The sequence below is a fragment of the Ambystoma mexicanum genome, chromosome 9 (assembly GCF_040938575.1).
Source record: "Ambystoma mexicanum isolate Mex_15411 chromosome 9, UKY_AmexF1_1, whole genome shotgun sequence".
NCBI lineage: Eukaryota > Metazoa > Chordata > Amphibia > Caudata > Ambystomatidae > Ambystoma > Ambystoma mexicanum.
Window position 1 is genome coordinate 921351758 of NC_090931.1, and position 554406 is coordinate 921906163.

Genomic DNA, 554406 nt, shown 5'->3' on the forward strand with positions numbered 1-554406 from the left:
GGGGTTGGCATATCACCTGAAACGGCCCCTTCTTATTTCTCGCTTTTATCTGCAAATGAAATAACCACAAGTGGTCTGCCAGTATTGTATAAGAGAGTAGAGACGAACCTTGAAGCCCGTGTGCGCGTGTGTCGCTCTCCTCTCGTGGTTTTAGTGCTCCCAAAATTAGCCTCGGCCGGGCCTTCTCGACAGGTGCGCAGTTTCGTAACGCGGGTCCCGCCTCCCCGCGCGCGGCTCCTTGCGGCAGCCAATCAGGGGCGCCGCAGGGCGGTGATGCGGTTCTGTCAGCAGATCTGTCGTATAAAGAGGCCAGGAGCCCTGGGGGCGCTTCTGAGCAGTGCGGGCATCCCAACCTTGCCTCGGGTGTAGGGATTGCATGGAGGGGAGCAAAGCTACACAGAGGCAACCGCTGTGTAGTTTTGTTTTCAGGGCAGGAGGCTCAACCATTCACACACTAGGATTGTCAAAAACCAAACGGATAAGGAGGTCGTTCCCCGAAATCACCAACTTGGGCGCAGCCCACCCTTTATAGGCGCTCTTGAAAAGGTCAGTACCGTTTTTAATTACAAAATTATCTTTTAAAAATATTACAAAGGGCTATTTTGTCGTGGTGCTGTATGCGACGCTGGGGAACTTCAGATATGTAACATAAACTTTTTACGAGTATAGAAATATTGTGTAAGGCAATTAATTAATATTTCCTGTACTTTTGTGACAATTGACATATATATATATATATGTATATATATATATATATATATACATATATATATATATGCATATATATAGTACGTAATAATTATATACATAAATATATATAGTACGTAAAATGATAAATATATATATATGTGTGTGTGTAAAAGTAAAATGAAAGCCTGCATGTATATAGAAGTGGCAGTGTAGCTTTACTTGTGATACTGCTACGAGCGAGCACATATATACGAGTGCTACTGGCATGTGTGTGGTACGCCTATTGAAAAGAGGATGTTGGAACAACATTCTAACATCATTTGTGCAAAGTTGGCCACACACAGGCCGCTTGCTTGAAATCTCTGCGTGTGGGGGGAATGCAGAAGGTTATCGCTCACCCGCCAGCTGGGCAGAGCCAATAATAGCCCTGACCGGGAGCATGTGACATCAGCTGAGCCGCCATGTCTTTTTAAGGCAATGGACTGCGGGGGTATCAGTTGACCCCCAGCCAGGGAACACTTGCTTGCTGTCAGTCAGATGAGGGGGGCCTTATTTTTAGACCAGGCCATATTGGAAGCCGCCACTTTAACCCTGAATAGACACAAAGGATTCACTGGCAAACTTTACAGTTCTAGAATGTTCAAATTCAGAAGCTTATTAATGTATATTATTGGTTCCCGAATATTGGAGAGATTGGACAACTTAGAAAAATAACTGAAACAACAAATAACTTTAAAATATAAGTGAGCATTTGAAAAAGCTACGTTGTAAATAAAAAACGTATCCATGCAGTTATACCTCACATACTTTATGTACACACACGTACACTATTAATTATCAAACTAACGTGTATGCACAGTTCATTTCTATTTAATTTATAGGCATATGTGCTGACCATGGTACTCCACAATTTGTCTACTTCAGTCAACTAACACAAATATGCAGTAGTTGCCCGAAGACGATGATGTACATACACCTAAACTTTCTCAAGAGGACACGCTAACCAGAACACGCTGAGAAAATACAATGTTATATGTCATTTCATCGCTAGGAAAAAACATCGAGGGGTACTCGATATTTTTTGGTAACCTAGTAAACACCTTTCCTGACATATTTTAGGACTGGTGCAATTATGTAAACAAACTCCAGTCCTAGAATATTTGGAGAAAGTGTTGGATAGTGGGTTAAAACGAATATCGAGTGCCCCTCGATGTTCTTTTCGGTGACGAAATCACCGGATACCCTATTTATTGAACTTGTCTGCACTTAGAGCATATGATGTAACTACTCCTTTAGAATGCAAAATTGAAGCTTGTTGACTTGTAAATTACTCCGTGTGGGCCATTTATCGGCCGTGGCCCCCATTCTGTTTCCCGCTGAAGGCCTGTTGGTTTATGGAAGTAAATTCCCACACAGAATGCGAGGGCGAGGCTTGCTGCTGCTGCTGACAGACTTGTTATGCCAGACACCGACAGCAGCGCCTCGCTCGGGAACAGGTGTAGATCCGGAGAACAGGGTTCCCCAGATCCGGCAACCTTAGGGTGACCAGATTTAAAAAGTAAAAAACTGGGACAGGGCAACTAACATAAAAGTAGGACTAACTCTTGAAAGTGGCTGTCAAGGCACTACACTTCAGTAGCGTTTGGAGGAGAGGGGGTTTACGTGTTACTGTTAAAATAAACACATTTTATAATCAATTTCTAACAAACCAACACTATCTTAATTTGTAAAATGCAGCATATTTTCTGTGCGAGCTATGCCTGCCAGCTAAGACCCACTACGAAAAACCGGGACCACTGCAGTTTCCAATGGGAACATAATCTTGAGAAAGGGAGACAGAGCAGCAAAAACCGGGACAGTCCCGGCGAAACCGGGACATCTGGTCACCCTAGGCAACCTGCCTGCGCTTCACACATTGTTCATGGACTCACTGTAACCAAACGGTGAACATAACACGAACTCGGAGCATTTAAAGGATTTCCTTCCGTGTGTCAGAGAAAGGAATGCAGCCCCGTCTCTGACACAACCACACGCTCACTTTGCAACCGCTTACCATGACGGGTGTGCATGTGTGATTATAATCACTCATTAAATAGTACAGCAGCCATTCTAGAATATTAAAACCAGGCCAACTGGGATTGGGGGAGAAATGAGAACCCAGTACACGATATTACATCAGCCGACGGCCCATGCTACTACCCATAAGGGCCTGGTGGGGCCATCCATGTGTGACACCTTAAGCCAGTCCTGATTTTTCAGTACACTGCATTTCGCATTCTGGGAATTGTAGTTTTACGGTTACCTGTGTTAAGTATGGGATCGCCAAGCTCGTCATGCAAAGTGATGTTGTGTAATAAGCCAGGTCTCGTGGAATGTGTCACACATAGAATGGGGCTTCTTGGCAGCTATGTAGGAACATATCAGAATTAAGTATTCTTCTCGGTCTTGCTTTCACAAGTCACACACACCCTGTTTTACAGGTGGCCCAGACACAAGCCCATTCTTTCTTGCTTGTATTAGGCCGACTGCTATAATTGGAGCTGGGGTTGCATTGCCTCCCTTTAATTGGCGGAAGGGAAATGAGGCGAGGGTACTCCGAGTCAAAGCAATCTATATAGTATCTGCATTGCTGTATGTCGCCTAAAGTATGTGTTGCCATGCGTTTTAATTTTTTCTGTGTTTTGCTTTCAGAGTGCCTATCAAGATGGCAGCGCAAGCACCAACGTTTATACAGCCGTTACAAAGCGTTGTAGCACTTGAGGGTAGTGCTGCAACCTTTGAGGCTCATATTAGTGGTAAGTTTGTTTATTTATTTTGTCATTTGTAAAGCGCCAAAACCCTGAGGCACCAGTGGATACTCTAAAATATTTTGTAATGCTTCACTGTTGTTGTTGATGCAAATGACCTCAGATTGTTGTAGGGCTCCTTGTTTACAGTTCAAAAAATTCAACATTGCTAGGTCACAGGCACAAGGCGATATGGCTGCCATCATTTGGGTTACCAGCGGACACAAAACCACACAGGCCTTTGGCGTGCTTTAGCAACCTAATGAATCCTCGGGGCTGTAGTTGAAGTCAAGCAAAGGCCTGAAACCATGGTGACGAGTAGTCCTCTGCTAACCCCACCCTTGCCCATACCCAGTGCAGAGCGCTGCTCTTATTTACCCATTGACTTCTGTTGGTGTGAGACATGTCTGCGGAAGGAGAGATTGAGAAGAAATGTAAGGCCTCATTGTGAGGCTATGCAGTAGGCCTCAGTGTGAGGCTATGCAGTAGGCCTCAGTGTGAGGGTATGCAGTAGGCCTCAGTGTGAGGGTATACACTAGGCCTCAGTGGGAGGGTATGCAGTAGGCCTCAGTGTGACGGTATGCAGTAGGCCTCAGTGTGAGGGTATGCAGAGGTCTCCTTTTCAAAGAAAAATGCTTGTGGTGTTGACTCAGGACGCAGACGCGTTCCATGCAAGCCGATGGGCTGATCCTTTTCAGCCTCACCTCTTTATCAGTTGTGACAAAGCCAGCACATTCTCGACGTTGGCATTTATGGAACCCAAGACCCCGAGCGTCAAGTTTAATTTTACCAGCTAGGCCGCATAAGCCCCTATCCCCCACCCAAGCATTCGACAGGCCGCGCCCTGAACCTGACTCATCGGCTAGTGATACCAGGCTCAACTCGACCTAAGAATAGAAGCCACCTCCGCGGAGTGATCCTGTGCGAATCCCCCAGTGTACCAGGCCCTTGGAGATACAGCCCGGACGTGCTTTTGCCCTGATAGGTGGCTATTATTAGCCAGACTTAAGTGCTGTGCGTACTTGTGTTAATGTCACGGATAACGGTTCCAACAACATGATGTCCAGCCACGATAGGTTCTCTAGAGACGATCAAGAAATCATTTTAAAGTATTTTATTTAAAGAAGATGGATCTGTGTCTTGCTACCCATTCTTGGTAGAGACATTGCCATTTAGTTGCCAATGACATGTCAATTTCTAGACGGATACCTATATATTTCTGCCGGTGTCTGAAATGCCTCACTTAGCATAGTGCCAAATTACAGACAGACATTTTCCATTTAATGTGGCGTGCGATAGGCCACATCCACCATTTTGGATGCTGCCCGAGCATTGAAAGCAGAATACATTTGGTTACATCTGTGGTCAGGGCCGGTCCTAGGATTTGCAGGGCCAAATGCGTCAAGTTAAGCGCGGGCCCCTTAAAAGGTTAAGTGCGGGCCCCTTAATTTGCATGGGATGGCATCACTGACAGTGGCATCACAGGAAGTGATGGTTACTTGCTTCAAATATAGTTCTTCATAATTTTAATATTGCCTTTTCACACAAAACCTTAGTTACTTTCCTTAGGGGGAGTCCTGCTGATGCTCTAAAGCAGCCAGTTTACAGTGTTATGCCACTTCATAGGCATGGTTCTACAAAGCTCAGTCTGTACCTACTTATTGTGGATTCTCCTGTAACACTGATTTGATTTGGTGTGTGTGGCACATCATGAGCCAGGTGTATGCAGTAGATGATGTTGCACCGGTCTGGGCAATAATACATGTTTAGTCCGCCTTACCAGAGATGTTCTGGCAAGTGTCTAAAAGAAACCCTGCATTACAGGCTCTTGTTTCTAGTAGCCAGTGGTCGAAGTGGGCGGGAGCGGTGCTCCTCTACTCGTTTTAATTAAGTGTTACAGTTCCTATACTTTTACTTTAAAAAAGAAACTGTTCCGGAATAGTTTCGTTTTAAAATAAAAGTATAGGAAGAAGTTGAAACTTGCACTTTCAGTGCACTGCACTGAAGAACGTTCCCCTAAACAGCAGGAGCATCTGTTTTGGGGTTTGTATTGTGCGTGGGAGGGGGCGCAGCGATGGGGTTTGTGGGGAGCGGTGCAGGCCAGTGAGGAACATAGTTCCACTACTTCTTTTCGTACATTTCGACCACTGCTAGTAGCTGCAATTATGATAGAGTCTATCACTCGACTCTTTCTTTGGGATCTAAAGAAATCCAATAACAAATATAGCTAAGAACATCTGTTGCAAATGGGGCACCTGTGTTACAGCAATCTATGCTTATAAAAAAATCATGCTGCCAATGAAGAGTTGACGAAATGTCCTAGTGTATTTGCAACAGCAACACTCACAAACTGGATTCTTGCACCCTCCTGATTCTGCTCCCTTGAAACCGCAGAAGCTGTTAATACAATGTCATGAATCAAGGTCCGAGAAAAGGAATAAGAGAGAAGACAAGCATTGGTAATGCCAACTGTTAGGGCTTTTGTGTAGGCATGGGAAAGGTACTTGCCAGGCACTGACGTATTGCTATTAACTGCCCACAGATGGTAGCAGGTGCAAAATGGCGTGGGTACATGGGCATCTAATGGCAGTACCTGGCAAATGCTTAATACTTATACACAAGCCAAAACTGTTGGCTTTGACAATGCTTGTTTTCAACAGGGCTTCAGTGAAGGACACGTAGAGTGCTTATGAATCGAGTGGCTGAAGCCAGACCTGGCTAAGAAATGTTTATTACATGAGTAGGTTGGTTTACAACTCAGAAGACTGCTTTGAAAAAAACACTGGCAGGCAATTCGAGTGCAAAGTTTGATGGCAAGGCTAGATTAAAGCGAGCTCAACAAGTTCCCGCTGGGGGGGTGTTTTGGGCGTGGAGGTGTGGGAACTGGGTGGGAATGTCCCTCCTTATATGCTATTTCTCCATATCTGTACTCTAATGCAATAGTTTCGACCTAATAGTCTGAACTAAAAATGGACACTGATAAAGAGTGTGGGAGAAAGACGAGGCTAGACATTCATTGGGACCAAGCACCATGGAAACCCTGGGACCATTTACTCGTAAGACCCATGTCTTCTGCCCACTTTGTATCCCCCAGAGTGCTAAAATAGGTGCTAATCCATGCATAGTTACAGATGGTTTTGACGCCCACTGCAGCACAATGGGTAGTTTTATAATCAGGCAGAGCCTTTTATTGTGCACCTTTCCCTATCTTTAAATTCTAATCATAGACCCTGATGGCTCTTCAAAAGGTATACATATTTGTTGCATAGACAGCTTTTAAAAACAGTCTTGAATAAATAAGCACTGATTCTAGTACCCATTATATGGCACTCATTTCATCAATCAAAGAAGGATGAAAGGCTAAGTCTGCCTGGTGGTTTGGACCTAAGATCATCCTTTTGCACTTAGATTTGTACAGCATTAACCCTCTGAGCTACACTACATAACTGGCAATAGATGGGGGTCACTCCTCGATCCTTTGGACAATCCTGGGATTGACTATCCAGTTTTCTGGCTTCCCCTTGGGATGGACATCTCACACACAGAACTGCCTGGTGTCCGGAATTTCCCTTAGGGTCCACACTGCTTCTGCGTTTGCTGGCAAGGCGAGGTAGTAACTGGCTCTGTGGCTGCTGTGACGTCACGAAAAAATCATGCCCGCAGTAGTGCAGGCAAACTGTTACATTGTTAAAGTCCCGCCGCCGGCGCCACCTGCCCGCTCATTTTGGGAGGCAAGCTTCTCTCTGCTGCAGAATGGGCCGCCTGTGCGAGTGCTCAAGTGCACTGAGCACAGACACGGTCCACGCTGCACCGTTCAACAGAGGGAGTTAACAGCACCCCTCTGTGCGGGGCCCCATGAGCGCGGGGTCAAGTGCAGCTGCACATACTGCGCATGCCCAGCGCCAGCCATGTCTCTGGCTCCCTGGGATAAAATCTCATTACACAAACATGGCTGCAGGCATGATGAAACAGACCCGGCCTCAACGCCACACTGCCTGGCAGACATACCCTACTCGGTGCCCATGCCAGAGACCTAGGTGCAACTTCTGTTCATGAAAGGGTCTGGAAGGCAGTAAAGTCCAACTGGCAGACATACGGTGACTTTTACCAAAGTATTGTGAGCAAATGATTACCCATGGTACTTTATATAACTGTCATCTGTCCTCCTGAGATTAGTTGCTGTAATTGACTGTTTGGGTGTAATGCTGGAAGAGCCCACAGTCTCTCACAAACTAACCCTCTTAGCATATTTGGTCTTTTTTTTATGGAAAGAAAAGATTGATAACTCCCAACACACTGGTGCACCTGCATGCCTTGAACCAAACATGCTAATTTACTTTACCAGTATTCTCGCATGGTTTTCAGCAGTGGCAACATGCATCTATTTATGCAATAGTTTGCAATTTACAGATACCAACCACCTAACACTTCTCTCTTTTATGATTTTTATGTGTCGTCCCCTGGTACAATAAACATGTACAGTCAGTTTTAACAAACACACTCAATAGCTCAGTGGCACATTATTTGCACTTAACAAAAGCATATAGTGCGTATTAATTTGCCAACTACATACATAATTCCCCAGAATCATTCTACTTTATCAGGCTAGATAGATGCTGTATCTTAAGATATGGTAAATAGATCACCTGATTACAGGCAAGGTCTGATATCACAATGTCTGCTGCGGTGCTGCGCACTGCCGCTAACCACCCTTTCTCGCTGACTAGATGTTAGTAGATGAAGGATGGGTGACAGAGTGGAGTGTGTGTGTATGTTAGCCAGGGTAGCTGCTGTGTGGCCACACATGTGGTGCACTGATGGAGCACTCAGCTACTGCTGGCATTTTCTCACTTTCAGTCAGTTTATGGTGGCTGGGAGCTCTGTGACTTTACCACTAGGATGGTCGACTGCACAACTAGAATGGCATGAACATTTTCTCCAAATGAAGGTTTCTAGGTGACAGGGCACTACAGGAGAAGGTCCAATGTTTGAAGGTGTGTGGCTGTGACAGATCTACCCAATGCTTCTCGCAGCATCACCTCCTCCTGTGCTTGCTACTAATGCGTAGCATACCTAGAAATGGTTAGTGGTCTTATAAGAAGCAGGCCTCCAGCATTCCGTTTCAGTATTGCTATGGATGAACTCCAAAGGACACAAAACTATACCACCCAGTCGGGTTTCCAGAAGGACTAATAAATAAGCTGATAATCTTCATTGAAATCCACTGGATGGGGCCATTTCTAATATATAGTAGCACATGGATCCCATTATTGACTGCCTCTCATCCATTGAAAATGCTTGGAATTAATTAAATAGCTACCAGTCTTGACCTCATTCTAAACTCGCTGACTTCAGCAACAGCCTGAGCGGTATCAGCAACTATTGTCTTCATCTTCCACAAAAAGGTAGTCTCTAAACAATCTAAAGCAGATTTCTTGAAACCGTTTTCTTCGTTTTAGTTGGAAAATCCACAGAAGATCAATGGCAGAATATCTCCCAGCAAGAAAATAAAGAAATAAGCCTATCTGAAAGGAAAAATACGGAACAAAACAGAAACAAAAAAGCATTGGGCGCATTCCGAGTTTGGCAGAGCTGTAAAAAAGTGGTGATAATGGAATTATAGCCACTTTTACTGCTCTGCCAAATCCCCAGTTTGGACTTGAAGTAGAGGATTTACCTCCAGCATCAGCCTCCATTCTACTGCCAAAAAAATAGGGACAATCAACACAATTATTGCCCGACGAAATACCACCAGTAGTAATTCTGCCAAAATCCCCAAAGAATCCTATGGACTTATAAAAAAGGGGTGATTTACTGCCACTGGGGCGAAGTGGCAGTAATTCCGTTTGGTGTTAGTTTGGCAGTAATTCTACCAAACTACCGCCAAACTAGGAATGAACCCCATTATAGTGGAAAAGCCAGTGTACATGGGCTAATGTGTGTAAAGGAAGAAATGTTCAGAGTGTAAATATATCATGTGTTGTATTTTGACATAATTTATGTTAATAGAAAAAAAAACAATTTGTAAAAGATCTTGCTCCTTTTACGTGGCAGTGTAGTAACCTGAAACAAAATCTCACAGAACTCATTGAAAGTTCAACATAGTACATACATCCAATTGTAGAATTCACTCCTCATTGTCTTGGATTCCACTAGCGGGTTTTGGACTCAAATATATAATGCTGAGGGGTCTGAGAGTAATACAATTCATGTGCAGCATGATTCGAAGTAGAAATGAGATCATACAGTAAATTGTAGTCAAATAAAATGTAAAACATAGATGAAGAATATTATTTATATAATAATACATACCAAGAAATATTACATAGGTTATTTATTTTGTTAGAGAAATAGTGCTTAATCAACTGAATTTCTGTTTATGTTTTAAAAAAATGTATATATTTTCTTAGGGCAACGTGAAGTATGCCTAAGGCAACAGGTCCCTCTAGTGGTGATAACATGAAATAGACATTTTGTTTGCCTGGAAGATGAACTTGATGTCTTATTGTTGTATGCGTAAGGCAACAGTTCCCTCTAGCAGTGATAAGAGGTTAAGCGGGCTGGACGGCTTCGGACAAACATACATCTGGCCTTTTATTATTTATTATGATATTGTAATTGATTTCACCACAGAGTAGTACAATCCCTACAGACTTTTTGAAGCATCATTATTGCTTTGGATATTTGTCCTTTCCCAATTTACAGCCGCTGATTTAGCCTTGTGCCATAACTTGTGAGCAGGCTGTTATCATGAAATAAAGGCCCCTCCCAAGGTCTGTAAGACTTCATTAACTATGAATTTTCTAAAAATGTAACTGGACCGAAATCCTCATTGTTGCTTCCAAAGACATGTCCCCATATCGCCACCTGAAACTTGAACATTCCTGTTCAACTTAAAGTGACATCTCTGGACATGGTATTGAACTCTTTTGTCTATAGACTTCCAAGTTTCCAATGGCTCACATACTGTAAATTCTTATGTAATGTTGTCAAAACAGAGACCCTTACTATCAGAATATCATTTGGCAATTATAGCTCTCTATATTATTTGTGGAAAGCTGGACTACTGCAACTCAGTGTATCTTGGAGTCGCTCAGCAAATCCTTCAGCGTCTGCAGTTTATTTTGAACGCAGCTGCCATAATTGTGACTTGCATCCCAAAGAATGGCCTGATCACGCCTGTCCTCAGCAACTTGCCTCGAGTCACTGTGAGGGCCCGGATAACCTATCAAATTCTTACAAAAAGAGGTCAGGGCAGCCCTCTGCAAGAAAGAACATGGCATGATAACCTGTTCTGTGGGAATGTGACCACTCATAGTCCGAAGCCACATGTTTTAGCTCACTACCTTTCATAAAGGAAGAAAATTAATTTGCTTATCAGTCTTTGTCCCACCCACTTGAGCAGCACAGCACCAAAATGCTATGACAATCCTCCTTTGAACAAGAGTACCAACAGCAACCCCAGACACGTGTTTCGGCCTAGTCAGGCCTCTGAGCAAAGTGAGCCATGGGGCCCACATCTGGATAACCTTAGGTAAGTTAGGGTGACCAACTCCAAGTTCCTTTACATGCAAAAAGAGGTCAGGTTGCCCCTCTGTAAGAAAGAACACGGCATGATAACCTGTTCTGTGGGGATTCCAATTCTTACCCTGACACATAGAGCACCCTACATTTAGGATCCTCAGGATCTGACAAACTGACTTCAATGGAACACTTCCTGTCTGCCCCCAATGGGCCAAGACTTGCTTCAACCTGGCAACCCTACAACTCTAGTTTTCTAAGGCAATGGACAAATCCTTGGTGGTTCTAGGTGCCAGGCAATGGAATGCCCTTTCTGAAGAACTGAGACCGACGATAGATCTTCTATCGTTCTTGGAAGAAGATTAAGACCCTTTCCTCTGACTTGGTCTTTCTCTGCTAATAGGATTGTTTTCCCTATTTGGAGGGTAGCCCATGTTTCCTCCCTCAGCTAGTGTTTTTATTTCTAGCAGGACAGTGCATTGACAAGCTAGGGTGGCTTTCTCTATACAAATCCCAAAATGGAAAAGGTTATACTATTCAGTGGGTCAACAAGCCACGCCCTAGCATTGTCTAGCTACTTGAACAAAATCATCTGAACACTATCGTCCTTAATTTTGTAAAGCGGACCGAAGGTACTATGCAGCATAGACAAGCAGCTATAAAAAAGACAATGCATGCTGAAGTTCCTCTTCTAAAGATGCAGCATTATCTTATATGTCCCAAATCCGGCTCATACATAGGTTCATTAACCTCTTTATCAGTTGCACCAGATATAATGAGGGACTATATTGTATAATTAATATGATATGTTATGTTATCCTGCATTTGCATGGCGCCTTCTGCCATAGGTTATGGTGTCGAAGTGCTTTGCATGTCAGAGAGGCAAAGGGGGAGTATGATACAACATGCAGTAGTGGTAGGGTGGAGCAAAGACAGGTAGATAGATTGGACGGAGGATAGATGCCATGCTCAGAAAGGCATGAGAAGGAAAAGGGGCAAGAGCTATGTCTACAATTGGACCAAATTTATTGTGGGACTCAACTTTATTCTGTGGTGCGCAGCATCGACAGGAGAAATAGTGTTCGCCTTGCCAGGAGGTATGTCTAGAATGTAATCAGCTCATGGTGAGCCTGGGCATGTTGAAGCCATGCCCAAGAAAACACAGCCAGCAAAGCCCTTCTACATATTCCATTAAGCCCCCCAAAACATTTAGGGGGGGTTGTAAGTAGAAATCTGAATGTTTCAAGTTTGCAAAAGCTCCCTAAAAACTGAACAAAACCACATCAGGTTCTTTTTCCTCATTTATGTCACGGTAACAACAAGGATGTTTGCATACGTGAGCAAAACCCTGTGCTTTTGCTTCTGGACAAAGTGCTTAGGGATACAAAGACTTTCCTTGTCTCAGCAGTGGTCTGACTTGTGAACGGTCCACAGTGTCATGGTGAGGCTGGGCAGGTTGAAACCATGCCCAAGAGAACACAGCAGGCAAAGCCATTTTACTTACTCACCCAAGCCCTGAACAGCCAGGAATGGCCAGGTTCTATAGCTGGGAAAGCTGTAAGGAAATAAGGGCACATTTAACTAAGGGGCGGATTTCGAGCACAGATATGCCTGTTGCCAGAGGCATGTCGGGATGACCCTCATTTCTCCACATGTACAAGTGCATCCCATTTGTGAATTCGGAATGCACTTTCAAGTGCACAGAATGCCACTGATGTGCACAAAGGGGTTAGAAGGGGCATCTGAATGTGTGCCTACAAAATGTGCTCATTCAGATGTTCTTTGAGGATGGACCTGCTCTTTGTTTGGTGCAAGTGATGAGATACACTAGCCGCTCGTCACTTGCACAAAAATAAGTTTTGATAATCTGGCCCAAAGAGTTTGGAAAATCACTAATTTCCTCCAGTCAAATGTGAGTTGTAAGCTAGGGATAAAAAATGTTCCTAACACCGATGCCCCCTGCCCCGAATCCCCCAGTCACATCTCCTTTAGTAAGGGGGATACTGGAGATACGAGTATGCAGAAATGCCTGTGCCAAAATAGAGGAAGGACTCTTTTGAAATAATGTCTGTGACCGGACTGATTCACAGAATTGATTCCCAGTAGTTATTCATCTAATAAAGATGAAGCTAGTTAAGACTGCACATACCAGTGAATGTGCCACAGACTCCACATCATTTGAGACTGTCCCATCACGCAGGATTGTCTGGAGAACTACATCCTTAGGAAATGTGAACGTTAAAACAAATTGAAACCAAAATGTGATGGTCAGGTTCATTTGGTCTAGCAAATGACAATCAGCGCTTTGACAGATGTACTTTGGAATTTACTGGTGAGGGGCCATGAGCATCATTTCCTGGAGGCTTCATTGATTTGAAGGAGGCTGTGCATCTAGGCCTCAAGAATACTGCAAGAGAAACACAGTCAATGCTTAACCTTCAATCAGAAAGGAACAATGGTGACTTTTCCCTGAAAAACGGGAACATTGGAGATAGCAATGCTGACCTGGTTTACTTGAACCCAATAGGCCTTCGATATTAGTAACAGACACGGGGAAGGCATTCATCGATCTGCTTATTGCTTTGTTGGTTCACTGATGAATAGATTTACTGAGATATTTGTTGTGCACACCCTATGAACTCAGTCTCTTCCAGGTGCACCAGGCTAGGGCTGGGGTGCCATTCGTGTTACTATGGCTGTTTCTGGGCAAGAGTACCTTCCTAGCACCACACAGAAAATATATGAGATGGTTCTCAATTTATTTGCTTGGTGTCTGAAGTTGAACTCCATGAATGGAGAGGCACCTATGGTCTTGCAAAAATGGTTGGCTGATGGGCCTGTTAGCAGGAAGGCTGGTTTGAAGAGGTTGTCGAGTGTGTATGTCTGGAACTAGTTGTGTAGATGAAGTGGCAGTTTGGTTCTTTAGCGTGATTGCCATAGTAAGGGAATGTGTCATCCTTTATGTCTCTCTTGCTGATTGTTCAGACTTCTCATCTGATCAGAGTGCCACCACAGTTCTGAATCGTTTGCTATATGCCCTTTTTTTCTACAAGACAGTGGTATGTTATTTTGGCATTGTTTTGAACGGATAAGCGCAGAGAATGTAGATGCTTTGACGTTAGATAGTATGTAAGCTGATGTGCGAGAAACCAATGGCCAAGTTTAGTTGCATTTTGAGCATAAGATTAATTTCTAACCCAGTACAGAACAATTCAACAATTCATCATGCAGTGGCCAGGGTTTGGACGAGGTCATATATATATTACAGATGGTATATTTAAAACTCCTATTCCTAACCACCATGTTAGGGTGTCTGGCATGGTGGTTGGGAATAGGAGTATGGGTTTGGGAGAAATGTGTATTAGCCAGGTTGGTGCTATGCATTGTTACTTCTTCCAGACATCTAATAAGTTTATCTATGATATTTAGAGCCTTTGAACATTTGAAAAATGGCAGTCTGTCTGCAGACTCTGTGGGAGATGTTTTAAAGAACTGGAGATTGTTGGGCTCCATCGAGGATCATCAGTGTTTTCATTCATATGTTATAAAATGTTTCCTGCATTTAATGTACCAGGGTATTATCACTGTGGTACTCGATGCAATTCCAAAATGGGTGACAATTGTTCTAGTATGTACAATGATAGAACCGAGTATGCCAATTATGAACATGTTCTCCTCTTCATTGTGTCTATCTGAGAAAACAAATGTCATGATAGCAATCCGAGTTCCGTGAACTGGGGCAGGTGGTTTATTGGTTTACTTCACCTGTAGAAAAGCAATTGATACTTTACCACTGAGCAAACTAATGTGACTAGAACTAAACGTTTACTGGGATGCAGATATTATTTTTTGACTTAAGAGTTGACGTACATATTTCTGGCACCATAATTATGTGCTGCGCATTTCTGGTGGATTTGGACATCCTATTTTGGAGTGATAAATAATGCAAAATGATCATGTAGTACATTTACTCTGTCACATGTTTATGCAAATGTTTGTGTGGAAGGTGGCTGGACCTTTTACCCTAAAACTTTCCAAAAACAAATGTCAAGATGCTGGCTGGCTGAGACTGACTCTGTCTTGGCATGTCTGCTTTTGAATTGCTATTAGAATGTTGCAGCTGTTTCATGCTTACCTTTCATAACCGAAATAACCACCACTAGCTGTTCCCGGCATAACATATGCCATTCTATCATGTTGTAAAGGTCATTATTGGTCAGTATTTCATAGGGTCACTTCTGTCCCCCTTCTTAACTATCAGAATCACCACTGATCACTTCCAGGAAGGGGCGTAGGTCCCTGTGATTTATTAATTGTCATTGAAAAGGCAAAATGTATAGGAAACTTCCTTCTTTTGAATTTGAAAGACATATTTGTATCAGATGGAATGAGACGTATGCACGGGATAAGAACAGTATCTAAGTTTAATCCATCGATTACACAGGCCTCTATGATCTGTCTTTGTAGACTCATCATTGTAAACTTTGTTCCATTGCAGAGTCCCCGTGATGGCATAAGATTGCATAGTAGAATATTTACAGCACCTACTTTCAGTTTTAGCTCATGAGGAGGCATTCGTCCTACAGCGTTTTGCTCTTTAGAGACTGAAACATTGAGTGGGGGTGGAAAGAAGTTACTTGAAATTATTCCGAGTGTTTGTGATAGTGGAAGGTGAAGGTGACCACGTAGAACCATGCTCATTCTGTTTGTTAAAATGATAGCTGTTGTTGAAGTGGAGGGCCACACAGTGGTACACTTTGCCATTTGGACAGCAGAGGGCACCTAACACTGATAAATTGCTTTGTTAAAATGATAGCTGCTGTTGTGGTGGAAAGGCACACAGAGTTGCACATTGCCATTTGGACAGCTGAGGGCAACTTAACACTGATAAATTGCATCATCCGTTTACAGAAACATACCCAAGCATTTTATATATATATGTAGAGAGAGAGAGAGAGAGAGATCTTTATTAATTATTAAATGGGTAGCCAAGCTTGTAAAGTGCAAGTGTGCAGCTAGTAATAGAACTAAGCTGTTGAACAGGACCCAGCTACCTGAACTGGCAGAATACTGGAGCCCACTATTTGAGAATAGATACCCTTCCTATGTACAGAGTATACAGTACTTGGGTGAACTGGTCATTTCCAGATGCTAAATGGGGACAGTGTGGAGGACAACATCACCTTACCAAGTGATACCCAAATAACCCCATGTCACAGCACACTAGCTAAAGTATTCTTGGGACCCACATGTGCAAGAGGGTGCATGGGTACATAGTAGCTTTCATGATTTCAGGTTTTGTGTACAAGGTTTGGTCATTGTAAGATAATTGTTAAGTTCACTGAATAAGCAGCTCATTTTAAATGTCCATAATTCCCCTTCCTTCTCCATCATCAGAGTTATGCATGTATGCAGGTTTCAGATAGTTTTAGGTCCTCAGATCACACATAACATTTTGAATTCTCATTGCTCTCTGGCTGCAGGGGTTGATCTAAAGGGTCCCATAGATATAGTATCATCAAGACCATGACTCCTGTAGATGGTGTACATTATGCCATTGTTTAACAGCCTACTTGGAGCATTCATTCATCTTTCTTGGTGACTGATTGAAGCTGCTCAAGGACACCACTAGGTATTCTTGATGATTCTGTATTGAGTTTGTATTATTTAGAAATCGTGCTCTGATAAGAATCACATACAATGGTACCAACAGTTTCCAGAGGTCATCCCATGATTGGGCAGAATAATTGGACAGTGGACCTTGAGCAAGGTGATGATAGATCCAAGTTGCCTTACAGGGAGGACTAAGGTAAGGAATAGGCAGAATTGAGTGGGGTGAGAATGTGCCTAGATATTGAGAGTGCCCCTTCAATGTGTATGAGGTGGAGCTTGAGGGCCTCCTCGAATTACTGTGTGTTAGTAATGCTTTTGATGTCCAGGATTAGCGAATTCCAGTGGGATGGGTGGAGTGGGATGGTACACAGAGCAGTAGTGATATGGAGCACACTGTGTGCAAGGAACAGAGAGATAATGCAGGGTGCATGTAGGAGAGGAATGGGATTTACGAGAGGCCAGGGAGGGAGTACTTGAACGCATTTGACGTCTAGTAGCAGGAGTTTGAAGGGGGACTGGTTGTGCATGGAGAGGTAACTGACGTGGAGGCAGGAGATTGAAGGCAGTGCAAGTGGCAATGTGCACATTTTTGTAAGTGAGGAAAAGGAGAAACGATGGAGACCGAACAGGAGGCTGAAGAAGTAGTCGTTCTAACTGAGTACCAGAGTGGAGGTCAGAGTTTTGTTGGAGTGGTAAGTGAGTAAAGGGTGGTGAAGCTTCCAGTTAAGCTGATTGATAGTTGCAGCGGAGGTGGCAGAGGTCATGAAATGTTGGCTATTAAATTAGCTGTCAAAGAGGATCCCAAGATCATGAGCTTTGGAGTAGAAACCGTGGATTTCAGTGGAAGAAATCGTGAGAATAAGAGGAGTAGCGGTGGAACATTGTGGGCTGGGAGTTGGGCTACTTCCTTCTTAAAGAAGTTTAGTTTATGACATATAAGTGGCACCAAGTGATGGGTAGCTGAGAGACCCCTAGAGATCTTCAACAAGAGTTCAGGGGTGCAGGCAGGAAAGGATAAGAAACTGTATGTGTCATCTTCGAACAGGTGATAGGAGAATCCAAAGGAGGTGATGAGTTTGCCCTGGTAGGCGATGGAAAGCCTAATGAGAAGTGGGCTGAGGGCAGATGCATGAAGGACACCCTGCAGGGCAGGGTGGGGTTTTAAGTATCCATTTTCCAAGAGATGAAGAATGGCCAATCTAAGAACTAGGCATTGTACAGGCAAGAGCAGTATTGTGTCTCCTAAGACTAGAGAGGGTTAGAAGGAGATCAAGTAGGATAATCATGCAAGAGAATGTGTTGTGCTGTGCAGAGGTAAGAATGTTGGAGATATGAGTTTGGTCCTTTTTAGTGGAGTGACCGAGAAGAACCCAGATTGGAGAGGTCAGAAAGTTTGTTAGCATCCAACTAGTGAGTGATAGTGTAGAAGATCTCCCACTTCTGGATTTTAAAGTGTAAGGGCAGACGTTAGATATGCTGACATTTGGCAGGGCCATTTGGATTGGCAGTGGGTTATTTAAATATGTGGAGAACTGTGACTACTTTGTAGCAGGCAGGCAGGAATCTGCTGCAGAAACAGAGTTTAAAGGGTGAAGACAAATAAGAGCAGGTTAATGGCCGAAGTTCTTTGATGACTTGTGTAGCAAAGAGGCCCACGTCAACCACGATGGGTTGGCTTTCTAGAGAATGGGAACCAACTCGGTGGGGGAGGTTCGAGTGTAGACAGGATGGGGTGAAGGTGGGAGGTGGAGGATTGATGGGCTATTGGAAGGGAAGGAGAGGGGAGTAGTGATGAGTGAATCACAATTACTGACAGTCTCACTCCTTCCCCAGGGAGACATTTATGTTGTTCATTTCCCGCCATTGCCCATGTTGCGCTTGCCTGTGTCCCAGCACCGTTATTACTGTGCCAGCATCCCGTTTGGTAAAAACCAGCACTTATTTCATTGCATCAGAACTTTATACTGTGACAGCTCCTCACCCAGTGCTCCAAAACTTCATTCACTACCCATCACCTCTTCCATAGTCCCTTTCATTCTTTTTTTTTTGCCTCAGAAACTATCATTATCCGTCACAACTTTTAAAGATACAACACATCTTCCCTCAACGTATCATTTCTTTTAATACAACAGCAACTCTCCCATTTCTTCAAAAACGCATGAACTCTCCTATCTCCTTGTGCCCCCATCAATAGCTACTTATTCCTGTACTATTCACCCCTTTCAAGATTTCACTTTCGCCTTAATGTCTTCAGTGACTCGTTTCATGTCTTTCCTTGCCTGGCACCTCCTTCCTGACCCAGCAGTGCTGCCTGTTGTGTCTTAACAGCTCTTTCATTGCTACTTCTCGTCATCGTCCAGTGAACATTTACATTGTTGCAGAACCCTTTTCATTGTCCATTGACTAGCTGACAGTCATCGGCATGTCCATCGCCCAGTTGTACTGTAAATGCATGCATATACTTGGCACAATGCAATAATCATTCAGTAAACATTGCTCATGCACCTCTTTCATTTGCACAGCATTACCCTAGCTTTATTTCATTAGCACGTCATTCTCCAATTGTTCAACGCCTCCTGTATTGTTCGTTGTCCTTTTTAAGTGTCGGAGCTGTCAGTCCCTCAGCACCTCCTTTACTCCCCATGCATCTCTCTTATTGGCTCAGAATTACCCCCGCCTCTCCTTTATAATGAGAACACCAACTACATTGTCCCAAATGGGCTCTCTCTGCTCCAGTGCCAACTTGTTGTGCCTAATGTCTTTTTTTTCTGCTATACCACCCCTTTGACTCCAGGTACAACTTCGATTTCTCCGGGTCGACATTTATTGTGCAACCACTACGTTGATTTGCCCAACGCCTCCTTGACTGACTTATTTACTGCTTAATTTCTATAGAACAGTCTTGAGGCAAATGTAATTTCGCTACATTCTTTCCTACTGCCTCAGCCCCTGTTTCCTTGTCTATGTAACTTTCTTGTCCCTTTCCACCAGCTATGCTTACATGAGGCTGTGAGAAACAACCCCCATAGTCCCCTGCCACACACACACACACACGCACGCACGCACGCACACATATTCTAGTAGCATGGGGCATGTCCGTGCCTTCACCTTCTCTGAATTGGCAAGCTATGTTCCCTTTTTCCACCTACTTCTTCCACCTGGTACTGCACCACATACAAAGGAAGGGGACAGTACAAGCCATATCAGCTTGAGACTTTGAATAAAAAGCAAAAAGAATGCCTCGGATAAAATTACAAAATGAACTCAAAACGCCTCACAGTTCTAAATCTCTCCCCTCCACCTCTCTCTCGGCTGCAACACGCACATTCTTTGTTTGCCAACGAGCTATGGCGATACATCATTGAGCACACTAAATCTAAACACAGAACGAGTAAACCTCCAACGCGCCTTGGCCTCCCAAACGGGAATTCAGTCACATGCAGTAGAAAATAAAGGGGGAAGGGCTCTATTGGCCCAAAGGTGCACGATGCAGACGCACGAATATGGCTATCTGCACTTCTGCAAAAGTAGTAACATTAGCAAACCCCCTAATTCACAGAGGGACCGTACACGATTCTCACAAGTCGGCTGTGATGCACAATTTTGCACAAGTGCATGGTACTACATGTACTTAGATGGTGAGTGCTCGTGTGATGGACATGAGAAGTGCTTAAGGAGGACCTAGTAGTGTGGAGGCTTTCACTAGATCATTTTGTAAGAAGCAGTCCCTGTATCAAGGGGTAGCACTAGCGTTGACAAGGCAGCAGGCAGGAGTCTCAGCGCCATTAGTTGGACGTGTATAGAAGTAAAAGGCCAGGTGCAGTAAAACCATTACGGTGGTGATGGACACAGTTTACATATCGGATGACATAACATAACAAATGGTCCCTGAATCAATGTTCTGGCCTGAGGCACATAGAGCCCGTGCATACTGATTGGTCTTCTGCAAATATATGGAGGGGGGAGCTTGCCCATGGGCGTAATTTTAAGGGGGACGGGGGAGTTTGTCCCCCCCAACTTTCATGGCACACCATTTTGTCCCCATTCATGCCCCCCCATGAATGGGGACAAAATGGTGTGCCATTAAAGTTGTCCCCCCCCCCCAACATTTTCAGCAAAGTTACTCCACTGAGCTTGCCTACTTGAGACGGCAGGTAATATGTTTCTTATTGCAGAGAATGAAAAGCCCTGTATGTATTGTATAGGGGCCCTTGGCTGGGATTTCATTTGAGTGGGTAAAAATATATTTCTAAAGTCAAAAGGCACAAGTGTGCTCAATTATATCCATGGCAGAGATGTTCTTTGGACTTGCCAAACAGACGACGGGCAGAGCGGACCCTCATCTGTTTGCACTCAATGAGTGTGAGTGAATGCTTTCTTTGTGGATGTAAAATGGTGGTGCTTCCCTTTGGTTATCAGGTATGGAGCCGTAAAGCCCCATCTCAGTCCTGTGCTTCTGCAATTGCACACACATCTTGCATTTGCCCATTTCCTTGATGCACATCTGCAAATGCCCGTGTGGATGCCAAATATGCTCACATTTGAGAAACTTGCTTTTATTAAAACCATGCTTGTGCGCCCTTAAGCCATGAGTGAATCTCCATAAAGGTCCTTCCAAAAAAGCTGCAAGACACCGGAACTTGTTGGGAAATAATGATAAGTAAGGATCTCGGGTACTGGGATTATGCCAGCCCTCCACAAATCATACAAAGGTAAGCATTTGTTTAGATGTATTATAATCCTTATTTGAATCTTATTAATGCCATCCTCTTGGGCCAACACGTGTTTTGAGCTGTCCGCTCTTCAACAGTACTTGAATAGTGCATACAATTAATGGCTTTAGATCATTCGTGCATTCATCAATCTCTTCTTGTTTCACTTAAAATGGTATTGACATTCTCCTCTGCTTATTAATTATTCCAACGTGCATTCATGATGGGATTGAGCATGTCATTCAATAAGAGCTTTATAGCTGCAAGAATGGCCAAAAGTCATCCAATTGTATGCACAATTCAAGCCCTGACGAAGAGCGCATAGCCCGAAACACACGTTAGCAGGAGAGGATGGCTTCACTAAGCTTTAAAGAAGGGTTCTAATACATCTAACAAAATGGTTACATTGGTGTCGTTTTTGAAAGGTCAATGCAAACCCATTACCCAACACTCTGTACTGTACCTTTTGGTCAATTTCAAGTCAGACAGAGAAGAATCTCGATCTTGGGATGTGAGCATAGATTCTAATCTGCCGGTGCAGGAAGTTCAGTGTCCTCTTCTCTGACACACTGCATTTTAATAATAAGAAAGCCTCTTATGAGCTCTTCAAGTCAATTACTGAGCGAACTCTATAGTTGAAAAGATGCTGCACTATCCCAAACTCTTTGAGTGTATAGTGAGCGGCCTTAATGCATCATTATCATTCTCTGGATCCTCCAGCACAATGCCCCAATCATCAAATAGAATGTGTCACTTGCCGAAGGAGTGCATGCACTAATCCTGGGGGAAAGTCTGGCTGTTGTTCTTTTTCATATTCCAACGTGCATTCAAGTTGGTAAGAATTATAAGGCGAAATGAAAAATATATCAAACCAATATAAATTACCTACTAAATCAGTAAATGGGTGAAAGGTGGGAAAATGTCTAACGCATAAAGAGAAAATAATGAACATTAATTATTCAAATTAATGAGTGGTATTGCAGTGAGTAAGGTTTGGGTGCATTTTAGGGCCATTTATGAGTATATAAAAAAGGTATTTGATCCCTGAAATCTTTAAATGTCCCCTGCGGATCTGCAATGTGTTGAAAGGCTGGTAACTCCAAACCAGACAATAATTAGCAGCAGGCGCTAAGGTAGCAGCGTGTACATGGAAGCACATTTGTGATACCAGGTCCTTCACATGAGTAGCATGCACTCACTGCTTGAAATAGGACGAGAACATGGAGACGTAGCACAACGAGTTACAAAACAGTATTCGTGAGCAATACTTGAGAAGTGTTTGCCATGCCCTAAAAAGCTTAACTAACTGAGGAACCTATACACGAGGTGTGGCCGATGTCACTAAAGGCGATGTTTAGCAGACAGTCGAGTTTCCAATGTTACAAAATGTACGTAGCACAAAAGGGAGAATAAATGATGTACTCAATGTGAGAATATTGATTAGTATTAAAAAAGAAATCCTAATATGAACAATAAATACAAATCAATGAAATCAACCTGGGATGATGTAAGTACCAATCCCCTGAAGGCAGATCAGGGTGGGCTGGCTGCACAGACATGCACTTACCTCGCCGCTCAGAATTTCCCATCCAAATAAGATAGCTCAAGTGGTCAATTTCCCAGAGGCAGCAATCTCTTTATGACCTACAGGGCACGTCAGCACCCACAAACTCTAGACCCACTATCACTATTTCAGCCCACCCCAAAGAAATATGGCCTGCTGCTTACAAAGAAAACATTTTAAAATGTCTTCTATTAGAAATTTAGAAACCGCGTTTTAACCCAAAATAGGATTTTCCTCCAGCAGCCCTCAGCAGTAATTATTGAAGGGTTAATCTATAAAGTGTGGCACTTTTGTGTCTCAATGTCTCCAGGCATTGAAAGTTAAGCCGCCCCCACTGCTGCCAAAGCAGGAGCATATTGTGAAAGTAGGTGGGACACTACATCAGTGGAACCTCATCTGCAGGCATAATAGAAAACCTTGCCGGGGATCACCCCACCGTATAAAGCCCAGCACATACCCCAAATGGCTGCACACATCGCTGAATTATAATTGTGTGGCTTTCTGCCAGGCCACATACATCCTGCTACTTTCACTGATCACTGCAGCATTTGCCTGGCACATTGAAGCATGTCTCATCTCTACTCTGCTTGTACTGCAACAGTCCTGGAGAAAATCAATTACTTTTCCTCATTGTATATATGGGAAGAAATGCTGGATCTGTGGGGGCATTCTATTCTTGCCCCTTTGGAACTCTTACCCCGTGTAACTGCCCTATTCTGGTTGGGAAAAGAGAAGTACCGTGGCCACTAATTTCTCAGCCGTCTAGACAAATGCTGCCGGGATCTGCACTTAAGATACACTGATATGAATCAATTTCCAGTGATTGCTAGTACAAACCATCCCGTCTCTGCCCTTTTCTATTCTATTATTGCATTTCCGGCTTATATTATTGAATTTGTGTGTTCCTCACTTGGACATTTGTGTTTGAAATCATAAAACAATGACGAATCTCAAAAGAAGTCTTCTGGCTGTTTTTAGAGCCTTGTACAATGATATAACTGAGCAGATATCAGATGCCTGATAAGAAAAGTGGCCTGCTCCTCATAGATTCTTATGCAGACTTGATTTTTCCCAAGATTCTTAGAATACAATAGGCAATACTTGACTCGATGTCAAGCTTAAAGGGGAAATAATTGACTTAAGCGACAGCTCTACGCTCAAGGGCTAGGAGGGGTAAGAGAGACCAGCATTGGCAATTGTATTTGTTTTAGGTAACATTGAGCATCTAATGGCTATGTCACATACTAACATTATATTGTTTCCCTTGGTGGGGACTATACCTAAAATGGCCCCAGAGTTGCTTACAATTATTTTGCATAGGTAAATGTGTGAGGAACTATAGCTAGTGCTTTGATGAATTTTGGATGTTTGTGAGTGGGTGTCTTTACATGTAAACCTAAGCCAGGGGCAGAGACATATGGATTTTAAGCAAATACATATTGCTAGATGGCATTGCCATAGGAGAAAGGCTGGTTTGCAGACATACCTTTTTGATGCATTGTATTATGTTATATTACTTGATATTTGTATAGCGCCTACTACCATTGTTATGGCCTTAAAGCACTGTGGGGTGAATGGCCCTTCGGCAGACCATAGTGTGAACAAACATGAACACAGAAGAACATTTCATTGCATGTGAATAGTATTTAGAATGTAGGTGACTGGTCCATTGCTAGCAGAGATGTCTAGAGACGTTTTACCAGCCCTACAATATAGATTGGATTACTATGTCAGTGAGTGTGTGATGGCTCAACTGAATAGCTCGTGCGACTCAAGCATATTCTATGGGTTGCAGTGCTAAAGGGAGATTGGGCTATTAAAAATCAGTCTTTCACCCGAAGGGCACTGTCTACAGTTCAGGGCTTTTCTATACTCTACAACATGCATATACATTGCATGGCTTGCCGTCACATGCCGATTACATGCACATTTCTCACATATGATGAAGAAACATTCAGTGCATGGTGACCATTTTCTAATAGATTTATGCTACATTACCTAAATGGGAAGCATATAATAACTCCTGAAAAAACAGTAAATATAGTTTTCTACATAGAAATCAGTTTTGAATGAGGTATTCACATACAGAGGACGTATGCCACAGTTGTAAGTGTGTGGTATTAAAAATAACATTTTTATTCATCCCCAAAGGTTTCCTCACTTTGATAGCCATGTCACAGCATTATGTGGCTTATTTTTATTTTGTAATACTTTTCCCACTAGGTGTGTTGCTTCGAAGTAAGGAGACAATAGTTAAAGCAATGTCTTGATAATGTTAATGAACGTCTTGGATCTATTAAAACCTTGACGTAAGGCACCAGGAACACTGGCAATGCGAAATAATTAAGTTTACTTGATAACAATGAACATTTAATTTTGGGAAATGCAGGAGTTGACTTGGGCACTGAGAGGGTTACCCTGGAGCAGTACTGGAAAGGTTGCTTCATGGCAAGCAAATGCGTTATTATTGCAGCCCTGGGCTAATTTTGGTGGGGGGAGGGGGGTAATGGGGGGGCATTTGCTGAATGGATGCATGCATCATTAAGTGACTGACTCATTAACTGCAGTCGGTGGCCTGCTAATGAGCTGGTCGGGGTAATCGTGAGACGGTTGCTGCCCTGTTTTAATCAATTGTTGCAATACTGATATTAAAACAAAATCATAAGAAGCCCTTGACTTCACCCCCATCCTATTTAAGATGCGTGTGAAATATCTCTTCTACAGATGCCAAATCGCTCACTTTTGTACAGCCATTAATTGCAGAAGAGTTCCTTATCACAGCATCTTTCTTATGCGCCTCTCCTCTGGGAGAGTTAAGCATAAGTGTGATTGATTTGGTCTGGTTATTCCAGGTAATGTGTGGCCCCCTCTTCTAAGAAATGTATGGTCGTACCCACATTTTGAACAAAATGGTTGGCATTCCGAAGGCAGATTTACTTGTTGAGTAGCATTATTGATAAGACATGCAAGACCAGTCAGATTTTAAAAATGTTCATGTCTACACATTTTTCGTTACGAAATATAACTTTAATTTCGGAAGTTCCAATAGTTTTACATTAAACGAACTTTGCAGGTTCTACTAAATGAATCATTACAGTTCACTTAGCTTCTGGCACTAATTGAAACAGTTGGCCATGTGCATTTTGTCCGGAAACTGTATTGCCATTGATCGGTGGCTGAGCCTCGGTTAGTTTCTGACATGAAACACTTCACTGTTTTAAAGTTTTTGTAACCGACACTTTTTAAAACGTTTGCATTAAACTACTGTGATTCTTCAACATACCTATTTTTCATTTTATAGAGTTTCTTTTATTCTAATGAGAAATTAGTGACACGCACTGTTTCTACAGTAGAACATTTAAGTGTTTACCTCTATGTAACACAGAAATGCAAATTAAAATGAATGGTTGTATTGTTTCAAAAGGTGAAAACTATAAGAAAATTCACTTTATTTGAGATCTACAACTAAATAGGAACAGGGCAAGAGGATTAAATGTACTGGCATTCCCCTTCTTTTTTTTGCACATTGTTGATAGTTTATTCTGGAGCCCAGTGCATACCTGTGATGACTGAACCCGCCTCTTTGTCTCTCTAGGTTTTCCAGCTCCAGAGGTAAGCTGGTTTCGTGATGGCCAGGTAATCTCTGCTGCAACTCTGCCCGGCGTGCAGATCTCATTTAGCGAAGGCCGCGCTAAATTGATGATCCCCGCCGTGTCAGCAGTCAACAGTGGAAGATATTCCGTACGAGCCACCAATGGAGCCGGACAAATGACTAGTACAGCCGAATTACTCACGGCAGGTATGGAAAACTCTCAAAACAGGAATACATTGATTTGTCTGTAATGTGCTCCAGTGTCCTTGAGCCAGCTCCTTCTAATGGCAACCCCTTCCTTAAAAATGTAATGCACTTGTTAACTTTCTATGTTAGTGTGTTTGGAACTCGAACATTGCACTTGCATGTTGTTCAGAGTCATTGCAAGCACCAGCATTGAAATGGACTCCTCAACTCATGCGTGTCAAAGGCTGCTATAAGTGGCTAAATCCTACATGTCAATCAGAGTTACTTGACTTGTAGGATCTGATAGGTCACATTTTGCTGCTTTTCTACTTACAAATATGCAAGAAAGACATGCAATATAATTCTGTTCTATTATTGGAAATATAAATATTGACAGTGACCTTCTCTACTACTGGACTGTCAGACATCTCTGTGGTAACATATCATCCCAATTGAGATGCACCCGTCTATCTGTGGGAGTATCGATAATGCTACTAACTCTTTCCTTGCCATATGCGACCTATGCTTCTGGCCCACCAGAACAGCTGGCGACTACCACACATTTATCCTTGAGGTGGAGGATGAAAACCTATTGGCAACCACCTCAATAGATGTTATTCTGAGTACTGCTTGCTTGCAGGATTCCTTACCTTGTATGGCTTGCTGGGCAGGCTTCTAGGAGGTTATAATTAAGATGGTTCCTAGTCAATCTTGTCCATATAATAATTCTTAAATGGGTAGGAACCAACTGTTTTCCAAGTGATGGAAAGTGTTCTTCACCGAACACCAGTGTTCTAACCTGCACCATAATTAGCTCCTTCATTCTTGACTCCTCACAGCTGTGATTTGGTTTCGGATACTGTTGCTCATTATTTAGACATGTATATTTCAATCCTTCACTGATCTAAATTCAAAGAAGAAAATGATGTGTGTGATCAAGTTGAAAATGCGTTTCACGTACTGTACATTGTGTTGGTGTGTGCAGTGTTCCCTGTGCCACACACCAGGGTTGCCAGGCGCAATCACAACACTAAAAACAACTTGTGGATGTTAACCAAAAACAAAAGTGTGCAGCGTAATGGAAGCATGATTTCAGGAATACATTAATTGATTGTGACTTATCACTGGAAGAGATATGCTCAGAAAATTCATTATTTTGAGCAATATATCCAGCAATTGATGTTTCATTTTGAACAATCATTGTTTGTATTAGGATTACTGCCACCTGAATCAATTGTTCAAATATGGGAGATTCCTCCTGAATATTTGTAATAGATACCTTAAGTTATCGAAAATCTAAGTTTAGACTGTATGGTGTAAAATCTATGCTTTTACTTCTCGGGATATTTACAGGATGCACTGCATAACAGAATGTACATATAAGTGTTGAAATAATGTCTGTTCAATGTCCAGATTAATTGATCCTGTTGACTGGATTTTTCTGATCCTCATTTGCAGCTGAAACAGCACCTCCAAACTTCATACAACGACTACAGAGCTTGACAGTAAGGCAAGGCAGTCAAGTTCGCCTTAACGCTAGAGTGACTGGAATCCCTACACCTGTGGTGAAGTTCTACAGAGAGGGAGCTGAAATCCAGAGCTCCCCTGATTTTCAAATTTTACAAGATGGAGACCACTACAGTTTAATAATTGCAGAAGCGTATCCTGAAGATTCTGGAACCTATTCCGTAAATGCTACGAATAGTGTCGGACGTGCCACTTCCACAGCTGAGCTCACAGTTCAAGGTACGCATGTAATGTTCAGTTTGCAAGTCGTGCCATGAGAAAAGATAATGTCTAATATAGTCAATGTGTTTTCAAGATCACATGTGGCATGCTTTTCGTGTGCCTGATGATCCTTCCTACCTGGCGATGGAATGCTCACCTCTGATATCCTAGTTCAAGCTATATTAAATGTGTTTTCAACATATTTTTTGAAAAGTATACTATTTAATAGAATCTGTGAGCTACTTTATTCATAAAAACACATTCTTATCATAAGTGATATTGGGGTTCTGTTAAAGTGAAAATGTCTACTGCACCAATGTTTTTTAGACTCCCTGATAATAAACAAGGGGAACTATAAAACAATTAGCCAACCAGCAACTATTTCTACTTCTGTGCATGAAAAATAACCACACTATTTGACTGTGGCTACCCTTTATTTCTACAGCTGATGATGAAATACCCGCTAAAAAGACAAAGACCGTTGTGTCTACTGCTCAGATTTCCCAAACAAGACAAACAAGAACTGAACAGGTATTCTTTTGTCCACACATATTTTTATGAGAAATGAGAAGCCATTTTGGAAACAAATTTCACCCATATTTATTTTGTGCTTGTGTTACAGAGGATAGAATCTCATTACGATGCTAGAAGTATGACCACAGTTGAAATGCATGTAGAAGGCAGCCCAGGACTTCCCCACAAACAGCCTCCACGGATACCTCCAAAGCCTGCATCAAAGTCACCAACACCACCAATGATTGCAGCTAAAGTACACATGGCACGTCAACAGTCTCCATCACCTATTCGGCAGTCCCCATCACCTGTAAGACACGTGAAAGCGCCAATACCATCACCTGTCAGGTAATCTATCTAAACTTGCCCGATTTCTTTTTTGCACAATTCGTTGTACAGCCTCTGGGGAAAAGCAGAAACATTATCATAGGACCAATGAACATATGTATAAAGAGGATATTGTTCTCAATTGTTTAAAGCAATGTCTCTGGCCACAGTAAAAGGGTGCCACCCTTGTTTTTGAAATGGCATTTCTTAAAATGATATGGGGTGTTGAGAGGATGGGTCAGGGGAAGTATATAGACTGACAAATGCAATATAATCATATGAGAAACACGTTCAGGAGAGAGCATAGAAATACCCATGTGATAAAGGGGGACATATCGACTGACACCTGAATCTTTCATTGTCCATCTATTCAAGGCACCCTAGTGATATGTATCCATGGATTAATAAATACTATTGCTTCTTCCCATTTCATTAGGTGATTATAACAAAACTGATATCATTAGGACTAACACATTCACATTTAGTGCAAAAAATGGATAGGGATGTCTGACCTGAAGCATCCCTTTAGCGTTATCATCTCTTACAATCTGCCAAAGAGCACACACCTGTGGCACCTTTTTTATGATGCTAAAGTTGTCATTCGAAGTTTGGAAACATATATATCAAGGGTGTGAATTGAGAGAAGTGCACGTGTCGTATAGTGTGTGCCCAATCCCGAAGCATGCCAAGGGGTATGGACGAGATCCAAGGTCACAGACTACCAGTCAGATGGCGATGGCAGTAACGGTTCTTGATTTCAGCTTCCATTTGTTTTCGCATTTCAAGTCTTCAATCAAATGATTCCCAAAGGCTAGAGGCCCTTCACTCAAAGGCCAGCTAAGGCCCATCTATTAATCAGAGATTGGCTATTCACTGGCCATGTCTCACCCAGTTCTGGCAGCAGCCAATCGTTCAGTGGAAAAATGGTCCTTAAGGCTGCATCGAAAAAAACGGGTTCATCCACTTGCGAGGGGTTATCCTGTAAGAGTGTGGCCTAATGAATAATTTCATAGAAATGTGAGAGCCGCTCACTGCTGCCTTGCTCAGCTTATTAAGCATTGCAGGAGTTGCTCAGAGGTTGCATGGACAATTCTCTCTCTGTTTACCTGGCCTTGGCTCACATGAAACCGAACATCCATCAGGGCCGGTTAACTTGGATGCATCAAAGTTTTGGTGATAAAATGGTACAGTTTAAATTACATTTTTAAATATAATGTATACTGTATTCATTTTACCTAATAGTGTTGATAAACCCCATGTTTATCACCCTTAGGTTTATTGGAGTGTAGGGAGACATGAGGTCTCTACCCATTCGTGAGCAGCGCGAATTGCACACCATGTCATACTCATCGGGATCAAGTATAAACATCATACAACACAAAGACAGAGCAAGGAACTATATTCCTGAAACTATAGGGGGTTTATTTCCTCTACAACGCAATGCAATTACAGTGTTTTTTTCAAAACTGAAATCATGTCATCCTGGATTCTGATACCATCATTCAAATTCTTACATTTGATAGGTAGCTACCCTCAGCCAATCAGATACTTTGACCAGTTAAGCACCCGCTAACGAGATCAGCGTCCACCTGAGAGTCCCACTAGGGGCAGCTCAGTCTTTTATCCTTCTGTGGGAAATTCCATTGGATGATAGTGATTCACGTAGTTACAGTGCTAGGAAATGTCAATAGCGGTGGTAGCAAAAGCTAGTTAAAAAAGGCTAGTTGGTATATGCATCGTTTCACAACTTTTTATCTTGCAAAGAAGCACCTGTATTGGTGTACCTTTCTCTGTATTTAAAAAAAAACATACATGATTGTGCTATAAAGTACATTGTATTTTGGTTAATTGCATTATTTAGAGGTGTATCGTTATTTTTACATGCAAGAGAATATGTGGAAAATACTTTTTTCTGGACGTTTCACTACACAGAAATTTCATCGAAGCAGTATCCGTTTCCCTTCTGGAAACAATTGTCTTCACTTGACGATTTCTGAACCATAATTTTAATATTTGTGTAAAAAGAAGCGCTACTCAAAACTGTGTAATTCATGCAAGTAGTCATTTGGCTGTAACTGCATTGTCAGTAAGACATGTTGATCTGTTCAAGAAATGAGTAGAACTAGGGCACATACATCATAGACTCATGGTAAATCCTGTGAAGAAAACCTCTCAAGCAGGATTTCCTACCTGTTTGATTAACTTGTATGAGAATTGTGTTGTCCTTCATAACCTTGCTAATTTCCATGTCTGATCTTGTTAATTAGGTCGGTGTCCCCTGCTGGAAGACTCTCTACCTCACCCATTCGACCGGTTAAATCGCCGGCTTTGGTTCGTAAAACTCCAACTATCCCGGCTGGGTCTGACTCCCTTCCACCATGGAAGCAAGAGAGCTACGTGGCTATGTCGGAAACACAGATGAGTAAAGTAACCACACACACACGGACCGAGGAAAGGTTCGAGGGAAGATATAGAGAGCAGGAGCAGGTGATCACCAAGGGAGCTGCACAACCTTCTGCTCCTCCAGAGGTAATGGGAACCACACAGTCAATACAAGCAATGTATGCTTCTTCCCAACATAGCATAGGAGACAGCAATTGTCCCATTACTCATGTGTCAATAACTCCCTATTTATATGCTTCCACTGGATTGTATAAATAGTTTTTTGTTCGTATTGTTTATTTTCCTTGTGCTTTGTGTGTGCAAGCTGTAAAAAGTGTCTTTCCATGTGAACAATGTAGGTCCTAAAAGACTCTGGGAAAACAGCAGCTGTGGCGACTGTACTCGCTGCTGTTGACCAGGCCAGAGAAAGGGAGCCACTGCCAAGTGCCTTGGAGCAGGCTGTTAAAAGGCCTGTTGCAGTCCGTATTCAGCCTGTGCCGGAAAAGGTAGACACAATGCATTGCTGTTCTGTCACCTCCATCCCACAAGCAGCCAACGCCACATGCGTAACCAGAGCTATGCCTAACAGATACCATTTGTGTTGATTTCTCCTGATAACACATATCCCCTCACATTTTCACGTACCCATTTTCCTTTACTTTTTTTTAGTTTGGTTTCCCGCAATCATGCGCTCTTACTTTTATTGTTACGGTGCATTTTAAGAAAACACTTTTTTGTCCCCTCTGTGAATATCAGATCAGAACGGAAATTGAGAAAACCTCCGTAGCTTCCTTAGCCATTACTACTGAAACAGCCATACACAAAGAGGCAGTCTCGAGAACTGTCGAAGGAATTTCTACTAAAAAGGAAGCGATATATGCGGCACATCAAAAGGTGAATACCAGTCCACGTGTGCAAGCACCACCTGGCGATCATACGAAGAACCATTTCTGTGTGGGCTTCTTTAGTGGTCAAGCTGTAATGTCTAATCACACTGGCTTACTAACACACCAGGAAGGAATCCTACTAGATGTTTATCTTTTACTGAGATACCCATGTCATGATATGATTTTAGAACCGACTTTTTAATGTTCTGTTTTACCATGCATCTGCAGATTTCACCACAAAGTGCTGAGAAAAGAACAGCCATTGCCACAGTTTTAGTGGCTGTTGAGAAAGCCTGGTCACAGGAAACTCTGCAAACAGACAGTCTGTTGACAAGGAGTGTACAACTGTTAGTTGATGACCAGGTAGCGGACAAGCACATGTATCTGAGACTCATCCCAGAAGTAAACATTGTTTACTTTTTTGTCAAAAGTGCTACAGGATTGCTCTTCTGTTTTGCAGGCCAGGGGCTTGTGGGTCTTCCAACTGTGATGTGTGCACAAAGTCACGTTCTTTGCTAATCTCTTTTTACGCACAAAGTCACCATCTTTGCTAACCTCTTTTTGCGCAAGGTTGCCAATCGCACAACATAGTTGCATGCAAAACGACACCCTGTTTATAGCAAAACTTTAGAAAATATAAAGGTTAGTTTAAGAGTGTTATTGTTGAATGTTTAGAGACACATAACGCTGTGTCTGCCATGCAAACACTAACATCAGCACCAGCAATAAGTGTTTCTTTATCTAACTAGGGAAAAGTCGTAATTGTGTCAAATGCAGTGTTCTGTCTATTTGTTTATGTTTCAAATGTGTGTGTGTTGTGGGAAGGGTATCAACTACATAAATATATGTATGCACACATTTACTTTCTGGTGGAGAACGATGTCAGTCATATTATTCCTTAGAAAATAACCAGATTCAATGAACTGCCAACACATCTACATTATTGTGTACACTCGTTGATTGTACTTGCATGCATACACTGCATGGGTTGTATTACTGATGGTACTGGTCTTCCACAGGTCTTTCGAGCTGTTTTCTCTTCTTCTTGTCACTTTGTTTTCACCCTACTTCTTCTCTTCCTGTCCCTCTATCCAGTTATTTCTCTCCCTGACTCTCTTATTTGTAGGTTCTATATGTACATGTGGTCTTTGTAATACTGTTTATTGTTCACCTGCAAAACACAATGTGCTTTTTCTGTGAGTGTATATGTCATGTTTGCAAATGTTCCCTCTGCCTAGATCGACACAGGTAAAAAAGCAGGTGCTGTAGCCACTGTGGTCGCTGCAGTTGACATAGCCCGCATTAGAGAGCCACCAGAGGGCCCTGAAGAAGTATATGGAGAAGAAAGACTGGAACATAAATATAAGGAGCATTTTATAGCCGAGAAAACAATTGAGCGCTCACCTGAACGCCGTCCAGTCACCAAACCAATAAAACCTGCTGTCGTGTACATGCCTCCTGAACCGAAAGCACCTTCACCAGCCCCTGTGGTGACACTCATATCACAGGTTAGACTCAGTGTGCACTGAAGTCTTTGGCCTTACAGCAGCACATGTCTTTCTGGTGTTGTGTGAGTTCAGAAAACTCAACATCATTTTATTGGTTGATATAGATTAAAAGAACACAAGAACCACCAGCTGAACCACCAGTACGTGTGGACCAACCACTTCCCCATTCTGCTGTTCCACATTTTTCAGTTGCAAAAATCACTGTTCCCAAACCAGACCATACATATGAGGTAAGATGCTGGTGAAAGTGTATGTCAGGCAAAAGGGAAAATGTCAAAAGAATGCGGTTTTATAACAGAAAAGCATCACTTTTGATAAGAATCTCATTCCAGAAAAAGACCTAACAATTACCTCATTAATTTTAAGTATTTTGGATGGACATTTGTCTTCCCTCCTTCGGTTTACAGTTCCAAAAAGAATCACAAATATTGAAAACAATACTTTGCTAGCCACTGCCTGACATGCAATTTCCACCCATTCAAAATAGAAACCACCCCTTTAAAACCACCCTTAAGTTTATTAATCGAATAATACCACAGGTGAATAATTCGTTTTATTGCTGCAGTATCACTGCATACTAAACCAGCGCAGAATTAACAAATGCAACACCCAAGGATCCTGATTTAATTCCAAACTGCTAATGCTAAAATAATATGCTTTATCTGCAATGTATAAGGATGCTTTTTGCCCCGACTGTAGTACATTTCTCACCTCTATACACTAGGAACCATCTAACCCACTTTTAGGAGTGATACCAGTACTACCAACGCCTTCCATGTCTTGTCGACTTTAAAGATGCACTGAACATTCCAAAAGCACAACACCATCCACAAAGCAATATTCTGGAAATATCTACCCAAAATGTATACAAATTGACATATTTCCAAAAGGATATGCGACAGCAATAGCCATAGCACACGGCTAATGCTTCAAGGAAGACCCTGTATACACAGGTGACACGAAACACGGCTTTTCACGATATTTCTGGAATCCCTTGTTGATGACACTTTGTGTTATTGATAAGGGAAAAGTGCATCTTTAAAGGATAAAAGATTAAAAAAAAAAAAAAAAAAGAATAATAACTTGTATAATGCTGTTTCTCTTGGGTTGGCTAGGTTTCCATAGCAGGAACAGCAATTTCTACTCTGCAAAAAGAGTTGACCGCAACTTCAGTTCAAAAAGTCATAAAACCAGTGAAAGCACCTCTCTTAAAGCCAGCTGAGCCTAGAGTGGCACCAGAGAAGGCCGTTGCTCGGCCTAGTCCCTTGGGAGGCACGACAGATACATATACACCTCGCTTTGCTCCTGAGCCATTAGTGAAAGACTTTAAACCAGAGGTTTGTTACCGGACAACATGCGCTCCATACATGTAATGTGTAGATTCTGTGTCGCACTGTAACTCGTGTACCTTGCCCCCTCACCCAATACCCCACCCTACAACCTACTTACGTCTGTCTGCCATACGTAGTCTTTTTGTCAAGCTGGCCAATGCTTCTAACAGTACCTAGTGCCAGCAAACTTGAGATCCTCCTGAAGGGAGTGAAACTCTGAGATAGCCCTCATCTCTAGCGCTGTGTATCATACCCGTTAACACCATTTTAAATGTTCTAGGTAAAGGAACCGGCACACGTACCAGAGCCAGAAGAGCCTCCTGTGACAGCGCCGCGCATAGTATCAGTAAGTAGCATAACAGAACTCTCACATTTACTCTTTGGATACAACAACTAGGCCGGGGCCGGGAGGATTGCTCAATTGTCTTGGAAGCAAGACAACGCAGAGCAACATAGGTTAGGTGTTACAAAAGATTAATTCATTTAACTGAAGTCTTTATTTGTCACTACACAGGAAATGGTTGTGTGTGTTGGATGGGGGGTAAGGGGTCTGGCCGTTTGTAGCACTCCAAGGGTAGGAGAGGTTGTGTGAGGACTTGTTGGACAATTACTCAACACTTACATTAGCAGAAAGCGTAATAAAGACACAATGCATTATACTGAATCAGCTGCACTCCTCTCAAACCACTTACTTGATGCTGATGAAGCAGTCACGTAAAGAGAGATCAGATTGAGAGTAAGGGATTGCAGGATGGATCTCAAAGCAATGCCTTCTGGAATAATGGCCAGCGTCACATCATCAGTGGGTGACCGACCATATTAAGGTTGTTTATTCACAGTACATCCACTGATTGGCATACCTCCACCCCACACTATGCCCTTTCTTCTCCCATCCCACATAACAAACAAGCCATTACATCGCATCAACCCACCAGGAATGGTGGATATTGCACACATTTGCAACCAAATGTAGTGGAAAGGGAGTAACAAAAAGCAGCATCAAAACAGGAAACACTGCACTGGCCAAGATTGTACCCAGTCCTGGTGGATTTAACAAGCACTGTGACTATTAACCAGACCAGCGGAGTTTTAAGGTAGCAAAAATGTTGATGGCATTAAAGCAACAGCTGCAGAGATCTGTGTGAAATTTGAAGGTTCAGAGATGGGTTATTATACTTCGTTGTTCATTTTATCAAGGTCAATAACATGGAAACCATCGAGTTTCTTCTTATGAACACCGGCTATCAATGCCTAGAACCAGTTAATATCTTATAGTATGCTTTATATGTCTAGTCACTATTCTATCAGCATAACACGCATGTGGTGATATGGATAATGTAATGGTATTTTACATAATTGAAAAAACAAGCATACTCCTGGAATAGGGATTCCTGACACACTGTTCCTTGGTTACCTTTATAAGAGTCTAATACTTAATTGAATGAAACCAGTGATCACTCTCATTCCTTGAACTTTAATGCACAAATAGATTTTCCATGAAGATGGTATGTAATTTGGCACAGTAGAGTAGTATTTTATATTCACACCATACAAGTATCAGCATTGCAGTACATGATTCTATTATACGTCCCAAACATATTTTATTGATCAATTGGATCACGTGTTGACAATTATTTTCAAAAATAATAAGTAACAAAGGAAGATTTATTTCAGTATTATTGTTTTATTTTATCTTAGGTACTAAAGGACGTGACTGTTATTGAGGGTGAGTCTGTCACACTGGAGTGCCAGATCTCTGGATATCCATCCCCATCTGTGATGTGGTTCAGAGAGGACTATCGCATTGAAACTTCAATTGACTTCCAAATTACCTTCGAACAAAGCACTGCCCGCCTTCTGATCCGTGAAGCTTTTGCAGAAGACAGTGGGCGATTCACTTGCACTGCGACCAATGAAGCTGGCACAATCAGCACATCCTGCTACCTAGTTGTCCAAGGTAAGTGTAATCCTTTCAAGACCCCACAGAAATTGTAATTATTTCTTCATAATTAGTAATTGAATATATCTTTTTATTAAACATGATTTGGCAAGTGCAGGTAAGTACAAAATAATAATCAAAATATTGTTACATAACCAATGTTGAACATTTGTACATTGCTTCTGTAAAGAATGATATGGAAGGGACTGTAAGGTACCAAAGGTGGTGGTAGGAGATATTAAGTTAAACAAGGACATTATCATTAGAAATGACTTACACAAGAGTGATCTTTACTTCAGTGCAATTTGAAATTTATTTGGAACAATGGAACGTATATCAATTAAAATGGTATTGCCTATTAGGCTGCCTCCTCAGCAGCACTGCAGGTTCTCCATCAACTGGCTTTTCTTCACTCACATCATTTGAGAATGAGTGCTCTTTTCAGGAATAATAAATGTAATTCTTTTGATTTCTTTTTCTGCAAAGTGCAGATTGACAATTATGTTTCAGCTGGTGTTTGAAATTGGGGCAGCTGTCAGGTAGCCACGCTCTGTCCAGCGCGTATGCTTCTTGCCACTAAAGCATGATGCTCCTTTCCATCTCCTCTGTCCTTTCTTACTCTGCAGCCAGCTTTTAACTCTGAGTTACACTTCCACTAGCACAAGGTGGTCACTGCCGCCATTCAAAACACCCAAACTCACTCTGTTTAAACATCATGGCACACTTGAAAGAAAAGCAGAATTGAGAGTGAACCAGATGGATAGACATACATTAAGTGATTGATTATCTCTTTTAGTTCATGGGCAGGCATGTGCTGGAGAAGTCAAAAAGATGGAGAGTTAGTTTAAAGTGCAATCAGTAGTGCAGCAAAGACCCGCACTACAGTGTTTATAACAGTGGGTCATGGTATTGCCTTTGTCACCTCTCAAAGCATATTTGGGATCTCGTGCTAGGAAAATGCTTCTCCCCATCGCTACATAGCTTAGCATGACCTCTTATTGTCTTGCCATCATCTATTTGGTAGGACGTAAGAGCGCTGAATGCCGAGGTGGTACATTGTAATTAATTTTGGTGGCCCTTCTTTTGGTCTCACTCTGTACATTGGCTTACCGAGAACAGAAAAGACATATGATGCAAGTTCAGTCAACAGTCACCACCCCTCCTCCACAAAACCTTTGAATTGAGGTACAAACAGAGCTACATAAGCACATATTGCCAATCGTGAGTCATAGTTCACAGTAGACTTCTATGCAATCTTTAGGGACACATGAGTTTCATGTTGAGAACAGTTGGGCAAAAGTTAGGGAGGCATTGAAGGGCTTCAGGAAGCAATTTTGGTGATAACTTAGATTTATGTGGGGCAAATGAAAGACATTTTAGGGACAAGTAAAAGAATATATAACAACAATTCAGACATATTTAATGGAAAAGTGAACATGGGCAAGACTTGAGGTGTTACTTGATTGTGATATAAAATGAGGACAGCACTTTTAGGACCTAGGCTGTTTGGCTTTTGTTCCCATGAGTGACAGCAGAAATACCACATCTTATAACTATACGCATAGTCCATATCCAAATTGAAAGTATAGAAAGTTCTTTTCCATTACACTCTAAAACACATAAAGATAAACAACATTGATTCTTTCTTTTGTTTTTCCAAATCCATTTGAGAAAAAGAGATAGGCCGCGATGGGAGATTGGTTTGTCGTTTATTTTATATACCATTTATGATTTCCAACTTTAGTTTACAAGACAATATTTTTCTGTGACATTATAATATTATCCTGAGCCCCCAAAACATTCTCTCATATTTTATGAATTGTCAAAACATCCTGTATGGGGGTAGACCCATATCGTCTGTCCTGGCTCACCTGATATTCTGAACATAGAACCCCACAGTTCAGATTCCCGTTATGTACCATACACTAAGCAATCCTTGTGTTTTTAGTTTGCTGTTTAGGAATCATTGAATGTTCAATATGTGCAGAATTTCAAATACTGTACCAATGTGTATCTCTTTTTATAGTTTCTGAAGAGTTTGAGAGTCGTGAGACCATTCCCGTTCCTGAGAAAATGGCAACTGAAGAGAAAAGGTAACATTGTTTTCTCACCAATTATGACACTTCATTGTTTTTTTTAATCAGAAATTGGATTCACATTCATTTGTATGCACACACATCTAAATTATGTTTTACATTTGTAGGTTCGAGGAGCCAATGGAAACTGAGACTCCCATTGCTGCTGAGCCCACTGAGCCTGCAGAAGGCGTTGCACCATTCTTTATTAGGAAACCCACTGAACAGAAGTTAGTGGAAGGTGGAAGTGTTGTCTTTGACTGTCAGATAGGTGGAACACCAAAACCACATATCTACTGGAAAAAGGCTGGCGTTCCTCTCACAACTGGATACAGGTACTTTATAAGTTATTAGTGTAAGTGTATAACCTTCCATAAATTCAGCCCTTTTACCACAAAATAATCTGCTTTGTAGGAATAGGATGTTCACTCCTGGGAGGAATAAAACGACAATCCAACTATTGTGATGCCTGCAACTTCATGTCTATTAACACATTATTTATTCATAAACTAGATCACTTGTGAATGTTTAACAAAATATATGTTGTAATTTAACAGTTTAAATGTACTTCTGTGATAGAAGCACTTGTGACAAGCCTAGACATGTTTATTAAAAGTGGGTGTTGGATGTTTAGTTAGATTGTTGTTATATGAAGTTAAGGAGTGGTTGTCAAGCTTTAATGGCAATTAAGATACTACAGTGATGGTGAACACCGTAGAGCATTGGGTGCCAATGAATCTCACATTCATAATTAGCCTAATCACTGAAGTAAAAATGACAAAGCATAATATATAAAGTTAACTTTTCGCAGTTTGAGGTATGTTTTGGGTTTGATCCGTTTCCATATATTGACTTCAAACTGTAACCTGAGTGTTTACAAAAGAAACAAAAATTGCATGCCATATTAAATAAGCAGACTGTTGAATACCTTATCACTTGCTTCTTAAAGATACAAAGTCAGCTACAACAAAGATTCTGGAGAGTGCAAGCTGGAGATCTCTATGACCTTTGCAGATGATGCAGGAGAATATAGTATTGTTATTCGTAACAAACATGGCGAAACGTCAGCAACAGCCAATTTATTGGAAGAAGGTAACTGGAAACAGAAAATTAAAATGAAGAACTTATTTATAATTGGACAGGAGATAAAGCCTGATCCTAGATTACAAAGTTTAGGGAAATGTGGCATATTTATTGAAAAGTAGGGGTTGCCATTATCAATCATTTCATTGCATATATAAGATTGTTACACTCTTCTGCATATGGTGTGCCAAGCGTATGTAGATTTACATGTATCCCAGCTCCAAATTTAGAAAAAAATCAATTAATATATCGGGTAGATACATTTTTCAAGGGTGGTAATTAAATATATTTTCCATGGCTGGTTTGCATGTGCACAGGTTGGTACATGAGATATCAAAGGCTGGTAGTTTATCATACCTATTTCTGGACTTAAATGCTCTTAAAAAACATTAGCTGCCCCAGTAGAAAGGTCAAATTCCACATAATTATTACATATTCTTAAAATGTCAGCATACTCGGCATCCACATTTATATTCTTTGCTTAATATTTGGCAACTTGAAGTGAATGCTTAGCAGCATATGGTGCTTCATGAAGCACTATTAAATAAATATTACATACATGCAACGTATTAATTAGAAACAGATGCTTCGCAATAAAGCCATTTAATTGTCGCAATGTCCATCCATTAACTCAATTGATCAAAGTGAAATCTTTCTAGATGTTCAAGAAACATTTTAAGTAAATGTGTATGATGAAACATTCCTTTTAATATGGCTATGTATTTGAACTGATTCCAATAGCTTTTTTAATACTCAAATTAAAGAAATACAAAAGAAAGTGGCATATTCTGATATTTCAATATATCTTTTTCTCCTAGTTGAGTATGAATCTTATGTAACACAACTGACTGCATATGTGCAAGAACCGAAAATTGCAGCAGAAGCACCTGAAATTCCATTAACGGAATATGAAAAAGAACAAGCCCTAATAAGGAAGAAAATGGCAAAAGATACAGTCCTGATCAAGTCTGCAGCAGAAGCACATGTATGTTTGATCCTTTCTGAAATATTGTTAGCATAATGATGGCCATATTTACAATTTTCACAAAATATTGTTTGACTTACAATATCCTTTATTTGCAGGAATATCACATCTCTTCATTTGAAGAAAGACTTATCAGAGAAATTGAATGTAGCATCATAAAGACCACATTAGAAGAGCTTCTTGAAGAGGATGGTGAAGAAATGATGGTTGACATTTCTGAATCTGAAACAATTGAAGCACGATTTGATATAAGACTAAAAAGCTACAGGATTCTAGAGGGAATGGGTGTGACCTTTCATTGCAAAATGTCTGGTTACCCATTGCCAAAGGTATGTAATAATTTCTTGTAGCAATTGGCTGACATCCATCAGGTTGTGAGTGAGTGATTTATTGAGAACATTAGCAAAATGCCTCTACAAACTTGCATGTAATGTTAACTTAGATCAACATAGATAAGTGATTGGTGTATTAAGCTGGAGGACCAACCAAGTCAAAATCTGCTGAATAATTCAATATCCCATTGTTTAACCCACAAGAAGACACCATTATTAAATAAAACTACCATTGATTTGTATGGCCCATGGGAATTTATAACCTCTATAAAATGTGTTTTAAAAACCACTATGCAGCCTAAAAAAGTATATATCATATTCAATGTGGAGAACAGGAAATAGAGTGCCAAAACAGATGCAGAGAAAATATTCCTTTTCCCATAAATTCAAAGTAAACAATTTACTGGACTGGAAACATACATGTTCAATTTACTTGGTGACAGTAATGTAAATTTAACATGTTTATATAATGAACCCAACTATTGAGCCATCTTCAGAAGTGATGTATGAAGCAACAAGCTTTTTCAGTAACTGCTGTTCAAATCTTTTGTAGAACAGAAATTCAGGTTAAATGTCACTGATCCCAGGAATGAACAAACCTTTCTCCATATCTTTTTTTTTAAGGGTTTACATTTTGTGTACTTTAACATAATTGTCAAGTTTATTTAGCTGTTTTAGTGGTACATTTGCAAGTGCAAAATAGGTCACCGCAGACTTTGTAAAATATGCACTACAAAATATCAACAAACACTGTTTTGAAAATAAATCACAATTCGAGGAGAGGTACTTTATAAATGTTTCACAACATGTTAATGCTGTGGGCAGTCCAATGAAAATAAATATCATTTTTAACAGCATTGCTTTGCATTTATGATGCTGAAGTGATTTTATGCATTTTCTTAATGCCTTTCAACTTCTAAATGCACATATCACAGATCTAGATTTTAGACATAGACATGGTGTCATTTCAGCTGTAAATCCAAATGAGAGATGTGAACCATCAAAATCCCGACTATGCTTTACATCCAAAGGAATAGTATGTGAGCATGACATGTTCAAGCACTGAGTTGTGTTCCATATCAAAGATGGCTCCGTTTACCAAAATGCCGAACATTAAGGAAGAACAGTTTTATTTGGAAAATATTGAAAGGGTTTCCATTCTTACACAGAATCAGTCTCAGAATCAATATGAACACGGGTTAATTTGATTAATTGAATACATCACCTAATTAAAAAAAGCCATCTATGTAGGGAATTATTTAATATTGTTTGAAATAAAGTCTAGAAGTTCTTAAATATGGAAAGCATTTAATTTGTTTAATGTTAATATTAGTTAAGGTTGCTAAAGGTGATAACCAATTAAGGCACATAAAGAGTTCAAGAGCAGCATTCAGTCTTCATTTACAATTTCTTCCAAAATATGTACTGCACTATTAAAAAGCAAGCATATTATAAAAATAATGCATCATTTCCACTCTATCATCAGTTTTGCTTTTGTGATTATAATACAGAATTCCCAATTATATTTGAATAACACTCAACGTTGCTTCTTTGATCTTTTATAGCTTGCTTGGTATAAAGATGGTAAGCGCATAAAGCATAGTGCGCGCTACCAAATGGATGTTTTGCAAGATGGCAGAGCAAGTCTGCGCATACCTGTCCTGTCACCTGAAGATGAGGGGATTTACACTGCCTTTGCCAGTCACGTGAAAGAAAACGCGATCTGCTCAGGAAAATTGTACGTGGAGCCTGCTGCACCAGCTGGGTACATGCTGGCCCCCGATGCTGTTCAAAGAATTCGGTATGTTTATATCATTCTGTGTGGTGATCTAAACATCTTGATATTTTACAATTCAGGATTATTCTAGATGTAATACAAGGTCTGGCCATGCTTGCAAATCTGTTGCATTAGTTCATTATTTGTAGTTCATACAGGGTGGCATTTACTATGCATATGTGCACTACAAAATGCTTTTCAAAAAACCTTGGAAACCATGGAAATACGACCTGTATTCAAGAATGACCACCTTCCTCAGTTGCAATAAAAGCTTATTTAATGAGCTCTCTTGGATTGTGTCTGTGCTGTTTACTCTTAATTGTAGCCCAGCACTTTGTAACTGATGCAGAAAATTGCAAGAGGTAAGAGCAGCATCATCTAATCTGTAAGGCATCAGTGGTAGTTCACTGATTGTTTTTGTCAGGGAAAGCAAAACAAGATAAATGGCTTCAGCGACAATGAAAGGGGACTATAGGTCATGTGCATGCTCAGCCATGTGCCTATGATTTCAGTGTGCAATTAATAGTGGGCTCACCCTGTTCAAACCAGGTCACATGTCATAGTGTGGTATGCTGATTAGCCGGAGGTGGTCATCATAAAGACTGCCTGCAAGGGGGCCTTGCTATACAGCTTTTGCTCTAGGATGCCTTTGCTTACAATATTTCAAGACAGAATTGTTTGTGGAATGTACAGTTGATAAATGGTGTGTACAACAAGGGAACCCAGCAATGGGATACAACGACATGGATAGCTAGACGAATATGTGAGAGGGGATACAAAGCGTTAGAGGCAGGAAACACAGGTTAGGGAGGGAACAGTAGACCAAGTCTGGTAGGCTCTGCAAATTATAAGTGTGACAGATGACCTTTGAAGAATTCACTCTTTGGCCATTTTCTGAATTGCAGGATGTAGAGGGACAGGCTCATGCCAGGCGGAATATTGTTCCATATTCTGTGTTGTCCACCTGTGCTGTTTGGAATTTCCTGCGGTCACACTTGCATATAATGTTGTCTACCAATGATTTAGGTTAAAGTTTCTATTTCCAAAAAAAGGACTCAATGAAAGCATTTAATTGCTATGCAGCTGGTTTCAAAATATTCTCACTTATGTGCATTTATTTGTATTCTGATTCTGCATTTATCTAATTGTTTGGATAAAGGAGTTGTTTGGTTAAAGGAACACAACTTTGCCTGCCATTGCCATATCATTGCCCAGAGCTGCATAAAACACTGTTAAGCTAGAATAAAACATGTCCGCTGCGTTAAACAGATCAAATGCATTCATAAATGAACATCAATGTCTTCTTTTCCTTTCCTCTTAGATCGGTTTCTCCACGCTCCCCGAGTCGCTCTCCTGGACGCTCACCTGCACGCTCTCCCGCACGCAGGCTGGATGAAACGGATGAGGCTCAGCTTGAGAGATTGTACAAGCCTGTGTTTGTTCTGAAACCAACCTCATTCAAGTGCTCAGAAGGACAGACCGCCAGATTTGACCTGAAAGTTGTTGGACGACCTATGCCAGAAACCTTCTGGTTTCACAATGGTAAGTAACACAATACATTCAGAATCATAATTTCTTTTTTTAGAAATGGAAAAACTACTTTCCCATTTGAGAGAATGTACTTATGTAAACTATTTTATTTACACAGGTCAACAAATTGTCAATGATTACACACATAAAATTGTCATCAAAGAAGATGGCACACAGTCGCTGATTATTGTTCCTGCTTTGCCAACTGATTCAGGCGAATGGACTGTGATTGCCCAGAACAGGGCAGGCAAAACCTCAGTCACGATGAACTTGACTGTGGAAGGTAACTTAGTATTTCCAAGCAGCATCGTAAACATTTATTTAACACAATAGTACGACCTACTCATTATTTCCAATATTTTTTCCTTTTCAGCAAAGGAACACTTAAGGAAACCACAATTTGTGGAAAAATTAAAGAACGTCAATGTCAAGCAAGGGAATAAACTTGAAATGGCAGTAAAAGCAGTGGGAAACCCTAACCCTGACATAGTATGGATGAAAAACAATGACATCATTGTGCCACAGAAATTCCCAGCCATAAAGTAAGTACTATTGACAAAAGGTTCTGAGAAAAGCATAATGGGAAATATGATTGGCTTAAACAATAAATGCATTGTTGTCTCTTTCAGAATTGAGGGGACGAAAGGAGAAGCTGCACTCAAGATTGAGTCCACAACCAACAAAGATGCAGCTTGGTACACTGCAACTGCCATCAATAGAGCTGGTCGCGACACTACGAGATGCAAAGTCAATGTTGAGGCTGAATTTGCAGAACCTGAACCAGAAAGAAGATTAATCATTCCAAGGGGGACATACAAAGCAAAGGAGATTTCTGCCCCCGAATTAGAACCTCTCCACCTACGCTATGGACAAGAGCAATGGGAAGAGGGGGATCTCTACGACAAAGAAAAACAACAAAAGCCATTTTTCAAGAAAAAACTCACTTCAGTTAGGCTCAAGCGTTTTGCGCCATCACACTTTGAGTGCAGACTTACACCAATCGGAGATCCGACAATGGTTGTGGAATGGCTTCATGATGGCAAACCACTGGAAGCTGCCAATAGACTTCGCATGGTAAATGAGTTTGGATATTGCAGTCTTGATTATGAAGTGGCATACCCCAGAGACAGCGGCGTTATTACTTGCAAGGCTAGTAATAAGTATGGAGCTGATCATACGTCAGCTACTCTCATAGTGAAGGATGAGAAGAGTCTTGTTGAAGAATCACAGTTACCCGAAGGCAGACGGGGAATGCAACGCATTGAAGAACTTGAAAGGATGGCCCATGAAGGGGCTCTTTCTGGAGTAACAGAGGGGGAAAGGGAGAAACAAAAACCAGAAATAGTTCTATTCCCTGATCCAGCGAGAGTAATTGAAGGAGAGATTGCTCGATTTCGCTGCCGTGTAACTGGGTATCCTCAACCAAAAGTCAACTGGTACCTCAATGGACAGCTAATTCGCAAAAGTAAAAGATTCAGGCTAAAATATGATGGTATCTATTACCTTGAAATTGTTGACTGCAAATCATATGACTCAGGAGAAGTCAAGCTCACAGCAGAAAATCCAGATGGTGTAGCTGAACATGTAGTGAAGCTGGAAATAACACAAAGAGAAGACTTTAGGTCAGTTTTGCGAAGAGCGCCTGACTCCAAAATTGTAACTGGAGCACCAGATCCTGGAAAACTCCAACTTGAAGTGAAGAAAGTGGAAAAGTCTACTGATGCAGCAGGCAAAGAATTTGTTAAGCTAAAACGTACTGAAAGAATAACCCATGAGAAGACAACTGAAGAGAGTGAAGAATTGCGCAGTAAATTCAAACGCAGAACAGAGGAGGGATATTATGAAGCAATTACCGCTGTTGAACTCAAGTCTCGTAGAAAAGATGAAGCCTACGAAGAAATGCTAAAAAAGACAAAGGAAGACCTTCTACACTTTACCAAAGAACTGACAGAGGAAGAGAAGAAAGCACTTATGGAGGAGGGAAGTATAACCATTCCTTCTTTTAAACCAGACCGGATTGAGCTTTCACCAAGCATGGAAGCTCCCAAAATCTTTGAACGAATTCAGAGCCAAACTGTTGCACAGGGAGATGAGGCCCACTTCCGCCTGAGGGTAGTGGGGAAACCAGACCCCGAATGCCAGTGGTTCAAAAATGGTGTCAAAATTGAGAGGTCTGACCGCATCTTTTGGTTTTGGCCTGAAGATAATGTCTGTGAGTTAGTGATCAGAGATGTCGTTGCAGAAGACTCTGCCAGCATCATGGTGAAAGCAAGCAATGTAGCTGGTGAAACCTCCAGCCATGCCTTCCTATTGGTTCAAGGTAAGGTAGATAGTGATGGTGTTTATTTTATCACCTGTGAATATAAGTCATGTTATAAAGACCTGCTAAATGTCCCTTGTATCTCTTTATTCTAATTGTAGGCAAGCAGCTGATAACATTCACAGAGGAACTGCAGGATGTTGTTGCCAAGGAAAAGGACACAATGGCAACATTTGAATGTGAAACATCTGAGCCATTTGTCAAAGTGAAATGGTATAAGAATGGAGTTGAGATTTATTCCGGTGACAAATATCGGACTCATTCAGATAGAAAGGTTCACTTCCTTTCTGTCCTAATCATTGACATGTCTGATGCTGATGAATACAGCTGCGTACTTAGAGAAGATGAATCTATAAAAACAACTTGTAAACTTATTGTTGAAGGTAAGAAACACTATGTACCTTTCTTCTGCTCTACAAAGTAAAAAGCTGGGTGATTTCTTCTGCGAGCATTTGTCATTGATGAATCACTCATCCAACCCATGTGAATTTTGGCCTACTAACCCATCCAACTTGGAGAGATTAGACCCCCCCCCAAACCCCTCAAAAAAGCACTTTAGGCTCCCACTCATCACTTCTTGCTTTCCTCAATCGTTACTTTTTGAAGTGATCATGAGGTGGCATTTTGGTGCTTTTTGACCCCACAGAATAATATAACTGTTGCAGTATAGTACAATATTTGACTGCATCTTTTCAAATCCCACTATTTGTTCTGTAAACAATGGGTCTGGTTATTCTCATGTATGGCACTCTGCACAACCGATCTCGAAGGGGTGCAGTTCTGATCCCTACACCCATTCAACTAGTGGAAAATGTTTGGCAATAGTGCACATCATCGCCGTTTGTCTCCATCAATGACAGCCAAGCACTTTAAAGTGCTGTTACTTCAATATGCACCAATAGTCAAGAGAGCACTTACCCAACGTGCTTTCAGTGTGTATTTAAGTGCATGAAGCGTGTCATAATTCTCATTAGATTTTCATAAGTGTCCGGATGTATCACCATACATGGTCTGATTTTTGTTTGTAGGCACTCCCTTTGAATTCATCAAAGAGCTTGAGGATATTGAAGTCCCAGAGACATTCTCAGGTGAAATAGAGTGTGCCATTACTCTGGAAGATGTGGAAGGTACATGGTATCATGGCAACGATGAGATTACCCCATCGAGTAAATACGTCATGACGTCTCGACGCGGTCGCCATAGCCTGACTATTAAAGATGTTGCAAAGGAAGATCAAGGCCAGTACAGCTTTGTTGTAGCTGGAAAGAAGAACAGCTGCCAACTGAAGATGAAGCGTAAGAAATTTTAACTCCACAGAGTCCCCAGTGATAGCTTATCGTTGTTTTCCCGTGGAATGCTCATCCTGTTTCCCTTTGTACCTGTTTTACAGCGCGTCCCATCACTATAATGCAAGGACTGACCGATCAGAAAGTCTGCGAGGGCGAAATCGCACAGTTTGACGTTAAGCTCTCTTTGGAAAACGTTGAAGGCATCTGGAAGAAGGACGGACAGGATCTTGAGGCCAGTGAGCGGGTTCACATGGTCATAGACAAGCAGACTCACATGCTTCTCATTGAAGATGTAACGAAGGAAGACATTGGAAGCTACTCTTTCCATATCGCCAATCTTGGACTTTCCACATCAGCACGTCTCTCTGTTTTCAGTGAGTAAAATCAAGATTTTAATGGCACTTTCCTTTCCCACCATAGATTCCAAACAGGCTTACGTTGCCAGTTGTTGTTATTCACAGAAGTGCAGTTGAGGGCTTGGAGTTGTTGTTGTAATAATTGTGTGATCATATTATGACTCTTTCAGGTGTTGACATTGTCGCAGCGCTGAAAGATGTGAGTGCCGTTGAAGGAACAAAGGCGGTGCTGGAATGCAAAGTTTCGGTTGCAGACGTGTCGTCTGTGAAATGGTACCTAGATGACCAACTGATAACTGTGGATGACCGCGTTCAGGCCATTTCCAAAGGAGCAAAGCAGCGGCTGGTGCTCTCCAGGACCCATGCGTCAGATGAAGGAAGCTACAAACTTCAGATCGGCAAAGTGGAGACGACCTGTAATCTGCGTGTTGAAAGTAGGTGATCTTGATCATGGGCTATAGTTCCAACCTTCCAAACAAGTGCAACCTCCTCAAATAGAAAAGGGAAGCCAATCCTCTTCCCAGGCAGCACTTTTCAGTGTGCAGTAGCAAAATGCACCTCTGAGCAAAGCTAGCCCCGCCCACCCTTCAACCATTCAATAAAATGCTATAGAAGACCCAAGTCCACGATTAACAATTCATGCCAGAGCAGCAGAATGTCATGCACTGTCTGTTCAGGGGTCTGCATAAAGAAAAATGGCTCGCACCCATGACATACTACCCGCATACATGTCACCATGCCCCATTCTATTCAGCAGATGCCAGTCCAGTCATGGTTTTGACTTGACATTCTGGGACTTCTACTCGTGAATTTATATTTGGGAAATCCAGAACGTTGATTCAGGGGATGCAAAGGTAAAACCAGGACCAGACTAGCACCGCCCAAATGGAATGGGGCATGTTTGCATGCATGTACCCCAACAGTGTGTTATTAAAGTACTCGACAGACATGCAGACAGAAAGAATGATGCATTATAAAAGGAGCCAACTGGCTCTGCCCTACTCATTCACCACCGCCTCTTTAGTGGGAGTCCTTGCTCTTTAAACTTTAACTTTGAGACAACCAAAAACTTATGTAGCCACACATATGGCTGCCACCCAATATAAGGTCTCATTTGTGTATTCAATTTAAGGTTTTCAAACTCTTTTTTCTTTAAGCATGATGCATTTGATACTTAGAAAATGTATATATTTGTGGCTACCAGTTGTTCTACCCTTATGGTACAATAATTAATGCCAGCACTAGACCAATGATATATCATTAATCTCTCACTCAGTAAAATCAGTTACATCCCTCACTCATTTATGGTGCTATATTCTCATTCTGTCATGGTTAAAGCAATAAATGTTTGTTCTGTACACTGCCACATTTCATTCTTGAAACCCTTGAACAGAGCCACCCTTCTCTTTAAAACGCTTTTTCCTCAAAGCTATTGTTTGTAGCCCCATAAGATGTAATGTAATGTGAGTGGTCATGTATAGCGCCCTGCTGTCGCTAGTGGTGGCCTCACTGTGCTCGACTCTATAAGAAAAGGGCCCAGGGGGACATTAGTGGCCAGTGAGAGAGGCAGATGCGAAACGTGGTGTTGATGGGTGCAGGTCGGAAGTACCTGGTTCCTGTGTCAGAACCTGCTTTCTATGGGTTTGGCAGAGAAACCTGGGAGAACGTTATCCATGGGGAAGAGTCCAAGATTTGATAAACTACATGGCTTTGCCTGAGTTAAACATGCATGTACTATGCAGCTTTTACAATTGTGAGGTAGCACTGAGTCTTAAACACTTGCTTCTGTAATCTTTCTGAAAGCTGCAGGTCACAGGTTTGATTCGAGGGAGGAATGATTCAGTCCCTTAAATCAATAAATTAAGAATGACTGAGTTAGTTAATGATAACAAGTGTCATTCGCAGCACTGCAGAGTGGCAAACTGGTGGTAGCAACTGCTATTTGAATGATACTGATTTGTTATTAATATATCGCAAATAAAAGTGCTGAACATAAAACATATTTACATATGACTGTCACCCAACCAAGGTTTCAACCTTGGAGGGATGAAAGGTGGAGTTGGTCTTGCCATGATTCGAACCTGTGACCTGAATATTACGCACAGATTACAGCAGTGAGCGCTGAACCCGCTGAGCTATGTTACCAGCAACAGAACGTTATTATTGAATCCCTATTCAAGCAAATGTAACTACTCTTCATAGATTAGGCTCTTTTGCGGGCAGTCATGCTGAACCAGGTGCCATCATCAGTTGTGTCACGAAACAGTTTTAAAAAATCTATTCCTCGTCACAGTTGTTAATAGCTTCTCCCTCAACTCAAAATACTCCTCCTGAAAACATCCTTTTGTGTCTATTCTGAGGCTTTAAAGCAACATCAGTGTGTGAAGGGGAGATTCAGGTTGAACGATGCTATGCACAAGTGTTCCAACATGCCCACTGTGCGCACACGACACCTGAAATGCGTTATTTACAATTTTACATGACTGCATTTTGCTTTTGGCTTTCTATAGAAATAACAATTGTAAGGGGACTGCAAGACACAACCTGCACTGAAACCCAAAACGCTACCTTCGAGGTCGAGCTCTCCCATGCCGGAATCGATGCTTTGTGGATTTTTAAGAACCAGGAGCTGAAATCTAATGATAAATACAAGATGGAGGTCCACGGCAAAATCTATACTCTTACAGTGATAAACATGATGAAAGATGAAGAAGGGGAGTATACCTTTCAAGCTGGAGAAAAGACAACAAGCGGGAAGCTCACCGTTGCTGGTAAGTACAAGTCCATATTACCAGCTGAGGGAATGGGTGTGATTTGATAACATTTTATGAGACAACACTCTTAATTTATTTAGACCTTAAGCGTTGCCTACTATATTTAGTGCAAATATATGATGACCTTTAACATATTGTTTTTAGACAAGCCAAAATATTTAAATATGAAAGCCGATTCACTTTAATTCCAAATCGTGGACCAACATTGTACTTTACAGAATCGCAGCAGACAAGTCATAGTCAGAGCCATTCTAATCATTTAACACGGCTGATCATTAACCATATACATAATACAGTTTATCCCTAGTTGTATTCCCTAAAGATAGATCAGGAGGGGACCACAATTATTGATAAGGCTCTTCAGTGTAGAAGAACATAAACCAAAAATGTATACCCAAAGGCTTATTATTTTCTCCATCTTCTCCATAGGTGGCGCAATCAGCAAACCCCTGGTAGACCAAACTGTGGCAGAGTCCCAGACTACAGTCTTTGAATGCGAAGTTGCCAACCCGAACTCTGTGGGCCAGTGGCTCAAGGACGGAAAACCAGTGTCATTCTCCAAAAACGTCCGAAGTGAAGCAGATGGCACCAAGAGGAGACTGATCCTTGATATAACAAAACTCGATGATATTGGGGAATACACCTATCAAGTGGCAACCTCCAAAACATCTTGCAAATTGAAGGTTGAAGGTTAGCATCGCAGCCTGTCTTCATTTTCTAAAAATTCCCATTATATGCGGGATGCATTTTAGAATATAATACAATACATTAAATCAGGTTATCAGAGGTCTGACTTACTTGTCAATAGCTACTTTCACACAAATGTGCTTTATCATTTGTTATTTTATTTGAAATAATATAAAGTCAACTTCTTTGTGTACGAAATGCTAAAACAAATGGTCATGTTTGACTTAAATATTTAAGAGATATGGGCTGAAGCCATCACAATGCAACAATACACAATTTTAATGAACATCTGAACTTCTAACTGCATTTCGTTGCAAAGTTTCTTCATGTTTTATGTTTTTTTGGTTTACAACTATTTGAGTTGCAATTGTTGAATGTTGAAATTGGAGGGTTACATATTTTGAGTAAATATATGTACTTTTGTACAAATAACTAAAGCCCTAGTGGTTGTATATTTTCAAATTCCTGATGAAAAAACGAGTTCAAAAGTAGATATTTCTCCAAACCTCTCTGCTGGCACTTCATAAGCTACCGCACTTTCCTCCCTTTGTTGAGCTCTGGCTTCAATATTGCATTTATCTTGTCCTGTTCTTAACTGGCCTTGCATGTGTTGTTCACAGCTGTTAAGATAAAGAAGACTTTAAAGAATCAAACAGTGACAGAAACACAAGACGCTGTGTTCTCCGTTGAACTCACTCACCTTGATGTGAAAGGAGTCCAGTGGATCAAAAATGGCGTCCAACTCGAATCCAATGAAAAGTTTAAAATCACTGCTGATGGCGCCATCCATACTCTGACAATTAAAAACTGTGCTGTTATGGATGAATCTGTATACAGCTTTAAACTTGGAAAGATTGGTGCCAATGCTAGACTTCATGTTGAAAGTAAGTTTTGCAGACCGTATTTAGTGTTGATTAGGTATAAGACAAAATCAAATTGTGTGTTAAATTGATGTACTTTTTCTTATCAAGCAATCAAGATCATCAAAAGGCCCAAGGATGTGACTGCTTTGGAAAATGCTCAGGCTTCGTTCGAAATCAGTGTCTCACATGACTCTATACCAGTAAAATGGTTCTTCAAAAACGCAGAAATCAAGCCAAGCGACAAGCACAAGCTGATCACAGAAAGAAAAGTTCACAAGCTGCTGCTACAGAATCTCACAACCGCTGATGCAGGGGAGTACACAGCAGTGGTTGGACAACTGGAATGCAAAGCAAAATTATTTGTGGAATGTAAGTCTACAGTCATACTTTTATTTTCTATTAATCTAAACTGAATGTGATTAGCCATTCAGTGCTTCATGTTAGCAACTAGGCCTGGCTGAACGGCCTATCATGTACTCAATGTGCGTATGCTCGTGTTCCCTTTTAGCTCTACACATAACAAAGACAATGAAGAGTGTCGAAGTCCCTGAGACAAAAACAGCAACTTTTGAGTGTGAGGTCTCCCACTTCAATGTCCCAGCTGTCTGGCTGAAGAATGGAGTGGAGATTGAAATGAGTGACCACTTTAAAATAGTGGTACAAGGGAAGCTCCATCAGCTGATCATCATGAACACGAGCAGCGAGGATTCTGCGGAGTACACCTTTATCTGTGGAAACGACAAAGTCAGTGCGACTTTGACAGTCAAACGTAAGTACACAGGCTCATTTTCATTATCCAGCATGGATCATGCCTGCTTCAAGCACGTATGTACAACGGTTGTCACCGTCACCCATCAGAGCTATGTCTTAAGATTTGCTGATTGCAGTTCTCATACATTTGTCAGAGCAACATGCCAAGGATTTCATGTTGTTATCAAGGGCAGCCGATGTTAAAAGAACCCCACTGTTCCTTTCAGGTTACAAAGGCAGCCACCTAGTTACTTGACCACATCCCCTCATATCCTCACCCAGTACATGATAGACTGATTTTGTGAGGGGTTTGGCATGTATTTCTGTATTGCGCCCACATTTCACCAGATACATAGAAATCTGAAAGAAAGAAATATGTGAGACAGAGGACCAGGTCTCTCTGAGTTGTAGAACATTTAGGTAGCAGGAGTAACAGAAATCTTATTTTGATTGATTCTAACTGCTTCCCCGGTTCCCACATGTAGGCTATTTTCTGATTCATGTTTAAAGAACACAGTACATGTTGATCTGTAGTTATTTAATCTTGTAAGTCATTTCTGTAATTATAGCTTGTAGGATTCTAGTCCTTTTCTTTCATATTTTAAGCATGCTCACTAGGCCATAGACATTATCTCTCTTTCTTTGCTGAATATCATGTTTTACCAGTTGTATTGTCAACATAATCATGGATTCACATAGTTAGACGATGTAGGTAATTGCCTCAAGCTTCAGCAAAATAAGCCCATGGCGTGCTTTAATACACAGGAATGACATTGAAGTATTGAACTTGTTTAGATCTACCCTGAAGCAAATCTCTGTGTGTTCCTTCTTTCAGCCATCTTGATTACGTCAATGCTGAAAGATATAAATGCAGAAGAAAAAGATACCATTACTTTTGAAGTCACAGTAAACCATGAAGGAATCACATACAAATGGCTGAAAAATGGTGTTGAGATCAAATCAACTGACCGATGCCAGATAAAAACCAAGCAAATGTCACATGCTCTTACCATAAGAAATGTCCACTTTGGGGACGCTGCCGAATACAGCTTTGTTGCTGGAAAAGTAGTTTCAAAGGCCAGCTTGTATGTGGAAGGTATGTCGGAGTATTTTAGCTTTTCCCACTAAAATCATCCTTTGTTAGTTCACATAGATAAAACTTAATCTATGTCTGTTTCATCCACAGCTCGTCATATTGAATTTAGGAAGCACATTAAAGATATAAAAATTCTTGAAAAGAAAAGAGCTACTTTTGAATGTGAAATATCTGAGCCTGACATTTCCGTTCAGTGGATGAAAGATGGACAGGAGCTCCAAATTACTGACAGGTAATGTCTGAGTGTGTGTGTGTGCGAGTATTTAATTGAGGTAAAGCCTTTACAGTGCTGCAATATTATGAAAAGGTAAAAGGTTAGGTATACAAAAGCGTATGTGTCCTTTTCCCTTTAAAAAGTATTTTTGTCTATCCTATTCTTTTAATACATTAATGGGATGTTTGTATATTCTTTACATTTGTAGGATTAAGATTCAGAGGGAGAGGTTTGTGCATCGCCTGTTGATTCCAAACGCTCGTATGTCAGATGCTGGACAGTATACCGCTGTAGCAGGGGGAAATCTCTCGACTGCCAATCTGTACGTAGAAGGCCGCGATGTTCACATCACCAGCATTCGCAAACAAGTGCAGGTAAATATCTGCCAATGTTTATTTTTAAAACATTATTGGCTCTCGTCCCCTTTAAGGTATACTGTTGGGTTTCACACCATAACAGTCTACCCACCTTACGAACCATATTCAAAGGATTTTTGTTGTCCTGTGCTATAGTGTGGTTCGGCAAGCAGGGACTTATCAGCGATAATATGCAGTTCCAGAGCGCAATTCCGCATGCCAGACCTCAATTGGTTAAATTGCCAAAAAAATGTTTAAAATGTGGCCATTGTGAAGGTGGAATGCGCTCACAAATAGGGGAAAGACTCACCTCACTACCTCTACCTCCATCCACTCAATATGTGTACACTCATATTCTGAGAACGCCTTTATGAATACTGTTTGGTAGCTATAAAACTATTCAAATACACCTCTGCTCACACAAATGGAAACATATGTTTCTGAATTGACCCCATTCACTTAAGTAATGAATCCCTTCTTGCACTCCAAAAGAACGGCCTTCTGCACTGCACTTGGTACACTTATTAATGATCCTGTGATAATTGCTTGCTGATATTAGCATGCAGGCTAGGGAGCGTCTAAAGGCCCTTGATCTCAGATAAAATAGCTCTTATGTTCATAATCCCTGTCCATTATACATATCAAGGAGGGTATGCCAGGTGTTTTTTGGTTCCCTAAAAATCACATCTGTTGCACTTCATCAAACCCGCTTCTCTACCGTGTATAGATTTTACAGGGTTTAAATGGAGCACATAGGACAGTGTTTTGCCAGGAGGTGTCAAGCAGATATAACCATTGAATTACTGACCCTTCGGCAAAATCCCAGTGGACATGGAAATAATGGTAGGATATTGCTAGTTGATTGAGGTGTGAGTACTAAGAAGGAACTTAAGAGTTGAAAGAAAACATAACTTTGCATTCTATCCATACACAAGTTCCACACCCATGACTACTAACACTTTGAACACTAACATAAATATACAGCTAGACCAAGCAGGTGACCTTATTTGGTAGAATGATGATACATTCATGTGATCAGAAAAGTGCACATCATGCCCTGAAGCTTTAAATTCTTCATCTATCATTGCCGAGCTGGAAAGAGTTGTCACTTGTAAAAACATTTTGTTTGAGTCCTCAGATAGCAACTGTGAAACTGATTGCAGAATTCCTGACTGCGGAATGTTGGAAAATCCGGTCATATTTTCATGAGAAATATTTTCTTTTTAAGGTTGTGGAGAGGCAGCGAGCTGTGGTTGAGTTTGAGGTCAATGAAGACGATGTAGATGCCCGCTGGCTTAAGGATGGAATTGATATCAACTTCCAGATCGAGGAAAGATACGAATACGTAGTGGAGCGACGAGTCCACAAAATGTGCATAACCGAAACCAGAATGAGTGATGCTGGCGAATACACCATTTTAGCAGGGAGGAACAGGAGCTCTGTGACGCTTTATGTCAATGGTATGTACATGTCCAGCTTGGAGATATGGGCCTGATTCGCATAACGTTTCCCAGTGGCATTGCACCAGTATACAATGCTTCTGTGACTCAGGCCCCGTGTGTGTGTGTGTCTGTGCATGTCACGGTTCCTTCCATAATATTACTCGATTCAAACAGTGTTTCATTTTTTATGTGTTGTCCTTTTTTTCAAGAAAAATGCACATGGATAATGGTTGCCTTTTGCTGTAAAATACTTAAAACTTAAAGGGCAGTTACTAAAGAGCCAACCCTTTTTTTTAAAAGTTTCGCACTCGTGTGTGTTTGTGTGTATATATATTCCTGTTTTTAGGTTGTGTGGTGACCAAATGTACATCACAGGCAGCGTCCACTATCTGCTGCTTTCATCCAGTGCACACAGTAATACCACTCTAGGGATGGGGCTGTGGGTTTCAGTGCAACTTAAAAAGCATCCATTTGGAATTGAAAAGCAAATGGTATTCCAACTGTGTGCTAAGGATCTCACACTAGATGGATGATGTCCTTTAATACTGCTGTGACAAAGTCAACCGAAACCTGGGCAAATAGTTCTCCCTCAGCAAATACCACCTTCCTGATACCTATGTCCACACACCCTAAACTCCCCAGCCAACCTGAGACTGGGTAATCTGCATGGGGCTGTCCCTCCTCCTTCCCCTGGTTGCTTTTAGATCCATTGCTGCCAACTTGTCTGCCCTCCCTTAGCCCGTAGTTTGCCCCCCCCCAGGTAGCTCTGCTTCCCTCACTGTGCCCTTCCCCCTATGACTTGTAAAGTACTCTGTTGCTTTGCGAAACTAGGCCCACTCTTAATAAATTCCCTAATAATAATAAATACCCAAATAAAAATAGTTGGGACTTTTTCTTATAAATTGGAAACCTTTTGAAGCTGCCTCAAATACATTTTCTGGCATTGATAATTCTGTACTAAAACGGGTTACCTTTTTTCAGAAGAAATTGTACATGACAGAAACATGGTTTGACCTTATATTCTGATTCACAGAGCTGCAAAGTGAACCCATTCTCTATATAATACTTCAACACCATGCTGTTAATTATACTGAGAATGTACCTCTTACAATTACAGCTCCAGAGCCACCCCAGATTTTACAGGAACTTGAACCAAGCACCGTGGAGTCTGGCAAGCCTGCCCGCTTCTGTGCTGTAGTGTCAGGCAAACCTGAGCCCAAGATTTCTTGGTACAAAGAGGATCAACAGCTGTCTGCAGGGTTCAAGTCTAAGTTCCTCCATGATGGACAGGAATACACCTTGTTGCTCATTGAAGCTTTCCCAGAAGACGCAGCACTGTACACATGCAAAGCAGTCAACGACTACGGTGTTGCCACTACTACAGCATCACTTAACGTAGAAGGTAGTGTATCCTCTTTTTTTAAGTGTCTGTATGAAACGTCAATGAAAGTATTATGTGTGTTGCTAACACTCTAAGACTTTGTTGTAAAAAGCTGTCCCTTATTGTTCAGTCCCAGAAGTCGTGTCTCCAGATCTAGAGATGCCTACATATCCACCTACCATAATCGTACCACTTCGTGACGCAATTACATCTGAAGGACAGTCTGCCTGCTTTCAGTGCCGAGTTGCAGGCACAGGTTAGTACAAACTGCCACTTTGATTGATATTGGAATTCATGGAGAATGAACCTAAACCATAAGCCATGGAGAGTCGTACATAATTCAGTGGCGAACGATTCAAAATTGTGTACATGGGAATGCAGAGACTAGGATGTCAGCTGGAGAAGGGAAAAGATGGGATACGGGGTGGAGGAGGACAAGACTGTGTGGATAAACAATACAGATGAAGAAGAGGACGAACGCAAAGGTAGGGCCCACCAAACCTGGATTTAGATATTCTTTACAGTATTGGATATAATACAGGAAGAACCTTGCACTGAGCCGTAAGAAGGTGTATAGATAGCTCAAATTCATTTACTTTACTTACCTTTTTGTTACAATAGCCACTCCTAAAAATAGTATAAATGGTAACCATTTACTGCTGTTCTACAAGTTCAGTTATTATGTAGCTTCCGTTTGTCAAGAATAGAAAAAACCAAGGTTAATAATAGCTGCATTGCTATCGGCCTACTCCACATGCTCATTACGCTTAGAGTGCTCTTTCATTGTTCCCTCCTACTTTATGACCACACCAGGCATGAAACACTATTTAGAGCAGTGTGCTACTTTTTCATCAATGTCCTGAATGTATATCTTATAATGTAGTTATTCTGTGAATCCATCATTCACTTTTCTCTTCCCCCCTGCACCAGCCAAGCTCAAATAATGGGCGAGAGAGGAAACCTCATGAAAAACCTAACCCTCAATCAGCACATTTACGGCTAAATTCAGGATAACTAAGAACCCTTTGTGTATCAGTGCAATTATTACAACATGAGAAGTACAACAATATTACAAAGATTATCTAGCAGTCATTCACCCACCAAAGTACTATTCAAGTGAGTCCAAGAATTGACCAGTCCATCTCACTATCCCAACAACCGAAAAATAGCTAAACCCTTCCTGAAAATAAAAAGCAACTAGATTTCCTACCAAGATAGTAGGAATTCACAAATATTCTAATTCCAAGTGTCCCTAATGTCAACATAATCAACTTGCACTATATTCAGACACAAAAACATTGCATTTGATCACTGAAAATAATTCGATATCAACACAATCACTTGGGTGGTAACAGACTTTGTAGAGGCATTTTCTTGAGACCTAAAACAGGAGCTCTCACTTCCTTCTTAAAATACATAAGACCTAGCTCTGGTTTGGGAATACGGTCATATAAGTAATCTCACAATCATGGCCAGGATCATTGAAAAACAATACTCTAAAACTTCACCACCTGGAATAGTGAAATAATGTACTCAAAATCACAAAGTTTTAGCAGTTCTGGAACAATATACTATGCTGTAGCACCTTGAAGCATTTGTTGTGCTAGATGGAATTACCAAGAAAATACTACGGACCTAATAACCGGACAGACTCAAAGGAGATGGTAAAATACTGCTTTCATCTCAACAAGTAAAGCAGGGCGAATAAACACTCATCAATTCGACTCATGCAAGATCACACTGTTTTATCATTTACATCTAGTTTATATAATGCTAGATGTGTCATTTATGATGTCATCCTACGTGACAAACTTCAAAAACCTATCGAGGGGTGGGATTGGATTAGGGGATCATGTCTACATATAGGAAATATGCGTGTTAGTCCCTCATTGGGGGTTGCTGTTATGTAACACACACCCAGAGCTACTTCTAATCACACGGTTTAGGGTATTCGACATGTGGCAGCAGACTAATACTTTGCAATATTGTATGTAAAAGTGCATGGCAGGCTATTTTAAATGGTTGGCAACCCAAATCCAACCTTGGACATTCGTCTTGTTAGCAGCACATACATAGAAACGAAACCCATGTGGTTGGAAATACGCCAGCTTTCCTTCTGTTTCCCAATTAGGCCACCCTAGGTCATCGGTAGACCTCATGCCAGTGTCTTATGTTTGAAGACTCATCTTGCCAGTTTGCACTGTCTCGGGACATTTGAGGGAGTGTAGGTACACTGCTATTTTAGATCCATGCTTAACAAATAGTCCTTGTTTGCGAGCTCTTTGTCATGTTTTGCAAGAAAGGGAAATTGTCCATATCGATGGTGCTGTTAACCACATTTGATTCAACCTTTGCTGGGTGCAGTTCTCGTTTTAGCCTTTAGAAACTTGCTCACTCCATCCCATATTGACTCTATGCAATATTTGGTATCATTAAATGTTCTCGTTCCACCTAATCTTTGGGAAATATCTCCTTGCCCATGGTCTGCTCGTAGACTCCTTTTGTGCGTTTCCTTCAGCTCTTAAAATAGCATCCTTGGTTCAAAGCCAATGTACTCTTTCTAACTTGCATTGTGGCGTATTTACAATTATTGCCCCATGAAAATGTCATTCTTATTTGTATTTGTAAATACTGCATCATGAAATCATGTTTAATGCTTCAGTTACATCGTCATTCTTATGTATTTTAATATCGTTTCAGCATAGATTCATACATCTTTGTTGGGACATTCTTTTACTGTAATTAGACTTTGCTTAATGTACATCCATGTCACGCACCATTTTATTCATGGCTTCTTTCTGACAACTCAGCTAGGGAAATCCTTCTTGATAGGTTTGCACTGTTTCAACGTGAGGGTATCTTATGAATGGCTGCCTGAGTGCATATCGCATTCCATATAGTCAAAGTGGTATGGACATATGGCATGAGCGTGCGCATGGGTTCCCAATTGTGGCTCCTCGTCGGTCATTCCAATAGGCTGGGGGTGAGGGGGCGTTGACTAGGGAGAATACATCCACTTGCTCCTCTACCATACTATAGAGAGCACAGATCAATGTTATACCGCGATTCTAATAATTTTTGATCTTTAAGATTCCTTTAATATAATAGGCTACTAGGTCTAAATCAACTGGCTCTGCTCTGTACTTAGCACCTCAGCGCAGGCCATAAATTGGTTCTCATCATCCCTAGACACTTGCTTCCGATGGGAAAAGCTTGCTGTCTAAGATCTTACATTATGCTTATTTGGGATCCTACAATGTCTGCCATTTTCCCCATTCTCTTTGGCATGCATGCAGAACACCAACATTTCATAAAACTGCTTGAACAAAATCACAAAATATACTAAATATAACACTGTATGGAGCAAAACATGTAGAAAAACTGAAATATTGCCCCAAGTACTAAAATGCCCTGTTGAGTGATATCTTTGAACTCATGATTTAAGCAATCAAGAAAGCCAGAAATGCATAATTAATATTATATAATAACTTTACCATAGCAAAACCAATGAAGAATATGTATTTAAGACTAGAACATTCATCTGCCTCTCATCATTTCCTTCTGGTTACTAATGCACTATTCTTATACCCTTATCTCGGCTCTATGTGTCACTCTACCCTCTGGCAACATTGTTCTCTGGAATATCTAATTATTCTGCAATAATCAAAATTATTCTGGATCTTCCTTTTTCTAAAACTAAAATTAATGTGCTTCACTGAAAAGTGGGCCTCTGCTTTTCACATTGCAACCCTTTGCTGTCCTTACAGCATATTGATCTTCTCTTTTCTACACAGCCAGCTGATATTACTTTTTTTATAGGCATGAACATTCTATACCATGCTTTGCAGATTTCCTTTCTGATTTCCCTCACCTTGTCCTTTATCTCTATATTTGAATTTAATTGAATTTACTTGTACCCTTTTCCCGTATCCCCTTTTCTCACTTGTCATCTTCATTCTACCTCGTCACTCCTTTCGCGATATGCTATGCCCACTTTATATGTTACACTATCAGACCTTCAGCCATTTGTAACTCTACCAAGCCACTGGCCGAGTTATATTTCACCCCTGACGTCACTGTAGCTTTAAAAGTATATAATTTATTTGTAATATCTTTTTTTCTATAACCGCAAATACATTACAATAAACTACAGATACCCTTGGTTATACGCTCGGTTAGTTGTAGTCATTAAACCTCCGGTTCTCTGGAAATAAATCCTTCCCAGGCATCACACACCCTCACCAAGTCCCTTCACATGTGTGCCTGGTCCCCCACTCCCTGATGGCCTCCTCACTTACCCTGCCCTCTCCCATCCCCCCACAACACTCATCGTTTCTGTGACGCAGTTTCAGTTGAAACGTCAATTAGCCACAGGTTATACCTATAAAGATAGTAGTGGAAAAGCCTGTGTGTGTAAATTAAATGTTCAGATTCTAAATATATTATGTGATGTATTTTAACGTAATTTATGTTAATAGAAAAAAAATGTGTAAAGGATCTAGCTCCTTTTACGTGGAGGAATAGTAACCTCAAATAAAATCTCACAAAATCTGTTGAGCATTCAACATAGTACATACAGACAATTGTTGTATCTGCTCCTCATTATCTTGGATTACACTTAAGGGTTTTGGACTCACATATATAATGTGGAGGGATGTCAGTGTAATACAATTCATGTGCAGCATGATTCGAAGTAGACATGAGCGCATGATATAAAGTAAATTGAAGGCAAATCGTTTAAAATGTACATAAAGAATACTATTGATGGAATAATAAATACTAAGAAATATTACAATGAATAATTAGATAATACATGAGTATATTAAAAAAAGTAATTTATTTTGTTGAAATACACATTCTGTTCACCTGGAAGATAAACTTGAAGTCTTATTGTTGTATCCATAAGGCAACAGCTCCCTCTAGCTGTGATAACAGGCGAAGCAGGCAGGACAGTTTCAGAATAACATACATCTGGCCTTTTATTATATAGTATACAATGAATTGTGCTAATTTACTTCAAGAGGCCCTTATTAATGAGTATGGTGAACATTCACTTAGTCATCTCAAGTAACTTATCACTGGAACTATCATAGCTCTGAGAATAACGTCAGGCATGCCTCCAGCACATCTTTAACATAGGATTTTCACTGACATCAGGTCCCTTTTGACAGCTTCCTTTTGAGGCATCTGAGAGCTGCACCACTATTCTAACCTTCCAGAAATATGATGGCTGTCTCAGTTTCTTCTCTTGGGGCTTTGTCACAAGCATTTTGTCATTCATCTCACCAATTACACTCTTATCGATAAGGCCATTGTTTATATTGTTTAGAGGAAATATAAGCAATCAATGCTTTCTAAATAATTACATAAACACAGAAGCTACTTTGGGTATGGATTTCTACATGTTAATGTGCTTCCTATCGGTTAGAAACACTTGAAAAGCCCCTGAGGGCTTACTTTTCAAAATGTTGCACATGCTGACATAACCATTATGACTATCTGTAAAGTGTACACCACAAAATGCATTGCCGCTGGGGTTTGTATTGTAGATGTTATAACTCAACCCACCTCTACTAATTTTATCTACTTTGGAACACAAAAGCACTTTTGATGGCCCTACAAATTCAAACCTGTCATCTCTTTGTGTTTCGACTGGAATTAATCCTTTGACCTTTTTTACTGGTTGCATTGCCTACATTGTAATTAGGTATTCATTAAATAATCTGGTAGATTGAGTCATGCTGCAAAGGTTAATGGCTGGGATTACCTTTTGGTTAGCAATAGCGTTTTCTTTCCATTCATCACTTATTCACTCTCTGCTTTTATGTGTATCTAGTGTGTATTGTTTTCCCCATGTTCATCTTAAACCCCGTTGTTGCAATTTTACAAAACTTAAATTGACAACTTTTAATATTTACACCATCTTTTCTTTCCATGCCATTGCTTTTACTTTCATTTGTATCCTAAAGCTCACACTTTCATATCTTCATTGCTTCTTCTTCTTCTCTGCTTCTTCCTCTTTTTTGCTCTCAGCAGAATATTGATCATCCACTTTATTTATCTGAATCATTATTCTTACTTTTTCCCTATCCTCCGCATCTCCAGTGGCTATACATCGCCTTGTGGTTAAAATGTAGTTTTCTATCTATTGTCCATCTGGCTAATCCTGGCCTTGCATCCTTATCTGTAACCATTTAACATATTGTGTGCTCCTTTCTGTTCTCTTTGATCGACTAGGCCTTGCTTCTTCCTGTTCGTGCTCTATCCTCTGCCTCTCCAACTTCAAGTTCCATCTCATTTTCCTCCCTTAAACTATGAACTTCACATCTGCCCTTTACATGTATCTTCCCTCTTTACCCATTGTTTACTCAAGGCTTCAGTTACACTAAATTCAGAAGCCTTTCCATTTGGCCCTCTATAATGCCTGTTGATGATCTACTTGTCGATCTAAATCTTTGAATTTAGGATGTTGTCCTTTCACTTTTGTACACATTCTTTAATCTCATGGGCAATCTCGAATAACAGCACTATCTCAATTTGGTTAGGTCTTTACTACTACTTTAAACCATAAACCCAGCAAATTTAAAAAGTGTTTTTGAGTAAGTTACGCTTCTAATTGTATTCTGAGTGATAACCATTCCTGTTATCATTACATATACATAGCTCGGGAGGAGCAGGTTTCTTTCATAAAAGGGAATCACAATTGACAGTGCAGTGGGCGGGTTTATGCTATTAACCAGGATATGTTTCTCTGAGCCCTACCAGGAAGGGTAGGTGGAAGTGCCAGATTGGCACTTCAACAGCAAATTTGGATGCACATCTGTGAATGTGGTTTCAAAAAGTCTCCACCTTGAGCATCATAAATCCTTGCAACGGTGACGAACGAGCATTGAGAAACTGTTGTCCATTCGTATTGGTCATTCATGGAATTAGGCAGAGCCCCAGATTATAATTTGAAATAGCAAGTAGAATGTTTGCCCTCAATAGTAGCCAAAACCATCCAACTGTTTGGGATTTCAAATATTTCCATTTACTGTTTCAGAATTGAAATACTTTTAAAGTAAATATCAAGATTTCAGTGTACCAAATGTTCCTTTCCTGGAACACGTTTCAGTAAAATCAAATAAGGAAAAATGCCCTCTCTACCTTTACTATCACTAGTTGGCTTGTACAGGTGGCATCTACCTTCATTCTGCACCGTCTAATGTTGTTTTCCAAATGCTCTTCCCTCTGCATTTCTATAGAGATTCCATAGCATAAAACACATATCTGGGATTGTCATTTACCTTATCATTTGAAGCCAGAGGTCTGTATGTATAGAAACCTCTTGCATGGAATTTCAGTATGTTTGGGGATAAAACCTTATTGTAATTAGTCAACTGAAAACATGCCAAGTTGTAGTGTTCATATTATAGCAATAAACTCTGCTATGTAGAGTAGACATGGCTGGTAGCAGCCCACCAACCAGAGCCAGATAAGCCCAAGTGCAGTCACAACTCTGTGAGGGATGTTACCGGCCTTGTTACCGGCCTTGTCCACCCCACATAGCATTTGTTGATCTATGCTAGCACCTCGGATACCCTGCGGCTCTAAGTGGATTTATTTAAGGGAAATGTTCCCTTAAAATGAACTACAAACCATGATGATCACCATGGACAACAATTAAGGGTGTTAGAGCCTTTTCTATTTCAATGGCAACCATGAAGCTGGAGCATGCTACGTGGGCCGGGAAGAACTGGTGTGGCAGGGGTTTAGGGCAGAACTCCAGTGGGAGCTAAGGAGGTAGTGGAGAGAGTGTGGACCACTGGCGGGGTGTTCGGAATGGGGAGATTGGTTCTGGGGAATGGTCCAAAACAGGGATTATTGGTGAACATCCAGGGGAGGTGAGCAGGTGGCTGTGAGAACACGGACGGCCCTTGTTCCCAGCCACCCGATTGGACGCTCTCCCCGGGTGCTGAGAAGAAACAACTAAAACATGGAAAAGTGGTAGGGTTCATACAAGAAGATGGGCAATACCTGTAAAATGAACTGAACATTTGAATACCATATGTAGAGTATAAGTAACTCATAAACAATGTTAATAAAACAGATTAATGTGATTACATTCTTCGTGTCGAATAGGCTTCCATGGGGGCCAGTCATATTCACGTTGAGAGTAAAATATCTATCTGACACTACAACAAAAGGAAGCAACACACATTTCTGGATGTGTATGGTTTATATGTGATCCACATGTAACCACTGCTGACTTTCAACTTGGAACTATGTTTTTATATTTTAGGACAATGCTTGAAGCATGCCAGTGTTAACCCTTTCTCTGGCATTAGGATGTACCTAGAGTGTTCATTGAAAATGGTCTTGTTTTGTCTGTTTCTCCCTAAATTGGGCTGCTCAGTTTTCAGGGAAATCTTCGGCCCACTCCCCACCCAAGTCATAGGGACCATGGGGCAATTGTTTTTGTTTTGGCATTGGCAGTCTGGGCCACCAGGGTAGTGGGTTGGCAGTGAAAGGGTTAAGAGACATAAAAATAGATGTATTGGCTGGAAATGTTAAAATCGACAATTAAGATGAATGTGCTACTTTTTATTCACAAATTCTGTACAATACTTATGTATGTATGTATTTATTGGGTGCTTGTTATGCGCTTATACAGGAAGTACATTCTGTTTCAAAGTGCCCACAGGGCAGCAGGTAGGGAGCATAGGATAGAAACAGAGGCATTGCTAGGAGGTTGGGGGAGCTTAGAGGGCTATAGCACCAAGTCTTCTGGTTGAAGCACCGGAAAGAATCTCAGGGTCTACAACCAAAAGGCTAGCTAGCCTCGAGTCCTGACAATCCCGACATTAGTGTAGCCCCTGGATCTTTTCCAGACCTAGCAACACCCCTGTATAGCAGTACAATTAAATACAAAAAATGGAGAGGGGATTAAGGTACGTCCGACCCTACTATGCCTTGTGAGTATTCAGAACGTGCAATTGCAGGAGGGAAGAGGGTAGTGGGGTAGGTGCTGTGGTGTCTTTGTGCTTAAGGGTGAGCCGCAGATGAAGTCCAAGGTAAGGTAAGTGCTATGCGGCCAGGAGCCGTGTTGGGTGGAAAGTGCGAATCTCCAGTGTGGAGGGGGTGCCGAGGCAAGTGCTGAAGGAAGACAGATGCTGCGGAGATTGGGTGTGAATGGTCAGAAGCCGAGATGATGCATAAGGGTCCAAGACACCAATCACAGCAACTGTGGGATTAGCAGGTGAAGGAAGAAGGAAGGAGGAGGAGAGTCTTGAGGTGTTTTCAGAACTTCAGAAGGTCCTGTACAAGACGCAGCAGGAGAGGGAGGCTGTTCAGAGGAGGGATCCAACTGAGGAAAGTGAGCGGCCTCCTGCTCTCTGTTTAGCAAAACTCTTTACACACTTATAGTTGGTGCCAGAGGAGCGAAGAGGTCTAGAAGGAGAGTATTTGGTAAGAGAGAGTTGCAGATAGTGTGGTCCCTAGCCCCAGACAGCCGTGGACAAGATAGCATAATTTTTATCTTGTAATATAGATTAATATTAATCCTTTATTAGTCTAGGTCACAGACTTTGTGGGCTATTTACATTGTTATTGCCTCCCAGAGGTTGGTTTGATACTTCATTTGTACTTCCAAGTAATCACTGCTAACATTTGTCCCATCCTTTCATTAAATTAAATTTGTTATAAAAAAAATAATGTAATGTTTCATTACTTTCCCTCTCAGATCTGAAAATAACTTGGTACAGCAAAGACAAAGAGGTCAAGCCCTCTCGTTTCTTCAAGATGACCCAGTTTGAAGACACTTACCAGCTTGAGATCGCTGAGGCTTTCCCTGAAGATGAAGGAGTATACACATTTGTTGCTAGTAACACTTTGGGACAAGTGTCATGCACAGCAAACTTGAAGTTGGAAGGTAGGTCATCATCATGTTATCATTATACCATCTGTCTTAACTGTACCGGAAGCATTCTAAAATGTGTTAATAGCTGTTGTTTCATCGTAATGTGTTTTACTAATAGTTGTGTCACTTTGTCTCTGTCATTAATTATTGTGTCTAGACTGTAGCCCTGAACACTTTCCAATATTTACTTCTCTTCATTGTGGCCCAATCATCTGCTCCCTTTTTTTGCAACATTGATTTTGATCAATGTTTGTCTGTTTCATGTTACCTATTGCATCAACATCGATGCAACCTTTCTGTGTGTGTTTGACATGGAACAGATTTCCTGGTTCCAAGTAAGTTTAATTGCAACTTTAATGTGCAGTCGCTTAAATGCAATTTAGACCAAGATGGGCACGCAACATTCGGACACCAGATAAAATAAGACAAAACTGCATATATGTAAAAAGAAATGAACTTAGTTTATTCGACAATTATTTCACATATTTTGCTAACCATCCTTTAATATAAAGGAAAGAGCATTTCCATAGCTTTACGCACCGATGAGTCATTTTCTTATAAAAAGTACATAATAGACCATGAATATGCTATCATGGAATACACATAAAATGTAATTCTGATACCATTCAACAAGCATAATTTGGCAGGACAATGGCCAAAAATCTATAAAGCCATGTGTGTTACTTGGAATGGCACTAAACTTAAGACCCCTCCAATTGCAGTAATGTCATCGGGATATAGCTAAGTAATGTAATGTACAATATGGTCTTGGAAAGCTAGGGTTTTACATAAGACTCTTCATGGATGGGTTGTACAATAACATATTTTCATATAGCTCTATCATCATTTTACATCAAAAAGTGCTACATTTATTTTACTGCAAAATGGAAATGAGTGAACTCCACATCCAGTAGATAAGCCAAAAGCTTAAAGTTTGCCATGCTTCTTTTCAGAACAAATAACACTTACAGAAGTTACATCTGAGACTCAAGGGCACATTTCTTCCAATGTTTCATTAAAGAAGGATCCTCTGTGCCAAAAGCCTGTCTTCCTCCAGCCTATTTCAAGCTTTAGAGTTTGCAGTGGAGAAACAGTCCGATTTATTGCCAAAATTACTGGTTTGCCAAAGCCAGAAATCCTGTGGTTTCATAACCAGCAGCCAATAATACCAAGAAAGGACATTGTTTTTAGTTTTGATGAATATACAAACACGGCCATGCTCATTATAGTCGATGCCTATTTGGAGCATGAGGGGCAATACTCTTGTCAGGCGAGAAATAGTGCTGGTGAGGCGGCATGTGAGGCATCGTTGACAGTGACTACAGAAGGTAAAACCCCAGATTTCTATTAAAAGTACATTCCACGTTTCACTATATCACATACTTACTAATTTTGGAACCTTCTAACATCACCTTTTTTCCAAACTATGGAACCATACCACTGTATTTTCCAATGTCACTGGTAAACCATTTGAGTTCCTTTCACAATATAACCAGTGCACCATTGGGTTCATAGTGACTGTTTCGACAGTCACAGTTTCGAATGACAAAAGTTCTGACACAAAAGTGTCGGAAAAAAAAAGTTTTGATTTTCTTTTTTTTTATGGGGGTATCCCCCACACAACCCTGTTTTTTTAAAACACTTATTTTCCTATACAAACATAAAATAAACCCTACAATATAAAAAAAAATTCGAAACTTTTTTTTTTGAAACTTTTGTTTCGGAACTTTTGTCATTCGAAACTTTTGTTTCGAAACTTTGACTGGACACCCACCATTGCAATGAACTAAGCCAGTTAGAAAACAAGTTGACTGCGTAAAATAATAGCTGTGCCGTTAAAGTCTGTAAAGCACCAAAGCAGCAACAAGCCGCTGTACGTACAGTTTTTCCTGTAATATTTGTATGGTTGGTATGTGCATGTTTTCATAACAATGACGGTTGCTACTGTATGTTCCTGGAAGACAATATTGATAGTCAAAGAAGACACATTCTTTTGTATCATAAGCATGAGGGCTTTCATCTTCATCAATGTCCATGTGCAGTGTTAAGTTTGATGCCCATCTGTAGCATGCAGGGAATATGCTACCTCCTGTTTCAACAGCATGAAGCTTTCCGCCCATCACCAATGTGAATGCCTTTTTTTGGGGGTTAACACCCATCTGTAGCATGCGTAGGACATGCTTCATTTTCGGATGAAAATGATGAGTTCTTTCTTCACCTCATCTTGACTGTTTTCATCATTTGGCCACCGAAAGATACTTTAGTTGTTAATTTATTTTTTGTTGCTTGATTATACAGTGCACACCATAGCTAGGCAAAGCATGACAAATTCTGGGAAAGATTTACAGGACTCCACTCTTTTAACAAAAGAAATTAAGCAACTGCATGGAGCATCCTATCAACACGAAATGCAGGTTTTTGAAAGCCTTTCAGAAAAGTTGACCATACAAGCTACATCAGCGAAAAAAGTAGCATTTCACCAGGAAACATCAATTTCGCAAATTACTGGAAGCACCCAAATTTCTGCGGCAGCTGTTTTGGACAATAGAGGTGTCCTTCCCAAGATCCTCTTGAAGCTCCATCCCCTTTGTGTGAAGTGTGGGGAGACAGCTCAGTTCATCTGCCTCTTTGAGGGGGAACCCTTTACTGGAATCACCTGGGACCATGAAGGTGAAGCGATACAGGAATGTGAGAGAATAACCGTTTCACAAAATGGCAGTGTTCAGATGCTCACTATCCAGAGCGTACAGCTGATAGATCAAGGACTGTACAGTTGCACTGCACAAAACTGCCACGGAGAGACGACAACTTCTGCACTACTAACCGTAGAAGGTGGTTATTATATTTTAACATTGCGTAGAGCATGGCTTGCTTTATATGTTTATTTGCAGAACCAATCTCTTTTATTTCATCTGACTCATATTGTGCTCTATTCATTAACAAGTGGAATGAGGGCTTCAGAGAAATACATACACTTGTGAGCCAGAGTGCAGTCTTTCCAGTGTTTAGAACATGGCAGAAAGTCTGATGTCAAAGGTTAAACTTGAAAAATGTGGCAAACTTGTTCCTCCCATTAGTTGCCCTAAATATATCAATCTCATCTGTGGGGTAATTCTGTTTACTGCATTCAGTATGTAGTAGCTAGTCACTAAAACATGCATGCTGGACAGGTCTCATTGCCTAGCGTAAGGTCATAATAAAGGGATCCCGGGATGTGAGTCCTTTAAAGCTACATCTCTGCACAGGCATGGACATTTGTTTACAGAGGGTTTGAACTGTGGCTCCTGAAGTTAAGCAGAAAGCATAGTGTGAAGAGGAGGAAGTAATATTGAGTGAATAGAGTTAAAACAGTAACTATACAGACACTCCATAGCCTGTCCTGCACACCCAATGAGGGAACCAGTGTTTTCAACCTAAAGGCATATATTCCAATACAACTCTTTGTTGTGCTTTTAAAGTGCAACTGATAAGTCATACCACCATAACAATAACTTAAAGGGCAAAATAATATCTGCATAGCTAGTCTCCCACAATATTTACTGCCTGATCTCTGCCCAACCCCAGGAGAAACTGGGTACCTTTCTGCCCTTGTATACTGGTACACATTCCAAAGCTTCCCAAAACATATCGTGCCTTCTCCTGGGGCCTGCCTGGTGGGTGTTGGCATAGAGCGGAGGGTTACAAAACCTAACCAAATGTGTACACACAATCTTAAACATGACATTTATTTTCGATCTCACCATGGAGCATGGTCATGAGTGCCAGAGGCGTTGCTGGGGGAGGGGGTGCTGAGGGGGCTACAACCCCAGGACCTTTGGTTGTAGCCCCGGATAGAAGCTCAGGGGCTATAACCAAAAGGCTAGCTAGCCCCGAGTCCCGACAGTCCCGACATTAGCATAGCCCCAGATCTTTTTCAAACCTAGCAACACCCCTGATGAGTGCCAAAGTGGCCTAGCAGAACCTCCTTCAAATTCGACTGTGGGCAAACAAGAATGTACACTTTGCTCCAAATAACGTCTCTGAACAGTGTGCAGGTTTCCCATGGTTCAGTTAATCCTTATATATGCTAAGTCTGAAATTAAAAAGTGTCACAAATCTAAGTTCAAGCTACATATCTAAAGCCCAGTATAAGGCCTAGCAAAGATGTAGTATTAATAGCTGTTAGGTTTATGATTTCTCATTTAATCACCTTAATGTCCTTTGGGTCTTCACCTGTATAGTGCTATTTATACCTGTTGATCGGGTGCAGAAAGTAGTCTTTTTGGCTCACACAATGCACAATCCAGTTGCTTTTTGGGATTCTTTTCTTCCACATACGAGTAATAAACAGTTCAATCCAAACTTTGCTAAAAACAATCTAATGTAATATTATAAATCCCTATCCCAAAAAGAAACGTTCAAATTATGCATTGTGTCGACTGAACTATAACCGTAACTTCTGATTGAAATAATAATATAAATAACACTTATTCAAGTAACCTTTGATGAATAGAGCATTACCACATTTAGAAGTGCAAAGGTACTCGTCTAAAAGTGGTTTGAGTATTAACACGTTGAGCATTTATTTTCTATACTAATCACAAGTATTTTTTTTTAATAATGAATCCTTTATTACTACATAGCAACTAATCTATTGCTTTCCTAACTTTATTCTTGCCTAGCTAAAGAATCACAATCAAAATCAGTTACACAAATTACTCTTGAGTCAAATACTAAAAGTATTCAAACACACAGAGAAACTCAATGTAGGACAACTTATGAAATGAAGCAAGAATCATCCAAGAAAACGTCAAGCCTTTCAATAACTACATCACAAAAGCCCAGAACAACTGAGAGACAGCGAAGCAGAGAATACTACCCTGATGTTGTGCCAAATGATGCATTGATAGACACCGATGCCACAATACCAGCATTTCTTGAAAAACTGCCCCTTGAAATGATTATAACCGAAGGAAGTGACGTTTCACTATTTTGCGTTATCAAGGGTGTGCCGACTCCCTGTGTGATTTGGCTATTGGATCAGCTGATTCTTGAAAGTTCTGCATTGTGTATCTTAAAATATGATGGGCCCGTCTGCAGTTTAAAAATGTTGAAAATTGCACCTGATCAGAGTGGTATATACACTTGCAAAATAGTTAATTCTGCCGGACAAGCTGAGTGCAAAACTCATCTCAAAGTGACAGGTTGGCATCTGCATGCTCCTTATAAAATGTGTCTTCCTATTGCATACAGTAGCAACATGTGTACGCAGACATTAGGACAAATTTAGGAACTACACATCACTAACATGTGTTTAAATCACGTTTTCTTCACAAGGAGAAACTATATCTCTAATTGTGTAATAAAGCTATTTTTTACTTGATCCATTGTGTTTTTACAGCATGTTATATTCACAAGGAGAAACTATAGTTTCTATATATTTTGACCATAGCATGCCCAGAGGAAGCCCATGGTCATCCAGGGCTGCCTGCAAAGGAACAGCAGTTAACTGTGGTTTCCCAATGGTCATAAAATCAGGTTAAAACATTACAAAGATTCTTCATACTTCTACCTTTTATCGATACCTAATATCGGAAACATGTTGGCGTTCAGTTGTCTCTAGTTATGTTGTCACTTCATGCCTTTGCTACAGAACTGTCAGTTTTGTCTTCGTCAATAGTTATGTGAAATACTTTGGAAAGTAGTAGAATCAAGTTTTAAAATCTTTTTTTAAACTTTTATTCCAGCCTTGGAGCGGGTCATTCAAGAGAAGATTGAGCAGCAAATTGATTTAGAAGTAAAAGGTACAGTGTTTGGCTTTATCAATTCTGAATCGTAATGTGTCATATAAACAAACCTGCCCATGAGTTTTATGCTTGGAAATGAAGTGTGCAATGTACTATTACATTTGTTTTTGAACATAATCAGAAGTCAGGCATGTGCAACTTCATTTGACATGTTATTTTTTAAATGTATTTATTTGTCAAGAACTGCGTTCAGCAATGCTCTGCATAGAACCCGCTGTGCATAGTTCAACACAACAGGCAGTAAATAAGATTTTAATGATGGATGGCACCAAAAAACAGTAATTGGGTTGGGATAATGGAAAGTGTGACGATATACAATGGCAACAGTGGATACTTTGAACATTCAAGTCCTGGGAGTAGCTGGGATGAGCAGTGTTTCTGCAGCATTATGGGTAGGGCGTGGTTGAGATTGTCGTATATCAAAGGAAATGCTATTGGGAGTTTTTTTATGGTGCTTAGGTGTATTGCCCCTCTAAAGTCACAGACGAGGACATTTCAAAAGTAGTGTGCTCTGAGAGAAACGTCTCATTATTGCACAGAGAGATATGTGGATGGTTGGATGAATAAGAGCGTGGTGAGACTGCGCACCTAGGGGTATGAAGGAGCAGTGCTGAATTCTTTAATTTAGAGGACGTAAGCATGTGGCCTGAATTTGCATAAGGGATGCCGAACTGACCAAGGGGTGTTTGTGGCGGTTCTCCCCCGGGAAAACTTTGTAAATAATGGATTAATATGGTACATTTTACAGCACACATTTTGTGAAAATGTGGGGAAAAATCTACAGTTTCCAATCGGTTTTGTAGAGTAAGACATGAAAAAGTACATTAGATGCCAAGTCACCAACCGTGCACAGGAGCATTCTCAAGATGCCTTTGCCCACTATATGCCAATATGCTGCCAATGCCTGACTGTGCCCATACATGGCCATGCCAGCTGCACCAATATATGCTAGTATTCCCACATTAGAACTTGTTCATGTTTGCTTTGCCCATAATGGAAGTAAGGATACTATAAGAAAGCATACCCACGCTGGTTCTGCGAATATATGCCAGTATCGCCACATAAGTACAAACTTCTGTTAACTTTGCCCTTAATGCCAGTAAAAATGCATGCCACAATAAGAAAACCTCTTTGCTTGTTTCTGCACAAACTCCTTCACCCCACCCTATATGTATGAACAATCATTGAGTTGGCTACACCCTCAACATCAGTTAAAAATGTAATGCCAAAGTAAGAAAACCTGCCCGGACTGGAGGCACCAAAGTAGGTCTGTATGGCCATGTAAGAACACTCATGTTGGCTTTGCCCTTAGCCCCAGTAGAAAAATGTCATACCACAGTCAGAAACAAGTCTTCTCCTCCTGCACAAGAGCCTCTTCCCTATATATAAGAGCACTCATCATGTTGGCTTTGTCCTTATCTCCAGTATAAAATGACATGCCACAGTAAGAACACATTTCTTTGCTTGCTGCACAAATATCCCCCAAAACCATATGTGAATTAATTTGTTATTTAATTTGGATGTCTCCATTAGCAGTAACAATAAATACAATTCACACAATTATCAAAATTAAAACAATTAAAATTAATGTATGTTCTGAACGATAGCCTGTCTCTGTAAGAGCTCTCGAAACATAGTTGTATAGATTACAATAGAAAACAGTATCATTACAAGTCACTACAAAACGAAGTGCATCTCGATAACACCTATTATTATTACTTTAAAATAATGGTTTAAAAATGTCTTACGGAGGTCTGAGTAGCAAATACAGAGGAACAAAAAATTTCCTAGGTCCTCTGTCAGGCTAGAATTACAACGACAATTCACATTTTTGTCCCACCTCTTCCTATCATTCAGTAGCAACAAATGCAACCTTGTCATTAGTACTATCCTCCTGCATGCAAGATTTAATAGAATATATTTTGCTTCCCTAAAACATGGCATAATTGAAAGCGGTGTAGAGAGTATGCGAAGGGAGAGTACCTGCTATCCTCAAATTCCTTTCAAGGTCCCTCACGCAACATAGTTGATCATTTGCACCCCTGATTATACCATACATATTTTGATGAGGCGGGAGACCCAGCCCTCCAGATAAGGTGCATATAAGGCCTTTTTACACACAAATCTTGTAAATACGGCCCTTTTAATTCTTCCTTGCGTTCCACTTACACAGGCTTTTTATAGCAGCACCCCCATAAATCATGGAGCTCACTAGTGACAGCCTGGCTAGGAGCAGTTTGCAAATCCACTCTTTACTTTAGTAATCAACACAGTTACATGAAAGAAGCCTGGTCTGTGTAATTTGTTTAACACTCTCCTCTGTTAATGATTCTATCAAGATAATACTTTCTGAGTAATGTAAAAGGGGAATTTGTGTTTTGTTCACTTTGTTCAAATGCCTGCATTTTGTAGGTTAAAGTGTTATCTAAGCATATGCTTTTCACTTTGCTTTAGGACACAGTTATTATTGTGTAAAATGAAAATTGTCTTAAACAAGGGCTGCATTTCTGCTTAATTGGCTTTAATAGAGGCAGCGCAGCTGCAGCAGCATGGGCATTTCATACTGTGTTTTCTTTTCATCACAGAAGCACACCAATTGCATAGCTAGGCATGTGGTCTGAACTTTTACTCCCTTTCTGACCACCCACTGCAAGCAGGTATAATGGATACAGGTAGAAGCAGTGCTGTATATATTTACAGTGGCACAGATTGTACCTGTACCTCAACCGGACTGCTATATATTCAGGCAAAGTAGCATAATTAATCAACAGAGCTGCTCTACTGTACGCATTTCATGGCACAATGCCAAATATTCACAGCAGGGCTGATTGCATCATACAAAAGAAGGTCTGGGAGTCCCTCTACCATCACAAACACAGACCATTGACCTGATCTTAGGTGGATGCCCCCCGGGAGAGTCTCAAACATGCTTTAGCTCACTGCGCTTTTCACAGAGGGGAAATTTGCATTTGCATATCAGTCTTTGTCCCACCCAAAGGCATTCAAGCACTGAAATGCTAGGCAATTCTCCTCTGAACAAGATTACCAACAGCAACCCCAGACACATGTTTTGGCCTAGTCGGGCCTCATCAGTGAGATGGAGCTGTGCCTCTCTAAGAACAGTGAGCAAGGGGTCCACGTCTGGATTACCCTGGTAACTAAGGGTCAAACCCAAAGATACTTAATATGTAAAAAAAAAGGGGGGTTATGGGAGTCCCTCCAAAAACACAGCTCATTGACCTGTTCTTCAGTGGATGGCCTCCGGGAGAGCCTCAGCCAAGTCTTTAGCTCACTATCCCTTTCACAGAGGAGAAATTCCAGTGCATATCAGTTTACTTAACTTTCGACTTATCAAAAGGACTACTAAATGTTCAGTGATTGAGAACAGACACATTTCATCAGGGATGTTCTACTATTAATGGCTCATAACACACAACTCCTCAGGACTGCTATACCTGTGAATGCCCAGAACACAACTCTTCAGAGCTGCTATGCTTGTAATGGCTCAGGACACAAACCTCATCAGAGCTGCTATATTTGTAATGGCTCAGAACACACAAATCATCAGGGCTGCTATACCCGTGATTGCTCAGAACACAACTCTTCCGGGCTGCTGTGCTTGTAATGTCTCATAACACACACCTCATCGGGGTGCTATACCTCTGATGGCTCCGAAGAGACATCTCATTTGGGCTGCTATGCGTGTAATGGCTCACAAGAAGCACATCCTATGAGGACTGCTATATGTGCAATGGCTCAGAGCACACACCTCATCAGTGCTGCTATATCTGTGATGGCTCAGAAGTAGAATATGCACATCCCATGAGGACCACTATACTTGTAATGGCTCAGAACAGACATCTCATTTGGGCTGCTATGCGTGTAATGGCTCAGAAGAAGCACATTCCATGAGGACTGCTATACTTGTAATGGCTCAGAACAGACACATCTCATCTGGGCTGTTATAGCTGTGATGGCTCAGAATTCACAACTCTTCAGGGCTCCTATACGTGTAATGGGTCAGAATACACGCCTCAATGGGGCTGCTATACCTGTAATGGCTCAGAACACACATCGCATATGGGCTCTTGTACTTGTAATGGCATACAGTGTTGGTAAAGCATCTGCATTCAAGCAAGTGCTGCATCTGGTCAGACAAACCTCTAACTCTATAATTCCCAGCCTAATGGCCAAAATAAGGTTTGCACACATCTAAAAAAGGAGCCCCCAATGGTAAAGCTGCACTACATTTTTAAATAGAAAGGGCATTTTCAGCTTTTTGGATATTTATTGGTGTTATGTTAAAAGACAGCCAGAAAAACAGGAGAGAAAGAGCAACTCTGAATATAAGCAATACAGAATAATAAAGCTGTGGCTGGGAGGCGAAGGGACAGAGAACATACTAGACAATCCAAAACAGGAATTTGAGCACCAGGAAGAGAGAGCAATGAGCTACATGATAGGGCAACAAAGAAAGTGAGAAGGGAAACTGAGTTAATAATAGGACAAACACACAATAGGATTGAGGGATAGAAGCAGGGCAGGGCAAACAAGACATTTGGAGACAGTAAAATAAAACACAGATCAACAGCAGGTGGGGAGGGATGGAAATAGAAATGCAAGACTAGAGAAGGGCAGGCCAATGACATAAGAGACAGTGCAAGAAAGATAATCAAAAGCAGTAGCAACCACAACCGGGAAAATGAATAAACAGATATAGCCAGAGTAATGATATGAGAGAGGAAGAGGAGTTATATCAACCGATACAGCGAGATATAGGAGGGAAAAAGCAACAATATAATGCAGAGGTGGGAGAGGCAGAGCAAAATGTGGCATTGCAACATGTAAGGGTGAGAGGCAGAGCATCAGAAAGTGAGAGACAGGGGAAACAAGGTAGCAAAGGGAAGGCGAGATGGAGCAAATACATGGAGTGGCTGTCAAGCAGGTAGTGCCAGGCAGCAACAGTAGGCCCGAGAGGCAGAGAGGTGATGCTGGTAGAGTGAGGGACTTGATTTATGTAACTAGCTGGCATCTGTAGTATCTCTTAACAGAGCTTGTGCCCACGTATCATGAAGAGGAAGGTGGGTAGTATGCATCTACAAAGTTCTTGTGTGGGGAAAATGTTTTCCACAGGTGCAATAAATAATTTAGAACCACTTTGAAATACAGCTGTTTTGTCACTTATGTTTTCAAACAAAGTGTACGTTTTACACACATGTTGGATAGTTGTCAGACAATTTTAACTATTGTGAAGACGGAAAATCATTTTTACTCTCTTAAAATTGGATTTACTCTCCAATTCTAAAAACCGAGAGTAAAATACTCTCACTCCAAAATCCTATCTGGAGCACTGGGGAAACCCCCTCATTTCCACAACCACCTTCTTCAAATTAGGGTTATTTAAGTAGCCCATACAGACTTTCAAAAAATAGTAGACAAAATGAATTAATTGAGCAGTTGAAATGGCTCCAGATCTCACTCCCATACATCATCATGGTACAGACCTTAGCTTTATACACTGCAAGGCATTTATCCAACATACACCCGTACCTATAGTAAAATCTGAGCAATCTGCCCAATCTTGCAGCAGTCTTCTCAGCAATGGCCGATATGTGCCCTGATCATTTCCCATTCTTAGTAAAAAAAGTATTCCAAGGTAGCAATATGATTTAACTACCTCAATCATTTCTCCATCGAGAGCCCAAGATTAATGGTTTTGTCCCTTACCAAAAACCAGCACCATCGTCTTTGTCTTGTTCATTTTGAGCCCATGGGAAAATAAATATTTCTCAACCTAAGAAAAGCCTTGTTGCAACCCCCCGGGTTTCAAATCAATAAGAGTAGTGTCATCTGTATACAGAGTAATCCAATATTAGTACCATGCAGACAGGGAGTGGGGGGAATTAACCTTGGCACCCAATGCCTCAGCATTAAAATCATTAGATGCCAAGTCACCAACAGTGAACAGAAGCATTCTCAAGATTCTTTGCCCACCATATGCCAATATTTTCACCAATGTAAAGAAATATTTTCATGCTGACTGTGCCCATACATGGTCATGCTAGCTGCACCGATACTATAAGAAAACATGTCCATGCTGGCTCTGCCGATCTATGCCAGTATCGCCACATAAGAACAAACTTCTATTAACTTTGCCCTTAATGCCAGTAAAAAAGCATGCCACCGTAAGAAAACCTCTTTGCTTGTTTCTGCACAAAATCCTTCTCCCAATGCTATATATATGAACACTCATTTTGTTGGGTACGCCCTTAACATCAGTTAAAACTGCAATGCCACAGTAAGAAAACCTGCCCGGACTGGATGCACCAATGTAGGTCTGTATGCCCATGTTAGAACACTCATGTTGGCTTTGCCCAACATCATTAGAAAAAATGTCATACCACAGTAAGAAAATAGGTCTTTGCTTGCTGCAAAAGTGCCCCTTTCCCCATAGAATACTCAACATGCTGGTTTTACCCTTAACACCAGTATAAAATGTCATGCCACAGTAAGTAAACATATCTTTGCTGCAACAGCTTGTTTTCTTATTGTGACAAGCTTGCTGCACAGATACCCCTCCCCCCAATATGTAAAAACACTCATCAGGTTGGCTTTGACCTTAGCACCAGTATAAAATGCCATGCCTCAGTAGGAAAACATGTCTTTGCTACAAAAGCATATTTTCATTTCTCCGTGATTGCAGCACAAATGCACCCACATGTGTACCTTCCCCAATTTGTAAAAACACTCATCAGGTTGGCTTTGACCTTAGCACCAGTATAAAATGCCATACCCTAGTAAGAAAACATGTCACAGCATTTTACAAAGGTGTTAGGCAGTGTGCAGCAGTGCTGCCCACAGGCCACAGCCTTCCACACACACACACACATTCATACACATTTACACAGGCAGTCAACCGCCCATACAGCTTCTCTCAATCAATCTTTCACACGTGGACCCAGAATATTTACAGTGCATTCTCACGCACAAGCGTACTCCAGCAGATACACTCTGTTGTGGTCACAGACACTGTTCAAATAAACATTCTCTCACACTCATACAAACACATGCATGCACAAATCATGCATACACAACATTCCCTTTATTATTTTAAAAACTTGACGGGCCGCAGTGGTGACTTTCCCGCTTTCCAGCAGACCTCATCACGTTTGAGGAAGAGGGTCAAGGGGCACCCTTCACCCCTCTTCCTACCTATTCTTGGATCAGACAAAGGGAAAAGGCAGCATTCTGGCTCTGCCCCCAGCCTAACGCAGGCAGGCAGAGGGAGGGGTAAATAGGCCGTCTGTATACTTAATGCGCCGGATTTTCTAGCACTTTGAGGGCTTTCGAAGACGGTGGCGTTACTGATGGTTTCCCTAATGCTTTCACAGAGCTCTACATGATTGAAGGCAAGGGTTAAGTGATGTGCAGGGCATAGGGGACACCACAAGTCTTTGCATTTGCAAAGAATTTAATGATTTAGATTATTTGCAAATGCAAAACACTACATTTGCATTGTTATAGATCCAGTGAAAATCACTCGCTCCATAATGCAAATACTTTAATTTTTGTTGATTTACCATTACTCTAGGGGCCTAGAGTGGCCTGAAAAGTAAGGGGGCACCAGGAGGTGTTACCCAGTAATGGGTAAGGCCAAGAGCAGATTTGAAGAGAAACAGAAGGAACATATGTACAAAGTATGGCAGTGATTACAGCAGCTCTGAGGCAAGGAGGGAAGTAACCACAGTTGAGGATCTTCTTAAATAGTTGAGATGGGAGGGTGTGAACAATGGGTAGACAGTTCTGCTCATTTGTGTGGGAAATGGTTTAGAAGAGGCATGGGAGGGATCAGCAAATTGGACAGGGTGTTTCTCAGGTGTGGAGGGCACGCTGGAACAAGATGAATGGGCACAGGCAGAATGAGCAGAAGGGGTGAGAAGAGAGCAACAGGAGGAGGTCGTGGGATGTCCTGCTCATTAGGATCTTTTCTTTTAAGGAATCTGCAAATAGGCATGTGAGCATGATTAGAGGGTATTTTAGCGTTAACAAGTGCACGGTTTCAACGAGATGAATGTTGGAAATGGGGAGGATTGGCCAAAGTTGCGCACGTAGTTAAATGCGAAGGAGAGTTTGTGCGTCCCGAGTAAATCAGGGCAGAAAATGGCATTCCACTGGCAGAGATTGGTGGGCGTGTTGCTTCTCATTTGGAAGGCAGGGCAAATCCAAAAGCGATGAAGAACAGAAGAGGCACAGAGTATTCTGACCCTAAGACATAAAGCCATCATTTTAGGGTTACAGTGGTTAAAAAAACATTGTAAGTTATTTTATGAGTACGTCCACAAAGCTTCACATTTTATTAAATGTATTTGTCACGCACCTCATGCCTTGCATGTCAGTCATATAAAACTATAGCCACACTATGCTGCATCTTAACATTTTTCTATTAAAAACCATGATAATCAATTCAAAATGGAGCACGTTAAAATGCACATTTCTTTTAAATGCAACATCCTGCATACATACAATGCAATTTCAAGCAGAGTAGAGAACGGCACATTGTCCTGCATAACCCTAATACATAGATCAATAATGCACTGTTATTTGATTCTAAAAACGTCCTTACATGGCTTGCAGATAGAGTATGTGGTCAATGCTTGCTTTTTGCATAACACTGCGAAAGTAGTGGCTGTATTAGTTCGAATAAACGCCTTCTCGTGCCAGTTTAGTTATTTACAGACATTTGATATGCATAGTATTCAAAACAAAATTCTAAAATATTATGTGCAATCAAAATGATTAGAAAGGGCGTTTATTCTACTGTCTGCAAGTCAGGTAAGCAGTACCACTTAATCATCAAACACACTCTGAAAAGAGTTTCGGGACATGAACACACATGCACATAAACATGTTATTTCCAGACTCATTTTTGTTTGTTCAAGAAGAAATGTCCACAGTTTGAAGAAAGAACACACAACGAAAGATTCGGGGGTCAGAATTTTTTTTAAAGAACACGGTGTTGCGTTTATTCGAACAAATATGGTGAGTCCATTTCTTTTTATTTGTGTAGCATGCCATTTTCTTACATTTCGTACATTTTATTTTCATTCATTTTCAAACATAATTTTCTTTTCATTGCTCGGTTTGATACATTGTAATAGAATCTTGTTCTTTTGCAGAACTATTTTTCAAAGAAGATGCTGAGCACTTATCAAGGCAAAGAGATTTGAGAGGCGCATTTTCCGATACAGAAGACTATTTGGATCATGGACTTGTGTCCTCGAAAAGATGTGCAAGCAGAACATCTTCTATCAGTTCATGGACTGAATACATTAAGCCTTCCTTCACCCAAAAGCTTACCTTCAAATCTGTTATGGAAGGCGAACCTGTCATTTTTAAATGCAAACTAGTTGCTTGCCCCACGCCAATATTGTCATGGTTTCATAACAATAGGCCAATTGCTAGGGATTTCCGAAAGGGGATCAAAATGGATAGTGATATGCACATACATTGTTGTAGTTTGAAAATTAAAGAGGTTCAGGAGAGAGATTCAGGAAGTTATCGAGTGTTTGCTATAAACAGTGAGGGATCTGCTGAATGCACAGCTTCACTGCTGGTCGCCCTGAAAGAAGAGCAAAATGAAAAGTATTTAGATTTTGTAAGGAAGTCAGAGAGAGCACATGAAAGTATTGAGTGCCTTGTTCAAAAAAGAAGGGAAGAAAGACTGAGGATAGATCTTAGATGTGTTGGATCTCCTTTAGATAAAAGAAAGCAATACAAAATAAAGCCAGGGGACAGTTCATCTAGTAAAGGGCTGATGAGGACTATCAGCTTTGAGAAAATTACTGATATTAGCAAAGTTGATCCCATCTTCGATACCGGTTTTATGGCAACTCGAGCTCTGGAAGATGAGAAAACAATCGAGAGTGGAAATATACTTGATGTTGACATGAAGGTAAAGTTAAGGCGTTTGCGTGATGCTAGAAGAAATGCCAGGGGTAAGAGTCTTTCTCTTTCATCTTCAGAAGCATCTTCCGATTTTGACCTTGACTCTGTGAGAAGTGACAGCAGTATTTCAGGACTTTTTCCCTCAAGCGTTAGAAATAAGCACTTTTCTCAATTTGACCTGCAAGGCCATCTGATCACTCACACTACCATGGATTTCTTCAAAGAGGAGAAAGAAATGCAAAGTGGACTTGATGTAAGTCGAGAAGACAAGCAAAAGACATCTGATGGTTATGGCCAAGCCCCTTCCCAAGGCAAAACGTCCCAGACACAGGGAGAAGTAGTTCCGAAAGGCAGTGTGGAAGAGCCTTTAGAGATAAATTACTCACATGATTCCTTCCCAGATGAAAATTCACATGGTGAATTTGTCCTGGGAAAACTTAGTCAGAAACAAAATGAGCAAGAAGTTAAACGTGTTGTGACTATGAAGACCTCTGCAATATTAGCAAAATCGACATGTGATTTTGGCGACACTACAAATGAAAATCACAAACAACTTCCAACCAACCATGAAGAGTTGAAGGAAAGTGAACAAATGAAAAGTGGTCATGTTAGTATTTTGGCAACTGATTTGGAAAAGCATCACCGAGATGCCAGCAGCCCTTCTCAGAAAGTTTCACAACATGGTCCCCCAATGTTTGTCCGTGATATTGAATCACAGGAGGTGAATGCAGGTGATGTGTGCACAATTAGTTGCCATTTCCGTGGCTACCCACAGCCAACAGTCACTTGGTATAATAATGACAAACCAATACCCCGTAATCAGGAGTATACCATCCTGACAACTGAAAACCGAAGTATGCTGACTTTCTGTCCAGCACTCCCCCAGCATGAGGGATCCCTAACGTGTGTCATTTTCAACCAGTATGGCACTGACACAACATTTGGCATGCTAAAAGTGAATCCCAAAGAAAATGTAAATGAAAGTTCTGTCCCTCCATGCAGTGTTCATGTTTCAAGTGATGACCTTGAAACTGAAGAAGACAATGAAGAACTGATAGTGCTATATGACATTGAAAGTGGCAGTGGCCTTTTTCCCAAACCTAAAGAGCGTTCTACTCTACAAATACCACATATGTATGTGCCCCGCAGTAGCGCATCAGATTCATCTTTGCTTTCAAGCTCAGTTGAAATTAAAGTTACTGCACCAACTCCAATTCCTGCTCAAGACGATGAGCCACTGGAATGTTTTCAACCTATCGAATTTGTTCAGGAATGTGTGATGCAGGACCACTCTTCCCAGGCTACAAAACACAAATTTAAATTTGCTTTTGATGCGTCACATGGAGTCCCAAAAATTATTAAGGCAATTGAAAAGGATGTCAGCTGTAAAGAGGGAACATCTGTCGTTCTGGAATGCATGATATCTGGAGAGTCTCCCCTGGTCGTGACTTGGTATCACAATGACATGATTTTACCTGCCGATACAAAGTTTACAGTTGAAGAGAAAGGTGATCGTCACAGGTTACTAATCACTCATGTTTCCAGTGCTGATGCTGGAAAATATACATGTGTAGCCGAGAATAATGCCGGGGTCACGGAATGTGTGTCATGTCTTAAAGTGAATAGGGATTTGCAACGATTCAAAAGCTCTGTTCAAGAAATGTCTATTAGTGACGCGGGCACCACCATCTCACATACTGAAGCCATCCAGTATGAAAAAGCTAAAGAGTTAGCATGTGACCAGTGTGAGCTTTCAATGGACTCTGATCATGATACGAAGGATGATAAAGGGAAATCTGTGAGTCAATATCCTGATGGTCTGAGTTTGCAGGAAAAAGGTGAGGCTGCTAAAAGAAAGCAAGTTGAAACTCTAGCACACATAGAAATAAATCTCCCTACCTTTAAGGGTGATATGACCAAAGCAATGCCTACTAGGGCAATACCACCATTTGAAAATGTGCCTATGAATTTTCAGGATCAAAAGGAAACACATACATCTTTGAGTGCAGATAAGACAAAGGCAGAAGATCCCAGGATGCACCCATTGCTTGATGATGAAAACTATGGAACATTAAATGAAGCAATTGAAAATCAGACATATGAATATGCTGAAGAAACCAAGCGAATTAGCCAGGCATTGGAAGTTTCACATTTAGCAAAGAAAAAACCTGACACAATCACTGACAGTGAAAAAAGACATTTTCCCTTGCCTGAAGTCGAAAAGCATACACGCTTTGTTTTAGACTTCAGGGGGAAAAAAGTAAAGGATAGAGTCACTGATTTTGAGAAAAAGAAGTCAATTGTAAAATCAGTTTCTGAAGACCATAGCTCTGGGCAGGAAGAGGTAGATGCCCCCTTTATAGAGCATGACACTTCTGTGGGGAAACGTGTTCATAATGGGGAAGCTACGGCTCGTCAACATTTTCATGAAAAAGTCGAGCATGGGCTTGATCACAGACACACAGACACAAGAGAACATGATCGAAATTTTGAAGGAAAGACTTCAAGTGACTTTTTGGAAATGTCATTTAAGAAGGTAAAGGAACAAATACATAGCTATGAGAAAAAGTTGCCACCCAATATAGATGAACTGGATCAAAATGTGCACCTCCAGACAAATTGCAAGACAGAGCGAGAGCATCATGATCAATATGAAAAAGATGTGCCGTTCACTATAAATGTGGCGCGTAAGTCCATTTTAGAAGAACAGCAGGATCCAGAGGCTAAACCATTTAATAACCAGGCCCAGAACAGGTCGCTCCAAGACATGTACTCCCATCAGGAAAGTAAGTCAATGCAAACACTGACAGATAATAATGATGAGGGGCGGTCACCAACAAGAACAAAACATGACAAAGGACCTCCAGTGCAAGATGAAGAATACACACATGTATCAGTGTCCAGTGGTACATCATTAAGTCCTTTACTCGGGAATGTGGAAAATCCTGCTGAATCTGATTTTGGCCATGCTAAGAAGCCATTCAGTTTAGATACTGTGAAAGGACATGAACACATATCGACGTTTGATGAAATGCATGATTTTTCAAAGGAAGAGAAGAAACTTAATGCATTTGGGCAGAAAAGTATGCAACATGTTCAAATGCAAATCCAAGAGGAAGCTTCTGCTCCTGAAACTGTGTCTCACACAAACAGGTTTGTGCACGATTTACAAAACGTCATGTCCTTTGTTCCAGTTAAGGTTTCCGAACAGCAACATTTTGTTACTGACGAGAGCAAAGTCCAAGAAATAATAGTCAGTCAACACAGTGCAGCAATATTACAAGAAAAGCTTATGTCAAAGGAAATATTAAAAAGCGATGTAGAGACATGTCCTACCAGTGAAGGACTTGAATTACAACAGCATACAAAATCAACCAAGGCTCAAGATAGGAATAGCTTAGCCTGCCAAGCAGGGACAGAGGATGTTCCGGCCAAACCATTGAATTTATCTCAAGAAAATGTTGATTATGAGAAAACTGTGGGCGTTCATGAAAAGGGGAAAAATGTGGAAGCCGAGTGCGTAGGTTATCCAGAGAAGACCCCTGAAAAGGCTGTTTCACCAAATTTAAAAACATTGTCTGATGAAACAATTATTCCCATGAAGAGCAATAATGTGGGAGCTGGTCGCCCAACTGACATTGCCAATCAGCTGTATATTAAAACACAGAAAGAAGAGCATGTGCCCCAGAACACTGATCGCATTGTGCAAAAAGAAAGAAAGCCTGACTATTCTGAGCAGGGCAGCCGTGTAGAAATTCTCCACCCTGAATTAGATAAAATAATGCCCGAGGTATGCCATGAAAAGGTGGTTCCGGATCAATCAATCACATCAGAAATGGTACCTGGAAAATTTTCTTTAGATCGGTATTTCTTTTCTTTGAGCAGTGAACCCGACGTGGTTCATGAGGAGCAGCTCATAAGAAAAGAGGCACCTGTTTTGGAACAAGAATGCTATTCGGATCAACATCATGCTATGTTAGAGTCTATTGAACCTCTCTGCTCAAATATTGCAAATACTGCACAAAAATACCCATTGCACAATATCCCTAAAGGTAATGAGCCGATGGCCCATTCCGTTGTAGAGCCGGAGACAGAGTTTTCATTAGCAGAATATTTACTCAATGCTGGGCCACAGCAAAGACCATCCACTGAAAACAGTGATTTGAAAGAACCGTTCACAAGTGTGGAGGTTGAGGATGTAACCTTCAGCACCGTCTATGATTTTTACAATCAGCAACAGCAGCTGGCTCGGCCACTGTCTCCGGAATCTGAAATGTCTGTTGAAGTTGGCAGCACTGCTAGTGATGAGGCGGTGGAACTGGAGGGCTTCTACACACCACCCTCATCCACAGACAGGTTTGAGTCGCCTTTGTCTTTTGAGTCTTATCATACTCCTAGTCAATCGCCAGAATGGTGTTTGGCACCTTTACTGCCAAATGTATCTGCTGCTTCTGAACTGGAGCCCTTAGAAGAAGAAGAACATGGCAGCACAGCACCTGCGTCACATTGGCTGCCATCCAGTGAAGAGGTTCAGCCCACATCACCTGGTGCCCCTTTGGAAGGATGGACACCAATAGAAAAGTGTAGTGTCGGAGCATTTTCCAAACCAGACAAGGCAAGAGAACAACAGGGGAATGACATGCCCCCAGCATTCACAAAACCGTTGCCAAGAAAGTGGATTTATGAACATGATACTTTAGTTTTTACGGCAGAAGTTATCGGCTTTCCAGCTCCCGATGTAACATGGTATAAAAATAATGTGTTACTTGAGAAAGATCACAGAGTTAAAATAGAAAGAGAAGGTGATAGGTGCATTTTGGAAATCTATAATGTGGAAAAAATAGATGAAGGAAAATACACGTGCTGCGCAATAAATGTAATTGGAGAAGCAAAGGGTATTACCCAGGTGGACATTTTACCACAGGAAGGGAGGGCATTGTCTGTGGCTCCTCCTGTAACTCATCAGCATGTAATAGAGTTTGACATGGAGCAACCCATGACTTCAAGATCCCCTTCTCCTCAAGAAATACTTTTAGAAGTAGAGTTGGATGAAAATGAAGTTCAAGAATTTGAGAAACAGGTAAGAATTGTCACAATTCCCGAATTCAGTGCAGACAACAAAAGTATGATTATTTCTCTTGATGTCCTTCCTCTGTGGCTGGAAGAACAGCAGCCGCACTACCTCCACAAAGAAAACGAAAATGTGGAAATTGAAGTGGAAATCACTGAATTGCCTCCAAGATTCCTAATCCCTATTTGTGATCTTGAAGTAATGCCGCGTGCAGAAGCAAAATTCACATGCTGTCTCATGGGTTGCCCAACACCGAATATAATGTGGTACAAGGAGAATCAACGCATCACTCCCAAACCTGGAAAGTATCTGTTGTATGATGAAAAGGAAAACCACATTCTAACAATTCAAAACATATGTGACTCCGACAGTGGTGCATATGTGTGCAAAGCTGAGAATAGTTTTGGAGAAGTCATATGCAGAAGTTTCCTTACTGTGATGAAACCATAGACCTTTGTCGAAGAGGCTAGGGTTACAGGTAAAGCCAACATGCATGTGGCACCATGGAGGAGCCTCATATTGAACTTAATGTCATGAACATATTGAACTTAATATGTCGACTTTGATGTCCTAGTAGACCTTACTTGATGAACAAAATTAGAGTTACAAGAAGAGGGCAAATACACCAGTTGCTTTGTATTTACACTGAGTGAATATATTTACTGCCAATTGAGGGCTGTATAGCAATAGGCTCCTCAGCATAGCTTAATAATTGTTTACAGGATTCCCACACACCAGCTGTCCCGTGGTATAGCGCTGGCCAACCTACACAGGGCAATATATATATATATATATATATATATATATATATATATATATATATATATATGTGTATATATATATATATGTGTATATATATATATATATATATATATATATATATATATATATATATATATATATATATATATATTACTAATTGAAAGCAACCAGCTTGCAATAAACTAATTTTGACTGATGTAAGACAATATTATGAAGGGTAGAATTCATCAACAATGTGTATGTGAGACTGCGTGATTACTAGATATTGTAATTATTTGTGGAGAGGTATATTTTTACTTTTTGTTAAATGTTTATTGTGGCTCAACAATTCACATATTGATGTCTTGAATGCAAATTTCATACTATAGAGTTGCATATAGTAAGATGGTGCTTTAATTGCAAATCAATGGACTATTTAAAACGTTGCTTTAATGACGAGTGAAACCATTGTTTACTATAAAATGAAGTGGTGAGCATTGGTGCTACCCATGATATTCTTTCAGAGATCTAGAAACAACTGAGCATAAGCATATTAGACTTAATTGTGGTTAAATATATAACCAATTACATAATCAGTTTAAAACTTACCATACAAAAGGAAAAAGCAATACACTAACAATAATGCTGCAGCTCTGCTGTGATTGTGCTCATAGATCAGAATCGGTACCTCACCCGCGTCCTGGGGCACATGTCACCATGTTAAGCTTTTTACAGCTCGGCATAACCTTTTTTCATAAGGGAGAGAATTCATATGAAGAGCATTCCAAATCGATTAAACATTTTGGGCACATTGCCCTATTATATAAGCAAAAGGATCTATGTATAGCCCGAAGAGCGCCTCTCCTGCCACATATTTCAACAGGCTAGTCGTTCAATTGCAATTCTTCTGATCAAATTGAGCTCCTGAGAGACGAGTATTAAGTGATTTTACTACGGAAGTGCAAAAACAAAAATGGAAGGAAACATGGCTATTTATGGGGCTTTCGTCAGGATGAGCTGACCTAAGTATTAACTACATGTTTAGAATGTAATAAAAAGGAAATCAATCAATGTAAAGCTAAAAGAAAATCCAAAAATTGAAAAATTGATCATTTATGCCAGTGTTTTGGAAATTCAGTTTGTGTTAATCTGTATCAAGAAATAGAACCATTAAAATGTGGTCATGGGTTTGGCCTGTCCTGCTTATCCGTGAAGGCCTTAAATAGCACATACTGTGCTTTGTAAATACACAAGACGTCATAACGGCATCAGCAGCTCTTTAGCAGACGGGAAAAGGGGACAGACAGATTTAACCACAGGAAGGTTCTTCATTAAAAAAAATATATAGATTTAAATTGCACCGAAACAGGTGGGGAATGTGTCTTCACCCGAGTTCTGTTTTCAGAAATAATAGGTGAAAACAGGGTAACTGATTAGTCACTCATTTCATGAAAAATGAAATAAGGGATTCAAATCAACCAATACTGTTTTGTATTTATTTGGGCATATGAACACTCATATATGTTGTCAAGTTTGGAAAATATTTTAATATATTTATGTTAATGGTAAAGTACAATGAGTTTTCTGGTAAATGCGAATATTTTTAAATATCTCCATCTTTTAAAATAATATAATATAAAAGTGTATTTAGCTTGTAATATAGGTGTAAAGCATGTTGTCACAAATATATCATGGGCTGAAGAAAAAACAACTAAAGCAGCCATGATATGAAATGCTCGAAAATAAGTACTATTTTGATTTCAACTTATATATGATAAGGTATGCGTGACTATTTCGTGGAATGAGATACATTGTGCCTCAAAATGAGAAGCTTGAAAATCTCTTCCTAGCTCCCATTTTGTAAATTTTCATGAATAAATCACTCCTTCCCCTGAAATTGATAAGTCTGGGAATCATTGGGATAGAAAATCCTCTTGGTGTGAGAGTCTCTGCTGCCTTCCACCTTCTCAAGTGTTCAAGTATCAACAGGGTTTGGGATAGTCTATTCACCTTATGTGTATCACTCCTTATTGGAAGAACACATTTTAAAAAAGGAGCACACAACTATGGAACCGGGGATCATTATCACCATGTGAAATCTCCTACTATTGGCACATTTCCAGCAGAAATGTAACCGTTATTCTATGCTTAGATAATCTAGGCAGTTTCAGTTATCCCTGCTTACTGCATATCCATGTAATACTGTAGTGCCTGCAGTGAAACATTGTCTAATTTGGCCATAGTTCAAAACTTGTACACAGTGAAAGTTTGACATAAACCAAAAAAGCAATTGTCCCAAAGTCCATGATATTCTGATGAATAGTGTTTACTTACATTAAGAGATTGTTTCTTACCATCCCTTTATTGTCTAAAAGGGTTGTCCAAACCTGTCAATCGATGGTCACAGGCACATCAGGTTTACAGGATAACAGGTTTACAGGATAACTACTGCCTCTGTAACGAAGTCCTCTGGCTTATAATTTAATCACTGGAGAGGTGAACAGGGGATGTAATGTTTGAAGCTGTAGCAGTGTTTGTTGTAATGATTGGAATTAATTGCTTATAGAAATGAAGCACCACTGTTTGGATTACTAATACTGTTTATAAATCAATGTGTACACTTTTAAAGTACAGTTTAGAAAACTGTAGACAATACAGTGAATTAGATTTTTGATGAACACTGGGTGGTTTTGAAGTGGTTTACGCACTGTGAAGGGCATTTGATGGGCCCTGTGGAGACTGAGGAGTCAGCAAGGTGGGCGCTACCACTGACCTATGCTTTGAGGCTGAACAGGGTAGCATCCTCATTGTAGGATGGCAATTCACTGCAATGGACAGGGAAAGAGGGATGTGTGAGAAGAGCCAGGGGCAGAGAAATGAAAGTGAAATCATGCAAGAAGGAATGCTAAAATATACAAGAGTGGGAGAGGCCGAAAGAGGTGAGGAGGGAATGTGAGGAGCTGATGTTAGGAGGAAAGTGGCATAGACCGGCAAAAGATAATTAAGAAGTAGATTTGGAGATGATACATGAAAACAAAAAGCCGCAAAGGAGGATAATCGTTATTGTGCCATGCCAGAATTTTAAAGCATTGATCATTTTAGAATCCATGAATTTTCAATTATGCTTGATATATGCAAAACTGACAGTTGATGACTGGAAAGTTATGAATACAACTTAACCACGAGAAATTGCTCTGGGCAACCCTCCAGACGGCAATTACTTAGCCTGCCATACCATTAATGAAAGGGAAAGACCAACTGCAAATCAGGCTGTGTCCCACCTCAAAAGGGTCAGTCTACTCCGTACTGTTAGGCCACAACCCTTCTGCAAGAGGCCACCAGCAAACACAGACATATTTTGGCCTATGTGTCATCAGTGAAGTGTCGCTTATACCCATCCCACTCCGGCTAAGACATGCTAAACTAAAGGTTGATGGCTGTAAGGTTATAATCTTAACCACTTGCAATTGCTCTGAAAAACCCTCTAGGCCATCATTATTCATCATAACAGCCATTACAGAAAGGGAAACACTACATGCAAATCAGGCGTATTCCCATCCCATAAGGAACTTTCCAATCCAAACTGCTAGGTCGCATCCCTTCTGCATGAGACCACAAGCAACCCCAAACAAGTTTCAGCATCATTGGAAATGGTAAGTGTGAAGGCAAAACCAAGACTGATTTGCAAATGGCCGGTCTCCTTCTACAATGCCAGAGGCAGGCTAAAAACAATAATGTGGTATTTAAGTGGTTAATCTTAATTCATAACCTTCCACCCAACAGATTTCATGGTTAAAGTTTCTCTCCCTAAATGAGAAAGCGTATGCCCAGATGTGCGTACCTTGCTAGTTGTGCCATAGGAAACCAAGCTGCACCTCACAAATGTGGCCCACAAGGCCAAAACATGTTTCTAGAGTTGGTTTGTAGCCCTAATGAGGGGACATGGCCTAGCAGTTCAGACCAGTTTGGATATGGAAGTTCCCATTCTGCAATGGTACACATGTGCTAAAATCCAATGATGTGAAAGCTTGCCTACAGCAACTCCAGCGATTAAGATTCATTCATAACTTTCCGCCCATCACATGTAATGGTTCTGCCATATAAAGCATGGTTTAAAAATGTCATGTGTATACAGTTAGTGTTCAATTCTTGTCTGCAAAGGCCACAAGGGAATCTAACTTTCAGAATGTCCATAATATTCAGGAGATAATTCAACATAGGTTTCGAATCATTCGCTGTAGAGCTATCTCATGAATACTTATGTAGTATATCCTGAAAGCCTGGCTTGTAGGTGACCTTCCAGGAAAAGAGTTGGACAAGGCTGTACACAGTTAAGTGTCTGTTATTCACTTGATTTAGCCCTTCATTTTGATAAAATAATAATTTAATTGACATAAATATGGTTATAAATTGTGTAGTGTAACTTTCTGTGGTGTCAGCCACATCTGATCTTAAATGAGGATCCTAGCTTCTTTCCTATAGCAGGAATGTATTAGGTGGTCTGAACAATATTGGTTCACAATGTATTTGGAAAAGAGCAGATGGCATAGTTGCACATTATGGATTTGAAGGCCGAACCATTCATGAGAACCTTGAAGGCCACTTCTAGTTCATACTTTGGAAACATATGTTTCTCTTAGAAGCACAGCAGAACATCTTAGAGTACATATTTAGCTAGTTGTGCTATATAGATATACAGACCAACTTGGATTGTCACAAATAGCATAAAGTGCTGGTTATTTAGAAAAGTAAACTGTGTCCCTTCAGGTATGGGTTTAGGATATAGTCCTAATCCGATGCTCAGTGTTGAGAACATGTTTTCAAATGACATCAAAGAATGTCTGTGACTATCAAACCACAAAGTAACTAGCTGGTTGTCCTTTGCAGTGTGTCTTTGTGTGTCAGTTGCTCCCTACGTTTCTGTAACAATTATAAATTCTGCTGAAGTCGTAACCATTAGGAACAAACATGAGCTTCATAGTAGCCATTCCTGCCCTTCCTAATGAGCAGCCTGAATTGTTCTAGTTTGTTTGGTAAATAAGTAACTGTACAAATGTAATGTACTTCTTTTTTTAAGTGCATGTTTTATGTTATTTCTTGTGCTTGTATTTTTGCTATGTTATTGTAATGTAAAGTGGTTCGTTAATAAAGGTTTATTAAACTACAACTGAAGAGTTATGTTTTTTTGCCTCCTTTTAATACTAGTTTTTAAATGAAGCACTACAATCCATTCATATATTTCTCGAATTGCATTTAGCATCAGCCTCTGAGACTCAGAACACAATAAAAGTAAGAAATAAAAAAAGCTAAATATCACAGTAATAGAACATTCTAATTCTAAACAGGGGGATGTTTTTAATACAAACGAGTAGTTTAGAGGTGGAATCCACACATTCTGACCATATGATTTAAGAAATACTGTTGAAAGTAAATGATCACTTTGCTCAGTTTACTGCCTGGCATGGCCGCAAACATTGCCAAAGACAACCTCATGTGGACATCTTTCTTCCCCTCTCAGATCATTAGTTTATAAATCAGACTGGACGGGATGGGAGGTGGACAGCTTCCGGAGTTAAGCAAACCATATAACACTTCAACCTGACTTCCAGAGGCAGGCCCTGCTTAGATTAGGCTACTAGGGTGATGAGATCATAAGTTGTGTCTCCTGTAGGAGGCCCGAAGGTCGCATGAGCCATTGCTTCAAAGAAAGAAGACCACACACAATTTGTGACAGCATAAATGCCTACACCCACAGACCGAAAGTCGGTTTTAGAGATGGAAGTTTAATGCCAATGCAGTGGCAAACTTAAGTTCTGTTTGATCAAAACTGATCAATTTTTGAGACTTTTCTTAAGAGTGAGAATAAAAAGATTCAGTTGTTTTGAGCTTATTTTCTTGGGTGGCTTTAGGGCGGGTTTACGCAAAGCACAGTGAACATGAACGTCATTACGTTGCGCAATGTTTACTTCTGCGCTTTTGCCTCCCTGGCAGTGATATTTGAACCCTTTAAACACCCCTTAAAATAGGGATAATGTGGCGTCAATGGGCCAGATTTACAAACATGTTACAACAATGGAAAGTCCTATTGAAAACATTTTTGTAGATCAGGCCCAAGATGCACTGAACAATGTACCCTTAATCCTTGGTCTACAAAAACTATGATATGATATGATGTGATATGATATTGCAATTATAACGCGCCTGTATACAAGTGTTTCTAGGTGATTTTCAAGACAATTGTTATTTTTCAAAAGCTGAGTGGTGCCTGTGTTTTGCTGCTAAAGTCATACTTATGGTATTTTCTTTGGAATCAATGAAGCTAAAGCATGTTCCTCAGGGAAAAAGTGCCCATCCACAGCTTGTGATTTGTCGGGGTAGAATCCTGCTTCTATAAAGGGCTCTAGTTTGCTTATTACTAAGTAAGGCTATTATAATAGCACACATACCAAGTATAGACATCATTTAGAATGTCGTTGCCTGACATTTCGAAAAAACCTTATATTCACATGACAAAAAAATATGTCATGCCGCAAACTAATATTCTAAAATAGACTAACGTACAGAAACATATACTTGAAATCACTCTCCAAATGTTCTTTGCATTTGATTAGCATACAAAATGTCTGCAGTTCAAAAGCCACACAAACCAGAATTTGTGTTTGGGAATCACTGCTGTGGGTTAGATGACATTATCTGCTAGTAAATGTTTGTGTCGTTGTTTTCTTATGACCAGATGATTGGCTGACAAATTATATTGGTGAAACTGTAACGCTATCTTTCCCATACAGACGTGTCTACTAGCTCTGTTGCGTCTGACGCCGAAGAGAGAACTGATCTCCACAGCAGCGGAATGCACTTGGCCCACACAGAAAAAACACTTGAACTCATGCCTGACTCTTCCATTTATTCTGACAAATTTGAGTTGACAAAAGAGAAGTGCACAGTCCCTGCTTTTATCAGACAGGTTTCTTCAATAGAAGTGCATGTAGGGGACATGGCGCTGATGTCTGTTGTTGTCAATGGTCTCCCTAAACCTAGAGTTGAATGGCTATGTAATGGAGTTAGGTTGATGCCATCAACACATTATAAATGTGTGTTTGATAAAGATACCTACAGCTTTATCATCCCATATGCAGAGTTAGAGGATGAGGGTGAGTACAGTTGCATTGCCACCAATAAATATGGAGAGACAACCTGCAGTGCTTACCTGAAGGTGATCCCTTGCCCTGTGGAAGGGTTCCAAGCAGAGCCGCGCGTCAAGCTGAAGCGCAGCTTGTGTCCACCAATATTTGTCTCAGAGATTAAATCTACTCAGTGCTTAGAAGGTCATCCAGTTACATTCAAATACAAGGTGCTTGGCGAGCCAGCCCCAGAAGTCCAATGGTTTAAGGGAAATACCCAACTAACCAACGGGAAGTTTTGTTCCATCTCTATTGGTCCTGATGGTTCAGGATCCCTGACTTTAGAAAGCTGCCAGACAGGTGATAGTGGGCTATATAGTTGCAAGGCAATGAGTATAATGGGAGAGACGACAAGCACAGCAGAACTGCTTGTGTTAAAAGAAGAGATATTGAGTGAGTTTTGTCAGCAAGAGCAGCGACATTTTCAGAAACGGGTCACAAAATCGTATAAGAAGTCTGTAAGTGACCACATCACAGAATCTCGCATCTATGCAGTTAAGCTTCCGGGAGAGGTCTCTGCAGATCTGCAGGGAGGGAATCAAGTATTTTACACCATTGGAACAGAGGGAAAGCATTCACTTCAAAAAGAAGAGGTTTACCAATTAGAGGACCTGGCCTATGCCACAAGATCAGTATGTCAAGAAAGTATCCTTTCAGAACAGTTGAGTACAGCTCCAAAAATGCCATTGTCACAAGTTTCTACACATATAGGAGAGCACTTAGTTCCAAGAATAGAGCAAAGACGCCCTGCAGCTTTTTCTACTCCAGAAGTCCAGGAAGACTTGGGCTTATTAGAGCATTCTCTTGAGCCTATCACAAGCCCACTACTTCAAAAACTATCAGGCTTGAAACTGCAAGAAGCTCCGCATCTGTGCCTTCCAACCGTAGAGGAAAACACTCAGGGTGTTAAAGAGCAAAAACTTGAGAAGGACGCTCCTGAGATGCTTGAACTCAGCGTGTCTAGAGAGGCAAAGGCTACACTGACACCCCTTACTGCTGAAGAAGCTCTGTCGAAGATAGATGATAAAACATTGTTACTTACAGAGGTAGAGTTTAAAACGGGGACTTCTACTTGTGAAAAGAAGCAGATACTATGCACCCACAAAGTTGAAAGCTTCGAAGAGCTGCCGAAAGAAGCACCACTGGCCGCAGAGCATTCAGTGTGGGAAGAGGGCAGTTCATTGAACGAGGAAAATACAGTATTGCAATCGGTTCATGTATCAGAGCAACAAGAGATCAAGGAGACACATGGAGAACAGATATTTGCTATTGATGGACCTGTGGAAGCAATTTCGCTAAAAGAGCACCCACAAGAATTCTGTGTGCCTGTATCTTATTCTCAGACAATGTCACAGAAAGAGGAGGTATTTCCTGTAACAAATCCTGATAGGGTAAATGAGGTGATACAGCTTAATGCGACCACAAATTATGTTCCAGTTACAGAAGGTGGCCTTCAGCTAACACATCAGCATGTGGCAGAAATTCCCAGTAAAGAGGAATTAGTTTCTGCTGTTATTCAAACAGAAGCAAAACCACCTTTGCACCTGCAAGTTTTCAATGGTCAAAGGACATTTACCCAGGAAGAATCTTTCATTTGTGACATTCCTGCTGGAAACAAAGCGCAAATCCAGAAAAGCTTCACTTTATCCCACTCATTGACCTTAGAAGTGCGCCATCTCATCACACAGCAACCTAGCGATCGTATAGCCTCATTGGATAGTGAGGTGTGTGTCAGCTCCACTAAAGAATGCCCTTTAGCTCTTAATCTGCCAACAAAAAATGATCAGCAGATTTGGTCCAAGGAAGATATGCTGACTTTCAGAAAGCCTGCTTCGAAAGAGGCATTCCGCAAAACAGAACAAATTCGTAATCGGGCAGTGACCGTCGAAGAAAGGATCAAACTCTCTTCTGAGCATTTTGAAGGTATTGAGTCAAAGAGTAGTTGTGTGCTACCAGAATGTTCAATCGAATCTTCACTGCGACAATGCCTTGGTATCATAACGGAAGAAATGCCATTGCCCAAGGAAACTTTAATAAAATCAGCCGAAGGAGCTGAGAGAGCAACTCTGCTAAAGGAAGATCCTCCGGCTGATGTGCACGTCGCAACTACCTGTGAAAGCAGGCCTTTAATCCAGTGGCATACTGATGTATTTAAGCACACAGATCCCATTGTAGGTGACATCAAATACGAGCCGAGAATCGCTTCCCAAGCACCTCTTACTGGGGACTTTGGTGTGCCCTTAGAGAATACTGCTCTATTAGAAGCAGCTGAGCATGACTTTGCTTCTCGGATACAGGAAGGTCAGTCAGTGAGACTTCCCTTAATGAAGGCCGAAGCGCAGATAATCAATGAGGCACATTCAGTTGAGGAACCAAGACTACCATCGTGCACAGTGACATTAGCAAAACAGTCAAGAGGTATTTTCTGGGTAGGCGGGGCAGAGAAAAGGGATGTTCTATACAAAGAGGAAGCATTTATCGCTCAGCACCCTAAACATTTTAGTGTAGATATACAATCTCATGCCAAAAGCCTCCAGCGGGCCTCAGTAGTGTGCAAACAGTGTATATTTACTTTAGAATGTTTAGATGATGTAGACCAGGTTAAAGTGAAGAAGTGCAAGGTTACCAAAGAACCTTCCTACACAATATGCACACATCTTACTACAACAGGGAGTACAGGACCCCAAGAAATTACAGCAGCAATATCAGGGATGTACCCTCAAAATGCAGACATGAAAAATGAATTTAGGGCTGCTTTGCATGCTATCATCCAACAAGAAAAGCGTATGCTATTCGCAGAGGAGCTAGAACCCGTAGGCCTGGTTCGGCCAGAGAAACTGTATGTTTCAACTTCCCCCTTCAAAGTAATAAGAGCGACGAGTTCAGCTGAGAAACCGCTAGTACTTGAAAGTGTGAATTCTGCTACAGATAGCCTGTGCCTTCAACAGGGAGAAATAACCACAGAACCAGGAGAATATTTTCATCAATTGTCTTCCAATGAAACTTTAAGTGCCCCGGTTGCGAGACCTCCTGTGAAAGATGTCGGGGCCACGGCACTCAGCATTGACGTCAAATCAGCAAGCCTCCCAAGTGTAGGGCCTCTACAGGTTCTAAGAAAAGGTGACCAATGGGAAGAAATATGCGAAGACGAATTCGCAGAATATGTCTTCCCGATGAAACCCAGCATAGGTCGGAAACTGGAGGATGTTACTATAGAGGAAGGAAGCGCCCTCCACATGGAAACAGAGATTTCTAATGTACAGACAGTGAATTGGTACTTTGAGGGTAAACTGGTGCATTCAGGCAAACAGTTCAAGTGTTCACAACACAATGACATATTTACACTAGTAATCGACAAAGTAACCATGGAGGCACATCAAGGAGAATACGCCTGTGAGGCCGCGAATGATGGAGGAAAAACAACAACATCAGCGAAGCTCACAGTAGTGAAAGGAGGTTGGATAATGAGGAGAAAATATTTCACTGTAGTGCTTCTAATTTACTAATCACAAAAATGTTTAGTTCCAACACCAAAATAAATCATTTCACTCGCTCACATTTGACTAAAACCACAATATTGTCATCACAAATGCGTAACTGCGTGTATTATCCTTTTTACACATTTCACGGCCTAGCTTGTGCATCTCGTAACACACTGTGGGCCACAATCAGTCTCTCCTTGTTCTTCCCGAGACTGTCCCCTTGAACGCTAATGTGGCTTTGACACTACTCGTCATTTGGCTATTGGTCAATATAGGAAAAATATAGAAGGTTTGAATTTCAAAAGGAAGCACGTCCGAGCACTCTCTCACCTTTGTCTTCGCAACCATCACTATTTTCACCTAATTACTGTTTGTTCTTTCAAACTTGTTCATGAATTGTCAAGCCAGTGCTCTTCACACAGTTTTTTGCAGCAAGAAGAGATACTATTTCACGCTGATCGTGTGTTTCATTGGTCACTTAACAGAAATTGTGCACTTGGTTTCACGTGCTCGGTCATTTCCGCATTTGTTTTTTCACAGTCACTTGCCTGGTATCCTTGTCGTCAACCACCTCCCTAATTCGCCTTTGTTTTCCTGTTTTTCTAACTGTTTTGTTGAAACAAGGGGCAGATGATTGTATTTTGAATTATTTGCTCTTCTTTCCCCAGCTGTACCTGTGTTTCGGAGGAGAATTGAGTCACTGGAAGTCGCAGTTGGCCACACAGCAAAATTCACCTGCGAGGTTGAGGCCGCACCTAATATGAAATTCCAGTGGTTCAAATCTGGACGGGAAATTTATGAAGGCGACAAGTACTCAGTGCAATCCACAAAGTACCTCTCGACATTGGAAGTCTTGAGACCTCAAGTTGTGGACTGCGGAGAATACAGCTGCAAGGCTTCGAATCCCTATGGGAGTGTAAGCTGCACCGCAACTCTGTCTGTGGCTGGTGAGTAGAGACCTGCACGCCCACCCTGAAAGCACTTCTTCCTAGTGGCATATCTGGGTGGGAACCTATACATGGATTGTATTGTGGGGCATTGCATAAACAGTCACAGCATTCTTCAAAAAGTAATATGTACTTAAGTTGATCCGCCTCTGCATGTGACTAGGCCATTTTGATATGCTGTCCGTTTATGGTAAGAATCATAAATAATGTAAGAAAATGACCCAGTCTTTCTTATTTCGGAAAGTAATGTGCTTACCTTTCATGAGTGCAGTGTGTTGCCTATTCGAAAATAGCCATCTGTCAGATTTACTGCACCTACACTGCAAGAGCAAGCAGCATGCATCGTAGTACCTGTGATGATGAGCCATGTTTTGAGCCAATCTGAAATCTTTCAAGTCATGATCACAGATCAATGTCGGGCAAATTGTTCAGTCATCTTTTACTGCTGCATTTGATGTTGTAGCTGCTCTTTTTTTGTCTAATGAAAAATGATTCTCTTGCAACACAAATATGTTCTTGGTTATGCAGGGAGGACTGCTAAATTTCCCTCAACTGAATGTTACTATTTATTTTCTTCTTACAGAAGCCTTTCCTCCATATTTTATAACTAGACCTGACTCCATTACATCTTTTGTGGGTAAGACAGCAAAGTTTCAGGGCACCCTGTCAGGGACCCCTGTCATTGAGGCTGTTTGGCAGAAGGACGGGTTTGCAATACCATCTTCACGGAACTGCAACATCACAGGTGCCTACAATAAGCATGTACTGGAGATCCCAAATCTTACCACGGCTGATATAGGGGTTTATTCTTGCAAGGCCACTAACAAGTTCGGAACTGATATCTGCCAGGCTGAGCTGACTGTGGTTGATAAGCCACACTTTATCAAGGAGTTGGGCAGCCTCAACTCAACTGTGAACAAAACCATCCGCTTGGAATGCCAAGTGGACGAGGACAGAAAGGTCACTGTGGCATGGAGCAAAGATGGGCAGAAACTGATGCATGGCAAGGACTGCAAGATGTATTTTGAGGACAAAGTGGCCTCTCTTGAAATTCCAGTGGCCAAACTCAGAGACTCTGGAAATTATACATGCACTGCTTCGAATGATGCTGGGAGCAGCTCCAGCTCCGCTTCTGTGACCATCAGAGGTAAGACAACCCGACAGATACACACACACACACACACACACGCTCTTCTCTATATACAGCAATAACAAATATATTTAAATTCTTAAAATAAGCCTTGAGATGTAAATGGGGAAATGGTTACTTCAGATGTTTATATTGTGGGAGAAAGTAAGTAAGTTTTAGAACAATCTGCAACCTCTATTCATGTGTTTATAGTCTGTTCCTCAGATCGTGGTTTTGTCACCTTGCTCGTTCCTTTCCAGTTGCAAATCTTACCTTTAAATGTCATATTTCACAAGTCCTATGTCGTGTCTTGAGGTGTGTGAGTTGTATGTAATTTGTCTTTTTCTGCTGGGCTCAAACCACTTGAAGGCGGGAGTTTGTGTGAGTTCCCTCTTTTTGAGTATGCCCAAAAACATGGGTTGGATTCTTACTTTCTTTCTTCTGTTTTGAAATCTTTCTTTAGAACCACCATCCTTTTTGAAGAAGGTGGAACCATCTCATTTATTGAGACGGGGTGAGTCAGCACACCTCCAGTGCAAAGTTAAAGGCTCTCCGCCAATCCATGTCACTTGGTTCAAGAATGACATGGAAATTAGACAGAGCGATCTGCACCACATAAGGTTTGTCAACTCTGAGGCAGTGCTAGATATTGTTGACATGAAGGTTGAAGATAGTGGTCATTACTCCTGTGAAGCGACTAACGATGCTGGCAGCGACAGCTGCACCGCTGAAATAATTGTGAAAGGTTTGTTTACTATGAGCAACGTTTAGCAGTTTTATCTGAGATGGTAATATCTGGCATACAGAGAATAACCTTTTCTTGATAATTTAATGCTTTTGTAGAACCTCCTTCTTTCATCAAAATGCTTGAACCAGCAGAAATGGTGAGAGGATCAAATGTGACTCTTCAGTGTGAGATTGCCGGCACTGGGCCTTTTGAAATCAATTGGTTTAAAGACAAGAAGCAAATACGAAGCAGTAAAAAGTACAGGCTTACAGCGCCCAAGGGTCTTGCTTGCATGGAAATTTCTTCGTTTAACAGTGCAGACGTCGGAGAATATGAATGCGTTGTAGCCAATGAAGTCGGAAGGTGTGGCTGCAGTTCAACGTACAGACTGAAAGGTAAATAATGAAGACAAAACATCTTTCTTTCTACGGATTGCAAAGACCTGTGCATTCCCACTTGGAGGACACAGTCTCTCTCTTAATGCAACAACTCAACCAACATTCTTCAATGTCTTAATCTTGAGTGTTCTTGTACAGTGCTGTATTATTTCTCTTAATGTGACCATTGAATGCAAAGACTCTTACATACAATTCGGTGTGCCTAGGGGAATCGTGATGTCTAGGGCTAATTGCACCTAGGATTTCTTTCTGAGCTTTTATCTTTGCCCTGAAATTGATCGCTACCTAAATATTGGTCTGTTGATGTCACAGAGAGATGAATGCAATGGTTATTTTACATCAGGACCTCTTGTGTGTACTATTGCATACATCACTGTCCTTACATTCTTTGATGGCAGCTTGGAATCAAACATTGAGTAACACTTTGGTATTTTAATTTGACTATTGAGGATCTTAATTGAAGTTTATTTGAATATAAATACGGTAGAGAGTTTACACCAAATGGTACATAGAAATTGGCAGCAGGGTAGTGGCTTTCATGAGCATGGAGGGAGTCTGTGCTGGGGAAGAAAAGGAAGATGAGTGCATCATCAGCAGCAAGGTGGTTGGGGAGGGTAATTAGCATATAATGATGCTAGCATAGAGAGTGTAGAGAAGGAAAACAGCAGAGCCTTGTCGGGAATGCAATGGCCAATGAGGGGAGCTGGGGGGTGCAGTGATGAGTGAGGACAAACAAGTGAGTGAAATTAGTAAGCAAAGTAAGAGGAGAACCAGGGAAATTCTGTACCCATAATGCCCACACTCTTCATAGATAATGCCCAACTCTAAGAAAGGTGCTGGAGAAGTTAGAAATGTTTTACAGAAGTGTTTCCATTGGGCAGATGTTGTGAGGTTACCAAGGCAGATGGCGGACTGCATTCTGCAGATGCTGATGAGCCGGGCATTTTAGAGGATACTCTAGGAAATGCTGTTCAGGTATTGGGTAAAGAGTAACCAATTACGGTTTGTATAGAACATGGGGAAAGGGAAATATAGTGGACGATATATGGGTTTGATGGTCAACCTTACGAAAGTGAATGCCAATATCATTTTAAAGCAGAGAGGCTAGTGGCCCGCCAATAACAACTGGTTCCTTAAACAAGATAAATGGGGAAAATGCTAGTATGATCAGGATTTTAATGTTTCGAGGGCCAAAAGGTGAACTTGCTTCCAATTTTCACTCTGCCAACTACCAACAGTGGATGAGGCAGAAAGACAGATAGGCTGGTAACACTCAGGGAAGAGCTTAGGGTAGCGGAGGGTGGAAGTAGTGTAGAGGGGGCCAGGGGAAAGGTTTTACATAGGATCGCATCATCATATGTTTCTTGGTTGAGAAGAATGTAGGAAAGGAATTTACAGTGAAGGGGGGAGTTGTGGACTAACAGGTGTTGGCGCTGTTGCTTGAGCTACTGTCCACTTGTTGAATAGTTCTAAATGTGTTGATGGGCTATCATTTATTCATTTGTATGTCTCCCTCCACCAGAGCCGCCCGCTTTTATCAAAAAAATTGAAAATCTAACTGCACTCTTGGGAAATGCAGTGGTTTTTCAAGCAGCTGTGAAAGGGTCAGAGCCCATTTCTGTAACCTGGATGAAGGGAAAAGATCTCCTTAAAGAAACCGACAAACTCAAAACAACATTTGAAAATAGCGTTGCAACTTTGACTATTGCTGATATCCAGCCCAGTTACGCCGGCAAGTACACGTGCCTGGCCGAAAACGAGGCTGGAAGTCAGACATGTTTCGGAGAGCTGTCGGTAAAAGGTTGGTGTTCAAACCTTTAACTCCTGAAGATTCACATAGTATTTAAAAAAAACCCATACCTAGTTTGTTCCCTATTGACCCCTGTTGCATTCTGTTATAGAGCCTGCCAGAATAGTTGAGAAAACCGAACTGAGCCAGGTGACGGCGGGAGATCCGGCTACTCTGGAGTGCACTGTTGCCGGCACCCCGGAACTCAAAGCCAAGTGGCTGAGACACGGCAAGGAGATGGTGTCCAGCAAAAAGTATAGAATCAGCTTCAAGAACAATGTTGCTTGCCTTAAGTTTTACTCCTCTGAAATGCAGGACAGTGGTGAATATACCTTCGAGGTTTCAAATGATGCTGGCAGTACGAAATGCCAGATTCCGTTCACAGTGCTAGGTTGGTATCTGATTTCTTTTGGTAAACTCTGATGCTTTTCACTACACGCCAGGCGATTATTAAGTTAGATTAAAAGCCTCATTCTCATGTACTACCGTCCATTTCTTATGCCCCAAACAGATCGCACGATTCCGCCAACGTTCACCAAGCCGCTGAAGAGTCTTGACAGCATATTGGGTGCTTCCTGCCGCCTGGACTGTAAGATCTCAGGCTCCCTGCCCATGAGCACGTCCTGGTTCAGGAATGGGAAAGAGATCACTGGTGTGAAGTACCGAATAGCATATGGGGAAGGCGCTGCTTCTCTGGAAATCAGCAGGGTAGACATGAGTGATGCTGGCATGTACACTTGCAGAGCATCAAACTCTGCTGGAAGTAAAGAAAGCAGCGGCACTCTGACAGTGAAAGGTTTGGCATCCTAATTGTCTTATATAACACTACACATATGTATCAGTATGTATGTGGGTGTGCAACCTTTTGCTCTACAGATGGGTTGGACTACAACTCCCAGCAGCCATAGTCATCATAGTTAATGGTGAGGGATCGTAGGAGTCGTACCCCAAAACATCTGGAGAACCACAGGTTGTAGACCCCTGTATTAGTTCCTATATGGTGACAATGTGTTCCCATACTAAATACACGCAACGTGTTTCTTGTCCACCAAATGTAGAACCCCCAAGCTTCACTTCTAAACCGGATTCCCAAGAGGTCTTGCCGGGATCCACAGTTCGCTTGAAGGCCGCTTTCCTAGGGACCGCTCCGCTCTCCATTCAGTGGTTCAAAGGAGATGAAGAACTGACCACCGGCGGCACCTGCTACATTACAAAGGAAGCACTCGGAACCACCCTGGAAATATATGCAGTGAAGCAATCCAACTCTGGGAGCTATGTTTGCAAAGTCAGCAATGCTGCTGGCGCTGTTGCGTGCAGTGCAAACTTGTTTGTGAAAGGTTTGCATTCTCTTTTAGTCTTTGACTTCTTGCCTTCTTTGCACACTCTTCGGCTCTTTACGAGCCACCTCTTTCTTTGCTCTAACCACTTCCTTCATTCCACAGAACCTGCCATCTTCGTTGAGAGAATGGAGTCCCTGCAACTGCTGAAAACAGGAGATTTCCTAGAACTGAAGTGCAAAGTAGTTGGCACGCCCCCAATTAAAATTACCTGGACCAAGGACGATAGGCCAATCGCAGAGAGTGCCAAGCACAGGATATCTTTCCGGAACTCAGAGGCAGTCCTGCTAATGGAGGATTGCTCTGTGGGAGACAGTGGTGAATACATATGTGAGGCCCGCAATGAAGCCGGCACCGACTCCTGCAGTAGTATTGTCACAGTGAAAGGTTTGTGTGATGTTTCTTTTTCCTTTGCAAATCTTAAACATCTTGAAAAGGTCCCATTGCTTATTAACTAAAGGAACGCTTTTTGTGCACTATAGAGCCACCTTCTTTTAGTAAGGAGTTCGAGCCCCTTGAAGTCCTCAGGGATATGGAGGTTGTGCTGGAGAGCAAGTTGCTGGGGACTCCTCCATTTGACATTTCTTGGTTCAAAGACAACAAGCCCATTCGAAGCAGCAGAAAGTACCGAACAATGATGGAAGATGATCTGGTTAGACTTGATATCCTACGCTTTGACTCCTCCGATGTTGGGGAATATGAGTGCAGGGCCTTTAACGAGGTTGGAAGCTGCATGTGTAGCTCTGAAGTCATGTTAAAAGGTTAGTACACCTTAGATTTGCTTCGGCATATTTAGGTATTTGAAGTGGACTATTGTACCTCAAACTGATGTCTTCCTTTAATTTATTTTCTGCTAGAGCCCCCATCGTTTGTCAAGAAAGTTGAGAATGCTAGCTCATTGATAGGAGGAATGGTGGCCTTCCAATGCATTGTCAAAGGCTCCGCGCCAATCACCATAATCTGGTTGAAAGACAACGAGGAAGTCATAGAAGGGGACAAAATAAAGTCCGTCTTTAAGAACAATGTGGCCACTCTCACCATCAGCGCAATTGAAACAAAGCACAGTGGCAAATTTTCCTGTCAGGCTAAAAACGATGCCGGAGCACAGAGGTGCTCTGCCACACTTGCAGTAAAAGGTTGGTTTAGCTTGTTTACAAAGTATTTTATTTATCTAATTTGCCCAAAATGTCCACAAATGGTTAATAACCTCTTCCCATATTTCCCGTAGAACCAGCAACAATAACCGAAAAGCCTGTGTCGATAGATGTTACAGAAGGTGATCCAGCGACCCTGCAGTGTAGATTCTCCGGGTCTAAAGACATAACCGCCAAATGGTTGAGGGATGGAAAAGAAATCACTTTCGGTCCAAAATACAAAATCAGTATCACGGATCGTGCATCCGTCCTAAAGATACTTTCAACAGAAAAGAGAGATAGTGGGGATTACACATTTGAAGTCCAAAACGATGTTGGGAGAAGCAGCTGCAGTGCTTCCATTAGGGTGCTAGGTCAGTATACTCCTCCATTACTGCCACACTCATTGCATACTTCTAGATCTGCTTTCCTTCAGGTCATTTCTCACCCAGCTAACAAGTTTATTTTTGCTCTGTGTTGTTTAGATCTCATAATACCTCCCTCCTTCACTAAAAAGTTGAGGAAAATGGACAGCGTTAAAGGGTCTTTCATTCATCTTGAGTGCATAGTGGCCGGCTCTCACCCTATCAGTATAAAGTGGCAAAAGGATGGCCAAGAAATAATGGCAAGCGAAAAGCACAAGTATTCTTTTCATGAAAACATTGCCTTTCTGGAAATTAATCAATTGGAAGCTTCAGACAGCGGATCCTACATATGTGCAGCAACGAATAAAGCAGGGAGCTCCCAGTGCAGTGGATACCTGACAGTCAAAGGTTTGCACTTCTGTCTTTGCTCTGCTGCCGAAGTAAGTCTGCCCTCTTGGTTTCCATTGAATATAAAATGTCTGACCCTCTCTTTTTTCCTTATTGTAGAACCCCCATACTTCCTTGAGGAGCCCTTGTCTCAGGATGCCATACCTGGCTCTAGAGTGCAGTTTAAAGCCCTAATGAATGGAACCACCCCAATGGTGATAAAATGGTTTAAGGATACTAAAGAGCTTCTTTCGGGAGCAACTCGATCTGTGTGGAAGGATGAGTCGTCGAGTATTTTAGAGCTTCTCTCAGCAAAGGTGGCAGATTCAGGATTCTACACATGTTACGTCAGCAATGATGTTGGCGTAGCAGCGTGCAAATTGACCCTCTTTGTAAAAGGTGGGCATGTCATCATACCACTGTTGTTGTTTACATTTTCAAAACAACGTTTTCCGGTCAATGCTCAAATGACCAATGTTGCCTTTTTTTTCATTTAGAACCCCCTCGATTTGTTAAGAAGCCTAATCCTGTAATGTTGCTGAAAAGGGGAGAACCCACCTATTTTGAATGTCAAATAGCAGGCACCGCCCCGATTAAGACATCATGGTATATGGATGGTAATGAGATTACGGCTGGTGGGAAGTATGCAATGTCTTTCGTTGACGACTGTGCCACCCTTGAGATTGCCAGTTCAGATATCGGCGACAGTGGCATTTATGTCTGTGAAGCGTCAAACGATGCAGGCAGTGAGAGCTGTAGCATTGACGTTCAAGTGAAAGGTTAGTGTCTAGTGCATTACTCCAAGAAGACATGATGGGCTGGGGTTTGTTCCTGAAATATCATAGTAAGACACATTTTCCCCCTGTCATTTCTAGACCCTCCCATCTTCAAGAGGGAGCTCCAGCCAGCAGAAGTAGTTAAATTTAATGATGTGACACTGGATTGCGAGGTGACGGGCACAGCGCCATTTGAAGTAGCTTGGCTTAAGAATAATAAGGAGATTCGAAGTAGCAAAAAGTATGCCATGACCCAGAAGGGCTCCGCGTTCACCATCAGCATCCTGCAGTGTGATGCGGCGGATGTTGGGGAATACTTGTGCATCGTTTCAAATGCTGCGGGCAGCTGCTCCTGCACCACAACTGTCCGCTTGAAAGGTTAGTTAGCACACAAGTAAATCACCATGCACAGTTCACTTCATTGTGAACCTATTTCATGCAAGATGATTACCTCTGCAGAGCTCACCAACTGAAACAATCTTTTCTCTTTTCCATAACATCACTAACACACAGAGCCACCATCCTTCGTAAAGAAGATAGAAAATGTCTCCACCGTTCTGGAAAGCTCAGCAGTCTTTCAGTGTACAGTGGCCGGCTCTTCTCCTATCTCTGTGTCTTGGATAAAGGACGGCAGAGTGGTTGATGAGGGCGATAACATGAGCCTGGCCTTTGAAAACAATGTTGCAACACTCACCATATCAACTGTTGCAAGGAGCCACACTGGGAGATATACTTGTCAGGCTATGAACGATGCAGGCACCGAGAAGTGTTTTGCTTCCCTTCAAGTACAAGGTTCGTGAGTCACGTTACGTGAACCTTACTTTGCAGCATTGTTCATTATGACATGATCTTCCATTTTCTTAACTGTTCTGGTGTAATAGTTGTAAACTTACTGTCGCTCTGATCTTTACTCCAGAACCTGCTGAAATCATAGACAAGGCCAAGTCAGTCGATGTGACTGAGAGGGACCCGGTGACCTTGGAGTGCACTGTGGCTGGGACGCCAGAGCTTCAAGTGAAATGGTTCAAAGATGGCAGACAACTCATGCCAAGCAGATATTACACAATTAGTTTTGAAGACAATGTGGCCAGCTTCAGGATCCAGTCAGTAATGAAGGAAGATGGTGGGGAATACACTTTTAAGGTGGAAAATGACTTTGGGAGCAGCAGCTGCAAAGCTCTGTTAACAGTTCTAGGTTTGTATTTTTCTTAGCCTCGTTTTATATAGTCAAACACCTGTATTTGTTTTAGTAAAAAAATAAAAAATAAAAGCAGTAACACATATCTTTTACTACTTTGTTGAGCAGACCAGGCTATCCCCCCTTCATTTACGAAAAAGATAACGAGAATGGACAAAGTTCTGGGATCCTCTGCTCATATGGAATGCAAAGTGGCTGGCTCAATGCCCATTAGTGCCCAATGGTACAAGGATGGAAGTCAGATATCCGACGGAGCAAAATACAGGCTCCTGTGCCACGAAAACACGGTATCACTGATGGTTTCTTATTTGGAACTGGCCGACACTGCAAGCTACACCTGCAAAGTCACAAATATAGCAGGAAGTGATGAATGCAGTGCCACACTAACTGTGAAAGGTTTGCACATCTTTATACTTTTACAACTTCTTGCTAACATACTTTTGTAAGCGTAATCCTTTGCAATAATCATCGATAGCTGCATATGATTAACATGTTCCTCCCTCTGAAGCTGAAGCAGATGTTAAGTGTCCTTGCTGTTTACCTTTTCTCTACCTCTTTAGTTGTATGCTTTAATTATGTTGCATCCTCTTGCCTTCTGCAAATTCTTCAGCCATTCAGAAGCAACAGCTTTAATGCAAGGGTTTTTCTTAACTACCGCAGAACCGCCAAGCTTCATAGAAAAGCTTGAAAGCCAAAGCGCTATACCGGATTCTTTGGTGGACTTCAAAGCTCAACTAAAAGGAACGCCGCCCTTCACTGTGAAATGGTTCAAAGAAGACGTGGAACTTTCGCCTGGAGCAAAATGTTTTTTTGGCGTAGACGGATCAATCGCTTTCTTAAATTTGTACACAGTAGAAGTTGCAAAGGCTGGATTGTATACTTGCCAAGTTACCAATGATGTTGGTAGCGACTCTTGTTCGGCAATGTTGCTCATAACAGGTGCGAGAATCTTATTTTATCTTCTTTAGAGTTTTTTGTTTCCATTTAAAGGATTGGCTTTGAATTTTTTCACCTTCGCGCGCGTGAGTTTGTGTGTGGGTATGTGTGGGTGTCCGTCCAAACTGTATGCGTCTTTGTTTTGAAGATTTGCTGTTCTTCTAACCATTTTTTCCCTTTTCTTGACACTCTTGGGCTTGCAACATAATTCCTAATACTTACATACCTATCGTCTTCTTTTCCACCCTCCTCTTCTTTGTTCTCTTGGTTTCACAGAACCTCCCAAATTTGTTAAGAAGTTAGAGTCATTCAAAATAGTGAAACAAGGCGCGCCGGCTCGATTTGATTGTAAAATAAGTGGCTCTCCGGAAATCAGCGTTGCTTGGTACAAGAATGACAACGTGATCAAAGCCAGTGAGAAGTACTTGATGTCGTTTGTTGATTCAGTGGCTGTACTGGAGATGAATGCCCTGAGCATTGAAGACAGCGGAGATTATACATGCGAAGCCCATAATGATGCTGGCACTGCAAGTTCCAGCATTAAGGTTACAGTGAAAGGTCAGCTTCTAATCAACTTGTTTCTTTATTGTAAACGTTAACAAATGTTTAACAGGGCAAACCATTTTCCAAATGTCTTCCCACAATCCTCCACCCTAAACTATCATCACAGTTAAGCTGGTTCCACCTCTTGTGTCCTCACTGCCAAGCATATAGATACCACAAAACTATCAAATCCATGAATCTTGTTATGTAGATGGTATTTAATTCATAGTCATTCCAAATGTCAATAATGTATGGGTGCGTCCTCAGGACACAACATGGAGGGTGTTGTTGACTCCAGTACCAGAGTTTTGGGCAGGTCCTTGTTGCTCCAGTCCTAGAGCTTGGTGGATGCACCCGCTTTCAGTATGTAAACACACACACATTTGTCACACAATGTGTATAACATATTAAAAGCCATACCATTTTTTTATTTCTTATTTGATCAAACCAAGGAATTAAAATAACCCCATTCAGGATAAAAATGCAGCCACATAGTTCACACTGCTCTAGGCCACTCTGTTGATGTAATATATCCCTACCATGCAGCAACTCAATCTGTTTTCAAAATAACACGTTAGAAGCTGTTTGAGCTCTTCTGATCAACCATTACAAGGACCCTTCTGGGGAATGAGGGGGAGGGGCGGCCAAAGGTCACTACAGTTATTAGACTATGTGTTTCTGTCCTCAAATTCAAATCTTCATTTCATTTATTTTTGCTCAAACCTTTTTCTTTATAGAACCACCAGTCTTCAGACAGACACCGAGTCCAGCACAGATACTCAAAGGGGTGGATGTTAGTCTTGAGTGTGAACTTTCAGGAACTCCACCGTTCGAAGTCACCTGGTACAAAGACAGGAGGCAAATTCGAAGTAGCAAAAAATATAAAGTTACTACTAAAAATACACTTGCAAGTGTTCACATTCTTAATGTGGAAGCATCGGATATTGGTGAATACCACTGTAAGGCAGCCAATGATGTGGGAAGTGACACCTGTATCTGTACCATAAAGTTGAAAGGCAAGTATAAGTGTGACAAACCTTAGGGAAGTCTTAACAAATGGGTTATGCAGTGTTTCTTTCTTAAAAGAGCTTCGCATTCTTACTGGCTTTGCAAATTTCTTTGTTCAGAACCGCCTCGATTTGTGAAGAAAGTAGACAGCGTCACGGTTACTGCTGGCGAATCCGTTGAATTGCAGGCCACTATCGAAGGCTCACAGCCCATTTCTGTTATATGGCTGAAAGGCAAAGAAGACATTATCAGAGAAAGTGAAAACATCAGGATTTCCCATGTGGGGGCAATTACTACTCTACAGATTGGAAAAGCAAAGCCAGAAGACGCTGGGAAATATATATGTCAAATTACAAATGATGCAGGAACGAGAGAATGCATAACAACAGTGACCGTCTTAGGTAATGCTGGATTGGTAGTTTTGTATTGCTTTCTTCTTAGGTTCTCTTATGCACTGCCCACCTGTAACATGGTGGTATATTGCTCCCTGTAACAGCCACGTGATGTTCAGATGTTTCCAACCTTTATTTCTTTTTAGAACCGGCGACGATTCTAGAAAAACCTGAACATATCAATGTTACTGCTGGAGACACATGTAGCCTGGAATGCATGGTGGCCGGCACACCAGAACTCTCAGCTAGCTGGTTTAAGGATGGGAAAGAGCTTACCAGCAGCCAAAAGTATAAAATAAGTTTTGTCAACAAAGTGGCTACCATGAAAATTGTGTCGGCCGGCCATGACGACAGCGGAGAGTATACCTTTGTGGTACAAAACAATGTCGGAAAGAGCAGTTGCACTGCAACAGTCGATGTTCTGGGTTAGTTGGGAATGTTCATTCTGTTTTATACCATGTAATCATTCAATGCACCTGACTTCATCTTGTAAACTTTGCTGTATTGCATTTTCTTGTACAGATCGAATCATTCCCCCTTCCTTCACGAAAAAACTAAAAGAAACGAATGGCGTGTTAGGCTCCTCTGTCCAGATGGAGTGTAAAATATCTGGCTCTCCACCTCTTTCCATATCTTGGTTTCAAGATGGCCACCCGATTTCAAGTGGCACTAAATATGAACTCACTAGCACGGACAACATCTGTATGCTGAAAATCAACACACTGGAGCCATATGATGTGGGCAACTACAAGTGCAAAGCAACTAACGTAGCCGGCGCCGATGAATGCAGTGCTGCCCTGACTGTCCAAGGTCAGTACATCGTTAGGGAGGCCCCAGAAATAGGCTGTGCAACATCTTTCTTCACAGGCAGCTTATATTGCTCACTGTCCATTGTTGCTGTAGGCTGGGAGACCTTTCAATTGTCTACCAAACAATTATCAACATGGCACAGTACATTATCTCCCAAGACCACACAGTTGCCTTCTTCAGAAGTACACCTCCTGGTGGGGAACTTTGTGATATTTTGTGGATAATGCACTATTTAGTCTTTATACTTACGTTGCTCAGCAAATATAAGACTTCACTAGTTGAAACATGCCAAGGCCTTTGTTGGATTCAGATAGACATCTTTTTAGAATATTGGTTGCACTGGTGTCTGTCTTCCCCTCTTTAGATCTGCTTGGGTAAAGTGTGTATGCACATGCTCTCTTCTTTGTCTTGTGTGCGTTTAGAGCCACCATCTTTTGTGAAGACACCCGATCCTGCAGATGCGCTACCTGGCATGGATATCACCTTTACAAGCATCATAAGAGGGACACCTCCCTTCAAAGTGAATTGGTTTAGAGGAAGCACTGAGCTGCTACCAGGCGAGACATGCAACATCCTACTAAAAGATGCATTTGCCATTCTGGAGTTGTACAATGTAGATCCGTCCCAAAGTGGTGATTACACATGCATGGTGGCCAATGAGGCCGGCAAGGATTCTTGCACGACACGCCTCTTTGTGAAAGGTTTGTCTACTTGGTTATTTTTAATCCTATAGTTCATGATATGCCTTATTCATCTTTCTAGCCAATGTTCTCACTACTGTACTTTCTTATTGCTTATCAGAGCCGGCAGCATTTGTGAAAAAACTGAATGACTGCAGCATGGAGACCGGGTCCTCCATAGTTCTTGAATGTACCTACACAGGTACAGCTCCAATTTCAGTTGTGTGGGAGAAGGATGGCGTGGAAATGCGCCAGACAGAAAAATGTACTATCACCACAACCGAAAAGTCTTGCATTCTGGAAGTGTTGGGTAGCACAAAGGAGGATGATGGAGAATACACTTGCAGGGTGGTGAACGAGGCCGGAACGGATTCCTGCCAAGCTCTTGTGTCGATACTAGGTGTGTGGTCTTGGCGTGTCTCACTAGCTCTTGATTCTTATAGTCATCGTCCATGTAAAGTGTGATCTTCCTTCTTGCTGATTCTTATTCTTTACACTCTAGAACCGCCTTACTTTGTCACCAATCTGGAACCTACCGAAGTCACTGTTGGAGATTCTATATCTTTGCAATGCCAAATCGGAGGCACGCCAGAGATTAAAGTATCTTGGTACAAGGGGGATACAAAACTACGATCCACTCCTGGCTATAAAGTGTACTTTGCAAACAATGTGGCCACCCTTATGTTCAGCAGAGTGGATAAAAACGACAGTGGAGAGTACACATGCAAGGCTGAAAACAGTGTGGGTGCTGCCTCGTCTCAAGGCCTTCTCAACGTGCAAGGTGAATTTCTGCACTCTTCGCTTTCCAAAGCTCTTTACCTTAGTGGCCTTGGTCTTCTTAATTCAATGCTACTGGAATGAATCAGTAATTGAACTATTCTTTTCTTACAGATCGTCAGCTCCCACCTTCCTTTTCTAGAAAATTAAAAGATATTCAAGAAACCATTGGGTTACCTGTTAAGTTTGAGTGCCGCATTAATGGCTCAGAGCCCATTGATGTCTCTTGGTATAAAGACGGTGCTCTAGTAGAAGATGGCTATGATTTAGAGACCTCCTTCGTTGATAATGTAGCCACGCTACAGATCTCGGCGACAGAAAAAGGTCATGCTGGCCTGTACTCTTGCACAGCTTCCAACCACCTTGGAACTTCTTCCTCAAGTGCCAAGCTCATGCTGACAGGTTCGTCCATTTCTGGGTTCCTCTTTTATAACAAACTGTGATACTGAAGTTAGAAAAGGCAGACTATTTTATATGCCAATGCAATCATTGAATTGGCATTTCAAGCCAGATGTTTCTCCTCTCTCCCTCTCGTTGCATGTATATATGCACACATGTTTGCATTTGTGTAGGTGCATAATGTATACATCACCAGTGTGTGCACATTGATTGCTCTTGATAAAGAGCAGTAGGAATATTTAAATTGGCCCTTTTCTGCGAGGATATCATGCTACCACGACCGCACACAGGAAGCTATTATAAGTGTGTGAGGTAGCATTCATATGTTATTGTGATCCTGCAATAGAGTCCCAGTGTAATAACTCCACAGTCTAAAATCACATTCTTATGCCCAGTCCACATTGTTGCCTTCAAGGAAGTATGACTCTTTTATTCGTGGAATTGTTCACTTCCCCCATCACGTTGACATCATTAATTTAATCTTCCAAACTTTTCAAATCGACTCATGTATGCAAGGGCAAAAGCAGCACGATGGCAAAAATTGCCCTATTGCAAAAATAATAGTATGTGACTGCATTTTTGCACCAGGGCACCAGACGAGTGCAAACACTGCCTGGTGAAAGAATGTAATGGAAGAATGTTCGTTGCACTAGGACAATGTTCGCCCTAGTACTAATTGCACTTGTGCCTCTGCACATTTTCTGTCACACTGTCCTAGGAGTGTTAAATGGGTAATTCCATCCCAAAACATGTGTATAGAAAATATCAAATTTGACCACAAATAACAAACAAAGACCCTTAGAATGCAGTCCTTTAAGACATAGCAAGAGCCCTGCACTGACGCAGAGTTCACTTCAGTGGTCACCAGTGGAGTTCTTATACAGGGGTGAAGGAAAACAGCATAGAGATATGTTTACCATGTTCACATCTGAGGGTATAGGTAGCACAACCCACGAGTACATGGGCCCTCTCATCACCAGCACTGAGAATAAAGCCCCTCCCACGCCAGCATGATAGCTTGCGCTTCAGAGAGCACAAACGCCTAATACACCTTTTCTCCAGGCCCGGTCACTTTCTTATTTTGAATCTTTTCAAATGTTTTCTTATTGAATGACTGTTTCTTCTCCTGCACAATGTACTTATTCTAGCTTTTGTCTTTTCAATATATAACTCTTTAAGGTTTTGAATACGTCACGATGCGCCTTACCCAAACTTTTGCCATCTTATGGACTCTGTTCTTGTATGCCTGCACTCGCATGAGTGATTTCAAGTGCGCGGTGAACTTAAAACATGTGTTATGTTATGCTCTGATGCCCATCCCTAACATTTTACATGTGTGACCTATAGGGTGCAAATAATAGTACAGTAGATTACAGCAATCACAATTGACTGAAGTATTATATTGTTCATTTTCAATTTCCAGAACCCAAGACGCCTCCATTCTTTGATAAAAAACTTGTGCCTGTAGGCGCAGCTCTTGGAGAAAGCGCTGACTTTGAGTGTCACGTGATTGGAACGCAACCAATTCAAGTTTCCTGGGTGAAAGATAACAAAGAAATCAGAAGTGGTGGAAACTATACAATCACCTTCTTAGGAAATACAGCCCATTTGAAAATATTTAAAGTAGGCAAAGCAGATTCAGGGCAGTACACATGTCACGCGAGCAACGATGTTGGAAAAACCTCTTGTTCTGCTCAACTCATTGCAAAAGGTATTGATGTTTTGTAGGTCTCTTCCAGCCTTGTGGTTGTAAAACATTGCTTCGATTGAGTGGACATGACTCAGTGGGTGTGTTTTATATCTTTACACTCATGCTCTTCATAGGGTAAATCTTATGTCACAAAATTGATTGAAAGAGGCATTTTGCTGCATATGTGCTGTTCCATTGTCCTCTTTCTATGTCTTTATTATTTTAGTTTTGCAGAGGATATTACATGTTTTCTTTGTTATTCTTCACTGTTCTTGTCGTACAAGTTGCAGATTGGTAACCAATAGATAGATACAACCAGTGTGTTTTTTAGTAATGTCTTCTCGGCAGCGGATCAAGGAGGACCATTCTTACTTCCATTAAAAGCTATACATATTGATCTTAAACTAGATACTAAGAGATAGTTTCATGAATTAGCTTCCAGATTATCCTTTTCATGACACCTTCACTCCCATGTTTCCTCACTCGAGATAGCCTGGCACTGTTCTGATTTCTTTTCTTTGGTTTTATAGAACCTCCAAAGTTTGTTAAGAAGTTCGAATCAACAAAGGTGGTGAAGCAGGGAGACTCCGTTCAGCTTGAATGCAAAATAAGCGGATCGCCTGAGATAAAAGTGGTGTGGTACAGAAATGAGATTGAAATCCACGCCAGTGAGAAGTACAGTATATCGTTCTTGGATTTGGTGGCCGTGCTTGAAATCACCGATGCTGCTGTTGAGGACGGCGGGGATTACACGTGTGAAGCACACAACGATGCTGGGAGCACGAGCTGCAGCGCTGTCATCACAGTAAAAGGTTAAGCGCCTATCTTCCCCTTTCTCTTGCATTCTTCTCTCTAATTAAGCTCGGTGTAGCCTTTCGCTTACTCCACTTTGCTTCCGTAAACTCCAGCTACTCGAAATGTTATTAAGTTTCTCTGCATAATGTTGTCTCACATTGTTTAGGGAAATCTTTAAATGTGATTGATTAAGTTATTGAACCCATTTATATGTTTGAAGGTTTCAACTTGCACGGTTCTTGAGCTTATTATATATATATTTGCAGTGTCCATTTCTCCTGGACAGGCCGCTCAAATTCCACACCTTAGAACCCCTTAGAGCGTGCCATAGATTTATATTGGTTCCGCATCCTTGGTCTACCATGATAGAGATCCCCACCAAATATGGTGTGGTAACCACCCACTCATGAGTGAATGTAATGGGGCATAACTTGTGAGTGTGTAGTTTCAGTGAGACAGGTAGATTCTACCCTTCAATGGAAAATGTTGGGAAAAAACTTCACATGACCTAAATAGTTTACTGCTTGTCGTTGTGGCCCATTAGTCGTGTTAAAGAAATGAGGGGGCACCCACAATCTTTTTCTTCTTCGCTCTTCTTTGACATGCAATAGCCTTGGAACGGCACAAGAAACATTTTTGGAGTTTTTCTTTCCCTTTAAGGCAGTATTGGGTATCCTGCAGCCCTTCAGATGTTTTGACCTACAACTCCCATTAGCCGTCGCCAGCAGTCAATGGCGAGAGATCATAGGAATCAAAAACCAAAACATCTGGAGGGCCACAGGATACCCACCATCGCATTAGGGGGTTGGTTCACTCTGAATAGCAGGCATAGGTGAAGGCCAGGGGCTTTCATTACATCTGTGTTTATTGGGAAGGTCCTTAAATAACCTGCCTTTGTAATATAGTTGCCTCCTTTGTAGAGTCCACCAGAGAATGATTCTCCTTTCTGCTCTGAAACACATTTGACATGAATAAGTGCAAGGACAGGGCATCTTCCATAAAAGCACATGCATGTCCACGCCCTCATGTCAGCGCATCTGCTGTCTATTCTAGAGATAGGAAGCATGGGGCGGGCGGGGTTCGAAAAGTACACACATTTCCTATTATTTTTTAATACAATAAGGAAGTAAAGGATCCATGCTGTAATTATTGTACATTTTGGATAATAAAAAGGGACCTTTACACTGGGAAGTGGACGTAGCTTAGTTATCCTCACCCAGTGGGTGTAAAGCACACATTATGAATATATTTTCAGCATTAAATCCTTGGCCCAATGACGGCTCTGAAAATGACATGAGGGATTCCCTATTAGATGTGTCCAATCAAGCATTTCTCCTCCGTGATGGGCAGATGTGGCTCAGTAATGGATTGACCCCCCCCAGGCAGAATTGACACCTGTATGGTTCATGTTGGATGATAAATCACGGGTAGCCATGGGTTGTGGCGTGCTAATGCCATTGCGGAGTTTGGTGATATGATAATAAACCATAACGCTTAAGGTGGAGTAGTTTGCAAACGCTTTGCAAACTCTGAAATGGCATTATTCAACCATAATAAGGATGACAACCATTATGTGAGGTGCATTTCATAACGAATGTTGACTGCATATAGAGGACAACCAATGTTTGTGCTTATATGCTGTTAGGTCCATGCATGCAATTTTTACTAATGTGAAGGCAGAATGCAAAAATGAGGAGTAAACCAAAGCCAAGTCGCCTTTACTCTTCAGTATTATGCTCTGTTTAAAAAAGAAAAAGAATAAACAACAAGAATACACTTAGCAGGCAGTTTTTAGTAATGGATTCCTATGGTATCCACCTGCTCTTTACAGCTGCTAATTTTGGGGAGGAGATTCCACAGAACTCTATTTTTTTTTTTACACCTGCATGGAAATCTCATGCAGGCTTAAAAGGAAGTGCACAAAGAAGGTGTAGGAGGAAAGCACGGCGCAGAGGTTCATTTTGCTGCGTGCCTAGTCTCCAATTAATGGGCTGGAGCAGGAATGGGAGGCGTAAAAGCATTACCCCTTGCTTTAACGGCTACATTTACCACCCCAGCCATTTTGGTTTATGCTGTATATGAAAACGATGCACACAAACACACATACAAATATAGCAGAATTATATTTGTCTTTCTGAGGGAGTATGCAGTTTCCGTGTTCTCTTGGTCCAGTATAATTAAACAAAAACATTTGTGTTTTTTGTAGAACCCCCTGTGTTTAGCAGGAAGCCCACCCCCGTAGAGGTGCTTAAAGGAGTTGACGTTAGCTTTGAATGTGAACTTTTGGGAACACCGCCATTTGAAGTTGCCTGGTATAAGGACAGGAGGCAAATTCGAAGCAGTAAGAAGTTCAAAGTCACTTCCAAAGACTCCCTAGCGAGCGTTCACATCCTCAACATTGAATCGTCTGACATCGGTGAATACCAGTGTAAGGCAGTTAATGAAGTGGGAAGTGACAATTGTGTTTGCACCATCAAATTTAAAGGTTCGTATACGCTCCTACTTGTAGTGAGGTTAACCCTTTTTTTGTGTGTCCGATTCTTATACGCCCCTCTTCAGAGAATTTGAAAACTTACTTTAGTTATGTACTTCCCTCAATAGAACCACCAAGGTTTGTGAAGAAGCTCAGTGACGTGACGTCTCTTGTTGGGGAGCCCGCTGAGCTGCAGGCGACAGTGGAGGGCTCGCAACCCATTTCTACATTGTGGCTGAAAGACAAAGGAGACATTGTCCGAGAGAGTGACAATATCAGAATATCTTATGTGGGAAATGTCGCCACTCTTCAGATTGGAAACTCTGAACCGTCTAATGCTGGGAAATACATCTGCCAAGTCAAAAATGATTCTGGCATGCGCGAATGTGCAGCCATCTTATCAGTTCTAGGTTGGTAACCAATAAACATATTGGGATCTTGTATTATGTTTAGAAATCTTGTTATGTGCTTCACATATGATGGGTGTGTAGTAGGGGGCCAAAATGAGGCAGCCTTCGTTTCCAGTGCTAAATATGGCTGCCATTTGCATCTCGTTACAGAACCTGCCAGGATCGTAGAGAGGCCTGAACCAACCAGGGTTACTGCGACAGATACTTGCTCCTTGGAGTGCTCCGTGGCTGGATCCCCTGAACTCATTGCCAAGTGGTTCAAGAATGGACAGGAGCTGACCACTAGCCACAAGCACACAGTTACTTTCATCAACAAAGTTTCAATCCTAAAAATACACTCAGCAGAAAAGAGAGACAGCGGGGAATATACCTTTGAGGTCAAAAACAACGTGGGCAAGAGCAGCTGCACTGTCTCTGTGGAAGTCTTAGGTGTGTTGGGTTACTTTGAACAACTTTCAAAATCGTTTATTCTACATTGCAATTCTTTAACAGCATGTATCATTTGCTTTCACAGATCGAGTTATTCCTCCATCTTTTACGCGTAAACTAAAAGAAACTAATGGCATTTTGGGGTCCTCCATTCGTTTGGAATGCAAAGTGTCTGGCTCCCCACCAATTTCTGTTGCGTGGTATCAAAACGGAAACCAAATCACAAGCGGGGACAAATATGAACTGTCCTTTGTAGATAATAATTGCACTCTGACCGTGTACGCACTCAGTTCTTCAGACAGCGGAAATTACACCTGCGAGGCTACAAATGTAGCTGGAGCTGATGAGTGTAGTGCAATCCTGGCTGTGCAAGGTCAGTACATTGTAGTCAAGCAAGTCAAAAGTGGTGAACTTATAAAACATTCTGTCTCTTTTCACTGTCAGATCCTCTTGTTAATCTGAAATGTATCTGTTCTTTTCTTATTATCTTTTTGTGCATGTGCTCAGAACCTCCAAGTTTTGTGAAGAAGCCAGATCCTTTAGAAGTGTTGCCCGGCAGCAATGTGACCTTCACAAGTGTCATTAGAGGAACCCCACCTTTCAAAGTTAACTGGTTCCGAGGAAGTAGCGAACTTCTGCCGGGAAGCACGTGCAACATTTCTTTGAAAAATTCCTTTGCGGCATTGGAGTTGTATAACGTAGAGTCCTTCCAAAGTGGAGATTACACCTGCCTTGTAACAAACGATGCTGGCAAAGATTCGTGCACAACGCACCTTTTTGTGCAAGGTTCGTCTTGACAGCTAGATTTGTTCACATTATAGAGTCAGCCCGTGTGGGGTATCTATCGAATGCTTAGCTCTTACGACCCTGTTTTCCCTCTTATTCTTTAGCACCCGCAACGTTTGTGAAAAAACTGAATGACAGCAATGTTGAGAAAGGGAAGCCCCTCATTCTGGAGTGCACCTACACTGGTACGCCATCCATTAGAGTCACCTGGAAAAAGAATGGCGTGGAGATCTCGCAGTCCGAGAAGTGCAGTATAACAACCACAGACAAATCTTGCATACTCGAGATCTTTAGCAGCACGAGGGATGACGGGGGAGAGTATGCATGCCAGGTGGAGAATGGCGCTGGCCAAGACACATGCCACGCCTTTGTGTCATTATTAGGTGTGTTACTCTCTTACTTTGCTCACCAGTCTTTATCTAATGGCCATGTCAGAGATTGTTTGTACTTATTGTGACCCTTTGTGCTGCAGAGCCACCTTACTTTGTTGTCCCCCTGGAGCACGTGGAAGTCACGTCCGGAGATTCCATCTCTTTGCAATGCCAAGTGGAGGGGACACCAGAGATTAAAGTGTCTTGGTACAAGGGAGACACCAAACTGCGATCTACTCCAGCCTACAAGATGCACTTTAAGAACAACACGGCTACCCTGGTCTTCAACAAGGTGGAAAAAATTGATGTTGGTGAATACATTTGCAGAGTGGAAAACAGCGTAGGATCTGACTCATCAAAGGCTCTCTTGACTGTTCAAGGTGACCATTTTACGCTCCCAAAAAGTCATGTTAATGTTGATCTTTTGCTGATACAAACTATATTGTCATGTAGATAAGTGCAATGACCGCAACTCTTTTGTAAACTGTTTCTTCCATTCTTATTTACTTGCAGAGCGTAAAGTTGCACCTTCGTTTGCAAGGAAGGTTAAGGATATTCAGGAAACTGTTGGCTTACCTGTGACATTTGATTGTCGAGCAAATGGGTCCGAACCACTCAAAGCCTCCTGGTATAAAGATGAAGTGCTCTTACAAGATGGCCATAATGTACAAACCTCTTTCGTTGACAATGTTGCAACTCTTCAGCTTTTGCACACTGAGATGAGCCATGCTGGCCAATACTCTTGCACAGTTTCCAATCTTATAGGAACGGTCTCTTGTAGCGCCAGACTTACCTTAACAGGTGTGTTGCTAATGTCCTCTTCTTTTCAACCAAAACTGATCTTTTTAATTATTTTAAAGTACAGCTAATATGTATTTTTGTTACAAAGGTGTTATGAAAATTGCTTGGTATAAACACGTGGATCTTCCTTTCAATTTCTAGAACAAAAGACACCTCCCTTCTTTGACATAAAACCTGTACCTGTTGATGTCCCCATCGGAAACGCTGTGGACTTTGAGGGTCACGTCACTGGGACACAGCCAATTAAGATCACCTGGGCAAAGGATAACCGAGAAATCCGGCCCGGTGAAAACTATAAGATCACCTTTGTGGAGAACAGACCGCACTTAAAGATCTTGAAAGTGAGCAAGCTAGATTCCGGTCTGTACACGTGTCACGCCAGCAATGACATCGGCAAAGACTCTTGCACAGCCCAACTTGGTGTACAAGGTATTTATCAGTTGAACCGTGCTTCTGTTTCACAAGTAGCATTTCATGATTTTGATCTGGTTATTATGATAATGTTCAATCCATAAAAATGGGGGATGCAATTGTTCAAATATTCTATTGAGTGCCTTAAGCATAACACTCCACTAGGTAATTCTTTCAGTACGAAGTCTTGGCTTTCTTAAGATTTGAATGTACATATTCTTGTTCATAGATATTTTTGCTATACAAATTGAAGTTTACACCGTGCATGATCTTTGTGTAAAGGGATGCATCCTGCTGCAATACCTCTGAGCATTGCATTTGTTCAAAAAAAGGTGCTCATTTGGGCTTCTTTAAATAATGACACCCTCTTCAATAACACTGCCAAATGGTGAGCTGTTATTGGAATACATTGCCCACACACAGAGGGTTGGTGATTTCAGAACTTGCTGCCCGTGACAACAGTAAGTGGTAATGCACCAAAGTAATACTGGGCGCGCCATTTAGGTCTTAGGGAGAAACCCAGTTGTCATGCTCTATGCACCTGACCTTGATGCTAAAGTGCATTCACTCCATGCAGATGATCCCTTGTGCATGCAGGTTGAATATTTGGAGAAACCTGGATTGTATGCTGCACATGTGGATCCCCGATTTAAGCATTCTTTGGAAAAGAATATCTGTGGCCTGGAGTTTATATAGTTTAAATCTGCATTCCTACGTTTTTACCATTTTCTGTCCGGGCTCGATTTCAGGCAAACATCTCTATGAAATAGTTCAGTTGAGCTGCATTTTCTTATTGCATGCCGTGCATCTGTTCAGCTTGTTCTCTGTCTGCTGATTACCTTAGGTTTACTATGACCGGTGTGGGTAAGAACATGGGCATCACTTGATACCTGGCAAATGTGTGGGATTTCTTGTGTAATGGCTAGGCGGCCCCACTATTATCAGAAAGTAGTATGTATTTTGCAAACCAGGCACTGGTACTCTCTAAGAACAGGGTGTTTTGTGCCACAAAGAAAAACAACCCACACTTTAATATTCGACTAGTGATATTATTGTTTGGCCATTTGTTGATTTCCTCATCTTATAATATTTTCAAAGCTGTAGATTGCAGTGTTTTCCTGTCCCTCGTGGGTGTGGTTCCCATGATACCACAGCTAAAACATTTGCATACAGTCTAATGTAACCTTATTTCCAATATTGACAATGGAACTATTCTACTTTTCTTAATGCCATCAAATATTGGACATTTGTGTATGACATGCAAATTAGACATGCAAATGTAATAGTTGTAATACCATTGCAAAGGGTGGGAATTGATGGGCGGAGTCCCTAGTTTAGCTTCCGAATTGCTTGCCCATTAACAAATCATCACTAGATTTGAATGAATGTCATTCATCTGTTTATCAATGTTTTCCTCTTGGTCATAAGCTGACGTGATTGGTTTTCATGACATGCACAGCAAATCGCATATGTCCAGGTGGAATGTAGCATGGGACTCAGGTTAACAGTGTTAAAACTCTTCTATGAATGGATGTACTATGTGCTGCTATTATGCTCCTTTCTTTTGTCGAAAGTGCCATTCTGGGATATGTGCAAAGTGCCAGTACCTAAGTTCTGTTCAACACTGGATTCTTCAATTGTTTGCACTTTATCTTAGTGATACACTGTATAGCTTTCAAATGTGGAACTGTCTTTCTTATCAAACAATTCTCTTTTCTTATCGAAATTGGCTCAACACTTGCTTTACTTATTAAATGAAATCAACGCTCTGCTTGGTCTCACAGAACCTCCAAGGTTTGCAAAGAAGTTGGAAGCCTCAAGGATTGTGAAGCAGGGTGATTCTGACAGATTTGAATGCAAAATCACTGGATCCCCAGAAATCAGAGTGGTGTGGTACAAAAATGACACAGAGATCCATTCCAGCGGAAAATACAGAATGTCCTTCATCGATTCTTTGGCAGTGCTTGAATTATCAGATTTGAGCGTTGAAGACAGTGGCGACTATACCTGCGAAGCCCACAACAGTGCTGGAAAAGCAAGTTGCAGCACCTCACTCAAAGTGAAAGGTCAGAATAATTTCACAAATCTTAATTTAATGTTATATTATTCTTTCGATAAACGTCTCAATCGTCAGCTCTTACATGTGCTACCTAGAACAGGTTAAAAACATTGTTTCCCAGACAAAGCTACCCATACATTATTATTGTGACTGCAATAACTTTGCACAAACTCCAAGTGAGTCTTAAGGGCAGTGGCAGGTAGGCAAGTCACACTTTTACAATGAAAGTTGTTCGTTAGGTTTGATTCTTGCAAGGTTTTTAAAGTCACTATACATTGAATCCAAGAGCAGTGTGGTTCTTGAAGCATAACCATTTCTTTAATTGGCAAGATAAAAAGAAAAACATGCCAAACAGTTGTCCAACCGATAATTGTTGAACAGTGGTCCTCGCATGGGAGTGTTAGTGAGGAGAGGTGAACTATCTGATCTGAGAAGGATTGTTAACAGACTTTCGAGATGTTTTCAACCATGTGATTTTGTAAGGTCCCATGAATTCAAGTTCTGAGCCAGTACATACTATTAGTTCCCCACTAAGTGTTATTCCAACTTACATCAAATGATACTTTTAGAAACGTGTTCTTTTTTATGGCATGTTGCTGAAAACTTGGCGTATAAGAGGGGATATTCTATTACAACAATTGGCTGCATTTTACACACCCATTGAAAGATGGCTGTGAGCAAATGTCTTGTTACATTCCAAAATGGAAGTGTTAAGGAGCATACCATGCCCGCTTCCAGCAATCCAAAGTCAACCAAATCGTCATATAACAATTGAGACTTTTCGTAAAAGTTACGAAAGAAGCACATGTTTGGTTCCACCTCTCGGTGAGCCTCTCTCTGAGCACGTTCATGTGTTTAGGAGACGAGCTGCCTATTGTTCCTTTCTTTAGTGAGAAATAAGAAAAACATGCTGGTCTCATCTCGAATAACACTCTTGTAAAAAGACTTTCACGGGCAGAACCTAGTAAATGACTCTTATTGTGAAAATCTTATTTCTCTTATTTTATAGACTAATTAATCCAACCTCTCAAAAAGTCACTGAAAGGGCAGCAGATGGGCTTTGAATTAGACCTAGCATCAATCCAGCAATAAAAGGCATTCGCCACATTTCTCCTTGTCGCGAATAAAAAAGAACCTGAAGGGTTGTGCCTTATTCATAAATCACTTGATAATTGCAACCCGGATGATCGAGATGTACACCCTTTTGCTCTGTTACCACTAAAGAACCTAGGTCCAACTTTGCATGTATCTGGGTTGGGAAATGAAGGAGTGAACACATGTGTGTAGCCCTGTGCGGGTTCAGCAGTATTCATGTGTGGGGCTGCTAAAGCATTAGGCCACTCTGCCTGAAACGTTGAGCACTAGACATGAATATTTTTTAAGAAATTAAGATTTGACCACATAAAGTGGAAATACCTTTCGATAAAGGCACCTTCCAATTTGTATCTCACACACACATCTCGGGGTCACTACATACTCTATTCCCTACCACTCAGGGCAAAACATTGACAACATAGTCTGTTTCTTATTGAAATTGATGTTCGTAAGACTGTCCTACTATATTCTTTGGTGAAAATGGCAAAAATTCTGGTGTTTTATATCGTAGAACCGCCAATGTTCGTGAGAAACCCCGAGCCAGTGGAAACTTTGAAAGGTCTGGATGCCAGCCTTGAATGTGAGCTGCAAGGCACACCTCCATTTGCTGTGTCCTGGTTTAAAGACAGGAGAGAAATTAAAAGCAGCAAAAAATACAAGATTATCTCAGAGAACCTGTTTGCTAGCATCCACATTCTTAAAGTTGACGCTGGAGATATTGGTGAATACCAGTGCAAAGCAGCCAATGATGTGGGAAGCGACACTTGCAGTGGCGCCATTAAATTAAAAGGTTTGTATCTTGGCAGAATGACTTAATGTGCTTGGTGTCTTTTCCCTCTTATTGAGCATCTTTGAGCTGACACCGCATTTTCTCTATCAGAACCACCAAAGTTTGTCAAGAAGTTGGAGAATGTCACAACTGTTGTCGGAGAACCAGCAGAACTCCAAGCCACCGTGGAGGGCACACAGCCAATTTCTGTTCTGTGGCTCAAAGACAAAGAGGAAATCGTTCGGGAAAGTGAAAACATCAGCATCTCATATGCAGACAACATTGCAACTTTGTACTTTGCAACTGCTGAGCCCGCCAACACCGGGAAATATACTTGCCAGATCAAAAACGATGCTGGCATGCAGGAATGCTTCGCTTCTTTCTCTGTTCTAGGTTGGTAGCTGCTATATTTGGACAGCTGATGTTGCTTTGTGGTGTTAACCATTGCTTTTGCTTTCCTCAGCAGTTTCTTTCAAGTACGCTGGTCTAGCATTCTCATTGCAGGTTATGGGGACTTCATGTCTAAGAGGTGTGCCTTTCCTTCCATTTCAGAACCCGCAGAAATCGTAGAAAAGCCAGAACCCACCAGAGTTACTGCTGGCGATTCCTGTGCCTTGGAGTGCACGGTCGCCGGCACTCCAGAACTCATTGCCAAATGGTTCAAGGACGGAACAGAACTGACCAGTGATGACAAGTACAAAGTTAGCTTCTTTGGCAAAGTGGCTACGCTTAAGATATTCTCCTCTGGAAGAGCAGACAGTGGAGAATACACCTTTGAGGTGAAGAACAATGTTGGCAAGAGCAGCTGCACCGTCTCTGTCGAAGTATCAGGTCAGTTAACTTCATGTGTCTTCGATGTATTTGCCCCATAACATGACACTTTTATGCATTCGAAGATATTGTTCTTCTAAGCATTGCATTCTTGTCAAGAAACCTATTTGAATGCAAAATATTTGTATCTAGCAAACATTAGCTAGGGGTCCAGATGGTGCTTTTAACTCATCTTCCGCCCAATCATTGTGTGCATGGACATCTTGGTGCTCATTTCTCTCTCAAAACTAAAAAATGCAGGAACAAAGGTTCGACGTCATGTTATCGCAGATTTCAAATGACAAAAATCTGAGTTTGTGCTAAAATGGTGCAATGGAGGAACTTTCGAAATCCTATTGACTGCTCTATCGGGTGATAGCCACATCAGAGGTTTGGTGGCATGCCATCAGGACATCTATGGGACTTTAAATCCTCGTCCATTGTACCATGTGTGCTTCTCCATTTCACTTATTCCAATCAAAAATATGAAAGGGAAATAACACACACGTGGAATGGTTATGGAAAAGAGGCTTCTGTTCATTGTCTTGAAAGGGGAGGATATGGCACCCTTTAAAATCCATTACCTTTATTTCGGTCCATTTTACTCTGATTACCGGATTTAGCCTAGAAATAAGATTCCAATTCTGCTAAAGGTTGCAGGGAATTGTCCTATCCACATACAGGCAGTGCGCGAGATCAATCCTTTGCTGCTAAACAAGCCACTTCATTTTACTCAGATTAATACCCATTGCAGTGACTGCATTCAGGTATCCAATGGGTGCCTCATAGTATAGTTATTTGCATCTCGAGTATGTCCTCAACGAAATGATGTCAGAATGACAAAAAGCCATATGGTCAGGTAAAGTGCATTTTTAGAAAGGGAGTCTCAAGAAAAGATTGACACTATTTATAAATCCCTGTCATTGATTTCTGTACTCTGAACCCAATGAAGAGTGAGTTTTTCTCCGGGGTGGCTGCCATTCTTCCGTGCAGGTGTTTTGGAGATAATTGAATACTTCCTTCTGTTGATCGTTCTTTCCAGATATGCCCGCGCCCCCCCACTCACATCACTACTATATGAGAATGTGAATTTCTGGGCACCCATGGTTATTGGTATGGATCATTGTAAAAGCTACATCAGAAGAGGCCCCAGGGTGTTCAGGAGCACACATGATGTCTGCTCCTCATTATATTACGCCTGTTCCTAGAAAGTATATGTTGAACCATAATGGATTACAGACTTCTTAGACATTCACTGGAGCCGGAATGCTGTCTTGGGGCACTATAGACTTACTTTCCTGCAACTCTGCATGACATGTTCTTCGGCCTCTTCCGAATATGTTAATGCATGCCACTGCATGTCCTTTGTGATGCTGTTGTCTCATCTCTATAGATGCTCAGGAGAATTGAAATGTAGAGATGTGCAGCATCTCGACACCGTCTCTCTATACCAAAGCAATAAGTGACATCACAGCCCAGCCATTAGGATGAAACTCCACACTCTTTAGGTGGAGTGGTCTTCAGTGCTTCCTGCGAGGCACAGTGCATATTTATTTATTTTTTGGAGTATATGCAGCGCTGCATCCTCCCAAGTGGCCGTCCCACAGCTCTAGGTGGGGTCACACACAGGGGAGGGTAAGCACCTGCTAAAGTTACAGAGAGTCATGGTTAGCATGGTATCACAGTTAAACAGCTGTGATAGCCTGGCTCTGCCAGCCCTGTACGCCAGTAAGATAGCACAGCAGGTTAAGCACTCACCTCGAGTATCTGTGTATGAACTGAAGCCACAAGTTACAAAATATGGCAGGCTGACTTCATCCTTCGGGAGGCAGTCAGGAAAATTGGGTAAAGACAGAAATTATAACAATACTAAGAAGTGAGGCATGATCCACTATAGGGAAAACAGATATTATTGTTATTATTATTTTTTATTACTAAGCACTGACTGTACTTAGTAAATAGCAATGAAACCTTGAAGTGTGGGAGGAGCCGACAACTGCCCTGGTGTCACACTGTTCCTAAGCACCCGCCTATTGGGGTATGATGCCGTCCACATAACATGGGATCATGGGCAAGGGTTTCAAGACATGGCGGATCATCAACCCGAGAGGACTCCTAAGGGAAGGCCCGGTTAAACAAAAGTGCAGTCTCAGTGTCAGGGGAGGTAGGTCAGCGATATCCCGGGGCACTGAGCGAGCAAGAGGGCCACTTAGCAAATTGTTTCTGCAGCATAGAGTTGAGCAAGAAGGGAATGACTGAGTGCCCAGAAGAAGGCTCTAAACAAAGAAACAGTACCATCATTAAGCCTTCAATGTTCCTAGGGTTGCTAACTGACCTGTAACCTGAGTCTCCTTGTCTGAAAATAACAAACCAGAGGTGGGTACCCCTCACTGCAAGTTATCGGGTCATCACACTGAAGTGATTTTACCTGTATTTGACCGCAGATAGGACTTTGCCTATTCTAAAGTGTTCTTCTAGCGTGAGGGCGTGAATAGGACTGCGGCGTCGGCATCTGTCTTATTAACTGCAGTTTGAGTTCTAACTTAAGATGGCAAAAGCAAGGTATGTTGGGTAATGCTGCATGCTTTCCATTTGGGAACGTGTGTTGTCCATAGAAGCTGAGGTAGACCATGAAATGCTTACAATGTGTTTATGGGGAGATCCTGTTAAAATAAATATGACGAAGTGCTGATACTAAAGGCCTTCTAAACACTACATCTTTATCTTTTTCCTTCATTAAGTTTTTTTTTCTGTTACCTTTTTTGTCACTCAGATCGAATTATTCCTCCATCTTTCACAAGAAAACTAAAGGAAACAAATGGGTTGCTGGGCTCCTCCGTTGTTATGGAGTGCAAAGTGTCGGGATCGCCACCCATTTCTGTTGCCTGGTTTCATGATGGGCGTGAAATCGTCAGTGGAGACAAACACCAGCCTACCTTAACAGACAACACATGTTCTTTGAATATAAACTCTCTGACCGCGTCAGACTGTGGGAATTATTCATGTGAAGCGACCAATGTAGCCGGATCTGATGAATGCAGTGCCACTTTGGCAGTAAAAGGTTAGTTATGTTGTACATTTATACTGCCCGACTGTCATCTGAATTGGGGTTGAAAGCAATCATGTACACGGAATTCAGTATCACCCGCCTAATCTAATTCCACATGAGTAGTCCAAGTTACCACACACACACAAACAGAAAATATCACAGGTGGTGTTAAAGACCAGAAAATGGTGAGCATTCTAAGAATAGAAATGCCAAACTAAAAACCACACACGCGCAGGCTCAGTCTGCTCTTTGGAACATGCTCCCACCAAACACCTGAACCCAAACATCTTGATATGTGACCAACCCCTTTAATAAGATGTATCACCTATTGTGTCACCCCCCATCCCCCGTGCGTCATGCTCATACATCGCCAATCACTGCTCAGCTGCTCTATCTGTTAACTGCAACCTTTGGCTAGCCAGACATTTTGGACTACAACTCCCATCACCCTAGCCAGCATGGTGAAGGACCATTGTAGTCAAGGGTGATGGATTGCCCACCTCTGCTCCACATAAAGGCATGTCAGTTTGTCTCAGAGCTCAGCCTCATCTCTTCTCTTTCTCCCTCCTCTATACTCCTCTCTTAAAAAGGACAAAAGTTAATTATGAGGAGCTGAGATTTGCTCCTCCTCCTTCAGCTCCATCTTCCTGTGCAGCGTACAGGACTATAATGCCCTCCAGGTCTAGATCAGACGATAGAAAAGAACATGTGTATCCTGCTATGAAATGGCATACTGACAACAGCTCCTGTCTTTGTTACACATCATATCTAGAACCTCCCACTATAGTGAAGAAACCAGAGCCTCTCGAAGTCTTACCTGGCGATAATGCGACGTTTACAAGTGTAATAAGAGGAACCCCACCATTCAAGGTCCACTGGTTTAAAGGAAGCAGTGAACTGGTATCTGGAAGCAACTGTAGCATCTCCTTGAAAGATTCACACGCAGTCCTGGAGCTCTACAGCATCGATCCATCCCAAAGTGGAGACTATTCTTGCCAAGTTACCAACGATGCCGGCAAAGATTCTTGCACAACCCATCTTTTCGTAAAAGGTTTGTCATCTTCTCTATCATTCTTCTGGCTTTTTTTAAAATCTCAAGCTTTATGTAAAGGTTTGCAAATTAAATGAATTTCAAATCTTGCTCTCCTCTTTGTTTAGAACCAGCATCCTTTGTGAAGAAGCTCAGCGATTACAATGTAGAGGCAGGGAAGCCCATCGTTTTGGAATGCACATATACTGGCACGGCCCCAATTTCAGTTACATGGCAAAAGAATGGCCGCGAGATAACTCAGTCAGACAGATGCAGCTTGATCACCACAGAAAAGTCTTGCATGCTAGAAATCTTCAGTAGCGCAAAAGACGACGATGGGCAATACGTGTGCAAGGTTGAGAATGAGGTTGGCCAAGATTCCTGTCAAGCCTACTTATCGATTATAGGTGCGTTGGGTTTTTGCATTATATTTCAGCCCTCATTCTTATTAGAACAGTGCAGCTTTATTTAAGTGTGATGCTGACTTGTGATCTTTTCTTCATTAGAACCCCCTTCTTTTGTAACACACTTGGAACCGCTGGAAGTCACAGTTGGTGATTCTACCTCTTTGCAATGCCAAGTGGAAGGGACACCAGAAATTGCAATATCCTGGTACAAAGGGGATACAAAGCTAAGACCAACAGCTACATACAAAATGCATTTTAAGAATAATGTGGCCACATTGGTTTTCAACCAAGTGCATTTATCTGACAGTGGAGAATACATCTGCAAAGCGGAAAACAGTGTTGGAGTCGCCTCATCATCAAGTCAAATTAATGTTCAAGGTAATGTATTTAATGTTCCTTTTTAAAGGGTCCACACTTGGGAATGCTATACTATTATTCATACTAAGTTCCCTGGCTTGAAATTGTTCCTCTTTTGAGTGACTCTTATGAACATTAACTCCTTTTCACATACATAACAAGATTTACAATCACAGTTCCCTGTTGAAAAGTTCCGCTTTGCTGTGATCCGTTTTTATTCTAATCACTTCCCAGTAATCGCAGTTACTAAGGTGTGTTTCCTGCAAACCCTTTTGCAGTGCAGTGCAGCAGTATGAAAGCTTTCAACAAGCTTCACTGTTTCATGTTTCTGTTTTTACAGCACGCCAACTTCCGCCTTCATTTGTAAGAAAAGTGAAGGACATTCAGGAAACGGTTGGATTGTCAATTGCATTTGAATGTCAAATAAGTGGGTCAGAACCTATTGATGTTTCTTGGAGTAAAGATGGGGTTCTTATAAGAGACTCGCTTAATGTGCAGACGTCATACGTAGATAATGTAGCAACTCTACAGATTGGGCAAACTCAGAAGAGTTCTGCCGGCCAATACACTTGTACAGCTACCAATTTTCTTGGAACTGCTTCTTCAAGTGCCAAGCTCTTACTCACAGGTTTGTTGGCTCTTGACTTCTTTAATCTTGGTTTCACTAACCTTTCTAGTTCTCTAGAAGAACATGTTTGTACAAATACTGACAGAAGGACTGGTTCTGTGAAGATCCAATGTGTGCCTGACTCTTTTCTCTTTCCATTTTTAGAAGGTAGAAAGCCTCCTTTCTTCGATGTCAAACTTTCACCTGTAGACGTTCCTGTCGGGGACGCAGCTGATTTTGAATGTCATTTCACCGGAACCCACCCAATCAAAGTTGCTTGGACAAAGGATAACAAGGAAATCAGAACTGGTGGAAACTATCAAATCAGCCAATTGGAAAATACATCACACCTGAAAGTGTTGAAAGCAGACAAAGCAGACTCTGGACTGTACACATGTACTGCCACAAATGAAGTTGGAAAGGATTCTAGCACAGCGCAACTAAAGGTCCAAGGTATATATCGATAAAAGTGCACATTTCTATTATTTTGGACTGAATGTTATTAATGTTGGAATACTACTAATTTAATTAAATGTTTATATTCAGGAGAACAATGATATTAAATTGGAGGTTCTAGTTAATTACCTATTATTAACAGTAAGCCACAGCACAGACTTAATTTACTTAAAAATGTATGCTTGGGCAGGAAAGGCATTTTCCTGTTACTGTAGGATACTTACAGCAGTAGAAGGTGGACAATGCCATGTATCATTCTATGGGCATGTTAAAGGTCAAGACACATTTCTTGTATATTGATTTCAATTCTAAAATAATCAACAGATCACATTTGTATATCCTTTCATCTCCAAAACCGCAAAATTTGAACTGATTCAAAAATCATCAGTATAGTTGGCCATGATTAATTTCCTAGTTTCCAACATAATTCAAGAAAACCTAAATATGTTCGCATACACCCTGTCACTTCAGGTAGAGCATAACAAGAGACTCCTGGTGAAAGAAGGTGAATTTTGAAATAAACTATAGCCCACAAATCAAACAGGTCAATCAGAAAAGTGAAATTAGGCCTCTTTCATGTATGAATGCCTTTTTTTCTACAACCCCACAAGGATTTGGGAAATTGGAATTCATCTGCCTCTGCTCATGCCTATTTTGTACAAGCCATGTTTCTGTGATTGGGGTGATTACAACTTTGCCAGTGCAGAATTAACGCGCCAATATTACTGGCATATTTCCACACGGCAAAGTACAGGTTTGCTGGTGGGGTGTAGGAATAACCTCCAGCTAATAGCTGGAGCTAATTCCGACAGCCTACTGGCAAAAAAATAGCCGGTATTACTGGCACTGGTATTACCAGTGCTGGAAATACCAGCGAATATCCAACGAGTACTATGGGAATCCATGGAATGGGGATTTCCAGCACTCATGATCCTACTGTAATTCTTTCGGACTGAGTGCCAGTAACAGTATTACTATTTGTCAGTATCCAGGCGGATTTGCCACCAGAATACAGGCAAAGTTGGAATGGGCCCCTATGTACGTTTATAAAGCAGTTTAAAAAGCACAAGACACTCAATGGTTCTACCATGTGCTTTTACAGTATGTGCTTCTGGACTTTGTTTAGATGTTAGTGTCTTGATGGCCCAAGCAATTATATTATAAACCTATTAGCCCCAAAATGATGTCTTAGGGCTTCTTTACAAGCTTGCTGGGGATAGTAGTGTGAATAATGCCAAACAGAATTACAGTTACCACCGGTGGTAACAGTGCTCTCTCCACCGAATTATGAGATTCTGTTATTCTCCATTTCAAAGTCCAATTGGTCCTCTTTGGGGTATGGAGGAATTGCATCTGCTATGATGGCATCATCACTGCTATCTTTTGGAAGTAATAGCACCATGCACATGCAGGTAGTTTGACCCCCTCGTGGGATTACAACTCGTAATCAAGCAGACCAAAAAACAGTGGTGATACTAGTAACGCTTGTTCTATCAGTTACCTCCATTCCTCTATTGCTGCCAATAGACTTCTTTCTACTCTCTCATGTTCTCCTAGTGGGAACGCACACATCCCCCAAAACGTAGAACATGGTAATATTGTAGGTGGACAATATGAGTCATGTTCTCTAGGTACTATAAACCTTGCAAGTCTAGCTTTCATTGTGAAATAGACATCACATAAAAGAATATGATGTTATCTGTCAAAATGTTAAATCATTCCTGCTGATTTTCATCTAAATCATACCAAAAACTAAATATTATGGAGAAAGGTGAAAGGGCAGTTTTTTGAAACAGCTCAACACATAAAACATTTAATGTAATTGTGAACATATGGAGGCATGTGACCAGATTCTCATAAATGAGCACAAATCAAAGGAGCGCAGAGAATGCGCTCATTGCTTATTTTCAAAGGTGACCAGAGTATTTCCGGAGGAGCTCGACAATAGAGCAAAGATGCACTGTCCAGCCCCTTTGCAAACATTAATGTTGGAAGCACTATCACAACACGAATTTATGACAAGATCCCCGCAACCACGTGGTTGCTGAGAGCGCATTTCACCAAGATCGGCTGTTAAAGGGCCCGTCTCTGAAATGCCCACGAAAATAAAAAAGCATTTCCATACTTGTTTGGGAGTATTTCCATGGTACATTCATTGAAATATTGGTAAACTTGGTTACGGTTGCCACCACTGGATCTGGCAGAATTACACCTGGCGCATGAATGACTGCATGACAGAAATAATGCCAATTTCTGGAGTCCAAAGAACTTCATTGGACTGCTGGTGATAATTCCTTCCACTGTAACTCCTCCACCTTTTGTCATTAAAAAGCATTATTTGTCTCCTACAACTTACTGGAAGTAAATCCTCCACTCCAAGGTCAAACATGTCATTTTGTAGTGCGGTCAAACTGGCAATAAGTCCGCTAATATCAAAAAAGTGGCAACAGAATTATTGCCATTTTTTTTACTGTACCACTAAACTTCGAAGGAGGACCAATGTCCTGTCATAATATATTCACTATGCTAAAAGAAAAGAAAATGACTGTTTGTGTGGTTCAAGGTACCGGGATTTTCCCACTACAGAGGGACTTTTGATTGTGAGGATTATTGACATTGATCTCTTTCTTACAGAACGAAAGGTACCACCGACATTCACTAAAAAGCTGTCTGAAACCATTGAAGAAACCGAAGGAAGTGCATTTAAACTTGAGGGGCGTGTGGCTGGGTCTCAGCCGTTGGCTGTTGCTTGGTTCAAAAACAACGTTGAGGTTCAGTCGACTGCTAACAATGAAATTTCATTCAAAAACAACATTGTGCTTATGCACATTAAGCAAGCAAGCCAGTCAGATGCCGGCCTATATACTTGCAAAATATCCAACGAAGCAGGAAGCGTACTTTGCACCACTTCAGTACTCATTAAAGGTATGTGCAAATATTGTTTTTCCTACAACTCTCCTTCCTCTTACTGCCACTGAAAGAATTCACCTTTAGGATAATATTTAATCTCAATTTGCCTTTAATTGCCAGTTACCTTTCATGAGGATATATTTTGGCATCTATGGATTGTTGTGGTCCAAACAAAGTATTTATTACACTGGTTAAATAGGGACACTTGGGTTGGACACAGGGTATTGGCTCTAAAGTTGGTTCCGGTCTAGAGCCCATCACCTCCCTTTCAATGGTTTGTACAAGTGGAGGAAGCATCTTTTTTGTCCATCGGTTATTACTACCATTCTTTCCTTTTAAATTTAAAATTCGTTTTGTGTGAACATGTCATTACCATGGTCAAGAATTCTGATGCAATCAAGTTAGTGTAAAACACTCCAGGAGACACCAGAAATAAGATGTTTCTTCCAAATTAATTGACAACAGTGTGGAAAGGGCGAGTGACAAAGTAAAGAGATACGTCCATACTCACTCATTCATTAGCATGTTTCCATCACCCTCTAAATGTCAGTATTACCCCCAAATCAGTCGTTTATGAAGTACATTGAAAAGATCATTTTTATTTTTTTAACCATATGAGTCAATCATTATCAAATCAACTCAAATCATGCATTACATATATCTGTATTATGAAAAGTTGGGAAAATAATTCACACTTTCTCATGACACCATGTTAAGGCCCAAATGTGCTTCCTATTTCTTTAGTAAGGAACATTGGCATGGCATTTTGATTTACTCATGCAATCATTTCTTTCCATTCCAGAACCCAAAAAGCCTCCAGTTTTTGATCAGCCTCTCGCTCCAGCGACTCTAACAGAAGGAGAGACCTTGCTGCTTAGCTGCCATGTCCAGGGATCGCAACCAATCAAAATCCAGTGGCTCAAAGCTGGCAAAGAAATAAAATCCTCAGATAAATGCAAGCTTGGCTTCACTAAAGGCATGGCCAGCATGGAGCTGAAAGCTGTGGCCAAAACTGATTCGGGAGATTACTTGTGCAAAGCGACCAACGTTGCAGGAAGTGATACTTCCAAAGCAAATGTTACCATCAAAGGTAGAGCGTCCAATCCCTGACCATTTTGTACAAGCTTATGTTATCTATTGACTTTCCGAGAAAGGAAACTTTGTTATAAAAAATGATTTCCTCTTGACAACATGGATTTGGATATTCTCAGGCACCACAATCATTCAACAAATTATATCTCTATATAGAGTAATTATATCCCATTAGGTATCTGTTTTACAATGTGATCCACATTGTATATTCAGCTACACTAACATAAATCAATAAAGGTATTGCTTCTATCCTTTCAGAACTCAAAGGTACCCCATAAACTACCAGACAGAATCCAACTATATTTTCAATTTTTCTAATACTGCATTTGCCCTGGAGCTTTACCTCATACTAACAATAAGGTTAACCCATTATGATCGGCAACTGATGCTTTTATGTGAACGAGTCAATAGTGACTCTCAATATAGTTTCCAATGTCCCTTTTGTATTCCAAGATGAATTGCTTCAAGTGCCTCACTTGCTTCCTCTGTAGATGCCCCAGCACCAATCGCCCAAAGGCGATGAAAATTAGCCTCAGTTTGCCAAAAGGACACACCCAGGCCGTCTTTGAGATACGTCAATGACATTGGCTCAATCAGGTTGCCGAGGACGTGATCCGCATTGTAAAATGTCTGGATTATAAAACTAGAACATCAATTAAAACACAGCACATAAAACTGAAATCCTAAGGTTTATGAGTAGTATATGTTCACAATCAAGGAAATATTGCAGGTACAGTAAAATAGAAAAGTTAACTCACGTGTGAAATATAAAACAGATGTAAAAGTTGCACAGCGTAAAAGAAGCAAGTAATAACCTTTTAACGAGTCAAATGTAGGAATTAGGACGCGTATACGTTGGATGTCTTCGAGGAGTGCACACACAGAATGAGGTCATCTATGTCCCCGGTATAGTTTTGCCCTGTGGCACTAATAATAATATCCCATTATTAATTCAAAGCCTCGGCACCTCTCCCTACATTGCCCGCTGCCTGATCAGTCATTTGTCTCAGAGTAAGTTGATGAATGTCCATTATCTTCTAATGTATTGCCTGTTAGCTCGCGTTTTCACCTTGTGGCCATATCAGTTATTTCTAGTGTATCCCTTTACATTATTCATTACACTTTCCAGATAAACCAGCTGTTGTTCCAGTGGTAAAGAAAGCACCCATCGATGGAAAACTCTTCTTTAAATCGGAGCCTGCCAGCATCAAAGTAACAGAAAGTAAGTCCCTGTGCAATAATTGGATCCAAATAATGGTTCATATTAGTATAAACCATTTCTTTATGAGAGAATCATATAAACTAAGTTCCTGCTTTTTCCACGTTTTCAGAGAGTACAGCCACATTTATGGCAAAGGTTGGTGGTGATCCAATCCCAAACGTGAAATGGGTCAAGGGAAAATGGAGGCAACTTAACCAAGGAGGCCGAATTATTGTCCAGCAGAAAGGAGAAGAAGCAAAACTGGAAATTAAAGATGTAACAAAAACGGACTCTGGCCAGTACAGATGTATTGCTGTAAATAAGCACGGTGAGATCGAATGCAGCACAAATCTGCAAGTGGAGGAAAGACGGCAGGAAACCATTGAAGGAGACCTTAGAGCCAAACTGAAGAAGTAAGTGTTACAATTAATAAAGCCTATGGTGTAGATCTGGGGTGCATAACTGGTTTCACTGGAGGACTGGATGTATTGCACAAGTACCATATAGTGGGCCGAACTATCTATGGGAATTGGGAATGATCGAGTGATGGGGCATTGCATGAATTCTGAGTGAAAAAACCATGGGTTTTAACGTGTATGTTTTATTTAATACTTTTTTTACTGTAGCGCATGATACACTGGGCCTCATTACGAGGCTGGCGCCCGCAGAATGAACGGTGCCGGTAAGGTACTGGCATCGTTCATTCCGGTCCGCCACATTACGAGTTTGCTCATGGGTGGCAGAATGCACGTCAGGGCCAGACCAGACGTGCATACCGCCACCCGCGAGCAGACCAGGATGCTAACAACGGACCTGTGATTAACTGGTCCGTTGTTAGCATCCTCCCCATTCCCATTGAGCCCTCTGGGGGCTCGAATAGGAATGGGGATGTACCAGGTCTGGGTCCCAAGAATGGGACTTAACCGGCCCGCAAAAGTCAGAATGGCCTGGTAATTCCCTTTTTTCGGGACCCGGACACGAGTTTGGAGGCAGCCATGCTGCTAAGAACGGCATGGCTACCTCGGGACCCGGACACGAGTTTGGAGGCAGCCATGCTGCTAAGAACGGCATAGCTACCTCCAAACTCGTAATGAGGCCCACTGTCTTTTAATGGCATTACCAGTTTGATTTACTTGTATTATGGGACTGGAATCATACTTTTAAATCGAAGTAAAACTGCACCTATCCAGATACAAAGACACAAACAGGGGCACAGAAGCTTCACACACCTGACATGACAGACTTAGTGACTTTAGTTCAGGCAACACTGCACCTTTAAAACCATGTGAGTTGGAGGGCCATAAATAATGGCCCAGAGGGGCGCATTCAGCCCACGGCCCGCATGTTGTGCACCCCTGCGTAGATGTACATAATACCATGTGTAACATAATGTACAGTTAATTAATGACCAGTAACATTAAGACCGTATTGCTTGGGACATCACAACTGCCCAATTAAGCCATCAGGGAACACTTAGTCATAGGAAGCAAAGGTCATGAGAGGCAGTTGCCACCACTGCTCCACTGGTCTCCCATGCCTCACTCTGAAGGAAATGGGCATGAGTGCACCACTCTGCAGACAACTGTACCTTCCAAAATCAAGACTGCCCTTCCGATCCCTGCTATATTATCCTTACTTTAGGCACCTGTTAACTAATATAAAAGGATATTACCCTTTGCCAATTTGGTGTTATCTTAAAACATTTATCATGTTCACGTGCATTTTAAGGATGAGTCACCCCGTTCCATTTTTCTGGGCCTGTGTAAAAATAAAACCTATCTTAAATCATATTGTTTTGTACATAGAGAGCTCCTCAATGTCGTATATTCTGCTTATATGCGTGTCCATTATACAACTGTTAAGTACTCTAAATGATTTGCTTAATATAGGACTTTGACCTCAATATGAGTTTGTCAGTGCTGGTAAAAAGGAGGGTATAGAAGCAATTCTGTTACCACCACTTTTCTGCACTGCTGAGCTCCGCGTTTGAAGGTGAATGGCGGGTTTACCTCCAAGTATAAACTGGAGGTAAGTCCACCCATGTTACCTTCATAAATTGTTGGCTTTTCCAAAGCCGAATTTCTACTCAGGGCCAATCGCATAAAATCCCTTTGGAATCCTTCAACTCCCTCGTATCTGACACCTCCATGCCAAACGGGTTGCCGCCCAAGGTCCCTCCACATTGCAGATCCCAGCGAAACAGATCTCCCTTGTTCCCACCTTGAGGACTTGCCACCTGTTCTGTCTGTAATAATTCTTCTTCCACATTTTTTGTCTGCCCGAGACCTGGACTGCTTGACATAGCACTATTATTTCTGACGCTTTCCTCTACAAACCTTCCTCATAACCCTCATGATTCTAGTGGAGTTGATGGTACCATTCTTTCTGTTCCCCTGCTTCTTCCCCCCAAACAAATGGGTGCAGTGTGGGCAGGCATTGTGGTTGGGAAAAGGAGGGGGTCAGCCCATATGTTCTAAGCAGTAAAATACCCACAGTTGGACACTAACAGGATATTGCAAATCACTTGAAAGTTACACCTCATACACGCACTCGACATGTGCTTTGTTCCGCTATATGCGTCACTATATGGCCTCACAAATGTCCCATGGGGGGAAATGTTTTATGTGTATAATACATGTTAAATAATGTATATAAAATAGTGATCCATTAGCTACAAATAGCTGTTAACATACTTTTTAAAATCCAAAACAAGAACATAGCTTGGATTGTACAATGATAAACTGTGGCTATTCAGTCTTCCTGCCAAAACAATGCAGTATTATACTATAGTTCTACGTATTTGAAACATTGTGTAGAAGGTGGCATTCTGCCAGGCATTAGAGAACAAAACCTGCATCTAATCAGTATACACATTTATAAGCATGATGGGCACAAAGATGAAAAATGGAGCAGATAAACATGGATACCAGCGTATAGAGGCATCTTCTCCAGCATGAGGTTCTGGGTGTAATGGTGATAATGGATTTGTGCAAGGAGAATGTTACTGTTGTGACTAGCACCATCCATTGGCACAGCCAGTTCCAATGGTTTTGGGGATATGGTCAAAGGGATGTAGCCACTCTTTCTGCAGTTGAAGTGCTGCTTTTACAGATATTTGTTTTCTGGTTGCCTCCCTTAAAGCAATGACTTCTATTTCTCAGAATTCAGATGTAAGTACTACTTATTAGCTCACTATGGGCCTCATTGAGAGTCTGGCAGTAACCCTGAGGGTCCTACTGGCGGGTTGCAGCCGGACTCATAATATTTTACCAGCGCCTGAATTTCCGGTGCCACCAGGAGATTACAAGCGCTGGTAAAATGTAAGTACCCATTCCCATATAGGACTCTATGGGAGTGGGGACTCGGAATGCCAGCATCATTGTTAACGGTGCCAGCGTTTCTGTGCACGCTCTGCCTATCGTGGTCGCTGCGCCTTGCACCATCAGACCTGTCGGGCACATCGGTCACGGCAGGCAGACATGTAGTTTGCCGGTCCGGAAACAAGGGTGCCGGTGATCTTACCAGCACCCTTGTTTTCAGACCGGCAAACTCCTAATGAGGCCCTATGTCTCTCTCTCTCTCCCTCCCTCTCTCCCTCTCTCTCTCTCTCTCTCACTCTCTGCATCTCTCATACTTTTCTTTCCCAAACAAATAGTTTTGCCTTTCCTTCTTCCAAGCTCTGTTTTTGCACTGTTACAGTTGAGTATGCCCACCAATCAGGGGCGTTAGATTGACATGTTGGCAAAGCATCTGATATGACATACTATTTAACCCCAAAGGAAAGGGTCTGTCCACCTAATTAGCCTCTTCTGACAACAATTCAGTAGGGTAGCAAATGCAACGTCATTTTGTAAACACTGCACAAAAGTGAAAATAAAGGGACATTAAAAAAATAATAGCAAATGGTAAATGCTTCACATAAATACCTGTTATGAAATACCTAGTAGACACCCACAGCAGTGCAAATTAATACAGGTTGCCTAATATATAGGAGAGTGTTGTGCTTGATCACATGGCTCATGTTGTCTGTGCAGTGCTAAGCTTCAAGCAGCATCAAAATATTGCAATACTATGCATTAGAAATATTTGGTTTTTGTTAGCATGGCATTTGTTGGCTTCATAATGATTGGGAACTCTATTCATTCATATTGACTCACTCCCTTGATCACATTTCTCTTCATCAAGCATCGCAAACAAAATGAAAATACAGACAATAGAAAGCTTTGGGGGTTGACAAGTAGTGAACATACATGAAACTGTGAATTTGCTAAATTAATTTACTGAACATGTTCCTTGATTTCAACAGGACCCCAACTCGGAAGAAGGAAGAAGAAGAACAACAGATTGATATCATGGAACTTCTAAAAAATGTTGATCCTAAGGAATATGAGAAGTATGCTCGCATGTATGGAATTACAGATTTCCGTGGTCTGCTGCAAGCCTTCGAGCTGCTTAAAGCAAGCAGAGAAGAAGAAAGTCGTAGAATGGTAATCACTTCAATAAGAAATGCTTTAGCTTGATTTCAATCCATGTGGCACACAGCTTGTTGTAAAAGGGCGGATTGAGCTTTGAATCATCTTTATCTAATCATTTTGTGTTCCAAACAGGAAATCGAAGTCGTAGAGAGATCTCAAGCTGAGGAGCAAGAATTTGATGAATTGGTCCAATTCATTCAGCAAAGGCTCACCCAGGCCGATGTAAGATAGTTTCCATGTATTGGGAAAAGTATTTTATCATCAATATAACAACTAAAATTAGACTAATGGAACGTTATCTTTTTCAGCCCATCACTCTTGTCAAAGACATTGAAAACCAGACAGTGCTTACTAAGAATGACGCTATCTTTGAATGCCAAATTAAGATCAACTATCCAGAAATCAAACTATCCTGGTACAAAGGAACAGAAAAATTGGAATCCAGTGACAAATATCAAATTAGCATTGAGGAAGACCGGCACATCCTTAAAATCAAGAACTGCCAGCCTCAGGATCAAGGAAACTTTAGAGTTGTCTGTGGTCCTCACATCTCTAGTGCTAAACTAAATGTGATTGGTGAGTAAACTTGTTGGGATTGTGAGAAACTGAGATTTGAATTCCATAGGATAATTATCTAAAAACATGGAAATAGCTGTTAAATTAGTTTATAATTTCTATATTTCAATGCTAAAACAAATCTTTAACCAATCCTACCAGAAAAATAAGTAAATAGAAAAAAAATGGGAAAAATTAAATAGGGCAATATTTTAAGAAACAGCAGGCCTATGTATTAAAGTAATAGTTACATTAGAAAATAGCAAGATTATAACAGCTAGCCAATAAAATAAACAATGATTTTGAGGCATACGGTGGACTGTCGTGGCAAATTGAGCAATTGGATTGATTTTGGTTTAGCGTTAACTTTGTTAGTGACTGATTTCTTCACTTTATTTACTGCATTTTTGATGTACTCATAGAACCCATGGTTGAAAGGCACCTGGAAGATAATGTTTTCAGGGAAGGCCAAAGCTGCACTCTGACCTGCCAGTTCTCTGTGCCAAACGTCCAATCCCAGTGGTACAGGAATGGGAAGGTGATCGAGCCACGTGGCCGATACAGCACGGAAGTGGATGAGAAAATACAGAAGCTGATTATCCAGGATGTCACAACAAAAGATGCTGGGCAATATACCTGCAAGTTTGAAGGTCTAGAAACTACTGCTGACTTAGAGATTGCAGGTATGTATGCATATTTGTCTCAAAATCCTAATAACACACTTACACAAATATGCACTTTAAAGTATTCGTCCATAGTACATTTATCAACATCCCAAATATTCACACATCAAAAATCTGAGTCTTAATATTTTGGTTGCTTTGTTCTCAGTTTGTTTTCCCAAATAATACTGTATTCATGTGTGCAGTAACAAAGCTGCACGATTAAGGGTGTATTATATGACGTTAGTAGCATAAGATAATAGATAGGTTAAAGTTTCTGTGTCAAGGGCAAGCTACTATGCACAGCATGCTTTCCTCTGCACATTATTACATTTTTGAGACAATTTGAAAGTGTTCATCCTATGCATTCATAATAGAGACTTTTTGTCTGAGAATTTCAAAGAAAAATAAGAGAAAAACATTTCTGAAAGTGGTCCTTCCTAAGCAGATATGCACATGCCACTATAAATGTTGTACTCCACTTGAAGACTTGCTCTAGAATAAGTTAAACATCTTAATGAATGAAAATGTGACTTGTTTGTAAATTACTTTTTTAAAATAAATTCTTTACATTTTCTATTCAAGATATCCTAAGAAAGATGTGTTAGTCACATATGCCCCTATTGCATTTAAACTGCATAAAAACTGTGATCTTGTAGCTAACATTTCATATCGGAATTATATGTAGGCACACACTGTGCTAGAGGACCAGACTGGGTTATGCTTTAGGTATAAGCAATGGTGGTTTAGGTATAAGCAATGGCATTGGAAATAGCCTTCCATTCACATTGCTTTGCATGTAAAATTATCTTAGAAATAGCCATTGTAGAAATCCCAAATGCACCATTGCATTTCGTCTTCCAGGGCTACCAGAAATTAATGATATGGACAAATCTGGAAACTATGTTGTAAAGATTCTGAGCTCCCACTTACCTGAAATCCAATTCATATGTATTGAATTCTGCTTCATATCTAAGTTTGCTTGCAATCTTTGGCGGAGGCTCCCAATAAGAAAGTCATTGCAATATGCACTGACTTTTTGGAGTATGCAGAAGTCTTCAAAAGCCTAACCACACAGTTCCATTGTAATTGATTTATATATTGACATTCGAGAGATGTTGTGAAAAATGTTGAACATTGAAGTTGATATTAATATCCATCTCACTTATAGGTAGCACATTATTACCATCCAGACTATTACAACATTAAAGACTTACTTCATGAAAAGGGAATTATGAGAGTTGTGGTTGCCAAGGTGGGAGGTTGATGGACATAATCCAGTGGGAGATTTCAACAAACTGTAAGGAAGAAAAATAGTAAATAATATCAAAAAACACACAAAGAGCAGCAGTGTTGATAGAAAAGTCTTAATTTCCATGTTAAATTGAAGAAAGTAACAATGTGTTACAAGAAACATGAAATATCTTTTTTGCCTGCAGCTGAACCAATACAGTTCACAAAGAGCATCCAGAATATAGTGGTGAGTGAACACGAGTCAGCCACTTTCGAGTGTGAAGTATCTTTTGACGATGCCATTGTTACATGGTTCAAAGGAACAACAGCACTGCGCGAAAGTGAAAAGTACAGCTTCAGAACTGAGGGCCGTTGCCATTACATGACCATTCACAATGTTACTGCAGATGACGAAGGTTTGCTTCAAGGACATTATTTGGATTACTCAATTATTAATTTCCCTGTGTGCTCATTATTCCTCTAACATATGGACTAATGATTATTCTTGTAGGAGTGTATTCAGTAATTGCTCAACTCGAGCCAAGGGGTGAAGCAACAAGTACTGCAGAACTCTACTTGATGACTAAAGGTAAGATCCTGTTCCTGTTTTTCACTTTTGTAATGTATTACATGCAACAGGAGTTGCTTCTTTGCATGTCTTCAGATGTTACAAATAAGATGGAGATAGTACAGAAGGTTGCACAGTGACGTTGCTGACGTAGTTCCAGAATAGCCATGTTTTAGGCCCTTCCAGAAGTTGAAGGGAGTTATCTTGAGCCATAGCTCTCAACTCACAAGCTTTTGGCGGGTGTCACCCGTCTTGTAAAGGGCTGACTCACCCGTCAAGCCTCCTGCACGCCCATTGATTCCAATGGGCGTCTCACCCGCCAAAAACAAAATCGGGTGATTTCACCCGCCTTTGCAACACAAATGGTTGAGAGCTATGCTTGAGCTGTAATGGAGTCGGCACAGAGTTCCATAGAACAGATGCAAGCAAATAGAAGGTATTGCTGTATTTGCTCAGCGTCTTGGCTTTGGAAAGGCAGCATAGTTTTCCATCAGAGTGTTGTGTTTGTTTTGGCGTACAAAGTTTGATTTTGGAGATAAGGTACCCTGGGTCAAATCTGAGTAAAGTTTAAGGCAACGCTAAATTGGAATGTGCTTCATTCCAGGTATCCGGTGAACAGCTAATGCTGACATCATGTTTTCTCAGTGACCATTTTGCATTTAAAGCATGGTAGCAGTACTAGAATCTCACTGGAGTTGCGTAGGTTGACAGGTTTGATGGCACAGGAATTACTATTGCCACAATCCAAAGGTGATTTTAATGTTTAGTACTGTTGCCCATTCTGACAACCATAAAAATAGGGTGATGCATAAAAGTGTTTTAAGTTGGCAGTCAAGATGGAAATTGTTTCTGCGGTAGAGTGAGATTAAATCAGCAATAAAAAAGCCCCAAGTATTGTAAAATTGTAAGCAGAACTCAACTCGTGTATTCCAATTATATAAGATGTGTCTGGATAGGATTATGCCCGTCCTCTTTAGAATGTTTTAGCAGGTTGACTCTACTTGTTCAGATTTGATGTCATTTGTAGTTCCTGATCTGAAAATGTGCAGTGGTCGTCCACACACCCATGTCGTACCAATTGAAAATTAATGACTACATCTGTTCTCATGGTTGGTGAAACAATTCAATGATATCTCGAAAATAGCTGCTGGATAACTTTCATACTTTTAGTCATCAACAACAGACAGCAATTTGACACTGATGAACTACAGACCCCTTAAACTGGTGCCTTTAACATCTATTGTCTCTATAAGATTAACTGAGGAATCACTAGTTAACTGAAGCTGAACATCATAGATAACTTCATTAGGTGGATATTATTTTTTATAGGTGGTTGTATTCATTGTAGAAATATGTTCTGTTCAGCCCAAAACACCTACATACACAAGCATGTGCTGCCTACAACAGATAGCAGTTTCAGAATGTACTCATCACGGGATGGGGATAGAAATATTACGGAGGGCACTAGTGTGGAAGTCATGAGGAGAGAAATAGCAGGAGATTGAGATTAAAACAAGGAGAATTAATGTATAGCAAGGTTATGGGAGGTTATATAGAGTGCAGTTCATGAAGTTGAGAATTTTCTTAGGGCAAAAGGGTGAGAGAAAGGCCGGTGAGGAGGCTACAACAGTGGTTGAGATGACCAACTAATGGGGTGGAAATGAGACATTTGTGGAGTGGTATTTGGAAAGGGGGGAAGATTTACAGGGTGTTAAGGAGGTGGAAGCTAGAGGTGGAATCTAGTATTTATGTGCACAGCCTGTACAAATAGTACATTTTAAAAGATGAAAAGATTTGAATCCATGGATAATTTGAATTTCTTATTTTTGTTTACAGAAATAAAACTGGAATTACGACCACCAGGTAAGGATTGATAGCCCTACATAAATATACATCATCTTTTCATCCATTGTCAAAGTGTTTTGGTGTAGGTTAATGGACACTTCCTTTTTGCCAGCAAATCCTCCACTTCAGTTACACCATGTGTACTGTTGGGTGTCAAATACAATTTTCAGAGCTCTGAAGCAAAGAAAGCCACATATTTCATGATGGGTGGAATATTTTAATGGCATGCTGTCTATTTATTGGCCTCAAAATAAGCACAAATGCAAATATAAGTGATTGAATGTTGAAAGTGAGAAAAACACTGAGAAATAATGTCTTTACGAATTTCTTCAACTGAGCAACCTACAGTCAACTCTTGGTTTTGTTAATTTTAATAATCACCTTTTGTATTTTAGATATTTCCCTGCCTACCTCTTACACTTGCATACAATCTTTTACATTCCATTTAAACACAATTGTAGTTCCTCAACTTCACAAAAACATTTTAATGAATTAGCACTGACTTTTAAAGGATGATTGTTTTGTTGGACAAAAAGTGATGGGTGGCACTTAAGCAGTACTTAATACATTCATACACATGTAGCTACTCAATATATGTCTAAAAAGGCTATCGCTGCTGTCAATTTTTATCACATTGAGACTTCAGCAGAACTCAAATGTTCATAAAGGGCTCCACATGCTTGGAATGTAATTCTCCTATTTAGAAAAAATAATTTTACAGATATACATTGGGGTTAACATTTCCCAATAATATTGTCACTTTGAAAGTGATGAATATTACATTTGTAAATAGGCAATAATCACACACATTCGTATAGACCATGATCATGTCAGTGCAGTGTTTTTTGTCCTCAGCACTGCATTGTATTTTTTGATTAAATAAAGTGGTTTATATCTGCTAGAACCACCTGGTAAATTCATGTGGGATATCATGTCTTGTACCATTAGTATTACAACTGCCCAATAAAAAGATCAGTTTTTATCTCTGGGCTCTCTAAATGTCATCTTCATGGTTTCTTCTTTTAAAAGACATTTGTTGCTTTACAAATTGACTTAGGCTTTTGTAAAAACATTATGGATGTTAAAGGAGTAATGTTTATTTATTTGCATGAATAAAGCATACAAGCGGCCCTGTGGCATTGTGGCGCTGTCACAGAGTGCTTAGCTTACATAGGTAACACAACAGTAGTGAGGACATAGAATAACAGATATAAGACGCTGAATTCAGAAAAAAAGGGGCATACATTAGGCTGTTGCTGCGATTACAAAGAAACAGCATGTATACGCCGGTTAGTTAGGTACATTAGCAGAACAATAAGGTTTTTAGCGTTTTGCAGAAGGTGGAGTAAGATCTTTCATGTCTTAGTGTGGTGGGCAGGGCATTCCAATTTTTTTGTGCGAGGTTCTGGAAAGTGGACCCCACACCACACCCCACTTTCAATCTTTTGAACGTGGGTACACAGATCTGATTGGAGAGGTGGGTTCTGGTTGGTCTGTTGGAGGAATTGAGGACTTGAATGTATACACGTTAACGTGTGATGATTCCATGTTAACGATCTCAAATACCTTGATCATATGCCTAATTAAGATCCTTATTTAATTCCCCAGATGTTCCTGACACTAGGATTCCATATCCTGCTGAAGAAGACCTAATTGAAGGTAAGGTTGAATGACATAGATTTGTTACATAGATGTAAAAGCTGAAAATCAAATATACTACCATTGCATTCTTCCATTTCACTCACAAATTAGACAGGGTCTGATCAGAAACCCAAGTAAATTTGACAAAAACCGTATTATTTATTTTTCTAAGAAATCACTCAACCTGTACCAGTACCAGAAGAGAAAAAGCCAAAGAAAGGTACAAGAACTAACATTGGCATAGAGAGGTCTAAAACCTATTTAGATTGTTTGGACTTGGGTGTTTCCCTCATATACTAAAATAGAGCCACTTGTCTTCCAGTGACAAATATAGTCATGTAACCAGCTTCCTTTATTCTACTTAACTTCGAGCTAACAAATTCAGCTGAAAACTAATGCAATGCTTTTAACACCATTTTATGTATAGTAAGGTTAACACAATAGAACATTTTAATGAAAGAACTCATGAAAGTCATACATTCACAAGTGGGTGCTTTGCATTTCTGATGGGTCCTTAACAACATGCTTTCATTTTGTTTTTAATGAGCACCCTTGCTACGTAACATATGAAATAGATATACATATGTTGCTCAATTACAATACAATTGACCTCTAAGCTAAGATCAGGGGCCTGATTTACAAAGAAATTTGCAATGGGGCTTCTCCGTTTAAAAAAAGGTCCTAACAGTTTTGGAAATATGTTGTTTATCTTGTCAGCTAAGTGAGGGTAACTTGGCTTGCTTACAAATAATTAACCTTTTCCACATTAAATTATTTTCATTCACTCTGATATTTGGAGTTAATATATTCCTATCTATTATTATTAAACAGCTTAGTCTCATACCCTTTTGAAAAATAACACGCTGAAATGGATAAATCACGTCAGCCCAACCTTTAGTAACTAGGTCTTTAATTTTCCTCTCCTTGCTTCTTCCTTTATATCATGTTGTTAAGCACGTCTTCATGCCACAGTAGCTGGTAACATAATAAATAACTTCAGATGTGACCACTTTTACTGTTCAGTGAAAATACATAATGGATAACATTTTCTTTTACATGCTTTGTGTGGTGCTAACTGGTGATTCTCCTATCTGTTGGTATTTGATTACTCATAAATGTTGGTTTGTCCCTCTGTGTTACTGTGGTTTGTCTCATGAATAAAATCTTCAAAATCTTTCTTAATCTTTTGCTTGAGGCAAAGGTCTGACACAACATTTGACTATATTCTTATTACATCTTTTTAAAGTGTCCAAACCTCTTGTTAAGAAAGTGCCTAAAGGCATTCCCTCGGCTAAGGAGGAAGCACCCTCTGTCAAAGGTACTGTAATTAAATTAGGGAAATCCAAAGACAATGTATGAAATTGTGTGTTGATTGTGTTTGTCTGTATCTGTGGTTGATGTTTTTGGTGAAGGGATTTCTCAAAGATTATCACATTTTATCATAGTTCATGTTGGTGGCTAAGCACATTTTTCTAGTGTCGCCCTAACTTTTAATTTGGCATGAGTCTCTTGTGTCTGACAATTGTGAGTGGTTACAGCTGTAATGATGGCCCTGTAGCATTTGTTGATGTATTTTGTCATTTAAATGTTAGCATATGAAGGGTTATTTTTTCTGATTAGAAAGTAAGTGTTTTTTCAAGAAAACACATTGGGGCCTAATTACCAAGCCATGAACAAATTGGCCCAACCTGAAAGTGCTGCATTTTCTCATCGAAGAGATTATCCGTAATGCTAAAAAGTCATTTGTATAAAGCATGTGTGGATTTTGGCAATCTCCTTAAAGGTTTGCTCTCCCCAAGAACCATGATTACAAAAAAGTGAACAATCACTCGATATGACAACAACACTACAAAATAGTGCAATTCGTTTTTTGTAGAAATACCTTTGGGGTATTGGTTGGAATGAAATATATCTCAATAAGCACATTTATCCACAATGTGCATTGAACCAAACACATTGGGCCTCATTCCGAGATTGGAGGCAGTCATGGTGCTATTTGCGCCATGACTGCCTCCAATAACGGTACCGGGATCAGTCGCGTTCAATGGGGACTTACCTGTGTAGTCCGACCTTTGCGGGACCGGTAAATCCCCATTGAAAAAAACATTCCTCATTCCCAATTGAGCCCCCATAGTGCTCAATGGAATGGGGAAGTAGCTAATAACGGTACCGCAATTTGCAGTACCGTTATTAGCTCTGAAGTCTCTTAACGGGTCCCGTCCTTAACAACAGGTCAGACCTGGCATTAAGGAAGGGACCCGCTAAGGGACCACGTAGTAGGGCGGTAAGGGATTACCAGCACTGGTCTCCTTACTGGTGCCCGGTATCCCTTACCGCCCTACTCGGAATGAGGCCCATTGACTAAATCTGTGCACACACCAGTTACAAGGTAGGTTATCTGGAGACATTTAGCAGGAAACAAGCAAAAAGGAAGCAAACTTGGGAATTAAAATATTCACAGCAAAACTTCCAACAATTTGGCTCTGGAGCATTTTTCAGAGAGGTATTACATTCTAAAATATCATGACGACACATGTTAACTGTTTAAACTATATAGAGATGGGTACTTGCCTGCAACAATTCTTGTCCCTTATGGGTATCTACCTTGTAGTCATAACCCTGTTTTCAAGTGGGCTTAACAGGTGTGATGGGGCATGGACTTTAATCAAAATGTACAGCTAGCTGACATGAAATGTACATACAGTGGAAGAAGCATCATTTACCACTGACTAATACTCAATGATAGTTCGAATTGCATACACCCTATAGCAGATAAACAGTGGGTAAACATCAACCTCATGTTGATTTTTAAGTAGCAATGGTAACCAGAAATGCTTGATGCTGCAAAGCTCTGAAAGCTTACAATTGTTGATTTTTTTCATTTCACCGATGTATACCTAATGCTATCCAAATGAGAATCAAAGTCATGACAAAACAAGACTGCTTGCTAGTCTTCTTCCATTTCCATTGTATATGTTTAGGGTGTCGTTTTCACATTCAATGTGTTTCATATTGTTGTCAAGAATCTTTCTCTTTCTAGCCTAGCTCATGCAAGTGTAATTCCCACAGGAAAGAGCTTTGAGGTGCAAAAGCATTTGTACTCATGCATTAATGGCAAGCAGAGAAACAACTGAAACACCACCATACATATTCCTAGATTGTCATGTACAAACTATTGTGTCCGTTGAAGTACTATGTTGTGTCAGTTGAAGTACTATGAATAAATGTCCCGGTCTTGTGGTGTGCCTGTAATGAAGAAATAGAGGTAGCATAACCGTATCGGGCCTGATTTACAAAGTGTTTTTTTCAATGTGATATGCCAATTGAAAAACACTTTTGTAAATCATGCCAATTGTCTCTTGACTTTTTGTGTGTTCGAGGTGCTATTGGATTTTCGTCAATTGTAGCTACTTTCTGCTGCAGCAAACTCCTTTTCATTTGTAGAATCTTTTAGATATATTATACATTACTCTCAGAATGTTTGCACGTATGCACTGTGTTGTGTTTGAAATCTAAATCCATTCATTGTGCAGTTTCAGATGTTGCAAAGAAACCAGCAGCTCCATTTGCAGAGAAAGCAGTTCAAGAAAAAGGTAAATAGCTAATGTAAAAATGAAGCTCCACTCAGAAGTCCTTGAAACACTTCACACCAACAATGACCATCTTTAATGTTGACTAATCCTGAGTTAATGGTGCATTCAAATAGTGTGCTCTTGGTTAACATGACACAATGAGGGAGAGGATAGGTGGGTACGTAGGGCTGGAATATGAAGAATATCACCCCACTGAGTACCATCTGGAAAATAGGATACACCCACTAAAGACTAACCATTACCCTTTGTAGTTTGTGTGTTCCCTTGTGTATATAAATGGAAATGTATATACCTGCAATACTAATTTACAAGTATTTGTATCTGCTTTATAGTCACATCCCTGTTTTCAAGTCAAGTGAACGAGTGTGGTGTGGCGTGTACTTTAGTTAGCTTCAAGATATGTTTCAATCAAACTGATGGGAATACAGTAGAAGAAGCAGCATTTACCCTTGGGGATTGCTCAAGAAAAGTTGGTATTGCATGCATCCTATAGCAGATAAAAAGTGGATAAACATCACCCTATTGTTTTATTTGTAAGTACAGATGCTAACCAGAACTGCTTAATATTGCAAAGCTCTGAAAGCATTTGATTGTTCATTGTTTCACACACATATATACACACCCCTCTCCAAAGAAGAGCCAACACCATGACAAAACAGGACTGCCTTCTTGTCTTCTTCAATTTCCTGGGGAAATGTTTTAAATTGTCTATTTCATACTACATTTGTTTCATATTGTTTTCTAGAACTCATTCTCTTTCTGGCTCATGTGCTTATAACTCCATCTGTCAGTCTTAAGTCATATCACTTCCAAAATGCCTTTTAACCCTACTTAAAGATGCATCTTATTGGCCATTAAATATGAAAATAACCATGCTCCTTAATGGCATAATTCACAACCTCTTTCAGCACCATTCGTGGATATAATGTATTGCTGCTAATTTCTTTCATTGCTTTGAACCTGGAATCTTTTTCTCTTGTTAACAGTCTGTCTTCAATGTATGTTCTGTGGCGTCACAAATGTATACATCAACAATAACTCTTTAGATGTTTGCTGTTATCAATTTAATTAATGTCATATATGTTTTATGTGTAATCTGTTTTGTATTCATGCTTTTCTTTTAGAATATAATAAAATATAGCAACCATGTAAAATACATAAGTACAGACCCACTGGGTGTCCCAAATGATATATTAATCAGAATTAATGATTACTCTTAAAATGTGTTCAAACCAAAAAGTGCATTTTTCCTACAATAATCACGTTGCTAAGGTTCTTAATTTTAACATAGCTGAGATTATTTAACCACATCGTGAGTGAAAGGAATTCCATGAACAGATAAACAGAAGGCAAATCACTGCAGGGGTGATAGTAAGACAAACTAGTGGTGGGGCTGGATGTGAGTGAAGCAGGGACTCAAGATGAACCAATAGCAGATAGGGGATTAGACTAAAGCCTGCATGAGGGCCAGGACTTCAGGATAGGGTTTGAGGCCCAAGAAGAAGTTATTCACATGCACAGGTTTTCTAATATCAAATATTATACTAAGACATAGTGTATTAGAACAGATTTGGGACAGGAACATTCAGTTCATCATGAGCAGATGCATAATCATCTTGCGACTTTTCAGTAACAGCTCATGAGTGTCAAATAACGGGAGAATGAGTTGGGCTTGCGAATGGGTTGGGCTTGCGAATGGAAGATCTATTGGTAACTCAATGTGTTTAGGAACAGCAGAGGATCTTCACTATAGGTGTCACCCACCATCACGCCTTTATTAAGCTGCATGCAAGGGGCATATGAGCAAGTGGACACTTATGGCCCACTTCCAGTGAATTGTGGTATTGTTCTTATAACATCCCTTGGGAAAACGACTGCACCTATAAGTGGGAGAAAAAGTTACATTTCTGCGATCAGTGTAGGTTGACGTCAAAACAGTCCATGTTCCATTGTATTACATGTTGTCTGTCAGTGCTTCTTGAAAATTCTTATTACATTCTTTCAACTGAAAATCAGATCTTAATTACATCTTTGCAACAACAACCTGTGCGCAGAATGGCTTGTCTATCTTTTACCTTTGTACTTATTGCATCATACATCCTGGATAACACCAACCCGCATGGCGCAAATGGAGAGATTGATATTATTGGAGCAATGTGCCTATTTAACATTAATATAATCATGCAGACCTAAAGACATTTTGAACTACTAAGAAAAGCATTTTAAAGTAGCATGATAAAATCCCTTTCCATCTTAAGTGTGCAAGTGCCTTAACAGGTGCCCATATTAATGTGAGTGAATATTTTTCAAGTTCCTCCGGTGTCAAGGAAGTCTAAAGTGGAAGTAGCTGTTGTAACCAAAAAGGAACACATTTACGAAGAACAATACCCTGAAGAGACACCTGTTTACGAAGAAGAAGTCACCTATGGACAAATAGAAATTGCCCACAGAGAAGAAGAAATATATGGTAAACGGGAAGCAATTTATGAAGAACACGTTTATGGCAAGAAAGAAGAACATTACGAAGAACACGTTTATGAAAAAACAGAGGAATATTATGCAGAAGAAACTTATGGAGACAGGGAATCATTTTATGAAGAAGAAGGTAGATTTTGAACCTTTACTTGGTACATGGTCACTGTTCTTTTATGTTAAATGTTTAATTGTAACATTGTACAGCGAGAGTCACAGCAGTGGAGTGTATCTCTTTGTAGCTTGCATAATGTCTTTGTAGTTTGCACAATTCTGTCTTACCTCAGGTAAGCTCTGCACGTATTCCTGGCATCCCTCACTTCATCTTCGAGCACTGCAGTTAACATTTTCTGTAAAATAAATGCGTCACCCCTGTAAGTCCAGTTTATAAGAAATCACACAAGGTTTAGAATGTGTATACCTTTTATGGATTAACTAACAGCATTATGCTATGATGGAAAATGAATTAGCTTTCAAAAGCTCCAAATTCTTAATCAGATGGAAACCAGCACAGAAGTGACACATATTCGAAATAAACACGTGCAAAATGATAGGAAGGAAACATAAAATATCTCATTGTACTTATATGAGTGTCGACGTTCAGCACTACCTCTACAAAATACATAATGAGCTTTCTCGGTTAAGTTACGCTTAAGAGACACAGCTATACAGTGTTTAGTGTGTTATTATTTGTTATTATTTGTTGTGCACGTTCGTCCTTTCAGGCAAAGCCAACGTCACTCAACCTGTGATTGTATATTATGTCCTTTTCTTCTTATCATTATAACAAAACAAATGGTCTGGCATTTTCCCACAACATTGTGCAACATCCTTGTTAGGCTACTGCCTGTAATCTTTATTTACATTTTCCATTAAGTGTTTTGGCCAATACATAAATTAGGAAAATCACAAAACATCAATGATCAAACACTATTCCTCTGACACTACTCATGTTGTGCTTGCTCAGTGGTAGCATGTGATACCATATAAACTGTGCGATGTTTCTTCTTAATGAAAGTACAAAGTACACAGGATTTCTTTTCTATTACTCTTATGGCCAGAAAATGTACATTTATGATATGAGAGTTGTTTTGTGAGTCGTAAGGATCCATAATTTGTTAAGAGGAATATGACTACATGTGTGCAAAGGAGAATTATAGGAATAGAGAAAGGATTCCCCAACTACAGTGCGCTCAGTAGTATGCAGTACCATTGACGAATGGAACCCAAGTCATATTACCATGAAAAGCTTTGTTAATTACAATAGTGTGCACAACTGTATAATATGTTGGTTTGGGTATGTCACCATTACACTACATCAACAATAAACCATGCTTTCATGATAATATGACTAACATTCTTCAATGGTCAAGTACTACTGAGTGCACTGTAGTTGGAGAATCCTTTCTCTATACAATTACTTAAGCTGTTCAGGTGTTACAGTTTTCCCCACCTGGTTGCAGCCAGTTGGTACCAATTGACATATAGTGATAGCTCAATCACAAGGAAGCATAAGCATAATCAATTTTAAGGTTGTTGCTGTGACCCCCAACACTGCTTCAGCTATATCTGTGACAATTCTAGGTAGTATTGCAATGACATCAGATTTAAAATGAAATGTATCTCCCCATACCTCTATTGAAAATATCGAACTGTAAACACAGAAAATGATGTTTATTTTTGGCTGCTCTGCTAAAGATTTAGGTAGAGGCATGTCTGTTGTGAAGTTACCTATTCACTTTCCAATGCCCCTGGCTCTTTATTCCTCGCGTAGTGGATAGACAAGACCCTTTTTTGCAATGTTGTCAAATGAACAGAGCATTCGCTAGTAAAGTACGAATGTCATTTCCTAACTCTTTTTGTGGCATTTGATCTTTTGAGTTGATAACATTCATATTCTTATTAAAGCCTATGAAGTTGATGGGGAAGGAGAGGCAGAGAGGAGACTGCCAGCTATTGAGCCCACAAGGGGAGAGATTTCAGAACCATCAGGTACAGCACATATGCCAGCTTTGCAAGATGAGTGTTGCCATGTTTAGATCCATCCATGCTTTGTTGCGTTAACTGCATTTTTTTGTTGTCAACTGAATCTGTGTCTCGAACGATACTTTGCTATTCTTTGTCATTCACACCAATGAAAAAGAAAGGACACTGCATGTGTACTTCTTTTAAACGTTGTTTGTAAAGACATTTCCCCTGAATTCTGCTTCTGCTTCATATTGTCACATAACCCTGAGTTCTTCCTCATCTTTCATTAAGTATGTCCTCCTACCACTTGTTTGTTGTGGAATGGCCAGTATGACATGTTTCTTATTTGAATGTTGGTGTAATCATTTTTTGTCACTTTATGGTAAATGTTACAATTTCTTTCCACATACCCATACACCATGTTAATTATTTTGAATTGCGCTTACATTAACCAATGTGTGCATGAGCACCAGACATCTGTATGTCAATGTTTTGTTCAAAGCCTTGTTGACAAGTGTAACCGGGTATCCTGATATTGTGTTTATTGAATAACTTTACGCAATACTTCAAACTGAGCGGAAATGCAGGTTTCTAGAAAGCATTCAATACACTTCAGTGATTTCATTTGTATATTGAAAGTAAATTCAAGTAGGAATGCATAATAAAGATACGGCTGCTGTCTAAGAACACTAAGTGATGTGTTATTCACAATAGTTCTTGAGTTTAAAAGTAAAAACGCACTTTGTAAATGTTTCGTTAAATTCTTGCAGTCACCCGGAGACCGGTAGATGAACAGTTTGAGCGAGCCTATGCCAGCCGACAAGAGGAAGAATTCATTCGGGCACAAGGTAAATGTCCCTTTCACATCCTTTCGATGAATACATTTTATGTTCAAATGTCTTTTCTTTTACTTCTCTTCCTTGTCTGGGAAAACCAAAAGTGTGCGATGACCTTTGTGATGTGTAAGGTGTTACTCTCGCTATTTCACTTGTGGCTCAGCATCAATATCCCATCAACATTCCTTATTTTAAAGCTCGAGAAGCTGAACGAATGGGTCTCCCACGAAAACCTGGACCTGCACTTGTACATGAGGAAGTATCAGAAAGGAGAGGTACAGAAGTCCATTTTATAACCAAATATAGTTGCTCGAGCTTCAATCATTGTGCGCAGTGCATAGGAGCATTGTTTACACTTACGTTGAGTATGTCTGTCTGTGCTTTTATGTTAAGAAATACTTTGCAACCATTAAGTGAAGCTGTCAATGCCTGTCTTTCAGCCTTTTCTTATTGACGTGCTTTTTCAACACACTGCTTACATTCTTTGTATTGCCATGGCACTGTTTCAAATATTAAATGGATCCCACGGTTATCTTTAATCTTACTAAATCCACATTTCCTTGTGACCGGTTGCCCGATCTGTGTTTGAGTTATGTTGTCCCACAGCTCTTTGAGTCTTCTTTCAAAAGCATGACGTTATAAATGCATGGTTTCATCAACGTCACTGTATGTCTTATCTGTTTTCGTCTTTATATCGGCTTCATTAATCTGTACGTTTAGAATACTTGGACCTGTTTGGTCCTTTGCTTTTTATGTGTCTTACGCTTTCCAGAATTTGTGACTACAATTTAACTTGAACATGTGGCACTTGAATGTTGCGGAATGCAAATAATGCACTTCTTTGGCACTTCTTATGCAATACTTAAGAACAGAGAATGCACTTCTTATATGTTTGTGAAAAAAGTAAACGTTTGCATATTTCTCTTGAAACTTGCTTTTAGATTTCTCCTAAATGAACCTACACATTCTTTGAGTCTGTTTGAAAGATCAGGCATACTGGCCTTTAGCTAAAGTACTGCTTTATGTTAAAAGGCAACCTTATATGTTGCAATAGACTCTCCATACATTGTTTAATCTGTAGATTAACCAATTGGCAACATTCTGATTTAGCGAGAATCCCAGGGCTTTATCCGTTCATAATCCATCTCATTATTAACATCCCAGATTGAAAATACTAAATCTAAATCTCAATACTATTTTTAAAGTACAAGATGTGCGACAGTGGGGCGTATCAGAAGAAAAGGTGTCCATTTCTGTTGGCAGAAAGGAGGTCCCAGCAGTTAGAGGTATGCTTACAATCACAGTGATATACTTAACTCCGAAACATTGTACTCTTTCCAAATGATTTTATGTTAGCATTTGTGTGTCTAGTGTATATAAACACACATAAAATACTGACACAAACACACACATACACGTGTGTGTGTGTGTGTGTGTGTGTGTGTGTGTGTGTGTGTGTGTGTGTTTACTTTCAAATGCTTTGTGAATACATCAGTTTCACAGTAATAAGTGTAGGGTGGAGAGTGGTGTCCCTGCAATGTGGTAGAACATCTTAGTCCAGCAGTACCTGAAGACATGCAGGCGTATGGCGGGCTATACCCTACTCCATAAACGAACAGTAGCCATGTGACGGCATGCCAGCCCCATTCACGCAAACCTAACCTATAGTTGATGACCAGGGCTGTTCTTCTAACCCGTAGGCCAACGTCATGTCATCAAATGTCCAACAAAGACCAACTCTTGCACAAGAAGTTCTGGACAAGGTTCTGGAAAGAAGGCCATACCAAAATGCATGGCCTCCTTACCCCCCATATTGGTACACAAATTAGGGTACCTTTATCAAATTGACGGTGCCACCGGCATCCATAAAGCTTTTTGGTAAGTGACAATCCCCACTACCTAGCGAGCAGTGCACCAGCTAAATTATTTGGAAGTGTTTTGACATCCATGTTAATTGAGTGAACAGGGCTTTGTTGTAATATCCAGGCTTCTCATTCTTGGCTGAAAGCAGCTAATAGTCTTCTACAAGTAAAGTAGCCAAATACTGTCAAAGCCAAGCCACATTTATTTAAGGGAGTTCCGCATGCCTTTCTTCCCGTTCACTACCACCACCATACAAAACCCCTACCCACTCCTTTTTTCCCCTTAACCCACAAATGACTACAAAAATGTAAGTAATGCGAAGTAATGTACACAAAGTAAATTACAACCAAGTAATTTACTTCATGAAAACAATGTGTGACCCACACCAAATCAGATAATGCATGGGACCCCTGGCTACACACTGGCCCCTTTTGTAATTAAAATATGCTAAACAGCAACTAGGATTTAGCTTCACAGAGAACATGTACACTTACGGGAAATACTCCTCTCAGCATTATCAAGTGACTTGGTTTAAATGTTCCCAGCATGTGCTGTCGGCTGTATGTGCCAGATATTGATAAGCACAATATAAATGGGTTGGAAAGTTCTGCTAATTTATTCTCTTGAATTTAAACTAGCACCTGGGCCTCCATCTTCCTTCCCAGTTTTGACATTTTACCTTTGGGAAAGTCTTTAAATGGAAGGACAGGAAGGGAAGTAGGTGTTGGAGAGGGCTTTCATGCAGGAGATGAAAGCTGGGAACGTTGGGTTCATAGCCATGCTCCCTTGAAAGTTGATTACTTCTTCCCAGTTTGCCTCATCACGGTTGAAATGTACCTTCTCAGATTTCCTCTGCATCATTGCTCAGAGATGTGTCTATCCTGAATTCATGCTCTTTCGATTCATCCCTGATCACCATGAATACTGAACCAGTCAACCAGTCTTCATTTTCCTGTGTGTTAAGGCAATGGACCAATAGTTGTATGGGATCCAATGTAACAGGCTTTAAAACCTTTTTCATCGTGCTGTAAAAATCCCTCCTTACAACAAGGAAGAGGACTTTGCATCATCTGGCATGGATTTTATGCATCAGGTTTTACAATGCACAAACCTAGCCGGGAAGCAACAGCTCGCTGTACAATAGTTATTGCTCTTGGTTACTAATCCGGAAAACATTCCCAATCAAGACCATGTGGCCTGTTCATTAGATTGCTGTATCAACTATGTGCTTGCAGACTAAAATCAGGAAATTGTGTTCTCATGAGAGATTGATTCACAAATGTATCTAGTGATACAGTGATGTAACACATCCCACTAGTGCATATTCATTACCTAGATAGTATTTGTTTTTAATGCACCAAAAACACGACACTCGCAGTCAAGGCTTATCACTCATATATATTCAGGTTGCTTCCTGTTTCCCTTGTATTTCCTCCTGATTGGTTAAAGAATGAGTGCAAGAGTACATCCACGTCATTTTTGTTTTAAAGTGATCCTATAAGCTTTTTCACAACCTTTATACACCCACACGCCCACATTTAAATGCCCCTAGCCACTCATAACTCAGCTATTAGACTGGGCCTTCAGTTCTGTTGAGTGGTGACTGATTCCCACCGCTGTCCTCACCTCCTCCAATCTCATATTTCTTTCATCTCCCGAGAAGTACCTTGAACTCTATTGCAACTAAGCTAACACCCTCTATCTCGATCTCACAGAATTGGTGGAGGGGTAGACCATCAAATGCATGCATTGAATAACCACGCAGCCTCAATGCAGTAAAATACAAAACGCCCACCCCAGGATAACCCTCCTTCCTCCTGACAGCCAAACATAACCCACATTCCCAGAACAGGCTGCAACTCCAAATGAAGGGACCTCTTTCCAAGTCAGGGACCCAGAGATTATGAACACATTCCCATTGAAATCCACACAAAAGCAAACCACTTTACCTTCAGATAGAAACTGAAAATGCACCTTAAAAATATTGTGATACAACTTCCTGAGCAAGGGGCCGTTCAGTTTGAAGTGCTGCCCTATAAAGGTGCCTTCGTTCATTCATTCATTTATTCATTTGTACAGCACCAACATGGTGCTAAGAGATGCCTTGAATAGGCTAGTGCTTGCACTGTGCTCTGTAATTAAAAACAAACATAAGAGAACAAGACATGTTTATACTTTTCAACACTGCAACCAGGGGTACATACTATGATATTATGCAGCCAGTAATCAAAATTCAGAAGGAAGATTCAAGACAATGTGATTATCCACTGCCCTGAAGGGACAGTACACAATGGTGGCAATTTTGCAAATTGAACATTACTATCAAATTTAACTTTGACCTGTATTTGGGATTCTAACATACATTTCAATCTAAGCCTTAATGAAAACATATCTTAAACTGAATGGCCTTTGTTCCACTAAATCAACATTTCAATTTTTCCTGAAATGTTTTCCATAAATGATCCTTGTTCTGCATCGTTGACCGGCATGAGATAATTCCAGACTAGCCATTCCTTTTGGAGCACCTTATGATACTTTATGTTTGTCCTCCGTGTTTTGTCTGTCATCTGGGCACTAAGCAAGTCCTCAATACATTTTGTGTTAGTCACAGTGTCCAAGCATTGCTTCTAGGACATCAATACCCATCAAATTAGGGTACTTATGTAGAAGCCACATTTAGGAAAAGTTACGCATTTTGCAAGACCGATCTCTGAATAATGAAACCTTTTTCATCTTGCTGTCCCTAAAGTTCCTGAGTCAGCCAGGGAAGTTGCACCAGAAACATGGGCCCAGGTTGGTGTTCCCACGGCAGAAGAATTACCATCAGCCAAAGGTATGACATAAGGGAAACCCTTGACACTGTCACAGAAATAAAATCTCCTTTAAAACCTTTTATTGAACCCAACCTTATTTCTTTGAGATTTACAAAAACTATAATGACTATCTAATTGCAATTAGTATGCACTTTGTATTTATCTCGAGGGGATAAGTATATGTGTGGTGGATTTCAGGAATTGAACATGTGGGTTCAATCGTTGCAGAGACATTGACCTAAGTAGACTCTAAGCTTACTCATGTACAGCATCAATAGTCTCACTGGGTTATGAGGTCTGACAATACCATCGTTTGCAATATCTTAATAAATCTATGATACCTATTCCATACCTGTACATTATGAAATGTAACTATAAAGATGATGATGTTGTATGTGAAGGATAGTGTATGCATGGGCTCATTCTAAAGGGTAATACTCTTTATACATGTTGTTGTCTGTGTATTGTATTGGCATTTGAGAACACATTTGACAAAGAATATCTTTCTAAATACACCTTCAATGTCTTTTAAAGTAACTGGTGTGGCCATGAGAGCGATCACGGAAGAGACCGTTTCTGTTGGCATCCGTAAAAGAGATGAGGCTCCTCCAGCTAAAGGTATTCCAATAGTCCCTTTATGTTGGAAAATCCCTTTGACTTGTGCTGCTTTTAAACATACACGATTTCCGTTTTGTTTATTATGTCACTTGCATGCCTGGTTTCTCCTTGCGTTGCTTACTTTTAAGTGTGTTTACATAATGTTCCGTATCCTAAAGTGCACACTATCTTTAAAGTGCCAGGAGTGCCAACGAGACCTGTCCCAGAAGAAAAGGTGCCTGCTGCCGTTTCCAAAAAGGACGTGGGTCCACCCTCAAAAGGTACCCAGCTCTTGTCATAAAGTGGCCCCGCTAAGCTTGTTCTGATATCTTGTGTTTGTCCTTGCTGCTTCTGATGTTTGAAGTATGTCTTCTGCCTGTTGATTTGTAATCTGTGTGTTCTTCGTTGCTTTTCAAAGTCTCATATAAGCTCTATCACCCTTTATATACCATTATTTATAAAATGCCTTGAAATTGGTGATCATTGATGGGTGATACATTTTAATGTTTACCTTTGATCGTGATATCTTTTAAGTGCCTGGAGTTCCTAAAAAAGCTCTCCCAGATGAAAAGGTCCCTGTTTCCAAAAGGGAGGAGGCCCCCGCTGCTAAAGGTACACTTGCAAATGCTGCGATTTACCCAGCTTCTGCCTTTGCTCTTAATATACGACACTCTCTTGTGAAGAAGCGCTTCGGCTTGCTAGTTTTTAAATATGTTGTCTGTTTTCCATGTCTACCTATGTGCGTTATGTTGAAACGTACTTCTTTATGATGTACACCAGACAGAATAAAATGTTAGACTTTTGTCCACCTGAATATACGTACGGTTGTATGCGTCCTTTTTCCCAAATTGGCTTTGCATGCTTTAACATGTCTAAGCAGCAACGTTGTATAATAGATTCAAATATTTGAAGCGTCAGAAGTGACTAAGAAAGCTAGCTTTGTCTTACTTTTTTCTTGGTGTGTTTGCTATCTTGATATGTTTCCTGTTGTCTTTGTTGCTTTCAAGACCTGGGTCAGTTTGCGAAACCTTTTTTATAAGGTGTATCGTTTGTGTGTGCTCTTGTGATTTTGTAGTGTACAGAATGTTGTGCCTCTTCTTTGGTATACTGATGGCGTTTCCCATTTGGCTGCCAAGTAGGCATCATTTAAAGGAAATCACCACACTTGGCCTCCCATAAATGAAGAGTGTGCATCATTTTCATAGCTAGGTATCCCGTCAGACACTTGTATCTTGCCTTTAACAGGTACAGAGGTCAAATAATTCTAAAAGGCCTGTGTTGCACTCGAAAGGGATACATTATAGAGAGGTCACTCTAAGTGGTTGTATGTCAGAGTTACTTGTTATAACTTCTTTTGTGAGTAGCATAGCCCTACCCAGGGATACACCAGTGGCAAGTCAGATTTGCCCAGTAAACGTTACCTATGAAGCAGTGTCATTGCTCTTTTCAAATTCCCTGAATGAGGGCTGCCACATGCATATTGCAAATTCATGTTTGCATGCTCCTCCTTGAAGAATTCCTGGAGAGATTCATTAAAGAACAACACTGCCTCTGGTGGCCGAATAGATGCCATCTAACGCTGTATGACAAACTTAAGTGCTCAGGGTATCCATGGAAGATATACCAGAAGATTCCAGAACACTAAAATGCAGTGGCTCCAAGTAGAATAACAATGAAACTCTACATACAAATACGCCACAGGGTAGAAATAAACCAAAGTTGGGCACGTGCAATGGAGAACCTTTTGATTTCTGCCCAGGACTCTGTGACCATGTTCTGCCTCACTAAAAATGATTTATTGATTGATTGGTTATTTATAACGCGCTTAATACCCAGAGGTTTCTAAGCGCGGACCCGGGGATCGAACCTGTGTTGCTCCTGGTAAAAACGAACACTGGCCAACTATGAACTGGAAGCCACGTTCCTCACCAAGAAGGCGTGCTGAAAATGGCAGGGGAAACAAAGGACATGCCACTATTCCTCCCAGTCATACAGAATTATAAAACAATGCGTACAGGACTCAGCACTTCCGTGAGTAGTGGGATGAGTGTCCGGGATCAGCTCTGTGGGTCTGAATTGGCAAGACTTCCATACCGAATAAAAGTGTTACACATTTTTTACAAGCAGATTGAAATCTGAGTTGCCGAAGGCTGACACCCAAACACAGCTCATGCTGCTGAAGTGAGCATTACCTGTCCCCATTGTTACACCGCCAGCCAGTGGCGATGCCTTCCCTAGCCCCACGTGGCTAGTGTTCAACCAATGGCTCAGTAGGACAGATGGCTACCATATAAACAACAGATGGAGCATCAAAGGTCTGTAGTGCCCCCATAAGGCTTTAATGGACTTGCAAGGTGATAACGTATGCAGGTACAGCCTAACGTGTGACGAGAATAGCTTTAATTAGAAGAGTGAATCAGAAAAAGCGCCAAAGTGGTCAGTTTGAAACAAAGGAATCAAGCAGGGCCGCTAGATGTCGAGGTCCCCTGCTCTCAATGGATGGCAGTAGACAGGCAAGAGAAAACATGTACGCTGCATGCATCTACGTCTTTCCACACTCTGCACCTACCACTCTTCCCCTTAGGTTCAAGGGGGGGGGGGGGGCAATGTGATCATAGGGGAGGTACGGTGACGCCCGCATTTTCCACTCTGCCCAAAACTATGGCAAGAAGTCGGCAGCAACGTCGTCCTATCTCCAACCTCAACCAACACCCTGGAAAGCAATACATCTCTCCTGTGTAAAGGGCACGTGATATGAAAAAGCAAACCACTTCAAAAATCAACATAGTTCTTGTCAGCAAAGTTGTTTTATGACTGAATAATCGAAGTGAGCTCAGAATAATTGTCTATGTGTGTATGTATACACAAGTCACGCAGTACGTGTTTTGTACCATCTTCTCAAATGTTGGTTTATTGGTGTCATTGTTCCTTAAATGAATGCAGTTTCTTTTGGCTTCAAGCAAGACATACTTGCTACGCTTTTGCTGATTTGATGCCCGTCCCCATCCCACCAGTCCCTTTGTTGTCTGTGTGCCTTTTGTATTGGAGTTTTTGGTGTGTTGTACATGTAGCAGCGTCTGTGCTGTGCTTCTTGGTGGCACTCTTAAAGCAATATAGGCATGTTGCTTACAGGAAAGGCTAGCTTTGCTACGCTTAGCTAACAATGCTGGGCACAAGAACTTAGAGTACTTTCACTTGATATTTTTAAAGTGCCTGAAGTGCCCAAGAAACCTATGATGGAAGAGAAGGCGCCTGCTGCGGCCCCAAGGAAGGAAGAAGCCCTCCCGACCAAAGGTACACCATGTTCTAAACATCCATCCTGCTGTCAATGTATGAAGGTGCTGTCTTTCCAAAACCTGCCAACTCCGATGTACTTTCATTCAGATTTACAAATATATTTGTGTCGGTCTGTATATAGATTGAGAATTTGCTTAAAAAGACATCCCCGCCACTCACAGAACGTTTTTTATCCATGCACGCAGAAGATATCCTGACTTTAGCTAGCTCGATAAATCCATTTCCCAATGCCTGTTCTGACTGCATTACAACTAAAAGTACATCTTCTGGTAAACATAGAACCGACAGCACACTCTGGCCCGTTCTTAATTCCTACCGGTGGCATACCATTTCCCTCTCTCTCCAGGCTTTCACCTGCCTGAAAATGGGCCGCGGCTGTCATTTCCTGTACAGACACAAAAGCATATCTTGAAATGGTATGCAGGGAAATAATTGACTATGAGAAGATATTGATGTATCCACCTCCAAAGTGCGGCCTGGCTAAAAATGTAGATTTCAAATTCCTGAAAGGAGTGTTATTGTTGGCTCTGGCCTGAAAGTGATGACTCCCCCCTACAATAAGCACTGGCACAAAGTGGTAAACGTGGGATCTAGCAAGAGTCAAGGCAAGGAAACTCTCTAATTGTTTGTAGGGGTTCATGCAAGTGAGTAGGAGTTAAATGGTGTACAGCGGGTTTCTTGAAATTCAGGTGGATACAAAAATAATATTTAATTTAAAAAATCCATAAGTATTGTTGTAGTCTTTATTCCTGTACTGGTTAGAAGTATGGAAACATGTTTACTTATGGTTTACAGATATATGCCTTTAAAAGTGCAAAGGTAATCCCAGTCCCATTCACTTAAATTGACATGAAGTGAAAAGTCCTGGGAGCAGATGGTTCAACTGGTGACATCATAGAAGGGTGCCAGGAAGTTATGTTGAGTTACTCAGCTTTTATAATTCGCTCATCCTTACAGTACTGTGGAAATTGAACGGGAGGGCTTGCGGGTCTGTTTTTACTGAGAAATCACTTTCTGGTTGTAAATGCAGCCCATACATGGGGATTTAAGGATAGTGGTGGCTGAAGTCCCAATAACACACTGTAATCCCCTTGAGGTGACCTCAATGTCAACAAAGTCAACAAAGATCGTTAAATATGTACACATAGGTGTTAACTAAAGTGTCTTTTTAAAAATTGTCTCAAAATGTATTTTTCTATTTTTAAGACACACCTTAATCAATATGAAGCATTCCAAGTATTACAATATAGTATTCTTGAAATAAATCTCTTTAGTGCCTGAGAGAATCACACCCGAAGAGAAAAGACCACTTGTTTCCAAAAAGGAAGAGGTCCCTGCAGCAAAAGGTACATTCAGTCTTTGCCTGCACAAAATGCTTATATCTGGCCACCCTTGTCTGGACCTGGTAGTAGTACTTGTGTTTTGTTTTTCATGTGTGTTTTCTCTCAAATCGCTAAGTTTGGCTCCTCCTGTTTATGTCTATACAGTACCATTGATGTTGTTTGTTCTTCATGAATCTTCTGCAATCATATTTGCCAAGTCTTCACTTTTGTTGTCAGCACTTAATTCTGGACTGCGGTAGAAATATTGTAGCAATTACTAAAATTACATACTATCTTTAAAGTACCCGGGGTACCGAAGAGAGCTGTTCCAGAAGAGAAAGCACCTGTTGCTGCTCCTCAGACGGTTGAAGTGCCACCCGCTAGAGGTACTACTACTCTTTGGACATAAATTGTAGAAATCCTGACAATCAACGACCATATGTTTGTTTGTTTTGTGTTCTGTATGTGTGTGTGTGGGTTTTGTGTATTACTAATGATTTGTTTGATTGTAACATCTTTATGGACATACACCTTCTCAGTCGTTCACTAATTTTGGTGAGTTCTTTGGTAGAAGCACTATCTATTTAAGTGTGTCTCCATGTGCTAGCACAAGAAAAGCAATATGAAAAAAGCATGACAGCTAAAAGAATAGCCATTTATGTTTTGATCACTTTATCTGATACCATATAATCGAAGCCTTTATTGTTTGTCCAAGGGGGGGGGGGGGGGGTGTGTGTGTGTGTGTGTGTGTGTGTGTGTGTGTGTGTGTGTGTGTGTGTGTTGCGTTGCCTTGGTCTTTGCAGTTGATGGCATACCTCTTACAGCTGCTTCTCATAAGGAAACGTCTGAGAAGATTCTGATGCCATCCACTGTTTCTGCTGATCTCGTTGTTACATTATTCATTGTTGTATGCAAATGGTCTACAGGCCAAATGCTAGTCAAGATATTAACAAAATCAGTTCAGGTATCATTATATGTACGCTTATCCACCAAATAAATCAGTAACACTTATTTACTTTATTTCAAATTCCCCACTCTCTTGTGCACTATCCAAATGGCATCTCATGTACCCTCTTCCAAGTTCTGTCCAGCACACTCCTAACAAATACTGCATTTTTTCTTTGCTTTTTCTGCGGACCAATGAACTCGATTAAGCTTCAGTCATTCTTTCGTTCACTGGTTGCTATTTGCTTTATTAAAGCTATATTGATCAAATGATGATCTTGGCCTTTCCCCTAAGTAAGTCATGGATGTTTTTTTATCTGTGCAAACATTGTTTGACTATGTTAAAATGGCCATAGTACTTTGAGATTTTCGTCAATTCTGTAGCTCCTCCTGTGTTGCTAGCTTGCATCTTTCTGATTCTATAGCAATACAATTGAAGCTGTGCTCCTGAAAGATTCAGATTGTCAAAGAAATTGGCTGGAGTGAAAAGCGTTACGTTGCACAGTCTCACCGCTAGTTGGCAGTCCTAGGCGGGTGTGTCATGTTGTCCCTAGAAAGGTGAGAGAAGGTCACCCAGTCTTTGTTTTCTTTGCCTTATGGTTCCAGTAGCTCTGTATTCAGGATGAGAAAAGCAAAGCTGCAAGTATAGGAATGCAAAGGAAAAGAACAGGACTGGGTAAACGTCTCACACTTGACAAGGGGCAAACTGCAAATTCCATGTTACGCATGCTGCATCTTTAAGCCACTTGGTCAATCATCTATCATGGAAGGTAGTAAAGGCCCTGGTGCACCAGTGACCCTGCTGGCTGTGACTAGTGGCGACTGATGGGAGGTGTGGGCCAAAATATCTGGGGAATGACAAGTTGGCTAGCCCTGATCCACTGGGATTACCTTGCACATGGGAGTTGCACCAGTGTAAAATGGCTGAGTTTATCCTTTCCTCTGATGAGCCTGATCATTTCCTTCAACAGAAGCAGATTGCTCCAGATCTTTTTTCTCAGTCTCCATAATTAGTCATGTTTGGATGCTTTTGAATACCGCAGAACCTGAATCAGCTTTTACAATATGTGTTGTGTTAGTCCTGTGTAAGATTTATTCTTGGGTGCTTGTTTTTGGTTGGCTTTTTTTATGGGGGTGGGGATGGGGGTTAATAAGTGCTAGCATGTAGATGCATAGAGAGTTAACAGAATATTGAAACTAAGCATTTTCAAAAATGTTACATTTAAAGTACCTGAGGTGACAAAGAAACCTACCCCTGAAGAAAAAGTACCTGTGACATTACCTAAAAAAGCAGAAGCTCCAACAGCTAAAGGTATAGCAACTCTTTAATTAACACGTTTTAAAAACATGTGTCTATTATTTGTTTGGTGTTTGGATGTGGTGGGTACGTGTATATTACCTGCTGTTGTCATATTGCATGCACTCTTTGCAAACTCTTACACACGGCTCTGAAAAGCATCAACATTGCTGCACATTGTTTAAGCTCTTGATATTCTCCAGCCAGTTGACGGCATGTGAACCCCAGTACTTGGTTACAACGCATGTTAGTTAATCATTGGTTCCAACATTTGTGCTTATAATGTGCAAAGTTCGTTTTTAAGGTTTTAGAGTTTGTGATGTTGTTGTTCTTTCTTTATCATGTATTGCCAATGTAAGTGCTAGGAGTGTCATTCTTTTTGTCTTTTTTGTTTCGAACAATGTTGCCTGTTTGTCCCTCCATTGTAAAAATAGATATACTTTTGTGATAAAGAGTCCGGCATAAAGAGAAAACAGGTGAAAATACCTAGTTAGTAAAAAATAGAAGAAGACTCGCTGTGGGTAAACCTATTCCTACCACCATCTCATTGACACTTCATGATACTGACTGCCTTTCATGCTTAAGCCCCTGTGATGCTAGGGCACCACCTCCACAAGTGAAATGTGGAGGCAAATCTAAGTTGATAAAATTCTGTCCAGTACAAGAAACTGGTAAATGGGTTCACATTCTGATTCCAGCAAAGAGGGCAGGAAGGGGAGGGAATGGGGATCAAGAACAAAGATGGTTGACGCAGGGTCTTAGTCAGAAAGCCAAAATATGCTGCGGGTGGATGTTACCACAGTTAATGGGATGAGCTCAAGATGCGTTCTAATGCACATAGCGATAGTTTAATAGTGTACATTCAGCAAGTAAAAAAATGTATATGGACCTTTACCAGATCCCATACTTGCTAGAGACGGAAGATCACCTATTGGTTAAGAGTTAGTTATTTATAAACGCGTAATTGATGAGCATGGCATCACTTGAGGAAATTATGTTTTTCAATCAATAGGAAGCCTTTTTTGTAAATCTAATACAATAAACACAATCACCAAAATTATTTATAGATCAATGATCATTGTTCGAGGTTCTGTGGAATTTACAAACCTTTGGTCCTTTTTTTAAAAATGATATGGTATATGGATGGTATTATACATGGGATAAATCACCTCAACTACATATTGTAAGGATATTGCAAGTCAGTAAAGAGAAATGTGACCATATGGAAGCACAGGGACAGGGGTTGAATGTCTTAATGAGTTGAATTTCAATATCCCAGTGGTAGAAGTGTACCAAAAAAAGTAATGGAACCGTGCCTTCGGTAGGGAAGAGGGTAGGTGGAAGCATAGTGGCACATTTGACAAGGTGTTGCAGCTGGGGCATTGCAATAGTCTAAGTGACTAGTAACTAGGGCCCCTATCACAACTTTACACTTGCACAGGGACATGAATTGACAAATCATCTGTATAGAAGGGTGAATAGGGTCGTAAAAAGTAGAGGAATGGTAAACAGACAAAAATATAAAAGTGGTGGAACACCGCTCCTGGCCCTTCCCGCTCACTTTGATCACTGAATATCCCTTTTGCATACAATTGGGGGTATTTTATTATTTATAATTCATAGGTATCAGCCAACCCCCGGTGTATTTTATTGCTGCTACCTTTTTTCTTCAATTTTCATTCACACGTTACTGTTTTGTTCTACCCCTTCCTACCTCACTTTGTAGAATAAGCCATGGTTTCCATTTGGTTGTTCCTTTCATCACTGCACACTGCTCTCTCGATCTCCCCTCCTGTCTGCTTGTGCCATTTTGCTTCTCCATTAATTTTCTCAGCCTCCTCTTGTCCCCTGCATAGTTTCTCGTTTCTTGCAACATATGCTACTTTTATGCCTGTTATCTTTTCCGTCTTCTTTTCTCTCCCCTGGCTTTTTTTTCTGCAGGCAATTTTCTTTGTGCCGCTTTTCTTTCGTTTTAAAAAAAAAGAAATCTGTGTTCATTCTATCATGTCGCATTTTATGTTATCTCTACCCCACCACCCTGTATCCTTTCTGCTTTGTTCTTTTTTTACCAATCCTGTTAGTCCTCTTCCCCCAAGCAGATCCTACTGCTGTAAAAAAACCCAGTGCTCAACAATCTGTGAAAATGTGTGATTTCCTAAGCACAACTAAATGTGACATCCCAATCGGTTTACAAGTTACCCCTCGCAAGGAGGAGGCAGACAGGGAGAAGCAGAGTTACCCTTTCGTTTTTTGTCTGCCAGTTCATATCTGTTATTCCTGCCCAGTGTAGCGTTTTGGGCGTTAGACTCCTCTCTCATCTATGCATTGTCATGTGTGTGTTTACATGTAATGTAACACTCTTCATATTAATATCTTTGAAGTTCCTGAGGTGCACAAGCGAGTTGTCCCAGAAGAAAAAGTCCCAGTTGCTATTCCTAAAAAGGAGGACGCGCCGTTCGCAAAAGGTACACCCGCTCTTCCATGTGCCGAATGTCTGAGTCTTGCTTTCCCATCCCCCCTAAACCCTCTTCATGCACATGCTGCATAGTTTAACTTGCTTTGCTATTTACCGTATGGTACACCTATACCAATATGCATCCCAACATTGCATGTGGCTATGATCTGTAGTTCAAACCTCTTTTTAGGTTTCTACTTGGTTCATTGTTCTTGTTGTATCAAGGTTGTGATATCGTGATGCTTTCTGGCTGTAGTAGCACCATCCTTAAGATACCTGCTTGCTGCTTATACATCTAGAAAATGACTTACAGGATATAGTTCTCGATATTACAACAAAAAATCTTCATATACTTTTAAAGTGGCAGAAGTCCCTAAAAAGGGTGTCCCCGGGGAAAAGGCTGTTCCTAAGAAGGAGATGTCTCCGCCACCGACAGATCCATCAACTCTCTATATGCAAAAGCCAAGAAACAGTTTCTCTAAATGGTCTAGTTGTTGTGCAGCGAACCTTATCTCTTGATGTCGTTATATGTTTAATGTCTTTTCATGTGTGTGGTTTCTGGCAGCTGTTTAACTATCACTAAAATTCCATAATATTTTTGAAGTGCCCGAGGTCCCTAAGAAACCTGTGCCAGAAGAGAGGGTGCCCAGTTTCATCCCTAAAAAGGAGGAGGCCCCACCAGTAAAAGGTACATAAAAAGAAGTAACGCAACATCCATACTTTACACTAACCACTGGTGCTGCATCGTCTTGTCTTTGCGCATGGCTTGCAGCATCAATATATACTTGAAGCTGGCTTTTCGCAAGCTTGAACCTTTTACCATGGGAGCAGGTTCTTTACATTGCACTACTGTAATGTTTGTAGTGTAGTATGTATTATTTCAGTCCACAGCATTCCCAGACGGCATTCCAATAGTCTTATCATTCCTATTTTTAAAGTGCCTGAGGTTACGAAGAAAATAATTCCAGAAGCAAAAATACCCACAGCTGTCCCCAGGAAGGAAGAAGAAGCAGCCCCCGCGGCCAGAGGTATAACAACTCTTCAGAAAACAAGCTTATCTTCTCTCTCTTGTGGCGATCATCTTTTTTCATGTAGCTGGCTGCGCTTATCAAAGCAGTATTGTGTGTTTGTTTTCCGTTTTCTGTTCTTATTCTTCTATCATGTTTTGTTGCACTGTAATGTGCTTAAACTCTCAAGAAACGCATCTTCAAACTAGACGTCTGTGTGCGTACATACCTGTTTGTTCTTTGCGCCTACGCTACTTGCTCTTTTTATGACCCGGCGGAGGATGCGTGTTCTGTTGCTACACGCTGAGTGCTCGTTCAGTGTCTGTGGTGTACGTCTATGGCGCAACGTCAGTAATATGCAGTGATGATGCCTGTAACTAGTAGAACAATCTCTAAGATAAAATCCTATCTTTGAAGTTCCTGAGGCGCCTCGCAGGCCCATCCCTGAAGAAAAAGTACCTGTCGCTGTGCCTAAAAAGGCAGAAGTTCCTCCTCCAAAAGGTATTTCTTGATTATCAACTGAAAAACCTCTTTTGTCCTTTCTTGTATGCAATGTGTACATGTTTGTGTGTGCATGTACCTACCTGTGTCTTTGTGTCCACTGTTCAGTAAAAGGAAATTTGGTCTTGTGGTTAGGTTACTGTATTTACCCTCAAGCAATCTGGACTGAACAGCAGCATTTCTAGTTGATCAAAGCTGTGCGACCATGGAAAAGTGACTCTGTCTCCATGGGCATTGCGTTGACTAGTTGCCAGAAAATAACTGTAGACATAACAGACAGCATCCCTTCTAATTAGCTTGGAACCATCTGCAGGTGACTGGATTTGCTGTGCAAAACTACCCTCAGACACGGCCAATCCACTGAACTTAAAATAAAGGAGGTCATGGATCCTAGCAATTCCTTAAGAGTCGTGGCAGCTATTATCAGGAAGAACATATGCTAACCGGTTATGCTAAGCAGTAGGAGCTAAACCCAGTGATGCCTTTTTCAACTTTAGAGCAGTGTAGAGCGCATTTGCACTGCCTTGTCGTTCAATGACACTGGAAAGTGTGATTTCCTTTTTCCAAAGTTATTCAGATGCGTTTTCAGATTAAGAGAGGAACTCAAGCTACTTCTGCCCTTGAATCAAATCTCTGATTCTTCTGTCTCCATGTGGCTGTCCATCTTTAGCATGCCACTCCCACCATTCTGTCTTCCTAGTCCCATCCTCTCGTTCTTTTGGGTCCAGTATTCTGTTCAATCCATGCTAGATCTTGTCTCTCTTCCCGCCTGCACGCCCCTCAACTTCACTTCATATCTATTGCTACCCCATTTTCACTATTCTTTTCATATTATCCATAAGCACCCTTGCATTGTTTGAATCCTCGTCTATATCCCTCTATTCTCTTTTCCTCACCCCTGACTGTCTTTCTCTTTGGAAGGTCTAATCTTCACATTTACTCTGTAAATGCTCTCTCTTCTTTATAGGTCTATTCTTTACTCACATGTCCTTTCTAAATCTCCCCCCACTCCACCCATGTCCCAGGATCTACACTTCACACGATCTTCTCTCAACATGAACAACTATTATGTTTCGCATCATGCAAGTTCTGGGTTTTCATCTAGCTCACTATGGGTCTCTTATAATAGTTTCCTTATCATGTATCTTTACCATACCACTTTCCTCCTCACATATCATTCTGCCTTCACCTTATTCCTTTCTTCACTGCAGTCTCCACTCCTTTCACACACTTCCTACATCTCCGTCCATCATTCTCTGCCTTCACAATGGCTTGCTCCTGGTGATTTCCATTTCTGCACTCAGGTTATTACTTCTACTCTCAACCTCTTTCATCCGCTCAACATCTTCAGCGAAACTGACTGCCCTGGCTGACTGTTGCTTTCTGTTCTCTCTGCTCCTTTTGTACATTGGTAGAATGATAGTGGAAAATAACTTCCTCTTCCTACATGACTTCTCGTTTGCATGTTTATTCTCATTGATTTTCTGCTATGTTTTCTAAAGATCTACACTATAAATTCCTCATCTTCTCCGTTCCATCTCATTCCACTATTTCTTCTCCACTTTCAAACTCATTGATATCTACTCTGGCAGCCGCTGACACTCATTATTTAAGAGCAAAATTCATAATGTTATGCTAATATTTTGACATCGTCTTTGGCCTTTCCCCACCCTCCCTTCACAGTCCCCAAATGATCCCTCTATTTTTACTTACCTCACTTTCCTTACTCTATATAAACCGAACTATGAATCCAACATGCTGACCTGTTATCCCTTTTTCTGCAGTGTAAAATACTTCTGGCAGCTATCACCTTCCCTGTGTAATTACTTTCCTTAGTATTTCTCTGGGATACAGCACATTTCTCCAGTGCTTTAAATATCCTGTCCGGAAACCCTTGTGTTAGGCATCATTTCTGCTATTTTTCATCCTTTACCCTTCTCACCCTCAATTTACCACAGAATACGTAGTGTTCCTCCCTTATCTGGAGTCAAATGCTTTGATCTCCACTCTAATTTTCTCTCTTCTGGTTCCACAGAAACTGCTCTATTGTCCATCATTGATCATTTGCTCTCTGTACTTTATTGTAAATATTCTTCCATTCTCATCCTCCTTCAGTTATGCCCCACTTTTGATACATTTGCCGACCAAATTCTACATGAAACACGCTCTTTCTTTGGGGATAGCTGGGATTGTTTATCAATAGCTACCTTCATTTGACTCTAACATTTCTAACTGGCTTCAAAACGAATTCTGTATCTCCTTTTCTGCTTATCCTCTGTGGTGTGCCTTAAGGCTGGAAAGTGTGGTAGATTTTCCTCCTGTATCTGCTCTACCACGCTCCCTTTGAGCATATCCTCATGTGGTATCCTCTGACACCCCAATTCCAACCCAATGACTACCATATATAGGCCGAACCACGTGTCTGGGGTTGCTGGTGGTACTCTTGTTCAGAGGAGGATTGCCCAGCATTTCGGTGCTGGACTGCCCATGTGGGTGGGACAACAACTGATATGCAAAAGGATATTGCTCCTCTGCGAAGGGTGGAGTGAGCTAAAACGTGGTTGTAGACTCTCCTGAGTGGAAGAATATCCAAAGAACATGGTATTTGACCCATGTTTGTTCTCGGTAGAGGGGCTCCCACACTTCTTTTCGACTACCAGATCCAGCCTCTATTCCACCTTTCCCCATTCTTACATTCTCACCTGACAGGTTACCTTCCTGCTATTTACATTTGGATAACTCCCATGGTTTCCCTTTTCCATCTTCTTAAGAATTGAAATACTCTTCTTCCGTATGCCTTATCCTTTTTCTCCCTTTCACGATCTTCCTTTCTGCTTCCAACATTTCCCCAGGGTCTCTGCCGAACGTATTGGTATTTGCTTAACCCTCTACAAAATAATTTTGTACCACATCACATTTAGCTGTAACACCTTACACGTCTAACATTTTAAATATTCATATATTCGATATTTCATCCATTACCCTTTCACTCATATTTTATCATGCCCCGAGTAATGGTCCTCTTTTCAGTTCAACCTCTTCAAAAGGATGTTGCCTACCCTTTGCTTCATTTTCCCCATGCTTCCCTTTCATCCCCATGCATCATTTATTATCGATGGTACATGATCACTTCTCCTTTCAAACTTATATGTGTCCCTCTGACTTGTTTTCCACTCTATCCATGCCATGGTGATTTCCTAATTGTATATTCTCGACTCGCTGTTAATTCTCTCATACTTTCCACACTGTGCCAAAATACATTTATGCTCCTCGCCTCCATATGCTCTGTTATGTTAGAGGTGTGGCAGTCTTAACCTCTGGCACTCTACCCCACTAAATAAAAGATGAGAATGAATGAGCGGGTGAGCCTAGATAAAGGCTGAATATAGGCATTAAGAAAACTTGGAGATGACGAGGAACCTTGTGGAACTCCACAATAGGAGGGCAGGAACGGAGATAGAAATGAAGGGCTAGAAACTGGCTGCAACCTATCAGTTAGGAATGTCCAAAAACAGAAGAGGCGAGTATCTGAACTGTGATTCCCGGATTCTACTCAAGAGAGTGTGGTGGTCGATAGCGTTGAATGTGGTCAAATGTTCGAAAAGCACCAAGACAAGCAGCACCTATATGATACCCACAATTGGAGTGAAATGTGGTTTGTTGGGGATCTAATCGTTTGGAGCATTCTACAAAAGAGAGAAAATCATTCTTCGCTGCCTAGTGAGTTAATTTCAAGAGTAAAGTCAGCAGAGATACAGGAAACACATTTGATGGATTACTAGAATTTAGATAGGGCTTTTATCTTGAAAGAAAGCTGCTGTATAATCACAAAGATCCTTAGAGTGGATTAAAGATATTGCTAAGGAACCTGGCAATTAGAGCTCTTTTGTGATGTTAAAGACCTCCCTACTGATGGCATTGTCAAGTTGATCAGTAGTCTTTTTTACCTAAGAAGGATAGAGTTCTGCAGCCCAGGGACTATTTGTCAGCCTGCAGTATTTCTGTCATAAATATCATACAAGTATGCTGTAGCTTCAGTTCTCAATACATATGTAATATTCTTTGATATCTTTGAAGTGGCTGAAGAGGCAAAGAAGACTGTCCCTGAAGAAAAAGTCTCCACACCTATTCCTAAAAAAAGGGATGCTTTACTGCAAAACGTATATTGAATGGAACAGTTAGTTGGTTGCAGTGTTCCAAAAAAGTAATAATTGTTGTTCGTGTGTGCTTATATGTGTTGTGTGTTCATCAATTCTTTTGCTTAAACCCAGTCATTGATTGTGAATGACATACTGGGCATGATTTACAAAGCTTTTTCCAATGGTATTGCACCATTGTAATACATCTTTGTAAATAAGGCCCTCTGTCTTTTGTTGACTTTTTACTGGATTAATATGTGGCCAACACTTAGCGGAGATTCTCACAGTCATGCGCCTACTATTTTTAAGTGCCTGAAGTTCCTAAGAAAGAAGTGCCAGAAGAAAAGGTGCCTGTTCCTGTGCCTAAGAAAAAGGAAGCCCCACCAGCTAAAGGTATATAATAAAATAAATCCTTGGAGCAGTAACACATCATATACTCTGCAACATTTTTAACTCTTGCATGAATGATGCCATATCTCTTTTTTTACAATTCATGTTATATGTACTTTGCTTGAGTGCCATTTTTGTTCGATCTGGTTTTGTATTTCTGTTTGTTCTGATGTTTCAAAAATACTTAAAAGAAATATTAATATTTAAAGTGCCTGTGGTAGTTAAGAAGCCAACCGTGGAAGAAAAGGTGCCAGTTGCTATTCCCAAAAAAGTAGAAGCTCCACCAGTTGAAGGTATTTTGTTATGGTTGTTACATGTTCTCTTCTGTGTGTAATCTGTGGTGTTTTCTGGTCTTGCAAAAACTGTCTTTGTGATTCTCTAAGAGTGAGAGTCACCCTAACCATGTAATGAAATTATACTTCGGGCATATGTGTTGTAGCAACTCTTTTAGTGCTGTGATATAGAGCACTGTGTGTCTATCTTATATTAAACTGTCACGCTGCCTGTCTCACTGTACGTTCCTTGTGAGTCCTTTGTGGTCTGACTCCAGATCTTAAAATTCTTATAATGAATATCTTTTAAGTGCCAGAGCCCCGCAAGAAACCTCTTCCTCAAGAAACAATTTTTACAACAGAAGAAAAAATTTCAATTCATGTTTCCAAAAAAGTAGAAGTTCCTCCAGTGAAAGGTATCCTTGTTTAATGGATTTACTAACTGTGTGAGAACCATCTTTGTGTGCATTAATGTTGTGTTTATGGTGTCCTGGCTCTGTACAATATCTTCAGTGATTGCGTGGCCAATTTGTCAGTATCTCTAAAATAAATATTTGTTAATGTGTTAGTGTTAGAAGTGGTTTTGAGTTTTGTTTTACATTGTCTTTAAAGTACCCGAACCTCAAAAGAAAGTGATTGCAGAAGCAAAGGTACAAATAGCGGTACCCAAAAAAGTAGAAGCTCCACCAACAAAAGGTACATTGGGTGAGCTTAAATATGTAATGTTGTTCTGTCTTCTATGTCTGCCACTTAAATCTTGTCTATATAAGAGATGTATGAATTTGTGTGTGTCTGTCTTACTTACTAGTGTGTGCGTTAGCTGCCGTCCTACATGTCTTTGTTTACAATTCTTAATATTAATATCTTTAAAGTGCCTGGAGTTCCTAAGAAAGCAGTCATTGAAGAGAAAGTCTCTGTTTCTCTACCTAAACGGGCGATGCCCCCATCAGATACAGGTATATACCCAACTCTCAAGAGAAAAACTAAAACCCTCCGAAATCTAGCATGGTCTTATATTTGTCAGATTGTGTGTGTTGTGTTAAATCTAAGTAAAGTTTGCCTTTGTTTTCTTCAATGCTGAATGTTGCTTGTAGCATATTGTCAAGTGATTGATGTTGCCCTTGTAAAATGTTTATCATTGGACAACTCTAAATCAGAGAAGATTGCCTGTTGCTTTATGGAAGCCCAATGAACTACACAATAAGTTCAATAATTGTTATGATATCTGCTGTTGCGGACTAGTTCAGACTTGCTGCAATCAAGAGAGAGGTGCTATTGATATGTTTGAGAATATGATCATTTGAAAGGGGAAGGAACAATAACTAGTATTAATAGGTGACTTCATGGTCAATAAAACTATAGATGCATGAAACCTCCCTGGTCAGTTGTCTGATGTTACAGGGCTTCAATTAATGAGACGTAGCTGTAGTTCTAAATGGCTGAATTAGTAATTGCATTCAATGAATGCATTTTTTATTGCTAGGTTTAAGTAAACCTTTCCATAAAAATATATGGATATTTTAACTACATGTATTTTAGCCATAAGTACAACAATGATACCCTGAAATAAGTGCAGTTAATAGCTGTTCTACTCACTGAAAGCTTACATAATATATCTAGTTCAAAGTTTTAGACGAGGGATTTACTTATGCTCTCTTATTGAATTGAGTATTGCAGTGAACATGAAATCTGTATCTGAAATAATCGGCATAATCACAACAGAGGAATCAATATGTTCCTGCTCTGAAAATGAAGCAACACTAAGGGCCTGCTTCACAACGCAAACTGCCATTGTAAAACTCTTTGTGAATCAGTCACTAAAAGCTCTAGTGTTGATCTGATTTTTTTAGCCATGCATACCTATACCTATAACATCTACAGATTTTTAATTAGTCACAAAGTTTCACGCTACAAAGACAAAATATATGAACAAATGGTGGCCTTGGAAACCAAATATGTACTAATGAATGCATTCTATTAGACAAGAATCAGCATTGAAATACTGTAATAATAAATTGTGACACACAATTTTCAGAATAATTAAATCTCTGAAATGACCCTAGAGTTATTTCATAACTTCCCAATTAATTCTAAATCGGAAATTAACATGCCTCAAATCTGGTGAAAAGAATGTGTACTGTCGAGTCCCTGGTGTAAACTAAATGAGGTACAATAGGGTAAAAAGAGTTTTGCATTAGACTTCAATGATGCTTTATGCATGTGATTGTATCTGCTTTCTGTTTGTCATACACTTGTGTTTGTCGGCTCATGTTTTTAACAAAAATATATATTTTTAAAGTTCCGACTGTGACCAGAAAAGTTGGAGAAGTAAAGGTAGCTGCTGTAAAAAGAGAAAGAGAAGCTTACACAAAAAAAGAAGTACAGGAAGAAGAAGTCTACGATGGAAGGGAACAATATTACGAAGAGCAAGTTTATGGAGAAACAGCAGTCTTCGAGGAACAGGTATACAAAGAAAGACAAGAGGTTTACGAAGAGCACTTTTATGAGGAAAAAGAACAATCCTTTGAAGAAGAAGCAGAAGAGGAGGAGAAACTATATGAAGAAAAAGAAGACATTGAAGAAGCAGAACTCTTTTATGAGGTAGAGGAAGAAGAGCAAATTCCTGTGGAAGAGGTTTATGAAGAAAAATCTGTAACCTACGAAGAGGTCTATGAAGAGCAACCTGAAATCGTAGAAGAAGAGGAAATCTATGAAGAGCAACAAGAAATCTTAGAAGAAGAGGTCTATGAAGAAGTGCCTGAAATCGTAGAAGAAGAAGAAGAAGAAGAAGAAGAAGAAGAAGAAGAAGAAGAAGAAGAAGAAGAAGAAGAAGACATTGCTGAAGAAACAGAGGAAATTGTAGAGGAAAGGGTGATTGCTGAAGAAAGGTTTGAAATTGAAGAAGAGCACATCTATGAAGAAAAGGAAGAACATATTTATGAAGAAATTCATGAGGAGGACGTTTCCGTTGAAATTGAACACATTTATGAAGAAAAAGGTACATGTTTGTCCTTCATGCTTGTTGTCCTTGTCATTTCTTTGTTCGCACTCACTAAATAGCAAAGTAAAGTGTGCTTTTCAGAGCGATCAAGGAATACATAAATGGCCATTATAATAGCTACGCTTTCTTTTCTACTCTGTCACAAAATAGAACTGCCCACATGCCCTTAAGTCAATGATGTTCTTCCTGCCTTCGCAGGATTTCCTGTCTAATCACTTACCAACAAATGCAGGCCTGTGGGACTGAATGCATGGCTGACGCGTGCACCCACACTGTATATGGATGGATATGTTTTTGAACATGCTTATTCCTGATAGTTAATCCTCTTTGCACCTTTGGAACACACCCTCTTATTAATGCTATTGGTTGGGGTTTTGGCACACTCTTTACATTGCTGCACACGCTGTAAGCACCGACGTGTTTTCCACCAACATGAAGACCAGCTGACATTGCCCAGCTCACTAGCTTCAGCATGGGGCAGCATCAGTATTCCCGCACAAGAGTTAGTTTTAATACCTGTCCCAATCTGTCAGAGAGGTTTGGCTGAGAGCAAATGAAGCTCTGTTTATTCCGTCTTCATCCGCATTGCATTAGCAATGCCATGCGAAACAGTGAACAGCTGAGGTGGGTTTGGAAGCTACCCCCTTTTACATAAACCTTAAGGTATTTTGTGGTCTGGAGCACTGGTTTACACTACCAGATGCAGTATCAATTATGACACCACCCCCCTTACAGTGGGACTAGATGTGATGCGTGTAGGGCCAATCAGGCACCTCCTGGTGCTCCCATGCTCGCAGTTTCCTTGCCGTCTGCTTAGAATAGCCTTCCTTTAGCACTGGCCTTGCAAAGGTGTTATCTTTTGAAAGCACTTCAAAAACCTATATCAATTCTCCTAAAAGGCGAACTTCCTGCTGTCCTTTCTAAAATACATAATCCTCAAAGAAAGGCCTGGAATGACCAACATTGCAGTTGTGGTCTGCTGTTTCAAGCATCCTCAGCTCAGTTCATGTCCAATGGTGATACACTCATTTCTTGTTTTATAAATCAAATGTCTCTTTGATTCATAATACATTCGCCCAATGCCTTCATGGGATTGAATAAACCCCGAGACAAAGACACATGCTTTTAGATCCTCTGTTGTGTAACTGAACAAGTTTGTCCACAGGGATTGTGCAATGCTTGAGGGAGGTGTGGTGTGTTCGTGTGCAGTGCACATTTCTGTTCTGCTTCTGTCAGTTCTGCGTGTCCCCTATAAACCTTGTTAAACCAAAAATAATATTTTTAAAGTGACTGAAGCGCCTAAAAAAGCTGTCCATGAAGAAAAGCTGCCTCTCGTACCAAAGAAAGTGAAAGCTCCTCCAGCCAAAGGTACATCAACTCTTACTCGAAATCACGAGACTCTTTCTTGATCTTTTCTTGCATCTGTTGTTGCTTGCGTGTTCTTAACCATGTGCCTTCCGTTGTACTCCTTGTCTGTATGATATTCTTTTGCTGTTACTTATGTTGTCATTATTGTCTGGCAACATTGCACACTGATTAAATGTCTCAACTAATATCTTTTAAGTGCCAGTGAAGCCCAAGGAAGCCGTGGTGGAAGAAAAAATTGTTCTTAAAAGGGTTCCTCCAGTGAAAGGTACATCTGCTTTGAATACTGCATTAATCCTGGATTGAACCGTCCCCATCCTCAACTATTAACCGCTACCAATTAATGAAAGTGAGGAAAATGCCCCTAACATAACTAAAGATGCCAACATGACACCCACTACTGGATGGAATCTTACTGTAACATAGTGTCTGCACAAAAGAGCAGGCAGCCTCTGCACTAAAGATATTTCCTCCATACACACATGTCTGCCCTGACTGCACAGCCTCCTGCTCTATCTACGGGTGGGCATAAAGACGTAGGGGGATGGGGCTCCCCATATTTTTTGCGTCACTCAACACCTGCTATCCAATGGAAACCTTGCGTAAATTAAATGAAAGGAAACAACCGTCACGTGGAACACACCACTTTCGGTTTAGGAAATGTGTGTCTGATTGTTTAAAAAAACAGCCAGATGAGCGCTCCCGCGACACTTAACTCCTCGTTTTTGTGGGACTCACTTCTTTGGATTGGTTCGTCTGGTCTGCAGGTATAGGAGGGGTGGGCTTGGACTGGTGCGCAGATTATTTCACCCATGAGTATCCCTGAAGGCGTACAGAGGGCATTTATTTAGGAGCACTATGTTTAACCAGCTAAATAGTTGTTTTATTTTCAATTTGTGTGCAACGAAATGTGGCCATTTGAGTTCCAGTCATTTTGTTCCAGGCCTGTGCTGCCTCTTACAGTTTAAACTTCCATCCATATTGTTTATTTGACCTAATAATAAGCATCCCCTCAGCCTATTGAGTAGAATTGGAAGTCTATTCCCATGGCAAGCACTTACTCTCATCTAACTAATAACTGCAATTTAACGTGTGGGAGCCGCAGGAAAAGCTCCATTAACAGACCACAGAGCCCTCGATAATCTATTCATTAATTCCAAATATCAATGGCTCCAGAGTCTCCCTGCAGATGCGTGTACCTCCTTTGAACCCTTACCAGTCAGGGGCTTCTAGCAATGCCCAGACCATCCTGCCAGCCACCCCATTCTGAGCATTGTGAGCCCCCTTGATGCAAAGGAGAATGTGGATGCATAGTTCCAGAATGGCTGCCCATCCCGTGCCAGATGAGCAAATGGGGTATGAGACTGAGACACTTGGGCAGAGGGGAAAGGCTACTTTCCCTCACCTTCGCCTAATGGAGCCACTCTACTGCTGAATGTCGTCAGATGGTAGACGATGCACACAATTCACCCAGTAGGACATTACCTTTCTGGAGTCAGATAAGCTTCCCTAGGTTTTTGGTTTCGAATATAGACGTGACATAATGTTGTTCTGTGAATGTCTCTGACTTTAGCCAAACAGACTGGAATCCCAAAGCAACAAAACACAACATAAATCAAAGGCTCCATAGGGACCTATATAAAATTAACATTTATCCGTTCCTGTTGTTTCTTTGGAAGAGCTGACACTAGATCTATATAATAGCATTGCGCTCACTGTCCCACCGTACAGGAAACTCCAGTAACATTATCAAAATGAACAAAAACCATGCACTTTATTGGTAGTCACTCTGGATATTTTGATAACCTTATTGGGTTTTACTGTTTGTGCGGTTGAGAAACCGGATCTTAGTTAATTCCACCTACATGCCTCACCCAAACACACACCCATACATACACAAAGCTTGCCTTTCTGATTCTTCGTTGTGTACGAAACTGTTTCAATCATGCATTCCCATGTTTGGCAATTATCCATTCCCATGTTTAATAATCATCCATTCTCATGTTTAAATTCATCCATTTCCATGTATGGCAATAATCCATTCCCATGTTTGGCAATAATCCAATCCCATGTTTGGCAATCATGCATTCCCATGTATGGCAATAATCCATTCCCATGTTTGAAACCATCCATTCCCATGTTTGAAAACCATCCATTCCCATGTTTGATGGCACCCAAATCCCATTTTTGAACATCCCAGCAGTGTTTTGTTGTTTGTACCAGTGTTTACATCTCTGTGTGTTTGATGTTTGTGCTGCAATTTTGTTTGTTTGATATGTGTTTGATATGTATGACATGCCTAAGACAAAAAATATCTTTAAAGTGCCTGAAGTTACAAAGAAACCTGCGCCACCAGAAATAGTGCTAAAGGGAGTTCCAAAAAAAGAAGAGGTGCCACGCGCTGCAGGTACAGTAACTCTTCTTTGACACTATGTCTTCATTGTCCTTAAAACATATGTTATGTGTGTGTGCACGTTGGTGTGTCTTCATGTCTGTGAGAGTTACCACACTGTGTTTGTGTTCCATGTCACTTCGCATATAATATTTCTTCAACTAAGTACTAGAAAACAGGTGTATCATTTGTTCATATGCTGTTGCACCTCTTTCTGCCATTTTGAATCAGACTCTTAAACCCATGGTGAGTACAGTGTTTGGCTATGGCAGGGTTCTTAATGCAGTGTACGTTTTATACATGAAACAAAATGTTTATTGTTTTGTGTTTGCTCTACCTTAAGTGTGGAATAAGTTGTACTAGGGGGGGATGTATTTAATGGCACATAAGACATGCCGCCTGTACATTTTGAAATCCACAAATACTGTGTGACGGGACTTGCCTTCATGCTTGGTCCAATGAAGTGAGTGAGTGAGTGAGTGAGTGAGTGAGTGAGTGAGTGAGTGAGTGAGTGAGTGAGTGAGTGAGTGAGTGAGTGAGTGAGTGAGTGAGTGAGTGACATAAAAGTGCTCACTGAGGACTGAACCGTTTCTTGGTGCTTTTAACCCCAACAACAAGGTGGTAGAAACAGCACTTCTACTAGACCCCCACCTCCGACCGGCTCTCAATTACTCACTCATGTTGTTCTGTTAAACGGAATGAAATTGAATTGATATTTATGTAGCGCACACATCAACAAAGCGCCCACTCACCCACCGTGTGCCGTTTCTATCGAAAACTGCATTTTTTATGTACCTTGCTAAAAAATACTGCAATTTCTTTAAAGTTCCCAAGGTAGTTAAGAAAGTTGTCCCTGAAGAAAAAGTGCCAACTCCAGCCCCTAAAATAGAAGAGGTGCCTCCAGCTAAAGGTACATAGACAGAACCTCGATATATTGTTTTCTTCTTTGAATTTCTAAAATCTTTTTAAAAACTAACATCCCATCTAATGTAGTAAGCAGCCAACTTGTTTATCAAATGTTGTGTTCCTAGTTTGTAACGTGTATAAATGTTTTGTTGAGCTATCACTCTAAAGTGTTGAGCACTAGCGTAATTGTAGTCCTTCCATATATTCAGGGGCTGGAATATTCTTTAAAAATGTGTTGTATTTATGTTATGTAAAATGTATATTTTTGTTATATGATGTTTTTGCACTATTCAAAATAGGAAGCAGTAATGCTTTACTGTGAATTATCACATCAGATAGTGTGGAGATGTAGTATAAAGAGATAGTACAGGGCCTATTTCACAGAGCGTTTTCCAATGGGGTTTTGCCATTATAAAACGCTTCTGTGAATTAGGCCTTAGAATGTGTGCTTGTGGGCTTATGTGTTTGTGTGCCTGGCTACCTCTGTCTGTTTAATTTGTGTTTGCCGGCATGTGTGTAGGTCTGTATGCATATCTTACTATATATAGTTTTTATAGTTGTATTTTAGTCCATAAATAACTTTTACAATACTACATACACATATATATTTACAATCATTGACAACAACAAAAAACAATAAAATTCATCATATATAAATATACATAGTAATAATAACAAAACAAAACTAGTAAATAAACATATACTAGACATTCCTATGATTTTCATGTTAAAACATTTACTTTGTTTTCAACTAGACACTACTGTGTAATTGGGGTGAATTATTCCAAACATTATCACCAAATTCATCATTTATTTACACATCATGTACTACTAAAGGTTCAAACAGTTGTTATACCCAGTTCACACGTTATAAAGTGCAATAGTCAAAACTTACTATACTATACGTACTATATTTTCTGTCTGTGTATTGGTGTGTGGGTGACTATCTTTCCATCTACCCCCCTGTGTGTCTATGTATGTCTCTACGTGTGACTTGTTGTCTGTTGACGTGTCCGTGGAGTGCTACCAGGGCAGGGCCCAGTGCGTATAAAGGTTACAGAACAGTTTTGAGTCCCTTTTACTATTCTATAAAGTAAATGATAAAAGTCAGGACAGCTGTTCCATTATGATGTGATATTTACAGTAGCAAGTCAGCCGGTTGTTACAATGCCTTAGACGTCAATATGCAATTCTGGGATAGATCCCGAATGGATGGATACTGCTTTAGTTTAGTGTTGTTTTCAGTAGTCAGTACATTGTAGATCTGATATGAAGGCTAGTTGAAATATGAGATGGATACGACTTCAATTCCAAAAAAGATGTGCCCTTGATAGGATGACAATGGCGTGTATACTGTGGGTATTTTTCTCAAGTGTCATAAACAATATTTTCGTATGATAGGGAAAGTTGCTCCAAGACACCTCTGAAAAAACGGTGTCAGTCTGAGCAGATATTTGTTCTTAGAATTGCTTGTATACTAAACATGTAAAACACTATTTTTAAAGTTGCCGAAGTGCCCAAGCGAGCTGTCCCTGAAGAGAAAGTTGCAGTACCGAAAAAGGTGGAGCCTCCTCCAGCTAAAGGTACGGTTAAAGTTGCTTGAAACTCCCAAACCCATGTGCCATAGCAATTCATCCAGAGGTGTGCGCTTAAGAAATACTTGTTGTCCTTCGCACTAGCCAATAATGTTTGATAACAGTGCTTTTCATGAGCTGAAAGACTAATAATAATTGCAATGCGTCAAGCGCCTGCTTGGTAGATATCTATTTCCAACCTTCCATCCCATCCTCCCCTGTATCTCTTATCCAACCCATAGGTATGGTATCATGAGGATAAACCAAACTCTCTCCTCTCTTCCTGTGCCATGCACAATGGGGGCCCAATGCCATCCGGCTATATTTCCAGCACTGTGGTATCCCTGCCACCTTGGAAGGACTGCCGTCATTTTGACACATCCAATTTTCAAAAGTCCTTTCTAAAAATCCTCATAGAGTGTGTGACGTTTAAGACTCTATGCATAGCTCATTGGGCATTGTATTATTTCTGCTGCCAAAACTGAGGCTGAAGGCACTCTTTAATACAAATCTAAGAACCTGGCACTCAAGGCAGTTCCTTGTCGACATTCTCTTTTTTGAGATCCTAATCTTCAAAATGAATTGCTGTGCCTCTCTCTCATCAAGAGGAAAGATAAATTTGACAAAGCCTGCTAGATGTATCTGTTTCACTCTTCATTCCCTCTGTTGGGTCTGTTGCCGAGCCCAGCTCCAGGATGCCAGATGACACAGTGCCCAACTCAAGTATCGTAGCCAATCCTGCCTTCTCTTCTATGACCATCCTACTTAACGCATGCCCCCACAGTGACCTAGTTAAGAATCTTTCTCTTTCGATACCTTGGTCGACTATCTCCTTCCAAACTCTCTACACCTACTGACACTTGTTCACTATCCATTTTGACTTCTGCATCTCTTTTTCCTTCTTCGCCTTTATCACTTGCTTTGCACGACATATTAAATAGTGCTAAGCTCTTTGGCCCACTGAACAGTGAAATCCTGTAGGGTTTATAGAATCGCCAATGAGTATGCAAATAACATCTAATGAATGCCATTCCAAGCAAAGGTTTTGTTTAAAAGTATTCATGGTGGCTATCGTGTAAACCTATTTGGATTATCATATTTGGCAGCCGGCCTATCCCGGCCGTATCTTACATGGGCCCTAGCATTCATAGTTCACAGTGCAGGCCTTTGCTACTTCCTTCTGCCCAGAGGTTTTACTATGAAATGATAGTTTTTCTTTGTGTACAGTCCCTATTCCCCCCCCCCTCTGTTGCAAGGTTTATTTTACTCTTTCTGACTCTGCTTCTTATTTCAACCTAAACTGTTGTAAAATATACACTGCCTGTGTCCCGTTCTGTAACTAATGTGCATCTGCCTCTTCTCTGTTATATCATACTACTTTCACTAAATCCTCTGAAAGCAAGCTAACCTTGCACTCACCTTGCTAAGGGTCCTTCTGGTTCTCAAACCCTCTTTCTTGCTGCACTCGTCCCCTTCCTGCTCCATTCCACTCCTCTGCCTATAGCACAAGCTTCACAGAATCGTCCATGTAAGCTCCTGCCATTCACTGATCTGCCTTCTGCATGTGCTGTTCTCTCTTCCCCTACCCCTTTCCCATTTTCCCATCATATAGAAGCTCAGGTAAATGTGATTCCTTGCTTAAGTCACTCACGCTTTCTGTATTCTTACGCCACACTGGATTATTCCCTTCACATCCACTTAGTGTGCACTATCTTTCAGTGCCCTAAACAGGGTTTCCTCCATTTACTAGATCTCACGGCTGATATGCTGTCTGCATTATTTGCTACTTTCCCTGGATTTCAATTCTGTTGTCTCTTTCCACCATGCCCATCACTGATCCTTTCTTTGCCCCCTATCATTTATACTTATGTTTTCTTTCTACAAATGGTACATGTAGATCCAAGCCAGTATCTGTCTGCTCGCCCTGCAACAGTGAGACCTACACCAGCCTTGTCCCCACATGTTGTCCATCTCTTACTCCCCGAAGCATTTCTATTGACTGAGGGCATCCATACACTGAGTGTGGTGCATCTTCCCTCACATACAGTCCCCTGAGTTTGAAATCCTCCACTTGTATGCAGTTCCCCTTGCTATGCCTTCCTTTTAAAAAGTTTCTCTAAACAGAAATGGGAAACAAGCTGTGAGAAGCCTTGAAGGGGCGATTAGTATGCACTAGCCTTATTGAGGCGTCAGGCTTTGGTGATTCCTTACTGCGTCTTTATTTGTTTCTATCACGACACTCCTCCAACTCGTACAAACGTTCTCTATGACTTTTCTTGTAGGCATTCAGTCTGTAACTATGTTCAGATCTTTTACTTTCTAAACATCTCTTGTCTTATCATCTCCACCTTCTCCAAATTGTCAACAGGACTCACTCTCTCATTGAATGTTATACAATTGTATCATAAAATGACACCTTGAAGAGGGCTGCGCTTTTCTCACTGGTCCAAACGCTAGCCCCGTACCCCGTTTAAGATGAGTCTTTGCATTCCCGCAAATGTACATTTCAAATGTCCCCAAAGAACGTGTACCTCACTTCCTCCAGGTCTTTCTCTGCCGGCATCCGGAGATTTTATGCTTCTGTGTCCTCGTACATGAAATACATTAGAGTAGGTTGCCTCACCAGACTTCCGATTGGCTGCCAACCTTCTCTTACTGTCCACCCTTCCACTGCCGGGGTCCTCTTCATGGTTTCCTTCTGTAACTTTAAGTGTTTCCAGCGGTTCCAATACCTCCCTCTTCATAGTGTTCTTTGCTTTTGTCCTCAATTCACAGTCACAGACTTGCTCTCTTTGAAAGCACACTATCTGGCTGAGGAATACTTTGGGTAGAAACGACTTTCTATGCATCAATACATTAGTGAGCTGTCAAACCTATACCTTACAGATCTGACCACTGTCCAAGGAGTAGATTTTCACTGCGCATACAGCAGCGTTCACTGTGTCCATTATGGACAGGGAATGCCATGAAATCTGGTGAATCTCCCCTTATTGGGTACCACGGCAGCCAACATAAACCTACTGACTTACATGCAGGCATGTCCATCACCTCCTCCCACGCGCAGAGTGCAGCCAGGTGGCAACACTACTGTTCCGGAGCTACCCCTTCACCACGACTAATGTACTCACTCTTGCTATGCAGACGACATACATTTGAGTTCTTCTTTCATTACCAGAAACAATCATTTCAATCCTGACAGTAAATCCCCCTTAGCTGCTTCCTAACTATAGTTATGCTTGCTTCTTAGCTTAATGAGAGATTAACATCTAGAGCATAATATGCAGATGCAGTTTCCTTTTAGAAACGTCTAAGTAAGATTCTACTAAACAAAAAGACGGTACTAAAACATTTACCGGCCCTGGCGCTGATGTCAGGAAAGGCCCTCCGGTGGATCATTGTTTCTAACATCTTTTGAAGTGTATGTAATGTTTTCTTTGTATGTCTGTGTGCCGCCTTGCTTCTTCTTCATGATGTTAGGGGGTCTTTACAGTTATTTACGTACATCAGCTGTCCACCCTTGCAAAATACATATGAATTTCCAATGGGGAGAAAATGAGGACTAGCAAAACCTGAAAACAATCCACGCCATTTTGGAGAGAAAATGATATAGTGTCTGCCCTACCTCCATCCAAAAGCATAGTTGCAGGCACCAGCGTGTCGATTCACCACACAAAGGCCCTCTGCAAAGTGTGAGCGGAGAACAGCGTGGAAATTCAGCTTTCCCCACAGTGCCCAGATGTTATCCTCCTTGAATACGCACTGTCTTCTGCGTACAGACTTATGTAAAACAAAAAGCACTTTTCAAACAATGAAGTCCAATTCCTGTGAATTTGTTAGAGTAAAATAACTGCACCGACCCCTTGCTGGATTCTCGAGTGATGCCCTATGTCACGTTATTGTGTTTAATGTGGTTTGGTGAACAATCGGTCATTTTCTGAAACAAAATGGATATCTTTTAAGTGCCTGAAGCACCGAAGAAACCAATTCCAGAAGAAAAAGCCCCAGTTGCCGTACCCAAAAAACCCGAAGTTGCTCCACCGAAAGGTACACAACCTCTTCACCCGTCTCTTCAGAGTTCGTCTTTGTATGGCTGTCCTCCATCTTCCACTACATCTTTGTATCACTGCTCATCGCCCATCTCTTTAGAGTTCGTCTTCGTACGACTGTCCTCCATCTTCTATTACATGTGTGCACCACTGCTCTTCATTTCTTTTAGTCATCTTGTTTTTTATGTTCCGTATTGTACACTCTTGTGTGTAAGGTTTTAATGAACTTCTAAGAAGCTAAATTCACCATAATGTCTTTAAAGTCCCCGAACCCGCAAAGAAAGCTGTCCCCGAGAAAAAGGCCCCGGTGGTTGTTCCCAAGAAAGAGGAGGCCCCGCCTGCTAAAGGTATGCTACACCAGCTATTACCTGAAATTGCAGTGACACTCATTTCAACTTCACGCGCGGCGTTACAGACTCTTGCAATGTGCCTGTGTGTTTGTGGTTTGTTTCTTGTCTACCTCTTTCCGAGCAATGCTAATAGAAACCGTGTCTTTAAAGTGCCAGTGCTCAGAAAGGTGGTACCTGAGGAAAAAGTGCCTGTCGCCCCTCCAAAGAAGGAAGAAGTGCCACCTGTTAAAGGTACACTAACCTTAAGCGGAGATTGTTTTACAACTCTTTGTGTGTGTATGTGTGTATCATTGTTATGTCGTTTTTATATGTTAGCAGTATTTCTTTTTTGGGTACATGGGGTAATTCAACTGCGTACTGGAAACCATTGTGCTTCGTTATGCTTCCCACCCTTAACCACACACCTGTGCAAGAACAGCTCCCCCTTCTGTGTAGCAATGACAAGAGACACCCAACCTTGGCTATTCCCACATCACTTCAGGGCACGGAACAGAGCAGGGACCACCAAGAGCGGTGAGCGGCGTAGAAGGGAGAAAGACATAGAGAGTTATTACTCCAGACCCTGCTTTCATTAGTCCTTCCACTGAGAGACGGGTGCCATTTTAGGTTGTTTCTACGTGTGATCTTAACACAGACAGAAGCAGGCATACTGCCTCTCTGCAAGTGCTGGGCTGGCACTGCAGCACTAATGCCATATACCTGTGCAGGAGGTGCTAGGCATCGCCTGTCTGCCTAATACAGGAAGGCTTGTAAACTGGCAGCAAGTCGCGCCCGGTCAACATAGATATTTCAATGCTTATATAATCATGTATCATTACATCAGAGGCGGGAAAGACCCTGAAGTTATCTCCGGCAGTGCTCCCCACCACATATCGCGCGCACCAGGCAGAACCCCTTCATTAAAGCCCAGAAGCAGTGCCAATAGTATAGTCCACATGCCTGCAGCACAATTCGTTGTTACCAGCATAAAATCAAGTCAATGATGTCCATGCCAAATCTCACTTTATTTGCAAAAGTGTCATGTAAACAATGAAACATTCTCTACTAAATGCATTTATAGTGCCTGCGGTAGAAAAGAAACCTGCAGTGGAGGAAAAAGTCCCCGTCCCTGTTCCGCAGAGAAGAGAAATGCCCCCCGCTAAAGGTACCTGTTTCCCCATCTGAATAAGTCGTGCTTCCATGTAAATGTTGCTGTCCAGTGTACCCCGTTCCCGTCTTGCAATAATGCACTATGAGAAAATGCAGAACTGTCAGAGTTCTCCTCTGTTTGTGTTTTTCAAATTCTGATCCAAAAATACTGTCTTTAAAGTGCCCGAGATTCCAAAGAAAGCAGCCGCAGAAGAGAAGGTTGTGGTTCCCGCCCCGAGGAAGGAGGAGGCGCCGCCTGTGAAAGGTACGGTGACGCTCTCGCGTCAACCCGTCGCCTCACGCATCACTCTTCATTTCATGCCGTCATCTTCGCACATTAACCTCTTGAGCCCTGTCAGTGTCTACCATGTGCGTCTTGTCCTCTCAGTGTGTGTGTGTGTGTCCTTTTAAAAGTCATAAACGGAAAAAATGTTTTGTTTAAAGTGCCAGAGCCGCCCAAGAGAGTGGTGCCAGAAGAAAAATTGCCAGTGGCCGAGCCCAAAAAAGAGGAAATCCCAGCACCTAAAGGTAGCTATTTTCTTCAGAGCCATTATAAAATGAGAAGGCAGTTTCCTTGTCAGCTAACCAAGTAAAACAGTGTAAAATAAAAAAAAAGGAGGGAGAATGCTAGCATTTTAGAGATGTTCATATTTTCCGAGGTCTGAGTTATGGACCGGAAGTACACAGAAAAGGAATAAGCAGATGATATCCACCTTTTGAGTGGGGTCAGGCATGGGGCTGAGGGGATTTGTTTTCTAGCTTGTATTGAATTGGAGGAATACCCTTTCTTTGGATCCCAAGTGCACCCCCAGACACTAATGTGTATCTCAGTCATGATACACTTACTGCATGTTAAAACTTTCCTAAAGACAGTTCCTTGTTCGTTTTATTTTGTCCCTAGTTTATGTCCCACTTATTTACACCCTCATAAACTGGCTCAGCACTTGTTCTCATCTTTGTGCTATTGTACAGCCACCCCTCCCGGGAAAGCCTCCTCCATCTTAAATGTGCTAATGCAAGTCATTTCGGGTGGAAATTGACCTCCTTGTTCTTCAAATAAATACAAAAACAAAATAAATCATGCAAGCTCAACTCAAATTTTATTTTGTATCATGGTAAGCAAAGCCTGTTTTCTTAAAAATAAAAAAAAGAGAAAAGAAAGCTGTATCTAAATGACTAAACAATGTACTACGTATATTTAAAGTGCCAGAGGTGCAAAAGGTAGCTGTCCCCGAGAAAAAAGTGCCGGTCGCTGTTCCGAAAAAGGAAGAGGCGCCCCCCGTCAAAGGTACATCTCGTCCATATACTTGGTCCCTCACCCATAGCCATAAGCCTTCCTGTGTGCCAGGTGGGGTGGTACCCAACTATGAGAATATTGTGGTAGAGAGTAAAATGTACAGCCCTACAACTCTAATCAAACTAATCACTACAATTGGATAATGTTATCTATATTTAATATGACCATTGCTTGATAAAATAAGAGGGTGTTTTACCATGGACGAAGTCCTTCATTTACCTATAAATGGGGTTCAACAATAACCATGTGCAACTTATTTGCCATAATGAGCCGTTTGTATGCACTAAGCCCTAAAAAAGTACTATGTGCATCTATTGCAAATTCTTAGTTAGCATTTATTTAAGTAAATTGAAAAATAAATTCCTGTTTTTAAAGTTTCTGAGCTTCGCAAGCGTGCTGTCCCTGAGGAAAAGGTCACTGTCCCCAAAAAGGAAGAGGTTCCACCAGTAAAAGGTACAAGGATGCGTTATTTGAGACTATATAACCCCTTGACTTTACATTGTGTAGTGCGATATTAAATAAAACAATACATATAAACTTGACTTGATCTATATAGATATGCTTGCCATATCTTAGCTTAGTTCTTATATGTGTGTGTTTTAATCAGTTGTGTTTCCTGTTAGTCACTTGTCATTAGTGTGCACATGCATTATGTGCACAATCGAGGCCAAAGTATCTTTCAGGATTCTAAAACGCAAATAATATCTTTAAAGTGCCGGAGCTGCGCAAGAGAGCTGTCCCAGAGGAGAAAGTGCCTGTTCCAGTGCCCAAAAAAGTGGAGGTTCCGGCAGCTAAAGGTACTTGGAATCTTCATCAGAGTCATCATTCCCTCTGTATGACATAACGTCCATGCTAATACACCTCATCGAACCTTGCGTAGTGCGCACGTTCAGTGACAGTGCCTGTACTGTCAATGAGTGTTCTCTGTACGTGTGTAATATCTTTTTGTGTTAGCGTGTAGACCTAACTATTGTGTGAATTGTAAGAACTGTGCTTTAAAATCCTAAAACACTACCACTGTCTTTGAAGTTCCCGAACTGCCTAAGAAGGCGCCCCCAGTGGAAAAAGTCCTGGTGGAGAAAGTGCCTGTTCCGGAGCCCAAAAAAGAGGAGGTTGCACCAATTAAAGGTACTTGGAATCTTCATCAAAGCCATCATCATTCATCCATTCAGCCGTCATTTCATCTGAATTACCTAACCCCCATGCTAATACACCTCATCAAACCTCGTGTAGTGAGTTCACTGAGCAGCTAAGTACTGTCAACAAGGCACTTGTCTGTACTTGTGTGATATCTTTTTGTGTTAGCGTGTAAATCTAACTATGCATTGAAAGAACTGGTCTTTCAAAATCCTAAAACCCTACTAATATCTTTGAAGTTCCGGAATTGCCCAAGAAAGCGCCCCCAGTGGAAAAAGTCCTAGTGGAGAAAGTGCCCGTTCCAGTGCCCAAAAAAGAGGAGGTTGCGCCAATTAAAGGTACTTTGAATCTTCATCAAAGCCATCATCATTCATCCCATCAGCCTTCATTCCATCTGAATTACCTAACCCCCATGCTATGACACCTCATCAAACCTCGTGTAGTGAGTGAGTTCAGTGAGCATCGATGTACTGTCAACGGGGGTTGTCTGTACTTGCGTGATATCATTTTGTGTTATTGTGTAAATCAAACTATGCATTGAAAGAACTGTGCTTTCAAAATCCTAAAACCCTACTGATATCTTTGAAGTTCCGGAATTGCCTAAGAAGGCGGCCCCAGTGGCAAAAGTCCTGGTGGAGAAAGTGCCAGTTCCGATGCCCAAAAAAGAGGAGGTTGTGCCAATTAAAGGTACTTGGAATCTTCATCAGAACCCTCTTCATTCATCCCATCAGCCGTCATTCCATCTCAAATACCTAACCCCCATGCTAACACACCTCATCAAACATTGTCTAGTGAGTGAGTTCAGTGAGCATCGATGTACTGTCAACGAGGGTTGTCTGTACGTAGATGATATCTTTTTGTGTTAGCATGTAAATCTAACTGTGCATTGAAAGAACTGTGCTTTCAAAATCCTAAAACACTACTAATATCTTTGAAGTTCCGGAATTGCCCAAGAAAGCGCCCACAGTGGAAAAAGTCCTAGTGGAGAAAGTGCCCCTTCCAGTGCCCAAAAAAGAGGAGGTTGTGCCAATTAAAGGTACTTTGAATCTTCATCAAAGCCATCATCATTCATCCCATCAGCCTTCATTCCATCTGAATTACCTAACCCCCATGCTATCACACCTCATCAAACCTGGTATAGTGAGTGAGTTCAGTGAGCATCGATGTACTGTCAACGGGGGTTGTCTGTACTTGCGTGATATCATTTTGTGTTATTGTGTAAATCAAACTATGCATTGAAAGAACTGTGCTTTCAAAATCCTAAAACCCTACTAATATCTTTGAAGTTCCGGAATTGCCTAAGAAGGCGGCCCCAGTGGAAAAAGTCCTGGTGGAGAAAGTGCCAGTTCCGATGCCCAAAAAAGAGGAGGTTGTGCCAATTAAAGGTACATGGAATCTTCATCAGAACCCTTTTCATTCATCCCATCAGCCGTCATTCCATCTGAAATACCTAACCCCCATGCTAACACACATCATCAAACCTTGTCTAGTGAGTGAGTTCAGTGAGCATCGATGTACTGTCAACGAGGGTTGTCTGTACGTAGATATCTTTTTGTCTTAGCGTGTAAATCTAACTATGCATTGAAAGAACTGTACTTTCAAAATCCTAAAACCCTACTAATATCTTTGAAGTTCCGGAATTGCCTAAGAAGGCGCCCCCAGTGGAAAAAGTCCTGGTGGAGAAAGTGCCAGTTCCGATGCCCAAAAAAGAGGAGGTTGCGCCAATTAAAGGTACTTGGAATCTTCATCAGAACCCTCTTCATTCATCCCATCAGCCGTCATTCCATCTGAAATACCTAACCCCCATGCTAACACACCTCATCAAACCTTGTCTAGTGGGTGAGTTCACTGAGCATCGATGTACTGTCAACGAGGGTTGTCTGTACGTAGATGATATCTTTTTGTGTTAGTGTGTAAATCTAACTGTGCATTGAAAGAACTGTGCTTTCAAAATCCTAAAACACTACTAATATCTTTGAAGTTCCGGAATTGCCTAAGAAGGCGGCCCCAGTGGAAAAAGCCCCCGCAGATGTCCCCAAAAGGGAGGCTGCCCCACCACTCACAGGTACCACCATTCTTCTTCAGAAATTGGAACAAATATCAAGTTATTATCAAGCAATTGATCTTAAAATATTCTTAGTGAATTTGCAGTCCAGGAACTGTGTCTTGATTCGCTTTTTTGTGTCACCCATTTCTCGATGGCGTGTGTCATTATTTGACGACTGTGTGCACTAATATCTTTATCGTAAAGAACTGTTTTGTGAGTACTCTGGCCTATATCACCAAACGTAGCATTTCGAGCACATCTTGAGCAAAATGTAAATATGACTCAGTGTATGAATTTCTTAACCATCATTTCTGCCAATGAAGCAAGCGCAAATAGTTAGTTTTGCATCAAAATGACACAGGAGGACCCTACGCATATTATGTTAAAAAGCTTTCATAGTGCACCTATCTTCCTGCAGTGTACTTACAGCACCAAGGCTTCTTCTGGTAGTTGCACATTTTTCCCCATCTGGAGGGAACCAAACCATGGTCTATGGTGCAAAAGAAATAGGAAAAGGGTGAAAGGATAAAAGAAGCAGGAGTAGGATAGTATCGGAAAAACCAAGTAATGGCAATGTCTACGAGGGTGGATGGGGAGGGTGCATGCACGAAGAAGTAGGGGTGCGTGTGTAACAATTGGTAGTGGGTAAAGGGAATGTTGATTGGAAAGAAGGGACTACAACTCACCTGTGGCGCTGAGCAATTTTGTGTCAGGGCAGTTTTCAATCCAGTGATTTTGTCGCACTGGAATTAGGCAATCAATCAATCAATAACTTTATTTCGGCCTGGAGGCCATAAAAGTACATCATGACACCAAATACATCATATAAATAATACACCATAACACATATAAATGAACTGGAAAGAAATAGTCATTAGTCATTCATAAGCGGTTTTGTGATGGACTCGTGTTGTGCTCATATGTGCCTTTGGAGTGTGGAGTGTGTTCCCACTAGAACGTTTGCAAACATCCCTCCTGGTAAAATGGGAGGATAATCTGGAGGTGCCCCAGCTACTGCTGGGACTGCCAGGCCCAGGGGGTGGCTGTGTGAAGGTGAATTTGGGAACACAAAAGAGGGAGCGGGTGGGGAAGAAGGGATTATCACAGTCCTCTAGGAGCCACACATTCTCGTGGCTGATCTTGTGAATGAAAATGTGTAGTTAGCCGGTTCTATGATTTTTGGCACATAGGGATCCGGTGGTATTGTTTTTAAATAGTGTATTGAATAATGTGATCATTAGCAAGAGAGGGAACCCTATGAGCCCTGGTTTATACATGGCAGTGCTTTGAATAGAATAACAGAACACTGGCAGGTGTAGCTATTGTCTGCATTGGGCAAAGCACCCTTACGGAGCTGAAAAAAAGGACAGTGGGCTACTGATAGCAATAGACAGTTCAAGACGGTCAAAACAAAAGGACAGGGCAGTGGTTTATTTACCGAAGTACCCTGCAGTGCCTCCCACATATCATTATCGGTACTAAAGGTTTTTATGCCGAATAAAGCTATTGAATTGAAAGATTGAATCGGTACTAAGCCAGATTCCTGAGGCTTCTAAGTGCTGTAGTTACAGCTGTTACTGTTACTCCAATCAATGGTCTGCAATTTAACGACCAAGGATGAAATGGTGAACAGTAACTCTTGAGCTCTCCACCTGAGCAACTGTCTCTCATGACTACATAATGTTGGGAAAATCATAGTTGGCATGTAGAGTCTTAAGATATGCATGTACTATTATAATTGTTCTGCTCGACCCGAGCACATGATCTCGACAGTAGATTGAGGGCGCCGCAGGGCCTCTGCTCGTGCTCTACGCTTCTTCTTTGCCACTGGTAGTCATTTCAATACGCTGAAACAAACTCCTTTTTTAAAGTGCCTGAAATTCCAGAGAAAGTTATACCCGAAGAAAAGAAGCGTGTTATTAAGCCCAAAATCCAGGAAGCGCCTCCAACCAAAGGTACATCACCAGCACGGCAGACATTAAAACTAGCAACACATCTAACATGGCCCGCGTTAACCCCTCATCTGCGCCAGAGCTTTCTTTAACAAAAACATGAACTGTATCGCGCCTTCATCTGGAACATACACTTTTATTGTTTTCATCAGTTCCAAAATTGATTTTAAATAAAAGCGTTTAGGATATCGAAAACAGTGGCGTGGTACAAATGTTTAGGACATTAACCCTAAGGGGAAAGCATCAGAACTGCATATTATTGGAGCGAGAAGATTTAATCACTTGTAAAATAAAATGTCTTAAATAGTCGTAAATATGAATGTTTGAAGCCGTTTAAGCAAGACTAACTGAGCAGCTGATGAAATAAGTGTGTGCTAGAGAGAGCATACATATAGCTGACTTTAATTTGAAATTATATATGTTCAGGAGATATGTGCATTGCAACTAAATCCCCCTTCAGAATATCACTGACAGATCAGTGACACTAATCCATAAGTGCATGATAGTTAATATTCTCTGCAGTTAGAATTAAGATTCAGGAATAACTCACTTGCATCTTCTTAATATATAAAAACAATATTTTTAAAGAACTCGAGATGCCAAAGAGGTCGGTCCCCGAAAAGGTACCCACCCCAGCTCCTACGAAAGAAGAAGTCCCCAAATTGAAAGGTACTTTGGTCTTCCTACAACCTCTGTTTGGGATCCGGTTCCTACCCTTGTCTCTCTTCATATAATAGTTTATTGATTGGCAGTGTCTTCATTTTATGCGCCTATGCGTCTTCCCCTGCTTGTGCTTGGTGCGTCCTTTTCTATTTGTATACAGGAAAATAGCTTTTCATTTTAAATGAGAAACCTCTCAGTGAGGTTAGTTTCCATAATGTGTATGTAGTTCTTTTTGAATAGTGTGCGCACTCCCTGCCGTCGGCATCAGGGCGCTTCCATGTGCTTGGGACATTTTGTGCTGTGTTGTTCATCAAGGTGTGGTGTTTTTGTAAGTCTGACCGGGAGACCTTATCCGAAACTAATCTCTTTAAAGAGCCCGAGGTGACTAAGAAAGCTGTGCCAGAAAAGGTCCCCACCCCAGTCCCTAAGGAAGAAGCTGCTCTAAAAGAGAAAGTTATTGACCTACCGAGAAGCGGTGCATGGCATATCTTTACATTAACTCTCATTTCCAGACAGGGGTGGACTGGGAACCAAAAGAGGCCCTGGAAATAATGCCCATAGTGGCCCCATGTTACACATTTTCAGCAAGCCCAACCCTTTTCCTATTAGGAAATTTGGAAATAAAGCACAAAAGAGGCCCAGGGCGCAGAGGCCTCACTGGAAATCTCCAGAGTTCCCTGCAGGCCAGTCCACCCGTGTTTCCAGAGGCGTGTGCTACATACATGCCAAATCTATAGATTTAGACGAGGGACCCGATTTTTCAATTGAAAAAAAATGCTACGTTTTAGTTTCTCCCACCTAAAATATTAGTAACCCCAATGAAATCCAATGGTATAATTCGATTCTCCCTCTTTCTGTGATTCAATCTCCCTCCAAAGTGATGCAGAATGTGTTGGTGCTGTGCTACCATTTGCATCTATGTAAGGGCCTAATTGTGCCCGTTTGCGTGTCTTTGCCTGTTTTCCTTGCCCCGCTGGGGTCGCTGTGCCTTGTAACGTGATGGCTGCATTATTTCAAAAGGCGTTAAACAGGCTTTGATGGAGGAGGGGGTATGCACGTCCCATAGCTCCTGCTGCTTGAACCACACTCTTGTTCTTTCGTGTGTCCAGTCTTCTATGAACTCTGAGTGCCCCACTAACTCGATAACTAATATCTTTAAAGAAACGGAAATGCCAAAGAAGACGGTTCAGCAAAAAGTACCCGCATTGGCTCCCAAGATGGAAGTTCCGAAACTGAAAGGTACTTCCGCCGGTCACGGGAATGTCGCTTCCTTTCATCACACGCCAACTCGTGTCACGTCTGTGAAGCTGTTTTCACTCCCTACCGTGCTTTTATTTTGCAGTCTGTCTGTGCTCACTCCCTTCTCTGTTGTGATATTTCCGTGCCGTGATTCCCATCCGCTGCTCGTCTTTATTCGAGTTGGTCTAATCGTCTTCTGTGTTTACTGCCTGTTACCCGTTTGACTTCCGGGTCAACTGTTCAGAGCTGCTATGAATCATGTATTTGTCTCCACGGGCACTGCTCTCTCTCTCAAGAGAATGACTCGCAGGAGTCATGGATGAATCCTCGGTTTATTGGTGATTTATATGGCGCTATGACGTTAAAACGGGGGAAAGAAGAGAGGGAGAGGCAAGGAAACAGGAGTGCACATTCTTAGGACATTCCAGATCAGCACAGAGGGATAGGAAATGGAGAAAGGCCTACGGGTTAAATAGTGTCACCTAGTATTACACAATGCAAAATAAGTGTAGTAAAAGGAGAGGTATGCCCAAAGTCCCATAATATATAGGGATTCAGTAAAGTAACTATGTTATGTTCAAATTGCATCGAGCGAACAAGCCATTCTTACTTTAAACAACCTTCTGTGGTGCATGTATCTTGTATAATAGATCCTGCTACTTCCCATTGGAGAAATTAATGCATGCTTGGGATATAACGCATAGGGCCTGATGTATAAACATTTTCATTGGGACTTTCCGATGTTAAAATGTATTTGTAAATCAGGCGCATAGTGTGGGCATACCTGCCTACATTTGAAAATCAAAATTCCTGAGATTTATGCCCCGCCCACAGCCACACAAGACTCCGCCCATTTGCACATGGCTCCGCCCACACGCCCAACAGGTAAACTCGGTTGTTGTATGCTTCAGTTTGCTTACTATAGCATTGAAAATAATTAATTCGATGCTGTAGTAAGCAAAATGAAGGCAGTGCCGCCGCCTTCATAATAGTGCTTTCAATCCATGTCATTGGATAAGCACCATTTTTGCGGCGGCGGCTTCTGTTTGCTTACTATAGCACTGAAAATAATTCATTCAATGCTATAGTAAGCAAACTGAAGGCGCCGCCGCCGCCGAAATAATGCTGCTTTCAATCCATGTCACTGGATTGAAAGCAGCATTATTCCTGCTGCGGCGCCGCCTTCATTTTGCTTACTATAGCATTGAATGAATTATTTTGGTAAGCAAATGAAGGTGGCACCGCCGCCGTAATAATACTTCTTTCAATCCAATTATATGGATTGAAAGCACTATTACAGGGGTCGGGGGTCGCATTGAGCGCCGTTTCCGGGTCCCGACCACTTCTCCACCCGATTGGCTACCGGCGGCAGCCAATCAGGTGGAGAATATGACGGGACCTGGAAAGAATCTCAAAATTCCTGAGATTCACGGCACTTTTCCGGAGACCCGGAGAAATGCTTAAAATTCCGGAGTCTCCGGAAAAATTCCGGAGGTTAGGCAGGTATGAGTGTGGGGCTGTTGTGAGGGCATTAGAATGAACCTGCCTTTATATCACACCCGCGCTGACTTGCTACAAGGCTTTCAGAACGGTTCACGGATCACCATATGCCAAATGAGTGTAGTGTTATGAGGCAGTGCCCAGGGATTCAAAACTGGATTCTAATAAGCACATCAAGCAAAAGGTGGCCTGGGAGTTGTACATGATAGCGTGCGCACTAAACAGAGGCATGTTCATCACACTAAAACAAAACTAATATCTTTTAAAGAAGCCGAAGTCCCCAAGAAGAAGACGCCAGAGAAGAAAGCTGTTTCTCTTCCCACGAAAGAAGAAGCACCAGAAGTGAAAGGTACACCCGAGTCCACAGAGGCTCCCACCATTTTGTAGTAGTGACTCTTCTAGACCATAGAAAAGGACCGCTTGCTGTTTAATGTGCCCTCCTCTGTTTCCCGGCGCGAATGTATCTGTCGATATTTTGGGTCATGTTAGTAACCAGTTATAATATCTTTAAAGTGCCTGAAGTGCCCAGGAAAGCTGTGCTTGAGAGAAAAGAGCCGGCCGCCGTTCCCCAGAGAGAGGAGGCCCCGCCAGCCCGAGGTAGACGCATTCTTCAATACTGTGCCATGCTGCCAGCCTTGATTTTATTCTTACTTTGTGATGCATCTGAACTGCTTTCAACCTTCCTAAATACGAATATACTGTCTTTAAAGTAGCAGAGGAGCCCAGGAAAACGGTTCCGGAAGCTGCCCCTACTCCAGTTCTTCCCAAAATAGAAGTTGAACCACAGAAAGGTACAGAAGGCCAATGTCTTCCTTCCTTAACACTAACATAGTTGCCAAGTGGGCACTTGCCAGTGGCCCATTCAGTCGCACTGGAATTTTACTTTGTACTTTGGGGCTGGTAATTTTATTTGGACTCATAGATATAGGACTACCTGTCCCAGAATACAAGGTGAACCGCCAGGACTGGCTTAATGTATCACGCATGACACAAGGTCACTTGGCAGCTATGCACTAATATCTTTAAGACTGAAATCATGTTTGGTCATACATGTTTGTCAAAATGTCTCTCTTCACAGTACAGCCTGTCTAGTTCATAACGTTCCAAAATGGCGGTGCCAGTTAGAAGCCATCGCGTATAGTGCATTTGGTCTGCAGCAGATATTTAAACTGGACACTAATCTATAGACATTGTCATTGGCACCCACAATGAACTGTGCGTGTACTGCAATACACCCATGGCCGCTCACCCAACAGTACAAAGGAGTAGAGGAGAAATACAGGCAAAGTGTACAGTGGAACTAAGTTCCTATCTGCCCAGTCCCCCCAGCCCTGCTCCCCATCAACCCTCGCTCTCTCACTCCCTTTCAATGTGAACCCCAGACCTGGATTCTGCCTTTTCCCTCTCCCACCCCCCGACACAGTGTTTTATAACTGTACTATCAATGCTGAAAGAAACAGTGACAGAAAGAAAATGCATTTTACATCACTACCATTCCTTTCAGCCATTGTTCCCCACAGAGAGCAGCTATATGAGACCTCCCCTTTCTAATCCCCCACCATTCCCACCGCTTAAGTGACAAGCCAAGGACTAGCTGCGCATCGCGCTTAAAGGCAAACGCTGAGGTAATTGAAATAACCAAAAACAAACCAGCCCCCGCAAGATAACTCAGAAAGATGTGACAAAGGAGTGTTCCCAGCTGGGCCCAGGTTCGAATCCCCAGTAGGAGGAAAGCAAAAAACAAAACTGGCCCTTGTCTCCAATCCAGGAACGGTGTAGTCGGTGACAGAAAGTAAGGGAACAATGGTGGATTTTCCCCAAAACGTAGGGCAATGTTGTACCCCTTAGTTCCCACCCACTTTGACCTCCGGATAAATATAAAAGACCACTTAAAAAAACAAAGGGTAGGACCAACAGGTGGCAATAATGTACTTTTAATTTAAGAGCAGAAATGTGGAATTTAGAAAATGTATACTATAGTAATAAAATTCAGAGAGAAGATTATCCAGCATTTGCACCGGTCTTAAAGACTGAAGAAACACTTGCTTACTACAGAAATACAGAAAGGAGCAAATTGGTTTTGTCCCAATTAGTATTATCTGAAAAGGTTTGCTCTAGGGCAAAAGTGAAGCAGACTGTGTTTTGTAGTACGTTAGCTGAGTAACCTCCAAAGATATGTGTTTACTACATGTCTTTTTATGTTATGCAGCAAGCATAGTAAAAAAAAACACCTGCTTCATTGCTTTGATGAGAATTTATTTAGATAATACGGTTTGGGGCGTAACCTGTTTGTTCCATGCCCTGTTATGAAAGTAGCAAACGTGTTGCTAAATTAATTAGCTTTTTTCAAGGGCAAATATTTGATAATTAGGCCTCTGACCTGCCGCTTCCTGTTTTATTATACCGCAGCATAACATTGTCATCGCAATCACGCGGGCAAGGGCTGGGAGGATAGCTCAGGGGCAACACGCTCGCCTTGGAAGCAAGGCGACGTAGAGCAACACAGGTTCAATCTCCGGGTCCGTGCTTAGAAACCTAGTCTTTTTTCAAAGTCGTCCAATGAGAGAAGCTAGAACTGCTATCCTCTTTCCTTGTACTCACAAGGCCCGATTTACAAAGAGTTTGTCAATGGGATTGCGCCATTGTAAAATGCTTTTGTAAATCCGGGCCACAGTCTGCAGCTCATCCACTGCAGCACATCTCCCCAGATCCTAAGTGTACAGTGTGCTGTCTATACACCACAAGGCAGTGCCCCTTCGCCGTTGTTCACAGGGATGTAGCTTTATGCCACGGCACAAGGACTGCGGCTGCTCGGGTACCCGGTGAGGGTGCATTAGTGACGTCACCACAGCCAAGAAATTGTGAACTACACAGGCTGCACTGTGACCTACCGCAACGGTTCATGTTTGGGCTGTCGTTGGATTTATGTAATGTATACATGTGAAAACACTAATATCTTTTATACGTGTGAAAACACTAATATCTTTTATACATGAGAAAACCCTAATATCTTTTATACATGTGAAAACACTAATATCTTTTGAGCGCCGAAGACTCCGAAGAGGGACTATCCAGTTTCTCCGTGTCATCACCAGCACCCCAACAAGCGCTAGTTCCTGATCAATGGCTTGCATTGCTCATTTAGTGTACGCTCGCGCGTGCGTGCGTGTGTGTGAGTGTGTGTCTGTAGCAGTGCGTGGAAACAAAAATGACGAAAGGTAAAATGAGGCAAGAGAGCAGGTACTTCAGCGAGCCTCGTCCTCCTTTCATCTCTGAAACAGAGGAAGAGGGCTGCTGTAGTGTAGAGCATTCAGCTGTAGGCATGTATGAGACAAGCATCTCGACCTTTGACCTCTAAGGTCCGACACTAAGAACTAAGGAGGGGTGTGTGGCCTCATTACCAAAACAATAGTGACACACAGAGCACGACTTTCTCTCTCTGCTGACAGGTCGTGTGCTCTTGAGCAAGTGCTCCCCGCTCCAGGTGACAATTCAACCCCAAAGGGAAGTTGATAGCATTAGTAATATTTATGATACTCTAATAATACAATTATTCATATTATAAATGTATGATATGTGTGTGAAATAAATCAGATCATGCAAAAAATGCAAATACCTTATTGAAAGTGTGATAGGCCAAGGGACTAGGCAACTGGCAGCAGCGGGGTGGCTTATAACGTAACATGTGTGATGCTGGGAACGGCAGTGTGTGTCTCTGGGGGGATGTATATTGCGTGCTCCCTGTAGAAGCCTGTCGTTTCGCTTACATTGGCGAGCAGGCTGGGGAACAGAAAACATGTGTACACCGGTTTAAGAAAGCACCCTGCGCCCACAAACGATGCCTGAAACCTCTAAATGTGAGCGCCTTAATGATCATGGCTCGGCCGTGTCATTGCATTGTTTTGCGTGTCGTGTCGTGAGTGGGGGCCGGCTGTCCCTTGCTGACCCTGGACTGTGCTCGCGTGCCTGCTGGCAACGCTCTCTTGCAGCGGGGATGCACGGTGTGATTCGCCATGCCATGCCATGCCATGCAGCCCCTTGTTCTTTCATGATGCTCTTGTATACTTGCCTTTCAGGGACCGGAAATAACTATGTACGTCTATTATTTAATGCGACCCTGCAAATGGCCTTCTGGGGCCCTCAGTGTATCAACGTGCCTTCTGGGTGATTCATGTGTGCAGTGTTTCCTAGGGTTGGTGTGCCTGATGCCCCCGGAGGTGGACTGTATCTTGCCCTGCACACCTTTGTGTCTTACAGTACTCCTAGTTGTGGTGTCAAGTCGCAGGGACATGTACGCATGTACTCATAGCCACATATGTTCATGTGTTTTACTTGGAGTAGTGAAATTATCCCTGTGCTTGTGCATTTTCTCCCCACGTGAAAGGCAGGCCAAGCCGAGGCGCCAGTGGCCATCGCCCTGATCTTGCACTCTGGTGTCTTCTGAGCCCACTGGCCCTCAGCCTGTCAGTCACTTCCCTGCTTAAAATAGCAGGCCCTTCGCTGTTTAATCAAAATCCGTTCTCTTCTTTAAAGCTCCTGAGCCTCCAAAGAAAGTCACGCCTGAAAAACCCGCCCCTGTTTCAGTCCCAACAAAAGCGGACCTGGCCCCAGTCACAGGTACATACAGTAGCGCCTGGAAGAAAGCTGAACTGTCTTGGGACGCTGTCTTCTTACCTAACTGTAGCAAACGCCTCTTGACAAAGTCTGTGAGCTCAGAGGTTTGCGTATGTGTATGTACGTGTACTAGCTATATGTATACTTATGTTTGTGTGATTGCGGGGCTGTGTCGACTGCCTACACCTGTATACCCCATATCTGTAACCAAGCCTAGCTTAGTTCCAAAAAGCCCATTGGAAAGCTAATGGGACACCTGTAATGCAGCCATCAGACCAAAGTGGAGTTTACTGTTGGGTCTCCATATTGGGATTGGCTGGGGAATGGGGTTACATGGCATTGCTGCAATGAGCGGTATGGATGCGCGCCACCTGTGCCAGCAGGTCCTGTACATGAATGTGCTTCTTCTTGTGTGTATTTCTGATCCTTCGATGCTTATCCCTGGCAATACTGCACACTAAAATGAAAACCATGTTCCTTTAAGTGCCCGAAGTGGAAAAGAAGCTCCCTCGCAGGATCATTCCCGAGGTTACACCGCCGCCGAAAGAAGAAATTGTTCTCAAAAAAGGTAGAGACTTGCGGCATTGGCCTACACCCATTGCTTGGTTTGCTGAGAGCTGCTGCAGCCATGTTCCACTAGGGCCTAGCCAAATCTACAGGCAGTCTCGAGAGGATAGCTCCGCGGCAACGTGCTTGCCTTGTTAGCAAGACGACACAGAGCAGCACAGGTTCGATCCCCGGGTCCGCGCTTAGAAATCTCTGGGATTAAGCACGTTATAAAAAAACATATACCATACAGCACAGTTGAGCTATACAACAAGACCACAGAGAAACCAGTCACAAAGTTAACACAACTCCACAAAATATCAGGTAGTTCTCTCCACGCTGAGCGCAGGGGCAGGGTGGAGATTGGCCTAGAGCGGTCTAGTGCTTAACAAAAGGATTTGCAACCCGCTGCTCCCCGGATGTTCTGGCTTCCACCTGCTCTCTCACCTTTGACTATGCTAGCAAAGGGCCGATGGACAACACACCTGGAAAGCTCTTTACCACTCGGCTAATGGTGGTTCTGCAATGGTCTTGGGGGGGAGGGGAGCATGAAGGGAGTGCATCCTAGGCAGGCAGGGAGCAGGGGTGCTTGAAGACCGGCACAGACCAGAAAGGTGGGTGATAGGGCAGCGGGGGGTGTGGGGGGGGACAAATAAAGGGACCACATTCGAAGAAAGATGTTGGGGGTGGGCCTTTGAACATAGGGAAGGCAACGGGCCAGGAGTACCGAGCCCACATTGCACAGCAAGTGATGCCACAGAAGGTACCCACACGGTAGATGCTTTGCCTGACAAAAGGCCTGCAGCCCCCACTAAGCCTTAGTAGAGTCATCCAACATGGAGAATAGCTGTTTTCCTGGAAGTAACTGACTGCATGATCATTCCCCAGACAAGGTTCATTGGGCAGATTCCAAAACCTGCATTTGAAAGAGCCACACATTCTCAGCCTTTGCATTCCAGGCAGGCCGGGGTGATCCCTGTGTGCAGACACCACTGTGCCACAATTGGGAGAATTCCCTTGACTCTCCAGAAAGGATCTCTTTGGCGTGCCCTGTCAGCAGACAGGCTGCTGCCCGACTCCCTGTGGTTATTTTTCCAGTAGCTGATGCCATTGTCCTGTCTGAAGGATGAAGGCCGCGGGTGATCAAGGAGTTGCCGCTCCGGGAGGGGTAGGGTGAAATCCATGCCGGTGCTTGCGCATAATGAAACACCCTTTCCATGTCCATAATCCGCGGAGCCAGAAACTAGCCATGCCCCACGTGCAGCTTGTTCAGTGGTAGCATCTGTACTACAGTGTGTTTTTATATATTCCTCCTCTTTGTATTCTTTCGTGAGTTTTCTGAGTGTGTCTTCTATGTTGTCTTATTGCAACGTGTTGTGGTTTTTTATTTAAAAGTCCCAAGAGCGGTAAAGAAGCCCGAAGTGGAAGAACCTCAAGTAGCGAGGGAACCTGAAAAGATTAAGAGAGATGAAGGTACTACACCCCAATTAAAAATAAACCCTTCCGTTCTAAAAAAAAAAATAACATTTTACATCAACCTAAAGACCTTACCTTGAAATGCACGTATGTCAAAACTAATGATTACATGTGCAGTACTGTAGTCTGCAGAGTAAGTTCTGCCCTCTCTTAAACATGGAATGTAGCTCTTCAACCAGGGAACTCACCTGGAGTCTTAAGACTAATAATTAACTTTTACAAACATCATTTATATATTACATTTGCATTTTGAGACAATTATTGACACTCCTTTTATGAGTAAAAGTTGTCTGCATAATTAAAACAAAATATGCATGTTTTAAAGTGCCAGACCTTCCCAAGAAGAGAGCGACTGGGGTAGAGATTACGCCAACCGTTCCGAAAAAGGAGGAAGCCAAACCAAAAATAGAACCAGCGAAAGGTACAAACGTGTTCCCACCCTGACCCCACTACTATAGCGCATTAATCGCCCCAAACCAAGATGATCCTAGCAAAGCTGAAAGCAGGCCTTATTAACCACTAACATCTTTCATCATAATCATCTTCTCTTTTCCATGATCATAACCATTTCTTTCCTCATCATCGTCAGACTTCTGAAGCAGCTGTCTATGGTGCCGCCATCTTAATGTGGCTGTATGTGATTTTGCTTGAACTTTTTTGGAGTAACATAACTTTGTTTTTTTCGCTTTATTTGAAGGGAAAGGTGGCCTTTCTTCAAAGCCTTTGCTTTTGCAGCAATTATTTAGGTCACTTTCTCGTGCCCCTCTCCTGGCTATTGTTGTGCAATACGTTGATGCAATACCTTTCCTAACCTGTCTATTAATCTTGTATTTAAAGTACCTGCAGCTAAGCCAACAGCCGTCTCCCCACCTGCAGCCGAAGCAAAACCTGCAATAGGTAGGATGACTTTGATTATTATCACCTGCTTCTATTTATGTCACATTTCGATTTGCATCTGAAGCTGGTTCTCTGGTGGGATTGAGTCTGTTCACTTGGTATGCTTTCCACCTAAGTTCCCTGTTCTCGTTTACATAATGTATGCATCACTCTATGATTCCAAGACCTTTGGTTGCTGAATGTTAGCAGCTGGTCTGGCCGATGGACCAAGTTGCACCGCGGTGTCAAAGCACTGAGGCTATTTATGTAGCAATTGTAGTGGTTTGAACAGAGCTGCAGGATCGAAAGTGTTCAAAGATTGAATGTATGTTGCAGGGCAATGAAGTTATTGACATCTGTATAATTGCAATCTAATTTAATCATAGATGCAAAGTCACCTAAAGCAGCGGAAGAGGTAGCAGCTGTCACTGCCCCGGTCACAACTCCAGTGGTTGGAAAGAAGCAAGGTATGGTGTTGGATTTAAGTAGATGGAGTGAAACGATATCTTCACAATGTAGCATATAAAGGAACACGTATTGAATGTTTGTTTGAGTCAATTTTGTTGGTTGAGGTTGTGTTACTGTAGAGCAGTTGTTAGATTTCGTTGTTTTCCGATGTGTTTGGCAGTGCTAGAAAATGGCCAAAACACCTTTTTATTTTCCATTTGGCATTTCCTTTTGGCATTATTGGTGTAGTGTAGTTGGTCTTTACATAGAAATGGTGGGGAGTGTCCTGTATGCTGCGGTGCAATAGGACAAAAGTCTTAAACAATAAAACGACAGTTCCACCGTGATAAAGAAAGGGTTCAACAAATCTCAAAAGTGGTTCTGTGTATTACAGTGTTATAGTTATTTCACTGAAATTCTGATGTGAGTCAAATCAAGATCTAGTAAGCCATCAATTGATTATATCATAAAATATATGTACATTTATTCAATTGTAAATAAAAAGAAAAAGAGTTTTATGAGGATACAAATTAGTGGAAGAAAAAAACAACAAAACATATATCAACAACAAAACACATATCAACAACATATGTGTGAGTTGGTACTTAAAAAAAGAGAGAAAACATTTTTAGACATATTTTCACCGAATCACACTTAAGCAGATAAACAGTATTAAAGCAATAATATTAAATTTGGAACAAGAAAAAGTGTGAAACAGACATTTGGTGGGAAAGAAAAAGGAGACATTGTTTGAGAGATTTTTGAGTTAGAACTGCCAAGAGAATTATGAATAAAGAGTGATGAAGGACAACTAAACCAAGAACTTAGAAGTTTAGGAAGAGAAAGAATATACTCTTTCCTGACCCTATAGCTCTCCTTCTAACTCAAAAAACTTTCAAATAATTTCTCCTTTTTCTTTCCCACCAAATGTCTGTTTCACACTTTTTCTTGTTCCAAATTTTATTATTGCTTTAATACTGTTTTTCTGCTTAAGTGTGATTCAGTCAAAATATGTCTAAAAATGTTTTTTCTCTTTTTCTAAGTACCAACTCACACATATGTTGTTGATATGTTTTATTTTTTTGTTCAACCTATTTCTATCGTCATAAAAAATCTTTTTATTTTTATTTACAATTGAATACATTTGCATATATTTTATGATATAATCAATTGATGGCTTACTGGATCTTGATTTGGCTCACATCAGAATTTCAGTGAAATAACTATAACACTGTAATACACAGAACCACTTTTGAGATGTAGTTGTCTTTAGCCTGTGTGCTTAAGGAATATTGTTGTCTTTAGACTTAGTTTTTTTGCCGTAATATTCTTACCTTTACCTCAGCATCTTTGTGTTGTGGTTTTATCTTTACCTCGTGCTCTATATGTAATTGTGTTGTCTTTAGCTTGGTTCCCTTTGTGTGGTGGTGGTGTATTTAGATTGGTGCTTGTCGTGCAATATTGTCTTTATCTATGCTGTGTTATTGTCCTTAGTTTGATATTGTCATAGAACTCAATGTGTAAAGGGTAACCTTTACATTCTTGTAAACGTTGTCCGCGTCTGTTTTTTGTTTAGCATGTCGTGATAGTGTGATTGTTGTCTCTGAAAATACCAATAGTAATCTTAATGTCTTATTACTCTTACTTGCCAATCACTTGCAAAATCTTCAAAGTTGTAGAAAAGCCTGATGCTCCAACAATACTGAAGCAGAAAGGCAAACTGCCACCCACAGAAGAAATCAAGGCAGAAACACCTCTGCTCAAGAAAATACCCTCTGCGCCTGAAAAACTGGCCGATGGTGAGGACGGTATTGTTCCTCTACGTAGTAAAAAGCATTTGCAAGAAGAGGAACTCAAACTGAAGACACCCATCGAGGCACCTGCACAACGAACAAAGTCAAAGGAAGTTGATCGTGATAAAGCAATTTCTAAACGGCTTGTGAAGGTACCCGAGAAGCCTGCTATTGCAAGAGATCAGGATAGCAGAGCCAAAGGAGAAAAGATAGAACAACCGCCACCAATGAAAGATACCACTAGCCCTCCAGAAAAGGATAAGAGGGGTCCTGCTTTACAAATAGAGAAGGTGGAAAAAAGAGAAGAGCAAGAAGCAAAGAAGACCTACCTTGTGAAGAAAGACACACCAAAAGACTCAACATTACCCATAGAAATTAGAAAGACAATTCTGAAGAAGGATGAAGTGCTGATTAAAGAACCACCTGTTCCTTTGCAGAAGGATGGACTTCCAACCAGCATCACTGAAAAAGGATTTGACCTACCAATACCTCAACCACCCGTGGAAGGTAAAGAAGCAGAAATTCCAAAACCTTTAGTGCAGGTTAAAACTCCTGCAAAAATCTCAGTGGAACCAGTACATGTTCCTGGGAAAGACGAGAAACCTGTAGGAAAGGGGATGAAAAAGGTTGCAGAGAAACCAAAGGAAAATGGAAAAGATACTCTTGCCGTATTAAAAGAAGTAAGTCTTAAAAAGACTCCTGTGGACAAAGACAAGGTCGCTCTGTCTAGAAAAGCCTCACCAAAAGGATTAAAGGAGGATCAAATAGTAATACCAGCTCTTAAGAAAGTCATCAAACCTGACACTGACACGCAGAAACCCCCTGTAACAGCAGAGGAAAAGAAAACTCATGTACGCGTGGAAAGCCTGCCCGAGGAAAAGAGACCAGGCCGTATCAGCAGAAGCAGCACCCCGATCCTAAAACAGGCAAGCGAAAAAGCACCAGAGAAAAAGCCCTCCCCACAAAAGACTCCAGTGAGACTTCAGGTTCCAAGCTCTCAGAAGGTTGCCACAGTGCCTACGGGATCCGAGGCAGAAGAGCAAGAAGAGGAAGAGAACTGGGAGCAAGAGCTGGCTAAGCTGGCCGAACGCAGCAGAGACGTCTCAGAGGAGGAAGAGGAGGAGGAAGAGTATGAGGAACCTCAAGAAGGACCAGTGCAAACTCCAATAAAGCCCAGCAGCAGGCGAGGTGAGATGACTGCTTGGGAACCACCATGCAGAGCGCACACATTTTCCAGTACGCTTTGCAAGATCATCTCCCATTTCACAATCATCTTCATTCGTTTCCTCAAGTTCATTTTTTGGGAGAACGCTTGTTTCATCATCATCTCCATATATTCATTCATCTGGTGAATGCTGCATGAGCTGCAACCTCAATGCAGCTAGGTCTCTTTAAATCCAAATAATCTTTAGGTGTATGTTATATGTGTTTGTGCTCATTTGTGTGTTTGTGGTACAAATCACTACTTCATGTCTCGCCACGATCACCTTTCACCTTCATCCCATTTTAGAACAACAGTTCTATATCTTATCCATCACTCACCAGTCATCTGTCGGTAAAGTACCACCAAATCATCTAAGAGGCATTCCTTCAAGGGACTCTTCTTCTGTGAACATTTTACATTTCCTGTCTGTCCTTCTGTGTTCCATGTTGCTTGTGGATATTCACCTTCGTGTGTGTTTTCATTACATATACAGGCTATTCATTGATCTGTGTGATGTCACAATGGTATTTAGATAATGAAGGGACATTTCGTAAACTGGGATTTCAGCCTTGCAAGGCTTTGTCTTACCTCCAACTTAGCAAAGAATTTAGCCTTTCATAAAAAGTTACAAGACTCGTAGGTGCGCCATACACACATGTGCATTCTTCCAATTTTTGGCAAATTCAATGTTTCAGTAACCATTTGCCTTAAGTGCTTTAAAGTAATCAAGTTCACTTCTAGCTAACATCCTTTATTAATAAATATCAAAGGTGTACAGGTTTGGGAGTAACATATTTTCGAATGAGAGCACTGTGCTTCACTAGACAAAGGTAAGCCTTCATGGCAAGCATGTACCACCAGGCTGTCCACGCCGGCAATATTCCAGCCTAGGTTTTAAACAAATACCCAACCTGTTTGCCATCTTAATGTCCCAATGTCTGGGCCAGGTCATTCCAATTTATTCCAATTTATTTACTGTTTTTGGCTCAGTCACGTCTGTCGAAAAGATGAGTTTAATGACTTGGCTACCCTTCTAGTCTTAAGCCCATTAAATCTTTTCTCCAGCATATAAATGTTCAGATTCGTAAAAATCTCGCAAAAGATATCTGGTTTTGGCCTCGGTTCATTTGGGTAGCCCGTCATCGGCATCTATACAGTCTGCAATTATCCTGGTAGAGAAGCCGTCGTCAGAACTGGACACTGCACCCTAAAAGAGGCCTTACCCATGGGTTCTAGAGTGTTAGCACAGCCTCCTTTTGCCCATTGGTATGACTCGTCCTGTTCTTTGCACCACAGCCCATGTATTCCCCCATAACCCTGTCCCCAATCTGAGCCACATTTAAGTCATCCATTGTCAAAAACCTGGGACCTTTTACTGGTTACCAGGCTTTAAATCCCTGATCTAGAATGATCCCATGGGGTGTTTGTGCTATGTGCAAGGCTTTGCATAGGACTCCACTGATTCGCACTTGCAACCAACCGCCTAAAAAGGACCCCCTTCAATGATATCATTTGGATACTTAAATTCTAACAAGAAATTCTCAATTTAAACAGAATATACATACCTTCAACAGAGACATGAAAGGTAAATGTGCAAGCTCAAAAACACAGATCCCTAATTATAATTTTCTGTTAAGATAAATACCTGTGATTCCAATGCTAAAACAAATATCAAAGTAGTTATCATGGGAATATCTGAGCCATGCACAAGGCAAAGACATGAGGTCAGGGAGGCAAGCAAAATGGAGTGCAATTGAATACAGCGATGTGTATATGTGTGTCTAATTTTCCCTATGTGACTTTAGATGCAAAAGCACCAAAAGAAGAACCTGGCAAAGGAAAAAGTCCCATTAAAGGTGAGGAATGAGACATGGCCCCATAGGGCTCCCCTCACAGCATGCAAGCTCCGATGCGACACTGGCAATGTCATGTTTGTTGCTTTATTGTCAAGGGCATCGTGTGTGTGTTTACCTTTAAGGCATTTAGGGTCAACAGTGAGTTTACAATAACGACTTTACTTTCTATTCAAAATCCTATATTATGCGCACTCAATGAACTTATTTTTTAGAACAGTAATTTAAAAAGTGCATGGAATACTAACGAAATGCAAAATACCCATAGAGTGTTGTCTTCCATCGGAGAACTGCACTAATAAGGTAAAACAACAGCAATAGAAAGCATAATAATAACTTGTGTGTGTGTCTGCGCGCACGTGTGTGTGTGTGTGTCTGTGTTATGAGCGTTCCCTGGGGTATCCGTGGACTAACTTTGCTATCCACGGTAATACCTACCGCTACTTCTGTAAATAACTCGAACATTCATTTTGTACACAATACTACCCACCATTTATTTAAACAACATTTAGACTTTCAGTGGTGATATTTGGTAGTCTGGTGTGTGACCAAATTGTAGCGGCATGCATTTTAATGGAAAGAAAATAGCAAGCATGCAATCAGTAATCAGCATCAACGCTCAGTATTTCCATTTTTGTCACCTGATTTTTAGCCAAAAAGACACCATCACCTGGAGATGATAAGAGGAAGATGAGACCGGGCAGTGGTGGCGACAAGCCTCCAGATGAGCCGGCCTTCTCCTACCAGTTGAAGGCCGTGCCCTTGAAGTTCGTGAGGGAGATCAAGGATATTGTCCTGGCGGAAGCTGAGTCCATTGGATCCTCTGCAATATTTGATTGCCTCATCTCACCTTCGACTGCAATCACCACCTGGATGAAAGACGGAAGCAACTTAAGGGAAAGCCCAAAACACAGGTTCATCTCTGAAGGCAAGGACAGAGCGCTGCACATTATTGACGTACAGCTTTCCGACACCGGAGAATACACCTGTGTGGCAAAACTGGGAAACAAAGAGAAGACATCTACAGCCAAACTTATTGTTGAAGGTATTTCAATGAACTCTCTATATGTCTGGTATTTAACTGCCACCTAGGTGGTTTCCTCTATGCATGCATCGATGTCAAATATACAAAGGAATGATACTCCTGATTTGGTACTAGGTGAAAAATCCCCTTTTCACTTTAACGAAAAGAAAAAAGTCGCTTTAGAAAGACCGCTCTGCCACTGCTCCGAGCGGTCTTTCTAAGGTGACCTGTCACGCCCTGGCTGCGCACAAGTGCGTGCACGGGCTGACAGGAACGGCTGGGCAGCAACAGAAGATGGAAGTGCCAGAGTGAGTGTGTGCTGTGGGGAAATGTACAGGTGCTGGGGAGGGGCCTGGGGGAGATGTGTGTCCGTGTTTTGAAGTCGGCGTGGGTGCCAGGTAGGGGGAGCAAGTGTGTGTGCTTGTATATGGTCAGGGTGGGGGGTGAAGAGGACTGGAATGCCAGGGAAATGGAGGGGCCGCTGAGTGATGGAGGTTTGGGGGTGAAACCGCCTGATTTAACGGACATTCCCGCCAGCGTGGGATAGGGGCGGGCAGGGGGATCGACAATAAGATGTTGAATTGCGGGTAAAACCCCCCAAAATCGTGATGTTTTGGAATATTGAGGGCTGCAGCAAATCGGCTGAAAAAACGGAATTCTTTTGCATACGACCTTCAATATTCGAAAATATTACATAGAACCCCTGATTTTCATTAACTGGCTTGTAACACCCATAACACTATAGTAGTGCGAATAGTCTCTTTATTGGTATACAAACAAGTTTACCAAACATTTCATGTGAAACATTAAAATTAACGGTTCAGAACAATCGATTAACATTTGTATACAATTCACTAGTTAAGGCCACAAAAATAATATGATTTACATTAGTGGTGTGTAAAACTTACATCTGAATAAAGTAATTAATAGTTAAAATCGCTGTGCTATTACCGGAAAAAATGACTTGTTAATTGAGGAAAAAAGAGAAAACTATCATAATGGCAAAATAGCCACAAACGTTATTCTGTCTCTAGGTCTTGAGGGAAAAGACTATAGATTGACCAATATTTGATGCTAACTTAGCTTTACGACACCAGGCTCTCTATATATATACCTGTGAACATAGCTGTAGGGCTTGTAGTCTTTCGAAAATATTTGTGAGAAACTTGTACATCTCTGATGCCATAATCTCTGAGCATCGGCTTCAATCATCCTTGTCTCCGCCTTTTGTAATGAGATCCTAAAAACAACATGTATAATATTCTCTTTATGGCCAAGGTGACAGTTCCAACATATAACTAATTGTATCCACACCCCCTCTACTGCCAAGACCAGAAGGGTCTGGCATTGGAATTCTAGAAACAAGGTTTTCAATGTATCGAGATAAATGTGCTCGAGATATCTCTCAAGTAGCTCAATGATAACCTTCTTAGAATGACTATTTCCAGGTTTGTGTCTTCTGTCAAACTCTAGGAGCCTACTGCTACCTTATCTTTTGTCTGTGGCCACTAGACATTCTGGTTTATTACACAAAGGCCGCCGACCTAAATGGACAAGTCAGATACAAATGTGCCTCAACCAGGGGATCTGCTTACTTGGCCGCATTGTATGATGTTCCCGTAGCTGGACACGACATGGGCCCGCCACTGGCCTGCCCGAGCGGTGAATCCAAAGAAGAAGGTGTTTTTAGGAAACCTTATTTTCCACTCCCTTAGCTCCTAGCTCAGCTTTCAGTGGGAGGGTTGGGGCTTAAACTGGAAATGACAAGAGAGCCTTCAAGAGCTATAGGTTGGCACAAGTTTATTACATTGTAGGGGCTGATAAATCAAAATGGTCCGTAATCGATTGCTCATAATCCATCCTTCAGCACATCAGACAAACCTCTCCAAACTAGACAGAGCAGGACCCAGGGTGATCCTGGTTTGCCTCGGCTATGTAAGAGAAACAGAAAGGCTATCGTGATTTGAAGCAACACTAAAGCAAGCAGTTGCTAGTTTAGGTGGAGGTAGGTGTAGAAACATTCAAAGGCCAAAACAGATGCCTGGGTGAAGACAAGGCAACCAACAATGTAAATGGGTTAAGCTGAGTTTTACTGGGAGAAAGTTATAACAGACACAGCCGGATCTAGAGTCCTAATGTCACATGCAGAGGGACAGGTGAATGTAGCGCCAGTGGTAATTCATGAATCTTGCTGTCGCGAGAGGCAGATTGCAAGAAGTGCTCAACCAAGCTTTGAGCTTTTCAAGTAACCAATTCAATAGCAGGAGCAGTGGCCAAAAGGAATATACTCAGAGCCTGGAAAGCAAAAACTGCCCCTACCCGGCAGGCATGGCTAAAAGATTTAATGTATGTACAGGAAAATGAAGAGACTTACGTCAGGGGTGTCACGGTCACTTGCAGACCAAAGGACATATGGGCCCCCTTGAGGAGATATCTTAAGGCCACCCAAGAATCCTCTGGCGAGTCACTCTGCTCTGTAGACTGTACTGATGTAACTAGGGTATTGCGAAGGATAAGGCTGGTGCCGTATGTATGTGTGTGCCTTGTTTTTAACTGTAATGCACTTGTCAGCCATAAATAAAGTTAAAAAAAAGGCCTGGAGTTCAGTGAGGGAAATAAGGAATATACTCTCTGTTTTACAATAAACACAGCGCCGTGCCGACGGCTATTTCTACCCTGTGCTAAAACCGCATACTTCTTCCCCAACAGAGCTTCCAGTGCGCTTTGTGAAAAGCCTTGAGGAGCAAGTCTCTGTCGTCAAAACCCAGCCCATGTACTTAAGCTGTGAACTCAACAAAGAGAGAGGTGTGGTGTGGAGAAAAGACGGCAAGATTCTCCTGGAGAAGCCGGGAAAATGCGCCATCAACATCATTGGCTTGCAGCACGCGGTCACCATCATGGACGCTGACGACTCTGACTCCGGCGTGTACACCTGCACTGTGGAAAACACAGAGCTCAAGTGTGAATCCAATGTGAAAGTAGTCGGTAAGTCCTTTCTGGCCTGTCTGTGTGATTAAACCTGGGCTATGCTCCACAAGTTATCGGTACAGCCCAGCACAATGCATGTACATTTGCAAATTGCACTTTTTGACTTATGTTATATTACTCTGTGTTTAGCAATGTTTACCACTAGGGTGGCGGGACAGTGCATGGTGTGCACCGGTCCCGTGATGTCTAGGTTGCACGTGTATGATCTGGGATAGTACTCACAGTTAGGATCTTTTGATTTAATCGCTGAGATCCTGGAACAGATAACACTTGGTTGATACACACGTGTTTTCACATTGTTTTTGAAGTATAAACTTTGCATGTTTACTAGCCTTTGTCGAGAAAAAAACCACAATGAGTGATGTAGCGGTCATTTCCAAATCAAGATTTCTGACAATGGCAAATGACCAAAAGTAGTGTACTCTTCAGTGAAACCTACCAACACGGTCTGTGAATGTAAGCCCTAATCACAGAATACGCAATGTCAATGTATTTTCAAATGTTTGCTCATCCAACTGAGAAAACCTTCAGCAAGGGCAATCTTTTATGCAACCCTGTACAAGATGACCCTCAATGTTCACACGAAACCGCCTAAGCTTAATCACAAAAAAGTTGCCTGGAGCAACTGCTACATCAGAAACAAAAAGTCAAATGAGCAATTAAATGATTCAGCGTAATGTTGGGTTTTGCTCATATAAGACCGATAGAACGCCGCCCCACATATTTTTAAATCATATTTTACTTTCTCTTGCTAAAGGATTAACTTTTTAAGGCATTTGAATTCTGTGCAACAATGCGCAAATTAGCTAAAAAAGGGAAAACACAAAATACATTTCCCATAATATCAAATGTAAATAGAGCATAATACATTAAATATATATATATATAGACATAACGTTCACACCTAACAGTTAAAAGTTAAATACATTAAAAAAAATACAATTTAAAAAATTGCTCCAAATATATTTAAAATGTTTCCCTTTCATACTGTATTTTGAAACGTGTGGCAAGCAAATACATTGTTACTCTTTTAGTTCTTTGTAATGATTATTATAGGGGCACACAAAAAGCATATAAAGAAAGTGTTACAAGTTGAAATCAACTATATTAGTGTAGGTGGTGAGAGGGAAGTCCAACAACAGGGTGTCATCCATGAATTTGACAGTGACCGTGTTAACTGCATCAAGTCCAAGGAGTATAACGGAAATAGTAACACTCATTTTGGTTTTTGAATGGAACAAAAAGGTCTTAAATGGCGATGACGAAATGCCAAGCGATTAAAAGGCAGACCAGATAATCTGCCTGTTTAAGTGATGGAAAGCAGCCACAAAGGACATGATGTGATATGATAGGTTATTTATAACGCGCTTAAAACCCAGAGGTTTCTAAGCGCGGACCCGGGATCGAACCTGTGGTGCTCTGTGTCATCTTGCTTCCAGGGAGAGAACGTTGCCACTGAGCTGTCCTCCCAAGACTGACATGCGATGATTGAACACATTGCCCCAATTTAGATATTCTGAGGCCCACAAGCAGTGTATACTAAGTAAATAGTGTGCAGTATGCCATTTACATCATCTAAATTGTTTCCTCTCTTTTGTACTGCAGAGGTTATTCGCGACTGGCTGGTGAAGCCACTGAGGGACCAACATGTGAAGCCCAAGTCCGTAGCCACTTTCTCCTGCGACCTGGTAAAGGACACGCCAAATGTGAAGTGGTTCAAGGGCGACGAGGAGATCCCACTAGAGGCAACAGACAAGACTGAGCTCCAGAGGGATGGCAATAAGCTCTTCCTCATCATCAAGAACGCCAGCCCAGAAGATGTGGGAGAATACTCGGTGGAAGTGGAAGGCAAAAGAGTGACCGCAAAGCTTACCCTTGGAGGTACGGGCGCACGCATGCGACACTATGTCCGGCAATTCTTCACTGAAGCTACTGGTGAACTTCAGGGGCTATTATCACGTTGTAAAATGATGTGTTTCTTTTCGACATTTTAGAAAGAGAGGTTGAACTTCTGAAACCCCTCCAAGATGTTGTCATTTATGAGAAAGAAAGTGCCTCTTTCGATACAGAAATCTCTGAAGAGGATATTCCTGGCGAATGGAGACTGAAGGGGGAGACACTCAGGCCATCACCTGTAAGCATCACTTCCTTACCTATAGCATTAAATGAAGCAGCATTTTAGTGGGTAGAGTTGGAGAACATGTGCTTTTGCTACTTCAGTGATGTGCATTTTGCCCTTCACTGATTGCCTCCTGCTTTTTGGAATCTATCTATCTATCTATCTATCTATCTATCTATCTATCAATCTAGCCATATATATGATGCCCTACAGTACCCCACACCCTATTTTAATTGCTAAATAGACATAATGATTGGTGTATCTAACCTATGCTAATGCTAAAGGATATTTGTACGCGCACTATCACCACCGGAGTGGTCCCCTAGGCCTCACTCCAGCATTGCAGATATGAGACACAGTGCACGATCTCGTTATATTCATGCACGGCAGATGCTTAATCATTACGCCACCATTTCTGTCTGTTTTTTGGTGTGAAATATGTTTTTTGTTTTTCCCCTGCAACATATATTATGAATTCCAACATGCAATTCATCATGGATGGGAACAACACATTTCCTTGGGGTTTTCAATAGTATGGCATGTCTTCGTAGCAGGAATAGACAATGAATAGTCGCTGAACATTTTATTCAATTACGTGTGACACGTCAGATTGCTCTAAAACTCTTATTCTGACCAGAAACTAAAGATGTAAGATTTAACAGAGAGCGAGAGAGGTGAAACTATTGAATCGCGTATCGCTCAGTTGGAACATTAGCACTCTCTCCTCTAATGCACTCTCTCCTGATGGATCTGAAAAGACCCCTAGGATCCTTGCCCCTAACAACACTGCCAACCACAATGCAAATGTATACACCAGTGCAACCCTTCCCCAACCCTGGACTCCTCTACCTGTCCTCCGGTCTCTGTGAAACTACGCTCGACAGGTACAGGAATCCCGAGTTCATATTCCAGGTAACAGGGCCATTCCAGGGGTTCAGGATGAGGTGCATTTACCTTGCTAAATTTCTCCTTATTTTTACCTACAGAGCCGCTCCTGAAATGATGTGCATAGTGTTTGATTGAAATGTCAATCATTTCTATTTCAGACTTGTGAAATTAAGGCTGAAGGAGGAAAACGTTATTTGACCTTGCACAAAGTCAAACTGGACCAGGCGGGTGAAATTCTTTACCAGGCTCTCAATGCACTCACAGCTGCAATCCTGACAGTGAAAGGTAGGCCTTGCTTGCAAACCCTTTAATGCCACGCACAATCCCCCCATGCACCACCCACGCCTCACTAACGCGCACACTCTTGCACTTTGTTTCCAGAAATTGAGCTGGAATTTGCTGTCCCTCTGAAAGATGTCACTGTTCCCGAAAAGCGCCAGGCCAGGTTTGAGTGCGCCCTTACGCGGGAGGCCAATGTTATCTGGTCGAAAGGCCCAGATATCATCAAGGCCGGGGATAAGTTTGACATCATTGCAGATGGGAAGAAGCACATTCTGGTGATCAATGACTCTGCCTTTGATGATGAAGGAGAATACACAGCAGAGGTGGACGGCAAAAAGACCACTGCAAAGCTTACCGTGGAAGGCAAGTACCGAGATGGGTGACTGGAGATCCAGGCACAATGCATGTGGTTTGTTCATAATATCCTTGGCCCTCACTTAACTCACCAATCTCTCACCCCACATTCAAAAACCCCTCATGCATGAAATTGATCGTCTGGCAGAAGATATGGAGATACACAATGTAGAAAACCCAGATATATTGGATGATAGATACAAGACTGGATATGGATCCTCTGCAAATTTCACTGCAGCAAATATTATTTGCCCGAATACTCTCCAACAAGCATTTGGGCATTAGCAAAGATTTTCTAGATGATAGAATGGTGTATGTGTCTACTTAATTCTAAGGAATTCTGGCCACCCCAAAATGTTCCACACATTTCCATGCCGTGTTCGGGGAGTTTGAATTTCTCTTTTACTTGAAGCCTACCATTGTCTAGCCCTGGATAGTTTCACTCTGATGAGAGGGGGGGTAGGGAGTGCTGGTGAAGTGAATATGCAGTACCCCACATCTTCCCGCTCCCATCTGGGGTCAGTGCTTTTCAATTGCAATATATTATCACATTAGTTTAGGCTTGATCCACTGATCTACGGTTTCTGTGGGTCGTGCCCTGTGATATTTGACAAAAGAATGAAAGGGATAAATGAGCTCAGCCCTTTTCAAGAGGGATAGCGGCACCAGCGAGGGGTGTTTGAGAATGCAGTTTTCAGTTGCACTATTCTTAGATTATTTGTCAAATGTAGGTGCCCTGCTTTAAAAGCACACCTTGTTTCACATTGAAATTGCACCACACATGAGAATGCAGTGTTAGTCCATGGTATAAAGAAGCATAAATATATATATATATATAATATACCTTTATGTACTCACACATGCGCACTACAGTCTCGAAACATGGCATCTTCAACAGCTGTATTAAAAATATGCATAGCAGGCCTAACATGCATGTACATTTTGATGGTCTTTGAACATGCACCTTATTTTCATTCCTTGAGGGCAACAAAGCGCAGGCAAATACAAATACAATGCAAGCCGCATGTATGATTTAGGGGGGCACTAATGGAGTTTAGATGCAGAGAACTGGAAGGCCAAATACTTTGTTTTTGTGATGAGGCGTAGAGAGGTCCAACATTACTCTGTGCTTCAATGTGTCATTAGTGCATAGGCCCCCCATTGTCTGCCAATGCCACTTATTAGTGTAGCGGCATATGACTTCTGACCGGCTACGCTCCCATTGACAGCGAGCGTGTAGGCTCACAAGGAATACACACCGCGATGTACCGAATACTGCTCAATCGTCCACCTTGTTGAAGCCTCCCTTGGAGGACACTCGTTGCCATGGTATTAATCTGTCTCTCCTACCACAGGCATACGACTGAAGTTCATCAGCCCGCTTAAGGACCAGACGGTGAAAGAAGGGGAAACTGCTCATTTTGAATTTGAACTTTCTCACGACAACATGCCAGTGACCTGGTTCCGGAATGATAAGAAGCTCCACACGAGCAGAACCGTTCTCATTTCCGAAGAAGGCAAAACACACAAGCTGGAAATCAGAGAAGTAACCCTCGATGACATCTCCCAAATAAAAGCAGAGGTCAAGGGCCTAAACACCGCAGCAAACCTGAAAGTCCTAGGTAATGTGCTATGCTGACTCTCACGTGACATTGCATTATACATGTTGCTCAGGAGCTCTGAGATGTGACTCTAGAAACGTCCTTGAAGGTTTTTCTTTGTTTCATTTCAGTGGCACCATACACATATTTGCCAAAGCACCTTGGTAGCTGGGCTGATGTTTGGTGATTATCTCTCTGGAACAGTCTTAACCTATTATGTTCATAGCTGCCTACGCTGCGCTGTGCCCACATAAGAGCGGAGAGATAGGAACCCCGAAGCACCACTGAATGTCTTTTAACCTATAAACATCATCTGGAGTTATTCATCGTTTACAGGCTGCCACATGCAGTGCTTATTGTCCAGCACCTTTACCTTAGCATTTTTACTTGTTAGAGATATCACATAGTGCTTCCATCAAAAACATTTAATCCATCAGGAACAATTAAGAAAATGGAGCATTCCCAAAGTATAGCCTTAAGGGGGCCTTGATGGACACAGAGAGGCCAGTGACTACCGCATTGTGCCTATTTATGAGAGACGGAAAGAGGACTTAGTTTGAAAAGCCAACATTGTTGGGTGGGATATACGTCTTGGTCCAAGCGAGGAGACTCAGCGGGTAAAAATTATCTTTTGCAAACATTTATAAATCCTTACCTGCCTCCCGTACCCATTTCTTAGTCCTCCCTATGAGTGGCAGGCATTAGGACCTTGTTCACGCTCAACAACACCGCAAAATAGTTGCATAAATAAGACTAATAATGTGCAATCTGGACCTTTTGCAGAGGCCGACCCCTACTTCACTGTCAAGTTACAAGACTACACTGCTGTTGAGAAAGATGATGTGACCCTGGAATGCGAACTCAGCAAAGATGTGCCCGTGAAATGGTTCAAGGGCGGACAGGAGCTTAAAGCTTCGAAGATCGTCTCCATGAAGACCGACGGCAAACGGCGGATTTTGAAAATCAAGAAGGTTGAGAATAAAGATAAGGGTGATTATGAATGTGACTGTGGAACCGACAAGACGAAGGCTAATGTGAACATTGAAGGTATGTTCACCATTTTCCCCCTTCAAGCTCACCTGCGCATTTGGAGACCATTTTAGATCAGACAAGCGAATGACCATGCATTTTGTGTTTTCAGCTCGCATTATTAAGGTGGAGCGCCCCCTGTATGGCGTGGAGGTATTTGAAGGTGAAACGGCACGCTTTGAAGTGGAGATCTCAGAACCGGATGTCCATGCACAGTGGAAGCTAAAAGGAGAAATGCTGACACCTTCCCCTGTAAGTTCATTTCTTTCACTAGGTCAAAGCTTTAATATAATTTATTTTCGTGATCATCTGATCATAACATGTTTGTATTACTCCCAAAACATAGGACTGCGAAATGATAGAGGATGGCAAGAAACACGTCCTTATTCTGTATAACACCAAACTGAATATGACTGGGGAGGTGTCCTTCCAGGCGGCAAATGCCAAAAGTGCTGCTAATCTCAAAGTTAAAGGTGTGTATGTTTTTTCAATAACTTACTCAATAAATATATAACGGGTGCAGTTTTAACAGTTTCTGCATTATACGTAATTGACCCAAAGCCTAATTAGAGGCAGAGGTGCATTTTTTAACACAAGGCCTCCAAAAGGATAAGGGATGTTTCTGACCGAATGAGAGGTGTGCTTATGCAAGACTTGCTATCTTGCGGAAGGAGGAGGGCAGTTCTCACTTTGGAATGTCAAATTTGACTTTCTCATTCAGAATGGATGGCTATAAGCCTGAGAGACACGCTATCATCATAGAAAACACGATTATGGGAGTGTGAGGTGGAGTTGCAATCTAATGGAAGGATTTGCGAGCTACACGAGGATGGTGATTTGCCGCCATGTCGGTTGTGTCACCAGTCTCACGGGCAAGGTTCCGAATCATTTGAGTGGGACGGACTAAAAGCAAAGCTTACGCTATAGCTTATTATAGTACTTTAGTGAAACTGGTCATTGGGATACACTTTACCAATTTCCAGCTCCAATCTTTAACAGTTTTCGGCTCCAATCTGTTCTGGAAGTTAGTATCTTTTTGAGGGTCTAGCATAGATGTTACATGTTTTCACAAGCTTTGCACTGCAGATGATTCCTGTGATGCTGCATGAATGGCCATAGGCAGAGGCGTCGCTAGTGGGACGCCTGGGGGGGGCTATAGTCCTGAGTCTCTTGGTTGTAGCCCCGGATAAAAGCTCAGGGTCTACAACCAAAAGAGCAGCTAGCCCCAAGTCCCGACTGTCCCGACATTAGCGTAGCCCCAGATCTTTTCCAGACCTAGCAACACCCCTGGCAATAGGGCTCTTTTGGGTTTGTGAGGTGAATGAGAGGAGTGTTACCTAAAGATCTGCTGACTTTGGTCCCTTTGGCGCCCCCTTTACACCAGCAGTTTACTCTCCCCTTCACAGTCTTCTAAAACTTTGCATTGGTTTCTTAGTGCAACCAGAATATATAACTAAGACGTTTCCAGCACAGGGGTGCATAACTACCTTATGTTTGTGAACAAGCGTAAGACGCCACCAAAGGTTTGAGGAAAGACAAGATGGTATTATCGGTTTCATGAGTGAATTGGAGGGGTTCTTCCCAGACATTTAGTAAAGCTGTCCATGTGAACTTCAATGTGCGGACTCCAGAAAAGGTCTTCATTGTCTACTAGCATATGATTTAATGTTGATTTTTGAGTTGCAATGTACGAGTAGCCACCTTGAGAACATTAGGGCCTGATCCTTACCCAAAGTAAGCATTAATCAATGTTTGAATATATGGCTCTATAATCAGTGTACACATTTTTAGCACAGGGCGACCTGGGGTGAATGCACTTTATGGAACTCTTAGCAATCCTAGGGAAAGTGAAAGCTTATCATTCTTCACTGCTGTGAAGAGAAAGGGGATTGTTCCATGATAACTGCCTTGCAAGGTCAGGTCCGCTATATTAGTAAATGTGGGAAACCTCTTGTGATACCATAGGAATTAGAAATCAAGAGGACTGCTCAGTTGAGCTCACTTTTGTGATTACTTCTGTTTCAGAGTTGCCACTCATCTTCATCACTCCTCTCGGCGACGTTAAGGTGTATGAGAAGGATGAGGCTAGGTTCGAATGCGAAGTGTCCAGGCTACCCAAAACGTCTCGTTGGTTGAAAGGAACGCAGGAAATCAAGAGTGATGACAAATTCGAGATTCTGGCAGAAGACACCAGGCACACATTGGTGATCAAGTCAGTCGCCTTTGAAGATGAATCCAAGTACATGTTTGAGGCTGAAGATAAGAGAACCAGTGGAAAGCTGATTATTGAGGGTATGTATAACCAAAGATTCAGCCATCATCAAAATGTTTGTGTGTCATGTGTCTATCCGCCGGTACTGCGCGAATACATGAACCTAATATTAATGCTTCCCCTTCAGGCATTCGCCTAGAATTCATCACCCCGCTGAAGGATGTGACAGTGAAAGAACAGGAATCTGCAGTGTTCACTATTGAGCTGTCTCATGACAACATCCAGGTCAGCTGGTTTAAAAATGACCAGAGACTGCATCCCAGCAAGCTGGTGTCCATGCAGGATGAAGGAAAGGTTCACAGCATCACATTTAAGGACGTGACCATAGATGACACCTCTCTGATCAAAGTGGAAGCCATGGGCAAGACATCTGAGGCTAAGCTGACAGTCCTCGGTAAGTGCCCCTCTGTGCACTACATATTTTGGAATACACATGCCCTACTCTCTTGCCAGCAGGAGTAAAGATCAATGTGTACATTTCCATGGGTTGATGGGCCCCCAACTTTTTTCATAGAGGGCTACATACTAAAATGATGTTTCTCTTAAATGCTGCCAATATTCGCATATAATGGGACTGTGGCACAGGTAGGTAATGTGATGTTCCTGAACCAAACAATCCAGAAGCCAGGAATATCATTTAGATCTCCTGGGTCCAGTGTTGGGACCTTAGCTTTAGTCTGCCTCTTTTCGTCACCATACCATGAAGCTGTGCACACGGAAATGCTTGACCTCAGGTTCCTGTAACTTGTTCGGTCATCAGTGTTAATCCACACTATGTTCTATATGCAATCGTTTTGACAACATGGGTGTTTATTAAAATATGCAAAATATATGACTTTCCTGGTCACTTCTTTCATCTAGAGGGCGATCCATACTTCACCAGCAAGCTCCAGGATTACACTGCTGTGGAAAAAGATGAAGTCCTCTTGCAATGTGAAATCAGTAAAGCCAAGGCGCCGGTGAAATGGTTCAAAGACGGACAGGAAATTATTCCATCCAAGAATGTCATCATTAAGACTGACGGCAAAAAGCGTATGCTGGTCATCAAGAAAGCCCTGAAAAAGGACATCGGGGAGTACACGTGCGACTGCGGTACAGACAAGTGCGCTGCCAAGCTGAACATTGAAGGTATGAAGACAGAAGGTTCCACACTGTGGAGCTCTCCCCCTGGCCCCCGCCTGTGGGACTTAGTGCTGATACCACTGCTTCTTGTCTTTCAGAGAGGGACATCAAGGTGGTGCGCCCCCTGTACAGTGTGGAGGTGACGGAAACCGAGACCGCCCGCTTTGATACTGAAATCTCAGAAGAGGATGTTCATGCTACGTGGAAGCTGCAAGGAGAAGCCTTACACTCCTCGCCGGTAAGTGTCAGTGACAAGACATCCTCCATCGACAAAGCTAGTCATGGCAGACGGGGACAGCATGGGTTGGAGGTGTCACAAGGGAGGAGACACTGTTGTCTCTGGGGGTCATGAATAATTATGAACATTAGAACACAATTGAATCCTGCTACAGCGGCCTACGTTGCCCGCCTCACACATGTCCGGGACTTTCTTCTGAAAGTGTAGGATACAGCAGATGCAGGTCAGGTCCACCAATCCATGCAATGTTTCGCTCCTATCCAGTTGGCAAATTGAGACCTTGTGCGGACATGGTTTTTCTTCTCTCTGTCTGCTGCTTAGTTAAATATCTTATTACCATTAACAGATCTGCGTGAAGAATTTCTTGAATGATTTGTAGATTCCAAGAGTCGCTGTGGCCAAATATCTTGTGGATGTCACTGACTCTAAATCAGAGTATCTCTCCCTCTGCTCTTAATTCGACCAGTTGTGGAGTTTCCCAAACATTGCCATGTAGCATCCTCATCGCCTGGAAAAACATTTAAAAAAACCACAAACACAGAGTTCAAGTTGTAATTTTCGTGCATAACATGAACTCTAAACATTGTGTTGGTGAATGATTGACTGATATGGACATGCGGCATAAAAGGCAGTGGGTAGTGCTCTATCAGCTGTCAGAGCGGACTGGCAGAATGCCCCAGAGCTGTGGCCGTACATCTCGCTTTGACATTTCTCCCGATCCCATTTCTTAATGTATCCAAGGCCAGCATTGTGTTCATACCCTGGACATCAGTCTGCCATCGCCCTTGTCTTTCTGCGCCTAGTTATTCTTCCATTTCCTATTGGCCCGGAGTCCCCTGATCGTGCATACCTTGGTCCCCAGCCACATGTCCCTAGTGCTGGAGACCCCTCTGGCCATGTGCCTCCTTAGCGAGCAGCACATGGCTCCACCCATCGCCCTCATTCCTTGCTCATTTGCCCATCTATTCCACTGCCTCCACATGTATACGCAAACACAGGTCCAGCTAGGCATATGCACTTGGCTGCCATTATATTGGATTCCTACAGTATAATGTGCTCTCTGACCAATTTTTGATAGAACCCTGGAGGGGCCAGGCGGTGACAAAACAATAGGCCCAAAAAGCAATGTAAAGTGGATAACATTTGGAAAACAGAAAGCATGGTCGAATTTATGACGCACACTGAGCCAGAAATATCGGTCACAGTGACCTTTTGCCCAGTACTCTGTGGGGCTGATTCACAGAGCGTTTTGCAATGGGATTGTGCCGTTATACAACGCTTCTGTGAATGAGCCCCAATGCTGTTTAACTGCCCCACATTGACCCAGAAAACCGGCCTGCACTGGTCTGTCAGTTCAACCCATTCGGGCATTGCTCTATCATTGTACCACCAGTATTTTGTCTGTGGCTTTGTTGTTTGAAAGGAAGACTATTCCATTCGAGTACATTCATACAGTGTAAGTGTGCTCTCCTGCAATCCCTGAACTGTTGTACATGTGTTGTACATGTGCCTTATAGAAAGAATGACCAATTGGTGGCTTCTCGTCTTGGTGATGTGGGGTCGATGGTTCTGCCGACTCAGCCCAACAAATTGGGCACATGTAATTTTGCTTTGAGAACAGTCATTAGGAAGAGCTCTAGGTCCACCAATTGTAAAAGTGTTCCAAAATGTGCAGAATGCGTCTGTTAATAAAAGATGTTATGATTTTTCGCTGTAGGATTGTGAAATCAAGGAAGAGGGCAAGAAGCACTTCCTTATTCTTTACAACGTTAAACTCAGTCAAGCTGGAGGGGTGGATTTCCAAGCCGCCAACGCCAAGTCCAACGCACACCTGAAAGTCAAAGGTAATTGTCTCGGGAGAATAGCTCAGGGGCAACGTGCTCGCCTTGGAAGCAAGACGACACAGAGCACCACAGGTTGAATCCCTGCGCTTAGAAACCTCTGGGTAATTAAGCACGTTATAAATAACCTATCATCAATTCAGGAGTAGATTTACAAGGGAAGCGAAGCACAAGGCTAGGGAGGAAAGTGGCTGGACGTACTGAAGTATTAAAGATGGAGGGATTGCCTTTATGCGGATTGGCTCGCCACTTGCGTGTGCGTATTTTGCACTAGTTCAGAAAATGGAGCAAACTCGTGCTGTGCTCATTTTTCACAGAACAAACAAATCCTTTCCAACTTTTCCCATGTACAAGATTTGATCAAGGTTTAACCTAGGGAATTTTCTCCATTCTGGTTTATGCAAATAGCAAACCTACCGCAAAATCAGCTTCCTCTATTTTTGTCTGTAGCAGAATGTTCATGTGGTAGGGCTTGTCAGCAAGGCCTGTTTGCCATTACACAACAGTAAAAATGGGGGCGAATGTATGTTTCTTCTTTGTGCCAATGAATGCCCGGCACGCAAATCAGAATCAATTTAATCTGCTAATCTCCTGGTATGAATTGCCTGGAATTAGGTTTAGTATACAAAAAACAAATAAACTAAACAAAAGTAGAATGGCGTATACAATGGAACCGGTCTACGCTGGCACTTGCCTAGAATGGCTTAGTACCAACATCCATCCGTTTTGTGTATTTTGAACATTTAACATTTAAACCCCGATTCATGGAATTATTTGCGTGTAAAACGTGGATTTGCGTGCCTTTCTGCCCGCAAATCCCTGTTTGACGAATGTGGATTTGCAGGCAGAATGGCCCGCAAATCCCCGTTTTCCACGCAAATAATTCCATGAATCAGGGCCTTAATGTATAGACTGAATCAGAATGCTTTCTGATGTTACAAAATGGGTTGTTATGAAAGGGAAGTGTGGCTAACATAGATATATGCTGTGCTGGCGCTTTGCGTAATGCTAGTGGACCTATTTGGAAAGCGCAAACGGGTTGATGGACAGTGGCAGATAAGGCTGGCAGATGCTGACTCCCTTCAGTGGGAAACGGTGCTATTTTAGAAGGCGCATTCCTTTTGGAGCAGCAGGCATGTGGCAGGGGGGAGGGCTGGAATAGGAGGGCGGTGCTTTGCACATTTACTGCTGACAGTGTCCTCCCAGGAGGAGACGGCCAATCCCCATCGAGGAAGGCCCCTCAGGGCCAGCCCCCTTTTTCCCTCAGGTGGTCTCTTCTGCTTGCCGAGGTTAAATAGATTCACTGCGGTGGTGGGCTCTCGTGTAGGAAGCCACCATGGAGAGGAAGGGGTGAGGGGCAGCGACTCTCTTGGGAGTAAGCAAGTAATAACCTGGATATGTCTTCTCTTGGGAAAGCTCGGGTGATCGGCCTGCTGAGGCCGCTGAAGGATGTGACGGTGACGGCTGGCGAGTCGGCCACCTTCGAGTGCGAGCTGTCCTATGAGGGTATACCGGTGGAGTGGTTCCTCAATGACAAGAAATTGGAGCCCAGCGATAAGGTAAGGCTCTGCACACAGAGCTTGCTTTCAAATTCTTTATCAACTCTAATGCATTGGGATCCAACCTCATTTAACTCAAACTTCACAGGGTGTGATCCACTAATTAATTAATATTCACATGTCTTGGTGCACACCCGGCAAAATGGAATTTGATCTGAAGACTCTTTTAAAACTGGTCTTATGGGATATTTTCTTTTCAACAGTAAAAGGTCTCTGATGATCAAACTCCTGCTGCTTTCAGCATCATACAGTACACTGTTTATGAGGTGGCACCCCTCAAGCTGTGCATGAATCCCGTTATGAAAACGAGGCCATGCCCCAAACACCTGCTGTAGCACACCATCGCAAATTGAGTTAATGTTTCACAACATGGCAGCCTTACTGTATAAGGGGGTTAGCAGGTTTGGAATTCCACTCTAGCGAACTGATCCGACCTTCAAGATAGCCCAGGGGCAGATCTGCACGCCGAGCGTTTCTCGGCGGCTATTTTTAACCCCAACTCAAGTGCTGGCGTTGTGCAAGAGGCTCGGGGCCCCAGGAAGTTTTTAATAGCATGCTTCCCGAGCGATAACTGCAATGCATACTGTGAATAGCATTCACTTAGAGAGGCGCGCTTCCCGAAGCGCAGAATGCGGGCTAGGATAAGATGGATGCCAACGCGGACATTTTGGAACCACTCTTATTAATGAAACGACGCTCGGCCACAAGGCCTTCCAAGCCCCCAGCCTTCGAGGCACAAGTCCCGCAACAGGATCACACATTTGCACCTCATGCACACATATCCCCCTTTCCTGTCTCCGTGTAACATGAATTCACTTTGTACACACACTGTCATTTGTGATCCGGCTGCTCGGCCCTGCAAATCAAGTTCTGGTTTCAGGCGCACCGCACCTGATGCTTGCGTGCTCTTGATTGCTATCTTTCCAAAAGACGAGTTAGCCTAAGAAGCCAGCCATCTCTGCCAGATCACGTGCTGCTTTTTGGTATTCCGATAGCCCAGTTAAAGGAACTTGTTTGTATAAATGTGTAAGGTCGAGTATGATCAGCCAAAAAAAAAAAAAAAGGAACTTCTAATCGCTACAAAATCTTTATCGGGACTCTTTATTAGTAAAGTGCTTGCTTGTGCAGCGGTGATGGGAGTTATTGTTCAAACAAATTGACTTTCCACTTTCAGTAAATTTGGAACAGTCCATAGCTACAATGCTTATGGTTAGTACCAGCTGTGCACAGACATCTCAATATAATTAAATCTTATTCACTCGATTCCTTAAATCTGATGAATGCTATCAATGGATACGATCAAATGGCGTAACAGGACTATCTGCTGCAAAGGGCCGTCTGTGCAATTGCACATGATCATGCATGTGTTGGTATGTTGCTGTACCAAGGAAATAAGGAGCCTCATGTGTTCAGCAGCTAGCCACGCGTAATCGTTTATTATTGCAATGCGGCCCTCACATAACGGGCAAACCGCTGCGCGCGCCCTGCACTTCTTACATCCTTTAGTAGCATGCTAGGCTAATATGGCAGGACATTCATAACATGAGCAGTGCAGTGCTTGACTTAAAAATGCACCAACACAGTGACACCAATTTCATAAGAACCTCGCCAAGCACCCCCTCTAGAAGCTAATCCCGTTTGGGTATAGCAAGGATCAGTGGGGTTTCATTTCAAACCTTATTTTTTCATTTCGCCCTTCTTTGTTAGTTTTACATAAAATACCATGTTACTACTTTTTATACGTAAGATACATATTTTACACAGCCCCCTGCAGGATTGTCTTCTCATATCATCCCACCCAACTGTGAAGTAACACTAGGCAATATTATGAGTTGACTCTTTACTGTCGTCCCATCACTTGATGCACGGAAAGTGCATTTATATGGACTGTAACTCTGAAGAATGTGTTAGGTGTGATCACAATGACAAACAGTAGGCTTTTTTGATCGTCTGGTCAAATAAAGTAGTAAGTCTTATTATGAGTCAACCTCACCCTCATATGTGGGTTCTGTCCGTGCCCATCATGTTATGCAATAACCTTCCAGCATGCAAGTTATTTATTTCCTCCTCTTACTTAAACAACGTTCCCTGTATGAGTCCATGTGTTCGCATTCACTGGTAGCGCTTGCTTTGTGCCTGCTGATTCCATCTCAGCAGGGAAGATTACTGTGCATTCTTGTGAAATGCGATTCGGTGTTAAAAGCAAGATCTGATGAAACAGTTTTTTAACTGAAGGCAGCAGAGGTGTGTTAAGCACAAGGAACAAAGCCATTTTCAGTTCAGAGCTCAGTTCCCCCTTTACTGGTCCATTACATGTACAGAAACCCTCTCCAGTGTTGCTGACAATTTAGCTGTGCATAGCAAAACGGATTTAGTGTGTCTTAGTCGTGTTTGCAGTTTCCACAATATCCTGGACTTCTAGGACCCCGCATGATCACCTCCTCTGTGATATACTACTGGGGGTAGCTATGACCTGGGAAGCAATGGCATCCCAGGAGCAATGGACGCACAGACCCCACAGTACTGTGCTACTGTTAAAAGATGGCAGCCCAACTGCTGGCTACCCACACTCTGTGCATCGCTGTGCTGCTCTCTCCAGCTTGGTCTGCACTTTAAACAATGCAATTTAAAAAGAAAAGGCATTAAATAATCCAAGTATTACTTTCAATTCCTCTAATGAGTCCTCATTCAGACTCCAAATGGCGTGACTTTTGAGTTCTGTGTTCATGCGTGAATTGAGGAATGAGTTAGTCCCGTAAACAATCTAGCAATGTTTTCTTACAGCATTCAGTTCCACAGGTGATGTTGATGCTCCTCAAAGGCTGAGACATTATAAATTAAATCCGTAAAATAGTCTCTCCTCGTTCCTTCTGTTTTCTATCATAGTCTCTCTAGCACTTGCTTATGGCACAGTAAACCATGTTACATAGTAATCCACATACCACATACGCTGGAACATACCAATTCCCTGTGAGATAGCTGCCTTTGTATAGCATTGTGTTTCAGAAAGAGAGATGACGGCAGAAAACATCATACATTCATATATAATTCAACCTTAGCTAAAACATGGGATAAATCAAATAAGATGCGAACCCCTATACCCACTATCTAATCCTTCATGGGATCCCATGCTAGGCGATTGTCAGGCCTCCCCAGTAGACACTCCCCTAACATGCAATTTTATGGACAAGTTATATGGTCATCCCTCTCTTCCATCAGGGATACCATCAGGGATACCATATATTCAACGGATGGTTAACACAATAAAATGGCCAAGCCATTACAGTTTCAGAATCATTTACTGTTTGTGTTACTACAATATTTAGGTGGTCCCCAAAGTAAATTAGGAGGTACTACAACAGAAGAACACAGGTGTATTGCACCTATATATAAGTGTAGAAATAAATGACAATGCCAACCAACACTGACAATGTACAAATTATGCAGCATATCAATTATCCCTTGATCACAATTGTCGTATATAGAACCCCATAGCTAAACACACATTGCTGATAGGTTGATCCCTTTGTTTTGGATGGTGTTTTTGTGGGGTGCCTCGGCAAAGGAGCAATCTAACACAATTGGTTTGGGTACAAAAAATCACTCTTTCTTTTAACCTGCAGATATCCAGTTTTGTAAGCTATGGGTGGTTCATATGCTTTCGATATACATTTGTCAAATATAGTGCAATTGTGTGCTCTCCACTTTTTGTACCGGTGAATAACATGTATTTTTAGCAAATTTGGCAACTTGCATAGCACAGTAAGATACTACACCATGGGGAACATGAAAGTAGTAGTAGTATTATGTTCTTATGACAGGGTATTGCAATAAAAAGACCATCACAGAAAGGTAAACAGCATTGTTAATGGCTAAGAATTGTATGCGGGAGGCTGAATGCGGCCAAGTGCCTTACATGACACTTAAGTGTTTCAAGACAACATTAAAAAGGAAGTGCATTTAAAACTTATCCAAACACAATTTATCTCAAGCACTGAACTTTAAGAAATATACCGGATTCAATATTTGTATCCTGGTAAACAATGGCCCACATCATATAACAGATGATGATTACATGGGTCAATAAAACCATTGCCTGATGCTAATTCGTGGGCCTGATATTAATTCTAATTGGCCATATAATACGATAAATGCCTTGAAAAAGACTGCATAAAGTTGAAACACTTGTAGGCTTAGTTAGGACGTTAGATGCTTTTGTTAGTAAGATTATATTTCATCAATGAATAAAAATTGCTATATAATAACCTAGGTGGGCCCAGTACATTATATCTAGTGTTCACACAATCCTTCCTATGTTCAATTAAGAGGTTAGGGCATTTCCTCTTGAACACAGGAGCACGCAGCAGCCTACTAGATCTTGAATCTTAACTATCATTACAATCTAGATAATTTCACCAAAGCGTGTGAGACACTTAGGTTGCCCCTTTTTGTGTACTGTATTGTATTAAAGCCACCACAGAAAGTGAACATCATTGTTATTTAGCCACTAAGAGACATGTGGGCTTTTGCGGAACCCACGCAATCAAATCAGCAGAATCCAGGCAGAGCAGACCTTCACAGAGTAGACACAAATCACACACAATCATAACAGGAGATTGTCCTACCTGACTGCAATGATCCTGACCCTATGTGTATGTATATGTAGAGAAAGAGCGAGATTGAGAGACAGAGACTTTCACATATAACAAAAGATATCTATATCTATATCTATATATGTATATATATAGACAGACCTCTTCCATTTACAAGGTGCCACTAAAGAAAGGACACAGAGGATTGAAATGCTTTGCTAAGTTCTAGATGGTGGTTTAAGCGTTTCTCTCCATTGACTAGGTTGTCACACGCGCCGAAGGAAGAATCCACACGCTTATTCTCAGGGATGCTCAGCTCGGCGATGCTGGTGAAGTGAAACTAACAGCTAAAGATTTCAAAACCGAAGCCAAACTTAATGTCAAAGGTAAAACCTGTTGTTCTTCTCAGTTGTACTATGCCATGGGGAAAAGGGTCTTGCCTGTGTTATAACTTGCAATGCATCTTCTTACAGAACCACCAGTTGAGTTTACGAAGCCCCTGGAGGACCAGACGGTAGAAGAGGAAGCCACCGCAGTACTAGAATGCGAACTCTCCAGAGAGAATGCAGAGGTCCGATGGTTTAGAAATGGAACCGAAATTCACAAAACCAAGAAGTACGATCTCATTTCAGAAGGAAGAGTCCGGAAACTTATCATCCATGGCTGCACATTGGATGATACTCGTACATACACCTGTGATGCCAAGGACTTCAAGACGTCTGCCTTCCTGAATGTAGAACGTAAGCAACCTTTTCCCAGGATTATTAGAAGTGTTAGTCTATAGAACCCACATGCCGTACACACTTTGGGTGAAATCCTGGGTCCTGTCTTTTCGACGTGTTTTCTTTTACTTTGAGAATGAATTAAAATTGTGAAATTTATATAAGTTTATTGTGTACCAAGTCCATTCTTTCAGGACTAATGCCACAGAGCACTACATCAAGATAGATGAGGAAGTTATTAGACTAGATCATATGAACCTTCTCTTTTGCGTATAAATATGTACACACTTTCAATTCAGTTGAGAACTCTGAATCATGCTCAAGCTTAACATTCAATTAAAGGCCAGAAGGCTTCTATTTTTCAGTCATGATGACTGAAACTAATGACCACAGCTTACTATGGTAACGATTCTCCTGTTTACTCTGCCAATAACATGTCTCTCCTTTAATGATAGATCTGGAATTTAGCAATGCTAACTACTACATTGATGCACTCATCTCTTTATTTTTATTTTTAGCTCTACATGTTGAGTTCTCAAAGCCTCTCTCGGATCTCGAAGTTAAAGAAAAAGAGGTGGCTCGCTTTGAGTGTGAAGTTTCTCGTGAAAGTGCCAAGGTTTGTAGTTTCTGTCATTTGAGAATATATTTAATTTTTTTGTTTACTGCTAATCAACTAGGAATGTTTTGGGTTGGAAGTCAGTACCATCATCTCTGTGGAATGTGCCATTCCGCGTGGCAACCAATCTGCCTTCATTAGCTGGTTAGCCAGTTACTCAACAGCAACTCTTAGGTTGTAGTGTGCTTCACACCAATATACTGAGATTATTCATCAATACTCAGGGCAAACTGGACCGAGCGAGCTAGGCCAAACCATTCCATAGTTACACCCACAGAAAACATAATTCACTATGAATGCTACAAAACGTAGCGTTGATTGTCCTACATGGGACCAGGAACCTAGACTGCAAAGCACTCCCATCACTAGCTTTAAGCAAGAAAAATATTTATGCCTAAAGTGGGTAGATATCTCAACGAGGGGAGCTCCCGCCTCTGACTCAGAGTAAACCTGCATTTTGAAAGTTTGAATCTCAGGAGGACAGGCTCAACCCTTCAAGCTTCTGACGTCGATAAATGGAATACCATTACATTGGGAATTATTAATAGCTATTATTACAGCACTTAGTAGTGGGAGAAATCCGACGTAAACCGTGATATAATAACCTGATATTATCATTGTTATTGTTCAACAGGATTGCATTCTAGCAATTCTTTCAAAGATGTGTAAGGTCCACGTTTGGAAGACATGGCTACCGGGCTAATAACATAGCACCAGTTGTCTCATGTCATAAGACTGTGAATGGAATCGCTGTTGAAATTTGAAAAATCATGCTCTTTCTGGACATGTTAGTACTATGTAAATAAAATACATGTAATATTCTTGTGTATGACAAAGATGCTCAGAATTTCTGGTAATGGGTTGTGGTACGCAACTCAGATGAAGTGGAAGTCTTGCTGGCTGTTCCAGAGAGTGTGCTAGAGGCTTTTGATCTCAGAAGCAGTGCGGCTAGCCAGACTGTAGGTAACAGACATGACACTGAAGGGTACACATCTTAAGGTGCATGACTAAAGGCATGGAACTTGCGTTTAGTAGGGTGAGAGCACATTGAGTACTGCCATCTCTTGGTCCAGCAGGAAGGTCTAATGTAACTGTTTGGCTTGTCCTTTCTGATATTTGTGTATCCTTTTTTGGGCCCGATTATAGCACAAAGCACACAGATCTTTGTTTTAGTGTTTTAGCAATGTTGGTTTAGTTTAAAAACAAACATGACAATGATCATCAAATCGAGTTCAAAGTCATTTGCATATTCCACAAAGCTTTGTACGCTTTGCCATTCGCCTACAGAGTGGAGACGGTACGTTCTTTAGGAAACAACATACCATATCTAAACCACACACTACTACCCAAAGGTATTTAAATGCATTAAAGCAACAAAGTTCAGCTTTCAAATTCTCTTCCACCAGATATGTCCACCCAGCTCTCCCTAGCGATATGTAGGGCCTGATCTGCAGAATCATTTTAGAATGGCAAAACCCCATTGGAAACTGCTCTGTGAATCAGGTCCTTAGTGTACTTCTAAGTCTATTCTTTACAAAGAGCCATTCAATAACTAGCCCACTTCATCAAGTCTTTTGCACAAGTTACGTCGACGTAAACCATCTCAGTAGGCCAACTTTCCAAATGGACAGCCTTGCCTGGGCTCACCTCACATAGCCCATGCACACCACACAATTAAAGCATCAATTAATAGAATATGTCAAGGGGAGACATTGTGATTGCGTCCATTCTGAAATCAAATGATACCACCCACACAGGACAGGATCGCCTGCCCTTTCCCTTTGCTAATCCTCCAGAAAGTATGCCTGTACCTTTCAAATACCCAAACCTCTTGTGAGAGAACTACTTGAGATGTGCACTGCAATTAGCCTAGCTTTTGTCTGTGGGTATGTGATTGTGCAGACTCATTGGCGTCATTCTAGCACTGTAATGCATTCAACGGATTGCATGCACAAACACATTAGTGCAATAAAATGAGTTCATCTAAATTTTAGATGGACTCATTTCATTGCACTAGTTATTGACGCATGCCTATAGTGATGCAGTGTATACTGGACAAGCCGAATTCAATTTTTTGAACGACAAATTCTACAAGAAAGGAGTTGGTTAAGAGGACGTTAATAATGATCATTCCTTTCTTGCAAGGTCTGAAAGTTAGTTACGGGCCTCTGCGTGGAGCAGCGATGGTCCACATTTTGAAAATAATTCAAAGCTATGCTAAAAGATACATGTGAGTTCTAGTTTCAAGACATTGACAGGTAGTGTAACAATGGCTTTTCTTTATTACAGGTCCGTTGGTTTAAGGATGGCATTGAGATCAGAAAGGGCAAAAAGTATGACATCATTTCTAAAGGTGCTGTGCGCACTCTGGTTGTCAACAAGTGCTTATTTGACGATGAAGCAGAGTACACCTGTGAATCGGGAACCGCTAGAACATCAGGAATGCTTACAGTGATCGGTACGAATATATGATCTCTCTTATCTGTATGGAGCAATTCCTGAACATATTATTGAAATGCTATGATGTAATTCATTTTCATAATCAGTAACAGGGAATTAACTAAAGGTATTGATGTTGTGTTTTTCCATGCTTGATATTGCAGAAGAGGAAGCTACTTTCACCAAAAATCTATCCAATATTGAAGCCACTGAGACAGATACAGTGAAACTGATCTGTGAAGTCTCTAAGGCTAGCGCGGAGGTGCTTTGGTACAAAGGAGATGAGGAGTTGCCAGAGGGCGGCCGCTATGAACATATTGCCGATGTCAGGAAGAGGATCCTGGTCATTCAAAATGTTAATCTAGATGATGCTAGCGAATACAACTGCAGACTTCCAAAGTCACGCACAAGCGGCACACTGAAAATCAATGGTAAGGAACATACCTCTGACAATTTGGCCCTAGGCAATCAAAATAAGCAAATACTATTGTGTCGTTTTAATTTCTTCTTGTGTGGTGTTTTGCAGAACTTGCTGCAGAATTTATTTCCAGGCCACAGAACCTTGAAGTGCTTGAAGGAGAGAAAGCAGAATTTGTCTGCTCTGTTTCCAAGGATGCCTATGAGGTCAAGTGGCTCAAGGGTGATGCCGAACTTGAGAGCGGTGAGAAATACGACATCATTTCCGACGGAAAGAGGAGAATTCTTGTTGTTAAGGACTCTGTGCCCAAAACAGACGAGGGAAGCTATGCTGCCATGGTTGGTGCTTCAAGAGCAACGGCTGATTTAACAGTCATTGGTAAGTTCTTTATTTCCACAAACAGTTGGTTTGTCTTAACCAAGTTAGCCTCCCTTCTACTGCGGCCTAAAAGTCAACGTCTCAGTCCATTTAACGATGTTCTGTATCCTGTGAAATAGCCTGGTGAGTTAGACACTTGCGTTTGCACTCTGCGTCGTGTGACATGATTCTAACATAAAGATCGCAGTGCGAGCCACCCTCTCTGTGTATCTAGCCTCATTTGTGTATCTATATAACACAAATGCATATCAATTAGGTCCTATGGTCTGTAAGTAAATGAGGCATGCGTAAACATGATCTAAATGATTATTTTACCAAATGAGCTTCCTTTTAAAAATCTAATTCGAAAAAATTTGGGGCTATATTTGTATAAATGCATGTTTGCTATTCACATGTGGACTGCCATGCACGCAACGAAAACTGTGTATATTTTATACGGGAACACAGTTTTAAGACTTCAATTAATGTTGCCTTAAACATAGCAAAGCCACATTGCAAACACATACTGATCCTTCTTTTTGATTTTGCAGAAAAACTCAGGATTATAACTCCAATTAAGGACCAACAAGTTAAAGAAGGACAGGAGCTTGTCTTTAACTGTGAAGTCAACACTGAAGGGGCCAAAGCGAAGTGGCACAAAAATGATGAAGCAATATTTGATAGTCCGAAATACATCATGGTCCACAAAGACTTGGTCTACACACTCAGAATCAGAGATGCGCAGCAGGATGACCAAGCCTCCTATACAATTTCTTTGACAAACCACCGGGGAGAACACGTCAAGTGCTCTGCTGCTCTCACTGTACAAGGTAAAACTCTTTGAATTTGTATTGTATTTAAGATCATTCATACGTAAACTAGGCATGGGTAATTTACACAAAGTTTGTTTTAATTTCAACTTTTTGTATCACTATTTTGAAGTTCCTTCGGGATGTACGTTGAAGTCATGAGTTCTATTGCTCTTTTGTTTATATGATGCATATCACAAAAAAAATCAAAATGTTCCTACATTTTAACAGAGGAGGATCTCAGGATTGTGGAACCCATTGAAGACATTGAGACTATGGAGAAGAAATCTGTCACGTTCTGCTGCAAAGTTAACCGTCCCAATGCTACAGTTGCATGGATGAAGAATGGCCAAGAAGTGGTCCTCGACAGGCGCGTTTTGTATAAAGTGGACAAGTACAAGCACTCCCTTATAATTAAAGACTGCGGTTTCGTGGATGAAGGGGAATACACCGTGACTGCTGGCCAAGACAAAGCAGTGGCAGAACTTATCATCACAGAGGCTCCTACTGACTTCACCCAGCATCTACAAGACCAAACCGTCATTGAATTTGAAGATGCTGTCTTCACTTGCCAACTTTCCAAAGAGAAGGCAAACGTCAAATGGTACAGAAATGGACGGGAAATACGAGAGGGGAAAAGGTATACAGCCAATCATGTTCTTACTCATGTGGCTTGTGAAATGGCTTGCATGTTGACACTCAGTTACTGGAGATGTAACATTATTCCTAAATGTTCTTACTTATTTAGATACCAGTTTGAGAAAGATGGCAGCTTACACAGGCTAGTAATAAAAGAATGCAGACCAGAAGACGAATGTGAATATTCTTGTGGAGTAGATGACAGAAGATCGAGAGCACGACTTTTCGTTGAAGGTAAGTGGAAAAACCTTTTTTTCTAATTCTCTCCATTACCAACATAACCGCACAACTTGGTTTGAGATGTTGTTCCTTCTTTTTGTTCAGAAATCCCAGTGGAAATCATCCGTCCACCTCTAGATGCTTTTGAGGCTCCAGGATCAGATGTAATATTTGAAGCAGAATTGAACAAAGACAGAGTGGAAGTCAAATGGCTCAGAAATAACATGATTATTGTGCAAGGCGACAAACACCAGATGATGAGTGAAGGAAAAGTGCACAGGCTTCAAGTGTGTGAGATCAGGCCACGTGACCAGGGCGAATACAGGTTCATTGCCAAGGATAAAGAAGCAAGAGCCAAGCTTGAGCTGGCTGGTAAGTCTCTGGTTGCACTGACTCTTTTCTGTGAACAACATAGGCCAAAGGTGTTCTGCAATACATGCAGCAACACCTCCATGGCTTTGCCACAAATACCTTGGTCGTCAGCATGCGAATGTAATGCTTAATGTCTATCGTCATTTCAATGATATCCCCTTACATATTAAGGCAGTCAACATTTATTAAAAACATAACACGAACACAATGCATTGCAATGCTCCATTCATTGAGACATGAGCTTTATTTCTTTAAAAAACATGAAGTTGCAATTTTTCATTTAAAATCGGAGAACATATTTTCATTCCTTCCATTAACTGCACCTGATATGCAGTACCCCTATAGTTGGCCTTTGTAGAAACATCAATCTTCTTTGATGACATTATCCATATTTTGTCTATTTGTCACCACCTGGTGCTATGATAATAGCCGCTAACATCTCATGTTGCAACAGCTAATTTAGGTATTGATTTGGTTATGCACATGCATAACCCCTTTTGTTACAAGAATGAAATGTTATACTTTGGTGTTGGTATTCTAAGATGTTATCTGAATTTAAGCATTCACTGTACATTCTTATTCCTAGCTGCGCCTAAAATCAAGACTGCGGATCAAAACATTGTGATCGATGCTGGCAAACCCTTAACGATGTCTGTGCCCTATGATGCCTACCCAAGAGCAGAAGCAGAATGGATGAGGGAAGAAGACATTCTGCCAGATCTGCATGTCGACACAACACCAACTGCTACTTCTTTCAGGATCACTGAAACAAAGAAATCCGACAAAGGAAGATATAGAATTATTCTCAAAAACAAACATGGAAAAGCCGAAGCCTTCATTAATCTAGATGTGATCGGTAAGTCATTCAGTTATTAGGGCTTGCATGATCAAACAGCAACAGGAAGCCTCCCCTACTGATGAGCCTTTTTGCTGGGCAATGCAGAGGAGGCAGATGGCATTGCCACCGCTATTATGTCATTGCGAGTATCCTGAGAACTATGTTCCTAGTTCTTGTGGGAAGCATAGAATTTCACTGCTCACTAAGTTGTCTTTTAATCGCTATGTTAGAGCAGCATGCATGAATTACAAAAATAAAGGATCGGGTGGTCCTTGTTGGAAAAGGCATCACTGCTAAGCACTTATAAGAGACACAAAAAGAAAGTCTTTTTTCAGACAAATCAAAAAACACTACCTGCTCCCTTAAAGAGGGGACAAGGAGGACTCATAATTTAATGAAAGAAGTGACACCAAAGAATGAATCAGAGATTGAAAGTGGGCCTAAATCTGTCAGCAGTTTTGTCAAGCGTTATTTTCTCTTATTCCGATCGAATTAAAACCCACAAAATTGTTCCAGACATTTTTCATGAAGAAAAACGTTGATGTAGAGCTAAGGGATGGCGCAATGGCTTTGTTGTAAAAGGACACAAAATTTAACTCAGTAAAGAATACATTTCTTAACATAACATTAATGTTACAAGGATGGCAATCGAGGATACACAGTGTTTGTCCTCAGATGAACTGAATGGATTATTTGGTGGACTCCAAAATAAGCATTGTTTTGTTCTCATTTTGCAGATGTTCCAGGCCCAGTTCGAAACCTAGAGGTAACTGAAACATATGATGGTGAAGTGAGCCTTGCTTGGGAAGAACCAGAATTTGATGGCGGCAGCAAGATCCTGGGTTATGTAGTAGAAAGACGCGACATTAAACGCAAAACCTGGATTTTGGCAACTGATCATGCAGACAGCTGTGAATATACAGTCACTGGACTCCAGAAAGGAGGTGTAGAGTACCTCTTCCGAGTGAGCGCCAAGAACAGAGTAGGAGCAGGTGAACCTGTGGAAACCGACAAACCTGTTGAAGCGAAGAGCAAATTTGGTAAGCAACATGTGTCCGTTTTACAGAACGTTGCCATGTCTTGTAGAAAATTATGTCCAACTTTTCTTTTTGGTCAACCAGCCCTGACTCTTTCCATTGTATCACATTTTAGATGTTCCCGGTCCTCCTCTGAATGTTGATGTCTGCAACGTGACCAGGTTTGGCGCAACTGTTACCTGGGAGCCACCAGAGTATGATGGCGGCTCAGAAATTACAGCTTACATAATTGAATTGCGCGACCGAACATCCATTAAGTGGGACACTGCTATGATAACCAGCCCAGAAGAGCTTGCTGCTACCCTAAATGATGTTGTAGAAAACAAAGAATACATTTTCCGAGTGCGTGCTGAAAACCAAGCTGGAATTGGCAAACCTAGTGCTGCTACTCGCTGTGTGAAAATTATGGATCCTATTGGTGAGTAATGAAATAAGTGTACAATTCCTCTGGGAATACATGCCAAATATGAAACATAGGTATTGGCCAAAGTGAATGCAAGAATCTTTTAATTAGTTAACACGCCTCTGCAGGGAAAACTATTCTGCCTTTGGAAATGTGTACATTTAGAGAATTGTGAACAAGCAAAGTGTTTAAAATGTTTCTGCCTTTTGTTAGTCAAGTAGCTCTTGAAACTCAGTTATGGCTACTAAGCTTACAATGTCGACATTTCCCTTTTTAATTTGGAGTTCTCTTAAATGCCATTATAACAGGAGTTCAAATGCTGTAAAAGGACGGTGAAAAGATAGTCACAATATGCTTAGTAGTCTTTTTCAGCCGTTCTAACGTTTAAAAATGGGGTATTAGTATGTAGACTACACACATCACACACATACTATTCAATATAGAACAGCAAGGAGAAAACAATATCAGTAGCATTTTGTTAAGTACATTGATAAAAGTCAGATAATCCCACCGGGCTCACTTTCTGTATTCTACCATTACCAAAAAGCATGTACAGATTCTTGAGTGTGTTGGGAAGCCGGCAACAATGTCGGCAACATTAGAAAATACATTATTGTGAAAAGTAATACTAACCAGGAGCCGCACTTTGCACTACTCCGACTTGATAGCTAACACATCTTATGGACTCACCCTGCCCCTTGCATAGGCTGCATAGAGCACTTTTAAATACGTTCCTCCTCGTGTGCCCAGGGGGGATCTCGGCCCACTGAATTGGGCACCAAAAATATGATGGCTCCGAAAAGCATGCTTAGCTAAAACTAATTGTATATTTACACATCTTTTTTTGTTGCTGTTTTTCAGAGAGGCCAAGCCCTCCCATCAACCTTAATCATGCCGACCAGACTAAGTCATCTGTTCAGCTTACATGGGAGCCACCTCTTAAAGATGGAGGTAGTCCAATACTGGGCTATATTGTTGAAAGATGCGAGGAGGGAAGTGATAAATGGATCCGGTGCAATATGCGACTTGCTACTGATCTCACCTACAAGGTATAGTACATCCTTTTCAGATATGGATGGACAATTTGTTGGGAAAACGTGATGGCACCTTACATTGAAACTCTAGATGTCCAGTACATGGTTGTTTAAAGATCTTTTTTCGGCTTTAGGTCACTGGCTTGAAACAGGGAGCAAGCTATTATTATCGGGTCTCTGCAGAAAATGAAGCTGATGTTTCAGACCCTGCCGAGGCTATCGGCCCACTAACTGCAGATGATAAACATGGTAAGGTTTCAGCTGAATACTTTCTTTTATGAACACTACCAGCAAGTTGGCAATAATGAAACACCTTCCTTGCAATGATTTGATTTGAATAGGGTTTTATAGAGCACTCCAATACCCATCAGCCTCTTAGCACTGGGAACAGTGAAAGTAGTGTAACTTGAAATCCATTAATAAGCTATGTTTTTACAGCTTTTCATGATTGAAAATGGTTGTTGATGCTCTGTGTTAAGTATCTAATTGTATTCACTTTGATCTTGCAGTTGGACCCACTATGGATTTGAGTGCATTCAAAGATGGACTGGAAGTCATTGTTCCAGAGCCTCTGAAGATCCGTGTTCCAATTTCGGGCTATCCTGTGCCTACTGCCAAATGGTCCGTTCATGGCAATGTCTTAGAAAATAACGAACGCGTGAAGATCGAGACTTCATCCACCTTTGCCGAGCTTATCATTACTCCAAGTGAACTGCCAGATAAGGGGGTATACACTCTTGAACTTGAAAACCCAGTTCTGTCCATTTCTGGAGAAATCAACGTAAATGTGATTGGTACGTTCTTCTGCTTTTCTGCCAATGTAAAAAATGTAATTATGCAGCATACTGTTCGGACTAAAGGGATTCTGTGTTTTTCTCACAGCTTGCCCCAGCGCCCCGAAAGAGCTGAAAGTTGGGCAAATCACCAGGGACTCAGTACATTTGATATGGGAGCCACCTGAGAGTGATGGAGGCAGTCCACTAACGGGCTATGTGATTGAGAAGCGTGAAGTTAGCCGCAAGACATGGTCTAAAGTATGTTTCATTATTTCTTAATTTTACGGGAATGTGTTTATAGTAATTTTATGTTATGCTGGAGGCAAGAACACCAGGCAGTTAACTGGATGTGGTAGCATGCAATTATCACATTAAAGGTAACATGTATAAGCCTATAGTCCATAGGATATAAAGCATTGGTTGAGAATCTCCAAGTTTGCTTGCTGGCACATATTACTGTGACCTGAATTGTATGCATATCAATATGTAAATAAGGACACATAACACTGAGTATGAAGTTGATATTAAACATCACAATCAACATGTTCTGAAATCACCTGTATTGTTGTGCATTTTACATTGACTTTTGTAGTTTGTAACCCACTCCATCCTTTCTTTTTATGAATGGGCACCCCATTCTTTCACACTAATATATAAGCCACCAGCTAATGTTCAACACTCATGCCATTGTTGATAAATCTTACAAACAAGCACAACTGATAGTTCACAATGTTGTGAGTTTAGCTCAGACAGTGCTATCAGATGTCACACAGCACCACCATGAAGAAATATGAAAGACAGATTTGAGAAAAAACATTTGGAAAAGAAAAGTCATTCTTTCAGACATTTGGGAGACAAAGACATGCGTAAACAGAGTGAAGGCTGTATTGTACATTTAAACATTAATACAGTTAACAAATAATAAAGTCCCATTAATTACAGTGAATTTGGGATTGCTGCACCATTGATATGTTACAGGATGCAGCAATAGCATTTTAAACAGCAATTTATACTTAAAACACACATTGAAATTGAATCAATCTTCAGTGAAAGTCCCAAAATGGCATGATTCTGAGGTTTTGCACTTTAAGGAAAAGCACATATGGAATGTTCTATCAGTTGACATATTGTCACATGTTTATTAAAAGGGGTGTGTGCATTTATGTGAATTGTATTCCATGATTCAAAGTGGTGGAAATAAAACTGAGGAAAATAAGTTAACCTTACTCCTGGAAACACCAATGCTAGACTATATGTTAGATCATGGTACGGTTTAAATATTATAGGAACTTTTCTTAAATAGATTGGTCCCAATTATCATCCTTTATGAAGATTAAAAAACATTTGACAGGTGCAAACTTTGCTTCCATAGTCCATCTTCATTAAGTTGGTTGTCGGTACAGACAGTTGGTTGCCAAGAAACTCAGATACTAAGAGGTAATGCCTTACACTTGTTTTTTCGATAATGACAAACACACCTGTGATGCCCTCCAAATGCCCCACAAGTGATCTTAGCTGTGCATTGACAAACAAGGCAGCGGATAATGTGAAAATGGAGATAACATTTTGAAAGTATAGAATGAGATGTTAAGTCTTAAATAGACCCTTTTAGCTCTTTACATGAAAGGTCGATGCTCACACAATTATCAATAAGCGCACGACTAGTGTATGTCTTTGATTGTGTTTTAGCTTGGCAATTAGAATTCATAATAAAAGCCATACGGCTCAGAATACTAAAGCTTCAACTGCACAATAGTGATGTAAATACTATGTTGCGTGATGTTAGGTTGTGTTAAATACATGTTTAAAATCATACTCCCAACTTGGGTCACGGGTTACAGTATAATGTTTAAATCATTTTCGAGGTGAAAGTAAAACTTTCAGAACTATATTGCGATTAGGGAACTACCTTTTTCCAGTGTATATCAGTTGAACTTTCAGGTAATTTTGGGAGTTCCTCATTGTATATTGTATTAGTGCTTCCTAGTTTTAAATACATTTTGAAGTAAACTGGGTCCCATTTGTACTTGTAGGTGGCAGAACAGGTTATCGACCTGGAATTCACTGTTCCGGATCTGTTCCAAGGAAAAGAATATCTTTTCAGGGTATTAGCATGCAACAAATGCGGTCCAGGAGAACCTGCATACATTGACGAGCCTGTGAACATGTCTGCTCCAGCAAGTGAGTTATTTTTTTTTTATCTAAATGTGTGATTTGAAATATTTTCACGTGTATACCATGTGCCCTTTAAGTGATACTGGAACAAAGACAATTTTTGTCTTCTTGGAAAGTTCGATATATTCAGTGGCATGCATTAAACTGTTAGAACGTTGTTTGCATTCTTGCCTTAATACCAAATCAACTTGCACATTTCTATCAACTAGCTGTTCCTGACCCACCTGAAAATGTTAAATGGAGAGATGCAACTGCCAAAGGAATCTTCCTAACATGGGAACCACCCAAATATGATGGTGGCTCAAGAATTAAAGGATACATTGTGGAGAAATGTCAACGCGGCTTTGACAAATGGGAAGCATGTGGCGATATTGTTGCTGAAACAAAGTGAGTGTTACGTTTGAAACAAGAAAGCAGACTGTGTTAAAATTGGCATTTTTCTGTTCTTAACAATCTCTTCTCCTGTTTACTGAATAGATTCGAGGTTACAAACCTCACTGAAGGTCAGTGGTATTCTTATCGAGTCAAAGCTTTGAATCGTCAAGGTGCTAGCAAACCAAGCAAGCCAACTGAAGATATTCTGGCTACTGATCCAAAAGGTATGCTTTTTCCCTATTTAGAAATTCTCCAAGTTAATGTTTCGTATCATGGGTAATATTTACAACTGTAAATTAAATTTGTTCATTGAACAGAGGCCCCTGAAATCTTCTTGGATGTCAAGCTTCTTGCTGGCATCACTGTAAAAGCTGGATCTAAGATCGAACTTCCTGCAACAGTGACTGGCAAACCCGAGCCCAGAGTTACTTGGAACAAAGCTGAAATGCTTCTGAGAGGTGACAACCGAATAACTATTGAAACCAAGCCTGGTCAATCAACAGTAACAATTACAGAGAGCACAAGAAGTGACAGTGGCACCTACATCATTGAGGCAGTCAACACCTCTGGCCGTGCTAACGCTGTTGTTGAAGTGAACATTTTAGGTAATCTAGATTAAAACCACTTAAACATTGACAGATTGTACTTTACCAGACATTGATTGAAGCAGATTAACACATTTTAACATTATTCCACAGACAAGCCTGGGCCCCCAGCTGCATTTGACATCTCTGAAATTACAAACGAATCCTGTGTCCTTACATGGAATCCTCCAAGAGATGATGGTGGATCCCGAATCACAAACTATATTCTTGAAAAGAGAGCTGCTGATAGTGAAATATGGCACAAACTGTCATCAACCATCAAAGAAACACACTTCAAAGCTACAAACCTAACAGCGCTGAAAGAGTACATCTTCAGAGTCAGCGCTGAGAACATGTATGGCATTGGAGAGCCAGTTCAGTCAATGCCCATCATAGCAAAATATTCATTTGGTAAGTTAATTTCATGCACCATGCCTAGGATTAGCAGCTATTGGGTTATCTATTATGTGTAGTTTTTAGCACATTAGTTTATAATAGGTATGTTAATTACAAATAATATATTTCAATACAGATCCACCTGGCCCCCCAACACGTCTGGAACCATCTGAAATCACAAAGGATGCTTTGACATTAACGTGGTATGAACCAGATGAAGATGGCGGGAGCCCAATCACTGGATATTGGGTAGAGAAATTTGACCCTGAAAATGACAAATGGATAAGATGCAATAAGATTCCAATCAAAGATACATCATTCAGGTAAATGTTCAGAAGCATTTATATATGAAAATGATCAGAGCTTACTTATTGTCATACCCAAAGTAAGTGTACCGTGTTATGGTAGTATATACACCAATCGCTTCAGATGGTTTTAGAAGCCAAGATAAATTCAGAGTTCTGAGATAATGGATTTAAAATGAGATCTTCTTCATCTACTTGTTTTAGAGAAATAAATACTAATGAGTGTGGGTCAGAATTAAACCCTTATTGGGAAAGATACACATTGCTAAAGTACATTAAAGCTCAAAGAGTATTTGAGCATTTTCCATAAATGGCTGTGGAGTGCACGTAAAACACAAGAATAAAGACTAAAAAGACATCTGAGAGCAGTTGCCAAGTCCTGTACACAATACAGCACTTGTGCGATGGCACTGGGGGCGTAGTCATATAACTCTCATCATCTATTCCTGACATATTCCCTCAAATGGCATTTGTACTGAAAGCGTATCTATGCACATCTGATGCGTTACAACCTGAAGCCACTGGTTGGAATCCAGGTAGCGAGTACTTAGCCCTTTTATTCGTTCTTCTGAGGTCAACACATTGAATTTGGTAACCAAAACACATATTATGAGAGTGCTTAGAAATGGGAGGAATCTGACATGAAGTGGTATATAAAAATGCTATGTTTTATCTAGGCAAATCCAACCACATTCTGTCGCGACTGATTTGTGAACACAGGGGATATGGAAAGCTTACCCATAGGTTAAAAGTCACAACTATTCATGTAGTCTTTTATTCTAAGGAAACTGCACAGCATATGCAAAGATAATCGAGATTAGCTTCTATTCTGAGAAAGTCAAAATACATTATTTCATTAATAACTTATTAGAGTCCAATTCCCTGCTTTGGCTACCTTCCCAATAGCTGTATTAGCTCCCTTGTCTTAATATATGTAAGCATTGCTTTCACCTTATCATAAGCAATTTGAGGCACATGAAGTATACCTGTTGCCCTGGATGTGATTAACACAGCAATATATTCTCAATTTGCAGGGTCAAAGGTCTTACCAACAAAAAGAAGTACAAGTTCCGAGTTTTGGCAGAAAATATTGCAGGACCTGGGAAACCAAGCAAGGAGACCGACCAGATCTTAGTGAAAGATCCTATTGGTACGGCAGTGTTCCTTTCAAATCTACAATTTGAAACAATCTAATTGTTCATGTTTAACAAGTGACTCCTATGTTTTCTGATTTTAGACCCACCATGGCCTCCTGGTAAGCCCACTGTTAAGGACGTTGCTAAAACATCACTGTTCCTGAACTGGACTAAGCCAGAGCATGATGGAGGTGCCAAGATCGAGTCCTATGTCATTGAGTTGCTTAAAACCGGAACTGATGAATGGGTCAGAGTGGCTGAAGGCGTCCCGACCCTCGAACACTTCCTCAAAGGGCTGATGGAAAAGCAAGAGTACTCCTTCCGTGTCAGAGCTGTGAACAAGGCTGGGGAAAGTGAGCCGAGTGAGCCCAGTGACCCAGTTCTCTGCAAGGAAAGACTGAGTAAGTGAGACCAAGAGGAGCAAATTGCGTGTAGTGCTGATTGTAGCGCGACACACACAGTGCGGTGGCGTGATCCAGTGGCAAGGATGCTGACACTGGCACCTGAATTTTAGTTGCAGTATTTGCCCAAAATGTACGTGATTCTGGGCAAGTTGCTGCGTTGTTCCGCGACTCAAATTGTAAGTTTGGAAAATCTAGGTATACACTGTACTATCCCACTTACTGGGTCCCTTCGCATCCTGCTTTCAGTGATCCACGTGCCACATTTCCCACTGTTCGTGCAGAAGGTTTGTGAGGCACCTGGCACAATACCTGCTGTCTGTTGTAGATCCGTGGTATATCACACATCAAAGGAACACTTCCCAGAGATACCCACATCTCTACGCTTAGTTTTATACGCTGTGGGTCATTAAGAGATTGGTGGCAGTAGTAACTCCAGCAGTATTTGCCAAATACCACAAGATTTACTGTTTCAAATTCAGGGTTGGTTCAAATACCACGGGTGTTATTCTGTCAGAATACAGCCAATGCTATTTGCCCATTTTTACCTCCACCAATTCCAATTTGGTGCAACATTGTTTTAAATGTATTCTCACTGTGCAGAATGTAATCAGAATGTAATACAGCAAAACAAAAATGGGCCATGCTAAGGGTTGAAATAGTGGGCACATTGATGCCTCCTCTTGCTATGTTTCCCATATAGTGGAAAAGGGTCAGTATTAACCATACTCTGCATTGAAAAATGCATGTTGGTGGTTGCACTACTACTGTGCATTATGTGTTCCCACTTTCACATTGAAGATGGGAATGGATAGAAACCAATATATATATTTTTTTTAAAAGTGCATTAAGGTTACCGCTTGAGGAGGTGGTATTTCTGGAATACCTCTAGGTTCTATGCAGAAATAGCAGATCTGCCAGTGCAAACCTCTGAATTGCGTGTTTCTTTAAATAAAACCCCACTGCAAAGGTGGTAACGTCTACCAACAGTATTTAAAAATAACGTTGCATTCAGTACATAATGACACCCATTTTGTTTATTTGAAATATTTTATACCTGACAATAATAGGTTGTCATCAAATATTCCTTAGAGAAACCCATGAAAATGTGAATTGTAAAGCTACCCCATGTCAATAATTTGGCATCACGTTGACTAACACCTATCTGTGCTTCTCTTTCAACAGACCCCCCTTCACCGCCTCGCTGGCTCGAAGTTATCAATATTACGAAGAACACTGCCGATCTCAAATGGACAGCACCCGAGAAAGACGGTGGCTCCCCGATTACGAACTACATTGTGGAAAAGAGAGATGTTAGACGCAAAGGCTGGCAAGTCGTCGACACCACAGTCAAAGACGTGAAATGCAATGTGACACCCTTGTCCGAGGGATCGCTCTATGTTTTCCGAGTTGCCGCCGAAAATGCTGTCGGACAGAGCGACTACTGTGAACTGGAAGATTCCGTGCTAGCAAAAGACACCTTCAGTAAGTCTTTCCAACTGTGCAGCTCCAACTATGGGGCCTCCAGGCATCAGAACATTGCTGTACGAGAGATGGAGTCTATAGATATGGCACTCTTAAGGTCTGTGCTGCTGTGTCGACTGGCTGGACTCTGGTCCACATTCCTATAGTCCTTTAGACTGGTATCTATTCTATATCGCCTCTCACATGTCCATCCAAAATGCCGTGCTTCATGGACTTCATTTTGGTCCAATAACTCAACTCTGGGGAAATAACAGGCAATATAGGCAGCATGAGTGGTTTCTAAGTCAAAATAGGAACATGGGCAGCAATCACTTAGTTAAAAATTAGACTTTAATTGCAATGGTTATTTATTTATTTATTTGTATATAGTTATAGTTCTTTTTCTGGAACTATATGCAAATAAATAAATGAATAAATTATTATTATTCTGCCCATTCCAGCATTTTGAAACTAGGAACTCCCTGTTTCAAATAACATGTTGCAGGTGAGTGTGAATCCATCACATATTTGCGGGCTTCGTATTCTTAACATTTTCATTGGATTTGTTTCAGCTACTCCTGGACCACCTTATGCTCTTACAGTTGTTGATGTAACAAAGAGACACGTTGACCTAAAATGGGAAGCTCCCAAAAATGACGGTGGCAGACCAATTCTAAGGTACGCCAGTGTTATATGCTCATGTCCATGTTTTAGAGACTCCAGATAATGTGTTCAGATCATACTGCTTGCCTTAATGTGGTTCTGTGCTTCACAACATAGATGCATGCGATCGTGTGAAAAGTTCTGCGCTGAAATCATCAAAGACATGTGCATATTGGCCATGATGTCTGTCTATTCTGCACGTTTTTATTGGCGCTCCTACATACATCATTTACCAATATCTTGGAAGGATCTACGGCTATAGAGTACAAGCATATGTGGTCTCTAAGCCTAAATAAGAACATGAGCAGCAAACACTTGTTTACAAATTAGACTTTAATTGTGATGATTATTTTGCTCATCCCAGCATTTTAAAACTAGTAACATAGAATACTATATTCTATATAAGCCATACCTGGCTCTTACAGGGATTGTACTTGAATTGGTAGACACTCACAGGTACATGCACTCCCCAAACCATGAGTGCAGTAAAATGCCTGCTTTCTGCATTGGTGGAGTCTGCAAATTAGGCCCCTGGATCATTTTTGCACAGCTCGATGTCAGACCTTCAAGGTGAATTGTCTGTGCACCATTGGGCAGCATCTTGCTCCACCAGCCATTAGCATGTCCAAGCACACACCTCTAGCGCAAAGAGACCATACCTCGTTAGAGCTCATCAATATCCTTTGTTCTGTTTGCTATAGATATGTCATTGAAAAGAAAGAGAAACTTGGAACACGCTGGGTGAAAGCTGGCAAAACATCGGGACCCGACTGCCACTACAAAGTAACCGATGTCATTGAAGGAACAGAAGTCCAGTTCCAGGTTCGCGCAGAAAATGAGGCTGGCGTTGGTCATCCAAGTGAACCTACTGATATGCTCCTGATTGAAGACCCAACAAGTAAGTCATGGTTTCATGGCAAATCGGCAAATCTGTCTATTGAGCACGCCACTAAACTGCTGGCATGGTGCTGAATGAGTCACTCAAATGTTCTCTTTTTCTCTAGGCCCTCCATCTCCACCTTTAGAATTGCATGTAACAGACGCAAGCAGAGGTCATATTTCCATTGCATGGAAACCACCAGAGAAGACTGGCGGCAGCCCCATCATCGGTTATCATGTGGAACTGTGTCCAGCAGGAACTGAAAAATGGATGAGAATTAACTCTCGCCCAATAAAGGACCTGAAGTACAAAGCGGAAGAGGGCATCTCGCCTGACAAGGAGTACATCTTAAGGGTCCGAGCTGTCAACGCCATCGGAGCAAGCGACCCATCCGAAATCTCAGAAAACGTTTTTGCCAAAGATCCTGACTGTAAGAATTGATAGACTAAAATATCGATCAGTCTGTACAATCTCATATCGGCTACGATATGAAAAGTTTTTCTAGGCTTTAAGGCAACCTATATATTAATCATACATTTGTATCTTTTTGTAGGCAATCCAAGCATTGATCTGAAAACACAAGACATCACTGTCATTGAAGGAGAGAAACTTAGCATCCCAGTTTCCTTTAGAGCTGTCCCAGCACCCAGCATCTCTTGGCATAAGGATGGAAAAGAGCTGAAGGCAGCAGATCGGCTAACAATGAAAAGTGATTACATCTCTGCATGCGTTGACGTTACTAGCAGTGTTCATGCAGATGCAGGTGTATATACAATCACCCTGGAGAACAAGTTGGGTACAACAACAGGCACTATCAATGTTAAAGTTATCGGTAAATATCCATCCATTCATAATAGTTACTTTATCAAATATAATATAAGTAAATAAGGAAAAGTAACTCATCATTGATTTCCCTTTACTAATACCCAACAGGTCTACCCGGGCAATGCCAGAATATCAAAGCAAGCGATGTGACCAAGAATTCATGCAAGGTAACATGGGAACCTCCAGAAAGTGATGGTGGATCTCCTATTTTGCATTATGTCCTGGAACGCAGAGAAGCTGGTAGGAGGACATACACCCCAGTTATGTCCGGGGAGAACAAGCTCACTTGGAATGTGAAGGATCTAATACCAAATGGGGAATACTACTTCAGAGTTAAGGCAGTAAACAAGATTGGTGGCGGCGAGTACCTGGAACTAAGGAATCCTGTAATAGCAGAAGATTCAAAACGTAAGCTTTCATCAATGGCCAGAACACAGCAACTGGTTGTTAAAAGAGAATAAGTAACTCACAGGTAAACCATCATTTCATTTTGTTCTATTTCAGAACGCCCAGATCCTCCCGTTGATGTTGAAACTCATAATCCGACATCAAAGACGATAACGCTAACATGGAAGCCACCGATGTATGATGGTGGATGTAAGATAATGGGATACATCCTGGAGAAACTGCCCAAAGGTGGAGAGATGTGGGAACGCTGCAACGAATCCCTGGTGCCAGTGCTAACCTACACCGTGAAAGGCCTGGAGGAAGGCAAAGAATACCAATACCGTGCACGTGCAGAGAATGCTGCTGGTATCAGCGAGCCATCTCGTGCCACGCTTGGAGTGAAAGCCCTGGACCCTATTGGTAAGACGAGATCATCTGAATATATTTGCTGTTCTAATAAAGTTTTTAACAAAACTACTTTGCAAATTTTCAATGCATTAGGAATAGATCCTTTCATCAACCAATAAATGCCAGGGCACTTCCCGAATGCACTAACAAACTGCGTACACCTGATCAAAGTCAGAAAAGTTTATGTCAATGTAACGAGATTAAAATAGGCAGCCCATTTAGAAAATAGGTATTCAACTGTATGGTAAGGTTGTTTTTGTTTTATCTCCAGTCCACTTTTTCACTACGTGGTGGTGACAGTTCATGCTGTATTTAATAGCGAGTGTTGGTTACATATAAAGCCTTCGCTAATGTCACTGTGAGAGTAGCAAATAAAAGCTCCCCTAACAACACTGCATGGCACATCCCTCCCAACTATTGCAAAGCCACTGCAATACCCTGTCACTTAAATCAATTAGACACCAAAAGTCAGATTACCTATACAGCATGTCACAAAGTCTTCAGAGAAATGACCTGCTTCTTGTACTTTTTATGTTAAACAATAACAACTTCTGTTCTACAGATCCCCCGAAGGTGTCTCTTGCTGCCAATCTACAAGGAGGCCTTTCTGTAAGGCAGGGTGAAGAAATTGCACTTGAAGCAAAGATTTCTGGTGCACCTTATCCAACTATTACCTGGCTCAAGGATGGTGAAGTGATTAGACCTGAAGAAATCAAGAAGAGAGTCGATAAAAGAGTGCCCTCCAGGAAGAAGGAAGTTGTGGAGGATGAGCCATTCTACCTGAGCCTGCCCGAACGCTTAACTGTTGACAACAGTAAACAGGGTGCTTCACTCTTATGGGTCCGGGACTCCATCAGAATTGATCATGGCGAATTTACGATCAGGGTTGAAAACGATCACGGTGTAGCAAAAGCTGCATGTGACGTAAATGTATTGAGTAAGTGTCCAGAAAGTTATGTTTATAATTTCAGTCTTTTACTATAACTGGAATAGTTTTTTACATATTATTTTGTCTTATACAATAGATACACCTGGGCCTCCAATTAACTTTACATTTGAGGATGTAAGGAAGAATTCGGTTTTATGCAAGTGGGAGCCACCGCTCGATGATGGTGGCAGTGAAATCTTGAATTACATTTTGGAAAAGAAAGACAACACCAAAGCAGAAATCGGATGGGTTAACGTAACATCGACACTAAGACATTGCAAATATCCAGTCAGCAAACTGATTGAAGGAAAGGAGTACCTCTTCCGTGTTACAGCAGAGAACAGATTTGGACCCGGACCATCATGCCTTTCGAAACCACTTACAGCTAAAGATCCATTTAGTAAATATAACTTTGCTTCCTAATTAAATATATTTTCAATAGTTTAATTTTATTTATTTTTAAGGTCTGAATGGTAACAACTCTTCACAAACAGTCACTGATTCCTTTTTTTTTCCTTCAGCTCCTCCGGATGCCCCAGAGAAACCAGAAATTGAGGATGTGACAAGTAATAGCATGTTGGTTAAATGGCTAGAGCCCAAAGACAATGGCAGCCCTATTCTAGGATATTGGATTGAAAAGCGTGAAATTAGCAGCACACACTGGGCCCGAGCAAACAGAAGTCTTGTTAATGCTCTAGAAACAAGAGTTGAAGGCCTTTTGGAAGGTCTCACCTACATATTTAGAGTGTGTGCAGAAAACGCAGCTGGTCCAGGCAAATTTAGTGTTCCATCAGATCCGAAGACAGCACAGGATCCAATCTGTAAGTAATATATTTAAACACACTATACCTATCTGTGTAATGTTTATGAAGGACAGATAGCTCTTTCTCTTTTTGCCTCCTAAGCAAATGTGTTGGCAGAAGCAGTGCGTGTTTCCCAACCATGTAATGTCAGTCTAGTGAGTCTCTGATTTCAAGAGCTTGCTGATAAATCAGGAGATTCAGTTCCATGTTTGTGAAATCCTTGGTCTGAATATTAGTGTGACTTTTATGATGATGAAGCACCGTATTCATTTGAATGGTTGGTTCTGTTCATTGGGGTATTTCTATAGTACAACACACCATATTGAATCACCTTTTAGTGCACCTGATTAATACCTGGGTATGGGAGAACGTAAAATTATGGCTAGTGCTAACAAAACATGAGTTTTGAGAATTTCTCTCCCAAGCACTGGCACAGTCAGCAAGATTCCTACTGGAAGCTTTCCATAGATTATTAACTTATTTAAAATAGGCAATTGAGTTTCAATAACTTGACAGTCCTATTGTGCTAATCATAACAAATTCGCCAACCAAAATAGGCAATTTCTTTTCAAGTAGCAGACTTTAATCTTTCCATACTTCCTTCCTTTGAAGTGCCCCCTGGGCCTCCGGTTCCAAGAGTTCTTGATACAAGCGCGTCTGCCATTGAGATGGAATGGGATCCTCCGATTTACAATGGTGGAGGAGATATCCTGGGCTACTATGTTGACAAGCAACTGATGAACACAAATGAATGGTCACGTTGCACAGATAAACTAGTTAAAGTTCGTCAATACACCGTCAAAGGAATTCGGGAAGGTGCCGACTACAAACTCCGAGTGATTGCTGTTAACAATGCTGGTGAAGGTCCCCCTGGAGTAACAGGACCAGTAACAGTTCTAGAGCCCCAGGGTAATTATAAACATGTTAGATCGAAGTTATTTTCTGTGAACTCTTCATATTATTTCATGGGTTTTGCTAACCTGTTTAACTTTCTTTTGTCCTACAGAACCTCCAGTAGTAGAGTTGGATGTTTCTGTAAAAGGAGGCATTCAGATACTCGCTGGACAAACGCTTAAAATTCCTGCTACGGTAACAGGCCGCCCCACACCTACCATTGAATGGACTGTGGAAGAGGGTGAATTAGAAAAAGATCGAGCAGTTATTACTAACGTTGGTACTTCATCCGAATTAGTAATTGCAAACGCAGAAAGGAAAAACCATGGGCGATATGTGATCACTGCCAGCAATGACAGCGGTACCAAATATGCTGCAACCAGAGTGGAAATCTTTGGTAAGTAACTCATATCCAATAATGTTATTGTAGAACGTGACACATGCACTGTAAGATAAGCTATCCATTATCTCGTGACTCATTGTGATAAAACATATGGCTAAGTGTTTACAACTTACCAAATGCAAGAGGTATAAGCTAGTACATTGGAACAAGGCCCATTTACTGACCTGCTCAAATCATAACATGTTTGCAATTTGCTTAGGTCTTTTTCTTGAAATGTAAACTCTGGTAAACACTGTGTAGTTCAACCAAAAATACCAAGTTGCTGTGTACTGATTACAGGCCCGATTCATGGAATTTTCTGCAAAACTGACTTTGCACTGCCGACACAAACCCTGATTCATGCAACTGCGCAAAGTGTATTTTTGCAGTGCAAAGTCATTTTGTACTGCAAAAATTACTATGCACTGACTTTGCACTGCAATAATACACTTTGCACAGTTCCATGAATCAGTGTTTGTGTCTGCAGTGCAATTGATCGGTTACAAAGGCAATACCATAGCGTTAGACACTATAGTACTACTACAACAAATATGTGTTTTAAAAAGAATTATGTTTTCATTTATATAACATCAAACATCAATGATTACAAATGGTACAATGCTAGCTAAATGATACTCAATTTTGATTTTATTTGAAATCATAATGATTTAATCATTCAAATGCCAGGACTTTAATTACTTTAATTCTTTCCTATGGAAACTATGTTATACATATGTCCAAATGGAAGTCACATGGTTAGTAGTGGGTTTTAGCACAATAAAATATCATTTTATACATGTTGCTCTGTTTTCAGATGTTCCTGGTCCAGTTCTTGATTTGAAACCTGTTGTTGTGACAAGGAAGATGATTCTGCTGAACTGGTCTGATCCAGATGATGACGGTGGTAGTGATATCACAGGCTTCTCTATTGAAAGAAAAGATGCTAAAATGCATACTTGGAGATTGCCAATAGAAACAGATAGATCCAAATGTGATATCACAGGCCTCCTCGAAGGACAAGAATACATGTTCCGTGTTATTGCCAAAAACAAATTTGGCAGTGGTCCACCTGTTGATCTTGGGCCCATTCTTGCAGTTGATCCTCTAGGTAAATAACAGGTTCCTACCTATAACTTGGTTTGTACTTTATATAAATAGCCATGATTTGTTCATAGTTCTTTTATGAAACAGGTATGGAGTGCATATTAAAAACAAACATTGGCCAAAAGCAGAATGTCTATATTTTAATTCCCAATACCAAAATTACTCATCATAGCCAGATTGTATGCACCGGGATGAGGGGGAAGAGGTGTAGAAAATGGCACTGGGTGCAATCATTTAAAATTTTACTGGCGGAAATGTCAATTTGGAGAGCTCACTACAATATGTTTAGTCGCTGGTGCCTATCCATGGATATTTGACTACAACACCAGACCCGCTCTATGGCACTAAAGTGCTGTAAATGGCAACCCACCACCTTATTTAGATATCGAATTGGAAACCCATGCGTGAAACGTGGGGCTGCTTTTTTCAAATTCAGAAAACGAAACATTCACAATCTGCCTATTTACTGAAGCAAAGTAATGTGTGCTGATTGCATGAACTTTGTCAATGCAATCAATTAGGACTGCTTGGCATGAGTAGCAGATATACAAAAAATGAAAAACTTGCTATGTTATGTGCTCTTAACAAAGTATATTCCAGGCAGTAGATTTAATTTTAAGCTCTTCATTGTTTATCCGCTGAAAAGTAGAGGAGGGCTGGGAGGATAGCTCAGGGGTAACATGCTTGTGTTACAAGCAAAACAGCGTTGAACAGCATGGGTTTGATAGCTGGTCTGCACATAGAGGCTGGACTCCAGCATAAAGTGTTATATTAAAGCCCAATTTAGTAAAAAAAAAAATGTATACATATAAACTGGGAAACCTTTTTTTATGTACTTCTACGGTTGGGAGGGAAAATGTGCTGTTGAGGACAATAATTTCTCAGCATACAATTTTATGTAGTATTTATTGGAGAGAAGTAATAGTTTGTAAGTGTTAATATTACTTTTGTTCTATTTGCAGGCCCTCCAGGAGCACCAGAGCGGTTCACTTATACTGAAAGAACAAAATCATCGATTACCCTTGATTGGAAGTATCCCCGTAATGACGGTGGCAGCCCTATCACAGGATACATAGTAGAAAAGAGAAGACATGATGCCACTGAATTTGAAAGAGTCAACAAGAGATTATGCCCGGACACATCATTATTGGTAGAAAATCTTGCAGAACTGCACATGTACGAATTCCGTGTTCGAGCAGTTAATGCACTTGGTGAAAGTGAACCATCTCTTCCACTCAATGTAGTTATTCAAGATGATGAAGGTGCGCATATTTTATACACATCAACACTTTCACATTTCTAATTGTCAACAATTATTAATTTTTGATTTAACATTTGTATTTCTTTTCAGTTCCTCCAACTGTAACATTACGCTTGACCGTCAGAGGAGATACCATCAAAGTTAAAGCAGGAGAACCAGTTAATATTCCAGCTGATGTGACCGGTCTTCCAATGCCAAAGATTGAATGGACCAAAAATGATGTGCTGCTTGATAAATCAACAGCGAGCCTCAAGATTGACAAGCAAGAATTATCAAGAAGTGAAGCAAAAACAGAAATAATTATTCCTGCATCCGCTAGGACTGACACTGGAAATTACATTGTCACGGCATCCAACCGCCTGGGAACAGTTTATCGTTCTGTGAATGTTGAAGTATTTGGTATGTTTTTTATCTCAACAAAAGTTACATATTTAAGACAATACAATGCCTGACTGTTACGGTCCAGTTGTAACATGTTTCTTAAATGTATTGTGATTATTCAGATCGCCCAACACCTCCAAGAAATCTTGCTGCTATTGAAATCAAAGCTGAATCGTGCTATTTGACTTGGGATGCCCCTCTGGACAATGGTGGAAGTGAAATCCTGAACTATGTTGTCGATAAGCGAGATGCAAGTAAGAAGAAATCTGAATGGGAGGAGGTCTCCAACACTATTGTAGAGCGAAGATTTGGGGTAGGTTTGGCTAATAGCAATCCATTCTCTGTGCATATTACAAAACTGTGAGCATTCTCTTCCCAGTCCTTATATGCTGCATGCTTAATGAAATCTATCTATACTAGAAAAAATACTTTTTTAATTGTTTGTGGTTTTTGTTACTCTTTATTAACATTACACTAACATAAAGCATATACGAAATTTGTATTAAAAAACTGGAAACTGCCACATAGTCAGAAGTTCATCAGGCGAACATGAATACCACACGAGCATGTGACCACCCACTTATCGAAGGGGCACTGCACATATGGATTCCCAATTCACTAACTGGAGTATCTTTTCAATGGCACTCACTTTTCATAGGCTGAGCTCTCATAATTAAACATCTGTAGCATACCAGCTTTTCTATAGTACTTGCAATAAAAATATTTTGAAGAAAGATAACTAATTGTGCACCTTTATGCAATGCAGCATCAACTGCGTTTACCAGTATGGTGTTCAGCCCTGTGCTATTTAAAATGAGAAAATAAAGCCTGTTTATCCTCTTACCAAAACAAACATGATGAAATGTGCAGTATTCCAGGCCTCGTTGGAAAATGCCTCAATGCATGAAATGTGAAACTACTGTTGTTTAGAAAATTGTTGTTTTTGGAAGGCACAGACAAGTAACAAAGAAACAAAAATATTTGGTATTTGCTTGAGGATTGTTAAATGTTCAATAAGATTGTTTTAGCTGAATTACTATGTTAAAAGCATTATATAAATCATGAAATACAACCCAATCCAGTTACGCTTCATAATATTTTTTGTATAATTATATAGCACTCCTCTTTAGACTGAAACATTTCCACGCTTGGGTTAATGTTACCTTTGTAAGTGGCCTGTTTTTTATATATACATTTTTCTTATGTTTTATCCCAGGTACATGTCCCACTTTTTTACACCCTCATAAACTGGCTCACCACATGTTCCCATCTTTGTGTTATTGTACAGGCACCCTTCATGGGAATGCCTTCACCATCCCTAAATATGTTATTGTGCATATTTTCTGTCTGATCGAAACTGACATCCTTGCACTTCAAATAAATGCAAAAAAATACAAATAAAATGCATGGGATAGTGAATTAAAATATACTCATGTCCATTATCATTAGGGAGGTCTTAGAAATAATGAATGCAAAAACAGTTATACATTATCTATAACAGCACCTTTCTTGTAGGTATGGAACCTCACAACAGATGGTGAATACCAGTTCCGAGTCAGGGCAATCAACAAGTATGGAACAAGTGATGAATGCAAATCTGAGAAAGTCATCATCAAGGATCCCTATGGTCTTCCTGGCCCTCCTAAAAAGCCAACAGTTTCCAACTGCGATCGATCCTCAATGTTGGTGTCTTGGCAACCTCCTGCAGACAACGGAGGTTCACCAATCACTGGCTACTGGCTAGAAAAGAGAGAAGTGGGAGGCGTCTACTGGGGGCGTGTTAACAGAGCTCCTGTTACAAAGCCAACAGTGAAAGGACTGGAATTCAATGTGCTGCGTTTGATTGAAGGTGTTGAATACCAGTTCAGAGTAATGGCAGTGAATGCTGCAGGAATTGGACCTCCAAGTGAACCTTCAGATCCTGCGCTGGCTGTAGATCCAATTTGTAAGTACCACTTTGTTTTACCCATTTTACAACACCAGTTTAAATTCATCAGCTAAACATTGTTACTTCGAAGGTTTAGGTTTCAGCTCATTCCAGAATAATACTATATTCAAAGATATATGCTTCCATGAATAACTAGAACATAGCACATGTGAAATAAACAATAAATCCACTATGGACAAGCAAGACAAATATCCGTTTATCATCAACAATTACATGAATTAAAAACATTGGTGCTTAAATCGAGGACCCTTGAAAAATCTTTGTTTTTTTTTTCTTTACGTAGGTGAGCACTAAATGTCCTGCAAATTAACACAAGGTTTCATAGCTCTGATCTTTGCAAGGCCTTTAATTTTCAATACTAACCAAAACAGCAATACAGATTGAGCAAATTTGGGTTGGATAATTTGCAAAGAGAAGTGATGAAATAGTTGGCCAGCAAAACAATATTTCTGCTTAATGATTTTTACAACCGTAAAGGTTGCCATATTCAGAATTCAACAAAATATCTGTCAAATAACTATAACTAAAATAATATGTTAAAGTGTCTACAAATCATTACACAATATTTAGATGGATGGACAAAAGTGCACCTCCCTTCTAGTTGGTACTTTCAACACAACAGAGCGTGAAGCAGCTGTACCACCCTGCAAATGAAATAATATTTGTGAAATGTAATCTCTTCATTACAATCATTCAGATAAAACCTGAAGATTAATTTCCAAAAATGGCATGTAATTCCTATAGGTACAATGGAAGTGGGGTGGTGGTATATGTGAAACCTTCCGCCAGTTCTGGCTTTTTAGCCAACAATACATTGCATGCTAGCACTAGAAGGCGCATACGTATAATAAGAAATCATAAACTATTAGTCGCAGAGTGCTGGCAACCACGTTTATGGAAGGCTGTTGGTGTAACTGTAAAGGAAGACACAGAAAAGAGAATGTTTGCAAATCAGTAAAAATGATTTTCTTTGTCTGCATAATTGCTTTATTCTTCCATCTTTAGTCAAGTAATACTCTCCATCTGAGTCTAAAACACTAACAGATAACACATGAAGTGAATGTCATGATGAGTTTGGAAAAGGAAAGATAATAATAAGATAAGCACACTGCAATAACAGCCAATATTTAATGAAGGTAAAAACACACTAGGCAAAGGATAGACTAAGACAGAGGTCCTCATTACGAGGTTGGAGGCAGCCATGGAGCTGTTAGCTCCATGGCTGCCTCCAAAACCCTTCCGACTCCGCCCTGGTGAATGGAGCAATTAACGGTCCATTCCGAGGTCGGAGGGACCGGTAATTCCCCATTCACCAGGGCCATTCCCATTTGAGCCCCCATAGGCAAATTTCGGTACCGTTATTAGCTCTAGAGTCCCTTTGCGGGTCCCGTCCTTAACGCCTGCAAAAACCAGGCGTTAAGGAAGGACCCGCAAAGGGAACTCGTAGTAGGGAGGTAAGGGATTACCAGCACCGGTGCCGATAATCCCTTACCTTCCACCTCGTAATGAGGCCCAGAGTCACAGAGAGAGAGGGGGGAGAGAGAGAGAGACTGAAAGCTAATACGGCATATGTGCATATTCATAGATATACAAACATGCATTTTGAAAAGCATGTAATCCTTATTTTTGTTGGACTATGAGGATGCCGGTGGAAGTCAAAACAACAAAATCGAATGTTTATGGTTATTTATGTTTTCCTTCACAGATGTACCAGGTGCACCATCATGTCCTGAAGTCAAAGACAAAACAAAATCAAGTGTGTCCCTTGCATGGAAAGCGCCAGATAAGGACGGAGGCAGTCCCATCAAAGGCTACATTGTGGAAATGCTGGAAGAAGGTACCTCTGACTGGGTGAAGGCAAATGAACCAGACAAACTGTTCCCAACCTGTAACTGTGTGATACCAAATCTACAAGAACTCAAAAAGTATCGCTTTAGAGTGAAAGCCGTGAATGCTGCAGGAGAGTCTGAACCAAGTCATGGCACCATAGAAATACCCATAAAGGACATCCTAGGTAAGAATATTTTAATTTAATAAAGAAAGCTTCTCACGTTTAGCTAATGTTATCATAAATCCACAAGCATGTTTTCCCTATTCAATTTGCAGAAGAACCAGATATTTCACTTGAGCTTGGCGCGCAAGATCTTCTGAACTGCCGCGCTGGTTCACTGATTAAAATTCCAGCTGTGATTGGTGGACGCCCAACTCCGAAAATATCATGGGAATTTGAAGGACAAGCAAAGACTGAAATAAAGGTAAAACCAACACAAGTTTTGCAATATTGTATCTTAAATTATCACATAAAGTCAACTCTTAATCCAACTCTTTCAAACATATTTATGTGAACATATTCAATTGTTTTCGATTGCTTTTAGGACCAAGTCCATAATCTCCCTGAAGATGCCCAGGTATATTTTTCCATTCTTCTTGCTTTTGATAATCGATAGTGTGAAATGTCTAAAACATTTGATTCTAAATTAAGTTCAAGTGAGACGTAAAGTGACTTACATTTTTTTCCATGCAGGTTGAATCAACTGATACTTCTTCAGTCATTACAATACCTATGTGCAACAGAGGACACTCAGGAAGATATAGCATAACTGCAAAAAACAAAGCAGGACAGAAAACCGTCAATGTTAGAGTAAATGTTTTGGGTAGGTCCAAACTCAATTTACTATAAATCAGTGTTATTAAAAAGTGTACATCTTTATTGTGTCTGAAACATTTCTTCAATGTTCTTTGAATATGACAGATGCACCAGGACCACCAAAGGATCTCAAAGTCAGCGATGCCACAAGGTCTTCTTGCAAGCTCTCATGGAAAGCCCCAGACAACGATGGTGGAGATAGAATCAAAAACTATATCATAGAGAAGAAAACCGTGGAAGGAAAGGCCTGGACTAAGGTTACCAATGACTGCGGAGGCACCTCATTTGTTGTTCCTGATCTTATTGATGGACAAGAATATTTCTTCCGGGTGCGCGCAGAAAACCGTTTTGGTGTTGGCCCTCCAGTTGCAACTATTCAAAGAACCAAAGCAAGGGATCCAATCCGTAAGTCATATACAATTAATTTATTTCTCATAAGAATGAACAAATACAACGTGGTGTTTAAAGATATTCTATACATGTTTAAATATGCTGGTCTTAAAGTTAACACAGCATAGTTTGAATAATGTGAACGGTGCCCTAAGAATGCAATATGAGAATATAAAAATGTGTGATCAATAATACATTATTCTTACAAAGTACACATTGGCTAGTACTGGAGTGTGAATAGACATGTTCACTGAGAAGAGTTGCAAACTGTTGCAGTTAGAAAACTACACGTTTGAAGAGGGTATTACAGTGTCATGAACTAAATGTAACAGATCAGCAATTCCAAGAATGCAATGGATGTGTCTCTTCCATGCAGTTCACCCGCTTGGACTGAGAATTGTGATGTCAGGAAAGAATAACTGAAAACAAATACGATTATGGTGGGATACATGTAATGTCAATGGCCAGACTATTAATTAAACTCCTCTGAAGACACCCACATGTTCCAAATAGATACATTTAACAGTTTTTCAGATTAATTTATCCCACTGAGAATACATTAAAAGCATTCTCCGTTTGAGTGGAACAATTTTGAAAGAATAAACCTCATACTAGATCAAGTGTCACCTCGAGGTTTATTCTATTCCCACGAAGTGTTATGAATCAAAATTCCGAATCCAGTAATTCTAGAAAATGTATTATTGGCCCATTCTTGCGCTTTGCTCTTTTGTCTGTGGCAAAGCTTGCTGCCTAATTAGAACTGAGGTGTTTGGTCTGGTAGACGCAACAACAAACCACACAATGTTTAGTCATTTTGAGTATTAAGCAGTCAAGTATATGGAATATTCAGTATGTGTTTTGTTTCATAGATCCACCTGATCCACCTACCCGGCTGAAGATTGGTCTTGTGACTAAGAGTACTGTGGGTCTCACATGGAAGCCTCCAAAGAATGATGGTGGTGCTCCTGTTACACATTACGTCATTGAGTGTTTAACCTGGGACCCTACTGGACAAGGAAAGGAATCATGGAAACAGTGCAATAAGCGGGATGTCGAAGAAACAAAGTTTACAGTAGAGGACCTAAAAGAGGGTGGAGAGTATGAATTCCGTGTCAGAGCTGTCAATGAAGCAGGGACCAGTAAACCTTCACCTACTGTTGGACCCTTGGTTGTAAAGGATCAGCAGTGTAAGTAAAATAGCGAAGCAATTTCAAAAATGTAATTGTTTCTCAGTGAAGGTATATAATCAGCCTAACAAAAATGTTTAATTTCTTAAACTTCAGGTCCACCATCTATTGAGCTGACTGAATTCCTTGAGGCTGAAGAAAAGACAGATATCAGTATTGTAGCCAAAATAAAAGGAGTGCCATTCCCCACACTGAAATGGTTCAAGGCCTCTCCAAGCAAGCCTGATGATAAAGTACCAGTTCAGTTTGACCAACATGTCAATAAAGTTGTGGGTGAAGATACTTGCACTTTGCTCATCCAGCAGTCTCGCAGAAGTGATACTGCTTTGTACACTTTGACAGCTGAAAACAACCTGGGAGCAGATTCAAAGGAGATGAGACTGAATGTTCTTGGTAGATATATTTTTCAGTTTCATTTTTTCTGCTTGTATATATGTTAAATATCCTTATAGGAAATATCAGAATTGTGAACATATGCATGTGTTCAGTGCTCTGTTCTAGCTGAAAATATGTAGGCCTTTTCATTTTCTATTTGAATCATCTAACCTTGAATGTATTGGGGGACAATCTTAATCTTGTATAACATTATAAATATGACACACCTTCAGTCCTAAATGCCACCATTACTTCCTATTAAAATATTTCATAGTCTGTATTCCTTTGCATTGGTTTTATACTAATTGTGTGCAGAACACAATATATTTATAACTTTTGATGACTTTTATTAGGCCGCCCTGGACCGCCAGTTGGACCCATTAAGTTTGAAGCAATCACTGCAGATACAATGACACTGGCATGGCTTCCACCAAAAGATGATGGAGGTTCTAAGATAACAAACTATGTCATTGAAAAAAGGGAAGCAAATAGAAAGACATGGGTTCATGTTTCAAATGAAGCTAAGGAATGCCTTTACACGGTACCAAAACTGCTGGAAGGTCATGAATATGTATTCCGCATAATGGCACAAAATAAATACGGAATTGGAGATCCTCTTGACAGTGATCCTGAAACAGCAAGAAACCTTTTCTGTGAGTATGAATTGAGTGGTAACAAAACAGAATAGCTGCAGTTGAAATGCAACACTTTCAAAAATGTTCTTCTAATTCATGTGTATTATGCTTTTTGTAGCTGTTCCCGGACAATGTGAAAAGCCTACAGTCAGCAGTATAACACGCGACTCTATGACTGTTAACTGGGAAGAGCCAGAATATGATGGCGGCTCTCCAGTCACAGGCTATTGGTTGGAGGCGAAAGAAACGACTGGAAAGAGATGGAAAAGAATTAACCGAGATCCAATCAAAGCAATGCCATTCGGTGTCTCTTACCAAGCGAAAAATCTCATTGATGGTTCTGCATATCAATTCCGTGTTCTTGCTATTAATGCTGCAGGTGTTGGGCCTCCAAGTATGCCTTCTGATCCAGCTATAGCAAGAGACCCCATTGGTAAATGCTGTAAATAAATTGTTTTGTTTCTTTCATGTCTACCACTGAACAAAACTAGCTAATATCCAATCTTTTTGTTTTTATAGCCCCACCTGGTCCTCCTATTCCAAAGGTCACTGACTGGACAAAGTCAACTGTGGAACTTGAATGGGCTCCACCATCAAAGGATGGTGGGTCTAAAATCACTGGGTATTTTGTTGAATATAAAGAAGAAGGAAAGGAAGAATGGGAAAAGGTAAGAAATATACCACATTAGTCTTATGGCATCAGTGATTCCTTTAAAGAGGTACCTGTAAAATGGTCAAATGGCATTTCTTTTCATGCAGGCCAAAGACAAAGAAGTAAGAGGCACAAAGTTTGTTGTACCAGGATTAAAGGAAGGATGTTTCTACAAATTCCGAGTGAGAGCCGTCAACGCTGCTGGTGTTGGTGAACCTGGAGAAGTTACTGAAGTCATTGAAGTGAAGGACAGAATAGGTATTTCTTATTAGTATAAATACATATGTTATGCGATATGCTAATAGAATGAGTCCCTTACTAATTCTAATATATTCTATGATCTAATTTAATGGGTCCCTCTGCAATTTTATGAATCATTAAACACTATTTGTAAAGCTATCATGCAAGGTCAACAAGTGTTTGGCCTTGTAACTAAACAGAGCACTCTGAAGAATTGGTAGGCAGTACAGTAATTCAGCAAGCCATAAACACAGAGTGTTATTTGTTTCAACAATGATTGATTTAAATAATTGCCAGATCCAGAGTAGGGTATTTTAATGTGGTTGTTTCGATTCAGAATTCTTCCTTGAGCAAAACAGAATATTAATCAGGTGTTCCTATACATTTGAAGAGAGCAAGCAAATGACCAAGCTATGTTTTGGGAACTGAAAATATTGCAGTGCCTACCCCAAAAGAAAGGGTAGACAAATCATATTGCAATAGATAACACTAGTTAAAACAGTGGGCATGGTTGAGAAGAGTGACTATGTATTAAATAGGACCAGATAAGAATCTCTGTCACGATATCTGTAATTGTCATCGTTTGTGTTGATTTATACTCTTGATCTACAGTAGGGTACAAGGCTGAATTTACTGTCACCATTTGTTTCCTTTACAGTCCTTCCTGACATTCAGTTAGATGCCAGTGTCAAAGACCGAATTGTTGTTCATGCTGGTGGTGTGATTAGAATTATAGCCTATGTATCTGGCAAGCCAGCTCCGCAGATCTCCTGGAGCAGGGATGAAAGACCTTTACCAGCAGAAGCTGAAATTGAAACAACATCTATCAGTTCATCAATGGTCATTAAGAAGTGCCAGAGAAGTCACCAAGGCTATTACACTCTACTTGCTAAAAACGAATGTGGAGAAAGAAAGAAGACTATCATCGTTGATGTATTAGGTCAGCATACTAATGTTCTTAAAACAAACCTTTCCTTTTAAGGTATGTTGTGAAATAAATGTAAATAGCAAAACATATTACTAAACCTTAAAATGTTCTTCCCTCTTTCTGCAGATGTGCCTGGTCCTGTTAGTGAGCCATTCATGACAGAGAACTTAACAATTGACTCGTGCAAACTCACATGGTTCTCTCCAGAGGATGATGGTGGTTCTGCAATCACTAATTATATCATTGAAAAGCGTGATGCCGGCCGCAGAGGATGGAGTCCTGTAAGCTATACGGTTACAAGGCAAAATGCTGTCGTTCAAGGATTAATAGAAGGTGTTGCATACCATTTCCGCATTGCAGCTGAAAACATCATTGGCATGGGCCCATTCATTGAGACACAAAGAGAGATTATCATCAGAGAACCCATGTGTAAGTACTTAGTTATAAAGTACTATGGTTGTTTGATAGAAAATTTCCATCATTTCTCATGTCTTTCTTTGTTATATACTTTGCCAGCATTGCAACTGGTGTAAAATGCAGTGAATAAGACAGAACGCAAAAGAATGTTAAGCAATGCTTTTTTAAAAGCTCAACAATTTGTTTCTGTCACAAAATATCAAACGTTAAAATGTATCTGTATTTGTTACAATGTTCCGGGGCCTACAGATTGGAAATTCTAGAAAGCAAGACTTCAAATGAATTGGTGGACCTAGTGCACAAGATCTGACACCTAACTTTACATTTGCTGCAAGCAATGTTATGAAAATGAATGTGACTAAATATCATTATATTACTCAATAGATTTTGCAATTTGTGGTTATAAAAGAAAATATGCATTTATAGTATACATTTTGAATAACTACATAAAATGTCATACCATATAACGTTGTCATCAGTTATTCTGGGTTCCATAATATCTCTCAGTTTATTAATCATATCACACAACAAATATTTGCATCCTTATTTGATAGCTAAAATCTAAAAAGTGAGTGGGAGATGTTTTCTTATTTATTCCAACAAATAGAATGCACAAAGCAAAATAATAGGGACATGGCATTGAAAATGAAGCTATGCCACTGCTGTCAAGGTTGTGCCAGACTGGGAGGAGATTCTGCTCCTGCACAGCGCCCAATGCTGGAGTTTGTAAATTGCTCTTGGCCATCCATGCAGCCTCTAGAAATGTAGATCAGGTGTCATGGACACCAGGGAGGTGGGTTGAAGTCATTGAGGCAAGGGAATTACATGACAGGTCCCCTTTAACTATTTTTATAATTAAACCTTTGATAATTATGTGTGTTATGAAAGGAGCCAGAAATAATGGGAGACATAGCTCCAACGTTTCAACTTGCAATGTGTATGCAGATGGGTACACCTTACGAATAATCTAATGTCATACACATGATTGATAAACCCTAATTTGGTTTTCCTTTGTTTTTAGCTGTTCCTGAGCGGCCTGAAGATCTTGAAGTGACAGCAGTTACCAAGAATTCTGTTAGCTTATCTTGGAACCCACCCAAGTATAATGGAGGGTCGGATATAACCATGTATGTACTAGAAAGTCGTCTCATTGGAAAAGATAAGTTCTTCAGAGTTACCAAGGAAAAGATGCTTGACAGAAAGTACACAATCGAAGGATTAAAAGAAGGTGACACTTATGAGTACCGCGTAAGTGCCGTCAACATTGTTGGACAGGGGAAGCCTTCCTTCTGCACAAAACCAATCACATGCAAAGATGAGCTTGGTATGTAGTTATAATCCCTGTTATTCTGTAAAAGCTAAACGCATACACATTTTTCTGTCTATTTGTGCCACTGACTTCTTTTATGCTTTTATTTAGCACCACCAACGCTTGAACTTGACTTCCGTGACCAATTTATTGTCAGAGTTGGAGAATCGTTTAGCTTGGATGGGCGATATACTGGTAAACCAGCTCCAAAGATTACCTGGTTAAAAGATGAGCTGGTAGTTAAGGAAAGCGATCGCACAAAGATCAGGACTACACCAACTACACTGTGCCTTGGAATTCTGAAGGGCGTTCGTGAAGACTCTGGAAAATATTGTGTAATTGCGGAGAACATCACTGGGTCAAGAAAGGGAGTTTGTCAAGTGACAGTTGTTGGTAAGCTTTAGTCATACTTAAAATGTAGATAAAATGAAAACCCTACAGTGAACAAGCAAAGAAAATGAAACACCTGTCTTTCTATTTTTTAACAGACCGGCCGCAGCCTCCACAAGGTCCTGTGATTTTTGATGAAGTTCATAAAGATTTTATGGTTGTCTCTTGGAAGCCTCCTCTCGATGACGGTGGTAGCCCAATTACAAATTATATAATCGAAAAGAGAGACACAAATAGGGACCTCTGGATGCCAGTCACATCTGCTAGCAGCAAGCTGACTTGCAAAGTGCCAAAATTGATCGAAGGAAGGGAATATGTTATTCGTATATGTGCTGAAAACATGTATGGAATAAGTGATCCACTGATATCTGATGAAATGAGGGCCAAGGATCGTTTCAGTAAGCAATTTTGGTGGTTATTTTGAATTGTTGGTGAGCATCAATGCTGTATTTCGCGGAAGGTTTTAACATGTCTTTCCTTTTATATCAATAGGGGTTCCTGAAGCACCTGAAATGCCAATAATTAAAGATGTAACCAAAGAATCTGCATTGGTAACTTGGAACAGGCCACGTGATGGAGGCAAGCCTATATTCGCTTATATTGTAGAGAAGAAAGAAACCATGTCTAATCGATGGGTTAAAGTCTCAAGAGAACCTATTTATCCAGACACCCAGTATATTGTAAGAGATCTGCTGGAGGGCTGTGAATATGAATTCAGGGTTTCGGCTGAAAATGAAGTTGGTATTGGTGATCCAAGCATTCCATCAAAGCCAATCTTCGCTAAAGATCCAATAGGTATGTTACATGGCAGTTCTTTCGGATAGAAGTCTTTCAGGTATGTTGCAAAAACGTTTCTGTAATGTATTGTCTCTTTTACAGTTAAACCAGGTCCACCTGTTAATCCGGAAGCAATAGACAACACAAAGAATTCTGTTGATTTGTCTTGGCAACCACCACGACATGATGGCGGAGGAAAGATTTTTGGCTACCTTGTTGAATACCAAAAGGTTGGTGATGAAGAGTGGAAAAAAGCAAACCACACACCTGATTCCTGCCCGGAAACACATTTCAAGGTCACTGGTCTTACAGAGGGAGATACCTATAAGTTTAGGATAATGACCGTCAATGCGGCAGGGGAATCTGATCCAGCATATGTCCGTGATCCAGTTTTAACTAAAGACAGACTTGGTAAGTACCATGTTTGCAAATGATATTCTAAGCGATATAGAACAACACTAGATTTGTTTCTTAAACTGTATTCTTTCTCCTAGAACCTCCTGAGCTGATACTTGATGCTAACATGGCACGAGAACAACACATAAAAGCTGGTAACACCTTAATACTCAGTGCACTGATTAAAGGAGTACCGTTCCCAAAAGTGTCGTGGAAGAAGGAGGAAAAAGAAGTGTCAACTAAAGCCGACATTGAGGTCACACCTGTCGGAAGCCGATTGGAAATTCGTAATTGTGTAAAAGAAGATGGTGGCATGTTTTCCTTGACTGTTGAAAATGCAGCAGGATCAAAGACCGTCTCAGTGAAAGTGGTTGTACTAGGTAATACAATTATTCTTTTGAATCGTCAAAATCCAACTAACATTTTTTTTCAAAAATGTGTCCAATGTATAAAATCTCTAATATTTTCAGACAGTATATTTCACCAAGAAATATGATTTACATACAATATTCTGATGTCATATATTGCAGTTTTCATAAGATAAACTGTTACATTTTCCAATACAATATGAGATAATTAAATATCATGAAAGCTAACTTATTATAGAGATCATTCTAAAGATCACAGTGGGGATGTTTTGTAACGTGGCAGAGTGGCATAGCAAAGTGGGGGTGGGAGACAGGAGGGGAAATACGTTTCTGCCTTGCACTTGCCACTCCGCTCACAAAACCTTTGTTTTACACCAGCATGAGATTTTTATGTGGGTGTATAACCAGTGGATTCCTAAGAAATCTGCCTTCAATTAGCACCTGCTAGGAATTCATTGGTGAATGCAATCTACAAAGCGTAATTTACAGCCAGTATTTCGTTTTTTATAAGACAGAGCGTACACACAAAGAGTAATGGCAATTTCGCCTGGTATTACTCTTTACTTTTGCACTTTGCCTTTCAAAGGTTGAACATTGCATGCAGGGGATCCAACAGCATATAATTGCTAACATTGGTGGTCCCCCGCATGCAATTTGAATTTTTTATAAAATGACCCCCTGTATTTTTCCTAAACGTTTTTGCAAATTGATCCTACTGATGTCAGAGTTTTCAGTCCCTCCCTTCAAGCAAATATCTCATAACTCCATAATAGATTTAAATAGCCAGAATGAGCAGGTATCTGATGAACTAGCCATTTTAAGGGTAGCTGCAGGTTAGGGTCCTGCATGCATCAAAATCTGCAGGCAGGTAATTGTGTGGGGCAGGAACGTAAGGATGATATGCAAGGTACAGACATCCATCACCTTGGGTGGAGAGATACGATTGAAGCCACAATCACCAGAGGAGAGATCAGACCTGAGTGTAGGCGAGCACATGTAGTTTTCTGAATAGATTTCATGCCATAATGAAGGTGTGCAATACCCCACACATTATTCACAGTAATGCATCAATGGAAATACAAAGCAGACTACAAAATGGACTTCTTTAAACATATAGAACTAGCCAAGCAATTTACATATTTCCTCTTGTGTCTTCTTTTCAGATAAACCTGGCCCACCAAGAAATCTTCTGATTAGTGAAGTGAGAAAAGATTCCTGCTACCTCACTTGGAAAGAACCAGAAGACAATGGAGGATCTGTTATTACAAATTACATAATTGAAAAACGAGATGTTGCAAGTAACAACTGGGTGCCAATTTCAACTTCATCTAAAAAGCACAGCATAATGGCCAAACATCTCATGGAGGGCGCACAGTACCTCTTCCGAGTCGCAGCTGAAAACCAGTATGGACGAGGTCCCTATGTGGAATCAACTAAGCCAATAAAGGCCGCTGACCCAATATGTAAGTTGTAGCATATATTTACTGACCCATTTACATAAAATAAGATTAATTTATTTTGACCAAATGTTCATAATATTTTGTTTTTTTCCCCAAAAAGATCCTCCTGGCCCTCCAAGGAATCTGCATCATGTAGATTTTGACAAGACTGAAGTTTCACTGGCCTGGAATTGGCCAGATCGTGATGGAGGCTCTGAAATCACAGGATTTGTTGTTGACTATCAAGAAGATGGTGCAGATGACTGGGTTCCATTCAAAACAGTTTCTATACCAGAGTGTGTCGTCACCGGATTACAGAATGGAAAGATTTACAAATTCAGAGTAAAAGCCCAGAATGCTGCTGGTCTCAGTCGCCCAGATACTACTATCCCAATAGAGTGCCAAGAAAAACTGGGTAACTCATTTTACATTTTTGTGCAATTGTATGTATGGTACGTCTAGTTTTCTTTGTGTGATTTTACATTTAATCATATATTGTCTTGTATATATTTTCAGTTCCTCCGAGCGTGGAAGTGGATGTGAAATTAATTGAAGGACTTGTTGTGAAGGCTGGTACCACTGTAAGACTTCCTGCAATCATGAGAGGAATCCCTGTTCCAACAGCGAAATGGGTAACTGATAACACTGAAATTAAATCAGAAGGAAACTACTCTATTGTCACTGACAATTACTCAACAATACTCACCATCAAAGATTGCACAAGAAAGGATACAGGTGAATATCTGCTTACGGTGTCTAATATAGCTGGGAGCAAGACTGTAGCCCTTCATCTCACCGTCTTGGATGTTCCTGGACCTCCAAATGGCCCACTTAACATCCTTGAAGTCACACCAGAACATATGGTTATCTCCTGGCGTCCCCCAAGGGATGATGGTGGCAGTCCAATCATGAACTACATTGTTGAGAAACGAGAAAGCAAAAAGGAAACCTGGGGAATTGTCAGTTCCGGAAGCACTAGCACAAAGGCTAAAATTCCTCGGCTCCAAAAGGGATGTGAATACATTTTCCGGGTCCAAGCCGAGAATAAAATTGGCATTGGAAAACCACTGGAGTCCAAGCCAACTATTGCTAAGCATGTATTTGATCCACCATCGCCTCCTGGAAAGCCAGTTTGCTCTGATGTAACAGAAAATGCTGTAACAGTGTCTTGGACAATACCAAAATCTGATGGTGGTAGCCCAATAAGTGGTTACATCATTGAACGTAGAGAAATATCAGGCAAATGGATACGTGTCAACAAATCACCAGTGCTTGATCTGAAATTCCGGGCTACTGGTCTGTTTGAAGGCAATACATATGAATTCAGAGCTTTTGCTGAAAATATTGCTGGCCTAAGCAAACCTTCACCAGTTTCTGATCCAATAAGAGCATCGCGTCCAATTACACCACCTGGACCTCCAATTAATCCAAAACTAAAAGACAAAAGCCGAGAAACAGCTGATTTAGTCTGGACAAAGCCTTCAAGAGATGGTGGAAGCCCAATCTTGGGATACATTGTAGAATGCCAGAAATCAGGAAGTGCACAATGGAATAGAATTAACAAGGATGATTTAATCAGACAATGTGCATTTAGAGTACCTGGTTTAATTGAAGGAAATGAATACAGATTCCGTATAAAAGCTGCAAATATTGTCGGTGAAAGTGAACCAAGAGAACTGCCAGAATCTGTTCTTGCAAAGGACATTCTTCATCCTCCAGAAGTAGATCTTGATGTAACTTGCCGTGACTTAGTTACTGTCAGAGTGGGCCAAACAATTCACCTTTCTGCAAGAGTGAAAGGAAGACCAGAACCAGACATTACATGGTCCAAAGATAGCAGAGCACTTGCAAAAGATGCACGAATTGAAATAAATCAAGATTTCCCACATGTTGAAATGAACATAAAAAATGCCACTCGAGCAGATCATGGTAAATACACAATCGTGGCCAAAAATAACAGTGGACAAGCACAAGGTGTGGTTCTTGTGAATGTGCTTGACAGACCCGGGCAGTGCAAGAACTTGAGGACAAGCTATGTCACAAAAGACTCTTGTATGGTTGCATGGGAAAATCCAGACGATAATGGTGGGTCAGAAATTACAAATTATATTGTAGAATGTCGTGAACCAAGTCAGAGAACTTGGTCAATAGTTTCCTCTGATCTTACCAAGCGTTTAATCAAAGCATCTCTCATAGAAAATCATGAATACTTTTTCAGAGTTTGTGCTGAGAATAAAGTTGGTCCAGGTCAAGCCACTGAGACTAAAACGCCAATACTTGCCATTAATCCCGTGGAAAAGCCAAGTGAGCCACAGAACTTCAGAATTGAAGATATTGGAAAAACATTTGTCCTGCTTAAATGGAATAAGCCAGACTATGATGGAGGTAGCCCCAATATATCTTACCATCTTGAGAAAAAACTGAAAGATGGAGATGAGTGGGACAGAGTCCACAAAGGCAGTATTAAAGAAAGGGTATTCATGGTAGACAAGTGCATTGAAAATCAAACCTATCAATTCAGAGTACAGGCCAAGAATGAAGGAGGGGAAAGTAACTGGGTGAAGACAGATGAAGTTGTTGTTAAAGAAGAAATATTAAAACCTGCACTGGATTTGAAATTCGCTGGAGTGCTAGTCGTGAAAGCAGGGGAATCAATTAGACTAGAAGCTGGAGTTAGAGGTAAGCCACAACCAGATATTATATGGGGCAAGGACAAAGATGTTCCAGATCTAAGCAAATCCCCTAGAGTCAAAATTGAAACAACAAGTGATGCCTCTAAATTCCTTCTTACAAAATCAAAACGTTCTGACAGTGGCAAATATGTTATTAATGCAACCAACCCAGCTGGTAGCTTTACAGCACATGCGCTTGTCAATGTGCTGGATGTACCTGGAGAGGTAAAAAGCTTGAAGGTTTCTGAGATCTCAAGTGACAGGTGTGTTGTCAGTTGGGAACCACCTGATGATGATGGCGGTTGTGAAATACAAAACTACATTTTAGAAAAGTGTGAAACTAGGCGCATGGTGTGGTCTACATATTCTGCCTCCTTGATGATGACCCGAGCACATGTCACACGCCTTATTGAAGGAAATGAATATATCTTTAGAATTCGTGCAGAAAATAAGATGGGCCCAGGTCCTGCAACAGAAACAAAGCCAATTATTGCAAAAACCAAGTACAACAAGCCAGGTCCTCCAGATGCTCCAGAAATCACTAAAGTAAGCAAAGAAGAAATGACTGTAGTCTGGAATGCACCAGAGTATGATGGCGGGAAGTCAATCACTGGATACATCCTAGAGAAGAAGGAAAAATTATCATTACGATGGGTTGCTGTCACAAAGAGCCCAATCCCAGAAAGAAGAATGAAAGTTACGAACCTTATCCCAGGACATGAATATCAGTTCCGTGTCAAAGCAGAAAATGAAGTTGGGCTTGGAGAGCCAAGCATGCCATCACGACCAGTAACAGCTAAAGACCCAATGGGTAACATATGTTTTTTTAACTTTATTTGTTTGTTGTATTTATGAATGCTTTGTTGCCATACAGATCACTTTATGAAGAACAACAGAAATGATAACAGAGAAATTTCAATGAGGGGTAATAATCATGTTAGAAAGAAGAGATGGAGTAGCAATACACAGAGGGACATAATTAGTTTGGGGAAGATATATGCTTAATGTCAATTTGAACATGTATGCCTTTAAAGATCTGCAAAAGGATAATATAGGGTACATGCTTGGTAGGTTAGTTCAGAATTTGGAGGGACTTCTACAGTACAGCAATATTTGATTCTTGTTGATTGTAGGCAGCCAGTGAGAATAGGTTTACAGTGCATGCTGGGTGTGAAATGTACTAGAAAGTCTTTTGATGCAGTGCCTGTTAAAGTGTATCCTTTGCTCAAATGTAAGTTAGTGAAGGTTGATAATGAAATCACACTTTTGTAATTAGGCCAGCCGTCACATCCACACTGCTTATAGGGATACTAGGAACAATGTAGACAGGCCAAAGTGTAACGTGTAAGAGTGTCAGGTGTTGGCCATTTCCTGAGGAGGTTCAGTTGATTTGGTGCTTTGGCAATATCTGCATGAAAGTTCAGATGCAAATCAATAGTGAATTCATTCTAAGAATTCATTTTTGTTCAAACCAAGTGTTGCTGGTGTAGTCTACATTTTATTTCTGTAGTAGTACAAAGGCCTGTGAATTTTCTAATTGATCAGGATATTTATCTTGAAGTACAAAGGCTTCACTATTTCCTTAGTAAGGCTACAGACAGAATTAAATAAGAATTTTAGCAATTTTGTGGAAGGTGAAGACTTGGGTAGAAGCTAGTTTGATTGATAACAAGATTTTGAAAATAGTCTGGTATTTGAGTTCTTCAAAGAAGACCAAGAGTGAGTTTCACAGCTAGATGAGGACGGATTTTGTGAACATTTTCATAGACGTTGATGACAATGGCCACAATAACCTTAAGAGTGAGGTAGCAGAGGTGCGGCATACAGTTATCACAGTGGTTAACAATATAATAAAGCAAACAGGGACAACTAGGCCATTTTGCGATTTGTTCTATAAAGAATTTTGCTGTGAACTTTAAAAGTAGTATTTTGTGATGTTTCCTCTAAAAGTTACCTGTTTGTTTTTAAGAGATGCTACATTGGTTTTCCAAGTTTTCTGTCCCTTCTTTTGCGTGAACGATTTTTGAAATGATTCCTCTTTGTAATGTTTTCAAATAAGCAGTGTATTTATGTTATTTTCAGTATTTCTTTGTGGACTCACTTGTGTCCCTTCTATGTTTTTCAGAGCCACCTGGTCCTCCAACTAATCTGAAGGTTGCTGATAGCACAAAGACCTCTATTACTCTTGGATGGGGAAAACCAGTCTTCGATGGTGGTGCGCCAATTATCGGTTATGTTGTAGAAATGAGACCCAAAGGTGCCAGCACAGCTCCTGATGAAGGATGGAAAAGATGTAATGTTGCTGCACAACTTATTCACACACAATTTACTGTTACCAGTCTTGATGAAAAACAAGAATATGAGTTTAGAGTTTCTGCCCAAAATCAAATTGGAGTTGGTCGACCAGCTGAATTGAAAGAAGCTGCCTCCCCCAAAGAAATACTTGGTAAATTTCTATTCAGTGTCAAAATGTTAGAACTTACATTGTAGTTAGAAATTCTGACCTTTGTGTGGCTTTCTTTGCACAGAACCTCCTGAAATTGATCTCGACGCTAGTCTGAGAAAACTAGTCACAGTCAGAGCTGGGTGTCCCATCCGACTGTTTGCTATTATCCGCGGGCGGCCTGCTCCTAAAGTGACCTGGAGAAGAATGGGCATTGATAACGTGGTCAGGAAAGGACAAGTTGATCTGGTGGATACAATGGCCTTCCTTGTCATTCCCAATTCTACACGTGATGATTCTGGGAAATATTCGTTGACACTGGTCAATGCAGCAGGCGAGAAGGCTGTGTTTGTGAATGTGAGAGTACTTGGTAAGTAACCAAACATTATGTGTGTCAAGACCTACGGAACATGAATGATACACTGTTTCATCTCTAACATATATTTCCTAATCTAGATACTCCTGGTCCTGTGGCAGAGCTGAATGTGACCGATGTTACGAAAATGTCTTGTCAAATTTCTTGGGCCCCTCCAGAAAATGATGGTGGAAGTCCTGTGACCCATTACATTCTAGAGAAACGTGAAGTTGATCGGAAGACATGGGCTACTGTCATTGCGGATACAAAGAAACTTAGCTTCAAAGTAGCCAACCTCGTACCTGGGACAGAATATTTCTTCAGAGTAACTCCTGTGAACGAATATGGTTCCGGTGTTCCAAGAGACATGCCAAAACCGGTTCTAGCAACAGATCCCATTAGTAAGTACTGACATTGATTCTTTCTCACATAGTATTTGGCTATTGGTGTACAGCTTCCTAAAACAATTCTAACTGAAAGCAACATTGTGTTCCTGTTAAACCGTCTGAAAAAACTATTTGCAAGGGGAAGAAATGTGGGGGTACCCTGTACTCAAACTGAATAGCATCCATTGCATCCTCCCCAGTTCTCTGTGAGCTAGATACAATGGTAAGAGCACTGAGTGGGTTCCTTTGGAAAAGGACAGTTTTTGGTGCTGTTTTCACCCTCTTATAACAATATTCAAGCTTTTGTGACCAAAAGGCAGGCATCCAGTTTGAGTGCCATAATTTAGCCACAAGATGCCTCTGTAAAGGATGTCCTTCAGCCCATTTCAACTAGGTTCTCTGGTGGATTACTCTGTAGCACCCCCAGACAGAGTAACTAAAGACTTCTAGGGACACTTACGCAAACAGCCCCTCGCTCTTGCCATCAAATTTTGGAGCACCGCTGAAAATTACTGCAAATGATATTTTAGTTATTTGGCATGAGTCTACACCGCCGTTGACTTTTAGTTGGGTGTTTGTTTCAAACCCAGCAGAGTCGATAACAATCAAACCCATCCAGATCTGCTGGTTCCTTTGTGGCCTCCAATTAGGGCATGTGTAAGTGGACATTTTGTATTCCAGAAGGCAGTCTCACCACCGAACCCAGGCACCAAACCTGGTCACTCTCTCACACCCCATATGTGGATTTCTAAGACGGTTGGATTTCGACTGTCTCTATTAATGCAGGATGCGCTGATTTTGAAAACAGGGATGAATAGGCGTACGATGGCAGAGAAAAACATTATAGAATTAAGAAGTGACGTAACCATTTGGGATCCTAATCGGAGAAGTGGCATTACTTGTCCTGCCCTTAATATACTTTGTTTTTCGTTTTGCTTTTCAAATAGATGAAGTTATAGTTCAGGGTGACTGAATTTGCAGTATTTTGTAAAATGACCATTCAAATTTCAACAGTACTGTTTTATGATGTTGATACACATGTACAGCTTGAACATTTAAATAACGTAAAATAACGATATTGAAATTAAACTTGAGTACAGATGTAATGTATACATGTTTCATTGTATTTTCTCTTAAAGGTGAACCTGATCCACCTAAAAGACTTGATGTTACGGAGATTACTAAGAACACTGCTACATTAGCCTGGCTGCCGCCACTGCGTGATGGGGGATCGAAGATTGATGGGTACCTCATTAGCTTCAGAGAAGAAGCACAGCAAGAAGACAACTGGACGCAGTACTCTGTTGTGAAGGATCTGACAATTGTTGTGGTTGGACTCAAGGAAGGAGTGAAATACAAGTTCAGGGTAGCAGCCAGAAATGCTGTGGGCGTGAGCTTGCCAAGAGAAGCCGAAGGAGTGTTTGAAATCAAAGAGCAGCTGAGTAAGTGTCAAAACAATGATGTGTTCCATTCTGCAGCCGTTTGTAGCACATGTGGTCTTCAGTGTTGTTTTAAAATTGTACACCAATTAAGATCCCTGACCTAATTTGCTCTTGCATTCCGTCTCCCCTGTGCCTCTCGTCCCTTTGATTTTCATTGCACTTATGGTCTGTGCCAATGTTATCCCTCTTCCCCATGCTTCTGATTACACTTACTGGTCAATGTATATATAGTCTTAGCACTTCACCATGTTCCCCTTAACCTGCATTTAGATGATCCTAATGTTTTGTGTTTAGTTGATCCTAATAGTTTGCACTTCCTCCCTGTTCCTTGCACATAACTGATCCAAAATGTTTTCCAAAGCCTGGAAAGATCAGCTATCTGTATCCCCTTCCCTTTGGTTTGGAGGCACTATGAGGCAACCTTGTTCACAGTTGGCAACATACAAAACACCAATAAGTACACACGTTAATCCTATACATCAATTTACACATTTTAACCATTTTTTTCCAGTGCCACCGAAAATACTAATGCCTGAACAAATCAGCATTAAAGCTGGCCTCAAACTTAGAATCGAAGCTCATATTTACGGAAAACCTGCTCCTGTCACCAAATGGATCAAATCCGATGAGGAAGTTATGGTTTCAAGCCGACTTGCTGTGCATAAATCGCCAACTTCATCAGTTCTCATTATAAAGGATGTGACTCGGAAAGACAGTGGATACTACACACTGAATGCAGAAAACAGTTCTGGGCAAACCTCTCAGAGAATTCGAGTTGTTGTTATGGGTGAGTTAAATATCCAAATAGTGCATCTTTCTTTCTTTAAATGATTGTATGAATGGATGTACTGATGCTATTCTGATATATTTACACAGATATCCCAGGACCACCGGAGCCACCGTTTGACATCACTGACATCGATGCCGATGCTTGCACTCTTGCATGGCACTTACCACTTGAAGATGGTGGAAGCAACATCACAAATTATGTAGTTGAGAAGTGTGATGTAAGTCGCGGGGACTGGGTCAACGCTGTTTCGTCAGTAACAAAAACAAGCTGCAGGATAGGAAAACTGGTCCCAGGACAAGAATACATATTCCGTGCACGAGCAGAAAATCGCTTTGGCATTTCAGAACCTCTCACATCCGATAGGATGATGGCCAAGTTCCCCTTTGGTAAGTCACTATTTGGTAACTGCAACTCGAATGTTTCGCATAACTACTAGTTTGTGCAAAGCCCATTCTGAAATATTTCATTGCTCTATTTTAGATGTTCCCAGTGAACCAAAAAATGCACATGTTACCAAAGTCAATAAAGACTGCATTTTTGTGGCTTGGGAGAGACCAGATAATGATGGTGGCAGTCCCATCACTGGCTACATTATCGAACGCAAGGAAAGGAACAGCCTGCTGTGGGTGAAGGCCAATGATTCTGCAGTCCGCACAACTGAATACCCATGTGTTGGTTTAATCGAAGGGCTGGAATACACATTCAGAGTGTCTGCTCTGAACAGAGCTGGTGCCAGTAAACCAAGCAAGCCTACTGAGTTTGTCACAGCAAGAACACCAGTTGGTAAGTCCACTAGTCTCATGTTGTCCGTCAAAATAATGTGAAATGCTCATTAACCATGCTCTGAGGATTTCTGCTATTTGCGTCCTTTCTACAAGCAGTGTCTGTCTTATTGCAGACACTGATGCAATATTCAAACAGGCACGCATTGACTTTAATACGAACTGTAAAATCCCTTGCAAACCAATCCCTGAAATGTTTATTAGTCCATATGTAATGAATGGCAACACGTAACAGGTGCTTGTCTATGTCTGTCCATACTTGAAATCATAATCTTTACTACAATGATATAGGCATTATTGCATGAAATGTAATATTTACAAAAATTGTGAAACACATTCAATGATGACAATAATAAATGGGTTGACCTCATTGTTACTCACATTTATAAGAATAGAAACTGAACAATTGTGTTAAGAGTCACCCTCCAGCATGTGGTCTTATTTGCAATGTCATATCTTAGTCAGGTTTAGTGAACCCCAATGGGCAGTGTATATTCTAGAAAATGCAGCATGCTAGGAATGGAACTATTGTCATCGCATTACAAGAATGTGAGGAAGCGGGTCAGCCAGTGGTGAGATAGTGAGCACACGTCTGCGGGTTGGTGGCGGTGTCTGGTCTGTGTGAGGGAATTGCTATTTAAACAGCAGGCTACTCTTGTTGCTTCAGGATGCAGTTCACAGATTACCTTCACGTTAGTTTCTTTTCTATCCTAAGAGATGTATACGTTTGGCCCATCATAAAAGCAATCCTCCTGGATGCCTTAGATATGAGTTACAAATTAATTGTTAGTGAGTTCTTATTTCATATAATAAGAGTTTCCACAATGGTAATAAACTGCAACAACAAATAATAAGCACTTAAAATAAGTAAACATGTCTTAAACATCAATAACCTAAACATGGATTTATTTCATCAGATCCTCCTGGTAAGCCAGAAGCTCTTGATATGACTAAGAACTCTGTATCACTGGTGTGGACCCGACCTAAACATGATGGTGGAAGCAAAATAATAGGCTATCTTGTGGAATCTTGCAAACTGCCTGGAAGTAAATGGGTGCAGTGCAACACCACTCCCCATCAAATCCCCAGTGAAGAGTACACTGCGACTGGGTTAGAAGAAAACGCCCAGTACCAGTTCAGAGCGATTGCCAAGACCGCCATTAATATTAGCAGGCCTTCGGAACCATCTGATCCAATGACCATTCAAGCTGAAAATGGTAAGGGGACATCGCCGTAATTGTAAAGGCAGACTTATTTCCTTTTGAGAATGGTAATATAACACTGCAAACTTCTCTTTCAGTTCCTCCCAAGATTGACCTGAGTCTGGCCATGAAATCCTTGATCACCGCAAAAGCTGGCACAAATGTTTGCCTTGAAGCACAAGTGTTTGGAAAGCCAATTCCAACAACATGTTGGAAGAAAGAGGGAGAACTTGTAAAGCCAGCAGAAGGCATTAAGATCACTACTAAAAGACACTTATGCACGTTGGAACTGTTCAGCGTCAATAGAAGAGAAACAGGGGAATATACAATCAATGCTGAAAATACAAGTGGCACTAAATCGGCAACTATAAAGCTCAAAGTGCTCGGTAAGTTGCAATACTCTTAACAAATGCTACTGTGCTAGGGAACTTTCAGGTGATGGGGGTTTGCCAAGACAGGGCCTGCGAATGCAGTGGTCCCACCACAGAAGGAATAGAGCGTGCACTTCTCACTGTCCCTGGGGCTCCCTGCCACAGAGTACACGTATAAAGCTCTTTTTGATTGTTAGGGCTGGTTGTTAGTGTTAACTTGGAGTCATGGCACTGTGATCATCTGTCAAATTATACCGCAACCTTTTTGGAATTCTTTCCAAAATGTTCTGATTTTTAAGACAAGAAAGTGAACTAATTGTTGGATGGCGTGGCACTTGTAGCTGCTTGATCGTGCACAGCTGATATCCTCTTAAGAACCATCGGGTCATCTTATTTGCAAAGAAAGGAATTCCCACAGAGAGCACAGAACTACTGTTGTTTCATTTCTAGGCTAGGTTTTTAGCATAGTGCCTACTTTATGCCGTATGTTGACTATGTGGACTTGTAGTGAATCTGAGCTATGTACCTGATTCTCACCGGATCACATTCATATGTAGACTGTACAATGTACTTATTTTTCTATTGTCTTTTATGTCATTGAGCATGTTAAACTCAACGCTTATAAATTGCGTCATCCAGGCTGCCCGAAATAAGCAAATTGAAACTGATATTGAAAGGCACTATTGGTTGAAAGTTTAATATCATGTCTTTCTTTTAGATAAACCTGGTCCTCCTGCATCAGTTAAAATCAATCATGTGTACACTGACCGCGCAATGCTCACTTGGGAGCCTCCTCTTGAAGACGGTGGAGCAGAAATAACAAACTACATCATTGATAAACGTGAAACCAGCAGGCCTAATTGGGCCCAAGTCACTCCAAACTGCCGTATCACAAGTTGCACTGTTGAGAAACTGATAGAGGGACACGAATATCAATTCCGCATATGTGCCGAAAACAAATATGGAGTTGGTGATCCTATCTTGACTGAGTCAGTCATTGCCAAAAATCCATATGGTAAGAATGCTTACAAGACCTGCTGATATCTATGATTCTGTATAGAGTACATTGCAGTGCAGTAATAATGTTCACCTTATCTTAACAGATGTTCCTGGGCGCTGTGACCCACCCATTATCAGCAACGCCACAAAAGATCACATGACAGTAAGCTGGAAACCCCCAGCAGATGATGGCGGGTCGCCTATTACTGGGTATATGCTTGAAAAGCGTGAAACCAGGTCTTTCACCTGGAATAAAGTCAACAGGAAGCCTGTGATAGAAAGAACAGTGAAAGCAGGTTCACTCCAAGAAGGAACAGAGTATGAATTCAGGGTAATAGCGCTAAACAAAGCTGGACCCGGCAAACCAAGTGACGCTTCCAAGGCAGCCATTGCAATTGATCCTCAATGTAAGTTTAATCCAAAATAAAATAATTGTTACTTTTGCTTTCAATTTAATTCAACTATGTATATAATACTAAATGGCAATATTACATTTTAACTTTTAGATCCACCAGGCCCACCGGCCTTCCCAAAAGTAATTGATACTACTCGCACAACAATCAGTCTGTCATGGAGCAAACCAGCATATGACGGCGGAAGCCCGATTTTGGGTTACCTAGTTGAAGTGAAAAGAGCTGACACTGATCACTGGATTAGGTGCAATGTGCCCAAGAATCTTCAAAATACCAACTATGTAATGACTGGGCTGATGGAAGACACAGAGTACCAGTTCCGAGTGTCTGCCGTCAATAAGATCGGATACAGTGAACCAAGTGAAGTTCCTGACAAACATTTTGCCAAGGACATCTTAAGTAAGTATTTAAAGGCTAACATATATGAAGTCTACTATGGTAGTTTAAAGATCTGATCTAATTTACTTTTAATATGTTTAATTAGTTCCACCTGAAGGAGAACTTGATGCTGAATTGAGGAAAGCCCTGGTGTTGCGTGCTGGTGTTACTTTGAGGATTTATGTACCAGTGAGAGGACGACCAGCGCCAAAGATCTCTTGGTCTAAACTCAATGCAAATTTAAAAGACAGAGTAGGAATGGATATCAAGACAACAGACTTTGACACCTTTGTACGTTGTGAAAACGTAAATAAGCACGATGCTGGCAAATATATCTTGACCCTGGAGAACAGTTGCGGCATAAAGACGTACACAATTGTTGTGAAAGTGCTTGGTAAGTCTTGTAAAAGAGGTTTCTAAAATGCACTCTCTTGATTTATTTCCCTGCTTGCCACAACAAATGTGCATATGTTTTTTTTTTTTTTAAATATAGATACCCCTGGACCTCCAGTTAATCTCGTTGTCAAAGAGACATCCAAGGATTCAGCTGTCATTTCATGGGACCCTCCACTTATAGATGGCGGTAGCCCTATCAAGAATTATATTGTTGAGAAGCGTGACGCAGAAAGAAAAGCATGGTCCACAATAACAACAGACTGCCCTAAAACTGGGTACAGAATAAGTAATCTGGAGGAAGGCAAGGCATACTTTTTCAGAGTATTAGCTGAGAATGAATATGGAATTGGCGACCCATGCGAAACACATGATGCTGTCAAAGCTTCTGGTAAGGCATCCTTGATGCTATACGCTTTCTTGATTTAGATTTCACACTGTCATATTTAGAACTTGAACTTACAAACCCATGTCTTTTCTTCAGAAAAACCTGGGCCAGTACTAGATCTGAAGGCGTTGGCTGTTTCAAAATCTGCTTGCACCTTTGGGTGGAAAAAGCCAATCAGTGATGGAGGAAGTCGTATCACTGGTTACTCTGTTGAGCATTTGATTGGCGAGGACAAATGGAAAGAATTAATGATATCAAAGAATCTTCAGTATGTCATGAAAGACTTGAAGGAAGGAAAGGAGTACACCTTCAGAGTAACTGCTATTAATGATGCCGGTCATAGTTCACCATCTGAGCTTACAATCATTGCCAAGGATGATGTGGGTATGTATTTTTGAATAAATCACAAAATCTGCTTATTTACCAATAACTGGTTAATAATGGTGGTCGTGGATGTCTTTGTCTTCCGCAATGCATGAATTGTGGAGCAATGTGGGAGTCCTTGTCCCAGCATCACCTGCTGATTCTGCAGGCCTGCACTTCTGCAGGAATTCCTGGCGAAAGCATGCCTTAAGCATGCAGTTAAACAAATATTATATTGTTGTTTCAAATATTTCCTTTGGATGCAAAATAAACCAGACTTTAATTATCTTTACAGTGGCACCCGATATGGATTTGCGAGATCTGCCCGATTTATGCTATGTGGCAAAGGAAGGAAGTAGCTTCAGACTCAAAATTCCAATCAGAGGAAAGCCACCCCCAGCTGTTACATGGAAGAAAGGTGAAGATGTGGCGCTGACAGACAGTGGCAGAGTCACCTTTGAGTCCAGTGCAATTAATACCACCCTGATAGTTCGTGAGTGTCAGAAAAGTGATGCTTCGAAGTACACCATTACCTTGAAGAACGCTGCAGGAAGTAAGGAGTCCAATATTTTCGTAAAAGTGGTCGGCAAACCAGGCATTCCAAGCGGCCCAGTAAAGTTTGAAGAAGTCACAGCAGATGGCATTACCCTGATCTGGGGTGCTCCAAAAGATGACGGTGGTTCAGAAATCACCAATTACATCTTGGAAAAGAGAGACTCTACCACCAACAAGTGGGTAACATGTGCTTCAGCGGTCCAGAAAACAAAGTTTAGGGTGACCCGCCTTCACGAAGGAAATGAGTATATTTTCAGAGTCAGTGCTGAAAATAAATATGGAGTCGGTGAAGGTCTTAAATCAGACCCAGTTGTGGCCAGACATCCATTTGGTAAGTTTCTATAAAATATGTACCTGATATGTTAAAAGTGAAATCTTGTCTTTCTATTATATTTCCTCACCATGTGATTTGATTGGTTTTCCAGATGTGCCGGATGCTCCACCACCTCCAACTATTCTTGCGATTAGACATGACTCTGCAACCTTGGCCTGGGCAGATCCCAAAAAGACGGGTGGCTCCCCAATAACAGGTGGGATTTGAAATATAATGATTTTCTTCAATTTATAGTAATGCTGGAATTGTGTTCAATGTCCTTTGCTGATTCTCCACAGAGTTAGAACATGTTTTCTTTAGAAACCCTGTATTTATTTTACAGTGGTTCCTTCCACTTTTATAATACTGAGACCCAAGTTTGGATCTACTTAATATAGAACTGGACTTCCAATTGTTCTGAGGATACTTTTCCTTTGCGTTTTAATACCACTAAGATGTAAAAATGCATGTTGGGCTTCAGGCAACTAACATTGTGCCCACACGTTGCTGTAGGATTGAAGATCCCCTGTTCGTACATAGCATGGTACACATGCTGCAACTCACTGCAATCTCAGGTAGGGTGCATAACATAAACACCCATTTAGGAAAGGACCTACCACAGGGATAGGTTTAAACAAAGTGGTTGTGCAACAACGAGAAAGCTGTGAATTGTAAATATGACATGCAACAAAACGAAATAATGTATGAAGCTGTGACTAGTGTAACAATACCTTGTTTTACATATTGGTACTCTTTTTAAAAAATATATTCATTACATTTTAGATTGGTACTCTTTAAACTTCTAATAATAGCATTGATTTTGAATAATCTTGACCATACAGTTATTCTCTGCTCCACAGAGGCCAAAGTACTCACGCTCAGTATTATAATTCTTGTCACCAAGACATTATATCATACTATATCGCTGTACAAGATGGCCTATGGCTGGCTCATATAGCACTGTCCTAATACATAATACAAAATGGGCCGTGATTGAGACCAAATCAAACGTCAGGATATTTATATTAAACAATGATTGCATTTCCGCCTTGAGTCATAAAGCTAAGCTAAAATGGGTACTCCTAAGAGTACACTTGCTGGCGGCTGCTGTACAAACACTGCGTAGCAGCAGTGGCACCTGTTAATGTATTTGTGTGTGTCGGTGTGTGTTTGTCGTGTGAAATTACAGGATAGTACTGTTGTAGACAACATTATGAATGTATGTCTGTAACCTACAAAATATATTTTGCATTCATAGGATACCATGTTGAATTCAAAGAAAGGAACAGTCTTCTCTGGAAGAGAGCCAACAAGACTCCTTTGAGAATGAAAGAACTCCGAGCCACTGGGTTAACCGAAGGACTTGAGTATGAATTCAGAGTTATGGCAATTAATTTAGCAGGAGTAGGCAAACCCAGTGGACCAACGCAGCCAATTGTGGCTCTTGATCCAATTGGTAAGGAATACATTGATATTTTAAAATAATGTTCTACCCATTTGCATGTTTCTTACCATTTTCATGTTATTGTAGATCCTCCTGGTAAACCTGAGGTCATTAACGTAACAAGAAGCTCAGTTACTCTCATATGGACGGAACCTAAGTATGACGGTGGACATAAGCTGATTGGGTACATTGTGGAAAAACGTGACTTGCCAGCAAAGGCGTGGATGAGGGCAAATCACATCAACGTCCAGGAATGTGCATTTACTGTCAACGACCTTATTGAAGGCAGCAAATATGAATTCAGAATTAAAGCCAAGAATACTGCAGGGGCTGTTAGTCCTCCATCAGAGCCGACAGATACCATTATTTGCAAGGACGAGTATGGTAGGTACTTTTGCATTTTTCAGCGAATACTTTAACACAACTCCCTTTCTGGTAGATTCATTGAATTGAAAATGTTTATACAACAAAAAGGACAAAACATTTTAGAGAAATCTTAATGTAAACTTGTAATAACATTGAGATGAAACAAGGAATAATGTCGAAGGATTTGCTTGAAAATAGTAAATCGACGCAATGTAAATACTACCCCCTTATTTGCAATACAAGAGTGCAAATTCTTACTGGTATTTTCACTGAAATTGATATTTCCCTGGGACAAAACTATATGGCAGCAATGCATTTTTGTACTGTAGCAATTTTGTTATCAAGTGCAAATGCAGTGCAAAATTGCCTTGCACCCGTGCAACATTTATGTGACAGGCTATGGTATTTTGAGGTGATAGGAATTGAGATTCATCTGGCTTGTAGCATTGCAAGTTACAAACGCCTTTATTTTGAGGAAAACATTGTGCCCATACTGTGCGGAAAATGAAGCTGAGATCTGTAGTGACTCTTCCTCTGGCTGTACCTGATATTTTGGAGTTCAGAGATATGCAGATCCTAGGGTCATAGTCTTTAAACACTATTTATTTGACAAGCATTAAAGTTGGTTGAGAATAATTGGTAAAAGTTGGTTGAGAATAAAATTGTGAAAGTCAAAGAAAACGGAAAGAGTTTTTCTTAATGTCAATGGTTCAGAAGTAACATTATTCTACTCTGTCTTGTCCTGACATGCCCATGGTATGGAAATGTTACCCTCATGGCTATTGAGTGCTGTAAAACAAGGGGATACAGTAATGGTACACAATAATATGGATACAATTTGAAGGACAGAATAGTAATGGAACGGTTAGAAGGATCCGCAGAGAAGTGAATCTAGGTCCGTTAGTCACCAAAATAAGACCCCTTGTTTCTACTCTCTGGCTCCTGCCCATTCTCATCCAGCCCCACCACCCGTTACACCTACCTTCCTCCTGCCTTCCCTTCTGCCTCTACATCCTGCCTCCACGGAGGAGAGCATGCAATGCACTGTTGTGCAACGGCCTCTGCACAAGGCTCTTTTGTGAATCACACTTCTCTGTGGCTGTCTCCAGACCGCAATCAGGATTGAGTGGTCACAGACAACTACAGGTGGAGAACACAAGTTACAGAGTGAAAGTCTGATCCACTCTGGTTCAGAGAGTGAAAGGCCCGCAGATGTTCTCCCATTGCATGCATACTGTATTAATATTTGTACACACTTCTCTGATTTCTTTACTAACTTTGATTTATCTATGTTATTACAGAGGCACCAACCATTGTTATTGACCCAACTGTAAAGGAAGGCTTAACCGTAAAGGCAGGTGATACCATTGTAATGACGGCTACTAGCATTCTTGGAAAACCACCCCCACAGTCAATGTGGTCTAAAGGCGGAAAAGACTTCAAGCCTTCAGATATTGTTCAGATTGACTCAACTCCTACTTCTTCTACACTTTCTGTTAAGTATGCCTCCAGGAAAGACTCTGGGGAATACACAATTACTGCTAGTAATCCTTTTGGCACCAAGGAAGAACATGTTCATGTGAAAGTGTTAGATATACCAGGCCCACCTGGGCCAATTGAAGTCAGCAATGTCTCATCTGAAAAAGCAACACTTACGTGGACTCCACCTGCTGAAGATGGTGGTTCACCCATCACATCTTACATTCTTGAAAAGAGAGAAACAAGTCGATTATTGTGGACACTCGTTGCTGAAAACATCGACGGTTGCAGACACGTTGTGAGCAAACTTATTCAAGGAAATGAATACATCTTCCGTGTTTCTGCTGTGAACCATTATGGAGTGGGTGAACCGGTTCAGTCTGAACCCGTAAAAATGGTTGATAGCTACGGTAAGTAAAACTGCTATGTATATTTCAGCAAACCTTTCAAAAGTATAGGGTCAATTTTGATATAAAACATTCTTCCTTCTTGGTATTTTCCTTACTAGGTCCTCCTGGTGCCCCTGACAAACCTGAAGTAACGAATGTGACCAAAACTACAGTCACTGTGGCATGGAAAAGACCAGCAGATGATGGTGGCAGTGAAATTACAGGCTATTATTTGGAAAGGAAAGAAAAGAAAGGGTTAAGATGGGTCAGAGTTACAAAAAGACCTGTGTCAGACCTTCGTTACAAAGCAATAGGTCTCACAGAAGGCAATGAATATGAATTCCGTGTGAGCGCAGAAAATAAAGCAGGCATCGGACCACCCAGTGATGCTTCACAGCCAGTACTAACCAAGGATGTAGCCTGTAAGTAGTTTTATAGTTACCTTTCCATATGTTGTAAACAAATTGCTTGAATATACAGTAAAGTCAGCAAGGAGCTGGCCAACCCTGCTGCAGTCTCTACCTCTCCTGTCGCGTCCCAGGCCCTTTGCACGACCCTTGCCTCTCATTTCATCTAAAAAACACAGGACATCCTGTCCACCCTCTCGTCCTATCCTCCTATTCCCCATTCTCTCACTGCTACCTCTGGCACTCCGATAGCGGCCCCCTCCCACTTTCTCTTCCTTTCCTCTGTTCTCCCGGATGAGGTTTCTAGACAAGTCCGATCTATGAAAGTCTCGTCAAAATAGGTTCTTCCCTGTTCATCTAAAACCATCAAGGACCACATTGACACCCTTGCTCCTGCTCTGGTCGACTTCTCCAACCTCTCTTTTGCCTCAGGGGCCTTCCCCTCGCCTCTGAAGCACTCTCTTGTGCACCCTCTTCTCACGAAACCCACAGCTCACCCCTCATGCCCTCTATCGCCCGATCTCCAGCACTCCTTTCCTGGGCAAACTCCTGGAAAAGCTGGCCATCTCCCAGCTTAATCTTCACACTGATTCTGTTGGTTGTCTCCATGACCATCAGTCTGGCTTTAGAGCTGCCAGAAGCAGGGAAACTGCTCTCCTGAACATCTGTGAAGACCTGCTCTCCACCCATGACTCTGACATCCCTTCTGTCCTCATCCTACTCGATCTCTTTTCTGCCTTGACACAGTCAACCATGCCATCCTGCTCAACAGTCTACGTGATAACGTGGGTATCACCGATCAGGCCCTGGCCTGGCTGACCTCTTTCCTCTCTGAACGACCCTCCTAGGTTCAACTTGGGTCCTTCCTTTTCTCTATCTCACTCTCTACCTGTGGTGTTCCCCAGGGGTCTAACCTCTCTCCCTTTCTTTTCAACCAATACCTGGCACCCGTTGCCCACCGCATTGCCGCTCTCTGCTCCAACTTTCAGTGCTATGCAGATGACACTCGTTTTCAGGCTCTCCTCTGCCACCTCTTCTCCTTCTCTCATCTCTGACTGTCTGTCTGCTATCCAGGAGTGGTGTGCCGCCAATGATCTCTGCCTTAATGCCAGCAAGACAGAGATTCTCCTCATCAGCACACCTGCACCCTCCTTTCCTGTCAATCTCTGGCCGGCCTCCCTTGGCCCTCTTCCTGCTCCCACCTGTGAGGCTAAGAACCTCAGTGTCATTTCGACTCTGCACTCTCCTTTTCTCCTCACATCGCTGGCGTCTCCAAGAAGTCAAACTACCAACTGCACCTCCTCAGAGGTATTCTTCCTTTCCTCTCCTTCCCCCAGAAGCCAGGAAACTTACTGTCTCTCGAGCTCTGGTTCTCTCTAGGCTGGCAGCAACAGCCTCTTTCTAAATCTGCCTTCTTCTACTTTCCGCCCTCTGCAACTCATCTAAAACAGGACTGCGAGACTTGTACTTGGCCCCAAGCCCTGGGATCGTAGCTATCCAGCCCTGAAATCTCTTCATTGGCTCCCATTGACTACAAGGATCAAATTCAAGACCCTTTGCATTGTCCACAAGGCTTTCTGGGGCCTGGGTCCAAAAAACCGTCAACTCTCCCTCCGAAAAGACCTTCATCTTTGCTTCTGCCTTCACTCTTCCTCTCCCCTGCTGATCTGCCTGCTCTGGCACTGTGCACCTGGTTACCCTCTGATTTCGGGCACAGGTCCCTGCACACCCAGCCACACACCCGCACTGCCTCTTGGCAACCCTGCACTTGGATCTGTATCTGTAACCCTACAGTTCACTTACATGCACTTATCAGACACTCCTTGTCTGCGCTTTAAACCTTGCACTTGCCACCTCGCTGGCTGCACTACCAGTTGTTGTTGTGTTCATCCCTTGCTTAGCACTTTCCTCTTCTCCCCTCCCCCCTGCACTTTCCCTCTTCCCTGCACTTGCACGTTCTCAATGTCACCGGGCGTAGTAAGATCATTGTTTTGTCCTCCCTTGTTGCCCTCCCTTGCTTCGTCGCGTTGTGAAGCACTTGTGTATGAGCGCGATACAATTAAAATATCATATCATAAAAAGTAACACTTTATTTTGTTACTATTTCAGATCCACCTGGACCACCTTCTAACCCAAGGGTGACTGATACAACAAAAACCACTGCTTCTTTAGCCTGGGGAAAACCTCACTATGATGGTGGACTTGACATTATTGGTTACATAGTGGAACACCAAAAGGATGGCGAGGAAGAATGGGTAAAAGATACAACTGGGTCAGCTTTGAGAATCACCGAATTTGTTGTTGCTAACCTTCAACCAGGTGGAAAATATCGCTTCAGAATTTGTGCAATCAATGCAGCAGGGGTTGGTGAACCAGCTAAAATTGTAGATGTTATTGAAATCAGGGAACGTGAAGAGATCCCAGACTTTGAATTGGACGCTGAACTGAGAAGAACGCTTGTTGTTAGAGCTGGACTGAGCATTCGTATATTTGTACCAATTAAAGGTCGCCCAGCCCCTGAAGTCACATGGATGAAAGGTGATATTCCACTCAAAATACGTGCTAACATCGAAAATACAGAATCATTCTCACTTCTAATCATTACTGAGTGTAATAGATATGATGCTGGAAAATACACTATGACTCTTGAAAATGCTGCAGGAAAGAAATCTGGCTTTGTGAACGTAAAGGTTTTAGATTCACCAGGACCACCAATAAATCTGAAAGCCAGGGAAGTAGCTAAAGACAATATCACCCTACAGTGGGATATGCCCCTGCTGGATGGTGGTGCAAGAATAACAAATTACATTGTTGAAAAGCGTGAATCAACACGAAAGGCATATTCGACCATTACAACCAGCTGCCAGAAATGCTCTCTCAGAATTCCAAATTTGGCTGAAGGCTGTGAATATTACTTCAGAGTTTTGGCTGAAAATGAATTTGGAATTGGAGAACCTGCTGAAACTGCTGATCCCATCAGAGCCTCTGAAGCACCATCTGCACCTGAAAGTCTTAATATAATGGATGTCACAAAGAACACTGTTAGCCTTGCTTGGCCAAAGCCCATCCACGATGGTGGTAGCAAGATTACTGGTTATGTATTAGAAGCACAGAAAAAGGGTTCAGATCAGTGGACACATATTACAACTGTGAAAGCATTGGATTTTGTAGTGAAGAATCTGAATGAAAATGAGGAATATGTTTTCCAAGTGATGGCGGTTAATAGCTCTGGAAGAAGTGATCCAAGAGAAAGCAGACCAGTTCTTGTGAAAGAGCAGCAGGCCCTGCCAGAATTTGACCTTCGGGGTGTTTACCAGAAACTAATAATTGCCAAAGCTGGTGACAACATCAAAGTTGACATCCCTGTACTTGGACGTCCAAAACCAACTGTATCCTGGAAAAAAGAAGGGCAGCTTCTTAAAGAGACACAGAGAGTTAATGTTGAACGTACTGCAACTTCAACCATATTGAACATTGGAGAATGCACAAGAAATGACTCTGGGAAGTACACACTTGCAGCTAAAAATATCCTTGGAGAAGTTAGTGATGTTATAACTGTACAGGTTCATGATATCCCTGGGCCTCCTACTGGACCAATCAAATTTGATGAAATTTCATCTGACTACATCATTCTTTCATGGGACCCACCAGAGAATGATGGTGGAGTGCCAATAAACAGTTATGTTGTGGAAATGCGTGAAACTAACACTACAACTTGGGTTGAACTAGCTGCCACAGTGATACGTACAACCTTTAAGGCTATTCATCTGAATACAGGATTAGAATATCAGTTCCGTGTTAAAGCTCAAAACAGGTATGGAACTGGCCCATCTATCAATTCAGAAAATGTAGTTGCTGCTTATCCATTTAGAGTTCCTGGACCACCAGGTACCCCTCATGCTGCAACAGTCACAAAAGATGCAATCACTATTAACTGGCACGAACCTGTCACTGATGGTGGAAGTCCAATCTTGGGATATCACATTGAAAGAAAAGAACGAAACAGTATTATATGGCAGACAATAAGCAAGGCCCTTGTTGCAGGAAATACATTTAAATCAACAGGACTTACTGACGGTATTGCATATGAATTCCGTGTAGTTGCAGAAAATATGGCTGGCAAAAGTAAACCAAGCAAATCTTCAGAACCCGTATTTGCTCTGGACCCAATAGATGCACCTGGTAAGCCAGTAGCACTCAACATTACCAGACATTCAGTAACACTTCAGTGGTCAAAGCCTGAATATAATGGAGGGTTTAAGATAACTGGATATACAGTTGAAAGACGAGACCTTCCTAATGGCCGCTGGCTTAAAGCTAACTTCGGCAATATATTGGAGACAGAGTTTACAGTAAGTGGTCTGACTGAAGATGCAGCATATGAATTCCGCGTAATTGCCAGAAATTCAGCTGGAGCTGTGAGCCCACCATCAGAGCCATCAGATGAAATAACATGCAGAGATGATATTGAAGAACCAAAGATAAGGGTGGATGCCAAATTTAAAGATATTCTAATATTGAAAGCAGGTGATATTTTCAAGCTAGAAGCAGATGTTTCAGGCCGCCCTCTACCAACAATGACTTGGACAAAAGACGGAAACGATATTGAAGAAACTGCTAAATTGGAAATAAAAATAGCTGATTTCTCTACAGTTCTCCAAAATAAAGATTCTGCAAGACGAGATGGTGGGGCATATACACTTACAGCTTCTAATCCAGGTGGATTGGCAAAGCATGTCTTCAATGTTAAGGTTCTTGATAGACCTGGTCCACCTGAGGGGCCTTTGGCAGTATCTGAAGTTACAATAGAAAAGTGTGTACTTTCTTGGTTGCCACCACTGGATGATGGAGGGGCCAAGATTGACCATTATGTGATTGAAAAACGTGAAACCAGCAGGTTGGCCTGGACAAGCGTTGCAACTGACCTTCAAGTGCTCAAATACAAGGTTACCAAGTTACTAAAAGGCAATGAGTATGTATTCCGTGTTATGGCTGTCAACAAATATGGAGTTGGGGAGGTCCTGGAATCAGAGCCTACACTTGCAGTAAATCCATACGTCCCACCTGATCCACCCAAAACACCTGAAGTGACAAATATCACGAAGGATTCCATGATTGTTTGCTGGGGACATCCAGAATCTGATGGCGGAAGTGAAATAACCAATTACATTGTAGAAAGACGAGACAAAACAGGTCTTCGTTGGATAAAATGTAACAAACGATCCATTACTGACTTGCGCTATAAGGTCTCCGGACTGACAGATGGTCATGAATATGAATTCAGAATCATGGCAGAAAATGCTGCTGGAATTAGCAAGCCAAGTGCCTGCAGTCCATTTTACAAAGCTTGTGACACAGTGTTTAAGCCTGGCCCACCTGGTAACCCTCGGGTACTGGATACCAGTAGATCATCAATAACAATAGCTTGGAATAAACCAGTATATGATGGTGGCTCTGAAATCACTGGCTATATGGTTGAAATAGCTCTGCCAGAAGAAGATGAATGGAAGATTGTCACTCCCCAAGCAGGACTGAAAGCAACATCATTTACTATCACTGGCCTCAAAGAAAATCAAGAGTATAAAATCCAAATATATGCTTTGAATTCTGAAGGTGTTGGTGAAGCAGCCCTTGTTCCTGGATCACCAAAAGCTGAAGAAAGACTGCTGCCTCCTGAAATTGACCTGGATGCAGAACTTCGTAAAGTTGTCAGCATCAGAGCATGCTGTACTTTAAGATTATTTGTCCCAATAAAAGGAAGGCCAGCACCGGAAGTGAAATGGACAAGAGAAAATGGAGAACCATTAGAAAGAGCCAATATTGAATCAACAAGCTCATATACCCTGCTTATTGTTGAAAATGTGAATAGATTTGACAGTGGAAAATATATGCTTACAATAGAAAATAGTTCAGGAAGCAAATCAGCATTTGTGAATGTTAGAGTACTTGATACTCCAGGAGCACCACAAGATTTGAAAATTAAAGAAATCACAAAGGCATCTGTTACCCTGACATGGGAACCGCCGCTTATAGATGGAGGATCAAAAATAAAGAATTACATTGTTGAAAAACGAGAATCAACAAGGAAAGCATATTCAACCGTTGTTGCTAACTGTCACAAAACAAGCTGGAAAGTAGATCCCTTGCAGGAAGGTTGCAACTATTACTTTAGAGTTCTTGCTGAAAATGAATATGGAATTGGCCTACCGGTTGAAACGTCAGAATCTGTGAAAGTGTCTGAAAAACCACTACCACCAGGCAAAATAACTTTACTGGACGTCACAAGGAAAAGTGTTACATTATCTTGGGAAAAACCTGAACATGACGGAGGAAGCAGAATTCTGGGCTATATTGTTGAGATGCAGAGTAAAGGAAGCGACAAATGGACAAACTGTGCAACTGTGAAGGTTACAGAAGCCACTATAACTGGGCTAACTCAAGGCGAAGAATACATGTTCCGTGTATCTGCTCAGAATGAAAAAGGAATCAGTGATCCTCGACAGTTGGGAGTGCCAGTTATTGCAAAAGACCTTGTTATTGCCCCAATGTTCAAATTACTTTTCACTACTTTCAGTGTGTTAGCAGGGGAAGACTTGAAGGTTGACGTACCATTTATAGCACGACCAAAACCAACAGTTGCATGGCATAAAGACAATCTACCACTGAAACAGACCACCAGAGTGAATGCAGAGAGCACAGAAAGCAATTCACTTCTTACCATTAAAGAGGCTTCCAAAGAAGATGTGGGGCAATATACTGTAAAACTTGTTAACACAGCTGGTGAAGCCACTGAAAATCTCAGCATTGTTGTTCTTGACAAACCAGGTCCTCCAACAGGACCCGTCAAAATAGACGAAGTCACAGCTGACAGCATTATTATTTCCTGGCAACCTCCACAATATGATGGTGGCAGCTCTATAAACAACTACATTGTAGAAAAACGAGACACTTCAACCACAGTCTGGCAGGTAGTGTCAGCAACTGTTGCTAGAACAACTATCAAGGCAACTCGATTGAAGACTGGATGTGAATATCAGTTCAGGATTTCAGCTGAGAACAGATACGGAAAGAGTGGTTACCTCTTATCAGATTCTGTGATAGCCCAATATCCATTTAAAGTTCCTGGTAATCCAGGCACACCTTTTGTATCCACTGTCACAAAGGATAGCATGGTTGTCCAATGGAATGAGCCAGTCAATGATGGTGGTAGCAGGATCATTGGCTACCATCTGGAGCGAAAGGAAAGAAATAGCATTCTGTGGGTTAAACTAAATAAAACCATCATTCAGGACACAAGGTTTAAAACAACTGGTTTAGAAGAGGGAATTGAATATGAGTTCAGAGTTTATGCAGAGAACATTGTAGGCATTGGAAAGCCCAGCAAAGTGTCAGAATGTGTAGTAGCACGTGATCCTTGTGACCCTCCAGGTCGCCCAGAACCAATACTTGTAACCAGAAATGCAGTAACAATTCAGTGGACAAAGCCTGAATATGACGGGGGCAGCAAGATTACAGGCTACTTTGTTGAAAAGAAAGAGTTGCCAGAAGGTCGCTGGATGAAAGCAAGCTTCACAAATGTAATTGAGACTCAATTTGCAGTAACAGGTTTAGTTGAAGACCAGCGATACGAGTTCCGTGTCATAGCAAGAAATGCTGCAGGAGTTTATAGTGAACCTTCTGAGAGCACAGGACCAATTACAGCAAGAGATGAAGTGGATCCTCCTCGTATAAGCATGGATCCTCAGTACAAAGAAACAATTGTATTAAATGCTGGTGAATCATTCAAGATTGACGCCGACATCTATGGCAAACCTATACCTTCAGTTCAGTGGCTTAAAGGTGATCAAGAGCTAGCCAATGCAGCTCGTTTAGAAATAAAGAGCACAAACTTCACCACAAGTATCAGTGTGAAGGAAGCCATTCGTGTGGATAGTGGTCAGTACACACTTCTGTTGAAAAATGTAGCAGGTGAAAAATCAGCGACTGTCAGCGTCAAGGTTCTCGACAGGCCAGGACCACCGGAAGGTCCTATTGCTATCACTGGTGTCAATGCTGAAAAATGCACCTTAGCATGGAAACCCCCACTTCAAGATGGTGGCAGTGACATTTCACATTACATTGTTGAAAGAAGAGAAACAAGTCGTCTAGTATGGACTGTGGTTGACTCTAACGTACAAACACTCAGCTGTAAGGTTACCAAGCTTTTGGAAGGAAATGAATACATCTTCCGTATAATGTGTGTGAACAAATATGGAGTGGGTGAACCACTTGAATCAGAGCCTGTAGTCGCAAAGAATCCATTTGTTGTGCCAATGCCTCCGAAGGCACCCGAGGTCACTGCAGTTACTAAAGACTCAATGATTGTTGTGTGGGAAAGACCACAGTCTGATGGTGGCAGTGAAATAAATGGTTATGTACTTGAAAAACGAGATAAAGAAGGTATAAGATGGACAAGATGCAACAAACGGCTGGTCAGTGAATTACGATTTAGAGTAACTGGGCTGATTGAATCTCATCATTATGAGTTTAGAGTATCAGCTGAAAATGCTGCTGGCTTGAGTGAACCAAGTCCATCATCAATTTACTATAAAGCATGTGATCCTATTTACAAGCCAGGGCCACCTAATAATCCCAGAGCAGTAGATGTCACAAGATCATCAGTTATACTTTCATGGGGAAAGCCAATCTATGATGGTGGATCCGAAGTCCAAGGATATATAGTTGAAAAATGTGATGTGAGTACTGATGAATGGTCAATGTGCACTCCAGCAACTGGCATCAAAGAAACACGCATTGAAGTTGATAAGTTATTAGAGAAACATGAATATAAATTCCGCATCTGTGCTGTAAATAAGGCCGGAGTGGGCGACCATGCAGATGTCCCAGCATCTATCATAGTTGAAGAGAAACTGGAAACTCCAGACCTTGATCTTGATCTAGAGTTAAGAAAAATTGTGAATGTGAGAGCTGGAGGATCATTGAGGTTGTTTATCCCTATCCGAGGACGTCCTGCACCAGAAGTAAAATGGTCAAAGGCTGACGGGGAGATCAGAGATGCAGCTCAGATTGACGTTACCAGCAGTTTTACAACATTTGTACTTGACAATGTTAACAGATATGATTCTGGAAAATACAATCTAACATTAGAAAACAGTAGTGGATCCAAGTCTGCCTTTATCAGTGTCAGGGTTATGGATACACCAAGCTCACCAGTAAACCTCAAGGTGAAAGAGGTCACTAAAGAATCAGTAACACTTATATGGGAGCCCCCTGTGTTGGATGGTGGAGCAAAAATAAAGAACTACATTATTGAAAAACGAGAAACCACAAGAAAAGCATATGCTGCCGTCGCAACAAACTGTCACAAAACCTCATGGAAAATAGACCAGCTCCAAGAAGGGTGCAATTACTACTTCAGGGTGACTGCTGAGAATGAATATGGAATTGGTGTTCCTGCAGAAACATCTGACCCAGTTAAAGTATCTGAAGTTCCACAACCTCCAGGCAAAATAACTGTAGTTGATGTCACAAGGAACAGCGTATCTCTGTCTTGGGAGAAGCCTGAACATGATGGTGGCAGCAAAATCATTCAATATGTTGTGGAAATGCAAGCCAAAGGAAGTGATAAGTGGTCAGAAAGTGTACGTGTTAAAGCACTTGAAGCTATAATTACTAACTTAGCACAAGGAGGAGAATACCTCTTCAGAGTTATAGCAGTAAATGAGAAAGGCAAGAGTGATCCACGATCTCTTGCAGTTCCAGTGGTTGCTAAAGATCTGGTTATTGAACCTGATGTAAGACCTGTTTTCAGTAGTTACAATGTTCAAGTGGGACATGATTTGAAAGTAGAAATACCAATATCAGGACGTCCAAAACCAACCGTTTCTTGGACAAAAGACGGCCAGCCTCTAAAGCAAACCACAAGAGTAAATGTGAGTGATTCAGCCAACCAAACAGTGCTGAATATTAAAGAAGCCTCTAAAGATGATTGTGGCATGTATGGAATCACAGTAGCTAACATCATAGGACAGAAAGTTGCATCCATAGATGTTATTACTCTAGACAAGCCTGATCCACCAAGTGGTCCTGTGAAGTTTGATGAAGTGAGCGCTGAGAGCATAACATTATCATGGAATCCCCCCACATATACTGGCGGCTGTCAGATCACAAATTACATTGTTGAAAAGAGGGATACAACTACAACAGCATGGGAGACAGTTTCTGCAACCATTGCCAGAACCACTTTAAAAGTATCTAAACTAAAGACCGGAACCGAATATCAGTTCAAAATATTTGCTGAAAACCGATATGGACGAAGCTTTGCCTTGGAATCCGCAGCAATTATAGCTCAGTATCCTTATAAGGAACCAGGCCCTCCTGGTACACCAGCTGCCAAGTCTGTGACAAAAGATAGCATGGTTGTACAGTGGCATGAACCAATCATTGATGGTGGGAGCAGAATTTTAGGATACCATCTTGAACGAAAAGAAAGAAATAGCATAATGTGGACCAAGATCAACAAAACTATTATTCAAGATACCTGTTTCAAGACAAGCAACCTTGAAGAAGGAATTGAGTATGAATTTAGAGTATATGCTGAGAATATCGTTGGCGTTGGCAAAGCAAGTAAAGTTTCTGAGTGCTATGTAGCCCGTGATCCATGTGATCCTCCAGGGTGCCCAGAGCCTATAATTGTAACACGAAATGCAGTTACTTTAAGCTGGGCAAAGCCTGAATATGATGGTGGAAGCATGATCACTGGTTATATTGTAGAAAAACGAGATTTACCCGAAGGTCGCTGGATGAAAGCAAGCTTTACAAATGTCATTGAAAATCAATTCACTGTAACAGGCCTTACAGAGGATGAAAAATATGACTTCAGGGTTATTGCTAGGAATGCTGCTGGTACATTTAGCAGGCCATCTGATAGCACAGGACCAATCACAGCAAAGGATGAAGTAGATCCTCCAAGAGTTTCCATGGATCCAAACTACAAGGACACAATTGTTGTAAATGCAGGAGAAACATTTAAGCTTGAGGCTGATGTCCATGGAAAGCCCATCCCAAGCATTCAGTGGTTTAAGGGTGATAAGGAAGTTCAAGAATCTGCCCGATATGAAATAAAGAACACAGACTTCAGAGCTTTGATTGTAGTTAAAGATGCAATAAGAGTTGATGGAGGACATTATATCTTGCAGGTTTCAAATGTAGCAGGCACAAAATCCATTCCAATTAATGTAAAGGTACTGGACCGACCAGGACCACCTGAAGGACCAATCCATGTTACTGGAATAACTTGTGACAAATGTTCACTGGCATGGGCTCCACCGCAACATGATGGCGGAAGCGACATTTCTCACTACATAATTGAGAAGAGAGAAACCAGTCGTCTTGCATGGACCGTTGTTGCACCTGATGCTGTAGCGACAATGTTGAAAGTAACAAAACTTTTGGAAGGCAACGAATACATTTTCCGTATAATGGCTGTTAACAAGTATGGCGTTGGTGAACCTTTGGAGTCCTCTCCAGTGCTTATGAGAAATCCATTTGTCCTTCCTGGTCCACCCAAAGCTTTGGAAGTCACCAACATTGCAAAGGACTCAATGACTGTATGCTGGGCTCGACCAGATAGCGATGGAGGCAGTGAGATTATTGGCTACATTGTGGAAAAGAGAGACAGGGCAGGAATTCGTTGGACAAAATGCAACAAGCGTAGAGTCACTGATTTGCGGTTTAGAGTCACAGGATTAACAGAAGACCACGAGTATGAGTTCCAAGTTTCAGCAGAAAATGCAGCTGGCATTGGTGATGCAAGCCCACCATCAATGTACTATAAAGCATGTGACCCTGTGTTCAAACCTGGACCACCCACCAATCCTCATGTTGTGGACACTTCCAAAAATTCAGTTTCTCTTGTTTGGGGCAAGCCTATCTATGATGGAGGCAGTGACATCCAAGGCTACATTGTAGAAATTTGCAAAGCAGAGGAAGAAGAATGGGTTATGTGTACCCCACAGACTGGATTGCAGGTCAGCCGATATGAGATCAAAAACCTGATTGAACATCAAGAATATCAAATTCGAATTTGTGCTATCAATAAAATAGGTGTTGGTGAGGCTGCTGCAGTCATTGGTACAGTTAAACCAGAAGACAAGCTTGAACCTCCTGAATTAGATCTTGATTCAGAATTAAGAAAAGGAATACTAGTCAGAGCTGGTGGAAACGTCAAGATTCACATTCCATTCAAGGGGCGACCTACTCCTGAAATCAGTTGGTCACGAGATGAAGGTGAGCTGTCAGATAAGTCTCAAATTGAAAGAGGCCTAAACTACACGCAACTATCAATCGATAACTGTGACAGAAATGATGCTGGAAAGTACATTCTCAAGTTGGAAAACAGTAGTGGTACAAAGTCTGCGTTTGTGACAGTAAAGGTCCTTGACACACCGGGACCACCACATAATCTACTTGTCAAAGAAATCAAGAAAGACTCAATCACATTAATTTGGGAACCACCCACCATAGATGGGGGTGCAAAGATAAAGAACTATGTCATCGATAAGCGGGAATCGACCAGAAAAGCCTTTGCCAATGTTACTACCAAGTGCAGCAAAACAAGCTTCAAGGTTGAAAACCTTATTGAAGGTGCCATTTATTACTTCAGGGTCATGGCTGAAAATGAATTTGGAGTTGGTGTGCCAGTTGAAACAGTTGATGCAGTGAAAGCTTCAGAGGCTCCATTACCTCCCGGCAAAGTTACACTTACAGATGTTAGCCAAAGAAGTGCATCCCTTGTCTGGGAGAAACCTGAACATGATGGTGGCAGTAGACTGATAGGCTACTTGGTTGAAATGCAGTCGAAGGGAACAGATAAATGGAGCACTGTAACTGAAACAAAGACCTGCAGTGCGGTGGTGTCTGGCTTAAGCTCAGGTCAAGAATATCTATTCCGTGTTATTGCTTACAATGAAAAAGGAAAGAGCGACCCAAGAGCTCTGGCTATCCCAGTCATAGCTAAAGATTTGACCATTGAACCAAGCTTCAAACTAATGTTCAATACATACAGTATACAGGCTGGAGAGGACCTGAAAGTAGAAATACCTGTTTTTGGTAGACCCAGACCAAAAATTACCTGGACAAAAGATGAACAATCACTGAAGCAGACAACCAGAGTCAATGTTGAAGATACCCCAACAGCAACTATCTTACACATTAAAGAGAGTGGCAAGGATGATTTTGGCAAATATACAGTAAGCGCAACAAACACTGCTGGCACTGTTACAGAGAACATTAGCATTATTGTGCTAGATAAACCTGGTCCCCCACGAGGGCCAGTTCGTTTTGATGAAGTTAGCTCAAACTATGTCATCTTCTCCTGGGATCCACCCGACTATACAGGAGGGTGCCAAATAAACAACTACATAGTAGAAAAACGTGACACTACTACTACTGCCTGGCAAGTTGTGTCTGCAACAGTTGCCAGAACAACTATTAAGGCCACAAAGTTAACCACTGGTTCTGAATACCAATTTAGAATATTTGCTGAAAACAGATATGGAAAGAGCACTTCATTGGATTCTGGTGCAGTTATTGTACAATATCCTTATAAGGAACCTGGACCACCAGGAACCCCATTCGTAACATCCTTGTCAAAGGACCATATGGTTGTGCAATGGAATGAGCCTGTTAATGATGGTGGCAGCAAGGTCCTTGGTTACCACGTGGAACGCAAAGAGAAAAATAGCATCCTTTGGGGAAAACTAAACAAAACTCTTGTCCAGGACACACGATTGAAATCAAATGGACTAGAGGAAGGCCTAGAGTATGAATTCAGAGTGTATGCTGAAAACATTGTTGGTATCGGCAAGCCTAGCAAAGTATCAGAGTGCTATGTTGCTCGTGACCCATGTGATCCACCAGGATGCCCAGAAGCCATTGTTATTACCAGGAATTATGTCACACTTAAGTGGAAAAAGCCTGAATATGACGGTGGTAGCAAGATAACTGGATATATTGTGGAAAAGAAAGAGCTCCCTGAAGGAAGGTGGATGAAAGCCAGCTTTACAAATGTTCTCGACCCTGAATTTGTAGCAACAGGTCTTGTTGAAGATCAGAGATATGAATTCAGAGTGATTGCAAGAAACGCAGCTGGTAACTTTAGTGAGCCATCAGAAAGCACTGGCCCAATCACTGCAAGAGATGAAATTGATGCACCAAGAGCTTCACTTGATCCCAAATATAAAGATGTTATTGTGGTTAACGCAGGCGACACCTTTGTTCTTGAAGCTGACATCCATGGAAAACCAATTCCTGAAATATCATGGTCAAAAGACGGAAAAGATATTGAGGCAACTGCTGCAAGGCTCGAAATCAAATCCACCATCCAAAAAACAACTCTCACAGTTAAAGACTGCATAAGGATTGATGGAGGGCAGTATGTTCTTAACTTGAGCAATGTTGGTGGTACAAAATCTATACCTATAACAGTAAAGGTCCTTGATAGGCCTGGACCGCCAGAAGGCCCTCTGAAGGTACATGGAGTTACAGCTGAAAAATGCTATCTGTCATGGGGCCCACCAGCACAGGATGGAGGTGCTAACATATCCCACTATATCATTGAGAAGAGGGAGACAAGTAGGCTGTCTTGGACCCAAGTTGCATCTGATGTTCAAGCACTAAGCCACAAAGTTACCAAACTTCTTCCAGGTAATGAATATATATTCCGTGTGATGGCTGTGAACAAATTTGGCATTGGGGAACCAATAGAATCTGAGCCAGTTTTAGCATGTAATCCATTCAAACCACCCACTGCACCATCAGTACCTGAAGTTACAGCAATCACAAAGGATTCTATGGTTGTGACATGGGGAAGACCAGAAGATAATGGTGGAGCAGAAATTGATGGCTACATACTTGAAAAACGAGACAAAGATGGTATTAGATGGACAAAGTGCAACAAGAAAAGACTAACAGATCTTCGACTCAGAGTAACTGGACTTACTGAAGGACATTCCTATGAATTTAGAGTGGCTGCTGAAAATGCTGCCGGTGTAGGCGAACTGAGTGAGCCATCTGTTTTGTACCGTGCATGTGATGCTGTATATCCACCAGGCCCACCAAGCAATGCAAAGGTAACAGATACTTCAAGGTCATCTGTATCCCTTTCATGGAACAAGCCCATCTATGATGGTGGCGCTGAAGTTAAAGGATATATTGTAGAATTGAAAGAGGCTTCTGCAGATGACTGGTCTGCGTGCACACCACCATCAGGGCACCAGGCAAAACAGTTTACTGCGACAAAACTGAAGGAGAACACTGAATATAATTTCCGCATATGTGCTATAAACTCAGAAGGTGTTGGAGAGCCGGCGCTGATACCTGGTACAGTAATTGCTTCTGAAAAGATTGAACCTCCAGAGATTGAACTTGATGCTGATCTAAGAAAGGTTGTCTCTGTGAGAGCTGGAGGCACTTTGCGCTTGTTTGTAACCACCAGAGGTAGACCTGAACCTGAAGTGAAATGGGAAAAAGCAGAAGGCAAGTTAAGTGAAAGAGCCCAAGTTGAAGTTACAAGTTCATATACCATGTTGGTCATTGACAATGTCAATAGATTTGACAGCGGAAAATACAATTTGACATTAGAAAACAACAGCGGCACAAAATCAGCATTTGTTAATGTCAGAGTACTTGATTCACCAAGTGCTCCAGTGAACTTTAATGTCAAAGAAATAAGAAAAAATTCAGTGACATTATCCTGGGAGCCTCCTCTCATTGATGGTGGAGCTAAAATTACAAATTATATTGTTGAAAAACGTGAATCTACAAGAAAGGCATATGCTACAGTTACAAACAACTGCACCAAAAATACATTCAAAGTTGAACAGCTACAAGAAGGAGGTATCTATTACTTCCGCGTTTTAGCTTCCAATGAACATGGTGTTGGCTTACCAGCTGATACAGCTGATCCAGTAAAGGTTTCTGAACCACCTCTCCCTCCCGGAAGAGTAAGTCTTGTAGATGTCACACGTAATTCTGCTACAATCACATGGGAAAAACCAGAAAGTGATGGTGGTAGCAAAATAACTGCTTATGTTGTGGAAATGCAGACCAAAGGCAGTGAAAAGTGGAGCACATGTACGCAGGTGAAGGCGCTTGAGACAACAATATCAGGCCTAACCTTGGGAGAAGAATACACGTTTAGGGTAGTCGCTGTCAACGAAAAAGGAAGAAGTGATCCAAGACAGCTTGGTGTGCCAGTAGTTGCAAAGGATATTGAAATTCAGCCTTCTGTTGAACTTCTGTTCAATACTTTCAGTGTGAAGGCTGGAGACAATCTTAAAATTGATGTGCCTATTCGAGGAAGGCCAATTCCAGCTGTATCCTGGAAGAAAGATGGACAAACAATGAAAGAGACTACCAGAGTCAATGTTGAAACATCCAAGTCTTCAACACTACTTTCCATTAAGGAGGCTTCAAGAGAAGATGTTGGAAAGTACGAATTATGTGTTTCAAACAGTGCAGGTTCAACAACAGTCTCTATCGGTGTAATAGTTCTTGACAGACCTGGAGCTCCTGAGCATATCCGTGTTGATGATGTCAGTGCAGATAACATATCATTATCTTGGGATCCTCCTGAATATGATGGTGGCTGCCATATTAACAACTACATTGTTGAGAAGAGAGACACTACCACCACAACATGGGAAGTTGTATCTGCAACAGTTGCAAGAACATCAATTAAAGTAGCAAGGCTAACAACAGGTTCTGAATATCAATTCCGCATTTGCGCAGAAAACCGCTATGGTAAGAGCCACTATGCAGAATCTTCAGCAATCGTTGCCCAGTATCCATTTAAGCCACCCGGTCCACCAGGCACACCCCAGGTTGTGCATGCAACTAAAGCTTTCATGATTGTAAGCTGGCAAATACCAGTTAATGATGGAGGAAGCCAGGTTATTGGCTATCACTTAGAGCGTAAAGAAAGAAGCAGCATTCTTTGGACTAAGGTCAACAAAACTCTATTATCAGATACACAAATGAAGGTTGTTGGGCTTGAAGAAGGACTTATGTATGAATATCGTGTATACGCTGAAAATATTGCTGGTATCGGTAAGTGCAGCAAATCATGTGAGCCAGTTGCTGCCAGGGATCCCTGCGATGCTCCCAGTCAACCTGAAGTTACTAACATCACAAGAACATCAGTCTCTCTCTCTTGGGCTAAACCAGAATATGACGGTGGGGCGAAAATCACAGGCTATATAATTGAACGCAAAGAATTGCCAGAAGGCCGCTGGCTGAAATGCAATTTCACTAATATCCAAGAAACCTACTTTGATGTAACTGGACTTACAGAAGAGCAACGATATGAATTCCGTGTTATTGCTAAAAATGCAGCTGGGTTGTTTAGTGAACCTTCTGATTCAACAGGACCTGTTACAGTAAAAGATGACGTTGATGCTCCAAGAATTATGATGGATGTCAAATTCAGAGATGTTGTTGTTGTCAAAGCTGGAGAGATCCTGAAAATCAATGCTGACATTGCTGGAAGACCAGTGCCTGTGATTTCATGGTCAAAGGATGGTAAAGAAATTGAAGAAAAGGCAAGAACAGAAATACACTCAACAGATAACACCACACTTCTCACTGTTAAGGACTGTATTCGACGCGATAGTGGGCAGTATGTGTTAACCCTTCAGAACGTTGCTGGTACAAGATCATTGGCTGTAAATTGCAAGGTTCTAGATAGACCCGGGCCATCGGCAGGACCTTTGCAAGTAGCTGGTGTAACCTCTGAGAAGTGCACATTATCCTGGGGTCCACCTCAAGAAAACGGTGGTGCCGAGATTGACTACTACATTGTAGAAAAACGAGAGACTAGTCGACTTGCATGGACTCTCTGTGAAGGTGAACTTAGGACAACATCATGCAAAGTTACAAAACTTCTTAAAGGTAATGAATATATCTTCAGGGTTATGGGAGTTAACAAATATGGTGTCGGTGAGCCATTGGAGAGTGAAGCAGTAAAGGCACAAAATCCATTCACAGTGCCAAATGCTCCCAAAAATATAGAGATCACAAATGTTACAAAAGAAGCCATGACTCTTTGCTGGTCTAGGCCTGAAAGTGATGGCGGCAGTGAAATTTCTGGCTACATAATTGAAAGACGCGAAAAGACCAGTCTAAGGTGGATGCGAGTAAACAAAAAACCAGTTTACGACTTAAGAGTAAAATCTTCTGGTCTCCGTGAAGGATGTGAATATGAATACCGTGTTTATGCAGAAAATGCTGCTGGTCTCAGTCCAGCCAGTGACTGTTCGCCATTGGTACGTGCCGAAGATCCTGTATTCTTGCCATCACCTCCATCTAAACCCAAGATTGCAGATTCAACAAAGACAACTGTTACAATTACATGGGCAAAACCATTATTTGATGGGGGATCACTAGTTACTGCTTACACAGTGGAATACAAGAAGGTAGAAGAGACTGACTGGTCAGTTGCTGTTACAAATGTAAGAAGTACAGAATATACTGTTATTGGATTAACATCAGCATCAGAATATGTCTTCAGAGTCCGATCAATTAACAAAGTTGGTCCCAGTGAGCCAAGTGAAGTTTCCGAACCACAAGTAGCAAAAGAAAGGGAAGAAGAACCTGTGTTTGACATTGACAGTGAAATGCGCAAGACATTAATTGTGAAAGCTGGTGGGTCATTTACAATGTCCGTGCCTTTCCGAGGAAAACCAGCGCCTAATGTCATTTGGAGCAAACCAGACACTGATCTTCGTACAAGAGCTAGTATTGATTCTTCAGTTTCCAAAACATCCCTAACCATAGAAAAGGCAACACGAAATGATTCTGGAAAATACACGCTAACACTGCAGAATATCCTCAGTACTGCTTCGTTGACATTGGTCGTAAAGGTTCTCGACTCCCCTGGTCCGACGTCGAATATTACTGTTAAAGAAGTAACTAAAGAATCAGTCTCATTGTCATGGGAAGTTCCTGAAAATGATGGTGGTGCTCCTGTTAAGAATTATCACATTGAAAAACGGGAAGCTAGCAAGAAAGCCTGGGTTACAGTTACCAACAACTGTCATCGTCTCACCTACAAGGTTGCCAACCTTCAAGAGGGCGCTGTCTACTACTTCAGAATCTCAGGAGAAAATGAGTTTGGCATTGGAGTGCCCTGCGAGACAAAGGAAGGCGTTAAAGTAACAGGTATGTGCTACTTTGCTAAAAGCATGCACAGCATCTATTAATAAACCAAACAATAAGAATTAATTGTAAATTAACATTTTAGAGAACTTTCAAGAATTGCAAAACTTTTCGGTCGCTATAATGAGTACTTCATAATTTTATTATTCACCTTAACTAATATAACTATAGATTCACATTCAAAGAAGTAAACTAACATATATTAATGATAACAATACCATCCACATTTTACTAATTGTCTGTGCATTTCAACATTAATCATGTAAAAACACAGTGGGGGTCATTACGACCTGGGCGCAAAGGGATACCGGGGACCGGTAATGACACTGGTGCCAGTAATCCCTTTGCGCCCTATTCCGAGGTCCCTTAGCAGGTCCCTCCCTTAATGCCTGGTTTTACCAGGCGTTAAGGATGGGACCCGCAAAGGGATACTGGGGTCAATAACGGTACCGCAATTTACGGTACCGTTATTGACACCTTCCCATTGATGGGGGCTCAAATGGGAATGGGGAATGGCTTTTCAAATGGGGACTTACCAGTCCTGCCAAGGTCGGACTGGACCGGTAAGTCCCGATACCACGCTAATAGCGCCATGACTAGCACCAACCTCGGAATGAGGGCCAGTATGTTTTTAAAAACATAAAAAACGACCAAAGATGCGGCAATGATGATACCTTCACTAAGCTCAAGCATTTTATTTTTGCATTAGAAATGCGTAAGCATCATCCTTGTAAAATCACTTGTTGGACTGTTGCTGTAGGAAAACACTCTGCATGTTCAATCTTGCTTATGCAGTGGTCCCCCTAGAAAAGCATGTGCCCATGTATATACTGCATAACTTGCATGTTTCCCTTCCTATTCGCCAATATAATGTTTACACATGAATACAATGTAAGTGGCGATTCTGTAGTTTAAAAAGAAATGTACAGGTGTTTTTCGATGAATGAAAGTAATGATCATGCAATTTCCAATTGTACTTTTTTTCCCCAGAAAAACCAAGCCCACCCGAAAAGCTTGGAGTCACTAATGTCACCAAAGACAGTGCATCTTTGACATGGCTGAAACCAGAACATGATGGCGGAAGCAGAATTGTCAGTTATCGTATTGAAGCGCTGGAGAAAGGACAACAGAACTGGGTGAAATGTGCAGATGTTAAGACAACTCATCATATTGTGCGTGGTCTTAAGGAGAATATGGACTACTTCTTCCGTGTGTTCGCTCAGAATCAAGCTGGACTGAGTGAACCCAAAGAACTGCTGCTGCCTGTAACAATTAAAGAACAACTAGGTATGTTAAATATTCTCATTTTATACTCTTAATATATTGTTTAGTTTAGGCATTACATAGAGTGAAAGCATGGCCATGCTCCTACAGAGCACTTAGAGAGAATATAAAATGCACAAGAATAGTACAAATACAGACAACAAACTTAATCACAAAAGTACAATCACTTACACATTGTCTTCCAATTTTGTTTTTTAGAAGCACCTGAGATTGATATGAGGAATTTCCCAAATAGCATTCTCTATGTAAGAGCAGGATCAAATCTAAAAGTTGACATTCCAATTTCTGGTAAACCTTTGCCCAAGATCGCATTATCCAAGGAAGGTATTCCAGTGAAATCAACTCTCAGATTCAACACAGAAACCACTGCAGAGAGCATCATTGTGAACCTGAAAGAAAGCGTTGCTCCAGATGCTGGAACCTATGAAATAACTGCTTCTAACTCCAGTGGAACAACTAAAGCCCTCATCAAAATTGTAGTATTAGATAGGCCAGGTCCACCAGTCGGCCCTGTCGTCATTAGTGACATTACAGAAGAGAGTATAATTCTCACCTGGGAGCCACCAGGTTATGACGGCGGAAGTCAAGTTACCAACTACATTGTTCTCAAGAGAGAAACCAGTACAGCAGCCTGGTCAGAGGTATCAGCCACTGTTGCGAGAAGTACAATCAAAGTCATGAAACTAACCAAAGGAGAAGAGTACCAGTTCCGCATCAAGGCTGAAAATCGCTTTGGTATCAGTGATCATATTGATTCCCAGTCTGTAACAATCAAGCTTCCATACAGTAAGTCAGCAATGCTCCAGAATGCTTCAGAGTTCACAATGTTTATAAACTCATTGCTCAATACCTAATTTATGTTTTTTTCTTCCATTTAGCAATACCTGGACCACCGTCAACACCATGGGTCAACTTGGTTACTCGTGAAAGCATTTCCGTTGGCTGGCATGAACCCGTAACTAATGGAGGCAATAACGTAGTCGGATATCATTTAGAAATGAAGGATAGAAACAGCATTTTGTGGCAAAAGGTTAACAAAACCCTCATCCGAACAACTCATTTCAAAGTGACCAATATCAGTGCTGGGCTTATCTATGAATTCAGAGTCTATGCAGAAAATGCTGCTGGCATCGGGAAGGCCAGTCATATCTCGGATCAGGTTCTTGCCATTGATGCCTGCGGTACGTACCCAGTGTTACAATTGTGTCTTCCTCACCTAATATTGACTTCATTGACAATCTCTGGAGCATAACGGGGCTAATGAAAAGATGTTAATTCACATGTGTAGTAAATGCGTTTAATTCTCAACCGCTCCTTTTAAAATTGAAACAGTGCTAATGAAACAGGCGGGATGGTAGCTTAGCAGAGTTCAATGAAGACTGGCTTCATGGAGGATAAATAATAAAACACATGCTATAAAAGCGGAGGTGGGTGATTGCCAGTCCAACAAAGCATATTTCTACGAAATAATGCTTGAATGTATAGACGGATGGGATTTATAAAGCCCGACCCTAACTGGTAATCACTTGAGTGCTATTGACACGCAGAGGGGGTTATAGGTAGGGTGCTGGGGTAACCTAGGTTGCCGGCTGGGTAAGAGGGGTATGATGGGGGCCCTGGAGGTAGAGCATATAAGTACTGTTGAGCGCAGAAATCCCTGCATTGGCGAGATTGTAGCTGTTCTTTGTAAGACGTTTAAGCAAATGCAATTGAACAATGCTGCAGTGTTCAGCAGAGTGTTCAGTAGAGTGTTCAGTAGAGTGTTACTTACAGCAAGAAAGCGGCATCTTCCTTTACCAAATATACCATTTACACTGAGTATGTTCAGGATGGTAATGGGATTGCCTAAATATAAATGCATTACATACAGTCTGTTCTGCATTTAAAAACCACATATTGGTGGTGTTGGGTCCCAGTGCTGGTCTAGGTAATCTCACTCACAAAGTTTGAACTTCTTTGTTTTAAGGAAATCAGATGTGTCTGCTGCTAATAAACCGCTGGTGGGAAAAAAACGATGGAAGCGTTTTCATTATTAAACTACCCGCAATGTATTCTCGTTAAATGACTGGGCTTGCTTTTTCACAGAACCACCAAGGAATGTCCGTGTCACTGACATTACAAAGAATTCGGTCAACCTCTCGTGGCAGAATCCAGCATATGACGGAGGAAGCAAGATCACTGGGTACATTGTGGAGAAACGTGACCTTCCTACTGGAAGATGGACAAAGGCCAGCTTCACCAACGTCATTGAAACTCAATTCAGTGTCTCAGGCTTGACTCAAAGTTCTCAATATGAATTCAGAGTATTTGCCAAGAATGCTGTTGGTTCTACTAGCAATCCATCCGATGTTCTTGGGCCGATCACATGCCTTGACACCTATGGTAACTATTTTTCACTGTAAAATAAAATGACTTCTAACGATATTGGCACTTTAAATGCATTTTGACATGTTATACAATTATAGTGTGTGCTGTTAAATCTGTATTAGGAGAAACATTACGAATTTCAATCCCCCCAAATGACTCGTTTGAGCACCCCTGCATTTTACATAATTTGTAATTACAGTAGAAGCTTTGTTGCCGGGCACCCTATTAATCAGTGTACTCTATTAACCAGCATCCCCCATTACTGGTAACACTTCTAGTGTGGTTACAGAAACCCTACATAACAACGATTTGAAGCTGAATAATGTAAAGTTCCAGGTAACAAAGTGACAGTAAAACTGAAGAAAATGCCAGGAAGTTTTGTTATCCAGCAAATTTGCTGTGGTTTTCAGCTCGCCTCCATCCAGATGTCTGACATTGGGCAATCTGGCATTTTTGATTACTTGGCATCATTGGGTTCCGGTTAGCTCATCAAAAACGTATTTCAGAGTGGGGCTATTTCAACATCCCCATTGATAATTTCCCATTTATCATGATATGGCCACCTTACAATCATTTTGCTTTGAAATAAAATGTACCACTAATTACAGAATGGGCAATCGAGATAACGAAAATTAATTATTCCTCTACTGGGACTGTGTTTTGCATCTATAATATGTTATTCTGTTTTCCTCTGGGACATACGCAGTTCAAGATCTGAGATGTGCAAGTTTTAATTTTGTCATGTTTTTCTGTAAAGGTGCACCTGAAATTGACCTTCCACCAGAATATACAGATGTCGTGAAGTACAAAGCTGGCACAGCAGTCAAGCTTAAAGTGGGAATATCCGGCAAGCCTCTACCGACAATCGAATGGTCCAAAAATGGCAAGGAGATCGTAACAAGTGCTCAAATATCTATTGAAAACACCACCGAGTTTTCATCTGTACTCATCAAAGACGCAACTCGTACAAATAGCGGAAGCTATGAATTGAAATTGAAAAATGCTCTGGGCTCTGCATCGACAAGTATCAGGGTGCAATTACTGGGTGCGTTTTCTGTATTTTGTGTATAATTTAAGTATTACTCCTGCCACAGTGCAATCAAAAGCTCATGACCCATTGTTGTCTTTCCTTCTATACAGACAAACCAGGACCTCCAGGTGGACCTGTTCAATTCAAGACCGTCACTGCTGAAAAGATAACCCTCATGTGGGATCCCCCAGCAGATGATGGCGGGTCAAGCGTAACACACTACATTGTTGAAAAACGGGAAACAAGTCGTGTGATTTGGTCTTTGGTGTCTGAGAAACTGGAAGAGTGTCTTATCAGTGTTAGCAAACTCATTAAAGGAAATGAATATGTATTCCGTATTCGTGGAGTAAACAAGTACGGCATTGGTGATGCTTTGGAATCAGAACCTGTTGTTGCCAAAAATGCATTTGGTAAGGAAAACGCAGACATTCTCTAAAACATTGCTTTAAGCTGATAAAATATAATATATAGTCATGATGTTGCGGGGGGTACCGTGGAGGAGTTGGCTTGGGTCCCCAGTCATTGTGGGATCTTGGGTAATGAGTTAGTGGATCGGGCTGCATATGAGGCCACATTGAGGGGGGAGGTGGATGTGGAAGTCCCATTGAGTGTGGCTGAGGTACGGGTGATAGTGCGTGGCAAGATTAAAGATATGTGGCAGGATTGGTGGGATATGAGTTCGAAGGGGCCGCAGTTGTATGCAGTGTGCAGGGAGGTGTGTATTCGGGCATTTGAGGGGGGTGTGGTGTTGGCACGAAGGGAGGAAACTATTTCGCTTTAGGGTGGGTCATTCAGGGTTGGCAGGATGGAAGTGTACGATGGGTAGAGTTGCATCAGCGGCATGTGAGGCTTGTCGTTGTCCGGAGACGGTGTCTCATTATATGTTGGACTGTGTGAGGTTTCATGTGCAGACGGAATCGTTCAGAGCCAGGGTGAGTGTCATGGGGGTGGTTGTACAGAGGTTACCTGGTCTGTTCTGTTGGAAAAGAGGGGTTGAGGATAAACAGTGAAGGTTCCTGCTCCAGTTTGTGCAGGAGACTGGGAAGTGGCAAGAGATCTAGTGAGGATGTTTTGCTGATTGGTGCCTATTTTGGTGAACATCTAGATAGATGGAAATCGCCAGCTCCAGGTTTCTGGAGACATCCTAACAAGAAGAAGAAGAAGAAGATATTAGTCATGTTGCAATATGTCTGTAATATTGTCCTTCCGTTTAACTTACAGTTACGCCAGGCCCTCCAAGTGTTCCAGAAGTCACAATGATCACTAAGAGCACTATGACCGTAACTTGGGACAGGCCCACTGCAGATGGAGGCAGCGAAATAAGTGGCTATTTCCTGGAGAAGCGTGATAAAAAGAGTCTACGCTGGTTCAAGGTCATCAAGGAATCCATCCGGGACACCAGACAAAAAGTAACAGGGCTTACGGAAGGTGGTGAATATCATTTCCGGGTTAGTGCCATCAACGCCGCTGGACAAGGCCCATTCTCGGAAGCATCTGATTTCTACCAAGCTGCAGATCCCATTGGTAAGTGTGTGTGTGTGTGTCTGTGTGTGCATGTGTGTGTGTGTGAGACCACCATAAATGTGATAAGTTGTTGCATAACTAGTGACAAAAAAATGTATAGGCTAATATAATCCCCCAACTCTTGATCTCTGATCACACCGCATGTATCCCATTCCTTTTATCAATGTTGCTGCCCATTGTTGAACCGTGTTCAAGTCACTAATACCTTTTCGTGGATAAAATGTATACCAATACTCTAAATGTGGACAGAATACAGCATCCAAAGTGGCAAAATGGCTTCCCGCAGTGTACTTTCCATCCCCCTTATAACTCAGGAAAATACATGCATACTGAACTCGAGTTCAGCTTCCTTTCTTTTAGCACTCCCAAATCCCTTTTTGGTATGACCTTTGGTGCAATTGTCACTCACTGGCATCCCCATCCACTATACTACTCTACTAATTTCATTATCGGTAAAGCCTGAACTAGCAAAATGTACAATGGATACTTTACTTCAAAAATGCTTTAGATTTTAGATTCTCCGGGTAACTTACAGCATTCTTACACTATTCAAATGTGGGATATTAATGATGGCCCTCTGATTTATTGTCAATTAGTTTAAGTTTAGTTTAATTATTTATGTAGCGGCATAGCTAGCCCACGGGCATCCTGGGCGCTAACAAACATAACCAAAACAACACGAGCAATAAAATAAGTGAAACAAAAAAAACACACATAGATAAATACAAAAACAAATATTGATCGGCAAACCCCATTTGATCTATACAGTATTAAAATTACATTTCTGAATGTTCATGTGATGCTGTTTTAACATAAATCTTGTATTTGCAGATTTGCCAGGGCAACCACTTAAGCTTAAGATTGTGGACTCTACAAAGTCCTCCATCACTCTCAGCTGGACTAAGCCGGTCTATGATGGTGGAAGTGCCATTACGAGCTACATTGTGGAAACAAGAGAAGGAGAAGAAATTGAATGGACAGTGGTCAGCGCTAAGGGAGAAGTGAGAACTACGGAATACGTTGTGTCTTCTCTGAAGCCTGCGGTGAATTACTATTTCCGCGTGTCTGCTGTTAATTGTGCTGGCAAAGGAGAGCCTATTGAAATGACGGAACCTGCCCAAGCTAAAGATATACTTGGTAAGTGCATTGGCTTTCACCCAATGAAGCATTAGAGCCCACACCAGTAGGCCGTATTGTATGGTAGATGGTAGATGACTGCCGCCCAAGTTATGGGTTCCAAGCCGAACGTGAGGGCCTTTAAATAAGGCAACGGTCACCTAGCACACAATAAAGCTTGATGGTGAGGACATTAGGGCTTGTGGAGGGGAAAAGGGAAATCCTCACCTGGGGCTTCCTGCGATTCAGCATGTCCATGTCACCGTGACTAGTGCCTAGTGAGCGCGCATTACAAAGGGAATCTTGGAATACAGCTTTTACAGGAGGTTACATCCTCCATTCCAAGCTTGGTGCTTTCTAATTGGCTAGAGGGTTGGAAGCTGTGAGAAGAACAAAGCAAATAAGAAGCATGGAATGCTGGATTCTACTGTGGGTACAGCCTGGATTCCACACTTTCCGATTGTCTGTAGGGAAGAATACATGCTCTCATCATAGTCAAAATACTGTTTGTTTGGTTGCTTTGCTATAATGTATGGCTAATTATCACCTTTACTTTTTGCAGAGGAACCGGAGATTGACTTGGATGTTGCTCTGAGAACCTCATTTGTAGCAAAGGCAGGTGAAGATGTACAAATAATGATTCCATTCAAAGGCAGGCCAACACCAAGTGTCACCTGGAGAAAGGCAGAGAAGAACATAGGCACTGACGCAAGATACGACATTCAGAACACAGAATCCTCCACAGTGCTGAATATTTCAAAGGTTACCCGCGAAGACACAGGCAAATATGTCCTCACAATCGAGAATGGAGTTGGGGAACCCAAATCTTCATTTGTTAACGTGAAGGTGCTCGACACACCAGCAGCATGCCAGAAACTGCATGTCAAGCATGTTTCTCGAGGCAACGTCACACTTGTATGGGAACCCCCACTCATTAACGGCGGTGCAGAAGTCACTAATTACATAATTGAAAAGAGAGATGCCACTAAGAGATCTTGGTCGGGTGTCACAACTAAATGTTCTCACACAACATTTAAGATCACTAACTTGTCAGAGAAGACTTCTTTCTTCTTCCGGGTTATCGCAGAAAATGAAAACGGATTGGGCGAGCCTTGTGACACAGCAGAGGCCATCAAGCCATCTGAAGTACCAGGACCTGTGAAGGATCTTGCAATGAAAGACTCCACCAAAACATCTGTTAGTCTACAGTGGAACAAACCCGACTACGATGGTGGCAGCTCTATTACAGAGTATATCATCGAAAGCAAGCTGAAAGAAGAACAGGAATGGTCACAGGTGGGCAGCAGCAAAGCATGCGAGTTTGAAGTTACAAAGCTCAAGGAACTGTCTGTGGTAGACTTCAGAGTGTTCGCCAAGAACGAGAAAGGGTTGAGCGATGCTGTCAATGTTGGACCTATCACAGTGAAAGATTATGTAATAACACCTGATGCAGATCTTTCTGATATACCTGGAGGTCAAATTCCTGTGCGCATCGGCCACAATGTACATGTTGACATACCATACAAAGGTAAACCAAGACCAACTGTGTCATGGCTCAAAGACAATTTACCTCTTAAAGAAAGTGAACAAGTCCGCTACAAAAAAGCTGAGACCAAAGTTAGCTTAGGTATCAAAAACGTCAAGAAAGAAAATGGTGGCAAATACACCTTGGTACTTGACAATGGAGTCGCTAGGAAAACGTTTGCATTTACAGTCATAACCCTTGGCCCACCATCAAAGCCAAAAGGACCAGTGCGATTTGATGAAATCAAAGCTGACAGTATCATTATTTCCTGGGACGCTCCTGAAGATGATGGAGGAGGAGAAATTACTTGCTACAGCATTGAGAAGCGTGAAACTTCCCAAACCGCATGGAAGATGGTGTGCTCAAGCGTTGCTAGGATGACATTTAAGATACCGAACCTTGTGAAAGGACTGGAGTATCAATTTAGAGTGCGGGCTGAAAACAGATTCGGAGTGAGCCAGCCGCTCAATTCAGTAGATGTTATTGCAAAACACCAATTTAGACCACCTGGACCACCTGGTAAACCAGTTGTGTACAATGTAACCAGCGATGGAATGTCAATATCATGGGATGCTCCGATTTATGATGGAGGATCAGAAATAACTGGTTTCCACGTTGAAAAGAAAGAACGAAACAGCATATTGTGGCAGAGAGTTAACACAACACCAGTCTCAAACAGGGAATACCGAATTACTGGACTTATTGAGGGTCTGGATTACCAGTTCCGTGTACTATCTGAAAACAGTGCTGGCCTCAGCCCAGTCAGTGAACCAAGCAAATTCACCCTGGCAGTGTCTCCAGTTGGTAAGTAAAGTTTTTTTTTCTTCACATTACAGAAAGTTATGTTATGATACTAAAAAACTAAAACGTGGACATGAAAAACTAATTGCTATGAGGTGAACTAAAATAGCATTTTATAAACGCCAGGTGTTGATGCAAAGGTTTTTGTTCTAGTTTAGGGATGAATTTCTGTCAAAGGAGGACCATAACCCACATTTCTAAAATTCAACTCAAACTCCAAATATTAAGTTAACACTGCACGGATGTACATATGGTTCACCCAAAATACACTAGGCATGGGTTTGTTGAGCCCCCGAATATGGCAATCCAGTCGGAGTTTTCGGGATATCCACCATGCATATGTTGGAGTGCAACTATTTTCTCTGGCAAGCTTTGCATACGTTCTTTCTCCGTCTGAAAACCTGAAATACGATTGGGATGAGCTGTGTGATAAAGGCTAGCCCAATAATAGAATCTTTAACATCCAAAGGAGCTTGACGTATTGGCGCACAAGTGCTAGCCAGATAGCTGAGCACTCATTTTCCCCCAAACAAGCAGCCTTCATTTGAAATAGTTACGGGATTTGCCAAGTTTAATGCACAGTAAATCGTATTTCTTTTGCCAAACACTGATGCAAAATGAAGTTGAGTTTTCAAATAAAAACCCTCTAGCCTTCAGTACTTGGGGCTCTTTTAATTATTAGAGTTTCGCCAAATGAATGGGAACATCTTACAGCCCTATAACAGATAAGCTAAAGTCAAACATCCCCATGGTAATCACCAAATCCTGGGCGACAGTTAAGCAGAATTTCTCCAGCCACTTCATCTGCATCATATCGGAAGAACACCCACTGTGATTATAATGTACCAGTCCCACTCCTTTGTTGGGAACGTCTACTCTATCAATGCAGGAATAAGTGTACAGGTTTAGAATCAATAGCATATATGTACATTGTTGGCAAGTTATTACTGGCGCTCTATTTTACGCCTGGTGGTGCTACTTCGCCCCTACACATTCCTGCAGATACACTATGAATATCTGCTATTAATTAATGGATGACTAACTGCGATGGCCACAAAGGCGTTGGCAAGCTGATGTTGAATTATAGCCGAATGAAGCATTGGAGCCCAGACCAGGGGGCACTATTGTGTGGAAGGTGGCCCCTGCCCAAGTTTGTGGTTCCGAGCCAAAGGCGAGGGCCTCTAACGAGGGCAAAGGTCACCCAGCACACAAAAGAGCACAAGGGCAAGGGCACAAAAACTATTCGAGTAGAAACGGAAGCCTCGCCTGGAGCTTCCAATGACATAGCTTGCCATGTCTCCTTGGCCAGCGCCCACTCTATACACATCACAAAGGGAAGCTTGGACTGCACACTTTACAGGGGGGTGAAGCCTCCATTCCAAGCTCGTTGATTGGTCGGAGATCAGGAAGTCATAGAAGCATAGAATGCAGACCTCTATTGTGCCTAGAGACTAGATGCCACACTTGTTGGTTGTTTAATGTTGCATTATACCTGTTCAGAACGTGTGAGGTCAGGATCAGAAAACTTTAGACGGGGAGAGGTGGCAATCAATTGCAATAATCACTGCGACATAATTCTATGTAAAGTTGCATATAGACCAACACTCACCTGTGCTGCCTGTCTCATTTTAGATCCTCCTGGTACACCTGATTACATTGATGTGACAAGAGAAACGGTTACGCTAACATGGGCACCGCCAGGACGTGACGGAGGCAGCAAGATTGTCGCCTACAGTATTGAGAAGCGTCAAGGAAAGGACCGCTGGCTCAGGTGCAATTTCACTGATGTCAGTGAATGTCAGTACACTGTCACAGGACTGAGCCCAGGTGATCGGTTTGAGTTCAGAATCATTGCAAGGAACGCTGTCGGCACGGTCAGCCCACCTTCGCAGTCTTCGGGATACATCATGACCCGGGATGAGAGCAGTAAGTAACCATTGCTTATTTTGCCTTGCTCAATCCAAACACGATGCATATATGTCAAACAGCCATTTAGTATTTATTCATGACCCAGCAACTTTAGTAACATCCGCGGAAACGATAGAACATAAAGGTGTTTAAAATGTACAATAATGTAATCCTTTCACCCCTTTTACATTTTCCTGGACGAAGCAATACACGATGTCTCTGCTAGAACCTCAATCAAAGTACACTGCATCCCGAATTCTTTACACACTGTTTCTTTCTCTCTCTCTCTCTTCCTCTTTTGCTTAATCCTCACCTGTCTCACTCTCTGGCATATTACTCGCCTCTCTCAAAAATATTTTTCCTTCCCTATTCACTATCCCTTTCTTGTTTGCTCACTATGTCCCCAACTCTGTCCCGATCTTTCTCCATCCCTCAGTTCCCCTTATTACCTTCGCTCTTTCTCCCCCTTTTCTCTCACACACATTACCCCCCCCTCTCTCGCCAAGACTCCTGTCTCAATCTCACACTTTCTCTGCCTGGCCCTCCATCGTCCCCTCTCTCTTTCCCTCAACCCCTTTTTCTCGCTTTCTCTCATTATCTCTTTGTGACTCACCACTCTCCACCTGTTTCACTCTGTGTGTGTGTATATACATATAATTACACCCTCAGACACAAGCACACACACACACACACACACACACACACATATAAAGCTCTCTCCATACCTTAATTTGTTAGTCTATCGCTATGTATAAAAAAACTCAAACACTATAAATTCCTCCTCTCTTTCACTATCACTTGAAAATAAAAGCATTTAAGGCAGGCATTGCATACACACCAGAAAGAAGAGAGCCGGCTAAGGACACAGAATGTGAACACTTTAAATGTTATACCTAGGATTGTTCAATGAATGGAAGGAATCTTGAACAGTGCATTGATTGTGCCACCATTCTTATTATTATACCACTGTTAAAATGAATTTCTCCGTTATCCAAAACAACGAAACCTTTAAATTCACTGTATCTTGATTTAGTAGCGTACAGTGGCATATCCGCATCTACATGTCGTATTTTATATTTCCTTTAGTTGCACCATCCATTGAATTTGGAGCTGAACACTTTGACGGCCTTACTGTCAAGTCTGGCGACAAGATCCAATTGAAAGCCCTGATTAAGGGCCGCCCGGTACCTCAAGTGACTTGGTTCAAGGATGGAAAGGAGATCGACAAGCTGCTTAATATTGAAATCACTGGCGCTATCGGATTCAGCACTCTGTTCGTGAGGGATTCCACCAGAGAGCATCGTGGTGTGTACACCGTAGAAGCCAAGAACGCATCGGGCACCAAGAAGGAGAACATCACACTGAGAGTGCAAGGTACATTGATCGACCTGTTGCCTATTATATTCTGGGGCTTCAGAGTGTGCACGCCCCTCTGATAAGCCACCAGTGTTAAGGGTTGCGGGCAAGAGATTGTGCATGAGGCCATAGAAATCTGAAAGAAAGAGGAGGAGTTATTCAAAATTTGTAGCAACCAATCAGCTATTATAGCAGCCACTCAGTGGCTAGTTACGGCGGTAGCCTCAGTAATCTACCAAATAGATATGATTGTATGTTAGTATGTTTCTATATACACCACGCCAAATCACTGCTGTAGTAATCATACAATTTGATCTCGGTTTGAGAAGGGATGTGAGGGAGTTCCAAATGAGGGGCAATTTGATTAGTTCCTTTTATGGTGTTTCTGAGTGAACCAAACAATTGTGTTTCAATGCGAGGAGTCATGCTGTGTACTGTTCCTTTCAATTACAGACACCCCAGGCCAAATCACTGGACCCATTCGATACACGAACATCACCGGCGAGAAGCTCACACTATGGTGGGATGGGCCGGCTAATGATGGCTGTGCGGCTATCAGTCATTACGTGATTGAAAAGCGGGAGACCAGCAGGATTTCCTGGGCACTTGTTGAGGATAACTGTGAAGCAAATTCGTTCACAGTGACAAAACTGATAGCTGGAAATGAGTACCAGTTCCGCATCTCTGCAGTCAACAAGTTTGGTGTCGGACGGCCGCTGGATTCTGAGCCAGTGATTGCACAAATACAATACAGTAGGTTTTGGTTTTCTACCTTCATTTCATAGCACATACTTTGTATCCGGCAGATGATTTCACACATGTGTTTTAATTTTCAGCTGTTCCAGATGCTCCTGGCACTCCAGACGCTACCCATGTAACTGGCGACAGCATTACCGTCACCTGGACACGACCAAAATCTGACGGTAAAAGTGAAATCAAACATTATATCCTGGAAAGAAGAGAAAAGAAGAGCATTCGCTGGGTGAAGGTATCCAGCAAGCGTCCAATCACTGAGACAAGATTTAGGGTCACTGGACTTACTGAAGGCAATGAGTATGAATTCCATGTCATGGCGGAAAATGAAGCAGGAGTCGGACCGGCAAGTGACACATCAAGGCTGATTAAATGCAAAGAGCCAGTAAATGCACCAAGTGCGCCCAGTGTGGTTAAGGTAACTGACACAACAAAGACATCAGTGTCCTTGGAATGGACCAAGCCAGTGTTTGACGGAGGCATGCCAATCATTGGTTACGTCATCGAAATGTCGAAGGCAGACTTAGGAGAATGGCACAAGGTTAACGCAGAAGTGTGTGTTGCCACGAAATACACTGTAACCGAATTGGAGGCAGGTGAAGATTATAAATTTAGAGTTAGTGCTGTGAATGGAGTAGGCAAAGGAGAAAGCTCTGAAGTGCCCGCAACAGTTCAAACATCCGACAGGCTATCATCACCTGAAATTGATATCGATGCTAACTTCAAGCAAACGCATATAGTCAGAGCCGGTGCAACTATTCGCCTATTTATTGCTTACAAGGGAAGACCTACTCCTGTAGCTACTTGGTCCAAGGCAGACTCTGACCTTAGCCTGCGTGCTGATATCCAAATCACGGACTCGTTCAGCACGCTGGTTGTGGAAAACTGCAACCGATATGATGCTGGCAAATACACCCTGACCGTAGAAAATAACAGTGGTAGCAAATCTATCACATTCACTGTTAAAGTACAGGACACACCAGGCCCACCCGGTCCTCTTACATTCAGGGATGTTACTAGAGGCTCTGTTACATTGCTATGGGATGCCCCTGCCAATGATGGAGGGGCTCGTATTCATCACTATGTTGTGGAGAAGCGAGAAGCAAGCCGTCGTAGCTGGCAAGCAGTCAGTGAAAAATGCAGCCGACAGATATTCAAGGTCCCAGATCTTGCAGAAGGTGTTCCATACTTCTTCCGTGTATCTGCGCAAAATGAATATGGCGTAGGTGAGCCATACGAAACACCAGATCCAATTGTTGCCACAGAAGAGCCTGCTCCGCCTAAAAGATTGGACATTGTTGATACAAGCAAGTCATCTGCAACATTGGCTTGGCTTAAACCTGAACATGATGGAGGCAGTCGCATCACTGGTTATCTCCTTGAGATGAAACAAAAGGGTTCTGACCGCTGGATTGAGGCTGGTGTAACCAAACTCCTTACCTACACAGTTGAAAATCTTACCGAAAACACTGAATATGAATTCCGCATTAAAGCCAGGAATGACGCTGGCTTTAGTGAGGCAAGAGAAGCGTTCTCTTCAGTCATCATTAAGGAACCACAGATTGAACCTACAGCAGACTTAAGCGGCATAACAAGGCAACTGATCACATGCAAAGCTGGAAGCAAGTTCACAATCGATGTGCCAATCAGTGGCCGTCCAGTTCCGAAGGTTTCTTGGAAACTAGAAGAAATGAGACTGAAGGAAACTGATAGAGTAAGCATCAAGACAACAAAGGAGAGAACCACATTGCATGTCAAAGAGAGCATGAGAGGAGACTCTGGCAAATATTATTTGACCCTGGAAAATACTGCTGGTGTGAAGACATTTACTGTCACAGTAAATGTGATTGGAAGACCAGGCCCTGTCACAGGCCCTGTTGAAATCTCTTCTGTTTCTGCTGAATCGTGTGTCTTAACTTGGAGTGAACCAGAAGACAACGGCGGCACGGACATTACCAACTACATTGTAGAGAAGCGGGAATCCGGCACAACATCTTGGCAGCTTGTTAATTCCAGTGTAAAGCGAACTCAGATTAAGGTTACTCACCTCACTAAATATATGGAGTACACATTCCGAGTTAGTTCAGAAAACAGATTCGGTGTCAGCAAACCTCTTGAGTCTGCACCTGTGGTAGCAGAGCATCCATTTGGTAAGAAAGTTATTATATAGTTCTCTAAAATCAGTTCTTGTAATTATGCCATTTGTACAATGTTTCCTTTACTTTCATTTTTGTTGTTAATATAGTGCCACCAAGTCCACCTACAAAACCAGATGTCTACTTTGTGTCTGCGAATGCCATGACTATTCGTTGGGAAGAACCATATCATGATGGCGGCAGCAAAGTTAACGGGTACTGGATTGAAAAGAAGGAGCGCAATACCATTCTCTGGGTAAAGGACAACAAAGTGCCATGCTACGACTGTAACTACAGGGTCACAGGATTGGTGGAAGGCTTGGAATATCAATACAGAGTATACGCCCTCAACGCAGCCGGCATAAGCAAAGCCAGTGAAGCTTCCAGGCCTGTCATGGCTCAAAATCCAGTTGGTGAGTGCAGCCTGTCAGCTATCAGTGCATTATGATTCGCTTCATGTATATCTTTTGTTCTATTAACCAGTCATTATACTGAGCCTACCACCACCGTATTGGTCTTAGGATGCCTGACCTTGTTCAAGAGGTGGCAAATTGTGCACTTGTTAGGGTCTCATCAGACATAAGTCTGTAGATAGGAAAGAAGAGGGCTGTCGGGTGAGGTTAGGAGAAAAAGGAATTAGATCATGGACGGGACAATTGTTTGTGGGAAAAAACTTGGGAAGAGGGAAAGGAAAGTGGTTGTGTTACTATGGATGTTCCTTTAACTGTAATTAGTTCTCAGTGAGCATTAAATCTCCATAATGTAAAGCTCGGTTTAAAGGAGGGCATTACTGTGAAGGCAATTCCGAGACCAGACGTTGCTAGGTCTTTAGATGTGGGTGGTGGGTGGTTCTGTGATAGACTTGAGATGAGCTCACGTGGGCTCTAGTAGCGATATATATGTTCAAAATGAAAGGGAAGTCTCTATCCAGTTTGAGGTAGTTTGTGGTTTTTTTTAAGTAGCCAAAATAAAATACTCTAAAATCCAACATACACAAATATTTGTGTCAGTCCATTGAAGAAATAGTAACACAATATGTGTCCTCTAGGTTCATTAATATTCTGAAAAAAGATTTCAACTGGCCATTACGAAATTTCATAATGTTTTTGTATGTTAAAGCTTTTCAACGCATAGCAATATATTCATCCACATTTGCTGATATACATGATTTGTATCTTAGTTTACACAAACTGTGCGATAGCTGCCCTGAATAAACATGCAATTGTGTCCCCCAACATTGCTAATAGGAGGTTCCACATTGAATAGGCTCCCATAATAAGAGTTTTTTGGCTATGCATAGTAAGATCAGCTGGCTCAGAGTCCCACTCAGATAGGGCCTACTCAGGGATATCGAACACCAGGCATTGAAGGTGAAATGAAGGCGACATGACTGCCTATCATTCCACAATTCACTGCATATTTTGCAAATACGTGACATATGTGGGACAGCTTGTGAAAAAAGCGTTGTTTTCACCTCCCTTTCCTTTCTTCTAGATCCACCTGGCAGGCCAGAAGTTACAGATGTGTCAAGGTCCTCCGTATCCTTGAGGTGGTCCGCACCAGTGAACGACGGTGGCAGCAAAGTCGTGGGATACATTATCGATCGTAAGCCATACAATGAATTTGGAGATGGTCGCTGGCTGAAGTGTAACTACACCACAGTTTCAGAGAACTTCTTCACCGTGACTGCCCTCAGTGAAGGAGAAGCTTATGAATTCCGTGTACTGGCTAAGAATGCAGCCGGTGTGATTAGCAGCCCATCGGAATCAACGGGTGCCGTCACTTGCAAAGACGAGTACTGTGAGTCTTCTTTAAATTAATTATGTTGCATTTTTCTTTGTTTTCCAAACTGTATTTTCATTACATTGCCCTCCTCTTTACAGCACCACCAAAAGCTGAGCTTGACAGCAAATTACAAGGAGATGTTGTAACCGTTAGAGCCGGATCCGATCTGGTTCTCGACGCCTCAATTGGTGGAAAGCCAGAACCTAAGGTATTCTGGTCCAAAGGAGACAAAGAACTGGAACTGTGTGAAAAGATCTCGCTACAGTACACCAGCAAACGTGCCCTTGCCATTGTCAAGTTCTGCGACAGGAGCGACACTGGAAAGTACACCTTAACTGTGAAAAACGCCAGTGGAACCAAGGCAGTATCTGTCCTTGTTAAAGTACTTGGTATGTGTTTATATTCTATGCTCGCGTAACATGCATGACGTGATTTTTCAAATTCCCCTTCCTCTTTTCAACAAATGTGAGTTTGCTGTTATTTTGGTATTTGGAGTTCAAGACTAGGAAACACATTTTTGAGAGGTATCCCGCTTCTGGAAAACTTGCAAATCTGCCTTTACAAAATAAAAAATAAAAGTATATAACTTATTTGAGTATAATACTAAAGCTCCGTTTAAACAGAAATCACAGCAGCCAGAGAACAGTAAAGTATGTGTGCTAGTAGGCAGATATCTACCTCAGATTTACAATGGGGCTGTATGACAAGGGGCGGCAAACCGAGATTACAGGCTGAAGTAAAACAATGTACAAATGTTTGACGAATAGCAATAATATCCCACATTGAGCATCGATTCCAGCTCATCCTTCGGTGTGAATAGGTTTTATGCAGTGACTGACTTGTTCATGATACGAAAAATACAGCAACTATGCGCTGGCTCAAATACCTAACCTATTCAAGCATCCGGCCCGGCACTAGGGTTTTAACACAGCAAAATAAATGTCTACGTCCCCCCGCAGTTATAAAGAAATCATCCATAAAATAAGCTGTATCCTTTTAAAATAAATGAAAGACAACAACGATTTTGTTGGATGAAGCTGTGACCATTATAAAGTTCTAAAATACAACTATTGGCTTATTTCGTTATGCTCACAAACTTGGAAACACACACATGACCTGATGCATTTGTGTTTTTTTTCCCAGATTCACCTGGGCCATGTGAAGGAAAACTTACCATCAGTAGAGTAACAGAAGAGAAATGTACTCTGTCCTGGAACCCTCCTCAGGAAGATGGAGGAGCAGAAATTTCACACTACATTGTGGAGAGACGTGAAACTAGCAGGCTCAACTGGGCCTTTGTCGAGACTGAATGCCAGACATTATCCTGTGTGGTCACAAGACTTATTAAAAATAACGAATACATCTTCCGCGTGAGAGCAGTGAACAAGTACGGTCCTGGTGTAGCTCTGGAATCGGAAGCAGTCATAGCCAGGAACTCCTTCAGTAAGTACTCTTTTCTTTTCAACAATAACGCATGAATGTGCATGCTCTGATCACAAGACACCTGCTAAAATGACCTTTGTATTTCTACAGCTATTCCATCCCAGCCCGGCGAACCAGAAATTGCTGCAGTGGGCAAAGAGCATGTCGTCTTACAGTGGCTCAAACCGGAAACTGACGGCGGCAGCGAAATTAGCACTTACCTAGTGGACAAACGCGAAAAGAAGAGTGTGCGCTGGACAAGAGTCAACAAGGACTACACAATTTATGACACCCGATTCAAAGTTACCGGGCTAATGGAAGGAAGTGAATACCAATTCCGAGTTAGTGCGGTAAATGCAGCTGGTAACAGTGAACCTAGCGATACCTCCCAATATGTCCTCTGCAAAGAGCCAACATGTAAGTCTGATATGGCCTTCTAGTGTTGTTGTCACTTATTGTTGCATCATTGTTAATTGTACAGCTACCTCACTGACATCTTGATGTTCTTATATTCAGACACCCCCGGACCACCTTCCGCTCCTAGAGTTGTGGATACTACCAAACACAGCATCAGTCTTGCATGGACAAAGCCAATGTATGATGGCGGAGCTGACATTGCAGGCTATGTTCTTGAAATGCAAGAGGAAGGAACCGAACAGTGGTATAAGCCGCACACCACAGCTACTCTAAGAAACACCGAGTTCACTGTGACTGGGCTTAAAACAAATCAGAAGTACTGCTTCAGAGTTGCTGCTGTGAACGTCAGCGGCACCAGTGACTGGAGCGAATCATCCGCCATCATTGAACCAGTGGAGAGAATAGGTAAGCAAAACCAGAATCCAACAATGATTATAACGTATCCGCGGGGTGCACCCTTTCCTCTTTAAACTGCGCCTGCGCCCTGACAGAAAACATGTTACAATTATTTTTCCTTTGGAGCATCACCAAATGCATGTGCTCCGAACCCCCAAGGTGAAGGCTTCCATTTTATGACACCGCTGTGTGCCTGAAGGCTGCATTGCCCGCGTGGCAGTAATGCATTATAATAGGCTTTTTAAATTTTGGGACAGGGTGCAGGCACTGTTTAAAGGTACATATAATGAAGCTGCATGCTTGGGCCTTGGATTAAAAATCATCAAACAGTATTGGATAATTATAGGATTATGATCTTGTATAAATAATGGCACTCTGCTCGCTGAATGAGTACCTCGGTTCATTTGAAGTTTGGGACGCACAGGGTTTAAAAACAGGTGCACACGTCTTTCAGCAGTAAACATCACATCCATGTGAACCTATCCCCTCTTGGAATCGATAATAGGCAGGCAGATAGATAGAATGATCTATGATTGATAGATAGGAAGTCATACATAGATAATGACAGATAGATTTGGAAAGAGAACGAGCGATACCACAAAGTTTGAGCCAACATAACTCTTTTCATAAAAACTAATTAGTAACATAACGCTTCTTCCTGAATTGTTAGTTTCCTATCTGGCAGGCCTGACATTTCAACATGTAGAACGGGTCATTAAAGATGTCCATTCTTAAATGGATCAAGTGGATGTTTTGCAATCACACGATATGTTTCAATTGCATAAATATAGATGTGCATCCTTGCTAATATTGTCATTGCTCTTTTTAATTGTAGAAATACCAGACCTTGAGCTTTCAGATGATCTGAAGAAGACTGTCACACTAAGAGCCGGCAGCTCCTTGCGCCTTATGGTGTCTTTCACCGGAAGACCAGCTCCAATAATCACATGGAGCAAGAAGGGCGTTGACCTCGCAAGTCGCGGCTTCATCGACACGACAGACAGCTACACGCTGCTCATAATTGAGAAGGTTAACCGATATGATGCCGGGAAGTACACCATCGAGGCAGAAAATCAATCTGGCAAGAAATCCGCAACAGTCCAAGTCAAAGTATTTGGTATGTGCAATTCTTAATGTTTGGCTACATGTGTATGTTTTAGTAACATGGTCTTGGCAGAAAAATCATGCAGTGTACTTCTACACCATTGGGGTTTTTTGGCAGTCAGAAAAGTAAGAGGAGGGCAAATTGCCTCTGAATCCCTCAGCGATCATGCCTGGGTCATGCTTAGAATAGCAACATTCGTTTCCACTAATGTTAAGAAATATGCTGTGAGGGGACCTTGGCGAAGTAAGCAGCCTCCAAATGAAAAACGGGAATAAAAGTATTGATGGGCTGATAAACGTCTTGTTGATTAACACTGTGGTTAGACACATGTTATTAGACACAAAGCAGACGCCCTTATGCTAACGTTCTTTTCTCAGATAACTTTGGTTAATTTTGGAAATATTGAATTGACAGGTAACTCTTTATACACTGTAGAGTTAGGGCCCAGAAAAATTAATAGTGTGTGCGAGTATCAGTAAATAAAACCTAAAGTTTGGTAGTAGCAGATGGATTTGCAATAACACTGACTAGAGTGATTGGATTAGCAGATCAAATCAATAGAATTCAAGATGGCCACCATGTTGTCCGTCCAGATCTTGGCCCATCAACAGAAATGTGTGGGTAGGGTAATACAGCCGAAAGAGGATGCAATCATGAAGAGCTAGGGTAAGGGGATTGTCAATAGATCGAGGCTTACCCAGCACCTCGTGTCATGGGTGAGATTTCTAATGTCAGTAATAACTACTGTAGGCATGAAAAAATATGGGAATGAATGTGTGCTTCTTGAATTTCAGATACTCCTGGCCCATCTGCTGCGGTGAAAGTTAAGGAGGTGTTCAGAGATTCAGTTACAATTACCTGGGACATCCCTACTATTGATGGTGGTGCTCCAGTGAACAACTACATCATTGAGCGACGTGAGGCAACTATGAGAGCATTCAAAACAGTCACGACTAAGTGCAGCAAGACACTTTACCGAGTGTCTGGGCTCACAGAGGGCACTATGTACTATTTCAGAGTTCTCCCTGAAAACATGTATGGAATCGGTGAACCGTGTGAAACATCAGATGCGGTTTTGGTGTCTGAGGTGCCCATGGTACCACAGAAATTAGATGTGGTTGATACTACTAAAACAACCGTCTCTCTTGCATGGGATAAACCTCTACATGATGGCGGCAGCAGACTAACTGGCTACGTCATTGAGGCCTGCAAAGCTGGCACAGAGAGATGGATGAAGGTGTCTATTGTAAAGCCCACAGTTTTGGAATACACTATCATCTCCCTGAATGAAGGTGAACAGTACTTGTTCAGGGTCAGAGCACAGAATGAGAAGGGGGTGTCAGAACCACGAGAGATTGTCACAGCTGTTACCGTACAGGAACAAAAAGGTATGTACAATTGTTGCAAGACAGCTCAGACAAGATAAAACTTTTAAAAAACCTGCATGGAAATGTATTTGATTCATTGTTCATATTTTCTTTACACAGTGTTGCCCAAGATTGATTTAGCTGGAATACCGCAAAAGACTATTCATGTACCAGCTGGCAGACCTATAGAGCTGGCTATTCCAATTATCGGTCGTCCACCTCCAACTGTTTCTTGGTACTTTGCTGGTTCTAAGTTGAGAGAAGTTGAACGCGTAAAGATTGAAACTACAAATAAGGTTGCCAAATTGATGGTGCGTGAGACAACAATTCATGATACTGGAGAATACACTCTTGAGCTTAAGAATACATCGGGAACAGCAACTGAGGGAATACAAGTCATCATCCTAGGTAAATTTGGTTAGCAGTAAAATGTCGACGGTGTTGTGTCCATCTGCACGTTTGCTCCATTCATTGTCACAGCATGATTACTGAAGAGCATGTATTTTTCTATTTTGAAACAGACAAGCCAGGGCCTCCTACTGGACCAATCAGAATTGATGAAATTGAGGCCACTACTGCCACCATCTCCTGGGATCCACCAGAGATGGATGGTGGGGCTACAATCAGCGGCTACGTGGTGGAGCAACGAGATGCTCACCGTCCTGGCTGGCTTCCGGTGTCTGAATCAGTAACGAGGACCACATTTAAATTCAGCCGATTAATTGAAGGCAATGAATATGTGTTCCGTGTAGCAGCTACCAATCGCTTTGGATTTGGATCGTATTTGCAATCGGACATTGTAGAATGCAAGAGCAGCATAAGTAAGTGTTTTCCATCTTTATTTTTATATTCTAAAAGGTCCTGGATGCTGTAAATTCACAAATGATTTCTCTGTTATAACATTTTTAGATGGCTTTAGATGCATATATATCTTCAGCACTATTGGACTTGGAAGATATCCCCCCCCATCTTCCCTCTCCCTATTAAAAATCTACCACTTCTTGTACAAAGGCAACTTATCATGAATTACAGGTCTAAGCTCACAATTTCCCAACTCTTCACCTTAGACCATGGACTTACCTCTATTAAATGAATCACATAAAGTATGTGCATGTTCTTCCTCTCTGTCTCCTTTCCTTCTCCTTATCAACATTTACTCTTGGTGAGTGCCTTCGTATTGTTTCTGAGAGAGACTCCCCTTTAGTCTCAGCAATGACTATAACATTTGCCATTTCTGCCAGCAGGTGGCATGTGACACTATACATACCCCTCTCACATAACAAAGCATAGCACAACACAACGAGTATGTGTAATACTTCATATGGATGGATACAAGGCTAAGACACCAAAATATGTAGGAGACCACATTATAGTACTGGTGTGACGTGGCACCCACTGGCATGAATGCAGGTATCTGGAGTCTGAATCGAAACCTGCATATTTTAATCAGCTGCTTTATTATTTTTTATTCGCCAATACATTATTCTCTACTGTATTCACCTGCTTGTTTTGGTGTTAAAATGTGTTAATTGTGCCTTTTTTCTATGACTTTTATGGGTGAATACGTTTTATTCTTTGCTCATTTTCCTGAACTATTTCCAACCAATGACATAATTATTTGTTGCAGGTATTCCTGGGCCTCCAGACACTCCACAAGTGTTTGATGTTTCGCGTGATGGCATCACCCTTTCTTGGTTCCCACCAGAAGAAGATGGTGGCTCACAAATTGTTGGGTATATTGTGGAACGCAAGGAAGTAAGAGCAGAACGATGGGTCCGTGCAAACAAAGTGCCAGTGACTATGACACGCTACCGCTCCACTGGACTTATTGAAGGCCTGGAGTACGAACACCGTGTTACAGCAATAAACGGAAGAGGTGTTGGCAAACCAAGCCGTCCATCTAAACCTACAGTTGCTATGGATCCAATTGGTAAATATGCCTGAATAGCTGCACACATCTTTTCTTGTGATTAAAAATGCCGAAGATCATTTTAGATGTTTTGACTAATACATGTTAACATTTAGACAGTTGGAAAAATGCATCTCTTTCATATTATATTTTAAGCAAAGATCCAGGCAAGATACAACACAAATCATGTTCCCTTAAGAAAACTAAGAAAGGCATGCTGTTCCATTTCTGAATCATAACATTAGATAATTAATCTAAGGGACGCTTTGAGAAATTGTGTGTCAAGTCATGAGCTCCCCCTGGAGTAAGGTGGACTGGTGGTGCTATAAGTGGGTCATTTCTCCCCCAGGCCAACTTGGGTACCCACTAAGGAGAGTTGGGATCAGCTAGACTGTCACGCCCCTCATGAAGGACACATACTATGGCTTTGCTATTTAAGGGGTATTCTGCTAATGCATCAACCTGTAGGCTGAAATGGTGCCCATTAGACCGTCCCTTTCAGCCTCCAGGGATAGCATCAGAGTACAGCTTTCCGGGTTCCAACTTGAAGGCCATGTTGAAAATGAGATTACTTCTTCATACGACCTTAAAGCCAACATTAGCCCCAAATTGCCAGCACCTGGTGCAGATAGACCCCTGCCGACATCAAAATGCATGCAAAGTGCATATGAGAAGGAAGTATCTTAATATGGTGGTCTACTAACCACAACGATACGGAATCCTTCATTTAAGTGCAATGATAGTTGTAGCACGTAAAAGAGGGTGAAAAATAACCCACTCACTCGTCCCACAGTATGACCCATTTCTGGGAATCCCCTGTTAATAGAGGTATTACATTCACTTGTGTGTGCGCCCCACACTTCAGCATACGTGAAACCTTAAATGGTGATAGTGACTTATCCTGAACCCACCTAAGGAACGTTAGTTTGTGTAAAACAGTCACAAAGATGTGCCCTATTTTACATTTGCAAAGTGGCAGTTTTTAACATGTGTGATGTTCCCGTTTAACTGTAACAAAATAAAAGCCTAACACTTCAACAGTATTTTTAATAGTTCCCTTGATTGTGTATTTTAGCTCCGCCAGAAAAGCCACAGAACCCCAGAGTCACTGACACAACACGAACATCTGTTTCCCTTGCCTGGAGTCCACCAGAAGAGGAAGGTGGATCTAAAGTTACTGGTTACTTGATTGAAATGCAGAAGGTTGATCAGTATGAATGGACCAAATGTAATACCACTCCCACCAAGATCTGTGAATATACCCTGACCCATCTTCCACAAGGAGCTGAATACCGATTCCGAGTGCTGGCATGCAATGCTGGAGGGCCCGGCGAGCCTGCCGACGTACCGGGAACAGTGAAAGTAACTGAGATGCTTGGTAAGAAATTGAGCACTTCATTAATTGCAGGTCATTAACCAAAAAAGTATAATTGGCTTCAAATTAACGTTGCAAAAAAATACTGTTTTTGTTTTCAGAATATCCAGATTACGAACTTGATGCAAAATACCAAGAGGGCTTAGTTGTGAGACAAGGTGGGGTCATCAAGATTACACTGCCAATCAAGGGCAAGCCCATCCCAATTTGTAAATGGACTAAAGAAGGCCATGACGTCAGCAAGAGAGCTATGATTGCTACATCGGAAACAGACACTGAACTTGTCATCAAAGAAGCAATTAGAGAAGATTCTGGCACATATGATCTTATGCTTGAAAACAAATGCGGCAAGAAGGCTGTGTATATCAAGGTGAAAGTAATCGGAGGACCTGACACTCCAGAAGGACCACTAGAGTATGATGACATCCAAGCTCGATCTGTCAGAGTAAGCTGGAGAGCTCCAGCAGATGACGGTGGCTCTGACATTCTTGGCTACATTGTTGAAAGGAGAGAAGTACCAAAGACTGCTTGGTACACTGTGGATTCTAGAGTCAAGGCAACGTCCTTGGTTGTCAAGGGTCTTAAAGAAAATGTGGAGTACCACTTCCGTGTATCTGCTGAAAACCAGTTTGGTATCAGTCGGTCTCTTAAATCGGAAGAGGCAGTTATGCCCAAGACACCTCTGAGTAAGTATTATCTTTGCTGAATATAAACAACTGCATGTTTTACCAAATGTAGGTGCAATGTGTCATGCAGCTGGAAAGAGTACAGGTATATCATTTGCTTGTCTGTTGTTTTTATAGACCCTCCAGAACCTCCTTACAACCCACCAGAAGTATTGGATGTAACAAAGAGTTGCATCAGTTTATCCTGGTCAAGACCTAAGGATGACGGTGGTAGTCGGGTCACTGGTTACTATATCGAGCGCAAAGAGACAAGTACAGACAAATGGGTTCGCCACAATAAGACCCACATTACCACTACGATGTACACCGTCACTGGGCTTGTTCCTGATGCTGAATATCAGTTCCGCATCATTGCGCAAAATGACGTTGGCCAAAGTGAATCTAGCCCAGCATCTGAACCAGTTGTCTGCAAAGATCCATTTGGTAAGAGACTTGAATTTTAAATTGATAAATGTGTCTAAACCGCATGTTTGAAATGGCCCAGAGAAGGCCATTTTTCCTGTGTCCTCTTTTCACTCCTCTTGTTTCATAAGCAGTGTGGCATGCCTCTAGTGGTGGAATAGTAATGCAGCCTTCTTGATGCACCGCTTTACATACTAACAGTGGTCTGCCATCCAACATATCAAAGTTCCGCCTCTACCTATAATGTGGGTCTTTTAAACGCTAGCACAGCATGCTACATGCCAGGTGCTGACTTCATGTGCAGGTGCAAACGACTCTTGATGTAGCACAGGTATTGAGGAAAAGAGCTAGTTAGCTGAGGCCGGTGCTTAATCTCCTTTGTTGTCATATTTGCAGATAAACCAAGCCAACCTGGAGAAATCGAGGTGACCTCTGTATCTAAGGACAGTATTTCCATTCAATGGGAGAGACCGGAGTGTGATGGTGGAAAAGAGATTCAAGGCTACTGGGTTGAATATCGTCAGTCTGGCGACAGCGCATGGAAGAAGTGCAACAAAGAACGCATCAAAGACAGGCAGTTCACCATGGGCGGTCTGCTGGAGGCCACTGAATATGAGTTTAGAGTTTGTGCTGAAAACGAGACTGGCATCAGCCGACCTCGCAGGACTCCTGTAACAATAAAGACCAAGTTGACATGTAAGTATGCGCGCTCTCTATCAATGTTCAGCATATAGGTCATCTTAATTGTTTTAGGAGTTTTTATCACATTTCAGAGTTTTCTTTCAATATTCCGAAGGCCTATTGTTATTGGGAAGAATTAAATTACATGCTATTATCTTTCTGAATATGTGTGTTATTTTGATGTGCTCTCCAAACGTTTGTGTGTGGATTGGTTGAGGTTTAGACACTTTGTGGAAAACTATCGTGTTTTTTTCTGTAAATGTTTTAATTACAAAAAGATTTATCAAAATAGAATTAAAGGCATTTGTAAAGAAAGGTCTGTCCCGCATGCCCAATGTTGTACTTATTGTAAACTCCATACGATTCAATTAATTTAAGAAAAGCAAGGACCTGCAAGTTCAGGGGAAACATGTACTCTTGTTTATGCGAGTGGCACGTCTTGGGTAGGGGGAGGAGTCTATAAGCAAGGAAAAAAGTGGAAAAGGGGGTGGGGGTCTACCTAGCAGATAGATTGTATATATTTCTTATGTTTCAGATATTGGGGCTCATTACGAGTTTGTTGGTATCTCGGCAGTAATACCACCAAACATTATTACCATTACTACCACTTGGTCTGGCGGTATTACTACTGGAGGTATTACCTCTGGCAGCAATCCTGCCGGATTATAAGTGGAAGTTTGGCAGTTTCCGTTTTCATAGTCCGTCTGCATAGGACTCCATTGGGGATTTTTGCAGGTAGTAACTCTACTGGAATTACCGGATGGTAATACTGCTGATTTATGGAGGTAAAGTGGAGGAGTTACCTCCACTTGGTCAAGCGTTAAGCTGGAGACAACTCGTCACTTTACCTCAAAAAATCTGCGGTATTAGCATCTTGTAGTTTGGCGGTTTGGGAAAAATTGAGGTAAACGGAATTACCTCCACATTTTTCCTGCACCACCAAACTTGTAATGAGGCCCCTAATAACTCAAGAGACCTTCCCTGTCGTTCTTACTTCCAAATTCCCAATATTGTTTTTCTACAACAGAATGATGACTACAGACTAGTCATTTCAAGAAGACCTGAAAGCATGCCTCTTGTGTAGTACTATTTCTATCTATAGTACATAGTTATATCCATGTCCAAACAAAAAAAAGAGCTAAAATCATTTACCAATGACTGATTTACTTCCTCTCTACAGCTGGAGAAGCACCAGGCGTCAGACAAGAAGTACAGGAAGTGACTGTCAAGCTTGGTGAACCTGCCAAACTGACATGCCAGATTCTTGGAAGGCCACTGCCCGATATTAAATGGTACCGTTTTGGAAAGGAGCTCGTACAGAGCAGAAAATATAAAACGTCTTCAGATGGTCGTACCCATTCCCTGACCGTACTAACGGAAGAACAGGAGGACGAAGGTCTTTACACTTGCATAGCAGTCAACGACGGGGGAGAAACAGAAACTAGTGGCAAGCTTCTCTTGCAGGCCACACCACAGTTCCACCCAGGCTACCCACTCAAAGAGAAGTACTATGCAGGTGTGGGCTCCACTCTTCGCCTGCACGTTGTGTACATTGGCCGTCCAGTGCCAGCCATTACATGGTTCCATGGCAAGAAACCATTGAAATCATCAGAAAATATCCAGATAGAGAACACCGAGCATTATACTCATCTCAGTATCAAAAACGTTCAGCATAAATCCCATGCTGGAAAATACAAGGTTCAACTCAGCAACATTCTGGGAACAGTAGATACTGTGCTCAATGTAGAAATACAAGGTAAGTGCTTGTCATAATAGTTTCACTCATATCGTGTTTAAACAGTACTTGGTACTTACAGAAACTTTTAATATTGTAGATAAGCCAGATAAACCAACGGGACCAATCGTTGTTGAGGCTTTACTGAAGAACTCTGTAGTAATCAGCTGGAAACCACCTGCAGACGATGGAGGGTCTTTGATTACAAACTATGTCGTAGAGCGCCAAGAAGCCAAGGAAGATGCACAGTGGCAACTGGTATCTGCAACTATATCTGGTACCACCTGCAGAATTATTAACCTGGCAGAAAATGCAGGCTATTATTTCCGTGTTTATGCGCAAAATGTGTTCGGCATTAGTGAAGCACTGGAAGTTCCCTCAGTTGTTATCATCAAGAGTCCATTTGGTAAGTATGTTGCTCCACATGTCTCATCACGCAATGCTTAAAGCAAACATGCCATTTTACACTTCTTTTCAACATACTATCATTCTATTTGCAGAAAAACCTGGCAGCCCTGCCCAACCATTGGTCACTGCTGTTACAAAGGATTCATGTCTGGTGTCTTGGAAGCCCCCATCCAGCGATGGAGGTGCAAAGATCAGCAACTACTACCTTGAAAAGCGTGAAAAGAAACAGAACAAATGGATTGCAGTGACAACAGAAGAAATTCATGAAACTGTCTTTGCAGTTAAGGGGCTAATTGAAGGTCTTGAATATGACTTCCGCGTGAAATGTGAGAATCTTGGTGGAGAAAGCGACTGGAGTGAAACCTCAGAAGCAGTTATTCCAAAATCTGATGTGCCAATCCGTGCACCACAGTTCAAGGAAGAAATCAGAAACCTGAACGTCAAATATAAGAGCAATGCCACCTTTGTCTGCAAGATTGTTGGCCATCCAAAGCCAATCGTTAAGTGGTTCAGGCAGGGCAAGGAAATCTCGCCAGATGGCGTGAAGATCAAGGTGCAAGAATTCAAGGGCGGATACTTCCAACTGGTGATAACAAGTGTGACGGATGAAGATTCCACCGTCTATCAAGTTAGAGCCACTAACCAGGGAGGATCTATTTCTGCTACAGCATCTCTAGAGGTTGAAGGTAAATACTACTTTCTATCTTGCTTTGTGATTGATGTAAATAAAAGTTTGCATATGTTAGCTGCAATAACAAATGTGCTCTGTCTCCCCCCCTCTCTCTCTCTCCCTTTCTTATACAGTTCCTGCTCAAATTAATTTGCCTAAACATCTTGAAGGAATGGGTGCAGTCTATGCCCTTAAGGGTGAAGTGGTCAGCATAAAGATTCCTTTCACTGGCAAGCCAGATCCAGTCATCACATGGCAGAAGGGTCAAGATCTTATTGACAATAATGGACAGTATCAAGTCATTGTTACGAGATCATTCACATCCCTAGTATTCCCCAATGGTGTTGACAGGAAAGATGCAGGATTCTACATTGTTTGTGCAAAGAACAGATTTGGCATTGATCAGAAAACCGTTGAACTAGATGTTGCTGACGTACCTGATCCACCAAGGGGTCTTAAAGTAAGTGACGTTTCGAGAGATTCAGTCAACTTGACTTGGAATCCTCCTGCTACAGATGGTGGAAGTAAAATCATCAACTACATTATTGAAAAATGTGCCACAACTGCAGAGAGATGGATCCGTGTCGCACAGGCCCGTGAGACAAGGTACACTGTTGTCAACTTGTTTGGTAAGACCAGCTACCAGTTCCGTGTAATAGCAGAAAACAAGTTTGGACAGAGCCAGCCATCTGATCCTACAGAACCAACTGTGACCAAGGAAGATAAGACACGAATGCTGAATTATGATGATGAAGTTTCTGAGATCACAGAAATCTCCAAGACTAAAGCAGCTCATTCTTCCACTAAAGTGCTACATGAGAAATACATGATTGCTGAAGAGCTGGGGCATGGCCAGTTTGGCATTGTCCATCGATGTGTTGAGAGTTCTTCTAAGAAGACATACTTGGCTAAGTTTGTAAAAGTCAAAGGTGCTGACCAGGTGTTGGTAAAGAAAGAGATTTCAATCCTTAATATTGCCCGCCACAGGAATATCCTATACCTCCATGAATCTTTTGACAGCCTAGAAGAGCTAGTAATGATCTTTGAATTCATTTCTGGAGTTGACATCTTTGAAAGGATTAATACCACTGGATTTGACCTTAGTGAACGTGAAATTGTAAATTATACTCGCCAGATCTGTGAAGCACTGGAGTTCCTGCACAGTCATAGAATTGGCCACTTTGACATCAGGCCAGAAAGCATAATTTACCTCACAAGAAGAAGCTCTACCATTAAGATCACAGAGTTCGGTCAAGCAAGAGAATTAAGGCCTGGAGATAATTTTAGGCTCCAATTTACTGCTCCTGAATATTATGCACCAGAAATACATCAACATGATTTGGTCAGCAGAGGTACGGACATGTGGTCACTTGGTACATTAGTGTACATTCTTTTGAGTGGTCTTAATCCTTTTGTAGCTGAAACAAACCAACAGATTATTGAACGCATTACCAATGCTGAATACAACTTTGAAGATGAAGCATTCAAAGAAATAAGCATTGAAGCAATGGACTTTGTTGATCGCTTGTTAGTTAAGGAAAGGAAGAAGCGCATGTCAGCTGCTGATGCACTTGAACACCCATGGCTGAAGCAAAAGAAGGAAAAGATAAGCACTAAAGTCATCAAGACATTAAGACACCGACGTTATTACCAGAGCTTGATCAAAAAAGAATGGAATTTCGTCGTTTCAGTGGCTCGTATATCCTGTGGTGGTGCCATTAGGCCTCAAAAAGGAGTCACAACAGCCAAGGTTAAGGTTGCACCAATTGAAATAGGGCCCCTGGTTGGACAGATAATGCATGCTGCTTCTGAAGAAGGAGGGCATGTGAAATACACTTGCAACATTGAAAACTATGATCAAGCAATGCAAGTCAACTGGTACTTTGGTATTCGACAGTTAGAACACAGTGATAAATATGAAATCAGCTACCAGGATGGGCTGGCAACGATATACGTCAAGGACATTACCAAATCAGATGACGGTACTTACAGATGTAAAGCAGTCAATGACTACGGTGAAGACAGTTCCTATGCAGAGCTCTTTGTCAAAGGTGTAAGAGAACAATATGATTATTACAGATGCCGGGTTGTCAAGAAGGTCAAACGCAGAGCAGATACCATGAGGCTTCTAGAAAGACCGCCAGAGTTCACTCTGCCGCTGTTTAATCACTCTGCCTATGTTGGGGAAAAGGTCAGATTTGGGGTAACTATAACAGTCCACCCAGAACCTCGAGTAACATGGTTAAAATCAGGCCAGAAAATCAAACCAGGTGATGATGACAAGAAATACACATTCATATCAGACACAGGACTGTACCAGCTCATCATAAATGATGTAACCACAGATGATGATGCTGAATACACCGTAATGGCTAGGAACAAATATGGTGAAGACAGCTGCAAAGCTAAGCTCACGGTTGTTCCTCATCCCGCAGCAGCAGATAATACATTAAGGCCAATGTTCAAACGGTTGCTCGCAAATGCAGAATGCCAAGAAGGACAGTCTGTTCGATTTGAAATTAGAGTGTCTGGAACACCAAAACCAACATTGAAATGGGAAAAGGATGGTCAAAGCCTAACTCTAGGCCCAACCATTGATGTTATTCATGAAGGTCTGGACTATTACGCTTTGTGCATTACAGAGACCCTGCCAGAAGACTCTGGCTATTACAGAGTCACTGCTACTAATAGCGCTGGATCTACAAGTTGCCAAGCGTACCTGAAGGTGGAACGAATGAGATATGTCAAGAAAGAATACAAGTCTAAAGAGGAGCGTGAAGTCCATGTACAGAAACAGATAGACAAGACACTGAAAATGGCAGAAATTCTTGCTGGAACAGAATCTGTTCCACTGACACCAATAGCGCAACAGGCTCTACGAGAAGCAGCCATACTTTACAAACCAGCTGTAAGCACAAAGACGGTAAAAGGTGAATTTGAAATCCAGAAAGAAGAACAGAAGGCAGAAAAGAGAATGCGTATGCCATATGAAATCCCTGCACCTCGCGTGCATACAGTGACTGCACTTGAAGAGGATCAAAACATTAAACAGTTTGTGCCAATGTCAGAAATGAAATGGTATAAGAAGTTGCGAGACCAATATGAAATGCCAGAACCACTTGAAAGAATTGTTCAGAAAAGACCAAAGCGTATTCGCCTCTCAAGATGGGAGCAGTTCTATGTCATGCCACTTCCCAGAATCACTGACCAATATAAACCTAAATGGCGCATCCCCAAGCTATCACAGGATGATCTTGAAACTGTAAGGCCTGCCCGAAGGCATTCACCATCACCAGATTATGAGCTTTTCTACAGACCAAGAAGGCGCTCCTTGGGCGATGTTTCAGATGATGAATTACTCCTTCCTGTTGATGACTATTTGGCAATGAGGAGAGTTGATGAAGAAAGAATGCGTCTTGAGGAAGAACTTGAATTAGGATTTTCTGCTTCACCACCCAGTAGAAGTCCCCCACGCTTTGAGCTGTCTTCTCTCCAGTATTCTTCACAAAGGGCTCATGCAATGACAGAAGAGGAACGAGATCGTGAGTTAAGATACTCAACTTATCACATCCCATCTAAGTTAGAAGCTAGCACCAGTTATGCAGAACTCCGACAGCGCCATGACAAGGCGGTGTACAAGCCAGCAAAGCAGAGGCAGCGTATAATGGACGAGAGAGAGGATGAAGAACTTCTGCGTCCATACACCACAACCCAGAGACTTTCAGAATACAAAAGAGAGCTTGAGCATATGGACCAGGAAGAAAAGATCAGAATAAGAACGAGAAAAGAACGACAAGTAATTGAGATGAGATCTGAAGAAGAAGCAACCGAGGAATCTGAGCAAGTTGTAAGACATGTTCACCGAACATCTCCATCTGTGTCTAGGTTGCTTGGAAGAAGAAGATCCCTTTCTCCAACTTACATTGAATTAATGCGCCCTGTATCTGAACTAATTAAGCCTCGTTCCAGACCTGGTGCGCTGGCGACAGATAGACGATCTCCAACACCTGAAAGAACAAGACCACGATCCCCTAGCCCTGTCTCCAGTGAGAGATCACTATCAAGATTTGAGCGATCTGCAAGATTTGACATTTTTTCAAGGTATGAGTCAATGAAAGCAGCACTAAAAACTCAGAAGACCTCAGAGAGAAAGTATGAAGTTTTGACACAGCAACCATTCTCTTTGGATCATGCTCCACGCATAACTTTAAGAATGCGATCGCATCGTGTGCCTTGTGGTCAAAATACAAGATTTATTCTTAATGTTCAGTCAAAACCAACAGCTGAAATTAAATGGTACCATAATGGCATTGAAATTCAAGAAAGCAGCAAGATTCATTTTACTAATACCAGTGGTGTCTTGACCTTGGAAATCTTGGATTGTCAAACTGAAGACAGCGGAACATATCGTGTTGTGTGTTCAAACCACAAAGGCGAGGGTTCCGACTATGCAACACTAGATATTGCAGGTGGGGAGTACTCTAGCTACACATCAAGACGCAAAGATCAAGAAAAGCCACTCTCTGTCTTCCCAGAATTGATCAAAACAGAAGATTATGCAGTTTCCTCTTTTAAGAAAACTTCAGCAATGGAGGCAAGTTCTGAAATAAAAGAAACCAAATCATCAGTGACCGAGACCAGAGAGTCAGTATCCTATGATGCTTACGCTTCAGAAGCAAAGAAAGTCACTAAGTCTCAGGCAAAGGTTGTTGAAGAAAGAACTACGTCTAGTAAATCCAAAAGCACAGCACCAGCAAAAATCCTAACTAAACCACATTCACTAACTGTCTCTGAGGGCGAGCCTGCAAGATTTGCCTGCGACATCGATGGTGAGCCAGCTCCATCCGTAACTTGGTCCCGTGCAGGTCAAACTATTGTTTCTTCCAAACGTCACCAAGTGACAACAACAAAATACAAATCTTCCTTTGAAATCTCTGCTGTTCAGTCTTCAGATGAAGGAAGCTATACAGTTGTGGTGGAGAACTCTGAAGGAAAACAAGAAGCACACTTCACATTGACAATTAGACGAGCACGTGTCACAGAGAAAACAGTTACATCGCCACCCAGAGTAAAATCTCCAGAGCCGCATGGGAAAGCTCCAGAGTCCATCAAGTCCCCCAAAAGAGTGAAATCCCCAGAACCAACATCTGCACACCCTAAAGCTAAATCCACGCCAACAGCAGTCAGAACTGCGTCTGCAGAGAGAGTTCAATTACCAGCTACTACTCCACCCAAAATAATCCAGCAATTAAAAGTGGAAGCAAGCAAGGATAAAGTGGCACTTTCGTGTGCAATTGAAAGCTCTGTGCTAAACGTGAGCGAAGTGGCATGGTACAAAGATGGCAAGAAACTCAAGGAAGACAGTCACTTCACGTTCCACTATTCTGCGGATGGAACCTATGAACTGAAGATCCAAAACCTCTTGGAAGCTGACCAAGGAGAATATGCCTGTGAAATTGTAGGAGAAGCTGGCGTTTCCAGAACCACATTGGCATTTGTCGGCAAAGTGTTCAAGGAAATCTATACCCAAGTGTCAAGCCTAACTGAAACCAAGAAAACTGTCCAGAAAAAGGCCACGAAGCCAGTAATCACTGTTGTTTTGCAAGACACTACAGTATCATCTAACACCACTGCCAAGTTGATGGTCAAAGCGTCAGGCGAACCAAGGCCCACTGTGTCCTGGAAGAAAGATGGAAAGGTATGTTACATTTGACTATAAAATTCTATTTCAGAATAGTATATTCACTAAAACGGTGTTTTTACTTGTTTGTGTATGCATCTCTGCCTTTGCAGCCCATCAAACATGGAGGAAAACTTAAAATATTTGAAGAGAAAGAAGAATTTCATTTGGAAATTCATGACAGCGACATTTCGGACTCTGGCCTCTACTCGTGCACCATTGAAAACTCTGCAGGGTCTGCATCTTCTAGCTGCAGACTAACAGTACAAGGTAAGTCGTTGTTTTATGCACACTACATTCTAGAAATATTATCACTAACAACTACTGGGGATCAGTCATTCTTTCTTAGTGATCAATTTCTCTGAAAATATCTAGCATACGTCATATCAAAGCTTTTACTTTTACTTCAGATGTCTTTAAAAAAAAGAAATGTTCTACAATCATTATCACTTATATTTCTAATCACTATTTTTTAGTCTAGCCACAGTTTTATTTCACTTTTGTATTTTCTATCAAAGTTTATGTTTCTCAACACAATGTCAGACACGCACCCATTAATATAGGTTGTGGCAGTACCTCAGTCACGTGTCAATTAAATGTTAGGAATGATTGATTTCGGCCAATTACACATTATCACCACTGACCTTGGCTGGTAATAGTTCTGTGTAAATAAGTGAAACAAATGTATGATCTGCGCCTCGACTTCATGGGCGGTGTATGTCTGGAAAAGGCTGCCACCTTTTAGACATGCTTAAGAAGAATTAGAGTGTGCCGTGACTAATATTGAATTAGACGGAGGGCTGGTAATTACCCTCTCATTACTTCTGAGTGAGCTCCTTTCTTGGGTTTGGTTAGTCAGTGCAACAAGGGAGGCAACATGAAAATAAGTATTAACATTTGCCTATAAAAGTAAATAGAGTGGTTAAATCATAATAATATATGTGCAATGAGATCATTCAAGAAGGTGTGAAAGTGTCAGATGGACTGCACATCTAAGATATGTCTGCTGGGAGGGGTGCCGGGAGGGAGTAGGAAGAAACAAAGGAAGACAATGGCTGCCCTGTTGTTGCTCCTTGCGCGAAGGAGGCGCGAAGGAGGCTGGCAATTTTGTGGAAATGACCCAAAGGCCCACGTCTAGCACAGTGGGTGGCAGGCACACAGGGATGGGTGGTAGCAGGACAGGGGATAGTGCAGGGACTGGAGAGGAAAGAGGGGAACGAAAATAAGGGACTGGCATGGAACACCCTAATACATGATTTGCAAACCTACCCAGGCGACCTCCCTCCTTGAAGAGGATCAAGCGATGAAGTTGGGCCGAAGGCAGGAGTCTGGGAGAGCAGAGGGGGGAAGAAGGGGAGAGAGCGAGGGAGGAGTGGTCAGGTTACTAGGCTGGACATGATGGGACCTTATAGCTATTAAGTACTCTCTAGCTGAACACAAGAGTAGCATTACATGGACCCACGCACAAGATGGACTTTATGAAGGGAGGGAGGGCTCATTTGGCAGGAATAGGGGATACGAGCGGGAACCTTGAGATTAGTATACAGGGTCTGAGCTGGGATGGTTGGGGGATGGGGGGTTGCTGTACTGTGTTATCATAGAACTTTAATAACATTTTTTTTAAAGATTTAAAAGAATACAATTCAATGTCTTGGAGGGGGGGGATAGCTAAGAGGCAACGCGTTTGCTTTGGAAACAAGACAAAGCAGTGCAACACAGGTTTGAATCCCAATCCCGCACTTAGAAACCACTCCTGGTATTAAGCGTGTTATAAATGAACAATTATAATTATAATACCTGGCCCATCAAAGTGATCGCACTAACAGTGGGTGGGAAGGGGCAGCTCCCCAGTAAAGTATAGAAATCTTTTTGAAAACATGAATCTCTGCTTTGCCTGATTTGTACTCAGTTGGTGAACACGTGACTGGCTGAGATAGGAGCTGACCTGGTGGTATCTAAGCGTTACTTAGGCACTTACATAATGAAACAAGCGCATAATGTGGAGCAATGCACACTGCCCACCTGCACGCTGTCCACCAGTGAGGGAGTGCCACAGACACCTAGCTTGTCCTAGCTTGTCCAAAGGAGGAAGACACTATCGAATCTGTACGCCAGTGATGATTGGTTAAAATTCAGGACTGGCAGCTAACCCAATAAAGTGCACGAAGGGGCTGTCAAGTGAACGTGCAGAATGTCAAATGCTCTTTAAAAAAAACGAAATAAATAAAGTCTCTGTTTCACTTTTTTAAAGCCACAATCTGCCTGCCACTGGTTAACCCGAGAGTGAGTAGATATACCCATATGTGTAGGACTGTTAGATGTGCCTTCCATTACTACAGGAGATACAGTTGAATAGTGTTGCACTGTTGCCCAGGGCATCAACAAGTTCTTCAAGTGATCATAATTATAATTGTTTTTTATAAGGCGCTTAATACCAAAGAGGTTTCTAAGCGTGGACCCGGGATTCGAACCTGCATTGTTTTGCTTCCAAGACGAGCACGTTGTCACTGACGATGCTTTGCTTTTTTAATACTGTTACTACTCCTTGAATATTATTGGTCACACAACCCAGATCCGAAGTTAGATTGATGGTATTAAGAAACGGGTGGGATTTACACTCAACAAAGCAGTACTCACTAAAGTGTTACTGCGCTTCCTAACACTCCATTCCAACCATTGCTCTTATGCGCAAACAGTTGACAAGGCATCATCATGAAGTAGTTTAGATTTCAAAATGTTGTGGAGAAGTACAGCTCGTCACCCTTCAAAGAACCATTTGCAGATTAAAGTCACAAAAGTGCCATAGATTTTATGTGGAATCCTATAAAACTGTATTTTATTTCACAGCTGTTAAGGACACAAGTGTGCTCACACAGAAGAAATCGACAGTGGCGGCCAAAGAAGCTGTGCAGGAAGAATACATCCAAAAGGAGCTTGTTTCTGAAGAAGTCAAGACATCTTACACAGAAGTGAAAGCCGCCATGTCTAAACTCAGCATGACGGATGGCCAGAAGGTCACTCTGAAGGCCAACCTCCCCGGCGCGTCACAAATAAAATGGGTGCTAAATGGAGTAGAGCTTAAAAACTCTGAAGACTACAGGTATGGCGTGTCTGGAAACGACCACACTTTAACCATCAAGAAATCAAGCCATAGAGATGAGGGAATACTCACTTGCGAGGGCAAGACCGAACAAGGGGCCATCAAATGCCACTTTGAGTTGGCCATGTCAAAAGAGCGTTCCAACGCGCCAGCCTTTATTACGCAACCAAAGTCTCAAAACACGGATGCAGGTCAAAACGTAGTCTTTACTTGTGAAATATCTGGCGATCCATCTCCAGAAGTCGAGTGGTTTAAGGATAACCTACCAGTAAGTATCTGCTTATGGCTCATGCATGAACTATGTAAATTAGGGTCCTTATCCAACCGAAGTCACACATTTAATGGATTATTTATAACAGGGCTGTGTATGATGGGAATTCGCTAATGGCTACGCGTGTTTCAGATTGCATGGGCCTCAAGCAGCCTAACCTGTGATGTAGTCCAGGCAGTTTTTGAATAGGCTGCGTCACCTGTTGAGTCACAAATACAATGTAGGTCCTTTCCTTAATGATGGAGAGTAAATCGTATGCTTAAAGGGCATGTATAAAACGTTTATGCATGCTTTTTACTAGTTGGGGGACAGAACGTCATTGCTGTTTCTACTAACCCAATAGGCACTGCCCTACACAACTGCCTTTATTTACACCAGAGTGATTTTGTCATCCTGGCGCAAATGCATTGGATTCCTGTGGCAGGAAAATTCTATAGGAGTCCATTGTGGATGCTGGTGGCAGCCTTTACTCATTTTGCACTATCAAAGGCAAAAAGAAGGCATATGTGCGAGACTGACCGGTTGTAGTCTTTCTTTTTGCACTTGGCAGTGCAAAATACAAAAATGGCATGAATGGGACCGGTTTACAGGTAAGAGCAACATAACTAGTCGCCTCTGTGAAATGTACGAGGATCTTGATAATGGCCTCCAATATGTTTAAATGAGATCTTTAAAAAATATATATTTGTTAAATTAAGTTCACACGTTTTTCATGAAACTATATAAAATAGTAGTATTTCCACGTTTGCAAACATATTTTCCAGGTCAGGTAAAATCTCCTAAGGAAATCTCATTAAAATGTTGTGTTGTGTCCATGCATGTTATGAACTGGCTCAGCTAAAACCCGGGTGCACATGAACGTCGTGGCCCAAGCACTCATAAATGCTCTAGAATGGGGATTCATTTGTTCTGAGCAGACTCTCTAACACTGCACATGCATGAGTCGGATTCCATAGCGATGTGTGTTCAGGAAAGGCACGCAACGTATGCCTCTGATGTCTGTGTCTCTGGAAAGGCGCACTTCTACACAGCATGCGCACGCGCCAATTTGAAGCACTTCCCATTGCAGTGCTGACGCTCCCACAGGAAGGTAAGACATGGGCCATGCGATTGGCTTCTGGACACGCATAGGTAAGCTGGGCTGTGGGCTGGGAAGGGGTCAGTGCATACGTCGACGGTGTTCAAAATATTAACACGTGCTGCCTAAAATATATTTTTCATGCTTCGAATCATGTTTGCATGGTATCCAATTTCCTAAATCTTTAGCCAATAGTGAGAAATGATGCAGTTCACGAGAAAAAGAAATGAGAGTGAAAAAGCTGACCACAAGCTTAACAATGGTATGCCTAACACAGCAGGCGCCACAAGTAAACCAGGCTTCCCGGGTAACCACTGACTATGGAAACAGCTCCCAGCTAGACTCACTGTATTCAAGTGCATGTTGTCTGGGTGTTTGGTTCATTTAGCTGTTTAGCTCTGGACTTGGAGACGCCTGAATTAAGGGCGGGACACAGGTGTGGTTTGCTAATGGCTCTGAACGCTTACTGCCACTCAATGTCCGACTAACACAGCACAGTATCATCCCACCCAAGTAGACCATTGCAGTCGTGTATTGCGGCATGTGGCGTGGCACGTCATTGTTAAAGGGGCTTTGTAGAGGGGGCAGCTATCACTGGTATGGCGTTGCGTTAGCACCCTGGGGGGGGACACCAGGGAAAGGTGGGGGGGGTAGAGGGAGGGAGGCAGGGAAGCCCATGAGCAAACACTGATTGCTGGCTTTATTAGCCCATTCCCTTCTTCTTCCAATGTCGGACTCCTCCTGCTTCCGGCCTACCCCAGTACCCTCTAGAAAAATTGAAAAAAATCTATCTTATCTGATGCCTTGTTTCCTTGCTGGCCATCGACACATTCTACTTGTCCTCCCATGGCGCAAGGGAAACTGAAATGGGTTTCGTTCCAATGGAAACAAGCACTTTCTGTTTACGTATTGTTGCAGTGACCATCTTGATCATCTTTTCTGTTTTGTTTTTTGGTTGGTGAACAGATTTGCGCTTCTAGTGCAAACCTGCTCACTACAACGTAATTGCTGCTGCACATATCCTGCGGGGTGGGCCGTCGCTGCCTGTAATGGCTCAGACGGCCGTTAGTTCGGGCTGACGGTCCATTACCTGCATGGGCGGCCTGCTCTATAGTTACTTACTCCTCAGTAAAAGTAAACGCCTGAAAACTCTAGAGAGCAGGGAAGCAGCAGGCTCGGTAGCATAGCAGTCAGTGTGGTTCACAGGGTGTCCTGCTGAGACCAGACCTGTCCGCTACTCTGACCAATTCTATGGAATTATGAGTCGTCCACTACAGGGCTTGCTCATTCTAGAGCCTACACTTATCAATGGCCACCCCGCTTATAAAAAGTTTACATCCAAGTCCCTCTTCTAGCTTTCAGGTCCACTTTCTGTGCCATCCAAAAAAGTGCTTAAATGCAGATCACTTCACAGCAAGTGCAAATAAAGAGCTGTTCTGCACATTTACACTAGCCTCCCTTCTGATCTCTGCAGGTAACCAGTGAACCACAGTCACTCCACTGAGGTACACACTCCTACATAGACCTCAACCATCATCAAAGGCAAGCTCTCCCACTATCATGAGGAGGCATCCTTCCTTCCTGGAAACAGGCGATCACTGTAGTAGCTCACAGCAATGATCAAAAAGCTATCTGAACACGTGCACATGTATTTACATTCAAAAAAGCAGGCACAAATCCAGGCACATGTCCCAGTTTATTTAGAGCAAATGTTGTTTAGGTGCAGGTGCACGCCTTCAACGCCATATTGCCAATTTCCACATCCCTCTGCTTATCTGGCTTATTTGCCTCAACGCTGCATCGTAAACGGTCACTTTGAGGAAAGCATTGCTCATAACTGTTCATTGTTGGCTACAGCTGCTGCTATGGTCCCAAAGGTGGCACGCACATGTTAACACAACTAACAGCCATCTTCTGCATCAGCGACACATGTTCTAAGGAGAGCCTTCAACTAAACATCAAGTCAAAAAGCGTCCCTGCTGTGCTGTGTGTCCTCATGCAGTCACCTTAAAGGTCTCCATCTCAGAACACTGTAACACTAATGCTTTTGTCTTCCAGGTTGCCATTTCATCTCATGTAAGAGTAAGTCGGTCTAAGAATATATACACCTTGGAAATCCGGAATGCACTAGAAAAGGACGGTGGGAAATACACAGTGAAGGCGAAGAATTTCCATGGCCAGTGCTCTGCTACCGCCTCCCTCACAGTGCTTCGTAAGTTTTACCACTGTTCTGTGTTAAAATGTGGTTCTGTGTCTTTTTTACGTTATTTCGTGGAACGGATGGGGGAATGTCAAATACTGTCAACAGTCAGCTTCATTTATGGTGTTGAGGTGGAACTTAATTTTGGCATTTTTAAATACATTAATGAAACCAAGCGCTCCACTTGCTGCAAATTTGTACCAGTGCAATTGCTCTCACCAACATGCTTGTTTGAGTACTCCATGAATTGAACAATACTTGAGTCTAGATCTTCTCTGTCGCCTGTGCCGAAACACCCATATGAAAGTATTCAACCATAGTGGAGAGCTATTTTCGGCGTTAGCTGAAAGAACTGCTTCAACGCTGGTACAATATCTTAAAATATTCTTAAAAATTAGACCAACCCTAAAAACGTTACACACCCTTTGTTTTCTAAAACCACATCGAGGCACTGATCAAATCAAGGCAATTTAAATGACTTAAAACACTTTCAGTTTTCCATACCTCACCATTAGAAAAACATTCTTAACTGAAGCATCTTTTTAGCAAACATCAGACACAAGGCAATTCCAAATGTTGAATCTAAATGACATATTAAAGATGGCAACTTATGGTTGCACTCCCCGTCTTCCAGAACTATCTAAACTTAAAAATGTATCACTTTTTGAAAAAAGGATTTGTAACCCTATGCATAAAAAATACATTGAAGACAAAAAACAATTGGGAGACTCTATCAGGATTCTCATGCTGCATAATTTGCAAGAAAGCTCCAGAAACGCGACATGATTCTTTTGATTTACTGCGAGATTTGAGATTGCACCCCATGATAGAGTGCCAAGTTGACAGGCAGAGTTAAATCAGCGAGAGCAATTTCCAGACTACCAGGCTACATTTACAGTCGGTTGATAATGGTCCTTATGCATTTAAAACAGATCAATGCAGGAGAACGCTGACATTCAAAGTCCTCCCAAGAAACATTCCATTACAATTTTGTCAGAACAAAGATGAAAGCAAACTATTCATCAATGCCATATCATTCACACGTGTTTCGCGCAGCTGGGTACGATTGAAGTGTATTTACATTATGGAAGCTGCTATGCCCCGCATAGGGATAATCAAGAAACATAGAGCCGACATTAGAGATATCAGTTGAATACAAGTATACGACATAACAGAGGACATTAAAAAGAGAGTTGTGTGCACAACTTTTAGTTCAAATTTATGTGGAGAACAAAATAATCAAACTTAAACTAAAACAGAGGGTGCATCACCTTGAAATAAGGAAGATATCTAAACCAATAATACAGGAAAGGGAAAAGTTACAGGATATCTATAGCACTTCTGTTTCTGAGTGATACGTGAAAAATGGCAGAGAAGATCTACAAGACACTGATGTTTTCAGCAGGGCACCTTATCCCCTTACAGATAGGCTATGCTCAGAAATGCATTGCAAGTACTCATTTGTTATTTGTAACGACAAACACTTTATCAAGTCCAATCTCATGCATCAGCGATACCTCACCTAAGACTTACTGACAAAGTGGCACTTGCTATATTAAGCTCCTACATTTATTTGTGGATCACATCTACTGGACATTTCCAACTCTGCTAGGCCTCATTATTCTTAGCACCTGCTCTTCTGCTGTACTCTGTATGGGCTCTACATGGCAGCCTTTAAACACACTATGCCCAGCACATCTCTCATCTTATCGCCTCCACTCATTATTGAAGTTTCCCATTTGCCAGGTCCTTCTCTGTTTGCCAATGACATCCATAGTTCCCTTCCAAATACCCTTCTTATCCTTGGAAAAAACGTTATCAAATTTTGAGCCATTTATACATGCCGGCACATATGTGGTACTATGTTCACTGTTGAATCACTTACAATGTTGTAGTAGACAGACACATGGCACTTTCCCTCCCTCCACTGCCACTGAAACATAGGTTAAATCAATATTTGAGAACAAATGTGGTAAATGGACCAATAAACCAGGGAGCCATGAATCGTAGGGCAGTTGCAACCTGTAATTACAAATTTAGGAAAACAAAGCATGCAATTCATCCAATTCTAGCTAGTGAAATTCCAGCAGATTCAACAAATGGGTTCTGAAATGCAGTTATTACAAAAATGCCTTTCATTACTATTGGCACCATAAATGTGTATACTTTGACTTGTATGTATCAACCTGTATGCATATACAAGTTGTTCTTAGATTTCTGCATAAAACTGGAAATATCTATATTTTAGTTCTAGTTACAGGTTAAGTGAAAAGAAGGCTTACAGAGTCGGCACGATTTCCATGTGCTAATGTAGCTTTGCATTTTGTTTCTTTGGCTTGTTTAATAAGTAGTTACAAGTAATCCTTGATTCAAAACGTCTGTGCAATATTAATTAGCACTGCAGCTCTAATGCTTACGTGTGTCGTAGGTAAACTGGTACAGTGCTATTTCCATTTTTATGTGACTATCTAAGATAAAATGACTTCACTAATTTAGGTGATGTCATTGATGTTTTCTTCTCATTTTTGTTTGCTATGCCCCACAGCTCTGGTTGAAGAACCTGCAAAAAAGGTAGTTTTGAGGACAGGTGGTGATGTAAGCATGCAGGAGAGTTTCTCTTCGCAGGCAATCCAAATGTCTGCCTCTAAGCAAGAGGCCTCCTTCAGCAGTAGCAGCAGCATGGCTGAAATGAAATTTGCAAGCATGTCTTCCCAAAGCATGTCATCCATGAAAGAGTCTTTTGTAGAGATGAGTTCCAGCAGTTTTGCCGGATCATCCAGCCTGACCCAGCTGGAGAGTTCAGCTTTTACAAGGGGTGGAAGGAGTTTGAAAGGTGAGACAAACCATTACCGGTAGTTTTAGACAACACAATTTAAAAGTAGAACTCTTCTGCAGGAATCACCATTTTGGTCTGGTATGCGGTTTGTATAACGTTTCCTTTTGTTACATTTTGTGAAGGAACCCCTCCCAAAATTGAAGCTCTTCCCACTGATATCACCATTGATGAAGGGAAAGTACTCACGGTGGCTTGTGCCTTTTCAGGAGATCCTACTCCTGATATCAAATGGTCTTGTGGAGGAACACACGTCTCAAGCCAAGAGCAGCAGGGCCGATTCCACATCGAGACAACCGAAGATCTGACAACTCTCATCATCATGGACATTAAAAAGAAGGATGGCGGTCTTTACACACTACAATTGACAAATGACTTTGGGATCGATATGGCAACTGTGAATATTAACGTGCGATCAATTTGAACATCTTGATCAATTTTATATACACTTGTTTTTTTTACAAGTGGATCAAATGGACTAAACTATCTAAATTGTAAATAGAAAAATATTTTTGTACCTAACTAGATCAGACAATGTCGAAAGATATGTACCTTATGACTTTTTGTCATTGTAGCTTGACTTGAGATTTTGAATCATTTTTCATTGACATGTACATACTGTATATAGCCGAAGATAACGGTTATGGAGTTTTGTACCATTTATTTTTTGACATTTTCAAAAAATGCAACTTGTAAAACTACTTGATTAGTAGGGGAAAGTTTCGTATGGAACGAATACCCTGCACAACTGTTAACTAATTGATGTGCCTCAACACAATGTTGACGTCTAAGAATGCCTCAACGGGTAGAGAAACTCCCTGTTGATGATGACTTACACCTAAGAGAAGATGCCATGCACGGCTTTTTCAGACGTGCAAGAACATAATTTATTTATGTGAACCTACTAGTGTAAAATGCAGGTCTTGTTTCCAACTACCCTCATGGAAGCAATATTTGCATATTATACATCGGAACTGAAACGTAACGTAACTGTTTAACTGTTTAACAGAGACCTTAAAACAATGTTGTGTTCAAAGTGCTAGCGGCCAGCACTTTGTTCAGTCATTTTCCACCCTCACTGTTTCAGACACTTTGACTGCCTAATTAGCTTGTAAAAGTAACATCACCCGGCCAAACCCTCATTTAAGCAAGCTACTTATGCACTCCAGTGTTGAAACAGTGCCAAATCTTGGAGGTTCAAAGGGTGCAGTGAATGTGAGCTTGTGTGATAGTAGTAGAAATGTAATTTGCAATTTCAAAATTGAACAACTAAGCTATGAACCACAGTAGAAAATAACTGTTGTCAAAAAACCAATTGTCAATCACTTTAAATTGATGTTCTTTAAATGCAGAAATGTTTATGATTCATTGAAGTTGAATAAACTGAACCTCCTTGAGATAGTATTGTTATTTAGAAATAAAGTATGCTATCAGCACCCTAACTTGTGTGGTTGTTTTAAATTTACTATTTAAATACCCCTCATAAATGCAGAAAATGCGTGACCCGTTATGAGGTTCAATTAAAATGTGTAAATGTTCCCTTCCGCTCTGCTGATAATGCTTAGGATTATTTGGGCAGACACTGGCTTCCAGTTCAGAAATGTGAGGAATGTAAGATCATTGTGATCAAGCTTGAACTCTGCAACAGGGCATATTTTCTTGAAGTGTCGCATACAATGATGCTTTCCATCCAAAGCCATCCCTCCGCCAATGCTCAGGATTCATGAATTGAGAAGTTTCTTGGCTAGGTAGATGCTGTCTTGGTAATCAGTGCTCTGTAGGTGATGCAGGCTGCCTTGAAAGTGATGCAGTCTTGAGGGGGTAACCAGTGGAGCTTCTTGAGTACGGTGTGATGTGGTTAGATTTCATCAGTCCTGCCCTGTGGGTATGCAAGTGCTAAGCCAGTTGTTTAGCCATAATGTAGTCATCATAATCATATTAATCAAACTAGTAAAATAGTGTGCTATCAGTACACTTGGCATGATACTGACTGAACCTATCTGTGTCTCTCTGATAGATAATGTGTGCCCTGTGGATCTATTCACTAATATTAATGTTAATAAAGTTTATAAAGCGCAGCTACCACAGAACTGAGGGAAGAAGAAAGGGAGCAAACAGTCTAGAAAAGAAATGTTTTCTAAGGACACCGGAAGGAAAGATGGTTATCAGTCGCTCAAAGGAAATAAGGAAGTTTGTTCCATAACAAGGCGGACTAACACCACCAATAGTCACCCCTTACATCTATATAGAAAACTAGCATAACATTTCCTTTGCAAAGAATGCCTAGATGAACAAACAGAGAGAATATAAAATGTGTTATGGCATCAGCCTCACCGCCCCAATGAAATGTTACTACTGAAATGGATTGAACTAACCAACACCGAATCTGCCGAACAGCAACTCAAATGTACACAGGCCGATCAAGGCAAAGCAGCCAAGCTCACAGCAGCATATAACACTGTAAGCCCCACTCTCCTGCTAAGGCAACCAGCAAAGGTGGGTGGGAAAATTCTCTCTATATGCGTACTCATAAATTATGTATGTATAGGTAGGGTGATATATGTCTCTGTTAGCCTAAATAAGATATCAAACTTTTTTGTATTTTGTATTTCGTGTGTGTGTGTGTCTGCATGTGTGTGTGTGCGTGTGCGTGCGTGCGTGTGTATGTACCCGCCATAGCTTTGTTAGTGTTTTGTATAATTTGTATAATATATATAGTGGGCGAGCAGTTCCTCAGCACCCATTGTGATCAGCAAAATCACAATGTCTTCAAGACATAAAGCCGGCAAGTGCACTACACTATCTGCCTTCAGCATTTATCTTTATTGTATAAAACAGCCAACATATCGCTTCCACATGCAGATTAATCATGATTTGAGAAAACATGAAAAAGTACTGCCGTTTACATACTATCTATCTACTACAACACGCACAAAACGACTTGGTTTGCTATAGACCCTTTATCAGAAGAGGAAGGTACAAACAGACTATAATACAGTCAGAGTGCAAATGTTATCAGTATAAAGGGCAATAGTGCAACTAAAAATCACAACGCATATAAACAGTTCATGGAAGCTGTTGCTAACAATTCCAAATAGAATTTGCAATGCCGATTAGAATACACGTCTAACAATTATAAAAGTCGCAGTGATCAAGATGAACAAATGGCAACATATACCCAAATACTTAACAACCAATATCAAATTCATGTCAATTCATTTAAAAACAATAATAAAGCACTGAAGATGTACTCGATAAGTAATAAAAACATGCCTATTTATAAGTAAAATCCATTAAAAAAATATTGTTTAAAATAAAGAATGTACGAGTTAAACTACAAACACATTATAAAATTAATCAAAGATGGATGTTGTAATTTATTTACAAAAATACATCACAGCCCTCTGAGATAGAGAAACCCATAGACCCACAAAGCCGAAAACATAAAGGTAGACATACCCATAGAACTACAAACCCACAAATCAACAGACCCATAAACACACAGACACACAAAAACAAAGATAGACCTGTAGATGCATAGAGCCACAGATACAAAGATAGTCCCATACATTAAGAGACAAAGCGGTAGATATACTCATAGACACATAGACCCACAGACATAAAGGTAGAACCATAGACAGACCCAAACATGAATAGAGACATTGACTCCCAGACCCACAGACGCAAAGACAGGTAGACATACACACACACACACATCCATAGGCCAATACACCTGTAGACCCACAGGCTAACAAACACATAGACCCACCGACCCAAAGACCCATGGACCAATAGGCCACAAAAGCAAGGATAGAATCCTCAAGTCCCTCAAAGAGAAATAGACCCATATACCCTCAGACCCAAATGTGGATAGACTCGTAGACCAATTGATCCTGGGACCGGAAGACAGACCAACAGACAAAACCATAGATATAATATTTGACCCTCACACCCACAGGTACAAAGATAGATAGGCCCATGGACACACAGATACAAAGACCCATTGGCCCACAGACACAAAGACCCACCAAAACAAAATATAAAAAGAGCCAAACACCCACAGACCCAGAGGAACAAAAACAGATAGTCATATGCCACTTAAACAATTATAAATATTGCCATATACCAACACCCCTAAAGATAGACCCATAGATCCACAAATCTACATACGTATCAATTACAAATACAACAATAGATATACATATTGATGCTTTCACTCATAGAGCCACAGACTCAAAGGTAGTAGTACCCAAAGATGCACAGAACCGAAAACAGAAAGACAGACAGCTCCATAGACTCACAAACCCACAGACATAAAGATAGACTTATAGACCCACAAGCTATAAATCCATGGACCCAAAGACCAACAGACATACATAAACATATACAACGATAGACCCACATGCCCATAGACCCAAACCCCCACAACGCAAAGAAAGAGACACCTACAAACAAAAAGACACAACAACAGGTAGGCAAATAGACTCCCAGATCCACAGACCAACAGGAACACAGATAGATAGCCACATATGCTCACAAAGCCACAGGCACAAAGGTAGCTAGACCCATGGGCCCGGCCCATAGCCACACAGACATAAAGATAGATAGACCCATAGTCCCACCAAACCACATGCGCAAATATAGATATTCTTGTAAACCCACTGACCTAAAGATATATGGGCCAATAGACACAAAGATAGACTCATAGTCCCACAAATCCAAAGTCCCATAGACCAATAGGGCCACAGAAACAAAGAGTGACAGTCCCACAGACCCTCAGACACAATGATAGATAGACCCATATTTTAAAAGACCACCACATACATGGATCCAAGACCCACAGACAGAAAGATACATAAGAACCGTAGACCCACAGAACTACGCAAAAAATCCCAAAAAACACATACATGGAACCTAGACCCACAAACAAAAAGATAGATAAATCCCTAGACCTACCTGACTGCAGACAAGTGAACAATATGACTATAAACCCACATACACAAAGATAGACATGCCCAAAGACTTATAGAGCCACAGACGCAAAGAAAGATAGACCTACAGACCCAAACACCCATAAACCAGTACACCCACAGGCCCAATGAATGTACAATACATGGAATCTCAAATGCATTGGCCTCAGACTCACAGTCGCAAATAATCAAAAATAGACCCAACTACTCACAAATACATTGAGCAACAGATACAAAGATATATATATATATATATATATACATATTTGTGTCTGTGTGCCACGGATAGACAAATAAATCTACACACCCTCAACCAAAAAGAAACAAAAGACTCATAGACCCTCAAATCACAGACACAAAGATAGGGAGACCCCTACACTTACAGTTCCATAGGCACAAAGATAAATAGACTCATGGGCCAATAGATCAACAGGCCCACAGATATAAAAATAGAACCCAATGGCCCACCAAAACACAGAAGCAATAACAGATATTCCCACAGACCCATCAACCTAAAGATAGATTCATAGACACACAGATGCAAAGACTCATAGACAGATAGATCCACGGGTTCATAGACCCACAGACATAAAGACAGACAGTTCCACAGTCCCTACAAAGACAAAGATAGATAGACCCAAAGATGCATTCACCCAAAGACCCTCGGACACAAAGGTAGATCTACCCATTGGCTCCCAGAGCAACAGAGAAAAATATATGATCTACCTATAGACCCATCGACATAATTATTGGTAGACCCATACATGTATAGATCCAAAGAGCAAAGCTAGATAGGCACATGGGCCCACAGCCCAAAGGCCCATAGACCTACAAAGCCGAAAACATAAAGGTAGACAGACCCATAGAACTACAAACCCACAAATCAACAGACCCATAAACACACAGACACACAAAAACAAAGATAGACCTGTAGATGCATAGAGCCACATATACAAAGATAGTCCCATACATTAAGAGACAAAACGGTAGATATACTCATAGACACATAGACCCACAGACATAAAGGTAGAACCATAGACAGACCCAAACATGAATAGAGACATTGACTCCCAGACCCACAGACGCAAAGACAGGTAGACATACACACACACACACATCCATAGGCCAATACACCTGTAGACCCACAGGCTAACAAACACATAGACCCACCGACCCAAAGACCCATGGACCAATAGGCCACAAAAGCAAGGATAGAATCCTCAAGTCCCTCAAAGAGAAATAGACCCATATACCCTCAGACCCAAATGTGGATAGACTCGTAGACCAATTGATCCTGGGACCGGAAGACAGACCAACAGACAAAACCATAGATATAATATTTAACCCTCACACCCACAGGTACAAAGATAGATAGGCCCATGGACACACAGATACAAAGACCCATTGGCCCACAGACACAAAGACCCACCAAAACAAAAGATAAAAAGAGCCAAACACCCACAGACCCAAAGGAACAAAAACAGATAGTCATATGCCACTTACACAATTATAAATATTGCCATATACCAACACCCCTAAAGATAGACCCATAGAGCCACAAATCTACATACTTATCACCTACAAATACAACAATAGATATACATATTGATGCTTTCACTCATAGAGCCACAGACTCAAAGGTAGTAGTACCCAAAGATGCACAGAACCGAAAACAGAAAGACAGACAGCTCCATAGACTCACAAACCCACAGACATAAAGATAGACTTATAGACCCACAAGCTATAAATCCATGGACCCAAAGACCAACAGACCTACATAAACATATACAACGATAGACCCACATGCCCATAGACCCAAACCCCCACAACGCAAAGAAAGAGACACCTACAAACAAAAAGACACAACAACAGGTAGGCAAATAGACTCCCAGATCCACAGACCAACAGGAACACAGATAGATAGCCACATATGCTCACAAAGCCACAGGCACAAAGGTAGCTAGACCCATGGGCCCGGCCCATAGCCACACAGACATAAAGATAGATAGACCCATAGTCCCACCAAACCACATGCGCAAATATAGATATTCTTGTAAACCCACTGACCTAAAGATATATGGGCCAATAGACACAAAGATAAATAGACTCATAGTCCCACAAATCCAAAGTCCCATAGACCAATAGGGCCACAGAAACAAAGAGTGACAGTCCCACAGACCCTCAGACACAATGATAGATAGCCCCATATTTTAAAAGACCACCACATACATGGATCCAAGACCCACAGACAGAAAGATACATAAGACCCGTAGACCCACACAACTACGCAAAAAATCCCAAAAAACACATACATGGAACCTAGACCCACAAACAAAAAGATAGATAAATCCCTAGACCTACCTGACTACAGACAAATGAACAATATGACTATAAACCCACATACACAAAGATAGACATGCCCAAAGACTTATAGAGCCACAGATGCAAAGAAAGATAGACCTACAGACCCAAACACCCATAAACCAGTACACCCACAGGCCCAATGAATGTACAATACATGGAATCTCAAATGCATTGGCCTCAGACTCACAGTCGCAAATAATCAAAAATAGACCCAATTACTCACAAATACATTGAGCAACAGATACAAAGATATATCTATATATACATATTTGTGCCTGTGTGCCACGGATAGACAAATAAATCTACACACCCTCAACCAAAAAGAAACAAAAGACTCATAGACCCTCAAATCACAGACACAAAGATAGGGAGACCCTTACACTTACAGTTCCATAGGCACAAAGATAAATAGACTCATGGGCCAATAGATCAACAGGCCCACAGATATAAAAATAGAACCCAATGGCCCACCAAAACACAGAAGCAATAACAGATATTCCCACAGACCCATCAACCTAAAGATAGATTCATAGACACACAGATGCAAAGACTCATAGACAGATAGATCCACGGGTTCATAGACCCACAGACATAAAGACAGACAGTTCCACAGTCCCTACAAAGACAAAGATAGATAGACCCAAAGATGCATTCACCCAAAGACCCTCAGACACAAAGGTAGATATGCCCATTGGCTCCCAGAGCAACAGAGAAAAATATATGATCTACCTATAGACCCATCGACATAATTATTGGTAGACCCATACATGTATAGATCCAAAGAGCAAAGCTAGATAGGCACATGGGCCCACAGCCCAAAGGCCCATAGACCTACAGGCCCACAAACACAATGATAGATTGACCCACAGAGCCTTAAGCCAAAGACCCCAAATCCCACAGATATAAAGAAAAACAGTCCCAAAGACTCACAGACCCACGTTCCCAAAGACCAATAGATCTGCAGACCATAGACACACAGATCCATAGACGCAAAGACTGACAGACGTAAAGATCGATAGACCTGTTGACCAAAAGGCCCACAAAGATAGACATACCCAGCCAGAACTACAGACACAAAGATAAACCCATAGACTCACAAGCTCATACGCCACAGATCCAGAGACCAATAGACCTACAACCACAAAGATATACCCACAGACCCATCGGCCAACATAACTACCAACACATAGATAGAATGACTCATAAACAAATAGGCACAAAGAATGATTTACCAACAGAGCAACTGATGCAAAGACCAATAGATATAGAGACCCATAAACACAAAGATAGATTGACCCACAGACTCGTAGACCCATGTACAGAGTTGAGGGATAAACGGACAACTCAGGACTCATGAAGTATAATACAAAGGGGTTTATTTTTAAACAGAAACATAACGCAGGTTTGGAACAAACTATTACATTAATACAGGTTTTTCAAAGAAATCAAAAGAACAATTTCAGCTTGCTTGAAGACTAGAGTCTGTCAGCCCATCCCTTGGCTCCACATCCTGTCACTAAAATGAAAGTGACACAGTCTGTGGGGTTCAAAGTGCCCCCTGGACTTCTTTCTTAGCTTGTATAATACTGTCTCTGTGGTTGGCATGTGATTGACCTGGTCAGGATACTCAGCATCTCGGTGGTCCATTCTACCTATCACATGTGAGGGCCCTTAGCTTGCGTGCACAGTGCCACGACTGGGTAAGGCTCTACCAGATCTTGCTATTCCTGAGGAGCTTCTGGTGTGAGCCTGGCGTATTGACGTTCAACTCAGACAGTTGTTAACTGGACTGGGTGGTCAGCTGCCTCTTGCACAGGATACCCCCTGACCTCTTCTGAACCCTCTACTCTTCTCCACTTCTATTTCCCCTTCCTTGTCTCCTCCACTTTTGTCCTTTAAGTCCAGAAATGACCAGGCCCTCTTCACCACCACTTCACCCCTCCTAGCTACTCGTCCTTCTGGACTTTTCCTGCCTCCTCCTGAGGCTTCTTCCTTCTGTCGTGTTCTGGCTTTACATCCTCTTTTAATTTTCCTCTGCTCTTCTCTCCTTGCTTCACTCTTCCTACTAATCACCTGTTTTCCTCCTGCCTTTCACCTCTTGGGTCTTGCCACCATGCACCTCCTCTACTGACTACCCCCACGCCAAGTCTTATTCACTCTCATCAGTTTAGGTTTTAAAATTCGCCTCCTCCGCTCCCTATTCACCTCTTTCCAGTCCCTCTTCTTAACTTTCCACCTCATCAACTTTCTATTCCACTCTGCAGCTCTGTTCAATCTTTCCCCTCCAGTTAGTTTAACTTTCTAACCCATCTGCATTCTATTCCCCTTTCCAGCAATTTCCAAATCTCCTCTCCCTCCTTCTACCTTCTTCCCCCTCCTCTCTCTGCTCTTGTACCTTTGCACCCCTCCTGCTCTCTCCTCCCATTCCCTTGCTCACACTTCCTATTTGCTCTGTAACACTGACCTCCTTTCATCACCCACACCTGGTACTGAACAGAGGTGGCTGAAGTAGTCACATGGGCCCTCCTCTGAGGCCTGCGAACACTGAACCACATTCAGCTGAGTGCAGGGATTGACTTTCATAATTTGAAACTTTCATTACCTTGGTCTCTGATTAGCCCATGCTCCTGAGCGTCATTCCGAGGACCATATCCACAAGAACATTCCCCGTCATCCTGGATTTGACCATGATCCTGTTAGTCCTTTTCTCTGCAGCAATTGGACGACTTGACATAAAGTCTTCTACCAGAACGTGAGCAGCCCTCCTGCAAGCAAAGTGGGCCTTCTAACAGGTAAACACTGGTCTTTCGTGCAATAAAGCGTTGTTGGAGGTTTATTCATGCTTGCTGGCTGAACGTCAGATTCACAAGTTTCTTCATGGGCCACACTGTTAGAGCTGGCATTTCTGGAAGACACAGCAAATGACAAATGAAACCAGACAGCACATTGTCATTGTGGTGTTGTTTCACTTCATGGGTGTGTTTCTTTAAGGAGCCTTGTCATTTTAGCAGGCTCTGATTGGCAATGGGTGTTTGGAGGATGAACAAGTTAGTTTACCTTTAAAGATGATAGGTGGTGGGAAAACAGGGAAAGGTAAAGAGTATAGGATGAGTAGCGAGGTTACGCTGTGTTGGGTCCTGCTTTTTCTAAAATGTGTACCCCTCCCCGTTAGTCATTATATTATTTCTGCAACTCTGGCCTTGGATCCCCGGTCTTGATTTCTTCACTTCCAGTGCGCTGCTCTGCTTTCTTCCAGTGTACCAACATCCCCTGTCTTGGGGTTTCCAAGGGACTCAAAAAAGGGTATTTCTATTAATGTTGATGATTGGCTGAGGGTGCTGATGGAACAGGCACAAAGACAGATAGAACCGTAGACTCACAGACCCATCAACTCATAAACCCACATACCACACACAGAAATATGCATAGATCCACACATCCTTACACCAATAGATCACACAGATACAAACATAGATAGACTTACAGACCTATAGATCCACAGAGCCAAAGACACAAATATACCCATAGATACAAAGATAGGCCCATAGATCCACAGACCCACAGACCAACCGAAACAAAGACAGATACCTAAAGACCCAAAGACACAAAGCTAAAAGGATTGACAACATCATAGACACAACTATCGATACACCTAGACACCCACAGACACAAAGATAGATAGACGTACAGACCCATAGATCCAAAGAGCCACAGACACAAAAATATACCCAGACACACAGATAGACATACTGATAGATAGAACCATAGGCCCACATAGTCATAGACCAACAGTCACACAGATTGATAGACCCACAAACAGAAAGACAGGTAGGTCAATAGGCCAATAGACTCAAAGACACAAAGACCAGCAAAATCCACAAACAGATAGGCCTACCAACAAGAAAATCTATAGACCCATAGAACCACAGACACAAAGATAAATAGATCCAGAGACACAAAGACAAAAATGTGAACAGGCCCACTGGCCCATGGACCCAGATGCGCACTGACCCACAGATCCACAGACACACAAAGATAGATAAACCCACAGGTCTACAGAACCATATACCCACCAACACAAAGAGATAAAAATAGACCCGTTCACCCACATGCACAAAGACCGACAGACCCCTAGGCCCACAGATTCGCAGAACCCCACAGATAACTATATAAAGAGACCGACAGGCACAAAGCTAGACCAACAGTTCCATACACCCACAGCCCCAAATACAGATGGGCTCATAGTCTCACTGACCAATCGACACAAAGACAGACTCAGAAATCCATTGACTCAAAGACCCACAATCCCACAATTTCATACACCTAAAGTCCACAGAACAATAAGCCCACAGACACAAAGACAGAAAAAGGGGCCTGCAGACACAGTAACCCAGAGATCCACAAACACAAAGACCAATAGACGCAGCATCACAAAGACAGATAGACAATAGACTCACAAACCCACTGTTCCACATACCTATAGACCTACAGACAAGTAATCACAAAGATATACCCTTAGACTCACAAACTGAAAATCTAAAAGATAGATGGATCATGTAGACTAGGGGCTCTACAGCCGAAAGATAGACAGCCCATGGATTCACAGACACAAGGGTAGATAGACCCACAGACACAAATATAGACAGACCCATAGACAAAAAGATAGACCGTCAGATCCACAGACCCACAGCCATAAAAATAGCTATAACCACAAACCAGAAACAAAGAACAATAGACCTATTGACCTACAGACACACAGAGTCAAAGATAGAAGAAAGACACATAGCCACAAAGATAGACCGATAATTCCAAAGACACACAAACAGAAATAAGACCCACAGAAAAAAAATTAAAGCGATCAACATATCCATAGACACAAAGATAGACAGACCGACAAGCACAAAGATGGGAAGTCCCATAAACACAAAGATAGACCCACAGAAGAACAGATACAAACATAGATAGACCCATACACCAACAAATACAAAGGCCCAATGACGCAATCTAGAGGGGCTCACAGAGCTCAAAGCAAACAGATTGATATTCCCAGAGTCCTGTAGACCAGCAGAGACAAAGACAGAAAGGCCAACAGACCCAGAGACATATATATATATATATAGACCAAATGACACACAAATAGATAGGCCTATTGAACACACATTCCCAAAGGCAGATACACTCAAATACCCATAGACCCACATGCACTGATAGACACATAGATAAACAGCCATAAATATATAACTAGACCCAGAGACAAAAGGACAAAAAGATAGATGGACCAATTGACCTAAAGACCGATTATCCATAGGCATTTATCATATAAACCCACAGACACAAAGACAGACTCATAGATCCACAGATCCATAGACTCACAGAACCACAGACACAAAGATATGTAGACCCAGACACAAAGATAAACCAAAAGCCCCATACATCCAAGGATCAACAGACCCAAAGATTGATAAGTCCATAGACTCATAGACCTGCAAACACAAATAGAGATAGACTCATAGATCCACAGACCCAATGGCCTATAGAACCAAATTCCCATGGACCCACAGATCCACAGGTCACAAAATTATAGATGCACAGTAATAAAGACATACAAAATGACAGCAGAATCATTAACCAAAAGACCCACAGACAAAGATGGAAAGATGTATAGACGCACAAACACACATTATCACAGATCCGTAGCCACAAAGACAGACCTACAATTCCACATACCAAAAGCTAGATAGATCATATAGACCATAGGTTCCATAGACTGAAAGCTTACTAGAACAAGACACAAAGATAGACAGAACCATAGACAGAGACTCTCTAGAGAGACTCAGAGATCCATGAATCAACAGACCACAAGACACAATAACGTAGACCCATAGACCAGACATAAAGATAGATAGACACACAGAAACAAATATAGAGCAATAGAGTACAGGAAGACGTACTCTCAGACAATAAGATAAATAGACCCATAGACCCACAGACCCAAAGTACCATAGTCATTTATATAGATAGAACCATAGAACCACCTTCACAAAGAGAGATATACCTATAGACTCCTAGATGTATAGATACAAAGATAAATTGACCAACAGATCCCAAACCAAATAGTGCATAGCCCCACAGACCCAAAGACAGGCAGACCCATCCACTCATAGACTCACAAACCCATACACCCAGAGATACACAGATAGAGCCATAGACCTTCATATCCATGGATCAACAGACCAACAGAATCACAGACACAAACATAGCTGGACCCATAGTCCCAGACAGAAAAGAATATAGACCCCTAGATCTATAGACAAACAGACCCACAGGCCCATAGATCCAAATACACAAAGACCCACAGACCTACAGGCCCTTGGGCCTAGAGACACACAGATACAAAAGACCCACATGCACAAAGATAGCCCCATACACCCAGATGTCGACAGAAACACACACCCATGTGTTCACAGATAGAAGGATATATACGAAGATAGACCTGTAGGCCCAAAGACTCAATATTCCAAAGACCAGTAGGCAACCTACCCATAGACCCACAGACACAATGATGGACACATAGACTTACATATTCAGATTTATAGACCCATACACCCTCAGGCCCAGAGACACAAGGAAAGATACACAGATCCAAAGGCAGAAAGACTCACAGACGCACAGACACACAGACACATAAATTGACCAACTGACACAGAGAAACGAAGATAGACCAATAGAGTACAGAAATGTATACGCTCTGATTCAGACAATACAATAAATAGACCCTACAGCATAGCCCCACAGTCTCTAAGGCACACAGTCACACTGATGAATAAACTCAGACTCCCAGCTGCAAACAAAATTATGGGGTATAGGCCCACAGACCCAAGGAACAGCTGTCATGAATACAGATGGGCCCATAGAACCACAGCCACAAAGAGAGCTATACCAAAAGCCTCCCATGTGCACAGATACAAAGAGAAATAGACCCACAGACCCCAAACCACATAGCCCCATAGCCCCACAGACCCACGAAAACAAGGGCAGACAGACTCATACACTCACACACCCTTACTGCCACAGACACACAGATAGACCCATAGACCTTCAGACCCATGAACCAACAGAATCACAGAGACAAACATAGTCCCAGAGAGAAATATTAGACCCGTATACTTATAGACATACAGACTCCCAGATGCACAGACTCACAGATCCACATACTCAAAGTCCCACAGATCTGCAGACCCATAGGCCTAGGGACACACAGATAAACAGACCCATTGACCCACAGACACAAAGATAGTCCCATACACCCTCAGACCCAGTTGCACAAAGATAGAGGCGCAGAACCAAAGATAGAAAGACCTACAGACAAATAGATCAACCCACAAAGCCATGGGTCAAAATACCCATTGATCAACATACCAATAGGGCCACTGAGCCAGAGGCCAATCCCCATAGCCCACATCCCAAAAGACAAGACTCATTGACCGGCAATGCCATAGAAACCCCAACACAAAGATAGACAGGGCCAAAGACCCACATATCCAATGATACATAGACGCATATGCCCAAATACACAAAAGTAGATGAAACCACAGAAACAAATATACATACACCATAGGCCTAAAGAATGACAGACACAAAGCTTGAAAGACCCATAGACCCACAGACTCACAGGCACAAAGATAGGTATACCCAGAGACTCCCAGAAAGACAGACCCATAGAGCCACATACTCAAACAACCCAGACACAAAGATGGATAAAACCATAGGCCCAAAGAACCACAAACACACGAATAGATCCTTAGACCCATAGAACCATAGTACTAGAACCACTGGAACAAAGATAGATGGAAACATTGACCAACACGAACAAAGATAGACGGACCCACAGACACACAGAAGGACGCATGTACCCAAAGACTCACAGAAACAAATATAGACCCACTGATCTACAGATCCAAAGACATAAAGATAGGCAAGCCTCTAGACCCAGAGATTCACGCCTAGAGCTACAGACAGAAAGATGGACCCAAACACACAAAGATAGATAAACCCACAGACACAAATAGTGACTCAGAAACCCACAGACATAGGCATAGCAAATCACAAAGACCCATATACCCACGGATTCACTGACATAAAGATAGATGTATAGATACAAAGGCAGAAAGACCCACAGACCTACGACACAAAGACAGATAGGCCCATCCACTCACAGACTCACAGACCCACAGACCAACAGACCCATACACACACAGAGATAGATAGAGCCATAAACTTTCAGAACCATGCACCCACAAACCAAAGAACCACAGACACAAAAATAGTTATACCCAGAGTCCCACACAAAAATATAGACTATTGGACCTCTAGACACAAAGACGCACAGAGCCACAGATTTCACTGACTCAATGCTAAAGACCCATATGCTGGACAGTACAATAGACCCATACAGCCACAGGTTCATACAACCAGACAGAAAATGACAGATAGACCCATACAGCCACAGACTCAAACACATAGAGCAAATGACAAATAGACCCATACATCTACAGACTTGAAGATAGATAGGCCAATACACCCAAATACTCACAAACACACAGAAACATAAGAACCCATAGACCCAAAGATAAACAGACACAAACATAGACAGTTCCACAGACACAGAGATAGATAGATAGACAGACAGACAGACAGACAGACAGACATATAGGCCCACAGACACACATATATACACATAGACCCAAATACACAAAAATAAAGAGACCCATAAAACCACATACACAAAGATGAACAGGCCCAAACCGTGATGAAATGAATGCTGCTCTGCAGGAGTACAGGGATGATTAGTGCTAAACCGCCTACTCAGCGCCACACTGCTACTAAATCAGCAGTGATCCCAAGCATAAAGGTGAAATGGACACAGCTTGAAAGGTATACCATATTCGCCTTGTATTGTAGCACATGTCAAGGGCAGGCTATACCTTCAGTGTGAGCTGACAACAGAAGCAACCCAAACAACTTAAGTACAGTTGTTAAAAAAAAAAAGAATGTCCAATCAAGGTTCCATAAAAATATAGACTTTTAATAATACAATAAAATGCAATCAACTAAAACACTAGCAAAAACCCACCCGTGTACAAAGACCATAGAACATGCAGACAGTTATAGAATGGCTCTTGGGGTAGATGAGCAAGAGGTGTTCAGGCACTTAATTGGAACAATGTCAATGTTCAAGAATGTCTCAGAAGAAAAAGACAGAGAAGGGGGGGGTTTAAAAGTCACTCTGGTCCGCGTCAGGTTGATGAGTTGGTAGACAGGGTGCCATCCAAGCAGCAATGACTCTTGACAAAAAGAAGTTTGGGACAGGCAGGCAATGTACTGGTCTATGTAGCTCATAAGCGGTCCAATGTGTGATCAGGGTCCAGACCTGTTCCTTGACCATTGGGTTGCTGGAAGGCCCAATCCAGGGTCTCGAGGACCATAGTGAGTTCTGCATCCCTACTCCAGGGATCTTGCAAGCACCTACAAGGGATCATTCACCTCCAGTGAACAGAAGCCTGGTTCCAGTGCAGTCAGCATAGAAATGCCTTGATCCAGTCCTCATTGTTGTAACAAAGACCCTTTGCCTTATGCCATCTTGCTTACAAAATATGGAGAGGAAGAGAACCCTAACAGAAACCGGATGGAAATCCAGCCTCTCAACTTCACCTGCTTCACCACTTCGTCTATTGATCCTAATCTTTCTATCCTATCCTGAAAACATTTTGTAACTTCTTTTTCACCTCCTAACTCTTGCACTTTTGAACCATGTAAGGCACTCTGAGACCCTATGGATAGGGCCAGCACTGAACACATATTCAAATAAAATAAATAAATATCAAATAGAGCACTTCCCCAGGCATACCTTCCCTCCCCGGTTACTGTAACCTTGCTTCCGTCCCATCCCGGCTGGCTTCAAAGTCATTCCAGTGATCAGACCTCTGCTGTGATGCTGGCTTTTTTATGTCAGTGTTGCTTCTGAAGCACCATTCCCAGGAGACCTTCTGCAGGAGGTTTCTATGCCTGTGGGGTAGGTGTGTCCCTCCCCACTGGAAAATCAAAGGAGGCAGCATCCTGGCAGCTATAGAGACATTCAACCTAGACGCCAAAAAACATCAACCGACAATGGTTAAGCCCTGCTCACAGAGTTGGCACAGGTGCGATAATAAATTGATGTGGCTTCATAATTGTGTGCTTGTTTCAGTCACCATGCTGCAACCAGGTATGGCTTACATGTAGAGATTTACCTGCCACCAGACTGATTAATGCAGACAATTATTAGAATGTAGATCAGAAGTGCAGACAGTAAAAATGTTACCTCTAAATGCAGTGATTTTGTGTCCCAGCAGCTGTCAGGGATGCATAAGTGACATTTGAGCCTGTGTGCCCTATACATTCGGCATGGAGCATTTTTTACAGAGCGGGCTCTGATTAGCAGACCTCCCTTACAGAAACAGAATTACCTGAAAAATTGTATGAATACAAATAAAAGAAGCTACAGCTTTCAAACCATTGCAGAGGACAATCAGTCGCACTCCCCGAGACAAAGAGGTAGAGAACTACCCTTTTAAGGCTCAGGCTCATCCTTAAAGCGAGGGAATATACTGATATCATCTGTATGAGAATGTTTAGATCCAGACTTATGCGGTATGTCCACTTGGAATCTCTGTAGAGATATGGCACAATGCCAAAGCCCTAGATACTTCTTAACTGTGGCCCAGTTTATTTCTCCTTCCATGACCCGCCTGTCAAGGTATGCAGCTGGCTGATCAATCAATTCTGAGGTCAGCTGTACTGAGTCTGCGCCAATTCCAGATTTCCAAGTAGCATTCTGGCTTATGAATCCATGCCCAAAGTCTGGGAATTCTAGAACTGGGGCCATGCAAACACCTTTCCATCGCTGCAAAGGTGTTTGACAGGTAGAGGTCCAATGACCTTTTTGTGGTATCTGCATAGCCACAGACATAACATGTGGTCTCTGACTTCCTGGCAGATCACAACTGAGAGAAGTTCCCTTTCCTTTCAGAAACCTACCCCACCAAAGGTATACATGGTCTGGGGTGCATCTCCTTGCTTACCAGAACCTAGGCAAGACTGGAAAGAGCACACTGATTCTTCCATTTTTGCATCCAGCCGTGGTCTGTAAAACTGATCTGACACGCTGTCACATGTCCCAGTCACCTCTAAGTGACAGAGTGAGAGTTTCAGGTGCCAAGTCCTGTAGGAAACTACTGAGGCCTGGGGGCAAACACTCTGGTTGCACACTGCCTTAGAATTCCTGGACTCACACTCTTGGAACTCATCCAAGACTTTGCCTTACACCTGCTCCCTGTTTTGGAATAGACTAGGGCTCTCTCCCTGCGCTGGTTCCTCTTTTTAGAGTAGACCAGGGTTCTTGCCCTGTGCCTGCTCCCCTGTCTGCCTCTACATATTCACAAAAGTAAGATAGGTCCTCTCTTCCTGGAAAGAGTCAACCTGACCTGAGCCTTCAGCAGAGGACAATGCGCTCAGTTTTGGCAGGCATCAGGTCTGCTACCCTGTCCACCATGTCAGGTTCCTTTTCTACACCAGTAGGCACCCTGAGATCACTGAATCCTGTGCTACATACATAGACACCTCAGTAGCTGCTAAGCCAACTCCCGCCGGAGCAGGCACCTCAGAGGACTTCAGGCCTGGACTGGGAGCTATCAGTGAGACTGGGCTTTCACTCTCTCCAGCTTGAAGAACCTCGGCCTAGGGTATCAAGCACTTCTTCCCTTGCTGTTTGTAGAGCTCTCGCTCTACTGACTGCTGCAACTAGGTCTGGATTAGGGAGGTTATTGAAATGGAGGTTTTGACTGTATACAGTGCTGGAGGTTTTACCCATTGGACTAAGCTCTACCATTGCCAAGGCACAGTAGTTAAGACTATCAAATCACCTTACCGGTTGCTTTGGGCCTGGAATATTCTGCTCTTTGTTCACCTATTGTTGCCTATCAGCAATGTCAAGCAATTCAGGAGATTCTTTCCCATTTATGAAGTCATGCTCCAAAAATATCTGAGTATTGACAGGAACTGTGGACACCTCTGGGGACCTGGTACTATTTCCAATCAGTTTGATTAGGGAACATACAGCCACTCCCTTGCCTATTGGGACACTGACTATGGCCTCCTCCCCAAGACCAGCTGCCACAATGGCCTGTTTGGGCTTAACCTGGCAGGCCAGATCTCCCTTTCTATGTGTCATATCCCCAAATAGAAAACATCCTTTGAGAGGTGAGGATATGGGTGACCTTGTCTTAGACACGTCATCACCTTTCTTTTCTGTAGGAGCTGTTGAGCCATGTGTCTGAAATCTCCCTTCATGTTTTGCGGTGACTTTCTTGGAAAAAAGTTTCAGAGGATCTATCTTTACGCTTCTTGCTTTCTCTTTATTTATTTATTTATAAGGTATTTATAATGCGCCCATACACAAGTGTTTTGAGGCGCAACAGGGGGGGGGGGATGACAAAAACGGTCCTACTAGGCCTTGCACATTCGGATTGTGCAAGTGCAGTAGCAAGAGGTTTGGACGAGAGGGGAGGGGGAAGTGCAGGTCAGGGCAGAAGGGCCCTTGGGCTAAGCAAGTGCCAGGGGAGGGCAGGTGGACAGATCCAGGGGAATGCAGAGAGTGCAGGTGAGGGAAGGTCCACGTGCTAAGTGTGAGGCAGGGGGCTAGAAGGTGCAGGCACAGGCACTCAAGTACAGGGGAAGGGTGGCCAGAAGGGCAAGTGCAAGTGTGCCAGGGGGTCAGGGGAGAAAAAGTGCATGGGTAGACTGGACGAGGACGGCCTGGTGCCCTCTATTATCAAATACCGCTACTTCTGCCTTTGGTGTGCTTGCCAAAGCATTCTTTTGGACACGAGTACTATTATACCTATTGGCAGCTCCTGCAAGCCCCTTAGTGTCTGTGATGTCTTCTGCTAGATGTTGGTGTAGGCCTGCCTCACAATTGTTAAGTACCTAATCACATGTAACCAAATTTAACCTTCCCTCTAAAGTGCCTACTTTGTTACCAGTGACCCACACATTCAGATACTTCAGGGGCAGATGCGTAAACTGCTGAAAGGTTTGCTTCCCCTTTTTGGTGAGCTCTCTAAAGCCTCTTAGGTATTGTTCAGGGATTTTGAAGAACTTCCTGAGGATGGCATTCATTTTGGCATAAATGGGCCTCTCCTCAGAATCTAACTGAATGCTCACATCACCCCCAGATGTCAGTAGATGGCTCATAAGCACTGCTTCCCACGATTCCCCGTCCACGTCCTGGAAGCAGAAAGCTGGTTCCAGTGTTTTGAACCAGTTGAAGATATCCATCCCCACCTCATATGGTGGGACGACGTCCTTGGTGATATGGCGCTTAGGCTTCCCTTGGATGCCACCACTGGAAACACTGTAGAGGTTCTGCTGGCCTCTTTTTTGTCCTCACACTAGATTTCACAGCTTCAGCATTACTTTATCTTTCTGTTCTACTAAAGCTGCTTATTTAACATGTGTCCGAAGTTCTCTGCGGTAGAAACTAATGCTAGTGATCATAACATGTTAAGCGCAAATTTGGATCTAAGGATAATGCATGACAGGGCTGTAGACTTGTTATCTTCATATGTATACTCAATAAAGACAAGCGCCGAAGCAGTTTTGAATCCCCACTATTTAATCATCCAGTGTATGTGCCGTTTTGATTACATGTGCTTCGGCTATGCGCCTTTCTCAAATCTGGGCATATTTAATTCTCATTGGTCCTGCGTCTTGTTGGTTGTTCTGTCTTGTAATATTGGGATAATTCCCCTACAGCCTCTGCATCTTGATTCCTACGCGTCGGTTCGAGACGGAAATGAAGATTTGAAGGATCGGTATTTGGCTTTTCACTGATATACTGTAACAAGACGCGACAAAACCAAGTATAACACAATAGACACTGAAGTCGCCAGGCAAGTTGATCTCAAGAAAGAGCCTTTCAAAGCCTAAATCTGTAGACTTGTTAAACCTGACGATTAATCCAAGTGGTAACCAGATTGCTAAATGAGTTACTAATGCTCGATGATAGATTATCCCATATATTCGAGAAATCCAATTTGGAATGAAAACTGTCTACACTTTCGACAGAGGTCTTCTTAAAGTTCTTTACTGAACATAACCGTATTTGGTCGGAAGCCCATCACCCTCAAAGACAAAATATTAATTGCTTTGACGAAGTTGTACAAGGGAAAAAGCATGCTTAAGGGGGAATATAAAAACACTTCAAAAACAAATCACTCCCAGAAGAAGAGAGGAATAAAAAACGGAGACAATTGGGACAAGCATGTAAAAATTAGCATAGAGGGAGTTACCTTCTAAAACAGAAAGATAACAAGTACATGATGCATATCATTAGGTCGAAATACTCACATAATTTCTGGGACATTACCAACAATTTTAATAAGGGCAATATTGGCTGCCAATGCAACCCAATTTCTGAGGAAGATTGGAAGACACATTTCTTAAGAATTTATCGACCCTCAGAAACACATGAGTGTGACCCCATAATCTCAACAGCATGGTCCCTAAAAATGTTAACTGCTGAAATAGAAGAGTGGATATCAAGGTTAGCCAACTTTAGAGCACTGGGGCCGAATGGCCTGAGTAATCATGTCTTTAAGGCTGATCCGTCTTTGTGGGCGAGATTACAGGCAATCCTTTTGGGCAACATTTTAGAAGCAAAATCTACTCCATGTACTTGGAAATGCTCAATAATAGTGCCAATTTATAAAAAAGGTGATCGGATTAATCCCCTTCACTATCGCCCAATTGTCCTAATTGAGCCAAAGAGCAAAATCTTTGCGTCTTCTGTCTTGAGAGACCTTAAAGACTGGGCGATGGAGACAGGTACAGTAAGTACATATCAAGGCGGTTTCAAGAAAGGAATTAGAACCTTGTAAAATGGCTTTGTTATAAACTTCCTTCAGGAAAAGGCTTTGACCAAAGACAGTCACCCAGTATACATACTATCCATCGATTTTTCCCAGGCATTTGATATGGTGAATCAGGCTCTGTTGTGGAAGAAATTGATAGCCTGGAACATTACAGACTATCTGTTAGCAATTTTGATTAATTCATATGAAGACACATACTTTCAAGTTAGATTGAACAGGCTGGGTAGCTTGATCGATAGATTTAAAGTTCATAGAGGACTCTGTTTGGAATGTGTCCTCGCTCCCTGCCTCATCAATCTTCATCTTGGGTATTTGGGAGAAGCTTTAACTCCATTTGCGCTTGCTACCCCATAAATTGGAAAACTTCCCATTGTTTGGATGTCTTACACGGATGATGTGGTCCTTCTTGACCACACTCCTCGTGGTCTGCATTGGGCTGCAATATTTGATATATGCACTCAGTGATTACGCTCAAATAAATGAGTTGAAGATTAACCCTCTTAATACCACTGTTATGAAACTTATCAAAGAAGACTGCACATATACACTTGGAAGGTGGATGAGATATCAATAGTTCTGTCAACTCTGATAATTTATTTGGGTTTTAGTGTGGAGGATTTTAGATCTCTTAAATCATGGTTTTCTGAGATTAAAAGACAAAGCAAGCCATCTTGCTGCACGTATGAAGAGGGTCAACTCAAGAAACTGTCGCTTCACAATAATCCCCTTAATTAATTTGTATAATTGTAAAGAGATTCCTGCCCTGCTATATGGTCAGGCGATCTTTAACATTTCGAATAATATTAGTTGGGATTCCCTTGAATTGGTGGTCTGGGAGAAGGTGTTAAGCCTTCCCCATTCACTTCCAGTGCCCACGTTAAGGTATGAACTGGGACTGACATCTATGAAAGTATGGCTTGAGTGGAAAGTACTGGCACTTTATAGGACCCAACTAACACATCCTTATATATGGATCTGAAAAAAGGACTGTTGAATAGTTCAACTATCCCCATTAATAGGTTCTGATAACTACCTCCTCTTCCTTCCCCTCTACCACTCCTGGCCGGTTTGAGGCTGTCTCCCCTCCTCTTTTCTCCTCCTTTCCCCTGTTCACCCCTGACAAGGTTTCTAGACAAGTCAGATCTATGAAAATCTCTTCAAAGCAGGTTCTCCTGTGCTCACCCAGAACAATCAAGCACCACTTCGACTTGTTCCAGCCTTGACCGATTTCTGCAATCACTCCTTTGCTACTGGAACCTTCCCCTCCCCTCTTAAGCACTCTATTGTGCACCCCCTTCTAAAGAAGCCCTCGGCCGATCCGTCCTCTGCGGCTAACAATCGCCCGATCTCCATCACTCCTTTCCTGGGCTAACTCTTGGAAAAGCTGGCCATCCCCCAGCTTAATCTACATGCTGAACCGGTTGGTTGCCTCCATGACCACCAGTCTGGCTTCAGAGCTGACAGAGGCACGGAAACGGCTCTCCTGAACACTTGTAAAGACTTGCTCTCCAATCTTGACTCTAACCTCCTTTCTGTCCTCATTCTCCTCGATCTATCCTCTGCTTTTGACATGGTCAACCATGCCATCCTGCTCAATCGTCTCTGCGACAACCTTGGTGTTACTGATCAGGCCCTAGCCTGGTTGACCTCCTTTCTCACCGACCAAACCTCTCAGGTCCAACTGGGGTCTTTCCTTTCTTCTCTCTCTCTACTTGTGGTATTCCCCAGGGGTCTAACCTCTCTCCGTGGCTTTTCAACCACTACCTGGCACCTCTTGCCCGCCGCATCGCTACTTTCTGCACCTTTTTTCAATGTTATGCGGATGACACTCAGCTTCCTTTCAGGCTCCCCTCAGCCACCTCTGCTTCTTCTCTCATACCAGACTGTCTGGCCGCCATTCAGGAATGGTGTGCCGGCAATGATCTTTGCCTTAATGCCAGTCAGACTGAGAGCCTCCTAATTGGGACACCCGCTCCCTCCTTTCCTCTCTTCCTGGCTGCCCACTCTGGGCCCTCTTCCTGCTACTTCCTGTGAGGCTACGAACCTTGGTGTCATCTTCGTCTCCATCCTCACCTTCTCTCCTCACATCTCTGACATCTCTAAGAAGTCCAACTATCAGTTACACCTCCTCAGAAGTATTCTTCCTTTTCGCACTTTCCCCCAGAAGCTAATTGTCTCCAGAGCTCTGGTCATCTCTAGGCTGGACTATTGCAACAGCCTCTTTTCTAAATCTTCCTGCCTCTACTCTTCGACCTTTACAACCTATCTAGAACGGGACTGCAAGACTTGTCCTTGGCCTCAAGCCCAGGGAATGAATCTCTCCAGCTCTGAAATCTCTTAACTGGCTCCCCATAGCTGCAAGGATCAACTTCAAGACCCTCTGCATCATCCACAAGGCTTTCTGGAGCCTGGGACTGCTTTACCTACAACTTTCTCTTCCAAAACATCTTCCTTCTAGAGCTCTCTATTCATACAACTCCAACTCTCTGAGGGCCAGATGCTTATCCAAGCAGAGAGTTGGGGGCAGATCTATCTGCTCGGCTGGGGCCTCCCTCTGGAACAGCCTCCCTGCCTCTCTCAAACTTGAGCAGAACCACCTCTGGTTCCGGAAGAAACTCAAGACCTTCCTTTTTGCTTCCGCTTTCTCTCTTCCTCTCCCCTGCTCATATCACCTGACTGCTCTGCGCACTGGTCACCTGGTCGCCCTCTGAACTCGGATCCAGGCTCCTGCATGTCCAGTTGCCCTCGCACTGCTGCCAGGCTCCCCAGCACTTAAGGTTCTGTATCTGAAACCCCACAGTCCCTTCTCTCTGCACTTATGAGCGACCTGCTGCTTGCACTTGTAAGTTAACTGCACTTCCCCCTTCCGCTCCCCCTGGCACTTCTCTCCATCCATCTTGCCCTTCCATGTAAAACTTAATTCAAGTCTGTCAATCTTAGATAAACCATTGGGCATTTTCCTTGTTACTTGGAAAGATTTCCCAACTCTTTTTATAGGGGCAAATCATTCAGTTTGGATTAAACGTAATACCTATTGGGCAAATTCGCTATACAAGAAATCCGTCTAACACCTCACTGTAATTCTGTAATTTATGTAATGATAATTTGATACAATCTCTAGAACATTTATTGGCCGAATGTTTTGCTCTACAGATTGTAAGAAAACAGTGTTTAGGAAAATAAGTGGATAACGTAAACTTGCTTATTACTCAGGATTGCTGGTATAGAGTCTCAAGTGGAAATGAAAACGTATTGACTATTGCTGTTCTAAAGTTTGTAGGGTTTTATAATGTGATTAATTTAAAATCATAAAAATATTGAATTGCATGGAACACTAATGAATTCTATTGAATCTATAATATTCTCTTTTTATTTTTCATTTTTTTATTGTTGCTTTACTGAGTTATTAATTGAATGTCTAATGCGTAAGGTTATTACTTTGACCAATTCGCAAATAAATAAAACATTTAGATACTGATGACTGCCTTTTACCCAGAGAGGAGCTGGGGGTCATAGCAATTAAGTACGATGTGGCCCTAAAACCCCTGCTTCTCTGGTTTACGATATGAGCAAAAACGGGAAATTCCGTTTACAAAAAGCACACCAATGAAGAGAGAGGATTGAAGAGCACAGGGATATTGCCTGGGTCAGCGCATATAAACACTTAGCTCTCGAGCCTTAGTATCTCTCAAGCATGAGAGGGTGCAACATCTATTCAGAAGGAGTTGAGGGTAGGAATGGGAGGAGGCTGACATTTTAAATGTTGAATGTGGTAATTCAAGGTCTCTGACTTATTTTGATATCAAGACGAATCGCTCAATGGAAAAATATCTGACTAAATGGTTCACTCAGAGATGAGGCAATTTTATACGAAATTTAGACTGGGGGACCTTCCAGTGATGGCGCATATTGTCGAAATGGTCTGAGATTGAGGAATGCGACTGACTGCTTGTGCACTCAGGGATGCCTAAGTCAGGAAACTTGAGTTCCTGTTTTATGGATACGTCCTGACTAGCACGCCCTGGGAACGAGAGGGCTGACACACTCACAAGTGGAGACAGGTGTGCAAGACATCCTTTTGTGGACCCAGAGTACAACTTGCCTTACAGGTACTTCTGTAGTGGCCGTCTACTTGTGGTGGGCCTGCCGTTTAAGGCGCAAGGCGCTTGCACAAAGGTTGAAACATGTTGCCAAACAAAACAGGGACTGTGGGCTCCGTAAGGGCAGTTGATCTTAAGGGATACCTGTTTCAATAGTGCTCAAGTTTAAGACATGACTTTCTGTGACAAGGGAAGTTTTTATAAAAGTATGTAAGGAAACTGCAATTTTTATTTTCATTTTCTTTTTTAACTTGGTGGAAAATGTTGGAACGGTGTAACTTGTTTTATTGATTTTATGGAATTACTTCAGAATAAAGCTTTGATGCTGTTCTTTGTTGTTGTTGACTGTGCACATCTCTGGGTGCTGGTCCTCGGGATGTGCAGAGGTTCATCTTTCAACGTCACCTGTGTGGCCCTACCTATGCAAGGGGTGGTCCAGCGCCCCGTCACCTGCCACTTATGGGTTAGCCCCCCTGTGTAGCACGTGTAGAACGAGGCAAGAGGATTGGATTTAGGGGTGGTAACGGTGTGCGTTTCTTTATCTGCCCTGACAGTGGTCTAGGTTTTCGTCTGCTGGCCATCCGTCTAAACATGATCACTGCCAGGGACAAATGGGTCAGGGGAGTCACAGGGGAGATGGAGACGGCACCTGGCTCTGGATTAGCAGCACCGGAGGAGGCAGGCACACATGCCGCATCGGGGCAAACACATATGTGGCTGCTGAGGCAGGCGCAATGAGTGGCATACTAGTGTTCCCATGGGGAGGAAGGCGGTTGCAGGGTGGCGTCCCTCACTGGCGTGCGAGCAGTGCTGCGCCATGCACCATTGTGGTCGCTGCTGTGGGAATCTTTGAGAAAAATGTGGCATGCAGTCTGTTGTTCCACAATTATGAGGAATCGTGTGCATGATGTATATTCACATGTCAGGCAGGTAAATCCAGACCTTGATTGGCACAGTGTATATGTACCAGATGCAGTCTGTGCCAGCAACCAGCAGTGCGACATGTCCCATCTGACCAGACCTAGGTTTTGAGTGCTGTGGAATGCACCCTTGAATGTTTCACCCGTGTAGTACCCACTCTTTGCCAGAGGATGTCACTACTTCACCAGCTCTACCTCATGAGTGCAGGGCCTACCGTGCGGGACACATTAAGGTTCTCTTGTGGACTGATATGATGTGGGTCCAAAGTCTAATTCACATGGGATGCAGGCAAAGCATTTACAAGTTATTGTTATGTGGGAAGTTCAGGTCACATGAGGTCAGCTGCATATTTCAGGTTGTGTTTGTACCTATACAATATTCAATACCTCGCTACTCTTCCGGATTTGGAGAGTATCGCCCACCCTGGAATCATTGCAGCCTTGCTAATGACAATTTCCATTAACGTCTATGGGTTACCCTCTTCTGGCCATTGTGCACACCCATTCATTTAGATGGCATGGGGTCAAACGGGATGCACATGCTACAGTCACTGCAGGCATCTTGTGGGCACAAGAATATGGGATGTTTAATCTTGTCTACACACATTATTTTCATCTATGTGTGTAAACACCAGAGTCCAGCTCCCACCTCCTGGCTTGTAAACCCCTCCAGGCTAGCCATATGCACGATGGACGCCACGTTCTCCTCGCAGAGCGCTGCTGCTGGGTTTCCATAGTTACACCTCCTGTAGAAATGGAGGCACATGGATGCTGTGATACGAGGCAGCGGGTCAGCTCCATTCCATCATTCCACCGCTTCTTCATGTCCTCCGTGGTGCATGGGGTTCAGCTCGCTGCTGCCACCACTTTGTCCCATACTCCATTCCAAATCTCCCTGCCACTATGGACAGATTATTTTTCATGTGGCCACCGTAGATGCGATCAACCAACCCCATCCACAGCCTCATCTGCAAGGACTGTGAGCTCCGCCTCTGGAAGTTGTACTTTACGCTGCAGCCATAAGTGCCATTTCCCTTGTTGATATCTCCTGGCAGATGTATGGGGAGGGATGGCACCAGAAGGTTGAGATTGCCAATGGATTGGCATTCAGGAACGCCTGCCACTGAGCATCCTCTTCCCATGTTCGTATTTCCGCAGGCAGTAACCGTATTTCAGCGAGAAAATGTTAGAAATAACATATTTGTCCTGACCACAGAATGACTGCTACCACTGATGGTATTTCCGTACAGGGATGACGTTGCGATTAGATACAGATGACTAGGTAACCGTAATTCTGTTTGGTTGTTTTGCCATCCCTAATACCACCCAATGCATAATGAGGTCCGCAGTTATCTTAACTAGTCAGACACCCTCCTCACCCAATTCAGAAGCCAAATCCTGATCAAGGTTACCTTTCCCCCAGAGTGCCCTGCAACATAAACTAACACATTTGTATTTGTATTTATTTAAGAACAGGATGCCATTTCAAATAGAAAGGAATTACAAAGCAGAGCAGATGCTCTAGGTCAAAGTGCTTTTGTATAAGAGTGTTGTTGGAGTGAATGGTGCATCCCTGGTGGAAAATGGATAAGAGTAGTAACAGATACCAGAAACAGGGATTGGAGGGCATAGTAATACTCTGAACATGGAGAGCAAGAGGCCATTATTGACATATTACACACTACAGAAAGCAGAATGCAAGAGCAGTGGTTCGCACATTTAGTTTGGATCGGAGGGTATGGGAAATTGGGGGGCCCCTTCCATTGATAGCAAATGGAGTTTTAGACTTGTTTTGAAGAGTTCCACTCAAGAGATGACTTGGATGGCCAGAGAAAGAGAGAGAGATCATTCTAATGGAATGGGGCGAGTAGGACAAAGGAGTGAAAGCAGGAGGCACAGGGAGTGCCTGGGTTGTGAAGAGTGGAGGATATGAGTTTTTGAAAGAGAGAGTATAGAGAGATGCATTCTTTTTTTTTTTCATATAGTTTATACAAACTTTTGAAAAAAAAAACATTTCACACAGTTCTCGCAAAAACCCTACACTAAAATACATATATCTTAGTAATATGAAGAAAAAAAAAAGGAATAAGTCTCTGAGTGAAGGGTGGAGACCTTTTGCTCTCGGTCTGGTGCAAGGACCGACAGAGCTCACATGCCGATCATACTGGGAGATACCTGCTCCAACAACGACTGCAGTCGATCTAAAAATTTCGTTATTGCTAGCATCAGTGATTTACTCTCACAGTTGTGTAGCTGGCACCACCACTCTTCTTCGCTGTAAATCAGATGTTTATCCATCTCCGTCCTTAGGTATGTCTCCCGATGTTCACTCATTTTACTACAGGAGATGATTAGATGTTTTAAACTTTCATCTTCTTTTAAGCAAAATCTACATATTATGTTACTTGTAGGGATCATCCTCCTGTTTTTCAATATTTCTTTGGTTTCGAATATGTTGAGTCGCAATTTTAGATACAGTCTTCTTAGATGTTTACATGGGGCTAGGGTTAGATATTTTGGCATTGTGTTTACCCTTCTCGCCTCAATAGGTGAATTTCTCATGGATTTGTGGGCGGATCTTCTCTCACCAATTTCTATCCAGTCAAGCTCCAAAAACCTCTTTTTGACTGTAGCAGGATTATTCCATAATAGATGTTCATCGATGTTTAGATGTTTTAGAATGGTCTTGCTTTGTTCCCTCCATTCCGTCAAAGCTGAATTTCCTGCTTGGTTTTTGTCAATTAGTATGTTGAAGGGCACTAATTTCGCATCAGCATTGGTCTTTCGGAATAATGTTAGTCTATTCCAAATTATTCTGGCGTTAAGTGTGGATATTCCCATTTCATACAAGACGCAGGCAGTTGGCGTGCTTTGTGGGACCTGAAGAACCTTCTTCCAAAAATGTCCCTCGCATCTTGACCAGGTATTAAAGCCACACCCAAACATATTTTCGGCTCCATATGTAAGAATTGGGATTACTTTGGTTTGATAAAATTTTCGAACTGGGACAAAGGAATACTTTCCATATTTTTTATGCAGGATAGTCCCTTGTGAAGTTACTTGTTTGCAGCTGTTTATAAGTTTCTCCAGCATTGGATCTTTCATGGATTCACATGCTTAGAATATTCCCTGTCGTCAGGCTTGGAATCCTCGGTAAATTATATAGACCTTTTCCATAGAAAAATGTTGACACTTTTGTGTCCTATCTATGTCGTTTTGGGCCACGTACGCCTGGCCCACTAGGACGTGGATGTATAAGTACCCCGCCCCCGCGGCTCCCTCTGATTTCAACCATCTTCCAAAGTAGTGGGATTACCTCGAGTATCTACTATTTTATTAGGTTGTGCGTTCTTCTTCTTCTTCTTCGACTGTTTCTTTTTGAAGAATGTCTGGAAAGGCGTTATTTCGTCCGTGTGATACATGCGGTCTTAAGAAAGTATATGACGGAGACAGGCTGTATTTACTGCCTTCACCCTCATCATACGGCGGACACGTGTGAGATCTGTCAAGGCTTCTCACAAAAGACCCTAAAAGACCGCAACAGACACCTGGTTACTTGGCTCAATGACGAAGCGGGTGCGTACCCGGCATCAGAGGTAGGCTCTACAGCCTCGAGATCTAAGTCTCCGGTCCCCCCTCGTCGATCAGGGTCGGCGGAGCGTCTGGCGAAAAAATCGTGCTCATCTTCTTCCTCCTCATCTAAAAAGGAGAGAAAAGACTAATCGAAATCCTCCTCAGGAGACTGTCATAAGTCTACCTCGAGTCGAGAGTCCTCGTCCCACAAGTCGAGGTCGAAAACGGCGGGAACGCCTCAAGGCCCTGCTCCACAGACTTCATCGATGACGACCCGGTCGTCGACGCCTGCTTTGTCTTCGGCGACGGCTCTTCCAACGGCTATTTCGTCAGGTCAAACGGCGCCTATGGAAAAGATGTCATCGTCGACGGTGGCCCCGTCGGTGGGATGGCAACCAGAGGTTTTTGACCCGATCCCACCTGAGGCCTTGCTGCAACCAGAAGCAGCTTTCTCCATCTCGTCCGCAGAGGATGACCGTGATCCGGTTGCACATCCAACAGATCTGGGATTACAACCAACTGGTTCGGGGTCGCTCTTTAGTGGAAGTGCCATTCCAGTTACCTCTTCCTTACTCAATCCCCAAGCTGTTCTGTCCCTGGAGGTGTTGAACACATTACAGAAGCTGTTGGAGCGGTTGGACACTCGGTTACCTCAGCTTGTCCCGACAGTGTTACAGGCCTCGCAAGTCGTCGACGAACCAGGCCCGGCTCCTCGCCCTCCATCCAGAATTCCTACCGCTTATACGGTTGAGGAAGATCGTTCTCGTCCACAGGAAGAAGGAGAACTGTCAGAGTCGGAACGTGAAGGGTCGGGTTCAGACATCTCGTTATCCCCCTTAAGGGACCCTACATGGGACTCTGAAGCGGAGATGGAAACTCTGAAGAGTCCGGCGCAGCTATCACCACCTGATGATGTGGGTGCTTTCCATGCCATGATGGGTAAGGCATGTGCGGAGTTTGGCCTAGTCCCATAAGAAGAGAAAAAAGATTGTTTTCTGTTCGATCATATGGTCAAGAGAAGAAAGGCGATATTTGCTATCCCCATTTTAGACCATGTCTGGCAGGAGGGACTAAAAACCATGCGTCACCCTTTTTCAGAACCGGCTGTAAAAGGTCGATTGGAAAAGAAATTCAAGGCTCCGGAATCGACTCCCAAGTGCTTGACGTCTCAACCTTCGCCGGAATCAGTGGTATCTGCCGCGGCGGCCAGAAAGGCAAGGTCGCAACACAAATGCACGACCCCGCCAGACAACGAAGCCAGGAGACAAGATGCTTTTGGAAAGAAAGTGCTATCGGTTGGAGCGACTACAGCTAAAGCAGCCAACTCCCTGGCTATTATGGCCAGGTATGATAGGGAGATGTGGCATTGACTGGCTCCTATCTTGGACCATCTGCCGGAGGAACACAGGAAGTCTGCCATGATGCTCGTACATGAGGGAGAAGAGGCCTCCAATCATTCCATTAACATTGCTGTCGACCTGGCAGAATCAGGCTTTAAGCAAATCAACAATGTCGTAGTGTTACGAAGGCAAGCCTGGCTTAAGTGCACGACGTTCAGACCAGAGGTACAATATAAGGTAATGGATATGCCGTGCGAAGGAGAACAAATGTTTGGGGAGAAAGTGGATGAAGCCTTGAAGGGCATGAAAGAAGATTCTGACACGGCTCGTTCCCTTGGAGCCCTCCAGAGTGGTAGGAATTTTCGTTCCTTTCGTCCCTTCAGAGGAGCATCAGGCAACATCCGGTTTGGATCATCTAGAGACCGAGGTTTCAGCAGGCCCTCCTACTCTTCCCAAGGCTACAGACGTGCAGCCCAAGCTACTCGAAAAGGCAGAGATTACCAAACCTCCAGACGATGAGGCGCCTACTCCTCGTCGACGAAGGATAAACAGGCCAAAAGCCAGCAATGACAACTTACAGAGCGTCCTGGGGGGCAGAGTGCCTTGTCACGTCGACGAGTGGGCGCGCATAACAACAGACCAATGGGTTTTGGCCATTCTCTACAGTTCAAGGGCAAGCCACCACGCATTCCACCAGTGTTCTCGACGCAGCCCCACCTTCAAATACTAATGCAAGAGGTAACGCTTATGCTGCAGAAAGGGGCTATAGAACTGGTCCCGGTGGCAGAGAGAGGACAGGGAGTGTACTCCCGTTACTTTGTCGTCAAGAAACCCAATGGAAAATGGCGTCCCATTCTAGATCTACAAGCTCTCAACAAACTGCTCAAGAATCTAAAATTCAAGATGATTACACTCCAAGAAGTGATCCGTTCGATACAACCGGGAGATTATTTGTCGTCGCTAGACCTTCAGGACGCATACTTCCATATCCCGATGCGTCGACGACGCAAAAGATTTCTATGGTTCGTCGTCGGACGAACCCACTATCAGTTCAAGGTCCTCCCATTCGGACTAAAATCGTCTCCCAGGACGTTCACGAAATGTCTGGCTCCAGTAGCAGCCTGGTTAAGGAAAGAAGGTAATCATGTGTACCTTTATCTAGACGATTGGCTAGTGAGGGGATTGCCTCCGGAAAGGGCACAGGAAAGTCTGAATGCCACCATGTGCCTCCTACAACGTTTGGGCTTCGCAATAAACTTCGAAAAGTCCTCCTTATTGCCATCAAGGACCTTGGTCTTTCTGGGGGCGGAGTTCCAGACGCAGTCAAGACTGGTAAAGCCATCAGTCGAAAGGGTTCTGAAACTGCAGCAAAAAGCATCGGATTGGAAAGTCAACACCAGAGTGTCAGTGCGAAGGTACATGTCCCTACTGGGGACCATGTCGTTCTGCATACCCTTAATCAACAATTGCCATCTCTTCATGAAACCGATTCAGGAATTCTTGGCGGATCGATGGGCACAGAGTCAAGGGTGTTGGTCGGACAAATTGACCATCAACAGCAAACTCGAGCAGGCACTTCAATGGTGGAGAGTTTCCATAAATCTGACAAAGGGAATGCCCTTGCTGGAACCGGTGTTCCAGATGACAGTGGTGACGGATGCTTCCCTAACTGGATGGGGAGCTCATCTGGATTCCCTACAGGTTCAGTGGCGTTGGTCATCGGAGGAGTCCGGCCTTCATATCAATCTGCTGGAACTAAGGGCGGTGCGTTGGGCCCTGAAATCCTTTCTTCCACGGATAAAGGGATCGGTTGTACGGATTATGACAGACAACACAACAACAATGTTTTATCTAAGGAAACAGGGAGGAACTCGCTCCAGAACTCTGTCGACCGAAGCCCAGGAAATCTGGCATTGGGCCCTTCAGCAGAAGATATATCTATTGGCGTTCCACTTGCCAGGAGTCAAAAACGTGCAAGCAGACTCTCTCAGCAGGGAGATGAACTGACTACACGAATGGGAACTGAACGACCAACAACTACACCGTGTCTTCAAGAAATGGGGTTGTCTGGCCCTCGATCTCTTTGCAACGAGAGATAACAAGAAATGACCACAATACGCAAGCAGGTGGCCACAGCAAGACTCACTAGGGGAAGCGTTCTCTTTCCCGTGGACGGACACGTTTCTGTATGCCTTTCCCCCGTTTCCACTCATATGTCGGACGCTGCAATGGATCCACAGATATCCATTTCGGGTGATCCTGGTGGCCCCGTACTGGGCCAGACAAGTGTGGTTCTCCGATCTACTCCATCTTTCAGCGGCAGAACCAATGAGGTTCCATAAAATCCCGAACCTTCTGTCTCTGAAGAAAGGGGTTGTTTGGCATCACAACCCCGACAGCCTCAGTCTGACAGACTGGCTCCTGATTTCTCCGAGTTTGGTACGTTAGAGATTCCAGCGGACTGTCGTCGCATTTTGCAAGCGGCGAGGGCGCCGTCCACAAACGCTTCATATTCATACAAATGGAAGAGATTCTGCATATGGTGAGCAGGCCAACCAGGTCTGGTCCCGCTTGATATCACACCGGAACAGCTTCTACCATACTTGCTACTCCTAGCTCAAAAAGTCTTCTCTCTTTCATCCATAAAAGTGCATCTAACTGCCATTTCGTGATTTACTCGGAAGAGACATTCAACTCCGTTATTTAGTGACCGGCTGATTAAACATTTCCTTAAAGGATTGTTCCGAACCTTTCCTTCCGCGAAAAAGTTTCCTCCAAGCTGGAGTCTTAACCTGGTTCTGGCAGAGCTGATGAAGCCCCCTTTTGAGCCGATGTCATCGTCATCATTGAAATTTTTGTCGTGAAATTGGCTTTTCTGGTGGCTATTACTTCTGCTCGACAACTGTCAGAAATACAAGCTTTAGTGATCGATCCACCGTACTTGAGATTTTTCAGTAATAAAGTCGTGTTGGCTACTAATCCTCATTTCATTCCTAAAGTACCTACCATGTTCCATAAGCACTCTTCTATAGTGCTGCCAATGTTTTTTCCAACACCTTTGTCGGTTGCGGAGAAGACTCTCCATACATTGGACGTGAAAAGAGCTTTAAAATTTTACCTCCATCGCACTCAAAGCTTCAGAGACACGAGACAGCTATTTGTGGCTTATGGCCCTTCGGCTAAAGGTAAACCGATCTCGAAACAAGGACTAGCCCGATGGGTGTCGTCTACTATTTCCTTTTGTCACTCAAAAGCCGGAAAACCGTTGGAGAAGCGTCCAAGGACCCATTCGACGAGATCCACTTCTTCGTCGACGGCATTGTGGTCCGGAAATTCCGCTGGGAGACATCTGTCAGGCGGCTTCCTGATCGGTACCACACACGTTTACCCGGCATTATTGCCTCGAACAGCAACATGCTGAGGATACACAGATGGGTCGTGCAGTCCTACGGCACCTATTTCAATAAGGTAAGCCCCAATTAAGGGGTCACATCCTTCGGCTAATGTACTTTGAAGTGTGATGTTTTCACTGTTAACATACTATAAGGTGATGTTTTGCCATGATAAATATGCATTATGGTTATGGTGATATTGGCTTGCATACACACCTCCATCTATGGGGGATACTGCTGTACAATCTATTCTAAGCATGTGAATTCATGAAAGATCCAATGCTGGAGAAGGGAATAGTTTCTTACCTATAACTCCATTTCTCCAGCATTGGTATCTTTCATGGATTCACATGCGCCCGCCGGCCTCCCCTAGCATGCAAACCAGATGTCCCCCCATACTACTTTGGGGGTCGAAATCTGAGGGAGCCGCGGGGGCGGGGCTACTTATACCTCTACGTCCTAGTGGCGCAGGCGTACGCGGCCCAAAACGACATAGATAGGACACAAAAAGTGTCGAAATTTTCCTATGGAAAAGGTCTATATAATTTACCAAGGATTCCCAGCCTGACGACGGGGAATATTCTAAGCATCTGAATCCATGAAAGATACCAATGCTGGAGAAATGGAGTTACAGGTAAGAAACTATTCCCTTCTTCTTCATAGGCTCATCATTGATACTGGAATTAATTTGCATTCCTAAATATCTTGTGAGGAACCTTAATTAATTTTTTTGTCCAAGTTCCCAGCTAGACTTGATCTGTCTTGGTTTCCATCCTCTTTTATCTTCCAGAACCAGGATTTCTGATTTTTTTACATTGATTTCGAGACCTAGTCCATCTGTGAAGATTTTTAGAGCTCATAGTTTTCGCTGTAATCCTATTGGAGTCTGGTCCAAAATGACCATGTCATCCGCATATAGAATATGATTGAGTTGCTGGCCATTTATCTTCGGTGGAAAGGAGTTCACACTTTTTAGTGCTTCTTCAACCTCTGATATATAGAAATTGAACAGTGTGGCGCCGAGTGGGCAGCCTTGCTTCACACCTCTCTCAGTAGGAATCGCGCTTGTTAAGTTTCCTAGATTGTCCAGCCGTACTTTAATATGGGTTCCTGAGTATAGTTCTCTTATCGCTGCGATTAGACTGCCATTGCAGCCTCTTGCTTTTAATTTCAGCCATAGCAGGTTGCGATCTATCCCATCAAATGCATTTGCCATATCTATGAAGGCTAGATACACTTTATTGCCTGATCTTATCGCTTCTACCTTCAATAGATTAAGAATGAGGAGATTAAGGCTACAGGTCACTCCTCTTACGAATCCAGATTGGCGTTTGTCGTAAACCTCAGCTTTCAGGATCCATGATGTCAATTGAGCTAATAGTAGACTCGCAAAGATCTTCCCTACCACATCAAGCAAGGCTATGGGCCTGTAATTTGCAGGATTCGTGCAAACTCCCTTCTTGAAGATAGGTATTATAATACCTGATTTCCATGTCAGTGGAATCCATCTTTCTTTAATTATTTGTTGGAAGAGGATATCGCAAAATTCAGTCCACTCCTCAATCTCAGCCTTCAGATCTGCATTGGATAGGCCGTCAGGTGCAGGTGCTCTTGACGAACTGCATTTTTTGATGCATGATCGAATATCTTCTTTATCGATCTTAAGATCCCAATGTTCGCCAACTTGTTGGTTCTGATAACGAGCGCTTTTCACCTTTTTGAATAAATCTGTAAAATGTCGTTCCCACCCTCTTTCTGTAACCATATTTGAAAGAACTGCTTTTTCCGGATGTGTGGATTCATTGATTATTGTCCAGAATCCTCTCGAGTTTTTCTGATTTAGCACATTCAGCATTGTCTCTGCATCTCTTTGTTCCTTTAATGCACTATGTGTTTTGTGCCAATTTTTGTATCTGTTCTTCGCTTTCTTTATTAAAGTCTTACCATCAGGAACATGCGAAGTACAGATTTCTCTCAGTGTTTTCCGTAGTTCCCTTTTTTTTTTGACCACCTCAATATCATACTGGTGTCTATGGTAACTAAGTTTATTTTGTGCACTCTTTTTTTTTGATCTTGTAAATTTCAAACAAGTGACTATATTCTATTGTGTCCCTTTGTGAGTCAATATGAATCGACCGAAGAGACTTTATTATCGCCAGGATGTCATCATTTCTTAGCCGTAGTCTGTTTTGACCAGGTTCCACGGCTATTTGGTAGTTCCATTTCTGGCACTGAGTCAGATGTTGCTTGTGCCATTCCATTAACAGCACTTTATGGTCACTTTGCTTGGTTTCTGAGACTTTGAGAGATCTTATTTCATGCAGTATGTTTTCGGACACGAAGAAGTAGTCTAAAATTGACCTTTGAGACCCCCTTTGCCAGGTTGTGTTTGGTGGTATATCACCCTCTATCGTGCAGTTCAACATTACACGATTTCTACGTTCCATCTCTTCGAGCTAGCTATCACATTTACTCTTATCTCTATGTATAGAGAGATGCATTCACACAGGTAGTGGCGGCAAGACCGTGGGTATGTTTTAGATGAGTAGCATCAATTTAAATAGAAAGCGACTTGGCGAAGAGAGCGATCCAGCATGGTGGCGATGGGTAGAGGTGGGAAGGATCTGGACAGGTTTATGAAGGTTGTATGTCACGAAATTGAGGTCTTTGTGGAGGGGAGGAAAAGAGTAGAGGAGCACACAGTAGTTGTTTGCTGAGCATGGGACTGAAGATAATGGTTATAGGTGAGTGATGCGTGGGGGCAGATTTTTCTAATGTTCAGCAGGTTGTGTGGCTGAGGTGGCAGCGGTTGTGATGAACTGGTGGAGTTTCAGGTTGCTGTCAAAGAGAACTTCATGGTTGCCTGCCATGAGTGAGGTGGCAAGAAAGTAAGGGTGGAGAGATGAGAGCGTGGGACTGGAGTTGGAGGCAGGGCAAAGGATGACTTCCGTCTTTGAAGAGTTTAGCATGGGGCATAGTAGAGCTCCCCCATCATGGGGCAGTTAGACAGTTGGTTATGAATTCAGAGTTTGCAGGGTTGAAGGAGGGAAAGGAGAAAAATATCTTAGTATCCTCAGCCAAGACATACAAGCTTAGGCGTACCTCAAAATAGTTGACTATACAGGCGAAGACAACCCTCTCAAAGATTTTAGAGTGGTAGGGAAGAAGAGAGACAGATCTGTAAAATGAGGTGTTGTTGGGATCAGCACTTGGTTTCTTTAGTAGATGTACGACTGTGTCCGTTTTTTAACAGGTGTGAAAGATTCTAGTTGAGAGAGATAGTTTGAATAAGGCAGTGAGGTGATCAGACTTGGCAGGTGCAAGTTCCTTAATAGTTTGTATTGGAAAGGTGTCTGTTGCGGCACAGGATGAGATGGAAGAGCCAAGGATGGGTAGAAGTTCAGCAGGAGAGGTGGGATACAATGAGATTGAAAGTGAATTAGGGAAGATGGGAGGTGGGTAGAATGAGGGATGGGTGGGAGAATTAGAAGTGTGGACAAGGTGTCCCTTATTTTGATGATTTTAGTGGAGAAGAAGGGGGCAAAGAGATTGATGGAAAGACAGTAGAAAATGGCAGGTTCTTTAAGGAGGAAGTGAGAAGCATTGACTGGAGGGTCATGATTAGTTTACGAGGGTGCGAGAAGAGAGCAGAAACAAAATGAGGTTAAGAGAACTTTCAGTTTTGAGAGCTACGGTCAGAGTCAGTACAGAGTTCTTACAGTCAGCGAGAAGAGTGGGGGATCAGTCTTTGCACATGGGATGTAATCAGAGATGCATTGTTATCCTCACAGCTCGATGGGTGGTGACATCTATGGTTGAAGGAACAGGTGGGAGAGGAGAGAAGTAATCAGGGTAGTGATCACTGAAGGGGGTAAAGTGGAATTTAGTTAAGGCGGGTTTAATGAAGTGAGCAAATGGAGGAGAGGAGCTTGGAGTGTGATGTACATTTGGTCAAGGTTTGGGATCATGAAGTCAAACGTTTGGTGATAGATGAGCAAAGAGGATGGGAGAGTGGCAGCGGAATAGTATGGTGAAGTGAATGAGAAGGTAGTGAGAGAGGGAGGGGTCAATTGTGAGAGCAGAGAAGACGGTTGAAGATAGCAATAATGTCTTCCACTGTGACAGCTGGGACATCAGCTTGGAGTGTTTTGAGTAAGAAGTAAATATCAGAGAGGAGGTTGAGGGTGCCTGGTGGAAACGTACAGAATCAAGCTCCTACTACCACTGCTATCTCAAACAAATGATCTCCTAGCCCTTTCCCCTGATAACCATCCCTCATGAACAGGTTGAGGCTTTTCATAGCAACATATATACACCCTCCATACCCCTCAACCCTCAATGACAAAAGCAACCTCAAAATTAAATCCACCTTTTACTCCACCAAAATTAAGACTCAACGTACACCTCCACAGAGGTGCTCCCCATTTTAAACGGGCTCTGCAGCCCACACAAAGCTATACATTGTACAATAAAGATACAATAGCTACCTCTACCTCGAGACAGAAAACATAATATCAACTACAAAATAAAATCTGCCAGCCCACCAGAGCAAGATAATGGCCCAAGCACTCGCAGCTTCTTTTTAAACATACAAAAAGGTAGCATGCGCCCCTCTCTCGAAAGAACACGGCATGATAACATGTTCAATGGTTATTAACCACTTTGAGAGTTCGCAGACATTTTCTTTTTGCTAAAAAAAGTGATCAAATGTTTTCACCAAAAATCAGTGAACTTCACAACCAGTCTCTGTCCACCGGCGACCAACTTGATGATCTTGAACATCCCTTGTAAAACCCATTGTATTCGCAAAGTCCTACATCGATCCTTTCAACTTCAATAACTTTTGCCCTTTATCCAATACCCCAATCCTAGGAAGAATTAAGGAAAAAGTGGAAACTCAAGCGGTCCAATCCAACCTCATTTGCTCATTAGCAACCTTTTTGAGCACTGACAGTCTGGCTTTGTTCTCCTTCCACAGTAAAAAAAATCATTTACCTAACCATCTTTGGCAAACTATTTGCATTCTCCACTGGGGTGAGTGGCGACAGCAGCTCATGTCATTCTCAACTCTCTGCTACATTTGACACTGTCACCCACAACAATACAAACACTTGCAGCCGGAATACGTCTGTCTGGATTGCATTTGAATTGAGTTCACATCTTTCAACAAAGATAACCTAATCCTAGGTCAAAATGCTCAAACAAAATACCATCATTGAGCCATCAGGTATGAAATGATAGACAGCTCTTTATCAGCAGCACACTAATGTCCAGTCACTGGCAACATATCTATGCTGACAAAACTAACTCCCTGCTTACTGATCCGCAGTCCAACATTGCCAGAATTGCTGGAAGTCATCTCAGTATAACTTTCTTTTGCATGTAACAAAAAGAGGCCATACTTCCCTGCTTCAGTCCACTAAAGCTGCGTAGCAAACTAAAACACCTCAGTCGTCGCTAAGAAAACCAAAAAGTAGTCCAGCTTGATTATTTCTATAGCGAGCAAAATGGACACACAACCACGCCAGCTAGGCTGAAACCCAGTACTTAAAAAAAGCAGTATTCATAGGTTAGGGCAATATCACACTACTACAGATCTACTTGTGAGCATATCAGCACAAAACCATCCACCTAAAGCAGTGTTCCAAAGCAGCCAACAAGCTGAGTATACTATGTCCCCACAAGCCAATTAGAAGAGTCCTTCCACTGCCCTGCCTCTGAACAAACCTATCTGCCCACATCAGGAACACAATCAACAATAATAATGGCATGTTTTGTTTTGACGCTCAATTCACGCTTACCCTTGCCTCTCGGGGCTGCAAGGAGAGATGTTATGATCACCCATGTTAATAGTACCCTATTTATCAACCTCAGACAGATGAACTCCTAAACTGGTAACGCAGGGTTTCGAATCTTTGGCCGGCTAGCTGAACACACAGGTCTGGGGTGAGTTTATAGCTTGGCGATATCTTGCTGGCTAGGCTGCCTGCATGACATAAATAAAGGAACCCGTCTTATTCAAACTGGACTTCAACATCACCTCTTCCTCCTAGAATGCGCTCCACTTATCCCCTAATTTGAGCTCCCCTCCGCAGAGGCGTTGCTTGATTGTAGCCCCAGATAGAATCTCAGGGTTTACAACCAAAAGGCTAGCTAGCCCTGAGTCCCGACAATCCCGACATTAGTGTAGCCCCGGATCGTTTCCAGACCTAGCAACACCCCTGCCCCTCTGCCCTTCCCTGCTCTTGCGCGATCTGAATGACACAAGACCTGGTAAAATCGTTGTTTTGTCCTCCCTTTTTGTTTCCCACTCCTTGTCTTGTCCCACCTAGAAAGAATTGTCTACAGGCGCGTTATACATGCCATATCATATCATATCATTGAATCTTACTCCTCCTGTGACATCTGGCCTTGTCCGTAAGCCACTCTTCCAGCCTCTTCCACATACATCTCCACTTTACACAAATGTTTTCCACCCTTGTCCATTACCTGATTTTTTCCTACACCTGTATAGAGCAGTGCGTCTATCTGTATAGTACAGTGATGCCACTCATGTGCAATATAGCCCTATATAAAAGCAAAATACATTCATATCTGTGAGTTCCTAGAAGAATTTAAGAGGGTTTGGCTCTTCCACGTTCGAGACATTGGAGCCTTCTCCTTGGGGTAGGAGCAGGATGGCCAATAAGGAACCTGAGATACCAGCTATTGCACTTATTAACAATAATACAGCTCATGGTTAAGACAGTAGCCATAAGAAAACATGGATTTGTCATTAATGTCCCCATAAAACATGCATAAAATGAGCTCAAATAAGGGTGTGAAACCCCTCTAACACAGTAACAATTTAAAGCTACTCTTCAAGAACCAGAGGCTAGGAAATCACCAAGTCCAATTCGACCATCGGAGGAATTCTGGGAACGCTGTGCAGACAATTTAATCGAATGTATGCTGGAAGTAGTTATGCAGGACCAGCAGAACGGTCTCTAAACCTTTACCTCTGTCAACTGGTTATAGTTATCACTTGTAGCAAAGGCAACCCCCTGGAGACCAGGGCCACATACTGGCCAATTCCATGACCAGTCTTGAATCCAAGCAACTTGCTCAAGTCATCACTAGTGGATTAATCATGATGCTTGCAGATTCGATCCAAGCGGGCCAGACTGGTTGTGTACCGCAAAGTTCTACCTGGCTGACCCTCACGTCACGAAGCTGCATAGTGCTTTGAACTGACTGATCACAGAGACAATCTGTTTGCACTACTATCATTAGGCACAGAAAAAGCAGTCAGCACAGTTCAATGGTCATTCATGTACAGAAAATCAGCTAAAATGGGACTACATCCTGAACTATTGAGCTGGAGTATACTTCTTTATGTCAGTCTTTCAAGGGCTAGAGTCAACGGATTCATTTACAGGACATGTCCTTTGCTTGGGGGCTACAGAAAGGGATCTCTACACTATTCTGTATTCTCCTGTCAAAGGGCCCCTGGCACAGTGGCTATGGAGGGACTCATTGTGGAGGAGGTTCCTTTTGCTATAGGAAGGGAACAGACTCTCCTTCGTTTACACGATCATTCATGGCAGGGATTTCATTGCCTTACATAATGGACTTTATTGAAGAATCTGGATTGCACGTTGGCCTCACATTTAACAGGGTTAAGTCCCTGCTCTTTATTATTAACAGAGCTCAAGTAGTACCTAGAAGAAATAGCCCAATCCGCATTGACTCTGGCCCCATTGAATGTCTGAGTACACAAGTGACAAAGGTTACAGAAATTATTTTCATTTTGATTAGCTATCCCCTGATAACATGTTTTTCGTTGATGGGAGATATTGGTCAATGCTACCGCTAAGAGTAAGGGGTAGCGCCTCTATTTACAAAATGGTAGCCCGCCATGATTTCCAAATATGGTGAAAAACAACCCATGCAACCAGATTCGTGCTTATATTTTGCAAGGTGTGGAGTCAGCACTTAAATACGTGCACATGGGCAAATCTCGTAGAATGGCCCTTTAGTCCTAATGCAGAGTTGAATGAGGATTGAGGTTACTCAAAAGCAAAAATACTACTGTGCTTCACAGCTTCTTGTGGTAAACGACTGTGACTACAACTCTAGGTCAAGCCCTGTCATTTGTCTTGAGTTGGACTGCATAGGGAAGGCGGGTATGTGAAGGCCCTCCTCAACATAGCACACCGTCAGCTCCGTGGCCTGTCTGCTTGACATGGGATAGGGTTGAATTGATAGTAAACTGCAACAGCAGTCCAGTCAGACACAGCTCTGGGTGCGAGACGGGTTTACAGTGGTCAATAATAGGGAGGCAGATGTGAGAAGAATCCGTAGATGAGTCCACATGCTCTGCGAATGGCCATACCTTCTGACACCCACGGATATTTACAGGTTAGCTGTTCTTGGCATACATTGGTCCTTAATCTACCCAAGCAGTCCCCAGATGAACACTCTCCAGGGAAAGCTGGATCTGAACCAGATTTGAAACTTTTACAAAGTGGCATCCTCCTGTAGACACCTTGAACTGAAGCTGCCAGAAGAACTGGAGGGTGAAATAGGAGTCCCTTTATTTGGCCAAATTCTGTAAAAGCAGACAAGGGTACATAGACATGTACACATTAAACATACATTCTTCAACAACACTTACATCCTAAGGTTAAATCACATTTCCAGATTCACAAGAAAATGTGTATAGAACATTACACTGCAGATCCTATCTCGCACTTCTCGCTGGATACAATAGAGCTGTGTAGACCCACAGCCAGAGACATATTAGGCGTTATGTTCTCCTTAAACCAGATAAAGACCCATTCTCAGCTTTTATAACCCACCTTTGTTATTAAAATGAACATGGGTATGCAAAGGCCCGTGGATAGCATATGATTCTGCCTCAGAAGCTTGTGGGGAGTTGGTGAAGGGGGTGGAGGGGGTAGCCTCTGTGTTGCCAGCAGTAAAGTGCTGGACAATCTGCGGGCTATACCTGTTCAAATAGCCAGCAGACTGTCCAAAAAATATGCACAATGGCACTCTTTAAGGTTTAGAATACAGATTATGTCAAAGTGATATATATTGTAAACTGTTCAGTACGACATATCAATACATAAATCCTAGGGTTTAGTGTGGTACATCACCCTTTTGAAACATCAGCTTTTAAATATAATACACAGACAAGCGCGTGCGCACACATACACACTTATTTTCTCTCTTAGGTTTGCGTCCTAAACATAAATAATACAGACACGATGTATAGCGTCAAGACACTTTATTTACATATGAAATGTAAAATGTAATTCACTTTACTAATTTGTGTCGTATAAAGTGATCCCCATAAGGTCGTTTCATAAGGTTGTTTCCAACTGTTCTTACGCAGCTGGCCTTAATCTTTCTTGTAAAACTCAACTTGTGGGGAAAAAATGATTTATAAAAACATGGCCACCATTTTGAAAAACATACAGGGACAATTACCTGAGCCCTAAAATGGAGGACAATGAACTGTACCTCACAGGGGTACCCTTCTTTCAGGGGCAGTGATCTCCTGACCCCTGCCTCCAGGGCTCCTTGATCCTCTGATAGCAAGGGGATGTGGACTGCTCCCAGGGAATGGTTAAAAGAGGAAGGCGGTCATATTCAAGAGAGAGCTGAGGGGAGTTGAGACCCTCATGGGCTGCTGCCCCTGACAGCTCTGTTAGGAGGTTGTAGTGCTTTGTTTTCCTCTCACAGGCCTGGAATCTCCAACTCTCCCCCAGGCCCTGTGGCAGTGGCTCCTGTGCTGACCCAGAGCCAGGAGAAGAGTCAGCCATGTGAGCCATGTCCACAGCGGGGACCCAGGAGGACCAAGAGGCACAACCAAGATCTTTTGCAGCACCCCTGGTGTAACAAAATGCTATCAGGTGAAGGAGTGACGTCCAAGATTTTATATTTTTATTAATAGAAAATGATGCAGGTAATTCTGTTTCTGAAAGTGGAGTCTGCTAATCAGACCACCCTGTCAAAAAAGCTCCATGCCAAGAGCATACTGCATCCATGTGCCATAGCTGCACAGTCTCCTTACATCTGCAGATCCTGCTCTCCAGTAGCACAAGGCAGGTCTAAAGGCCACATGTGCCTCCCTGACAGCTGCTGTGACTCAAAGTCACGGCAGCCACCCCTGAGCTAAAATGATAGTTATTGTCTGGTGGCAGGGCAATCTTTAAAAAAATCCATACCTGGTTATGGTAGGGTGACTGATAAGAGCACGCAATTATTGAAGCCACAATTTGATATCATAAAAGTGTCCACCCTTTAAGCCCAGTTGAGTGATACCACAGCAATGAATAGTCAAGATTAGCCTTGCTGTCTCCACTACTCCCATTGACACAATAGCCAGGATACTGTCTTCCATTGATTCACCGAGAGGATGGGTAATACTGTGTGATTAATTGGATTCTTCCTCAAAAGAGTACAAGTATGACTAGGGGAAAAATGGCCCACTCAGCCCTCACGCTTCTACAAACCATAACACAACGCAATCGGAAAGGTAAAATGGACAATCAAGAGATATACCCCCTTCACCTTTTGTGGTAACACAGGCCTAGTGAAGGCTATACTCTCAAGAGGGGTGTAAAGGTGAACCAGTAGGGGCACAAACAATACAGTATCACAGTCCTAAATAAAGGGAATGTCCAATCAAGGTTCTATAAAAATTGAAACACTTTACTAAAACACACCATCTGCAAGTAGAACGAAATGAGATTACTATACAAAAACCCACCCCAAAGGAAAAAACTGAAAAGATGCAACAGAATGGAGAATGTAGCACTCTGAGCATAGTTCAGGGGTGGTAGGTAAGGTACTACCATAAAAGGATATTCGGTTGAAATCAGGAGCAATCGTGACCTAACCAGTCTCTAGGGTTACAGTGGACTATGGGGGAAGTTCAGGGTCACAGTACCTGGTTTCAGTTCTTGGTGTGCTGACGCATCAGACCTGGGTTCGAATGGGCTTGTGAACTGATCAGGCTCAGTCGGCAACGTAGGATCATGGAGACACTGGCAGAAAGCAGGCATCCTGCAGGATCAAATGCATGTGCTCTGCGCAGTCAAACAATAGTGGTTCAATGATGCAGGTCGAGGCAGTCCCAATAACGCGTCACAGTTTGGCTGGGTCAGACTTTGGCTGCTTGGAGAGGTTGGCGAGTGATGCTCGAGCAGTACAAGTCGATGGGCGACGGTCGTGAAGTGATCAAGGGTGCATTGAGGTGAAGTCAAGGAACCGGTGGTTCCCAGGCTAGTTGAGCCAAACTGTGTTTGTAACCCCCAGTTCGAGTCAGCGAGTGGCCCTCCAGAGATTTGGTTCAGTTTGCAGTTTTGAGCAGGCGCTTTGGGCCTAGCAGGTGAAGTGCTTCGCTAGGACACAATGCAGTGTCGAGCTGGCTTAGATGCAGTGTGATAGTTCAGCTGGTTTGAGGAACACAGACACCAGCACCAGCATGTTCCCTATTGTTCAGGAGGAGTGGAACATTGAGGGACCGGTTCGATGGGATAGAACGGAGAACCTTGGCTGGTCTGACCCTCCGGTTGCTGTGAGGCCTTCGCAAAGGACTTCAGGACAGGATACTCCAGTTCAGGGTGTGCTCTCCTGGCACAGAAGATCTGTTGAACAATGTTTGGTCCTGGTCCACAGCACTGGTCGCTGCCGATGTTCCCTGGGAGTGGTTAGGGGACATATCTTCCATCTGTCTTGGATGGCTCCTTCACCTCTGGTGGAGGACCTTGGACAGGGCAACTGTCCCAAAGGAAGTCCAGGTGAGAATCTTCAGTACATCTCTTCAGCCTTAAAGGATCCTCAAGGAACGGAGGACATTCTGCTGAAGGGGTGCGAGACTCCTTCTTTCATGGGCATAAGTCCTCAGGTGATTGGTCTAAATCTAGCCTGCTTTAGGGAACCAATATCTGCTCCTGGCGGGAGTGGACTTTGCCGTTTTGATCTTGCACCCAAAGTGCTTTGCTCCAGAGGAAGTGGAGGAGACAGGAAAGGGAAAGAGAGACAGTGAAAAACAAGATGGTGGGAGGCTTCTTCCAGTGTCTAGAGTACTCCTGCGCATTCTACTCCCGCCCCTTCCCTCCAACTGACAACAAAGACCTTCAGACATGCAGAACACTGGTGTAAAGCTAATCCTCCTCAATTGGTGTGCTCCTTTTATACCTGGCCCAGGACAGTTGCTGCAGTGTGGTTGTCTATGGGGCAGGGGGTTTCTGTCCTGCATTGTGGCAGTATCGGCCTGTCAGACCCAAATATAGATTCCCTTCCACAGGAGAGCCCCTGTGCAGCAGTGGCTTTGCTGTAGCTGAAGCAATCGAGTGGGCATCTTGTGACCTTTGAAGCTGCTCTGCGCCACGTGCAGAGCAGATGCAGCGGATTAGTCTGTGGAGGCAGCAGGGCACAAGTGCACTATGCTTTTGGCATGGAGTTGCAACAAAGGGGGATCTGGTTAGCAGATTACCCCTTTGGAGAAGGAATCACCCGAATCATTTTATGTACTGAAAATCAAAAAAGCCAGGCCTTTACAACCTTGCCAGATGTCAATTCCTTAGACAATGCCTCTCATGCAATAAATGCCTTCACCAGTAGGTCCCTGGGAAACCTGCTTCAAAGGAACTCTCACATAACAAAGGCCAGCCTCACACCAGGGTGCTGCACTACAGAGGGCCTTTGAAGACAACAGGCACAGGAAAGGGGAGGAGTTAGATTAGCCAGAGAAAAAGAGGTGGACCTGAGAAGGGGCTCCACCATCTTGCTTTTCTGTTGGAGCTCTCTCCCTTCCTGTCCCCTCCATTTCCTGCAAGACAAAGCACTCAGGGTATGATGTAATCAGGCATGGATCCCTTGTTACAGCAACAGGGATTGGACCTCGTATAGCAGGCTTTCCTTTGTCCACTCAACAGTGACTATTTGTCTTTATAATGAAAGTGTCTGCCACTCTTTCCTAGATTCATACTTGGACTTTCAAGAAGACAAGAAGAGTTCACTGGACCGCTATTGGGAGTGCAGTTAATTCCAAAATCCAACAGCGAGTTTTATATAGAAGGCATCCAAGGCAGAGGAGAGCTCTGTCTCTTAACCATCCCCAAGGAACATTGGGGGTGACTGCTGTTTGGACCAAGGCCTGCCCCTCTGCTAGCTGCACTAGAGTCAGGCTCCTGACTGGAGATGAAGAAATCCCTGTACGTATCAGCCAAACTCTCTGTAGTGGGAGAGCAGAGCAACAAGGACTCACATTGACCTTGGAGCCCCTGTTTTCACAGCTTTATATCACATTAAAACCCCATCCGACCCCTTTCAAACAAGGATGTCGTTTCACCAAAATGCCAAGGTTAGCATAAGTGATATCACATGACCATTGACCTCTGATGACATCACAGGAAGTGATGTAATTTGACCCAACCCCAAAAGTGACATCACGAGAAGCCATGGAATATGACCTTTCACCCCTTGAAAAAACAGGAAGAGGCATCACATAGCATTGTTCCTAAGTACACGACGAAAAATATGGTTACGATATCACTATTATGTGATATACATTTTATACAAGAATGGATCCGCATTCGTTCATATCAGTGTGTATAGATCATATTAAAAAATTACTGTAAATGCAATCAGACGTCCAATAATGTGTTATTATAAAGCACTTACACGTAAGCGCTTTATATAGAACAAATATACATACAATGTCACCCAACCTGTGTTGGTACTCACACTTGAAAGACTTGTGTATAGGCGCGTTATAAATGCCATATCATATCATATCATTTATCGACCCCAGAAGGATGAAAGGCTGAGTTGGGGTGTTAAGAACAGACTAAATTAGTGACTCACTCCCTGAAGTGTCCCTGAAATAAACCTTTAATGAGTCTATGCAATTCCAGAAAGACAAATGATTTGTTATTCCTATTCTTTCCTATTTAGGGTCACTGCTCAAAGTGTTACACTTGTGCAACCCCATTTTTTTAAAACATTTTTTTAAGAGGCCTGAACAAGAAAGCCAGCAACTCCAGAAACAAAGAGCCACGTGGTACTGGCCACTGGCCTCAGCAAACACAGGGGCTTACATTAAAAAATATATATATTTTTTAAAAAAAATGTTTAGGGGTAGCAAGGAAGACCACAGGGGTAAACAGGGAGACCTCAGGGGTCGCAGTTGCAACCCCTGGCAACCTCCAAATGACATCCCTGCCTTCAAAATGATAAAGGACCTGTAGTGCTGCCTTTGACCCTCCACAACTTAAACCTGCTCGCATTCCCCTTGGAACCGGCGCAATGCCAATTTGCAAAAGGATCACACATTGCTGGATTAACTTAAAAAAAACAGGTCACCATTGCAAAAGCCTTTGACTTACTGCTTCTTTGAACACTACATTTCACATCGACCTGACTCGACACACTGACACAAACCACTGGAAGCCATCTTGTCACACACAGTCTCGACACAGTGGTAACATTGTCTCAAACCAACTAGACCGCTAACCCAAACTTGTTGGACCCTCCAAACCGCATCACCTAGAACGCTGACTCCAACTGCAGAGAGGCCCGTCTCTAATCCAACTGAATTCCAACTCACCACTGAATCAACATGACTTGCTGCATCTCAAACCCAATTCAACCACAAGGAAAGCGTAGAGAAGCCGACTTTGACACTGTTAAACCAATAAACCCCCTTTTCAATTCTTTTCTTGAAAGACATATCCTTTGAACAGTGACATTTCTACCATTGCTTGCCTGCACAGAAGCCCACTGATCAAGTACCAAGAGTGCCATACAGTACTATCTGCATCTTCTGTGATCTTTCTTAAAGAAGTGGGTTTTGCTTGTGTTTTCTGGATAGGTTTTGCATGTTTAGTGTTTAACTAAAAGTCTGTATTTGGATGGACCTTGATTAGATTTACTTTTATTTTAGACAACTGCACTTAATTTATTTTTGTTACTACTGTTATCACCTCACACCCCTCATGCGAGTATAGCTTCCCCTCAGCCCATGTTAACACAACAGGAAAAGAAAATATATACCACTCGCGGTGTGTCTGTTTCACCTTTATGATTGGTATCACTGCTGGTTTAGTAGTGGTGCGGGCTGAGTAGACGGTTCAGCAACCACTTATTCCTGTACTCCTGCAGAGCAGTAGTCATACTGTCACATCAGGTAGCAAGGGCTGTGGTTCTCCTGTGCCTTGGCCCCGAGATGATGGCACACTGAGCCCATTTGGCAGCCTGTCTTTCCCAACTTCTCTATCCAGTCTGCATCTCAGTTCTGCAGATCTCCCATATACAGTAGGGATGGTGCTGCCAATGAGACCGACCGAGTTGGTGGTCCAGGCTGTCTGCACCCACAGCCTGGGAGGTGAAAACAATTGAGTAATGATGCATGTGCTCCACGTGGTTGCCTGGTAAAGGGAGGGGGACGACTCAGTGGTGTGGGGCAAGGAGGAATAAGTGGTCACTGCAGCACTCTGCTCAAGTGCCCCTGTGCTGGGCCTGACACCATCCGCACTGCTATGTGGGTGCAGCACAAGTTTAAAAAATACTGCTGCCCGGTCGGTGATGGGCCCTGGTTCCACTCACTGTGCCCCCGGTTGACAGGAGGTGGGCACAGATCAGAAGAATGGAAAAGCTACAACACTGCCTTGTACTCTCTGACGTGTGTGCCCTTCATTTGCATTTCATTAAATGGTGCTTGCGAGATGTGGCAACACCCGGCACACTAAAAAAAAAGAGAACCAAAATAAAGCGCTGTTGAATGGTGTTCCCTACTTATGCGGGGAACGTTCATGAAAAGCATATTAAATTACATTGAGCTTAAAAAGGCTTGGAAAAAAAACCTTTCCCCTGAAATGTGACAGTAGAATAATCCATTTGAGATAAATCACACATGCCACAGCACCACCTAGGAACCATGTCTGGAAGTTCACCTCCAGTTCAGAGCTACATTAGCAAGTCCCAAATCCAAAAAAGCCCAAATGCAAGCCTTTTTCCCACAGGACGGGCCACCATTGTTGCAGCACGGCAGCCCTGCGCAATGAAAAGGGGTGGAGCTTAACCCGCTCTTTGAAACCTTTTGTAATTGTGACTCCTCCTGGGTAGGGAAGACTGGGGAAGATTGGCAAGGAACAGAGAACCAATCAAAAGATAGGGAGGGGGAATTGTGAGGGGTCAGACATGCGAGACGGACCACGTTGTGAAGTTTTCCCAACAAATGCCATTTTATTGTATTGTAAACTTGGATGAATGCTTCACTATCCCTATCCTGTGTGCTTTGGTTATCAAAAAAACCTTTTGCACGAACACAAATTTAATTACATTAAACATACATATATTATTATATAAACATAACAACCTTCATCACAATATATTAATTCATTATATCACATATGTTACACGTAGTACAAACATTCCTAAAATACCAATCATTAAAGCTTTGTCTGAAATTTGATATCTGTCCCTCACACTTATACATATAACAAACAAAACATGCATGGCAGATCAAAACAATAATGATTGAATTCACAATGTAACCACAGGCTCTCTTCATAGTCTGGGCATTCGCCCCTTTCCCAGGTTTCAATGTGATTCTGCTTCACAGTTCAAGAAAAGCACACATGGAAATCCTGATTTGTAATAAAGTTCCAATACAGTTCGATGCAACTTCAACTTGTAAACAGAAAGTACCAACACAAAGTCTATAAGACTCTTCTCCTTCTTTGAACAGGTTATCAGTTCCTCAATAGCAACAATGTTTGTCTTGGTCAGGATGATTTGCCACTCTGATAACTCAAAGAAATATAACTTCTCTACAACAGCCTTGCACAGATCTTCCTCTAGTACCAATAACAACATAACATGTCTCCGTCAGGACCCCCTTTTAGCACTCCTTCAACTTCCACCTAGCCTGCTTTCATGCCAAGCCTACAATCTCCAAAGGTTTGCCATCCGGGTTTACTCCCTTGCACAAACAGCATTTCACGAAAACAAGTGCTTGTGGGGCCAATGTCAACTGACAAGAGGTTACAACAGCTTCACAGCATTCAACAAAATGCAGCTTCAAAACATTCAACCACTTTCCATGGAAAACAAGGTTCACATTGGTGTTCTTTAACACCCTTCTGCAAATGATGCTCGTCTCCTTCTGGATATCATTTCCCAGAAGGGCAGTCTTTTTGCCAGTTGTTTCCCCACTACACAAGCAACCAAAAACTGACAGGGATAGGGTCTCTTCCTGTCTCTCCCCGTGTTTTGGCAATGTGTGTTTATCCCAGCTTGCACGTTAGGTTGTATACAATATAAGCAACAGGTTTCAGAGCTCATAAACCTTGCATTAGCCCCCTTATGCTGCTGGCAATATTGGCTACATTGTGTTTGCCTTAGTTTCAGTCTCTCTTGACTTGGGTAATGCTTATTGATATTAACTCTTAACAAAGTTTCCCCCTAGGGTTGCTGAGTTTTCAACAGACTCATACTTTTAAGGTTACAGTAATTTGGATTTGATATAATAGGTTTTAGCTGCTTTTCCCTAGTTCGATATTCAGAATTAACTTGGGAATCACTTTGACTCACACATGAGTGCTGCTTCTGCTGCTTTGTAATAGTTCAGTATTCAAAACTGTTCTCTGCACTACGTTTGATCACTCGCCGGACAAATGCTTTCAACATGCGAGCAGGGAGAGAGTGCTCTGGGGTCACTGACAGCTGGTGAACTCACTGGGTAAGATATGTGCCTCTGTTCCCCTCGCTGCTCATCACAGGACTTCTGATGCTCCTGCAACATGGCCAATTGCTTTGTTTAGTCCGCCTTCTCGGACATCACTTCCAATTGGAGCGCCTCCTGCTCCTGAGGCCCTCTGGTGCACAGCAGCCACTGGAGACAGCCCTGAGGCCCTCATGTGCAAGCCAGCTACCTGAGATAGCCTCCTGCACGCATCCCGCTGTGCAGCCTCTGCAGAACAGGTCACAAGGGGAAAAGCTTTCCTTCTGCACGCTTCCCGCTGTGCAACCTCTGCTCTTCAGATTTATGGGGATACAGACCTTCTCAGGACCGGCAGCTGTTATCTGTCACGCAGTGGTAGTGGTGCCGGCATCCTCTTTCTCCTCCAGCTTCTGCCTGGGCTGCAAGCACGAACCATGCTGCTTCTGCTTCTGGCTTCCGCCACTCTTCACCAACAATGCCAACTCCTCCTTGGCCTGCACCTGAGAGGGCCTTTTAAGCCTCCCTGGCTCCCTCAGTTTTGGGTCATCTGCATGAATGAACTGACTACTCCTACAACATTGTACCTCTTCTTCGTCCGAGTACTTAGGAAATTATGGGATTTGAAGTCCCTAACGGAAACATTAGGTTTTCTTATGTCTGTTGTTTTAATTTTAAACCCCAGTGTGTTCCTCATAACATTCTTTAAAGGAACAACACAAGGATTAGTCATTAGCCTCGATTGAGAAGGGAAAGGTAAACCTTTAACACTGGTGTTATTCACAAATGTCCTTGCACTGCACTTTTGGGTTTTAGGGAGGTTTTCAGCTTCACAGATCGCCCGTATTTTAGAAGGGTTTTGATTTCGCCCAATGCCTAGGAGTGTATGATTGATTTCACCCCTATTTATATGGGTATCTTGTGGAACAGCAAGATGGTTATTATAACAAACCATTACATACTTTGGCATTGCAGAGCCATCCTGCCTAGAGGAAGACAAATACCATGTGTCATCCCGCAGATTCCTCTCACTCCCCTGGGTCTTTTCTCTTCCCAGGTGATCCTCAACACAGACCACCTTGCGCCCCCTCAAGGTCAGGATCAGAAAGTGTCTGCCTTTACCTGGCCACCACGGAGGAAACTTTAGGCAGTGAATTAGTGAGGAGTCCTTATGATTCATTACAGGAAGCAGGAATGTCTGGGCGGTTTGGGTGAGGTCAGAGGAGGATGTGGTGGCAGACCAAGAGACCAGTAGGAGGAAGGACAGTGGAGAAAAACATGGAGGCGTATTGTAGATCTGGTGCGACAGTGGTTAATGAGTGCAAGTGGTACTGTGTGGTGAGTGTGCGTGAAAGACTAGCAAGTGCTGTTCGGAGAGAGAGTGTAGGGAGTGAATGTGAAGTGAATATTAGAGTGAAAGAGGGGTGTCTGAGAAGAAAGTGGGGTGGAGTGGTACTAGTAGTGGGGAGGCAAGAGTACTAGCGCAAATGAGGACATAGCAGTGTTGAGGCGGCAGTAGCTGTGGGGGGATTAGTAGCACATAGAAGGGAGTAAAAGTGTGGAGGGAGAGTAGTAGTGAGGAGGAGGGAGTAGTGTAGAGGAGGGAGTAGTAGTGTGGAAGAGAAAGTGGTAGACTGTAGGGGGCTAGTAGCATTAAAGTTTGGAAGCAGTAACATGAGTGAAAAAGATTGGAGGGATACGGGAGGAAAGAGGCAGGGAGTAGAAGGAGTAAAGGCGGGAGGAGCTGGGTGTAGGAGAGTAGAGAATGGCAAAAGTAGCATGTAGAGTGAGGGAGAGAAACAGCAAGGCATGAGAGAAAGACTACTGACTTGGGGAGAGTGTCTGAAGGCACATCCTGATCTTAAGGCAGTGATGTAAATGTCAGGAAAAGATAGATTTAATTTCAAGCAATGAATTGAGCAAAAGGGCTTATTAGGTTTGGTTTGCAAGACAAACGGACAGCATCCTAGCAATAACCCATTCCCAAACCACTAAACCCCTCTGCCATTCAAACCCGCTCCTTAAATCGGTTACTGACGCTTGACCCTGAAATGTGGAATGGCACTTATCGGGCCCTATGGCATACTATTAGCACCTTCTTTAGAACAATAATTGTCATTGTCTCAAGGTATTAGTCCGTCCTCTATGTTCTTGTCCATAGAGTGTCACATGGTGGATTATTTGTGGGTGAAACATGGCGACTTCTGCGTACTTCTGGTCACATCCTCATCGAAGAGGACCGTAGTGCCTCCACCTTAGCTTGAATATCTGGTGCACATGAACAGTCCTTTGCTAGGGCTGCTTCAGTACAGCACGGTCCACTTACTGAGAGCATGTGGATTAGCCCCATTAACCCAAGGTGGCCAAAAGGGTATCCAGTTATAATATCGAAAAAAAAAAGTTGAATGCAAAAATGTCGAAAAAATGTTGAAAAAAATGTGAATGTTTTTTTTTTTTATTTGTATGTTGTTTTTGGGTTTAGCTAGTAAAAATAAACAGGGGGTTGGAGGGTAACCCCCCCATTAAAAATGTTTTTTTATAAAAACACATTCAAATTATTTTTTTTCTACATTATTTTTTTCGATATTTTTGCAGTCGACATTTTCACTATAAACCGGCCAAAAGTCTGTTCTCAGCCCTTTGGTCATATGCACTCCAGATTCTGAGGTTGGGTTTACGGGGGTGACGCCTGTTAAGATGGATTTCTAAACTCTGACCTGGTGGGCAGAAGTTTAGGAGGTCACCCTAGTTTAGTGGAACTGGGGAACCTTCTGGACAAAACAGACCAATCTACGGTAGCTTGGCAGGCGCACCAGACTAAGTCTATCAAAATACATTTATTATAGGCCTTATAACTAATACACAAATAAACCACATTAATAAAAAACAGTTACGACACACGCCTTACACTATTTACAATATATACAAATGTGTTTCGCCTAATGCGGGCAAGCGGGAGACAACCTGCAACAGATGAGGTAACTTAACACAAATCTGCGTTCCCTAACTTATGCAGTCCAGCCCTACGAAGTGGGGAGCCTTATGCTCAAAAGTACAGCAGTGCTTTAACAACGCGCGGTCGTGCGTAAAAGAGAAATGGGCCCTCATCAGGGAGCTGTAGCAGTTCAGGAAGGAGCTTGAGGCGATAAAGAACAATGTCCTATTTTTGAAGGCGGGTCTACCCTCGCAGGTAGAGCAACTTTTGAGTTTCAGCAATAGCTGCGGAGCGCAGGCTATCCTAGCTAAAGTGAGTACCTATTCAGGGATTCTCGTGCGTAAAGAACAATGGCTGTGCCATGGGGACACTGGTAAGTGATGTAAGTACTCACCGACCCTGGGCCCAGTCCGGGCCAAACTTTGCCAGTCTAGACCAGGTCGTTTGTAAGTTCACACCTGCAGTAACATATGCTCTGGCCCTCAGCGGCTGCGGGACAGGATGATCATTTGTGGTGGGACAGTAGCCTTTTCTCGAGTCTCGCTGAAGAAAATGGACAATTCCAGTGCAGCACAGGGGGACAGGTAGGCAAGGCTCCTACAAAGACTGTCACCATGGCAGGGCGACACAGGGACCGTAAATGCTTACAGCATAGTGCACTCTCATAAATCGCGACCCAGAGGTGCAAGGACTACAGGTTTTGGCGGGGGAGGGCCCAGGACCACACGTTAGCGATTGCCAAAGTCCTGAGTGTCAACTTGGGACGGCTGCGCTCCTATACGATACCCCAGGTTCCAGCTGGTCAGTTCGTTGGATGTTCCAGGAACAACTCCGCAGAGGTTCTTATCGAGGCTAAGCAGAAGGTGCAGAGAGTAGTTGGTGCCACTACTCCAAAGGGTCAAAGTGCTCTTGCAGGCCTTCTGTGATCGATACAAAAGAAGGGGTCCGACGGAACAGCAGTGGGTTCAGGCCTCGAAACCTTCCAGCAAGTCTCTGGCGGTTCCACAGGTCTGCTCTTTCTTTTCAGGATACTTGGCTCCTTCTGTAGTTTGGTGTGAACTTAAGGTGATCAACCTGGAATGGATGCAGAGCCCCTTCTCGGTTTATAGTCATAATCTCGAATACAAATATGTCGAAAGTCATAATGTCGAAAAAATAAAGTCGAAAACAAAAATGTCGAATTTCTTTTTTTTGTTGATTTTTATTCGAAATGGGGGGGTTCCCCCCCAACCCCCCTTTGTTAATTTTTTTTATGTTTTACCCCTTTTTTTACCACCGGAACCCCAAAAAAACATGTAAATTAAAAAAAAAACAATTCGACATTTTTGTTTTCGACATTATTGTTTCGACATTATTGTAATTCGACATTTTGTTTTCGAGATAATGACTGGACACCCCCTTCTCTTATCTAAGATTCATTTTGCGCTCAAATCTGGACTAGCCTATGGAAGATCTGCTCCCTTGCATTCACGCCAGGCATGGGCCCATCATGGCCCACGGTGGTTCCACTCATTCAGGCATACCAGAAGTACTGGCACCAGTAGTGTGGATTGGGACCAGACAGTCCCAACCCTCTTCCTGGGCACTAGCACACGTGACATGCAGGAGCATGCGAAAATGCGGTTTTCGCAGTAGTCTGCATGTGCAAATAAGGAATACCTGGGTCACCTGGGGGAAGGCAAAGGGACAAAATGGCCAAAGGACAGAACGAAAGACTTTGTGGCACAGCCAGTTTCGGCACTGGTCACAGTCTTGAGCCAAGCGTGGTAAATGCGTTTTGGTTCATTAAAAAGAAGTAAAAATACTTTAAAAGTAAACTGCTGCCACCGGTTCTTCCTAGGCACACTTGTAAAATCACCAAAAAATCCATAGAGGGTGGCTAGGGCCATATAACAAAAGGACCCCTATGCACGGTACTGTAAGGTACTTTTCACATAGATAAAAAAGTTAGCAAAAGAGGAGGCGTGGCCAGCCGCGCCACCGATGTGGCTGCTCTACTAATGGCCTCTGTGGGAAGCCCGCTGCCTATGAAATATTCTGCAGTTCCCATAACCCAGATATGCCAGTAAAACCAGCTCCTGTGGCCGGAGAACTTCGAGTGCCAGCAGCTCTGCTGTGAGCAGCTAATTGACAGCCCTTAAAACTTGTTGGTGAGTCTGGCGTCCTTGCGGCATCCGAAATGCAAGATGGCGGACGGACGCAGCCTTGAAATGGGGAGGAGGCAGCACCGTCTCGCAACGAGTGACTGAGCCGGCACAGATCCATACGACGAGGGAGCACTGACGCCCAAATCTGGGTCGCAAGCAATGCCCTGGGACCAGAGACCCGCAGCACCTGAGGGATCACCGAAGCATTGCCCAGCAGAAGCTGGAGGCGTCCCGCCCCTGCCCCATGACGGGCCGTGGTGCGGATCCCAGCCCCCAGGTGAGACACCCCGCTGGAGTGGCCGCAACACCGGCAAGACAGGAACCTCGTATCTCACTGGGCAGCCAGCCCATCTGGGCGGAGGTGATCTTCCTGGCCCGTCAACTAGCCTGAAGGGAATCTTTGAAGCCTCAGGATTCTCCGTAGCAGACACCGGCTCCACCCACCAGCGGTAAGCACCACAGGGAAGTCATGAAAGACAGTCCAGGGCCCCAGCTAATCACGACATAAGCAGCAGTATAAGGAGGGGGTGCCTTCCCTGCATGCAAGGGGCCGGGGTGGCCGGGAAGCCTGGTATGATCCCTATGCGCTCTTTCTCTCCTCATTATCCTGATGGAGCAGTAATCAGAGACATTTAGCATAACACTGGCCTGACTGCAATAATACCAGCCTATCTGCCCAGTCCCACTGAAGCCCTGCTGATTCAGATAATACATCGCTGGGACATCGAGGGGGCTCCTCCCCCCTTTCCCACTCTATGCCCTATCCAGGGGTGGCTGGAGGACTGCCGGTCCGACATCAAGCCTCGGTTGATCTTGCTGATCCCCTTCCCCCCACTTTGAAGATATCCTCTAGCAACCTCTAGTTGTCACGTCTCAGTGTGGGCACGGCAGAGCACAAGAAGAGTCTGCCACCATATGGAAACATCTCAAGACCCCCAAGAGTGGAGACATTTCCACTATGTTGCTCCCGGCAGAGAGGTGAAAGAAACCAGAGACATGCAAATCCTCGCCAGAGGGCACTGGACAGCTGGCCACCAAAGAAGACATCCAGGCCTTAATAAATGGACATTAAATCGGAACTCCGGTCCTGTATGTCGGAGCTCACCACCAAACTTGAGCGTACGGATCAGAGAGTGTTGGAGGTGGAACAGAGGGTGGGAGAGATGGAAGACATGACTCAGGTCGCTTCTTGAAGTGCAACAAAAGATCCGGCCCTGACGGAGAGGAATGAGATCCTGGAATACAAGCAAGAGGATTTGGAGAACAGAGCCCGACAAAACAACCTGCGTATACAGGGTCCCCTCTTTGATCCCAAACCAGAACCCAAACCAGAACCTAACAGAATACGTGGGGGACCTGTTTCAGTCTCTGTTGCTACACATTGAGAAATCGCAACTTACATTGGATTGCACCCACAGGTTGCGCCCACGAAGGGGGTTGGAATCTCCCCCAGACGTGATCACCAGGGTCCACTTTCACACGACCAAGGAGGCAATAATAGGGATAGAACGCTCCCGGGATGAACTGTCGTTCCAGGGGTCTCCTTTGCAAATCTTCCAGGATCTGGAAGCAGTGATGATACAGAAGCGGAGGGCCCTCAGGCCATTGACGCTATTCCTACGAGATCAGAAGATCAAGTACCGCTGTCTGTTCAATACTGTACTCCAATTCTTCTATAAAGGGGTCTCCCGAACGATTGCACATCTGGAAGATGCGGAAATGATCCTGAGCCCCATCCCACCGGATAAAAGAGATGGCTCCTCTTTCGACTCTCCCGAGGGTGTGGAAGACCTCCTTCCTAAAACAAAGGGGATGGCCTGGTCAAGGGTTCAGAAGGGCCGTAATGCAAGATGAACGGCCCTCAATGGCCGGTTGCCCGGATGCTGAATGATGTCAACATCGCTGAAACCAATGCTAACTCACGCTCAGCGCTCCAGGTGTCCGGGCCAACAGACACTAAGGCAAAAGAAACGTAAGGTATGGATAGCGGGCTTCACACGGTCCATGCCTGACTCTAAGGTGGATGTCACCTGAGAACCCTTGGAGTGAACTGCAGGGAGTTTTGTTCCAATTTGTTAGGTAATTTACCAAAAAAATATGGTCGGTACTCTACCAGTTCTTTGTTACAGCTTCAAGTTGAAAGCTCAAGTTAAAACTCTGGTTACGCTGTGGTGCCATGAAAACAGAGGACATAAATGGCGGCTGAGTTGGACCCAGCTTCCCCCCCTCCCCCACTGAATTTAAACGCTCCTGAAGACCCACCGCCACACCATAAATTGAACTTCATTTCGCTCAATGTGAGGGGCTTGATCTCCCCCCCACAAACGGAAATCAACGCTACGTCTCCAGGATATGGAAAGCTCAGTAGTTTTCCTACAAGAAACTCGTTTACTACTGCTGAACTCCCCAAGCCTCCGAAATAGGCAGTTCCCTCTTCAATATATGGCCTCCAGTGGCACCAAGAAAGGAGGGAAGGCCATGCTCTTAGCTAAGGGACTCCAGTTTAGAGCATTGGAGACATTGGGCCTCATTACAAGGTTGCCAGTCCGTTAATAAGGATACCGGTAAGGGAATACCAGCATCGTTTACTGGACTGGTGCATTACGACCCGTGATGCTGGTGCACCCGTTGTAACCGGGTAGCACCCTCCCGGAATGCAGATGCCAGTAAGAGCGCGTACCATGATGCCGTTAACACTGGAGCAATCTGCCGTGTTGAAACCTGCCACAGGTGCACACAATCAGCACAGGTGGAGGCAATGGAGTCTGGCACAGCACAAAAGGAGCACACCCACACACCACACCCCTTCTGAACCCAAAATGCTACCATTAGCATTTGCAATACTGGGGCTGGAGGACATGCTTGCACTGCTACTACTCCAGCAGAATGAACCAGGGAATGCAGCGAAGGAGAATGAGGGTGAGACAAGGCCAGCACATACCACCAGTACAGGCAGTTGTACCCCGGAAGCAGCCACCAATCCCTCGCCTAAGGGCCAGTCCATTTGACCTAACCCCTGCACAGATACACACCCTGTACCGCCTGGACAGGGACACCATATGCACAATAGTGGGCCTCATCCATGACGACCGGGTAAGCCGCATCAACATCCGGACAGGCATCCCCCCTTGTTGAAGGTAGTGTCTGTGTTGTACTTCGTTTGCCATAGGCATCTACCAGCACACAGTGGGGCAGTTGCATGGCATCTCACAACCATGTATCTCACGTGTGCTCAACCAGGTGCTAGATGCCCCCCTGAAACATGTAAGGGCCCACATATATTTACCACAGACTGTGGATGAGGAGAATGCCTCCGAAACAGCATACTATGCACTGGCAGGCATGCCAAACGTCAAGCATTGATTTCAAATTATCACTGATGATATGTGGGAGATATGGAAATGGGGTGGGTCACACTGGGGGCAGGATACTGCGCATGATTAAATTGTGACACACTCAAGAATGAATGTCCAGACAAATGATTTGTTGGTACACCAGGTGTATTGAAGGTTTGTGAACTATGTACAGAATATAACTGTCGAAACTTACACATCTATCCCCCTGATAATTGGCCAACCTACCCCCCCAAGTCCCCACACACAATGTCCCAACACACCCTACCCCAGTAACCCATATCCAAACTCCCCCACCCCTCAAACACCACCCCCACATCCACTGCCACCTCCACAGGACACCCACATCCCTTCCACAACTTCCACACATGCACTGGTGACTGTGGACTAGTTGTGGCCCATTTTTGGTGCATGGGGGGAGGCCCCTGCAACCGAGTCAGTCTCTGCGAGCGGGGCACAGGGCTTCCTTGGGTGGAGCTGCTTGACGTTGCACTGGTGGGTTGGGCCGGTGGTGTAATGATATGCCTTTGCTCAGCTATTGCAGTCACAAGGATGTTTATTGACTCCGCCATTGTGGACATCACCTCATTGCCCTCAGGCACACGACTTGCCAGTTGATATACGGCCTCAGTTGCCCTGTCAAGCATACGCAGTGTTGCAGGTGTATAGCCTCCTACCGCTCCTCCGTTCGGCTGAGGCGGCCCTCAATGTCACAAATGTAGCGCAGTCCGGGCAGTGGCAAGGGTGGTGGGCTGCGGGGGCCTGGTGGACTGAACACAGGCTCTTCATCCTGGGGCACATTGCCCTGTGTGCCTGACCCAGTGGCCTCTACGGTGCTGCGTGCCCCTGCGTCATCCAGTGGACTCCCTGGGTGGCGGAGATGGCTTGGTGTGAATGAATCCAGATGTTCGGCCATGCTCCGAACAGGGGATAGTGGCTCTCCGGGCGTGCTCAGGACAGGGGATTGTGGGTCTTCGGGCAGACTCATGACTGGTGACACTGGATCGGCATGGTAATGTACTGACTTGTGAACGGGTGTATTCTGCTGACATGCCGGCTTGGACACTGCTGCAGTCGGTTTGCAGGGATGCTTGTCTGCAGGTGTATTGGACTTGCTGTGCTGCTGCTGGCTGGCAGGAACATGGTGTTGGCAGGGGAGATGAGCGGTCGATGTTGAGCTATGCTCTGGTCTAGTGCCGCTGGTGCATGGCTCCTGGCTGCTAGTGGTAAATTTGGTGCTCCGGCCATGTGCTGCAGTGGAGGTGGGTGTTGTGGCTAGCTCGCCCTCGCTTCCTGATGAGGTGCCTGTGGGGGACAGTGCAGCAGCCCATTATTGATGTGTGTGAACCCATGTGACATGCATCAAAGCTGGTACATTCATGTTCATGTGCATTGCCATGCTCACGGTGTAGGACAAGGCATGGTGCACACATGAGTGTGGGGGGAACAGTGTGGGGACATCTTGCAGTGTGGACATGGATGGCGCAGTGTCTGTTGGCTGGGGTGCTGGTGTGTTGTGGCATGGGTGTTGTGGCCATGCGGCCATGTCTCGGGGACATGTGCAGTTTACATGTGATGGGGATGTGGTCCACTTGTGTACGTTGCTGCATTGATGTTGAGTCTGCGGGAAAGTACATGGTGGGGGTGACATGTGGGCGAATGGTGGCAATGATGCATGCATCTTGCCCTGGGTGGATTTGACCATGTGTTGGTATGGCGTTGAGGGCAGGTTGTGGACAGTGATGTATGTGTGTGAATGATGATGGTTGTTGTGTGTGCATTACAGGGGACATGTGGGGTGTGTCTGTAGGGTTTGTTGCCAGTCTTCCTGGCAGGGACATGTTTTTGTGCTATGGGGCTGTCGGTGTGTGGCAAGGCAGCAGCTATCTGGTGGCACTGGCTTGTCATTCGACTTGTCATTCGGAAAACATCATTGACATTGGGGGGACATTTGTGTGATTTGGGATCTAAGTTATGGTCACTCACCGGCATCTCCAGATGATTGTTGCTACGGCCTCCGCATCTCCGGCCCCCTCGATGCTTTCCATGACTGTGCAACATGTTTCTTTCCATGGCTGGAATTTGATTGGGGAAGGTGCACCGCCGCCTGTGGCCTGCCCCTTGCTGAGCTTGGCTGCAAGGAAGTTCCAGATGCGCAGACGCAAGTCGTCCCACCTTTTGCGGCAGTCTTTCACAGTCCTCGGTGGTGTACCCACCGCAGACACTTTTGAGGCCACTTCTGTCCATATTGCCTTCTTCTGGATCTGTGCTGGGCTGCGCAAGTCCCCACCAAACACCACATCTGCGTGCTCCAGCAGAGCGTCCGCAAGCATGTTAAGCTCTGCCTCACCGAAGCTGGGTTTACAGCGTCTGACGGTTCCTTGTGTGCCTGACATGGTCCTCAGTATAGCTGGGCACTTTGCAGTTCAGTCCCACTCCTGTTGGCCGAGGATTGCATGGATTCTGATTGTTAAGATGGCCACCAGTGGATTTCCCGTTCCGGCGCGGTGACGTCTCCGGTGCCGGTATTGTCGGTACCAGTGTTTACGGCATAATCGGAGTCGGTGACTGCGGCATCGAGGATGCCGCTATCGGGGATTTGGGGGCCGGGGGCACACCCACATGCCGGCAGTGCTGTTACCGGCATGCGCATGCAGGCTGACTCGGAATCTACCATAGATTCCGGAAGCAGTGCTACACGGACATGGTAGCACCGGCATGCCAGTAATTTTCTTTTTTTACCGGCCAACGCGTAATGAGGCCCATTATGTTGCCCAGAAGGACGATACACAGCAATTAAAGACTTAATTTATGTGCAAAAAGGACATCTCTTTTTTCTCGCATGTGCACCGGACTTCCTCCGGGATAGACTTGCTACTGACCACCCCACAAATTCTCAAATTCGTCGATGAGGTGGCCATAGAGACGAAAGTACTATCGGACCATGCCCTGATCAAACTAACACTCTGTGCTTACAACCCTGAACCGTCCCCACGTCCCCGATGAAGACTATATGACCCGATCCTGATTGACATGCCACTGAGGGACGCCATAGCCAAGGCAATCCGGAAATATTTTCAAGAGAACACAGTGGAGGATACATCCCCAGCCAATACCTGGGATGCCATGAAGGCCATAATCAGAGGGGAACTAATCGGCCACAGGTCGGCGTAACCAAAAACGAAAACGACAAACTCACATACAGCTGGAAGAAGACGTCCAAAAGGCTGAGGTCAAACGCACAAAAGGCTGGTCACAAAGGGTCCTTCACTCCCTGCAAATAGCCCGGAAGAAGCTGGAAGCCCATTATGCTGAGGAGACGGCTCATCTGTTGGCCAAAACCAAACAGGGCTACTATGCCAAAAACAAAAAGGCAAACAAACTTCTGGTAGATAAAGTGTCCAAGGCGAAGAGAAGGAATACCATAGTGAGCCTTCGAGACCCACGCGGCAAGGTCCACTACACGGAACACGCCAAGCTACAGTTGGCAATGGCCCATCTCTCTGAGACGATGTCAGCGACTCCCGCGATTTGCCGGAGCAAGGAAGCTACCTGCAAGGTGCCTCCCTTCCACACCTTGAAGAGCCCGACAGAGAGGGAATAGATGCCTCGATAACAGGTGAGGAAGTGGAAACTGCCATCAAATCTCTGCAGCCCAGAGCCCCGGGCACAGATGGATTCACAACAAGGTTTTACAAGGTGTTTCGCCCCCAGCTGGTAGCCCCACTGGCGGCCCTTTTGAACTCTTTTGCCGTATCAGGCTCCATCACTCCATCCATGCAGGAATCTGTGACCATCCTCCTGCTTAAACCCGGTAAAGACCCCAGAGAAGTTCATTCATATACACCCATCCCCCTATTAAATATTGATGCCAATATCTATTTGAAATTATTTGCAAATCGCCTGACATCCATCCTCCCTAAGCTTGTCAATGCTGACCAAAGAGGGTTTATAACAAACAGGTCGACCAGGAACAATATCCGGAGAGCCTTAAATTTAGTAGACATAGCGACCCAGGACTCACATAAATTGGCTCTGCTGGCTTTGGATACCTCCAAAGCCTTTGATAAAGTAGATTGGTCCTTCCTACAGCTCACCCTAGTGGCCATTCGTTTTGGCCCAAGCACCCGTAACATGGTCTTGGCCAACTACCCATCCCCGAAAACCTTCCTACAAGTTAACCTCAATTTATCGGAACCCATCCCCCTGACATGTGGAACTAGACAGGGATACCCTCTACCCCCACCCCGTTTGCCCTTATAATGGAACCACTCCCTCAGCGGGTTCGCATAGACCCCAATATTAAAGGACTGCCAATTGGCACCTCCCAGCACAAGATTTCGCTCCATGCTGATGACGTGCTGCTGTCTATAACAGATATCTGCTCCTCACTAACGTCCTCTCTGCAAGAACTACGCAAGTTTGGGGAGTTAGCAGGGTTTGCCATTAATCATGAGAAATCCTCGGCCCTGCGGGTGGGTATGGGACCCGTGGAATTGGAAGCTCCTAAGCCCCTATGCACCATTCATTGGAATGGGAAATCTATACCCTACCTAGGGGTCCAGATACCGGCCCATCCAAAAGACATGTACTTAATGAACTTCCCCCCTCTCTTTAAAGAATTAGAAAGAGATCTCGAACTTTGGATCTCCTAGGATATATCACTTATCGGGCGGATCACGGCCTGCAAGATGAATCTTCTCCCGCGGCTCCTATACCTCTGCTCCTTTCTGCCCACTCCCACGGCTCCTATACCTCTGCTCCTCTCTGCCCACCACAATCCCATTACCTCCTCTCCTATATTTGCAGAGGTAATGCTCCGGTTTATTTGGAGAGGAAAGAGAGCAAGAGTGTCCCAAAAAATAATGATGGGCAGCTATCGTTTGGGAGGCCTGGGGGTCCCTAACTTGCATAAATATCAAGTAGCATCACAGTTGGCATGCTTCCAGGCCTGGTTTATGACAAGGCCCCCGAAATGGGTGGAACTGGAGCAATCCCGACTCTCGCTTTCTCTCCGCTTTCTTTCGTATATCCCGCCCTCGTTGCGGAGGACCTGGTCCGGGATCGTCACCTCCACCAAAAATACTCTCAACATATGGGACTGGGCACTAAAATTCAAGGGCATCACATGCGGCCTGGGCCCAAACTCCCCGATCTTCCATAATCCAGCTGTCTCTTCTGGGTCTCACCCCTCAAACTTTAAAAAACTGGGTCAAAGGAGGACTAGAATCACTGGGGCAACTTTTTGGGAATGGCCAACCCTACACATTTGAAAACTGTAAAGTGACCTTTGAGCTAGCGGAAACAGATAGATTTTCTTATTCCTAACTTCGTCATTGGTGCACTCACCCCCTGGTTCGACAGCCGATTAGCCTTTCAAGTAGCACAGCGAGTAGAGCGCTCGGTTTGACATCCGTGCAGAGCTTGCTAACGCAGGTTCGAATCCTGCTGGTGCCAAACTCAGCCTTTCATCCTTCCGAGGTCGATAAATGAGCACCACACACCGTGGGTAATAATAAGCAGTGCTCAGATACCTGAGGGTTCGTAGTGCTATATAAATGCTAAATTATTATTATTATTATTATTAGGAAGTCACACGAAACACCAGCCCTATTGTACTTACCTTGGATGGGGCACCAGCGAGAGCCATGATCTCCACCCTCTACAAACTATTACAAGAGGATGTGCTTTCCCTTAGGCCTCGATATATGGAATAGTGGGAAACAGACCTGGGGCACCCACTGGAGGATCAAACGTGGGTGGATATATGGACCAGAACCCATTCTTCCTCGTTCTGCACCACAAACCGAGAATGCGCGTATAAGTATAAGCTGCTCCTCCGCTGGTACTATCCCCAATACGCCTTCACCAGTTCCAAAAATCCCTTAATCCGCAATGCTGGTGGAAATTTGGACAGCTTGGCTTGTATTTTTATATGTGGTGGACTTGCCCCACCGTGCAAACTTTCTGGAACCAGTGCATATCTGCTATAGAAAATATCACCCAAGTGGCAGTTCTCATGGAGCCGGAAGTAATTCTTTTGGACGCGCCAGTGCCGGGATGCTATCCGTGGACAGGGAAGACTGCTAGGCTCCACACACAACTCTTACTAGCGGGGAGAATAACGATCGTCCGAACCTGGAAGACCGCAGAGGGCCCCTCAATAACTTTATGGTAGATTAAACTCAGGGACATTCTAGTTGCAGAAAAGGTCACGGCAGCCAAAGTGGGCCTACTGCACAGGTTTACAGGCATTTGGGCTCCAATTATAGAGTACGACTGGAACTTTCCAGCGCTAACTCACAAACCCTGGTCCTCCCGATTGGCCCTACAGGACAATGCCGAACTGGAAATTAACAAACTCTAGCCAACGACGGGGTCAGGGGAATGTGTGAACTTGTGAAGAAGGGAGAGGGAGGGAAGGAAGGACGCAGGGGGAGCCGGAGGAGAATCATTTAGGCTTAACCTGCTACTGTGTTACGATTTTATCTAAACTGTGTACTCATGCCTTGGTTCTGCTTGTGCAACAGGTTTAAAATAAAAAATTTTAAAAAAATAAGAAAGTTACCAAGAAATTTCCCAGTAGTGACTGCCTGAAGAGTTTGTCAGTTTCCCCATAACAGATGAGCAAAATCCCAGAGGAGTGCCGCTCAAGGCTGTGCTCCACTGGAAAAGTCAGGTTAGGTAAGCCAAACAAAAGGAAAATGTTTGTGGGGTCCATAAATGGAGGTTAAATTGCACCTAAGGGAAATCTTTCCTAACAACCTCATACACGGAAACATGATCTTTTCGTAACAACGATCCCAGTGGTTCATTGCATTACCCTCTGTAAGGAAGGCATGCTATCAGGAGTGGACAGACACAAGTGATCACAGTTCAAGGGTGTTTATTAAACTGTATAGGTAGGAAAAACGCCCAATCTAAACCTAAATCTAAGATAGGAGCAAGCTACGACCATCAAATAATAATAAGGCAGTCCTAGTGGCGTTGTGTCAAATAAAAGGGCCTATACTAAGAAAAACCTATTGCCAATCCTTACGCTAAATACAAAAGAGTGTGGGATGGGGTTTACAAGAAAGAAAGAAGTGTTCACAAATGATAAGTCAGCATGTGTTAGCCAGGGGTCTCCCTTCCCCACGTTTTGAGCACGGGACAGGGCGGTAGTCCTGAGCACAGCACACTCTAGAGCTTTCCCAGCACGAGACAACAGTTCCGGTTCACGTATCAGGACCTTTGTTGGTTAAGTGCCTTTTCTACAAAAAGTCTCTTGTTGCACAAGGAACTGATGGGTTTCAAAAATAAAAAACAAAAGAAGTTTGGTTCCAAATGTACGTTGGGTGATGGTTTCACCCCTGGGTACCGCTCTTCCAGACACAGACCCCTCAAACAATTCTTATCAATATCAGGATCTTCGGAAGTTGTCTCTCCTGCTTCCAAGGATCTGATAGGTTCAAATAACAAACAAAAAGTTATTTTGGAATGCATTTGAGGTGATGATTCCTCACCCCTGGATACCCCTCTTCCGGGCTTAGACCCCTCTCGACTCAACCTCCCTCCCGTCGGGTTCAGCTATGGCTTTTAACAAATATATTTCTCTTTTAGTACTCACAAATCTTGATGTCTTTTTAAACAGTTCCCCGTGGACCTCCCTCTACTGGTTCACTTTTGTCAACACACTGTTTCCTGGGACTTTAGACTTTAGACTTCACCCCTCTTTATTGGCATCCCTCCACCGTGTTCACTCTTGCCATTTCACGATTCCTTTTGCTTTCTTCTGATGCAGGATTTACTTCCCTTCTGTTTTCAATAGTTTGTCGGCCAAAGACTTTCGACTGTACAGGGATTTTGCTAGACCCCTGTATGACCACTTTGACATTCGCGGCTCCCTTTGGGCCTTCTGGTATCAGTAGTTTCATTCAACACGGGATCAACCAGAGTGTCTCGAGGGAGCACCCATGTGGTGCCAGACCGCTCTGCAGCTGGCCTTCCCTTGACAATTTACAGTTCTTTGAACTCTCCTCAATGTGCCACTTTGCGACTTTCTTTCCACACAGTTCCATTTCTTTATTGGTTCCCATTCGACTCAGTGGCTGTGATGAACTGCTTGGCTTTTCACTCTATCTGTAGTCAAGGCCGGTACCACGTCCTGCTCATCAGCATAGGCACGTTCCGTGTACCATTGACATTTGCTGCAGCACACTCGTCCAATGTTCATGGTCTTATGTTTCCTTCTGCTGAGGATTTGCGGGTCTGGGTCGGAAAGGACAAGGTCGCTTCTCTCCTTGTCGCCCCTTTGATACTCGCCGCCTTTTTCCTCCTCTTCAACTGCGGTGCTTGGATAGCTCTCTCGTCGTGCGGTCTGCCTTGCTCTTACTGTGCTCTTGTGCTCCACCGTTTATCCCTGTAGGGAAGAGAAAGGGCCGCCAGGTGTGTGTGTGATTCTAGTCAATTGCCTGACTCTGCCTGACCCTTATGTCAGGACATGTCAGGTAAACAGCTCTAGAGTTAGTCCGTTGTCTTTCGTGGTGTGCAAAAGTATTTGTGTGGAAAAAGAGGGGGCAGTGTTTCTGAATGTCATACGTGGTAGGCTGGGGAAAAGGTGTTGGAAGAAGGTGGATACCGCGTCTCACCCATCGGTGTCCCACTTCCACTCGCTGAGGACCCCCCCCATCCAGGTGATCCTCTCTCACTGGTCCACCCCCAGGAACTGGATCCAATAGCGATGGTCGTGTCCTTGCCACCTGGATGACAGATCCCTGGAGAGTAGCTAGGAAAACACCTTCAGGTTTCTTACATATTCTTCCTCCATGCGATGTAGCCATATTTGTTTCACTGGAGAACCTGGAAAGAAAATCTACATTTCCCTGGTCCTTTCACCTTCAGGTTTCTTACATATTCTTCCTCCATGCGATGTAGCCATATTTGTTTCACTGGAGAACCTGGAAAGAAAATCTACATTTCCCTGGTCCTTTCCTTTTCTGTGTTCCACAGTGAAACAATAGGGTTGTAGGTCTAGAGACCATTGCATGAGCGAGGGTTGTAGTCTTTGCGTTAGCTAATCCAAACTAGAGGTGAGTGGTCAGTAACAAGTGTGAATCTTCGTCCCAATAGGTAGTACCTAAGATGGATAATGGCCCACTTGATGGCCAGGGCCTCTATTTCCAAGTTGTTTTCTTCACATGGGAACAGCTTGAGACTGGTGAATAGTATGGGGTGTTCTAATCTGGGACAGCAGGACGGCTCCTAACCCTGTAAGGGAGGCATCCGTCTGTAAGACAAAGGGGGTCATTACGAGGTTGGAGGTAAGGGATTACCGGCACCGGTAAAGACACCGGTGCCGGTAATCCCTTACCACCCTATTCTGCGGTCCCTTAGCGGGTCCCTTCCTTAACGCCTGGTTTTACCTGGCGTTATGGAAGGGACCCGATAAGGGACTTCAGAGCTAATAACGGTACCGCAAATTGCGGTACCGTTATTAGCTCCATCCCCTTTCCCATTGAGCCCTATGGGGGCTCGAATGGGAATGGGGAATGGTTCCCAGAATGGGGATTTACCAGGTCCTCCAAGGTTGGAATGACCCGGTAAGTCCCTATTTCGGGAACCCGGACCCGGAATGCGGTAAGGGGGTAGCCATGGTGCCAATAGCACCATGGCTACCTCTAACCTCGTAATGACCCCCAAACTCTTTAGAGAAGTCGACTACCTTCAGGATTGGGTTCTGGCATAGAGGTTGTTTCAGGGTGTTATAACATATCTCATCCTTGTCATCCCAACACAGTTTCTGTGGTTTGGCATTCTTAAGTTTATATGTCAGCCGGGCATGTTTTGTCTGAAAAGTTGGGGACAAACCTACGGTACAAATGACAACATTGGGCCTCATTACACGGTAGGCGGTAGCCACTAGCGCCAGGGCTACCCCCTTACCGCATTACGGGTCCGTGTTCCCGGAATAGGGACTTACCGGGTCATTCCGACCTTGGAGGACCCGGTAAGTCCCCATTCCGGGAACCATTCCCCATTCCCATTTGAGCCCCCATAGGGCTCAATGGAAATGGGGTTGGAGCTAATAACGGGCCGCTATTAGCAGGCCCGTTATTATCTCTGAAGTCCCTTAACAGATCCCTTCCTTAACGCCTGGTAAAAAGGAAGGGACCCGCTAAGGGACCTCGTAATAGGGCGGTAAGGGATTACCGACACAGGTGCCCTTACCGGTGCCGGTAATCCCTTACCGCCTACCGTGTAATGAGGCCCATTGTCAATATAAACTCCACAGAAATCGGAATAGGGTTGTAGGATTTGATCCATGAGGCTTTGGAAAGCGGCTGGCGCACCGTGTAGGCCAAAAGGAAGGACTTTATATTGGTATAGTCCTAGAGCCGTTGAGAGCGCAGTCTTTTCTTTATCTGGCCCATATACGGGAACTTGCCAGTACCCTTTTGTTAAATCTAGGATAGAAAGAAAGGTGGCTGCTCCGAGTTTATCGATTAGGTCATCGATGCGTGGCATGGTATAAGCATCGAAGTCCGAGATGGCATTAACTTGACAGAAGTCTATGCAGAATCACGAAGAACAGTCAGGTTTAGCGACCAACACGTTAGGAGAGGACCATGGACTTGAGGATGGTTCAATAATATTGGCTTTCAACATTTTGTTGACTTCCTCGATCACTATCTGCTTACAAGCTTCTGGTAGTCTGTACGGTTTTAAATGAACCACTTTACCTTTAGTTGTTCTAATATAATGGTATGTACCTTTCACTCTTCCTGGTTTTTCCGAAAACACATCAGGGAATGAGACTACTACATCTTTTAACTGTTCTTGTTGTTGGATAGATAGCTCGGGAGGAATTAAGTCAAAGTTATCTATCTCTTAGGGAACCAGACAGGCTAATATTTACGCATGGGTGGCTGATGAGTTCTTCTTCTACTCTTTCAAGAGATATATGTAATACAAGTGGATTTTCTGTTTTCTGTACGGTTGGCCTGCTTTATAAGTACAGGGTGCCGTTCGCTCTACTATCTCATAAGGTTTGTGCCACTTGGAGACAAATTGTTTTCTGAGGTGGGTAAAAGGACCAGTACTTTCTGTCCTATGGAAAATGTTCTTAAATGTATTTTTTGTCATACTTGACCTTTTGTTGGCTCTGGGCCTTTTCCATATGAGTACAAACTAAATCTCAAACAAATTTCATATGTTCTCACATTCTGGTGGCGGTTTGCGAGATATAAATGGGGGCCTCCTCTCGCTCTTCCCATGTTTACCAGAGCATGTCCAGGACATCTCTGGGCTCTCTTCCATATAGAAATTTGAAAGGAGAGAAACCTGTGGCAGCCTGGGGGCTGTTCCTCACTGCAAATAGTGCCCACAGGATAATTCAGTCCCAGTCTTTCCCGTCCTTGTCTACCAATTAGGGCCTTATTGAATCTTTCCACCAAGCCATTGGTTTGGGGATGGTATACAGAAGTTCATAAGGTGGTAATATGGAGTAACCATATACCATAATATTGTAAAATATGGTAGAAGATGTTGAAGAATCTGCTGTGTGGTATTATTTTGCATTGGGAATGCCTCGGGATATCCGGTCACATAATCCACGATCACAAGGACATATTTATTACCCAATCTGGATGTCTCCAGAGGTCCAATTATGTCCATACCAATTCTTGAAAAGGGGACCGCTATGATCAGCAACAGGTTCAGAGGGACAGGAACTGGTATGTGTGTACTGGTCTTTTGGCATATTTTGCACGTTTGAATGAAAGCTTTTATTTCGGCGTGTCGTGGATACCGGACCAGTAAAACTTCCCACTAATATGTGCCTGGGTTTTAGATTGTCCTAAATGCCCCCCGGTAAGATGGGAATGCGTGATCTCCAATACAACCTTTTGGTCACCAGTTGGGTTATTATTAAACCTTCTGTAGAGGTTTGGTTTAGTTTAGTTTAGTTTATTTATTTATTTATAGAACGCACCAAGCCTTTAGGCAACTGGGCACTAATCTTACAAGTTACATAAAGTACAGGCATGTTATAGGAAAACAATGAGTTACAACATTTTATAGATATACAATATAAACAGTAAGTTACAACATTTTACAGATATACAATATAAGGGCATAGAGTGGTACAAGTTACAACATTTAGTCTATACATCAGATCTTACAAGGATATTTACAAAGAGAAATAGGTCAGATGGTTAAACAATCGAGGTGGTGTTTTGCTCCTGGAGCCAAGCTTTAGTCTTTTTCCAGAACAGATGGTGGTTCTTCTCTTAAGGAGAGAGGGAGGGCATTTCAATTTCTAGCCGCAAGGACTGGGCAGCTAACCCCACCGGCTCGTTGTTGTTTGAATCGGGGTATATTGCCGCAATGCCTCATGGCAGATCTGGTGGGCTGAGTTGTTGTGTGGCTTGAAATGGTGTTAGCCAGGTAGATGGGCACTTGGTTGGAGAGGCACTTCTGAGTGAGGGACATGGTTTTGTAAGCTAGTCTTTGCTTGATGTTAAGCCATTTTAATGAGTTTCTGGTTTCCGAAATGTGTAGGTTCCTTGGGATGTTTAAGGCTGAGCGAATGGCGTTATTTTGTAAGACTTGCATTTTGTTCAAATGTTGTTGTCAAGTGCCAAGATATACAGGGTAATTCATAGAATTTCGCTGAAAAGTGTCGCAAGCGGCTGGCGCAGAGTGTCCGCGTGCGATTGACTGCGCCAGGCACGTGCGCTAAAACCGATTTCCGCGCACAGCGTATTCATGGATTTCATGCTCCCAAACCAGCCGTGGCGCAGAGTATCGCAGCGACCCTGCAGCAGCGCCAGTAACGCCCCCAAGAACGCCCTCGCGCAAGGAAAAGCCATCAAAATCGCTAAATCATCGCAAAGGGCTGCGCTAACCCTGGACCAGGTTACAGGGCTGCCAAACAAGGAACGCAAAGCGGGTAACGTGCATATCAGGGGTACGCGTGAAGTTATACACGCGATTAGCCAGGGTACGTGTATTACAGGGGTACGCGGGAAGTTCAACACGCGATTGGCCAGGGTACGTGTATTACAGGGGTACGCGTGAAGTTATACACGCGATTAGCCAGGGTACGTGTATTACAGGGGTACGCGGGAAGTTTAACACGCGATTGGCCAGGGTACGTGTATTACAGGGGTACGCGGGAAGTTTAACACGCGATTAGGCAGGGTACGTGTATTACAGGGGTACGCGGGAAATTTAACACGCGATTGGCCAGGGTACGTGTATTACAGGGGTTTGCGGGAAGTTTAACACGCGATTAGCCAGGGTACGTGTATTACAGGGGTACGCGGGAAGTTTAACACGCGATTGGCCAGGGTACGTGTATTACAGGGGTATTCAGGAAGTTTAACACGCGATTGGCCAGGGTACGTGTATTACAGGGGTACGCGGGAAGTTTAACACGCGATTAGCCAGGGTAAGTGTATTACAGGGGTACGCGGGAAGTTTAACACGCGATTAGCCAGGGTACGTGTATTACAGGGGTACGCGGGAAGTTTAACACGCGATTGGCCAGGGTACGTGTATTACAGGGGTATGCGGGAAGTTTAACACGCGATTGGCCAGGGTACGTGTATTACAGGGGTACGCGTGAAGTTATACACGCGATTAGCCAGGGTACGTGTATTACAGGGGTACGCGGGAAGTTTAACACGCGATTGGCCAGGGTACGTGTATTACAGGGGTACGCGGGAAGTTTAACACGCGATTGGCCAGGGTACGTGTATTACAGGGGTATGCGGGAAGTTTAACACGCGATTGGCCAGGGTACGTGTATTACAGGGGTATGCGGGAAGTTTAACACGCGATTGGCCAGGGTACGTGTATTACAGGGGTGCGTGGGAATCATCACATGCGATTAGGCTGGGTGGGTCCTCACAGGTGTTCCCTGTACACCCTCCACGGCCCCTGCAGGCAGCCTACAAAACAGGGGACTACCCTGCACACCTGCTCATGTCCCCCTGCACCCCCACCCCCCAGCAGTGCAGGGGCAGCCTCCACCAGGCCCCCACTCATGTCTCCCACCACCCCCACCCTCCCGCCACCAGGGGCAGCCTCCACCAGGCCCCCACCCATGTCTCCCACCACCCCCACCCCCCCGCCACCAGGGGCACTCTCCACCAAGCCCCCACCCATGTCTCCCACCACCCCCACCAGTGAGGGGCACCCTCCACCAGGCCCCCACCCATGTCTCCCAACACCCCCACCCACCAGCACTGTGGGGCACGTGCCCAGCAGGCAGTCAGGCAGCAGCAGATGGCAGGTGGGAGCGTGCTCAGGGCTCTGGGGGGCAGTAATTTGGCCTCCTGGCCAGGAGCGTGGTCTCTCGTGTGTGAACGCGTGGACAGCCTGATAGGGAGTGAAATCCCACACGTCAGCAAAGGCCCTTAGCGCGTAAACACGTCAACAGCATATGCGCGCCTATAGTCACCTGCACGTGCAGGAAATTGTTGCGTGACACGTCCCAGTGTCAAAGCGTGTGATTGGTGAAAATGGATGTACACGCAGAAGTGACAAAGCGTGTGATTGGTGAAAATGGATCTACACGCAGAAGTGACAAAGCGTGTGAATGGTGAAAATGGATCTACACGCAGAAGTGACAAAGCGTGTGATTGGTGAAAATGGATCTACACGCAGGAGTGACAAAGCGTGTGATTGGTGAACGTACACGCTGCGTAAGTGACGCTGTACGTGTGGGCCTGTATATAAGGTACATGTAGAACACCATTTCCTTGTACGTGCTTTTCGTGGAGAGCGAGTGGGTGAATTCTGTACTTCTTGTCGTTTCACACGCGATTTACTTCACGGCGTTTCCAGTTCGTATTCCCTGTTACCTCTGACAGCTTTTTCTCTTTTTTCTCTTTTACTGGTTTACCTGGGCCTGTTCCCTCAAACAGTGTCCCCTTCTACTGTTGTCCTGTCTTCTCAGACAGCGTACACATCTTCTTTTGGCGGGGGTTTAGCCAGCCAAACGCGCTCATTCTTCACGCTCTTTTACCTGGCAGACGGTGAGTCACGCACGTATCCAACTTCTGTGCTTGCCCCGTGTGTAGCCTACCCCTTCAGAGGTCATTCTAGGCTGCGTGTGACACGCATACGTTCATTCTTGTGTTACTGGGTGCCACAGCGTAGTGCAGGTTTTTCTTTCTGCACACGTGGTCTAGGAGGGGTTGCGTGCACGTCATCTCCCTTTTTTGGGCCTCCTGTGCGTTGCGTGACCCGTCATCTTTCCCCAGGGGTTACAATCAGCCGTGCTAGAGCACTAGGGTACAATTACCATCTGGTACCCAACCCCTTTGACCCCCAATTGCCCAGGACAATTGTCTACAGCCACTCCCATACGCACATTAATATCAGTGCCATGGCTGGGAGGCGAGGATTCCGTAAGGGTGGCAAAGGTGGAAGAGCCACAAGTGGTGGCCGTGGTGGATCCGGTAGGGGACGTGGTCGTAACTTGCAGGGTGAGCCTGTCCCCCCATGTGTGGAGGACCAGTCAAGGGCACCCATCATCCCCCCCCCTCCCCCCCTCCCGTTGAGGCTGAAGTGGCTGACGCCATCCATGCTCAGCCCTTGTTGGACCAGCCCATTGTGGCACCAGACCTGGCTGACTCCATGGCTGACTTCCAGGTCAGCAGGGCTACGACACGTGCGCTGGTGCACGTTGATGCCATCATGCCACGTGGATCTGGGGCAGCAAGGTCATCTGCTGCACCAAGGAGGCAGGGCGGAGTGGCTGCAGGGGCAGCTGCGGCTCCATCCACCCCAGCCCTCACACACCCAGCCAGGACAGTGTCGGTCCTAGTCCATGCTGCTGACATTCCCCCTGACACCATCACACTAGAGCCAATGCCTGCACCAACTCCCATGCTGAGTGTGCAATCCCACACTCCTGATACAGAGTCCACCAGGGCTCCTGCCCCTAGTGTCCAGAGCGGCGCAGGACACTCAGGATCACCACCACCTTCCAAGCGGAAGAGGAAGAGTGCTCGTCCGGCACAGGCTGATGCCCCAGACACGGCTACACAGTCCGGCCCGTCCAGGAAGCCCAGCTTCACGGATGACGAACTGAATGCACTTGTCGAGTATGTGTCCGGACATGACAACGAGATGGTCATTGTTGCAGGATCCAAGACCACACCTGCACAACGCCAGGCACACTGGCAGACCGTTGCGGACATCGTAAGTGCCCTTGGAATCGTGAGGCACACAGCCAATGATTGCTATAAGCGCTGGAATGACCTAAAGCGCAGGGCAAAGAGTAAGCTGGCCTCAAGTCATGCCGCAACTCTAGTGACTGGAGGTGGGTCTCCAGTAGTAGACATGGAACTCACTCCACATGAGTCAGTCGCTGGGACCTACGTCACGGAGGAACAGATCCAAGGCGTGGGAGATCTGGCTGATTACGAGGCATTGTCCGGTGAGTGCACATGCATGTGTGTGTCATCCATGTGCATGGTGTGTGTGTGAGGGCTTCTGTTTGGGTGCCAGGTGAGAGTGTGTGCGCCTCAGTCGTATGGGTCAGCCATGTGCTTCATGCAATACTTCCTGCGCAGCTGCATTTGGCCATAGCAGTATCCCTTCTGCCAACAGTAGACATCTAGCACAACTGCACGCCAGTTGCCCTTGAAGTGTCACCTTGACACAACATATTTGCTTATTTTTCACTGTTCATTCAGTCAGTTTGTTTGCATTCCACCACTTTCACTAGGCATGTCGCTGTCCACTAGTCACATGTCTGACATGGGTATGGTAAAGTGGAGTGACTTTGTTACCTGGATATCATTTGTACACACATGTCCCTGTGCAATTTGACCATTTCAGACTGGCAGCTCCAGGTGAAAAATCTGACCTGTTAGAATCAGAAAAGCTATTACATGCGGGAACTGGACTGAATGAATAGGTGCTGCCCTCCTCTCCATCTTCACTCAATAGCAATGGTACATGCCATCTGTGTGATGGCATGTGTGTTTCACCTGCCAATCACAGGCCAATGTGTGATGCCACTGCCAGGCAGCATGCAGAAAATTTGTTCATCTTCCATCTTGGTGTCATCAGTGTGTGCCATTTGCCTGCACTTCATACGCAGTGAGGGTGCATGCATGGGAGGGTTTTAGTCATGTGGGACATGTGTCAATCAAGTACTGGTTCTCTTGCTTCTCAGCCCTCAATGTGTGCCATGGTGCTAATGCCTGTTTCCATTACTTTGTTTTCATGTCTTTGCAGGGGAAGACGCACCTGATACTGCTGGGGTTGTGGAGATGGTGCAGACCCAGGAGGTGTCCCAGGGCCGACCAACCACCAGTGAGGGACGTGGTGTGGTGGTGGGGGAGAACCCACAAGTGCTGCAGGTCGTGCTCTCAAGGGGTGTCTCTGGCTGCACCTCCCCCGAGCTGTACTCAGGTGTTGATTCGGATGAGACCTACGTGTCGTCGCAGGTGAGTGTTCCAGGGAGGGATTCTGTTCTGTCTCACCCACCTGCACCAGGGTCAGTACCCTCCATGGGGATGTCAGTGTTGGCAGCTACGCCTTCGGTGGTTACGGATGCAGGGTCACACTCCGCGACATCTGATCCTGTTCCTGGGCCAGCAGATCAGAGGGGGAATGCAGTCCTGCAGCCTCAGGCAGTGCCGGCACAGCAAGGCGCAGTTCGCCTTGCCCCAGACAGGTGTGGTGCCCGCCGACGTGGTGGCCGTACGCCACCCGGCAATACCGCATGGGAGCAATCCATTTACGGTATGGCTACCCAACAGGCTGCATCATCCGAGATGATGGCTCAGGCCATGGATAGGGTGGCCACTTCCATTGTCCCCCCAGAAAGGCTGATGGAGCGACTAGAGCAGGCAACCGACTCCATCTGCCAGTCACACAGGGAGGACATGTTGGGGTCCAACAGGGACAGGCGGGCGGCACTGGCGACTCTGCAGGAGGCCATCTCCATTGAGTCCCAGGGCCACAGGGAAGCCCTGAGGCAGGAGCTCCTACACCTCAGGAGGACTCTTGTTGAGCTTGAGGCTTCAACACACCAAAGGACAGAACAGCAGCTGGAGCGTCTCACCCGTACGCTCTCAGCTGAGATGCAGGCAACGAGGGCGGAGGTCCGGGCATCCCGTGAGTTGTTGCATGGGGACCTCCGCACACTCATCCTCCAGAACCAGACCTACCACACCCGCATGCTTGCAGCCATGGAGGAGCAGACTAGGGCCTTGCGTGGGCTGCCTCCCATAGTGCAACCACCTCTGGATGCAGCTGCACAGGGTGATAATAGCGACAGCAGTGATACTCCCACAATAGGGTAGCCGTGTGGGCCATGAGCCCATGGAGGTGTTTTATCTTCCCAGGATCCACGCAGGTGGGTTCTGGTGTGCATCCTGTCCTCGGACCTCCTGGGTGGCCTCCCCAACCCCCCCGGGCCCATCAATGGCCATTTTTGATTGTTTCTAAATTTTTATTTTTATTTTGATTTCTTTTATTCCCAATTTTTTTGGGACGATCTGTTGGCTTCGATCTGTTGGCTTCGATCTGTTGGCTTCGATGTGTTGGCTTCCGTGGTTCCTGTGGGCATACGCTGCATTGTGGCTGGGCACATGCAGGCTTGTAATGTATTTGGTTCAGATGCTTGGGTTTGAGTCACACACACCCCTCCTGCTTCCCGTTTCCATGGGCTTGCAAAGGGTGTGCCCAAGTGACAGTGAATTACACAGTGACGTTGGACTCCCATGAGCTGTGTGGCCAGTCTGTAGTCAATACTGTGTATACATTCATAGTGCATATTGCTGTTGTGTTGTACACTGCATGTTGCATTGATGTGTAACTCTTCTTCTGTGTCTACCTCCCAATTTGCAGGTCCCTTCCTCAAGTCCACACAAGGACCTCTAGTCTGGCGATGGGGACCATGTTGGCAGCAGTGCACCTACAACTCTACATGGCGCCAACACTGCACAGTTGGTAGTGGTGGGAGTGCAGGCATTTCCAGGTGGTGAGACTACTAATATGTAACATTTTTGATGTCATGTTAATGGTACTACGTGCTCAAGTATGTTGTTGGTCCGGCATTGCTGTGAGCATTTCAGGTGTTGCAGGTTTCTAATAGTGCCACTGTACATAGTGAGAGTGATGTCATGTTGTGGGGATTACTTTGTTTACCTGCAATTAGCATGACATGGCACGGTGTGTCGTGTGGCAGTGCTGGGGTTGGGTTGGCTGACATGGCACTGTCCTCTTGTTGCATTTTGCAAGTGGGTATTCATTTTAGCTGCTTCAATGTGTAACTTCACAAAACTGCATTGGTGGTGTCTGTGTGGGTAGGGATGCACACATTGTGACACTTCCAGGTGAACAATCTCAGGCTGACATGGAATTCCCGGTTCATTCTCCACACATTCAGGATCAGTGTCAGGTTGAGTCATCATTGATTGTCAGATGGAATGTGCCAGGGCAGTGTGCACTCCACAGGGGTGTGATTTCTATGTGAAGTAATTAGCCACTAGCTGTGTACGGGCTGCCTCCCCCCGTGCCCTTTCCCCTCCCATGCGCAGCGGCTGTGCATGTGGTTGGGGATGTGGGGCCACCACCATGTCCACGGCCAGGCCCCGGCGTGTTGCAACGTTGTGCAGGACACATGCTGCCACTATGATCCTGCACACTACTGGGGGAGCGTATAACAGCTGCCCGCCAGAACGGTCAAGGGAGCGAAAGCGTGACTTTAGCACTCCGAATGTGCGCTCCACTATGCCCCTGGTTGTAATGTGGGCTGTGTTAAATCTTACCTGGGGTGGCGTGGTGGGGTTCCGAATTGGCGTCATCATGTGGGGGCTGAGAGGGTAGGCACTGTCCCCTGTGGAGGTGGGGATTGGTATCATTGGTGAGGTTGTGACCTTGCTCAGTATCCAACATGCATGCATGTGCAGTGGCATACATACTCACCAAGCAGCCATGTATCGCCATGCCGCCCAGCTTCTAGGTCCCGGCTTAGGGTGGACATTCGGTAAATGAAGCTGTCGTGGGTGGAGCCGGGATAGTTGGCATATACTGAGGTGATGATTCCCTTGGCATTACATGCTACCTGCACGTTGATGGAATGCCAGTGCTTGCGGTTCCTATAGATGTGCTCAGATGCCCTGGGGGGACGTAGAGCCACATGGGTGCAGTCGATGGCACCTAGCACTTTGGGGAATCGTGCCACTGCGTAAAAATCCAGGGCGGCAGCATGCCTTTCTGCAGGTGTTCTGGGCAGGTATATGTGCCTGCGGACTGATGGGCGTGCAGTCATGATGTTCAAGACCTGGTGTAGGCAGCGTGACTGGGTGGCCTGTGACACCCCACCCACTATGGCACTTGTCCGCTGAAATGATCCAGTGGCTAAGAAGTGCAGTACATTGAGGACCTTCTCCAGGGGGCTGAGTGCTTGGGAGCACAGGGTGGGTGATGTGAGGTCATCCTCCCACTCACTCACCAGGTCCAGTATGATGTGTGGTGGAAACCTGTACCTCCCATACACCTGGTCATCAGGCATCCCGAAAAGGCTGGTTCTGGGTGTGAATATTCTGGCCCTGACTATCCTCCTCCTCCTCCTTTGGTAGCCCACTGCCACTGCTGCTAGGAACGGTATGTTCATCCTGGCGTCTGAGCTTGTTATTGTTAAAGTCCGCAATTTATGCTTAGCGCGTGTTCTAGGCGAGCGTGTGACCCGCGCACCCCTGGAATCCAGTTCCCAGTCCAATAGCGTGTGGAAATTCACACGCACCACGGGATACAGCGTGTGACCCGCGCACCCCTGGAATCCAGTTCCCAGTCCAATAGCGTGTGGAAATTCACACGCACCACGGGATACAGCGTGTGACCCGCGCACCCCTGGAATCCAGTTCCCAGTCCAATAGCGTGTGGAAATTCACACGCACCACGGGATACAGCGTGTGACCCGCGCACCCCTGGAATCCAGTTCCCAGTCCAATAGCGTGTGGAAATTCACACGCACCACGGGATACAGCGTGTGACCCGCGCACCCCTGGAATCCAGTTCCCAGTCCAATAGCGTGTGGAAATTCACACGCACCACGGGATACAGCGTGTGACCCGCGCACCCCTGGAATCCAGTTCCCAGTCCAATAGCGTGCGGAAATTCACACGCACCACGTGATACAGGTTCGCTGACGTACTTGCGTGTGTAAGTGGCCGCGCACCCATTAAATACACGTACATAGGCCAATCGCGTGTACGCGCACTTTTGTCCAATTACACGCGATGACACTCTGACGTGCAGTATCTCCACGTGTGCCCCGTCATCACGTGCTGAGTGGGGAACACCCGTGCGGGTCACGTCACAGACGCGCTTACGCGCTGAGGGACTCTGGTCCAATAGAATCGCGTATGCGTGCTGACGCGCTTACGCGCTAAGGGCCTTTCCTCGGATTTCACGCTGACGTGCAGGATTTTCACGTGCCAAATCACTCCGTATCAAGCTGGCCACGCGAAAACACACGGAAGCCCACGCTCCTGCCCAGAAGGCCGAGTTACTGCCCCCCAGTGCCCCGAGCAGCCTCCCACGTGCCATCTGCTGCTGCCTGCCTGCCTGCCTGCCTGCTGCCACCGTGCCCTGCCATTTGGTGCCTGCACATCAGCCATCTGCAGGGGTCCAGTTGCTGTGTCCACCCCTGCTGGAACTGAAGACTCCCGACTGGTATTACATCGCTCCACAGCCCAGCCCCAGGACCCAGTTGCCCACCCACACCTGCCTCTGGGGTTGCCATGTCGGGCACTTCCACATCTGGCACCAGTGGCAACCCCAGGCCAGAGGGGCAGAGGGGCACCAGCTTCACTGTCACCGAAGTTGGTGTCCTGGTGGAGCATGTCCTGGGGCAGTATGATGCCCTCTTTGGATCGTCCCGCGCCAGCAAGGAAGGACGGCAGAGGATCTGGGCCGACTGTGTGGTTGCCATCAACGCGGAGGGGGTGGCAACCCGCTACGTCCTGAAGATCAAGAAGCGCTGGGAGGACTTGAGGTCCAGGACCCTTGTGAAGGCCCGGCGCCTCGTGGAGGGGGGCCGGGGCCGCATGAGTTCCATCCAGATGAGGGTCCTGGAACGCGTACGCCCAGCGCTCCACGCCCAGATCCTTGAGAGGGAGGCCCGTCTGGAGTTGAGCGGTAAGTGTCCATGCATTACTGTGTGAGACAGGGCATGTTGCGGTGTGCTGGTTCTATGATACTTGCCTGTATGTGTGCCATAGGCCATGTATGCATGTATGTGTGCAGGGACATCATGGTAATGCATGTGCGACCAGTGATGTGTGATGCACATGGTTGTTGCATGTGTTGAAATGCCGCATGGGGAGCCCTATTCAGATTTTGAACATGAGAGCATGCCAGTCTCTGTACCTGGACATGGGTGGGGGTGAGGGATGGGTGCTGATGCCAGGTACATATATGGTAGCCATGTCTGTGTGCCTGACCTGCGTGTCTGTGACTTGTGCATGCCATGGATGCATGACACATGTGTGTGACAATGCAGAGATTCAGTAAAGCAGCCAAATTACCCTTGTATCCGCTGTGTTTGGTGTGTTTGGGGCCAGATGGATGTGACTGAGGTGAAGTGTGTGCATGTGATGGGCATGAGGCATGATGCATGTGAGTTACATATCATTGAATGTTTCAAGAGTCCATTGGACATGCATGGAAATGTCCATGGCATGCACCATGCCTGTTACTGTGTGTGTTTTGCCTGGACTGACCCATGTGTTGTGGAGGGACATGATGGAAGTGTACTTTGACAGTGGTGCTCATCTGCTATTGCTTCCTGTCTAGGGGACCATTGTACAGTGCCCTGATGCTTGTGTTCTTTGTCTCCCTCTACGCAGCGGCTAGTGAAGAAGAGGGCGGAGACGGCGCTGTGGAGCAAGGCGGCGGGGATGCCCCCACGGCTGCAGCGGAAGGGGTCGGTGAGCCCCCACAGGGGCCTGCTACGGTGGGAGACGGTGAGGAGCCATCCAGGTTGGTGGTTTGCACAGAGGAGGAGGAGGCCGCCACTGGGGCACACATGGGGCCTGGTGGGGGCATCCCTGCTGGTGCAAGTGGTGCAGTCCAGGGCCAGGGGCAGGAGGCAGCACAGGTCACCGTGGAGGGGCCTGTGCATGTCGCTGTCCCTGACCCTGTGAGTGCACCACCATGCACCAGCAGGGATGCCCCGTCCCAGGCCTGTCCGCAGGTAGAGGGGATGTCCATGTCACCTGACTCCCCTCCACCTGCGGACGTGGGAACCCCTGGCCGTGCGGAGAAGGTCCTGATTGGGGTCGCGATGCGCACGGCTGTGATTCGTGATGCCGTGCGTGCTTCCCGGGAGGAGCACGCACGTCATCACGAAGTGCACCGTGCCGACGTGGCCCAATTGGGATCGGCCATGTTCGGGGGTTTCCTGCATGTGTTGGCCAATGTGGCGGCCCTCTCTTCCTCTGTGCAGGCTATCCACCAGTCGTTCTCCTTGCCGTCTTCCAGCCCAGATGCCACCAGGGCCCCCTGTGGACCTGCCCCGACCAATGCAGCCAGCTCGGTGGGGATCCCATCCCTGCCACAGTCGGGAGACAGAGATCCAGCAGGGGTGGACACCAGAGCAACTGGACCCCAGCAGATGGAGGATGTGACGGCATCATCGGGCAGGGCACGTGCACGACGGCGTCGGTGGTTTCCATCAGCCTGGATGCCGTCGTGCTGGCACAGGCAGTTGCGTCGGAGGCAGCAGCAGGCTCAACGTGGGAGGCATCATGGCTCGGGGCCATCAACATCAGGGGTGCAGGCATCGGCCGGAGGGCAGGAGAACCCTGGAATGGGAGTGGCTTCCGTGTGGGAGAGGTTGTGCCAGCGGATAGGTGCGGAGCGGCAGCGGGCAGAGGAGGAACGGCTCACGATGGTCAGGGCGGAGGACTCCATGCGGAGGGCGCTGAGGCGGGCTGAGTGCCTCGAGGGTCTTCGCAGGGAGTTTGAGCTTGACACTGCGTTATCCCTGCGGGACCTCGGGGCCAGGGAACATGCCCGCCTCCAAGCCATTGACCAGGAGTTCGATGATGCCCTGGCCCATGACAACAACCAGTGAGCCGTCCGAATAGCCCGCTGCCTTTGTATATAGTTGTATAGTTAGGGTTAGGTTTCCTTTGTTTTTTTGATTTATTTTTGGTTGCGATTGGACAATGCACCACTTTTTTGTATATAGTTCACTTTTTAGTTAGTAGTCAGTTAGGTTTAATTTGGTAGGGCTCATGGACCCAGGATGATCTTCTTAATTGGCTTATTTTAATTTTTCAGAATTTTTTCTTGGACATTCATCTTGTTTTGTTTGATTTGCTTTGTGTTTTTTCTTATTTGCTGTTCAATACATATTATTTTTTTAATCTTCAAAGTGTCGTATCATCTCATTGCTTTCAGGCATGTCATGTTGGGTGTTTTGTCATTCACTTGCAGCCATTGTGTGTGACAGACATGTGTTAAATTGCATTATTTACATTGGGGGTGTAACATGTAATTGCCTTTGATATGTGGGTGGGTGTGATAGTTGGTTGGGCCTTTTGGCAGGGGAGGATGGGCATTACGGACATGATTGGGGAATGTTGGGACCCAGGTGCAGGGGGGCATGGATTGGACATGGGTGGGGGCCTGCTGGCAGGTGCCCCACAGTGCTGGGGGGTGGGGGTGGTGGGAGACATGAGTGGGGGCCTGGTGGAGGGTGACCCTGGTGGCTGGGGGGTGGGGGTGGTGGGAAACATGAGTTGGACATGGGTGGGGGCCTGCTGGCAGGTGCCCCACAGTGCTGGGGGGTGGGGGTGGTGGGTGACATGAGTGGGGGCCTGGTGGAGGGTGACCCTGGTGGCTGGGGGGTGGGGGTGGTGGGAGACATGAGTGGGGGCCTGGTGGAGGGTGACCCTGGTGGCTGGGGGGTGGGGGTGGTGGGAGACATGAGTTGGACATGGGTGGGGGCCTGCTGGCAGGTGCCCCACAGTGCTGGGGTGTGGGGGTGGTGGGAGACATGAGTTGGACATGGGTGGGGGCCTGCTGGCAGGTGCCCCACAGTGCTGGGGGGTGGGGGTGGTGGGAGACATGAGTTGGACATGGGTGGTGGCCTGCTGGCAGGTGCCCCACAGTGCTGGGGGGTGGGGGTGGTGGGAGACATGAGTGGGGGCCTGGTGGAGGGTGACCCTGGTGGCTGGGGGGTGGGGGTGGTGGTAGACATGAGTGGGGGCCTGGTGGAGGGTGACCCTGGTGGCTGGGGGGTGGGGGTGGTGGGAGACATGAGTTGGACATGGGTGGGGGCCTGCTGGCAGGTGCCCCACAGTGCTGGGGTGTGGGGGTGGTGGGAGACATGAGTTGGACATGGGTGGGGGCCTGCTGGCAGGTGCCCCACAGTGCTGGGGGGTGGGGGTGGTGGGAGACATGAGTTGGACATGGGTGGGGGCCTGCTGGCAGGTGCCCCACAGTGCTGGGGTGTGGGGGGGGTGGGAGACATGAGTTGGACATGGGTGGGGGCCTGCTGGCAGGTGCCCCACAGTGCTGGGGGGTGGGAGGGGGTGGGGGACATGAGATGGACATGGGTGGGGGCCTGCTGGCAGGTGCCCCACAGTGCTGGGGGGTGGGGGTGCAAGGGGACATGAGTTGGTGTTCATTAGTTCAAGGAGACATGTGCCTTTGCTGGGGGGCATGCCCATGGTGGGTGGGCTGCCTGCGGGACATGACCAGGGATGCAGGGTAGTCCCCTGTGGTGTGGGCTGCCTGCAGGGGCCGTGGAGGGTGTACAGGGTACACCTGGGAGGACCCACACTGTCAAATCACATGTGGAACTTCACGCGCACCCCTGAAATACACGCGCCTAGGCTATTCGCGTGTGGAACTTCCCCCGGACCCCTGAAATACACGCGCCTAGGCTATTCGCGTGTGGAACTTCCCCCGCACCCCTGAAATACACGCGCCTAGGCTATTCGCGTGTGGAACTTCCCGCGCACCCCTGAAATACACGCGCCCAGGCTATTCGCGTGTGGAACTTCCCGCGCACCCCTGAAATACAAGCGCCCAGGCTATTCGCGTGTGGAACTTCCCGCGCACCCCTGAAATACACGCGCCCAGGCTGTTCGCGTGTGGAACTTCCCGCGCACCCCTGAAATACACGCGCCCAGGCTGTTCGCGTGTGGAACTTCCCCCGCACCCCTGAAATACACGCGCCCAGGCTATTCGCGTGTGGAACTTCCCGCGCACCCCTGAAATACACGCGCCCAGGCTGTTCGCGTGTGGAACTTCACGCGAACCCCTGATATACACGTAGCCCGCTCCCCCAGACCCGATCGCGTGTGAAACTTCATGCGAACCCCTGTGATGCACGTACCCTGCTGAAATCGCGTGTTAGACTTCCCGCGCACCCCGGTATACACGCACACGTATTTTTTGTCAGCGGGTGTCCGTGTTTGTGGGTACCCCTTTGCACGTCTTTTTTCCTGGAGGGCCACAGTATGGGACATTCATCATGGCAGTATATAGGTGCGATTTGTTGGCGCACCTTTTGGCGCACATTTCTTACAGCCGCAGAGACGCTATCGCCTGCTTTCTTGTGGCGGTCGTGTTTGTGCCTGTGCGCTGGTTTGAGCGTGCGCTTTTTTCCCCTATTCTATTCCATGAATACGTGTTGTAGGCGAGCGTGTGGGCGTTCCGCGCACTTGTGCCCTGTACTTCCCCCGTGACGCCCACGTTTTGGCAAGTTGTTCCCCATTCCGAGTGTTACGCCCGTGTTCCGCCTACTTTTGTTGCGTGCGCCGCGCTATGTCCGATTTTCGCTGTGGCCTGTGCGATTTTCGCAGTGACCTGGCGCACGCTGTTAGATGGCCTGTGCGCCAACGTGCGCCGCGCACTTTTTATCGCACATCCGCTGGTTTTCTCGCGCACGGCCTTCCATGTATCGACGTGCGCTGCTTTTCGTGCGATTTTCGCAATTGCACTGCGATTTTCGCTATTCCACTGCGATTCGCACGTTTTTGCCCACTTGCGCCGCGCTAATTATTCCATGAATCGGCCTCATAGTGCGTTATAATCGTCGAGCTTAGTGAGTACTAGGGTTCTTGCTAAAGTAATGCAGTTGGTTGTCGACAGGCTGTTATGCGCTTACAGGTGTAGGCAGAGGAGGATGCCAGGGCATTGGTTTGTCTATTAATTGTCAATACTGAGTGGATATAGATTCCTAGTGTTTTCACCGCATTAGCAACTTTAATAATGTTGCCGTCAATATTGAATGAGGCGAATGATACATCCAGTTTGATCAAGTTTGCAGGTGAGCCAAGGAGGAGCAGCTCTGTCTTATCGTCGTTAAGACAGAGCCCATGCTTTGCCATCCAGGCTCGCACGATAAGATAGATGTCAGTGAGTGTCCTGCTATCTACAGCATTATCACCAGTGATGGGGATGAGTATCTGGGTGTCATCCGCATAGTTAGTATAGGTTACACCCAGATAGTCAAGCTCATCAAAAAGTGGCTTAGTGAATACATTGTAGAGAGTAGGAGACACACAAGATCCTTGTGGATCCCCACAAGTCACTGGGGAAGGAATGGCAGAAGCAGAGGGTGTGAAGACCCTCATAGCTCTATTATTGAGGAAAGATTCAATCCAGGTATTGGCTTGGTCTGAAAAATGCACAGCTGATGTGAGGTGTTTGCATAAGATTTTATGGTCCATTAAATCAGATGTTGCTGATAGGTCAAGTAAAAGAAGCAGGGCTAGTTTGCCCTTGTCATTCATGGTTTGGATTTGAGTCCTGAGGTCAATAAGAAAGGTTTCAGTTCCATGTCTAGGTCTGAATCCTGATTGTCTTAGGCCTTGTAAGTTGTTAGATTCCAAATATTCCTGTGTCGGTAGATAAGCAGCACTGTCCAATATTTTTAGCAGAAATGAGACCGTCGTGATAGGTCTGTAGTTGGCTGGGTTGTTAGGGTCCAAGGAGGTTTTTTTTAGGAGCGGGAGTACCCTGGCGTCTTTTAAGTTGTTGGGTACTGTGCTGGATTTGAACAATGCATTAATATCTGATGTAATGAAGGGGGCTAGTTTCTTTGCGGCTTCCTTAATAAGAGGGGCAGGAGAGGCATCTCTCTGACAATTTGATGGTTTAAGTTTCAGTATAATAGTTTCAACCTCTTTGATTGATAAGGGTGAAAAGTTGAATTGGGTTTGAGTGTTCCTCGTCGTCGAATGTGAGTCCTGGATAGGGTTGACGTTAGAGATAAGAGATGTCTTAGTGCTATTTTGTTTTGGAGCATGGTGATTTTGTCTTGGAGTGCATTCTGAATATTGGTACACCATACAGGTTTCTTTCCTGTAAAGCAATCCTTGCTTTAAGAAGAAAAAGGGACTCCCCTTCTCTAAGCCTTCTTCTTCTGGAATTGCTTGTAAAAAAGCTTCAGCGAGGGCTGCATCATTTTGCTGGGCAAAGGCTAGGTCGGGATAGATGGTGGGTTCTTCTCCCTTCCTTTCTTTGATGTTAAAAGGTTTATCAGCTTCCCCATAACCTAAGTTAACCCTTTCTGTTTTATCTGGCTCGCTTTCTTTAAACTAAGGAAACAGGCCTCTCTCCAAAATGACCTCGCCTATTTGATCTTCCGACGTACCTCGAAAGGGATCTCGCCATGATTTTGTAAGAGAACCTTCACATCTCCCCAAAAGTTGGGATCAATAATACTTGCTAAGACGTCTATCCCGAACTTCCACGCTAGGCCAGATTTTGGGACGAATCGAATGTAACACCCGTGAGGGGGTATCAAAACTAAATCTGTAGGAATCATTCAGGGGGAATAATAGCTTCCCTATTGCTACAAATATCAAACCCTATTGATTCCTTGGTGGCAATGGAAGGGCTAGAGGCCCTCGGACTAAGTTTTTAAAATTGTAGGGTTCCCCAATTTGTTTCAATTGAGTCAAATCCCATTCCTGACACCATATGTAAGGAAGGCATGGTATCAAGAATAGACAGACACAAGTGATCACAGTTCAAGAGTGTTTATTAAACTGTATAGGTAGGTTGAAAAAACACCTGATCTAAACCTAAATCTAAGATAGGAGCAAGCTACAACCATCAAACAATAATAAGGCAATCCTAGTGGCGTTGTGCCAAATAAAAGGGCCTATACTAAGAAAAACCTATTGCTAATCCTTACACTAAATACAAAAGAGTGTGGGATGGGGCTTACAAGAAAGAAAGAAGTGTTCACAAATGAGAAGTCAGGATGTGTTAGCGAGGGGTCTCCCTTCCCCATGTTTTGAGCACAGGACAAGATGGGAGTCCAGAGCACAGCACACTCTCAAGCTTTCCCAGCATGAGACAACAGTTTTGGTTCACATATCAGGACCTGATGGACTTGATGGGTTTAAAAAATTACAAACAAAAGAAGTTCTGTTCCAAATGTACGCTGGGTGATGGTTTCATCCCTGGGTCCCCCTCTTCGCGGCGCAGACCCCTCAAACAGTTCTTATCAATATCAGGATCTTCGGAGGTTGCCTCTCCTGCTTCTGCAGATCTGATAACAAAAACAAAGTTCTTTCGGATTGCACTTGAGGTGATGATTCTTCACCCCTGGGTCACCCTTTTCTGGGCATCCACCCCTCTCAAATACCAGCCTCCCTCCCGTTGTGTTCAACTATGGCTTTTCACAAATCAATTTCTCTTTTAGCACTCACAAATCTTAATGTCTTTTTAAACAGTTCACCGTGGACATCCCTCTACCGGGTTCACTTTTGTCAACAACACTGTTTCTTGGGACTTTAGACTTTAGACTTCGCCCCTCTTTATTGGCATCCCTCCGCCGGATTCACTCTTGCCATTTCACAATTCCTTTTACTTTCTTCTGATGCAGGATTTACTTCCCTTTTGTTTTCAATGGTTTGTTGGTCAAAGACTTTCGACTGTACAGGGATTTTGCTAGGCCATTGTATGACCACTTTGACCTTCGTGGCTCGCTTTGAGCCTTCTGGCATCAGTAGTTTCATTCAACGTGGGATCAACCAGAGTCTCTTGAGTGAGCACCCATGTGGTGCCGGACGCTCTGCAGCTGGTCTTTCCTTAACAATTTATAGTTCTTTGAACTTTCCTCAATGTGCCACTTTGCGACTTTCATTCAACACAGTTCGGTTTCTTTATCGGTTCCCCTTTTATTCACCGGCTGTGATGAACTGCTTGGCTTTTCACTCTATCTGGGGTCAAGGCCGGTACCATGGTAGCAGGAATCACCCTATGTCCTGCTTATCAGCGTAGATATGCTTCGTGTACCACTGACATTTGCTGCAATACACTTGTGCTATTGTTCATGGTCTTATGTTTCCTTCTGTGGAGGCTTCACGGGTCTGGGTCGGAAAGTGCAAGGTCGCTTCTCTCCTTGTCGGCCCTTCGATACTCGCCGTCTTTCTCCTCCTCTTGAACTGCCGTGCTTGGATAGCTCTCTCGTTGTGCGGTCTGTCTTGCTCGTACTGTGCTCTTGCGCTCCATGTTTTATCCCTGTGGGGAAGAGAAAGGGCTGTCAGGTGTGTGTGAATCTGGTCAATTTCCTGACACTGCCTGATCCTTTTGTCGGGACATGTCAGGTAAACAGCTCTAGCGTTAGTCCGTTGTCTTTCATGGTGTGTGAAAGTGTTTGTGTGGAAAAAGGGTGTAGGCAGTGTTTCTGAATGTTCTACGTGGTAGGCTGGTGAAAAGGTGTTGGAAGAAGGGGGATACCACGTCTCACCCGTCTGTGTCCTACTTCCACTCCCCGAGGACCCACCCATCCAGGTGACCCTCCCTCACTGGTCCACTGCCAGGAACTGGATCCAATAGGGATGGCCGTGTCTGGCCACCTGGATGACAGATCCCCGGGGACTAGCTAGGGAGACACCTTCAGGTTTCTCTCACCTCTCATATCCCAAATCAGTTTGTACATTTAACTATTTCATTTTCAACTCAACCAGGGTTCTACATACTTCTGCAGACCCCCGTTTTGCGCTTCTAGTGCAGCTATGTTCAACATTTTACAGGAGCTGAGAATTTTTGTAGAACCAGAGTCATTAACTTTCTGGCCTTTAATATTCCTTTATGGTACAATATAAGCCTTATATAATACAGTCAAAAGCTTGGTCAGTTATTTTTGTAGCTAGAAAGAAAAGAAGTGTTATAAGGTGGAGGACACTCCCGTCACCTGTACACTGTCCAATATTGGAATGTAAAACCAGTAGTTAAGAAAGTTAGGAAATACTGTAAATAACTTGAGGAAAATACATAAGCATTAAGTAGGGAATTTCAATACATTTCAGATGAAAATCATTTTATAGAGATACATTTTTAAAAAAATCTTCGCGGTGAGCTCAACACATTTCAGGAATGTATCCCTTCAGCAGGAACAGTTTCATTTGATTACTTCATAGTTGAGAAACAATAAATATCAAATTAGGAAATATTGTCTTTCATGATCATCCATAAAATTATATTTCAACATCTTGTATGGTTATCTTAATTAATTTACCTTATGTATAGGGGAAAACCCTTGTCAATCAATATTCCAAAAGAGGAATCAGTAGAAAACTCTCTCGTCCAAAGATACATTTAGAATCTGAATAGTAACGAAACAACTGAGTGATGCATCTAAAGCTAATGTTGTAGTGCTGGAAACGTGGATAGAATCTGGAACTGTAGACCATGCTTATCTCTATAGAAAAACAATCTGAAGATCAAAGTTCAACACAAATAAGTAATATGAAAAAACTGAAAAATATGATTTACAGGGAGTCTAATGAAACCAAGTGCCCAAGAGTCCTTTTGACGGCAGAAGGATAGAGCATTTCGAACAAGTGCTGCTTACCAGAAACGTAGTCAGTCCACTAAGATCCCAAAATGGCTGCTTTAGGTCTGAATAAGTATCATTGTGTGAAGCGTAATCACGCCGCTCATGAAACTTGACGGAACTATGAACATTACGAAGCCGGCATAAAAGTACGTGAAAAAGAGTAGAGAATATGCACCAAGATCTAAACAAGCAAATATGGACAAAATTTGGCCAGATTAGTCAAAAATAAAATGTGGTAAATCAATGAAGGTAGCTCACACAATCTAAATAAGACCACAGTTTCTTGATGTAAACATGGCAAGTGCATCATGAATATATTACAGGAGTTATAGACAGTTTGGGGGATCATGAAATATGTGATATGTAAAGGAGCCTATGTAGTAAGCCTTAAATAAAAAGAATCATGTCATCACTTAATTAAATGTATTCTAGTAGAAATGATATACCCTCATGGAGTGAAATACAGTATAATGATCATAAATACATTATTCAAAGGTAGTACATTGATTTCACAATTATGTCTTCCAAGAAATTAGGTGTATTTCGATCAGTAAATCCTTAACAAGTAAATCCATAACAGGTCAAGTATGACATAATGATCATGAATACATTAAATGTTCACTGGTAACACAATAGAAAGACAAAAATGACATCCAAGAATATAATCCAGAAATCAGAGAATTACTTGTTCATTCTTTAAGATTAAAATTCTGAGGTAATAACTCATAGAAAACCCTTCATAAAAAGAGACAATCAATCCAGTAATTGAAGCCATACACAGAAGATAAGACAGCAATGATGTCAAAAAAGTGATGGGTGGGTGTGCTGCAGCAGATGAACCAGTCGTAAGAACTCAGCACTCCGTGAGGTCGAATTTATTCTGTCACCAATCCTACCTTATATGTTGCGCAATTGAACTCCTGGCTGCAAGGGCAAGGATCGGCCGGTTACAGCAGTCACCCGTAGTGCTCTGGGCATATTTGATGGCTGGGGTAAAGAAGATGCGCCCACCATATTGCTGGAGGGCTGGGGCTACTGTGAGCCCACCGACCGTTCCATTGATCCTCAGCTGTGAGGACTTGCTGTCTGGCAGCAGTGTGGGGTCTGAGGGCCGACAAGCCATGGAACGAAAGCAAAGCCGAGCAATACGACATGTAGGGAACAGAGCACATCAGAAGCCACACAGCGTGAGCCTGAGGAGCAGGCTGCGCCATAATACTGAAAGTGCCATCATCTGGAGGCCAGGGCAGTTGAGGCAGCCCAGACGTGCCCAGAGTCAGTGGCTGGCGGACCCCGGGACTCATTCACCATAAAAGAGGCATCAGGCTCCCAGGCCTGGGGAGGCCGAACTGTGGGAGGTGTGCACGGGCATTGGGACCCCCGGGGCATCAAGGCATGGCCTGCAGGTGGCGGAAGGGCGCCAGAGGAGTAGCGGTGGCCCGAGTGGTGAAAAGGGACCGGGCAGTTGCTGCGTTCTGGTGGGGTTGAGACAAGGTGGTGGCCCGTGGCCTGCTGGCCGGGCCACGCATCCCAGCTAGAGGTGCTGTGACAGTAGAGGTGCAATAAAGGATACCAAGCAAGTGCATTGGATGCCAGGGGTGTGGTGGTGAGGGACTGTGGGCCCATGAGCATACGCTAGTGGGCACAATCTGCGAGAGGCTGGAGCAGCCAAGAGGGGGGAGGAGACTGAAGAAGGTGTGAGAAACCTGAGGGTATTCTCCCCAGCAGACCTCTAGAATCCCTTATTCAGGTAGCCAAGAAAGGGGTGGCCCTCTCTTATCCCAACCCTGAAGGCAGACGAGCAGGGAAACATCACCATGGTAGGGGAGCCCAGGGTTATCCTCAGGAGAATGCCCAAAGGGAGACGCGGTATGTTACAGAGGAAGAAGAAGAGGGTGAGATCCCTGAGACCTTTATGGGCTGTGCCACATATGCCCCTCTGCCTCCCATTAAAACTCTACCACCCAAATCCACTGACCCCTCTGTATGTAACAAATCCCCTAAAATCTAAAATCCACTTGCACCCAAGGATTATCTACCCCAGAATCCGTTTTCCTGCATCCCACCCAAACAACCCCAGACATTCTTTTGCACATCCTTCTGGTTATTCTGTCCCGAACACCCAGTTTACCCAGACAAAACAATACGGTTCCAACAATTCCCTCCGTTCATCTCACGATCCCAGTTATTCCTGTTTGCTTCACAAACCCTACCAATCCTGTCCCTCAGATTATTATTTTCTCCCAAACGAATGTAACCAACTGCAAGTCCCGCAAACCCTCCTGCTCATGTAACAAACCCTACAAAACCTACCCTTCCGAGATCAACACAGACCCTAATACTAGGGTTATAATTCCATGCAACATCTCTTTCCCTTCCGACCCTGTAGGATATCTAGAAACTCTAACACATTCTTTCTCCCGACATAAAACACTAAGGTTTAACACTAAAGCTGTTTATATGACGTGTCCCGACACAAAGGTCAGGCAGAATCAGGCAATTAATCAGAATCACACACACCTGATGGCCCTTTCCTTTCCCCACAAGGATAAAAGGTGGAGCAAAAGTGAACAGTTCGCGCAAGGCAGACCGCACGACGATGCAACTATCCAGTCCTGACAGTTCAAGAGGAGAAAGGCAGAGAATATCATGAGGCTGATAAGGAGAGACACAACCTTGCCCTTTTCCACGCAGACCCAAGAAACTTCTGCAGAGGGAATTGTAAGACTGAGGACAATAGCCCAAGTGTGCTGCAACAGATGTCAACGGTACACGGAGCATGTTGACACTGATAAGCTGGAGCGAGGGAGAGACCTGCTACCATGGTACCGGCCTTGACTCCAACTACAAGAAAAGCCAAGTGGTTCATCGCAGCCAGTGAGTCAAGGGGAGAACCGATAAGAACAGGGCTGTGATGAATGAAAGTCGCAAAGTGGCAGACCGAAAGAAGTTCAAAGAACTGTAAAATTGTAAAGGGGAGACCAGCTGCAGAAGGGGATTGACACCACATGGCTACTACTCTGAGAAACTCTGGTTGATCCCCGTCAGAGTGAAACTACAGATACCAGAAGGCTGTACGAGAGCTGCCAAGATAGGTCAAAGTGGTCATACAGGAGGTCAGGGCAAAATCCCTGTACAGTCGAAAGCCTTTGACCTAAGAACTATTAAAAAAACAAGGGAAGGGAATCCTGTAAACATTGTAAGTAAATGTGAATGGGAAGTTGGCAAGAGTTGGCATCTTACAATGAAAAGATTAATAAAGCCAACTCAAGTACTAGGGAATTATTTAGCATTCTCAGGGAACTGGAAGCTCCCATTCCACAGATAGATGATTGCCTCAAGGACAAGCCTTGGTGCACAAGTATACAGAATGCCTGACAGAATAAAATCACCCTAATATAAAGCAAAATTGCTGATAAAAAAAGCCACTTTAACTTGTATAGACAAACCTAGCATTACTACAGTTGCCACCAATAAACCCCCCCAACCAGTTTAAATGTTCTCAAGTCTCAATTTATGAGGTTGAAAAGGGTATTCTATACCTTAAATCGTCTGATTGCCAAGGAGACAGCTGTCCGGCCCAGATCATCAAAGACGCTGCTAGAGACCTCTCGCCTTTCATAAATAAACTTACCAATTCCTCATTTACTTTTGGAACTGTCCCCTGCAACTTAAAAGAATCTTGGGTCCTACCCGTCCTGAAAGAACAGACCTTAGATCCTTCCATCCCGACTAACTACAGGCCTATTACCACTGTACCTTTTCCACTCAAGATTCTCGATAAAATGGCCTATAGTCAGATTCAGGAGTACTTAGAGTCAAATCTCCTTCCTCCTCAGCGTCCGACAATCAGGCTTCAGACCCCAGCACGGCATCGAGACAGCATTAATAGACTTAAAAATACAGATCAACCAAATGAAGGACAAGGGAAAAACTGCCATGATGCTACTCCTCAACCTCTCAGCCACTTTCGACTTGGTGGACCACCAAGTTCTCTGCAACCATTTGTCCTCAGCAACGCACTTCTCACATAGTGCCATTACCTGGATTAAATCCTTTCTTAATAACAGGACTATGCAAGTCTTCTCACCACTTGCAGCAGCCGACCCAATACCGATAACATGTGGGGTTCCAAAAGGTTCCTGCGTTTCCCCCACATTGTACAATATATTCACAAAGCCACTGTTCGATGACCTAGATCATCTGGGCTGGGTGTCACCTACACTAACTATGCAGATGACACCCAGATCCTCATACCCTATCGGGCGAGTATGAAAGGGACCTGGCTTTGGTGAATAAAATATACCTCATCATTCCGGCATGGATGGCTACACACGGCCTATACCTGAATGATGACGAGACCAAGTAGCTCATACTTGGCTCCACATCCAACCTTAATAAAGTAGGCCAGATCTACACCACCTTCAACATTGATGGCAACTCTATTACTGTGGCTAAAGTAGTAAAAACCTTAGGTTTTTACCTAGACTATGCCCTCACACTCAATAAACAAGTCAGCTCCCTGGCGTCCGCCACAACTTACACATGTAAACTGATTAGAGCATGCAGACCATTCTTGTCGAAGGAAAGTTGCACTACCCTAGCAGGTGCACTTATCCTATACAAGCTGGATTATTGTAATGCTCTCTAACTAGGGGCCAACAAATACCACATCAAAGAAATCCGAACCCTGCAAAATAATGCCTTAAGAGCCGCTCTCGGTATACCCAAGAGAGAACACATTTCACATCTCAGGAGACAGACCAAATGGCGCAACACTAAAGATAAAATCATGCTCAAAACCTTATCCATAATGCACAAATACCTTAACTATGCAGCCCCTACATACCTTTCTGAGCGATTAAACAAACACTCCTCGACCCGCCCTACTAGGACCATCAATTCAGCACACCTAGTTGTACCTAGATTCAAGCTAAAAAAAGGCAGGGGGAACCGCTTCCTGGTCATGGCATCCCAGGCATGGAACGCCTTACCCACCCCGCTGACAGCAGACCAACCCTTCTATATATTCAGGCGCAACATTATAAACTGGCTCATCACCAACGACACCCATGGCCAGCCTTAGTCCTGTACATATTGGAACTTACTAGAAACTAGACTACCCCTTCTGCCTAGGCTGACTAGGCTGACTAGGATGTTCTCATCTTATTCTGCATATATGTATATTTATTCTTGCATATGTGTTTATTGTATTTCCTCTGTACTCTGTGCTCTATTACTATCATTCCATTCTATGTAATGCTGTAACTAAGTTGAAAGTATTCCTGTAACTTACCATGTAAAGGCGCCCTGATACCCTTGGTCGAGTGTGCCATACAAATAAATAAACAAAAAAACAAACAAAGCAAGCGTGAACCCGGAAGAGGGATGCTGACAAGGAAGGGGCAAACTCTAAAGTCGCAAGAAACAGTGTATTGACTGACAAATGTGAACCCGGCCGAGGGATGTGCACTGGAATTGTTTAAAAAGACATTAATATTTGTGAGAGAAAGGATAAGCCATAGTGAACCTGGTGGAGGGAGCTGGAAATTGAGAGGGGTCTGTGCCCGGAAGAGGGGGACCCAGGGGTGAGCCAGTATCACCCTGGTCAGGAATCCGAGAAAAGGAGGTTAACAGCAAACTGATGAAAAGACTTTGTACGAGAAGTATTGAGGAAGATTTGTTGAAAGCCATAGTGAACCCAGTGGAGGGAGGCCAACAGTCGAGAGGGATCCGAGCCTAAACGAGGGAGATCCAGGGGTGACGCCATCACCCAAAGTCCATTAAGAGAAAGAACTGTGATTGATTTATGACATAAGATTTGTGAAGGGTCAGCGCCCGGAAGTGGGGGACCCAGGGGTGAAGAATCCTCACCTAGGTAAAACCAGGAAACAAACTTTCATTTTGTTAAAGGGAACTTTTATTTTGTTATTTGAATACGTCAGACCCTCAAAGGCAATAGACTTTGAAAATGGAAGAGATTTGGCCATCGAGACCCCTGATAAACTGGAACAGAACTGTCGACTCGTGTTGGTAAAGCTCGAGTGTGTGCTGTACTCCAAGTTCCCAATTTACCCTGTGTTCAAAACATGGGGGAAGAGAGACCCAAGCTACCGCATCCTGACACATTATTTGAGAACACTTCCTTCTTTTCTTGAAAACTATCCCACACCCTTTTTGTATTCGTTTTGGCAATATGTTTCTTAGTATAGGCCCCTTTTTATTTGACACAACGCCACTAGGAGTGCCTTATTTTCATTTGATGGTCGATGCTTGCTCCCATCTTAGATTTAGGTTTAGATTAGGTGTTTTTCCAACCTGCATACAGTTTAATAAACACCCTTGAACTGTGATCACTTGTGTCTGTCTTTACTGTTGCCACCATGAGTTCCTTACACAGGAAACCCGCCAGAACAGGACTGTAGGCATGATAAAGTGTGGGGACAGCAGGCAGCTAGTGTGGGGGAGGAGCCGGCTTTCAGACAGACACCCCTGTAGGGGGCGGGAAGCCTGCCAGGGGCAGAACTGTGAGTAGACCTCGACTACGTCCCAGGTGGCACAAGAGCTGTTGCACTAAGCGGCTGGGGGGGTGCTCAACTGGGGAGAGGCCCCACTAAACTTCACCATGGTGAAAAAAAAAGAGTAAGAAAGCCACACAGCAAAGTAAAATGGAGCATTTTGTGGAATCTGCCCCTGCCGAAGTACAACCTACCACAAAGAACGCCCCGGTGGCGCAAATCTGGCCCAGGGCCTGAGCATTTCACTCAGCAACATTATGGGCGCCATAGCTGAGTCTCCGACCTCAGTGGAGGAAATAATCAACAGACTGGCTTCTGAGGTCTCCTTTCTGTCGCAGGACATCTGCAAATTGTCTTAGAGAATGGGAGAGGCAGAACAGCGGATATAGGACACGGAAGACTCAGTAAAGAAGATGGAAAAACAACTGGCAATGGTGTCATACAGGCTCAAGGTCCTGGAGAGTAGGGCACAGGACAGCGAAGGGAGATCAAGATGAAACAACCTTCGCACCCTGGGGCTCCCAGAAAGGGTTGAGGATCCCAGTTTGGGCTCATCCATGCACCGTTATTGCAAGATTGCTAAACTTCAGGGACAGGGACACCCTGCTAAAGATGGCTAGGGCGGCAGGCGCGATCCCCTATAATGGCTCCCGCATCAGTCTCTTCCCAGATTACACAAGAGAGGTGCAGAGGGCATGTCAATCCTTTGAGTCCATCAAGCGAAAGCTGCTCTCCAGTGGGATTAAGTATGCCCTTTTCTTACCATCACAACTGAAAGTCTACTATGGGCCGAAGGCACTCCTCTTCACCACATCACATGAAGCGTGGCAATGGGTGAGACCAACATCCAGCAGACAGGGTCCTGCATGCCGCAGAAGGGGTTGCAGCCCACTGAAGTAGAATCCGAATCAGTGCCGTCATCGGCCTCAGTATTTTCGGTGGACCCTAGATCCCCAAGAGATAGCAGTGGCATCTGTGAGGGCAATGGGGTGGTCAGACACGTGGAGGAGTCTGCACGCTGGGGAGACTGGGTACTCCTTTTTCTCAGGGGGCATTCCTCCTTTTCCAGGTTGGACTTCCTATTTATTCCACTGGCTGAGGGTCACAGGCTACTATCGGTGCGGTTCCTTGCCAGGGGGGTGTCAGACCACTCTTTGCTACTCATTACACCCAAGAGCAGATAGGAGAAGCTGTCACCCACCAGGAGGCTAAACTCGTATTACCTGGGTTTCCCCGAGTACAACAAGGCATTAGCTCACACCACGCAGGAGTACTTCTCGCTTAACGAGGGATCGGTAGAGAGTGATGTCATGCTTTGGGAGGGGTACAAAATGGTCCTCCAGGGGAGGCGAGATTGCGGGTTGTGGCCCAGAGGAAAAAGCATGCGCAGGCAATGGTGGAGGCGGAGGTGACCACGGAGAGAGCGAAGGTGGTGATGATCGCCTCTAGATCCCTGCAAGTGTAGCGGAACCTGCGGACAGCTCAGGAAACACTAAGGAACGTCGCCCTAGATAATGTGAAGCAGGCATACTGGCTCAGACGCAGTCAGATTCATGAAATGGGAGATAATGCCCTGAAGATGCTTGCATGGCTGGAAAGAAGAGTGTAGGGGCTGTGGTACATAAGGGCACTGCAGGGACACACGAGTGAAGTCCTGACCGAGGACACAGACATCGCTCAGGCGTTCGATGGGTCATTACATAGTGCGCCACCGAGCTGGTTAAGGCTGGACTGGCATGGGAGGGTCGGAGCAAATGGTACTTCCTCGGGTTGACGGTGCAGCAGCGTGAGGTTTCGGAGGCAGACATCTCGGTGGAAGAAATAGCGGCTGCCATCTCCAAATCGCAGTCAGGGAAGTCCCTTTGCCTTAAGGTCAACTGGCAGAAATCGGTCCTTTTTCCTATACAGGGTGGTGATGCAGCCATCCAGAGGGATCTTTCACTGGCTTTCCGTATTTGGGACTACACCTGGGCAGGCACCTATCAAGGTTTCTGGATCTGAACTTGCACCCTATAATGGATGCATTTAAGTCAGATGTTGCATACTGGCACTCCCTTCCGCTATCTCTGATGGGTAAGGCGGCCCTGTTCAAAATGATATCGCTGCCCAAATTTCTTTATGTTTTTCAGAATGCCCCACTCCCAATCTCCAAGATGGTATTTGGAGGGATAGATGAAACCTTGAGGGAGCTTTTGTGGGAGTCGGGGGGCAGGCTTGTATTGCTCTTCGGACCATCTAGTGATCAGTTTGGGAGAGAAGAATCGGCTAACCCAGCCTGCAGCTATATTACTGGGCAGCACAGCTGGGAGTCGTCAACGACTGGCTTCGTGGAGACACAGAGCTGCCACATATCGCATCAGAAAAGGGATGGATGGGGGGGACTCCAGTACGGATACTGAACGAGAGGAAACAGGGTCGGGAGGGGCTGCCGCTCATGAGGTGACACGTGTTACAGGTATTATTTTTCTTCGCATTCTTTTTTTTTTCTTCCAATATTATTGACAATAACAAAAAAAAACACCTGCAACGGCATAAGTACTCGGCACATCATTGTTCTTTACCCATTATTATTGAATTATGAAATTCCCATAAATTTGAAAGCATCCTAATATCTCAATAGATGAGAGTTCGTTCAGAATGTAGGACAGTCAGAATCAATCAATCTGGTTCCTGGTCTTTCTGTAGCACGAGAAGAGCTACCCTTCAGGTACAAAATGTAACAGTGCACATGTTACAATATGGTGGAACCTGTGTACTTATGTTCTATATCTCTCAGCATCTTTGCATATAGTCACTCTTTGGGTTCACACGAGTCGACCCACCCGCATGCAGAGTGATACTGGCAGTTTTCTGATTCTTACTCAGGCTTTCACTTAATATGATCATACACGTCATACCACCACTTCCTAATGTTGTGCAGAAATATTCAGGGTCCCAGTCCATCACCCTTGCTATATATCATTTATATTTAGCCATTGGATGATGCAGTCATTGACTGAATTATCTCCATACATTGGTATGGCAAAAATACATACTTCTATCTCAGAGAGTCGTCTTTGGCGGATGTGCTATACGAAAAGGACTGTCTTGGTACAATTGAAAGCTGGATGTCCGGACAGCCTTCAAAACCAAACCCTTCAAAACTAATAGGCCGGTTCATCAAGCTGTAACAACATCACTACTGCCCTGCAGGAGGATCATGATGGCTAGTCCCTAAACTGACCAATTCAGACGCTCTCACTGCTACAAGCCAACAGTGATCCCAATCAGAAAGGTGACACAGGCACAGGCAAGAAATACACCTCCATCGCCTTATTAGACAACTTGGGCTAAATAGGCTATACCCCTAAAAGAGGCGTGAATGTTATCACAGTAGCAACCCAAACCTCAAAAGTACAACAGTCCAAAATATAGGAACGGCCAATCCAGGTTCTTTGAAAGTATATATACATAACACACACTATATGCAATAATAACTGTCTATAAACCACTACAAACATCCGCCTAGTGGAGAAAACACAGAATATCCAAAATGGAGATGATGCAAGAACTCTGGGCAATGCAGCAGGGGTTAAAGGCAATACATCATAAAAGTCCCCCCAAAAAATATGTCGCTGCAACGGCATAATTCATCAAAGCAAGGTAACACATGTTACCTTGCTTTGATTATTGATTTGCATGCATGATGAGTGCATCATAAATTATGATGCATGCATCATTCATATGCTGCTGCCGCATGCAAATTTGAGGGGCCAGTACGGCCGGCTGTCACTGTGCCACCACTCCTGTGCTGTTGTATTAGTGATAAATATGTATTAGTGATATCAGTGATAAACGACCAATTTTAGAGTAGAATAAGCATCCATTTCAGACTATGTATTTTGCCTTTTGCAAGTTGCAGTAATAGCATGTTTTTTTCTGCCCTTGTCTCTGTTAAGATCATCACCAGACATTCCATCTCTGTGTCCTCGGTCACTTGACAAAATCCTTCTGCCTAAAAGCTTCTGTACAGTGTAGAAATATTTGACCATAGCACATCAAGTGGCCATTGACTTCATTGTGCCACAATTAATGCTTTGTTGTAATGTGTCTATCTTTCCCATCTCCCTGACATGCTGTTCAGGATGTTTGCTTGCATGTATGAGGTAACGAGTGCTCAGAGTATGGGATGTCCTGGGAGTGCGCTGCTTTCCCTATTTTGCCAACCTCTGAAGCCTGAAAGTAGAAGCATGCAGGTTTGACATGCGGCCAACTTTGCACCAGACCTGCAGATGAACTTAACTGGTCTGCTGTTAAATCACAGTTACCAGTTTAATGGTATCCACTACAGAATACTTGCTCATTTTACTATAGCCAATATGATAGCTCAGTGGGTTGAGCTCTTGCTGCTGCAATGTGTGTGTGATCTGCAGGTTCGAATCCCAGCAAGGTGTTGTAATGTATGTCTGTGTGCTGGTGACATGCTGGTGACATCATTAACCCTGGAATGCTGTGATGTCAGAGAGGTAGAGTGTTGTGGTGTTGTGATCTGAACTAGGTTCTAAGAGTTACAGTTGAAGAGGTAAACTGGTGCTGAGGGACGTGCCAGTGTTTCTCCTGGTGTCTTCCTGGCAACTATGATACTAATAAACCTACAGTAAACTTACCTGCTCGTCCGGGTGTTGGTGTACGGTAACACGTTATTTCACAAGGCCATCTCAGCCTTTCATCCTTCTTAGGTCGATAAATGAGTACCAACACAAGTTGGGTGATATTGTTTGCATATTTTTTCTATAAAAAACTAGCTTAAGCATAAGTTCTGTACAATAAAATATCATTTGGCCTTGAACGTCTGCTTGTATTCACAGTAATTTGACAATATGGATCTATACACACAGATATTAATGATACATATAGTGATCCTTTCTTGTATGAAATCTATATCACATAACCCTATTTTTCGTAGTGTACTTAAGAACAATGCTATTTGATGCCACTTCCTGTTTTGTCAAGGGGTGAAAGGTCGTGTTTCATTTCTTCCCGGGATGTCACTTTGGGGTGGGGGTCATCAGAGATCAAGGGTCGTGAGGCGAGGGGTGGGGCACTTTTTTTGTGTGTCCGGGCCTATTTCTTGTCCCAGTCCGACCCTGACTTCTCATGTTGATTTCAATACTATAAACGGAAAACTCCCATGATTGAGCTTCTCTGTAAATAATGAAAAGTATGTTTGTTGACATAAGGTGCCATAATACCAGATGTATTAAATAACATGTTTAAAAAGAAAAAATAACTGAAGTCAACTGACTTACCTATATAATACGCGCCCCATCGAAAACAATGTTAGTAGATGCATTAGTTGTATTATACAAGAAATAGGTAGCAGTAGTCCCGAGTTAGATCCCTGCATTAGCGCGCGTTTGGAAATGCCGCGCTGCTTTAGCAAAAAATATTCAAACACTGCTGGACGTATGCGTGATGGGGCCTCGCAGCCTTTGCTGCCCGAATACGTCACACGCACGAACGGTCAGCGAGGGGTAATATCCCGTGCTTCCGCATGCGCGAAGCAACGTCAGTACGATGTTGGCAAACAAACCAACAAAAATGAAACTATATGCCCATAAAACTCAATGCATAGCTCTCAACTAACACGCTTTTCGCGGGTGTCACCCGCCTTGTAAACAGCTGACTCACCCGCCAAGCCTCCTGCACGCCCATTCGTTTCAATGGGCCTCTCACCCGCCAAAAATAAAATCGGGTCTTTTCACCCGCCTTTGCGACACAAAAGGTTGAGAGCTATGGGGTGAAAACTCTTGTTTAAAATGCTAATAATTTGTGGTAATCTAAGGCCTTTTGTTTTCTGTTGTGTGCTATCCAGCGCCGTATATTTCGCCATACAACACATGTACAATTTTTGATTCATTGCGGCCGTGACGTAAGGACGTGACGTCAGGGGAAGGGGAGGGACGGGAGGGGAGTTCGGCGGTTGCCGCCACAGTTAAATAAAGGAAGGTTTTATGCCCAGCTGGCTCCCGCGTATTATTGCAGCGAGGCCTGCGCGCACTGCGTATTACTCAGGCTACGGCCTGACAATGGCGACGAGGAAGAACGGCCCACTAGTGCTGTGTTGAGGTCCGCAATCGTGCGGTTCGGCGCGTCGGCGCACCTCCACAACGCTTGACAGCTGAGAGCCGCCAACGTCCGACTGCAGCTTCGGACCACACTGTGACCCCGGACTGAGGGTCTGCGCACCACACGGGCAGGCACAGCCCCACTGCAGGAGAGCGGGAACAACCCCACCGTCAGAGGCACGCCGGTCGGCGGAAAGCGGATCAAGATGTCGGACACTGCAAGCACGCCTGCCTCATCCACGGGAGGGGCAAGCACCACAGCAGCCTCGCCAGGAGGTGGCGATGGTAATCAAGGCAACAATCTGCCCCCTCACACGGAAGGAGGAGCAGCGCAGGTGATGCATATGCCAAACCCCTTCGAAATTAGAGACACGTCAAATCTGGGGCCCCGATGGACGATATGGCTCAGGGACTTCAAATTCTACACGGGAGCGATAGGGCTAACCGATGACGCAAGGTTGAAGAACACGCTGTTCATGGCAGTTGGGCCAGCAGTGAGGGACATAGCCGGAGAGCTACTCAACATCGACACAGTAACATACAGTGAACTCCACGCCAAATTATCTCAATACTTCGCTCCACACACAAACGTCGACTATGAACGTCACGTATTCCACACGACCAGGCAAGAAAAGGGCGAATCCATCGACAATTTCGTGATGCGCCTGCGCATAAAACTAAAACATTGCGAATTCCACAGATATTCAAACGAAGAAGCCCTCAGATCGCAAGTGATCGCGGGTTGCCTCTCGCAACCTTTTCGTAAACAACTCCTGCAGAAACAAAGGTCACTCAAAGAGATCCTAGCACTGGCTTGCATGGAGGCCGCTGTTGATTCGCAACTGGACAACCTGGGGAAAGTCTCCATACAACAGCCAGGAGAACACGCAGAATCTGTCAACAAGCTCTACACAAGCCCCAGCCAGGGAGGGAGGCGCACAGAGGCCACCTGCTACAAGTGCGGTTACGAATATCCACACGCCGGGGAGTGCCCGGCCCTGGGACAACAATGCGCTGCATGCGGAGGCATGAACCACTTCAGGGCCACGTGCAAGAACGCCCCAGTGACTGCACAGGGCAGACCCCGAACACAAGAAAGACGCCGATATAGTCGACAGAGCCCGCCCAAACCCAGAGGAGAGAGCGACAGGAAGCCGACAAAAAGAGAGGACAGCAGCAGATCCAGCCACTACTCCCGGGACGACAGGCGCTCGTCGGAGGACACGCGACGCTCCCACAGAAGACGCTACGTCCGCTACATAGAAACGCGACACCCCATCCTCAGGGGATGACCAGAGGAAAAAGGGCTACGTGTGGGCCGTCAAGACTAACACGACAGCCACACAGCACAGTCCTATACTCACATTAAACGTAAACAACACGCCGGTGAAGTTTCTCATAGACACCGGGGCCACGGTGAATATCATAAATGAACAAACCTATGAAGCACTGACTCCACCTCCCAAAATCAAGAGGGCCGAGATAGACATTTACCCGTATGGATCCACGACGCCCCTACCGTGCAAAGGCACCATAACAGCGTGGTGCACCCACAAAGACCACTCCGCGAGAATCCCACTACACATCCTCAAAACGGAAGCCGATAGCGGCTGCATCCTAAGCTTCAGGACAGCTGTGGAGATGGGCCTGCTTCACATTCTCTATCAGCTGATGGCCCACAAGTACTTTGCCAAACCGGAGATAACTGAACAGACTTTCCCTAAACTATTCCACGGCCTAGGAAAACTAAACCACCGGAAAGTACACCTGCATATAGACCCACTCATTAAACCAGTAGCCCAACACTACCGCGGGATTCCATTTAACATTCAAAGACAAGTGGAAGAAGAACTTGATAAACTGATCAAGATGGACGTTATTGAACCAGTGTTGGGGCCCACCCCCTGGGTCTCACCCATCGTCCCAGTACCCAAAAAGACACCGGACGGGTCCATCCGTCTGTGCGTCGACATGCACAGAGCAAACACCGCCATCGAGAGAGACACCAGGCGCCCAGGATCACAGATATGATCCATCTCCTGCACGGATCAAGGGTTTTCTCAAAATTGGACCTGACGAAAGGATATCACCAGATCGAAATTGCAGCCGAATCCAGATACATCACCACGTTCATCACCCACCTTGGGTTATTTCAATACAAAAGACTCCGTTTCGGCATCTCTTCGGCGGCTGAAATCTTCCAAGAAGAGATTCACAAAGTAATTCGGCACATACCAAACTGTCTGAACTATTCAGATGACGTCCTGGTGTACGGCAAAACGCAGGAAGAACACGACAGGGCGCTCCACAAAGTATGTCAGGCAATGGAAGAGGCCGGCCTCACACTAAACAATGCGAAGTGTGAATTCTCCAAGGGATCGTTGAGATTCTTCAGTCACATCTTCTCAGGGAAAGGCATGAGGCCGGACCCAGAAAAAGTAGAAGCGCTGAACTCTGCCACCCCCCCCCATGAACACAACGGAGCTGCGCTCGTTCCTGGGCCTAGCCAGCTATTGCTCTAGATACCTAAAGGACTATGCCACAGTCAGCAACCCCCTTCGACTGCTCACGCGAAAGGACACACCGTTCGTATGGTCAAAGGAGTGTCAAGAGGCGTTCGAAGCCATCAGAAGCGCCATTTCACAGGCAGAGGACATGGCGTACTTTGATGCCCGACGAGACACCGAGGTGATTGTAGACGCCAGCCCGGTAGGCCTTGGTGCCATCCTGACACAAAAAGATCCGGAAGAATCACGAAATGTCCACATAGTCGCATACGCCAGCAGGAGTCTGACAACCACAGAACAGGCATACTCCCAGGCGGAAAAGGAGAGCTTGGCGGTAGTATGGGCCTGCGAGTACTTTCACCTGTTCCTCTTCGGCAAGAGATTCACAATAGTCACGGATCACCAGGCCCTCCTGACCATCTACGGAAACCCCAAAGCCGTTATGCCACCAAGGATAGCCAGATGGGGCCTGAGGCTACATGATTACCAGTTCACGGTAAAACATCAGCCCAGAAAGGAGGACAATCCAGCCGAATATCTCTCCCGTCACCCCACGGCATCCACGGTGTCTCAACCCTCCATCGCGGATGCGTACTTTAACTATGTCATTCATCACCTACAGCTGCTGCCCATAGGATGGGCAGAGATAGCAGCTCAGTCGGAATTGGATCCTGCACTACGCATCGTCAGACATTGCCTTCTAACAGACAAAAGGGCCCTCATGAGGCAGCAGGCGAAGGCGAAAGCGGACGAAGTCAAGGAAGAGGTTAAGGGGCTACATCTAGTCCGGGACGAATTGACAGTGGTGGAGGGCATGGTACTGCTAAAAGGGTGCAAGGTCGTCATTCCAAGGACACTACGGGAGAGGACGATACACCTGGCCCATGAAGGACTTCGCGGGACAGTGGCCACGAAACGACTTCTCCGGCAGAAGGTGTGGTTCCCACAGCTCGACAGCCTAGTAGAAACCATCGTAGGAGGATGCCACATCTGCGCACAGGTAGCTCCGCCGCCACACCCGAATCCGTTACAAATGTCACCGCTTCCCACTAAAGTGTGGGAGGAGCTAGCAGTGGACCTGTTCGGACCATTGAACGACGGCACGCACGTCGTGGTACTCATGGATGAACATTCGAGATACCCCGACGCCCAGATCATGGAAAGCAGTGCAACATCGAGCATTATCCCCGCCCTCGACCGCATGCTGTCAGCGTACGGGATCCCCAAAGTCATAAAGTCAGACAACGGTCCCACCTTCATAAGTCACAAGTTTCAAAAATTTGCACGATACATGGGATTCCAACATCAAAGGATAACACCCCGATGGCCTCAGGCAAATGGCAGGGTCGAAAGATTCATGACCAACATCAAGAGAACACTACAGATTGCCCACATCTAAAACAAACCCTTCGAGCAGGCCCTTAATCAACTGCTCAGGGAGTACCGTCACACGCCACACAGCACCACAGGCATATGCCCGGCAGACCTGCTATTCCGGAGGCCGATCACCACAAGGCTACCAGAGGACCCAACACCCAAGGGTGCGACAAGCCTTGAACGAGAAGCAAGAGTCAATGACGAGAGGAACAAAGCGCAAATGAAGGAAGCAACGGACAGAAAGAGAAGGGCGCGAGAAAACCTCATGCAGCCAGGTGACGAGGTATGGGTCAGACAACCCAAGCACAGAAAGGAAGAAGCAACATTCGCACCCAACCCCCTCGTCATCACTCATAAGAAAGGAACGATGGTCACAGCACAAAGAAGTGACTGCACGTCCATAACCCGAAATAGTTCACAGTTCAAGCGGGTAAGGCCCCACCATGGAGAGCGGTGGGAATGGGACAGAGACAGTGACGAGAATGGCCCGTCAGAGGAACCCTACCAAGGAGATGCCGAGGAGTCGGAGACTGAAAAGGACAGCGCAACTCCTGCCAGAGACTGTGCGACACCGTGCGGGGCGACACATCCTCAGAGGAGTCGCATCAAGCCGCTCCGCCTTATAGAAGAAATGGGGTAAGGAGGCAGGAGCACCCCGCATGTTAAAAAGGGGGGAGATGTCAGACCACCCGCATCGTTGTGTTGGGGCCGGCCGCTGTTGCGGCCATAACGTAAGGACGTCCAGGACGTGACGTCAGGGGAAGGGGAGGGACGGGAGGGGAGTTCGGCGGTTGCCGCCACAGTTAAATAAAGGAAGGTTGTATGCCCAACTGGCTCCCGCGTATTATTGCAGCGAGGCCTGCGCGCGCTGCGTATTACTCAGGCTACGGCCTGACAAATGGGGTGAAGGAATTTTAACCATGGCACTTTACCTGGCGACAATCTCTAATAACAGCATAGGAATGATCGGTGGCCATGCGTGAACTGGTGATTTGCACACTGTACTTTCAATTATTAAACTCTTGTTTAAAATGCTAATAATTTGTGGTAATCTAAGGCCTTTTGTTTTCTGTTTTGTGCTATCCAGCGCCGTATATTCCGCCATACAACACATGTACCATTTTTGATTCATTATGTTTCATGTTAAAAACATTGCTTTATTTTTTTTTCTCCAATCCTTTCATATGTATGTGTATGATACATGTATTCATAATAACATGAAAATGCTGGTTATGTGAATGTTCGGTCAGCCTGGACGATCGAAACACCTGTATACTGACCCTTTGGCGAATTCATATATATAAATATTTTTGGTGCAATCTCTGCAGTCATCTCATCCCTTTCAGACAAGTTTGCCTTCAGGGAGGGGGAACGTTTTCGATATATACAATTCTATGGCAAGACTGGAGGCGAGCATTATGCTCCAACTTCATTTATTACTACTCTTCAGCAGTTTCAACAAACTATGACCAAAAAACAACAACACTGAAATGTCCCAAGTGACTTTCCTCTTTTGAACTACGAATCCCATAGTCTCTTTAGTCCTTCCTACTCCAGCTCAGCTATGACCACTTCCTGTCGATGAGCTCCTCCTCTTCTTTAGAGAGCTGGCCAGCAAACAGATATTTATCTCACAAGCAGCTGTCAGGCAAACTAGCGATGCTGCTGTGCCTCATATCTTGTAAACGAGTGTCAGATATCGAAGCATTAGAGATCAATAGGAGAACATTTGGGCCGGAAGGAGTAACCTTTGTGGTAGTACAAAGCACTAAGACAGGCACTTCCACAGTGCACTACCCATATTTTCAGAATAACATCAAATGGTGTGTAGCAAGCTTGCATCAAGGAGTATGTCGCTAAAACAGCGGAGAATAGAGCAGCGAGTACGACTCAATTGCTAATAGCGCGTAGCAAGCCTTTTCATGCTATAAAGACAGCTACCATCGCGAGATGGGTCAGGGAGATAATGCAAGCAGCAGGTATTGATTTACAGAAGTGTGGGGCCCACTCCATAAGAGGAGCGATGGTGTTCAAAGCATATACGACAGGAGTACCCCTACAAGACATGTCAGCAGCAGACTAGGCAAATTATCGTACCTTTAGGGAATTTTACTTTAAGCCGGCTGAGAGTATAGCGGCTACTGTGTTGGGACAGCTTTAAACAAGCATAATGCTCGCCTCCAGTCTTGCCATAGAATAAAGATTACCCCTGCTAACTGCGCAGGGAGTATTAATTCTATTAAAGACTAAGAGGCGAGCATTAGTTCCCACCAACAGTTATTTGTTAATCATATATTCTGTATGCATATTTGGTGATGATATGATAACAAAGCTTTACACCACCCTGATACTCTGTTTTATATTTCCTATGGGGAAGAGCAGAAGAATATTAGAGTGAGGTGGCTAGTAAGGAGCAGGCGAGCAGCCGGAGGAGTTAGCACCCAGATGGTGTGGAAGAAGTCTTTTCTCTGTTGGCGGATGAAAAGTTAATGGTTAAAGGACATTGAGAGTACGTAAAAGAGAGGAGGAGCTCAGGGACCGGAAGTGGTCATAGCTGAGCTGGAGTAGGAAGGACTACAGAGACTATGGGATTCGTAGTTCAAAAGAGGAAAGTCACTTGGGACATTTCAATGTTGTTGTTTTTTGGTCATAGTTTGTTGAAACTGCTGAAGAGTAGTAATAAATGAAGTTGAAGTATAATACTCGCCTCCTAGTCTTTAATAGAATTAATACTCCCTGCGCAGTTAGCAAGGGTAATCTTTATTGTCGCATGCCCTAAGGTTGCTGTTTCCCGCTATGGGGGAACTCCAACAGCGCTCTCTCCGCTGAAAGCAAATATACTGCCGGCCCAAATTCAGATGAAGGTCACGTCTACACTGTACCAAGCAATATCTGCCTATGGGGCTCGAGAATTGACCCATCTGAAGGACACGTGGGAGGGGGATGTTGGCACTATAGAACCGAAGGAATGGGCGGAGGGGCTGATTTTCCCACGGGAGATCGGTATATCTGCCAGGCTCTGCCTCATACAGTACAAGATTTTGTATAGAGTCTACTACTCCCGCACTAAACTGTATGCATGGGGGTGAGTGGACAATGACTGTTGTCTACAGTGTATAGGGTTGGGGAGCACATTCTATCACACCTTGTGGGACTGCCCACAGGCTCAATTATTGTGGTGGAAATGTATAAAAAAAACTGTCAACCATACTGAAAGTGGAGGTCTCACAAAGGGTGAAAAGATATTTTTGGCGGTGGCCCTGTGACTAATGTTATGTTATGTTATGTTACTTTGCATTTATGTAGCGCCTTATGTACCATTGGTATGATCTCAATGCGCTGGTAGTTTGAACGCCCTAGGGAACCGTAGTTCAAGTCAGTAGAGAGAGAGAGAGAGTCATAAGGTGCGTGTGTAAACCGGATATGTGTGCAGCAAGTGTGGCACTCATATGATAGCTGCTTCTTAGCGGTAGGTGTGGTGGTTGGGAGATCAGGAGTATGTGTTCATTCTGGCAGGGTGATACCAGACTGATTCTGGCTGCGTTAGACCTGAGGAGAACACCTAGGCTGGCGGGTGTGCAACCATCTGTGTTTATTTAGGATGATGGGGAGTATGTGGCAATGTTGGTATGAGAACAGCTATACCGAATGTGACATAGTATCGCTGTATTCTAGTTGAGTGGTGGTGTATAGAAGAGATTAAGCGTGGTGATGCAAATTCAGATGAAGGTCACGTCTACACTGTACCAAGCAATATCTGCCTATGGGGCTCGAAAACTGACCCGTCTGAAGGACACGTGGGAGGGGGATGTTGGCACTATAGAACCGAAGGAATGGGCGGAGGGGCTGATTTTCCCACGGGAGATCGGTATATCTGCCAGGCTCTGCCTCATACAGTACAAGATTTTGTATAGAGTCTACTACTCCCGCACTAAACTGTATGCATGGGGGTGAGTGGACAATGACTGTTGTCTACAGTGTATAGGGTTGGGGAGCACATTCTATCACACCTTGTGGGACTGCCCTGAGGCTCAATTATTGTGGTGGAAATGTATAAAAAACTGTCAACTATACTGAAAGTGGAGGTCTCACAAAGGGTGAAAAGATATTTTGGGCGGTGGCCCTGTGACTAATGTTATGTTATGTTACTTTGCATTTATATAGCGCCTTATGTACCATTGGTATGATCTCAAGGCGCTGGTAGTTTGAACGCCCTAGGGAACCGTAGTTCAAGTCAGTAGAGAGAGAGAGAGTCATAAGGTGCGTGTGTACACCGGATATGTGTGCAGCAAGTGTGGCACTCGTATGATAGCTGCTTCTTAGCGGTAGGTGTGGTGGTTGGGAGATCAGGAGTATGTGTTCATTCTGGCGGGGTGATACCAGACTGATTCTGGCTGCGCTAGGCGTGAGGAGAACGCCTAGGCTGGCGGGTGTGCAACCATCTGTGTTTATTTAGGATTATGGTGAGTATATGGCAGGTGTTGGTATGAAAACAGCTATACCGAATGTGTCATAGTATCGCTGTGTTCTAGTTGAGTGGTGGTGTATAGAAGAGAGTAAGCGTGGTGATGCGAAATGGTGGTTTTCGGTAGGTGCTTGAGATTTAGCGCCTTCATGCTCCATGCATTCCATGCACTTCAATCGTTCCATGCTCTTCAACTGTTCCATGTACTACAACCGATCCATGCACTTCAACCGTTCCATGCACTCCAACCGTTCCATGCACTCCAACCGTTCCCTGCACTCCAACCGTTCCATGCGCTCCAACCGCTCCATGCGCTCCAACCATTTCATGCGCTCCAACCGTTTCGGTTTGTTGCGGTTGGTGTGTGAGAGAGGGTAGGGGGATCGGAGGGGGAAAGGGAGGCGGCTACTGTTCTTGCCAGTCAATCAAGAAGGTAATCGCCTTATTGGGGGGGCCCTGATCGCCCTAGGCTGACTTCCTGGTTGGACAAGATGGGCCGATGTATGGCCCTGGAAAGGAGGGTATATAATGCTAGGGGATGCCCAGCAAAGTTTTTGAAAATCTGGGGTAAATGGGAGGTGAGAGGGGGGATAATGGATAATTGCCAGGGTGCTCTACTTTTGGGCAATGGGAGAATGGTGGGTCCGACGGACCCGTGTAACATGTGCATTAATTTCGATTTTACGGCCCTAGTGGCCGCGGCCGAGATCTCGCGAGAGTTGCGGCTCTCGCGGTATCTCTACACACCTCCCCCTGATAATGCAAAGGCAGTTCATTGCAATACATAGTCATTGTATCTCACCGGTCTTCTGTGTTCTCTTCTTGGCCGGTCACTTTTCTCGCTGTGGGCATCCTGATGTTCCAGTTCTCGTTCTGCTGTGGGTGCATCCGGTTCCATCTCTGTTTCCTCCCTTGTTGGCTCACGTTCTTCTTCTCTCTCGCAGTCCATTCCTCCTTCCGCTTCTGATCTCTCCGGGGTCCTTGCTCTCTCTTGTCTCTTCTGGAATAGGGCTACTCTTTCCAGGTTCCAAGTGCGCCCGTCTTCGGTGCGGACGTGGTTGGTTCCTCTGTGGATCACTTTTATGGATCTGCTGAACCGAGAGCCCGTGATTTGATCCTTTGTGTTCCCTAGGTGGCCCGCATGGGCTCTGCAGAGAATGGTCCTTCTCATACCTACGGGTGGGATTATCTGGTCCGTTTTCAATATTATTCTATCTGTTTCTGATATCTCATCTGCCACCTTCCAATAGGGCCTCTTGCCTTCTGGCATCGCTTTTTCATTCGGCCACCCTTCCCTGATCCACTCTCGTATTCTCGCCATGGTTGGGTCCTTTCCGTCTTCTTCCAACCAATGCTTCTCACTGAGTTCCAAGTAGTCTGGTACTTTGAGATCTGTGATGGATGCCACGATGCATTCCTCTTGTAGAAACGTGGTGGCCTTGTCTTTACCCTCTGGCAATCTTGACATGCAGTCTGCCTGCGAATTCTTCCATCCTGAGATGTGCTGTACTTCAAACGTGTACTCCTGCAGTTTGGCTGCTATGCGTGCCAATCTGGGTGTTGACACTTTAGTGCCTCCTGGGCTGAGCATGTGGATGATCGGTTTATGGTCGGTTACCAACCTAAATTTTGTGCCCCACACATATGTTCTGAAATGTTCTACCGCCCATGCACACGCTAACATTTCCTTTTCTATGGTGGAGTAGTTCTGTTCGGCCGAGGATAAGGCTTTCGAGGCAAAGGCTACCACATGTTCCGTGTCACCTTTCTTCTGCGTTAGGACAGCTCCTAATCCGTACGCACTGGCGTCTGTGGTGATGACTGTACCCCATTCGGGGTTAAATGGTTGAAGACACGACGCTTCCATTATGTGGCGTTTTATGCTTTCTACCGCTTTCTTTTGGGGTTCTTGCCACGAGTACTCCGACCCCTTTTTGAGGAGTTGGCGGAGGGGTGCTGAGGTTTCCGTGAACTTGGGGATAAATTTTGCGTAGTAGTCCGCCAGTCCAAGGAATGACCTTACTTCATCTTTGCTGGTGGGTTCCGGTGCTTTAATTATGGCTTGCATTAAATTTTGTTTGGGACTTATCCCTTGCTCGGATATTTTGTACCCTAAGTACTCAACTTCTTTCGCCTTGAATACGCATTTCTCGTAGCGTAACCTCACCCCCGCTTCTTGCAGATGGTTAGGACTGTTCTCAATGTGGCATCGTGTGTCTGTTCGTCCCTTGCATAGACAAGGATGTCATCCTGAAAATATGCCACATTTTTGACCTTCCGTAGTAGGACATCCATCATTCGTTGAAAAGCCGATGCAGCAGAGGATAAGCCGAATGGCATCTTGGTGAACTGATAGGTGCCAAACAGAGTGATGAATGCTGTGAGGGGCTTGGATTCCTTGTGCAATTGTATTTGGTGGTACGCGTTTCTCATATCCAGTTTTGAGAATATTTTGGCTTCTTTCATCATAAGAATCAGTTCATTTATGCTCGGTAGCGGGTAACTGTCCGTAATGACTTCCAAGTTTAAACTGCGAAGGTCAATGCAAACCCTTAGCTCTTGTGAGTTGGGTTTCTTTATGAGCACGACTGGGCTCAGCCACTCCGAAGCTTCAATTTCTTCAATGACGCCATCCATCCTCATTTTGTCCAATCGACTCCTGAGTGTGTCTCTCGCGGTTGCTGGTACTGGTCTCACGCGATGTTTGACTGGGACCGCATTCCTTTTAAGCATTATTTTGTGGACGAAGCCTTTGATATGCCCCGGCTCCTCCGAGAAGAGTTTAGGATAATCACCTTTGACTATTGGTACGCTCCTCCCGCAGACAGAGAGTACTTATCTTCTGTGCTGGGATCCAGTTTGATTTTCAATTAATCTTGGTCGTCCCATCCTAATACTGCTGGACCCTCTTGGCTGAAATATACTCTGGTGGTGGTTTCTCTTCCTTTAAACTCCACCTTCACATTGATATAGCCCAGTAGGTCAACTGACGCCCCTCCAAAAACCGTGGGTTTGTGCCGTGTGGTGAGCACTCGAACCTTTTCCGTCCCCAACATTTCTTTGTATGTGCGCAGGGGTATTATGGTGAGGTCAGAACCTGAGTCCGCCATGACTTTTGTTTCCATCCCGTCAATTTTGATTATGCAATGGGGTTTTTCTCTCCTGGCCTGTGTGCTGTTCACCATGATGACTGTGGGTCTCCCTTCATCTTCCGAGGACGACTCTCTTTCCGTGTTGCGACCCATGTTGACGTTTGTGACTTTCTTGTTTCTCCACCGACACACAGTGGTTCTTTCGTGCTCCATTTTTCTTCTTTCGTGTTTGATACTTGTCTCTCTTTCTTCGGGCGAAACGCCACTGCTTGTATTTCAGTGCAACTATGGCTTCCCGTGAGTTCTTTTCGTCTCCCAGCTGTTTCTTCGACTGCTCTGGCAATCTCCATTGCTTTCTCTAGCAGCAGTTCCTTCTCCATAATGAATTTATTTTGCACTTTCCTGCTGTTGGTGTGAACTACCAGCATGTCGCAGATGAGACTCTCGGCATTGTTGCCAAAGTTACACAGCGCTGCCAATTCCCGCAGCTTTGTAACGTAGTCGTCAACGGGTTCCGAGGCTTCTTGTCTGCAGCTATAGAAATGTATTCTGTGCAGAACCGTGTTCTCTTTACTGGCAAACCTTTTTACGATTCTTCTTACCGCTTCCTTGAAGACGTCATCGTTGTCACCAACCACCGGGCCCGGGGTGAGACTTTCAAACACCCTCTGTCCTTCTACCCCTAGGGCGTTAAGTAACATTGCCCTGCGCCGTGCCACCGAGAATCCTGCACCGCCCACAGCCTCTACGTATGTCGTAAATAAGGGTTGCCATTGCGGCCACGGGATGGCAGGTTTACCTGGAGTTGGTAGGAAGGGCGGAGGTGGTGTCGCGACTTGCATGGTTCACGTGGGTTGTAGTGGTGATCCTCGTCGCCAATTTATGTTGTATAATAGTTGTAAGGATGACAGGAGGCGTCTTAGTGATAGTGATGTCCTTTATTCAGCATACAACATCAATCATCATATATAGATGTATAGGTGGTAAATCCACTTGGGCAGCTTGCCTCTAAAGTAAGGGGTTGCAGCTGGGGGGCTGTATTGTCTTCTATTAGGCCTAAGGCATAATTCTCGGAGGAGCTGGGAGGGCACGTCTTCCCGCGTCCTCTGCTGCTCCCGTAATGCGCGCCGAGCGCGCGGGGGCGGCCCTAGTGGCCGCGGCCGAGATCTCGCGAGAGTTGCGGCTCTCGCGATATCTCTACACTTGCGGCCTGTTCCTTTATGTTGTAACGCCAATTGAGGAAGTCATGTTTATTGTGATTCATTTTGTTTTTTTCTTTTTATTCATTGTTATTATAAACAATAAATTGTTTCATTAAAAAAAGAAAGCAATAAGCAATGGAAAATAAGGTCAGGTAGTGGCATCACTTGGCTTATATAAAGGATTATAGGTTATAATCCTCATTCCTTCTGGGGATCCTCACGCATGGGGGACCATGGTTGCAGTGCACATCACACGGGGGATGGTCTTGTAGGCGTGCCTGGTCATAGCTTTCAAGCAGTTGTGTCGCAAAGGCGGGTGAAAACAATCAATTTTATTTTTGGCGGGTGAGAGGCCCATTGAAACAAATGGGCAGGCAGGAGGCGTGGCGGGTGAGTCAGCTGTTTACAAGGGGGGTGACACCCACCAAAAGCGTGTGATTTGAGATCTATGCCTAGGGTGACCAGATTTTCTAAAAAAAAAACCCGGACGGGCTATGGAAATAGAAGTAGGACTAAAGAAAATACACATTCGACTTTAGTCCTACTTCTGTTTCGTTGGCCCGTTGCGGGGGTCATGGAGGGGGTGTGCTAACAGGCACACTCCTCGCATTGGAGGAGAGCGCTGGGGAGGGAAAGGGGGAGGAAATGGGGGCCCATTCTCACAGGAAAAGTTGCGCCGGGACCCGATTTCGGGATTTCGAAATCGGGGCCTGGCAAAAAAAAAACGGCAAAAAAGGTCTGTAATCAAAACCCCGGACGGGGTTTATAAACCAAAAAAACTCCCGGGACCCCGGGACGTCAGGTGATTTCCCCGGACTGTCCCGGGAAAACCCGGACGTCTGGTCACCCTATAGACTATGCCTGGTCGGCGTCCCTTTTAACGAGTTTCGTGGGCGGGTCGTGCAGTGCGCTGCGGCTGCCACTGGATGTCGGCCTGTGCATGGCATGTTAGTCTGAGTGAATACAAGCATCAGAAATATGATTACGGAAGTAATGTATGCCATACAGTGTATACTGCTGACCCGTAGTGACTCAGGAGCCCGATCAGGAGTCATAAGGTATGTTCAAAGAGGCAGTTAGAAGTGGTTTAGAAGTAGTTGAAGGCAACAAGAGGGCAAACGTGTAGGAATGTGTGATAACGTAGGAAAGTCTGATTGCACATTTCATTCTTGGCTTGGACCACGTAGAGCAGATGTTCCATTCTGTCCTTGCACCTACTTTCTGTGTGTCTGAACAAGTCACACAGAGCACGAAGCATTCAGTGCAGAGTGTAGCCAGGGAAAACCCCAAGGTTCCGTTTCCAGGGGGATTCAAAGCACCTCAAAAATTGGTCTCTGTACATAAACCTTTACCTGTCCTTGACTGCAAGCGGCTATAAAGGAGAGCGCTGATGCCAGGATGTCGATGTGGCGGTAGTGATTGCCTGAAACCAGCTTTACAAATAGCTAGGTCTCACTTATGCTTGTTTTTCATGATCTGATTTTGTTTCCTTGGTATATTGTTTAGGCCACCGCCATCTCGCTGCATTTTTCGCAGCGCTGCTATTGCTGAATTAAGGTGTGCGTAGACTCTCCCTATTTTCCCCGGTTTATCAGTCACTTCATGTTCCTCATCCCTAGTCTACAGACCTACTAATATTTAGGAAGTAATGCTTTTATATCTAGACCTGCTCCAAGAGGATCCTTACAGCAAAACTGAGTACATTATTGCTGACTGAACTGACATGCACTGTCGACGCTTTAAATGTAACATAAGACTGTGGTAAAATAAGCAAGGGAAATCTGCTGAGGCGGTGGGGATGAATAAATGCACTCTTTTATGGACTTGCAAAAATGCCTATTTAGGAGTGTAGTACTTTTTGATAGTCTCCTCACAGTACCCAGAACCCAGGTTAGTCCCCATCTTTGGTCATTATATTGGTCAGTTTCGTTAAACATTTGCAGGGTAATTCATAGAATTTCGCAGAAAAGTGTCGCAAGCGGCTGGCGCAGAGTGTCCGCGTGCGATTGACTGCGCCAGGCACGTGCGCTAAAACCGATTTCCGCGCACAGCGTATTCATGGATTTCATGCTCCCAAACCAGCCGTGGCGCAGAGTATCGCAGCGACCCTGCAGCAGCGCCAGTAACGCCCCCAAGAACGCCCTCGCGCAAGGAAAAGCCAGCAAAATCGCTAAATCATCGCAAAGGGCTGCGCTAACCCTGGACCAGTTTACAGGGCAGCCAAACAAGGAACGCAAAGCGGGTAACGTGCATATCAGGGGTACACGTGAAGTCATACACGCGATTAGCCAGGGTAAGTGTATTACAGGGGTACACGTGAAGTCATACACGCGATTAGCCAGGGTACGTGTATTACAGGGGTACGCGAGAAGCTTAACACGCGATTGGCCAGGGTACGTGTATTACAGGGGTACGCGGGAAGTTTAACAGGCGATTGGCCAGGGTACGTGTATTACAGGGGTACGCGGGAAGTTTAACACGCGATTAGCCAGGGTAAGTGTATTACAGGGGTACACGTGAAGTCATACACGCGATTAGCCAGGGTACGTGTATTACAGGGGTACGCGGGAAGTTTAACACGCGATTGGCCAGGGTACGTGTATTACAGGGGTACGCGGGAAGTTTAACACGCGATTGGCCAGGGTACGTGTATCACAGGGGTACGCGGGAAGTTTAACACGCGATTAGCCAGTGTAAGTGTATTACAGGGGTACACGTGAAGTCATACACGCGATTAGCCAGGGTACGTGTATTACAGGGGTACGCGGGAAGTTTACCACGCGATTGGCCAGGGTACGTGTATTACAGGGGTACGCGGGAAGTTTAACACGCGATTAGCCAGGGTAAGTGTATTACAGGGGTACACGTGAAGTCATACACGCGATTAGCCAGGGTACGTGTATTACAGGGGTACGCGGGAAGTTTAACACGCGATTGGCCAGGGTACGTGTATTACAGGGGTACGCGTGAAGTTATACACGCGATTAGCCAGGGTACGTGTATTACAGGGGTATGCGGGAAGTTTAACACGCGATTGGCCAGGGTACGTGTATTACAGGGGTACGCGTGAAGTTTAACACGCGATTAGCCAGGGTAAGTGTATTACAGGGGTACACGTGAAGTCATACACGCGATTAGCCAGGGTACGTGTATTACAGGGGTACGCGGGAAGTTTAACACGCGATTGGCCAGGGTACGTGTATTACAGGGGTACACGGGAAGTTTAACACGCGATTGGCCAGGGTACGTGTATCACAGGGGTACGCGGGAAGTTTAACACGCGATTAGCCAGTGTAAGTGTATTACAGGGGTACACGTGAAGTCATACACGCGATTAGCCAGGGTACGTGTATTACAGGGGTACGCGGGAAGTTTAACACGCGATTGGCCAGGGTACGTGTATTACAGGGGTACGCGGGAAGTTTAACACGCGATTAGCCAGGGTAAGTGTATTACAGGGGTACACGTGAAGTCATACACGCGATTAGCCAGGGTACGTGTATTACAGGGGTACGCGGGAAGTTTAACACGCGATTGGCCAGGGTACGTGTATTACAGGGGTACGCGTGAAGTTATACACGCGATTAGCCAGGGTACGTGTATTACAGGGGTACGCGGGAAGTTTAACACGCGATTGGCCAGGGTACGTGTATTACAGGGGTACGCGGGAAGTTCAACACGCGATTGGCCAGGGTACGTGTATTACAGGGGTACGCGGGAAGTTTCACATGCGATTTGGCCAGGTACGTGTATTACAGGGGTGCGTGGGAATTATCACACGCGATTTGGCTTGGTACGTGTATTACAGGGGTGTGCGGGAATTATCACACGCAATTAGGCTGGGTGGGTCCTCACAGGTGTTCCCTGTACACCCTCCACAGCCCCTGAAGGCAGCCCACAAAACAGGGGACTACCCTGCACACCTGATCATGTCCCCCTGCACCCCCACCCCCCAGCAGTGCAGGGGCACCCTCCACCAGGCCCCCACTCATGTCTCCCACCACCCCCACCCCCCAGCCACCAGGGTCACCCTCCACCAGGCCCCCACTCATGTCTCCCACCACCCCCACCCCCCAGCAGTGCAGGGGCAGCCTCCACCAGGCCCCCACTCATGTCCCCTATCACCCCACCCCCCCGCCACCAGGGGCACCCTCCACCAGGCCCCCACTCATGTCTCCCACCACCCCCACCCCCCAGCAGTGCAGGGGCACCCTCCACCAGGCCCCCACTCATGTCACCCACCACCCCCACCCCCCAGCCACCAGGGGCACCCTCCACCAGGCCCCCACTCATGTCTCCCACCACCCCCACCCCCCAGCAGTGCAGGGGCACCCTCCACCAGGCCCCCACTCATGTCACCCACCACCCCCACCCCCCAGCCACCAGGGTCACCCTCCACCAGGCCCCCACTCATGTCTCCCACCACCCCCACCCCCCAGCAGTGCAGGGGCAGCCTCCACCAGGCCCCCACTCATGTCCCCTATCACCCCAACCCCCCCGCCACCAGGGGCACCCTCCACCAGGCCCCCACTCATGTCTCCCACCACCCCCACCCCCCAGCAGTGCAGGGGCAGCCTCCACCAGGCCCCCACTCATGTCCCCTATCACCCCACCCCCCCGCCACCAGGGGCACCCTCCACCAGGCCCCCACTCATGTCTCCCACCACCCCCACCCCCCAGCAGTGCAGGGGCAGCCTCCACCAGGCCCCCACTCATGTCCCCTATCACCCCCACCCCCCCGCCACCAGGGGCACCCTCCACCAGGCCCCCACTCATGTCTCCCACCACCCCCACCCCCCAGCAGTGCAGGGGCACCCTCCACCAGGCCCCCACTCATGTCTCCCACCACCCCCACCCCCCAGCAGTGCAGGGGCACCCTCCACCAGGCCCCCACTCATGTCTCCCACCACCCCCACCCCCCTGCCACCATGTGCAGCCCCCACCAGGTCCTCACAATGTGCGTAATGGTCAGCCTCCACAGCCAAAAAGCCCTACCAAGTAACCCATTCACCCACATGGAAAAGGAAATCACATGTTACACCCCCAATGTTCATGAAGCAAATGAACCCATGTCCGTCACACACATATTTTCCAATTGAATGGGAAAACACACAACATGACATGCATGAAACCAATGAGATGAAACCACACAGTGAACAATGTAAAAAAAAATGTATTAGAAAAAAATACGAATGCTAAAGAAAGAAAACTAACTACAATGTAAATGTGAAAAAAGAAGCTGCATGTCCGCATAAAAACACAAAACTAGAAAATCTAATCCAAAAAATTTTGTCCAAAGTGAAATGTCAAAACTCTCCGTGCAACAAAGAACTATGTACAAAAATAACAAGGGTCCATCATCACAACAGAACTAAGGAAACCTCCTAAAAAACCTACCTAAATATCAACTATATACAAAAAGTGGAGCAGTGTCCGTCGACTCCAAATCATAAGAAAAAACAAAGGAAACCTAAAACTAAAGAACTATATACAAAGGCGGCGGGCAAGTCCAGCGGCTCACTCTGTGGTGTTCCGGGCCAGGGCATCATCGAACTCCTGTTCGATGTCCCGGAGGCGGTCCAGTTCCATGGCCCCGAGGGTCCGCAGGGACGACGCCGTGTCCTCCTCCAACCCCCTGCGGATTGCCTCGAGGCACTCGGCCCGCCTCAGGGCCCTCCGCATGGAGTTCTCCGCCCTGACCATTGTGAGCCGCGCCTCTTCCGCCCGCCGCCGCTCCGCACCTATGGCGTGGCCCAACCGCTGCCACACGGAAGACACTCTCTGTCCTGGGTCCTCCTGCCCTCCGGCCGATGCCTGCCCCTCCGATGTCGAAGGCCCCGAGCCTTCATGGCTCCCACCATCTTGCTGCTGCTGCTGCTCTGCCTCTGCCCGTGCACTGCCTCCTGCTGCCTGCACATCCTCCGCCGGCTGGGGTGCAGTTGTTGATGTGGCCACCCCTGCTGGACGTCCGACTCCCGACTGTGGCAGGGATGCCTCCTCCACCAGCCTGGCCGCACTGTCAGAGGCAGCTCCACAGGGCACCCAGGTGACTGATGGGTGGGAAGATGGCACAGAGGACGACTGGCGCGTAGGGGGTCCAGTTGAGGAGGGGGTCGGAACAAGCCCCATCAGACGGAGGAATCCGGTCTGGGTGACCTGTCCCAGCAGGCTGACGTGGTCAACGAGCCATTCGAGATGACGTGCAGTCTCTCCATGAAAAGACTGCAGGTCACCTCGCATGGCCCGTTGACGCAACGCCACACCAGCCAGGACAGGCTCAACCCGGACCTGGATAGCCACGTCCGCAGGCAGAGGAAGGCCAGTTGACGTCAGCTCATCCCGTGCCTGAAAACGGGTCTGGACGTAGGCATCCCTGCTGGTGCAAGATGATGCAGGGACAGGATCGGGGACAGGATTGCACACAGGCACCTCCGCGGCCGCCTGTGCTGCCTCCTGTCCCTGGTCCTGGACTGCACCACTAGCACCAGTGGGATCCCCACCTCCAGACCCCGTCTCTGGTGCTTGCACGGCCTCCTCCTCCACCAGACCCCCCACCAACCTGGATGACTCTGTGCCATCTTCCCCTGTTGGGCCCTGTGGGGTCCCAGCTGCCCCTTCTGCTGCCGAGGAGTCCAACTGCAACCTCCGCCTCTTGGACCTCCCCCCGGCAGCTGCGGCCTGGGACGCGGCACCGGACTCCTCACTCCCCGACGAGATGACAACACGGGAGGGGAGCCGGGCCTTGCGTCTCCGGCTGGCGGTCGGATCCCCGCCGCTGTGCTCCACAGCACCTTCTCCGCCCTCTTCATCAGTTGACGCTGCAGACAGGGAGAAACAAAACACAGGCATCAGGGCACTGTACAATGGACACATACACGCATGACAGTTGCACATGAGTGGCATTGGCAAACCTCAGACATGTCATCACAATCCCCAACACACATGTCATTGCAACTGGCACACATGAGCCATACCACAGCCATATCGCAACTGCCACCACCATCCCTACACATACAACAGCATCAGCAGCCAAAGGGGAGCCATACATCACATGCAACACAGGAAGTGCACCACACATGTACACACACCACCACACTTGCATGCATGTCTACACCTCTGCCAAGTGTCGCACTGTTCAGACGGGCATCCATGTCACATCTGCCAATCAGGCTTCCACATACCGCTGTCACATGCATCCATGTAGCATCACTGTTGCACCTTTGACAAATACACACACATGCACATGTACACAGTGCTCATACATGCAGCCGAAAACAACATACATGCCTGACATCACGGACATGTCTACTTACATACACATTCATCCAAACATGTGTGCACGCACAACTGCATTTGCCATGCAAGCCCACACACACAAGCACCATCCATGTCTCACACATTACAGCCCTCGCATGTGTCAGCCCCACGGCCCTGTACACCCCCACCCATACTCCACCCCATACAAACAGATGTGCAACCGGCACAATGGGGAATGATCACCACACGCCCTGCTCACAACCAGGATGCATGTACACTCACCGCTCGACTCCAGACGGCTCTGCTTCTCTAGGACCTGGACGTGGAGCGCTGGGGATATGCGTTCCAGGACCCCCATCTGTTCTTCCGACAAGTGGCCCCGGCGCCCCTTGGCATCCGCTGCCTTCAAGAGGCGCCGGGCCTTGTTCAGGGTCCTGGACCTGAAGTCCTCCCAGCGCTTCCTGACATGTTGTAAGTCCCGGACTGCCACCCCCTCCGCGTTGATGGCAGTCACGATGTCTGTCCAGATCCGAGTCCGTCCTTCCTTGTCGGCGCGGGAACTTCCAAAGAGGGCATCATACTGCCCCAGGACTTGCTCCACCAGGACACCAACTTCGGTGGCACTGAAGCTGGTGCCCCTCTGCCTCTCTGGCCGGGGGTTGTCAGTGGTCACAGATGGTGTTAGCCCCGACATGACAACCCCAGAGGCAGGAGTGGGTGGGCAACTGGGTCCTGGGGCTGGGCTGTGGAGCGATGGAATCCCAGTCGGGAGTCTTCTGTTCCAGCAGGGGTGGTCACAGCAACAGCACCCCTGGCTGATGTGCAGGCAGCAAATGGCAGTGCACGTGGGCAGCAGGCAGTCAGGCAGCAGCAGATAGCAGGTGGGAGCGTGCTCGGGGCTCTGGGGGGCAGTAATTCGACCTTCTGGGCAGGAGCGTGGTCTCCCGTGTGCTCACGCGTGGCCAGCTTGGTACGGAGTGAATTGGCACGTGAAAATCCTGCACGTCAGCGTGAAAACCGAGGAAAGGCCCTTAGCGCGTAAGCGCGCATACGCGATTCCATTGGACCAAAGGCCCTCAGCGCGTAAGCGCGTCTGTGACGTGACCCGCACGGGTGTTTCCCACACAGCACGTGATGACAGAGCACACGTGGAAAGACTGCACGTCAGAGTCTCATCGCGTGTAATTGGACAAAAGTGCGTGTACACGCGATTGGCCTATGTACGTGTATATGAGGTGTGCGCGGACACTTACACACGCAAGTACCTCAGCGCACCTGTATCCCGGTGTACGGCCATTTCCACCAATCACACGCAATGAGACTCTGACGTGCAGTCTTTCCACGTGTGCTCTGTCATCACGTGCTGTGTGGGAAACACCCGTGCGGGTCACGTCACAGACGCGCTTACGCGCTGAGGGCCTTTGGTCCAATGGAATCGCGTATGCGTGCTGACGCGCTTACGCGCTAAGGGCCTTTCCTCGGTTTTCACGTTGACGTGCAGGATTTTCACGTGCCAATTCACTCCGTACCAAGCTGGCCACGCGTGAGCACACGGGAGACCACACTCCTGCCCAGAAGGCCGAATTACTGCCCCCCAGAGCCCCGAGCACGCTCCCACCTGCTATCTGCTGCTGCCTGACTGCCTGCTGCCCACGTGCACTGCCATTTGCTGCCTGCACATCAGCCAGGGGTGCTGTTGCTGTGACCACCCCTGCTGGAACAGAAGACTCCCGACTGGAATTCCATCGCTCCACAGCCCAGCCCCAGGACCCAGTTGCCCACCCACTCCTGCCTCTGGGGTTGTCATGTCGGGGCTAACACCATCTGTGACCACTGACAACCCCCGGCCAGAGAGGCAGAGGGGCACCAGCTTCAGTGCCACCGAAGTTGGTGTCCTGGTGGAGCAAGTCCTGGGGCAGTATGATGCCCTCTTTGGAAGTTCCCGCGCCGACAAGGAAGGACGGACTCGGATCTGGACAGACATCGTGACTGCCATCAACGCGGAGGGGGTGGCAGTCCGGGACTTACAACATGTCAGGAAGCGCTGGGAGGACTTCAGGTCCAGGACCCTGAACAAGGCCCGGCGCCTCTTGAAGGCAGCGGATGCCAAGGGGCGCCGGGGCCACTTGTCGGAAGAACAGATGGGGGTCCTGGAACGCATATCCCCAGCGCTCCACGTCCAGGTCCTAGAGAAGCAGAGCCGTCTGGAGTCGAGCGGTGAGTGTACATGCATCCTGGTTGTGAGCAGGGCGTGTGGTGATCATTCCCCATTGTGCCGGTTGCACATCTGTTTGTATGGGGTGGAGTATGGGTGGGGGTGTACAGGGCCGTGGGGCTGACACATGCGAGGGCTGTAATGTGTGAGACATGGATGGTGCTTGTGTGTGTGGGCTTGCATGGCAAATGCAGTTGTGCGTGCACACATGTTTGGATGAATGTGTATGTAAGTAGACATGTCCGTGATGTCAGGCATGTATGTTGTTTTCGGCTGCATGTATGAGCACTGTGTACATGTGCATGTGTGTGTATTTGTCAAAGGTGCAACAGTGATGCTACATGGATGCATGTGACAGCGGTATGTGGAAGCCTGATTGGCAGATGTGACATGGATGCCCGTCTGAACAGTGCGACACTTGGCAGAGGTGTAGACATGCATGCAAGTGTGGTGGTGTGTGTACATGTGTGGTGCACTTCCTGTGTTGCATGTGATGTATGGCTCCCCTTTGGCTGCTGATGCTGTTGTATGTGTAGGGATGGTGGTGGCAGTTGCGATATGGCTGTGGTATGGCTCATGTGTGCCAGTTGCAATGACATGTGTGTTGGGGATTGTGATGACATGTCTGAGGTTTGCCAATGCCACTCATGTGCAACTGTCATGCGTGTATGTGTCCATTGTACAGTGCCCTGATGCCTGTGTTTTGTTTCTCCCTGTCTGCAGCGTCAACTGATGAAGAGGGCGGAGAAGGTGCTGTGGAGCACAGCGGCGGGGATCCGACCGCCAGCCGGAGACGCAAGGCCCGGCTCCCCTCCCGTGTTGTCATCTCGTCGGGGAGTGAGGAGTCCGGTGCCGCGTCCCAGGCCGCAGCTGCCGGGGGGAGGTCCAAGAGGCGGAGGTTGCAGTTGGACTCCTCGGCAGCAGAAGGGGCAGCTGGGACCCCACAGGGCCCAACAGGGGAAGATGGCACAGAGTCATCCAGGTTGGTGGGGGGTTTGGTGGAGGAGGGGGCCGCGCAAGCACCAGAGACAGGGTCTGGAGGTGGGGATCCCACTGGTGCTAGTGGTGCAGTGCAGGACCAGGGACAGGAGGCAGCACAGGCGGCCGCGGAGGTGCCTGTGTGCAATCCTGTCCCCGATCCTGTCCCTGCATCATCTTGCACCAGCAGGGATGCCTACGTCCAGACCCGTTTTCAGGCAGGGGATGAGCTGACGTCAACTGGCCTTCCTCTGCCTGCGGACGTGGCCATCCAGGACCGGGTTGAGCCTGTCCTGGCTGGTGTGGCGTTGCGTCAACGGGCCATGCGAGGTGACCTGCAGTCTTTTCATGGAGAGACTGCACGTCATCTCGAATGGCTCGTTGACCACGTCAGCCTGCTGGGACAGGTCACCCAGGCCGGATTCCGCTGTCTGATGGGGCTTGCTCCGACCCCCTCCTCAACTGGACCCCCTACGCGCCAGTCGTCCTCTGTGCCATCTTCCCACCCATCAGTCACCTGGGTGCCCTGTGGAGCTGCCTCTGACAGTGCGGCCAGGCTGGTGGAGGAGGCATCCCTGCCACAGTCGGGAGTCGGACGTCCAGCAGGGGTGGCCACATCAACAGGTGCACCCCAGCCGGCGGAGGATGTTCAGGCAGCAGGAGGCAGTGCACGGGCAGAGGCAGAGCAGCAGCAGCAGCAAGATGGTGGGAGCCATGAAGGCTCGGGGCCTTCAACATCGGAGGGGCAGGCATCGGCCGGAGGGCAGGAGGACCCAGGACAGAGAGTGTCTTCCGTGTGGCAGCGGTTGGGCCACGCCATAGGTGCGGAGCGGCGGCGGGCGGAAGAGGCGCGGCTCACAATGGTCAGGGCGGAGGACTCCATGCGGAGGGCCCTGAGGCGGGCCGAGTGCCTCGAGGCAATCCGCAGGGGGTTGGAGGAGGACACGGCGTCGTCCCTGCGGACCCTCGGGGCCATGGAACTGGACCGCCTCCGGGACATCGAACAGGAGTTCGATGATGCCCTGGCCCGGAACACCACAGAGTGAGCCGCTGGACTTGCCCGCCGCCTTTGTATATAGTTCTTTAGTTTTAGGTTTCCTTTCGTTCTTATTATTATTTGGAGTCGACGGACACTGCTCCACCTTTTGTATATAGTTGATATTTAGGTAGGTTTTTTAGGAGGTTTCCTTAGTTCAGTTGTGATGATGGACCCTTGATATTTTTGTACATAGTTCTTTGTTGCATGGAGAGTTTTTACATTTCACTTTGGACATAATTTTTTTGATTTGATTTTCTAGTTTTGTGTTTTTATGCGGACATGCAGCTTATTTTTTCACATTTACATTGTAGTTAGTTTTCTTTCTTTGGCATTTGTATTTTTTTCAATACATTTTTTTTTCCATTGTTCACTGTTTGGATATCATCTCATTGTTTTCTTGCATGTCAAGTTGTGCGTTTTCCCATTCAATTTGCAAATATGTGTGTGACGGACATGGGTTCATTTGCTTCATGTACATTGGGGGTGTAACATGTGATTTCCATTTCCATGTGGGTGAATGGGTTACTTGGTAGGTCTTTTTGGCTGTGGAGGCTGACCATTACGCACATGATTGGGGATTGTGAGGACCTGGTGGGGGCTGCACATGGTGGCAGGGGGGTGGGGGTGCAGGGGGACATGAGTGGGGGCCTGGTGGAGGTTGAGCCTGCACTGCTGGGGGGTGGGGGTGGTGGGAGACATGAGTGGGGGCCTGGTGGAGGGTGACCCTGCACTGCTGGGGTGTGGGGGTGATGGGAGACATGAGTGGGGGCCTGGTGGAGGGTGACCCTGGTGGCTGGGGGGTGGGGGTGATAGGGGACATGAGTGGGGGCCTGGTGGAGGGTGACCCTGGTGGCTGGGGGGTGGGGGTGGTGGTAGACATGAGTGGGGGCCTGGTGGAGGGTGACCCTGCACTGCTGGGGTGTGGGGGTGGTGGGAGACATGAGTTGGACATGGGTGGGGGCCTAGTGTCAGGTGCCCCACAGTGCTGGGGGGTGGGGGTGGTGGGGGACATGAGTTGGACATGGGTGGGGGACTGCTGGCAGGTGCCCCACAGTGCTGGGGGGTGGGGGTGGTGGGAGACATGAGTTGGACATGGGTGGGGGCCTGCTGGCAGGTGCCCCACAGTGCTGGGGGGTGGGGGTGGTGGGAGACATGAGTGGGGCCCTGGTGGAGGGTGACCCTGGTGGCTGGGGGGTGGGGGTGGTGGGAGACATGAGTTGGACATGGGTGGGGGCCTGCTGGCAGGTGCCCCACAGTGCTGGGGTGTGGGGGTGGTGGGAGACATGAGTTGGACATGGGTGGGGGACTGCTGGCATGTGCCCCACAGTGCTGGGGGGTGGGGGTGCAAGGGGACATGTGTTGGTGTTCATTAGTTCAAGGAGACATGTGCCTTTGCTGGGGGGCATGCCCATGTTGGGTGGGCTGCCTGCGGGACATGACCAGGGATGCAGGGTAGTCCCCTGTGGTGTGGGCTGCCTGCAGGGGCCGTGGAGGGTGTACAGGGTACACCTGGGAGGACCCACACTGTCAAATCACATGTGGGACTCCCCGGCACCCCTGAAATACACGTACCGTGCAGAAATCGCGTGTAAAACTTCCCGCGCACCCCTGAAATACACGCGCCCAGGCTATTCGCGTGTAAAACTTCCCGCGCACCCCTGAAATACACGCGCCCAGGCTATTCGCGTGTAAAACTTCCCGCGCACCCCTGAAATACACGCGCCCAGGCTATTTGCGTGTAAAACTTCCCGCGCACCCCTGAAATACACGCGCCCAGGCTATTCGCGTGTAAAACTTCCCGCGCACCCCTGAAATACACGCGCCCAGGCTATTCGCGTGTAAAACTTCCCGCGCACCCCTGAAATACACGCGCCCAGGCTATTCGCGTGTAAAACTTCCCGCGCACCCCTGAAATACACGCGCCCAGGCTATTCGCGTGTGGAACTTCCCGCGCACCCCTGAAATACACGGGCCCAGGCTATTCGCGTGTGGAACTCCCCGCGCACCCCTGAAATACACGGGCCCAGGCTATTCGCGTGTGGAACTTCCCGCGCACCCCTCAAATTCACGCGCCCAGGCTATTCGCGTGTGGAACTTCCCGCGAACCCCTGAAATACACGCGCCCAGGCTATTCGCGTGTGGAACTTCCCGCGCACCCCTGAAATACACGTGCCCAGCCTATTCGCGTGTGGAACTTCCCACGCACCCCTGAAATACACGCGCCCAGGCTATTCGCGTGTGGAACTTCCCGCGAACCCCTGAAATACACGCGCCCAGGCTATTCGCGTGTGGAACTTCCCGCGAACCCCTGTAATACACGTAGCCCGCTCCCCCAGGCCTGATCGCGTGAGGAACTTCCCGCGCACCCCTCAAATTCACGCGCCCAGGCTATTCGCGTGTGAAACTTCACGCGAACCCCTGAAATACAAGTAGCCCGCTCCCCCAGGCCCGATCGCGTGAGGAACTTCACGCAAACCCCTGTAATACACGTAGCCCGCTCCCCCAGGCCCGATCGCGTGTGGAACTTCCCGCGCACCCCTCAAATTCACGCGCCCAGGCTATTCGCGTGTGAAACTTCACGCGAACCCCTGAAATACACGTAGCACGCTCCCCCAGGCCCGATCGCGTGAGGAACTTCACGCGAACCCCTGTAATACACGTAGCCCGCTCCCCCAGGCCCGATCGCGTGTGGAACTTCACGCGAACCCCTGAAATACACGTAGCCCGCTCCCCCAGGCCCGATCGCGTGAGGAACTTCACGCGAACCCCTGTAATACACGTAGCCCGCTCCCCCAGGCCCGATCGCGTGAGGAACTTCACGCGAACCCCTGTAATACACGTAGCCCGCTCCCCCAGGCCCGATCGCGTGAGGAACTTCACGCGAACCCCTGTAATACACGTAGCCCGCTCCCCCAGGCCCGATCGTGTGAATAACTTCACGCGAACCCCTGTGATGCACGTACCCTGCAAATCGCGTGTGACACTTCCCGCGCACCCCGGTATACATGCACACGTATTTTTTGTCAGCGGGTGTCCGTGTTTGTGGGTACCCCTTTGCACGTCATTTTTCCTGGAGGGCCACAGTATGGGACATTCATCATGGCAGTATATAGGTGCTATTTGTTGGCGCACTTTTTGGCGCACATTTCTTACAGCCGCAGAGACGCTACCGCCTCCTTTCTTGTGGCGGTCGTGTTTGTGCCTGTGCGCTGGTTTGAGCGTGCGCTTTTTTCCCCTATTCTATTCCATGAATACGTGTTGTAGGCGAGCGTGTGGGCGTTCCGCGCACTTGTGCCCTGTACTTCCCCCGTGACGCCCACGTTTTGGCAAGTTGTTCCCCATTCCAAGTGTTACGCCCGTGTTCCGCCTACTTTTATTGCGTGCGCCGCGCTATGTGCGAATTTCGCTGTGGCCTGTGCGATTTTCGCTGTGACCTGGCGCACGCTGTTAGATGGCCTGTGCGCCAACGTGCGCCGCGCACTTTTTTTTCGCACATCCGCTGGTTTTCTCGCGCACGGCCTTCCATGAATCGACATGCGCTGCTTTTCGTGCGATTTTCGCACGTTCACTGCGATTTTCGCTATTCCACTGCGATTCGCACGTTTTTGCCCACTTGCGCCGCGCTAATTATTCCATGAATCGGCCTCTTGGTCTCTTTGGGCATTCCTTTAGGTTCGGGAGAAAAGTATGCAGCTGTTTTAGTACATACGATACCAAGATTTTCTAGCCCCCTCATAGACCCCCAAATACATTTATTCCACAGTTCAGTAATTGGAGTACTCTTCACTAGAAGTTCATCAGCGCCACATTATTTTGGGAAGAATAGCTACCCCCTTTTCTACTTTCCTTAAGTCATGTGGTCAGTCTGTAGGCCTGACTTGAGGGGTGGGGGGACGAGGGGGTGGAGCGGCTCCCCAAGCTATCTATGTGGTAGTGTAGCAGTGCAGACCAGCTCTAACTGTTTCGGAGGTGTTCTTAAGAGTTTGGTACAAATATCTTTTGTAGAAGGAAGAAGCAATAGCAAGTAAGAAAAACGCTTCTTACGTAGACCAGAAAGCTTGGAAAAGAGACCAAGGGAGAGCAGTTGTGCAAGCTTGGGAAGTCTTTTGTGAAAGTTATCTTCTGTGAAAACATTGACCCCAATGCCCTTTGGAAGTACTGTTGAAGATTCAGTGGTTCTTAGGTCTGAGCCAGAGGAGATAAAAGGCGGAGATGCAACAGTGACACAGGGTGCTTTATGACCATTCCGGCACAGTATTTGACTCAAGGCACGGGGGCTTAGGGGTCTTGAAGACCCCGAAGGGCAGTTGTTGAAGACATGCTTGAGAAGTCACACTAGAGAGGATTCTGCCACAGAAGGACCAGGAGGTGTATATGGCAGTGTGGTTGTAAGACAAAGGGTACTCTTAGGCCACTGTAATTTCTCAGATGGGGAAAGTGGAACCATGGTGCTTGCCTGACGTCCTGGGATGTAGAAAGCCTGGTTTGTTTGGCAGCAAAGTGACTCACACATTTGGGCCTGGCGAGGCAAACAGGAGTTTGAGAGTAGGCCATCTGGTCATGGTGAGGAAGGAGTATGACCGTCTGTTCCTTCTGGTCTTCTGGAGAGGCTGTACTTCACCATTCAGTCAAGGGTCAAAGGCTTCTGGTACAGCAGTAGGCTAGCAGTACACTAGGTGGGTGGTTAAGGGGAAGTGCTTTTATCCTCCCCAGGAGACCATATGAACACAGCACACAATCACACACCAAGAATCATTCAGACAGGGTCCTCATCCAATGATCCAATGGCAGGTCATCCCTCCAAACACACCCATGCACTCAGGAAGGGCTTTCACACAAAGGAAAGACATCAACATTATCCCAGTCACAACTGGTTTCAGGCTGACCACAGTCCTGGTATGCAAACATCCAGTGGCCAAGTATGGCCACATCCCCTCTGTGAGGACAAGGGATAGTCAATTAGCCCTAGGTCTGCATGTCAGACAACTTCAATTTTGTGAAATGGAAGAAGGGTTGCATGAGACAAAAGGGAACCAGGTCGATATAATTGACTGTACCAAGTGGAACCATATTACACAGGCAAAAAACCCTCTTTGACAATTATTGGTGTACCCATGCCTTGAGTCATAAGAACCCCTAAAACAGAACACTCAAATACTGGCCACCCTTGTCAGGCTTTGGATTAATCCTCTGTGGGAGGGAAAATAAAGTTCAAAAGCAAACAATATGTAAGTGTGTTGCCATTATACTGATTTAATCTAAGTGAATTGTAAATACTAGGTGCATTCATCCCACGACTGTGTACTTTAAATCTAGGTGTATTTCCCCACTACTGTGTACTGTGAATCTAGGTGTATTTCCCCACTACTGTGTACTGTGAATCTGGGTGCATTTTCCACACTACTGTGTACTTTTAATATGTTAGATGGATTATGAGGGTAGGAAATGTGATGCACTAAAATAGACTTTGGGGGGTAGGAAATGTGATGCACTCGATCGATATTCGGGGAGTTAGGAATGGTGCAGCACTTCCTTGCTAGCCTGTCCATTTATGCAGATATTTTATGAGGATATCCTTGCACTCTGAAGATCATAGGGAGAACCGGTTTGAGGAGAAACTGTTAATTGCACCAAGAAAATGTATTAGGATTGCCCCTTCCGTGCTTTAAGATCTGTCAGGATAGCTTCTCGCTGCTCCTGGTCCTTGGTTCCGGACCTAACAGTTTCTTGAAATTAGTCCACTTATAAGGTTACAATACCATGCGAGGACAGCCATGGGGTTGTACCCAGATATGCGGGAAACTAGAATAAAGCACATGCATGTTAACATAAATTGTGTCTATTTGCAGATGACATCCTGGTATCACTGCATGGCCCTCTTTCACTTTCAACTTTGCTGCAGCGGTTACAGTGCTATAACTAATAAATCAAAGGTGTTAAACTTTAACCGTCCCGACCAACCAATTTCAAGTGCTGCAGGCCTAATTTCCATTTTGCCTTGCTCCCCGCAGTGTAAAATACTTTGGCATTCCAATAATGCCAACATTTGGCAAGCAATGCTCTACCAACTATCAGAAACTGCTCACACAGACAAGAGACGATTTAGCTAGGTGGACTCATTAACATATGGCCAGGTTGCATGGAATTATTACACATTTCTGATTTCCCAAAAGGTATATACCTTTTCCAGACCCTATCGGTTGCTAGATGCCTAAGCTCTTTTTAATAAAATAACAAACATTATTAGCCTATATACAGGGTGGCCTCCTTGAATTTTCTGAGCACTGTTAAAGGCATCCAAATGTAAGGGTGGGTTAGCATTAACCGGCTTGGGAGCATATTACAACTAAGGAGTTTGGAGTGGTTCAACTAATGATCATGTTGGAATGGTCTCGGCCAACCACATAAAACAAATGGATGTGGATGCACCATGCCATTGTAGGCACCTCCATTAAATTATATTTTTTTTTAATTAAAATGATATAGTTTAACTATAAACTTTTCATTTGTGTTCATAGAAATATCCATCGCATTTGGGTGACCATTTACCATCTATTGTTTTCTTATACAAACAGAGTGCATAGATGTCAAGAGGCAGAATAATTCAAATAATAAGATGAAGAAAGCAAGAGAAAAGAGAAAGAAAAAGTAAATAAATAAATAAAGGAGGTATCCATCAGATTGTGTTCTAGGAGTTTAGTTCATTTGAAGAAGCGAAGATCTCCGTGAGGAATTGAACAACTGTGTAAATGTATTTCTTGTCTTGTCCTTTTACTAGTTTAGTCCATCTGCAGTCGCCTTCTTCTTGTTGGGCCTATATCTTGAATAATTCGCCAAAGATTACCCTCTTAGCGGTGAGTGTTGGACATTTCATAATTATGTGTTTCAGTGTTTCCGGTGTATCTTTGTGCAGGCAGAATCAGCAAAATTGGCCTGACTTCGCTATTTGTCTGGTATTGGCAAGTGTGTGTCTGGTCGGGTAAGTGTTTATGTGAATTTTCACGAATGCCGTGCGAATGGTTGGGTCTGGGAAGAGAGCCAGGTAACGCGGAAGTTCTTTGAGTGCTCGGATATCCGTTGGGCATTGCAGGTTCATGATGTATCTCGCTTGTCTTTCAGAGGTTTTGCCCAATCATTTTGCTGCAAATTGATCTTGCAGCAAAATGCTTGTTGAGGACAATTGATTAGCATTTCCGTGCTGATGTCTTCAATTGTCATTTGTTGAAATAGGACTGCTTTCCATGCCTTTAATGGTCTGTTGTTCATGGCGTGCGGTGTCACTCGTAGGATTTGAGTAGCCAGTGTTTTATCTTCGTTTATCAGTTTGCACAGGAGATCCATCTGCTTCCACAGTACAATTGAAGTGAGAGATTGTAGAGCCACTTCAAACCGAATTCTGGTCATGGGAAAGCTAGTAGGCAGGTTCAAAATCTTCCGCCAAAAAGAGGCTTCGATGGCTTGCCAGTTTATCATAGCTGCTATAATCATCGTGTCACTGCCATAAGTAATTATGGGGATGACCTTTTGCCGATAAAACACAATTATTGGTTTGAGGGAAAATTTGCTGTATCGTCTGTGCAGCATCACTCCTTGTCTGGCTAACATCAGAATTTTGCCTTCTAGGAACGTTACCCATGCTGTTTCAGTTTTCTGCTGATTGATTAAAACACCAAGATATTTGAAGGTGGTAACTAGCTCCAAAGGTTTATTGTCAACAATGAAGATTGGAATCCTGCATCGAGTGTTCGTAGTTGGGTGTTTAGTTCATGTCATTATTTTTGTTTTTTACACAGGGATCACATCTCCCCTGTTCTCCGCACCCTTCACTGGCTGCCTGCCTGCCTGTTGGACAAAGGGCCGCTTTCAAAATTCTATGCATTACCCATCGAATAGTGCACAAAACCGGCACAGCATACCTACAAGAGACGATTATACCCTACCGCCGATCACACACTCTAAGGTCAACTAACTCCCTCTTCACATTCGACACACCCAAGACTACATGGCTTTCCGTAAAGCTCTAAAAATCAGTTTTTTTCCGTAAACCATGACTTATGCCCTCCGGAACTCACTGCAATTATAGAATCATGAGTTTAACGAAAGCAGGCTCTCTGACGCTTAATGCTGACCCTGAGAATAATGCCCCTCCGATCGTGCAAATCATAACATACCCCGGCAGTCCAAACTGTGAATCTACCTCTGAGTACCTCTACCACAAAACATGAGAACGATCACAGCCATCTCATCCTGACCCACAAAGTAATCAGGGCCAGTGGGCTCCAAAGTGTACATCATCCACTCCAGTCACTCACCACTCCTACCACTATGCTCACTCTCCACTTTAAACCAACAAACAATAGAATGCAGCTATACTCCTCGATCAATTTCGGCCTAGCTGCACACATACGAACAATTCTCCACGAACATCTCAACAACCTGCTAGAATGCAGGTATACCCCACGAACAAATCGGCCTAGCTGCACACATAAACTTCCTACACAGACCTAATGCCGCCAGAATGCAGTCTGAGACCAACCGCCTGACTGCACACATTTGACTGATCTCTCAGTACCTCCACACTGTTAGGACACCATCACGCAAATCGCACCAGCTGCACACATACAGAGTGTACCCAAGCACTGTATTCTACCCTACTCTCACGACTGACCTGGACTGCGATCCCCAAGGGCGTTCAACCTACAAGCGCTTTGAGATCATAGCAATGATAGATAGGGCGCTAAATAAATGCCAAATAACAATAACAATGACAGAAACATGATGGAATTAGGGCATGTTAACTGAGTGTACATGTTCAGGGATGTATCTTCCCTTGTGCGCTGCTTTACATTGTGTTCATATGGTTTGATTTTACATTGTAAGAGATGGCTAAAATATTTGTAACACACATTCCTGAGCTGTTTTGCATTTAGGAAAAATATATTTATTTATAGCAATAAAGATGTATAATTTTCTGTATAAAAGAATGGTTAATAGAATTTCTTACATATGTAGTTCATACGTTGTGACACCATACAACATGTTGGACGTAGGGCTAATCAAATCATTCTGATACTGCAAGAAATGCTTAGAATCATGGAAAGAAATAGGTTCACCTATTACAAAAAGGCACTGGGCTTTGCAAACCCAAATCAAAACAGCAGCACACAGTGTATATACCTCATTTGGAACCCTACTTCTGAAGCATGGTGGCTCTAGACAATTAATCACTGATGTGTATACATTGATTAAAGATGTGGAAAAGCCTGTTAGATCGGGGTACAGTAATTCCCTAATAATCATAGCAGCGTTTTTTGGTCAGCTCTACCATGAGCCAAAAGATCCCTGCAGATCAGAGAGATTACCTGGAAGGTTTTATTTCAGTGGCATTTGACCATTGTGTGCCTTAACAAGATGTATCTCGAAGCTTCAGATGTTTGTTGGCGTGGCTATGGTAAAAATGGAGATGCGATTCATATTTGATGGACTTGCCCCAAACTACAGTTTTATTGAAGGGAGGTACTGAGATCTATAGATCTAATCCTTGACTGTTCACTTCTGTTTTGCCCCAAACTCCTCCTATTAGGGTCAATAGGCCCCAGTCTACCAGCTCTTATAACCAAAGAAAGGAAGATTTGTGTCTGTAAAAATGGACGTTAGCAGCAAAGATGCAAATCACAGCCTACGGGACACATGTGTCTCCTGCTTTATGCACTCACTGGTTTCACAGGCTTCACTGCCTTTGGGAAATGTTTATTTTAGAACACATTTCTTTTTCTCTGCCTGTTGACCTCAGCATATTTCTGAAATTGATTATTGATTTTCTTGCCACAGATTTCAATGATCTCTCCTTCTCGCAAGGCTGATTAAATGTGCACTTCTCTTCACTTACTCCACCAACACACATTACATTGGCCATCCTTTTGTCATGACTAGATTGGTCATTGCGAAACATCAATATATCGTCTTGAAAACATATTACCTCAGGTACCTCCTTACAAATCTCATACGTAATTCTCTAAAACACTGATGAGACTGAGACCAATCCAAAAGGCATGTGAACAAATTAAAATAGACCTTCAGGTGTGATGAATGCTGTTAATTCTTTGGAATGGGGGTTAAGTCATATTTGGTGATATTCAGAGATCAGATCCAACAAAGACAATGGGCCTCATTACGAGGTTGGCGGTAAGGGGTTAACGGCAACGGTAAGGGTGCCGCTGCCGTTAACCCCTTACTGCCCTATTACGAGGTCCTTTAGCGGGTCCCGCTAAGGCCGGCTGGTTTTACCAGCTGCCCTTAGCGGGAGCGGGTAAGGGACCAGGGAGCTAATAATGGGCCCGCTATTTGTGGGCCTGTTATTAGCTCCTTCCCCATTCCCATTGAGCCCTATCGGGGCTCGAATGGGAATGGGGAATGGTTTTCAGAATGGGGTCTTACCGGGTCCTCCAAGGTTGGAATGACCCGGTAAGTACCCATTCCGAGAACCCAGACCCGGTATGCGTTAAGGGGGTAGCCATGGTGCTAAAAGCACCATGTCTACCTCCAACCTCGTAATGAGGCCCAATATCTTAACATCTCACAGCATTGATAGGGTTTTGGCAATATGGAGTCATGGAGACGGTCCAGGACCACACACTTCTTGAGGGAACCACGATCTACACAGAGCCTCAACTTCCCACTTGGTTTCGCTACTATGACGAGAGGGGACATCCACTCAGATGCTTCGATCCTCTCAATGATTCCATCTGCCTCAAGGTTGCACAATTCCTCCTTTACCTTTTCTCAAATGGACATGTGAATGTTCTTAACTTTGTGTGCTACTGGCTTGGAACCTTGGCATAATCTGATTTGATGTAGAAATCCTTTTAAACAACCCAATTTCTTACTACATAATTCATTCACTCCACTGTCATTGCAGTACATGACAGTCTCAGATGCATTGGTGTTAAGTTTGATCTCCATTTTCCTCTGTTGGAGCCAACTCAGCAAAGGAGTTGTTCCTTTTTCTGTGACATATATTTTGATTGGAGGCGATGTTTTCTCTGAATTCAAAGTTAGCTGCAAACCATCCTACTATTCCTATCTTCGCACCCCCATTCGCCACTGCTTTAATGTACACCTCCATTAGTTTCTCATTGGGGGATAGGCGTTCAAATATAGTTTTTGGGGGGTGGGAGATAAGATGGTGCTGAGCCATCCAGCACTCGCTTCATAGACAGGGGTGGGTGCGTGCATCCACGCCGCCATTAGGGGCTAGGTGGAGCATTGTTAGCCCCAGCCCACCGCATCAAAATTGAGCGTCAGGCCGGGCCCGACCTTCACAGGACCCTCACCAACAAGGACTCTGTGAGTCAGAGGCATCGGATAAAGGAAGGCTTGGATCAAGACACATCGAGAAGGCCCTTAATTCCCAAGTAGTGCAGGGGGACCAGCAAGTTAGCTGAAGTTGGCGGCCGACTTGAGGCGGGGTCCTGTGGGGGGTGGGATGAGCCCTGAATAGTCTGAAGAATAGGCAACCGGTGGGCTGCTCTGGGACAGTGATCCAGGAAGAAGGAGTCAATCCTGCAGTCCAGAAGCACAACACTCCGCATTAATACCTGGGAAGGGGGCAAAACCCCTCCTAATGCCTAAAGGCAGGGGGCAATACCATCTGGTTCGCCCTAAGGTCCAGCGGCAGTCGGTGAAGGGAAGCATGCAGAGGTATTGGAGTCTGAGTACTAAAGTAGATGGCAATACCTGAGGGAAGGCAATGGATCCCACAGCCCCCCATCGCAGCACTCCGAAAGCACCATCAATCACAGAAGAAGAATTAATGAAGTGCTTGAAAGCCTTCAAAGAGAAGCTGGCCATACCATTCAAGAGCAAATAGCATCTCTCAGGAGGGACCTAAAGTAGTGAATATCGGAGATCAAAGTGGAGCTGGTGAAGCTGAAGGCTCGGACAGTCTCAGTAGAAAGGGCTTTGCAAAAAGTAGCAGAGGATATGAGGAAGGATTATGTGGTTGTGGAATGCTTAGCGAGGGCAATTCACAATTCAGAGATCCAATGTGAAGACCTAGAGAATTGATCCTTCAGAGTGAATATTTGCATTAAAAACCCCATGAGGAAGTATCAGACAAAGATCTAAAAGGCACGGTTCAACATCTATTTGGCGACCTCTTGTACAAAGCCTCAAGCAATATGATCCAGTTGACAGGATTTATCGCACTGGACACAAGCAATCATAGCCGGAATCAACACTGAGGGACGTCCTGGTGGCTTTGGCCTTGTAACCGCTAAAGGAGGAAATACTGAAGGCTGCGTAGTCCTCTGACACAATCCATATTAATGGCAAGGAAGACCAGAAATACAAAGACATCTCAGAGATCACTTTCCAGAAGAGAAGGGGGATGGAACCGGTGGTAAGGTGCCTCATCCAGAAAGGCATTAAGTATATGGCTTATTCTTCACCTGGGAGGGCAAGCAGCAACGAAATTACCACCATGGAAGAGAGACTTAGCAGTCTCCATATTGAGGAAGAGAGACTTAGCAGTCTCCATATTGAGGAAGAGGCCATTGGAGACGCCACTGGAACTCGGAAGAGGTTGGCCAGGTGGAAGAGAGCTTGGAAGTGGTCTACACTGCAGAGGGCTCCCGACTTGGCAGGGGCAGTTGTGACAGTTGCCACAGGAATAATCTCATCCTCCTGGGCAGGGGACTGTGGGATGAGCAGTTAGGTGAGGTGAGGTGGCAGTACATGGGCAAGGTGGGGGCGGCAGCAGGGGGGGAGGAGCAGGCTGTAAAGGTAGTTGTGCGGGGTAGGTGAAATAGCTTATGGATTTAATTGGAGGCTCACAGGATCCCGTTACATTCCTGAAAACCACTTGTTTCACTGAGGTTTTTAGAACACCCTTTCTTTCAATTTGGATAGGGTTGGTCATTCCTAGGGTATAGACCCAGGGTGCTGGAAGGATATGGCCATATCCCAGGGGTTGTTTTTTTGTTCATGCTCGGTTTGGGGGTGGGATGGAGTGGGGAGTTGTACTTGAGGGAAGGGGGCAGGGATCCAGAGATGGCTTCCCAGCCAAAATGGTTCTCATTCTCTGCAGGAGCCCGGGGACGAAGGTCAGTCATCTACCATCTAGCCGGTCAGATAGCACAGCGAGTAGAACGCTTGCATTGACATCCGTGCAGAGCATGTTGACCCAGGTTTCAATCCCAGCAGGGCCAAACTCAGCCTTTCATCCTGATGTCAATAAATGAGCACCACACACTGTCAGTAATAATAAGCAGCGCTCAGATGCCTGAGGGGTCGTAGCGCTATATAAATGCAAGTTATTATTATTACCAATGTTCAGCATAGGGCCAGAAGAGGGTGGCTTCATGAGATAAGGAAGACCTCATTCAGTGAAATGCAAGGGTGATTAAAGATTTAATCACAAACCATCAGGGGACTTACTTCACCGGTGAAACGCAAAAAGGTGGATCATTTAAAAAAAAAAGGAAAAATCAGAGATTATAGACCTACAGGAAACACATATTAGGAAGGTGGACAGAGGGAGGGTGCGACTCAGTGGGTACTCCCAGATATTCCAGGCAACAGCAACGGATAAGACAAGCAGGGTCATGGTGGTGTTTAATAACAATCTAAAGGCAGCAGTTCATGGAAGTGTAAAGACTAAAGGGGTATCTATACTTCTGCTCTCCATATGGTAGGGTAAAGGCACAGAACACCCCAGCAAGGCTCTCAATTTGGTATAACGTGGCAAGCAGCTAAGCTTAAGCTTTCAGGAGGTGATGCAGGCAGGTTCTTAAGTACAGTGTTTCCCCAAAGCCCCCACGAAGGAATGTCCACACACTATGTTAGGTGATAACACAGCTTCTTTATTTAAAATAAGGTTTGCTACTACTATCATATATACATATAAATAATAACACTTTGTGATTGGAATACTTATTCAAAGAATGGCAAATATATACACTCTATGTGGTACCACACAACACTTAAATTCAGTGATAACTGCACTAACTGCAGACAGTTTTAAATGGCAGGTGAATTCTTAAGGGAGGTGTATCAGCATAAAATAGGGAAGAAAGGCATGTTAGTTGTGAACAGTGGCCGAATGCTTTCTTTAAACTAGATAAACAATTCTGAGGGAGGATCCCCCCACCTGGGCAACCTGCAATGGAAAAGTTAGGGAGTAACTTATGTTGTCTTTTACATCTCAGTCCAATAATGTTCAATAACCCTCTGCTTTCTTTTAAAAATGTTCTACCAACCCAAAGTACATGAGAGGCCATAGGAGAATCTGGGACCGCTGAACGACTCCTGAGGCTAGAAGATGCTCTTCCTCGTCACAGTACCTTTGGTGTCTTGGAGCAGAGTTTCTCGCTTTCACTCGACGAATCTCTCCAAGAATGGACTCCCTTTGGAAGAAGGAGCCACTAGGATGCTGAGTTCAAGAAGAAAAATGGAACCAAAGTCTTTCTGAAGTGCAGCAGTTTCACTCTTTGCGGTGCTCTCCTTTGGTCGACGATTTCTCCGACTGTAGAAGTTATGTGAAGATGAAACTTGCTGTGGGCTCCTTAAATGGTTGGCGGGTGAGAGTAAGACCCCTGGGAACCTTAGATGACTTCTTGCAGCAACGGGTGCATAGGTCACTTTTAGTGTCGGGTTTCGGAATATCGCGTTTTTCTGACTTTTGTTCTTCGGTGCTGCAGCTGCAACACGGACCTCTGGACGGCTTCTGGCAACCTGGACTCAACCACTGGAGTGGACCTCAGACCATCACCCACTCTGGACCCTTGGGATGTCTTCGTTAGCTTCTGGTGGCAGGAAACCCACCGGCGGACCTTCTACTGTGTCAGGAATCAAGGGTTCTCACGCCCCAGTGCAAGCAAAAGTACCTACAACAGATCCCATGAAAGCCAAGCATGTGCTTTATTTTGTTCGATCACGGCAGAAGCTGCATTCCCCGTTCCTGGCACGATACAGATTGCCATGGAAACAAGGAATGCATGCAGCATCATACCGTGCACCCGGAAGATATCCATGGAGACGGAGAACGCGTGCACGTCATATCGCACCCCCGGAAGATGTTCTCCAATCACGGGTCGCGTTGCATCATGACGCTCAACCCTCGGCATATAGCCGCCTCCTACCTTCATCCGGTGCTTCTGATTGAAGTTTCAGGACATTGTTTGGCTTCAACTTCGTTCAAAGCCTGCTGTTCCCTTGCCTGTTCATTCCCGGACCTGTCTCTGCTTCACGCCCTGTTTTAGTTTTCTTGCTCCGACTCCTACCTTGTTTTCTGAACGCTTCGCCTCCTATTTTCGGATTACTTAGTTGCCAGCTGAGTCTTCGGAACCGTGTGTTCCTTGTTCAGCCCTCCTAGACCCTCTTTGTTCCTTCTTACTTTGCTGATTTTCCTACCTCCCTGCTGACATATCCGGGATTGCTAACGGACTCCTCCTGCCTAACGCTTGGTACCTTCACTGCAAACACATTGCCAGATCCGGATTGCCTAACGGACTCCTACTGCCTAACGCTTGGTACTTTCACAGCATACACATTGCCAGACCCGGATTGCCTAACGGACTACGCCTGCCTTACGTTTGGTACTTTCACTGCACGCCCATTGCCAGACCCGGATTGCTTAACGGATGACTTTTTTCTGTTGCTCTACCATCATTGTGTTCAACGCACTAGGACTAGAGACGCTGTACAGTAAGTGCCTTAGGCGTCCTCGTGCCATCGGGATAGGTTTGAGACTTGGGAATCACCAGGCGTCCTGGTGCCATCGGGGTAGGTTTCCTTGGATACTGGATCCCTTCCATCAAGAGGAACTGCTGGAACCACCAAGAACACTTTGGCTACCATCTGCAATAGAAATTGGAAAGAGCTCTGCCTTTACCTCTTCTTGTCCTATCTGTATCAAATATTGATCTTCTGGTATTCATTTTAGAACCATATATTGGCTCAAGGAGATTCACCAGCAACACCCAAGACTTACCAGCACCTTCCTGGAAAACAACAAGGTGGGTCAACTAGATTGAGCTCTTCACTGTCTTGCCAATCTTGTACCTCATACTGACATTGTGTCTTGTTTCCCTGCAGCCGGTGAATCGTGGGTGGTCTCCTCTTCCAACTGCTCGATCTCTATGCCTGTTTCTTTTATTAACAGCAATGAGATATTACAGGGAGAAGAATTCTTCTTCTACTGTTCGGCCTTCTGAATTACATCGCGCCCTGACAAGAACATCATGGTGGTCTTGGGGTCTTGACACACTGCACCCAGCGACTATGAACTCTCTCTGGTGGGAAAAAGTGGTCAGTGATAATGGCAAGAATGTCCTTTCAAATGTTCTTAGGCAGTTTGGAACTTTCGCAGCTCTGGGTGTCCAGCAGCACTATGCCTGGGTATCCTCTCTTCTGGGTGGTAAACAACAACAGCTTCCAGCGGTCACGAAACACACCTCTGGACCCTGCGAGACACCAATGGACTTCTTCGACTCGAGATGTCCAAGCACTCCTCTGCAGGACTCACAAGGACTCCTTCTCCGGATGTCAGTCACACAGGACTGGCTTCCAGGGCACTTCGGATGAAGAACAGCAGTTTGCACAATGGTCCCTCGTACCTCAGGCAGAGGTCTCCTTTGCAGGTCCTCTCTGGATCAGTCCTTTGGAGACACGAAAGCTTTCAGATTACATGAAGAAATGCAGCAGCAGACTTCTGTTCCAGCTGGGCTTCAAGCAACATTTTCTTTTTTCTTCAGCTTCGACTTCAGCTTCTGAACAAATTGGCAAGTAAGAGGTCCCCAGATATACACATCTGTCCCTCATTCACTCTTTCACTCTGGCTGAGCCAGGCTCAGTCAGTCAATCACACAGAAGGGCATTCAGGCAGGTATACAGCCAAGCAGGCTCACAGGCATTCAGGCTATTCACTCCACCCAGACACCCATAACAAATAATGTGGATTGGGGCAAGTACCCAGCCTTTCAGCACACTACACTGCATTCATGTCTGTTTCAGGCAGGGCTGACTCATTCATTGTGTCACACACACAGAAATCAGACACCCACAACAAAGAATGTGAGTTGACTCCAAACTCCATTCACACAGGTCCCACCCCTAGGGTCTACCCACACCACCTAACACCTGCAAAGGCTCCAGTCAGTCTGACAGGAGGCTGCCCCAGAGGCATATATGGTATTTCCACCCAACAGCCAGTCAGGTGCAAAGGGAACAGAGACATATATGGTGTTTCCACCCAACAGCCACTCAGGAGGAAGGGACAGAGTCAGGAATTCTCAGGACTTTGGGAAACAATGTAAAAGGCAATAGAAATCAAGAAATCCATTGATTCCTATGGCAGGGCCTGGGTGTCTCAAAATGAAGGACACTCAGAGCCACTGCCAAGTCAGCATGTAACTGCCACTCGCCCATACCCTGCTCTTTAGGGAACACACAGGTGCCCTGCCCAAAAACACACATAAGGGGTACAAGGGTGTACCCCCCACCCATGGGTGCCATATGGATATCCCATGGGTGTTGTTCACCAAAAGATCAAACAAAGAGCAGTGCTGCCAGAGGTCCAGGCTGGACCTCAATGGCAGAAAACATAAGGAACACACACATAGATTTGGTAGGACGAGGACTAGGAGGCGCTGTCCCTCCGTACGGCATTTCCAGCATCACAGGAAGACAAAATGGGGCACTTCCTTTTTGTAAATGTGGTAGTAGAGAACAGGAAGCCATATGGTGGCCAATGTCTTTGCACCGAATATGGGTCAGGACGGTTTTCTGAGGGAGGTCTTAGCTCAGCTGGAGGAGTTCTATGAATATCTCAACTCTTGCCACAAGCACATCAAGTTCACCATAGAGATCGGTGAACCACATTTACATTTCTTGGATGTCCTTCTGACTTACACTGACAACAAACTCTTGACCACCATTTACAGGAAACCTACAGATGTTAATAAAACCTCGCACTATGGTAGTTTTCATCCGATCCACCTTAAGGAGAGCCTCCCTTACAGACAGTTTCCTAGACTCAAGAGAATTGTATCTGGCCCTGCCACATTGCAAAAGGAGTATGATCGCATGACCAATAGTTTTAAGGAAAGGGGCTACCCGCCTTAAGTTTTGGACAATGATGTCCTTAGAGCAGATCAACACTGAAGAAGGATAATACAAGGATGATTCACACTGTACGCTATTCTGCACAGAGTGACCAAGTCTCTAGGATTATTAAGAACAATTGGAGTCTCATTAGACCCGACCCTCACCTCAATGGACATTTTCCTGAACCACCCATGTTGGCCTTCAAGAGAGGTAACAACTTTAGGGACACCCTAGTCAAGGCAGAATGCCCTAAAAGACCAGTCCGGAGCACTTTACATAAGACCAAGGTAGGCACATTCCCATGTCTTAACTACCAACACTGTTCCAATATAATCAAAGGAGACCATGCAATGGATCCCAGTTCCGGGAAGAAGATCAAATTGAAACATTACGCCACATGTGAGACCCGTAGTGTCTTATTCTCTAAGATGCCCATGTGGCAAACACTATGTTAGCCAAACAATAAGAAAGGCAAAGGACAGGTGGACGGAGCAGACGTTCAATATTAGGACAGCTAACATCAGATCCCCAGTTTACAGACATTTCTCTGAGATGAAGCACACTATAGCACAGATGAGAGTTGCTGTTTTGAAAGCGATTCATCCACATCCACGTGGCAGAGACATCCACAAAAAACTAGCACAAAGAGAGTTATTTTGGATAAATAAACTTGATGCAGTTTATCGCCTTGTGATGAACAAAGACTTCTATTTGGGGCCATTTTTGTAAAGTGAATAGAAGGAGCTATGACGGTTAAGTCATAATTTGTTGTTAAACCCATGGATACAAAATACTTGCCTTGATACCACACCTATGAATGGTGTGTTATGATCCAACATTTTGACAACGAAGATTTGTCCTCAGATAATTGGTTATCACCCGGATGGTTAAGCTGTACTGAGATGCTATATTTTGTTTATTGTAAGCCCAACATGTCAAGTATGTATACTATTTTTTTGTTAACAATGATTATTAATGCACTATGATATTGTATTAGCAACTATAATCATAAGAATGCAATATCTCCACATTGTGTTACCCTAGAACATTGATGGATTTTTACTATTAAAAGCAATTGAACTGTTGTATAATTATGTTGTATGATGCTGATGGTAACTCTGACACCTGTTCACTCAATAGTGATGCAATGTAGTACATGATTTACGTTTTGCTAAGATACTATCCATGTGGATTACTACATTCCTATTACTGCTAGAGTGTAGTGTGTCCATTCTGCACCACATTGGAGCGTCCTGACACACATTGTAGGCTTGATCAATGACCTCAATTAGGTCATCAACAATCTTAGTACTAGTACGTCACATACCATTGTGAGTAGGACTGCTCATGCTTACCCCACTTGAGATCCATTACATACCGGAGGATTGGGAATTGGATGTTATCCTTTATTATAGGTCAGGCATTGCCAACCATATACATGGCACACATTGAGTACCGAGTCATAGGTGCATTTCATGCTTTTCCACGATTTTACCTTCTTTTTCTAAACCGCATATTGCAAGCGAATATATTTTAACATCATTAGTTTTAACATCCTATTCACTGCACCTTCAGCATTTGAATAAGGCAGCACTATTTAACATCTTTTATCAATAATGATGATATCATGATGCACAGAGCAATGATAAAAACATTGTGCAACACGATCACGTCATCACGTCACGTTGCACGCAATTATAAGATGGCTGCCATTTTGCGGTACATATCGCTGTGAGATGAACGTGAGAGGACCCATTGTCTTTGCTTCATTATCTAAATCCACGTATTCTTCTCGCCCCATGCCCACAATCTAGGTCTCCACATTGACACCCATCCCTCTCTTTCTCATCACATTTCTGTCACTGCCAGATATTGCCGCTTTCACCTCTACAATATCCGTAAAATGTGTCCCTTCCTAACCTTTCATGCTACAAAATGATTAATCTCCTCCGTCATCTTCTCCAGACTCTTCTACTGCTCCACTCTTCTCTTTGGACTCCCTTCCTCTCACCTTTCCCCCTCAAATCTATCTATCACTCTGCCATCCGCTCCCTCTGCCTCCTCTCTCCTCGCGACTCCATCTCCTCTTCACTTAACTCACTAGGTTGGCTCCCTTTTCACTCTCAGCTCAAATTTAATTTCCTCTGTCTTGTCTTCAAAGCCCTCTATGGTCTTGTCCCTTCCTACCTATCCTCCCTTCTTACTTTCCATACGCCCTCTCGTTCTCTCCGTTCAGCTGATCTCTTCCTTCACTCTCCTCCTCCACCCTGTGCCCACTCCCGCTTCCGCTCCTTCCAACTTCTTGCTCCTTTCCATCGGAACAGCCTACCCCTCCCCATCCGCTCTATCACCTCCTACCCTTCATTCCACACTTCTCTCTTTTTTTAACGACCTTTTCAACCGAAACGGGTGTACGATACTATGCCCCTCAATCAATTCACCCACTCTCCACTCAAATCACCACTCACTCTTCAGTATGAAATATTTAGAGGTCTAATTTCCATCATTTGTTGATTTGAAACTAGTGATTTAATGGTCATTGCTGTGGTCTGGATTGGATCATTGTATTTCACTTTCTTATTTAAGCCCAGGTCATGCCCTCATTGCCCATGTGAGTATAGTTAGCATTTTCTTTTAAAGAAACCCAAATACGAAATACATAGTTCTATCTAAAGCAGTAATGAGAGGTGTGTTCCCTGAAGCATCCATCTGCTGTCAATGGTATACTGAGGGCTGAGAAACCTGAAAGAGCGCCTTCATTTTTTGCATTGGGAATATTCATCATTACTTATCTATATAGTTTGGAGAAGAATGTCTTACATTTATTGAAGACTTTAGATAATGCTACTGTGGTTCAAGAGCCTGTGTGCAGTTGTATCAGTAAGGTTCTAAGTGTTTCATGGGGGGTAAACATTTAAAATTTCATCCTATTAGCCAAACATAAAAAGTAAATCGCCCCCTTAGTTCTCCACATACACAGAGCAGACCATGTCTTACTCGCCAAGAGTCAATTATCACTAGCTAGTGGCGAGTACACATTTTGAGGCCTGTTCATTGTACAAGGCAAGGTGATCTCTGATCACCTTTTTTGATTTATCGGTAGACCCAATGGCATTGGCTATTTGAGATCATGAAAATAGAATAGAAGCTGTTGTAGGTCAGATAACCTATATAGTATTATTATATACAGTTGACCTGCTGTTGTAGTTCAAATTCAGTCTTCTTCAGCCAGGTTCTCTTTTTACTTTAAGGTATTAGTTCACTTATTAAAGTAAATAGATCCAAGAGTGACATTTTTGCCTAAGCTGTATGTTGAATCAGTGGGAGAATATATAGTTCTGGAGGGGGCTTGGCCGACCAATGAGGCATGCAGACATGCCTCCTGTGAGCTCTGGTCAACAGTGGGCCCCCAGTCCCTGCTGGACCACATTATATGCATTGAGTGGGAGCTGTGGCAAAGAGGGGCTAGGGGACACTACAACCAACAGAGAAGACTGGATAGGAGCACCCTCTTGGTGCCCCAACTCTTCGAGCAGGCGCGGAAGCGCTAAGCAAGATGACGACTGCATGTACAATGAAGCACGTCGTCCCCGCTCTGATGAGAGGCTGAAGACCACCAAGTGTTCCCTTTGTGCCTTAGCCACTGTGGGTACATCGGTGCACCCCCAAAACCAGGGTGATGCATTCAAGTTGGGTTCTGGCTCAGCGCTCCAACCAGAGCTTGAATGAACACCAACACTTGGGGGTGCCCCAGCAGACTTTGACTTACATAGGCCCATCTAGATGCGGAAAAAGGGTGTCAGAGTGCGGGCGGGGCTGCTGTGAGCTCCAATGCCTGAGGAGTGAGCCACTATAAGTTTGCAATGACAGATCCTCACTGGCGCCATTACTTGTGCTTAATCCTGCTTGCCCAGCGGTAGTAGTGTTCTGAATACTCTCTGCCGGGGCTGGAGCCCGGTACTCTCTGTGACTACTTGACATTGGGAATGAACATCAGCGGGCAGCCCCATGTGAGTCCCGTTGGCAACCATTAAAGTAGGGGGGAACAAGAAAGGCAAAAAAAAGAGTCATCTGGCTATCACAGCGCCTCCATTCAGCTCTGCATGATCCTGCTCTTACTATATAAATATATAACTACAGAAAACGTTGCATTTCTTGTGGTAACCTTAATATCTCCCCATGGCAAATTTTGGCCATAAACAGAAAAACGCAGCACAGCCTACAATAAAAGATTTCTGCATGCCAGGAAACACCCAGTAATAGAACACATTAGGTGGTTGCCCAGTACCATAACACACCAAAACGCATCTGCTGTAGATGCTCCTGAAGTGAAAAGAGGCATCAAGGAAAAGGGCAAAACAAAATACCACTTGTAATAACCCAGGAATCGACCCTGCTCAAGATATTAAGTGAATTAGGAGAAATTAATTGAACATTGTGAATTTACAAAAATACATAGAATTTTAAAACGATTTAAAAAAAATCCTAATACCATCACATATACAATATAAAACAAAAGTGCCTACTTAAATCAGAAAAATGGCACAAATGCATCTCTTAAGAAACACAACCCAATCCTACAGTCACAGGGTATAGTGACCAAAAACATAAATAACAGGCATCAAACACACAAATTATACAGTCATTTTAAAATAAACTGAATTGTCACACACCATGCGAAAAAACCCACGTGGATAAGGTTCCAGCATGCTCTTTTCCCATAGCAACAATTATAGGATATTCTTCAGGGAATTGTAACACATGTATTACAACAGTGACAGTTCTGCAGAGCACTTCTCATAATGGTGGAGGTATAGAGAAAACCAAAGTCTGTGGGATAGGGTTTGGGACTTGAAAGACATTTTTTGTTGATTTGAATTACTTTGATCAAATAACAATGTTTTGTGTGTTCTTTCGACCATCCCTGTTTAAGAATAAAACACACAAATGATGATCATTAGAAAAAACTTAAAGGTGTAATCAATTGAAAATAATGGGGTCGATTCATGGAATTAATGTGCGCCGAAAATTCCCGCGCAGAGGTGCCAAAACGCGCGAATCACAGGAAAAGTGCGAAAATCGCAGTGCAAGTGCGAAAATCGCAGGGAAACCAGCGCACATCGATTCATGGAAGTCAGTGCGTGAGAAAAACATTGGATGTGCGCTGAAAATGTGCGCCGCGCACGCCGGCGCACAGGTCATCCAACAGCGTGCGCCACGGCCACTGCGAAATCGCACATAGCGCGGCACACATCACAAAGGTAGGCGGAACACGGGGCATAACACTCGGAATGGGGAACAATGCGTGAGAATATGGGCGTCACGGGGGAAGTACAGGGGGCAAGTGCGCAGTACGCCCACACGCTCGACTACAACCCGTATTCATGGAATAGAATAGGGCAAACCAGCGCACGGTCAAAGACGCGCACAGGGCCAAACAAGTACGCCACAAGAAAGCAGGCGGTAGCGTCCCTGCGGCTGAAAAAAATTTGCGCCAAAATGTGCGATAACAAAAAGCACCCATATACAGCCATGATGAATGGACCATACAGTGGCCCTCTAGGACAAATGAGGTGCAAAGGGGTACCGACAAACACGGACACCCACTGTGTGAAAAATAGCGTGTGCGTGTGTACCTGGGTGCACGGAAAGTCCCACACGCGATTGGCCTGGGTACGTGTACTTCGGGGTGCGCGGGAAGTTCCACACGCGATTGGCCTGGGTATGTGTACTTCGGGGTGCGCGGGAAGTCCCACACGCGATTAGCCTGGGTACGTGTGTTTCGGGGTGCGCAGGAAGTTCCACACGCGATTAGCCTGGGTACGTGTACTTCGGGGTGCGCGGGAAGTTCCACACGTGATTGGCCTGGGTACGTGTACTTCGGGGTGCGCGGGAAGTCGCACACGCGATTAGCCTGGGTACGTGTACTACGGGGTGCGTGGGAAGTTCCATGCGCGATTAGCCTGGGTATGTGTGTTTCGGGGTGCGCGGGAAGTTACACACGCGATTGGCCTGGGTACGTGTACTTCGGGGTTTGCGGGAAGATTCACACGCGATTTCAGCAGGGTACGTGTATTTAGGTGGTGCCGGGGAATGCTACACGTGACTTGGCCGTGTGGGTCCTCCCAGGTGTTCCCTCTACACCCTCCATGGCCCCTGCAGGCAGCCCACACCACAGGGGACTACCCTGCACCCCTGCTCATGTCCCACAGGCAACCCATCCACCATGGCCATGCCCCCCAGCCAACCCACATGTCACCTTGCACTACTGATCACCAACACATGTCTCCCTGCACCCCCACCCCCCAGCCACCAGGGGCACACTCCACCAGGCCCCCACCCATGTCTACCACCACCCCCACCCCCCAGAAGTGCAGGGGCAGCCTCCACCAGGCCCCCACTCATGTCCCCCTGCACCCCCAACCCCCAGCAGTGCAGGGGCAGCCTCCACCAGGCCCCCACTCATGTCTACCACCACCCCCACCCCCCAGCAGTGCAGGTGCAGCCTCCACCAGGCCCCCACTCATGTCTCCCACCACCCCCACCCCAGCAGTGCAGGTGCAGCCTCCACCAGGCCCCCACTCATGTCTCCCATCACCCCCACCCCCCAGGAGTGCAGGGGCAGCCTCCACCAGGCCCCCACTCATGTCCCCTATTACCCCCACCCCCCAGCAGTGCAGGGGCAGCCACCACCAGGCCCCCACTCATGTCCCCCTGCACCCCCACCCCCCAGCCGCCAGGGGCAGCCTCCACCAGGCCCCCACCCATGTCCCCCACCACCCCACCCCCCAGCAGTGCAGGGGCAGCCTCCACCAGGCCCCCACTCATGTCTCTCACCACCCCCACCCCCCAGCCACCAGGGGCAGCCTCCACCAGGCCCCCACTCATGTCTACCACCACCCCCACCCCCCAGCAGTGCAGGGGCAGCCTCCACCAGGCCCCCACTCATGACCCCCTCCACCCCCGCCCCCCAGCCACCAGGGGTAGCCTCCACCAGGCTTCCACCCATGTCTAGCACCACCCCCACCCCCCAGCCACCAGGGGCAGACTCCACCAGGCCCCCACTCATGTCCCCTATCACCCCCACCCCCCAGCAGTGCAAGGGCAGCTTCCACCAGGCCCCCACTCATGTCTACCACCACCCCCACCCCCCAGCAGTGCAGGGGCAGCCTCCACCAGGCCCCCACTCATGTCCCCCTGCACCCCCATCCCCCAGCCACCAGGGGCAGCCTCCACCAGGCCCCCACCCATGTCTACCACCACCCCCACCCCCCAGCCCCCAGCCACCAGGGGCAGCCTCCACCAGGCCCCCACTCATATCCCTGATTACCCCCACCCCCCAGCAGTGCAGGGGCAGCCTCCACCAGGCCCCACTCATGTCCCCCTGCACCCCCACCCCCCAGCAGTGCAGGGGCAGCCTCCACCAGGCCCCCACTCATGTCTACCACCACCCCCACCCCCCAGCAGTGCAGGGGCAGCCTCCACCAGGCCCCCACTCATGTCCCCCTGCACCCCCACCCCCCAGCCACCAGGGGCAGCCTCCACCAGGCCCCCACCCATGTCTACCACCACCCCCACCCCCCAGCCACCAGGGGCAGCCTCCACCAGGCCCCCACCCATTTCCAACTCATGTCTCCCACCATCCTCACCCCCCAGCCACCAGGGGCAGCCTCCACCAGGCCCCCACTCATGTCTCCCATCACCCCAACCTCCCAGCCACCAGGGGCAGCCTCCACCAGGCCCCCACTCATGTCCCCTATTACCCCCTCCCGCCAGCAGTGGAGGGGCAGCCTCCACCAGGCCCCCACTCATGTCCCCCTGCACCCCCACCCCCAGCAGTGCAGGGGCAGCCTCCACCAGGCCCCCACTCATGTCCCCCTGCACCCCCACCCCCCAGCAGTGCAGGGGCAGCCTCCACCAGGCCCCCACTCATGTCTACCACCACCCCACCCCCCAGCAGTGCAGGGGCAGCCTCCACCAGGCCCCCACTCATGTCCCCCTGCACCCCCACCCCCCAGCCACCAGGGGCAGCCTCCTCCAGGCCCCCACCCATGTCTACCACCCCCACCACCCCCCAGCCACCAGGGGCAGCCTCCACCAGGCCCCCACTCATATCCCCTATTACCCCCACCCCACAGCAGTGCAGGGGCAGCCTCCACCAGGCCCCCACTAATGTCTACCACCACCCCCACCCACCAGCAGTGCAGGGGCAGCCTGCACCAGGCCCCCACTCATGTCCCCCTGCACCCCCACCCCCCAGCCACCAGGGGCAGCCTCCACCAGTCCCCCACCCATGTCTACCACCACCCCCACCCCCCAGCCACCAGGGGCAGCCTCCACCGGGCCCCCACCCATTTCCAACTCATGTCTCCCACCACCCCCACCCCCAGCCACCAGGGGCAGCCTCCACCAGGCCCCCACTCATGTCCCCTATTACCCCCACCCCCCAGCAGTGCAGGGGCAGCCTCCACCAGGCCCCCACTCATGTCCCCCTGCACCCCCACCCCCCAGCCACCAGGGGCAGCCTCCACCAGGCCCCCACCCATGTCTCCCACCACCCCCACCCTCCAGCAGTGCAGGGGCAGCCTCCACCAGGCCCCCACTCATGTCCCCCTGCACCCCCACCCCCCAGCAGTGCAGGGGCAGCCTCCACCAGGCCCCCACTCATGTCTACCACCACCCTCAACCCCCAGCAGTGCAGGGGCAGCCTCCACCAGGCCCCCACTCATGTCCCCCTGCACCCCCACCCCCCAGCCACCAGGGGCAGCCTCCACCAGGCCCCCACCCATTTCCAACTCATGTCTCCCACCACCCCCACCACCCAGCCACCAGGGGCAGCCTCCACCAGGCCCCCACTCATGTCTACCACCAGCCCCAACCCCAGCAGTGCAGGTGCAGCCTCCACCAGGCCCCCACTCATGTCTCCCACCACCCCCCAGCAGTGCAGGTGCAGCCTCCACCAGGCCCCCACTCATGTCTCAAACCACCCCCACCCCCCAGCAGTGCAGGGGCAGCCTCCACCAGGCCCCCACTCATGTCCCCTATTACCGCCACCCCCCAGCAGTGCAGGGGCAGCCTCCACCAGGCCCCCACTCATGTCCCCCTGCACCCCCACCCCCCAGCCACCAGGGGCAGCCTCCACCAGGCCCCCACCCATGTCTACCACCACCCCCACCCCCCAGCAGTGCAGGGGCAGCCTCCACCAGGCCCCCACTCTTGTCCCCCTGCACCCCCACCCCCCAGCCACCAGGGGCAGCCTCCACCAGGCCCCCACCCATGTCTACCACCACCCCCACCCCCCAGCCACCAGGGGCAGCCTCCACCGGGCCCCCACCCATTTCCAACTCATGTCTCCCACCACCCCCACCCCCAGCCACCAGGGGCAGCCTCCACCAGGCCCCCACTCATGTCCCCTATTACCCCCACCCCCCAGCAGTGCAGGGGCAGCCTCCACCAGGCCCCCACCCATTTCCAACTCATGTCTCCCACCACCCCCACCACCCAGCCACCAGGGGCAGCCTCCACCAGGCCCCCACTCATGTCTACCACCACCCCAACCCCAGCAGTGCAGGTGCAGCCTCCACCAGGCCCCCACTCATGTCTCCCACCACCCCCACCCCCCAGCAGTGCAGGTGCAGCCTCCACCTGGCCCCCACTCATGTCTCCCACCACCCCCACCCCCAGCAGTGCAGGGGCAGCCTCCACCAGGCCCCCACTCATGTCCCCTATTACCGCCACCCCCCAGCAGTGCAGGGGCAGCCTCCACCAGGCCCCCACTCATGTCCCCCTGCACCCCCACCCCCCAGCCACCAGGGGCAGCCTCCACCAGGCCCCCACCCATGTCTACCACCACCCCCACCCCCCAGCAGTGCAGGGGCAGCCTCCACCAGGCCCCCACTCATGTCTCCCACCACCCCGACCCCCCTGCCACCAGGGTCAGCCTCCAACAGGCCCCCACTCATGTCTACCACCACCCCCACCCCCCAGCAGTGCAGGGGCAGCCTCCACCAGGCCCTCACTCATGTCCCCCTGCACCCCCACCCCCCAGCCACCAGGGGCAGCCTCCACCAGGCCCCCACCCATGTCTACCACCGCCCCCACCCCCCAGCCAAAAGGGGCAGCCTCCACCAGGCCCCCACTCATGTCCCCTATCACCCCCACCCCCCAGCAGTGCAAGGGCAGCCTCCACCAGGCCCCCACTCATGTCTACCACCACCCCCACCGCCCAGCAGTGCAGGGGCAGCCTCCACCAGGCCCCCACTCATGTCCCCCTGCACCCACACCCCCCAGCCACCAGGGGCAGCCTCCACCAGGCCCCCACTCATGTCCCCCTGCACCCCCACCCCCCAGCAGTGCAGGGGCAGCCTCCACCAGGCCCCCACTCATGTCCCCCTGCACCCCCACCCCCCAGCAGTGCAGGGGCAGCCTCCACCAGGCCCCCACCCATGTTTCCCAGCCAACATGTCACCACAAGGTAGATCCCTGGCCCTTATGATCAGCCTCCAAATGGCAAACACCCACCCGAGTATTACATCCACCCACTTAGAAATGGCAAAAACATGATAGAAGCCCAATTGCAAGTTTGGAAATGAACACATGTCCCTCACATACACCCAATGGGTGTCAGTGAATGTCAAAACCCATATCATGATATGCATGAAACCAATGAGATGATACTGCACATTGAACTTTGAAGAAAAAATATGTATTAAAAACAACATAAATTGAATCAAAAATAAACAAACAATAATAGAAATTAAAAAAAAAAGAAACAGCAGGTCCGTGAAATAATGATAAACCACAAATCATAATGCAAAGGAAAGGTGTCCAAAGTCACAGTCCACAAAAGTAAATCCAATGGAAAATTAAAATCGAAAACCATTGCTCCATGGCGAAATCATAATAAAAATTGAAAATCCAAAAGTCAACTATGTACAGATAAACAATCCAGGGTCCATGATCCCAACCGAAAAAATGAAACCTATCTAATAACACTACCTAAAAAAAATAACTACATACAAAAATGTGGCCCATTGTGCAAAAGGTCAAAAAAAATGCGAAACCAAAGGAAACCTAACACTAACTATACAACTATTTACAAGGGCAGCGGGCTAGTCCGACGGCTCACTTCGGGATGTTCCGGGCCAAGGCATCATCGAACTCCTGCTCAATGTCCCGGAGGCGCTCCTCCTCCATGGCCCGAGGGTCCGCAGGGCCGTCCACATGTTCCCCCCAAACTCCCTGCGGATTGCCTCAAGACACTCGGCAGGCATCAGGGCCCTCTGCATGGAGTTCTCCGCCCTGACCATCGTGAGTCGTGCCTCTTCCGCCCGCTGCCGCTCTGCATCTATGGTGTGGCCCAACCGCTGCCACACGGAAGACACTTCCCGTCCTGGGTCCTCCTGCCCTCCGGCCGATGCCTGCCCCTCCGATGTGGAAGGCCCCGAGCCATCATGGCTCCCACCACGTTGCTGCTGCTGCGCCTCTGCCCATGCACTGCCTCCTGCTGCCTGCACATACTCCGCTGGCTGGGGTGCAGTCGTTGATGTGGCCACCCCTGCTGGACGTCCGACTCCCGACTGTGGCAGGGATGCCTCCTCCACCAGCCTGGCCGCACCGTCAGAGGCAGCTCCACAGGGCACCCAGGTGACTGATGGGTGGGAAGATGGAACGGAGGACGACTGGCGCATGGGGGTCAGTTGAGGAGGGGGTCGTAGCAAGCCCCATCAAACGGAGGAATCCGGCCTGGGTCACCTGTCCCAGTAGGCCGATGCGGTCAATGAGCCATTCGAAATGACGTGCAGTCTCCTCATGAAAAGACTGCAGGTCACCTCGCATGGCCCGTTGACGCAACGCCACACCAGTCAGGACAGGCTCAACCCGGACCCGGATAGCCACGTCCGCAGGCAGAGGAAGGCCAGTTGTCGTGAGCTCATCTCCTGCCTGAAAACGGGTCTGGACGTAGGCATCCCTGCTGGTGCAAGATGATGCAGTGACAGGATTGCACACAGGCACCTCCGCAGCGACCTGTGCTGCCTCCTGTCCCTGGTCCTGCACTGCACCACTAGCACCAGTGGAATCCCCACCTCCAGACCCCGTCTCTGTTGCTTGCACTTCCTCCTCCTCCACCAAACCCCCCACCAACCTGGATGACTCCGTGCCTTCTTCCCCCGTTGGGCCCTGTGGGGTCCCAGATGCCCCTTCTGCTGCCGAGGAGTCCAACTCTGACCTCCGCCTTTTGGACCTCCCCCCGGCAGCTGCGGCCTGGGACGCGGCACCAGACTCCTCACTCCCCGACGAGATCACAACCTGGGAGGGGAGCCGGGCCTTGCGTCTCCGGCTGGCGGTGCGATCCCCGCCGCTCTGCTCCACAGCACCTTCTCCGCCCTCTTCATCAGTTGACGCTGCAGACAGGGAGAAATAAAACACAGGCATCAGGGCACTGTACAATGGACCCATACACACATGACAGTTGCACATGAGTGGCATTGGCAAACCTCAGACATGGCATCACAATGGGCAACACACATGTCATTTCAACTTGCACACATGACCACCACAGCCACATTACAACTGCCAGCACCATCCATACACATACAACAGCATGAGCAGGCAAAGGTGAGCCAGACATCACATGCAACACAGGGAGTGCACTACACATGCACGCACACCACCACACTTGCATGCATGTGTACACCTCAGCCAACTGTCGCAGTGTTCCGATGGGCATCCATGTCACATCTGCCAATCGGGCTTCCACATCCCGCTGTCACATGCATCCATGTTGCATCACTGTTGCACCCTTGTCAAATACACACACATGCACATGTACACAGTGCTGATACATGCAGCTGAGAACAACATACATGCGTGACATCACAAACATGCCCACTTACATACACATTCATCCAAACATGTGTGCCCACGCAACTGCATTTGGCATGCAAGCCGACACACAGAAGCACCATCCATGTCTCACACATGACAGCCCTCGCATGTGTTAGCCTCAAGGTCCTGTACACCCCCACCCATACTCGGCCCCATACAAACAGATGTGCAACCGGCACACTACTGGCACATCACCACACGCACAGGTTACAATCATGATGCATGTACACTTACTGCTCGACTCCAGACGGGTCTGCCTCTCAAGGACCTGGACGTGGAGCGCTGGGGATATGCATTCCAGGACCCTCATCTGATCTTCCGACAAGTGGCCCCGGTGCCCCTTAGCATCCGCTGCCTTCAAGAGGCGCCGGGCCTTGCTCAGGGTCCTGGACCTGAAGTCCTCCCAGCGCTTCTTGACATGTTGGAAGTCGCGGGCTGCCACCCCCTCCGCATTGATGGCAGTCACGATGTCGGTCCAGATCCGAGTCCGTCCTTCCTTGTCGGCGCGCACCCTCCGTAGAGGGCATCATACTGCCCCAGGACTTGCTCCACCAGGACACCAACTTCCCTGGCACTGAAGCTGGTGCCCCTCTGCCTCTCTGGCCGGGGGTTGTCAGTGGTGCCAGATGTTGCAGTGCCCGATATGACAACCCCAGAGGCAGGAGTGGGTGGACAACTGGGTCCTGGGGGTGGGCTGTGGAGCAATGGAATCGCAGTCGGGAGTCTTCGGTTCCAGCAGGGGTGGTCACAGCAACAGCACCCCTGGCTGATGTGCAGGCAGCAAATGGCAGGGCACGTGGGCAGCAGGCAGTCAGGCAGCAGCAGATGGCAGGTGGGAGCGTGCTCGGGGCTCTGGGGAGCAGTAATTTGGCCTTGTGGGCAGGAGCGTGGTCTTCCGTGTGCTTACGTGTGGCCAGCTTGATACGGAGTAATTTGGCACGTGAAAATCCTGCACGTGTAAATCGAGGAAAGGCCCTTAGCGCATATGCACGTCAGCACGCATATGCGATTTCATTGGACCAAAGGCCCTTAGCGCGTTAGCGCATCTGTGACGTGACGCGCGCGGGTGTTTCCCTCATAACACGTGTGTTGAGCCATCCAGGTTGGTGGTTTCCACAGAGGAGGAGGAGGCTGCTACTGAGGCGCACATGGGGCCTGGTGGGGGCATCCCTGCTGGTGCAAGTGTTGCAGTCCAGGGGCAGGGGCAGGAGGCAGCACAGGTCGCCGTGGAGGGGCCTGTGCATGTCACTGTCCCTGACACTGTGACTGCACCACCATGCACCAGCAGGGATGCCCCATCCCAGGCCAGTCCGCAGGTAGGGGGGATGTCCATGTCATCTGACTCCCCTCCACCTGCGGACGAGGGGACCCCTCGCCGTATGGAGAAGGTCCTGATTGGTGTCGCGTTGCGCACAGGTGCAATTCGTGATGAGGTGCGTGCTTCTCGGAAGGAGCATGCACGTCATCACGGAGAGCACCGTGCCGACGTGGCCCAGTTGGGATCGGCCATGGTCGGGGGTTTCCTATATGTGTCGGCCAATCTGGCGACCCTCTCCTCCTCTGTGGAGACTATGCACCAGTCGTTCTCCATGCCGTCTTCCGGCCCAGATGCCACCAGGGCCCCCTGTGGACCTGCCCCGACCAATGCAGCCGGCTCGGTGGGGATCCCATCCCTGCCACAGTCGGGGTTCGGAGGTCCAGCAGGGGTGGACACACCAGCAACTGGACCCCAGCAGATGGAGGATGTGACGGCATCATCGGCAGGGCACGTGCACAACGGCGTCGGTGGATTCCAGCAGCCTGGATGCCGTCATGCTGGCACAGGCAGTTGCGTCGGAGGCAGCGGCAGGCTCGACGTGGGAGGCATCATGGCTCGGGGCCATCAACATCAGGGGTGCAGGCATCGGCCGGAGGGCAGGAGAACCCTGGAATGGGAGTGGCTTCCGTGTGGGAGCGGTTGGGCCAGCAGATAGGTGCGGAGCGGCAGCGGGCAGAGGAAGAACGGCTCACAATGGTCAGGGCGGAGAACTCCATGCGGAGGGCGCTGAGGCGGGCTGAGTGCCTCGAGGGTCTTCGCAGGGAGTTGGAGCTGGACACTGCTTTATCCCTGCGAGACCTCGGGGCCAGGGAACATGCCTGCCTCCAAGCCATTGAACAGGAGTTCGATGATGCCCTGGCCCATGACAACATCCAGTGAGCCGTTGGACTAGCCCGCTGCCCATGTAAATAGTTATGTAGTTAGTGTTAGGTTTCCTTTGTTTTTGCATTTTCTTTGGACCTTTTGGACAATGGGCCACATTTTTCTATATAGTTATTTTTTATTAGGTAGTGTTGTTAGATAGGTTTCATTTCTTTTGTTGGGATCATGGACCTTGGCTTGTTCACCTGTACATAGTTCACTGTTGGATTTTCTTTTCTTTTTACAATATACTCATGGAGCAATGGCTTTCAATTATAATTTCCCATTGGATTTTATTTTGTGGACTGTGACTTTGGACACAATTCCTTTGGATTCTGATTTTTGGTTTTGCATTTTTTCACGACGTGCTTCTTTTTACTTTTTTTACATTCCCATTTCTGTTACTTTATTTTTGATTCAATTCATGTTTCCTTTAATACATATTTTTTGATCAAACTTCAATGTGTAGTATCATCTCATTGGTTTCATGCATATCATGATATGGGTTTTGAGATTCACTGACACCCATTGGGTGTATGTGAGGGACATGTGTTCGTTTCCAAACTTGCAATTGCTGTTCTATCATGTTATTGCCATTTCTGAGTGGGTGGATGCAATACTCGGGTGGGTGTTTTGCATTTGGAGGCTGACCATAGGGACCAGGGATCTAGATTGTGATGACATGTTGGCTGGGGAACATGAGTTGGACATGAGTGGGGGCCTGCTGGCAGGTGCCCCACAGTGCTGGGGGGGGGGGTGCAGGGGAACATGAGTTGGACATGAGTGGGGGCCTGCTGGCAGGTGCCCCACAGAGCTGGGGTGTGGGGTTGCAGGGGAACATGAGTTGGACATGAGTGGGAGCCTGCTGGCAGGTGCCACACAGTGCTGGGGGGTGGGGTTGCAGGGGAACATGAGTTGGACATGAGTGGGGGCCTGGTGGAGGCTGCCCCTGCACTGCTGGGGGATGGGGGTGGTGGGCGACATGAGTGGGGGCCTGGTGGAGGCTGCCCCTGGTGGCTGGGGGGTGGGGGTGATGGGAGACATGGGTGGGGGCCTGGTGGAGGCTGCCCCTGCACTGCTGGGGGGTGGGGGTGGTGGGCGACATGAGTGGGGGCCTGGTGGAGGCTGCCGATGGTGGCTGGGGGTAATAGGGGACACGAGTGGGGGCCTGGTAGAGGCTGCCCCTGGTGGCTGGGAGTGGGGGTGCAGGGGGACATGAGTGGGGGCCTGGTGGAGGCTGCCCCTGCACTGCTGGGGGGTGGGGGTGGTGGGAGACATGAGTGAGGGCCTGGTGGAGGCTGCCCCTGCACTGCTGGGGGGTGGGGGTGGTGGGCGACATGAGTGGGGGCCTGGTGGAGGCTGCCCCTGGTGGCTGGGGGGTGGGGGTGCAGGGGGACATGAGTGGGGGCCTGGTAGAGGCTGCCCCTGGTGGCTGGGAGTGGGGGTGCAGGGGGACATGAGTGGGGGCCTGGTGGAGGCTGCCCCTGGTGGCTGGGGGGTGGGGTGATGGGAGACATGGGTGGGGGGCTGGTGGAGGCTGCCCCTGCACTGCTGGGGGGTGGGGGTGGTGGGAGACATGAGTGGGGTCCTGGTGGAGGATGCCCCTGCACTGCTGGGGGGTGGGGGTAATAGGGGACATGAGTGGGGGCCTGGTGGAGGCTGTCCCTGGTGGCTGGGGGGTGGGGGTGATGGGAGACATGGGTGGGGGCCTGGTGGAGGCTGCCCCTGCACTGCTGGGGGGTGGGGGTGGTGGGAGACATGAGTGGGGGCCTGGTGGAGGCTGCCCCTGGTGGCTGGGGGGTGGGGGTGATGGGGGACATGAGTGGGGGCCTGGTGGAGGCTGCCCCTGCTCTGCTGGGGGGTGGGGGTGGTGGGCGACATGAGTGGGGGTCTGGCGGAGGCTGCCCCTGGTGGCTGGGGGGTGGGGGTGGTGGGAGACATGGTTGTGGGCCTGGTGGAGGCTGCCCCTGCACTGCTGGGGGGTGGGGGTGGTGGGAGACATGAGTGGGGGCCTGGTGGAGGCTGCCCCTGCACTGCTGGGGGTGGGGGTGATGGGAGACATGAGTGGGGGCCTGGTGGAGGCTGTCCCTGCACTGCTGGGGGGTGGGGGTAATAGGGGACATGAGTGGGGGCCTAGTGGAGGCTGACCCTGCACTGCTGGGGGGTGGGGGTGGTGGGAGACATGAGTGAGGGCCTGGTGGAGGCTGCCCCTGGTGGCTGGGGGGTGGGGTTGATGGGAGACATGAGTGGGGGCCTGGTGGAGGCTGTACCTGGTGGCTGGGGGTGATGGGAGACATGGGTGGGGGCCAGGTGGAGGCTGCCCCTGCACTGCTGGGGGGTGGGGGTGATGGGAGACATGGGTGGGGGCCTGGTGGAAGCTGCCCCTGCATGGCTGGGGGGTGGGGGTGCAGGGGGACATGAGTGGGGGCCTGGTGGAGGCTGCCCCTGCACTGCTGGGGGGTGGGGGTAATAGGGGACACGAGTGGGGGCCTGGTGGAGGCTGCCATGGGGCTGGGGGGTGGGGGTGGTGGGAGACATGAATGGGGGCCTGGTGGAGGCTGCCCCTGCACTGCTGGGGGTGGGGGTGGTGGGAGACATGAGTGGGGGTCTGGTGGAGGCTGCCCCTGGTTGCTGGTGGGTGGGGGTGATGGGAGACATGGGTGGGGGCCTGGTGGAGGCTGCCCCTGCACTGCTGGGGGGTGGGGGTAATAGGGGACATGAGTGGGGACCTGGTGGAGGCTGCCCCTGGTGGCTGGGGGGTGGGGGTGATGGGAGACATGGGTGGGGGCCTGGTGGAGGCTGCCCCTGCACTGCTGGGGGGTGGGGGTGGTGGGAGACATGAGTGGGGGCCTGGTGGAGGTTGCCCATGCACTGCTGGGGGGTGGGGGTGGTGGGAGACATGAGTGGGGGCCTGGTGGAGGCTGCCCCTGCACTGCTGGGGGTGGGGGTAATAGGGGACATGAGTGGGGGACTGGGGGTTGCCCCTGCACTGCTGGGGTGTGGGGGTAATAGGGGACATGAGTGGGGGCCTGGTGGAGGCTGCCCCTGCACTGCTGGGGGTGGGGGTGGTGGGAGACATGAGTGGGAGCCTGGTGGAGGGTGCCCCTGACTGCTGGGGGGTAGGGGGTGCAGGGAGACAGGAGTGGGGGCCTGGTGGAGGGTGCCCCTGACTGCTGGGGGGTGGGGGTGGTGGGCGACATGAGTGGGGGCCTGGTGGAGGCTGCCCCTGGTGGCTGGGGGTGGGGGTAATAGGGGACATGAGTGGGGGCCTGGTGGAGTCTGACCCTGGTGGCTGGGGGTGGGGGTGCAGGGGGACATGAGTGGGGGCCTGGTGGAGGCTGCCCCTGCACTGCTGGGGGGTGGGGGTGGTGGGAGACATGAGTGGGGGCCTGGTGGAGGCTGTCCCTGCACTGCTGGGGGGTGGGGGTGGTGGGCGACATGAGTGGGGGCCTGGTGGAGGCTGCCCCTGGTGGCTGGGGGGTGGGGGTGCAGGGGGACATGAGTGGGGGCCTGGTGGAGGCTGCCCCTGCACTGCTGGGGGTGGGGGTAATAGGGGACATGAGTGGGGGCCTGGTGGAGGCTGCCCCTGGTGGCTGGGGGGTGGGGGTGGTGGGAGACATGAGTGGGGGCCTGGTGGAGGCTGCCCCTGCAGTGCTGGGGGGTGGGGGTGGTGGGTGGTGGGAGACATGAGTTGGACATGAGTGGGGGCCTGGTGGAGGCTGCCCCTGGTGGCTGGGGGGTGGGGGTGATGGGAGACATGGGTGGGGGCCTGGTGGAGGCTGCCCCTGCACTGCTGGGGGGTGGGGGTGGTGGGAGACATGAGTGGGGGCCTGGTGGAGGCTGCCCCTGCACTGCTGGGGGGTGGGGGTAATAGGGGACATGAGTGGGGGCCTGGTGGAGGCTGCCCCTGCACTGCTGGGGGGTGGGGGTGGTGGGAGACATGAGTGGGGGCCTGGTGGAGGCTGCCCCTGGTGGCTGGGGGTGATGGGGGACATGAGTGGGGGCCTGGTGGAGGCTGCCCCTGCTCTGCTGGGGGGTGGGGGTGGTGGGCGACATGAGTGGGGGCCTGGTGGAGGCTGCCCCTGGTGGCTGGGGGGTGGGGGTGGTGGGAGACATGAGTGGGGGCCTGGTGGAGGCTGCCCCTGCACTGCTGGGGGGTGGGGTGGTGGGAGACATGAGTGGGGGCCTGGTGGAGGCTACCCCTGCACTGGTGGGGGGTGGGGGTGGTGGGAGACATGAGTGGGGGCCTGGTGGAGGCTGCCCCATGCACTGCTGGGGGGTGGGGGTAATAGGGGACATGAGTAGGGGCCTGGTGGAGGCTGCCCCTGCACTGCTGGGGGGTGGGGGTGGTGGGAGACATGAGTGAGGGCCTGGTGGAGGCTACCCCTGGTGGCTGGGGGGTGGGGTTGATGGGAGACATGAGTGGGGGCCTGGTGGAGGCTGCCCCTGGTGGCTGGGGGGTGGGGTTGATGGGAGACATGAGTGGGGGCCTGGTGGAGGCTGCCCCTGGTGGCTGGGGGTGATGGGGGACATGAGTGGGGGCCTGGTGGAGGCTGCCCCTGCTCTGCTGGGGGGTGGGGGTGGTGGGCGACATGAGTGGGGGCCTGGTGGAGGCTGACCCTGGTGGCTGGGGGTGGGGGTACAGGGGGACATGGGTGGGGGCCTGGTGGAGGCTGCCCCTGCACTGCTGGGGGGTGGGGGTGGTGGGAGACATGAGTGGGGGCCTGGTGGAGGCTGCCCATGCACTGCTGGGGGGTGGGGGTGGTGGGAGACATGAGTGGGGGCCTGGTGGAGGCTGCCCCTGCACTGCTGGGGGTGGGGGTGATAGGGGACATGAGTGGGGGACTGGGGGTTGCCCCTGCACTGCTGGGGTGTGGGGGTAATAGGGGACATGAGTGGGGGCCTGGTGGAGGCTGCCCCTGCACTGCTGGGGGGTGGGGGTGGTGGGAGACATGAGTGGGAGCCTGGTGGAGGGTGCCCCTGACTGCTGGGGGGTAGGGGGTGCAGGGAGACAGGAGTGGGGGCCTGGTGGAGGGTGCCCCTGACTGCTGGGGGGTGGGGGTGGTGGGCGACATGAGTGGGGGCCTGGTGGAGGCTGCCCCTGGTGGCTGGGGGTGGGGGTAATAGGGGACATGAGTGGGGGCCTGGTGGAGTCTGACCCTGGTGGCTGGGGGTGGGGGTGCAGGGGGACATGAGTGGGGGCCTGGTGGAGGCTGCCCCTGCACTGCTGGGGGGTGGGGGTGGTGGGAGACATGAGTGGGGGCCTGGTGGAGGCTGCCCCTGCACTGCTGGGGGGTGGGGGTGGTGGGCGACATGAGTGGGGGCCTGGTGGAGGCTGCCCCTGGTGGCTGGGGGGTGGGGGTGCAGGGGGACATGAGTGGGGGCCTGGTGGAGGCTGCCCCTGCACTGCTGGGGGTGGGGATAATAGGGACATGAGTGGGGGCCTGGTGGAGGCTGCCCCTGGTGGCTGGGGGGTGGGGGTGGTGGGAGACATGAGTGGGGGCCTGGTGGAGGCTGCCCCTGCAGTGCTGGGGGGTGGGGGTGGTGTGTGGTGGGAGACATGAGTTGGACATGAGTGGGGGCCTGGTGGAGGCTGCCCCTGGTGGCTGGGGGGTGGGGGTGATGGGAGACATGGGTGGGGGCCTGGTGGAGGCTGCCCCTGCACTGCTGGGGGTGGGGGTGGTGGGAGACATGAGTGGGGGCCTGGTGGAGGCTGCCCCTGCACTGCTGGGGGTGGGGGTGGTGGGAGACATGAGTGGGGGCCTGGTGGAGGCTGCCCCTGCACTGCTGGGGGTGGGGGTGGTGGGAGACATGAGTGGGGGCCTGGTGGAGGCTGCCCCTGCACTGCTGGGGGGTGGGGGTGGTGGGAGACATGAGTGGGGGCCTGGTGGAGGCTGCCCCTGGTGGCTGGGGGTGATGGGGGACATGAGTGGGGACCTGGTGGAGGCTGCACGTGTAAATCGAGGAAAGGCCCTTAGCGCATATGCACGTCAGCACGCATATGCGATTTCATTGGACCAAAGGCCCTTAGCGCGTTAGCGCATCTGTGACGTGACGCGCGCGGGTGTTTCCCTCATAACACGTGTGTTGAGCCATCCAGGTTGGTGGTTTCCACAGAGGAGGAGGAGGCTGCTACTGAGGCGCACATGGGGCCTGGTGGGGGCATCCCTGCTGGTGCAAGTGTTGCAGTCCAGGGGCAGGGGCAGGAGGCAGCACAGGTCGCCGTGGAGGGGCCTGTGCATGTCACTGTCCCTGACACTGTGACTGCACCACCATGCACCAGCAGGGATGCCCCATCCCAGGCCAGTCCGCAGGTAGGGGGGATGTCCATGTCATCTGACTCCCCTCCACCTGCGGACGAGGGGACCCCTCGCCGTATGGAGAAGGTCCTGATTGGTGTCGCGTTGCGCACAGGTGCAATTCGTGATGAGGTGCGTGCTTCTCGGAAGGAGCATGCACGTCATCACGGAGAGCACCGTGCCGACGTGGCCCAGTTGGGATCGGCCATGGTCGGGGGTTTCCTATATGTGTCGGCCAATCTGGCGACCCTCTCCTCCTCTGTGGAGACTATGCACCAGTCGTTCTCCATGCCGTCTTCCGGCCCAGATGCCACCAGGGCCCCCTGTGGACCTGCCCCGACCAATGCAGCCGGCTCGGTGGGGATCCCATCCCTGCCACAGTCGGGGTTCGGAGGTCCAGCAGGGGTGGACACACCAGCAACTGGACCCCAGCAGATGGAGGATGTGACGGCATCATCGGCAGGGCACGTGCACAACGGCGTCGGTGGATTCCAGCAGCCTGGATGCCGTCATGCTGGCACAGGCAGTTGCGTCGGAGGCAGCGGCAGGCTCGACGTGGGAGGCATCATGGCTCGGGGCCATCAACATCAGGGGTGCAGGCATCGGCCGGAGGGCAGGAGAACCCTGGAATGGGAGTGGCTTCCGTGTGGGAGCGGTTGGGCCAGCAGATAGGTGCGGAGCGGCAGCGGGCAGAGGAAGAACGGCTCACAATGGTCAGGGCGGAGAACTCCATGCGGAGGGCGCTGAGGCGGGCTGAGTGCCTCGAGGGTCTTCGCAGGGAGTTGGAGCTGGACACTGCTTTATCCCTGCGAGACCTCGGGGCCAGGGAACATGCCTGCCTCCAAGCCATTGAACAGGAGTTCGATGATGCCCTGGCCCATGACAACATCCAGTGAGCCGTTGGACTAGCCCGCTGCCCATGTAAATAGTTATGTAGTTAGTGTTAGGTTTCCTTTGTTTTTGCATTTTCTTTGGACCTTTTGGACAATGGGCCACATTTTTCTATATAGTTATTTTTTATTAGGTAGTGTTGTTAGATAGGTTTCATTTCTTTTGTTGGGATCATGGACCTTGGCTTGTTCACCTGTACATAGTTCACTGTTGGATTTTCTTTTCTTTTTACAATATACTCATGGAGCAATGGCTTTCAATTATAATTTCCCATTGGATTTTATTTTGTGGACTGTGACTTTGGACACAATTCCTTTGGATTCTGATTTTTGGTTTTGCATTTTTTCACGACGTGCTTCTTTTTACTTTTTTTACATTCCCATTTCTGTTACTTTATTTTTGATTCAATTCATGTTTCCTTTAATACATATTTTTTGATCAAACTTCAATGTGTAGTATCATCTCATTGGTTTCATGCATATCATGATATGGGTTTTGAGATTCACTGACACCCATTGGGTGTATGTGAGGGACATGTGTTCGTTTCCAAACTTGCAATTGCTGTTCTATCATGTTATTGCCATTTCTGAGTGGGTGGATGCAATACTCGGGTGGGTGTTTTGCATTTGGAGGCTGACCATAGGGACCAGGGATCTAGATTGTGATGACATGTTGGCTGGGGAACATGAGTTGGACATGAGTGGGGGCCTGCTGGCAGGTGCCCCACAGTGCTGGGGGGGGGGGGTGCAGGGGAACATGAGTTGGACATGAGTGGGGGCCTGCTGGCAGGTGCCCCACAGAGCTGGGGTGTGGGGTTGCAGGGGAACATGAGTTGGACATGAGTGGGAGCCTGCTGGCAGGTGCCACACAGTGCTGGGGGGTGGGGTTGCAGGGGAACATGAGTTGGACATGAGTGGGGGCCTGGTGGAGGCTGCCCCTGCACTGCTGGGGGATGGGGGTGGTGGGCGACATGAGTGGGGGCCTGGTGGAGGCTGCCCCTGGTGGCTGGGGGGTGGGGGTGATGGGAGACATGGGTGGGGGCCTGGTGGAGGCTGCCCCTGCACTGCTGGGGGGTGGGGGTGGTGGGCGACATGAGTGGGGGCCTGGTGGAGGCTGCCGATGGTGGCTGGGGGTAATAGGGGACACGAGTGGGGGCCTGGTAGAGGCTGCCCCTGGTGGCTGGGAGTGGGGGTGCAGGGGGACATGAGTGGGGGCCTGGTGGAGGCTGCCCCTGCACTGCTGGGGGGTGGGGGTGGTGGGAGACATGAGTGAGGGCCTGGTGGAGGCTGCCCCTGCACTGCTGGGGGGTGGGGGTGGTGGGCGACATGAGTGGGGGCCTGGTGGAGGCTGCCCCTGGTGGCTGGGGGGTGGGGGTGCAGGGGGACATGAGTGGGGGCCTGGTAGAGGCTGCCCCTGGTGGCTGGGAGTGGGGGTGCAGGGGGACATGAGTGGGGGCCTGGTGGAGGCTGCCCCTGGTGGCTGGGGGGTGGGGTGATGGGAGACATGGGTGGGGGGCTGGTGGAGGCTGCCCCTGCACTGCTGGGGGGTGGGGGTGGTGGGAGACATGAGTGGGGTCCTGGTGGAGGATGCCCCTGCACTGCTGGGGGGTGGGGGTAATAGGGGACATGAGTGGGGGCCTGGTGGAGGCTGTCCCTGGTGGCTGGGGGGTGGGGGTGATGGGAGACATGGGTGGGGGCCTGGTGGAGGCTGCCCCTGCACTGCTGGGGGGTGGGGGTGGTGGGAGACATGAGTGGGGGCCTGGTGGAGGCTGCCCCTGGTGGCTGGGGGGTGGGGGTGATGGGGGACATGAGTGGGGGCCTGGTGGAGGCTGCCCCTGCTCTGCTGGGGGGTGGGGGTGGTGGGCGACATGAGTGGGGGTCTGGCGGAGGCTGCCCCTGGTGGCTGGGGGGTGGGGGTGGTGGGAGACATGGTTGTGGGCCTGGTGGAGGCTGCCCCTGCACTGCTGGGGGGTGGGGGTGGTGGGAGACATGAGTGGGGGCCTGGTGGAGGCTGCCCCTGCACTGCTGGGGGGTGGGGGTGATGGGAGACATGAGTGGGGGCCTGGTGGAGGCTGTCCCTGCACTGCTGGGGGGTGGGGGTAATAGGGGACATGAGTGGGGGCCTAGTGGAGGCTGACCCTGCACTGCTGGGGGGTGGGGGTGGTGGGAGACATGAGTGAGGGCCTGGTGGAGGCTGCCCCTGGTGGCTGGGGGGTGGGGTTGATGGGAGACATGAGTGGGGGCCTGGTGGAGGCTGTACCTGGTGGCTGGGGGTGATGGGAGACATGGGTGGGGGCCAGGTGGAGGCTGCCCCTGCACTGCTGGGGGGTGGGGGTGATGGGAGACATGGGTGGGGGCCTGGTGGAAGCTGCCCCTGCATGGCTGGGGGGTGGGGGTGCAGGGGGACATGAGTGGGGGCCTGGTGGAGGCTGCCCCTGCACTGCTGGGGGGTGGGGGTAATAGGGGACACGAGTGGGGGCCTGGTGGAGGCTGCCATGGGGCTGGGGGGTGGGGGTGGTGGGAGACATGAATGGGGGCCTGGTGGAGGCTGCCCCTGCACTGCTGGGGGTGGGGGTGGTGGGAGACATGAGTGGGGGTCTGGTGGAGGCTGCCCCTGGTTGCTGGTGGGTGGGGGTGATGGGAGACATGGGTGGGGGCCTGGTGGAGGCTGCCCCTGGTGGCTGGGGGGTGGGGTGATGGGAGACATGGGTGGGGGGCTGGTGGAGGCTGCCCCTGCACTGCTGGGGGGTGGGGGTGGTGGGAGACATGAGTGGGGTCCTGGTGGAGGATGCCCCTGCACTGCTGGGGGGTGGGGGTAATAGGGGACATGAGTGGGGGCCTGGTGGAGGCTGTCCCTGGTGGCTGGGGGGTGGGGGTGATGGGAGACATGGGTGGGGGCCTGGTGGAGGCTGCCCCTGCACTGCTGGGGGGTGGGGGTGGTGGGAGACATGAGTGGGGGCCTGGTGGAGGCTGCCCCTGGTGGCTGGGGGGTGGGGGTGATGGGGGACATGAGTGGGGGCCTGGTGGAGGCTGCCCCTGCTCTGCTGGGGGGTGGGGGTGGTGGGCGACATGAGTGGGGGTCTGGCGGAGGCTGCCCCTGGTGGCTGGGGGGTGGGGGTGGTGGGAGACATGGTTGTGGGCCTGGTGGAGGCTGCCCCTGCACTGCTGGGGGGTGGGGGTGGTGGGAGACATGAGTGGGGGCCTGGTGGAGGCTGCCCCTGCACTGCTGGGGGGTGGGGGTGATGGGAGACATGAGTGGGGGCCTGGTGGAGGCTGTCCCTGCACTGCTGGGGGGTGGGGGTAATAGGGGACATGAGTGGGGGCCTAGTGGAGGCTGACCCTGCACTGCTGGGGGGTGGGGGTGGTGGGAGACATGAGTGAGGGCCTGGTGGAGGCTGCCCCTGGTGGCTGGGGGGTGGGGTTGATGGGAGACATGAGTGGGGGCCTGGTGGAGGCTGTACCTGGTGGCTGGGGGTGATGGGAGACATGGGTGGGGGCCAGGTGGAGGCTGCCCCTGCACTGCTGGGGGGTGGGGGTGATGGGAGACATGGGTGGGGGCCTGGTGGAAGCTGCCCCTGCATGGCTGGGGGGTGGGGGTGCAGGGGGACATGAGTGGGGGCCTGGTGGAGGCTGCCCCTGCACTGCTGGGGGGTGGGGGTAATAGGGGACACGAGTGGGGGCCTGGTGGAGGCTGCCATGGGGCTGGGGGGTGGGGGTGGTGGGAGACATGAATGGGGGCCTGGTGGAGGCTGCCCCTGCACTGCTGGGGGTGGGGGTGGTGGGAGACATGAGTGGGGGTCTGGTGGAGGCTGCCCCTGGTTGCTGGTGGGTGGGGGTGATGGGAGACATGGGTGGGGGCCTGGTGGAGGCTGCCCCTGCACTGCTGGGGGGTGGGGGTAATAGGGGACATGAGTGGGGACCTGGTGGAGGCTGCCCCTGGTGGCTGGGGGGTGGGGGTGATGGGAGACATGGGTGGGGGCCTGGTGGAGGCTGCCCCTGCACTGCTGGGGGGTGGGGGTGGTGGGAGACATGAGTGGGGGCCTGGTGGAGGTTGCCCATGCACTGCTGGGGGGTGGGGGTGGTGGGAGACATGAGTGGGGGCCTGGTGGAGGCTGCCCCTGCACTGCTGGGGGTGGGGGTAATAGGGGACATGAGTGGGGGACTGGGGGTTGCCCCTGCACTGCTGGGGTGTGGGGGTAATAGGGGACATGAGTGGGGGCCTGGTGGAGGCTGCCCCTGCACTGCTGGGGGTGGGGGTGGTGGGAGACATGAGTGGGAGCCTGGTGGAGGGTGCCCCTGACTGCTGGGGGGTAGGGGGTGCAGGGAGACAGGAGTGGGGGCCTGGTGGAGGGTGCCCCTGACTGCTGGGGGGTGGGGGTGGTGGGCGACATGAGTGGGGGCCTGGTGGAGGCTGCCCCTGGTGGCTGGGGGTGGGGGTAATAGGGGACATGAGTGGGGGCCTGGTGGAGTCTGACCCTGGTGGCTGGGGGTGGGGGTGCAGGGGGACATGAGTGGGGGCCTGGTGGAGGCTGCCCCTGCACTGCTGGGGGGTGGGGGTGGTGGGAGACATGAGTGGGGGCCTGGTGGAGGCTGTCCCTGCACTGCTGGGGGGTGGGGGTGGTGGGCGACATGAGTGGGGGCCTGGTGGAGGCTGCCCCTGGTGGCTGGGGGGTGGGGGTGCAGGGGGACATGAGTGGGGGCCTGGTGGAGGCTGCCCCTGCACTGCTGGGGGTGGGGGTAATAGGGGACATGAGTGGGGGCCTGGTGGAGGCTGCCCCTGGTGGCTGGGGGGTGGGGGTGGTGGGAGACATGAGTGGGGGCCTGGTGGAGGCTGCCCCTGCAGTGCTGGGGGGTGGGGGTGGTGGGTGGTGGGAGACATGAGTTGGACATGAGTGGGGGCCTGGTGGAGGCTGCCCCTGGTGGCTGGGGGGTGGGGGTGATGGGAGACATGGGTGGGGGCCTGGTGGAGGCTGCCCCTGCACTGCTGGGGGGTGGGGGTGGTGGGAGACATGAGTGGGGGCCTGGTGGAGGCTGCCCCTGCACTGCTGGGGGGTGGGGGTAATAGGGGACATGAGTGGGGGCCTGGTGGAGGCTGCCCCTGCACTGCTGGGGGGTGGGGGTGGTGGGAGACATGAGTGGGGGCCTGGTGGAGGCTGCCCCTGGTGGCTGGGGGTGATGGGGGACATGAGTGGGGGCCTGGTGGAGGCTGCCCCTGCTCTGCTGGGGGGTGGGGGTGGTGGGCGACATGAGTGGGGGCCTGGTGGAGGCTGCCCCTGGTGGCTGGGGGGTGGGGGTGGTGGGAGACATGAGTGGGGGCCTGGTGGAGGCTGCCCCTGCACTGCTGGGGGGTGGGGTGGTGGGAGACATGAGTGGGGGCCTGGTGGAGGCTGCCCCTGCACTGGTGGGGGGTGGGGGTGGTGGGAGACATGAGTGGGGGCCTGGTGGAGGCTGCCCCATGCACTGCTGGGGGGTGGGGGTAATAGGGGACATGAGTAGGGGCCTGGTGGAGGCTGCCCCTGCACTGCTGGGGGGTGGGGGTGGTGGGAGACATGAGTGAGGGCCTGGTGGAGGCTACCCCTGGTGGCTGGGGGGTGGGGTTGATGGGAGACATGAGTGGGGGCCTGGTGGAGGCTGCCCCTGGTGGCTGGGGGGTGGGGTTGATGGGAGACATGAGTGGGGGCCTGGTGGAGGCTGCCCCTGGTGGCTGGGGGTGATGGGGGACATGAGTGGGGGCCTGGTGGAGGCTGCCCCTGCTCTGCTGGGGGGTGGGGGTGGTGGGCGACATGAGTGGGGGCCTGGTGGAGGCTGACCCTGGTGGCTGGGGGTGGGGGTACAGGGGGACATGGGTGGGGGCCTGGTGGAGGCTGCCCCTGCACTGCTGGGGGGTGGGGGTGGTGGGAGACATGAGTGGGGGCCTGGTGGAGGCTGCCCATGCACTGCTGGGGGGTGGGGGTGGTGGGAGACATGAGTGGGGGCCTGGTGGAGGCTGCCCCTGCACTGCTGGGGGTGGGGGTGATAGGGGACATGAGTGGGGGACTGGGGGTTGCCCCTGCACTGCTGGGGTGTGGGGGTAATAGGGGACATGAGTGGGGGCCTGGTGGAGGCTGCCCCTGCACTGCTGGGGGGTGGGGGTGGTGGGAGACATGAGTGGGAGCCTGGTGGAGGGTGCCCCTGACTGCTGGGGGGTAGGGGGTGCAGGGAGACAGGAGTGGGGGCCTGGTGGAGGGTGCCCCTGACTGCTGGGGGGTGGGGGTGGTGGGCGACATGAGTGGGGGCCTGGTGGAGGCTGCCCCTGGTGGCTGGGGGTGGGGGTAATAGGGGACATGAGTGGGGGCCTGGTGGAGTCTGACCCTGGTGGCTGGGGGTGGGGGTGCAGGGGGACATGAGTGGGGGCCTGGTGGAGGCTGCCCCTGCACTGCTGGGGGGTGGGGGTGGTGGGAGACATGAGTGGGGGCCTGGTGGAGGCTGCCCCTGCACTGCTGGGGGGTGGGGGTGGTGGGCGACATGAGTGGGGGCCTGGTGGAGGCTGCCCCTGGTGGCTGGGGGGTGGGGGTGCAGGGGGACATGAGTGGGGGCCTGGTGGAGGCTGCCCCTGCACTGCTGGGGGTGGGGATAATAGGGACATGAGTGGGGGCCTGGTGGAGGCTGCCCCTGGTGGCTGGGGGGTGGGGGTGGTGGGAGACATGAGTGGGGGCCTGGTGGAGGCTGCCCCTGCAGTGCTGGGGGGTGGGGGTGGTGTGTGGTGGGAGACATGAGTTGGACATGAGTGGGGGCCTGGTGGAGGCTGCCCCTGGTGGCTGGGGGGTGGGGGTGATGGGAGACATGGGTGGGGGCCTGATGGAGGCTGCCCCTGCACTGCTGGGGGTGGGGGTGGTGGGAGACATGAGTGGGGGCCTGGTGGAGGCTGCCCCTGCACTGCTGGGGGGTGGGGGTGGTGGGAGACATGAGTGGGGGCCTGGTGGAGGCTGCCCCTGGTGGCTGGGGGTGATGGGGGACATGAGTGGGGACCTGGTGGAGGCTGCCCCTGCTCTGCTGGGGGGTGGGGGTGGTGGGCGACATGAGTGGGGGCCTGGTGGAGGCTGCCCCTGGTGGCTGGGGGGTGGGGGTGGTGGGAGACATGAGTGGGGGCCTGGTGGAGGCTGCCCCTGCACTGCTGGGGGGTGGGGTGGTGGGAGACATGAGTGGGGGCCTGGTGGAGGCTGCCCCTGCACTGGTGGGGGGTGGGGGTGGTGGGAGACATGAGTGGGGGCCTGGTGGAGGCTGCCCCATGCACTGCTGGGGGGTGGGGGTAATAGGGGACATGAGTGGGGGCCTGGTGGAGGCTGCCCCTGCACTGCTGGGGGGTGGGGGTGGTGGGAGACATGAGTGAGGGCCTGGTGGAGGCTACCCCTGGTGGCTGGGGGGTGGGGTTGATGGGAGACATGAGTGGGGGCCTGGTGGAGGCTGCCCCTGGTGGCTGAGGGTGATGGGAGACATGGGTGGGGGCCAGGTGGAGGCTGCCCCTGCACTGCTGGGGGGTGGGGGTGATGGGAGACATGGGTGGGGGCCTGATGGAGGCTGCCCCTGCACTGCTGGGGTGTGGGGGTGCAGGGGGACATGAGTGGGGGCCTGGTGGAGGCTGCCCCTGCACTGCTGGGGGGTGGGGTAAATAGGGGACATGAGTGGGGGCCTGGTGGAGGCTGCCCCTGGTGGCTGGGGGTGATGGGAGACATGGGTGGGGGCCAGGTGGAGGCTGCCCCTGCACTGCTGGGGGGTGGGGGTGATGGGAGACATGGGTGGGGGCCTGGTGGAGGCTGCCCCTGCACTGCTGGGGGGTGGGGGTGCAGGGGGACATGAGTGGGGGCCTGGTGGAGGCTGCCCCTGCACTGCTGGGGGGTGGGGTAAATAGGGGACATGAGTGGGGGCCTGGTGGAGGCTGCCCTGGTGGCTGGGGGGTGGGGGTGGTGGGAGACATGAGTGGGGGCCTGGTGGAGGCTGCCCCTGGTTGCTGGTGGGTGGGGGTGATGGGAGACATGGGTGGGGGCCTGGTGGAGGCTGCCCCTGCACTGCTGGGGGTGGGGGTAATAGGGGACATGAGTGGGGGCCTGGTGGAGGCTGCCCCTGGTGGCTGGGGGGTGGGGGTGAAGGGAGACATGGGTGGGGGCCTGGTGGAGGCTGCCCCTGCACTGCTGGGGGGTGGGGGTGGTGGGAGACATGAGTGGGGGCCTGGTGGAGGCTGCCCATGCACTGCTGGGGGGTGGGGGTGGTGGGAGACATGAGTGGGGGCCTGGTGGAGGCTGCCCCTGCACTGCTGGGGGGTGGGGGTAATAGGGGACATGAGTGGGGGCCTGGGGGTTGCCCCTGCACTGCTGGGGTGTGGGGGTAATAGGGGACATGAGTGGGGGCCTGGTGGAGGCTGCCCCTGCACTGCTGGGGGTTGGGGTGGTGGGAGACATGAGTGGGAGCCTGGTGGAGGGTGCCCCTGACTGCTGGGGGGTAGGGGGTGCAGGGAGACAGGAGTGGGGGCCTGGTGGAGGGTGCCCCTGACTGCTGGGGGGTGGGGGTGGTGGGCGACATGAGTGGGGGCCTGGTGGAGGCTGCCCCTGGTGGCTGGGGGTGGGGGTAATAGGGGACATGAGTGGGGGACTGGGCGTTGCCCCTGCACTGCTGGGGTGTGGGGGTAATAGGGGACATGAGTGGGGGCCTGGTGGAGGCTGCCCCTGCACTGCTGGGGGTGGGGGTAATAGGGGACATGAGTGGGGGCCTGGTGGAGGCTGCCCCTGGTGGCTGAGGGGTGGGGGTGGTGGGAGACATGAGTGGGGGCCTGGTGGAGGCTGCCCCTGCAGTGCTGGGGGGTGGGGGGGGGGTGGGTGGTGGGAGACATGAGTTGGACATGAGTGGGGGCCTGGTGGAGGCTGCCCCTGGTGGCTGGGGGGTGGGGGTGATGGGAGACATGGGTGGGGGCCTGGTGGAGGCTGCGCCTGCACTGCTGGGGGGTAGGGGTGGTGGGAGACATGAGTGGGGGCCTGGTGGAGGCTGCCCCTGCACTGCTGGGGGTTGGGGGTAATAGGGGACATGAGTGGGGGCCTGGTGGAGGCTGCCCCTGCACTGCTGGGGGGTGGGGGTGGTGGGAGACATGAGTGGGGGCCTGGTGGAGGCTGCCCCTGGTGGCTGGGGGGTGGGGGTGATGGGGGACATGAGTGGGGGCCTGGTGGAGGCTGCCCCTGCTCTGCTGGGGGGTGGGGGTGGTGGGCGACATGGGTGGGGGCCTGGTGGAGGCTGTGCCTGCACTGCTGGGGGGTAGGGGTGGTGGGAGACATGAGTGGGGGCCTGGTGGAGGCTGCCCCTGCACTGCTGGGGGTTGGGGGTAATAGGGGACATGAGTGGGGGCCTGGTGGAGGCTGCCCCTGCACTGCTGGGGGGTGGGGGTGGTGGGAGACATGAGTGGGGGCCTGGTGGAGGCTGCCCCTGCACTGCTGGGGGGTGGGGGTGATGGGGGACATGAGTGGGGGCCTGGTGGAGGCTGCCCCTGCTCTGCTGGGGGGTGGGGGTGGTGGGCGACATGAGTGGGGGCCTGGTGGAGGCTGCCCCTGGTGGCTGGGGGGTGGGGGTGGTGGGAGACATGAGTGGGGGCCTGGTGGAGGCTGCCCCTGCACTGCTGGGGGGTGGGGTGGTGGGAGACATGAGTGGGGGCCTGGTGGAGGCTGCCCCTGCACTGCTGGGGGGTGGGGGTGGTGGGAGACATGAGTGGGGGCCTGGTGGAGGCTGCCCCATGCACTGCTGGGGGGTGGGGGTAATAGGGGACATGAGTGGGGGCCTGGTGGAGGCTGCCCCTGCACTGCTGGGGGGTGGGGGTGGTGGGAGACATGAGTGAGGGCCTGGTGGAGGCTGCCCCTGGTGGCTGGGGGGTGGGGTTGATGGGAGACATGAGTGGGGGCCTGGTGGAGGCTGCCCCTGGTGGCTGGGGGTGATGGGAGACATGGGTGGGGGCCAAGTGGAGGCTGCCCCTGCACTGCTGGGGGGTGGGGGTGATGGGAGACATGGGTGGGGGCCTGGTGGAGGCTGCCCCTGCACTGCTGGGGGGTGGGGGTAATAGGGGACATGAGTGGGGGACTGGGGGTTGCCCCTGCACTGCTGGAGTGTGGGGGTAATAGGGGACATGAGTGGGGGCCTGGTGGAGGCTGCCCCTGCACTGCTGGGGGTGGGGGTAATAGGGGACATGAGTGGGGGCCTGGTGGAGGCTGCCCCTGGTGGCTGAGGGGTGGGGGTGGTGGGAGACATGAGTGGGGGCCTGGTGGAGGCTGCCCCTGCAGTGCTGGGGGGTGGGGGTGGTGGGTGGTGGGAGACATGAGTTGGACATGAGTGGGGGCCTGGTGGAGGCTGCCCCTGGTGGCTGGGGGGTGGGGGTGATGGGAGACATGGGTGGGGGCCTGGTGGAGGCTGCGCCTGCACTGCTGGGGGGTAGGGGTGGTGGGAGACATGAGTGGGGGCCTGGTGGAGGCTGCCCCTGCACTGCTGGGGGTTGGGGGTAATAGGGGACATGAGTGGGGGCCTGGTGGAGGCTGCCCCTGCACTGCTGGGGGGTGGGGGTGGTGGGAGACATGAGTGGGGGCCTGGTGGAGGCTGCCCCTGGTGGCTGGGGGGTGGGGGTGATGGGGGACATGAGTGGGGGCCTGGTGGAGGCTGCCCCTGCTCTGCTGGGGGGTGGGGGTGGTGGGCGACATGGGTGGGGGCCTGGTGGAGGCTGTGCCTGCACTGCTGGGGGGTAGGGGTGGTGGGAGACATGAGTGGGGGCCTGGTGGAGGCTGCCCCTGCACTGCTGGGGGTTGGGGGTAATAGGGGACATGAGTGGGGGCCTGGTGGAGGCTGCCCCTGCACTGCTGGGGGGTGGGGGTGGTGGGAGACATGAGTGGGGGCCTGGTGGAGGCTGCCCCTGGTGGCTGGGGGGTGGGGGTGATGGGGGACATGAGTGGGGGCCTGGTGGAGGCTGCCCCTGCTCTGCTGGGGGGTGGGGGTGGTGGGCGACATGAGTGGGGGCCTGGTGGAGGCTGCCCCTGGTGGCTGGGGGGTGGGGGTGGTGGGAGACATGAGTGGGGGCCTGGTGGAGGCTGCCCCTGCACTGCTGGGGGTGGGGGTAATAGGGGACATGAGTGGGGGCCTGGTGGAGGCTGCCCCTGGTGGCTGAGGGGTGGGGGTGGTGGGAGACAAGAGTGGGGGCCTGGTGGAGGCTGCCCCTGCAGTGCTGGGGGGTGGGGGGGGTGGGTGGTGGGAGACATGAGTTGGACATGAGTGGGGGCCTGGTGGAGGCTGCCCCTGGTGGCTGGGGGGTGGGGGTGATGGGAGACATGGGTGGGGGCCTGGTGGAGGCTGCGCCTGCACTGCTGGGGGGTAGGGGTGGTGGGAGACATGAGTGGGGGCCTGGTGGAGGCTGCCCCTGCACTGCTGGGGGTTGGGGGTAATAGGGGACATGAGTGGGGGCCTGGTGGAGGCTGCCCCTGCACTGCTGGGGGGTGGGGGTGGTGGGAGACATGAGTGGGGGCCTGGTGGAGGCTGCCCCTGGTGGCTGAGGGGTGGGGGTGGTGGGAGACATGAGTGGGGGCCTGGTGGAGGCTGCCCCTGCAGTGCTGGGGGGTGGGGGTGGTGGGTGGTGGGAGACATGAGTTGGACATGAGTGGGGGCCTGGTGGAGGCTGCCCCTGGTGGCTGGGGGGTGGGGGTGATGGGAGACATGGGTGGGGGCCTGGTGGAGGCTGCGCCTGCACTGCTGGGGGGTAGGGGTGGTGGGAGACATGAGTGGGGGCCTGGTGGAGGCTGCCCCTGCACTGCTGGGGGTTGGGGGTAATAGGGGACATGAGTGGGGGCCTGGTGGAGGCTGCCCCTGCACTGCTGGGGGGTGGGGTGGTGGGAGACATGAGTGGGGGCCTGGTGGAGGCTGCCCCTGGTGGCTGGGGGGTGGGGGTGATGGGGGACATGAGTGGGGGCCTGGTGGAGGCTGCCCCTGCTCTGCTGGGGGGTGGGGGTGGTGGGCGACATGAGTGGGGGCCTGGTGGAGGCTGCCCCTGGTGGCTGGGGGGTGGGGGTGGTGGGAGACATGAGTGGGGGCCTGGTGGAGGCTGCCCCTGCACTGCTGGGGGGTGGGGGTGGTGGGAGACATGAGTGGGGGCCTGGTGGAGGCTGCCCCTGCACTGCTGGGGGGTGGGGTGGTGGGAGACATGAGTGGGGGCCTGGTGGAGGCTGCCCCTGCACTGCTGGGGGGTGGGGGTGGTGGGAGACATGAGTGGGGGCCTGGTGGAGGCTGCCCCATGCACTGCTGGGGGGTGGGGGTAATAGGGGACATGAGTGGGGGCCTGGTGGAGGCTGCCCCTGCACTGCTGGGGGGTGGGGGTGGTGGGAGACATGAGTGAGGGCCTGGTGGAGGCTGCCCCTGGTGGCTGGGGGGTGGGGTTGATGGGAGACATGAGTGGGGGCCTGGTGGAGGCTGCCCCTGGTGGCTGGGGGTGATGGGAGACATGGGTGGGGGCCAGGTGGAGGCTGCCCCTGCACTGCTGGGGGGTGGGGGTGATGGGAGACATGGGTGGGGGCCTGGTGGAGGCTGCCCCTGCACTGCTGGGGGGTGGGGGTGCAGGGGGACATGAGTGGGGGCCTGGTGGAGGCTGCCCCTGCACTGCTGGGGGGTGGGGTAAATAGGGGACATGAGTGGGGGCCTGGTGGAGGCTGCCCTGGTGGCTGGGGGGTGGGGGTGGTGGGAGACATGAGTGGGGGCCTGGTGGAGGCTGCCCCTGCACTGCTGGGGGTGGGGGTGGGGGTGGTGGGAGACATGAGTGGGGGCCTGGTGGAGGCTGCCCCTGGTTGCTGGTGGGTGGGGGTGATGGGAGACATGGGTGGGGGCCTGGTGGAGGCTGCCCCTGCACTGCTGGGGGTAATAGGGGACATGAGTGGGGGCCTGGTGGAGGCTGCCCCTGGTGGCTGGGGGGTGGGGGTGATGGGAGACATGGGTGGGGGCCTGGTGGAGGCTGCCCCTGCACTGCTGAGGGGTGGCGGTCTGGTGGAGGCTGCCCATGCACTGCTGGGGGGTGGGGGTGGTGGGAGACATGAGTGGGGGCCTGGTGGAGGCTGCCCCTGCACTGCTGGGGGATGGGGGTAATAGGGGACATGAGTGGGTGCCTGGGGGTTGCCCCTGCACTGCTGGGGTGTGGGGGTAATAGGGGACATGAGTGGGGGCCTGGTGGAGGCTGCCCCTGCACTGCTGGGGGTGGGGGTGGTGGGAGACATGAGTGGGAGCCTGGTGGAGGCTGCCCCTGGTGGCTGGGGGGGGGGGTGATGGGAGACATGGGTGGGGGCCTGGTGGAGGCTGCCCCTGCACTGCTGGGGGGTGGGGGTCTGGTGGAGGCTGCCCATGCACTGCTGGGGGGTGGGGGTGGTGGGAGACATGAGTGGGGGCCTGGTGGAGGCTGCCCCTGCACTGCTGGGGGATGGGGGTAATAGGGGACATGAGTGGGTGCCTGGGGGTTGCCCCTGCACTGCTGGGGTGTGGGGGTAATAGGGGACATGAGTGGGGGCCTGGTGGAGGCTGCCCCTGCACTGCTGGGGGGTGGGGGTGGTGGGAGACATGAGTGGGAGCCTGGTGGAGGGTGCCCCTGACTGCTGGGGGGTAGGGGGTGCAGGGAGACAGGAGTGGGGGCCTGGTGGAGGGTGCCCCTGACTGCTGGGGGGTGGGGGTGGTGGGCGACATGAGTGGGGGCCTGGTGGAGGCTGCCCCTGGTGGCTGGGGGGTGGGGGTAATAGGGGACATGAGTGGGGACCTGGTGGAGGCTGCCCCTGGTGGCTGGGGGGTGGGGGTGATGGGAGACATGGGTGGGGGCCTGGTGGAGGCTGCCCCTGCACTGCTGGAGGGTGGGGGTGGTGGGAGACATGAGTGGGGGCCTGGTGGAGGCTGCCCATGCACTGCTGGGGGGTGGGGGTGGTGGGAGACATGAGTGGGGGCCTGGTGGAGGCTGCCCCTGCACTGCTGGGGGGTGGGGGTAATAGGGGACATGAGTGGGGGACTGGGGGTTGCCCCTGCACTGCTGGGGTGTGGGGGTAATAGGGGACATGAGTGGGGGCCTGGTGGAGGCTGCCCCTGCACTGCTGGGGGGTGGGGGTGGTGGGAGACATGAGTGGGAGCCTGGTGGAGGGTGCCCCTGACTGCTGGGGGGTAGGGGGTGCAGGGAGACAGGAGGGGGGCCTGGTGGAGGGTGCCCCTGACTGCTGGGTGGTGGGGGTATTAGGGGACATGAGGGGGGCCTGGTGGAGTCTGACCCTGGTGGCTGGGGGTGGGGGTGGTGGGCGACATGAGTGGGGGCCTGGTGGAGGCTGCCCCTGGTTGCTGGGGGGTGGGGGTATTAGGGGACATGAGTGGGGGCCTGGTGGACTCTGACCCTGGTGGCTGGGGGTGGGGGTGCAGGGGGACATGAGTGGGGGCCTGGTGGAGGCTGCCCCTGCACTGCTGGGGGGTGGGGGTGGTGGGAGACATGAGTGGGGGCCTGGTGGAGGCTGCCCCTGCACTGCTGGGAGGTGGGGGTGGTGGGCGACATGAGTGGGGGCCTGGTGGAGGCTGCCCCTGGTGGCTGGGGGGTGGGGGTGCAGGGGGACATGGGTGGGGGCCTGGTGGAGGCTGCCCCTGCACTACTGGGGGTGGGGGTAATAGGGGACATGAGTGGGGGCCTGGTGGAGGCTGCCCCTGGTGGCTGGGGGGTGGGGTGGTGGGAGACATGAGTGGGGGCCTGGTGGAGGCTGCCCCTGCAGTGCTGGGGGGTGGGGGTGGTGGGTGGTGGGAGACATGAGTTGGACATGAGTGGGGGCCTGGTGGAGGCTGCCCCTGGTGGCTGGGGGGTGGGGGTGATGGGAGACATGGGTGGGGGCCTGGTGGAGGCTGCCCCTGCACTGCTGGGGGGTGGGGGTGGTGGGAGACATGAGTGGGGGCCTGGTGGAGGCTGCCCCTGCACTGCTGGGGGGTGGGGGTAATAGGGGACATGAGTGGGGGCCTGGTGGAGGCTGCCCCTGCACTGCTGGGGGGTGGGGGTGGTGGGAGACATGAGTGGGGGCCTGGTGGAGGCTGCCCCTGGTGGCTGGGGGGTGGGGGTGATGGGGGGCATGAGTGGGGGCCTGGTGGAGGCTGCCCCTGCTCTGCTGGGGGGTGGGGGTGGTGGGCGACATGAGTGGGGGCCTGGTGGAGGCTGCCCCTGGTGGCTGGGGGGTGGGGGTGGTGGGAGACATGAGTGGGGGCCTGGTGGAGGCTGCCCCTGCACTGCTGGGGGGTGGGGTGGTGGGAGACATGAGTGGGGGCCTGGTGGAGGCTGCCCCTGCACTGCTGGGGGGTGGGGGTGGTGGGAGACATGAGTGGGGGCCTGGTGGAGGCTGCCCCATGCACTGCTGGGGGGTGGGGGTAATAGGGGACATGAGTGGGGGCCTGGTGGAGGCTGCCCCTGCACTGCTGGGGGGTGGGGGTGGTGGGAGACATGAGTGAGGGCCTGGTGGAGGCTGCCCCTGGTGGCTGGGGGGTGGGGTTGATGGGAGACATGAGTGGGGGCCTGGTGGAGGCTGCCCCTGGTGGCTGGGGGTGATGGGAGACATGGGTGGGGGCCAGGTGGAGGCTGCCCCTGCACTGCTGGGGGGTGGGGGTGATGGGAGACATGGGTGGGGGCCTGGTGGAGGCTGCCCCTGCACTGCTGGGGGGTGGGGGTGCAGGGGGACATGAGTGGGGGCCTGGTGGAGGCTGCCCCTGCACTGCTGGGGGGTGGGGTAAATAGGGGACATGAGTGGGGGCCTGGTGGAGGCTGCCCTGGTGGTTGGGGGGTGGGGGTGGTGGGAGACATGAGTGGGGGCCTGGTGGAGGCTGCCCCTGCACTGCTGGGGGTGGGGGTGGTGGGAGACATGAGTGGGGGCCTGGTGGAGGCTGCCCCTGGTTGCTGGTGGGTGGGGGTGATGGGAGACATGGGTGGGGGCCTGGTGGAGGCTGCCCCTGCACTGCTGGGGGGTGGGGGTAATAGGGGACATGAGTGGGGGCCTGGTGGAGGCTGCCCCTGGGGGGTGGGGGTGATGGGAGACATGGGTGGGGGCCTGGTGGAGGCTGCCCCTGCACTGCTGGGGGTGGGGGTGGTGGGAGACATGAGTGGGGGCCTGGTGGAGGCTGCCCATGCACTGCTGGGGGGTGGGGGTGGTGGGAGACATGAGTGGGGGCCTGGTGGAGGCTGCCCCTGCACTGCTGGGGGTTGGGGGTAATAGGGGACATGAGTGGGGGCCTGGGGGTTGCCCCTGCACTGCTGGGGTGTGGGGGTAATAGGGGACATGAGTGGGGGCCTGGTGGAGGCTGCCGCTGCACTGCTGGGGGGTGGGGGTGGTGGGAGACATGAGTGGGAGCCTGGTGGAGGGTGCCCCTGACTGCTGGGGGGTAGGGGGTGCAGGGAGACAGGAGTGGGGGCCTGGTGGAGGGTGCCCCTGACTGCTGGGGGTGGGGGTGGTGGGCGACATGAGTGGGGGCCTGGTGGAGGCTGCCCCTGGTGGCTGGGGGGTGGGGGTAATAGGGGACATGAGTGGGGGCCTGGTGGAGGCTGCCCCTGCACTGCTGGGGGGTGGGGGTGGTGGGAGACATGAGTGGGGACCTGGTGGAGGCTGCCCCTGCACTGCTGGGGGACGGGGGTGGTGGGCGACATGAGTGGGGGCCTGGTGGAGGCTGCCCCTGGTGGTGGGGGGTGGGGGTGCAGGGGGACATGAGTGGGGGCCTGGTGGAGGCTGCCCCTGCACTGCTGGGGGTGGGGGTAATAGGGGACATGAGTGGGGGCCTGGTGGAGGCTGACCCTGCACTGCTGGGGGGTGGGGGTGGTGGGAGACATGAGTGAGGCCTGGTGGAGGCTGCCCCTGGTGGCTGGGGGTGGGGTTGATGGGAGACATGAGTGGGGGCCTGGTGGAGGCTGTACCTGGTGGCTGGGGGTGATGGGAGACATGGGTGGGGGCCAGGTGGAGGCTGCCCCTGCACTGCTGGGGGGTGGGGGTGATGGGAGACATGGGTGGGGGCCTGGTGGAAGCTGCCCCTGCATGGCTGGGGGGTGGGGGTGCAGGGGGACATGAGTGGGGGCCTGGTGGAGGCTGCCCCTGCACTGCTGGGGGGTGGGGGTAATAGGGGACACGAGTGGGGGCCTGGTGGAGGCTGCCATGGGGCTGGGGGGTGGGGGTGGTGGGAGACATGAATGGGGGCCTGGTGGAGGCTGCCCCTGCACTGCTGGGGGTGGGGGTGGTGGGAGACATGAGTGGGGGTCTGGTGGAGGCTGCCCCTGGTTGCTGGTGGGTGGGGGTGATGGGAGACATGGGTGGGGGCCTGGTGGAGGCTGCCCCTGCACTGCTGGGGGGTGGGGGTAATAGGGGACATGAGTGGGGACCTGGTGGAGGCTGCCCCTGGTGGCTGGGGGGTGGGGGTGATGGGAGACATGGGTGGGGGCCTGGTGGAGGCTGCCCCTGCACTGCTGGGGGGTGGGGGTGGTGGGAGACATGAGTGGGGGCCTGGTGGAGGTTGCCCATGCACTGCTGGGGGGTGGGGGTGGTGGGAGACATGAGTGGGGGCCTGGTGGAGGCTGCCCCCAGCACTGCTGGGGGTGGGGGTAATAGGGGACATGAGTGGGGGACTGGGGGTTGCCCCTGCACTGCTGGGGTGTGGGGGTAATAGGGGACATGAGTGGGGGCCTGGTGGAGGCTGCCCCTGCACTGCTGGGGGTGGGGGTGGTGGGAGACATGAGTGGGAGCCTGGTGGAGGGTGCCCCTGACTGCTGGGGGGTAGGGGGTGCAGGGAGACAGGAGTGGGGGCCTGGTGGAGGGTGCCCCTGACTGCTGGGGTGGGGGTGTGGGCGACATGAGTGGGGGCCTGGTGGAGGCTGCCCCTGGTGGCTGGGGGTGGGGGTAATAGGGGACATGAGTGGGGGCCTGGTGGAGTCTGACCCTGGTGGCTGGGGGTGGGGGTGCAGGGGGACATGAGTGGGGGCCTGGTGGAGGCTGCCCCTGCACTGCTGGGGGGTGGGGGTGGTGGGAGACATGAGTGGGGGCCTGGTGGAGGCTGTCCCTGCACTGCTGGGGGGTGGGGGTGGTGGGCGACATGAGTGGGGGCCTGGTGGAGGCTGCCCCTGGTGGCTGGGGGGTGGGGGTGCAGGGGGACATGAGTGGGGGCCTGGTGGAGGCTGCCCCTGCACTGCTGGGGGTGGGGGTAATAGGGGACATGAGTGGGGGCCTGGTGGAGGCTGCCCCTGGTGGCTGGGGGGTGGGGGTGGTGGGAGACATGAGTGGGGGCCTGGTGGAGGCTGCCCCTGCAGTGCTGGGGGGTGGGGGTGGTGGGTGGTGGGAGACATGAGTTGGACATGAGTGGGGGCCTGGTGGAGGCTGCCCCTGGTGGCTGGGGGGTGGGGGTGATGGGAGACATGGGTGGGGGCCTGGTGGAGGCTGCCCCTGCACTGCTGGGGGGTGGGGGTGGTGGGAGACATGAGTGGGGGCCTGGTGGAGGCTGCCCCTGCACTGCTGGGGGGTGGGGGTAATAGGGGACATGAGTGGGGGCCTGGTGGAGGCTGCCCCTGCACTGCTGGGGGGTGGGGGTGGTGGGAGACATGAGTGGGGGCCTGGTGGAGGCTGCCCCTGGTGGCTGGGGGTGATGGGGGACATGAGTGGGGGCCTGGTGGAGGCTGCCCCTGCTCTGCTGGGGGGTGGGGGTGGTGGGCGACATGAGTGGGGGCCTGGTGGAGGCTGCCCCTGGTGGCTGGGGGGTGGGGGTGGTGGGAGACATGAGTGGGGGCCTGGTGGAGGCTGCCCCTGCACTGCTGAGGGGTGGGGTGGTGGGAGACATGAGTGGGGGCCTGGTGGAGGCTGCCCCTGCACTGGTGGGGGGTGGGGGTGGTGGGAGACATGAGTGGGGGCCTGGTGGAGGCTGCCCCATGCACTGCTGGGGGGGGGGGGTAATAGGGGACATGAGTAGGGGCCTGGTGGAGGCTGCCCCTGCACTGCTGGGGGGTGGGGGTGGTGGGAGACATGAGTGAGGGCCTGGTGGAGGCTACCCCTGGTGGCTGGGGGGTGGGGTTGATGGGAGACATGAGTGGGGGCCTGGTGGAGGCTGCCCCTGGTGGCTGGGGGGTGGGGTTGATGGGAGACATGAGTGGGGGCCTGGTGGAGGCTGCCCCTGGTGGCTGGGGGTGATGGGGGACATGAGTGGGGGCCTGGTGGAGGCTGCCCCTGCTCTGCTGGGGGGTGGGGTGGTGGGCGACATGAGTGGGGGCCTGGTGGAGGCTGACCCTGGTGGCTGGGGGTGGGGGTACAGGGGGACATGGGTGGGGGCCTGGTGGAGGCTGCCCCTGCACTGCTGGGGGGTGGGGGTGGTGGGAGACATGAGTGGGGGCCTGGTGGAGGCTGCCCATGCACTGCTGGGGGGTGGGGGTGGTGGGAGACATGAGTGGGGGCCTGGTGGAGGCTGCCCCTGCACTGCTGGGGGTGGGGGTGATAGGGGACATGAGTGGGGGACTGGGGGTTGCCCCTGCACTGCTGGGGTGTGGGGGTAATAGGGGACATGAGTGGGGGCCTGGTGGAGGCTGCCCCTGCACTGCTGGGGGGTGGGGGTGGTGGGAGACATGAGTGGGAGCCTGGTGGAGGGTGCCCCTGACTGCTGGGGGGTAGGGGGTGCAGGGAGACAGGAGTGGGGGCCTGGTGGAGGGTTGCCCCTGACTGCTGGGGGGTGGGGGGTGCAGGGGGACATGAGTGGGGGCCTGCTGGCAGGTGCCCCTGACTGCTGGGGGGTGGGGGTG

At 44.9% G+C, this 554406-nt stretch overlaps 1 protein-coding gene across 1 annotated transcript; it reads left to right on the forward strand.

The window, feature by feature from the left end:
• Positions 1 to 332: 332 nt before the first annotated feature.
• On the forward strand, positions 333 to 365328 carry TTN (titin). Its single transcript, XM_069616101.1, has 305 exons — positions 333 to 546; positions 3382 to 3485; positions 26482 to 26685; positions 28123 to 28410; positions 28838 to 28923; positions 29015 to 29253; positions 31500 to 31761; positions 31974 to 32120; positions 32371 to 32508; positions 33740 to 34009; positions 34114 to 34239; positions 35125 to 35346; positions 35621 to 35686; positions 37039 to 37297; positions 39306 to 39372; positions 39483 to 39689; positions 40304 to 40446; positions 41256 to 41422; positions 41521 to 41751; positions 43320 to 43555; positions 44853 to 45073; positions 45180 to 45344; positions 45435 to 45603; positions 45691 to 47381; positions 47483 to 47764; positions 48410 to 48676; positions 48772 to 49044; positions 49197 to 49460; positions 51537 to 51797; positions 52230 to 52490; positions 53108 to 53371; positions 53459 to 53719; positions 53859 to 54119; positions 54936 to 55196; positions 55287 to 55428; positions 55619 to 55784; positions 56995 to 57226; positions 58326 to 58610; positions 58720 to 58845; positions 68311 to 68499; positions 70786 to 71319; positions 73149 to 73670; positions 74214 to 74270; positions 101362 to 101640; positions 102224 to 102787; positions 103233 to 103514; positions 103613 to 103891; positions 105417 to 105695; positions 105796 to 106074; positions 106195 to 106479; positions 106742 to 107020; positions 107126 to 107407; positions 107503 to 107781; positions 107878 to 108156; positions 108249 to 108527; positions 108639 to 108926; positions 109026 to 109304; positions 109403 to 109684; positions 109781 to 110059; positions 110195 to 110473; positions 110598 to 110876; positions 110988 to 111275; positions 111540 to 111818; positions 112092 to 112373; positions 113096 to 113374; positions 113486 to 113767; positions 113905 to 114183; positions 114281 to 114568; positions 114991 to 115269; positions 115370 to 115648; positions 115751 to 116029; positions 116140 to 116427; positions 117848 to 118135; positions 118645 to 118926; positions 121116 to 121394; positions 121511 to 121792; positions 121943 to 122221; positions 122307 to 122594; positions 122729 to 123007; positions 123112 to 123390; positions 123480 to 123758; positions 123892 to 124179; positions 124321 to 124608; positions 126375 to 126656; positions 128256 to 128534; positions 128625 to 128906; positions 129066 to 129344; positions 132097 to 132384; positions 133145 to 133423; positions 133531 to 133809; positions 133909 to 134187; positions 134507 to 134794; positions 134939 to 135226; positions 137864 to 138154; positions 138942 to 139229; positions 140361 to 140453; positions 140563 to 140845; positions 144739 to 144919; positions 145040 to 145129; positions 145216 to 145483; positions 145885 to 146145; positions 147564 to 147773; positions 147869 to 147946; positions 149762 to 149788; positions 151379 to 151429; positions 151584 to 151631; positions 152658 to 152729; positions 154945 to 155004; positions 157316 to 157609; positions 159385 to 159468; positions 160215 to 160292; positions 160478 to 160555; positions 161486 to 161566; positions 164893 to 164976; positions 165491 to 165574; positions 165751 to 165834; positions 166088 to 166165; positions 168764 to 168847; positions 170125 to 170196; positions 170475 to 170558; positions 172346 to 172429; positions 174796 to 174879; positions 175474 to 175557; positions 175808 to 175897; positions 176294 to 176377; positions 180826 to 180909; positions 181116 to 181199; positions 181490 to 181594; positions 181791 to 181874; positions 182051 to 182134; positions 183478 to 184176; positions 185467 to 185547; positions 185744 to 185812; positions 187868 to 187951; positions 188763 to 188846; positions 190348 to 190425; positions 194377 to 194460; positions 194726 to 194809; positions 194963 to 195043; positions 195873 to 195956; positions 196122 to 196205; positions 196385 to 196468; positions 197145 to 197228; positions 197613 to 197690; positions 197951 to 198034; positions 198267 to 198365; positions 198614 to 198712; positions 198963 to 199061; positions 199312 to 199410; positions 199661 to 199759; positions 200007 to 200105; positions 200356 to 200439; positions 202293 to 202376; positions 202962 to 203042; positions 204198 to 204275; positions 206044 to 206124; positions 206289 to 206372; positions 206489 to 206566; positions 210309 to 210392; positions 210874 to 210957; positions 212331 to 212408; positions 212737 to 212832; positions 213249 to 213308; positions 213674 to 213754; positions 215408 to 216715; positions 218537 to 218587; positions 219237 to 219629; positions 222318 to 222593; positions 224202 to 224477; positions 224591 to 224730; positions 225762 to 225888; positions 225985 to 226248; positions 227595 to 227861; positions 228624 to 228887; positions 228982 to 229121; positions 229216 to 229342; positions 230895 to 231161; positions 231269 to 231535; positions 232003 to 232269; positions 232362 to 232501; positions 234219 to 234345; positions 235759 to 235901; positions 240756 to 240879; positions 240967 to 241233; positions 241734 to 241831; positions 244121 to 244289; positions 244435 to 244701; positions 244797 to 245066; positions 245597 to 245875; positions 246086 to 246494; positions 246603 to 246727; positions 246818 to 247084; positions 247671 to 247940; positions 248660 to 248962; positions 249075 to 249377; positions 250224 to 250411; positions 250531 to 250645; positions 250906 to 251190; positions 251279 to 251430; positions 253206 to 253353; positions 253557 to 253734; positions 253825 to 253946; positions 254040 to 254327; positions 254421 to 254717; positions 254839 to 255025; positions 256042 to 256157; positions 256245 to 256544; positions 257730 to 258029; positions 258581 to 258686; positions 259373 to 259569; positions 259676 to 259981; positions 260105 to 260383; positions 260485 to 260784; positions 260881 to 261183; positions 261734 to 262108; positions 262197 to 262499; positions 262621 to 262920; positions 263515 to 263811; positions 263909 to 264193; positions 264993 to 265286; positions 266245 to 266544; positions 266634 to 266942; positions 267047 to 267237; positions 268440 to 268869; positions 270578 to 270886; positions 270979 to 271127; positions 271248 to 271280; positions 271397 to 271526; positions 271625 to 271924; positions 272779 to 273096; positions 273193 to 273489; positions 273825 to 274124; positions 274225 to 274539; positions 274626 to 274774; positions 274866 to 275016; positions 275657 to 275938; positions 276053 to 276355; positions 277365 to 277667; positions 277764 to 278045; positions 278141 to 278440; positions 278535 to 278837; positions 278922 to 279230; positions 279314 to 279595; positions 280747 to 281046; positions 281144 to 281437; positions 281539 to 284505; positions 285820 to 286140; positions 286223 to 286507; positions 286594 to 286893; positions 288018 to 288320; positions 288832 to 289107; positions 289197 to 289496; positions 289591 to 289893; positions 290810 to 291109; positions 291193 to 291480; positions 292184 to 292480; positions 292569 to 292871; positions 292971 to 293276; positions 293362 to 293649; positions 293749 to 294039; positions 294133 to 294420; positions 294695 to 295285; positions 295380 to 295484; positions 296526 to 296723; positions 296799 to 297095; positions 298379 to 298966; positions 299065 to 299367; positions 301462 to 318570; positions 319558 to 319854; positions 320050 to 320637; positions 320730 to 321032; positions 321937 to 322233; positions 322976 to 323263; positions 323359 to 323658; positions 324470 to 324772; positions 325604 to 325909; positions 326451 to 328217; positions 329847 to 330140; positions 331209 to 331496; positions 331932 to 332231; positions 332315 to 334381; positions 334477 to 334779; positions 335861 to 336166; positions 336250 to 336540; positions 337295 to 337594; positions 337685 to 337990; positions 338090 to 338395; positions 339222 to 339503; positions 340286 to 340879; positions 340979 to 341266; positions 341380 to 341679; positions 342486 to 342788; positions 343843 to 344145; positions 344244 to 344828; positions 344946 to 345251; positions 345627 to 345926; positions 347092 to 347667; positions 347747 to 348052; positions 348147 to 348740; positions 348859 to 354422; positions 354518 to 354674; positions 357252 to 357772; positions 360912 to 361065; positions 363599 to 363886; positions 364012 to 365328. Exons 2-305 carry the CDS (start codon positions 3395 to 3397, stop codon positions 364308 to 364310), a joined length of 101004 nt encoding a protein of 33667 aa, XP_069472202.1. The 5' UTR covers positions 333 to 546; positions 3382 to 3394; the 3' UTR covers positions 364311 to 365328.
• Positions 365329 to 554406: the final 189078 nt, after the last annotated feature.

What these genes read in the sequence shown, in the direction of transcription:
- TTN (XM_069616101.1), top strand. Translation starts at nt 3,395, where the DNA reads ATGGCAGCGCAAGCACCAACGTTTATACAGCCGTTACAAAGCGTTGTA. An exon ending in CTGTAATCTGCGTGTTGAAA is followed by an intron (nt 49,461 to 51,536) that starts GTAGGTGATCTT and finishes GGCTTTCTATAG; the next exon opens with AAATAACAATTGTAAGGGGA. An exon ending in CTCTGAAGTCATGTTAAAAG is followed by an intron (nt 107,782 to 107,877) that starts GTTAGTACACCT and finishes ATTTTCTGCTAG; the next exon opens with AGCCCCCATCGTTTGTCAAG.